We start from the raw sequence: 576716 nt of genomic DNA, 5'->3' as shown, positions 1-576716 counted from the left end.
CGTGGTATGCAAACACTCTGAGTTGCAGAGATCATATGTGCAAAGACTACAAAAATACTCTGTAAAAAGTAGCTGTGATTATGCTCAACATGACAGGCAGCTAAGATTGAATTCTGTCCATTTAAGTTGCGTAATCCACACGAGTTTATGGGAAAACTTCAGCTGCCACTGAAACTGTCCCTACTTGTGGTAAAATTGCTCTAAAATATTTAATGTCAGCAACTACTGCTAAACAGAGGCAAGTGGAGGAGAAAATATTTTTGGAAAGATAAAAATGTGTATCTACTGCTCAAGGAGCGATTGGAAATAATTTACCATACCAGACTCTCTGCTAGTGTAAATCAGCCTAACTCCACTGACCTCTCATCCCCCACCATCCCTCAGGCATATACTATTTAGCTTTGAGACATGGAACAAAAGTCTGTGGTCTGCCTAACAAACTGTATTGCTGCATCTTAAAGTTTTTCATGTATGATCTGCACGATTTACTATGGTGTATTTCTCTACAAGTCACAGCTCACTATAAGCTCTGCTGGCTGTTACAGCCTAAGATGGCAAACGGTTACTTACTTCTGCACGTGCATCTATTGAAGTCAGACCCTGTGCTCAACTGATTAGATCCAGAGCTGCAGTTTTGATCCAAATACCAGAACTATGCACGACACTTCCTTTGTGCTTATGAATCTGTCCTTCAGATATCACCCCAGACTTAAACAGGCCTTTCCCCACTCATAAGTATCACAGTGCTTGCTGCATTCTCTCTTTTCAGTGACTATAGCTCTTGTTGAAATACAGTTTGCCATGTTGTAGATTTTAAAAGATGCATAGGCATCAGTTTCAACCCTTTTAAAGGATAGTATTTTCGCTTTCATGGGTGTACGTGTGTGTGTATACATCCACATCTATAGCTACATCTGTATCTACATTCTACATCTATCTTCCTGTACTTAAAGGACTCATGACAGTAGCAGACCCCAAACAATTAATGATTATAAGTAAGTGAAAGGTATTTGTTTCCAGATGACATTTTTTTTGCTCTGAAATTGTAATGCCAATACTTCTTTTTGCTTTATCTTTTGTACAAATGAATACGAAAATGAAGGAAAAGCAACATCCCTTGTGAATAACTACCTATTGCTTATACTTGACAGTTAGCAGGCATAAACAATGACTAATAGAAAAAAATGAAAAGTTCATTTCAGAAAGCAGTTTCTAGAAGAGCAAACCAATAAAACAAGCTACAGGGAAGCAAGAGGTTTCATTTGCACTGAGGTTTCCATCAGCCAACTTGTTCCTTTAAACATGGAGACATTTGAAAAGCTGTAATTCTTTTCCCTTGTGGAAAGCAGCCCTCTACTACCATTAACTTTTGGGATTGTTCTATACTTCTCTATTCATCTACCATAAGCCTGAAGTCCAACAGTCATTGCAGTCTCCTAATGATTTCAGAAGCACTGGATCGCCCTTTCTATGGCGAAGACTCAGGGAGATTTCTTTAAAAATGTTTAGCATTTTATGGGCATACAAAATGGAGTGACCATGAACACTGCATCCAAGTATCTTTTTTGGAGCAGAATTGTACTACTGGACTGACACATGTGGCTTCCTTAATTTCAAAACACCAGGCCCCTGGAAATACATAAAACTAGAGCTATTTGATTTCATAGTCGTCTTAAACTGCATCTAATGACATTTTCAAGATCTAAACCATCAAAGATGAACAAGCAGCCAACACAAGGTGAATATTCAAAAAGCTTCTGAAAAAGGAGACAACACAAGTCTAAGTTGTGGATTTTTTATTTCAAAAAAATAGACATTACCTGTCTTGAAAACTAGAAGTAAATAAAAGACTGGATCTAGACAAGAAGAAAGATGGAAAAGCAATGCAGACATCTCTGCACATGATCCAGTTGGGTTCAGAAGGCTATAACTGTATTCATGCAGAGATATACCCAACTCAGAAGCTTTCCAATCTATAAAAATTTGGTCGATTGTCAGATTTGCTTATGTAAGCCTTATTTCCCATTTCAGATAAACTATAACTTTGAAAATGACTAAGTGGTAAAATGGTCAAAATGATCTGTAACAGATAAAATTACCACAAGCAAATTCATCCTTTAACTTATTTTTTTAAAACTTATGACTGCCTTTTTAACTCTATATTTTCATACTTTTTATGTTTGTAAAGACCTTTACTCTTGACTTCGAAAGTTTTGCTGTCAACACATGAACCACCGGGACATGAGGAGGGATGTTTAGTGACTTGTTCCTCATAGTAATTGCTATACATTTATAGCAGAAACCCAGTTTGTTCAGAAAGAGATGTACAATATTACACTTCATTCTACTTAACAAGAAGAAAAAACATTAACTTCTTTTTACAAAACAGAAGGTGGATGATACTGATATGATATAGTAAAGACATTATAACACACTGTATCATTTCAAAATAGAAAGATCTGGGGAAAACTCATTTAAGTAGATAATCTGTTTTTCACACATTGTGCCAAGTATTTATGTAATCACATTTTAAGTAAATATGCCAGAATTTCTGTGGGGGTTTTAATTAGAAGGTCAATTTTCATTAGCCAGAAGACCTAAAAAAAAAATCACACTGCAAAGCACATTAATCTGATTCTACCTAATGATTATGCTTCAGTCTTCACACAGTCCCAGACAAATACACAGATGGCAAAATAGTGGCCTAGTCGAAAACAATGGAAAAACTCCTTTAGCTATTAAAAGAGCTAGAATTTCAAACTCAGTCTAACCTTAAAAAATGAATAGTATGGGCAAATCTCTGCTTTATAAAATGAAATGCCAAACAGCTTTTATGGGTCCTGAGGGTTACAGAGACATGGCCCATTGTTGAAGATGCTCAGCATTTTTTAGCTCCAGATCTGAATTTGTTTTTCTGAGAAACATACAATTTTGCCTGAGCTACACAAAATACATATTCAACATCTTATTTTTACCCATCTGTGATGACACTTAAACTCTGTTTTACTTTTCTCTGAACTGCCTGCTGTGATCTCAGTAAGCAGAAAAAAAAATTTTAGATAAGCAACACTCATTTCTCAAAACAGATATTTTGTCTTCTTATCCCACAGGCATGTCTATGATGCAAACTGCATGCTCATTTATGGTCAGTTTGTGTACATGAAATAATCTTGACTGTGAGAATAAAGAGAAAACTGTGGTTCAGATATGTCACAAGAAAGAAGATGGCTCGGTTATTTTTGTTGTCTTTCTATGTAGTAGGTTAATACCCATATCACTTTTTATATAAAATTTTAAGTGCTATTGCATATGGCTGATAATAATGCTTAAATATAGGTGTGTTTTTTTCATTACTACATCTTTTCACTTGCTCTAAAATTATGACAGACCATAAAAAGATAACTGCACTCTGCCTAAAATAAGAAAATCCTTTGTTCCTAAAATTATGATGCATTTTCATATCTCTAATCATTATGTAATAAATACTATGCTGTAGATTCTTCACTCACCTTATCTAAAACTGATACAAATTCACATATTTAGGACAAGATCCTCAGCCCTTTTTGAACTCTTCAACCTTCTGTTACAGCCCAGGGAGGATTCTCATGGGGAAGACATGGTAGGGAAGGGTTATCAGAGGCGAGATCACAAGGTATAATACTGAGCTTGTAATTGCTGTAAACCCCAGGGAGATATTTGTGTAACCAAGAGTTGGATCCTTTGCTTATATATCATATGAAAAATTTCACATCACTTTAAAGTCTGGAAAAAACAAATATTGTGTGGTTTCTTACCGCTTAGTTATGAAGAACTAGCTTGACTCTTCTGCAGGTACTAGACCTTGATTGTGACTCTCATGGTAAGCTGCACCAAAAAATTAAAAAAAAAAAAAAAGCCAAATCAAATTTTAGGAAATAGAGTTAAATAGAGAACATTTACATGATATTATATAAATCCATTTACTTATACCTTGAATATTGCCCTGAATATTGATTATACCTTGAATTTTACAGCCCTAGTCCATTTACACTGAAAGCAGTATTGTGGAATTGGAAAAGGTATGGAACTTTGTGGTGGGTTGACCTCGTCAGGCTGCCAGACGCCCACCTAGCCGTTCTCTCACTCCCCCTCCTCAAACAGGGCAAGGGGAGAAAGTATGATGAAAAAGCTTGTGGGTCAAGATAAAGACAGGGAGATCACTTACAAGTTACTGTCATCAGGAAAAGAACTGACTTGCGGAAAAATAATTTAATGTCACTTGAAATAGATTTGGAGAGTGAGAAACAAAGACAAGTTGAAACACCACCCTCCCCACCACCACAGCTTTTTTCCCCGGCTCAACTTCATTCCTTAATTCCCAGGTCCTCTACATCGCCCACCCACACCCAAGAGGTGCAAGGAGGATAGGGAATGCAGGGTTACTGTGGGTACATAACAGGCCCTCTCTGCCTCTTCTTTCTGCTCACATTTTTCCCCAGCTCCAGTGTGAGTCCTCTCCATGGGCTGCAGTTCCTCTCCATGGGCCCCAGTGCTTGTCAGGAGAACCTGCTCCAGCGTGGCCTCTCCAGGGCCACAGTTCCTGTCAGGAGAACATCCTACAGCATGGGTGTAATTCCTGTCAGGACTACTTGCTACAGCGTGGGCTCTCCAGGGCCACAGTTCCTGTCAGGGGGAACCAGCTCCAGCGTGGGCTCTCCATGGGCCACAGTTCCTGTCAGAAAAGTCTGCTCCAGCATGGGCTCTCCAGGGCCAGAATTCCTTCCAGGACAAGCAGCTCCAGTGTGGGCTCTCCAGGGCCACAGTTCCTGTCAGGACAACATGCTACAGGATGGGTGTAATTCCTGTCAGGACTACTTGCTACAGTGTGGGCTCTCCAGGGCCACAGTTCCTGTCAGGACAACATGCTACAGGATGGGTGTAATTCCTGTCAGGACTACTTGCTACAGTGTGGGCTCTCCAGGGCCACAGTTCCTGTCAGGAGAACAAGCTCCAGCATCAGCTCTCCAGGGCCACAGTTCCTGTCAGGAGAACATCCTACAGCATGGGTGTAATTCCTGTCAGGACCACTTGCTACAGCGTGGGCTCTCCAGGGCCACAGTTCCTGTCAGGGGGAACCAGCTCCAGCGTGGGCTCTCCATGGGCCACAGTTCCTGTCAGAAAAGTCTGCTCCAGCATGGGCTCTCCAGGGCCAGAATTCCTTCCAGGACAAGCAGCTCCAGTGTGGGCTCTCCAGGGCCACAGTTCCTGTCAGGAGAACATCCTACAGGATGGGTGTAATTCCTGTCAGGACTACTTGCTACAGTGTGGGCTCTCCAGGGCCACAGTTCCTGTCAGGAGAACAAGCTCCAGCATCAGCTCTCCAGGGCCACAGTTCCTGTCAGGAGAACAAGCTCCAGCATCAGCTCTCCATGGGCCACAGTTCCTGTCAGGAAAAATCTGCTCCAGTGTGCGCTGTCCAGGGCCACAGTTTCTGTCAGGAGAACCTGCTATAGTGCAGGCTCTGCAAGGCCAGAATTCCTGTCAGGAAAACCAGCTCCAGCGTGGACTCTCCAGAGCCACAGTTTCTTTCAGGAGAAACTGCTCCAGTGTGGGCTCTCTAATGCAACAGTTCCTGTCAGGAGAACCTGTTTTAGCATGGGCTCTCCACGGTCCAGCGTTCCTGTCAGGAAAACCAGCTCCAGCATGGGTGCAGTTCCTGTAAGGAGAACATGCTCCAGCATGGGATCTCCATGGACCACAGTTCCTGTCAGGAAAATATGCTACAGTGTGGGCTCTCCAGGGCCAGAATTCCTGTCAGAAGAACCAGCTCCAGTATGAGCTGTCCAGGGCCACAGTTCCTGTCAGGAAAATATGCTACAGTATGGACTCTCCACAGGCTGCAGTTCCTGTCACGAGAACCAGCTCCACCATCAGCTCTCCATGGGCCACAGTTCCTGTCAGGAAAACATGCCCCAGCGTGTGTTCTCCACAGTCTGTAGTTCCTTCGGGACATATCCACCAGCTCCAGGGTGGCGTCCACCATGAGCCACAGTCTGGATATCTGTTATGGTGTTTTCCTCTCCACAGGCTGCAGGGGAGTCTCTGCTCTGTCTCCTGGGGCACCTCCTCCCCGTCCTCCTCCGTTAACCCTGGTGTTGGCAGGGCTGTTTCTCACTCTTTTCCCCCTCGCTCCTCACTGCCTGTGCAGCGTTTCGCCCTTTCTTAGCTATTTTCAGAGGCACCAGGGGCTTCGCTGATTGGCCCAGCCTGTAGGGAGTCTGTCAAGGAGCCGGCTGTGTCTGGCGCAGGGCAGCCCCTGGCCTCCTCCCGCAGAGGCCACCCTGCAGCCGCCCTGCTACCAGCACCTTGCCACAGACACCCAAACCGACCTTTCCGCGAGCACTTGTTAAAGGCATAACGGCTTCCATGCAAGGAATTACGAATTAGGCCAAGCCTCTTCAGCCTGGGGAAGAGACAGGGGAGCAGAGCGTGGGGAGCACACGCAGGCCCTGGTTCCCCCTTGAGTCTTCTGGTACAAGAGCTCAGGGAAAACAAATACAGCTGGGGGATCCAGCTTCAAAACAAGTGTTAGGAGCTTGCTCTTCATGCATAATCAGGAAAACCCTAAGTGGAAAATTGTTTTGGGTACTGAGATCAGGAAAGCATCCGTGGGGGAGCAGCGTATCAGTTTTTCCTGTCCTTGCCGTGGGCTGCCCTGGCAGCCCCTGCAGACAGGAGCACTGGCTTGGGCAGACCCCTAGTCTGAACAAGAACAACCATTCCTAAGCATTTAAATGACTAGCAGATTTCACCATCTAATAAACATAACGATGTTCCCAGTTGTACCAAAAGCCAGTGAAGCTAGGATTCTCCGAAAATTTACACAACTCAGTTCATGTTTCAATCATTTATTAACTCAGCTTTTTTTCTCCATTTAATAGAAGGCAGGAAAACTATAGAAATCAGTCATCTTGTTTCCACGCCGGCAAAGCTGATTTGAAAGAACTAGCTAACACGTTTTAATGCAACTCTCTAGAACGCAAAAATCTCTGCAGGATTGTTTAGAAATTAAAAAGGAATACATTTCAGTTCATATATTAGGCAATATTCTCACTAGTTCCTGTGAAATTCTCTAAGGTATACAAATACAGTCAATGAGTCTCTAAACAGGATATTCACGTATGAGTTGAACTTTAAGTTCACTAAAATTCAGGGCTGTGCTACAGCTGAACACATGCTTGCATGGTCTTCCAGGACATGAGTGATTTTCTGAATAATTTGTGTTATTGGAGTTATTAAATAATCACTTTCACTGTTCATTGTGCTCCTATATAAACATTTATGCATTTGGCATAAAATAACTGATACATGTGTCTTTACAGTTCTCTCCCACAAAGAAAAAGATTATCATGCTTAGTTGGAGGCAAACCACAACTATGTGAAAGACAGACATATGGCCTTTCCTTGACTTTTGGAAGTACTTTCTCATTAAAAGGAAAAAACATGGTAGATCTTACTCCTTCCTTAGGAAATCACTGATGTCTTAGAATTATAATATAATATTGTTTGTATAAGAAGGCTCTTTTGCCAAAGCTTTTCTTTGTTAAAGCATCTTGCTTCTTGTGTTTCTGTAACAGACAACTGTTTTGGGAGTGATGTATTTTAGCAACAAAGGGCTGAATATCAATATTCTTTGATAACAGGAGGAGCAATGCAGTCAGGGTATTCTCTTCTCAGTACAGGCTATACTGTAGGGCACCTGCTCAGGTATGATAAGCACTCACTGAAAAAGGAGAATAACTTTTTTCAGACCTGATCCCTATGCATATAGGGTGTGTAAATTTTTAGAATAAGTTAATGAAAGAGCGTAAGAGTATGCTATGAATGCTCCAGGTCCATTTTGCAACAGAAGACATACCCATGGGAATATGAGATTAAAATACGTATATACATAGCTTATACATGTATTTTGGGTGTGGAGTCTGTAGGGGTTGCAAGTACACAAAAGACTACATAGATTTCAAATACATCCAGCTATGATGACAACAATTCAGAAAGAAACTGAGAATTAGGACACGTCAAAATCAAAGACTAAAAAAGAAAATATTAAAGCTACTACATGTACTACTCTAAAACAGAGCCAAGACAACTAAGAGAAACTTCTCTAAGTAGGACAGCAGCTGATTGTTTCATTTCATTACAGTTTTCACAGCAAAAACTTATAACTAATTGTTTATGGTGCCTATTATACAGATCACTATACAGAAAAAAACCCAGGTAAACCGACACAGCCTACTTCAGCAAAAAACAGGAACTAGGACAACTAAGTTTACCTGTAAGTGGATGAACTCTTAATAGTATATTCTCTATATACTTTGTTTTCTGCCTAGTCTCAATATTCCTAAATTTTTCTTGAATATGAGGCTGTAACTTTAAAAAAACCTCTCTTGCAGACTACACGACAATGATACTCAGACTGGTCTTGTTCCTGCAAGCCAACAAAAATTCTTTACGTTTAAAATGTGAGGGTCTAAACTTTTACTGGACCTGATTACTATGACATCATAGATACACAGCTAGCAAATAACTACTTATGAAGGTAATGCCAGTACCAAGGACATTTTAAGTCAACATTTTAACAACTAGAACTCTGATAGCTTCCCAGAAAGTTTTTGTTTCCCCTAATTTTTAAAGAGATTAATAAATCCATGAAGATGCATTATGGGGAATGGATGGGTTTTGTAATCATACTAAGAAAATCCATGGAAGGAATGCTAGAACAGTATTAATATACACATATAACGTACATAACAAGCTAGAACAATCTCTTTTTTTCATCTCCTCTGAAAAATTCCAGAAGCCTCACATTGCATCTGGCTATACAAAATCACTGAATTTTCACTGCCTTCTGCCATAATTCCTTCTTATTGTAATTTTGTCCTGGATTTAGCTGTGGCTTGCCTTACGCTTTTCTCTGCAACTCTGTTGACATCTCAAGGCTGGCTCCTGGTTAGAGACACTTGCTTCCATCCTCACATAGATTCAGAGTTTGTGAAGTAATAATTTTTGTGCATACCTAGGGTTCCACGCTAGCATCAAAGAAACGACGGATAGATGAGAAATATTTCTAATATACTCTCTCAGGAAGCAGAATCAGACATAATGATTACCATGCTTCATAAAGGTGGCCTGGAGTCCATATTCAGAGTATGATCTCATTGTGATGTTGTCTGATGAAGCACAGTATCACATCCTGGAAAATGTAAGTTATGGTATCCTGAAGACAAGATTGAAATTGGACTGGCATTTCCTCCAGATGTTTCCTTTCAACAGTTCTCGATCAACAACTGTTTTGGTTTGTTTTTTTTCTTTTTTCCCACCAAGAAATAAGGGGGTCTTATGGTTTGTTTCCTACCTGAAACATGCCGTTGTCACTGCTGAAAGAACATGCTTCACACACGACCAAAACCTTCATCATTTGGGTGCTGTTTTCACAGTGCTTACTTTTCCTATGGAGCCAAAGGCTTTCAGCCTCAGTATCATTTGATCCACAGATTCTAAACTATTAATTGTCCAACTTTCACCAATCATTTACCATGCCTATTTTTTGTTACAAATTATTAAAAAAAAAATTAAAAAGGAAGGAGAGAGAGAGCAAAGAACACCCCCACTCTTCTCAAAATATTCAGTCATTCAAGTATCCTTGAATGGACACCTTTGGAAAATAACAAATATTAAGGCAGTCCTGTGTAACATAATGGTCTCATTGTATTGGCATATGCACATACTCAAAGGCTGATACAAACTGAAACTATTGTATGTCCAGGTGATTTTGGTCTAGTGATGATAAGTGCCGTATAAATTCATGCCTGAGTACAGAACTGATGCTTCTTGTCAGCAAAACTACAATCTACTTCGGTCTACTTTGGTTAAATAACCAAAGCTTGCGCTTTTAGCTTGTCCTCTGGTTTATCTTGCCTAGCAGAAGCAACAGACTAATGTTTAACTTAAAGTTGCTTTGCAGCTAAGAAATAAACCTAGGCAAAGTTCCATTCCCATTGCACCCAATTTCTTCAGCAGACATGTGCAATCTATGGAAGAATAGAAATATGAAAAAACTAGAAACTCGCAATATCAAGAGATGGTCAGGAATTTTTTCTGTGGAGAGATTAATATGTTGAAATGGAAATTAATTGCAGGAAACGATCGATTTAAAGAAATTATTCATTTTGAAAAAAATGACAACTGAATAATATTTTATGTTGAAATTCTCTGAACATACATATTTGCTTTTCATGTCAAAATAACTGTATCAAACCTAAAATATTTGTTTTAAAAGGTGAAAATAATGAAAAAAGCTACAACTGTGCTGATCAGTGGAGGACACAGAGATGGCACATGAAAACATTCTTTGTTTGAATTTGAGGTGGGAAAGTTTTAAAAGCTCAGCAACTCCTTTGGGATGGGAAAAGAGGTTACCTCCCAGCTCCACTCAAAACTAATTATTTATGGTTGAATCTGATCTTGCAACTCAAAAATCTTAAGACAAAATTCTAAGGAAGAAAAAGGATATGCGATGCATTTACCACACGTACACATATAATGATTAATTTCCAGTCTTTCCTATCTATAAATCAGAATGCAGTCATTAGTTAAGCTGTTGTTAACTACAGTGATCTATCGTTTGCTTCTCGTAGTCAGGATGCCATAGCCATTGTCTGTATGACACCATTATAAGCTTAAATATTGGAAAGCTATTTTGGAAAGCCCTTTTGGAAAGCCTGTCTTCATTTCACCAACACAAGTGTTCAAGGGAAGAAAAAACTTTAAAGTATTTCCTAGAAAGACATCACGTGAGCGTGAAGATATTTGTCAATTAAATGAAAAGCTTCTTCATCTTTAACTGATTCTGAATTAAATTCAGATCTCTAAAGAGAACATTAGCAAAATGATAAAAATTAGACCCTTGCTAATATTAGCTGCTTTTTGGTGCCTCAGACATCTGTGCTTAATTATACTTGTCAGTGGACAATATATCCTCTTCACGCAAGCTCACATATAACTTACAGCAGAGGGAAGATGAAGTTTCTTGAAGAGAATCTTAGGGGTAAGTGTAACAGTATATTTGCCTTCTATAATTTCTCAGATGACAGCATATGAATAATAGACTTTTTGGCCCAGTGCCATTGTTGGGGGTGGGGGGAAGCTTTCAGAAAAACAAGACATAGTTCTGGTCTGACCGAAACCCCAGATTTTCCATGTTTCAGTGAATTACAAAGGTTTAGAAAATTTCAATTTGAAATACCAATATTTAAGTACTTAGACAATTTCAAAATGAAACTTTCAAATCTTTCTAATTAGGAACATGAAATCAACCTCTGATCATTTTTATTTCTAATTGAGAGTAGATTTGGAGGTACTCTTCCATAAGCAGTGTAGGCTTACATGACACAAAGGAGACCAAGGACAGACACAGCTGGAAGCAGGCATATGCATGAAGATTTTTAGGAACGTGTGCTTTCCCTTGTATTTGCAACACAGTGAAAGCACTCGTGATCAGTTACCCAACGTCAGCCCATACACAGGACTTAATTTAATACAAATGCCTTCCAAGTTAGGGAATCAGAAAGGGAATAGTACAGGTTACACAGAAGAAAGCTAATGACATTCAGAATGAGTATGTTCTTCCTACAGTGATTTTCTTTCCCTTCTTCTCACCAACAGTGGGATGTATTACAGGCAAGTAATGTTGATGGAGTGATTGAAGACCCAAACCATTGCTTTTCCCAAATTGAACAGCTATGGGGAAGGCAAGTTTTTTTTTTTTTTTCCCCAGCAACTTCCTTTCATACCCCTTTCAAATGCAACAAACACAAACATGAAAATCTCAGCAGTAGTTGCTACCTCATAATTGCATCTGAAATATTAAATCTTGAAGGACCATATATGATCCTATATAGAACTGTACGGTCACCTTGTTCACTGATGTTGTATGTTGACATTTATGGCACCAGTAAATCAGGTTTACTCTAATACAGCTCTTTCTAAGCTGGACCCTTCAGGACATAGGCAGAGGAGTTATTTGGGCCAAGATCCCTGAACTCTAGCAGGAGATCAGCCCTGGAGAAATGGATTTCTGCTTCCATTTTAAGGTAGATGTGTAGGCTTTAACTTTGCGGACTCTTGCCGCTTCTTCTAGCAAGTTAAGGCTGTTGCCTGGAAAGCTCCTACAGCTGCAGCACCGGCTTAAACCACCCTACTAAAACAACCAATAGAACTGGCCAGCCACACAAGATATGCACTGCAAAGCTGATGTAGGTTTGGGAGTTTTGCTGGGTTATTTTTAACCCAGATCACTTCTCTGATCTGGTTCACTGCTCAGACACAGAACAGTATCAGTGTAACAGAGGCAGCAGTATGATTCAAGAATGAGCAGCAAGAAATGAGGACAGTCAGATGAAGTGCACGCATCTGCTATAAAAAATGCTTGCCAAACTACAGACTAATATACTTTCTCACTTAACAAACCATCCCAATAGCTCCTCTGAAATTGCCTTAGATGGTGAACCAATGTCAAGCAGAAGAGGAAGTCGCTGTGATATTTTGCTTCTAGTGTTATTAACTCACAGAGGACGATGGGAGATGTGCTGTCCAGATTGCATACTGGCAAGATGTTTTGGGAAGAATTTCTTTTTATTATTTCAGGATAACTTTCAATATAAAAACATAGATTTTCTTTGTAAATACAGGTACTTGACTTCCAGTGTTGGTTCCACCTTTTCTGTAAGTTTTCCTAATCCCTAACAAAACTCATGTTCTCTCTCTATTACACCATTTTGTCAGTTTTGCATTGATTGTGCTATCTGCCTGGTCCTGCACCTGATCGGTACTAAAAACCTCAAATATTTCTCAATATATGGATTTCTCACACTCCAGTAGATTTATGTTCAGCTGATTTCATTGATGTCTAGTGGATCATGATCACATCTACTCTAGCACGGTCTAGGAGATGACACCTTTCCTCCTGACGGGTGAGGTACAATACAGTTCTCATCTGTACCACATAAGCCACTATTTATGTGCCAAGAGCTGAATCCCACAGCTTTACCACCTACCTTTTCCTGCCAGCTAGGATCCCTGCCACCAGCTCAATGCCCTCGTTAGCAAACCAGGGGCCACTAGACTGGAGGTTTACAAAGTCCCTATAACTTTCAGCAGTGTCTCTCTTTCCCCAAACTCTCCCAGCAATACTGGTCTCAGGGGAATGTAATTTGTCTCTGAGTACCCTAAGCAGCTTGCACACGTTTACCCCTTGCCTATATGACGCTCATTGATAAGCTACAAGGCCAAGTGTAACCAAGGGTAAGGGTGGGGTTCTCTCAAATGGTTAGAAATACAGCTGCAAAGAGATTGCTCAGGCACAGCCACATGGTTCCCACATCAGCTGTTTGCAAAATGATAGACTTAAGATTGGTCTTGAGAGAGAGCAGAAAGAATAGAGATGTTTAGGACATAAAGTTGCAATAGAAAAGGAGTCTGGGAAACTGTTCCCTTCTCCATCATTCAAGGGGCAGACCTTTGTGTCCATTTTCGTGAATAAGAAATGAACCCAGGAATTGTAATGATCTCCTGGAGAAAAGACTGAAAGTCCTTGCAAACTAGTTAAGTGGTCAGGATGGTGGTGAAACAATGTTATGGTTTCCCACCAACTAAACCACAATTTAGCATTTCAGTTTTGAATCATGCTTGTTTTGCTGCTTTCAGAATGATGGCGAAAACTTCTCGACTGGTAGAAATGCAGATTCACAGCTGCTGTTGATTGTTGCAACTCCTTTGATGTCAGTAGTTGGAAGGAAGATGAATAGCAGCTGAGGAGCTGTTGAACTCCTTTACACGAAACAGTCATTGCTCCACATCAGTGATCCAGGGAAGCCCTCTGATGGTTCTAGAGATGAGGACTTAAGAAAAAATACACTGCTAACTGACTGACAGACAAACTGTCAGATCTTGCAATGTGCTGATCTCATTCCAGGAGCTACGCATCTGCATGCGCTTAGGATGACAAGATGTTTCACTCCTGTGTTGCCTCAGTGTCCCGCTCTGGTAGTCGCTCAGCATTTTGCAGAAGTGTTAAACTTCACACATTTCCACCAACTGAATGGAAATGAAAGGGGTTTTTATTCCAAGAAGTTTAAAATGCAATGTTCTGAACTTCATTAGGGGATGGTACTCTACCAAATAACCACAGTTATTTCTAATGTGGATAATATTCGATAGTTGAAACGATACTGGATTTGTCTTCCAGATACAATATGTGGTCTTTGTAACTAAACTTTTCATTTTGAAGAAGCGCTTATGTTCTTGTTCCTCTGGCTCAAAATACCATTATACATAGGTTACCTGTACACATGGATTACTATAGCAGCAGGGAAGCCCTGGTATTCAAGGGGGCTCAGGCCTGTCCTCTGCTGCTAGGGCACACTAGTGAAGTGTGAAACTATTCAGGACTCAAATACCCCCACACACACCAGGAGGGGGTGGCAGGGAAGACCCCCTCAGCACAATGGCGGTGTGGCAAGGCGTACAGCACAGGGGTACTGGGACTTTTTCTGAATCTGAAAGGAAAACGCAAGCCCCGCCACACAGTTTCCCTCCCAGAGGACAGGCCTGCGCTTGGCTGGAGCTCCCTGGCTGGTGCTCAGGGGAGATGGGCTCCGGGCGCAGGAAACTGAACTAACGGGGCCCGGGCGCTGCGAGGGCAGCTGGGGCGAGAAAGTCAGCCGGGAGTTCTCAGGGGCGGCCTGCCGGCTCTCCCTTCCCCCTCTACCGCTGAAAGGCTCGCCGCCTCCTCGGGGCCGCCCGCCGGCCCGGCGCACAGGCAGCTCTCCCGCGCCGCCCTCCGGGCAGGTGTAGCGGGGCTGAGGTAAGGTGAGGTGAGCCGACCCGACCCGACCCGACCCGACCCCCTCGCAGTCCCGCCGGGGGCGGGGGTCGGGCCGGCCGCGTCCCACGGGGCCGTGCCCTGCCCGGGGATACGGGGTCCCGGGGGCCGTACCCTGCCGGTGCCGGCGCGCCGTGCCCCCTGCCGCAGCACCCCCGTGGGCGCGGACGGGGCGGGGAGAAACCCGACCCCCGCCGCCTGGGAAGGGAGAGGGGCTGCCGCTGCGCGGGAGGAGGCGGCGCGACCGAGCGACTCCCCCATCCGGAGGGGATACCCCCGCCCCGGGCTGCGGGGAGGCCGCCGGCTTGCCCCGCCGGTAGCAGAGGCGGCGCAGGGCGCGGGCTGCCGCCGTCCCTGGGCAGGGCAGGGGCGGGGGCGCGGCGCTGCCCTCTCGCCGAGCGGGAGAGCGGAGCGAGGCGGGAAGCCGGCGCCGGGGGCCCGTCTGCCCATGCGGAGCTGCGGGAGGGCGAGGGGGGCTGCGGGCTGGGCCGCCCCGCTGCTCCTGCTGTGGCAGTGCCTGCCGACGGCGCGGCCCTACAACCTGGACACCCAGCACCCGCTGCTCTTCCGGGGGGGCAACGGGACCCTCTTCGGGTACTCGGTCCTCCTGCACCGCCACGGCGAGGAGAGATGGTGAGTCCCGGGCCGGGCCGCCCCCGGGGGGGGCCGTTCCGCCCGTCGCGCCTTCTCCCTCCGGCCGCAGCCCCTCACGCTGCCGTCTCTGTCCCGCAGGCTGGTGGTGGGCGCCCCCCGGGCCAGCTGGCCCACCAACATCTCGGTGGTCAACCCCGGGGCCATTTTCCGCTGCCGGATCGGGAGGAACCCCCGCGGGCGGTGCGAGCAGCTCCAGCTGGGTGAGTCGGCGGCGGGGCGCGGGCGGGGGGCGCCGGCGCTAGGCCGCGGAGGGGCCGGGGTGGGCGGCGGCGGGACGGGACGGTCCGGGACGGCCCGTGCCCGCCCGCCCTGCGCGCACCGCGGCTCCTCCGGCTTCTCTTTCAGGGCTGCGGGCGGTTTCTCCTGGTCTTTTCCAGAGTAAACTGGCGTTTGCCTCTCGCTAAAGGTCCAGATCAACGCTGTTGCCGAAGAGTGGCAAACGGTGGCACCTTCTTTTCTGTAGACAGAAAGAGATGCACCAAAACTTAACTCGGAGAAGTCGCATGGGACGGCTCCCGTCCCACGGTTTTATTTCGCACCTTTCAGCACCCAGTTCAAAAGGCTGGTGAGAGTTTTGGTCTGTCTCTCGTACTTCTCAGCAGAAAGCTAGGCCAGCTTTCAGAGCAGAGATGAGGGGGTGGAACAGTGTGCCTAAATCGTCTTTTCTTCTGCAAAGCTTTCCCTTCGTAGAAGCCACCCTAAAGTAACTCTGAACCACAGTTGTCTTGCTGATGGGTTCTCCCTGCTTGCAGATTTGTTGAAAAATCGAGTTTCAGGGGAACAAAACTATTTTTGACTGATCAATTTTTTCAACTCCTGCATTTAACCTAAGTCCTCTCTACCTCCCCAGTCCCCATGCTTGGGAGATGTAACTGGATGCACTTACCCAACTTCCAAGTGTTTGATACTTGTTAAAAAGGAGAACACTTTGCAATGGGTTACCGTGAATATGCGTGGACTGCTTTGGGCTCTGTTCTTGCCCCGCTTGCATACAGTGCCGTTCATTCTGTCCCTATGCTATGCATAGAAAGCTTCCTGAACTTTCTATCCTGCTGTGACTGAGACCATCCGATCCGTTAAAACTATGAACTTGCCGCCCAGTAAGGATAAGAAGCGCGGGAAAGGATTTTCAAAATATTTCAGGGCAGAACGCAGCATTCTGTGACAAAAATGTTACAACAATTCTTTCTCTACACATCTATGCATAATGCTTAGAACTGACGGGTTCTATCCATTTTTTTCCTATGGATAGAAATCAAAGTTATTTTTTGTAACTAAGCTACAAAAACCTAAGATACTTCAGTGGTTCTTTACTTGTAGCCACATAAGAAAAAGTCAAGAAGTTTCTCCTAGAAAGAACTGCAATTAAACTTATTCCAGCCCAAGTAGTTGTTGTTATTTTTCTTTTTTTTGAGTAGTTTCATTCCAATATTTAGATCTATTGAATAATGATACATAACAAAGCTTTTTTCTCTGACTCCTTGTTTGTAAGAGGAGGCTTGCAAAAGTCAAAGTAGTCGGCTAAAGTGGTGAAATAGCATATGCTAAGAGGCAATAAACCCCTACTCCTGGATTGGTGGTAAAAATAGTCCTTCATTGCATGGGGGAAGGAAAGGAGGGGAAGGGTAGAAAGTTTCAGGTTCTTTGAAAACTACATACATCTGCAGTACTTCTCGACTTAGTCATTTAGCCAGTGGAGAAACAAAAGCTCTAACGAAATAACTTGATGGGCTTTTCCTCAGTAGCTTAGGGGATTCTAAATTAAATGATGCAACAGGTGAATGAAAATGTTTATGTGGTTCCAAAGGCTTAATTTAGCACAGCTTCTATTCCTGGGTTTAGAGGCCGCAGGTTACACAATGATGTTTACTGTCTTGCCCTGCATTTTTAAAAACAGTGATACCACATGAGATTTTTGCAAAATGTTTGCTTCCCTTAATGCTAGACGACGTCTTTACATCACTAAGGTGCATCTACAGCATTTTTGAAGTTAAATAGATACTGAAAAGAAGTGCTCTGTTGTAAAACAGGTCAATGAAGAAGCCGAGAGTGGCTGTGGTGCATGGGATGTAAATGAAGCAGGAGAGTATCTGAGGTTTGTTAAGCCTCTGCCATCCTGCCGAGCGGTCACAGAAATACACAAGGGAACTTGCAATTGCAAAGCTGAACTTAATTATCTCTTGTCTAACTCATTCAGGCTGTCAGCAACTTTTGGACATTTTATCAGCGCTGTGTCTTTCAGTCAGTGACCTCCTCCTTCTTCTGCTTGGATTCTTGCCAGTGACAAGTTTGGGTTCTGATCTCAGAGAACAGGGTAATTTCCTTTGAAAAATGTGCAGGGATGTATTACATTGCTGGGACAGGCAAATTGAGAAATAACTATTTCTGTCTTTCTCTTAAATACTTGAATTCACATTTCTTTCAGTAAAAGAATCATTGAGGTAATAAGTTTCTAATTATGAGTCATAGAAATGTAGAGGTGACAACAGGCAATAGAAGTGGGTTTTTCCAAATGTTGGGCCTCTGTAATAAATGGATGTGAATTACTTAGAGACATAAAAATGTTAAAACACTTGTTGCTATTTTTCACTAAAGTAGCCTTGAAACTGGTATAACTAATTAATGAAGGATTCATGCACAATTCGGAAGCCTCTGATCACACAAAACTGCTGTTGTATTTTTTTATGTAACACGTTCCTATCTGCTTCCTCAGTAGAGAAAGAGTTTCTGGGAATAGTCCTGTGCTGCAGTCATCCCAGCATCTGGAAACAACTCATCCAGGCATACTTTAGAGAATTTTAATGTTGTTCAAGGTGGTGTAGGGGCCTGGGCTGGTTTAAGAGTCGAGAGGAGCCATGAGATACACTAGCAAATCTTTGTCTTCCCAGTCCGTCACTGGTACTTTCAAATGTCTCTGCTGAATAGAGGAGTAATGTTTTGAGAGTTTCTTTTATAGTTCTAGTACTTCTGTCAATGGTGTCAAGTATTCTAGACTGCTGATTTATTTGTATTTAGAGTGTCGTTAAACGACAAATTATGTTAGATGCAGGGGCTTGTAATCAAGCTCTAGGCACAAATACAAAATACAATGCTTCAGGTTTATTATTTGGAGCACTAAGTGTCTGTCTTCTGCCAGTCTTCTAGTCTTTTGAATTTCAGGACCTTGCCCATGTCAGTTTGGGGTAGTCATGGATTATTGCAGAGGGACTTGCACAAAGTTCTTTAGATGTTTTAACCTATTACATTTTGGACTTGCAAAACATTACAGAAATTCTTCACCAAAATTGCTCTCAGATTTGATCCAGAGTGATTCATTGGCTAAAAATACAGGAAACAATTTATAAAATTTTCCATCCAGTCTAAAAAAAAAAAAAAAGTTTGAACTACAAATGTACACAATAAATTCAGTGCATGTTGTTTAACATAAGGCCAGAAAGCTCTGCTTGCAGTTTCGACCTTCCACCCTTCAAGTCCCTGCTACAATTAACCTATGAACAAATTGCCCTCTAGCTCCCCCAGCTGAATCATTACACTGGAAAAGTGAACAGTTAATGGTTTTCCCCAAAAGGCTGACCTGTATTTGTTCAACTTTGATTTCAGTAAGTTTTGCCTTTGGTAGTTTGGCTTTTTGATCTCGCTTGCATTGCTCATACCCTGCCGGTGGTCTCTGTGGAAATAGCTGTACTCCTCCAAGGAAGACAGGACCTTCTGCACCTAGGTCTGTTATAGAGTTATGGAAACAGCTGGCACTTAACTAAAACTACCACTTTTGGGTAGAAGTGGTTTGAGGGACGTAAAAGGGATAAGATCTATCAAATCTGTGAAAAGAGAAAAGATTGCCCTGGATAAATGAAAAAAGAGTCTGATGAGGCCCTGACATCTAGGAGCAGGATATCAGAAAGCTTGTTGTCTTTGAAGCAGACTTCATAGTTTTAATCAATTAGCAATAGGACGAGAGGAGTTCTGGGGGGATAAAAAGGATCATGGGAGGCTGCTGGGCATGGAAAGCACTGAAGCAAGTTATATAAAACTGGTTTCTCAGATGACATTGCAAACATCTGTATTAGAGTCCTTGAGGCCAAAAATAAAAGTGGCTTTATAAGTTGTGACCTTATTTATATGCGATTGTGCTGTTTCTGTGGATGCGTGCAGTGGGGATTATACAGAAGTGTATCTTCCAGCTGTGTAATGTACACAGGCTGGGCAATTACTTATCTCTCGGTGACTTTATGACAGCGCGTGCTCCTTTTCCCTGAGGCAACCAAGCTGCCATGTCCTCTTGAGTTTATGCAGTGCTGCTCTGTTGCTTGTGCAGAATACAGCATTTTCTCTTCTCATCCAATAAAGCTTTTATAATGTCATGCCCTGAGCAGGGGCTCATCGCGGTGTCTGGGATGTCAAGCTCATGCTTTTCTTGCCCACAAAGGCCTATAATTTCCAAGGTGGTTGAATACTTGCCAGTCAGAGAAAGAGAGGAGATGTAAGATAGCAGGTCAGCAGAGGGCCAAAGTGAACCTGAATCAAGAACGTATGCTGGCGCAAAGGAAAAGGGGAATACAATCCAACAAGCGCGAAGGAATGGTGGTGCTTTTTCGTGTTATGCATCTCTGAAATAGACACAGGAATGAAGCACTGAGATGAGCAAAACTTCCTGTTATCTCTCACGTCATCGTTATCTGATCTTGTTTGACTTACTGATAGAAAGCCTCAGAAAGTCCCTTGAGATCTAAATTTATGGCACTGGTCTTCACTTCTTCCATTCCTGCAAATCCACATACACTGTAATGCAAGTCCCAGGTAAGTCATTGCCATAAGAGGACGGAAAGCAGTGCTAGAAGGGAGTTACCAGAAGTGCCTTTTCTGATTTAAAGGAGGATTAATTCTTACATGTGGGAGTGTAATGGAATTTTGTTTTCTGAGGAGATTTCAATCAGATTAACATGCTCTGTAATTCATAGGAACCATGGGAATGTCTCCCTTAGGAACTGAGGAGTTCTGTGTGACGTAACTCCAAAATTAAATCCCAAAACTAAATTCTAAACTTGTGTCTGAAAATTGTATATATTCAGTATGTAGAAGTTCATGTCACTGACATTAGCCAAGTAGGAGAATTTGGAAGCTTATCGCTTAAACCTCAGTAACTGACAACCTGCAGAAAAATCAGCTTCTTTTTAGTAGATTTTTAAAGTAAGGTGTTTTACTTCATGCTTGTCTTGGAGTAAGAGCCCACATGTTAATTACCATTCCTCAGGTGACCTACAGGAATTATTAAATTACAGTAACCTAAAATCTCTTGGCCCAAAGACAATTGAATGTGATGTTATTGTGAGTGCCGGTTCCTATTTACTTGGATTTTGCATACTATTCTGTTGATGTCTTAGGGAAAGGCAAATGAGGGAGGAAGTGGTAAAGAAGAGATGAAGGAGGGTCAGACACCTCTTGACCCTGTGAAGGGTGTTGTTTTTGGAAGAAGGCAGAGTACAGTTGCAGTGCGCAGGGTGCGTCGTCCTCTCTGCAGTATGGTGAGGGGTTCCTGAGTGCACTAGTTTGGTCTTTCCATTGGAGCAGGGAGAAAGCGTGATGTTTGGAAAAAGTGGAGAGGTAGTATGGAAGGAGAAGAAATCAAGGCTCCAGCAGTTTCTTCAGAGAAATGTCAATTGCTAGGCCTGTCACAAAACAGTAGGCAATAAGCTCTGAAATAAGGATGGTTGTTGGGCTTCTCCTGACATTTTCTTATCATGTGATAAAGAATTATCTTGATTCCATTAATCTGGTATTTTCTCTCAAAAAGTCCGTGATATCCTAGGTATAAAATCATTTAAGTCACTGTTAGTTGTGAGAATGTATGTAGCAAAGCCCACAGTCATTCATCTTTCTCCTGGCTACTAAATAGACAAGGTGTGTCCCTTTATTCTGTTTCCATGCTCAATCAATATTGTGCAGTTGTATGTCCTGTAAAAGGAATTCAGCAAGTCGCCTAAATTAGGAGTGTATTTATTTAAACTCTCTAATGCATTGGACAGTAATAAATTTCAGCTCTGGTGTGAGCACAGTTTTGGGGGGTGTTGATTTATGCGTTTTCCTTTCAAACCATGTTCCTGTCTGCACTGGTACTCTGTGATCTGCATTGGCGCCCTCTTCTGGGTAACTAAACCCCTTAAACCTCAGAAGTTTTGGGTTCACCAGTAACTGCATTGAATCTGGGAAAGTCTTAAAAATTATGCAAAAGAGCTTGTTCAAATGACATGACGTGTTTCCTTGTTTTATAACAAGTTTTTTCATAAACTGTGTTATGCTGATGCATAGAAAGTACTTGTTCCATAATTTGGTTAATGCTTATTCATACAAACATCTTACAAAGGAAAAGCTTGCTTTATATAACTTAGAATACTTTTAAATGTGTAGCTGCTTCTTACCACGGGTACCATTACTGCTTTCTAAAAGGAAGCAAATATTTGCTAACTTGACAATACTGTAGCCTTTTGGGGGAGTTAGAAGAAATTTCACTATGTCTCTAAGGTTTTAAAAATTAACTCTCCTTAAGAACAAAAACAAAGAGCCACTGCAAGGAGTGCACAGGACATGCGTAAATAATGATCTGACATCCCCAGTAGCCATTGCAGTTATACACCCTTTATTCGATAGCCATTTGCAGTAGAGATCATTTTAAGGTCTGCTACCAATAGATATGTAGTTGGAGAGATGCTTGCTTTAGGCTAGAGTTTAGATAGCACTCACAGGTATTACTTGTGTTTTTTATGAACTTTTAGCCTGAAGAACACTTGCAAAGCCGGCTGTTCATCAGATTGAGTGTAATGTCACTTTCTGTCCTAATTTCAATAATGATGGAGAAGCCAATCCTCACTGCCAGCCTATCGTGTTCAGAACCAGTATGCTCCCTTTGGCTACATGCAGTCATACCTTTGTTCAGGAAGAAAGTGAAAAGTCTATGTGGCCTTTGTAAGACAGAGACAGAGGTCAGGTCTACCAAACTTGAGTTACTCCAGTATCCCTCTAGGGTTGTTGGGTGCTCCTGTTATCCACCATGTAGCCCTTCAGCTTGTCCCCCTGTTCAGAGCATTGGTCTTTGTGTCGTAGGCAACCCCAATGGAGAGCGCTGTGGGAAGACTTGTTTGGAAGAGCGTGATAATCAGTGGCTGGGTGTCAGCTTATCGAGGCAGCCAAAAGACAATGGATCTATCGTTGTATGTATTAACCACTAGAGCTGCGTGTCTGTTTGTCAGACTGCTTTCACCTTTCTTGTGCTTCTGTGTCAATCATCATGTTTGTTTTTTATCCATAGGCTTGTGGACATAGATGGAAAAATATCTTTTACATAAAAAATGAACACAAACTCCCACACGGTATTTGTTTTGCCATCTCTTCTGATTTTCGAACTGAACTGAGCAGAAGAATATGCCCATGCTATATAGGTAAGCAGAATGCTTGGGTCCTTTGTAGGGAAGGGTAAGATACATAATTGCGTGGTGTGGAGTTTGTGACGAGCCTGCATTGCTCTGAGCAGGCTTTCTGTAGCCAAAGGTTTGAAGATTGAGTGCTGATGATACGAGTCCAACTTGTGATGTAAATTTGTTAGCAAGATGTTTATCACTTCAAAGAAAAGCTGCTTTAGTTTAAAAAAAACCTAAATTTGGAGTTTAAATTTAGAGTTTAGTTTTAGTTTAAACTAAATTTAAAGTTTAAATAGGGCATCAGACCACTTGCTCCTTGGACCGGGTCACTGAAGTATGTGTGCTTCTCAAAAATAGGCCAGTAGAGGACATCCTTCCTTCCTTTCCTCTTGCATTTGCTTGTTCTGCTCAGGAGAGTGCCTCACAGCAGTGCAGCAGTAATACCTGCAAGTGATTGTTGCTGTCCGCTCCTTAGCCTTTGATACAAAGCTGCTGCGGTTCCTTGACACACTGTGTGTCCCTGTTCCTTACTTGCCTCCTGCCAAGGCCGCTGCTGTGGTGTGAGAGCTTCAGTGGTCCTTCCTCAGAGGAGTGCAGGAGCAGAATAAGACTCAAGACCTGAAGCGATCAAACAAATCCATCCCTGCCTTCCCTTTCATACCTCCCTCCCATCCAGGAGAACGATCTCATGACCCTGCCCCTTGCCAGTGCAAGGAAGAGCTGACAATCTGGCCTTTCTGTGTGGACTGATAGAGTGGACTGATAACACCATCAAATGTCCCGCTGCTGGCTTCAGAGATGTTTACGAGCGTTGGTGAAATTGTGCTTTTATCTTCAGTGACTTTTTAAGTGAACAAATCTATGGATGAGATGAAGGGAAGCCTGATGGGAGGCAGTTAGCAAAGAAAGGCAGGAAAACAGAGCTGGGAGAGTTGGATGTAAAGACAACTGCTAAGGACGATAGATACCAATTATGTCTAAGATAGCCATAACGCAAGCCCCTCAGAGCACTGGTGGATCAGGGCAACTCCTATCAAGACACGTAAACCTGTCAGTCACATTATGCCTGAATTACACAGAGTGGAAGAGAAGAGTTAAGCTTATCTACCTGTGCTGCTCAAACTATTTGTGCTATTTCATGCATGTAACAATTTAAAAAGAAAAGTATAGCCTTTAAAGTCACAAGATTTCAAAGGAAGCTGTGATCAAGTGATACCTCATGCTTTGAGTTTGTTACAATACTCTATTGAAGCTAAAGGCTGTACAGTGGGAACCAGTGTTTTTACTTTTATTACAGAACTGAAAACCAACGTTGTTTTGTTTTGTTTTTTAACTTATCTCAACGTCTGTTGAAGACATGGTAATAAATTCTGAAACTAGATGCTTCTCATCTTTTTTAATATTTCTTGCCCATTTGCAGATCATGCGCGAAAGTTTGGAGAAAACCACGGGTCGTGCCAGGCTGGAATGGCTAGTTTTTACATTGAGGTGTGTATTAAAGATAGGAAACCTCTCTCTATATTATATGTACTCACGTATATGTATACATATGTAAAAGTGTATATGTAAATGCAAACATCAACACTGTCTTTTTTTGTGGGAGGGAAAAATCAGACTTTGCCCATTTCTTTTTAATTGAGTCTTGATAAGACGTGCATGATAATTCCCAACTAATACTTTTACTTTTTATTCCCAAGAATACTTTTACACCTTACTAAATCCAAAATTACTTTTCATCTGGAAAAAAGAGCATGAAATAACAGCGTATGAAGTTTTATTATTCTCTTTAAAGTAATCTGTTTGATGTAACATTAGCACTAATAACACTTACCTTCTTGCTTTACAGAGTAATATTCTGTATTATTTAATCTCCATTTCACCCTAAGATTATGATTTCTAAAAAACTCCTGAGAAGACAATATCCTGTTTGTTACTCTCTTTTAAGTTGTTCACAGCTCATAGTTTTTAATAACCATATTTTTAGAAAGTCTGAAAAATGTTGTCTGTGATCTAGTGGTAATCCCTCAGTACTGAGCCAGATGTAGCATTTCATTGAGTTCACAGGAGATCTAAAGAAAAGCATTTGACTTGTTTTGCTTATCTTCATGAATATTTAAATAGGAATAACATGGCTTTGTTTTATTTTTCTTTTAGGACTTAATTATAATGGGAGCCCCTGGATCATATTATTGGACTGGTTCTGTTTTTGTATACAATACAACTGCAAATACAATCCATGTTTATACAGATTCAAATAACCAAGTGAAATTTGGCAGTTATCTAGGTACTTAAAAATATTTAATACTTTACAAAATTATAAGTCAAAGAATTAGCTAAATAGCTCATCTTGAAGTGAGTGCACAGTGTTTATCAGTGCTTTCTTTATTAATCCCAGAAGCGATGGTTCATAGAATCATAAAATCATTAAGGTTGGAAAGGACCTCTGAAATCATTGAGTCCAACCGTTAACCTAACTGCCAGGTCCACCTCTAAACCATGTCCCTAAGCACCACATCCGCGTGTTTTTTGAATACTTCCAGGGGCTGTGATTGTACCACTTCCCTGGGCAGTCTGTTCCAATGCCTAAGCATTCTCTCCGTGAAGAAATTTTTCCTAATATCTAATCTAAATCTCCCCTGGCACAACTTGAGGCCATTTCCTCTCGTCCTGTTGCTTGCTACTTGGGAGAAGAGACCAACCCCTGCCTTGCTACAGCCTCCTTTCAGGTAGTTGTAGAGAGCAATAAGGTCTCCCCTCAGCCTCCTCTTCTCCAGACTGAACAACCCCAGCTCCCTCAGCTGCTCCTCATAAGACTTCTTCTCTAGACCCTTCACCAGCTTCGTTGCCCTTCCTTGGACACGCTCCAGCACCTAAAGGTTCTAAAGATGTGTTCTGATTTTGCTAAATATTATTTAATTATAAGGCTTCCTCTCTGTTCTTTTTACATGGAAGCTTCTCAAACATTGGATTTCTGTTTTTTTATCATCTCTCCACTGAGTTTCTATCACTTCGTGATTTAGAAGGTAGAGATATGCCTCTGGGAAGCAGTGGTTTGCACTTCACTGTTAAGTCTGAAATACTGCCAAGGGCTTTCATAGCAAAAGACATAATGATTTCACATATAACAGAAATACGAAAAGTTGGTTACAGTGAAAGCTGCAAGGAAGCAAATCTTAATCGCATTGTCAGTATGGGGAAGTATACTGTCATCTTAAGAGACAGACCTGCCTCCAATTGTGATTTTTGTTTGGTTGGTGGTTTTTGTGTTTGTTTGTTTGTTTTTTTTATTCCAACCACATCTTAGTGGATACATGGGAAGGCAAACCTTATCTACAAATGTCTGCAAAGAAAGCCATGAAGCTCCTACTCATGTACCTATATCCAAGTCATTAGCTGGATTTAGTGCTAGAATTTGTAGGGGTTTATGCCAGAACCATCAGCAGCTTCAGTTTTCTCACTATACACTAAGAAAACCTTCTCTGTCCTTCCTGAAGCCCTGAACAAGAATATTTTTGCCTGTGACCACTGGCTTTTGCATTTTCCCATTCGTAGATCCGGTTCACGTGGATAAACATTTCCTGTTTCTGATTTCACTCTTTTGACAATAGGAAGCAGGCATACGTTATGAAGTAACTGTTATGAAATACAAAGTGGCTAACTCTTTAGAATTCAGTACTGAGCCTTGCGAAAGCTGCAGTTGGGTTCTGTGGGAAAGGCAAGCAAAAGAGATGCTGGGTGGTAAAAGGCGATCAGATACCCAGATCACTATGGTTAACCAGTAACATTTCTAATCTTTCATAGGACAAATAAAAAACTTCAGAGAATGCTTGCTCCAGCTTTCCAGTAACAATTAGCAGAAAAAATATTTGTCTGGGGAAAAAAGCTCATTCCAGATTTCTGCTCCTACAAGTATAAGAGTGAGAATTTCTGTAATGAATGAGTCAAGTCATTGATAGCCAAGAGCCAGATATAGGCAAACAGGTAAACGCTTGCATAAGGACTGTGCTGGGCAGGGTGCAGGGAAAGCCTTCCCACACATGTGTGGTCTCTCCTAGTTCTCTTGGCCATCCAGGACCTGAGATCAGCTGGGGTTTGCTTCACAAACACTTCTTCAGTGACCTGGTGCAACTGTAATGGCCAGCACACTAGCTTGGCAGAGCTATGTGTCCTCTAAACTTGCCCTTTCTACAGGAAGGTGAAGACAGGGACCGTTGGCTCATCTGTGTGTCTTTACAGTAGCAGCTGTGATAAACCTTAAATTTAGCATTGTTCCATGCTACTTAAACCTCCACTTCATTCCCTCATAATAATACATAATGTGGTTGAAAGAATGTAAAGGTAGCTTCCCTCCCTCAGCTTCTGTTCTGTCCCATCTTTGGCATTGTTTAAGGCCAAAATCTCTTTAGGGTCAATTCTGTTACCAGAGTTTTGGTTTTGGGTTTTTTTTTGAAGACTGAGTTTGCCTCTCCTGTAAATAATGAACAAAAATATCCTTACCAAGTGGTGGAAGTATATTGTGACCAGAGTGTAATTCAAGCACATGACTAGACGTAATTACCTACTTACACTATCCTGCTTCTGACAGGGACTAAGAAGTCGGCTTTTTTATCTACATTTTTCATTAAACTGTCAAAGAGTAATAATTAACAAATTAGAGTTTGCAGGAAGAGCGTGCAAAAGCATTGTAACATTTTCCAGAAGCTGGAAGAAACAAGGCTGTTTAAGTACCAGACAATTAAAAGAAAGAGGCTGGAAAGAGAAGCGGGTAATACATAACATTTGGTAGTATTTCCTTGACTACTTCAGAGTATCTTGAAGATTAATAACTGGCTGCTTTATAAGGAATTAGATAAGTAAGTCAGCCTTTCAAATCATCTGGGTCTGATAAAAGAGTAATCTTGAGCACTTAACAAACTGCCTTAAATCACAAAGTAATAGATGGTTGCTTTTAGGAATCTGAGAACGGCAAATGACATTTCAGAAAACTGAAAAACTGTAGTAATGGTAAAGAGGAGAGAATTCTGGTGTTGGACATAAAATTTTTTGACTGTGCCTTTAAATTTAAAGGGTCAATTATGTGATCGATCTCCACCAAAAGTTTTAATACCACAGTAAAAATGAGGACTATCTGATCACTACACTTTCTTTTTGTGTGTTTGGCTTTTTGTTTTTTTGTTGTTGTTGTGTTTGTTTGGTTTTCTTTTTAAAAAAAGTTCATTAGAATTACCAGTGTCTGTACTTCAGCAAAACCAAAATAACTGGAAAATAAAAGTCAGAGGAAGTAAATTAAGGTTCATCCACTTAAGCTTGAATTTTTTTGTTGAATAAGTAAAAACTAGGTGTTGACCTTTAAATGATAAATTGCCTTGTGCACCTCTTTTAGCTTAAAATTTGAAAAGAAAAAGCTGGCTTAATGAGAACTTGAATTCTAGACAGTTGTCTTCATAGATGAAAGATTTAAGGCTCATTCTCATCTGATCCAAGATTATTTTTTCCATTTTCTCTGTATGCTGTGAAAATCAACAGTCATTCAGTAAATGCAAGAGTAGTAGAATATGTTAAGTGCCTTCCCTGTTTCAACTTAGCCATAATGTATTTTGGAAAGAGTAAGGATGACTTGTGTAGCCGCAGATCAAGGTGTTAGCCTTCAGTTTGCAAATTCTGAGGCTGGATGTCCGCACCAAAATATGGTCCTGTTCGTTAAGAGACCTCTCCACATAGAGAAATGCAAAAGCTGATGCAGCGTTTTCTTATTACATAATCAAGCTCTTGCTCCGATTTGTTCCTGACGTTTTCGTATGTGTATATCCAAAATGCTCTATGTGTGTGTGTACATCTATATGCACACGCATATAAGTAGCACTACATTTCATTTTTCTGCAGTCTAGTTGCAACAGTAGTCAGAGTAACAATTGAATCAAGTATTTCCATGTTGCACTGTATGGACATTTGATCATTTTTATTTGTATTACAGTGTGGACTCACTGAACAATTGTAGAATATGCATTAACAGAAGGTGTTTGCGATTTATTTTATTGGCTTTTCAAGTATGGCAAATAATTGAGATCCTGGGAAGAAATGAGTGTTTCTGACACTTGTTTCTGCTTGCTGGAACTTACTGTTTGTAATGACCTTTTGCTTATATTTCAAAAATTTTCTTTTCTCTTTTCATTGCTAATTTGCATGAGTTCTGAATGTCAGAGTCACAATAATTTGTGGTGTTGACAGCTTTTATACGTCATGCTTCCATTTTTTTTTTCTTTATATAGCACTTCCAGTATTGAATAGTGCATTTCTAATTTACAGGATACTCTGTTGGAGCTGGACATTTTCTGACATCAGCCAGTATAGAAGTAATCGGAGGGGCTCCCCAACAGGAACAGACTGGTAAAGTAAGAGATTGTCTATACTATTGGTTTGAAGAATATACCCCCACATACCCACCCATGATTTTCCAGTTTAGATTAACATATTAAGGACAAGTATCATATATATATGATTTCTCACGGGGAGAAAAGTCAAAAGCAGGAATGAGGGAAGATAGTCTAGATAACATTGCTGTGAATCATGGTGTTAAAGAAAGGTACAGACAGGAAACAGTAAATAGCTGTACCTTGTAATATTGTGTGTTGCTTTGCTGATTCTCTAGCACATGCTGTAGAAAAAGCATAGGAAAGTATTTCAGATTACTGCTTGCTGAACTCCACTTACATTTTCTTTTCATTTCAGGCATACATTTTTAGCATTGAGAAGCAGCTAAATATTCTATTTGAACTAAAGGGTAAAAAGGTAGGTCTTTCATGCTACTTTTCTGCGCCTTAGAACTTCTACAATGTCTTCACCAAAATAAAAAAATAATGTGATTTCTTGTTTGCATACAGCTTGGTTCTTATTTTGGAGCTGCGGTTTGTGCTGTGGACCTGAATTCAGATGGCCTCTCAGACTTGCTAGTTGGTGCTCCAATGCAAAGTAGCATCAGAGAAGAAGGAAGAGTTTATGTCTATATCAATTCAGGTTCTGTAAGTATTTTCTCTTAAAAACACATGGTAACACAGTCATTCTAGTATAAGAAGCTAAGAAGAAGAGATTTCCTCTCTCTTATTTTACAGTATTTCAGGATATAGGAAGAATAAACTCTAGAACCATGATCACAATCCCACCAGGGCTGCGTAGCACACCTGCAAAGGCTAGCTGTATAAACTATTAACACGTTGTTACTTACGCTAGTGTTAGAATCGAGGACAAACTGGTTTTGTTTCATAGTAACTTCAGGTGGTGACAGCCTGGCACTACAGCCTCTTTGCAAGCTCTCCTCTATTACCATGCTTACCACTGAACTGGCATGTGAAGAGCAACTTATTTAGCACTTCAGAAACAAACAAGAAATGAAAAATTTGCATGCAGTTAGTGGTACCAGTCAGGAAAGAGAGCGGTAGTCCTTGGTTTGGCAAATAAAGTAACTGGACAGATCATGCATTAGAATTAGCTTCCTTTTACTCTTTTTAAGGATCAGAAGTGAAAGTATAATTGCTATTTTTTGTGTGCTTTTGCATTTGTCTGGCTTTGTAAATTTTATCTTTGTATCTCATTTCCCTTCCTTTCTCTCCACACTAATACATATTTATTCTCTTATGCTTGCAATTAATGTTTTCTTAACGTGTTTTCCTCACAGAGAACTAAGTCACTCCAGGATACCTACAACTAACTAAGGCACACACAATAGCTTTGAGGCAGCTACTGTTTACTACCTTTTTTAGCAAACAGTTTTTGCAGAGCAGTAAGCCCCTGTATTCTGATATAAGCTTGCTGCTGTTTACAGGTGTTTGCTATGGGAATACATTGCTGCTCTCTTTCTTAAAGAACAACTTTCTTACTCTTTATTATTCTTATACTAAATACTGTTAAATATTTTCAATGATCCTTGCTTCTGCACCAAGGGATTCAGTAGGATTATATATTGGCATCCAAGGCAGTTTTAATATTTTGAGTAATATTCCAGGTCACCTGGAAAACACTTTGTTAATGTGCAATTGACTCTGTTTTCCTTCAGGAGGCAAAGATGGTAGAACTCAACATAGAGCTCAGCGGGAGTGACTCATATGCAGCCAGGTTTGGAGAGTCCATAGCCAATCTAGGAGACATTGATAATGATGGTTTTGAAGGTAAGTATATAAAAAAAAAAAACCTTGGGTTTAATTCTCTCTGAGCAATGGACTGTCACAATAAACAGGAGGATTATGGAAGTCTGAGAAGACTTTCAGTTGGTGACTTGACCTTTCTTTTCTAGGCCACTGATTTGAAATATAGCTGTTTCATTGATGTGTAATACCAAGAGATTAAGTTCTGTCGCTTTATTAAAGAGCATGAGCATAAGGTGATGTAACTTTGGGTGCTGGACCTCAAGTGGAATCCCTAATCCTGTTTTAGACATCTGAGACAACGGTTGGGCAACAATTTGGCAATTTTGTAACATCAAAAATAAAAATTACATATTGAGTCAAGATCTACTTCTGTGTCACCAATAGGAAGTACTAAACACATGGAGATGTCGAAAACAACCTGCAAGTTGGGAGACTATTGTGGGGCTACTTCCCACTCAAGCCCTCAGATGATGGATGAATTGCCTAGCATGGGCTCTAAGTGGGGCTAGGACAGAGAACACAGGGAAGGGCTTCGATGGCCATGCCCCGATAGGGATTTCAAAATGTTAATGGGGCTCTGACGGAGCTTTTTCTTCCTGTTGTCTATAGAGGAGGATCTATTTCAGGCACATGAAGTTAGATGCCTAAACAGAAACTGAGAATATCCTCCCTTCCCTACTGCCCAGGCTGAAACACCTTCTCTAGACATGATGAGTCATGGGCTGAAATTTCCAGTGATGTTGTTCAGGTGGAACCTGCTCAGACCGCAGAGAGATTCAGTCTCTTAGACTTGTGTCTAACTTCTGTAATAAGCATAAGAGTAATAGACACTGAAAAGAGAATGCCATGTGAAAGTTATAGATAAAAGGTATTTTAGTTAAAGAAAACAGATGAAAGAATGTAAGATGTGTTAAAAGATCTAGAATGACTCTCACGGCTTGCTACTTCTCTTCTACTTCCAGTCAGTCTGCCTAAAATATATTTGCTACAGAAAGCCCCACGGTCTACTGCTCTCAGCTTCTTTCCTTCCAAGACCATTCACTAGCTGTTTAGGTAGTCTGCAAAAACACAGCTGACTGGGAGACCTCTAGCTAGACTGAAGACAAGCAGAAGGGACCTGGCCTAGTGGCTTCATTCATCTTCTCATGATTTCAAACAAAAAGGAGTGGCCAATATTCCTGTTTGAAAAACTGGCATGTGCTTCCCTCCAGCAGAAGGGCAGGCACAGTAGGCTGTATAGAGACAGGATAAAAATGCAACAGGCGTTTTCTACTGTTCAAAAATTCATAAACGGTTTCAGTTTTTCCATCATCGAACCTTGGACTGTATGCAGGGAGCTAATATCCATTGTGCAAAAACTGTCGGCTTTTTATGGGCTGTGTCTTTACCAGGTCCACATCTTCATACTTCTGAATGACCCTTTTAATTTGCAGTTGCCGTCCAGGGTTCTCCTTTCACTTGTCTTGTGTTCTTGGTCCTGTTTCGTAACCTGCAAAGCTTGCAACAGTCATTCTCTTCTTACCTGGTCTCCATTTCCTTAAAGTAGTCTTTTTTTTTTTTTTTTTTTTCCCCTCCTCCTTTGGTACCTGTTCCTTGAACTCTTGTTAAATTTCATTTCTCCTGTTTTGCATTACCTTCACAATTTTATACACAAGTTTCAGTTTTTGCCCCAAAACATTTGCAAACTGCAAAGGAAAGCCATATCCAAATGTAGGGCTGGGGAACAGAGAAGTAAAATCAAATTAATAGCAGCATAGCAAAGTAGATATATGACACACAATATAATGTAAAATGGGCATGGGCATCCTAAAACTGCAGGGGGAGGCAGAGCAAACAAGTGGATTAGGTTTTGAAGGGAGCAAAAACATTGAAGAGAAAAATTGGAGGCAATATTGAGAGTGGCAGTAGGAAAAGAAATTTTGTAAGAAAAACAGCTGGAAGCAAAATATGAAGAGAAATTGGGGGCTGGCAACCATTTGTCTGTAGTAAGTAATAAAAAAGCACAGCAGAGCCAACTTCTTCAATGATCTAAACCATCAGTATCAGCCCTGTGAAGATAATGTAGTGTGTGCTGGTGTAGAATCTTACCTCCTCAAGAACATATGTTTAATTTTAATTAGCGTAACTTGGCTGTCGGATTTTCATTTCACCAGTAGAGAGACATAACATATTTTGTGTGTTTTACCCACCAAAGTATGGATTCAATCAGTATGGATTCAATCAGAGAATTGTTCAATAAAACCAAATCGTCAGAGCTTTGCTTTTCTTGTGATTTCAGTTTGGTGCAGCATACAGTATTTCTGATTTGCAAATAGTTCGGTTTTGCTTATTTGTGAATGAAAGTTCACAATTATAAATTTATATTAGTGAATTTCAAGATGATGTAATTCATCTCCCCCTCACCCCCTCCACTTTTTGGTTGTTAACCTCTGGCTATTTGAACCATGGGGCTTTTTGGTGGGGGCTGTTGAGGGTGGGTGGGTTGGTTGGTTTGTTTATGTGTCACCACAGCCCTCTGGGATTAAATAATCTAGGCATAAAACATATCCCTTTGTACAAACCAGCTACCTCCATTTCCTTGTTAAATGCCTGTTCAAGCCTGTTATCAGCTGTTAAGGACATTTCATAGAAAAATAAATGGTTCATTTCAGGCAGCGTAATAAGAGTACTTCCTGTGCTTCAGTGATTTAATCCATGTGGGAATAGCAGCGTGCAGGAAAATCATCATAATTCCATGAATACAAGGCTTTTTTTTTGCTTTTTTTTTTTTTGCTTTTTTTTTTTCTTTTTTTTTCTTTTTTTTTTTTTTTTTTTAAGACCATGATAATTTTGGCTGTTCTCCATAATAACCTCTTAAACTCTTAAGAATCAAATTCAGTATTGGTAGGAACAGACTTTGTCTTGAACAAAATGGCTGTATTTGGCCCAGAAATGTAGCACTTCATGCAGAGTCGGATTACTGAGCTGGTCTGTGTTGTTTCCATTTGCTTTGTATCTATCTTCAGCACTTCTTTTGAATTCAGTCAAATAAATTTGGTCTGGTGTTGCATGCATCATGATTTGGATTTCTTTAACTCTTCCTTGTTTGTGTTCCCTAGTCAACTGATTGTTGTTGAATTGTTTTTCTACAGATGTAGCAATTGGGGCTCCGCAAGAAGACAATCTAAAAGGGGTTATTTATATATACAATGGCAGGGAAGATGGAATAACGCCATCATTTTCACAGGTATGCTTTTTCCATGAGAAATAATCAATCCAGAAAAACCCTAAGTTTAAATTCAAGAGGGTTTTCCCTTCGTTTAACACTCAGACCATCTGAGGTATTGTAAAAGACTTGAGAAATTTTTTACATAGTCTATGATTTCCAGTCATAATATAACCTGTAACAGAAAAATAAATTGTTTTGGAGGCCTCAGGCAGGTTTTATGGGATATAACATTTGCAGTAATTGAGGAATATTACTTTCAGAGGTATACGTTCACAGGTAAGCAGGTAACTGCCTTCAGCAGCAGAATGGTTGTGCTAACATTTTTCATTGGATCTTGTAACTCAAAGATTAGCTTTCCAAGAATAATTTTCTCTTGGTTTTTTTCCTCCTCAGAGAATACAAGGACATCAAGTCAGTAATTCTTTAAGCATGTTTGGACAATCCATAGCAAGCGGCATTGATGCAGATAACAACGGTTATCAAGGTGAATTAAAAAATTCTGTTTATTTTTCATTTTTAAAAGAGTAGAGATTCATAGGGAACAACCTTACCATACTACTTGTTACTTTTAACAGAAGCAAAATCTGTTATTAAGATGACGTCATAGCTTGCATTTTGGGAAGGAAAAAAAAAAAAGAGGTAAAGCTGAGGCCAAGCAGTCAGTTTTCACGGTCATCTAACTTATTTAAGGACTGAGAATGATGTAATAGTAAGATCGTAGCGCACAAGAGAAAGAAAACCATAGTTTTTATTTTTACGGCAGCCATCTCATCTGCTAATGTCACAATGAGCTAGTTTGGGCAATGGAAGCATGTTTGTTGTCCAGACTAGTGTGCTAACTTAAAAAACTTACTGGTCTTAACATAGTCTGGATTTTGCTAGGAGTTACTGAGCTCCATAACTCTCTGTCTGTGTGAACAATACATTAACCTGAGTCAGGGCTCATGGCATTGGATTAAGACTGTTGTGGAGTTCTCGTGGGCATAACACAGAAGTGCTAATTTGGTGTAAAACAACTTAGCTGGTTCCAAGGATATATTCATTGTTTTCTACATATTGTCAAAATATTTTGACATTATGCAGAGAAGCGTTACATCAGGTCAGGTACTGCCTGTCCTGCCCTGTGGGTGTAAAAGCATAAAATCATCATGAACTGCATGTTATATGCTCTGGCTATGTCAACAGAAAAGTTACCCAGGTTAATTTGTAATGCTGGGCTAAGAGGTAGTATACAAGTAGTCTGCTGTCAGGTCACCTGTTGATTTGGGAGTCACATCCTCAGACCCTTATATTATTTAGACTCATCTGACGATTCACTTTTGCAACCTCATTTGAGACGTATATATACTGTGTATATTTCTTTCCTTATTGCATGAATAGTTTTCACTTAGTTTGGAATAAATTAAATATATTTTTGTATCTGTGTATGATTTCATACATATATATAGTTATATATATAAAACTGAATTTTTTTGGGGGGCGGGGTATAGCAGTACTGAATATTTGGATTAAAAAGAAGGCAAGTACCTCCTGTTTAGCTGAATTGTCCTTCAGTATCGGCCACTTGAATGTGGAATAGGAATCAAATCATCACATTACCAATATCTGCCAGTCCAGCAAATTAGCACGCAGTGTTAATGGAGAGTGGACAAGTATTTGAGGAATCATCTTCTAGACAGAGAAGAACACTTTTGAATATTAGCATATGCCTTCTAATAAAGAAAGGGCAAATGGTGTTTTAATGCTGACCAAAAGGTGAATATGCTACAAAATGCTTGTACCTGAGAAGTAATTCCTGTTGACGAATTCTGCTTATTGATCTTTTTTTTTTGTACAGATGTAGCAGTAGGTGCATTTCTCTCTGATTCTGCTGTGGTGCTGAGGTGAGATTGCTACATTTCAGTGCTTTTAAAGACCGTACAATTTAAGTGTATTTTTTAATGCAATTTAATAAAACTCAGTAGTACATTTTAACCTTGTGAAATTCTTCTTGGTGTCTTAAACTTCAGTCATTAGGCTCTAGAATGCTCTACAACTGAAACATTGAAGTAACACCTCGAAGAAGAAGAAAATATCATTCTGAAACTTCTTGAGGCAACAAATAATGTGAATACAACTATTTGGATTCTGAAAAATGCAGATAGCTTAAAAAATGAGAATTATAAAATATAAAAATAGATTCTGTCAGAGATTTTTAGATTTTGCAGATATTCTGTAAGCTATTTCTGAAGTGTTTTGTGAACATTAACTCTTTTCTATTCTTAGAACAAAACCAGTGATAATTGTTGAAGCTTCTTTAAAACATCCTAATTCAATAAATCGAACTAATTTAAACTGCATGGAAAATGACCAGCCTGCCATCTGTATGAATTTGAAGATATGCTTTACCTATACAGGACGAGAGGTACCTGGTTATATTGGTAAGCTGCTTGGAAAAAATTCCAGTATACGTATTCATTTTAAATGCACCTATTTACAGAATAATGCTATTGGTATTTAGTGGATCATTAATCTGAGTTCAGTATAAAATGAAAAATTAAAAACATTTATACCTTTTTTTAGCTCATAATTACCCTATAACATCGAACCATTACACTTTTATTCAATTTAAAATAACAGCACATCCCTACTAAGAGTTACACCGCCTAGAAGAGATAGCGATGTTGAAAAGGTGAAATATTGTGAAGATGAAGGTAAAACTCCAAGTTGTCTATTGCATCAACAATGTAATCTAAAGTTTTGATGGCAACTAGTTTAGATAAACAAAGACTAATTTTTAGCTATCCAGCAGGGTTGTGACACTAAAGAGTTCTGCTGGGGCTGTGCACAACCATTTAGTAATATTTTCACATGAGTTTTGCAGCAGTACTAAAACAGTACCATCATAGATAGGCTAGTTCCGGTACCTGAATTAACTTACCTAACAGTGGTGTGATTAGATTCCCACTCATACTTTGGAACTACATTGTAATGATGCCATTTCAGATGCTCCCTTTCATAGCATCATAGTAAGTAGATCCATCATTTTGATAGGTTTTTGAATGAGATAGTGTGTTGTTAGGGTTCACAAAGAAATAAAGTGCACTTATTCTGTGAACACTTCCTTTTACATAGTCGCCCAGGGACCATATTCTGTTTTGCACTGGGCCCAAGAGGAGCGTCTGTCAAGTTTTTCTGAACTTTCCACATGCAAACGTCTGGGCTGTTGCTTTGCAATTAGATAGGGAATTAATGGTGGGTGAATGTCTTTTCTTAATGGAGGAGCAAATGGGTTATTCAGCGTGATATTCAGATGTCCTCTAAAAGCAGTCCTCCCAGACATGGACCAAACCATACGGGACTGCTGTAGGATGCAGTCTCAGCAACAGAGAAAAGACATTACCTTCATACAGCAGCTCAAGCACCTGAGCGTACCATTATGGAACATTATGTTAAAGAGAGGCAGTCCCATCAAAATTGAAAAATATATCTTGTATTATATTTTATACAATGCATCATTTGCTTTTGGCAAAAACTGGTATTGCTTGAAGCAATATCTATTGGAGGGAATATTCATGGTGAACTTATTTAAAATAATTTACTGTCTAAATTTGACTGTATTGCCTGGGTGCTTTTAACCTACTTGTCATGTGCTATTTGTAAACTGGAAACAGCCCTGCAATTACATGGTATATAAAATTAAATTGCTTAAATCTTCTGTATGAGAATATACAATATCCATTAGGAACAGATTACAGAGAACACATCCAACAATGAACTGTAAAGTTTCAAGTTCAGATCTTTTGAAATTCATATTTGTTGTGAAAGATGAGCAGTCAGACTGAATTACCCTTGCTGTATTTGGACATAAGACTTTTCAGCTTAAATAGAAAAGACTAGAGGAAATTCTAGATATCCTAACTCAACCTTTGGCAGAGATTAAGAAGTAATAGATTAGTAATGATCTGAAACTTATTTGCAATTTGTTATCATAGCAATTCATGCTAACTTAAATAGAAAAAACTGTGAATATTTGTCAGTGTCTGTTCACTTATCTGTCTGTTGAAATTTAATGTCAGTCCTGTAAGTAACTGAAGCAGATTTTCTTTAAATAGATTCTGATAGAAAACTATAAATATAACTTGACAGAGCTATCCCTGATGTAAAAGCATGTATCAGGCATCAGTCATGATGCAATCAATTTTCAGAGGGCAAGAAGCTTTTGTTAGGTGTGGATTTATGTCAGAGAATTTTTAAGCGGAGCATTTCAAAATGGATATTATGGAACATAGTGAAGGAAGTGAGTCAGAAGATGTAATTTCTGTCATAAATTAATGAAAATTATAACACTTAAAGTTTTTGTAACTTTTATTTTCCCTGGGTTTTATTTTGCAGTACTGCTTTATAATATGAGTGTTGACGTGAACAGAAGAGTGGATACACAAGCAAGATTTTATTTTTCCTCCAATGGAACATCTGATACAATCTCAGGAAATGTAAAGATTTCCAGCAAGAATATTGCCTGCAAAGATCATCCAGCATTTATGAGGGTAATGTAATTTTCAATATGTATTGCCCTGTAAATCCTTTGTTCTCCTTTGAAAAGCACACCTGCTGCAAAAGAACCAATTTTGTTTACAATTGCATCATATCATTTTGGAAGTAAAATATTTGTGTTCATAACTTCCACAGTCAATACATTTTAATTCTGATGCTTTCTCAGCTTTCTGTGGGGAAGTCAGTGGGTCTGCTATCTCTTACATTGGTAAGAATGTGCATAATAATAATAATCACAGTGATGAAGTGAGCATTCTTGACATTTTTTCACCCTTTTTTATGGATGACAGATCATAGATTGAGGCCGGTTTGGAGCAACCAAGAAGATACAGTATAACTTAAGTTTCCTGCTGAACATTTCTGATGGAACTTTCCTATGTACTCCTCAATGCAAAATCTTTAAACTTGTAATTACACAGAGAAAACATATAGTTTGTCATTTGTAACTATTTCAAAGAACACATGTATGGTCTTGCTCCCCTTTTTACTGGGAGTAGATGAGATAGACTCACCTGATAAGAAAAGAATCTGTTCCTGATCCATAGGAAGTGAAATGAAGATGATTGCTAGAAGAGAGTCTGTAGTTCGAGATTCATCATGTGGTCTGTTTTGTGCATTTGTTGCAAGGCGCCAAAGGCTAGCAGGGCATGAAGAAGAACAGTTGCTTGGAATTGTTTGATTTTTCCCTGCAAGGGATGCAGCACTCACAAGAGGTGGAAATGGGGTAGGAAGAGCACTCACAACAGTTTCATGAATGAATTTAGAGCTGAACAATATGAACAATGTGCACTGTGCTGACAAAGGTGATCTCTCTACTCTGCTCACAAAAGTGAAGCCTGCACAGATACGTCTTTCTTCTGGACATATCAACCTGAATCCTGGACCAGATTAGTAGTGAAGATTGTTACAGTTCTCTGTGAAGGTGTAGAGACAACTTTGTTGCAGAAGGAATCTGCTGGTAGAAGTGCTTCAGAGGAGAAGCCACAGAGGTAGAAGCGCTGCCAGGGCAAGCGGGTGTTCAAGCAGGAGGCTCTTGGAGACCTGCAAGGTGTCAGCTAGCCAGGGAGGCCTGTACCAACACCAGTAATAGAGATGATAACAGTTACTCATCAGGAGGAAGTTGGCTGTTGGTTTCTCCAGAAGTAGAGTTTGCTCCAACAGCAACCGTCCTTTGAAACTGAGGATGGTATTGACTTGAAAATAAATGAGTAAGAATCTAGTCAGTAAGATCCTAACTGCGACAGCAGTCTCAAAGTCATTGTTGCCCTGGAGGAAATGAACTGTCATATTCATGCTTGATGTATCCCTCTGAAGAATGAATGAGGGACCTGTCTTGAAAGTAAAACCAACTGCAATCAGGACAAGGATATAATATTTTTAAGGCCATTCACTGGACAGGAAAGAATAAAAGTGGTTCAGTCTATGAAACATCTTAGAAGCTTGCCTATTCCAACAAAAATTTTGGGGAATAAATGGGAAGATCTTGAAGTCCTAAACCATAATCAAACAATAAAAACTAGTGGACACAGAGGAACCATGTTTTATTAAACTCAGAAAAAATAGACTTATCTCCTGTAAGACCGTATCTAAGGGGGAAAAGAATCCTGTAAAGAAATACTAAGGACAGGGAATACTTAGATGTAAGGGGAAACAAGGGTAATAAAATAATGGACTAGTTTGCCCAGCCTTTTTTTTTTTAAATCCTCAAGGTAGGAATTCTGTGACCTTTTGAAACAAACATCTATTAGGATGAGTGGTGCAGTTGATCCTGCACAGAGGCTGGGAAATACACTTAATTTTCTACAGCTACAAAAAAACCTGCAGGGAAAAAGTCTTCCGTGTATTTTTCTTCTTCCTTTCTTTTACTTATTTTTTGTTTATGACACCATTAGAAGCCAATTCTTCACGATAAAGCTTCAGGGTAGAAAGGAAAGCTTATGTTATCTACTGGAAAATTGCCCAGATGCATCTCAACTGGTAGTTGCACCTAAGTGAATGTTACTTACAGGAGCAATGGCAAATTGCCACTTACTTATAAGAGTTTTGTAAGCTAAAAGAGATCTGACTGACAGCCGACCTTGTGCAGATTGCTGTACCAGCATCAGCAGGTATTTGTGTAGGAGGAAGGATATGATTTGGCTCATCGCTTCCTATAGTCTATCATTAGTATTTTTTCCTCCATATAATTCAATTTTCTTTTTAATTCTTAATTAATAGCATTATAAGCATCTCCTTCCACCCACTGAGGTTTCTGTACTTGTATGAAGCTCCTAAAGTTAAGTAAGTGTGAATGTCTGTCAAGTACAGTCCTTGCAAGAGACAATGTACATTTTATGTATTTTGAGTAAAGACTAATTAATAGCTAATTAGTATAATGGAAGTAATATAAAGCAGATGCAGAGAAGACCTTGTGGAAAATTATTATGAATTAGATAATATGTGATTTGGCCAATGCAAGCTTGCAGATAAGAATTAAAGTAGTGGCCATGTGGAGGGACAATCAGTGTCTGTCTATCTCCTACACTTAGGGAATAATTTAATCAGGTTTGCTATTGTTAGTACTCGGTGCTTCAAGCTGTTCAGTTTTCACAAGTAGGTAGTTTGGGCTCTGATCTGCAACGTTCCTACACAGTCAAGGCTTCATGTACAAAATGGTCATTTATTGAGTTTAATCTTTTTAATACAAAATAGGAAATAAAGAGGCAGAAAAATAAAATGCAGTCGTGAACTGATTTAGTGGTACTGTGGGAGAACTCCTTTTGATTTCATACAGAAATATCCATGGGTTTTGTCCGGCATTATCCCACTGGTTGATTTTCTCCATTTTAGCCAACTTTTCCCTATTTTTCTATTTGGGCAGTACAGCATTTCATGGGTGTGTAAGGCAGTATTATTGACAGAAATAAGTTCACTATTCAATAAGACTTGTTTTAATAAAAGAATCTTCCATTCTGAAATGCCTGATGCTGTCTTGAATGTATTATGCTTTTCTGCATCTGATTACCTCTTTCAGCGACAAAAGACGTCTGGAAAAGTGTATCGACCGTACGGCATATGAAATTATTTAACATGTAAAAAATAAGTGTTCCTGTTTAAGTTAGTTCTAGGGAACCTTATAATCTTTAAAACATAAGCATACATGTCTTGTCTTATATGATTAACTCATTAGGTTTCCAATTTTCATAGAAAGATATAAGGGATATCTTGACTCCTGTACATGTTGAAGCAAGTTATCATCTGGGGCATCATATTCTACAGAAAAGAAATGCTCAAGAATTTTCACCACTTCAACCGGTTCTTCAGCGGAGGAAAGAAAAAGATGTTATAAAAAGCAAGGTTAGTGTATGAGTTCTCTTTTTTTCAAATGCAGTAAGTAAATATTCATGTTTCAATCTTCAGTTAAAAAAAGCTTCACACATCCATAGCACGTGAAGGCATGCATCTTCCAGACCAGCACCTAGTGCCTTGATCTTAATTAATAAACCAGCATGCTAAAAAATGCCTTCTTTTTCACTAAAAAAAAAAAAAAATTTGCAGAACTGGTATACAATTTGTATTATGTTGGGGTTTTTTTAAAGAAAAAGGGTATGTACAGAGAACTTGCAAGACTATATAATATTATATATCTCAGAACACACAGGTATGAAATTCACTCTTTGAAACATCCATTCTTTTTCAACTACACAGGATGAGTCACTTTCCAGTATAAAACTGTTTTTTAAAATTAATTCTGTGTTAAATGCACAATATCGTGTTGATATTAATCTTGAAGTGTTTCGATGATGTTGCTGAAATATTAGTTCTGTGAAGGTATTGCAGGTTTTCAAACACAAAGTCTGTGGGGCGGGAAAAAGAGTGTATTCTGTATCCTTAAATGAGTATGAAATTAACTTTTTTCCCAAAAAAACTTATTAAGAGTTAATAGACTTTTACTCTGACTTAAGCAAAAGTCAGGATGCTCTGAATTTTTAACTACCAAATGGTCATAAACATATTATGACTTTTCACAAACAATAAGCTTTATGTAATTCGGATACAGTTGACTATTAGAACTCTGAGAGATATAAAAGCTCCTTTTCAATGGCATGCTTTTCCTTTTCATCTTCATTCAAAATTTTGTTTTAGAAACCACAGAGTTAGAGAGAAAGAAGGGTGTTGTTGGATATAGTGACATAACTGTGCTCTATAGCATGCTGATAACCAAGGCACGGACACATGCAACTCATGGTGTGTCTAGTCTTACCAGACCTTACTAACAGTATGATAAGTAAAGTCTGTGTAATGAAACTCTCTTGTAAAAGTTAATGGGCTGTATCACAGGAGAGACTGTGGAGAACTCCGTTCTGGATCCTCTAAAACACTCTGCCCTTTTTATGTACTACTTTTAAAAAATCATACTGAACATACACCCACTGGTTTAACTGTGAGAGATGGAGTCTGGAAAGTATCTCTGTTGTTATTCTGGGTGTGCAGAATGTGTTCGGAAAATGGCAAATCGTAGCCTGGTTCAGTTGTTTTTAGGAGCAAGAGCTATTAGCCCATTCCAGATACTTGGTACTAAGGTGATAGGTTTCTTACTTTTACTTACTATAATATGCATAATACTCTAAAGTGCTTTTTTTTATTTGTCTTTTATAGTTTGTTTTTGCAAGATTTTGCTCTCAAGAAAATTGTTCTGCTGACTTGCAAGTTTCTGGAAAAGTTGCTTTTCCAAAGTAAGTATAATGGGGCTTTCATTTTTTTGAAAGAGGTTCGGTAAGATTTGGTCTAAATTATTCTTTAATCTTTTATATGTAAAGAATATTAATTTGGAAAAGTAGACTATGGACTCCCTGAGAAAATACGAGGAGTAAAGCTGCATTTAGTTGAAGAATATTTTTAAATCGTAAATCTTCCAGGAAATGTAACAGACGTGTATCATTGAAGAACTGCTCTTGCATAATTACAAGACTTTACAGCTCATAAAATATATCTTCTTCACAAAAAAGTAAACTTGTATTCTACACTTCATATATAACTTGGCTGAGATACAGTGCGCAATGCATACTCAGTATGTAGACATCATAACTACTCTTAAATTGACAAGCTATCAATTATTTCTGCTGCTTTTATGAAGATACTGTACTTGCACTGTAGAAAGAAGATACTTCAGTTTTGTACTAAGACATTGTTATAGTTATTATTTCAATTATAAAATAATTAAGTGGCTTTTTTTCTCTCATTTACTTAAGAATATTACATCTTCAGTTTTATACTGCTGATTGAGACACCAGATGGTTGAGTATTATGTGAGGTTTAGACTTCTTTTCTCTAATGAATTAGCTTGCATTTTCCAAAATGAATTTTGTTTTGTGATTTTTCATTTACATCCCTAATTTTTTTGATATACCCTTTAGAATGTTTCAGATTTTCCCATTCCTTCCAATTAGGTATCATGTTTAAATCCTGTTATTATGCAAGATAATTAATGCACTGTCAAAGTATTTAAATACAATTATTATTGTCTTGCAGAATCTGTATTACACCAAGCAATACTTTGTGAGATATGCTTCTATTTAGCATCATCTTTGGAAAGTTTTAAGCCATGTACCACAGTTCCTATTCAGAATGGATTTTAATGATTTGACTTTAAGCTATATTTTATCATCACAACCTTTTTCTTTATTGAATATACTACTTCAAAGCAAGAAATATGGGTTGTTGGTGCACAAAAATAGAAATTGTATGTGTTGTGAATCTCAGCTAGTTAGGTATTTTGTGTGTGACCTGGTTTTTCTTGTGTAATTTATCACTTTTAAAGTGGATGCTACTTTAATCGAGATACTAGGTTGAACAACCTAAAACAACACTGAAAGAGGATGACAATCACTTAATGCTGATTAATCATACCTGTGTGATCCTGAGCACAAGCTTTTTCATCTTCATAGGTTTCAGAATAAGATTAGTAGCTTTCTGCCTGCTTTAACGTGTGGCCTGTAGTATGAGTCTTAAGCCCTTTGGTTTTTTTAGGCTTGAAGGTTATGTTATTTGAATGATGATAAACTTTTCAGAAAGAAAGATTATGCAGCATTTCCATTCATGACATTAGCAATGCAGTTTTTTAAGTACTTCAAAGCTCTAAGAAAGGAAAACAGATTACAACATACCTGCTTGGCATTAGCAGATTTTCAGTGTAAATAAATAGGCCAAATATCTTGATAAAGTGTGAAGCATAACCTTAAATTATATTGTGCCCCTAGAATCTCGATTTAAAACTAGTTGGCTGTGAAGCGTTAATTTATTTTGTCTAGACAGAATGCGTTCATTATCCTTGAACAACAAAGCAAACACTTTTAGTCTTAAAAGAATGAAATCAAATAGGGGTGTCAATGTAATGCTTTACTTATTGAGTTATGAGTCTTTGTGTATACACTATCATGTTTTGTTTAAATTGCTTCGATTTTGGCCTGCTGTGTAAATTTCTAGTCCGCATCATGCATTTTTTAATGAAGAATGAAATATGATTACTGGGGAAAAGCTCTAGTTCAGCTTTGTTGTAGTCCCAGATGTGCACCTGGTGCTTTTGTGTACTTGTGTGTTAAGCTGGGAGGCATCTCTGTGACAGCATCTTGTTAATGAGCTTGCCTTTAATGCAGATAAGAGGACTGAACAGTAAGCATATAACTAGTAAAACAACTTTAAAATTTAACCTAAACATAATCAAGCTACTGAAATGTTAACTTTGTGTTTTTCTTTAATTCGCTTTTGTCTTGGAACCTATCTGCTTATGCAGTGCTTTTACCGTCTGTTGCTTTTCGAAGTGCCAGCTTCTCTCCCAAAGGTGTTCAGTGACTAATGCTTTGGTTTCAAGCCAGAATATCTGATAAATGTCTATTTCTAGGCAGCCTTTCTACAAGTCTTAATTAAACTTTAATGTCAAGCTGAAGTTTACTTTTAGCCCCCCATAGGGTGTCTGTACTTGTAACATGATTATAGAACATTACATAGATCATAAGATAGGCGTGTTCACTTGCCCTCTTTGTGACCTGTTTCATATTAACTCAATCCTATACTTAAGAGTACAAATAGTGAATTTTGAAATAATGTCTGAAAATACTGTAGCGGTGGCACATTGCTGTTCTCGTCTGTAAAGGAAAGGACCTATCTTGTAAAAGCCAGAAGCACGACTGGCCTGATAACAGTTTTCTTGCTCTCGCATTAATAACCCCAGGCCTTAAAAAGTACAATAGTGTAGTTGACCGTCATATAACTGGTGTAGTACCTTCAGTGACAGGACTGAGTAAAAACTTCCCTAATGATCTCCAGCTGAGCTTTGTCAGAACCAAATGAAATTAACTAAAAGAGCATTGGTGAAAAATTTTTGCATACAAGCTGTATATAGAATTACTTTTCACTTATAGTATGATAATTGTTTTCATAGGCCTCATGATAAGAAAACATATCTTGCTGTTGGGAGTATGAAGACTTTATTGTTGAACATTTCTCTGCTTAATGTTGGAGATGATGCATACGAAACTGTCCTCCACATTCAAATCCCTAAAGGTCTTTATTTCATCCGAGTTTTAGAATCGGTAAGAAAAAAAAAATCTGTCAAACAGTAATCCTTTGATATTTTTCTTATTCAGCCATTTTTCAAATTATGTCAATGGATTGTTGAGTTTCTTTAGATACTGACAACCTGCACCCCCCCCAAAAAAAAGCTGACAAAACTCCAGTTTCTATGTTTTCAGACTTCTAGCTACCTAAACCACATGCAATTTAATCAGTACTGGTGACTTAAATAATTTCAATAACAGGATGTTACAGTAACAACTAAAATTTAAAAAAATGGTTTCTAAATGTATTTTAGGATGTTACTGCTACTTTTTGTCTGATGATCATGTTTTCAGTGATCACAAAGATCTCACTGAATCTGCTCTTTTTCACAGATATATAGTCTTATGAAGAAGTAATAAATCTAATTGTTCTCTCTTTCTGCCTTTAAAAAGAACTGTTCTTTGTGTAAAATCCCCCTGCCACCTTTCAGAGGTTGGCTTTAAACTTGAGTGGGTCTGGGTCTGATGCATACACCTTAGCTTCACTACTAGCAAACAGAAGATGAAGTAACAGGATACAGTAATTGATATAAGGGTGTGTTAAAGTAGTCGTGAGTGCTATGAATGTTCTGTATATTTGCATCAGTGAAATAACAAACACCTATTCAGGGAAATATAAACCACCCAATTTCAGTGTGTGCGTGTAATTTGAAATGTCTGAAAAAAGCAGTTTTATTTTAATCGTTAATATTTTTTCCTTTGTTCTAGGAAGAAAAACAAATACATTGTGAAGTATTAGATAAAGAAATTCATGCAGTGAAACTTGAGTGCAGCGTTGGTTATTTATATGTAGATCAAAAATCAAAGGTAAACTATGTATGAAGGTTCCTAGCTTTAAAAACACCCTAAATATGTTATCAGGATTTTCAGTGGGGGGGGAAACTTGTTTTTCAGAATCTCTCCTTCGTTCCCAAATAACGTCTTTTATCATGTTGGTATCTGAATCTCTCTGCTACTTTTAAAATTAGTTGCTTAAACACTCTCTGGAATAATTCATTAAGGGACAACATTGTTTGTATTATGCATGAACTGATTGTGCTTGACTTCCTGGACAAGCAGGCTGACTAAGGCTGTGAACAAATGTGTTAGGTCAATAGAAAGGGAGTGGAAGACACAAAAACCAAGTATTTTCTTACTTCTGAATTTTTTTAGAGCAGGAAATTCTAAATGAGTTTAATAAAATATTATTTAAATTATTTAAACTGTGTTAAGACACACTATCAGTTGATGTAAAGAAAGTTTTATTTGTTCTACAGCTGGATTTTAGTTTCCTCTTGGATGCAAGCTCGTTTACCAGAGCAGAAGATGACCTCAACATCACCATTAATGCTACCTGGTAAAGTATAATAAAAATTGCTCAATGAAAAATATTGCTAGCTTTGAAAAACAGAATAGGGAGCACTGGAAAGATTTAGCAAAGCACAATTGCAAGAAAGCACATTGGTTGCAAATCTGTAGAGAAAGGGAAATTATGAAAAACCCAGATAATCAATATTTAAATAATGAACAGGTTTCTGCCTGTATAAAATGTTCTTTTTTTTTTTTTTTTTTTTACTGCCCGACATGTTGTTATCAATAAAATATTTTTGTTTCAATAAGCCGAAAGGTCTTTTTAACATTTGTTTATAGAAATAATGCATAGCATATGATGATGCATTCGATACTCATTTGTCTCTCATTGCGTTTTTATAGTAAAAATGAAGATGGGAACATGTTGCTGGATAACACACTAACTTTAGTTGTACCTCTAAAATATGAGATTGAGTTAAATGCTCACGGGTAAGTCAGTCAGCTATTGCTATACCTGCATATCCATAGAACTGTTGTCTTGTTACTATTCTAAATTCCAAAGTTTTTAAGCAGAAGCATGATGTAGCTGAAAAATCCTGGGAATGAGATGGCACAGCTATCCTAGGGTCTGACCCAGACACTTCTAAGGTTTTGTTTCCACTACTGTGAGATGAGACCAATGATATCTATGGTGCTTTGAACTTGTCTCTTAACAGACTAATACTTTCTAAGAACTGGAATATTTTTTATAGAAAGAGGTATTTAATAAGAGCACAGCAGATCCTCACGTTCCTTGCTTAACATGGACCATGTTCTGGGTTTGTTGTGGGGCATTCATGGAGCATAGTTTTGGGTGACGATTTATGACTTTTTCTGATTCATCTGCCTTTTTAAGAGGAAAGAGTACAAAGGTAGAGGACTTCTACTCAGTGTTCCTAGATTTACTTAAACACAAACTCAGGTATTTTCTTACTAGAGATAGCATGGAGCAGAAAGTTATGCTAATGATATATAGCAATTCTGGTAATTAACAACTTGTAAACCATTGTAGATTCGTATCACCAGCTTCATTCGTTTATGGAACTAATGAGAATGATTCACCAGTTACGTGTATGAAGGAGAATATCAACTTCACTTTCCATGTAAGAGTTTTTCTTTGAAAACCCTATTACCCTTGTTTTGAAGGTTAACGCTTGGATTTCCAGTGCATCTAATGACAGTCTGCACAGTCAATAAGGGAACTTTTTTAAGAGTACAAGGGCATGGTGAGCAACTTCTGTGCATTAGTGATGGGAAGGGGCTGTTAATCCCTCTTTGAACGCTTTTTTTGCCCTGGACAATCTTCCACTGAATGGTCAAAGAAACAATACTTAGCACAAGCAGGACTGAACGTGGTAGGGCAGTTCTGACTTGCCACTTCTTCCATTAAGAAACACTTTAAAAGGACTTATCTTACAGTAAGCAAAAGGAACCAGGAGCTCCTTATAAGAGGATCTATAGGTATCAGATTTGTCTCCAATGGATTAAAAGCAGGAGTTAGACATTAATCTCCCCTAGTTCCTTTTGCATATTCTCCCAGAAGGCAGTCTGTATGACCTCAGGGTAGTCATCACAGATTAGCACTGCTTACTCATTGGCTTCAGAGAAGTGAAGGGTTCAGTAAGCCTACAGAATGAATTAAGCAGAATGTTACAACTCCTAGCAGAATCCACTTTCACAACAGCGTAACAATGCAGGTGCTACCCCATTCTGTGAAGTTTTATGTATTTATACTTTATATATGTATTTTTGTTACTTGAATAGCTACCATGAATTAAAGCTTTAAATGTATACCATTCTTCCCCACAAGGTCATGAGTGCAGGACCAAGCATGGCTCCAAATACAAACTTAGAGATAATGATACCTAATGCTTTTCCACCCAATGACTTCAAGTTATTCAACACATTGGATGTCAAGGTAAGCACAGGTTACTTAATATAATTTTCTTAGCTGTATGAATTTTATGAAAAAGAGAAGCAGAGCATAGCAGAACTAGGTACTAAGTATGTGTTCAGTTTGTTAGCTACGGTGAAGCAGAGTGAACAAGAACAGGATGATCTTCAGCCCCATGTGCTTTAGAATTCTGAAAGTAAAATTTACATTCCTTTTGAGCTTCTTGCCTTTCAGAAATCTGTATTCTCATTATTATCTGATGTTTCAATTCTGACAGTGATGATGTTGTTTTTATTTCCAGACAACAGTTGGCCAGTGCTTCTATAATAAATATCCCAGAAACTGTAGTGCAGCACAAAAAAATGAGAACATATTAAAGGATGTTGTCACTTTCTTTTCAAAGTCTGCTAAGAGACAAATGGTAAGGTCTGCTTTTGACATCAGTGGGAAATAAATGACTGTATGAATGAGCCTTAAGGCAACGGTATATCTTACATAATGAGGTCACCAGAGCAGTCTTCCAAGGATTTGTGGTGGGACCTGTGATAAGTTCAGCGTAGTCATAAGTGACTTTAGTGAAAGAGGTGAGAACTGAGATGAGGAAGTTGATTAATGACACGTCACTGAAGTCGGTGTGGATGACAGTCACCTATGAAGAACTGTCGAAGGGTTACGTAACTGAATGAGTGGGCAAACAGAACGGCAGGTGAAATTCAGTAACAAATGGAAAATGATGCATGTGGGAAAAACAGTCTTAATTTTGATTACGTGAAGTACGCAGATCAAATATTCATTGCCTTTTCCACATCAAAAAAGCGCCATCAAATGTAAATAATAGGAGCCAGGTTAAAAAAAAAAAAAAAAAGTAGTACTCATGGTGGAACTTCTTACTGAAGGGTGTTATGAATACTAAAACTAAGTGAATTCCAAGGGAGACTATACAAGTAAATGGGACTGGAAGTCATGAAGAGTTATAAAATATGCGGAAATCATTTTTGGCTCGGAAACTTCTTATTAAAAATATTTGGGAGGTGAGGGGAATATTGTACAAACCTGGCCTGTTCAAGCTCATCTCTCTGTACCTGCTTATGGACCCTGCTGGAAATCAGATACTCGAGTATGTAGTCCAAACCAGAACTGCTATTCTAGTGTTACATTTTTGAGGGTTTGTTCTGATAGAAATCTCTCTGTCCTTCAACTTGGGTTTAATAAAGTAGATTTTGTTTAATACTTTCATCTTAAAAGAAGCTGGACATTTTTAAATATGTTAATTTGGGACTTTAAGTAAGCATGTTACAAGGAACATCAACCAATGATTGAGAGACAGCCTGCACTAGAATATCAAATCAGAACTTAGGCACTGCAGTCTTGGATAAAGAATATAACCATGTACAGGCTCGCTTTATTGTCTTCTCCAAAGCCGAGTGAAATGGTGCTAGCTGTCAGTGTACAAGTGTAAGGATCAAGCAGTTATACTGTTTATACTGGATACATATAGTCATTGTCATTTATCATTCTTGATAAAAGCTAATTCAAAATAACTGTAAAAAAAAAAAAAAAAACAAAACTAAAATATGACAATTGTTATTTTTGAGTCTAAAAACCCCTGCAATTTTCAGAAAAATGACCAGTTTTCTTCTGTAACAATTAGGTTGGTTCCTTGTACTGTTCTTTCAGCACCCATGGATTGACAGTGATGGATGACAACCTAAAGTTACACCCTGACTTTTCAAGAACAAACATGGATCTTTTTATTTTACTTGTTTCCTGAGTGTCTTTAATATTAAGATGATAAACTCAATAAACTTAAGTTTTAATCTTTCCCTCCCTTCTACAGTACTGCATGAAAAAGGACAGCCTTTGCTTACAAATATATTGCAAGCTTGGAAACATGGAAAGTGGAAAAGAAGCAACCGTTCAGTTGCATCTGGAGGCTACTCCTTCGCTTTTAGAAATGGTAACATAAATTTTTCATATTTGAGGGGAATATTTCAAGGCATATTTGCAGTATTCTCTGCATAGAAATTCTAGGCATTAATATATTTTTGCAAACATTATGATTAAATCCAAATCTTTTACATGTTAGCTATTTTATGTTTTCAATGCTAAGTCTCAAGGTGACATATGAAAAATGAAAACCACTGAAAAATATGTTTTAGATAATCACTTTATTTTATAGGATATATTGCTTTGCCTGTTCTGTCCGGGTTATGTAGGATTGGGATTTAATTTCAACTCATAATTGTACTTTTCTAAGAAAAGCAGCATGGATGTGGACTTAAGTAAAATCCAACTGGGCTTCATTCCAGCTTCTGGTACTAATTTGTTTTGTGATCAGAAAAAGGCACCATTGTGTGTTTAGGTGAGATTCTGTTTCTGTGAGCAGCTGTGTTACCATTTTTGCTGGGTAGGAATTAATGTGTTGAAGTTATTTTTTAAAAGATAGGATTTTTTTTTTTAATCAGGATGATGCATCAGCATTGAAGTTTGAAGTAAGAGCCACAGCCTCACCAGAAAAAAATGCAAAAGTTATTGAACTACGCAAGGACAAGCAAGTTGCATATGTAAGAATTCTCTTATTGAATTTGTGATAAACCTGTTAAAGTAGAAAAAGCAACAGCAATTAAAAGTGTGGAATTCTATACATATCTATACACAGGCAGTGAATATAGTGTTAATCACTTAAGAACTTAATTAATTTTCCGAGTTTGTTTTAGTGTGTTTTAGGGGGGGGGAAGAAAAAAATCTGTTACCACTAAACTTATTTTCTGCTTTCCAGGTCTATTTGGAAGGAGTGCACCACCAAAAGCCAAAATACCGTGTTACCGTGCTAATTATTGGAATAGGCTTAATAGTCGGTGTTACCTTGTTTTTGCTTCTTTCATTTATATTATGGAAGGTAGGTTTTCAGTATTTCTCAGTTGTTCTCAAGTCAGGAATTCACACTTTTGGTGGATCTTTGGATCTGCTAATGCAGGTTAAAGGATAAATAATACTTTATTATGATCTGTCCTTTCTAAAGAAACATTATTCCACCTGTAACTTGTGTTTTTTCAAAATACTTCTCCGTTTTCCTTCACTTTATCTTCTGCGTATTCTACATCTGCTGTTATTCAACACTACAGACCCCTTTCCCATGTTTAATAAGGCGTGTCATGTTTGCAAATAATTTATATAATTTAATGATATCAAATGGATCATTTTTGTGGGATGGTGCTCCACATTTAATGTCACTTGACACTTGTAGACTATTAGTCTAGCTAAAAAAAATCCTGTGCATAAGTAAAAAAGAAAACTATGAAGGAAACAGCTTGTCTGACAAGTGATTAAGAGATTGTTAACTTCTTTACCTACATGGAGATTTTCTCCATCCATCATTTTTCTCAGGGAAGCGTAGAAATGAAACAAATTTTACAGGAAATTTTTATTACCATTTCACATTTTAAAAAAATACTGGATTCTGTGGACTGTTATAGTTCACAAGCCCACATGTCCTTACTCATTGCAGCAGGGTATTGGCCTCCCAAAAAGTAAAAGAAAAAGCAAACCCCCTTTTTTGATTGATGAGTAACACTCGATTACTTGGTAAGACAAAGCAATGGCAAATACCATCGTTCATAAACACCATATATATGCATTTCATTTTAGTTCATCTTTTGCGGTTTAGATAACAAAGATTTGCTGACAACAGATTCCAAAATTATGTATTTCAGATTGGCTTTTTCAAAAGGCAATACAAACCGGTCCCTCAAGACAGAAGAGACAGCTGGAGTTTTACAAATGGGAACAAAGATGACAAATAAATGTTTGATTTTAAAATGAAGAATTTAAGATTCAGGTTAATTCACAGGAGAAACATCAGTGACAAGAAAATTGGTCTTAAGCTCGCTATGAAAGTGGTAAAACAGGTTGTTTTGAAGTCTCTCAGTAATATTTGAAATGCCACGTGTATATTTGGTTTCAGACAGACAGAACACTAAAGATAAACAGGAGAAGAATTACCTACTGGAAAGAAGAATTTTTAGAAAGTAATAACATTTGGCCAATCCTGGAAAATAAGATCTCAAACACGGTAGCATGAGTTACTTCTATTCATTTTCAAGTTTCAATAATCTGTTGATTAGACAGAAGATCTCCTCCCTCATCTTGATTTGGCAGTTTGACAAGGGTAAATTAGCTTAAACCACTAGAAGGACTGTAAGTAGAGTGCGCGGACAGAAAACAGCTATCAGAAGCTCTCTTGGGCTTCTGAAGGTCACCTCACAAGCTTCGGCTTCACAGGCACAGCCACACCACTGCAGAGACTTAGGCACTCGGGCAAGCCAGAACCAGGAAGGTAAAAGGGGAGTCAGAGCAAAGACTTCACATGATGACAAAACAGAGAAACCCATACCCAAAAGACTCCCAAATGCCAACCTTACTGGGCCAAATTTTATCTTTATATGTGCCACTCTTTACCTGAAAGTACTTAACAAGGAAGTCATTTCGAGTGCTAGCCTGGGTTCTTGTGAAGTTTTCAGCTAAATACCATCCAAACAGGCATCCTCAGAAGCCACTCAGCAGAAAGGCAAATGACTGAATAGAAACATGGTTCAAACCACTGCTCTGCTACTACAGGAAGTTTCTTCAGCTAGGTAAGTTTGCGCTGCCACCTAGCTTTGGTGAAATAGTACAATCCAGGCGAAAAAAAATGTTTCTTTGCTCCCCAGTACAACTGGAGAAGGTACAGCTTCTTCAATAGCTGAATTTATTGCAACAGCAGTATGCCGTATGGCCTTTCTTGCCATGCCTTTGATGTCTTTCTGAACTGCAAGGAGAAATGAATGTAATGTGTACATACATTTTGAAGCTGCATCATCATACGGGAATTAGCCTGAGACTCAAAAGCGATACAGAGTGCCTTCAACAAGCACTTTTGCTGATAGAGTGTTTGGTGCCATAAAAGCCACATTGTCCACAGATTCTAAAGGTATTGGGGACCATTTTGTAATTTCTTTTCAGTTCATTTGATGCCAAAGCTGTGGATCACTCTAAAGTATATTTTCTCTCTCAAAATCTTCTGCAGTGTAAGGACAAATGAATGTGTATATATTTTTTTAAAAAAATCAAAATATGTGAAGAATGAAATATTTTCTGCAACTCTGTGAAAATACACACAAAATGCTTATCTTCCAAATGGCCTTAGTGAATTTTTGCACTTTAACCAAAATGTCTTTGAAGAGAAATTAGTTTGATATTACAGCATATGGTGAAAAATATACCTCAAATACTGGAAGAAGCATTAACATTCTTTTTAGTACAAGCAATGCAAAGAAGTGAAACTAAAGCATTTTATTTCTCTTTGAAATAATTTACGTAAGTCAGTACATGTGATAATGTTGCCTTGGAAATTGTATACTTCCTATTCATCCTTGGAGGTTTCAAGGCTGGACTGGATGAAGCCCTGAGCAACCAGATCTGATCTCATAGCTGGACCCGCTCTGAGCAGGAGGTTGGGCAAGAGCCCTGACGGGACCCTGTCCACCCAAAGGGTGCTGTGACTCTGATCCTACTCTGCAGCCACGACCTCCAGTGCAAAGAGCAAAACCAGCTGTAAGATTCCTATAATTGCCTACAAAGCAGGCATTTGATTCTCCATGAATTTGGCCTTTACTGCTGGCCAGGTTTGCCCGCAGAAACTGCATGAGATGTCCAACAAGTAACAGCTTGTTCTTAGGAGACAAATAATCATCTGCAGTACTTTAGGTGCAGTGCTTCTTTGTCTTGCATATTTACCGCAGGTAAGAATTTTTCAGAAGTAGTATTTAAAATCAAATAAAATACAGTAGCTATAGATCCCATGTAAAGACCTTGATTTAACCAACTCATAAATGACTGGATTTCATATTATATTCGACTGCTTACTGAAGAAAGAACTTAAAGCAACTCATTCTAGCCACAAGGTAATGCAGCTTTCACACCATTATTTGTCAGCCACCTTCTGAACGATTCATAGACAAGTGAACAGGAAAACATTCATTATCCCCGTCGTCCTGCAGACGGACAAACTTTTCAGTCTGCTACTTTTCATCATCTCAAAGAAAGCCAGTTCCCAGAAAGAATAGTCTCTCTAATTTGCTGTCATTTCAAATAATTGTATTAAATATGTAATAAGTTACAAAAAACCAGACACTCATAAAAATTACGTGTATGTCTTATAAGAAAGCCATAAAAATTTAAGTCAACTCTTAAGTTATTCATCATAACTTTATTCTCAGCAACAACAAAAATTATGCTGAATATCATTTCAGTTCTAGGATCAATAAAACATTTTAAAATATTTATTTTGTACAAAGAGCAGTCTCTAAAATACGTTTCAACAAAGAAAAGCCGTATAAGACATCAGCATATTCTTTTGTATTACTGTTTGACTAGAAACGATTTGAAAGCAAATACATTAAGGCAACATTAAAAATGATACCTAGAAATGGAAGTACTTGATTAAAAAAAATAAATCTATATTTTGCCACCATTCTTCAGCATGAGGTGGTACCACACCTCCACTCACCAGCGCTCTTTGAACTGAGTTACCTGACGACATGGATAGCAGCAGCAGACTTAAAAGTATCTCATACTATATTTATTGCAAAAGCTAGAATAATTTTAAAGAAAAAAAAAAATCATTTCTTCTATTCGGATTTCTTCTATTTCTTCTCAAACCCTAAATTTATAAGAGACCAATATAATCAGTTTTCATTTTTTCTTGGAAAGCCTAACAGTTTCTTTACAGTTAAATACAACCTGATAAAAATATATATCTCGATAAAAATTTAAAACCAGAAATATTACAAACATCCCAGTTAAGCTTCTGCTACAACAACTGAATTCAGTGAGTGGAAGATTGGGACCTTGGAAAGCTGTGTATAGAGGTGAGAAAAGGATTCTTTAATAGAGAACTTGCAGCGTGTCCCTTCTATATGCAATTGCACGTTGCTTGGGAACTCTCCAGGTCATCAGTGTTCACTCCATAGAGATGAATAAGTTGAGGATGCACCCTGTGAAGTGAGGAAGTCAAAGTTTATCAATTTGATTAACTCAGGCAATGGGTGTGCCACTGGGGGGGGGACAGGGGACGCAGAACAAGTGTGTGTGAACTGCTATATGGAATAAAATCAGGTGACTTACATTTTGACAATTCTTATAAGATCGTCTTTAGACTTACATAATTATATATCCTATAACATGATCTGCCTTTTACTTTACATACCAGACTGTTACTCTGAGCTCTTTGCCTTCCGCTAATCCTGTGCGTGTTGCAGAAGAATGTGCCACAGCCCATTTAATGCCACGGATTATCCTCCTATTTCCCTAGGTATTCATAGCCACTTTCTTTGATCCCAGATATGGAGACTACTCTCAAGCAGCACTAAGTTTCCCACAATTGAACAACTACATGTTTTTATTAAGGTTACACACTGCTTATCGCAAAAGGAGCTCCTCCCAGGAGTCACAGGCCTTTCTATACTTCTGTTCTCCTCGAAGGAACAGAAGAGTAAAGTAACAGGCAGAAAAAAGAGAAGTGGAGCTGGAAGCTGATGAAGCAGCAGAAAGGAAAGGCCAAGTGGGTCATAACACACCTTTCTAAAGATGGGCACAAGGCAACAGGGCAGAGGCCCGAACAACGGCAAAGAGGCCAGACTGTGCAGGGTACAAAAGCACACAAAAGTACTGCTCTGACAGTATTTACAACACCCGGGTTTGGTGTCATCTGTATTACATTTAAGATTGCAGTACTAACCTGTTACAGGTATACAGTCCATGAACATGATAGCCTTACCGAACATGAACTTCTGATGCTTCTTCCATTAAGTCTCCATCTATATTCCAAGGGTAATCTCCTTCTGCAGAAGCAGCGTTCAAATATGTATTTTCTTTGGCATCAAGCCCACTTTTAAGCCTTGGTTGTACTTTTACTTCTTCAACTGTGTAGGTCTCAACAAAGGGAAAATTGAACTAAACCAAACATAGATATATATTAAATGAAGATGGAAAGATATAGGTGGTAGCTTAGCAACAAGCTGGATTACTTGAAATTAAAAAGCTTGCTTTTTTTTTTTTTTTTGTCTTAAGTAGATGGGAACCCTTAACTCTAGCTTTGACCATATGAGGCATTATATATTCCAGCTAGCATTTATAGGATAAAAATAGCATGTTAATCTAAGTAGTGCCTCAGAAAAAATGGTAGTGTTCCCTTTGCGTTCCCATATCGGACGTGCTCAGTTTACAGGTGAAGTGGTATATTTTGCACATGCCAAAATGGCACATGCTTTCGGAATACGTGGAAGTCCAAGCAGATTTTTTCCTGTGCTCCCTTCATCTTTACCAGTAATTCTGTCCTAAATGAGGCTAGTTAGAATTCCAGTAAATGGTCACCTTAAGTTTCAAGGAGGGTCCACATCTCCTCATCTAATTTCTAACTACAAAGGCAGAGAGAAAAGCAAAGCCTTCCTCCAAAAGCATAAATTATTTCCGAAATGCAGCTGTTAGTGCGGTCACATGGAACTATCACCCACCTCTCCCTCAAACTCTCTTGACTGTTGAAGGGTTATCTAATTCAAACCTAAACCTTCTTGTAAAAGTGATTTCACATAATCCTGAAACATTTGAAGGAGTACCCGTATGCTTAGGCTATGCATTGAGTATTTAGGACAGCAATAAGGCACTGTGTTTGGATGCTTCATTTTTCTCTTCAAAGACAGAATAATGACCAAAATTTGAAATACAGTTCTGCAAACATTCATAACTGGATGGAATGTATACCTGCTAAAAATCAATGGTCATAATCCACTGCTACCTGCATAGCATGCAGTGACCTGCTGAAATTATGGACTTTACCTATTTCTTACAGAGTTGCATGATGCCCCCCGGTCTGTGCTTTTGATCTCTGTGCTGCACAAAATTTAAACGTAGCGTGCGTTTCCGTTATTGTGGTGAAAGGGCTTTACACCCATAAAACTATGGTGCAATACAAATACAATTTAAACCACAACAGATGGGCTGAAATAGGCTAATCGGTATTAGTCTAGTGATTTAAAAAAAAAAAAAAAATCAGATAAAAAGGGGACTAATGTATTCTGACAGGAAGCTAAGTCTCCTTATGAGGATGCTAACATTAACTCTTACAGCATGTCTACCCTCACGATTAACTGTTCTTTTTATAATCACCAGAAAGAAATTAACAGTACCTGATTTTTTACGCTGGCGTATCTTTTCAGATGTTTTATAAACTCTGTTCGAGAAGTATTTTGTACAACAATAAGAGCCATGCTTCCATTATTCAACCTGAAAAGCAGACCAACTTAGTTCACAAAAGTAAATTCATTACTTTTGAAGTTTAACAGGCTCTTTGAAAGTCTAGCTTTAAAAAAAAAAAAAAAAAAGCTACCCAGAGTAAATTAATAGAAGAGTCTCAATGTTTTAACTCTTTTTGCCAAATGAAAACCCCACCCCACCCTCTATAGATCAATATAAACTAGGCAATTGAGGTTATTTAGCACCTGTATATTTATAACATACACTGTAATAATAAAATTGTACTCCCTTATCAATATGTAGAATTTATTGAACATAATACATGTAATTTTAAAAAAAACCCTGCTTTTCTGCTTAACAGATGATTTTTAAATGTCGGGGATCACAAATTTATCTTTACGCTTTTCTCCCCAGAGAAGTATAATGATTACCACAAACATTGTGAGGCAGAGCTTTACCAAGAAACCATCGCCATGATGCATGCAAGCACATCCCCATCGTATAACCCAGTGCAGATGGGTTCCTTCACCTCCTCCATTACCACTCATGCTGGCCTAACATAGATCCTGAGCTTCAACTATGCTGCTATTCAAACTCTCTTAGCAACTCTCAGTACAGTTCTACTTACACATTTCATAAAGCACATAAAAGTTAAAAAATGAAGGGAACTTTGTACAAGATAAAACAGCCATACACTAGACATTAATCAAGAAGAGACCATACAGTGCAGGCACTCAATGGGCCTAAGTATGCAGTCACCATTGTTATTTTAGCATCTTTGAGAATTTGGGTCAGACAATGAGCTAGTATCAATCCACAGATTCCTTAACACAACTGTACCTTGTCACAGAAGCTAACAACCTTAATCTCAATGCAATCACGCCTAAGTCCCGTTTAAGTCATAGAGACAAATCGATGTTCAACAAGAGTATCTGATGAACATGACAATGACTGCTGAGATTGTATTTTACATATCGATGATGTATTTCATATCTTCTGAATATATATGCATACCTATGTATATATAGATTTATTTATTCAGCATGTATGCTTGGAAAATATGTTAAGAATGTTTACAAAAAATACTTCCAGCCCACCACCACAGATCTCTCCCCACTCATAGTTCTCTGACTACTGAACGACTGCATCAGGAATGTTCTCAGGCTACGATACAGCACAATCTAGGGAGATAATTTTTGCATAACCATTAAACAAGTCACCTGGCGTAGCATTACTTTGCTGATTTAGAAAACAGTCACGGTGACATTGAAAAAGTTGCTTCCTTATCATATTTGCTGCAATAAAAGGCCGCAGCAGGCTACTGGGCAATGCATTTGGCACTACGGCCTTTTATCTTCAGAGATGACTTAGAATTCTCATTAATTCTCTTGAAAGGCTGATCTGCACCGAAGCACACCACCTATGCTGTGAGAAACAGATGTCCCACATGGCTCAAATAGTGCAGACAGTTAAACGTATCTTGACATGTTTCTGCAAATTTAGACTAGCATAACTAGAGTTACAGGCAGCCGTCAAAGCTTTCATTCCACTTCAAATGTCTTCATATGGCAAAAACCTCTTGGGGAAAATAGGACAGAGTGAAGAAACCTAGCTGAGTTTAGCTGGCGCTTCCATAATGAGTCTTGAGTCTCTAACAATTAGTGCAACGTTTATGTTTCTCATATTGCAAAGCCTTACAGTCAAGATGCTATTCACCATGAGAAATGAAGCAACTGTCTGAAGAGCCTAGTCTTCCTACCCTACTAGCTCACTGCACTTCTGAGATTATTTTTAAAAAGAGAGGGAAAAAAAGGATGTCCTTACATGAAAGGATAGGGAGACCCACTGAGCAACTACACTGTGGGAGAAACAGGCTCATTCAAACCTTCAATAATTGCATGGAGTTGTCATAAAATTCCCTGTCACTGAGAAACAGGTGCCAGAACAGATGGAAAGAGAAAGCAAAGCTTAAAAAAAAGACTAATTTCTTCAATTCTTGTCAGAATTCTTCTACTGACTGGTATATAACACACTAAATGCTGAGCAGAGTAAGTTCCTAAGAGGGAACAGCATCAGGGCACTATCTTGAGGTGTACGAGGCTTAGCAGGACCCCTGTAGCAAAGAAAACTTCTCAGTAAGAGTTTCGTCAAAACCATTTGTTTCTACATTGTTTCCAAGAAGTCAAATTCTACCAGATCAGCCAGTAATTTTGAAGAAAAACACCCGCTCAATACTAAGGCACATCTATTTTCACCTAGTGATAATCAAATGAAACAAAACAGACTTATTCCATAAACTTCCCCGAGTATTGTTTGGTTTTTTTTAATAGATACACACACACACATATATATATATATATGAGTTTCTGCATTCATTTTCGAGGGACCACGTTGTATTTCATGTACAGCTACAAAGTTTGTACTTGTTGTTCTGCTTAATTGTCAGCTGGATACATCAAGTACAAATATTTATCACCCGATAACTGTTTTGATCACCACAAAGCACGCTCTCAACAATGAGCTAAAGGCAAAATGAGTCAATGTCAACCACCAGATTACATACTCATTTGTTTCCCAAAACCCTACATGTAGAAGCTGCATTTCCCAAGTTCAGAGAGAAAAAAAAAAAAAAAAAGGAAAAAAAAAAAAAAAAGACAAGTGTGAATATCAGTTCTTCATACCAGGAGAAAGATTCATACTTCATTTTTGCTGGCTGTAAAGCAGAAGATGAGGGGCGCCTTTATATTTGAAAAAATAAAAGCCAAGAAAGAAGTTTCTACATATAGCCAAATCCTATGACAGATGACTGCTCGATGACTACTACTTAAGTCAGACTTGCCAACTAATTTAGTCACAGCAATTATCCACTCATTATTCTAGTTAGACTGCTTGACCTTCTTTGCCTGATTCAAAAACTGATTACAGTTCCTGGGATTATCGAGTCTGCTGCAGTCCATGCTCCCTCCCCCATTCCAGAGGGTCCAGACTACCTAAACACAGGCTTGTATTCTCGGAAAAGCCAAGGTCTTAAGGTAAGATATCAGAATTTATAGACATGACTAATTCTCTAAACCCCTACTGACCTCGTATTAGGTGCCAAGCCTCTTGGTGCCATTGAACAGAGACAAGGGATTGCCATAATGCTCACATTCAGGAAGTGACCCTGAATTTTGTGCCATTGATCCTTGCTACCTAAATATAACAGAGTAATTCTATATTACTCCAGTTTAACCGGCCACAGTTTGCTTTTAAATAATCACAAAAGCAAAAACTCACCCTTTTTTTTAATTTTCTCATTCTTCTTTCTAAAAAGGTGGAAACATGTAGGTGAAATAATTTAAAGTCATTTTTGCACATTTAAGCAACATCTACTTTAGAAAAAAAGTAAGATCTCAATGGAAGAAAAGATTAATGGAACTGAACAAACCAGTAATAGTGAGTGGAAGACTGCTTTGTAACAAATCCTCTATAGGGAACGTTTTACAAAGCGTACGAGTTTGCAGTTGTCAAAATGAATCTTTTTTTTAATAACGATTGGTTTACCTGATGATCAAATTTGAACAAAATTAAGAATTTGTACAATTTTATCTTCAAAGACACATTTTTGTAGCTTTGGAATTGTTTGACTCAGTTTTACTTACTTGTCGTTCTCATGAGAGTCTTCCTGTGGAATTTGTAGAGGTAGAAATGATAATTCACATTCCTCTGGCCTAGAAAAGTATTGATATTTACTATCATCATGTAAACAAATATTCTGACTGCTAGACAGACTTTTATCCAAGTTAAGATGATTTTAAGGAGATGCTGGATATACAGAATTTACCTCCTCTTTAACTTGTAAGAGGAATAAGCATCACATCTGAGTTAAATCTGTCTGCAATTAAGAAGTCAAGATAGCTAAACTACTGTTGTCTATATTTTTACCACATTAATTATTGCATTTTCCTCAAGAAAATGAGAAATACTAGAAACATAACAGCTCATGGCATACTTGAGATCTGCCAGTGCTTTGATAAAAGCAAAATCCTTCCGCTGGTTGGAGGGCATCCAACGGTGTTTTTCAGCCAAAGCTAGCGTCCTTGCACCAAAACCAAACATAGCTGAGAACCCAAACCGCAAAAGCTTGCTTGGAGTACTGAAAGTACAGACATCTACTGGTTGAATATGTCCTAAAATTTCAAAGATAAAGATCAGAAATTACAAATAACAGCTGTATTTCAAACAGAATACAACTTACCATTTCTTTTTCACCTAATTTAGCAGTGGGAGAAAACTCCAGAATCTTCTTTCTTTAGGAAGTCAAGTTTTACTAATGGAAACCAGAATCAATGTAGATATAATTAAGTCTCTATAGAAGTAGTCATTTCAGAGGACAACATTCAGATGCTTCAAAATGTTAAAATGGTTATGGCAAAAACTCAGTACTTCATCAGGCTGCAAAGGATCTGACTCTTAATTCTATTCAAATTTTCAACAATTAGTATCAAAGAAAATGGAATATTGCTACATAAATATTTGCAACCATTTCACCAAATATTTGTAATGACTGAACATTGTACTGGAAGAGATACGGGAGCTCTTAAATGTAGGTTTTAAATGTATTTATGTTTACAGTTAGAGAATTTAGACATCTAATTCTGTTCAAGATCAGGTATATAATTTTTTTCTGTAATAGAACCTGGGTGGTTTCCATTAGATTGAGTGGCCCTGATTAAAAAAAACAGATTTAGATTTTGGTTTAGATTTTGCCTGTAAAGCCTTGTGTATTACTATCTAAGAAACAGAGCAAAGGCTCTTCCACTGCCGACTGCAAGGTCTAGAAAATAGATACTCAAGATGGACTTTCTCCATTATTCTCTTTTTTTATAAAAAAAAAAAGTATCCTAAAGAAAAATTGTTTTGAGAGGACTCTTAACATTGCTCAACTAAGTATTTGCTATTTCTTAATAGGTTTGCACAAGCAACCTAATTTTTCCTTTTAGCATAATTACATTTTCACATTCAAAAACCTATTTATTGTGCAGACCAAATGGCAAGTGATAGTTTTTTCTGCTAATAAAGCTTTCTTATGGAAACTGTTAGTATTTAAAAGAAATGCACAGGGAGCTAAAACGATGAATGATACTTTCTCAGAAATATGACTACTTTCCTGAAAAGTCCAATCCTAACCACCTCCTCAAGCTGAAAGTATTGTATATTTTCCTCTTATCTTCAGCAGGTACCTTAAATTAAAATGATCAAGATTATGCAACCAATCATTGCCTAACACACGCAGAGTAACACTATTCACACAATCAAGTCTGGAAAAGGTTACTTTTTGCCTTAAAAGAACATCAGTAATAAGGCGTGAATGCCAAAATCAGACATTATTTCATGACGGATTTTAGTTATCAGAAGATGAGGTTCACAACTTTTCCTACTAAACTATATTCAAAGAATCATAACCTTGCCAGTACACTGTAAATCAGGATAGAATAATTTGGGTTTAAAAGTCTTACAATATAGTTCACAGTGATATAGCATAATGGAATGCCTTTATTAAACCACTGGTTATGGCAAACTTCTAAATGTTGCTTCATTATTTAAAATCTGATAATGTATGTAAAAATATTTACCCATTACAATGTGCAATGTTGCAGTCACTGCATGCTTAATACCATAGAGAGTGTGGGCCAATATATTAGTAGTACCTGTAAAAGCGAACACAAACTGTTGTAAAAATAAGAGAGATATAGAATAGCAAGAAAAAAAATGTATACAACATTTTCTGAATTAAGAAACTGAGACATTTACTCCATTTTCAAAAAAAAAGAAAGCCTCCCCACAAATTACTTAGTCTTGGTAACAGCAGAAATGCTGAATAGTACAAATTAAAACCATTAAAACTTCCAGAGATCTATAAAATCTTCTCTGCAAATTCATTCATAAGTGCCATAAAAAGCAACAGGGGAGGGAGAAAAAAAAAGCTTTGCAAAAATTGCCTTTTTTTAAAACCATCTCCCTAAAAATCACTTCTTCTGTACCTAAGTGCTGTACTGAGGAACTGTACTAGAAGGCAGATTATCTAATAAAATATATTTGGGGAATTTTTTAAGTTGGAAAAATAATGTAATACCCAGCCAGTGTAAAACTGTACATTTCCCAGACAAAATTTTACTAGATATAGTCTAAGATAGCTGCTGTGCCTCTTGCAAGCTACATTTTAGATCCTTAGAAGCAATAGTGAGTAAAATGAATTACTGCACATCAGCTTTACATATGAGAACGCATTAATGACTGAAACCCAGAGAGAACATAGAATTTGACGCGCGCCTGACAAATTGTTGACTTGCATTCAGTGCAATAAAATTGACCCATCTAACTTGTCTTTGTCATGGCCTGGACGTTGGCAGATCAGTTGTACTACTAGTCACTGGACAGAAGAGATTAATTTGTTTTGAAACAAGGGAATGAGTAGTAAATTAGCTGGTAAATAGAAAAGAAAGTCAAGAACTAGCAATGTGAGCATGGAGTTGGAAGAGAGAGTGGAAAACTAGCTATCAGAATGTAAAAGAAAGAAGCATGGTTCTGGAGACCCGTGTTTGGTGGTGACTGATATGTCAAGTCACTTTACCTGTGCAAGAAACATGGATATACATGTAAATTTTGCCCTTCTGCTTTAATGTATAGGACATTGTGTATCTGTGTATCAGCTGACTTTTAAACAGCAATTTATTTTAAAAATCCTGAAGAAGGAATGATTACGTCTTTCCTAAACGGGTATAGCTTTAACAGAATTTGAAGCTGATTTTTCTCATTGATCGTATCTCGGACATTTCTTAGCCAAGCAGCAGGGCCGTAGGATTCACTTCTGTGAAAATAAAGAACCAGGGCCTGCCACCAAGCAGGCAGAATATTGAGCTTCTTCATAACACTGATTAAGGGATGAATAATTCAATAGATTAATTAAAATAACAAAAATTTCAAATGAACAATTTAGAAACTAACATTCCATAAGGAAGGAGTTAGTTAGATTTTCAAACCATTTTCTTGTTGCTTGAATTATTTAATATGTTACAGCACCAATAGACAATTCTGGATGCTAAATTTGCCTTAAGTTTTATGTAGCATTTAAACTTGTCTTTCAAAAGTGAGGGAGAGAAGAAAGGGAAAGACTATCACATTTCAAACAAGAGGCATTCAATATTTAAATAAGCACTTCAAAAGCATCATGTACCAGACTGAAAAATTATGTTCATCCCAAAACTCTGCAATCTCTGGTGTCACATTGGTGACAGAAAAAAAATACTAAATTTGGAAAGACCGATATACATAGTTACAAAGCTCTAAAGGCATCTTGTCATTCTTATTCAGGAGTATAGGCTTCGATTTTTTTCAATAATTTCTGTGAATAAGAATTTGTAAAACAACTGGGAATTTTATCTCAGTATCTCACAGAGCATCTGTTACATCCTTAGAGCACCTTGGTCTCTGAAAGTAATACAGAATACTCAGAACCTCGTAAAAAGCGTTCATAACATGAGAGAGAGGAGCTCTGAGTAAGGCTCTCAGGGTTCCTACTATGTGAAAGAAATAAGTGAGGTACATCTATTAAGAGAACACATACAAAACGTTCTTTGAAGTTTTCATCTCCAGTGGTACATGGAAGAAATCAGGTTGTATACAGTTTTAGTCTTTGAACAATTAAAAAAAAAAATGTAATTTCATTCACATATTTCTCAGAATTGTATATAGGTGACTATACTATTAACTTCTTTCTCCTTTTCCTAAAAAAAATAATGTTTAAATAAACCCAGCAAATTGGGATTATGAAGTACTTTGAAAGAAGAATAAACTGACAATTTCAAAAGCTAAATGCAAGTCTTAGCTTTTTTTTCTCCCAAAAGAAAGTCTCTCTAGATACACTAACAGGAAGTCCAGTTTATTAAGAATATTACAGTTCCAATCATTTACATCCAATAACTTATATCCAACAACTCAACTAAAAGTAATTTGAACTTTCCTTTCTGTACAATACGCATGAAAAAGAAAAGGCAAAAATGTAGCTCTAGATACCATTTACTATGCAAAATAGTGAGTTTTTCAATTCAGTGAACATAAAATACAGTTCTATAAGGAAAATTCAAGGACAAAAAAAAATTAGGTTTGACCTAAAAAGCAATTCTTCACAGAATAATACAAGTATATGCCCAACACCATTTCATGTTTGAATGACTTGGGACGTTTAACCTCTAAATTCAACTAATTCTGCTTAGCCAGTGAAGCTAGCTAAAGAATTAGCTCAAGGAGACTCGAATATTTCCTTCAATCAAATTTTTCCAACCCTTATCAACTTTTATGGGAACCTCTCCAAAACAAAGGAAATCACACACGCAAAGAGCAGATTGTTACAAGCCATGCAAATCGTGTTTATTTCCCGTAAACTGACAACAGGGAAGTTGTTATTCTGAAAAAAATATTTTTCTTTCTCACTGAAGATCGAGCTAATAAAAGAGCACAAGGCAGAATATACTTGTGAAGATCAGGCTTGGTACGTCTTAAAACTGGGATTCCTCATTTAAGTAAGAGTAATTTGTCAATACAGATGGCAGCAAGATAACATATGACCACAGCTGAAGTCAATAGCAATCTTCGTACTGACTTTAATGAGAGTTAAATCTCATTCTTACTAAACAGGATAGGCACAACTAATTGTACCCTTCTATTAAATCTGTGGAGCTCATTAACATTTGCAGAAGTAAACAAGGCAAAACCCCACCCTTTCATGATTCCCGGGAAAATAAAACAAGTTCTGCCTGTGTTCAAAAACATAAGTAATGCATCCACCCTTCCACAAGTTGAAGATCTAGAATATGCACAGTTTTGCAGTAGCAAGTACCAGCGCCGTCTCTAAAAAACTCTTTATACATGCCTAACAGCATTTTGATCCCAGTAATGGCTGAATAATGTGTCTCATTACCTAGGTCATATACAAGCAGGATGCCACACAAAAAAAAAAAAAAAGCTTATAAACAGAACCAAAACAATGAAAGTTATCATATAAAAAACATTAGAATATAAGCTTTACTGATTTAAGCGGTGATTCAATAATAGTATTTTAAATGCCATTATTCATCTTCCCTACGCGTCTAAACCTTTTTCTCCCCTATGTAAGCTTGGATTATTATTTACCAATAACAAGATGGCTCCCCTGAACACTATCGTATTACTTCAGAGACTGATCACCTTCTTTGATGCTCGTGTATGGGCTTGCGCCCCTCACAGATTACTACCAGTCACATTTTTAGGTCTCACTCCAATTACTCAATTTACTGTAAAAAGGTTTCATCCATACAACTCCAGCATCTCTGTCACCAACATTTTTTTAAACAGAAACAAATAAGATTATATTGTTAAAAAAAATATAATTCTGTTCAAAATATTAACTCATTTTCCTGACATTACAAACAACTTCCTACAACCTCCTTCCTATGAAATGCGCAAAAGCATCACAGTAAGGACAAAGTATCTGCAGGTCATGTAAAGCATGACTGATGAAGGTACCAAACAGAAATTGTAGAGAAAAAAATTGTCCTTGGAAGTGCAAGCACTTCTGCAGTACAATTAACTTAATTAACCAGACAACATGAATATTCATAAGGCTGTTAATGTCTCCCCCATCCAAACAGATAAATGTGATGTAATGACTTCCTAGTCAAGCATAGCTAAAATTCTGATGAAAACTGCACCAACATTTTGGTTCTTTGCCTGAAATATCACAGAAATTAACCGTCCCTCAGTAATATTTTATTTTCTGAATTAATTGGAAATCATGAATTTATTTAAAGGAACCATTTATTTAAAGGACCAAAAGGTTCCCAGTCATCAGATATCGATTGTCTCTTGTTCTGTAACAACTAGATAGCTTTTTTAATGTCCTTCCAGTTCCCCCTCCCCTTTCTCCCATTCCCCCTCCGTACAGTTTCTTAGCAGTAGTTCCCATAGCAACAAACACTCTTGCTAATGGCCAGCAGTACAACTGCAGGCGTCCCCACATCTCATCCATTTGATTTGGACCAGAATAAGGCAGCTCAGCAGAGTATTGTAGTACAAACACACTCCCCTCTGGAGCTTTCTCTTCAGGAGGTAAACTGTTTCAAGAGCAGCTCCTTCCCATCAACTTGGCTGAAACTTCAAAATGCTGTCTTAACTACTTATAATAGAGGCTAAAACCAGATTTTAAGCCACTCACATAATGCTATCCCATAATACATTTTCTATTTTTACTCCGCTGGAGAATCCTAATAATTTGGTACAACGGATTTCGGGGGGGGAAGATTAATTGACCATTGAGTTCCATTTTCTTCATGTACACAAGTATCATACTCATCTGTTTCCTAACTGACTACTTGTTGGAATATCAGTAATATGAAAATAAAATAAGCCATATATTATTTTTAAGAACCTATTAAGGAGTTTCTCACACTATCATCCTATAAATTGTTCTCGCCCTCTTTTAACAAAGTCTATGGCATCCTGTGTAACAAGCTGTACAGCATTCTTTTGGGTTTACAAATCCTTTGTGATCATGACATATTTGTCTTAAACTGAAGAGAGTAAGCACTAATGATGAGGCACAGTGACATAAGCACGCCCAAACAGCACAGAGTCAGGTGCTGGAGAGATTCTGTCTCAACACCATCAAGATGTTCATGGCAACTGAACCGATAAGTGATGGTCCAGCTGCTTTACTAAAATTCAGTTGTTTCATTCCTTTGAGATTACTGTATCTTTTACCAATACATTTCCAAGGGTTTTTTAACTTGGAAAAAAACGAGTGTAATCCTACATTTTTACAAGAAACTAGTCCCTGTCTTAATGCTGCTTTTAGAAGTGCAAAGCAAGTCAGAGCACTTAAAACCTGCTTACTCAGTTTGGAAGCAACTTGCTCCTATTTTTTTGTAGAAAACTGAAAACAACGACTTGCTGTTCACCTGGCTGCAGGACTTTTTTCCTTACTAGTTAAAAACCTCTGAGAAATTACGTAGTCACATCAACATCCACACCAGACTGTAGCGTCCATGCAAAAATACCCTTCCTCTTTTGAAGAGAACTGATTCATATACCAGTCTAGAATCAACCCTGCCTGTACTAATTGTAGCTAAGCCTGCCTGGCCCAAATTATACTCTGAGAAGAGCAAATACAAAAACTGGGATAAGAGACACACACGCCCCCCAAAACAAAACAAACAAACAAAAAAACCCCACACCACAAGATCCAAGTCCAAGTTAATAAAGGAGCAAGAGGATTTTTCAAGAGATGCATGCATTTTCAGGTCTGTAGAAGTAAAGGAGAGAGAAAGCAGTTTTGTGTGCACAGTATTATTTTTATTTTAATATAATCCACCAAATGTATTCCTGGGACACCATTTAAAAACAGACCCTAAGCATGCATCCAACTGAGAATCCTGCCAAGAAATCTGGAGAGAGGTACAAAACAGCATGGCTTTTCTTAAGGAAATTCTAGAAAACATTCATTTCGTATCATTTCTGGCAGCGAATAAGGGCAAAACTTGATCTTTGCATGGATCAGCTGAAAATTATTTTAGTTTTCTTCTTCCTGCGCTTCTTCCTTTAGGCAAAGAGCTCATCTGTGCCATTACTATAAATTATCATAATGATTTAAAATCTATTCATTTGTAATCAATCTAAATCACTAATTTAGGACATTTATTCAATAGCTCCCTTAAGTAACTGAAGCTTTAGCACCAAGAACTGCCTTCAGTAGCCAAAACTGTAAAACATGCCAGAGGGACTTAAAACAGATGACTTACAAAATGTAACAGTACCTTTTAGTCTCACCTGCTGGTATTACTCCAAGAGGAACCGGTGCTCTGACAGGCGTTGGTATATAGTCCGCGTCTTTTCCAGCATCTATCTGGGCTTTAAGTAGTAGACCATGAGCAACTTCGCTGACAGATCCGTCTCCACCGACACAAACTACCCTATTGCAAAACAAAAATGGTAAACAGTTCAAAATAAACTCTTCTGTAGCTGAGCAAACAAGTTGAAGGCAGCTATCACACATCATCTACATAACGATATTTCAAATAGCTAAAAAACATTTTCTTTAAGAACAAGCTACAGCTTCACTGTCAGATCAGTGAATGTTAACTAACAAGGTATAAGCATCCTTATTTCTGCTTGCTTCTATTTGAGTAGGAGCAAATATATTTAACGACAAAATATTTCTTGCCTTATCACATTATACACGTGAACCGATCAGATGGAAGTTAAGTACATGCTCAAGTGCCTCACTGGAAAAGTTCTTTAAATCTTTCAGTGCTGACCCACATAAGCATTCCAACGCTTTTTAATTGCCCTTATAACAGCAATGCACCAAATATTGCAATAAAATTAAAAGTACTTGAAAACAGCTAATTCCATACACTATGCAGGCAGTCGAGGGATTTAGCAAGGTATAAAACCCTAGTGCCAGCAATCCTTTGCATGAAGGTACTTAATCACTGCTTCTGGAGCATGTAATTAAACTCCCACCTGCTGTGGCTATAGAGAGGAATGCATTTGTCTGTAAAAGCTCTGTTACAGCAAACGTCTTTTTTTTCTGTTTTTGTTTATTTAAGTAACTATTAAAGTTATTCTCCAAATCAGTAAGGTCTGAAAGTGAAATGTCTTTAAGGTAAACACATTTTAACAATAAAAATAGTAACAGTACGCTCCAAACATTTACAATATACATGTCAGATTTACTTTAGGAGGCACTTACTTTTTTTTCTTACATCTATATGAATGCAGTTGTAAAACTATGTCCAATAATTCAACCAGATAAAACTGGTAAGCTCTTCATAAGAAACTACTCATTATGTTATTAAATGTTTAAAGTATCTCAGCTCCTTTAACATTTTTCTTCAGTTCCTGTTATTATTTCCTAGCAATTTTTTAATTTCTAAATTTTGAGGAGTGTTTCCTCTATCTAGCTAAACACTGCCCACATTAAAAAAAAAAAAAGTATATAGCAAAAGTTTCGAGCACATTTTCTTCCTGCTCTTAATCAGGAGTCATCTCCTGTCTTTTGTCTCATTTTTTATTTAGATTGGTTTATTCCTAGGCTTAAAAGTTTCTGCCACAGCAGCAAAACCAGTTCATCTTTGTTGTCTGATAAACTGTACACCTGGAAGGACTTATGTGGATTGTCTTCTGGCTATTAAAATGAAAACAGATATATTTTCTTCTGATTTTGAGGGGCTGTGTTTGTTGTTATTGGAAATAGATGAAGAGTCCAAGGAATAACATAAAAATGCTGCTAACTTTAATTTTTATTAATTTAGCATTAATCATCAAGAGTTGCCTTTTTGACTGGAAGTAGAGATGCTGTCAGGGAGCAGGGATTCCAAAGCTAATCAGTGAGAACCTGCTACGCATGAGGAGCAGAAAGTCTTGAGCAAACAGATTTGACTAAGATCTTGAAGAAGGCTTCTTAGAGAAAGAAACATCTGTCTAGCCATCAGTCTAACCATCAGACACAAGTTTCTTAATCAACTATTCACCAAAGTCTGACTAACCCAAGCTACTCTAAACAATATCCATAATACCTTAGGCTCCTGATTAGGGAAGAAATATACGCATGTATATTGTGTATTTCTGTCACTGCACAAACAAGAAAACGCAGCTGAGAGCAGCATCACAAATGCACTCTCTATTTGTCACCAAGGCTTTGCCCCAAGGCAGGGGAAAAAAAGTACACTGCCAAGTTGGCAAAGTACCTACATTTCCAGTGTCGGTAAAAAAAAAAAGTGCATAGCAAAAAAGGTGGAGTATATGAGATGCGTGACATATGCATCTTGCAAAACAGAGTGGGAACTGGAGAAATCTGAGTAAAGAAATTATATATAGAAACAAACAGCTTTGACAAAAAATTAAAACATAGCAGTATTGCTTACAGAAAGCACAGAGATACAGACTTCCAATTTACTACTGCAAATCATAAGCTTCAATTTACTTCATATGCTGTTCAACACGTAAGGAACCATAACTCTCTTACAGAGAAATTCATGATCAGAAATTGTATGTTGCTATACTGCTTGCCTACTGTAATGAATAAAAAACCTCTTGTGTCTTGCCCTTTATACATTTTTACTTGAATTAGCTTTCAGTCAATCTGAAAGAGGCAACACTTTAAAAGCACGAGCTGAGTTAGAGCAGCAGACTAATGCATACAGGCATGGCCTTCAGTCCACACCTAACTCCCCTCCCGTCGCCTCCGCGCTCGGGCAAGGCAGATCAGGTCTGCATGAACTCTGCCATGTAGAAATAACACAGAAACCACCTTACCTCCTCCCACCACATACAGTGCCTTCCACATCTAAAAGGAGGTACAGAAGTGCTATTCTGATTTCCTAAACAGGGAACCAAGTGGCAGATGGAGTATCTGACTTGAACAAAACCGGCCAGGAAGCCAGGGCAAAACAGGAAAGAACTGAAGCCTGCCAAGTCACAAGCAATGCTGCTCAAGAGACAAGTAAAACTTCTCAAGACTTAATGGAAATAGTGAAAAGACATGATGTCAGGTGGCTGCTAGAATTGCTAAAAGCGTAATTTTTCATCAGGAGGACGATTTCATTGTTGTGGAGTTAATTTTCAATTCAAGCCAGATCCCATGCATTTTCTGGTTTAATTTTCAAGAAACCAAAATTGTCATTAAAATTTTCTTTGGGAAAGGCTGAGGTGGTTTTGGAGGCCTATAAGATTTTTATATCTATGGCAAAAATTCTTAGGCTAGACAGCAACGGGGAAGTCACAAAGGACTTCACAGGAACATAATCAAAAGTACACCATAAACCTTTGAACAATTTGAAAAAGAAAATCCCGCTTTCAAATATTCTCTTCCTGTTCTTAAGAACAACTCTAAAGATAATGGAAAAGAGAGATTAGTGATGTTTTGTAGCTTGCTTTTTCAAAGTATCAGACCTTTAGTGTACTATGAATTCTGACCTCAGCCTATCAGTCTCTGTAGAAAGCATTCCAAATTAGCTATTTAATAGGCTGTTTTTCTGTATTGTGCTTTATTGAATGAGTACCTAGATGGAGACCAGGCTATTTGAGAAGTTACAAGACTCGTTTTTCAAACACTTTAGAAATTTCATTTTTTATCATAAACTCTGATAATAAAAACTACTTAATTTCAACATGAGAAAAAAACCCAACCCTTAAACAGCTAACTTATAAAGGACAGGGATCTTTTCACCTCAGAAATCCTAGCATCATATTGACTTAAGGGTTATTTTCTTCCAGCTTCTTCTGCTCCTATTTCCCCTTAGTTCTGGCTACTGGAGAGAAATCTTACAGGAGACTCTACCCAATGATCAAAGATGAAACAACCTAAATATGACTCAGAGTAGAAGGGGTTTGTGCAAGAAGATACAACTCAGGCTTTTTCTTTTCTGTCTTCATATCTGCTTCCCAGGACAAACTGGATCCCCAGCTAGCACCCCAAACCGCATGTCTTAATTGGAAAGAAATTATCCTCAGAATCTGGAATACATACATACATTTTCAGATATATTTTCTTACCTAACTCTGTGAGTTTCTAGAACTAATAGAAATTGATTAGACTATAAAACACTATTTAAGCCTTCTTGTATGGCTCACTGCATATTCCAGTAAGAGTTGTAAGAATGCTGTAAGGCTTCCACAGTATGCAAAACTATTGTTATATATTAACAATCTTATTATTGAATGATTAATGTAAAAATACCAAAAATTTCAGGATTAATCCATATAGCAAGGTCTTTAAAAGTGATTGAACAACCATTTTCACTCTCGACTTCAAGTAAGTTTGAATGATTTCTTTTTTTTTTTTAATGGAAAAAACATTCAAATTACATTTAGATAAAATGTTCTCCTTAAGAACCATTTGAATGGATAGAGTGAAATACAAGGCACTTGTGTCATTCTTGCAAATACAGAGACTGAAGCTTTCATGAAGCATATTTAAGAAAGCTCTATGTTTATTTACCATCATTTATGAATCTAAATTACATACCTATTGTCAGTAGGTAATTAAAAACAAAGCATCTAATGAGAACTGGTTTTCTCAGGCTTAATATATATATGAAACAGAGTAACTCATGAAATACCTACTAGTATAGTTTTGGATGAAATATAAATAAAAACTAGCATGATGAGGTTTACTAACATTCATTGACACTAACCAACTTACCCATCAAATGCCTGGAGTTCACATTCTTTAAGTACTGAGAGAGCATGTCCTTCATATTCAGTTACTGTGAAAAATAACATTATTTAATTATCGGAAGATTAGATAATCTAAAGGGGTTTTTTGAATTTTTGCCCTTCTAACATAAGGAACACACAGTAATTCATTTCAGATTTTTTTTTAAATAGTCAAATGCATTAGAAGTATGAGAAGGTATGCTTCACAGTTACGCTAGCTAAAACGCAAGACACATTAAAACTCAGCTGCCGTCAGACACACGGCTATTTAGTGCAGTTAAATTCGGAGAATTAGAGATGATGTTTGTTGCATCAAAATGCAAGTTTTAGCATTGACGCAGTTGGTAAACTTCAGGAAAATGCAAGCATATCCTCAGTTAAGACTGAATTATTTCAGTATCAATCAAATTTAATTGCCTTTGTGGTAGGATATGCAAATTGCTAAATCAAAAATATGAGGAGTTAAACACGGAAGTATGAAATCAAGCCAAATACCAGTGACAACAGAATGTAACACACAGAGGAAGGTGGCACAAGTATACACCAGAGTTCATAGCCTCTGGAGGAAATGAATCTGTCACTCTACATTGATGTCTCCGTGTTTGCTGATACCCTATATAGTACTGTAAATGCCAGTGAAGACAGGATAAACTGGCATACTACAGATGGCACAAAGCATCATAACTACATTTAGCATTTTCTAGGCCAGCTTTGCCAGAAGAGACAGCCCAGCTGCAGCCACCCATCAAAGATTTTTGCTGACTGACATGACACTTGCAGATGGATTTTTTGTGTAAGAATGTGCATCATTATATGCAAAATTACATTAATCTTTCATGCTTGTCTGTCCCTGGTGCTAACATAGTTCAAGGTTTTTCTCTAGTGTTTCTAAACACCGTTAAAATTATTAGTCTTGGTGTCTAAAACAATCATTCCGTATCTGTACCTGTTATAGCAGTATTTCTACAGACTATTCAAATCCTGCTTACAAGAATTGAAAACACCTCTGTCTCTCCCTCTATATATATATATCTATACACACACACAAGAATGCGTCTTATATATAGTGAGTGTATTTATAATTTTAAAGAAAAAAAAAACAAAAACAAAATAAAAGTGGTAAATTTTTTTACACTTCACACTAAACAATTGTATATCAGCATATAACTGCAAAATCTCCTAACCAGTATTAGCAAAGTTCTAGTACTTGGTGCTTTGGAAATTCTTAATTAAAAACTAGAGTTATTTTGATTGTATCAAAAGCAGAGAATTATCATTTTGCTACAGAAATACCTATCCCTATAATAGCTTTCAGGAATCATTTACAGAATTTACTTTCATGCAGGACCTCTTCTGGAAGATCAAAGCATAATATTTAAGCTATTGTACTCAGTTTTGCTTTTACCGATGGAAACTATCCTTTTATCGTTATCTGTAAATTGTGAAAAAAGCGACCAATAAAACTGTGCGTCATGTAAAAATGCAGAAAGGTTCAAATATCTTACCATTGCTAACTGTGAAAGAAACTCTTCCCATGAAAGCATACAATTGGTTACCAGGTTACATGCCTTTTTAAATGAACATGGTGACATTTATAAAGTTATGAGTAGAGTCTAATTAAAATGGTATGGTAAATAAGACTTCATTTTGTAAAAAAAAAACATGCTTAGTGGTTTCCTAATGCAATGTATATAAGCTATGTTTATTATTACAAAATTAATTCACTCAAAGAACAGGAGCATGAAAATAAAGACGACTCATGCCTACAGAGAAATCAATAAAGGCAGTAAAAATGACTAGTGTTAGCCAGATTGTTGGGGACTCCATCCTCTTTGCATCTAATAGCTTCAGTTTGGGAATTACATAGGAGGACTACTGCAAGGCTTAACACTGGGGATAAGTCCAAGAAATTTAAAATTTGATGAGAGAATGACAGAGGTACACAGCATCTCTTTTGAAACGTTGTGACAAAAAGGTAATGAAAAAATTAAGTTTCCAGGAAAATTTTCATGAGAACATATAGAAAATTGATCAAGTAGAAAAAAATTGAAAAAATCCAACACAGACATAAAAAGATCATGTCTAAAAAGTTTTTTGCAGGCTTGACAACCTCCAGAGGGACATGTAAAAGTCATTCTGATAGCTGGAAAAAAGCTAGATGTTTGAATATTTGGTCTTGTTCCAAATCGGGGGGGGGGGGGGAAACACAAACCCAAAAAACCCCACACACAATAAATTTTGGTAAGAGGAAAAAAGAGCTTCTTTCATCATTTGAGAAGGATTCAGATTACATATTTGGCAAAAATATTATCACAAAAATATTATTTAATGCTTTTTTCAACCATTTCTAATGTATAATTGAAAAAGCTTTCCTTTTTCAAGGACACTTTCTTCCCGCCTTGTAAATTCCAGTACACGTTAAGTTTCAAGTAATAGCATTCTGAAAGAAGGGCACTGACAGTGTCAGTGAACAGTCACGCGTACTCCAGTACATTTTAACACCCTAGCTCATGTAGCCAACCAGAAGCTAAGGGTTCAGCCCCTACGTATAGAAAAAGCAACATATAATTAATTCAACATTTCAAAACGTGGAACACTTCCATATGACATGTATAAATACTGGCACTCGTGTCACAGACGAATGTCAATAGGATTAAAACTGCTAATCATAACAACAGATTAACTGGTCTTGACGCTGGATGAAAAAAATATTAATGTTATTTACTGTATAGTAAGTTTAAACGAATGTTATTTGTCCAATTCTCAATCACTCTTTTTTTCCTTTGTGACTCTGCCCTACAAATGAGGGTGTGGGGAAGGCTGTTGGTTTTGTCTAAACATCCAGCTTGTAATTGTGCATAAACGGAAGCAGAACAGTCAAAACTAGGAAGAGAAGTGAGACAAACTATGAGTCTGTTGGGGTTACCTCTATTTATCTTTCTTCAATATGTGTAAGATTTTGCAAGATGCTAATAGATTATTTTCTAAAATACTAGCTCCAGTTGTCCCTATTTGCCGGTACTTGTAGGTATCCCAAATGTGGAGCAAGCTCTTGTTAAACTGGATTTTTAGAAGAGTCACTGTTCTTCTCCTAACAGCCATATCCCAGCTGCAGCACTCAAGATTGCCAAACTCTTAAAAGGCTGTAAAAAGACAAGTTTTTAAGTATTGCTTACCCTCAGCTACAGTTAAAGTACTGTTTCAGTTTAAATTTGCTAATTCCCACTTTCTACTGCACTGAGCACTTCAGAGATTTGTTTAATCCATGTAACAAAACCCAAAAAACCCAACAAAACACAATCCACTCTTTAAGACTCTCAGTTAATTTCACTAAAATTAATACATCTGTAGTGTGCAAAATAATTTGGCAAAAGAAAGAAAACCCTACCAAATTTAAAGATAATTGGAGAAAGTAAATGCTATTTCAGAACTCACTTATTTACATACATGCCTTTTGACTGCTGTATATCTGTGAGTAGGAGAGAATACCTCCACTCCAAACTTCTAAACAAAAAAATAAGTTTATTCCAACAGAAGTTACAATGAAGAATAAGATCTGGCAAGCTTGATCATGTAGGAAGCAACAGCCAGCTACCAAAATCCAAGACTGGATGAGGAGAGCTCTGTCTTTCAGCACTCCACTGTCAAAGTTTGTTGGGGTTTGTTTGGTTGTTTTTTTTTTTAAGTAACCTGCAAGTCTTGTATTGTGTATGTGCTGGAAGTCACTTCAGAGGTTCAAACTTGCTGTAAGATTTTTGTGTACAATGAATTTTAAGCTTGAAATATGTGTATGTGGAAAGACTGAAAGTAAACTATCTTCAGTGTAAAAATTGTACAAAAGCCTTTAGCTTTTACCACCTAATACACCTTTGTACGCCACTATGTATGTAAATATTGGCCACGTTTCAAAAAAGCAGTAACAGTAAGGTGCACACTCCAACTTCACAAAATCCAAAATAATGATGAGAGGAAAAAAAACTGTTCAATTTACCTGAAATGAGGCACTTCGTTTTATTAGAAGATGCTACCAGTAGACAGGACTTTCACTCAGCACCCACCCCCTACCTCCTTTTTTTTTTTTAAATGCATAGTTCTCAAGTATTTAGTCTCTACTAGCATTTAAAACTCTAATGTAGTTTTCTCACTTTGCCTGTAGGAGGAGTGTTAGGCAGCTAATAAGCACAATAGCATCTGGACATTGCCATAATAACGTTATTTTAAGGATAAGCCATCAAACATTCATCTGGCTAAAACCATAAGTTTCTTTTCAAAATTTAAAAGAAAAATAATTTAAAAAAAAGTTTAAACTGTTTTTATTCAATTAGGAAAAACATTTTTTAAACCACTACAAATTATATTCATAGCTTATATTAAATTCTGTGAATTAATCTAAAAAACTGTTGATACAGATTTGGCTTATTAGTTCACCTTTAGGATTCCAGGTGACATTACATAGCTAAAAATGTAATCTTATACAGGTTAATGATAATGCTGCCTTTAACGGAGTTCAACAAACAAGGTTATGTTCACTGTAAAGATAAAAGAAACACTAACCAGTAGTAAGGAATAAAATTGTTAAAAATGTAATTTTCTTTAAATAGTTGCTTGAAGTAATAACTAATTTAACAATATGACATAGTCATCTCTAACTAAGGTTTGCATGACAAAATAAAAAAAATTCTTTTTTTTTTTAAATTGTGACCAAACAAGGCGAAGTTCAATTTCTAAGAAGACAGCATTATTATTAATCTGTTTACAATATCATCTATGCCTTGCAGGTGAAAAATATGTCTGTGAGAATCAAAGCTTATAGAAAGCTGCTGGCATTCCCTTGTCAATTAAGGGACGTTAAGAAATTATCACTACAGAATCCTAACACAGACTGAATCTTTTTCACACTTATTCTTATGCATTTTTAATCTTCAATTGATTTTACTTTAAATTTTGGGCTACGTAATTTAAAAAACCATAGATACAGATAATAAAATTAGCAAGATAAATCTCATATACAAACACTTATTGCATTATTATATCCTCATGCCTAAATCAGATTTGCTCAGAATGATTTTGGCCTGCAACCTGAACTAGTCATGATTTCACGAGAAGTTTAAGGGACAACTGTAAGATGAGCCCCCTGACTTATAATTTGTTTAAGCTGGAACTGATTATTTTGCAAACCAATTACAACAGACATAGGAAAAAGACTTTTTGGTGTTAAAATGTCTTGCACCAGAGTTTACACTTCACATGGATGTGAAATGCATAATCAAAAATGAGCAATGTATTAAAGGGAATTGTAATACTATGGATAAAGAATTATTTGGAATGGGAAATACTAATATCATTTCTCTGTAAACTTGGGTGGTTTTGGGGACCAAATTTCATGCAGCATAAGTTTCAGTCTCTTCACAGAAGGGGGCAGAAATAATGATCAGATCATTAGTATTTTACTGCTTTAAGAAAATTCATTGCTTCCCTGTTCAATTTATTATAAAAAGTCAATCAAATGAAATAGCCAAAGGGCAAATTCAGGACATAAATCAGAACTCTGGCAGAAACTGGGGCCTTAAATCCAAACCTGCTATTGGGAACCTGTTGTTGAGCAGAAGGCAACATCACTACAACGTTAAAGTTGTACCTTTGCATTCTCCAGACACCAAGTCGTGCCCACATGCATGGTGAGAACTGCCCTTGTCATCACAGAACTTAATCACTCAGGCTTCCAGGTCATCCCGGAAACTGAGTCAGAATCCAGAAATAACGTGTCCTTCGGATAAGCCCCTCTTAAGATGTAAGGCCAATAGATGTTCTCAGAAGAGAAGTAATATTTAAGGACATGTGTTTGCCAGAATACAGGAACAACTCTTAGCAAGCACATAGAAGACTGTCAGACATTAAACACTTGTTTCTTTTCATAGAATGCTTACTTTAAAAAATACAAAAAATATATTACTAGTATTGATAGCTACAAGGGGAAAATATTCAGGTAATAACAATTACTAAAACATTTTTTTATGAAATAAAAATATATTGCACCGTATTATCTACAGTTCCAAATGCACTACTTGCAGGCAAAGCCAGTAAGGATTAGCAGTAAATTCAAATAGTCCTGCATCCTTAAGTACTAGTTTCACGAAGGATTAAACTATGCTTTTGAAGCAACTTACCTGTGACATCAGTTTTGATGTCAGCAAGCTTAAAAAGAGGTGCAACTTGTTCGTAATAAACATGAGTGGCTTCTCTTTTGTGGCTGCTTGGATTAACAAACACTTTTAAGGATTTTGGTCTATTCTGAAAGCCTAAAAAGAAAATGCAGAACATTTAAGATTATACACAGCCCAGCTATTTTTACAGCTTAACTGATTTTTTAATATTAGAACCATTACAGTACTTTAACAGGATAAGTAAATTACAGTCTAAAAAAGTCTCAATTTCTTCTTGGATGTGTGCTATTTATCTTAAAATTACAGTATTGATTACTTTTGTGTGTACAGCTAATGAACAGTAGAAATTAATCACACACTAACCAAAACACTGCAGGAATCAGAAAAAAAAAAAGTATCTATCATAATGTAGTTAAACCCTGATAGAGGAGCAGGGTGAACGTGGAGAAGTTATAAGGCTGGGCAACAAAAAAACCCAAACACCAAAACATATCTTTTGGGGAATTTAATATGAAACACTCCCAGCAGGCATATGACAATAACACCCAACAAAACTGATACTACAATCCAATACTTTTGTTTTCTGAGATTGCAAAACAAACAGTGTGAAGGAAATTCCCTCGTCTTGAAAGAAGTCAGAAGAAATACAAAGAAACAGAAAACTTGGTAATATCATTCAGGAATCTGAGAATTATTGTTCGTTTTATTTTTTAAAAAGTTACACTTAGGTCTTCAAAGTAGTGAACTCTGAGCAAACAACACTTGAAAATACTGCTATGCAAACATTAACTTGTCTTGCACATTGATGCCATGAAGTCATTTTATTACTTGGAGTATGGTATTTTGTTGAATAGTAAATAATTCACACTAAAGCAATAACATTGCTTTTCAAGTTGTCTTTTCTAGAATTCCTACAATTGCCATGATTCAGTGAAGTTGGTTTGCTACAAAAAGCAAGTGGTGGCATACATTACTGCTGTTTCTTTGGCAGTTATTTAAAATATATGATTTGAACAATTTTGTATTCAATTAATTCATTTATAAATTCTAAATTTTCTTTTAGTATCAGTTTAGACTATCACTTTCTTAGCCAAATGAAAGCTAGAATACCTGCCAAGTACACTGCTTTCAGCATTCAAGAACAAAATTAGTAGTAGGCCACAACTCCAAAAGGAGCCAAGAGTGAAAGCACATTTTCCTGCCCCATGTAGAGTATTACTTCAATTTTTACAGCCACGTGTACCTTCAGAGTGCCAGCTGGGACTTCCTGAAGCTGTTCCCTACTTACTCTACCTCAACAACTCAACAGGAACAACTTATCAGAGAAATTATAGCTAAATACTATTTCAGCATCAAAGGGGAAAGTATTCCTTAAGATCAAAATGTAACAATTATAAAAGTCCCATAGATTATTTTTTCGCTTATTTAAACACATCAAAGAATCTGGAAATGAAAACTAGCACTTTATCCAGTTTGTGTTTGTAAATCTTAGAAGATTTCTTAAAGATACTAAAGGAAATTACTGGATCAGTTTGCTGCTATAACCTGAAAGCATACATAAAACCCAAGATTTCTAATTATATTTATGGCAAAATGTTACACACAGTGCCATGTCGTTGCACAGCAAATTAATCCTGATGAATCCTTAATGCCTGGTGAATCCTGAATGTCTTCAGTAATAAGCCTTAGTACCTATATTTAAAAGTATCTCCTTTAAAAAGGAGATAAAAAGAAAATAGGGAACTTGGTGAGGAGAGCAGATGTGCTGGAGGGCAGGGCTGCCATTCACAATGGCCTCGATTAGCTACAAGAAAGGTTTGACGAAAGCCTCAAGATGTTCAATAAAGACAAACACGAAGTCCAGAACCTGGCCCAGCAAAACCCAAACAGTGCACGCTGGGGACTGATGAACTATGCAGCACCTCTTTAGAGAGCATCTGAAGTTCCTGATGGACAAGGAGTTGAACATGAATAAACAGTGTGCCGCTGATGCCACGAAGGCCAAGTGCTTACTGGATTGCATTAACAAAAAGACAACCACCAGTTCAAAGGATGTGATTATGCCCTTGTATTCAAAGTCTTTTGAGCCTGAATCTCAAAAACTGCATCCACGTTTAGGCCCCCCAGCACAAGACTGATCAAGTGAAGCGAGTCCCAACAGAGAACTGTGACTTCAGCAAGGGGGCTGGAAGAAGCCACATACAAGAGGCAGAGGCAGCAGGCTTTGTATAGCCTTGAGAATGGAGTATCTACCTAAATGCTGTCCTTAAGTATCTACTGTGGGACTAACAAAGACCACCAAGACACCCTTCTTGCAGGTGCAAGGGCAAAAAGGCAACCAACACAAGTTGCAGCAGGGTATATCCCAATCTGAAATAAGGAAAACACTCATCACAATGAGAGCAGTTAAGCTATGGATCACATTGCTCAGAGAGGCTGTGGAATGTCCATCCTTAGAGATTTTCAAAACTTATCTGGACATGGCTCTTGGCAACCTGATCTTGTTTAGAAGCGCACCTGCTCTGAGCAGGAGGCTGGAATAACCTCCGGAGGTCCATTCCAACCTAAATTATTCCTGATTCTCTGGAAACAGAAACAAGCACTGCAGGTATGTACTGGCCATTTCTAACCACAGTAATTACAACACAAATGAGGAAGACTACCTAGAACACAGAAGTTCCTAAAGACTATTAAAACATACACATCATCAACATCATAAAGATGTTACAATAATCATTATTCAACACACTTACTGGAAATCTGCTAGGGTATTATTGCAGTCCTTCAGAAGTTATAGAAATATTAAGACCAAAAAAATAACTTCTGTGACTTGATATTTTTCCTAAAGTACCAACAGAAATGAAATGGAAAACTATAAGAATAAGGACTCCCAATTTAATAGAGAAGAGATTTAGCCACTTTCATTATTGTGCTGTCAAGTTTCTTATCTTCTCTACAGGAACTCCTGCCTGTGATCAGCTGGCCCTAAATGCTCAACCCTCACCAACACCCAGAGCCAGAAAACTGTAAAAACTGACTACAGAGTCTTTAATTTGTAAGTAAAGTGTATCTTTAAACATTATATATTTATACACACACACACTTGTAATACACAAAGCAGAGGGAAAAAGGAAAGTACAGAATCTGTAGAAGTAGAAAAAGGTGACGAAGTGTCTTAAATTCTGTTACCCAGGCAGTGCGAGTTACAATTCATTTTCTGTTACTGTTAAACTACCATTAGGAGAAAGCTGAAAGAAAAAAGCAAACATTGATATCTCACTTAAATTTTTATACATAAAACTGAAAAACAGTTAAGTCCCAGGTGGCAAAATAAAGTTTTAAAAGAAAACACAAGCAGGCAAAAGACTACAGACTTTTCAACTGGTGGGGAAAAAAATCTTGGACTTTTAAGGAAACTTAATTGAATTTTTGTTTCCTTTTTTTAAAAACAAAAAAATCATTCATTAAATTATTCTCAAACAGGAACTGTACTTATGATTATATATGTTAGGCTATCATGGAAAAGTAGATCAGAGTTAATACACAAATCCTAGGGAGAACCAAATGAATTCACAGGATAAGTGTGCTATAATACTCTCTGTATGACTACTTGAATATCAATTTACTTTTGTAGAAAGGTAAACTATTTATAAAAATAGGTAGCACAAACAAGGCATTTGAGCAGAGATACGGTACACTACTGATGTGGTTTTGTTTGTGCCAAATGATTGTCAACTGACACGAATGGATGATTATGACAGAAATTATTATTTATCTTTCCCCACGTGCACTGGCCATGTTATAACACACCAAACAACTGAGTTTAATGAATTAAACTTTCACACAATTATAGAGTGAAACTTCTTTAAAAGTATTTTTAAATAATAATTGTCTTTTAATTTTCTTTGACAACATCTATATGAATGAATCAATCTCATTTACTACAGTCTGCAACTGATTTCAGTCTGTCAGCCTTTTGGTGCTCTCCTGACTGGTATTCTGTTATTGTTTTCTGTGGCTGCTCCATTTGAAATGAACCAGCAGCCTAAAGCAGGAAGGCCAACTGTTCCTCTAGTACTAACAAATGTGCTAATATGCACTAGTTTAAACTTGATCTATCAAGTGAATCAGTGAACCATGAAGGGTGGTGGGTCAATCAGGGTGTTCTGAAAACAAAGGCTCATAGGGCAGCAGAGACGCTATGCTCAGACATACATCTGTGCTGCTTTCAGGTCTTAGCTTTATGAAAATGGGTTTATGTTACAAAAGTTAAGAGCCTGGAATCATGTCATTATTGTATACATTTATAAATACTTTATACATCAGTAAGAATATTATACATGAGGAAAACTAATAATATGAGACAGATTTGTCAATGTAACTATGGAGACACCACTGTTAATATTAACTAACCAAAGTTAATGTTTAACATTAATGGTTTAATTAAAACTTCATGCATGAAGTTTCAGACATTCATATCGAATCCCAGTGTGAGAGATACTACAGAATAGTAGATAAAAATAAAATGCACTTCATGCATTTTTTGCTTTATCATTTATTCTTAACCATATTTACTGTCTTCTGGTAGTTTACAGAAAACTTTTTCAAATCAACTTTTTAAAAATAAGTCTTATCTTGCTAAAAAAAAAATAAAAATCAAATAAATGGATAAGCATTGATACTTTTTTCCCCTCATTTCTGGGGTGCTTTTAACCCTTTAAGTAACACTGGGCATTTGCATGCCCAGAGGATTTTAAATTACACAGTGAATTCCACTGACACAGTATGTCCACTGTACACGCCCGTAAGTCCAGCACAAAAAGATGCAATGTATCAATGGAAATCACTGAGAGTCAGGTGTACAACAGGTCTGACTTAAGATCAACAGCACACTAGAATCGAAGCTGCCATGTGGGGTTTTCCAGGAGCCAGTCCAGAACCAAGGCTCCGTAAGTGCGTACCTTAAGGTGGCAGTGGTTATTTTACATCAGTTGAACAACCATGCGATATACAGAAGATCAGTTTTCCTGAACACCATATCACTGAGCCAGCTCTTCATATCTAGCTGGCATGCATGTGAACAGCAGCAATGTTATGCGGAAAATCAATGTCATGCGGAAAATAACAAATTACTTAAAAGTGGGAAGATGTGTTTTGTTACCCTGTCACACACACATAAAAAGCCATAATAGTAGACACTGTAACTGAATTCTAAACAACTATATTATATCTGTGTGCTCACTTATATGATGACAGGCCTCATAAAAAATTATAGCCTAGTTAGACTTCAAATTGAAGTACTCTGAACACAAATTCAAAGCAACAGAGGATACTCACTATGAAGAGAGTAAGGACGAACAGGAAAAACCATGCAAGAAACATTTGTGTCAGACACAAAACACATAGTAAAAGGGAAACTGTGTACATGGTATTTCAGAAGAAAAATGAAATCTTCACTAGAAAAAATTTCCACATAAAACTCTAGCTTATACCATCACTGATAAACTTGCTGTTGTTGTCCCTTAATTAATGTATATGCATAAAAATCTAAAAACCTGTCAAAGAGTAAGGTAAACAAATAGAAATTGCATTTATTTTCAAAGGAGACACACCTTTTAGTAATACTTAGCCATGCTGACAAATGAAAGCACATGTTTACTGACAGCCATACCCAAATATACATACAGTCTACTTTGGTAAATCACCTGCTTTTAATTTGCTCCAGCCTAGAAGCAATAAAAAACCTTCAAGTAAATAATGCAGCGGTGAATGAAAATTTACTTTGTGATCAGATAGATGAGAAAAAAGACCTGTACACTTAAATTTTGACTGTTTCAGAAGGATGAAATTTTAACTTTATCCTGCAGTTCATAAGGAAACCAAAAAGGAGCCAACTTGAGTTCATTAACAAAGATGTCACCAGCACTGTGATGAAAACAAGTTGTGGCAAAAACTATGAAAATTCATCACTGTTTCAAGCAGAGAGATATCAATGTGCCTTTTGAGATTTCAGTTACCCTGGAATCAACAGAACTTATCTGCATTTTATACTTTTAGTCCCGGCTTGAATCCCACTGGGAACTTCCTACCAATGTTTTGGTACATTTTAAATCAGAAGACTTTTTTCTGAATGATACCATTACTATACCATCACTGTTTCATTTACTGCTAACGTGTCTCTGCCACACTGAATGCAGAAATGCTGCTGCTTTTTTGCTGATTTTCTGGACAGAAAAGCAGTTTGAATATCTACTCAGACTTCAAAATGTAACTGTGAAAACTACTTTTTTTGTAATTACAGAACTTCAAACAATATACACATTAGTAAATGATATTTTGGGGGTTGTGTTTCGTTATTTTTTCCCCTCCGAGTCCTGATTATTCCTGAAGTAAAAGGAAAGGAGAAAAATGTACTGATTAGAGATCAAAAAAAATCTGCAAAAGGTTTGAGCTTCTGGAGAAAGACTGAAGCTGAAGGAAGAACTAGAAACAGCAACATTGCACAGAGTGCTTTTTTCAGGTTCAGGTGGCTTCCAATTACAAAGCTATAAAACAGAGACTGCACCTCGAAGTCAAGGCAACCTGAGCAAAAGATACTGCAGTTTTTTTTCTGTGAACATATGGTATCACTGCTCCTGATGGATGGAGGGTAATCTGGGAACAAAACAGACATTTGCTCCTTATGCAAATGTCCCTGCCTTTATGGGTAGCTGGAGATCTGCAAGAATCTTGGCACTTCTGCAGATTTAGATATTTCGTGATAAAGTCTTTCAAAAAGGGGCAAGGGAAGGCACTTTCTAATACACATTTTTATTTGGAAAATCCAAAGCATATTGTAAGCAAACAATGTAAGAATGCACTGTTAACAACTCATATTATTTTACTTTCTCCAATATCTGCTTTTGACAAAGTCGCTTTACTAGAAGTACTCTATAAATCACTATTGGAAGTGTTGTTATAAATGCTACAGATGTGTAAGATTTGCGTTCTGTAATCTGGCTCAGTATTAACAATTCAGCTGGAGTTTTAATAGTCTATTACAAGATGGATTGTTTTTCTTCTGTAATAAACTCATTCACTATAGTCTGTAAACAGAGACACATTTTGGAACTAAATCAGAGAGTTTGGTTTGTGTGGGTTTTTTATTGTTTTGTTTTTTTAAATCACGAGTATGCTATATTCTGCATCTTTCCAACATTGAGGGTATTAAATTACCGTGAAAGGCTTTGGGCTTTGTTTTTTGTTTGTTGTTTTTTTTTTTCCTAAATGGTGAATATTTTTTTCTTAAATTTGATACAGCTTCCATGAAAAAAATGCAACTATTGTGGTTTAAACAAAGCATCCTGAAACTAGCATTAGCCCAGGCAAACACAGAAGGCATTTTTAAAATAAAGAATTGCCTCTCATCACTAGCTAGTGTCAATACATTTTGTATCAAATTATACAATAAGAGACCTACAGAACCTTAAGAGCACTTCCACCTGTGAATTTATGAAGAAGAGGAAAACCTCTCCCATTAGTCTCTTAAAGAATCTGTGGGTCTCAAGTGGGAGCTCCTAAACAGTCACTGGGAAGTCCCTGAAGAGTTCCCAGGATTGCAACAACTGTAGTACCATCAGATGTGCTGCAATTCCAAGTGAAAACATCAACAATATATTTTATTTCTCTAAGAAACAGATTTCCCAGAAGACTCTTCAGTCAGAATACAGTAAGCTACTTATTTTCAGTAGCTTCCAAAACACTTCCAAAATGTACCATTAATTTGTTTAATTTTTACAGATGCATTAGTCAATTATTGTCACTTTCCTAAATTTTACACTTCACTATGTAAAACTTCAGTAGTAAACAAAATTTTCCAGCAATAACATCCCTATCTTTATGTCTTAATTTCCACAGCAAAATATTTTTCTGTTTCACTCAACCTTACGTATTGCCAATAGAAACAAGTCTGAAATAATAATGACATCAACCCCGATTAAGTGCTTACCATTCAAAATTTCCTTTAGATGTCTAAACCATGCATGACAATGATCTTCACTTAAGTTATGTAAATGGACAGCACAGTCTGTTAGTTTGTTTTCTTCTTTATTCAAGCACTTAAAAATTGTGATACCCAACAAAGTACCACCTTTTTTCTGTCCTACAAAGCGACGACGTTTCAGTTTTACTGAAAAGACATCTTTCATTTCAATAATCTCCTCTTGAGCCTGTAAAACCTTACGGGAATCACCTGTAGGAGGGAAAAAAAAAATCAACATGATTAGGAGTAATATCTAAAAAACAATATGGTTATGGCTTCATCCCTAGCTTCACTTGTTGCACCTACTCATGCATATATTGAAACTTATTGCATATCATTTGCCTCAGTCACTGGTCTTACATTTTACCAACTTTCTGTTATTTAGGTTAGGTATCCAGCTACGCAAATAGCATGATTTCAAAGAGGCAATTTAATCCCTTTTCTGATATTCAAAAAAACAAATAAAACTGCAGGCTCCAAGAACAGTGAACCATCTTCTTGTGTGTGTGTGTTTGCATTCAAAAAGTGAATTCTTCATTGTAGTCTAAATCACAGCTCACAGAGATCAGGAAGTGTGCTATGACCCAAGCTGACTGTATGCCAAATGTATTTTTTCATTTGATACCACTGCTGCCTTTTGGGTTTGGATTGGCGACGTATCAGAAAACAGTTAAGCAAAAATAGAAAAATAACCCAAAAGTGTGTCACCTATCTTATCTTTCATTTTCGAGTTATGAATTTACTTAAAAGACAAATAAAAGAAAAAATGCTTCTAAAGTTCTTGTGACAGTTCAAGACTCTCCCCCCAGGGGAGATTTGTGTTAGCGTGGAACACTAAGTGAAGGTTTTCTTATCTCAGGGCTGTTATACACATGGGCCCTGTGGCTGCAGACACTATCACTTCAAAGACACTAGTTCCAAATGCCTTTTGGAGATGTATCAACTGAACCACTGTGGTACAGGCTTCTCCTTTTTCTGCTCTCTTGAGTTGTAAAACACCCAAGTCCTCAAAAACAAAGTCAAATACACAGACTGAAGGAGAAACGTCACCATTTCTATAGGTGTCAGATACTCTGGACATGAAAAGAAGTGTTTCTCTGCTTGCTTTGTAATTACAGCAGATCAGATATGCTAGACCAATAAAGGTCTCTTTGCAGCCCAAGGCAAGAAAAGCTAGAAACCAGAAACCTTTTCCAAATCTAGCAAGAGCTCAGTCAAGTGGTTTCTCAATAACAAAAGCCATACCAGATTCTGTTTGATGAATATTTGCTGCATGCTGTCCTGAAGTGCCAGGGAGAAGCTGCAAAAGTCTATTTTAGCTGTCTTCTTGAAGAAGATGCACAGCACTGCAGGTGTGAGACTGCAAAATCAAGTATGACCAATTTCATTACACCACATGAAGCTGAGGGCTTCAGAAAGTCATACTTTTTCTGAGCAGGAAAAAGAAGCCTGCATCAATTCTTTTAACAGTTCGATGCTGGCATTTCTCAACATCATTTCTTGAACCAAACTATGCAGCGATCATCTTTCTATCCAGAAATCCCAGAGGATTGCACCTCAACAATGCTAACACAGCTAAAGCTCAGGTCAGTATTACCTCTCCCAACAATTCTCAACCAACCCATTTTGGTATTTGTCCTATTCCTTACCAAATAACCTACTGCAGAGATAGAGGCACGACCTTATTGTGTTTCACACACGTTTTTGCAACTTGTTACATTTTACCATCTTAATTTCTCCATATGTCAGCTACTGAGGTGTAAAATTGGACTGAAACCATTCCATAGCAGGAGTACTGTGACAAGTAAATGTTTGTGTGCGCTGAGATAGTACATGGAAAATTGTCTATAGTGCAGATTTTCAGAAATACACAGCAAATAAACAGAAGGCAACTTACCAAGCAATGTAAAACAAAACAAAGCTTAAAGTACTATAACGACAGCTGTAAAAGTATTTTCTAGAAGACACATTAAATGAAACTAGGGGACTGAGGGAAAAAAAAATTGTATGATTCCATTTGAACTATGATTTTGCATAGACTCAAAGGATGAGTGGACATTGTACAAGCAACCTTAATAGTAACATTACCACATCTGAGATCTTGGTTTTTTTCAAACTTTGTATTGCTCTTCTAAAACATTTGGGGGTAAATAGTCTTTGTAGGCCTTAAATGAAACACTTGTGATATCCTGAATCACTTACCTAGAACTACATAGTTTATTACCTTTATTTAAGACTTGTTTTAATTTTAAAACAGCATTTTCAAGGGGGTCTGCTTATCTTTTTCTAGAAAGTCTCGCTGTCAGACATACAGAACACTGAAAATTCCAGCATGCAAACTCAATGTTTTAGGAAAATTGGTGAACATAAAGACACATGGAACATAACGACGACTGTTCTGCAGCATACAACCAAGCTGCAGCATTTATTCCCCCAGACCAGTATAAATATGCTAAAGGGGTTTGCTTTTTAAATATTTTTAAACAAATAACATTTTGGATTAAACTATTAGTTTTGCTGAGAATATCACAAATTCTGTTATGCTAATGTTATGCATATGCATCACAAATAAATTACAAACATTAGCCTATTTGTCCTGCACAAATCAAGTAAATGAGGGCCTGTTAAAATACTTTTTATTCCCCCTACTAGCTTTCATAGAATGACATTTAGTCATAAGCCAGGTAAGACTTGGCTTGTCTTTTCTTTTCATGCTACTATTTCAGCCAGATTTTTATTTGCTCTTACATCTTCCTCTTCCTCTGTATTTGTCACATTCTTGTGTTGCCCAGATGGACATCAAAACTTTTGAAAATTAAAATAATACATTCTTACTAGGCTGCACTACACTTTCAAAAAATAGTATTTGACTGTAGTTGTTCTACTGGCATACATTTTCAGATACAGCTTGGAGAACCATATAAACCGTAGGAGTACTGAATCATACAAAAGCATCATCCTCAAGTTTTAAATTGTAGAGGAAATACTGAACTAGCTAGTAGGATTAGGACAGCCAATTTTTACTAAAGCTGAAAAGAAAGCTGCGTAAAAGTCCCTAGGCATATTCTATAATTTTCATCTTACTTTCAGTAAAAACAGAAGATCATCACAAATGCAGTAAAATTTTATAAAACAATGAAAAAAAAATCATGAGCTACATTTATGAAATATTTCTAGTATGTGATAACAACCAAGTTTACTTTAAAAATAAAGTATATATTGGATTAGACACTTTTTTAAACTTCAAAAAACCTGTTGGCTCGTTAGTATCATATTGGTTATTGCTAGCTGTTTCAGGACATTAACTGTCCTCTCACATTACTTAGAAAGATATTGGGTACCATCTGTTCTTGCAAGAGATTTAAGTATACATCTATTAGATATCATGCTATTTATTTAATTCAGTACCCACTTCCCATTGTTGTATCTTCAGAAAAAAAAAGTCAATTTAATTACAAGGAATAAAGATAATCTCTTCTACCAGGCTGCCCTGTCATCATGAGAGCAGAGATGCAACCTGTCTAAAGTAGGTTACAGGCGTTAGGAAGAGCAAAACTAACAGCACTTAACATTTAACAAAGATCTAACAAAAACAGAATATATGGCACTTAAAAAAAAATTACTATAAGCCAAGGGCTTGTCTAAATCAATCTCAGCACATCTGTCTGATGTAGAGTGTAAACAGGATTAGAGTTGGATTTATCTGCTTGACGCTAATTGTACTCACAGTTTCTGCACATGTCCACTTTCCCCCCCACCCCCAAATACAGCATGAAAAAAAGCCTGCCTGGATATATGAATTTCTAGGAAATTTTATGCTCCTACTTATCCTCTCACTGATTTCAAGCAATGAGACTATCCTACATTTTTTCTCTCTCTTATCTCTTATTTAATAAAAAATCATGTCAAAATACACTATACTGAGCTAAATCAAAGGGTGAGGGACTAATTCACTCGAAAACAGTTTAATTGTAAATAACAGACCAAATTTTAATTAGTTAAGAGTGCTAAACTAGGCTTTAAACAAATAGATTATCTCACGTTTACAGCAAAATTGATGAAAACATACACAAAGCAAGAAGCAGTACTACTGAAAAATAGAACAGTTTGTTGAGAGAGGTGTGTTACTATAAATATGACACTTCAACAACAAAACATTTATCGGACTGTTTTCCTATAAGAGGCCCAACATCTAGAAGTGGTATTTGAGGACTTAATTTCTATAACAAATTTCTGGAGCACATGAGAAACAATAGAAAATTTACATGAAACGTGGCTGTATAATTCAAGTATGAGAATTGGACATGAAGGAAAATGTGTTATACTCCCTTGGTCATAAATTCTCCCTATGACCTTTGGCAAGACACTCAGCCCCACTTAACTACATTTAATAGATAAATGTCTTACACATTTCAGGCTCTCTGTCACATTACGCTCTCAAAGTTTACTTCATTAATAGTTGATTGCTATAGCTGAGTGCAGTGTAACATAAGAGAAATAATAAGATATAAAAATCATCAAGACTATGCCAAAGAAAATACAGTGATCAACAGTAGCTAGAACTGATTACAGATCATCTTACACTGTATGAACACTGTTTTCAACATAGCCATTCAGGATATACAATAAAATATAACTGTATTAATATAAAACCAAAAAGGAAATAAATAGAATCAAAAACTAAATTAGTTTTGACAATGTCTACGGATTTAGGCTTCGGATTATTTAAAGTTAATATGATAATGTCTAATACATATAAAACAGCAACTATTCACTCATTAACTATTAAGCCCATTTTCCCTTACTGTAGTCTGCAAAGCACAATAAGTAGCATGCAACTGATTCATAAAACCTCTACAGTTTTCAGCTACAACTTGGATTAAGATGGACTGGCAATGACAGATATAAAGGAGCAAGTATGATCATTCTTGCCAGAAGAGCTGAGAATCACTGTATAGCTTGTCACGCTATTTAACATTAATTTAAAGACTCTAAACATGAGACAGAAAAGCTATTTTCAGAACACCTGAATTTTCAAGGGGTTTTTTATTTCAAAAAGACAGGTCATGCAACACCTTTGGCAAAATTTGGCGCTATGCCTCTTACTCTCTTCTGCAAGCAGAGAAAGCAAAATTGCACTTTCTGCTTGCCAAGAGTATCCAACTAAGCTGAGAAGAAGGTGGTACAGCAAGGGCCAGGTTGGGGAGGGGCTGGTTTTTCTTTGAAGATTACCTTTACGCTACTCCAGTCCTTTTAAATGGTGTTGTAAGAGAAACATAACTCAACCAAGGCCATAATCTAGAAAAACGTTTTTCAGACTGTGTGTGACGACCTCCCTGGGAACAGCAAGGAAGTACCACAACGTACTGAAGAGACACATCTCAGTTCCTCCAGACCTGGAGAGTAAAAGCAGGGCGTAACTACTAACTTCATCTTTTAATGGCAGCTATTCACTTGCAGTAACAGCTGTATTCCTTCAGGGCAGAAAATTGAGCTTAAAAACATCTGACAGGAATACAACCAATTCTCATTCTCCTTCTCTAGAGAATCTGAGGGTGATGTATTTTGCCAAGCCCATGCAATACCTTGCCACTAATCCCTCTTCCAATACAGGCACCTACCCTCACTCACCTGCCACGATTGTGTAGTCCAGCCCTTTTCCTTATGTCTGGCACTTGGCAAAACCAACCTGAGTCAATTCAACTCCCTAAAGTAACATAGATTGTCCACTTTTTTTTTTTTTTTTTTTGCTGGCTTAGTCTTCTGACAAGTTATTTAATATAATTGGTTCAACACAAGTTCTACAAAACCAGAGATGCTTCAAAGTGATAAAAAAATACACAGCAGGGAAGAAGGAAGGGCTGGGACTGTCTCCTTTCATTAGCAGGAAGTCAACATGGTTTGAGACAATCTGCTGTGCATTTTCACTTCCAATTGCTAACTCCCCAAAGATCACGCACACACAGATCAACGAGAGTCAGCAAGAACTGGGAAAGATGCACAATGGGTTCTCTTAATATTTTAGAACTCTACTTACATATTACCGATTCAAAAAAGTATAAGTCTCAGAATAAAACTCCACTTTATAAACCTATAATGCCACATTAAGCTAGTTTCACTGGATACGAATTTACACACTATTTTAATACAGCAGTAAAAGGCATTATTCACTATTCCAGCTTAGAGAAGTCATCTTATTTTAAACTACTATCACAGATAGCTATCTCTAAAAATAAGATTATTATGAAGAATAATTGTTAGACTAAAAAAATAATATTCTTGAACAAATCTGTACTTCAGGCCCCAATTTTTCAACTCAATTCCAGCCAAAAAGAAAAACAAAAACAAAAACAAAATCCAGTAATTTTTGCAATGCAAATCCCAGATCATGGGATAAAGGCTTATATTAGATAACAGAAACTACATTATTTCTCTGTTTAGTAATTCTTACAAATAATATATTAAAAAAGACAAAATATGATAAATACAACAATATAAAACTGGATTTAATGGTGTTGTGCAAGTTTCAATACATTTGACAAAAAGTGAAAAGTTTTTTCATTCTTTGCTCAGGGTGTTTCTTGACAATTTCACTATATTCATAGCATGGGTAAACACGTCTAAAATTGCAACCTCCTTCCTTTCATCCTCCTCTCTTGTCTCTCTCCATATTTCAAACTGCCCTTTCCCCCCCAAGACCCTTGGACCAGCTGATTCCAATCCCTGTTCTCCACCATATCTTTTTAAAAACTAATCCTCATTCTTCTGAACATCCTTATCAAACCGAGAGGGCTGTTGCAGATACATGCCCCTGAGCCCAGCATCATATCATCACAGCAACTGCAGGAAGAGCAGCTTCAGGGGACATTTGGTGTAGTCCTTGAAGTCCTGAGTTGGACCATACTCAAGGATTTAAAATTTGGTCAAGTTTCACTACACCTTTAAAAGATGGCAAATTTCTGACAACAATCAACCACTGCCAAACTACCTAGTTCTGGCTGAACAAAAATGAGAGAGCATGCTGGCAACTGGCAGAGCAAACATGGGAACAGTTCAATTAATTCCATACCATAAGGGCAGAGTTTAGTACAGTTCAGAGGTCGCCTTTACTGGAGATGACTGCCCCTGGAGAGGAGCCAGATCTGGGGACTTGCGCTCTGAGCACGACCAGATCTCAGGAGTGACACCTGCACCCAGCATCCTGGGTGTCCAGAATGCCCAGCAGGCCATGGACAAGGCCCTGCTTCTTGTAATGAGGCTCATTAGACATCTATCCATCAAGCTTTCATTAGTGTCTTGTTCCATATCTGTTTTAGAGCGGTGAAGCATCTTGCTTACAGGCTAACGGCAGAACTTCGTCAGAAAAACGTACCGAAACTGGTAGTTTGAAAAGAAGCCCAATAGCTTCTTGAATAAATACCTCCTTGGAAAAGTGTGATTAAAGCTTAGCACAAGGCCTAACTGTTCCAGGCAAGAAGCTTCACCTTAAGGAAGAGTTTCCCCTTCATTCTCCAACAAAGCATTTGAGGGAGATGATGAAATGAAAAATAGCCCACCTAACAAGATCTACTGGGAATAATGCTATACAGAACAACAATGCTAGCTGAAAGGAAGCAAGGCAGACAGTGAGTGATTCTGAACCTGAAGCACTTCAGAGGATGCATGCAGCAAAGACTTTGCTTTTTAATAGTTACATTTTCTCATTAATGCCACATCAAGAAAGAGGTCACTGAAAATAAGTTTACTATAGAAAGCTCTACATTTTATGTTAAGAATATGGCCCACATACTGCCTAATTTCATAATATGATTGGAAAAGTAGCAGCAAACCTTTTATTAAGTGCCTGAAACTTTGGAGCTTTCCTGTAATAAGTGAAAGGAGTTATGCAGCAAACTTCAGAGTAACAACAGGGTAAAAAACAAATTATTTCCATAATTTTGTAAAACCTCTGCAAACACAAGTATCAGATTAAATGACTTGTCTCACACAGACCAACAATACAACCATCATATAACGGAAGTCATTTAAAGAGAGAGATTTCTGAAATAAAACAGAAGACTGGGATCTAATGGCTTACATGATTTAATACAATGGGCTAAAAGACATTAAAGAATCCCCAAAGAGGAAACATAAGCTTAATTTTACATTCCTCTGAAAAAATCTCACACATACACACTGTTTTGTACCTACTAATCTATGTCATAATCATGGCAATTACTTCTGTCATTTCAGAAAATAAGAAGAAGTGGGGAATCAAAATAGCCTCTTATGGCCACATGACATCACTGAGTTTGATTAACTACAAGTTAATAATTAGTTCTACTCAGACTTTTACTGGCACAAGATTCGCTTCAGCCTCAAATACAGATATACAAACCATCCATACTGCTAAATATCAGCGTCCCACTTTCAGGGAACTCAACATGCCTCAAATTTCTGAATTTTGGTCTTTTCTGGAAAAGATTTTCAAGCAAACATTTTCTTTGGGAAAAAAAGAACAGACACACCCCATTCTAAACACAGGACAATTTCCTTCTGTAAGCTATTGGTAATTCATGTGTATTAACAATTCATGCTTTTAGGTATTGAAACATAGCTATCAGCTGCTAGATAAGCTCATCCATGAACTTCTCATTGATCAACAGCTACATGTTTGGCTTTATCGTCATTATCTTTGGCCTGTTTTTTTAGGAACTTCCTTCATAAACTCAGCCATCCTTTGTATCACTCTATCTGTGCCTTCTACACTAGCCCAAGGGTAAGAGATGACAACAGCACCACCAGAGTGCTCTGACAAGCATAAAACCCTTCCCTCACCCTGAGCTCTTCAGCTCAGTTGCCACATAGGAATAGGAAGAATGTAAGCTACACCGCTTTGCCTGCAGGGATGAATGAATCCTATTTTGTTCACGTACACCACACTTGTAACAGGCTTAAGAGAAAAGCAACAAAAAACCCCACAGAATTTTTTTAGGTGATCTTTATAACATACATGGTTGTTTGCCCTTCCTCTTAGGGGAACTGTCCATATTTCTCTTTGTAAAATATTTTGGTGTGTTAAAAATATAGTTTATACTACATGATGTATGTATAGCAGAAAAAGGACTTAGAACACAATGCAAAATTTAAGGTACACTTAGTCAATTGGATACAAATTAGCCCTTCATATAAAGAGAAAGCTTACAAAATGCAATACTCCAGAAGCTTTCTGGTATTACAATTATTGTTATTATATGGAATGGACTACATTTGCAGTGACACATAATCCTGTGACTGAGGAAATTACATTCTCAAACCTTCATCAGTTTTAAAATTTTGTTTGTGGCTTAACACTATGACAAAGCTCTCACAACAGATTTGATACCAATATGATGTGACACAACTGAACCAAACCTTAATTTCAGTCACAGTAAGAAATCACAGGATTAAGTAACACTGTGCAGTCTTTTAGAAAAGTTTATTGCTTCCAGATGGATGCAAGTTTCCTTTCAGCACTGATTGTATCTTCTGTACACAGGGTGCCAATGTTACTATAAATATAGACAAAAGCAGTTATAAAGATAAATTATTAAAATATTGACATAAACAGGCTCATACAATACTGCCTCTCTCCACAAAGTAAGGACAACTACATTAGAGTGATATGTGTATCACAAATGTTCAATATAAAAACATGTACACTCTTTTTAGAAATTACAGCCCGTATATGAACAAGCACAAATTTACAAGGTATCCATAAAATGACTTCTAATTCAAACTGCGTGCTCTTTGCCCCATGTTGTGTAGTGCCATGTGTTTCTCTGCATGGTGCATACTACCAAGATGTCCACCTGTGCCCATGTATCTGCGCAGCAAGCTAAGTATATGCTTACTTCATTTAGCAGCAGAACTGTTGAATACACACTGCAATACACTTACATTGAAATAAAACTAAAATAATAAATAATAAATGTCTTTAAGCTAATTTAAATTTCAAACCATGTAATGTAAGACACTGATGAAGTCTATCAACAGCTCTACAAAATGTTTTCCAGAAAAAAATAATTCTGGGGAATATCTGATTAGACTATAAGAAAATTATATATAATGCTATTGTTGAAATCAAAATATACCCAAAAATTATCAGGTAAAGCCAGTACTTTGTGTTGTTTTAATATTTTATGTTGTTATACAGTTCAGGAATTATAAGAAGAAATGGTAATGAGTCATTTAAAACACATTATTTGAAATTTTCATGAGATTCTCAAACATCAAAAGATCTCCCATCTTCGTTTTGATTTGTGTAATAACCAGTGCATAAAGCAGAATAAGTTAATGCATTTTAAAAAACATGCAGAATCCATAAAATATTTTATGAATAAAATTTTAGCATTAAGCACCATGAAATTCAAAATTAACTATCAGCATAGAAATAACTTTCACTTTAACATCAAACTACATTAGTATACTAAGTTACATACAGAAACCTACTTATTTTCCGACAGGAATATCAACTGCTTTAAAACAGAGCCACTAGTCAAAAAAACACCAACAAAAAACCCACCCCAAAATTTCCCATGATGTATGCTTTTCATCCCCGCATGCACCAATAGCGCCAAACAAGCAGGCTCCTATCTATTTTAAGAAAATTCCTTGACATCTCCCGTGTACTCCTCTTAACTCCAGTATGGTAACTAGCTACATACCACATTTACATATCTATTCCTCATCACAGTCTATTCCTAATCCTAGTACTAAGAAGTACTAAAATCAAACAGAAAGACTATCTATCGACATATCAAACAAACCCAATTTCAGATGAGTTTTCACTGTTGGAGAAATGCATGTCAGATGACAAAGATACAATTCAAACCTCTCATGATACATATGAATTTTTACTCCCCCAAACTTTTAAATGCTACCATTACACCAAACGGACACCTATGTACAGGGATTACCACTATGAGGTTGAAGTAAATACCTTACTTGCAGATCCTAAGAATTTTACTCACAGCATAAAGATCCTGCATATGGTTGCGGGATCAGGGAGAGATTCATATTCAAAGCACCCATACAGCAACTAAGAGAGATGCATCTTCAGACTGTCTCCAACAGGCACTTGCACAGTATGTGCATTATTGTTACTATTCTATCTAAATTTTCCTATATCACAATATGAAACCTACCTTGCTCATTTAAAAGTAAATTGAACAAATCTGAGTTTCTACATATATCCAGCCACACATTATAAATTAGGCAATAATCTTTGGCTTAGCCTTAAAGTGAACCAGTGCAAGAAAATCATCATCATCTGTGTTTGAGAGTTAATTACTATAGATATCTTGGCAACATCTTTAAGCTGTTGACATAATGAACGGATGTTTTACATTGAGGGTCCTCTTCTACCCTGTGAACATTAGAAATCTTCTAAAAGAGATTTATGGAAAAATACTATCTAAGTATGTTGAAGTTGCACTTTTTCCTGATCTTGAGGTTGATGAAACCAATTACTCTTCTTGAATGGTTTGTAATGGCTTCAGATTCATATCCTATACAAGTTTAGCTATTGTATTTGTAATTTAACTTCCCTTCCTCACAACAAAAATAAAAAACCTCAAGACTATAGTAATTATACACATATGTATGAGCAATATTTTCAAGGCACTTATTGCTAAGAAGTACAGGTTTCCTATATAGCCTGCTACTGTATTGTAATTCTTAACAACATTTAATAAAATTAACCTCTGGATATTTTGTCAGACAAGGAACACACAATCTTTAAATTATATCGATCCACCTATAAAAATAAGTACCTTGCAAATGGAAGGCTAGGCAAACTGAAGTTCAAATTCTACCAAGAAAGCTTGCTTAGTAGTGCAAATACAGATGGAGTTACAGACTAGTGATGTGTGTGCTTTTACATAAAATATCATTTAAATATAATTTAACTGGTTTCTGGTACGTAAGACCAGCAATACCAGGTCAGAGCAGAAGTCCATCTGTCCCAGTATCTTATGTCAAACCATAGCCATAAGCAGATGCTAAAAGAAGAGAAGGAATAAAGCAAGCATTTATTCTATTTTCCACTAATACTTTTCCACTCCCCACCTGTTTTCATTTGGGACACCCTGAACTGCCTGCAGTTTCTACACATTTAACAGCCCTCAAATGAGGCCTTCCGTCTCCAGCTGAATCCACAAAATCTTTTATCATTAACAATATCCTTTGGCAGGAAGTTTTGCAGTTCTTTTACTTGCTGCATGATTATTCCTTTTGTTTTGAGCCTGGTTCTTCTTAGCCTTATTAGATGCACCGTATTTCTTTTGTTGGAAGATAGAAAGCCATTGCCGTCTGCTCTCTCCAGGCCCCATCTCAACTGCCCCCCTTTCAGACCAAAGAGTACCGGCCTAGTCCGTCACTCTCATCCAGGAGCCATTCCTTACCTTTAATCACTGTCACCCCCTGAACCTTCTCCAGTCCCACATCAGCTTTGCTGAGAACACGAGAACTGCACATAGTATTCAAGATGTGGTTAAATAACTGTTGGTTTATAGAGCATACAAACATCTGTTTTGGTCTCTATTTATGTCCTAATGATCCTTAACATAATAATCCTAACAACTGTTTAAGTGACAGATGACATTTTCCACATAATAAACCTATGAACATATATGTTAGGAACGGTCTAGCTACAGCTCCTGATCTTGATCCCAAGCTGATGGTATTCAAATAAGAGATCATTACACTATGCTTAATTATATCAACTCTTGGATTCACTGTCCCATTGCCTAGTCAAATTGGTAAAACGGCCACGTCTCTGAAGCTGTGCTGTAGAACATAAACGACAACCTCCAAATGATTTTCCGCTCCTATTTTAACAGTCCCCAAACAAACAAATTTAGGATTTCTGCTTTTCTGTGTTTATCCCATGCCATTTTTTCTCTTCCATACTCCTTCCAGACCACATTGTTAATATACCAAAGGCACTACAAACTTTTCAGGCAGCCTTCGCTCCATGAATCAGACAAAGAAAACAAACATTAGGAACATAAACCAGAGAGAAACATATTTAAGAGCAGCTTTCTTTTTACTCTAAGTTCATTTTATTAGTCTGCTCCTGCATGCAAACTAATATTCCTAAACTGTTAAACTTGCAAATGTAAAAAGCAGTAGCTGCTTTAAGCAAGACAAACAAGCATATATGTATAAATTAAATTGTAAGTTCAGTACTGAATTTCTGTGTGTACATTCCACAAATGGTTTCCATAAAACAAGTGAGACCTAGGGACAAAATTTCAAAAACACCACCTGCTTGTTTCCATCATATTTTAAATAATTAACTCCTCAACAAATGTAAGTGTGTGTGTGGGAAAGCTCTTTTATTTCATTTTTGTTTGTACTACAGTAAAAAAAAAGAAAACTACGAACATTTATCAGGTAACTCTTTTCTTCTGCTAAGCATTGTTTTCTAAAGGAACCATAGTTATTACTACTCCTCCACCACAAAACACCTATGGAACAGAAAAAGATCTAGAGGATATTCTTAGTTTAATCACAGCCTAGTTTAATGAGTGTGTTGCAGTCAAGTGACCAAGAAACATTACATTTCACATGAAATATTCAGAAGGATTCTTTTTCCTTTAATAAAAATAATACTAAGTTAAAAATAGACATCTATATTCAACCTTCTCCTGATTATTGTACAATATCAATATATTTAGGTTTACCCTGGAATGTGCTAACTGCAGAATTTACTGAATGAAGCCACAAATCTCTTCAAAGTTTGATGTCAACATGAGTTACCACCATCTATAGCCGTGTAACTGTTAGTGTATTATTCACTGGTGCTATGATAATTTTGATCCCTGACTAATTACCTCACCCCCAGTTACACTACGCAGATGTGACAGAGCAGGCCTTTGGGAAGTCCAAAACCATCCAAGTATGAAATCCTTCAGTACCTTTCTTGACAGAGCTGTTTGACGAGTCTCCAAAAGGCCCTGCGACAAACAGCATACCAGGGAGAGGACTTGGACAGGAGCAATCTCATTTTGAACCATCTTCAGAACAGTCAACAGATCAGCCAGGCAAAGATGTGTTGTTTTCACACAGAAAGCCAGCAAGTTACCTTGAAATTTTCCCTCTTTACTTTTAGCAATTTATTTACAAGGGTTTTCACTTAGGTTACAATAACATAGGCTTTTTTTTAAAAGCCATTTTCCTACAAAATTATTTTTAAGTGAGAATACTTATTCTATTTCTACGATACCATACTAAAACAATACAGAAAAATATAAATACAAAGATGATTTTTAAACATCTGTCAAACAGGATTTTAATAGAACTATGAGCATTTAATTACTCAGTATCTGCAAAACAGCATTATATTTAGTCTTAAGTATTTATTGCTGTTACCCTTAACTTGATCATTTGTGTGTGAAATTTTGTTTTTCCAAGACTGTCTGCACTGTGTAAAGATCTGTTTCCAGGATACGTATAATTGTGCAGTACATAACATCTGTTGCTTTGCATTTTCTGAGCTTCGCAAAGCATACTTTCCTATATTCACTTGAGTGTATGGACTGACAGAAGAGATATATTGTCACAGTTCAAATAAACCAACAACTACGGCAACAACTCCGTACTGAAAAGCATCTAAGTAACTACCATCTTACATAGCCCAAACAGACAAAAGCCAGGAAATTCAGAGTTCGGCATTGAATTCTGTTCACGAACTGGCCATTTGTTTAAAATTGCAACACACAGGCAAGAAACGGCCACATGCTAGATTAGAGAACTGCAAGGTAAGCCAAGTTGCTGTACTTTTTTTTTAATCAGAGATTGAATATATTCCTACATCTACAATGAAACAAGAAGCCAGAGGAGGGAGGAAGTTACACCAGATCTGAAACATAGGAAGTAGAATTTTCTTTCATCAAATCCCTTACAGAAAGGCTACCATACATCAAGGCTTACATGAAAATTCACACCTACAATTTTTATTTTTTTAAAAACACCTTCTATCATCTTTTTTTTTTAAAACAAACATATTTATCTGTGTCTGTTACCACTGACACACCATGAGAGAAAACAGCAGCTTCCGTACTACTAGTAAGGAAAAACTAATCGTTCCTTATAACATAAAGCCAATGGTGGGCCTGGAAAATAATTTTTGCTTCTTATACAAGTTATCCTAGGATCATTTGAACAATTTGTGATCCACTCTTGTTTCTGAGCTCCGATTTTAAAAAAAAACAAGTGCTGTGGCTTACAACCATTCTACATGCTCTGGCTTACGGTCATATTACAAAACCTCCGAATTAAGTGTGGCTTGAAGCATTTTCTTGATTTTGCAACTTAAGGGCTCACGTATTTATCGCATCAATCTCAAAGTTGCTAAGAGCTATGTTGTCATTGATAGATATACATAAAGAGCTCGACATGAGTTCTGTGCTTTTTTTTTTGTTTTCTTTAATCTCTAACATTCATAAAATAACATTCAATATTTGGTATTTACAATAGATACTATGCTGAAATATTTTACAATATTCAGCTAGGATGACAAATGTAAATCACACACAAAAAAATTCTTTTAGTCAAATATCCACCCATCAAAGAATAAACTGAGGATATTCTTTAATCTTAAAAAGAAACAAACTAGGAAAATTTGGAGAAGGAATAAAATCAGAAGCACCCTCTCAACCTCTACATAAGCATTTTTAAACACTCCCATTTATGAACATGATAAACATACAAATACAGCTCAAGACTTCAAACAAACGCACTCATCTCTGACCATCAAACTCCTTCCCAAAAGATAAACTCAGCTAATACTATTCCACTCCATAAACAAGTCACTCCTGATAACTGTACCTAAATAATGGGAATTGGGATGTTGTGTGAAACCCAGCTTATTGATTCTTCTCCAAAGAAGAGCTCGTAATATTGGCAATTCTAGTATCACAAAACGTCCAGGTTTGTGGGACATTTCTTGTTGCTCTGCTGAACTTACGGTTGGGGGGGGGTATTTCCTAAGAGTCTTCAACTCTTCATCGTAACTACATAAAATCCAATTACCCAGATAATGTCTACATCTGAAAGACAGATTATAATATGTCTTGGTTATTCATTCAAAATGAGGAGTTTCCAACATGCTAGAACCCGTTTTTGGTTGCATTTACAGGGTCATGACTTCCCTGCCAGTTGCAGCGCCACATGCACTGAATTTCAGTTGTGCTTGCATTTTCACTTATTCAGCTACACTTGAAGGCGTGATCCTAAACCGGTATCACTGTCCAAAAGATATTATCTGCACTTCAACTAAAGGGGGAAGGTTCCTAAACTGCAAGAAGGGAGTTCCAAAACCTCTTCCCCAGTGAAATAGTTTGAGAAATACCATCCATATATTTAGTCTGCAGACGCAAGTGTTTTTGAGACCACCTAAACAGTTGGAAGGAGGAAGCTCTAGTCACCTATTTCAAGTTTGCAGTTTTAAAAAAAAAAAAAAAATCATTAAATGGTATTTTAAAAGGTTAATCTATTAACTTTACAGTTGCACTCAACTCTGTAGTATGTCAGAGAATGGTGAAACACAATTAACTCAAAAAATTGACAGTTAATGTCTATGAGACAGGAATCAATTTAGAAAAGGATCTTAGTGTAATGCAATTCTATAGCAGTCCCAGTAGTAAATGACAAAAAGGTCAAATTTTGAAAGGAAACAGCAGATACCATCACAAAACTAGCAGATGTTCCTAAAGGATCATCTGTACAAAAACATAAGCATATGTGAGAGAAATCCAACACTATCACGAAATCAGTTGGTGTCTAACATAATAGCTGTTCCTTATGGCAATATGGTAATACATGTATCAGATACTCAACACATTATGTTTTTTTGTGTGCACATACTGTTACAACGTAAGTCATAAAAACCAGGACCACCGATTTCCTTCAAAGGAAAACATTAGTTCCACGACCCACTAATGTTAAGGTCCACAAAGACTGTTCAATTCTTCAGGTTTATGTTCTCAGATTTTCAGCCATTTAGGCTTTTTCATAAATTGCCTAAGAAGGATAAACATATTTTTAGAATACTACGTGTATTTAAGTAAAAACTTCTTTCTAAAGGCAGTGCATAATATAGTTGGATATACCTAAATAAAACAGCAAACAAAAAGGGACACTTGTTTGGTTTTTTGCATAATTGCAAAAACACATATTATTTACCTGCTGTTCTTGTAATAGACATAGTTAAGAAATAAGAGTCTACAGTGAAAGGAAAATTGTTTATCTAAGTTTTGTTTATTATGACTGCAACAAGAGCAGATGACAGTCTTCCCAGCTTTATTTTTATTTCTATTCTGTAACTGTAAAATAAAGATAGAAATGTCTTAATCTGAGCATGTCTTTTGTCAAGATACAAAATAAGAAAATGCAAAAGAACATCATATTCTGAATTCTAACCCATTTATTACCATGAAGAGTTACAACCATGGAGGCAAGTTTATATGGATTTACCATAGCAGAAGACCCCAGTAGGCACCATGATCCCCACAACTACCCCACACAAGGTGCTGCAGGACCACATCCTACACACAGGCCAAGGAGAGAAACAGCCACAGACAAAGAAAGTAGGCAGCAGTCTCAGACTCTGAGCGGCCAAGCTATTCATCAGATTTTGTATTTGTTTCCTGCAGACATTACTAAAAAAAAAAATTAGGAAAGGATTTCAGGAATTATGTGGCTTCTTGGACGTTTACAGAGCACTGCTTCTAATTGTGATGGACTGCCTGAAAGAAACCACGCATTTTCCAGTAAACTACACTCGAAAGTCAAGATAACTTGGTAACATTTGATGAAACAGAAAAGACATAAAGGTGCATACTAGAGAGAGATAAATTCAGGGATGATATGGTAAAATGACGACCAAGGAAAGATTACAACAGCTCCTAGAATATTAAAGAGGGGTAAAAAAAAAAAAAATGTTTCTCAAAGGCTGAAGAACAGCACAATTCACAAACTGAGAGACAAGATAAATGCTTAGATAAGGGATTTGACTGAATGCTGTTTTTAATGATTTTAAAAGAACATTAATTTACACTGAGGGACTCAGCCCTACAGCACTGTCACGGACATGAAAGTAGCACTAACACAGGTATCAAAGATTGGTTAGTATAGCAACTTTTTTTAATATACACTTTTGGATTCTTTCCATCATGCTATATAAGCAAGACCATCAATTTCCTCTTGCACACCTTTGAACAGAAAGCACAGTCAAAAGAGTTGGCAATTATTCTATGAACAAGAAAATTATGGAAATTTGATAATATTTTTTTAAAATGAACTTGCATCCTACCTCTCTTTACCTCACCACCTTATTCTGTCCCCTCTGACTTTCCAGCGATTTCCCTACCCTGTACCAGGCATACCTCACACGCTATAGCACCACCCTGCATGTCTTCCTATCTGCCCAGCAACAGCTTCAGTTTCCCCTCCGTTCACTAATATCCCTCTCCACAGTACCCACAAATCCCTCCCACACCCATATGGCACTTCACCAAAACCCTTACACTTCCTTAATATATGAGCTCACCCCCACCATGGTATTCTTGATTGCTCCTTAATTCCAACCTATCTTTCTTCAATTGGCCTGCTCAGCAGCCAAAAAACAGCACCAGCTACGTCTGGCTTGTTACTGGTGTGCCAACTGCCTAATGATGCATAATACGTCAAGCACCCAGCCAGCCACCGTCCCTCACTTGCCAGGCAGGCAGAGGAGATGAATAAAGCAGGGCATCGCCTTACCTATAACAGTATATGGAAGGCATACTTATTACATAACGCAACAGGAGAAATGAAGACAAACAAAAACAACAACCACAAAAACAAACCCTATCACCTTTAGGCAAGTCTAAAACTTGCCATTTTATGGCCTACAAGAGCTTTAAGGTAACACAAACCGCAATATCACCAATAGAAATAGTTTTCCATTAAAACGAAAAGGCCATGAAGAAGACTTATTACTTTGTGTGAAAGCTAAATAAATCCTGTTATTTCAAACTCATGTAGCATCAGAATCCAACTCACTAACACATGCACAGCTTAACACGTATGTGAACCCAAACACACACAAAGACAATTTGCAAGACCTAGCATAGAAACTTATTTTCTGGAACAAAGATTTAAATATCTGATTTCTCTCTTTGGAGACAGAGAATTAAAGTACATACAAAAGCCACTATTAGACACCCAGGGTATGTTAATCCCTTTCAACATAAGCAGAGAGGTGCATAAACATCTGAAATACCACCAGAAAGCATGAAACAACATGAATTGTTCCACAAACATGTAGCCATGAACTGATCTGCTGATAAAGGAAAAAAGACACTTAGGGAATCAAGGCATTATGTCTAGAAGTCACCTGAAATAAAGAACAAATTTTAAGAGGCCTTTAACTAGTATACCCCATTTCCTTAAATATTTTTAATTTTTCATAAAAAGTTGTAAATTAATGAATTCTTTTGCAGTTTCATGCAGCATTTATCTAAGATGTTAATTTTATGGACTTCCTTGAAAAAAAGATTTAAGAATGTCTTACAAGTTCAGATATCATGGGATTGTTTAAAACTGCATGCTTTCTTTCTCCAATTTGCATCTTAAAGCCATATATTAATGTGATACATGTACATCGCACTCTCGGTTACACTTCGTATTATTTATTTTTATGTCTCTTCCTTAAAAATGGGTTTCCTATTTGGACAATAGATAAGCCACGTAGAGAAATTATGCTCTCTACATGTCAGAAGTAGAATCAAAAGTTTTTAATTTCGCCAACGTGGAACTTCAGCAATTCACCTTTTGTAACAGCCAGTTCCTATTTCCATTATTCCTGACTGACCGATAGACTGACAGATGTCTTACTTTAGAGATCCCAAACAGACTATTGGTATCTATTTCAGCCACATCTGCTCCTAAATAGCCTTGGCAGCAGGCCACTATGCACTCGGAATTAATTTTAAGTCCTTTATTACTAACTCTCTCACTGTTGCAATACATCGGTGATTTTTTTCCTTATTGCTGCACTTACATAGAATATTTATAAATCTACATTTTAGAAGAATATCAACAAGAACTATACTACACTATATATAAGAATCTCAAACAACTTATTGATCTTTTTTACTTCATTATTAAAATATATGTTCAATAATAGAGTAGCCTCTGGATTGCTCCAGAGATCTTACTTTCTTATTGGTCAATTAATTTAGAATATTATTTTCAATTACTTATATTAAAAAAGCAAGTTTTATCCAAATTATTATTATTATCCAGATACTCAGTCCAGCCTACATGCTGTCAGTCTGAGAGAACAACTTCATATACCCTTCAGTCAAGTACACTACACACGCAAGAAACTACACTTACAAAGTTTTTCATAAGGATCAAAAGCCTCCAGACTTCACATATCAGTAAAACACTGAGCAAGTGCCAGTCTTGTTCCATTTCCTATCTGACAGAAATCTGCTGAAAAATGGCAATTATTGTAAATTGGGAAATTCTGTGGCAATCTTTAAAAAGATGCTGAAGGCTTTAAAGAAATATCAGGACTGACGTTCTCATTCAACAGCAAAAAACAAGCCATACTGGAAGAACAGCATAAAGAAGACTGAATTGACACGATTCGTACTGAAACTGTTCTAAAATACAAATGATTCCCATGTCCACTGCTGCTAATCCCCTACACTTCATTAGTTTTTAAACTTTAGCCACACCAAAAAAAAATTCCACTCCAAGCATTTGTTCTTAAATGTAAATAATTGTATTTTTCCATCATTCAGTCATTCTTCTCATCTTCTGGGAACTTCTAAAAATCACATATAATATTCAAATCTGTACTTAAGATAGCTTTCTCTACTATGGTTTTGAAGCAGCATCCAAAATGAGAAGCAATACAGTTTGGGGCTGGATTATTAATACAGAGAAAGATGTCTCTTTTTTTCTCAATTTCAGTGATTATATTTATAGCATAGGAAAGCCACATAGAAAGAAGCTAGAGAAAAAAACTAGTAACTACTAACTGTGAGCTCTACTTCTCATTGCAACACCCACTGCATTGTTAAAAGCAAGCAATCAGCTATGGGTCAGAGGGTATCTGGCTCCAGTGAGGAGAAAAGGCTCAGCCGAGCTGCAGAGCTGGGCTGTAATTTTAGCATTTCAGAGGGAGCAGCCGAGCCATGCTTTACACTGCCTGTGTTCCCACTTGACACATTCGCTCCCTCAGGCTCCACATCCAGTTGCCTGCCCAGGCCTTACTTCTGCCCCAAGCTTTGTTATAAGAGAACACACAAAATTCATAATGGGTCATGCTTATTTGAGAGGGGAGAAGAGGCTGTTACTGGGGAGCTTACTATGAGGTCTGGAGAGTGAACAACAAAGGAAGCCATGAAAAATCCTCAGCGAGCTCTGGTAGCCAAAAACCTCTAGGAGACAGAAGCTGCAGAAATCAAAGGGAGAGGAAAGAAGGGAGTCTGCCTGATAATCACGCTGCCAAAAGCTCCATAGAAACAGCGCAATGGGGCAGAACTGTGCCTACGTGAGGATGAAACGATCAAGCCCAGGCTTTGAGTTCTGTTTAGGAGAAGCTGAAGGAGCCAAGGCTGAACAAGCTACCACATGTAAGAACATAGGATAGGAACCACGGAACTGTGGACAACAAACAACAACTTCAGCAAGACAAGAATACTTTTGAGGAACTACTGGGGTGGGTGGGGCCTGGGGAAAAGGGGCGAAAGCAACTACCTGGCAGTTCTCTGACTTGACAGGCTAGAGTGACTGCCATAGAAGAAAGGTGTTTTCTGAAAATATGAAGAATTACTACATACAAGTCAAAGCAAGGGACATCTCATTTAGCATCACTGGCAAAGTGCAAAGACCTGACCTGACCTTTTAGAGCCTAAAGTAAACTATGTTATGAAGCTTTGGGTTCAGAGAAAGTATGCTTAAGCCAAATCCCAGTGGAACAGACCAATCCAGACAGCCTTTGACCCTCTCCTGTACCTACTGACAGCTCGGCCCAAGCACTGCACTGCTGTACTTGTTACACCTAATGAGACAGTAACACAGATGGCTCCTCCCAGCTCCAGTACAGGTCCCACACAGGCAACATCCCAGGGTAATTGCTACTGGGATACAAAATAGCGTGAGAGGGAAAAAAAAAAAAATTCCGGTTCCAAACCCCATATTTAACCTCCGCAACTGCATCAGCAGGAACAGATGATGGAGTGGTGGCATCCATACCAACTGAGGAACTGGAAATCCTTTTATCTTCAGTATAAGTACTTGACATTTAAGAATTTGGAAATCCTATGGTAAAAGCTCATAGCCTACCACAGACTTCAGGAAAAACCTAGCATTTGAAAGACACCACTGCCTTTTCCACTGAAGCTAGTAAAGAAGCAGGATATTAAGAACTTCTCAGAAACCAAAATATTCAGCAGCTCAATACAACATAGTACAAAACTGAATTATCAGAGACAATGAAGTATTGGCATATGTTTAATAAATGTGCAGTAAAAGCCCAAATCCTGATATAATTGACAGCAACTTGTCAGTGCTGCTTTGCATAAGATCCCTGAAGTTTTGCCATCTGCAACATGCCTGACTATAAGCACTGCATACTTTATTACCTTGCAGGAACTAAGACACAAAACCTCACAATGTCTGTATGAGTAAGCTTGGGATAAAAAGATCTTACCAAAAGTAGCAATTTAGGGGGTGGCTTTTTCCTAGGAAAACAAAACAAACAAACAAAAAACCAAACCAAACAAAAAAAAAAAAAAAAAAAACCAAAAAAACCCAACAGAATATAGTCCCATGCCTGGAAGCATGAAGCAATACATATTGAAATTCATCCTTCCTGTCTGTACCTTAAAATCTTTCACTGGTGACAATTAAAAGACAATCATGGACCCTACTTCCTGATACATGACAATTCAAGATACATTAAAGTAGCCAGAACATAAAGTGGCAATCAGATTAGAGTACTACACACAGAACTAAATAATTAATAAATCTCATTTCAGATCACATACACAGAGACCTGGAGTTAATCCCAAAAGGGAGGGAAGGGAGGCTACAGCGCCGTGTAACAGCATTACTACGGCACCCAGACTGGCTCCACAAGAGGAAGGACTGTATGCACATCAGTGCGGCCATCACCAGAACTCAACAGTCCTGCTGAAAAGCAGGTATTTAAGTCCAAGCACAGCACTGCATTAACATGGTTACACTCTTCGGAGGATAAGAGTCAATAGCTGTGCATGGCACCATGTTAGTTTGATTTTAGTAGCTCTGATATCCCAATATGGTTACATGAAATGAAGCATAATGACTTCAGCTGTGAGCATCTGAGTATTTCTCTGCAGCAGCAGCACTGGAATCGCAGGCTTCCACAGCACTCTCGAGCCTCTGCAGCATACAGGCTACCTTGAAGAGGAACAGAGTATCACAACAGAAAAACTGGTACGTGGAAGAAACTTTGTTTCTCTGTATGCTGAGTTTATGGCTGTTGGATCTTACCCATATGAAGTTTTAAGTTCTGTCCAAAAGAATACTAAAACAAACCTGTTATTTTAGGCCTGGACAAGCTAACTGTGCCATACCAGAAGGCAACTGTGCTGTCTGGAAACTCTGCATTCCTGAACACACCTTTGCTTTCTCCTTCACCTAAGTACTGGGAGGTCACTGCAGTAAATGGGCACTTCTAAGAGTTTGTATGTGGTTTTGAAAGTAAGTTTATGTTTTCACAGTTTCTAGGAGAAAAATGACTATTTGGACAAGTTTAAGGAGCATTCCTTTTCTTCTAAAACTTTTGTATATAATTTGTTTCACTTGACCAAATCATTTGTAACACCACTTTCTCACAGCGTGTTGCTTTATTGGAAAAGCACGGAGCGAGGACAACCTGCCACAGAAGCCTCATCACAAAACTCGGGCACGTCTCACAAAACCATACCCACCTATACGCGCTCCAGTTTATGTACCTGTCAAAGAGAGTAAGCCAAGAAGAGCTGATGCAGCAGAAACAAAATCAAATCCTCTTACTGTTCTGCCTCGGGCTAGGAAACCATAAAAACACCTTCTCTTACATTTTGTCCTTGTCGTATCACCCACCAAGAAGTAAAGGCTCTTGCCAGGAAGAGTTGGTTCAGATACAAGACGCTCATCGAATTATGAGCTATTCCTTTTTTTTTTTTTACATCCCCAGCATAACCTTGAAGGGAAGAGACACGCCTGACGCCACTGACTTCAACTACTTTACTGTAATCCCGACTCTCCATCGCTCGGCCCGGAGAGGCCCCAGCCGCCGCTCGCCTCTCCCCCGCAGCGCCGCGGGAAGGCCACCTCGCCCCGGGCGCCCCCGCCCGCTCCCGGAGGCGGCCTGGGCCCGGGCCCTGCCCCCGCAGCCCGGCCCCGCGGCGGGAGGGCACCCCCCGCCCCGCCCCGGCCCGTCCCGTCCCGTCCCACCTGTGGGGCTCTCGGGCAGGATGGGGCTCCAGCGGAGCCGCCGGGCGCTCAGCACCACGTCGCAGCTCCTCTTGCCGATCTCGAAGATCCCCCTGAGGAGCGGCTCCTCTCGCGCCTCGGCCGGCGGGGCCGCCGCCAGCGGGGCCACCCGCCGCCGCCGCCGCTCTTCGGGCGCCGCCGCTGAGGAGCGAGCGCCAACGGCCGCCGCCTGCGCGCGCTGCTCCCGCGGCGGGGGGCGGCCGCCGCCGGCCGGGCGCTCAGGCCGGGCCCCTCTCTGCGGGCGGAGGAAGGGGGCCGCGGCGCCCAGCATGGCGGCGGCACCGCCGCCCCGCGCCGCCGGCCGCCCGCCCGCGGCGTCCCGGCTGCTGCCAAGGCAGCGCCCGCCCCGCCCCGCGGGCGGAGCCGCGGCCGCCCAGGGGCCGGCGGGAGAGCGCCCGTCCCGTCCCGGGCCGGCAGCCGCGTCCCCGCCCGCGGGCCCGCCGGTCTCCTCACAGACAGCGGTGAGAGGGGAGCGGGTCGGGCTGTCCGGTGCCGCGCTGAGCCCCTCCTGGGGGAGACGTCGCTCCCCTCCGCCGCTGCGGGGGAGCCCTTCGCTGCCGGCAGCGGGCAGGGCTCCGTCGGGGCACCTGAAACCGGGCCGGGGGCAGGCGGGGACCGCGGCGCTGCTGCCGCCCGCCGAGGCTTCCCCTGCCGCCCAGCGTGCGCTGGGGACCGGGACCCTGAAGTAGGTACGGTGCTTTGTAGGGTGACTGGCGCCCAGCGACAGCGGTCACAGGGCCGGCCGGCTTCTTACGGCTTTGTTCTCCTGAGTTACTACCCCAAGGAGCGCAATGCATGAGTTCTCTGGCTACAGAAGTTCATTTTCTTTGTCGGAGTCCCATATGTCTTCTGCTTTCCTGTTGTCACTAAAATATTACGATTATTTAACTTTGGAAAACTATGACATGAAGTTATAACCCTTTCATAATAAAAAGGTCAGGTCTTCCACAGGTTGTGTCTGTGGCTTAGCTGTAATACCATGTTGACATTCATGCCGCAAAACAGAGTATTACCATAAACCTAGGTGGAGGTATCGCAATTATACATACCCCTCGTAACAGCTGAGGAACACAACGACTCAGTCTGATATAAGCTCGTACAACATTAGATTCTACATCAAGCAGGCCAATACGGAAAGTGTACCCAGAAAGCTGCATAGCCATCCCTCACCCTCAAAGCTTAAATGCAGAGGAGGGGGACCGCTTCTTTACTCCCGCTCTGTAAATGATAGATTTCACTGTTTGGAGGTATGACAGCTTCACTCACAGGTGCTGTAAGATTCACTGATGACAATCACATTAGAGCTCCAGCATCAACTCCAATTTATAAGGCACTCCTGAGCCTGCAAGGGCTTAACTTGAAGGAAAACAAGGGGTTTTTTTAGTTCTGAGATGTATAATGTCATGGTGGCTTATTAGTGCATTAAAAGGACCTTTTTTACCAAGCAGTTTAGTAATTTTATCTTTAGTATTTGTAGTAAGACAAATATAAAACGTCCCTCTGAGAAATAAAGCAAAAAAACTAAAAATATTGCCTTTTGCAGATTGATACAAATTACAGTTCAAACCGCAGGTCAAAATATCCAAGGCTCTTCCTGCAATGTCTGTCTCTCTAGAAGAGAAATGCTGTTACAGGTAAGGAAATCTGACTGTCTGCAATCAAACCAGCTGAGAGTCCATGAGATGATACATGATTTCATGACTACTAAGCTGCCTTCCTTAATAGTTCCATAAAAACCTGTACCAAGCCGCTAATTATGTAGCTGAGAAGACAGTTTTAAGACTCATTTAAAAAGTCACTATGGTACAGTTTCCAGCTATTACTTTGCCACGTCTAAAGTATGCTCTGAATATTTGTTAAATATGCAACCACAAAAAGTGCTTTTCAATTTGCATCGAGCCATTGATACAGCTTTCACTGAAATGTAGCCCTCACCAATTTGCCTTTCTGAATCATAACATGAACATGTAAAGTTTCTGCTTGCTTAAAGCTGTTAATGTCAATAGTCTTACTCTGACTTTAATTGTGTCAATATTTTTTGTCCCTCAAATCTTCTTTGTTGGGATATAAGTATCTTGACTGCAGAGTAATCAGATAGAATAAAGGGTAAATAACTGAAATTATGTGTAAACTGTGGAAGTTTTGTGCAAAATACATTTTTTTTGCCTAAAGATAACTGAGTGACAAGGCAGGAAAAACTGCCAGCCAAACAAGCAAGCTTGCCTTACCAATTTGTCATTCTGGTACAACAGTAGATGAACCAATTAAACTTGTGGCTGTTATCTGGCATCAGTGATCTTTAATGCGTTTGCACTGATGTCATTCAAAAGGAAAGCTAAATCATTAACTAGAAGATAAAGCACACCATGAAATTGGATATAGTTGAATCAATTTTGAGGCTGTATGCCCTTTATAATCCCCTGCAGTCATTTGTATTTGTTTCTGGGACCATTTATTAGCCTGTCCCATCTATGTATATTATATATTGTCACCAGATAATTTCTCATAAGGTACAGGAAAGGATAAGCTGATAACTGTCTTAGAACCATAAAATAATACTATTTTCAGTACCATCAGTGGAAGACTATTACAGTTCCTAAGAGACTCGTAATACCCTTCAACTGATGTCATTAAAACTTCTAACATCCTTTTATTGATGTTACTTGAAAGGTATATTAAATCAGTAACTGTTAAGATACTAACATGTAGGAGATAAACCCATAAAATACTGAAAGAACTGTATATAGTAACAAAAAACATAGGAGGAACATAAAAGTTTGTCCACTCTTGGTTTGCTACTGTTCACAGATCCTCAATCCCCACAATCCTTTGTAAGTTTGAGACAGACACTTCTTCCTGGGGAAGAAAAAGGACCCCAGGGCTAGCAAGGCAGGGGCCTTTCTGGCCAGGACCCACCTGGTAGGTACCTGAGCAAGGAAGCCTAGGGGAGGGTGCCAGGATCCCCCAGAAATCATCAGGCAAGTTCACAGCGATGAGGCAGGACTGAGGCCAGGATAGGACATCAGTTTGCAGATCTGGATCAGCAGGGTTTATAGCCAGATAGGGGCTGTGGCTGAATCAGAGATCAGCATCCCACAGTGTCTCTAAAAGAAGAATTAATAGTCCCAGGCTGAGCTTAAATAGAGCCCCAGGCCCTTGGGCGGGGCTGGTGGGGGTTGCAGGTGGGGCTGGTCAGGGTTTTTAAGGCTTGGTAGTGGCCTCAGGGCCCTAGCAGTCAGAAGCACAAGAGGAGGGGTATCAAGGAGCAGTATCAAAGAGCAGTAAGGGTAGGCTGCTCTATAAAGGGAGTAGAGCTGAGAGTGACTACAAGTCAGGCAGAGCCTCACGTACTTGACTTGACCTGTGTAGCTAAGGTCAGCCAAGAGTCCAGATAACTGGACAAACCCTTTGCAATGAGGTAGGTTTAACATCAAGTTGAAAAGCAGAGTCAGCGGGTCAGGTTTGATGACAGTAACCAGTGTCAGTACTAGCCCAACAGCCACCAGGGAAGGTGTCTGTCAAGGCAGGTCCAAGGTCAAGCAAAGATATCAAGTCTGTGAGTCAGGGTCTGGATATGGCCAGGCACAGACATGGCTGCAATATCGTGAAGGCAGATACCAGGAATGAGAGCCTCTTCTTAAACACAGCTCTTGAGTGAGGGAGGGGAGATTCCCCTTGTGGTTTCTTAGAGCTTGTTCTCACCAGTCTGGACCTGGAGGAGATGTTGTTTCATGCCAGGGTGCTGGCCTTGAGCACAATCAGTTGAACTAGGAGAGGGGAGCATCCTCTGGGCCCGGACAAGAGGTAGTAGGAAATGAGGAGATGAGCTAACCTCTCCTTAACTGTGTTTCTCTCTGGTTGAAGGAAATCCTCTTTTACTATCTAGATGCTAAGAAATAGTGGGAGCCTCAGAAGTCTTTTCCTGAAGAACCCTGTAAAGTGAAGAAAGAGAAGAGGTAGGACAACTTCTGGCAGAAATAGCAAGTGAGGGAAATACAGCTAGTGTTTACTGAAGGAGAGCAGTCAGGTAAAGCACACTATTGGAAAATAAATCCTCTTCTCTCTAGAAAAATGGGTAGAAAAATGCAATGAGGTGAATAGGCAAGAAATGGGAAGGACAGTTTTTGATTCGTGGATAATGTGATGCTGCAGTCAAGGAATGGGAATTAAGACAAGAAGAGATGAGGGGATGCTGTGGGAAAAATACTTTATGTCCAATCTGGAGGATTCAACTGGATGTTTCCGGTAGCTGGCTTATTTCAGTGGCTAATAGAGATTTGTTTCTGGAGAAACCTGAATTTTGAAATTGGCAGCATACCCTTGGCTTGTATGTTTTTTTGGCTACAGTGTCTGTTTATACAATGAAGGTTTAGTGTGTCGTCAGTTATACTTCAGCTGTTCATTCCCAAATATTAGCTCTCCTGAGTATGTTCCCTTCTTACGTTGCTACTCTAGAAAAACATCTTTTTAGCTCTCAGTATTAATTCAGGTCTGTTTTCTTGGTTTTCCTTCTCTTTGAAGAAGAGGCATTAAGCAGAATACCAAACCTTTTACACAATAAGTGAAATCATAAATTATTCTGAATAAAAATGGCAACAATAGTCTATAGAAGTAAGCATTACTATTACTATTCATCTTCCTATATGTCTGAAAAGAAGGAAAACACTAAAAAAAAGAGAGAGGAAAAAAGAGCAGTTACGGAAAAGAAAGTCTGAAGTTGTGGAGGTGGACAAATTTCCGCAAAGAGAAGAACAAGTGAAATTATTATGCAGGAATAAGAAGCAGCAAGAATGGAGTCTGAAGTTGAAGTCACTCCTACGAGCACCAGGATCTTATTCAAACTAGAGGAAAATGTGACAATGGGAAGGAATATAAAATGAGAATGCATTCACGAGAAGACATTTTATTTTTAATTTTCATTAAGGTTGATATGCTATCTTTTTAAGGTAATAAAGTTTTACTCTGAATCTTGTTTTCTATTGTTCTTCCACCAAAATGTTGGCAAATAGTGTAAATCTTAGTTGTTCCTATTTTACTTCATACAAAATGCAGTTAACTCTATGCTGCAAACTACTACGAGCTTGGAAACTGAAAGCCAGGGCTGATATTTTATGTTTTACATACCCTGTAGGCAACCTAAATACTTAAGAGAATGCTTTGAGAGCATTGTCAGTTTTAATTTTGTATTGCACAGCTTCTGACAGTTTGTTAAATACATATATGAATTATTTAAAAAACACTTATGTGCATATTTAAAGAACAGTCTATTTGTAGATCCTCAGCTTGCTGTTTCAACGTGTATTCATGTACTGTTTTTCAAGGCTTTTTGTAATATGGGATTTTCAGCTAAGGAAAGAGTGTAGACCATTTATAATTTCTGAAATAATTACCATACAATCCATCTCGGTCAATAAAAACAAAAAGACCAATTTCTGCATATTTTCCCTGATACAGCACCAGGCAGAACTCCAAGTTTTCATTTCTGTGAGTTCTTCCTCATTAGGAATGAGTGAGAACTGAGTGGGTGTCGTTTGATTTTTTACCTTTAGATACTATATATATATTAATTAGAGAATGGAATTTAACTCTGTAATTTCTAAAAGTATTTGACAAAATGTTTCTTTGTACAGAAGTACTGTGTTTTTTAAAAAAAAGAGACTTTTTTTAATGTCAAAAACAGTTGTTAAGGTCATGGCGGATCGAGTTTTGATCAGTTACAATACTGAAGTAACTGCAAGAATTTTTACTGTTACAGATGATAGAAAAGGTTTGTCTTACTTGCTCTCAAGACTTAGTTTAGAATTATTTCTGTTAATTCCTATTACCTCTGGAATTGTACGTTGCTTTTTAATATTAGTTTATTATAATTCTGGAACAGTATCTTCTGGAGAAAGCAATGCTCTGTTGTCTACTGGTGAATTCAGGAATCTTGGTTGTCCTGGAATCTACTTCCCATCACTTGGGGAGTCCTCCTGAGGGCACTGAGCCAAAGTCTGATGATGTTCAGGTTCTTTTTTCATTCAGGCTAGGTAAAACCTGCGTTTTCAGGCTCTGTGACATCTTGTGGATGTGACCTCGAATTCCACCATTTCGGAGGACTCAGCTGTATCACAGGCAATGATGAGTCTGAAACCTCCGCACCCTCTTCTATTGCTTCAGAAAACCAAGAAGGGAAAAGCTGCAAGTCGTGACTGTTACTCAGGCGCTGTTCCTGACGAGATTTCATCGGGGTCTTGTCAAGCATGCACTAGTGGCAGAACAACTTCTGCTGTCAGAAGTACGGCATAAAGAAGACTGGGAAGGCCACTGCTCCCAACAAGCCATAAAAAGAGTCCTAAGCCTCTGCTGGATGACCCATACGTGTGTGGGTATGACTCAACCCCAGAGTTCCCTCCGCATGCGGAAGTGAGATAATCCCGCTATAGCTTTAGTTAATTAGCGATATGTTCATAGGAGAGGAACAGTGTGAGTAATTCTTTCCTTTGAAAGAGACCGTGATAGACCTTCCTGTGGGAGTCATGAGCAGAGATTTCAAGATTTGGCTTGAGTATTAACAGTAAGAAAAAATAAATATCATGGAGGCATCAGAAGCAGCAGCAAAGGGGCAGCAGGGGGGATATGTCCAATATTTTATAAGGGTGGGGAAAAAGAAACCCTAAACTAATTGAAATAACAAAACTCACAAGTGATTTGTAAAATGGAGCCTCTAGTTACCAAAATGCCTAATTAATTTTCCTTATTAGGTTGCTCATAACATTAAAATATTATTTTCTCTAAAGTATCGCAGTAGCAAACATTCAGATAGCCTAGGCAGATCTTTTAAGTAAATTGCATTGGCTAGAGGAGTAGAATTTTGTTATTAACCGTGGAAAAAGAAAAGGTAATTGAAAAGGTTTCTTGTGGTTTGGAAATGCCTTCCAAATATTCATTAAACATTTAAGCAACTAAATTTGCAGAATATGTTCCTGACATTGGCACTGGTTCTGTGGTATTTCTCTCATCAGATGGAAGTACTGTGTGTTATGCAGAGTGCATTCATGCATAAACAATATCATTTTCATAAATTAAAACCTCCCCTGCAGAAGGAACATCTGTGCCTGCCTTTGAATAAAAGATGGTGGCATGTGAGTTGCCCCTTGACTGACTAGAAGAATCCTTATGTTTAAGAAGAAGGCGCATAACCAAAAGGCGAGCATGCCTGCGTCCGCTTTTTCAATTTTATCTGAAAAATTGTCATTCATTTCCCTCCCCCCCCCTCCCTCGGGTTATCTAGGGTACATTTAGCTGTGTTGCCACCGACCGGGAAAGGTTAATCGAGTGCTTGAAAAGTTGCCTTTTGCTTTCTTCCTTTTCAGATTCGGCAACAGTTTTGGTGTGCGGAGCTGCGGGCTCGGGCAAAACGCAGGGAGATACCGCAAAAAGCAGCAGCTGGCGTGGCAATTAATTTCCAAGGTGTTTTTAGCACGAAAGAGGGGCCGTAAGGGTGCTGCGGTACCAGTACAGGTTTCCAAGGCTTACGTTTAAGCACCTTTTAAAATAGACGTCGGTAGCTTGATTCCTTGTGAAAAAATGCCCACATCCACGGGAGAGCCTGTGCACCTTCTGCTGGACTTGAGTGAAATATTTATGAAATGCCCGTGCTTTGTGACAGGCTTCGTACAGGGTATTTCGGGGAACGTCTTGAACCTGTTTCGGAGGGTCGGAGGCGAAGACCTGTTGATGATTGTTCCCAGTCGTTAGGGGGATTGCTCTCCCGCAGGTTGTGTCTCCGGCTTTCTTAAGCCCCGGAATAATCAGTGAAGATTAGAGAAACACATGTTTCGCGTCTGGGAAGAGGGGGAGACGGCGAATCGATAGGGCTGGATCCAGGGCTGGCTTGCGGGGGGAAGGCGCACCTGCTGCCGGCGAGGCCGGAGCAGCACCGCCCCGCTGCGGGGAGCCCCGCCGGCACCGCACCCCCGGCCCCGGCGGGCTGGGGGACACCCCACAGCCTTCCCCCCGTGGCCTGGGAGGGGAGAGCCGCGGCTGGGCGCCGCCGCCGAGCCGGGCCGGGCCGGGCCGGGCCGAGCCGAGCCGAGCCGAGCCTCCCCGCCCGCGGGCTGCCGGGGCGGCCGCGGGGCGCCGGGCGCAGCCCAAAGCGGCCGCCGCGGCTCCCGGGCGAGCGGCGGTCCTGCCCCCGTGTCCGTACGGCGACAAATCAGCATTGCAAATGGCCAGTTTCGCTGTAAACAAACGAACCAAATTCCTCCCCCCTTTCCCCGGAACCCCTCAAGGTAAGTAAAGAATCCGTGTTCTTTTTTTTTTTTTAAGTCCAATTTTATTCTACAAATAATAAGTGTTGCACCTTTCATGAGCTATCCGAATAAAACAATAATCCCATAGGAATTACTTACACTAAGAAAAAAAAAATAATAATCACATTTAAGGAGAAATGCAACATTCGACCAAATGTTCAATACTATGTTGTTGCCAAAGGATGGATGTTTTTCTAAAATCCCAGTGTGCATTACACCATAATATACAGGATTACAAACAAAATTACAGTACAGATTGATTCCAGTTGAACCAGCGTTACATTTCAAACAGCACTTATTCTGGACTGCATTGTACATGCAATAGCTATTGTTCTAATTACGGATTAAATGGTTTGAATTTGTTTCAAGCTACCGTACTAATCGACTACAATAGGTATATAGCCCGACTTTAACAACCTGATTAGTTTTAGGTTCCGATTTATAAGATGAGCATATGACAACCACGGATTGTGTGAACATGTATAAAATCATGCATTTATATCGCCTGGAAACATGAACATCTTCAAGTTCTCTTCAAAAAAACCACGGAATGCCAAGGGGTTCAAAGACTAAAAAGAAACAGTGCAAATTGTATGTGATAGTCAAGCAGCTTTCGATTTAAAAAGGGTGTTGGCATTTGCTTATAATCTTTATATACAAGTTTGTGCAAGTAATGTGTTGAATTGATATGTTTTAATAGAAAATAAGTCTCTCGTTCTTATATCTTCTCAAGACCTAGGGGATCTGGTTCTTGTTGTAGGGGGGAAAGGAAAAAGAAAAAAAAAAAAGAAAAGGAAAAAAAACCCAAAGAAAGTAAAAAAGAGACTTTAATGGGAAAGAAATTGCCCGGATTGTGCATTTTTTTTTTCTTCTTCAACTATTTGAAAGGAAAGAAGTGCTAAGGCAACATAACTTCTCTAAGCACTTTTCTGCTGGTTTAAATTAGTTAAATTATTTTGTATAAATTAGATATAATTCTACCTTTCCAATATGTATAAAAATTGATGAAGCTGCATGGTTTAAAATAGGAAATTCACGTTATAAAAAGTCATTAAAAATTCTGTACAAAATCACAACAAAATAATTCAGCATGGGAAAGGTAACAAGTAGTAAAACGTTGGTTGAAAAATATAGATTTCATATATATTTTGTAATTGGCCCATCGCTAGTTTAAAAATTGCATAGATCCTAATTATTGCTTGTGATTTTGTTATCCCGATCAGGTAATTGACGCGATGCCAGCGCCCCCACCCCCAATTTACAGCGTCGCTCCGAGGAGCGGGAGCGAGACGGCAGGCGAGCGGGGAGGGGACGCGGCGGCCCGGGGGCAGCGGCCGCCCCCGCCGGGCGGCCCCCCGTCAGCACGGCGGGCGGCTGGGCCGGGCGGGGCTCGGCTCTTCCTCCCCTCCGGCGGGGGCAGGCTCAGTCGTGGAAGATGGCGTTGAGCTGGGCGCTGAGGACCCGCTCGTGGTGGGGGTGGCCCTCGTAGGGCGCCAGGCCGTCGACCGGGATCTCGCAGCGGGAGGCGGCGGCCGGGAAGATGGCGGCGTGGGCGGGCGCGGCGGCCAGCGCGGCGGCGGCGGCGGGGTAGTGCATGGTGAAGGCGTAGCTCTTGTCGAAGTCGGCGGCCGGCTCGTGCTTGAAGGAGAAGTTGCCGTTGACGCTGAGGGGCGGGCTGAGCGGCCCGTCGAAGGCGGGGCTGGCGCCCTCCGCCAGGCCGCTCTCGAAGAAGGGCTCCAGCGCGGCGCCGTAGGCGTGCGGCGGCTTGAGGTGGAAGAGGTGGGAGCTGTCCATGGTGCCGTAGGGCGGGCTGGGCAGGCCGGGCGACTGGTAGGGGTAGGGGTGGGCCGGGAAGGGGCCGCCCGCCGCCGCCGCCGCCACGTGGGGCGGCACCTCCTGGCTCTGCTCCGGGAGGAAAGTCCGCGGGTTGAGCTGCAGGCAGCCGGCCACCAGGTTGGTGGTGGGCTGCGACAGCCCCTTGCAGAGGGTCTGCACGAAGGAGACCAGGTCGGGGCTCTTGCCCGAGCGCAGGATCTCGGAGAGCGCCCAGATGTAGTTCTTGGCCAGGCGCAGGGTCTCGATCTTGGAGAGCTTCTGCGTCTTGGAGTAGCAGGGCACCACCTTCCGCAGGTTGTCCAGGGCCGCGTTCAGGCCGTGCATGCGGTTGCGCTCCCGGGCGTTGGCCTTCATGCGCCGCAGCTTGAACCGCTCCATCCGCGCCTTGGTCATCTTCTTCTTCTTGGGGCCCCGCCTCTTGGGCTTCTGGTCGTCGTCCTCCTCCTCCTCCTCTTCTTCCTCCTCTTCGTCCAAGTCGTCCTCCTCGTCCTCCTCCTCGCCGTTCCGCAGCGAGTCCTCCTCGGCCTCGGCCTGCAGACCCTCCAGGTCCTCCTCCTTCTTGTCCACCTCGTGCTCCTCGTCCTGGGAGCTGAGGCACTCGTCCGTCCAGCTCGGGGGCCCCTGGGGCTGGGGCTCGCCCATCAGCCCGCTCTCGCTGTACGACTTGGTCATGGCGAGCCTCTGCGTGGCGGAGAGAGAGGAGAGAGCCGTGTCAGCGCCCAGGCCGGCGGCCGCGGCCCCGCGCAGCCGCCCGCGGGGGGAAGCCGCCCGCGCCCCCCCGCTCCCTCCCGAGGGAAGCCCCGGCTTCCCCGCCGTGCCAGCGCGAACTTTTAATTGTCTCCGCGCTCCTGCCTTATAATTAAGTTGACATATGTTCAAATGCCATTATGTAACTCGCTGATATTCGCGGGGAATATAAGCAGATTACAGGTGCGGGAGGCAGCCCGGGGAGCACGACGCGGGCAGACCGAGCGCGTCTTTTCTAATAAAAAAAAAAAAAAAACCAAAAAAAACAAACCAAACCAACCAAAAAAAAAAAAAACCTAAAACGACATTTGCCGAATCGGAGGGGGGGAAGACGGGGGGACACAGGGCACCCACAGGGACGGGTGACCGCCCGGGACGCCTCTCTCCGCCGCTCCCCCTCGCCTCCGCCTTGCGCGGGGCTCCCGCACCGCCCCGACGGGCGCCGGGCACCTGCTCCCCGGACCGACGCTGCCCAGCCTCTCCCGGCGAGGCTCCCCCGGTCCCGCCTCCGCCCCGCAGGGCTGCCGCTGGGTGCCCGCGGCGGGGTGGCGAGCGGCGGCGCTGCCCGGCCCCCGCCCGCGGTAACAGGTGCGGGACCGGCCCCGGCTTTCCGTCTCCTTCGATCCCCTCCGCCGCAGACGGGCATCGTCCCCCCGCTCCCCGCGGGAGCCTTTTGTGGGGGACCGCGACCGTCCCCCGGTCGCGCCGGGGAGGAACAATGCCGCCCGCCCGCCCGCCGGGGCGCAGCCTGCGGGGGGACCGCGGCGGCCGCCCGCCGCTCCGGAGAGGGAGCTGGAAGTTCGGAGGTGCATAGGTGGAAGCATCTATATAATACGTGTGCGTACAGATGGACGCACATACACATTTCCATACATATATGTATACACGGATATATACGTGCGCGCGTGTGGATGGATACAGGTGTGCGCACACGCAGCTGCCTGCACGCACCGGCAGGAACGACCGCCGGTTCCCACCACCGCAAGCGACCACATAACCCGAAGCTGCCCCGGCAGAGGCAGGTCCCGCCCGCCCCGGCCCCGCAGGCTCCTCTCCCACCCCGGCAGCCGCCGCCAGCCGCCCCTTTCCCCGCGGAGGGGGTGGGGGAAACCCGGGTTCCCGTTACCTCCGTTGTTCAGCCTCTCCTGCGCGGTAACGGTCTCATAACCCCGGCGCAACTCTCCGTGCGAGGGCGCCGCGTGGGTTCCTTTTTTTTTTTTTTTTTTTTTTTTTTTCCCCGAGGTTGCGCAGCACCGGGCTCCCCCGTTATATAGCGGGACCGAGGATGCGCGGCGGGGGGCCGGCACCGGGACCTGGGTACCGCCGCGATCGCTACCGCCCAACGCGCCTGCGCCCCGCCCCCGCGCCCCGCCCCGCCCGGCGGCACGCGCCATATGGCCGCCCACGTCAGGCGCGGCGGCACCCACACACACGCGTCGTCGTCCGTCCTCCCCCCCCCCCCCCCACGTGACGCCCCTGATTTGTATGCGGCCGCGCGCCCGCCCGTTAAGCCGCCACGCCCTTTGTGGCCCGCCGGGCGCCGCCATCTGTCACCGGGCAGGGACACCCCCCCCCCGTCCCCGGCGGCGGGGCGGGCGAGGTGCGGAGCGGAGCGGTAGCTCCGCTCCGCACCTCGCCCGCCCCGCCGCCGCCGTGGGGGGGGGGGGGGAGCCGCTTGTCCCGACCCGCGGAGCCTCATTGTTCCCATTGTTTCGGGGTGCGGCCTCCGCGGGTCCTAACGGGCGCCTCTGACCCCCGGAGCCTCCGTGTCGTCCCCCCCCCCCCCGTGGCTTTCTCCGGTGCTGTGCCCCTCGGTCTGTCCCGCCGTCTGGAGCAAAGGCTGTTTCGCCTTCCCCGGGTTTTTGGTGGCAATAACCGCCGGTGAACGGGGAGGTTGAATGAAAGATGCTGAGCGACGGCTTTAAAGTCTCTAAACACGGTTTGCAAAGACCGCCAAATTTTGGGGATGCGCTTTAACGAGGGAGGGATCCCCCTTTGCTTTGCTACCGGCACGCGTTACCGGAGATTCAGTCAATAAAAAGAAATAATTTATCTTCGCCTCGTGCGGCTTTAAAGGCGAAACCGATCATTCCGCCCTGAGGAGACGGATTCGAAAGATATTTTTCCAGGTCGGGTTGCTTTTAAAATGTTTCTCTCCTGTTCGTGACCTACATAGCCCCGGGGCCGGCGGGGCGGCAGGAGGGGGCTCCGGGGGATGTTTGCCTTCTCGGTAACCCAAGACGAAGGACAACCGGCTGCGTTTTGTTATTTCCAAGCCGTCCGGTTCGCCGTGCGAAGCGAGGGGCGGCAGCGCGGCGTGTGCCGCCGGCTCGGGCGAGCGGGGCTGGAGCGGGGCGCGCTCGGGTCACCGGCGGCCGCGGCCCTTCGCTGGGGCAGGGCCCGGAGGGGAGCGCCGGTGCCTGCCCGCCTCACGGCAGCCCCTGCCCGAGGCGAGCCCCTCGCTGCCCGCAGAGGTGCCCCCGAGGCAGGGGCCGGGAGGGTGGCCGTGCCCCGGGCGGCTGGGCTGGGCGTCCCGCCGGGCCGGCCGCCCCCTCGGGAGCGCGACCCCGTTAACGGGGCGCTACCGGGGCCGCCGCGCTGCCGGAGGGGACGCGTTTTGGAAGCGGTGAGGTTTGAACAGGTTTTGAGGGAGAGGGATGGGGCCGGGCCAGCCCTGCCTCGGCTGCTGGAAAATGTCACCCGCGTTTGGATGGGGCTGGCTGGGAATACAACGGGCGTGTGGGGCCCGGAGGAGGGCACGGGCAGCAAGCGGGATCCCGGGGAGCGGTGAGAGCTCTGGGATGCTCGCGTGCCTCTGGGTGTGCTCAGTGCGGTCAGCTTCCCCGAGCACAAAATGAAGTCAACGCATTGTCGATAGGCAGAGAAGCAGACAGACAAATAAAGAGGCAGGCAGTCGGACAGAGGGGCTTAAGGCCCGCCGGGCCCGGCGCGGGGGGCTGGTTCCGCCGCAGGCGGCACTGGGCGAGGGGACACGCGTGGCCGTGGAGGAGGCGGGCCGGCAGGTACGAGCCGCTCCTCGGGGCAGCCCGTCGGGGCGCAGGACGGGCGCTGCGCTCCGGTGCGGCGGGGCTCTGCCGCGCCGCCTTCATCCTTCCCGCTCCTCTCGCTGCCCCGGCACCGCTTCTCCTCCCGGAGCCCCCAGGCAGCCGGCTCTGCCTTCCCCGCTCCGGCCGTCCCCTGCCTCCGTGGCTCCGGTTCCCCACGTTCCCTGCCTCTCCTCTTCTCCCAGCCCCGTGACTTTATCGCTCCAAGCGTCTCTTTTTTTCCCCGACCTACAGACTCCTCCTTCTCCATCTGGCTTCTAATTCGGCTTCTGCTTATTTTTGCTCCCGAATCCTTTCTTTTCCTTTTTCTTTTACTTTTCCTTTTTCCTTTTCACTTTTTCCTTTTCCCTTTTTCCTTTTCCTTTTCCCTTTCTCATTTATCTTTTCACTTTATCTTTTCACTTTATCTTTTCACTTTTTCTTTTCCCTTTTCCTTTTTCTTTTTCCCCTCTCCCTCCCTGACTCCCTCCCCTCTCCCCTCTCCCCCCCCCCCCCACCCCCGCGCGGCGCGGCACGCGAACCGCACGCGTCCCAACAAAGCTCCGTCCCGTCGCGTCCCGGCCGCCCCCGCCCGCCGGCTCCCGGCCCCGGCAGCAGGGGAAGCCCCGGGGCCGGCTGGGGCCCGGAGCGGCGGTGCGGTGGCGGGGAGCGCATCCCCGCCGCCGGTCGCCTCCGGGGCTGAGCCCTGGCCCGGCCGGGCGGGAGGGGGGTTTGTTGCGGGGGGAGCAGCGCTGTGGAAACGCCTTACGGTTGTCCGGAGCGCGAAATCCGCTCCCGAGGAAATCTCTTGGGTTTGCGGCATTATCTTAATTAAGATAATTGATTCATATTGCACCTGCGAGAGTGCGGGAGAAGGATGCCTCCCCAAATAGCTTAAAGCTATTGGAGAGAGGAAGCCGCGCTTATAATTTAGCGAGTGATTTACTGCCCGGGCTGTCCGGGCTCTCTCCTTTCGCTCTCACGTTTCCCGCTCCCTCTCTCTCCTACATTAAAACAGAGAAGGGAAAGTGTCCCTACCCGCTCCCCCTGCCCGCCCCGGCCCCGCTGGGCACGGCCCCTCCATCCCATCCCATCCCATCCCATCCCATCCCATCCCATCCCATCCCATCCCATCCCATCCCATCCCATCCCATCCCGCCGCGCCTCGGGGCCGGGGCCACCGGGCTCGGGAAGGGCCGGCCTGGGTTTGCCCGCCCGGCCCCATCGCGGGGCTGCCCGCTCGCCCCTCTCCAAACCCTGCGGCGGGAGGAGAGGGAACGCTCCCAGCAGTGCTCAGCTTGCTCCAGCTGCCTTGGCTCGGGGATCACCGGCGGAGAGTAACGCTCTAAAACCGGTACCGGTTTGGTGCCGGGTCCGCCTGTATCGCACAAGCTGCTCTCGAGGATACATGTACAGCTGGGCTCGAAATCGGTACAAACGATTAAGGTGCCTTTTCTGCTCTTTTTTTCCCTTAAGACTCAGTGTATTAATTTTATTGAGCCTTGCCCCGTTAGATAAGTGCTGTTGTTGTTTTAATTCTCTAAATGTAAACTTCTATTTAGTTAATGGAAAATACATCACCACCAAGGTTTAATTATCAGCTTTTTAAATGACTCTTTTAGTCAAGTGCACATAATTATGAAATCACAATAGATTTAAAATATAATTCAAATGGATTAAAAAAAAGCAAATCAGAGAAGTACGTACCATTAAAGCAAATGTCTAAATTGTATTGGTAGGCCAGCTACCGCCTGAGCTAGAGTTTAAATAACATCAGCTGTCTTTGCTATCGGTGTCAAACCACCTCTGTTATTAGGAAAAAGGCTTCTTATCAGACGGGATTTAGATGCTGTTATAACTGCAAAATCTAATTATTTTTGATCCAGGCATTTACCCCCAGAGTCCCACCTTGTTTAAATAAAGTGTTTTCTTTCCTCTTGAACAAATGCATTTCCATTTGAATTAAATATTGATAATTTGACCTTTTAGTTCCTTTAACTAACCAAAAGGAAAAAAAAAATCCAAATGTAGATCCTAGTGCCTTGCCCTAGTGGGTCTTTCCGCTTGAATAGACACTGAGATTAAATGAGTCAAACTTCCTCTTTCATTGCACTCTCTTTGCACTAATTGCTTATGCAAAAATGCAGATTTGTATTAATTAGTAACTCCACTCATTAGTTCGGTGGTATTTTCACGTAATAAATCATGCTGCAGACACGATTTTTGGCACGTCCCCAGTAGTGGCTCAGGATGCAATAAGTTTTCCATATTAAATAAAATCTTAGCCTAAATCTACCTTTTCGTTGCAGGTACACTGCGTACCACCTGCTGTACGCACCTGCTACGGGAAATTACCTTCTGTCCCTGGCAAGCCTCTTTCCTTTCCTTGATAATGCACTCCTCTTCACAGGGTATAGACTTTAAAATGGGAAGCATGAATCACAGAATCAAAGGAGGAGAGAAATCTGATGTTATTTTTAACCCTTTCAAATGAATAATGCTCATTTTTAAGAGGATGAAACCTATGTAAGATACATCAGATGTAGATCTTCTTTTTCTTTTCTTTTCTTTCCTATGCCCAGCCACGTGATCTCCTTTTACAGCATCGTTCACTGCATGCCCAAATTATCATGCATAAAACCGTTTTTTTACATTTCTTTCTCCTTCCTTGAGCTGCAGAGACTGAGCTCTTACAAGCGTGACACTTGTTAACTGGAGTTCCTGTCTGTGCTGGCTTTGGCTGGGGTAGAGTTAGTTTTCTTCAGAGTAGCTAGTATGGGGCTATGTTTTGGATTTTTGCTGGAAACAGTGTTGATAACCCAGGGATGTTTTAGTCACTGCTGAGCAGTGCTTACACAGAGTCAAGGCCTTTTCTGCTTCTCACACCTCCCCGCCAGCGAGGAGGCTGGGGGTGCACAAGGAGTTGGGAGGGGACACAGCCGGGACAGCTGACCCCAGCTGACCAAAGGGCCATTCCGTACCATATGACATCATGCTCAGCATGTAAAGCTGGGGGAAGAAGAAGGAAGGAGGGGACGTTCAGAGTGATGGCGTTTGTCTTCCCAAGTAACCGTTACGCGTGATGGAGCCCTGCTTTCCTGGAGATGGCTGAGCACCTGCCTGCCAATGGCAAGCAGTGAATGAATTCCTTGTTTTGCTTGGCTTGCGTGCGCAGCTTTTGCTTTACCTATTAAACCGTCTTTATCTCAAACCACAAGTTTTCTCACTTTTACTCTTCTGACTCTCTCCCCCATCCCACCGGGGGTAGTAAGTGAGCGGCTGTGTGGGGCTTAGTTGCCAGCTGGGGTTAAACCACAACAATATCTTAGTCAAGTACAGAGGCCTCAGCAGCAACAAGACTCCACAGTATCGGTAATGGTATCTACATAGTACTGAAAATGTCCCCGCTCACTCATACCATGAAACCACTATAAAAACCTCCCCAGGCTGATGTGTCCAGTAGCTTAGATCTACATCTGAAAAACCTTTCCCATTCTTTCAAAAATCATCCCAGATAATACCTTTCTTTCTGTTTCCCTCAGACAGTGTTGTCTATACTTCACACCTTTTCTTCAAGCAAGTCAGCATAATAAATTGGTGCCATATGTACCACAACACATAATGTCAACTAGCGCAGTACTTGGAAAAAAGAAGAAGAGGCTCCAAAAGAATATAAAAGATGATGGCATGGGTGTCATTTCCTCATAGGTGACACTTTCGGGGACAGATCCTGAAAAACCTGTGTGTCGCTTCTGCCAAGACTCTCGCTCACGTAAGCAGGACTGCTGCCACAAAAAAACTTGCAGGATCTGGCCTTTGGCCCTCAGTCTAAGCAGTGCAATGGGGTGGAAGAGAAGCAAACACAGGTGCCAGCAGATTATCCAAAGCTTTGCTGAGATTAAAATCTTGTCTCAATATGAGTTATTGCATATTGTCTAAATAGAAATCTCCTTAGTGGTGGCTTTAAAAGGTCTGCTTTTGTTTTCCTCCGAGAGAAAATAATGGTTGAACCCCAGGCTATGCACATAATAGCTTACACGTTCGTTCCCTCTGGCCATCTGATCTGAATATTTTGGAAACATTTTGCAGTTCCTAGCAAAGATATTGGCTCTGTTAATGTTCCTTTCTTGAAGAGAGAGAGCAAAAGTCAAAACGCTCTTACAGGGTTATACAAAAAATGATCCTGATTAATTTCAGAACATGGTTACTTGTTTTAGCAATATCCCAAGAACAAAACAAGGACGGTTAAATCAATGATCCACAGGGATGGAAAAAGAGATTCAAATAATCATTAAATCTTATTACATAATGCGGCTTTGTTTCTACCTCTCAGAGTGAGTTCACACCTGGGTCTGTGTTTTAAGTGCTCCACAGTGAGCTGGGCATGATGGAGAATCGTTTTCCCATCACAGTACAGTCTAACCTCTACAGCTGTAGAACAAAACTAGTCAATTGAAACTTTTGCTAAGCATTTTAAGTGTTTATGGGGATATTCTTCATTTTGTATGGTACCACATTTTGAGTGGTTGCCTTCCTCTGCCATTCCTGTCATCACTCCCAGTTTACCCCCATGATTGCCGCTGGTATTTCACAATAGTGTGGGAAATGCACAAGAGTGTGTGTCGTCACATGTGACTGCTTTTCGGAGATGCTCCTGGGATGTTAACCAACCCAACTGCGAGTGTGCTTTCCCCAACACTCAACTGGCACATGATGGGCTCTTTCTCTGTGATTCAAGGTGGCATCTCAACCTCTTATCCACAAAGGATAGGATAAGCATCAGATGACACACTTTGTTTGCCTTCTTTAACTCCAGAGATGCACTGAAGAGATGGCATCTTGCCATCCAAGAAGCGTCTTTGTTCTACTCTCAGTTGCTGCAGAGGGCGTGGTTCGATTGCCCTCCACTGGTGGGGGGCAATCTGAACATTCACTTAAATGAATTATGGACATATTAAGGCCCTGTGACTAAGACCAAGCAGTCTCAACATAGAAATAAGTAGCCAGTAATGACATTCCAAGGACTCTCAAAGGCAAGTGTCCATTGGGATAAAAATGATGACTGACATATGAAATATTTTATTGTAAGTTTCTGTCCAAAATTAACTTTCTGTGATATTTCAGTAGGGACGATGCAAGGGTCCAAGCACCTGAGGCTTGCAAGCCTTGTTCAGGTGCTCAGGAAGAACTGATCGCTATTGACTTTAAGTAATTGTGGGAGGAGGGTGGACAAGCTGGAAGAAAAACAGTAGAGGAGGAATGATCTACACATTGCAGCCTGTCAGGTACCCTCTGGAGGAAGGCTGGCCTTAGTGGAGTTATGGCACAAGCAGTGACACAATAGCTAAGGATGTTCTGGCTGGAGTCATCTTGCAGGGAGAGGTCCTGAACGCAGAGCTTTAGCCCAAGGCTCTAGGAGAGAAGATTTCTGAGGTGCTGGGGCTGAAGCATATGTGCCACGATGCACATACACTTCTCTCATGTGCCCAGCTAGACCTTTTGTATTCATCTGTGGTGACTCTTGCCCAGGAAAGCATTGCTCTTTGCTAGTCATCTTCTGAGCCCAGAGAAAAGTACGTCCTGAAAACCTGTAGCTCTCTCACCTGGCTTAGTCCTTCTGTTAGAATTTTTTTCTCACTGCTGAACCTTTGCTTGATTTATGTGGATTCCCAAGAGAGGAGAAACATGCTGGTAAATCACTATTTCCTCCACAACTGAGCTCCAGTTACATGCCACTATGATAATATAAATATTTACTCATTTTGTTCCTCTTCACCCTTGTAAGAGGATAAGAGCATCTGGCCCTTTGTTAGTCGTCTATTGTCAGTTTGCTAGAGCATCCACTTGTTTATGTTCACTTGTACAAGAACACATAGATAACCCTCCTCTCCACTGTTTTGCAAAGCACAGTCACTGTTGAAAGTAGGTGTTAAAGCTCCCGTCCTGACAGGAGTGGAGAATTCTCACCTGATCACCCTTCAGGTGGCTTGCAGAGCTGTGTTTGACAATACGAAGAATAAAGCAGTGGAAAACAAATCTATGATTTTTGCATTTCTGTACATTTATCCTGGCACTTCATGCTGTGGTACCCTGCAGAATCTTTTTGGCAACACAGAAAACCTCAAAACCAACAGCAGGGCAATGGAAAATGAGACCTAGCATCTTTTAAAATTGACTGAAAGTATTGGTGGAAGCAGAAATACAGAGCATGCCATTAAGATGTATTTTTTAAAATGTGTTTCAAAGTATCATCTGTAGTTCTTCTGTATCCATGTCATCTTTAGGTAGACTCATGGTCTGCAAAGCTAGCAGTAAAGAGAAGGACTACATATTCCTTCTGAAATGAATTTAAAGCTTAAAGTTGTCCATGTTGATTTTGATTTAGGGTGAGAAATCTCATTCAAAAAAAAAAAAACCCTTCCAGAATTTAAAAGCAACTGTCAGCTCTTTTTTTTTTTTTTTTTTTTTTTAAACTCTAGGTTCAAGGTTCACAATAGCAAGAATCTACCTCTGAGAAATTTGTATTCTATAATAAATTATGCTTGAAAAGCATAAAATATAGATATAATTAGAGACCCTTGCCAGTTTCAGTTGATGTCAGCCATATAATGAAGTTCATAGGTAATTTATAGTCCATTTTTTCTACTATATATCCACAAGTAGTTGTAAGTTTCTTGGATCGCCTTGATTTCAATCATCTGTTGAAACTTTGGGGCAGCTCATTCAATAGCTGATGTGAGCAAGTGCATGTCAGAACTGTGAACTGGAAGCAGTTGCAGTTGCTGTTCCTCAGCAGCGCTGTTGTATTCCCACCTTTTGATTAAGGGCTTCGTTCTGAGAAAATGAGCCCAAATGTGACAACGTAGGTGCTCACTTAACATCAAGCACGCGAAGGATCTCAGTAGAACTAGTGTGATTACTTACACATCTTCTAGCTCACAAGTCTACAGAGCTAGAAGCAGGGCATTATCTCACTGAGCTTTTGAAACAGATAAACACTTCAGTTTTGCTGCCTTTTGATGTGCAGTCAGATAAATGTAACAGCTTGCTGCTGCTCAAGGCAGGAGGGCTCATTCCTTCTGCCTCCTTTTCTCTCTCTCTCTTCCCTTTGCTCTTGTTGGTGTAATTTTCTCCATCTCCTGAACCAGATCTGGTGCCTGTGCGACTCAGTTTAGAAAACTCCTCGTCACTGAACAGGTTACATTGGCTCATGGAAGACCTGACAAACACCTTCACAAGTGCAGGGTAAGGGGCAGGAATGGGCAGCCAGGAGCCAGATAAAGACAGGGGGAGAGGGGAATAGGGAGTGCAAGGAGGCCCTCGCTCTTTCTGCTGCAATGAGGTACTGCATTGGGCCATCGTGTCTGGTGGAACTGCACCATTTTCTCCTCCTTGCTAAAGCATCCAGGATGGACCTGCTGAAAACATGATTGGCAGGCTAGATGAACCTTTGTTCTGGTCCAGTATGGGAGCATTGCGTTACTATGTTTATTCTGTCCTCCTCCTTGTTTTTCGCTTTGTAGGAATGAGCCGGTGGCAGAAGGGAATTCCTGCCTGTCCTAGTTTGGATCTCTGAACAACTGATCCCTGAGACATCTTCAGCGAGGCTGAAGTCTCCCTGAATATCTTAAGCTCATGCCATCCTACTCACTGCACTGTCCACCTGCAATGTATTTCCTTCTCACTCCAAGTTCACCCTCATGTGTTACCTGTGCTAGTTCAGTCTGAAGAACAGACAGCACAAGGCTGCTCAGATCTACATTTTTAGTTTGACAAGATGGTCACGTTCATTCATCTGGGCAACGGCATTGTTTTAGTCAGAAACCAAACTAGCAAGTTCCACAGGGAAGAAAATATCCAGTGAGATACTGATGATCTTTCACACCAGGTTGGAGCAGGTTCTGTACAAGCATTCACTAAGTGATATTTGGGAAGAAACACGCAAGAGTCAGTATCAGACTCAGAGCGGGTGGCGTTCAGGATCCATCACTAGTGACACAGGGCTTCTTGCACCTCTGCAGCTAACTCCTTCTTCCAAGGTGCAGCCAATAGGATCAATATACAATCACTTTCAACTGTCAGAGGCTTGTTTCTAACAACCTTAATGCTAACATTTATTTGATTTAAAAGTTTAGTATTTTCTATGAATCCTTTCTAAAAACAGAAGAAAACCTCTTTTCTTTAAATGCCTGGAACTGTTAAGTAAACCTTATGTTAAACACAATGAACTTAAGCAAGGCTTTTTTGTTTTGTTTTGTTTCTTGTTAACTGCAAGAGAACACACCTTCATTTGTTTGCATTAAGATGCAAATTGGAAATCATATTCTTGACCATGATGTGAGATTGTTTACAAAGGATTGAAAAGAAGCCTTCAATGAAATATCGGTATTAGAATATGAAATGAAGTGAAAAAATAGATTTGATCAAATATTTTGCTTCATACAGGCAATAGAAAAGAAACAGAGCACCTGTACAGAAGTTCATTTAGGCATATTACTGCTGTGGTGGAGAGATGAATGGCGATGAGGGCAGTGCTGTGCAGATGAGTGGGAGGAGTGGGGGAGGCAACAAAACGAGGTAACTTAAAGCCATTTCTGTGCTCATTTACCTACTGCATTCGCAATCAACTCTCCAAATAAATTAGAGAAGATGAAAAATGCCTCCAATTTATACCAGCTGCTAGCTGCTTTGCACAATTAAAATGTGCAGAGAGGTACCACTGTGCCCTATGGTCTGCAGGAGCCGTCAAAGCTCACAGCAGTAGCGTTGGTGTCTCCTGAATGGTCTCCTGTGTTTGTCATCCAGGACTGTGCTATCTATACATGGGAGCAGGATTCTGTCTGTGGACACTTGGTTCTGCTCTGGAATTGCAGTAATATCTGAGCACAAGTTTCTCTTTCCCTCTACATCCATCCTCAGTTCATCTCAGGACATATATCCTTGAAGATGGCACAGAGACGTTGCTGTGAAGCCAGCAAATAAAGTTATGATAAAGGCCCTCTTCTCCTTTGCAAAAATTGTCTGTTTTCTCTGGCAGAGATGATGAGGATGTTCTTTTATTATGTACTAAATAGAGCAAATAATTATTAGATGGTAAAAATAAGCAAGCTAACTCCTCTTAAAAATCTATTTTCACATTTACATTTGTTTGAGTGAAAATCTTTCTCGCCTATTCTAGACGTGAAATAGCAATGTTCCATGTGCTCCATTTATTTGTTTATGAGTAAATTCATATATGCATATGTGTATGTATTGAAGGATAACAATGTGTGGTACAAACGGTACAAATCATATGCAGAAAAAAAATCTGCCACTAGATTGTGTCGATCTGTTTTATAATTTGCCAGAAATAAATATCTATGTTGACATTTCATCTTGTCACCCCTACATTGGCTTCAGTGCCACGGTCTTCCTGATGATCATGCCTACCAGAAGATGGCACTGAAAGAACCTGTCCTACAGATAGGCCCTAGAAAGAGAAAAACTCAGATTCACAAACTGGCTTTGAGTTTGTGAATATAAAAGAATTCAAAGCCTCTCCTGGATAACATTTGCTTTTAGGAAAGACTTTTTTTTTTTTTTTTCATTTTATTCTCAAGCATGATGATGAAGAGACTAAAAGTCAACCAACCATCATACCTAGTGAATGCTGTCTTAGTTTGCCCATTACCTACAAGCACGTTGCCATTTTCTCAAGTAAATCCTCTTATCAAACTACAACACTGCTGAGCTTTCAAATACAAGACCTTATGAGCAAAAAGGGTTTTGCTGGGAATTATTATTTATAACTGCTGTTCTGACTGCACAATCAAGTTGCTTTGAATAGAGCTGTACTTCTGACCGAAAAAAAGGCAATTCTGCAACTTCATATGGAAAAACATGTTTTAGATTTTAGTAGAAAATATGAAGGAATTTTCTAGTGAGATGAACATTTTCATCTTTTGAAGTCATATCTGGTAAATATTAAAGATTTCTTTGGCTTCATGCTGAATTTCAGTAAAAGCAGATTCCTTTCTTAAAATGCAAAACAGTGATTTCAGATAGGTTCCTACTATTGAACGACAGCTGAAGGGGTGTAAATCCTTCAGAGCCAGTAGCAGTTAGAGACAGACACGAAGAAATTAACCATATATAATATTTTGATGGAAAAGGGTAATTATTACAGAAAATGTAGAGATTACAAGACAGAAACTTGTTCATATCTCTTTCTTTCCAATAGCTGTAGCTTCTCTTGAAGGCTGATGAAAATGTCTTCAACATGATCCAAATGAGGCTTAAGCCTCAGGGTTCACTTCATGTCTTTTGATGCATCTCTGATCAGGCTTTGTTTTGGGATGTGTGATGGTATAGGACCATTAGCTATTACCAGTAAATGCTAATGTTAATTACATTAAGCACAATCTTCCAATTGGTCCATCTGTTATTAATTGCTTATACGTTACCTATTCTTGTCTGGGTTTTTCTCTGTGCTCCAGGAAGACATCTTCTAGTTTTCTTCTGGCTTTGTTTAAATGATATTAATTCATGTATGCCTCAGTGAAATACTTTTATACATTTTTAAATTTAGCTTTCATTTTTCAAGTGATATTTTAAGATTATTTTTGCATGTGATTTTAATATTTAGTTATGGTGTTGCACCTGAATGTTTAGCTTAGTAAACAACTTCAACATCTTGTATTTCTTATAGTGTGCCTCTTGAAAAAATCAGTCTCAATATATTTTTGGATGAATTTGGGCTGTTTTCCTCACATTTGAATATCACATTTTGTTTCTTTGTTATCATCATGTAAGAACTGTATTGGTTTCCGTTTCCCTTGCTAAATTTCCCTTTCTTTTTCAGATCATTATCAACTGAAAATGGTATTTTCAGTATTATTCATCTGCTGCTTTACTTCTGGTCGGAACTCAGCTCTGCTCCTGGCTGAAACAGTAGTGACACGGACAGGTTGTAGATCTATAGCTATCGGCCCGTAGCGCTTCGTGCACCGCAACTAATTGCTCTAAAGTAATAAGTCGACATAAAGCAGTCAGATTAGGATTTAGGTAAGAGCAGTATGTTTAAATTCGGGCTGCCGGCTGTCGGGGACCGCCCCTCCGGGAGCGGCCCCGAGGGCCGGCGGGGAGCTCCGGGCATAGCCGGGCGCGGAGCTCCATCTCCCGGGCAGCGGGGAAACCCGCCCGGCGGCCGGGCTGAGCCCGCCCCAAGCCCGCCACCCCCGGGGGAGCGCCGTCCGTTTAGAAACGCCGCCTGCACGCTTCCAAGGCCGTTTCCCTCTGCCTGGGGAGTATCTCAGCCTTTCTCTGGCAGCGCAGCGCACCGCGTCGCGGCTGAAGAACATTATAGAAAATTCGAATATCTGGGTTTGGGACGGTTTTAAACCTGCAAAGCCGAGCACGAAGCAAGTTTGGAAAGTAAGGTTTGGGGCCAGGGGCATGTTTTCCTCCTGCATTTAACAACTTTCTCAGAGATAAGCGGTGAACTGGCCTTGAGAACCACTTTATTTATAAAATGTGAGGTTTCATAAATCTAAGGGAGGGGCTGAAGTTAAGGTTAAGTTTAGGATCTGGGAAAATAAGTGACGCAGAAGCAGGTTTTCTGCTAGATTTCGCAAAGCCATGAGATTGGTACAGTCATATATGAATGCCTGGTTGTTAAACTTGGAGGAGCCATAAGAGTTAAGCTCTTGTAGGCTGACAGCTATGACTCAGTTTAGCGTTTGGAAAAGATAATTTGAAGGCATCTTTCCTCTTGTATGTGGCTCCCTGAAGGTAAAGGGACGGTAGGTCTGAAGACATTTAATGGTGTTATTCAAACTACCCAGGCACAGGGCAGTTCGGGTCAAGTTTAGGAAAATCAGATCTCAGCAGCAGTTTCCTGTGGTGACTTCAGAGGCCCTCCAAGACAGTCACATAGGAAGGGGTTTGAATGCCTTTATTCTTAATTTCCAGGCAAGTCTTGTGTTCCCTCTTATGCGGTTACAGTTACAGGTAGGATTTAGGGGGACCTGAAATACCGACAAGCACATTTCCCTCTCTGGTCTGTAGGATACTCTGAGGCAAGTTAAAGGCTGATTTGAATGTCTTGTTCTTACTTCACAGGAATTTTAGGTGGTCCTGAGCTTTCTTGAAGACTAAGCGTAACACAAGGAGTTAAAAAAGTAAGGTTTTCCTGCTGTGTTTGGCAAAGTCCCATGAGATCATTTGAGGAATGGTCTCCTGAATCTGAATGCCTTATTTGTAATTTTGGGGTAGGAATAGTGCTGCTATGCTTTTGTGAAGGCTGTAGGAGGGTATGAGAGAATAAGGTCTGCAGGACCAGGTTTACATTGTGTTCTTGCAAGGTCTCCTCAGGTTATTTCAGACTTTCAGCAGATTAGTTGATGAAACCTGATGCAGTTAGCTTGGGGTTGGTAGTTACGGATTTAAAGGGCTTAATTTTTTTTGGGCAGCAGGTGGTGCTTGGTCTACATGATCATTTTAGTAGCCGTTAGCCATTGAATGGCTTGCCATGACATAGCATTTGGTGGTGGGTGCTACATGCTGCCCATTTTTCACTGAGGGCTTTCAGTGGAAAAAGTGATGTGATTACAGGCATTTGCCATGGGACTGTTTGTGCAAATCACCAAGAGAACCAGGATTAATCAGATGAGGGAGCATGTATGTGATTACCTTTTAAGCAAATCATGATCAAGATGATTACAAACAGAAATATGAGAAATAAAGGGAGCGAGAACTCTTCCCCCTGCTTCGTACAGTCATGAAGCCAGTTGACACGTCCATGCCTGAACCTGCCTCTGAAAAACAGGAAGGGGAATCCACGTCCAGAAAACACACGCACACAGATCGGCAGGTGCTGGTGATTTCAAGGCTCCCATGGACATCCATGGGATGGAGGCCCCAAGGAAAATGCAAAGTACAGTGGTCTCCAGCTCATCTTGCCTGGCCACAGCACTCTGAGATGGGGCTTTGTCCTCCGCGCTCTCCTTTTCACACCTGTGAGCTCTGCTTTCACACACAAGCTACGGTAACGTTTTCAGACTTGCACAAGTGACTTGGGAGCCTACGTCCCATTTCCAAACATGACATAATTAATTAGGTCAAAGATGTGCTCCTGCGGCAGCCTGCTTCAGGGGCAAGGCAGCCGGAGCAGCCCCAAGCTGAGCGTGGGCCGGGAAGTCACAGTAGCACGGCGCTCCCCTTCTCCCAGCCCTGCCAGGGAAGAGATGCTCAGCAGGGACACGCACAGCTACCGGCACCGGCACGAGCAGCAGAGTGCGGCTGCAGCCAGACAAGGCAAATTAGGATGTGGAAATCACAAAAAAATAGCTAGTGCTTTACTGTCAAAACATACCACAGAAATATGCAGGTTATAAGGGTTTCTTTGTTTTACCTGGAAGTGTCATGTCTCTCCATTCTTGCTGAAGATTTTGATCTCAGATCAACCAGCTCTGAGGAGCAGAAGGACACTTTTTTGGCTTGTCTTGTGTAGCATGTAAAGGCACCTGGAGCTAAATGATAACAGTAAGGGCCTGAGAATCTCACATTGCTTGGAAATCAAAAAAGCCATCAATCATTGGTTTTGCTTACTATACCCTGAAAAAAAAATGTGGTGGTGTCATAGATATGTAGTCCCTGACAGTTGTTCACAAGGCAAAAGCATGTACATAGCTCCATTGGAGCCACTGGCAATGCCCCATCTCCTCTGATCCAGAGCCTCAAGGCCACATCCAGGCATGTCAGCATGTGGCCAGAGAATGGGATTCTCGAGACACAGGTGCAATCAAGTCCTCTAATACAAGAAGGGAGCTACGTCTACAAGGCTCTGACACACCTACAATAATATAACACACTTAAAAAGAGAAAGATTTTCTCTGAAATAGCATCCATCGGTGGTTGCTGCTGCTGTGCCTGTCCCTGTGACTCTTGCAAACATCACAGCATATGACAGTTGCTGAGTAATTGCGTGTTTGCTTGTGCATATGTAATTAACAAATATAAACCCATTAAAAATGTTGAGAAGTTTTAAATCTAAATTACTTTTTAAAGTATTCCCTTATTAATTGGAAATACACTTTATTTTCTGAAAGTGCCAATATTACCTTGATGCAACATAACGTATATTGACGCTTGGAAGAAGGCTTACAGGTTCCAGACATTGACACAGCTCTTCAAAAACTTTTAAAATTAAACTGTTTTCATTTAGATGCCAAGTTTTTTTAAATGTTTGCTCTCACAGTTCCGGTAGAAATTTGGTATTTTCCTGATATGTGGTATTTTCAATGCTGACACTTGGTGGTGCTGCAGTTAATAGGTTCCTATTTTTCTGCAGCTGTTTCTCTGCTGTGGCTGGTTTGTTCCTCTCCTTCATTTGCAAATACTGCTTGGGCCGTTGAAGCCCCTGAGAAAAACATTATTCCCATTCCTGAGGAACCTTTATCCATCTTTCAGCAGTTCTTAAGTTAATAATAATAACTGGGATAATAACAACAACAACAACAACAACAGTACAACTGCCTTTATGGTGCACATTTCTTTACAAAATGTGTAAGCATCATTCCAGTGAAACAGTGCAAATACAGGCATGGTCCAGTAATTATAAGCATCAACAGAGAGAGGAAGCTCTGAAAGGGATCTTGAGAGGTCATGGAGTCCATCCTCTTCATGCAGGAGCAAGGATAGCTGGAGGGCTGCCCAGCCTCTTCTTGCATACCAGTGTAGGCTTTAAGGGAATACCTCAAATGCTTTTATGTGTGTTTTCATACACGTCTCCCACATGGGATCTTTGCCTAAGTAAAGATGAGAGACGAGGCACGTGGGGTTTGGGTGTTCCAGTCTCACAGGCAAGAAATGGTCATATCTGCCAGTGGGTAGTGGAACAGAGATCCTTGCGTGTCCCAGCATTTCTGTGGGGCTCATCTGTAAGTTCACAGGTGCTGGAGGAACTGTAGGAGACAGAAGGAGCTGCATGGACGTCCCGCTCCACTACTTTGCTCTGAGTCTCCAGGTTTTCCTCCTGACACCCCAGAAACTTGGCATGCCCACTGGCTTTTCCCCCCAAGAGCCCTTACAGATGCTCATAGCATTAAAGCAGGCATTGCAGGGGATCCTGGAAGGATCAGCAAGAAGGTTTTGCTGTTGCAAAGGAGGCACATTCCTGCGTGGGAGGCGGGCAATGCTGTGATGAGAAGCTGTCTCTCTGTTCCCACTCTCACTGGCTCAGCCCTCCACCTTTGCACAGCAACAGCCTCTGTTTCAGGCAGGAAATAACCTGTAGGGACAAATGATCTTAATTATTAGGACAAAGATTACTTGTTTAAGTGCAGATTCTTAGTATTAATACAGAAAATAATCAAGATTTGTTGTTGTAATTAAATCAAATATGTTCTTTCCTCCCTAAAGATTTCCCTTTAAATCTAATTTAGTGTCTGGTCGGTTGATTAGTATTAAAGACCCTAAGACCTTGCGGTTCACACATGATAAGCATGAGCTAGAGCATTACTGCTGTTACGGGCTTCCTGGGAAGCGGTCAGGTTACAGGCTCCGAAAAACAACGCTCTAGCTGACAAAATGCAGTGAACATACACACATCGAAGAAATAAGGTGAAGACGCACAATGAATGTGCTCCTGCCGAAACAACGGAGGCACTAAGCTGATGTGGAAAAACTGCCTTCCTAGGCAGGAAAATGTGTTCTTACTTGGTGGTACCGTGTGGTGAAAGCCTCAAAACACATGGTAGGATCAGTTTTGGTTTTGGACACATGTTTTAATGCTTTCTAACATGCAAGCTTCATATTTCATTGGTCTTGGTAGATAAAAGTGAGCTGCTTGTCACATCCTGCTGCTTCGCAGAGGCTGGTTTTATATGTGTGGACTTTGGAGTTGGGACAGATGGAGGGAATTATTTACCGGCAGGAAAAAAAGAGATGCCCATCATCAGATTGTGAATGGGAGAAATTAGAACATATACCACTTACTCAAGCTCTTTAAAAAATTAAAAAAAAAAAAAAAAGGAAAAAAAGGCTGGAAGTTCCTTTCATTATTTGAACATAATATTAGTTTTTTCCAGAAGAAAAACATGTTTTTTTGTTTCTTTTTTCTTGGTTTATTTTAATTGTAGCTGTAATTCCCTCTTTCTGTTAATATCTGAAGACTGGATACGTTTTCTAATAGAAGAATTTTTGTTTAACCTTTGCCTGTGGAATAAAGTTTGTTTTCCTTTGCACCCTGAGGTCTGTCCTTTTTACCAAAGGATTATATTACATGTGATTTTCCCCTGGAAATGAGAGAATAACCATGCCTTTTCTGGGAAGTGAGAGAGTAAAACCTAGTCTGTCTGACATATTGAAAAGGTTTTCCTGAACTCTTCTTCAGAATTGTGCTCCGGTTTATTTTAAATCAGCTTTAAAGTCAATGTCAAACATTGCTTGAACTCTCTCATTTCAGTCTACAATATACCTAGTAACTTGTAAGTCATTAACTTACAGATGCATATTTACAGATGCACTTGCATATCCTGTTACTCCTGCTGAAACTCCCTTACCATGGCATGGGAAAACTCCAGGAGGATTTTGCCACCATTCTCTAAGAACCTGTTTCCAGAACTAATTCCAGTCCTTTTGTCAGGAAGAGGTGTTTTTTTTTTAAAAGGTACTTTCTACTTTTATTCACAGAGAGATATATACCTGTTAAGCACAGGTTCATAAGTATTTCTTTCTTCTTTTCATGAGCGTCCCATTTAGTCTTGTCAGAAGATTTGATTTAGACACTCCCTGTTCTCAGGGTGGTTTTCATCTCCCAGGGTTGAATGCAAGCTGGTCCTTGCAACGGGAGCCAAAGCCACAAATCATGTGAAGAAAAATGAGCAATAGTTCTTTGTACACCACGTACCCCGTGCGTACCTATCTTATCCCAAAACAAGCAACTCAGCAGACAATAAAAGCGGATGTTGCCAGGATCTTGCTGAGCCAGAGCCCTGAGATGGCCAAGGTGCTTCTGCATCTTCCTGATGCTGACACGGTCTGGCAGGGCCTATGTCTTGGTCGGGATGCTCTGGAGAGAGCTTGCACCTCCACCTGGGTTTGGGTGCAGGCAGATTGTGTGTTTGTCTTGTTTTGTATACATTACTACTCATATCACTGAATTTGTAATTAAAAATGTTTGGGAAGAAAGTAAAGACTGCATGGTTTTAGATTTGAGAAGGTGAAAGCCATATTAAAAATAGAATTTTATTAGAAAAAAGATTTTAGATAGCAAAAGCAAAGTGATTCATTCCCTTTTGAATGCAACCTTCATGAAAAAAGTTATGTTTCATCACGAATGAAGAAAAACTTGCCTTAAACTGCCACTTAGTAAGAGTATAAAACATCTGCACTCAGGTTTAAATAAAGATGAACAAGAGAGAGTCTGAGATGGACCTCAAACTGAACCTCACTGTAGGATTATACACGCAAATAACTTTAGTACTATTATGGTGCAAGTCTTTCTGCAGGATAACAAGAAAACTGGTGTTAGCACTCAGCTAATTCACAAAGCAGAAACCGACGGTGAAGAACTAAACCTTCTACCAGGACAGATGATCTAATATATAGACTGTATATAGGAGACAGTGGAAAGTGGATTATCCCATTCAGAGCCAAAATGAACACTCCCTGAGGAAGCTTTGCTGGCTGGCAGACAACAGATATCGCTGCATGATCCTCTCGGGAAGAGCAGCTATATCCAAACACTCCTTCGCAGACCTCCTGCATGACTGGGCGCTGTGGCCCAAACCAGCACCTATATCTCTCTAGGTTGTGCTCCCCCTGCCAGAGCACAACCTTTAGGATTCAGCTTCATTTGAAGCTTTTCATGAAATATGTAAAAAAATGCTGTAGGAGACACTGTGTCTAGGTGGACACATCAGAAATACCTTGTATTGCTGGAGCAGCTCTGGCAGGTGCTGGCTGCAGCGGGAGCAGCTGCCGGGTGTTCCCACACTGACCCTAGCTGTGATTGCAGGTCTAGACCCTTACTCCTGCAAAAAGAATAGCTGTGGGCTATACAGTCTTTTTTCCTTGTTGTGGTTGCTGTTGTTTATTGTTTTTTTTAAAGGTGTAAGATTTTTTAATGTAATTTCTTGCCTAGCCCCATGATACATACAAACAGTGCTCAACAACCTCAGTGCATACCAGTGACAGAACTGGTTTTTATAAATTACTGCACATATATACGTATAAATGCCTTTCTAAAATGTCCTGGTCCTCAAGACTTCACTCTTATTGCTTCATACAGAATACAATGCTCCTAACCAGGGCTGGAAATAAAGCGACTGACTGAAGCACATATGGCTGAGTTTACGATGGTTGCCTCCTCCAGACTGTGGCGAGGTACCACCAAGGCAGATGGGTGAATCTCTGCAGTAGCTCAGTCCTTTAACTGCAGCACCGTTATTTTTCACACTTAAACTTTTCTTTAAGACCTTCTGCTATTGCCTTATCTGTGTACCTGTAACTTAAAATCTGACTTCCCAAGGCAGGTGATTTTACAGCTTCAGCAACTGACAGCTTGCGAGACACAGAGTTTCCATCAAACAGTGAAAGAGCCCCAGTGACAGAAAGCCTTCTGGAGGGCGTGGAAACTTTCCCCGATGTATTTAAATGCAAAAAGCCTACGTGGTGAGCTGTCAAGGCTATGACAGAGGTACCTATTTGTATATCTCATTTTGTTTAATGTTCCCAGGAAGAGCTGGGCTGCAATCACAGGCAGTGTCCGGCCAGGCACAGGCAGGCGCAAGGGTGGCTGGGTGCCTGCGGACAGGCAGGTACACCTCTTGCTAAGAGCTCTCCAGCCTTTCAAAAAGGGTAATGATCATTAAAACATAGTCTGGGTGCTGCTGACTAGTAGTCAGGAGGTTTCAACAGAAAACTTTCCTTCTGAAAGTTGTTTTGTTTGATTATTTTTGCTTTAGACCTCACTTGCAGGCTGCTAAAATGCACAAAGGGATTGTGGCCAGATGCTTTCTCTGTGCTTTGTGTTCTGGCTGAACCTTGTAAACAAGCTATAACCCTCAAAGTAAATTTTGGTTTGCTTATCCTGGGCCTCCTTTTTTTTTTTTTTCCCTCCAGCTGCTCGGGACTTGAGGCTGTTGCTTGTTGAAACAAAAATATATACTTTTCCCCTGTTCCCATACTTCTTTCACTTTTTAGGAGAAAAACCATGCAATTACTTCCTAGTTTAAATTTTGTTTGTTTTTTAAACTGTAGACTGCAAAAACAATTCTGCAAATGCCCAAACCTTTTAGGGTGTGCACATTTTTCTACAGTAAAGCACCATGATGATTGGGCTGGTTCAGAGCCTGCTGCTCTGATGTAAGGGTAGCTGATCCCTCATCTTGTACTGGCTGCCTGCTGCTCACTGCGGTGTCTTTGAGAAAATTCACACCCCCGGGAGAAGTGAGCCTGGAAACAGCTTCCTCTCCTGCAGGAGATGCATACTTCCTCTGTTTTAAAACCGTACACCGTGAGAGTAGATGCTACCTTGATGGTTTTTCTCCTCTAAAAATTTAGTTTATTATAGCTTAAAAATAAAAGGTTCAGCCTTGTACCTGTGCTATGCTTGAAGCATATATAATATTTCTCCCAGGCAAAATGAGACAGCAGTGAGCCATGGCTGATGGAACAGCACATGAGAAGAAAATACGTTTCGATCAAAATGTCCTTATGTATTTTGGCAGTGAATTACAGCTGCCAGTGGGACACGCTCAGGAACAGGTCAGACTGCGCCGTGTCCCATGAACAGCCACATGGCATAGGGGCACCCAGGCTGTTTCGCGTAGGGGATAAGCTGGGTCTCAGAAGCACTTTGTCCACCACCTTGGGGTCACCTTCCAGGTGACCTGTTCATCAGGCTCACGCCTGGGCCACTGTGGGGGGACTGCTGCTGGCACTGGCCTGTGCACCCCAGTTCCCCTCCCAGAGAGCACGGCCGGGGGGCGGTTTAGCTTTCTCCTCCAAAAGAAATCTGTGACTGTGCTCGTTGCCCAGGAGCTGGGCCGGTGAAGCTGCCAGATCCCTTGCAACAGTGGCGTGCTGCCAGGCACCAGTGCATGGCAATGCCTTCCCCATGCTGAATGGGAGGAAGAGGTGTTGTGTGGGGAACACCCTGTGTTGCCAGCACGGAGGGGCCGAGGCAGCGTGCCACCCGCGGCGCCTTTACACACGCTGTTTCACGCAGCTCGGCGATCGGGAGGCTGCTCTCAGAAATGCTCATCAAAGCGAACTGGCAGCCCTTGCTTTTGCTGATCCCCCTTGCATGGCAAAATCCGCAGTGGCGGGTGTTGGATGAATCACAGGTCTGGGACTGCTTTGGGGTGTGTATGCTGCGTGCCTGCTCTCAGCTTCTCCGGCTGTTAACCCGTGATCTTACAGCCTGCCCTTTCCACTGCCTCATGCAGCTGTGGAAAACAGAAGCCTTTCCTCCTGAGGACTGTGGTTTTCTGTCATCCAAAAATACACATCTCATCACGCATCACTTGTGCCGCTATTGCTGCTGCCCATGCAGGCCCTTCTAGAGAGGCTCTGCTTGCCCGGTCCCTGCTTGATATTCTTAGCCAGAGAGACTTGCTGGAAACAGGCAGTCCCACGAGCAGTTTCCTATGGACTTGCTTGGATGCATTTGTGTCTGCTGAGCTGCAAGTTCCATTTAAAGCAATTTTCCATGAACAGGACATTCAGAGCATCCCTCTCCAGAGTGGCCTCCCTGGTGTCTAGCAAGGGATGGGCTCTCACTCTGGTGCTTCTCTTGTTGGGGTCATTAATAGGCCTCTCCTCTTTCCCAGCTGTGTTCATGTGAAATGTGTGGGAACTTAATTTTTTTGTGGGAACTTAATTTTTCTGCCCCCTCTTCTGAATGGGGCAGAAATAGGCCAGTGGCTCAACAGCAGCTCGGGAAGGAGGGGAACAAGGTGATGGGGAGCACAGACCCTGGTTTCCTCAGGAAAACCTTAGAAACAGGATGAATGTATATTTAGAAAGAGGCTTACAGTTTTATCTCCTTTATGATAAAGCAGTGCCATGGAAAGTAGCTGGGTACAAGGAAAGAGGCTTTTCAGGACGTTAAGTTTCCTGCAGTGTTCAAGCAGGGACAATGCATTTCTTAGCTGGGTAAAAGGGCTATTTCAAAAGGCCTTTCCTCCCTCCCAGAGCCTCGCAGCCCCTCCTATGTTTCTGAGATTGCCCCTGGAAGGAAACAAAAGATGCAAACACCAGACCCAGTGTGTTAACTGAAAAAGATATTTTTTCAGTCAAGCAGATGGTGAATAAAAACCTACCATAGAACCCAGCTTACACAACTCTTTTCATAACCCGTGTGCCTGGTAAATATAAACCACCAGATAGAACAGCAAGATAGAGCTAGGCAAAACAGCTTGTGCTATTAAAATAGTGAAGTAAGGAGCATACAGTAATTTATAACGAACTTGTGAAGGATAGGTAAAAATACAAAGGTGGTGATGTAATTCAAGTGTTGCTTCAAAGCCCTACAGTTAGGGTTTCTGTTCGTTTGTATGGCCTGCCAAACCCTACAAACCAACAACAGCGATAGGAATAAACCCTCGGTGGAAGCACTAGTCAGCCAGAGTTAAAGGTGCGCAGGAGCTGCTGGAGGCGGCGCAGGCTGCAGCTCGGCCGGAGGCACGGGAGGTCAGAGCAAGCCAGCCCTGGCCGGCTGCGCTCTGCTCCCAGGAGGAGGGAAAAGCTGTAGGAGAAGGAGGCAAAGCTGTGAGGGAAGAAAAGGAAAGAGATGCTGCAGAGAGCACTAGGCAAACACTTGCTCTGCAGATGTGGTTGCTCTTAGCTGGGTGCCGCAGCTCTGTGTGGGGATTAATTCACAAAGGGGATTCTGGAGCATGCTGTGACTCCAGGTCCCAGGTGGACATCAGATGGCACCGAAACCCAGGGCGACGGAGCCACAGAGGCTTGTCCTGACTCCTTTCAGCGGGATGGTCAGGAGATAAGTGAAGACCAGGGCAGCTGCATGAGAAGAGGCAGCTGAGAGATTGTACATCTTGTATGTTATAACACCTGAGATGTTAATGATGTGGATTAAATGTTTGCCACGAAGACCTGAGTTGTAAGACAGGACTTATGTTTGATGGCAGACATGTTCATCCAGGATATTCAATGCGGTACATTAGCCACCTTCTATCTATTCAGGCTTCACCTAAAGACTGTGGGTATTTCGGAGGGTAAATGCTGTTCCAAGCAGCCTGTTTTAACTTCCCTGGATCAGCATTCTCAGTTATTATGGGCAGGAAACTATATACAAAGTTTGATTTTTTTCTGAAGTGTTTAGAGGGTATTTTCTATTGCTAAGATAACAGGATACAGTCTGGCAAAGACTGGCATTTGAGCTTTACGTACTGTGAACAAACCTGATGATTTTACTGCTGGTTTCCTACCTCTCACTTTTTTTCCCTAGATTTAAAAACTTATATTTAAAACAGTCATTTGAGTCTCTCACACGGGTTGCATATACTGACAGTAGCTCTCCCGTGTCCACGTCTTTCCTTATAGAATCATATTTTTGATTGACTTCCATACAGAAGAAGCTCCCAGAGGAACTCGTTGAACCATATGGGTCCTATCTTTTGACATAACAATTATTGCCTGATAATAACACCATAGCAATAGCAGCATGTTTGGGGATCAACAGTGAAATACTAATGAATGTTAATGCATTGTTTTAATTTACTACATTTGTTTTGTTGATGTACTTATTAACCTTCTGGTCTGTGGTTAATAAGGCATTCTATTTTAAGGTATTATTATCTGGGGGAAGAAGAGAAAAACAACATTGATGAAGTTAGACAATTTGTTCTTTGTTTCATTCACATTTTGCTTGGTAATTGACAGCAGATTTTAACCACTAACCGATAGACTGGAGGGACATTGATGTTATTTTAATAACACAGTGACAGAGGGACGCTTTTAAAAAGAGAATGCACAGCTTATTTTAGCTGTACAAAAGGACATTATGGTCAGGAAATGCCATGCATTGCGCAAGGCAGCTGGAAGGGCTACACTGGTCATACAAGCTCCACGCTGTGCTGAGCGTGCACCCAACAAAGCTGGTGGCCACGATGGCCTGACTGCAGGACGAAAGCCAACGACAAGTGGAGCACAAGGCTGTTTTGTAGTGCACAGACGATCACTTCCCATGGGGGAAGGTTTCTTCCTCCCTGCTTTAGATTACTCCCTCCCTATTCTTCTGCCCTTTCATTGTCATGCTTTCTGGCTCCTATGGCCATACTGACTTGCGGCCCATTGGTGTCCGCTCAGCTTCGTTCAAGCCTTTTAACTGCGGCTTGTCATGGGATTTGGGGGTGCTGGGGGGAGGAGAGAGGAAGTTCACTGGGAATAGGAATAGCCTTAAGTGTGCTTCTTCTCATCTCCCTTTCTAGAAATCTTTTACCACTTTGGATGAGATTTATGGATGTATTTAAGGAATATATTTAAGAGTACAATTTTCACTGACAAGTAGTGAGATTCATGTTTCTAAAACCTTCTGGCATATTTGAAAGTTTCCCTCTTAGTGACTTTTATTGCTGTGGTACAGAAAGCAGCATTCCTTATCTACATTAGCAAAGAAAATGCCCACAAAAACTGGAAAGATGGAGCCTGGAAGTGTAATTTTCCAAGCTCAGACAGCATGTATCTGCTAGAGCCCCTACTCCACCTCAACAGCCTTGCTCAGCCCCACCTGTGACCCCACACGCCCCTGCCTGGGGCCCTATTTAAGCACAGCCAGGGGCCATTGCTCCCTTTGCTGGTGATGCTGTAGGGTGCTGCTCTCCAGTCCTGATGGTTTTCTGCTTTTGCACTGGCTAAGACCTTCCCTGAGAGAAAAGTTGTACCTCTCCAGTGCTTTCTAAAGAAAATATAAGGTAGAGAACAGTTTAACAATTTGGTTTCCTAAATCAATTCACTTACTTTATGGGTATGAAGCTTGTGCTCTAGGCCTTGAATTGCATACTTATGTTGGGTTTTTTTTGAAGAGCTAAAGCACACTTGAATTGTATTATAATTTAGGTGTCTAATACCATTGAATTAATTTAGAGACCTCTCTTCTAAGCCTTCACTGTAATTCCATCAACAAGATGCTTAACAATAGCATTTGGTGGTTGGCTTTCAGGTGCAAGCAGTCTCCGTTATTCCCAGAAGAGCAGTTTTTATTTCGCATTAAGATTTCTTTTAAAAGCTTTCATTTTAAAGAAAGGAGAAATTCCTTGCATGTAGGGTGAGGGGCCTGGATTTTATATCACTGTTTATAAAAGCATGTATGCATACAAAGCAGAACCTGCCATTTCCAGCAGCTTCCTCTTGTACTAGAGCAGCTGAAGGAAGGGGAGGAAAATAAACAACAAAGGTGAGAGGGCATTTCAGTTCATTTAATCTCTAAGCCATTTAAGCTGTATTTTCAGGTGCTAAATATTCTCTTGTCTGAATTGGGAAAAATATGTTCTTGATAAATCAGATCACTCTGAAAGAAGGTATTTCCCTTTTCCTTTGGGTGTTTCTCTTTAGTGACCATGACTGCTCACCCCTACTCAAGCAGCTCTCCAGACAGGATCTGTGTCCCTGTCTTAGGCTTGGAAACTCCCCCAGAAAGGCTGTGTTTGAGTAATAGCCCCAGATTTTACGCTGAGACTGCCAAGTTCTGGGATAGGAGCATGCATTCAATATTCACACATGGGCTAAATACATGTGCCTTGGAAATACTAGAGCTCACCAGTCTTTTGGTGACTGGGTGCATACTAAGGCTGTTATTTCTGTTACTTCCTTCTGTTCACAAATGCCAGCAAGAGAATGAACAGGCTAAAACACAACCACTTTATTCATTACACTGGACTCTCCTTTAATATTATTGCTTTTCACTCCTCTTCCCTCTGAGGCAGCTGTTTATTATATACCCTGCTGGTGCAATTAATGAGAAAAACAAGGTCCACTTGTGCTGACTAATGCAGAAACCCCACAACTTTCCAACAGCCACAGTGGGAAGGAAAGATATCTGTGTGCTTTGTCACTTGGAACAGTGATAGCTGCAGCCTGAAAGCGCTGGCATTTGGTCTGTGCTCAGGAAGTCCATCTCTAATCTACATAGGTTGCCTACAAAAAGCAGTTGTACTGTCAAGTTACCATTCTTATTACAAATACAAAAACTCTCCAAAAAACTTCAGACCTAACATGTAATAGAATATAGCTCTGAAATATTTAAAAATGTATTTTGCCCCATGAAGTAATTCTTCTAAAAGGTAACATACAAATATTTGTTTTGAAGTTTTTTCTTTTGAGCCTTTTAGGTATGTGTATTATACAACTACCACCTGACTTTTTTCAGAGGTATGCACACAGTATGTTGCTTTTTCTTCAAGACCTTTGATTTCTTGGAAGCTGTGTTGATCCATGGTAGTAAAACATGTACAATTCAGTATGGTTTTATTGTAATTCCTTATTCGTTTCTACCCAGATTTCAGTGCCTGTCTCCTACAAAGCAAGCTTGGTAGAGCGCATCGAGGACAGGCTGATACAGCGTTCTTCTATTACTGTTCAAAGTATCCTCCAGGTTTTTGAAGATCTGACCTGAATCAAACAATTGTAGTGCAGTGGTATTATTGATTTGCTCTATGATATGCCAGGTTGAGTAGAGAAACATTTTAAGAGTCACTTCAAAGAAACCAAAATGTACTCTTTAGAAATTATACTCTATAGGAAGGACGCTGAAGACATGGCAATTCTGGCTACTGTGAACCTGAAATTTAAGTGAAGTCTCATAGGGCGTGGGGTTATGTGAATAAGAACCAAAAGGAGCTTGTGCAAATCCCTGTGAACTGAAAGGCTAAAGCTAACATGTCAGAAACATGACAAATGAGTGGACAGTGGGCTGTTTATGAAGTGGGAAGGAAGGTGAAAGAACTGGCTTTGTCCTGTCTTTAAGATAAGACTAGATTATATATTTCACACCAAATTATTTCTCTTAACAGTGCTTAGAAAATAGACAAATGTATCAGTAGACCTCAGATAATACTAGAAATGTAGCGTCATGTCTATTTTTTGAGCTCTTAATTTTTCCTGTTATCAGGACTGAAATGCACACATTCCTTAACTGTGCACAGACTCATTTGTTTTCTGTTTAAATGTTTGATAGGGATATGTTAGTCCAAATTCATTCTTGGACAACTTTGAATACAATGAGATTGACATGCGGATTTCGGGTTCATCCCACTGCAAGGGAAAGGCATCTTTGCTAAGACCAAAGCTTAATGTTTTTACATTGAAGTCTGGAAGAAAGGGAGTGGTCCTGGAGATCGAGACAGAGGTCTGCTCTCCAGCAGCTCCTCTGCGTGTTTATGTTGCTCAGTAGTTTGCCTCCCCACACTCCTTCTCCCTGTGAGAAAGTGGCGTAGGAAAGGATTGGTACCTTGCTTGGTCCTGCAGTGTAATAGTGCACAAGCCGCTTGACTCTTACTTTTCTCAGTTGGAGGAAAAATTTCCCTGATCTGAGCATAGCTCTAAGTACAAGACAACTGATGTTTGTGAAATACCAGCAAACGGGTTTATAGCTCCACTAACTGAAATGGATTTGTGCAGATTTAAACTTTCAAAAATATTGGTCTGGTGATCATATTGAGCTTGGGAGGCAACCAAGTGTTATAAAACACAAACCAGTATAACCAGCATGATGTATTGTAGGCTGGCGTCATTAGAAGGAAAAAAGTCTAGTCAAAACAACTTCAAGAGTGTTACTACCAAACAGACTGATAAGGCTCTCTTCCATCAGAAAGGGATGTGACAGCATACAGAAGTATTTTGTCATTCACATCTAGAAAAAGAAAAATGTGCTGTTTCAGTCCTGTGACAACTCTTCATCATTGTTATATATTAAGAACAAATGTCATCCTTTTCACAGCTTTCTCTGGAACAGCCAAATAAACTGGATGTATTTATAGTCTCTTGAAGAATACAGGCACTGGTATTTAAAGTGCAGTTGGTGATTCATGGAAAACTGATAAACATTAGTTTCGAAAACAATGGTACTGAGCGCTCGCACTGTGCTCCCTATAGCTGATGTTTCTTGTATCTTACTACTTAGTCATACATCCTGAAACACCCAGAGGTCTTCCCCGTGGTACGGATCTATTTGTGTCATGAATATCACTACTCTTTTTAGATTACTTGTTTTCTTAATGTTGTACTTAATATGCCTGTGAAATAATACTTCTGTCTCTAAAAGGTGAGTTTGTGATTTTCTCTACTGAGATGCTAGTTGACCACCACCATCACAAAAATTGCTACTATCATAAGTGACACACGCTTTGGCAGTTTTACAGAGCTGTAGGAATTTATTAGGCATGAAAATAATTTTTAACCCTAGGCTGGTCCTTCAGTATTACAGCTCAGGTTTTTTTGCTTTTTACTGCCTGTGCCATGTCTGTCCTGAGTAACCATAAGATGCTAGTAGAGGCAAACCAGAATCTTTCCTAGGCATTTAGTGTTGTGAAAAAGGTGGCTGTTTTCACTTGAACTCATTTCCTGAAACCTTATATAACTTTCTTTGTTGAGCAAAGATAAGAGACTAAACACAGTTGGTACTAACCTCTCCTCTATGTTAAAACAATGAGGAGTTAGGCTCTACAGTAGAAAAGGGGGAAGTTAGAAACTGTAATTCTTCAGTCATAATTTCATCCTCTGAGTTTCCACAGAGTTGTCACTAGTGTACTCTGCTGAATAAGTGATTATAGGTGGGGAAACAGGGATTTAGAAAAGGGTCTGGGAGGATTTCTTTGTTGCTGTTTTAAAAAATGAAAAGAATTGACAAGTGTTTGGTGATCTAATTCATATCGGCCTAGAAACTGCCTTTGTGTGCACCCTGCCTGGGAGCCTGGGTCCCTGGCTGATGGATGAAAGTGTCCATGGGGGAGCATATGCAGACTGGGAGAATGGGCTTTCAGGTACTTTTTTGTAGCATATTTTCCCTGGTGGTACAAGGTCTCCCTTCTGAATCTGGAAGAAGAGTTTTTGGACTCTGGATTTCACCATGTGGTGAGTGCTCTCACTGCTGAACGAGGAGCTGCAAAGGCCCTCCCCTGTCCTCTCTTCTGTGGTTAATGCATAAAGTCTCTTGTGTGCCTAACCTGTTGGTTCCCAGTGCTCTCGGCCTCAAGACACAATGCCTGTAAACAAAAAGTATACTATAGCCTAGGATGATTTTTTTATTTACTGAATGTTTTAAAATTTCTCTTGGATCAGCCCCAAGAAATTATTCCCAGAACAATTTTAACTTATTCCCTGTTCAAAATAGGTTATATGTGGCTAGGATAATCATATCTAGACTGGATACATTGATATGTCATTGATCATTGATATGGTTATACCAGTTAACAATGTGGTTTCTCCCCACCAGATATACCAAACCAGAGTAGCTTTCCAATAAAACATTTAAAGATAGATTAGCCAGGGATGGTTCCCTGAGAACCATACTCAGAGAAGATGCTGCCGAGAGTGTTAATAGGAAAGCATAGCAGCATTTATTGGCCTTGGAACTGAATTCGCCTCCACAATGCCAGTTGTTGGAGATAGTTGTGCATAAGTCCTAGGTTGTGCTGTATTTGCTTGAGAGGATACTGGATGGTGGCTCTTGCTCCAGTGCAAAGTTGGACTTGAGAAGGTGAGGAAAGAGCTGCTTTATTGTCTATAAAACCTGCGGCTTACTTTCAGTGCAGTGCTATGATCCCATAAACAGGAGCTGATAGATCATCTGTCTGCTGAGGCATGAGGCTGGTCCACACGACTGGACTCAGTCAGGATTTAATGAGTAACTTCACAAATGTTAATGAATGTAGAAATGTAGTCTTCCTCTAGGTACTGCTGTGGGCTGCATTTGACTGCTTGCTGTATCCGAAAATGTACCTATAGAGGGTTAATGCAGCTGTAGCAGTGAGCTGTGCCTGTTAATTGCAACCCTTTGCCCTCCCGAGTCTGTGCTGCTTCCTGAACTTGGATCGGAAATGACAACAAGGTAATTGTTTAAGTGAAAGCTAATTACATTATTATTGTATGTTCACTGGTCAATAATACGTACCGCTTGTCATAAATAATAGTGTTGGAAAGGAATGTCTGGATCAATTCAATTCGCCCTCAAAATCAAACCACCTACTTTTCTTTTTTGCTGTGTGTGCATACAAAGCAGTAAGCTCATTCCTTTAGCTCTGTCATCTCCCTCTGTGTCAATGTTTGGAGGGAGGAAAATGCAGAGGGGCAGCAAGACCTACTCAAATAGATGCAAGTCGGTTTGGAAGAGGCACAAGAATCCTGCTGCACTTCAATGTGAATTGTGAAAGGAGTTATTTTTATCACAAAGGGCTTGCATAAAAATATATTTGTAAACATCTCTATTGTTTGTGAACAATAGAATGCAGCAAATAATGGAAGGAAAATTATGAACGAATGGGTGTAGGTCTTATTTCTGCACAAATTTTGTTTTCTTTTAGGATTTGAAACTTGCATATCACATCTGAAGAATGTTTTTTTTGTTAGGGCTTACCTTCCCACAGCAAATTAAGAATCTGTGCCAGATCCTATTGGTGGTAATTACTATAACTTTGACACCCGTTGCTTATGGACTTCGGCCACAAAAGAGGATTTCTGATGTCTTGGTGCAAAAGATATGAGAACTTTAAGGGTAGCAGTTACACATCAGTAATATGCAATGATTTTAAGTGTTGCTCATTGGCACTGCGGAAGTCTCTTGACACACATGCTTTGGCAACTTGGAAAAGATCCTAGTTAGCACGACAATCCTGTGAAATTTCTGAAGCATATGAGGTAAACACTATCTTCAGACAATGCCAGCCACAGACTGAAAAATCACTTTGGGTATGTAAAAGTATAAACTAAGGTATTTTCTATACTACTTGTATGTTTTCCTGCAGGGAAAGGGAAAAAGAGCTGGGAAAAATACGTATCTGGCTTTTTAAATGTATCTCCTTTACCCATCCATGGATCACCTTCTCCCTCTGCTGAAGGGATCCCAAAGGCCAGGCTGAGAAGGCATAGATGTTCTGGGATAAGGTAACCTTCTCCTACAAAAGCAAGTCCTTTCTCTGCCTGCGGTGTAAGGAACTCTCCTCATCTTTTCCAAGCACTATTTAAGTACTTCACATTAGGTATATGTTGGGTAAAATGTATAGTACTCTGATGAGGGGTAGGTGTGAGGTAGGTTTCCCAAGGGGTAACTCTGAGAAGACCTTCGATTTTGGGGTATGCCCAGTAGTTGAGTTCAAGTACTCAGTAGGAGCTTCGGTCTCAAAAGCCTGCAGTCACTGAGGTGGCCCTGGGGTTCTGAGGACCAAAATCTTTTCTTAGGCAGAAGTGTGAGAATCTCAAATCTACAAGAAGTCACCTTGTTTTTTGTTGGTGTTGCTTACCAGCTCATCCTTGTATTCATTGTCATTAGGGAAATTCACTTTTGGGACAGCTTCCAGTTTTGGCGTTTTTCCCTTCCACTCTAATTTTTCCTTCTGTTTCTCGTTCTTTTCCCTATTCTTGAATAGCCTTTCATTTATTTCTTTCCGTCATTTTCCCCACTCCCTGTATCAAAAATTAACATTAGAACCATCATTGTTAGGCTTTAACAGCCCAATTAGATTAACAGCATGTCATTGTTTTCAGATTAAATCCTGATTTATATGATGATAATGTGTTGGACCATACACTAGTTCCCGGTGGGTTATTTTTGTAAATAGAAGTGCTAGTATCCTGCTGAGTTTCTGTTTTTGTCCTGTTTGTATAATGAAAGGTTAGGTTCCAAATATGCGTTTTGGAGTTATGTGGAACTACTGAAGTAGGACAGATACCCGATATCACTGCCCTACATTTACAGGTGCCTGTGTGAAATCAGATATGCGAAGTCTTGAGCAGACTTTTGCAACTTGCATACAGCATTAGGAAAGCAGGGTGGGATGTAGCAGGCTAAACTGGAAAGAGCTTGTTAGTTGTGGAAAGTAATATTATATTTCTTCTGGTCACTCTTGTGTTGCTCTCACATCCTATTTCAGTCTATGAATAGTCTCCGAATGATTCTGAAAGCTGTTTGTACGCAGAGCCCACACGGTTCCCATACTCTGTCTTCTCAGTCAAACCATAAGTGTCATACCTCCTGGTGGTGGACATTGCCAGTTCCAGCAAAGATAGGCTGTTGCTCTCCTTCATTCTTGCCCTTTATTAATCTCTCTTCCATTTCCAGTGGAAGTATTTCCCAGGAACATATAAAGTAGAGAAATTATTGCTAGGAAGTGGCAGAATTGTGGTATTGTTGCCTACCTGAAAGAAATCCTAGTTGATGCTCTTCAGTAGAAAAACACTTTTTTCTCTGCAGATGTAAGTTACACTGAAAATGTTAAGTCACATGCATAATTTTCAGAGATTTCACTGAGTCTAATATATACCTCCTGGCAAGATGTTTAATACTGTTAAGCATTCATTTAAATTTCACTTCACTGTAAGGTGGTGGAAAAAAAAGTATTTTCACTGGAACTTGGCTATGAGCTTAGATTTGCCAATGTCCATTTCCAAATGGATGCTATAGCCAAATGGCTATGAGAACCTCAAGTAATCCTTACATGCTCTTTGCTGCCCTGCATCACTTTCCTGTGGGGAATTACTTGAAGTATTTTAAGTAGATAAATTGGAAAGGGACTGCAGAAGAACAGGATTTCTGCTTGCAGTCATTTTTGGGAGCGATTGCAGTCCCAGACCTGCAATAGCAGATCCTGCTCTGTTTGTTTATCCTTGAGGGGTTCAGCTAGACCAGCCTGAGATATCTGCTAATGCTATGAGAGGATACAAAGGTGGTGCAATGTTCGCATTGCTCCCATGGTACTGGCAGAAAGGAAAGCAGGTGCATTTTGAATGCATGTGGGAGGGGTTCATGCTAGGAAAATTGTCCTCCTGGGTAAGAAACAAGTTAGTAAGCTACAAGCTTGTCTGCCTGGGAAAACCAGTTGTACAATGCATGTGTTTTAATGTTTCTTAAATATATATAAATCAGAAGTTAATTTTGATTAATCCAAATATAAGTGGCCTGTCTTTGGTTTGGAAGTGAATTCAGCTAAAATAGCAACTTACATTCTAAGTGAATTTGTCTGCAAAGGCAGCTAAGTGGCTTAATGTGGAGCCATTTCTAATGACCTAAATGTGTCAACTGCAGTTGCTTCTGGCCTCCATGAGAGGAACATTTCATAGAGACTTTCTTTATTAAATGCAAAGAGAAGTAAAAGCACTGGAAGCTTTTAGTGTGCCATCAGTAGGTCTTACCCTTATCCCTCCTGTAGCCTTGATTTCACTTGATGTGAAAACCAAGGGCTTTGTCCCCTCTCTTTTATAGAAGAGCTAGAGGTTTAACACCCACTTTTTTCTCCCCATGGTGAAACAAGTCCTTTTGTCAATGAAAATAAAGCCTAAAACTATTGCGAATGTATTTCTGTCCGGATGTCCCCACGTATGCTTTACCTTGAATAAGCAGTGAGTGCTACCTTATTGAATGAGACTGACTATGCTAAGGATGGCTGTGATTTTTTTTTTTACAGGATCAGCATTAGCATTAGTGGATTTCTTTTCTAAAGTATAGTTTAGTGATGGTGCTATGTATGTAGTGATATAAGGAAGGGATTAGACAAATAATCACTTGATAGCTGACCCACATAGCTGATTACATGCATGTTCTCGCTACATCAGTCACAAATCAGTGTGGTCTAAACATGAATAAAAAAGAGGGAAGCTACATTTTTCTTGCTTTGTGACTAAAGCAGAGTAAGAAATGTGTACCTGAGTTTTTAGCACTTTTTAGTTTTTGGAGTTGTTTGTGCAGAGCTTGAGCAAAATGTTTTGTTACTTAGTTTGGTTGGCCAGACTTGGGAGAGGGGAAAGGACATCTCTGGTTAGCTGAAATGTTTCACTTTGGTTTTTAAAGTGTGTAGCCATTTTTAAAAAGTAGCCAAATTTAAAAATAAAAACATTTAGAATTGAAAAAGTATTCTGTAGTGCTATGTTTTTTGGTAATTTATTTTTAAAGAAACTATTTGAAAGATATGTAGGGAGAAGAGTGCTGAAGCTATTTCCTTCTCTTAAAGTCAAGTTAAAAATTAAAGTTAAAATCTTTAAGTTTTAACATATCAGGTTCTCCCCTTCTCAACACTCATTCAAGAAAACAAAAAAATACTGTTACAACTGATATTTTAATTGCTCTCATGTGCTTCGGCATGTTTCAAGTTTCTGTGCTTTATCATGCATTAAAGAATATTAAAACCAATTTCCTTGAAATAATTTCTCTAACAATAGTTACACTCTGAAAGGAACTGTAACAACTAATTGTACTTTTTACAGATAACTTTTTCTGTTTTCTTTATGCTGTCATACTTATGCTTTAAGACATTTTAGGGAATTTAGGGCTTAATCTAGAAATGGCCTAATTTGCCATACTGTGGGAAGAAGGGATAGCAGAGAAGTCCTGGAGTGAGAAAATAATTAAAATGCTAATGAATCTGGCCCAAGCAAAGGTGTTTACCAAACAGACATGAAGGGAAGGAGTGTAGTTTGGAATTACAATATGAGATCAAAAGATGTCTGAAATATGATTGCAAAAGGAAATTAAAATATATATATAAAAGCATAATTAATTTAATTAAAGGTTTTGTAAAACAGATACGGAAGTAGGCACAGAAGTGGATGATGCAGATGAATCTTTGAGATGAGCAGCTGATGTAATGTTTAAACATGTTAATAAAAATATGGGGGATTTTCTCTGCCAGGAATGAGGGGATTTTGTTCTATATAAATAGAAAGTGCTGATCTGTGGATACGGAGAAGGACTAGGCAAAGACACACATGGATTCTTGAGAGGTGGATTTGCCGGAGTTTCTTTCATTACTGGCGTGTCTCAACTGAGACAGGACAAACTCCTGTTCATGAAAAGACACTTCTGTCTGGGTCTCTGGTGCTAAGCTCCTGAATACCTGAGCACCTAAAGAGAGTGGCCTGGCTTTTCTTGAAGGAATGCACCAGGGAAAAGAGGAGGATGAGGTTGGCTTACTGATGGCAGGACTGGAATTGGTACTGTTTAACTTCGGTTGTCACCTGGCTATGGGAAGCAGACAGTGACCCAGCAGGTGATGACACCTTTCTTGGTCATCACTGAAAAGGTGATGAGTTGCTCTAGAGGTGGTTGTATCCAAAGTCATAAATAATGGTGCATAAAATAGACAATTAGGGACTGTGAATACATCTTGCTTGAATCTTCAGTGCTTAAGCAGGTATTTTGTGGCTCAGTCACTTTAGTGCAGCTGTGCACCAGGACAGGGAGGTTCTGCTTCTGCTGTGCAGAGAGTCCAGTACAAGAAAATCTTTGGTTATTCTCTTGCTGTTTTCATCTCAGTGGCTATTTTCAGACCAAAAATGATGTGTGTAAATTGTTTTACCCTCAAAGCAAGAAGAGGTGATTTTGCCAAAATCAACAGTGGGTTTCAAAGCCTTCCAGGTTCCCTAGAACACAAAGGCTGACTCAGAGCCGTGACTCACCATCAGGAAGCAGCAAGCCAGGGACCTCCTTATCTGCTTTCATATCTGGGGTGTGGGAACCAACGGCGGGGTGGGGTGGGGCAGGGTGCATGCTGGTGGAAGAGTAGACGAAAGGTTAAATATTATGGCCGCTTCCACTTTGGAAAAGGACTGGAAAACAGTCATCCTTTCTTATGTCCTTCCTTACTGGCAACGAATTGTTTTAATAGGGGAAGCATGTGAGCACTGTACACCCATTGACAGTTGTACAGTAAATCAGTTCCTGGGTGAATTATTTGTGTAGAAAGCAGTAGATTAATTTTTAAAGTTTTACAAGTGATGAGAGTAACTCCAGGCATGCAGGGAATTGTCATTGCTAACTTTGTAACAACTCTGGGCTCTGTCAGTCTGTTCTGCCTGGCTCTATTTGCTGTCACTGCATCTTTCTCCTCGCATGCAGCCCTGCCAACACAGCAGGCGACTTATGGGTGAGATTGTACAGGGCTTTTGCACCTGACTTCCAAAAGGCAAATTTTGTGCCTGGATAGCAAAATAAGAAATTTCACTGGGGCTTTTTAAAAGCAAAAAAGTGCTCCAGGGTCTGGGATATTACCAGTGAATAATGAGGCACAGCATCTCTCTTGGCAAAAGATGCTGAAGGATGCAGAGAACTTCCTGTCTTTAGGCCTGTCTGCTCTATGTGCTCCCTTCAATCCTTCCCTGCTTTGGGCGTAAATAGTTACTTTAAGCTTCAGAAGATGCTTGTCTTTCCTTTCACATCTAATGCTAGGCAATATTACCCAGTTATTTCATTGCTGCCATTATTATTGGCTTCCTGACAAGCTGCCCGGTGACTGGTCAGACCTCTGCCCAGCAGCAGATATTCTTGCATTGCTCTTTAGTGGACTGTGCATCTCCTCCCCCCTATCTCTACAAATGCAGGGTTTTCCTGACCCTCATTGCTTATGATCTAGGATGAACAACCCTAACTCTCCCAACATGCCCTGGACTAGTTATGAGGGCTCAAAGATTTCTTCATGGCCTGGCTTGTGTTTCAGTTGCTGGGAGCTTCCCACGCACCTGCATCTTCTCAGATCCTTTTGCTAATCAGGTCATGCCTCAGACCTGTTGCTAGTCTCTGCACAGGCTGGGCTTTCCCTTTCTTACTTTCTGTCATGTAGAAGCATGTGTCTGGGGTAAGTGAGGGTGGTGATTAAAAAAAACCAAAGTGACCTTTCTTCTTTTGGCTGGGACCCAAGGAGACAGATGTTCCTGGGAAATGGCTGCTGTAGGGCAATCCAAAGGAGTAACTGCAGCTTGTGTAGACACACCCGAACCAGCTCAAAATGAATTTGCTTGAGTAGCAATCAAGCCCTGGCCCTGTATGTTTGGCTCAGGCTGCCATGCATACTTTGCTGCTGGGTTTGGGGTCAGCTCTCCTGACATGGCCCTGGTGTGTTCCCTGGCCAGGCTGCGATGGAGATGGGCCCTTATGCACCCTCTGGGGCAGCTGCTCCCTTGGGTCCCCCTGCCAAGAGGGTTGCCTGATCCTGCCAGTGAAAATGGAAGGGAAAAATAGGAGAGGAAATAGCTGCTTTTTGTACAGGGCTCAATTCAGCACTGTGTGGTGCTTTGTGCAGTTATTTACACTGGGACAAGCAGTAAAGGATTTGCTGCTGCTGTTAGTAGTGCTTGATCAAATTTGGGAATGGTGCAAATGGTTTCACAGGTGAAAGGGAATGGTGACTTAGCTCACAGCAAAGTAGACTTTAAAAGGTATCATCTGTGCTTTCTGTCAAAGACCAGGTTTGGTTTGTCAACACTAGAATTACCTGCTCATCTCCATTTAGTGTAGATAAGTGTATGTGCAAATTTTAAATTTACTTGTACGTATGTGCCTGAAATACCACCTTTATAGCAACATTTGTAGAATAGAAGTACATGTTTTCTAGTATAAACTTAATTTTGTGAGCTGTAAAGCACCCCAGGCAAGGCATCTTGTCATGCCCTGTCCCAAGTGTCAGTGATCCCAACTGTTTGACTCTATTATGCCTGCAGCAAAAGAATAATGTACAGTCCTCTGTCTTTTTCCCCTCTTTGGAATCAAAGTTTTACCAAAAGGATAAAATGTTCATAGTCCTGTTAGGAGCAAGAAGAAATATGCATTTTAAGAAAACTAGTAACTTTCTACATTTTTTGCAGCTCTTCCAGGCATTTCTCTCTTCAAGTCTTATTTCTTCCTCTTCTTGATCCTTTGTTGAAGGTTATAATCCTGTGTTTATATCTGTCTGTTGCCATAGAAATAACCGATGTTGCTAACTAAGCTTGAAACTTCCTTGAGGGATAAAGGAAAGGGCTATTCCTTTTAATTGTTTCATCTGTGTGAAAATAACAAGTCTCCAGACAGATTTCTCTTCAAAGGTCATGACTTTTAACTTCTCTACCATAATACGAAAGAAGTGAGGTCCTTTCAGTGGCATTACACTTAGCTTTCTCCAAATGAAAGATTTAACAGTATGCTTCTACATCCTGCCTTCCCAACCTGCTTCATCTCTGCCTCAAAAGGACCAAAGGATGGGTCAAGCTTTCTGCTCATCAAAGCTTTGCTTTCGCTATTGATACTGAAAACACTTGTCTGTTAGCAAGCTGCCTAAAAATGTCAATACTCCTTTCAGAAGGAGCTATACGGTCAGTGCAATGTCAATAACTCTTATTGCTGACCCAGGATTTGAATAAGGGGCCTGCCAGCAAATGTGAAGTTGACAGTCCTGTCTCTGGGTCACTTGTGCTTGTTTGCTTCTCAAAGTCCTTGCTTCTCTACACTGCTGTGCCACTGTCTTGTTCACACCTTTTAAAGTCAAAGTCTAAAGCTAATGCCTTTAGTTTGCCTTTATGCTCTGTTTGAGATGTGTTACTGCAAAAAACTCTCATAATTTAGATAAAAAATAGCTATTGGAGTGAAACTACAGTGACACTTATATTTAAAGCCTCATAATGTCACATCTCACTTGTCTTTTTGCCTGGAAGTAGAAGTGAAATTATATCATTTATTTTGCATTTAGCTTATTGAAAATGTTTTATTCAGGAGGAGGTGGTTTCACTCTCTTTTCCATTATAGGGAGAAACAAAGCAAGGTATCATACAAACCAATGCAAATTTAAGAGGCAGTTTCAGGCCCTTGGCAAGGCTGCTTTACATCCAGTCAATGTGTGCAGTGTGGAAACCACGGTCACCTTTGAGTAGAACAATCTCTGATTCAGCAGCTACTTCTTAATGAAATAGGGCAGTTGTAGCTGAGTTTGCAGTTTCTGCTTTACTAATTTTGGATAATCCCTATCACTGAAAAATAAACGAAGCCCCATCCTGGTGGGCATGTGCAGCTGTGGGTAACCCTTTATCTCCCTGGTCTTTGAAGCACTGTTTCATAAATCTTTCTTCTTCCCTCCTCCTCCCTGCTCTTTCCTGAGTTCTGCTTTGTATCCTCTCCCTCGTCTGTCAAATGAAGCCCTATCAATTTTTTTACAGTCCATCTGTTCCCTCTCTATTCTATGCTACCTCTACCATTTTTTTCTTAAAACGCTACAGGATCAATGATGTGTGTTCAAATTTCAATAATTCAACTACACAGCTGAAGATTTATTACAAAAAATTCTTGGATATAAACTTTATAGCTGTTTGAAGGGGTAAGTAAATATCCTGCATGTGGGTAAACTGAGGTATAGAAATTTTCAAGGTCACAAATAATTCAAAGGAAAAACAAACAATACAAAAAAAAATCCCACAGTAAGCTGAACTTCTCCCTATACTAGCCCAAGGTTTAACTTTCATTTTAAAATTGTCTGTATTGTAGCAACATGATGTTCATGATGTGGAAAGAAGGGAAACAAGCAATGTGATCCTTTGAAAATTGTTAAATAAAAAAGCAGTGTTGCACTTTGGTCATGATGATCTATTCGGATGTTCCTTTTTTGCTTTTATCTTTATTGCATTGTGTAATTTCATCAGTCTTTAAAACCGGATAGTGACTATATTTGAGTCAATGTCCCCACAGCCCTTTGGCCAGGCTCCTATGATGGGTGCTATTTTCTTGGGTCTGGGATGAAAAAGCACCTGGAAAAGCACAGTAAGCCCACGGGTAGGGTGTTGCCCAAAATTTGCAAGCACTTTGTTGTTCCAGGCACACTCGTGCTTATTTTCTTCTGTAAGTCCTGGGATTCCTGCTTGTGAAAACACTTATCTCTGCTTATGGCATCAAGTATTTGGGTAATGACAACCTTGACAGAGGTTGAACAGTTCCAAAATTTTCACCACAGCCAGAAGAACCCATTTTCCTCTTAGCCTTTGTCTCACATTTGTGTCAGGGTTGGAGAGAGGGACAGAAATGTTGGGAGAGGAGGGACAGGAGGAAGGTTGGAAGTCATAGTGGTGGTGGGAGAAACGTGCTGTGCTTCTGGTCCAGTTTTGGGTTGTGCCCAGAGAGCTCTGTCCTTCTGCAGAGCTGGACACTTTTGCTGTAGCATTTGTATCCACAACCATACTGACCTTGAAATATCCAGATGTCTCCATATTTCATGTTGATGTCTCAAAAACAAATTGATGGGGTTGGAAAACACTTGTTTTAGCACATGCTAGGGAGTAACAGTTGCTTTCTCTAACTTTAATTGCAGAGATGTTTGCAATGTGCATTTGTTTGGGGTGTTTTTAATTTTTAGAGTACTGACCTCTTCAGAAGTAGCAGGATGTTGGGATCCACACTGATTCCAAATTTGACTATCAGCCACCAATTTTTTTCAGGAAGTTTTTTGCCAACTATGTCATAGGGAGAAATCTGCTTTGACTTGATAAAAAATTAGCCTGAACGGCAACGAGTGCAAATGACGAGAAGCAGAGCCGGCTCGTCTCCAGCTCGCCTTCCTGTTTTCTTCGTTAATAGTGATTTTTGGGTAATGTCTGACTCCAAAGCAACTTGAAAACATCACAGTAGTGAACAAGTCCAACAAGGCCAGGTTTGAATCTACTCTTGTGTCTAAGGAGGGACAGATTTGTCCTTTCAAAACCTGAGGTAAGTGCAGAATGAGGCTATGACTCTGCCTGTCTGTTCCTAATGATCTCGTGTAAAGAAAACAGATGTTGAATACAGATTTTCTTGGAAGCATAATATAGCAGTAATTTAACAGGCTGGAATTTGGTTATAGCATGCTGACCTTTAGCAGTCCTCTCATAATTTCTTGTAACTTTCTGGTTAAAAGCTTGCTCGGAAAAAAACTCAAACTCTTTCATCTCTAATTTTGAACTGAATACCTTTAAATGAATGCAAAAATAAAGTTTTCTGGATTTCTTCCTTTTTAGGTTCAGTTTTCTAAGTAGCTACAGGAAAATCAGAAGCAAATATTGACTGGGATAATTAAAGCCAGTATTTAAACAGGTAAGGGCAGAAGTCCTGTAAAAATATGCAGTTGGAAGCAAAAACGGAGAGGAAAAAAATATATGTTGCAGACCATAAAGTGAAATAGCCACCTCAGCTTGGAAAGCTCTGGGAGGATGATGCCTGACTTGAAGAGAGACAGGAGGAATCCTGCCTTCTTCTTCCTGGCCTGATTTAGCATTTTCTTGTGGAGCTCAGTCCTGCCCTGTGGTCCGTCATCTGACACAAAGGTTGGTGCCCTGTTCTTTGATAGCTGGCTCTTCACATTTAGTACTTGGGGCCTTCTTCCTCTGTTATGGGCCTCTGTAATGTAAGAGTGAAGTTTGAAGCTGTACAGACAGGAGCTGGCTTTCAGTGAGCAGTGGAGGGTGGCTTTTTCCTGGATGTTACTGAGGTGCTGCTTGAACTCAACTTGTTAGGCTTGGAGCAGGGATTGAATCACAGGCGGTGACCAGTGTGCTGCCCCACAGACTGGTACTGGCCCTAAACAGGATTTCTTCTCTTCCAAAATTCACTAGTAAACACTTTATCTATTTTTCATTTCCAGTATGGTTAAATATTTAATATAGGGTAAATAGTTTAAAGTGCCTTTCATGTGGATCATAATTACTGTGAAATACTTTAATCATCTGGGTTTTCACGCTGAATCAATGCAGGACAAAGTTGTGTTCTGGCTGCCCAGATTTCAATTTTAAATTCCCCTGGGAATTTTAATTAATGTTCTTCTAAGTAGGGAGGTGAGCATTGAAAATGTATTTCTTAATCCTTCTCCCTTTAAAGTCAATGGAAAAATCTTTGTTTAATTTCAGTGGATAAGATGCATTTTAAAAAACAGCATGGTGCATGCTTTCAGTGGGCACCAGAGGAGCACTTGGCCCCTCTGACAGCTGGACTCTTTTATTACCAGGGGCACAACTTGTACTCCTGTGAATGGGCACTGCTAGTTACAGACTTAGCAGTGCCAGCTGAGGACATGGTAAGGGTGGTGATTCATTATTTTGTAAATTGTTTTGTGATGGGGCTATAAAAGCTGCTCCATTCTTCAAGCCTGGGTCAGTTTATCACAGAAGTACCCTGAGGTGACAGGCGGCTGAAAAAGGTGATTTTTAACTTCCTGTGCTTTCAGCAGTGACTTCCAACCCCGACTTACAAAGCACAGAAGAAAAGAATCTGAGGAATGTACTCAATGGCTAGTGAGCAAAACCCAGGTCCTTTCAGTGAAAATAACCAAGTAACACTGAAAGCCTCAGCTTTACCCTTCCCTGCCAGTGCAGGTGGATGGGAAAGGGCTGTCTGAATAGGTGCTCTCCCCTCCTGGAGACCCTCTCATCAGCACGGCCCTTCAGCAGAACCATAAGAAGTATGCATTCCACTTAAAAGAGGAGGTAATTTTAAGTTTGAAATGTGTTGAAGCACTAACTACTGTTTTGCATTCATTTTGTGTTGCTACTGAAATTTTCAGGCATGTAGGAGTAATAAGTAATGGACTTGTACAGAAATGCTGAGTTAGAAGCTGTGAGAGCTGTTGCAAGAGGAGCTGCTGCAATGTGCTGTTTCTGGGAGAGGAGCCTGAAATAGCAGGGCCACTGCTCTGCTGGCACAACTAGCTCACACTGTGATGTGACCTTGAGATACCTTCTGAGAGCATAGCTAGCTCCTCAAGCCCAGCCTATCGGGCACCTGGTCATGCTATAAGACAGTGGCACCAAAACATTTACCTTCTCTTGGGAAAATAAGCAGAAAACCCTGCACTCTGCAGTGTTTCATCTTTGCCACAATTTCAGCTGTGAAAGCCGTCAGGGTGTGAGGCTTGGTAGCATGTGAACACAAGAATTGCTGTTCTGGGTGACAGCAAAGATCCAGCGTCCAGTCTATACCTGTGACCAGTACCAAAGGCTTGAGGAAAAGTGTGTGGCATAGGATGCACAGTGTCCCCCTCTTTCTGCTCCATCCCCGCATCTGTCAGGATGCAAACAGACTTCCTTGAGCACCAGCCTGCATCCTTGTGATCTCTCTTCCTTTTGCTTGACCTGGTGTTTGCTCTGAGGGTCAGTCTGCCCATTTGTGGTTTAAAAAACCAAATCAAACAACCCCCAAAACCCTAACAACTTAAAGGAAGTAATGTTAAAATCTTCTTACTTTTGAGAGACCCTACTGGGTACAGTGGTGTCTCTCTTCTGCCTCTCTGTACCCAGCAGGTCAAGAGATGAGATTATTCCACTCTACTTGGCACTTTTGTCCAGTTCTTTTCCCCTAGACACTGAAAAATTGGAGAGGGTCCAATGGAGGGCCACAAAGATGGTGAGATATTGAAAGACTTGACGTATGAATAAAGGTCAAAGGAACTGGGTTTGTTCAGCTTGGGGAGGAGAAGGCTCGGTAGGATCTAACCGTAGCCTCTTAACAGTTCAAAGGTAGTCATAAAGAAGACGGGACATCCTTTTTGTGGATGTCATGTGCATTCAGGATGCACAGTGACAGGACAGGAGGCAATGGGCACAAGTTGCTTCACAGGAAACTGGATATCAGAAAAATATTCTTTGCCATGGGAGCAGCCATACTTTGGAATGGGTTGCCCAGAGAAGTGGTGAACTCTCTCACAGGAAATATTCCAGCCTCGGCTTCACAGGGCCCTGGATAACTTAATTGAAGGTCCTGTTTCCCTAGGCATTTCTATGATACTCATCTACTACCCTCTGTTAAGCTGTGGTACTACTGAAATAAATTTCAAACTGACTTTTTTCAGATGGAAATAATTTTCACTGTGACTTTCAGACAGACTTTTCTCCCAGCCAATAAACTGGAAAAAAACAAAACAAAACCAAACCAAAAAACCCCAAACCTTTTCCAATTCAAAACAAATGGCCTTCCTGGGTTTCAGTCATTATTTTTCAGCTCATGCTACACAGCAGATGAAGTTCATAGTGATTTGCCACAGGATAGGCATCATCTTTTCTCCAAAAAGAGTTCGCTTCGTGGTGTGTACACCCTTCTTGCTTTTATTTTGAACTTTGGTTTTTGAGGTTGTTCCTTACCTTTATGGTTTTGAAACGGAAGCCAAAGGTACCAAAACCTACTCCAGTCTTAGGCATACAGTGTGGCATGAAGAAATTACTTCTCTTGGGAATGCTGGGGATTGCCTGCAGTGGAGAATGGCCTATAATAACATGGGAGTTTATATTTATTTAAGAACTTCTAAGCACTTCATTTTTATATCTTAAGATGTAGAAAAAAAATAGAAGAACACATGAAAAGCAAACACTTCAGCAGCTCAAGTCAGATTGACATGCTGCTGGAAATACTTAGCAGGGATGGGAATGCTGCACAGTGTGGGGGGTGAATTTGCATTGGCAACATGGGCAACCTTGTATGGAGCACGTGCAAGTGTGGTGAGCTAGAAAATGGGGGAAAATTCATCCAGTGTAAACAGGTGGGGATCTCTGGTATCATAAATTGGAGCTGAATGTAGTTCATTGAAAATATTTATTCTAGTGGAACTGGGAACTTGTTAGGCTGATGTGAGAAATTTGAGGTGTAGAATAACAGTATGCAAGATATACTAAATACATTTGCTTAAATTGGAGAATTTGTTACAAACAGACATACATACTATACCTACAGCTATCCTTTTACAGAGCTACTGCTTCTTTGGTTACAGTCTGAGCTTAGCAAGATTTTCACTGCTCAAAGAAAATCTGGTTTCATAGAGAAGTTAGCCTGAGTTTAGAAGTTTACATTGTAATCGGGTTTTGGACTGAGTTGTTCCTATTAGACTACCTGTGAAACTCCTCTCTCTAAGCTGTAACATTAGGCAGAGGATTCTAAAGAAACATGGGGTAAATGTTTTGAATTATCTTGGTGTGTTCCCTCTTTCATGTGGGGATCCAAGTCCCTCTGAATTATTTGCACTGCATATATATTGGTTTACACACAAGATCTGCTCTGGAATAAACTAACCAGACTTCTGTGTGGGCAGGGGGCAGGTTTTTCTGCTCTGCTTCCAAGTGTGGACAGTAGGATAATGTGCATCAGAAACCAGGACCCACATAAAATGCAGCTGTGAGCCAGTCTGCACCAGCTCTTTCATGGATCATGGGGGTCTTTCCAGCACAAATAGCAAAGCCAGAGTTAAATCACCCCCCTGTCTGGGGATGTCTGTGTGTGAAAGCATCAGCTGGCATGCAGCGGTTGTACCAGAATGCATCAGAAATTCAAATTACAATTTCTAACACAGTGACTGTGAGTGTTAGCTTTTCACTGCATCTGTAGCACTGACATGGCAGTGACTGGGAAGTTGCCTTCATCAGTGGCTACGTTATTACCTTAAATAAACTTAACTGGAAACTCCAGTGTCACAAAAACAAAGCATAGTTCTTCATCTGGATCTCTCCCACTAATGTCCTTTGCAGCTGTGTGTAAACTGTGAATCACAAAGGAGGAAAACTACGGAGGTAAGCAGAGACCTCTCTTCCAAACACAGCTGCCTGTCAGCGGCGCGGTACCAGATCCTGCGTGCTGCGGCTGCTGCGCTGTGCTGGTCGCAGTGCTGTGGCCCGTCTGCTGCAGCTGGTCCTCGACTGCTGCGAGCAAGCTGCGCGTTGTGAGTCTGAGTGAAGCAAAGGTCTGAAAATACCATCAAGTATGTGGTATCCATTTCAAAGGTGGCAGTGCTTTCTGATGAGAGTCAAGAATCATGCCAGAGCTGTAGATTGAGCCTGGACTGCCTTTGTTCTTACTTTTCTCTAAAGCTGAGGAAATGCCAGAATAATATTACAGATTCTTTTTGTTTGTACAAATCAGGAATGGTATAAAGGGTTGAGAAGATGAGTAATTGTTTTTCATTGAAATATTTGAGAAGGAACTAAAAATGTTTTTACTGGAGGGCCTGAGAGGTCCCCACTTCAGTTTAAAGATAAAGGAAGGTGATAGTATTGACTGGAGACCAATACAGATCTATGGGAACATCTGGGCAAAAAGGTATCACAGGAGAGCAGGGTTGGACATGAATGCAGGATTTGTGCTGGTGGGAGGTAGAAGAGAGGGAGAAGACCATATAGCTGGGACCTTCAAGAAGCAGCAGGAGAAAATCTACAATGACAGAATGACAGCAGTAGTACAGGAGGCAGCAAGGCATTAAAAAAAGCAAGTGCTGGGAGATGACTGGCTTGCCCAGCTTCTGTTTAAACCCTACAGATTTACTTTTGAAACCTATCCCACCTGACAAAGTAAAACTTCAGTGTTTCATTCTCCTCTGGACAGTGAAGATTTGCAAGAAGACTGAGCCAGGTTTAACCCAGCAGTGATCATACTGTCCTTTCAGCTATGTCAGGTTAGATGCATGTCCTATTGCACAGAGGAGGGAAAGTTCTTTCAGCTAATGAAAGTTAGCAGATGGGATTCTGTCAAGGTAATTAGAGATTTCTAAATTCTATCCAACAAATAGATACAACATGAAAAGACATTTGGCTTCCCATGAAATTTCCGAACACTCTCTAGGTGGTTGCGTGAAATCAGGTCCTGTACTGCTGGGCTTCTGGACAGACAGAGATCCCTCCAGGTGACCCTACTGGTACTATGGGAAGAACAACCTCTGAAAGCAGAACATGGCAGAAGCTTAAAGGTGGTGCAACACAGTTAATTAAGCATTGGCTGGGCAAATTCCATTACTGAGACAATAACAGAAGTGAAAGGATAAAAATATCTAACCTGATGGGGAAGAGAATGCATTAATAAAACCATCTTTAACAGATTAAAAAAAAAGAGGGAATGCTTTTGGTTAGTCCTTTTGCCTGTCTTTCCTGTAGTGTCTGCTCATGTTTCTTCTTGCTTCTTTGGTGTTTTGAGCATCAGAATTATTGCTATTTTCTTGAAGCTTGAAAGCAAATGGGAAATCAGCAGTCCCAGCCCTAACCTGATTTCCTGTGTTACAATGCAGAGACAACCCAAGGGACCTTTAAGGTCAGTAAGAAAGACATTCCCTATCTTATTATTATTGAGAGTTTTTTTGACTTTCCTTACTTGCTCAGCCTCAATGTTGGCAGCTAGCACTGTATGTATTTTATGATCTTTATCTCTGGCCTTACCCTCTGAATGGTCAGCTCCATATCTCCTGTCCTCATCCTGTGCACCAAGGTCTGTAGTTAAAGGCAACTTCACTGTTGTTAAATAAAAAAATAATTTAAAAAAGATAAAATCTTGCCTAGAGTAGAGTATTGGTGTTTCTGCAGGAATGCTCAGATATAACAGCAAGAGAAACTACTCTTTCTTCAGGAGAAATGGCCTCCTTTCTCCCTCTCTGTCCCATCTCACTCTCTCCTGAGCTGAATGAAATCCTGCATTGCCCCGCCTTGTGCTGATGATCCAATGCCAGCAAAGCCTGGCTCAGGATGTTGTGTTTCTCTGGCCCCATGTCTGGTTACAGAGCATGTATCAGTGACTGCATGAGGAAGGTGCGATGCAGTTGCTATAGCCCCTGTCCTGACAGAAGATGTCCACTGGGAAGAGCACAAAGGGGAGAAGTTGACTTTTTTGCTTTGACCAAAAAGTTTCAAGGAGCCAGAGTGAGAAGAATATTGACAGTCACAGAGTTTTTAAATAAACAGATCTCCTTGGCTATGTTTCTGCTGGAAAGAAAAATGTGACAGGAAGAGGTCTTTGATTCTGTACAACAGCCACCCTAGAACAGCATGCAACTGATGTGTTTAATCCTAGTAAAATCAATTGATGGATGAGGTAGGAAGATGTTATTGCTACATGCTTTTGTACTGGACTTTAGATTTAGGCCAGACTCCTCCAAAGCTGATGGAAAAGTTACTCTTGGTTTAATTGAATAAGCTCTTTGTTTTCCTCACTGGTGTTTTGTGCTCTGTTTAAGCAGAAGAGATCTTCAGCACATATTGTCTTCATGGATCACACATTTATGATCAAGTCTCTTGAATTCAAACTTTCCAGTTGGTTGTAGTTAAGTGGAACTCTTTAAAACTAGATGAGAGTGCTACCCCTAACTTTTCTATAGGAACTTTTAACTATTGCAAATGCACATTATACTGTTTCATTCAGAAAATTATATACTTTTACCAAGTGTACTGCTACCTAACTGATTTCCTGCGAGACTTTCTCTGCAAGTCCTCTGAAGCAACTTGTGCAGAGCTTAATAACCAGATTTTAAATGTTGCACTGACTTCATTGGATTACTATTTGTAGTTTGGATAATTATCTGAAATGTCATCTAGCTAGAATGAATAAATAGCATTAGTAATTTGATAAATGTTGTATGGCCTCTTTTGAAATGGTAATTCTTTACTGTTACTTTTAAAGTATCTCTGGTAACAGTCAAACAAATATACAATTTGAGGCCACTTCTTAAAGCTGTGTTAATCTACTGGCCAGCTTCAGATTTTCATTAAAAATGTCTGGTAACACTGGAAAAATATACCTATTTGGCAAACTGTCAACTTTCTTCTGGGTTAATGCTCATAAAAAAATATTTTTAATTTATGAATATTAAACAATAACAGTTTGTTTTCCATTTAGTATCATAAAACAATCATGACATGAAATCTGGTACATTCTGCTAAGAAATATAGGTCCAATTAGCTCTTTTTTTGTCAAATTTGTCTGGGTGTGCATTCACAGCCTTTGATGGTTTCAGATTTATTTTTATGAATTCAGTTTTAACTCTGAAGGCTGGAACAACCTAGTGAACAATCTATCACTCCAGTAATACTTTTTCGAAGATTAAGTAAGACCAAGTAATCTGTTGTATTAGCTATTTGTTTCTTTTTAAAGAAATGGCAATTATGTACTTGCCTGAATTTGACTTATTGAACATTTCTAGGTTGTTACATTTCTGGACTGAACAAGTAGTTCTGCACTGTGGATCCTCAGCTGAACATTGTTTTCTTATAACAACTGATGTTTTAAGCAAGTAGAACCTCAATGTGATGTTAACCAGAATATTATCTGTTTGGGTTACAGGATTTTCTTACATAATACTCTTTGCTGTTACTTCCAGAGTTCGGCAGCTGTTAAACAAATATTGTCCCAGAGTGTCTGCAGATTTCAGTGTTTAATTTCCCCTGTGCTGTTGTTTGTCATTCAACAAAATATAAGTATGTAAGGTTGATCAATAGGAAAAGAAAGAAGCCTCATTAAATGGTGTCCTGGAAAAAGCTATGCATTTGTAACCAATGTTTTCTCTAGCTCTTGCTCCAAAAGAGGCAATGTAGGAAGCAATAGTTATTTTTAAGATACAAATTACCTTTTTACTTGATGGCATACTAAAAATATCAGGAGGTTCATGGATAGGCCAGCTTGGTAATACTGTCTGTTCTGCTCTGTGAGGAGCCCGGAATAGATTCTTGGTGATGGGTTTTTTCCTAGTGGAAATTTGGAGTTCCTGTGCCCAAGGTGTGATTTTTTTCTAACACTATTTACTTAATATTGTTTCCTAGTTAAGTAATGACCTTTGTGTGAATCATATCTCCTTTGTCTCAAACTAATAGTAACCGCTTTGTGCAGTAAGAGTTTAAAAATCGAATTAGCATATGAAAATTGTAGCAGGCAAAGGAGCTATAGAGTACAGACGGGCCATTAGGTAGACTGAGGACAGTGAATCCCTCTCATTGCCAGAAATCTCTGACAATTTCTTTTAGTTGGAGAAATGTGTTTACAAGCTCATTAGGGACATTTGCCAACTTTTGAACTTCGCCTAAAAGGCAAAACTCCCACTGCCTTTGGGATTTAAACCTTAAACATGCAAATGGAGAGAGCTGGCTGGGAATTGTAAGGCAGGTGTCTGACAGTGAGTGTTAGCATGTCATAAGTGTGAGGGGGGAAAAAAGCACAAGGAACAGAAATGTAGAGTAATACTCCCTATCTATGTTTTTAAAAAAAAAAAACAAAACAAAACTAGGGCCACTGAAGATGAAACACAATGCTCCGGCTGGAATGAGCTTTGAACACACAATTGTCAAGTGGTGTTCCTAACCCTACTGCTGCACATGACTTTTATTGAGCACATAAGCAAATAGGTATATTTTAATAGAAGTTCTAACACAAACTCTGCCTTGAATTAATTGGAAAAACTTTCTAAGTATTTTCTTCTTTCTTTTTCATAACTCCACTGTGAGCAATGCTACGGACAGGAGAGGAAATGAAACTATTGAATCAAGGATTTTAGAAAGGGTATAAATAAAATGTTCAGGCTATTAATTAAACTGGTTTCCAAATGAACAATCTAATCTCTTGTCTGTGTAATTTCACTATTGGCAATTTGAAAGGGCTCGAATGTTTTTCCACTAGTGTTTTAACAGCAGATGTAGACTAGACTAAGTGTGTTAATTGAGAGAGATTGTTTTTCCAGTTGCCAAGAAACAGACAGTTTTCTTAGAGAATGCAGTGTTGTGCTTAGAGCCTCAGCATCCCCCTGTTCTCCTGCAGCGTTTAGGAAGTTGATGTTCTGGTAACTAAGTTACCCCTGACAGCAGTGGCACGAGCTCAGTTCCACTAATGGATGGAGAGTACCAGTAAGCAATAGCTGATGTTCAAACATGTTGAACATTAAAAGAGAAACTTTTTTTATTCTGCCAGTGACTTTGTACCTTCAGGAAAGGGAATTAGATTTTCATAATGAAAAGAACAGAAGATATATTTAAGTGAAGATTGCTGTTAAAAAAGAAGAGCTTAACAGACTAATAATAACCTATCCCAAGCTGACTGCCAGCTACTGTGAACAATTATTTGCTCATGTTGTGAGTGCGCTGTGGTTGCACTTTGTAAGTTTGCTCCCTGATGCCAGTGATCCTGCTGCATTGTTCCTCTCCTATTACTGACATCAGAAAGTGGGCCAGGAAATCCTGAATCTTTAACTCATAAGACTAATGAGCCAAGAATTATGATTAGCTTTGAGTTGAGAATGTTTAGTGGAATGGGTGATGGATGTTTGATAACCTTTTCTGATGTGGTGTGCTTTTTATGGTATTTTCTTTTTTTCCAATTGTAATTATTCCACTTTATAACTGAGGTTTTTGTGTTTCTTAAATTGCAGTCATCATTTTTGTCAATCATTCATGCATCCTTGTATTCCCAGCTGCTTGTTTCCATCCCAATCTTCCCATCTTCCCATTTCCAGTGTTCCAGCTTGCTGCTGATGGTACTTCTGCCCTGTAAGTCTATTCCACGTTCTCCCTACCATGGACATGAGGGATGAACAGGGGAAAGCATCTTCTTGAGGTGCCTATTTTTCAGCTTAATACGGACTCTCTGCTCCCCCAACAGTCTTCGTGTCAGCTGGCTTTAAGGGATAAGACACCTGCTTGTGTGTGCTGAGCAAGCAACCTTTTCCTCTCTCTTCTTCCTCAGCCCAGACCTGCCTCATCCCCATGGAGATGCTTGATACCCTGGTCTGGGGGCTGCCCTCGGGCTGACCTGCTTCCTTGCTCAGGTACAGCAGGACAGGCCCTGCCAGCCATGTTACTGCTCTGGGGGTGCAGCTGGCCCCTGCGGCATCTGGTGCTGGTGCCCCCGGGGCTGCATGCCTGGAGAACTGGAGAGGCTTGCCTTGCCTGCTGGCTCGTGGCACATCTCTGGGCTCTGTTCCTACCTGGATTTCAGCGTTGATGCTGAGAGTTTTCAAACTAAACACTTCCAATGGAAAGGTTTACAATCTGCTTTAGCAATCTGTTTTGGTTGGCCTAGTGGAAAATGTGCCAACCTCTGCCTCTCCATGTCCCTTCATGCCTTTCGGAGAGGCTAGGCTTCCTGACTGAATGGTAGCTGTGTTTCTTTCTGTGATGTGTACACAGTCATCTGTAGCAATTACCCTTAGAACAAGATCATTTGACTTTCAGCAAGCTTTACTCTGAATGATCTGGAGAATCAGTACAACAGAATTTGTATCGGAGAATGTCAGGCCAGATCCACAAAAGAATCTGGAGGGCTAAAGTGCCAATTAAGTGAGAATGTATCCACCTGTGTTTGAGAGCAGCCTCCAAGCGCTCTGCTCGACCGCTTACCCAGACATCCATGGGTATCCATGTTTTTGCCAGACAAGCTACGTAGGCTCCTGGAGTTGCACTCAGCCTCGTCAGAGCCACTGCAATTGTGAATAAGCATCTCTGCACCTTGTCCCATCATAAAGCCACCTGGGATTCCTTCTGCAGAGCCTGCCTGTGGGGCTGATTTGCAGAGTGTGATGTGAGCCTGAGTAAGATGCAGTGATTAAAAGGAGGTCAGCAAAAAGCACAGAACTTTCAGCCCCACTGTCATTGAAAATTATGGTAGGTTGCAGGAGGGAGCATCATTATAAAATATCCTGGAGGCACTCTCTGGGAGGTGAGAAATGAGCTCAGCACCATTTGTAGTTAAAAAGAACTGGAGGTCACATTTTTCCCTGGACAGGAAACCTTAAACTCCGCAACTCGTCTACTGAGGGGACCCCTTCACCCTTCTGTGTGAAGACCAGCCACAGTGTACCAACAAGATATGCATGGGCCCAGGAGAGCCTGGTGTGTTCTCACCATAAGAGACATTTCCTCCAGGGGGCACATAAAGATGATGTTTCTGGTTGCTCAGGCAGCAGCTGCTTTGTGCGAACGCTGGGAAAACAGAGGTCCATCCCAGTGTTTGCACAAAGCAGACCCAGAGTCCATCTCTTGCGCCCTGTGTTGCTGTTGTGGTATCAGGTGTGAGTTTCTTCTTTCCTGAGGAATGATGTAGATGTTTCACTCCAAAGCAGATTTGGACTATAGACTTGGTCTATAATTTGGTCTTTGGATGGTGCTAAAATCTAGATAAGCTTTTCAGGCATTCTTCCACTTGGATGTTGTGAATGGTAACCACAGGCATTGAAACCTTTCACTACACAGAGGATGTGCTTGCAAATTCTATTCCTGTAGCCAAGCACCACCTGTACCATCAAATGGAGCAGCCATCCTACAAGCCTCAGCACAATCTAACTGGGGCTGTCATAATGCTCAAATAAACCGTGAGATGAGCTAGGGCTGTAATACAGTAGGCCCTGGAGATGATGTGATTTGCAAGAGATAATGTAGTTACTTGCTATACAACAGAAGAGCGTTCTTGGCATTTCGTAGAGATAAACATTGCAACTTGGCATTTCTCTGAGCAATGAATTTGTGCCTGCAAATGTCATTACACCTCCTTTTTATCAATACTTCATTGCTAGTTGGAGCTGTCAATAAGCTGTATCTCTTCTTTCAGTTAGAAGCTACTGGACAACTCAGCTGAAATTCCCTTCCCTTCTCTGTATCATCAGACCACAAGTTCACTCTTCAAAAAGCAAGTGTTTTTCATATTCTGGGTAAACTACAGGGTTAAATTCTCATGTTTTCTGTCCCTTAGGCAATCTGGTAGTCAGAACAGGTGAAGAGAGAAATATGTCCTTCGTATTAGTAATAGTGCTTGCTATTTTTCCATCTAACCAAAGTAATTTTTAAGCAGCCTGCTGTGGGTGTGGGCTCAAAGTATCCATTCTTGAGAATCAGAAATATTTCACTTGAATCTACAGCAGCTAAATATGAAAAGTATAATATTCTCTGCTCCTTCATAACACTGGGAAGAACTCCAAAGGCCTAGGCTGAAGAAAAGAGACATAATGTCCATACATGGGGGTAAAAATAGCATGAGAGACTGATTGGAAATAATACATTCAGCCTACAGCCATTAAAGGGAAACAGTAAGTCGAAGTGAATGCCTTTTAATGCTTTGCTTATGAGACTTCTCAGAAGTGCTTGTTCTTACTCTGTAGCTCACTATGTTGAAGTTGATGTTATTCTCCCAAGCAAGGGAGCAGTACTTAATGCGACCCTGTCCCTCTTTCTCTTAGGGTCTGCTCACGCTTGCCACGAGTACCTAAAAATGTAGTTTGCTTAGCAAAGAACTGTTTATCAAATCAAAGCATCCTGAAGACCTATCTTGTTTCTATCAGCTACATAGTACAAAATTGCACTTTGTTACAACAAAAAAGTCTCATCAGTCCTACTATTCCTGCATGTGTCCCTTCTGTCCCTGTCGCTTTCTCTCTCTGCCTGGCAATCGGCTCTAACTGTTCGTCGCTGGCTCCTGTGCATCAGGTATATAGTTCTCATCCTGCAGCTAGAGCAAAGCCCTTCAGGGAAAGAGCTTTTGCATTTTGATCTTCTGAGAAAACTTTTTTTAATTGGTGTCATCTCCTTGACATTTCTCCCTTTACTGTGCTTAAGATAAGTAAAATTGCATTTTCTTCAAGTTTTAAGACATCCATAAACTGTGAGAGTATCAGGCTATGAAACTATGAAAGATATCCTGCTGTTTTCATGTTTGTTTTTAAGGCCATTGTGTTTCAGTTACTACTTTTCAAGTAGTCACCCCTCCTCTAAGGTGTGTTACACGCAGCTGTAATATGTTTGTGGCAAGAGTTTTCTCTGCAATCAGCACACACACAGCAAGCTGATTTTGGTGGTGATTCTGCAGCAGAATACAGCTGCAGAGTGCACCTGGCAAGGTAATATGAAGGAAACTTTTCACCCGTTTCATAATGGTGCCTGGAATTACAGGATCCTGACCCTTTTCAAACTTTAAGCAAATGACCTTGAGCTTCTTAAGAAGGAATTTTTGGGTTTTGTTATTTTAAGTTAGTTACGTCTGAAGGGAACCACATGCTGCAATCTTGAGTCTAAATTAACAAGCCGTAAAAAAAGGTTGCACAACTGTGTGCAAATAGACAGCTGTTAAAGCCACCCAACCAACAGAGAGCCAAATCTGATAAAAAAAAAAAAAAATAGCAGAAACTATGTTCTTACTCACTCAAACCTCAAATGACTAGGGATTTTTGTTCCTTTATTCCCCTTCTTCCACCGCAGGTTGAACTGATTCAGATGCTTTCTTGGGGGGGTGTGGAGAGTCCCGAGAACAGCCTGGTTCATGAAGAGGCAAGAGCTTTCTGGAAAAAAGACAAGCCAGGCTGGTGCTATTCTATTTAAGATTTGTTTGCAATTGTGTCTTTGTGTGCACGTGTGTAACTATATGTGAACCTTTGAGGACTGTTGCTATTTTGCATTTTAGCTTTTCCTCAGATGGTGATTATTCAGAAACAAGTGTGGGACGCTGAGCCTGTCAATGCATTCACTGTATTCCACCATTCGAAGGCTAACGTTGGCCTCACACAGGATGTGTTTGATATACAACATGCCTTTCTTAGAGTCAATCTCATCATAATGTTGGATGAATATTCTGTGACATCCATTGTAGCTGCCCTTTTCTGAAATGCCCTTACTTGCTTTGCAGAGAAAAATAGTGAGGAATATTGTCCCTTCGTGAGCAAAAAGAGGTTGAAGAAACAATGAGCTCTTGCATTTGTTAGCGCTATAATCGACTGAAAGGCACAGAGCCACACTGTTCCCTATCGCTCTTTGCACATTCACTAACTCAGAGCACAGTAGCTGGAGTTTGGATCTGCTGGCATCCACCATGTACTTCTATTAACCAAAACTGCGCATGTGACTATATACCTGCACTTTCTGTGCCTGTGATACTTCCTTGCTTGTTTTACTGAAGTAATATGGAAGAATTGAAACCAAATCTCCCGAAGCCAGACTGCAGCCTGAAGAATAATTTCACTTGTGCTCTCACTACTTTTCTCCTCTAACCCGTGTCTCTCTCAAAATCAGAGGACGCTGATCTTCCAGCTTTCACAAGCATTTCTGGAAACCCTGCCTTGGTTTGCCCATGCACATTGCTTTTTGCAGAAACAGGAAATCAGTTTTTAGTATTTCAATCCTGGTGCTTTCACGTAAATATGTGCCATTATTTATAACATCTCTGGGGAAGGAAAAAAATGCCTGCAAGCCCCCCAAATTGTCTCCAGAACAAAATATTAATCTGAAAAACAGGAAACTTGATACTGGTTCATAGAGGCTGTTAGGTAGTGCCTCTGCTGTCCATGTGGCTTCCATTGGTGCTGATTTTTATTTCTTCTTCCATGTGTGCAAAATATAAAGGAGACATCTATGCCATCTTTTCATGGCTATTACTACAGTCATCTTTTTAGGGATAGCTGAGTTGGACAATTAAAGGGCTGCATAGCACAGTTCTTCATGCCTTGCATCCTTCACACTCTGGTCTAAAGCACAGCAGGACTTTGTTGAGAAGAAATTAAAGTGGGAGGGTAACATAGCTGGAATTGCTCCTTCAAGTCTCCCACTACTTTAAATCTTATTCCATCCAAATGTTTACTTCAAGTAACCACAGTGTTTCACTCAAAATTTTAACAGACACATTAGCTGTACATTAATGGCTCTTGCATAGATGATGTATTTGTAGCTCTAGGGGAAGGGCAAGCAAGGCCACTTTGATATCAGTTTATGTAACACAAAATTTGTTTCTTGGAAGGCTCGAGGCCATTAAGAATAGAAACTATATTGGAATATGTTCCATATGGCAGTTTCTCAGGTACTGTGATAGCTAACCCAAGTTAATAATTAAAATCCATTTCTATCACTCTTTCCTTCTGGATGCAAAATAGGGCTGGAGCTTTCCTTTTAATACCATGCCATCTTTTTCTAAGGATGTGACACTGTTGTCATTACCACAGCACACTTAATCTTTTATTGCGTAACATTTCATCTGGGTAAACAATCAAAGGGAGGAGGGTTGGTTTGTTCTTTAAGATATTTTTGTACAAGATGAGCCTATGGTGATATTAGTGATTGATGGAGCATGAGTAGCACTGGCAGCTTTAAGACTGCTTTTCCAGAGTAATACTGGAAAAGGTCCTCTACTCCCTTCCTCCTAGCTGCACGTTTTGATGTGCTATGATCTTGGTTTGGGCAGCCACAGAGTGTGCTGTCCTTGTGCTCAGCAGCATCAGCAGCCGCTGTGCTCAGTGGGAGCTATTTTGGGATTAGTCTGTGTCAGAGGGACTTTCAGAGGTTGAAGGTATAAGAGTAGCACGATAGAGAGATTAAGCTCAAAACTCTAGTTTGATGCTCTTAAGTTCTTAGGGACATTTTACCACTTCTTCAGTTACAAAACATGAGGTTTTTATCTGCCTGCCTGGCAGGATGCTGTGATCTCATGATTGCTGGATGGTGCGTCCTCTATATTAAGAAGCCCATAAAAGAACCATCACCATTAAAATACAGGAACTAGGTGTAAATACTCAGAAATCTGAGCTTTAAAAATTAATGTACTTCAGGTTTGTTTGTTGCTGTTTTTCTTTTTTTTTTTTTTTTCCCCCCAAACTGTTCTGCTGGGAGACGAAGTCCATGCATAAAATAGAGAATATTCCAGTGTCCTTCCTCAGTATAGGGGGATAGGACTTTGGTGTCCTATCACCAAACCAAAGGAAAAGGTTTAGGCTAACTTACATAAAATGTGAAAGAAAATTAATGCAACTCTCTCCCACTTGGCAGGGCAGCTCTTCAGCCTCTCCTTGTAGGGTCAGATAGAGCTGTGGAGGTTTGCTTGCGACAGAGCTGCAATTTAGTGACTCCTGGCTCTGACCACCAGCTGATGTTCACAGAGATCCCACAATCTCAACTGTTTGCCTTTGACTTCCAAATGCCAAATTAACTTTTTTTTTACTAATTTCCAAAGAGATGCTACAGGAGTAGTTGGAGATTTAGGAACACCTCTGCAGATGCTTTCACACACTGTCGGGAGTGGTGTCCAACCTGCTTTCTGGCATGTGGGCTGATTGACTTGCCCTGTGCTGAAGATTGTTGTTCTGCTCTTTTTCTACTGTATGACTGTCAAAGAGCTTTAGAGTTCATGGTGTGAGCATTCAGACCTAGTGCAGCTGCGCCTGCTGCTCCAACAGCTACTTTATATCCCAGGCAGGTCACAGCACAGGACAAAAAGCAGCTATGCTGCTAGTCCGTGAGTCAGAAAGCATCTTCCACCTGGGAAGAAAACTGTTATGCCAATAGATTATGTACCTTAATTCTCCAGTTACTAAGATGATGTTGATCAGTTCATTTCTACTTAGTCTTGTAAAACTGCGTGACTAGAACTACCTCATAATGGTTTAAAATGGGCAATACTTTTGCATTAATAACTTCTATATATTTACACTTTTTTACTAACATGAGAATAAAGAGCTAAGTGAAACGTCTTTGCTAATGAGCGTGCATCTGACTTCACAGCTTCAGCAATCTACTGAAGCTTTACCAATGACACAATCATGAAAACAGTTAATTAGGGAAAACTGAAAGTTAACATTTTTCTCAAATAGTGCTGGTTGATGACAGTATTTTGGCTTGTGATAAAAGGAAATAAGTTGTTGAATTCTGAACATCTTCCTCCTTCTGGCACAATTTTTCAGGTATTAAAAAACAATTGCTTTCTCCCTTCAAAGCCTTGAGGGTTTCTGGTCAGAAACCCAGGTTTGCTGACACTTGGGACCAGCACTACTGCTTGGTGGTGATGGGAGGTGGCTCGGGCCATCACCTCTGTCCCAGCCACAGTGCCATGGGTACAAATCAAGATGGGGGGCACTGGTTTATGAGATTTATGTAGAGCCTGGGAGATTTGCCAGATTGCCGCACACATCCAGTGCCTCTTTGAGGGGGTGAAGGCTGCACCATTCTTACAGGGACTTAGGTTGCTCAGTTTCCTCCTTCCTCTTGGATAAATGCTTTATTGGAAAATAGATTCTGAATCTGTACAACTGACAGGTTGGGCAGTCCTCACCGAATAGCTGAAAATTCAGCAGAAGCAAGCACACATGCAGTTCTCTCTGGGGAACAAATGTATCCACAGGAATTTGGCCCATTGCATTTATTTGGCAGGTCTAGAAGAAAGGACTTACATTTGATTTTTAATTGCTTTAATTCTCATATTTCTTAGAGAAGAGCAATGGCAGAAATCAAGTCAGCTGGTACATTTTATATCTGCTACAGCTACCCCTCATGAAGTGCTCTCAGATACGGTAGCTTGGCACTTCTAGTCAGTAACAGCACTGCAGCTCCAGTAGCAGTTCACCATTTTCATGATGTTCGGACTTCTAATAAAGTTTTGTTACCTATTGTTAGGAGACAATACAAACATATCTGTTCTCTAAAGACACCACACCTTTACCAGTGTTCCTATGGGTTTTCTGTAAGCTCCAGGTCATGGGCTAGTCTGAATGACTTCAGTGGTTTTTGTCTGAAGCTGCCTTACCGTATCATGCTGTGAGGAGTAAGCCCAGAGCTCTGAGATGTCATTTTGCCCCTGCTCATTGTAAAAACAAAGCCAAGGACAAGCACTCCTTGCCAAAATCCTTCTGGACCATCAGCGTGCCTAATGTCCCTTGGAATCTGGTAGGGACAGTCCCTGCAGCTCCCGGGGCAGTGCAGAATGCTCTCTCCAGAGCTAACTGTTTGGAAATGCTGAATTACTTAAAATCCCACACATACAGCAGACTCATGGAGTCAAAGAGTAGGAGAGTCAGGAATCTAGCTGCATTTAATATATTCTTGCAAAAATTTTTGATAGTATCTTATTTTCATGATGTTTAGCAGAGGAGCATGCTGTCATTCACCTCCCTTCTCTAATCCATTTCCTACATGTTAGCAAAGGGTAAAAAAATATTTGGGTACTGCACTACAGCTGTGGTGGCTTTATATGAAGACAAATTCCTGAGGCTGGGGTATTGTGACTGGTCTGAAAAAATGTTGTGCGTTCTTCTTTCTTCATTTAAACGGCAAAATCATGGGAAGTTTGCAAAGGATGGGGGTGGAAGAAATGTTTATTGTTTTCCAAAAGTGGGTGAGAGGTTGGAACACAATTGAAATTGGATTGTTCAGATGGTCCTTAACGGTACAGATGAAGCCTGTTTGGATGGAGTTTTTAACTACTTTATTTCAATTGTCTTGTGAAAAAGTTGTGAAAAACAGTCATCTGTATTTAGAGCAATTTATTTCCTTTTTTAATTGACTTCTGAAGCAGGAATACTTTATCAGCAATTTGCTGCTGAGAGCACTAGGACCTTCTGTGAAGCAAATCAGTTCTCACCTGGCTGGAGAGGATGAGGAGGATGGTTTGGGCTCTGGTGCTGAGGCTGTGACTGGCACAGGTCTTCAGTGCTGGACTGACTCTGCTGCCTTTGAAGTCAGCCAGAAAACAGGAGCCGATTCAAAGTGGTTTTTTGGAACCACCCCCTTTGTCAGAAAGCACCGATTCCCTAAACACCCTCAGTGTGTTGGAAATAAACGTGAGCTCCTCCACTCTGCTTTTATTGCTAAAGTGCTTTGTGAAAACCAGCAAGAGGGTGTTACCAGCTTATGGCTTTGCCAAGGCAGTAAGGTGGAGTGGCATGTGGGAACGAAGCCTTGTTTATTCAGGTTTTATAATTACTTTGATACAATTTTAGCTGAAGCATGTTGGGTCAAGCAGTTCCTGGTTTAATACACTTTCTGTTTAGTCATAAGCTGCAGATTTAAGAATTTACCAAATACCTATTCAACAGCCACTTTTTACTATTGTGCATTGATCATCTACAAATATGCATATAGTAACTGTATGTTGTATTTTTATTTATCTGTTTTTACTTAAGTAACTAGTTTTAGGTGTCAAATCTCCCCTGGCGTCTACTAAATTTTTGGATAGGTTTTAAAGATGAGAGAAATCAATCCTTGGCTTGAACTCATAATAAAGACAGGTGAGCACAGTAGTAGCAGAGCTTTTCCCTCTCCTGTGTCATGGGTGTGGTTTAGTTTTACAGTATTTTCTTGACTGGCCCATTAGATCTAGAAGAGAGGAATATCCTCCATGGTGAGGTGCAGCCTAGGAGACGGTGGTTTCGATGCAGAAGCACCTAAGGAGTGCTCGCGGGCGAGCTCTCTGGGGTAGGGAGGACCGGGTAGAACACTGCGCAGCAGCCTGGAAACTTCACAGCAGTGATAACCCGCTATGGGGATGCACCACACCTACCTGGGAATTCATGCAGAAGTTGTAGAGAGTTTGTAGCAATGAAATGTTGCTATTTATAGGCACTGGGAAAGTTTATGGTTTGTGTTTGCAACTGCAGGTGAACAAATAAACTGCAAAATTGTATATTCCTTTATCCTCTTTGTTCAGTTGTTAAACCACCAGGTTTCTTCTCCAGAAGCATACCTGTTTCTTTTGATTTCTTGATTTAACGTCTCTAACCAAGGCATCTGCCAGTTACTCCAAAAGAGTTTGGAGAGCTGCTTTTTAGTTTTGCTATACTTTTTATAACTTTTTAAACAACTCCAAGGTGTTTCTGGGGGACAAAAATAAATCCATTTTTTTTTCCTGAGAAAGGAACATCTTATAATTAGGAATAACAAGAAATTCATGTTTGTAACAAATGAATTATAGCCTACAAAGTGGCTTGAACTTTTTCAGCTTAAAGCTGCTTTGGAAGCTTAACATGGGATTAATATTTGAAGTATGCCTGGACTATCAAGAAGTTAATCGATGGATTGTGAGCTATACCCACTTAAAAGGTACAGACATGGAGATCAGTGCATTCTCCACAAGAGGCTCTTAATGATTTCCTTTCAGAGGCTGTGCACACTATCTTAATTATACAGGAGCCTACGTAAAGATACCATTGGACTGGATCCAACAAAAGCTAAAGCAAACAATATGACAACGAAAAGGGCACTTGCGTCATTTCACTTTAGCGTTTATAATACAAACAATAACCGGCAAATAAAAAGCTTCTAGCCTATGGTGTGCTCAGTAGTGCCAGCATAATTACTCCTTCACATGTAATCATTAAAACAAAGAATGCCATAACCGAAAATACTGGGACAGTCTTTTTTCCTTCATGATTTGTCTGCATAAAAGCTAGACCACCTTTCAGCAAGGACGCACGTTTCCTGCGGTGTTCTGCTGGCTTCATGAGGTTAATCATCTCTACGTTTCACAGATAAGACTTTCTGTGTCATCTTCTGTGTGCGTGAGTGCACACATCCACTGAAAAAAAAAGCATCAAAAAGGTTGGGTGATAAAGCTGGCAGTGAAACTGAGGTGCTGGAGCTCTCTCTCATTAGAGATGCCATTGCTTTCTGTGAAGGGTAGATTTTGAGATGCCCAGTAATGGTTATTAAAATGATCAGTTTTCCTGCATGGCAAGTCTGGTATTAAATCCACCTTGTGAAACTAAAGCTTCTGGATCCAAGAGATCCCAAGCTATTGTTTTGGAGAACTCAATTTTAGCATGTGATGTTGGCTGTGGCAGTGCACTGTTAACGTGCTTTCTCTGATGTCCAGATCTTTACACGCTATTCTATAAAAGGGTACTGATGTGGCTTCAAATGTCAGACCACTCTGACATTTCTCTGCATCTTTGACTGCATTAGGTATATTCAGAGACAGGCAACACCCTTCGAATGTTTCTCAATATTGCTACCAAAAAAGTTATCACAGTGTTACTTAGTACCATCTTATTGCCAAACCATCTGGATGGTGCCAGGGGGCTTCAGAGGATGGTAGGTAGAGGAAGGGGTTCTCCCTCATCCCTTATCAGCTTTTCTTACCTTCCTCTGACCACTCTGGGGGCAGTTCCTATCCCTTGGAAACTTCAGCCCTTCATGGAGGCTCCGTTGCAGAGTGCTGTGGTAGGCTCCAGAGCCTCCTCCTTCCACTTCTAGGGAAGACCCCCGCCTCACACCACAGCGCAGCATCCTGCACTCTCTTCAGGGGACACCAAGACCTACACTTGTTGCACACACGGCACTTTACTGTGTCCCAGTGTGTTTTGAGGAGAGAAGAGCACCATTTTCTGTAGGAAGATGGGAGGATGCACAGCCCTCCTCACGCTTTGAGCAAGTCAAAAGCTCTGAAAGGGGCATGCACATGGCAGGATGGGCACAGGTGAGCTCACAGGATTGACAGCTGTCAGCACAACAGCAGTGACACTCAATACATGTTAGAGATGAATGTACAACACTTCTGGTCCCTACACCCACCAGAGTATGGGACAGAGGAAGGGAGGACCACAAATGGCATGTTTCTAAGTACAAAACAACTGCCTCCATTCATGCTGAATGGCAGGGCTCAAAGGGTTGTAGTGAATGGGGCTACATCTGTCTGGTGCCTGGTCACCAGCAGTGTTCCCCGGGGCTCAATTCTAGGGCCAGTTCTGTTCAATATATTTATCAATGATCTAGATGCAGGAGTTGAATGCACCATTAGCAAGTTTGCTGATGATACCAAACTGGGAGGTGCTGTTGACTCTCTTGAGGGACAAGAGGCCTTGCAGAGGGATCTAGATAGATTGGAGCATTGGGCTATGATTAATGGGATGAAATTTAACAAGTCAAAATGCTGGATTCTGCACCTGGGACAGAGTAATGCTGGGCACAATATAAATTGGGAGAGGAGTGGCTGGAGAGCAGCCCTGCAGAAAGGGATCTGGGGGTGCTGGTTGACAGCAATCTCAATATGAGTCAGCAGTGTGCCCTGGCAGCCAAGAGGGCAAACCACATCCTGGGGTGCACCAAACACAGCATAGCCAGCTGGTCAAAAGATGTGATTATCCTGCCGTATTCAGCGGTGGTGTGGCCTCACCTTGAACCGTGTGCAGTTCTGGGCCCCATAATTTAAGAAGAGTGTGAAGGTCCTTGAATGATTCCAGAGGAGGGCAACAAAGCTGGTGAAAGGGCTGGAAGGCCTGTTCTATGAGGAGCAGTTAAGGATTTTGGACTTGTCTAGTTTGGAGAGGAGGAGGCTGAGGGGTGACCTCATTGCTCTCTACAGCTTCCTGAGGAGGGGAAGTGAAGAGGGAGGTGCTGAGCTCTTCTCCTTGGTATCCAGTGATAGGACGTGTGGGAATGGTTCAAAGCTGCATAAGGGGAGGTTTAGACTGGACATTAGGAAGCATTTCTTTACTGAGAGGGTGGTCAAACACTGGAACAGGGTTCCTAGAGAGGTGGTCAATGCCCCAAGCCTGTCAGTATTTAAGAGGCATTTGGACAATGCCCTTAACAACATGCTTTAACTTGGTCAGCCCTGAAGTGGTCAGGCAGTTGGACTAGATGATCGTTGTAGGTCCCTTCCAACTGAAATAGTCTATTCTATTCTACAGAAGGGTCAGAATAGTTTTAAACTTTAATAATACATTTTTTTAACATAATTCAGGTTTTCCAATGCTAGTAAAGCCTGACATAAATAAGGAGTGTTTGAAAGCTGAATTCTTGCTGTTGTCAGGAAGCCATGATTCAAGGCACACTGACCCATCCCTTCCAATGGTGAGGCTAGAAGCCTGTTGAAAAGAGGGACATGAATCAAATACACCATAACAGTCCAGTGCATCCCGCTCTAACAGCAATGATAGGAGCCTTCGTAAAACTATATCATGTTCTTATCCTTTAGGTGTCATGTTCTGTAGTATCTCCCCTAATCAAATTACCTCCTAGCTTATTTACACAAAAGGCAGAGTCCTTATCTTTAGCAGGGCAGTTTTTTCTCACTTCCATATCTACTGCCCTCAATTTTCTACCTGTGATAATCAAACCATTCCCGTACTAAGTGATTGTGTACTTGGAGAGAGGCACAGGTACTAGGGTAGGTATGAGAGCACTGGCTAACTGCAGGGAAGTGGGAAATAGGAGCTGCAGAAAGACTGAGCTCTGGGGGTTTAACCAGCCTCGTAGGGAACATGCAGACATTGACTCTTCCCAATGTACAGCAAAGAAGGAAAGTTTTCCTCTGGTTGACAGCTAATTTTAAAGAGCTGAGTTTATTTTTTTGGACACTGCACTTGGACTTCCAGTTAATATTTTAATCTATTAAATGGACGGGAAAAATCACCGGCAGAGTTCAGGGCTTGGAACGATGTGAGTTTGAATTAATTAATGCTCCCAAAGGCAGTATTAATTTAGTACCTAAAGGGGGCTAGGCAGATAAAGCCCTCTGATAATTTAGCACCAGAAGGCTTGAACTTCCGTGTAATGGAATAACTTCTCTGGGCAGCGCAGGTTCTGTTCCCAGTTATTTTTGGCGTCATGTTTACCACTACCAGTCCTTGCTATGCTCTCTAAGGAGCTGAGTTTAAAGTTAATGAGACTTCTGTGCACAAAGGGTTTGCCAGCCTGGACCGTAGACAGCAGTGGGGTACCCGATTAGTACAAAATGTGACGGTTTTGTGACTTGGCCTTCCGCCCAGTGGGAGCTACTTCTGTTGACCACATCAAATGAATTCACATAAGTCACCGAAGAATTGCAGACCAGGAATGGCTGTTGGTTGCTACTGGGTCAGATCAGCTTCTGACCAGTCCGCTAGAGAAATATCCTGTACTCCAAACACAGGAGTATCCATTTATAAACATTTAAAAATATATACGACAAGATGGAGTTGTTAGACTGGAAAATCCTCTTTAGCATGATACCATCTGATCGTTAAATGTCTACGGAAAAGGGCTGAAATAGCATAGTGACTCATCAAGGAGTTATTGAAATGTGTAAATAAATCTTTCTTTAGAATTTATTGATCAGTGTGGAAGAGCTCATGAAGGCAAATATGCCTTTTTGTCTTTAAGCAGCTTCACACAGGAAGTCTGGCCTTTACACAATTCTTTGACTACCCCTAAGTCCAGAAGTAGTTACTTTATGTATACTGGAAGAAAACCCGATGATTTTCTTCCTTTTATTCCAGCTTCATTTTAATGGGATTATAAACTGACTTTTTAAACATAGATAGAATTTTCTTCTGTTTCCTGCTGCAATATTCTTTAATTGACAGTCTGTTGTTGGCCAGGTGTTAGCTTGAGGGAGCTGTAACACTTGCATCCCCTCCCTCTGTGCGGGCTCTCCCTCTCGCCTCCCATGCTCCTGCTGCCAAGGATTGGGTTTATACTGATGCCATTCTGAGCTGCGTTGTTTGAACTGATGTCTCAGCACTGAGCGAATGAGATTTATAGCAAATAATGTGAATATGCCAAGACTATCTAGCCCATCTTAGCTGTGGTTTTGCTTGGGAACTCTTACTGTTTTCCGTTTATAATTTTCTCCTGATATTTTTTGTCCTACCATTGGTCACAGACATAGGATAACTTGGTCAACGCCTTAAAGTCAATAGTATTATCACTCTGGAATTTCTTGTACTTCCCAAGGAAACAAAATGCATTAATTTTAGAGCTGAGTCAAGCCCACAAATGAATTGGCACAGCGGGTAAACATTTGACAGCACATTTTCGTAACTAGCTAGTCACGCACACTGAGCTGTTCAGTTCCAGATGACAATCGAGGGACGTGTCCTCTGGGCTTACTCGTGCACAGCTTTTGTGTGGACTTTGTGATGAGGAGTGATTCTCAAGCTCATATTTCATGTTGGTTTGTTTAAAATCTTAATTTCCTAAGAAAACAGAGATTATATAGATTATTTTCCTCTCCTCCTCTTGTCATAATTTCTGAATTTACTGGCCAATTTCAGCCCAATTCTAGAGAGGGAAGAGGACTCGATGATGTTAAGTTTTCAGTATGTTTCACGAAACAGATAGTTAGACAGCTGAGTGGCAAAGGCTGCACCATGAAATTGCTCATTATTGGACAACAGGCAATATACAGAAGAGAGACATGTTACAAATGCTCCAATGATGGAAGACTTAGTGGAAGCAAAAATATCCAGCCACAAAGCCTAAATCCATAGGAAACTTGACTGCCTTCATTCTGGAGCTGATAAAACTTTATTTCACTGATTTGTTGCAAAAAAAAATCCATTCTGTGAGTTTTCTAAATGGATTTGGAAGGAAATGTATGGTACATTGGTGAGACCTGGATGTGCTGGGTTCCCTTGTTTTGTCTTCCTGCAGATCACCGTTTAACAGTGGACAACACAACAGCCACTCCATACCTCAATGCATGTTAAAAAGCTTATCCTAAATATGCATAGTTTTATCAGCGATCCCAGTGAGAGCAGAAACAGGTCTCAAAATATTAGCAGAGTGCTTTTGAATGTGAAGAATAAGACAAAGAAAGATCTTTTAAGTGCAGGTAAATATCTCCCTCCTATATTTTTCATGGGTACTTCCTTTATCAGCCATTTGGAACATACAACATTTAAAACTTATGAGGAGGAACAATATTTATAAATGAAATTACTGTCTTCAAGTTCTTCAACTGTAAAAGTAGAGCACGGAATCCTGTAGTATAGGGTAGTGTAGGATACAGGTGCATAAACAGACACAGTCCCGACGCTATAGTCTTGTAAGTGTGGTGTTCAGAAAGGGAATGAATACGGTTGCTAAAATTAAAGAAAGACGGCATTGAATGAGAGAATTCACAGAATCAGCTTCAAAATTAAAATGAACCACAACCTTAATTTCCTGCATCTGTGGATTTATTTCCTTAGCCTGCTCTCTTGGCAAAGATATTCATGTCTTCAAAAATTATAACTACCCATTTACATAATTCACTGACATGAAGTGCATTTACATCTTGGAAGATTTAAAGCCACTTTTACTCTCTCCTCTTCTCCATGGTGTTTGTGTTCGTACATTTATGTGTACTTGGCCTCAGTTCCCTCTATCTGATTTGGTGGTGCAGCTGTAATCCACTTCAGTACAGATATCCGGCTCTTCCTTTAGAAACTTCCCCTTGCTATGCTATAGCTCTTGTAAACGCCCTGACGGAAGTGGGTTTTTTCCTCCTTCCTCCTGCTGCAAGAGGTCCCAGAAATACAAGTCACTTTATAAAACAGACATTTGGTTTGAAAGGAGCCTAAAGAGGTGTAGTTTTGCATTAACTTTAATGCATTTGTTTCTTACCTTATAGAAACATCATGCATATCACTCATGTATAAACAAAATGACTGGCAAAGCCATGGAGACTGTCCTAGCATTTTAATTTATTAGAGTAAAACTGCCAGGTTATTTTCCATCCTGTCTACTCCATATATTTGAGAGAGAACATCTGTCTGGTAACTGTGATTGTTCTGAATCAAGTATACGATTTTCTTCTTTATGGAGAAAAATACTTGAATGACAGTCCAGATGTGATTACCTTTGACTTGCAACATTTCCCTTCAAATATGTAATTTTTAAAATGAAAATTTAGAAAAAATATGAAATGTGTAATATTATTGTTTTATGGCATCATTTTTTAAATTTACTATCTTATGGCATATGTATTTCATTCGATACAAGGATACACTGTTCTGCCGTAGCAATATAGTATTTCAGTTACTCGGTTTGATTCCTGCAAGCCATGATGATATGAAACAAGTGAGGTTTCCTTTAAGTATGTTAAGTATGTTAAGAAAATCTTCAGAGGTCTAAAATGGCAGAGAATCTTGGCATGGTCAGCATCAGCATTGAGAGAGACAAGGCTCTCAAAAAGCCTAAAACAATAAACAGATAATGGCTTACAAGACTCCTCCCCCCCCCACCCCCACCCCCCCAAAAAAAAGAGGCATTTCCACTGACAGAGAGAAGCCTACAGATGCTTTGTGGGAGAAAGAGGTGCTGGTCAGTCTCCTGCCATCACCAGAACAGAAGGACCAGGGAGGTGAGATACACTTGGAGAAGCCGGGAAGTTGCCAATACAACCTGAAGAAGAGCCAGCAGCACCTTCCCAGCCACCATCACCTTGGAGGAGCTCTGCGAAGACTGACCTCCAGCCTTTTACTTTTATTTGCAGATGCAGGGTGTGTTATGGAGAAGTCAGGAGACCAAACTGCTCATCCCTGCAGAGGGCAATCCGAACTAAAATATTGCAAAAGGCAGTGGCAGGCCCTTTCTCTTTGACATGGAGTAGATACTATCCATGTCTGGCCAGGTTGTCTTTTTCATTTATAGTATAACAGAGGCCTCAGTAGACTTTCTTTTTTTTAATAATCTTGGCCTAGAAAGAAATCGCTTAATGTAACAAAGTGCATTTACTAAAATGGAGCTGTGGAAACTTTAAAGATGTACATGACACTGGGTTGTGTGTTTCTTCACACATTCTCCTGCTCTTAAACACAGACCCTGCCAAAGCAAATAACTGCACAGTATTTATCATAGCTTTGTTACTATGTAGGACTATTTTTTGTTAAATGCTTGCTAAGGTGAACTATTTGTTAGCTCCTCCTCTCTTCTGTCTGGAAAAAGCCGACAACATGGAAATCCAATTGTGGTCATGAAATGTTGCTGACTTTGAGCTGCTTGTCCCAGGATCAGACCTACGTTAGGCAGCAGCATGCAGTTTCTCCTATTGTCAAGAACTGGTTCTCACTGCCATGTGACAGTCCAACAGAAGTCTTTTGTCTTATTGCACCACTTCTTTAAATGATACAGCCTTTAAAATTACTCCCATTTCTTCTGTCAAAGAAGGCACTAGGCACATAGACAGTTTTGCTTGTTTTTTTATTTTTTTTTATTTTAGGGTGTAAACCTATTCCTAATTACCCTGTCTAGAAAATTCTGTATGTGTTATCTGCTCGTGTGGTCCTAGTGTCCTCTCCTTGGCAAGATCTGTGCAATGGGGCTTTGGGGACTGGTTGACAGCACGTTGTCACTGGTTGACAGATGGTTGTCCTGGTGGGATGGGCTTAGCCCTCTGCTGAGCTGGAAAACAGAGGAAACTGCTTCCAAATCTGGCCAGTCCAGACCTCAGCAGCACCTCTTGATCCTGTTTGCTCTCATCCTCCTCTGGCACTGAATGTCTGTAGTTCCTGGGGAGGCAGCAGACAGAGGAAGAAGTGTGGGCCCTGACCATGCTACCAAGGGCCCAGCTACATAGCCTGTAAATACTTCTTTGGTTTCCAGAGGCTTATCCCTATCCCTCCATACTATATACTATATATCCCTCCATATATAGATAAATTGTGTAATCCTTCCTGAACAGTGAAGGATGTCTTGATATACAGATCTAGCAGGGAAACAATCTGCTCAAAAGCGTGGGGAAGCCTAGCCCTAGTATAGCAGGAAAGTGCTACTCACAATGCACTCAGACAGGGGAACAAGTCCCCAAGGGAACTGGTGGAAACACCCCATTTATGTCTTTTTGAATTGTGTAGGAATGTATTTTTTTTAGACAATCCTCTATCTAAAAGAATCCTCTGCAGGCAAAAATTGAATTAAGTCCTCTTCAAAGTTTTTTGCTCTTTTAAAAACAAAAGACAGTGACTTAGTGGCATTCCTTGGGCTAAATGGTATCTCTGTGTGTGTGTGTGTATTTATATGCACATTTATATATTCAAGGCCAACACCCAGATGACAAATGTGAGAGTTCTTTTATTGTTATTCTTAAAACGTGTGTGTGTTTTTTACTGTGATGCCTGTGGTTACAAATCTCCCTTTAGGAATTTATAATGTAGTGTAAATCACAATTTTCCTCTTATCTAATTACTGCTTATGCATTTTTTATTTGAATAGTTTCAAAAATAATTTAGGAAAAAAAAAGTTGGTCTGATTTAAGTGACCAGATGACCTGACAGGATTTATTTCTTTGAAGTACGACTACCAAATTATATTCTGAAGCAAGAGAAGCTTTTATTACAGAACAAACCACTTTTTGATTACAAGTATTAAAAGCAATAACAAGCCAGATATTTTCCTTAGAAAAAAGTTCTACTTATTCTACAAACGGAGTGTGCAGTCTTTACTCATATAGAGTCAAAGAGAACTTGCTGGGATGGTATGAAGGTGCAAGTGAGAGTCCACTGCTGTATGTGGCAGGACTTCATTGCGAAAAGCTACTGGCTGCTGTTTACATTTCAAACATTCTCTGAATAAGTGTTGTCACAACAGACAAGCAATTATAGACAATAATGCCAGTAATTTGTGGATTAAGAACTCCTTAAGGATGTATTGGCACGGCGGCAGACAGTAGCTGCTTTTAGCTTGCAACTGTTCACCCTTAGCTGTGCCAGCAAAACTGTTTCTTCCCAGAAGCTATTGTGTTCCCTCGGAGGCAGCAAAACAATGGCAGGGGTTAAACTTCTCCTGGTCCTCCCTCCCACCCCAGCCCTCTCCGACAGCTCTCACCCAGACAGCTTAACCTCAAAGAGTCATTTTAAATAGATACATCTATTTATGCATATGCACAAAATAGAAATATGGACCATTATGTCAAAGTAATGCTGTGCTAGGCTCTTGCCAACAAAACCAGAAAAATCAGGATTTTCAGATTCCAGTACTGTAAATATACCTGCAAGGAACTTCAGCTGAAGGCCAAGCCCCAGCACGCTGTGGCGGCGGAGGGTGCAGGACGCGTGCTGGCCCTCTGAGTCACCCCTCGGGACACCCGTGGCTCAGGACACGTTCCATATTAGCTTATGCAAACACATGTAGGGTGCGAAACATGCCATGCTGAGAAAATGTTGATCGTTTTGATGATGAACAAGAAAGATTCAAGTGTAGTTTGCTCTTTTTTTCAAAAATACCAACATTTAAAAATATAATCCCGAAAGACGTATGGCAACAAACCCTTTCAGGGACAAATGAAATACACTTTCTTTGTGCTACTGTTTTGTTTTCATCTCAGTACAATGCATTCGGAAAATGCGAGTGTGTTTAGGAAAATGGCTCACGTAACGAGGAGAAATTAATCTTAGGAAGGCCGTATATATGTAAAGTAGTGGATGGGTTCAAGGGGTTAGGAAAAAGAAGAAATGTGTTGCTCTCATTAACTCAAATATTTTTTGTAGGGGAAAAACATCACAGAAATTCCTTGATAGGTTTGAACTATAAAGCTGGAAAATGAAAGGATATTTACTGAGCACCATTAACCTGGTACTTCCCTAGGCAGATTTTTCTTTAAACAAAAGGTATCTCATGTGCCCGCCTGTCAAGGCCAGCTAAACTGCCAGAGGACTCTGGTCCTTTTTTGCTGTTTGTGCTTAGTAATTCAGCACCTTTTCCTGAAGATGCTGTAAAAGACCTTTTTGAAAAGCTGCTTTCTCCCAGGCGCCGTGGCTGGAGGCAAGCTCGCTGGGAGCGCAGGGTTCAGTGGAGGCGGCAGCCTGACCCCGCGCGGGGAAGCGGCGGGGTCCTGCTCCCCAGGGCAGGCACGACTGGCCTGTCAGGCCCGCAGGGGCTGGCCCGGCCACGGCCACTGTCAGGTCAAGTACAGCCAAGGCAGGGTGCCTGGCACAGGGCTCTCGCTGCAGAGACCTTGGCCAGCATCTCGGGGAGCAAGCAGGAGACAGCGGCTGAGAAACATCTCTCTGTCCCTGACAGTGAAAGCGGCCTTTTGTGCGACACCTCCTTCCCAGACATGCGGACTCGCCTTTTGCTGGGTTTTCAGCTGATTCTGGTTGCTTGAGTACACCCTGAAGCAGATGATAAAGGCTTCAATTGCACCTAAGATGTTAACAGGCCATGTCTGGTACCGTCGGTGTCCCTGCAGATGTCTGCCTGTGTCCAAGCAGAGGCTTATCTGATTTCACACCCCTGAAAACGAGACAGAAAGCTGTGTGTGCCCAGCCAAGCCACTTGTCTTCTTGTGCCTTCCCTCTCCCCAGCACTCCAGTTCCCCGAAGAAAAAATGTCACAAATACTCTTCTGCCCGCTCTGCATGTGTTTTGGTTTGGAAGCATCCTCCGCATGCCCGCGGCTGGCCGGCCGGGCCCAGGCCAAGCAGCGCCGCCGAGCCCAGCCTTCCCCCCAGCGCGGCTGCGGCAGGGTGCCCTCCCTGGGGACCGCACCCGCCGCCCCTTCCCCGGCCGCGCCGCCCCAGCACCGGCCAGCCCGAACCCCGGGACCCCGCATCCCGGCCCCGGGCCGGCCCGGGCGGCGCGGCGCGGGCGGCCCGGCAGGAGGCGAGCTGCCGCCGGCCCCGCTGCCATCACGTGGCCGCCGAGTTTTCTCCCCGCAGCGGTATGAGGAAGTCAGAGCCGCCGCCGCCGCCGTCCGCAGCCCGGGCGGGCGCAGCCTCCGCCGCCGCCTCCCCGCGGTGCGATATGTGAGTACCCGCGGGCAGCGGCATCGGGCCGCGCCGGGCCGGGCCGACCCCAGCCCGGTCCCCTGCCCTCCCGCTGCGGCCCGGGCAGCGGGGCCGGGGCTGGGGCTGGGGCTGGCACCTGCGGGGCCGGGAGCGGCCGTTCGGGGAAAGCCGGGGGGCGGCGGTGAGTGGGTCTGGGGGCCGGCCGGGGGGTGAGCGCGGGGCGGGGCGGGGCGGGGCGGGGCGGGGTAGTGGCGCTCCCGCGGGGCTGCGCGGACGGCGGCCCCGCGCCCCCCGGCGACCCATCCCCGTTGGGACGAACGGACGGACGGCACGGCTCCCCTTCCTTTCCCCCGGCAGGCTGGCTCTCTCTGGCGCTCGCCTCCCGGCGTGAAGCCCCCGCCGGCGCCGCCGTCCCCATGGAGGAGCCCCCGGCGGCGGAGGAGGAGTGGCAAGGGGCGACCCAGAAGAGGAAGGCCTGGGCCAAGAGCCGGGACTCCTGGCAGGCGTCGGAAGCGGAGGATTTCTCGGCAGCGGCGCTGGCCCGCGGCGAGGAGGAAGAGGAGGAAGAAGAGGAGGAGGAGGAGGAGGAGGAGGATCTCGCCGGCGGAGAGCTGCCGCTGGCAGCAGAAGCAGGTCAGTGCCGGGGGGGCGGCGGGGCTGGGGCCGCAGCCCGCGGGCCCCTGCGACCCCCGGGACCCCCGCGGGCCGGCAGCGGGGGCGGCCTCGGAGGGCCGCGACGGGCCGCCCCTGACGGACGGGCCGTTACTGACTGTCGGCTTTTCTCTCCCGCTCTGCCCTTAAGGCCACAGCGTTCCCAACGAGAAGATCGCGATATGGCTGAAGGACTGCAGGTGGGTGCTCCCGCCGAGCCTGCCCCTGCCGCCCCGCTCCGGCGGCCGCCGGCGGGTCGCTGCGGATGCGGGGCCGGAGCCCGCGGCCCCCCACGGCGGGTGGCGGCCGGGCCGTCCCCACGTAGCAGAGGGCTGGAAGTCTCGGCGGCGTCCTCTCCCGTGGGTTAGCGTGGGCATCTGTGTGCTCTGGAGCGGTGTTTGTCATCAGCGCTGCCATGAGCCTTCTGGAGTATAAGTACCCTTCGGTCTTACATGGGTTATATCTCCAGCTGGGGTTGCCAGGGGAGCAGTAGCATACGTACCGATGGCTATAGAAGAGCTGGCTTTTGGCACCTTTTCTTTCCTTGGTGTCTCATGTGATGAGGCTGAAGACTTTCAACCACTGGGGAGGAACTCAGTTTAGGGTAAGAAAGGCAGTGTTATTTTGGAAGCTGCGCCGTTTCTCACCGAGGGGCTCCAGTTTAAAGCCTCCTGTCGCCTTGCCTGGTTTTTGCTGCAGATTTAAAAAAACAGAGCTTACATGGCAATGGCCTCTGTGCTTAGGGGTCTCAAAGAGCGATGGCACAGTTTAGACTAACTTGATTTATCCAAGCCTCTCTCCACGTCTGCTGTATGGGCTGACATGCTTAACTTGCGATGTGGTATATATATTCCATGTTTCTGTTACTATTACAAAATACTTCCTTGGTGTTTGGAATGGGCTGACGGCATTACTTTTTCTTCATCCTCAGTCACATAAACACGTAAATGCTACATCCAGTAGCAGCTGCTTTTGTCACATCTTTTTCTCCATTCAATCCTAGCAGCCCTTGGAGCCAGAGTTGATGGGCAGAAGCTAACAATTAGCTTTCCAGTAGTTAACAATGGCATTTCAAGACCTCTCCTACTTGATATTTCTGGTTTCCTTCTCCTTTTGAGACCAGCTTTGTTAAGATGAAAATTTACCTCTGAGATGAGCTGTGCCTTTGTGATCTTTTGATCCAGTAAGTGGCTGAGCTGAGCTTACTCCCATAACTGAAGTGTGGGCTGCTTTATAGCTACAAGGTCCTCGGTATAATTTTCCTCAGGTATCTACAGGCTGTGCCTTGGAGGAGGTGTTGGCAGCTAGGGGCTTGAAATCATACTGTGTCTCTAAAATACGATGTTCAGGCCTGACAGGCCGTTCTTCCAGAATGCTGGAATGGGAGAAGATTTTTCTGACTTTACCTGAAATCTGGTGTCCTGTTGGTCTAGCAAAATACATCCTTACATCCTTAAAAATAAGTGTTATGAATTCAGTGCTTTATTAAAAGTATTTTTTGAACAGGAAGGGCAAAAAATGGAAGAGTGGAGGGGGAAGAGGCCTCTGAGGGAGAAATTCTTCCTAATGCTGCAGTGCCACTTCTCTCTGTATCTGCAGGATTTCTGTCTAGAACCTTCACTGGTCCTATGATCCTTACTGTTTCCGTACAGGATTTAAGGAATAGCGCAGAACTGCAAACTGACAACATGAACATCTAATAGATGGTCACAAATCTTGAGTAGTAACACAAAGCTTGCAGTTTTATTCTTGTGCTCCAGTAACTATGTGGCACCAAATGCTTCTGTGGAATGTGTTTGCATCTCTGGCAGTTGATTCCCAAAATAAGGGAATCTTATTTTATACTTTATTTCCATATTTTACACATAAGGAAATAAAGCACGAGTTTACCCTTTTGCTAATATGGAGATGCAAATTTAGTTAATGCACGTTTGTGAAACCCATTGTGGCCCTTCCATGGAAGTCTTTTGAGGTATAGCTATTTACTGTTGTAAATCTTTTCAGAAGAATCTTGTGTTCTCCTCAGAAAGATAAAATCTGCATTTTTTTTAAAATCTCTTAAACCAAGCTATTCAGACAGGAGTTAGCCTCTGACTCTGTAACATGCAGGGTGCATGCATATACGGTTCGTATCTGGGAGGTGCAATCCCAGCTGCCTGGAGTGGTCCACGGTCCCTTGTGTTTTAAAACTGCAGAATGGTTTCATTTTTTTGTATCTAATGTAGATGCAAGCAGTAGCTAGTATGTGCAGTAAAATGACTGGTCAACTTGCACTGTTATAAAGTGACTGTATGTATAGAAACCCTGAACTGATTTTCTCTTGATAAGAACGTGTTTAGGAAGAGAGGACAACAGCTGTTGTGAAATTTACAGTTGTTTCCCCCCCTGAAAATTCTTATTAGTTTAATAACACTGTTTTTACCATGGAGCTTTGATTGTTACAAAGCGTGGACAACATACGCTGACTGAGCTTCTGTTTCTGGTCCATTGCACAACCTCATTCTTACAAATTAGCTCTGTTGCAAAAATATAACCATTACTACAAGTGAACAGTTAGTTACTAAAAGAAAGTATTTTCTCTGTTACATATTTCCTAAAAGCAGTCCTCCCCATTTTGTCTGAGTTTCTGTAAGCTTTTTGCGAAATGTACATCAGAAGAAAATTGGTACTTTTAAAGTCTCATTTTCTGGTTTGAGTTGGCAGCAGCACAAAAAGACCCTTAATACCAACCCACTGCATAAATAGATCTTACAAGATTTATTCCTTTGTTTGTTTCCAAAAGCATCAACAGTGTTATAATATGGATAAAAAGAATTACTAGCTGTCCCTTGATATTCCTGTTAGTGATTTGGGGCTCTTACAACTTGGCATCTTTGTTTCACATCTGCTTTGGAGGAGAGAATAACGTTCCTAATATCCCATGCTATTTAACTTGATAGACACATGTTTTTTGTTTGTTTGTTTTAAAAAAAACAACCAACTGCAAAAAAAAAAAAAAAAAAAAAAGCAAGTATGTATCACACTGTGATAAGAATTGTGGAGGCTTAAGAAATGTCAGATGTTACCCAAAGTTTCTGGTTCATTCATGTTTTGGGAATCTCATGCCTTTGAGAAAGGCATCCTTTGCTCTCTCCCTGGTAATTTGAAAACACATTTTGAAGTAATAAGAAAGCTTACAAAGGTTTTTAGTTTTAACTCTTGTAAAGCTAAGACAGGGAACACAAATGTTTGTCTTATACTGATAGAAAAGAAGAAATTTTTGTCAACTCTGTGGTGACGTGTATTATTTTTATTGAGTGTATTTAAACTCTGCCAGTAATACAGGGGATGCGGGGGGTATTTAGGGGCCATCTCCTGTAGATGTGCAGGAAGTGAGTTCTTGAAATGCCGCAGAAAGAAGAGATTTTTTGCTTCAAGTTTAAAATAAACATGGCTCCTGCCCAATTAAGGCTTTAAAAGCTGAGGTTTAAACACTTTTACAGCACAGTGCAAAACCCTTGTCCTGTTCCTGAAGACCACCCTACCACAACTGGTATCTGAGCAAACCAACCTCTGGAATGAGAGGAAGCCTGGAGACTGCATATGGTCCTCTTAACGGCTCAGTACCCATGTCCCATGGCAATGTGGGCATTGAGAGTTCATTCAGTTCTTTTGTAGACTGATACTGAGAGAAGTTATCACCATATATGTTAAAACACAATAACAAATGAGTGAATGCAAGTGGAAAACAGTAGGATCCCTTGATCCAGGCACACGCCCGCTTACTTGCTCTTTGCTCTGGCTGCCCTCCGGTTGCTGTTGGCCTCCCTGTGCTGCTTCTCCCCAGCTGCTGTGCGAAGGCCGCTGGGATGTGTTGGGGACCTGTCGTGGTGCGCCTCTGCCAGGGAGACCTCGTCCTGAGGGCCAGCAAGTGGAAAGGTCCCCCAGCCCTGACCTTCCCGCATACACGGAGCTGCTCTGAGACAGAGCCGGCCAAGCTGGCTCGTGGGCCTTGCTGGTGTAAAACATCCTGGTACAGAAAGAGAGAGCTGTCTGTGCTGTTGTCCGGGAGGATTTTTGTATGGATACTTGACCCTTGTTTAAACTCGTGTTGTGTCTAGTTCTTAAATGCAAGTTTTTCAAAGGCAGAGGGTATAAGGCAGCTGTGCCTGTGTACAGCAGTGCAAGCAGGGCAGCAGATGGGTGGTTGACAGGGCTGCTTTGCTGGTGGCTGCTAACATGCTGTAGAGGTGTCAGACTTAATTTCTGAAAGAAAATGCCAGCTTCGGTGGTTGCTTTTACTGTTTTCTGCCAGCCGGTGCTTGCAGCACTGACCTTGGCTGTCGAAGTCACTGCCAGCAAGTTTCTGCATCAAAAAGGTAGAGATGTGGAAGTAGCTACTGGGGAAGGAGAGGGAGAAGGATGGGAGTGCACCTATCAAAGGCAGAGAGTAAACAACCAGCATAGTTATTACCTCCGAACTTAAGGCTTGTTGTAGCGTGACAGGTTTAGACAATATGCTTTAAGTTTTTTCAAACACTGACAGGACAGACAGACAGAAAACCGGGAGATCTGAGCCTCGGCAGAGTCTGTCCCGTCACCCGAAACATGCTGGTGCACCTGGGTGCTCTGGCTGTTTGCCTTGGCGTCTCACCGCAGCGAGGCTTGGCTTTGCTTTGCTTCGCAAAAGACACGTCAAAGTGAGCTTGCTCCCTATCAGCAGGCCACACATGGAAAGAGTGAACTCTTTTCAGAGGGAAAAAAAAAAAAAGTTTGTGAAGCATAAGGCCTGTTAGAAAGCAGATGCAAACTTTCCTTGGTTAATTTGGCTGCGGCACCAAAACAAATAATGTATCAGAGCACTGTTTACTTTCAGGTCTTTGGGCAGGTTTATGTGTTTGTCTAATTAAAAACCCAAATGAAACATACATAATATAGGCACATAAATCACCTGCTTTCCCCTTCTTTATGAGTATTGTATTTCTGAATTTGTTTTGGGCTTTGAGAGTTAATGCTGCGCTACTTAATAGTGACAGGCCTTTGGTTAAACACATCTCAGAGACAAGATGTGGAAACATCCAGCTAGCGTCAAAACTGTAGTGTGAACCCAGAGAGGGACTGGATCTGTCATTTGTGTGCTTGTTGCTGCTCCTTTGGGGCACTGTGAGGTTCAGCAAGTCGCCTGCCCTTCAGGGAGCAGCAATAGGAGGGATCACCCAAATAAGAGCCAACGTGAAGAGTCTATAAAGTATCAGACCTGCCAAGTGACAGCTAACATAGCTGTCAAGGTTTTTATCTTGTTCCTGATCACCAAATACAGCTTTTCACCCCTCTCTCCAAGAAGTTTTAAATGTGTAGAAAAACGGCAATAGTTTTTGCCATCTAAATGAGATTTAATTAGCCCATTCAAAAACCCACGATCATTTTTTCTGGGTGTTTTGCTGAGAAGCCCATGATTTTTCTCAGGAGAGGGCTGCTGACCCTGAAGCTTTGCCACTGACTGGTGTCTGAGCATTGCAGTTATTAACCTGTTTTGTTGTTTTTCCCTACAAGAGGTATTTGTTCAGAGGGCTGGGGATTGTTTAGGAAGTTATTGCTAGTCCTCAGATGTTTGTGCTTTCTGGGGGCGGAGGGAGGGACAACTGCTGCTATCACAAGCTTGTTACACACTGTAAGGAAGGACATGAAGCAGCAAGTTTTTAAAGTACTATTAATCTCTTCTGTGGTTTCAGAACGCCTCTGGGAGCCTCCCTGGATGAGCAAAGCAATCCTCTGTTGAAGGGTAAGGAAAGGCTTTACCTACTGGAATCTCTTTTGCTGGGAACTGTGCTTTCGTGGATGTTCACCTGAGATCTCTGCTCTTTAGCAGTGGCACAAACCACAGCCTAGTCAGTGTTGCAGAGTTATTCTCACTGTGAAGCAGTTGTGCCCGAGAAACTGGAGAAGGGGGAAAAGCTCCTGAATAAGTCTTTCTGGAGAGTTTAATAAGCCCTAAAAAAACCCCTTCAAAATGTGCAGAATGGGGAGGCTGTAATTTCCTCTCCGAGCTGGCGAGCACTAGGCAGTGTCTGCCTCTAATAACTCTGATTGCCACACCTGAAAATTTTACTATCTGAGCAGATGTGAATACTAAAGTTCAAAGTACAGTGAGAATGTGCAGGTAGTGACAGGGTGCAGAGGAATTACTTGCTGTACCTGGAGTCTTCGCTTCAACTCTTTAATCTGGTACAGGGCGAGAGAGGGGAATGCCTAAGCTGGACTCTGGATCCCCCTGGTAAGATGTCTGGAGGATCGATAATGTAGCAGCAGAAGGGACAGATGTGTTGGGTGGTACCTCCAAGTTCTCACTTGCAATTAATTTGCTTGCAGGTTGACTTGGGGATGTTTCTGAGTGCGCAACTAAAGCAGTGTTGTCATTCTCTTTCAAAATAATTTTCCTATGTTCTCAAATGTAACTTCTCACTTCTTGGTGCGTTTTTTGTATATGAGTAATGCAGGGATTGTAAACATAGTCTGGTTATATCCTATTGTATCAACTGAAGTGTCTTGCTAATATCTTTAGTTAAGCTGTTGGAAAGAAAACACTGCAGCATTCTAGTTGTTGAACTGCTAACTGTACGTTTTCAGGCATGCTGGTGAGAAATGGAGGAAGTTTTGAAGATGACTTATCCCTGGGAGCCGAAGGTGGGTGTGGCAGGATTATGACTTTTCTAGCAAGACCAAAAAAAAAAAAAGTTCAGTCATCTGATTTTTATTTCAAAAGACAGCATTTCCCTTCTGGTCAAAGGCAGTTGATAAAGCTGGGTAGAAAACTAGTTGATAAAACTGGCTAGAAGCACATAGAAAAATGCAGGAAGATTTGCTTTTTGAGTTTATTAGACTATTGCTGGTGTTAAACATTCTGGTCTAACTCGAAGGTCAGAGGCAGCCCTGAATTCACTTCTGCCTTCTCATTTTAATGCTCACAGTGGCAGCACAGCCTGGAGCACTCACCGAGGCTGTGAGAAAGTGGTTTCTCCTACTTGCTCTTCTTGTCCATGGGTTACTCTTGGCAGCCATGCATGCCCCACTTCCACTCAATCCCCTGGGAGTGGCATGTGCGGGCTTTTGAAAGGAGGAATGAAATTCTGTCAGCCAAGAGGCAAACCCATTAAGAGCTAAGTGCTTTTAAAAATGAAAAGCAGCAAAGCTGAGTAAGTATTTTGGATCAGCCACGATATACACTTTGCTGTCACTAGCTGCTTGCCTTTTCTTTCTCTTCCCTTTTTTAAGGGGAAGGAGATGTGGCTGTTCATGGTGGACTTCTTTGTTAGAAAAAGACTTTTAGCCTGTCTGTTGATCATGGGTTAGAGGTGTCCATAAACAAACAAACAAAAGCACTGTGGATCCTGTTCTAACAGCAGCATCCTGAAATAAAATAGCAAAAAACAGTCTCACAAACTGGATCCTGGGGTTATCTGTAGGATAGGGGATATAAAACAAAATCTGTTTCCAGTGTAAAAAAAAAAAAAAAAAAAAGAAAAAAAAAGGAAAACCACTCCTCCCCCTTAGCTTTTAATGTTTTTTGAACTACAGCTTTTGCAAAGTGTCAGAACTTGTATAGTAGAAAGCCCTTTTTTCCACAGCAGTCTTGCCAGTGGTGTCAAAGGAGTGGGACAGGGCCTGGAGGAAGGAAATATCTTCAATTTTTAAAGATTCAAGACTTCTAAGGAAAGCAGTTGATCTGATAATGACATGGATCTGATAATGATGGAGAAGCAGTAAATGAGTCCCTTACTGCAATACATTAAATAGGATTAAGTTTTCTTTCTGACAGCCTTTTCCGCTTGTTAGATTGCCTGCAGTACAAAGATTTCATAGGAAAAATTTCTTTGTAACAATAATCCAAACTCTGAGCATATGGCCAATAATACAAGAGTCAGTACATTTTAAAACATCACATCACTATTTTATTTTCATTTTTTTCCCCTTATCATTCCCAAGGATTTCTGTTTTTTATGAGCCTTTAGCATGATTTAGGCAGAAGGTTGTTTTCCTCATTTTCAGATGACAAAGGTCCCAATACTAGAATCGCTTGTTGATTTTCCTGGGTAAGGACACGGGTGTTTCTGCAGGGCTTTGTTTCCTATCCGAGAACAAGGGGACAACAGAGCTGCTTGGAGCAGCGCTGAGTGCCCTGCCAGACAGACAGCCCCTTTGAGGCTGGTATGAATGGCCTGCCCTTGTGCATCCCTGGCTGCCTGAATCCAGATACAAGCCAGAGCCCTGTGTGAATGGTAGGGAGGGCATCGGGCAGGGTCCTGTAACCCCAGCCTCCTACTGAGCTATTAAAACCCATGGTTTAGCTGTTCATGCTAATCACCAGCTAATCCATATAGATAGGCTTATCTTCATATTAGAGGCAAGAATATTAAAAAAAAAAGAGTTATGGTGTCTGCATTTTGTATGCTTCTGAAAAGAAGAGAGAGGTTGTGAGGTTTCCATGTTTGCTCTCTGTTGCTGACTGTACCCTGCTGGCCCAGCAAGTTGAGATGCAGGGTTTTCCTGGCAGTGTGTTTGACATCAGTTTGCTCTTTTTGTAGCTGATTCCGAGGGCTGCTATAGCGTATGCACGTTCCTTGTCTGTCTCCTGGGGCAAGTTTGTTCATGTTGAGTCACCTCTTTGGGGAACCCATAATTTAAGGCTGGCGCTCAACTCTCTGGCTTGACAGGGTGTTGATTTTCTGAAAGAATAATGCTGCCTGGGATGTTCCCGTGTGGAGCTGGGCTGATCTGGCTGCAGAAAGTGCCGACTTACCCATCGGAGGCTGGTGACCAGGTGCTTGGTACCTGGCGGCCGGCCTCCCACCAGAGCTCTCTCAACTCTTGAGTGTGGCTGCTGGTCCCATCGATGCCACAGGCTTCACCTAGCCTGTCCATGGATTGCACAGCTTGGGCAGCTGGAGCCCTGCCCCACTTTGAGAGCAGACCGTGCTGCTGTAATGACTAATGAATATAGTCTCAGTACCTGCCCGTGGGGCCAGCTGCCTTTCTTATGTTCTTTACTTTCTCTACCGGAGCAATCCTCGCGTGCCGGCTTCTCCTCCTCCCCTGCCCGCCTGGGAACAGCCCTGCAGCTGGTAATCACATCTTCAGTTGCAAAGCAATAAATGGTTTATATAACCATTACTAGCTTACCACACATAAAATTTCAAGTTAATATGACTAATGACAGCATGTAAACTTGTGTCCATGTGAGATTTTATTTTAAGCAGAGCCTGAACAAAACAGATTGTCTTTATATCAGCCATATACTAGAAACGCTTGACACTCCCATTTATATGAGAAGAGAAAAACTTGGCGTATGTGGGAGTATTGGTAAACATGCTCGCTGCCTGCTTCTTCATACCAGTTGTGGGAAGTGTAATTCTGAAGAAGTCTGTGTGTAACTACTTCTTGTTTCTCTACAGCTAATCATCTACGGAGTGATACCCAAATGGAAACATGGTAAACATTTTTGTTGTTGTTGTTTACTTCAGAGAAATATTTATACTGGAGGGCAGGAGAGAGAGGGGGCAGTGGAAGCTGCGGAGGCTACTTCAGAGCTAAAGCTCTTCTGGTCATGTCAGCTTACGTGAGAGGGAAAGAGAAGATCCAGATAGCATAGAAACAGTCATTATGAAATACAGAAAAAAAGCAGATTTTTGTTTTTCTAGCAGACCTGACATAGAAGTTTTAGCATTTCTTTGTTTTCCTCCTGCTATCCCAAAATCTAAGTAACTTAGTAAGATTTACCTTCTGTGCCTCGCTGATCCCTTGCCATTTCAGAAATTTCAAGGGAAAAGTAGTTTTACCTTTCAGAACAGATATCCTTTGGGAGTGGGAAAAAAAGACTGTTCTGTTGTGTGTGTGAGTTAGGATTTGTACAGTAAAATTCACCCTGGGAAGGTTTGTCGCCCAGAGAGATTGTCAGCAACAGTATGTTTGAGGCCGAGGTACCACCTAATGCTGAGGCGGCTTCTCCGGATGCAGGGAGGAAATAGTTTGGAATTGGGAAAGAAACTGGCCGGCAGTCTTGGTTGGTTGGAGCTCGTCTTGCTCCGTTTCCTCCAGCCTGGAGCCTCTTCAGCTTCCCCGGCCGCTGCCGGGGTGGCTCACAGCCTTGCGTGAGTGGCAGCCAAGGGTGAGGGGGAGCCGGGTACCTGAGGCATGGAGAGGTGGCCCTGCCATGGAGAGGTGGTCCTGCGGGAGGAGGCAGCGGCGCAGAGAAAGGCAGGGCAGGGCAGGGCAGCTCACCCGAGACCGGGCTTCCTTGCTGGAGGAGGGTGGGATCGGGGAGGGTGGGGCAGCAAGGGGAGATCAGGGATTTGTTTATTCAGCTTGCATTTGCCTTCTGATTCTTACCGTCTATGTACATTTTTACTGAGGTGTCCCAGGGTTCGCTTTTGTTATTGTATTTCAATAAATGACATGGCTAATATAAACCAGATAACGCTGAAGGGGAAAAGAGAAATTCAGCAGCGCTGGAGGCTTAGCTCTCCTCCGAGACGGAGAATCGAGTCCCCGAATGAAAGGGGTTTATCGCAGGGGTCTTCTCCATTTGTATTGACAGCAATGGTGTGCTGGCGAAGGAGAAGAGGCTGCAGTTCCACCAGAAGGGAAGAAGTATGAACTCCACCGGGTCTGGAAAAAGCAGCGCGACTGTTTCAAGGTAAGAGTACTATGCTTCGAAGGTCATGGCACAGTTCAGTGGAATTTGGCTGCATTTTGCTGACAAAACTTAGATCTTCTGTTCCTCAGTTAAATGGTCTTGGCTTGATTTATGTGCATTGTTGCATTTAGTAGCCGAGAAGGGAATTTTCATTTGGTTGCTTGAAAAACTGCTGTTTGGTTTTAGTTGTGGTTTGCAGTAAATACTAACAAATGGGCCCAAACGTTAGAAACGCCTGAAATTTTAATTACATTTTAAAATCGGAGCTCTGTGGAATAAGGGCTGATTTTATAAATTACAAGATTGGATCTGAGATGTGTCTGGGCTGATGTCTCTGGTGATGTGACCCAAAACTTCAGATGCAGAGATCTCCACAATTATTTCCTAAAGCAGACTGAGCTGTAGGAGTCAAAAGTTCAATAGACCAAGCTGGCTACTGGGCTGAATTAGCAGTTGGAGTGGGTCTTAAAACGAAACAAGTAGATAGTAAATGTATTTTCATTTGTCTAGTGTTTCTGAATTACTGGAGCTTTATGAGGAAGATCCTGAAGAAGTGCTCTATAACCTCGGATTTGGAAGAGATGAACCAGATATTGCTTCAAAAATTCCAGCAAGATTTTTTAATTCATCGTCATTTGCCAGAGGGATAGATATCAAAGTGTTTTTGAATGCCCAAATACAGCGCATGGAAGTGGAAAATCCAAATTTTGCTTTAACAAGTAAGAATGTTTTCGAAGCAAAGTTTATTTTTAAGTTTTTGAACTATGTAAACAACCTCAAAAGAAGGTGTATATCTAGTGTTCTGGCAAAACCTCTTTACAGTCTAAAGGCCAAATTCCATCCAGAATCTATAATAAAACTCTTGCTTGGTCTTAAATATGGCAAGAGGTGACCATCAGTGTTGTATACCTTGGGGTGAGAGGAAAGGATTTATAGTGGGGGAGGGAAATGCAAGGCATCCCTGAAGATATGTTGCCTTCTGGTTTGTATCATTCCTGCTGCTTGCTCCTAAGCTTGTCTTCTGTTGTAGCTTTAGAGCACTGAAACAAATAGCAATATCCGTCTTTTTCTTGTGTTCTTCAGTATCTGGGTGAGATCTTTGAAATCTGTCAGCAGCGACCTACTTCTGTAGTTGTTGAAATCCCGGCCAGTATTTCTATTGACTTGGACATGAGCTTTGTTAGGTTAGTAATGAGTGTTGCTGAAATGAGGGCATAGCTGAAATGTCCTCTTGTAGCTGTAGATGGAGAGAGCGATGCGAGTAACCCTTTTCTTCCTAGCACTTTGTAAATTAACTTGCATTCGTGTCCCTATGTCCCTTTTTTACATTGTGAAAGCTTTCCTTACTGTTCTCCTTGTGCATTTACCAAACACTCCTGCAAAGGTTTTTTTCCATTTTTTCATACTGTGTGGTATCACTTGTTACAGGACTAGACAGTGTTCAGTCAACCTTTGGGAGCTTTGATATAAGTAGGAGGAGATTTGGGGGTGGGCAGAGGTTATGATGAAAATTCCCTCTTCAGATATGAAGAAAGAGCTGTCTGAGAATTCAAACAATCATGTAGAGATGGAACAACAGGTCTGGGATGTGATGACAGCGAACGGCCTCATAAACTCTGCCTTATGTTCTGTTCTTGTGCAGGTCGTTTTCGTCAGATTGAAGTGCTTACTACTGTGGCCAATGCTTTTTCTTCTTTGTATTCTCAAGTCTCTGGGACTCCTTTGCAGAAAATTGGTAGTATGAATTCAGTGTCTTCCAGCAAAGAGGCATCCAGCCCTCCCCCTTTAAATCGCAGCAATACAGCCAGTCGGCTAATGAAGACCTTGTCTAAGCTCAATCTGTGTGGCACACAGCAAGCCGATGGTAGCAGCTGCCCAGCCCCTTCACCAGTTGAAAAAGCAAAAAGTCCAGCTGAACTAGGGAGCGAGGAAAATGATGTTAAAAATGAATCTAAATTACCAAAACACTCTAAAAAGAAAGACTCTCCCTCTTTTTTGGCTACTGTAAAAGAGGAGATAGCCAGTAGTCAGACAAGTGCTGCGGACACACGTAAACCTGCAAACCTTGCTGCTGGGACTGATGATAAGCAAGAGGGTACTGTGCTTCCAGCAGTTGTGCAAAGCAGCAGGCTGGCAAGCGCCCAGGACAGACCGTGTGAAGAATCTGGTCTTTTGGACTCGCCAAGCCTCAGCAGCAGTTCCAGTACATCCAGCAGCAGCACCTCGACGCAAAGGCTGCCTGCGGCATCACCAGGTAGAGACCCCTGCGCTCCCCTCGCAAACCCATCCATAATGAATCTAATGCTGCAGCAGAAGGACTCCTTTGAGATGGAAGAGGTAGGTGGAGACAGATGACTTTGGTTTTGCATACAGTTTACATAACTTGCTGGCTGCCAACTGAGGAATGTTCTTTCCTGTGTAGTTGACAGTGTTTTCTCCAGAAATACTTTAAATTCTCTGAGTGATAGGACAGTTGTCGCTCTCTCTCTCAGTAGGCTGCTCTAATTGACCCTTTCAATGAAATAACTTGGCGCTGCTGCTGTTGTTGTTCCTGAGAGTCAGCAGGAAAGTTCTCATTCTTTTTTGCATCGAGCTCAGGTAATTGCAGTCACTGGCAAAACTACTAGGAACTTTTCCTGTGGAAATAGATCTAGGTTTGCCTTTATATATATAAAAGCATTTGGTTTTAGATTTTTACTTTGCTTACATTGCTAACTGGAAATCTTTATTTTTGTTGCCTAAAAGTAAATTCGGTTTATCAGTTGATACTGATTAAGGATAAATTTGTGGATGGAGCAAGAGTGTTGTTGCATGAAAGGGAACGGGGCTGTTTTGATGGCAATCCACTATATATTGATTTGTTTGTTCTCTGCAAATTAGCACACTGAAAGTTGCTGTTTGATGTGCCTTTGGCGGTGGCTTAGTTACATATTCTGTGCTAGCTGCCCTTTAATATCTTCATAAATGCATGTGTCCATTTTTGATTGATAATTGTCATAAAGGGATTTTAATTCCCAGGCTCCTGTAAGTGATTTGTCTATTAGGCTGGTAAATGCACAGCCTACAAATTCAAGAATGCAAATTTTTGCATAGGCTCACACCTTGACTTGTAAGATCTGTGTTAACTTAAATCAGCAGGTGTTCTTGTGGACACATTTCGAAGTGGCTGGTGTTAACAAGTCAGCAGTTAACTTTTTTATCTATGTGAAATAGATATGTAAAGTGAAGGATTGTGATTTAATTGGTGGAATGAGTGAAGAAAGCAAGTGAATAGAAAATCCCCAGAGTTTTACAGCGAATGAGGAAGTGATGATTTAGTAGATACTAGATCAAATAATGTTGTAGCTGAAAGCACTCATGAAGTAGAAAGAGGTAATCCAGCCTGTAGTAGTTCCTGCCGCTTGTTTGTGCCTGTGTGCCATCACCCACATGTTGTGTGGCCGTCTTCTGAATCAGAACAAAGGATTGGTCCAGTTGAGAGGGGAAAAAGAAACACGGTGTATTTTGATTTATTTATTTGTTTTGCCTGGTTTAGTTTTCAGCCGGATAATTTTCTTGATCAAGTTTGTTGTGTAGCTGCACAGACGTTTTGCATTGGCACGGTGGGAGGGGTCTGAGTGGCAATGCATTTTGCTACATTCTTGGTAGCTGGACTGGTTTCACATATCCCAGAGGAGAAACCCGTTTTTTGGTACTCTTTGGCAAACTTGAAACAACTAATTAAAAAAAACCTAACAAAACAAAACAAAACAAAAAAAGGAATGGAATTTTCCTTCAGAGTAAGTTGGACTGTCAGGGGTTATGACATGAAGAAGACTTGCCGAATTCTGCACAAGCCAAATGCAATGCATTTGCAAAGTTTTGGTTGACACATTTAGCAATGATGCCAGTACATAAGCACAGCTGTTTTGGCAAGACGACATGCAATGTGCGATGGGATTGTGGTGAATTTTTGTTTATGCAATATAATATGTACATATCAACTGCCTTCAGATCCCTGGGAGGGAGGGATTTGGTTTTGTTGAAGAAACTAGAACAATACCTGGCAGCATGATTTTATTTTCGTGAGTCTCTAAGCAGGGTATAATGAACAATAAACTGTATTAGAAACAGTGACAATAACTCCTCCCCCCGTTTTCCCAGCTTGGCTTGGAGTGCATTCATACGCATAAGAAAGATGACAGATATATCAAGGAAGCTCTTTACATGCTTACGAATGCCTTGGAGGTTTGAGTGCCCTTCGGAAGTCTGTGGCTGTGAAGATAGCTAGCGCGGGAGTGAGTCAGGGCAGGATTTCCCCCATCACCCGCTCCTGAGGTGGCCAGTTACAGTCCCGAAGGTCGTTTACCAGCATCAATATTGGCTAAGGGGACAGGGAAGGAGAGGGGAGTGCTTCTGTGCGCTCATCGAGTTGCGCCGTGCTGTGGACGTGGCCAGGATGCTGTCTCCCAGCCAAGGACAGGAGATGGAGGGTATTTAGATGAGAAAAGGTTTGGCTGTTGGGAGGCTGCAAATTTAGCCATCGGAAACTGGGAGGTTTGAGATAATCAAGACACCTTTTCTGGAAGGCCAGTCCAATCAAAGGGTCTGTAAGATTACTTGCTGTTCCTATTTTATTTTTTTTTAAAGTGTTTTAAAAGGTACTTTTCTTAAATTTAAATGGTGAGCCCCTTCTATGCTTCTCTGCATTTGGACAAAATAAGCATTTACCCCTTTGGTACAGCCTTCATCTCCTAAAGGAACAGAAGCCTCTTGATGTATTGTGCAAGTGTAATGCTGTTCACTTACTCATGGTGAAAAGTTCAGGCCAAGTACTTCTCAAAACTCTTGTAATTAAGAAAATGCACCCTTGTGGCTGCTATACACACAGTATCGATGCAAATGTAGCTGCTGCTTTAGCCAAATACTAATTTGGGCTTAAAACTATCAGTATCCTGGTTTTGCATTTTTAAGTTGATCAAAAAGGGAGATGAAGATTTCATTGCTTGGTAATTTTGAAATTAGGCAGGCAGCCCATTAGAGGGAAGGGTTGGGGGGGGTAGTTGGATTGGAGTTTTTGTGCGTGTAGACTTGCATGTGAACGATTAGGATTTTTTCTCTGGCACACAAAAGAGAAAACATATTCTAGCTTTTGAACTAAACAAAGGCCTCCCTGTTGAGATTTTAGGCATATTCTTTTCATTGTTTGAACGGTTGTCTGAGAACTGCTTTCTTAATAAGGCTGTGTTTCACAAAGTGATTAAGTAATAGGATTTATTTTCATGTAGTTTTAAGTTTCCCAGTTGAAATCTGCATGGCTCTGGACACATTATCTTCCTTTTTTGTACTGGAAGACACAAGAAGTATTTCCACGAGTAGTGGTGTGATGAAGTCTGGAGTAGGTTCTGGCAGGGTCTGGGTCCTTCTGGAGGATTGGTGGCTTGTGGTAGGGCAGCAGATGAAAATCCTTAGGTGCTGACCTCTTGATATATTTTTCTAAATGTATTTTGCTTGTTCTTTATATTCAAATGAGGGGCCAAGAGTGCTGAACAGAAAAGGCAGTAGTAGTGTAAAGGTGGTCAAAGGTATTTTCACGCAATTATTTCAGTCTTTCGCCAAAGAGGAACTGAGAACTCTCGGTAGTGTCACAGGATGCGATTTCCTGGTCTTTTTGCATGATGAATGTAGCTGGTGGGGAGCTCTGTGCTGTGAGTGAGAGCTGCTGTCCTAAGGATCACTGTTGTCCTACAGGAGCATTGCTGAGTACCTGATGAAATAATACTTTGGTTCAAGGAGACAGAATTTACTCCCTCAATCATTATAGGCTGTTGGACTGGAGAAAAAACCCAAGCCCCTTCCCCCCCACCCTCCATGTGCCATATATATAGCTTGGGCATTCTTAAGCACAGAAACATATTCCAGTTGTCCTAACAAAATATTCATCTCCTCTTCCTGATAGATTCAGAGTACAGAGGGGGACCTACCACACGTTACAGCTTCTCACCAGCTGGCAGTGACCAAGTCAAGAAAAGGTGAGTAGACTTCAACTCCCTGGAGACAGCAGTCTGCTGATTGTCCTTCCCTCTTTGAAATGCTGATTCAGATATTTAAAACTTCTAAAGTTTCTTTTCTCTTTAGAAATAAAAAAGATCTGGGTTTCTTTTTCAGCTAAATGACAGAACATAACTGCAAAGTGGAAACCAAATTACAGGCAAGACAACAGCCCTATAACCTCACCGGCTGTTTTCACTTTTGTATAATTGATGATAGCTCAGAGGAACTGAAACGTTAATTCAGATTGTATGGGATTTTTTTCCCCTGGCAGATACTGTAATTTAAGATACTCATTTAAACTAAAATTATATTGTTTTAAACCTAAATTGCATGATACATCTATCTTTTTCCTATGCACTACTGCTCTGTCTGCAAGCTGGCTGCACAGAAGACTAGTGTCTCTGCACCCACATGGAAATTGTAGTCCTTCACATGGCAAACGCTGTACACCAGCCGTTGTGGCTCACTTAGTTTGTGCTTTCATCTCAAATTCTTATTTATGTATTTTATGGCTTGAGAGGGGGACAAAGCTGATCTTTAAGTTCATTTTGTGATCGCTACTTTGCCTGACGTTGGCAAGTGAAGTCCGTTCTCTAGTTATTATGTGTAATTAAAGAAGAAATAGAGCTTGTTGCATTTAGTGAGATGCTTAGCTGCAATGCAATTTCTTGGTGAAACACGACTAGCATCTCTAGATGCTAGAGAGGCAGAAAAAACTGGCTTTAAGAAACAGAGGCCATCTTATTTGCCTTTTCACAAATGAACTGACAGTCTTGTGAACTGTCAGCTGAATTGCATTAACGTGGTTGAGAATGCTCTGGACTAAGTGCTGAAGGTTAATGCCTGGTTATTAGGGATAGCTTGTGCCACCAGTTCAGCAGTGTTCTGCACAATACAGCATTGCACTTGCTAGTCTTCCTCTGTCTGGTGGCCTAGTCTGGGTACCAAGAAGAACAGCCAGAAACTGCATCTCTTAACTGTTCCCAGCGTTTTTCCCTTGGCTGTGTTTAAAGTTCATGATTACATGCTTTATGTGATTACATGTAAAGAGATGTACTCTTTACAGGTCAGGTCTCTTGTTTGCCTGGCCTTGGCAGTTTCAGAAAAAGCTTTTCAGAGAAAGGCAACTTAAGGAACCAGGAGCTGCTGTCAGGGAGGAGAAAAATACATTTTTTCATCTTCTGAAATGCTGATTTTTTGTTTTCTGTTCCCAGTAGCTATCTTACCCTCTTCTTCCCCTGTGCAAGGAAAAAAAAAAATGTCAGGTGCTCCTGTGTGTACCTGCTGAAAGGTACCAGCAGTTCTAGCAATGGCAGAAGCAGTTCTTCAGTCTGGCAGAAGTGGGGCATGCTGGCTCATGTTTCCCAGCTAGTATATCCCACCCATTTCTGAATACACTTGGCAGAGATAGCAATGACACTTTGTTGTCGTGCAAGTATTGCCTAGAGTTTTCTATGACTTGTCTAAAAAGGATGTCAATGCTGATGCTAAGCGTGCACGTTTGCTAAAAGTTAGTCTGAGACCAACATTTTATTTCACCTGGAAGATGTGGAAAGCTTAGGACTTTGTTCTATATGGGCTTCAGTAAAATTGCCAAGAGGTAGAGCATTTGGTGGAGAACTTTTCCAAAACATTAAAAAACAGTAGGCAATTTTTTTTGCAAGTTGTCCAACATGAGACAACATAGAAGACAGTATTCTCAGAGAGCGGCTGCTCACCAAGTATGAAGGCATCCAAAGTTAATGGTCACTTACTAAAAATGCTGGCCATTGTATCTGAATGTGAAATGCCACACTCACTAGCAATTTCTTGAGGTGGGATCAGCATGAAATTCAAGCACCGCTCTTCTGTTGCAATGTGGTTTCAGTTGATGATCCTCATACAGACCCACCTCTTTCAGTGGTGTTGGCTCTACTATACATAAGCACCCATAAACAAAAAATTTGTTCCAGATGAATGCTTCCCCTGAAGGAATACATTTGTACTTTTTTTTTTCATGTAGGGGTACTTCTGTGTCAATTAGCTGGGTTAGTGCTGTTCAGTACAGACTGTTATAAATCTTGCAGTGTCATTTTACATCTACACAGAGGGCTGTGGATGCTTTCTCTGACATTTACAACAGTTTGTGAGGCATTTTAAGAGGGCCTATAATAAGATGTAAAGTATTTGAATTAAAAAAAAAAAGAGGTTCTGTTTCCTACTGAAATAGTCTGGAGACTTAAGATATGCTTGAACAACACTGAGTCTACTGCTGCTTAGACTCCCCATTAAAGCATGTTTCTCATTTCAGATTAGCTTTGTTTATAAGTGGTAAGCTTGGATTTTCAAAGTGGCTTGCAATGATTGCTTTGCTATAGTACTGTCTTTGTTAAACACTTTATGGGGGATAAAAAGAATTCTGTATCGTATTGACTAACTTGATGTACTTTTTAGGTTGTGTCTTCCAAATAGTACTGAACTGGTTTATCCATTATGCCTAAAACTGGCATTCTGTTCTTTGTTGTTGAAAACTTCAAATGTACATGTATTTTTGTGCATGGGTTTTTTTTTTTTTTTAGGAATGCAGTAGAGAAGAATGAAAAGCTTCAGTTGCTTTTCACTGTAAACATACAGTGCTGCTAAATGTCCACTATAAAAAAAGCTTATTGCGAAGTTATCTGGAAGGAAGGTTTGTTAGTTGGAAAACGAAATTCTTCCTGACGTATTTATACAGCAGCACCTTCCATTTAAAAAATACCTAACAAACAAGACAAATATAGGTACAACGTGTAGAGAACAAAGTATTCTTGAGGCATTGTAATTTGTGAGTGTCTGGTTGCTGACATTGGTGGCTCTGTGAAATTTTGAAGAGCCACAAACCTGTTTCCTTTAAGGCATCTGACATTGATAGTCAAAAACAGTGATTCATTTTGAAAATTTAGTTCTTGAACATGAAGAAAGCATATCATCAGCACTTCCTGTCCTTAATATATTATTGTATTTATAGCTCTCTGTGGGTGCAGCTCCACAGGAGACTGGAGATGGGGGAGTGAGAAGAAAACATTTGGAACAGATTTAGTATTTGTGGGAGTCTGTGCTTATCTGTCCAGAAGCTAGGAAATCCCCAGGGACTCTGAAAGAGTTTGTGCAGCAGGGCTCCCTACCGGGCTGGTTTTGGCAGTGCTGGGGTGCAGGGTGCAATCAATATGGGAAAAAGGGGCAGCAGATATTTAGTCCCGTAATGGAATAGTTTATAGCTAAGTTGGGAATGTCAATTTATTAATAATCTCCTGAAATACAAAGTGCATTAGAGCTTTGCCAATATTGCAGGTACAAGAAACACAGATGTTACTAAAGCTTCACTGGCAGTTTCCACATATTTCTCCTCCTCTTCTGTGTGAGCAGTCAAGTGACACAGAAAGTATAAGACAAGTACCTGATAGGACTGTTTGGATTGGTGAGACTGAATATTATTTTACAATAGATGAATTATTCCATTATTTGATAGTCATTCTCTGATAAACCTGTGCTCTCATGTTTTGTGATCTGCAGACTTGTTTCTTCATCATCTGGTCTTGTCTAGAAATTTGTCAGCTTATTTGATAGATTTCTGAATATCCACATTTCTCTGGCATGTATTCAGTGCCTAAAAATATTTTGATTTTTTATACAGCTTAAAACAATCCAAGGGGCATTTTTGTTTGTGCTCTGTTTAACTGGGACATGAGTTTGATAATTCCTTCTGGTTTTGTTCATCTTGGCTGGTTCCTTTTCCCACACTTTCCTTATTATGCTGCCTCTGGCCTTCTCCCACTATTTCAGATTATTTCCTCTACATAGTGTTGATAATAGCTTTGGGCTGCAGGGTCAGCATCGTGCAGTGACCTTTTTCTGGAAGGTACAGTTGCCTCAGTGGGATGGGCAAGGGATGATCCCAGGTTAGCCCCTACAACCCAGCCTTTGGTGCTGAGTTTTCTGCATTCAAAGTGAAGAATGGGGAGCCATATCTCATCACGACCTCCTTCTCCTAAGACTCTCCATTGCCAGGAGGCATTTTAATCAGGATCTGAGTGTATCTCTTTAGCTTTTTTTAAAAACGTTTTCGTGCTTCCTCCTTGTCTGCTTGAATCTGAGAGACATCCAGGTGCCATAGAGCAGGTTGTACATCTGGATCAGTAGTTGACGAGGACGGTGGATACCATTATGTATCAGTATATCCCAACGTACTAGTTGGTATTTCCAGTCTTTACAGAGCCAAACCTTGTCATTTCACTACTGAAGTAGTAGAGATTCCTGTTCTTTAAAACTTTTTACTGCTCTTACATGATAGTGGTATAGTGGAGAACTCTGAGAACTTGCAAGAGACAAGGGTAACGTGTCATAGAAGAAGACTACTCACACTTGCTTACAAAAAATGTCTTTGATTTGCTTTAAAATGTTAAAAAAAAAAAATCCTAGCAGCTCTGCAACACAGAAAGCAAGGGATGGCTGTATTAAGGGGCTGTCTCCTTAGGTGAAAACAAGGCAGTTTGAATCTGTTTACGCTGTGCTAGTCTCTTGCCATGGATAAAGACGAGGAGGCACGTATGAGTGCCTCTGCTCTAGACTGACTGGTTGACTGGCAGTATCTGTCATGTAAGGCTGTCAAAGCATGTGCGTAAATAACAAATGCTATAGAAAATGATGTAAAACACTGATTTTTACTTTAGTACTGTGTCTCTAAGGAGGCCAAGAATCGAATTGAGGAGACATGTATACATATATATGTATATGTATTTTTTTTTTTATAGCTCAAAAGGAAATATTGACTGAGAAGGAACTAGAAGGACCAGTCAATATTTTTCTTGAGCAGTGATAAACTTCATGCACACGAAACCAGATGCCAGCACATGCACTGGTGAATTGCTTTATTTGAGCTAGTTGGAACCTCTCCCCTGTGGCTAAGGCTTTCACCAGTAGTGCTTTTTCCTTTGAAATTAAAATTGACCAAATAGGAAAAGAGACAGAGAGGAGGCCATAGTAGGTGACTATTCACCTTGGAGGAGGTGGCAGCTTCCCACCAGCCTCAGCTGTACTGGCAACCTGTTCATGGCACGCTCTTTCAGCCGTATTAATTGTATCGGGCAGTTAATAAGAGCTAGTCCAGTTCTCAGGGAAGTCATTTCCATTGTCTTGACTGGGAGCTGGGTGGGGATGTCTGTCTTGAGGTAGAAAAGTTGTTTATCATCACAGGATATTGTGGCTACCATGATAACAGAACAGCAGCACAATTTGAAAGGCACTCCCTAAAAGCTGTGTGAAATCCCTGATACAGACGTTTAACAGGCAGTTTGCCTCTCCTGGTGTTCACAAGCTTCTGGGCCTGTGCAGGCTTTTATTTCTGTGTTAGTGAAATATTCATCAAAACTAATACAAAAACAAATTAGTTCTGAATATCCAGCAGTTTCAAAACAGTTTTCATAATGCATTCCAATGCATTGAGCTGTGAACTGGGATTAATTATATGATGACAGTTAGGTGGTTGAAGGAATGTGGGGCAAAATTCTGCCTTGAGCCTCCAAGCAGACAGCAGCAAGCTTTTGCCCCAGGGTGAGGAGGAGGAGGCAGGAGTCTCGGGGCTAGAAGCCGCTGTGGTCTCATCCCATCTCCAAGCTTTTACACTTCTGTGGAGAACTAGAGGTGAGATACGGTTGTTGCCGAGGCTGCCATCTGGCTAAGCAAAATGTTTATGGTGCCGTAAGGTAAACCCCATACCTGGTGAGTGCCTCCTGTGTCTACCAGGAAACGATATACATGCAATACTGGACTGCAGAGCTTGCTGAGATCTCCCTGAAAAACAGCTTTGTGGCTATAGTGCTTGCACCAGAGGAAACCACTCCTGGGTAGCACTGAGGATTTTAGAGTCTCTTTAGGCTATTTTAACACTTACCTAATCTAAGTAGAAGGAAGAAGCAGGAGGATCTTATCTTTTGCGTATAAAATGAGCACTGGGAATGTGCTTTGGCAGATTGCCCGTTGATGTGTCAGAGATGTTTTGTATTTGTCCGCTAAACCAGCAGAGGACCGTCTCCAGCAGTTCTGAGTCCTGCGCATTGCCCTTCTCTGCTCATGTGATGCTGTTCTTCTGGGTGGATGGGGTGGTGTAGGCTGGCAGGAGACGAGTGATCTCCTTTATCTCCATGATCAGGAGGGGTGGCGAATTTGTACGTGTCAATACAAAAGCAGCTGTTCCACTGCCTGCATGTGAATTAACCAGTGATTCAGTTTTGTGGAAGGAAAACTGCAGCAGTGGCAAGATCTGCAGAGTGGGTTTTTTTTCCACAGCACAGGAAAGAAAAATGTAAAAGATGGTTCCTCTTCCACTGCTGCTTGAAATTTCACAAGTAGGGCTTTGCCTGAGAAGAGGTTTTGCTTGAAACAAACAAGCTGTTTCTCTGTATTGTTCAAAGTGGAACTTGAAAAGGAATTGTGTTATCCACTTAATGTTACTTTGATGTAAAAGGAAAGCGTGCATTGAATGTGATTTGGCATGTAAGATTGTGATTTGTAAAGTAATTACAGTTGGGTTTTGCTTGTTTTAAACAGATCAGCTGTTACGGACCGCGAGTCAGCACTCTGACAGCAGTGGCTTCGCTGAGGACTCTTCCACTGATTGTTCTCCATTTAATCAGCTTCAGGTAAGGTTCCCATGCTGTGGTTGAAATGTTACCGATTATTGTGAGACAGTAGGGACCCAGGGAGGGATGTTGATGTTTGACTGCTATCGTGACCGTCAGTCTAGATCCTATAAAACTTCTCATTTTCAGAACTGGACCTGCTGAATCCCTTACCGAACTGTGTTAAAATTTTAAAGCCTTTCTGGTAGGATAATCTGGGTATACTTGGGCCTGGAATAAGGTTTAAGTTCAGTATGTCCTGTTTACCATTGCTGGGGTATCTTTTCTCACCAGCTGAGGCTCCAGAATCACAGTCCATTCCTTTCATGACAGCAGTGGGTAGAGAGTAAGGTAATGAAAGAATATAGCTTTTCTGCTGATCATTTAATTTCTTGTATCATTTTTTGCCTTCCCACTCATTTTCGTTTGCATATATTTCTGGTTATTTTAGTTAGCAGCTGACAGAAAGTGCAAACAATTTCATACTAACTTTACTGTGAAGGTATACTAATGTCTAGTCGATCTTGAGCTCCCACGCTCTTTCTTGTTCCAGTTGCCTTGATCTCAATCCCAGAACTTGCCGTGATACTGACTGCATGTTTTAGGGGAAGTTTTTGTTCCAGTATGGTGCTTAGCTGTCTGCTCGATGCACACATTTGCTTAGTGTCGTACCTGATATTTAGGAGAGGTGTTTTCTTGACTCTCCTAAAACATTCGTACAGTAATAGCCATGATTTGGTTGGCCTGTCAATCAGCCATAGAAAAGTCTTCAGTTGGATCCTGGCCTCAAGGCCATCAGTTAGCTGTCTGGGACCTAAACCACAGTCTGGAGGAATACAAAGATGGGAGTCTGGGTATCACCAGTAATTTCATTTCTGTGGCTTGCAGCTGCTAAACTTTTTTTTTTTATGCTACAATATGTTTTTTTCCTTGTTGCACACCAAACATTTTTAAAGCTGTTTGGCACTTACTAGGAAGAGATTCCCACCCTCCCCATCCATCAGCGTTGCTTTTCCACTTTGGTACTGGTATTCTCTGCTTTCCAGTTTAGTAGTTTTTCAAATGAGTATCAAAATGAAAGCCAAGACAGTGCTAGTCTTTGTGTCTCTCTTAAACATCAGCTTATACATTCCAAGAGCAGGAGAATGAATAAAGGACATAATGAGCCTGAGTCTCTGTAATGAGCATAATAGTCCAAGATACTGGTTCTGCTCTCTACTAAACTGGGACTACACTGAAGTTGACAGGCATGTTAGAAGGAGTCTCAGGTTAGAGTTGCTTGCTCTTGATCTTTAGATTGGTTACAGCCTGATTAAGAGTCCATTAAAAGCATGTTGCAACTAAGGGCCCCTTCACTGGAAGACTGGTGGAGTTTGTTTTTGTTGGCTGTAAAGGAATGAGATTTTTCTGCTTTCTATTATGCTGTTTTGAAAAGATGTATTGAGACTGCACAAGATTTGTGCCATGGAGTCACTAGGTTCTTTTCTGCCACCTTCACTGCCTTACTCAGACCAAGTGCTGAGCTGAATTCAGAAAATACAGGTGAATGATGAGACTAGGGGAAATGAGAACTTGACAGCTAGTGGAGAGAACCTGTGAAAAGAAGATGAAGGGGATACAGAGGGGTGTATACTGTTTCTTAAAAGTATGGTAAGTTAGTGCCATCTACTGTTAAATAATTGACTCTAGCAGCCACAGCATTCCTCTGAAACTCAGGAGAAAACTCAAAAACTGGAACCGTATTGCCTTTCATCCCTGACATCCAAAATAAAGATTTCTAAGGGAGATTTTGGCATTAAGATGGGATATTCTGCAGAGGAGTTTTGTATTACCAAAGTAGCGAGAAGAATTCTCCATCCAAGTTCTTGAAGTTTTGCTTGCCTGACTTGTAAGTGAACAATGTGATGGAGGATTAGAGACACAGATAGGCACATGTGTAGCACACCTAATTTCACCTAGACATTACAATTTTTTGTTGTTTTAATACCTTTGACTTGAACAGTATCTGAACCTGTACAGTCTTTCGTACTAATTTGTGACTGTGCCAGTGAGTGCAACGTTAAACACATACTTAGGAAGTTGACCTTTGTGACTGAAAATTTCTTCTAGATGGTTGGAGAAGGAACTATTGACTGACGTACACCATAAGTAATCTCTCTAGAAGAAACTCATAGTTAGTATCCTAATGGCAGTGGGAACTGCAGAAATTGGAGATGGGAAAAGCTTCTCTAAATTTCTAGTTCATGCATCAACTGTGGTAAACTTCCAAGACTGTACTTTATAACTCTTATGAAAATGTCTTGTCTGCTTGTAAATATACTGGTTGATCAGGCCAGCCTAAGGAATATGCTTTGTAATCTGTAGATCTCTCTTTTTTTTTTTTTTTTTTCCTCCTTTCTCATAGATGCTTTTCCTACCATTCGTTACCTATTAAATTAGCATCTCCCTCATCCATGTGCTCTGTTTTAAACTGTGATTTAGAATGAAAAGGGGAAGAAGTATTAGGAGAAAGAAAGGGAGGTTGGGGGTAATAGTACTGGATGCAGTCTTCAATAGAGATTAGCAGCATAATGTGAGATTCCCAGTCTCAGACAATTCTGTGACTTAAAACAGGCCAAGTGTATAGGCAGACTGGTTTTCCCATTCTTAGTGTTATCCTGTGACACTAGTTTCACTACGGTCTGCAGTTCTCCTTACTTCTCTGTATGCATTCCCTAATACTACCCTTCGTTTCAGTGCTGGCTGTGAACCTTTATATATGGGAGATGCCATGTACTTCTACCGTGATATCCCTTTGTCATTGCTACCTAAAATTCTGGCATTTTACTCTTTTTACTCTTTTACTCTGCTGGCACTTCTATTCTGCTGGCAATAAAGAGTTTACTGTCAAATCAAAGAAATGTGTGAATAGTTTGCTCTTATTTTTTTAAACCATTTCCTTTTGGTGCCATACTTCAATGTGTTTCTAGTCTCTCTGATATAATGGTTTCTTTGTTCTCCTTCACTGTTTTTCTTGCACATTAACTGCATTTTGTATTATTTGTTCTGCTCACTACCAAAATGACCAATGAATATGGACTTGGACTCTTAGCCTGACTCCTGAGAAGGCAGTAGTTGAGTCTCCAGTTCACCCCTTTGCTGGCTCATGTCTTTCCTAGGTTCAGGAGTCTTTGCAGGGCATGGGAAGCAGTGCTGACAGCTGTGACAGTGAGACAACCGTGACATCGCATAGTGAGGAACAGAAGACACCAATAGCCAAGGAACTGCCCTGTTTCAATAAGTTTGAGGAGGAGGAAGAAGATGATGATGATGATGACGATGACAATGATGAAGAGGATATTATCTCTCAAATAGAGAGACGAAAGGCGAGGGCACCTTCTGAGAACAGGAGGAGCGAAGACAGAAAAATTATTGACTATGAAACTGAACAAAATCAAGGAGGAGAAAGCAAGTCATCTCATATATCAGAGACAGTCCAAGGAGAGGTCAGCTCTAAAGAGGAAGACATTTCCAGTGAGCGAAAAGAATTGGACCTGCTGGAGGAAGGCAGTGTGTTTGAGTTTCCTCAGTACCACACACACCATATCCTCAAGTCGATGGAGTCTCTGGAAGGTGGCGGCTCCTCACCATTGTCCATGGACAGGGTTCACGTTGCCTTGCAAAGAGCTGAGATGAGGATCGTCAGCACATCTGATTCCAGGGCCGGACGCACCCTGCTTAAGTCAAAAGATCTCCTGAGGAAGCAGAGACTCTGGTTTGCTGAATCGGGCTATCCTCTAAGGCGGTCTCAGTCTCTCCCAACTGCATTGCTGAATCCAGTGAAAGTGGTGTCCTCTGTGAATGTCCAGTTAACTCCAGGAAAAGAGACTCTGTGCAGTCCTCCTTCTTTCACCTACAAGTACACACGTGTGGAGGAAGATGAGAAACCAGCATCTGAGAATGACAAAAGCGAGGGTGAGGCAGCCGCCAGCCAGCCGGTGTGCAAATCCACACTGTTCATTGCGCCTTCGTCCTCCAAAAAAGAAGTGCCCCAGACTGGGCCCAACAGACTGTCCGCAGAGCCCAGTCCCACCAGGGTACAGAGCTGCCCGCTGCACGCGCCTGCACACATGTCCCAGTCGACATGCTCCCTCCATTCCCTCCCCGCTGAGTGGCAGGACAGACCGCTCTGCGAGCACATGAGGACGCTGAGCACCCACAGCATCCCAAGCATCTCCGGCTCTTCCTTTGGCGGCTTGCTTTCCCCCTTCAGCTGTCCCTTCTCTCCAAGGCATGCTGGATTTCCTCATCGACCTCATGCCATCAACCCTCCCTCCACTGTGGAGATGCAGCTGCGCAGGGTCCTACACGACATCAGGAACTCTCTGCAGAACCTCTCACAGGTAAGAGGAAGCCAGATTTTTACCTTGGGCAAAGAGGCTTCTTATTTTACCCTTACAAAACCAAAATGTTAATCTGAATATTCCTTTGCATAGTGCAGCAGATCAGGAAAAAATGACATTTTGTGCAAGTTTGATTTGCTGCTGTTTTAGGAGCTTCTGTTTAAAGTGGCAAATGATCATCTCTCCAGTGCTCCACTACTTTTGCATTTAATTTTTTCTTTTTGCAGTTGACCCAGACTGATTTTTTTTCTTTTTTTTTTTTTTTTTTTTTTTACTTTTATGGATATTCTTGGGTGGGAGGAAGGGACAGTGTACTCTTTATCAGCTATTATTTTAAGGTGATAGTCATTAGCTTTAGATTTGAAAATACATATTGACAGTCCTTTGACCTCTCTCTTGTCTTTGACATACTTCCCATCCAACTGATAGCAATGAATTTTTTTCATTGGAAGTCCCATGGCTTCACTAATGGCATCAGTAATGATGTCTGCTTTACATACATTTCTGTGCTGTTTCATGCCAACCTTTTGCCTGTTCAGCTCTGAAGCTAGTAAACACGATCCTGAAGTCATCCATCTTTTATCAAGAATCAGTTTTGTCAGTGTGTGAAATTTTGTCCATCTCATCACTCAGAGAAGAAATGCTTTCAAATGCAAGTGCATTTTTTTTACCAGTTTCTGCCACACCTGCTCTACACTATTCAGTTGTAGAGCTTCAACAATTTCTGTGGGTTTTACCCAAAACAAACATGCGCCTGCCTGCACCATATTCCAGGTGGTAGGCTGTAGTGGGCTTTTTTAGAATCCTGTTGTTTTGTTTTATTTTGCCACTTCTCAAAAGTTAGAGGCTAGTCCATCCAGGCTTTGGTTATATCAGCTGGCCTTGCTTCTTGGAGCAAGTTTGGGTACTGGGACACAGCTCTGCAGTGGAAGGCTGCGATCAACTGTGTTTTAAGTCAGCCATTGCCCAAAGTAGTGAATGGTGTGTCAGGGAGTAAGTGTTCACAGAATTTAACCTTCTTTGTAAAATTTCCTCTTGGGAACCAATTGCAGCCTTGATATGGGTAAGGGTAAAGTGTGCTACGGCACTTTTATCACTTATGCCACGCTAACTAAACCTGCTGAGGAAGAATTCTTTGTATTACATCCAGAACTCATGCTTAAGCTGGTTCAATTAAAAAAACAAAATTAGTATCCAAGGGAATAATAATAATATCTCCTAGCCCACTTGTTCTACTGCCAGCATAATTTGTCTAGACTAGTTCCATTTTGGGGGCTTGATCCTTCTCATTACAGAGGTTTGTATGAAAACATCCTGCTTAAAATACACAGTTCCCTGGTGCTGCTTTTTTCCTACAACCAATATCAAGTTTGGCACGCAGCATACTCAGCTGCTAAAGAAAAAGTTGAGATGTTTCAAGTATATGATTCTGATTTTAGGAAGAAATAAAAAGGAGTAGATAAATTCCTGATAGAACAGGGAACAGAGAAAACTGGGAGAGGGAAAAAGAAACATCCCCTTGATGTGATCATGTTTGAGCAAAACTCCTCTGGATGAATGGACATGCTTCAAATTTTCCATGGCATGTCAATAGTCCTTCAAATTCTTTCAAAATTACATTCAACAAGCTGTCTTTTTCACGTTTGAAAACGTGAATGTTTTTGCCCTTTCCACTGTTCTTTGTTGTGCCGTGTCTCTACATGTAACAGCCCCTGAATTTTATCTGGTTGCTCCATGTGTTGATACAACATGCAAATAGAAATTCTTCAACACTCTTGTTTTCATGAGAGATCATTAGCATGCAGGGGTCTTTGGATATAGGCAATGTAGTGAGATTAAAAACCAAAATCAACAAAAAACCACAAACTAAGAACTAAGCAAAGCCCCACAACAAATGTGATTGTAATAATGACTTGAAAATGGCACCCTTTAATTTGCTCAGTTCTGTTTTCCAAGTCGTTCGTTTTATCATTAGCTAAGACAATTGAGACTACTGAGTTTTCAGGCATAACGTGCCTGCTGCAGAAAGACATAGCTTTTATTCCTGCTAACTGTGTCAGGATTAATTTGTTTCTTCACCTGCAGCACATTTGCATTACAGAGCTTTGGTGTACGTGCTTCAGTTAAGAGCTGGCACTGGCGTTTTGTAAGGTTTCCTTTTCCTGATACAGTATTTACATAGATAGCAGAAATCGCAATGCCAGCAAGGTTGTGTTTCAACAGTGACTGCTGTTGGAGTATCTGCGTGTTTGGGAAGATGAGTTCATAAAGGGGATTGCTGACATTCCCATTTCAAATTGCTTGTTTCTTCCCTAGTACCCAGTGATGAGGGGTCAGGATCTTTCAGCGGCCACCAGTTACACTACTCAGAGATCATCCATTCTACCTCTCTATGAAGTAAGTGACCCTGCGCACATAGTGGTTCTTGGTCAAAATAAAACACAAAGAAACATCCTAAATGTGCCACAGATTGTGCTAACTTTGGGCAGTTTGCTATCTTTGCTCTCATAGAATCATAGAATCGTTAAGGTTGGAAAAGACCCTTAAGATCATCGAGTCCAACCGAAGAGATAACAGATGCCTCCATCCTGCAAATAATGTTAAAAAGGAATTAATCTAAATACACGGAAATCCTTTCATGTGTTTGCTTGTATGATACGTCTAAAAATCTTGTTTTCTTGAATTATTGTGAGTTCACAACATGCAGCCTCTGTAATATACTGAAGTTGCTGGGGTTCTGCTTGCCTCAAAGGGCATATCTGTGGTTATAGGATCCAGACTTATTTTAATTCAGTTTTTCCATGTAACGCGTTATTATCTTTTTTTTTTTTTTTTTTTTTTTTTTCCCCCAAGAATACTTTCCAGGAGCTACAAGTGGTAAGGCGAAATTTAAACTTATTCAGAACTCAGATGATGGATTTGGAATTGACTATGTTACGTCAACAGACAACAGTTTATCAGCACATGACAGAAGAGGAAAGGTAAAATAGTTTTTTTAAAAAAAGAGAGAAAATACTCTGGCACTTCAGGAAATGTGTCGCTGTCCCTGAAATCAGAGCAAAAAATCTCTTAGTTTCACTTTGAACAGGGTTGGAGCCGAGTTTTTGCCCAAAACTTGTTTACTCTCTTCTTCACACTACTTCATTCTACAGTTTTTTCCTCTTTGTTTCTTCTAATCCATGTTTCTCATTAATTGATGATTTTTTTCTTCATCGTTTCTCCAAAGTGATTTTACAGCTGTGGATTTTAAGGACTTTTATCACAGGATACATGAACATAAGATATTGGGGGGAAAAAGCTTAAAGATTTTCAGCTTAGATTCCTGCCCTCCCCCCTTTGTAGATGTAAATAAAGAATGAACATTGTGGCATTCAGATGCTTTTTGAACTTACAGTGGCCACTCAGCAGGCTACAGATGACATTCATACTCTGGTTCTGTGTGTTTGTGCTCACCGTGAGTTGCAGCAGCAGCCGATCTGGAACAATTTTCAAAACTATTTACTTCAGCTGAATCAGCTCTTGACTAATCACTTTAAAAGTAACCATGTTTGAAATCAGTTGTCCTTCTTAGATAATGGCATCTTGGCCAAAATGTAGCTGTGAGTGCTTGGGAATCTATAACCATGCAGGAGAAGGAATATGCAATTACTGCGTTGCTCTGTGATTTTTGTTGTTACTGGTTTTAAATTGCAATTGATTAGATATATGTATAAATGCCAATTTCTTCTGCTTGCATATATTTAAGCATTTAAAGCTAAAATTTTTGGAGAATGTTCTGTGACACACTATGTTGTTTAGTTTTCTCCATGAAGTGATATATATTTTCTATAAATGGAGAAAGACTTCTCTTCCATCTAGGCATTCAGCTAATTTTTCCATGAAAGAGGAATTTTCTGTGTTCCACTTTGAATTCCCTTATATGAAGTCCTTTAGTCATGGGACTATCCTGCTCAGTTCCCCCGTTGTGGTGTGCGGCTGAGTGCAGTGAATGCCCTTGTTCTTTTTGTGATGGACTCGATATAGATACGAAGCTGATCAGCTACAGAGCCTGAGAAAGTCTGTCCGCATGGAGCTACAGGAGTTAGAGATGCAGTTAGAAGAACGTCTGCTTGCTTTGGAAGACCAGCTGAGAAGCCTGCACATGTCTTCACCTTACAGACCTCAGACACATATAGTAAGTATTACTTTTGCAACAACACTATATGTTTTCTCAGTGTAATGTTAATAAACCATAACTTAAAACTCTTACAGTGGCATGATATCTGGGGAATCTAATGATGCTGTGTGTATTATTGGGCTCATATTTTATTATTTTCAATCAGTGTTTTGTCTTGGGGAAAAAGTGTGTGAATAGAGGGACTTTCTTGGTGTTAATACGTATAAATACATATCTTCCAGGGCTTTAGGTCTGAGATTTCAGACCTTTTCTGACAGTGCTTCCTTCTTTTTCCTTGTCATGACCCTGAATTCTCACAGTTCTAGTAGGTAGTACTCATGTCTAAAATCCTTGGGGGATGCTGATGGTCTTTCTGGAGTTTCCCTACACTGATTTTCTTACTTGTGAAATGAGGGCAGAGAGATGAGAAATGCACAGTGTTTCTCTCCCAAGAAATGGGGTGTGCTTCCCCTCTAGCTCTGCCAATCCATGGAACAAAAAACCAGGAAAATCCAGTTGTCATCTTCAGTTTTTTCCTCCATTGCCTTTTGTAGCTTCTGCAGATGAACGTGTGGCTCCCCGCCAAACAGCGGGAGAAGCTCTGCTCCCACATACATTCCCCAGGAGCGCAAGAGGGGGGATAAAAAAGACACTTGCATATGTTCATTGGTGGCATGGTGATATACTTTCTCTTCTTTTTCACTCAGCGGAAGACTGTTCCTCTTTTTTCTGCTGCAATTCTGTCATCAGCCAAACAAAAGAAGCACTGACAAAAAGTCATATGTTCTTCCTGGGTTTCATTCCTCTTTCTTAGCCAATCCTCTTCTGTAAAAGAAGCACAGGCACAGGCCACATCTTCCTCTTCAGTATTTTGTCATGGGAAAAGAACTGAAACCCAAGAACAGGAAAATATGGTATTACTGTGATCCCGAGCCAAACTTGCATTCTTTGAACCATATAAATATCTTTTTATTTGTAAATCCTTTTATAGAAGAGGGCCAGCTTTAAAATGACTGAAATAAACTTTCTCCAACCAGCTTTGCTTCCTGTTTCCAAGTTTCTGCTTTTACAGAAAGTTGTCTGAGACACAGCATGTTTATATATTAGCTTCTGACAGCTCTAAAAAAGTCCTCAATGCATTAACTTGACTTAATTTTTCAGGGTATGTATGGAAGCAGAAGTGCTGATAATCTATCATGCCCTTCTCCATTGAATGTCATTGAACCAGTAAGTAATTGTTGTGTGCTCTATGTTTTACTAAGAAAAAGAACCAGGAAGGCATTTCTTAAAAAAGGTTGCAGGAGATTCATTTTACACATAATCTTGGAAATATTTTACTCACTTGAGTAGTTCTGTTGAGAACAGCTGCATTTTCCCTTAAGCAAAGTTAACCATAGGTGTAAGAAGCTGTGAAGTCTATTTGTTTTTAAGAGGAATATGTAGAAGTGAGATATTTGCATTTAGTTGATACAATGACTACAAGGTGCGTTTTCTAGGGAAAATTATTTCTTATTTTTCTGTGCATTTTGTGCTACTGAAAACAAGTAGTTCAAAGACTGCAGAAAGGAAAGAACAAACTTGAGTTGTTTTAGCAAAAAAAACCAAAATCAAGCCTTTACGTGTGTCTGTGTCCATGGCTCTGGCAGGATGCATCCGTATTGCAAAAGTCAGTGGCTTGGGGAACTGCCACAATTCGTATTTATGTTGGCTTTCAAAAAGCCCGTTCCTTCTTATGATCCTCTTTGTTGCAGTCATAAAGGCAAAGCATATATTTATTTTATAGCTGTATTTGTTACACGGAGAGAATGAGTAAGTGATCGAATAAATAACAAGAAAGCATGATTGTGTCCGTATGTGACTTTTTTATATGCTTATTCAGGAACATTTCTTTTCTGAATCCTTAGGTCTCCGAACTTATTCGAGAGCAGTCATTTCTGAAGTCTGAACTGGGTTTAGGACTGGGAGATCTTGGACTGGAAACTCTCCCAGCAGAGGGTACAGAGTCCGTATTCTCCCATGGAAACTCTGATTCCTCTTCAGTGTGCTCCGGTCACGCAGGTAGAAAAGCTGGTGTTGGATCCTCTGAACTAACAGGAAAGTCTAAGAGTCAAAGCAAGAAGTTGTACCGAGCCTCTGTTGCCTTAACACCAACTCCTCCGGTGAGAGCAGGAGCTGGACAGCAGGTAGAAAGCTCTGAGGAGCTTGCAGACTCCAAGCCAGAGGTGGAACACAAACTTGAAAAAGTCCCTCTCGTGCCTTCGGTTGATGAAATCCACAAAAGCGTGGAGCAGGAGGAGCTGCAGCAAGTCATACGGGAGGTGAGGAGGGAGGGGCTGAGATCTAGGATGTTTGAATAGTGTTTACTGAAACTTAAAGACACGCTACCTGTAACTGTTGGCCACTGGGTTTCTCTCTTCCCTCTCAAGCCAAGTCTCCATACTGTAACTCTACTATTTCTGAAGGCTCAGAGCTTGTCGCTAGATGCTCAAGCCACAGTTGTATTCTTGTGCAAAGCAGTAGACGTTTTTTCAGTGATAGTGGTTAGCATGTAAATTAATAACTAGTTGCTACTATAAGTCTGGGTGAGAAAGAATTTGCCATCTCTACTACTTGGTTAAGCAGCAGTATTTCAGATTCCCAAGTGAAAATTTCTCTGTCATGTTTGCTTCCTAAAATGCCAGGTTGGAGTTAATTTGATTGATGAAAAATACTCTTTCTGAAACAACTCCATAGTAAAAGTTAAAAACCCTTTCCCAGTCCCTCTATCCCAAACCACTAAGGACTGTAGGAGTGTAAGTGAAGCAAGCTGAAGTCAGATGGGAAGTTATTTCAGACTTTAAGACTGATGTTGGACCAATGCTGTTGGACTAGTTTTATTGGCAGTCAATGAAAGTGAAGGGTGCTTGGTTATTTTTCCTGTGGGCCAGGTTAAAAAACAGGACTAAAACTGCATGTTTTGTTTGTCAGTGGCATGACAGAAAGCCTTATGGCAAGTAGTATAAATGAGAAAAGGAAGCAAAAGAAACTTCTTGTTCTCAAAAGAAGTGCCTTTGAGAAAGTGGAGTGAGCTCTCTGCTGTGAATACATAAATGAGGATTTCTGTATTCATTCAAATGGGAAACCTGTGGGTTTCATTCCCTCTCCTTCAGTGGAGAGGGACCACTTAGCCTTTAGCTTGTCCCTTGGAGCTTTTGTATGGGTCTGCCATAAATCACTCGAAAGGCCAGGAGAGGTGTAATGCTCAGGAATGTACAACAGGCCAGGCTGTAACAGTGCGGTACCATCCAGGTCTGCTTGTTTTGAGGCTGTGAATAACTGGAACCAGCTTTGCCTTAGCTTTGTCTTTAAAACAGATGAGAGGCAGGCCGCTCATCTCATGATAAAACAGGAGCTGTGATCCCAGAGGAATCTTTTGCCACACCTTCACCCCTCTCAGTTCAGGATGAGGCAGTGTGTCCTGGACCATAAGGTATCCTTTCCCTCATCATCTGACCACAAGACTCTGCTGTGTCTGTCTCTGCAAAGTGGAGATGTTTTTTCTTGACTGACTCACTGTGGGCTTTGCTATGTGTAAGCACTTTACACTTGCACAGTGAGATTTGTGAAGCAGTAGAGCATTACTAAGGAGTGTTCTTATAGAAGATGATGGGTGGAAGCACATGAGGATATTTACTTTGTTTACCTTTGGGTAACTCCATAAATAACCAGAGCTGAGAGTGCAAAGAATAATGCGTAGCCAGAAGCATTAACTGTCAGTGAACTGCTGGTGTTAAAAGAGAATGAAGTTTGTCAGTGAGGTGAAAAGGAGATGAGCTTTCAGTAAGTAGCTTCATGATGCTGAATAGTGCTTTGCCCCATCGGTAGCCCCATTAGAGTCAGCGGGATGAGTTACGGAAAGTGGCGTTATCCTGTGGAGGGAAGGGTACCGCAGTCAGCTCACGGTGAGGTACCATCAGACCAACAACCTCATCATTACTGTGCTCAGGATTAGGAGCTCAACACCTTCTGGCTATCACTGATCTTTACAGTGGAGATTGTGATGCTACAACTTTACACCTCTACTTTGAAAGCAAAGGAGTGAATGAGGCAGGGGGGCAAGCATTCAATTTTTGAATGTCTTTAGCCCCCCGCCACCCTCCTGATGCCATCTTCTCTAAAGTAGCTGGAGTAAAGTTGGAAGGAGTCCTGGGAAAGGCCTTGTTTTGGACATGTCATAAAATACTCCCAGACATCCCAAATTCTCTCTCCTTCTGGTCCACTTTTTTTTTTTCCTTTCATGCCTTTTTAAAGGGGTTCCTTGTCTAATGCTCAGAGAAGACTTGCACATGAGATATTTATTATGCCTTGCACTTTGCTGCTGATTCTGAAGTGAAGCCAGGATATTGCATTTGTATCCAGCCCTTCTGTAAAAACCTGCGTGCCAAAGGAGTGGTGTCATGGTGGGGGGCTGCTAAAGGAGAAACAGAGAGGAAGGAGAGAGCTGTAATTCAAATGTACTGTAAAAGCAGCAGAGACAATAAAGGGAGCTGGAGTCAAAGTACAGCGTTATTTCAGTCAATATTTTCTCTGAGGTTAGCCTGTGTGAAAGTTCATCTTTAACTTCATTAATTGAGAGCAAATAAAGATGTGTACTCTTTGCACAGAGATTGTTCTTTGGGTTGTGTGGCACTGAGGACATTGTAATGCTGAAAGAATCTGCACTGAACTGAGAGGCTACTATTCAAAGATGAGTAGTCAGCGAATAACTGAGCTTGAGTCACTTTGTAAATGTATGAGCACACAGAGAGATTGCCCCTCAGTTTAACTTCATTGGCAGCCTGTTTCAGATTGGTTCTGATTCTCAGCATGAGAAGTTTTGCAGGTCAGAATGAAGATGCATTGGCTCGAAGCTCCTGGTAGTTTTTGCAGAGCCAGAATATGCTTTTAAATACTGGTCAGAAAATCTTTTGTATTTCATAAGAGCTAAAACAGAGCATAAATTCAAATGTGTCTTCCTTAAGTAGCCCTGTTGTTAGCAAAGGAATTCCAGTTTCGTTGTCAAAAGAAAGAAATCTGGTAGGATGCATTCTTGATGTATGCACTCACAAATGTTAAACCCTTGGTTATTCCTCCCATTCTCTGTAGCTGCATGACCTTGTGTTGGGGAAAGAAAAGTCAGGCAGTGTTTCAGAATATGCCTGGGTGGGTTGTAATGCATGCGAGCTTTGACCTGTAACTATTTGCTGGCATTAGAAAAACCCATGGTGTTAACTTTTAGCGTTAATGGACTAACTCCCACGGAAAAGCATTCAACAATGTGAAATGTTAAAACACCAAACAGTGGCCCTCTTGTTTTGATGAAAATACAGCCTGACCTCCACTGGAGTATCACATGAAGCACTTATTGCTTGACTGATTATTGGTCACAGTGTCGCTAGGAGTGCCACCAGGCCCTCTCACTCTGCTCTTCTGCACTTCAAAAGATGTGATAGTTTAAAAAGCTTTCTGTTTAAGAGCAATGCAGGTATTGTTTTTGCTAACAATTCTCCATTGTAAATTACATTTAATGAAGTTATACTTTAAAGAAATGTATGTTTTCCTGTCACCATCTGTTTTATGAGGCTGTAATGGGTCTTTATGGGACAGAGAGATGGTTGGATAGAGAATCTTCCCTTTTCTGTTTTCCATTCAAATCCATGTTAGCTCAGCATTGATCAAAAATGTCTGTTGTTCATACTTCCCTTGTGCAGGCATTGGGTTCCTCATCTTACTATCTTGAGCTTAAAAACTCAACAGCTGCTGCATTGAAGAAGTGGCACAAGAAGAAAATAGAGTAGAAAATAATTCTTTTAATTGTACAAAATGTACCTCACATCAGGAGTATGAGGACTGTGACAGCATCATGCCCATTTTCCCTCAGTAGGTGAAGAACACCCATCTCCAGAATTGCCACTGTAGCACATTTCACTCTCAATCAGTTCATTGTTTAGCAGCAACATAATATTACAGTAATGGTAATACTTCCGTATGGAGAAAGATCACTGGTTTACTGTAGTAAAACTATCTATGAATCTTATTAATCTTATTAATGCAATATTGAATGTCAGTGTTCTATCAACGTAGTATATGTACCATAAATGAGTGGGTTCTCTCCTCTTTCAAATGATCAATTTCTCATTCAGCTGCTAAAAATACCGGTGGAGCATTCATTGACTGCATCTGTCTTTTGTATGGAGGAAGCCTTGGCAGCAGGCTGTGCCCTCTGCAGAGTAAATGGAAGGTGCACCTTGCCTTAAATCGTTTGTAATGAAAAAGGCAAACATTAGCAATTGTCATGACACACGCATGGGACTGAGTCACCGCGGGAATTGATGCTGTGCTCGCCACACCGGAATGACCTTGATGAGTCTGGAAAGGAGGGAGGAAGCAGTGGCAGTGAAAAGAAGCAGCAGAGGATGGCCTTGTTGTCATCCGGGCGGGAAGGTGAGAGGCAGAGGGCTCAAGTGATCCACCAAGGTCAAGCCAGAAGTTGTTGGAAGAGCTGAGAATAGAACAGGAGCCACTTCCCTTCCAGTCTCTGCCTCGCCACAAGACTGTCTGTCATACTAGACCATTTACTTGCTAAGTTGGGAAGCTTTTATCAGTTTTCTTTGGAAAGTGAGGTTTATTTTTGTCTATCCGGCGAGGGAAGGACACAGAATGACTGTTTTGTAGCATACTTGCAGACCCACCCTGTGTGATACTGGAGAAGGAAAGCAGAGAGAGCAGCATGGGGGTCTCTTACGATGGTGGCCCGCTGGACAGCCGGGGTGCTGTTTCCCTGTGCCAGCGTTTCTAAGTCCCAAAGCCCTTACTGCATTGACAGCAGTCCTAAAGCTTTCTACGTCTGTGTGTGCATCGGCATAGACATCCTCAGGACTTGCGGCCATCAGTAAGCCAGGTCCTGTTACACACTGGCTTTTCTTTTGTCAGTTAATCGGCAAACAACCCAACTGGAAACCTGTTTGCCAATAATATTATAGTCTCTGAATTTCTGCTTGATGCAAAGTAGTAATGAAATAAGGAACTTTGCCACTAATGGTTTAGGGATTGAATTGCTTGCCAGGGAGAACAAGGGATAAACAACCTGTTGCTAATGCTGCTGCCACCCTTCTGACGTTGTTGCTTAATCCTTTTGACGCACCAGGAAAAGGCAAGAATAATTGCAAGATGATCATCGAGATGATGAGAGGGCTACACAAACATGGCAAGGCCGCTGGGAAGGCTGGGTCTGAGTAAATATTATTCCCGTGGTATTGGTGGGGCATCAGAACATGAAGGAATTTGTTACTGGCAAAACTGGGATTAGAAATTTGGGCTCTTTTTATGGCATCGAGTCTCATGTTTGTTACCGCTACTCAGGCACTTGAAAGCTACTTTGAAATGACACTATGAACAGTATTTTCTTTAGTCTAAGATCAGTTATTTGTGCCAGGAAATTATTTGCCCTTTTCATAAGAAAAAGAAAACTGTATTGCTTAACTGGGCTGATGAGTGCTTCTGTGAGTGACCCCGGCGGCCGGGCTCTGGCTCTTACTCCCCTGCCCTCTCTCACCATCATTGTCCTCCCCTGGCCTTGGAACTGCATCTGACTTGTTAGTGCTTCCCCAACTGAAGACCATCTAAAAAATGAGTTGGTGCCAAAGATTTCTCGTACTTGTGAGCAGCCCATATTATTTTTCTTTGTCATGCCCTGCTCCTTTCTGGCATAATATGCTGTTGTAGAACTGGGTTTTTCTCCTTTTGCTTTACTGTAGCCATCAATGCTCTGTTCTTTCTTTGTCCTAACTTCAGCCACACTCAGGTGCCTGCTAGTAGTAACTCCTGGGTTTGTTTTATGTAAAACTTCATAAGTAAATGCTTTGTCACAATCCTGTGAAAAATAGCCTTTGCTGGCATAGATCATACCCCAGGGGCCAACTGATGATGTGAGCATCAGCTGAAGTTCTCTGTTTGTCTCTGCTGCTGAGTATGTAATTAGGGTTTGTCTCCTTTTGATTTGTACGAAAACAGCAGCTCATGTTCATAGACTTGGACCTTTCCTACTGCGTAATCTGTTTGTGAGGCAGATTGGTCCTGTCTTCCTTTTCAAGAGATAATGACTAATGTCAAAGAGCGCTGCATTTGGGGCGCTTTTGATGCATATATCCTGAAATGCCATTTTCAGAACTTTAGCATAGTTGAAATGTATTTTTTCTTAACATAAAACCAGTAATCCTAAGAATAAAACACAGATATATTTACCATCTGGAAAAATAAAACTACTTTGGTTTGCATTTATATGATTTGCAAGAACTTTGAAATTACTTACAGTTATTTTTCCAAGAGAAACGCTCTTATATTTTTCCATTTGCATTTTTTTTGGAAGTTGACTTTTTGGTATTATACATTTTCATATGTCAATAATGTCAAACATATCTGCAATATCATTTAGTTTTATCCTTTGGTTATATAACTTACTGACCTTAAAACTTTGGCTAATCCCTTTCAGATCAAGGAATCTATTGTTGGTGAAATAAGACGAGAAATAGTAAGTGGATTGTTAGCAGCTGTATCGCCCCAAAGCAGATCTGCAACTGCAAAACAAGATACACAGCCATGAAACAGGTACTACAGGTAATCTTTGACAAACTGCCACAACCGGATTTTATTTTTTTTTGTCATATGAAATATCATTTTTAACTTAAACCTTGCTTTGTTTGGGTTTTCCCCCTGAAACATAAGTGATCAAAATGGAAGTTCATAAAATACGGAGAATACTGATAATCCTGGATAGCTTTGGAAAATCAGCTGGTTTATAGTTTGGCCCATTCTGTTGTCAGCTTTCATGCAGTGGTCCTTGATTTTTGGTTTTGGTGTGCTCCGTGATGACTTTGCATGTGAATGCATCATGCGAGAGGATTTCTGTAGTTTGCCTGCCTTAGATATGAATATTATCAAAATACATACTTAAGCATAACAAGCAGACTTCTGAAAATCTAATTTAGTTATTTGTTTTGCTTTGTGTTTTCTGTAAGGTTGGATGTAGTCCGAAATGCTGTGGGATTCTGCTTTGAGTGGCGTACACTGGTGAAAGTGTCAAGTTATTTTTGCTTCAGGAGGTGTTAAAGCTGCTGAGATAGGCTACTGTATTCGACGCTTGGTTCTATGATGTGTACCTTTCCTTGAGTTCATCTATAAAGACTTAGACACTTTAACTAGTTCATTACTTTCCTTAAAGCATCAACAAAACTCTGGCTCTCTGAAAGATTTTGTATTTATTTGTATGTCCCTGTTGTAAATTTTTATGTAGCTAATTTCTTTGTTTAACGATGCATCATGAAACTTGAAGATTTCCAGAGGTAAGCAATTTATAAATAACACACACGTGTTCAGCCTAGCTTTTTTTAAAAAAAAACAACAAAAAACACAACAAAAAAACCCCCCAAAACACTGACCTCTATGAGGTATTTATTGTGCAATAACTGATCCACTTTAAGAGCTTGAAACAACTCATAATGGTTTCCACTGCTGTTACTTAGTGCCACTTCAAAAGAAGGAAAAAATCCTGATGTAAAAATTGCTGTTAATTCTTGGGGCGGTGACTATTAGCAGAGTGGTAGAATGACATGAGGTTACTTAAAACTACTTAAAGTTTTGACACTGAAAGCCTTATCTTTGTGTAGAAGACAACTTTTAACTAATTTTATTTGCTTCTTTACTGTTTGCCCATCCCTCTATAGAAAAGTGCCTTATTTTAAGCACTGTTTTTTGCCTTTGTGTTGACTGCTCTTAGTCATACCAAGAGAAGTTCTCTTCTGCTTCATATTAACCAAAATGCAATAAAAGTACTGATCTTCTGAAAGCAATTAGGATGTGCAACTTGGAATGGATGAACGACCTTGCTTGTATTATGGGGAAAATGGAAAAAATCTCTTTTCCTTCCCCATCCCTCACTGAGTGTATTTTCAGTTAGCCTGGTGAACATGCATTTGTTCCAGTGGAGCAAACTGGAAGTCATTGGAGGTTTTATGTGGTCAAATAGACATTTAGTGGATATGTAATATCCCATTTTGCTGTGCTTGGAATCTCTTTACTCGTTTGCCATTTCCATCTACTAAAACTCTGTACACTATGTCAAGGTCTTTAATCAAAAATAGTTTCAAATATAACAATATTGTATGAAAAAGTTTATAAGATTTTAAATTGTGTTAGGAAGACACACAAGGGCTGATTTCTTAAAAAAAAAGTGTATATTAAACCAATAAAATATTTATTTTGCCTATAATCTGTGTCAGTGTTTTTCATAGTGCATGCTTTACTCTTAAGCAAAACAAGTAACACAGATTTGATCAAGTAGTACACAGAATGGAGAACAGCAGGAAAGCTCAGGACTTGGGTTTCCAAAAGCTTTCAGATGTTCAGGGGAACCTATATATGTTTAGGAAATGTGAGATATAAATTTGAGAGAAATGTTGGCACTTAAAACCAAACTGTTAAAGTTGTTGGCTGCTATTGTGGCTGCAAGAATTTTATTGGTCTTGACCTGTCCTCAGAGTTTGGCTCTGTGAGTAGAGCCAGAGCTTTCTTGAAAACCTCATTCTACATGTCTAAAAGTTGAAATATAAACTCCGACAGCACGTGTGCATGGCAATCCATATGAGATGGTAAGCTGCAGAAGGTTTCTGCTTTCCTTTGCAGCTTGCATGAGTATGCAGTTCCATCCCAGAATGCCACTGCAGAGTAACCAGCCAGACCCGAGTGCCTGCAACCTTCCTTCACAAATGCGCAAACCCAAAACCTACTCAAATAATTGCAGCAGCAGATGCTCCCCTTGTCCCCCAGCCAGATTAATTGGCACACTCTACTGTTAACATAGGTCCTATGCCCGTGTACTACTCAAAGTGGCGTTCCAAGAAGGGTGGCAACTGTGGCTCTCACGCAGCAATGGAGGAAAGCAACTCAGGAGCCAGCGGCCATTGAGCTGCATCCTCTGCGGGTCTGGCAGCCTGACTCCTCGCTGCTCTGGCGAGAAAAGTCACTTGTAGGTAACATCCCAGAATGTCCGGGGTGCTTCAACTTGTAGCTTGTAAGAACCTTTGATCTCAACAATGCAGAGTCTAATGTTTAATATAGCCTGAGAAATGAAAAATATTGCCAATTTTTTGTCCAGCTGATGGAAGGCAGATTTGTGAGGTTCTGGCAGAATTTAAAATAAAGATATTTCAAAATGACATTTCTAAAAACTGTACTGAAACTAATGAATATACAAGCACCTATTTTTCCATATCCTGGTAACAGATTTTTGCCATTCTTAAAGGCACTTCCAGCTAATATTTTCTGAGTGACATTTCCCTGGATATAGGAATGTCTATAAATTCCTGTTTAAAAAAAAATAAAATCGTAGTGCACTGCTGTCATGTAAGTTAAGCTGAACTGGTATCAACCTCTATTGATAATTCTGCTTGTGCCTTAGGAACAGACGTCATTATTACTGGACACGCGCCTAACCTGGGTGGCTTGCCCTTTAGTAATGTCAATTCAGCTGTAATGATTTTCTGAGTGTGGATGTTTTTTCTTTTGTTTAATGATTGAAGCTGTTACTTTCCTTTACAAATGAGCGTTGTCTTTTTTTCTGCCAGCCTGCAATTTGATATGAATTCTATGCAGATTAAAACAGCTTTATTAGTGGCTGATAAATATTGGTCAATCAAATTTGCTGTGAATGAAGCTGGCAGTAATGCCAGAGATATTTTGGATGCTTTTCTAAACTTCACTGGTATAGTGGTCTTTGTTGCTGCCAGTTGGCTGCAGGAATATAAAGCCAAGGGCTGTATTTTGGAAACCCTAAGAGCTAGCTATTTTCTGTGGGTACAGGACAGCTCCATCCCTGTTGGTAGCAAAATAGACTTGTCTTTAACCTGCTGCAGAGCAATATGTGCCTATGGCACAGCTCAAATCAGGCAGAGGTTTGGGGGCCTAGTACTTGGAGATTTTTTTGTTACGGTGAGTAAAAACATGTTTCTAGCTCCCATTGTTGCAGCAAAAAGCTACAAAAATGACCTCTGCTGAAATGATGTGGAGAAATCTCAGCATTCAGCAGCTGGAAGCAATAGCTGGAAAGGCAGGAGCAGCCCCCCGCACTGCTTGGGTCAGTGCTGCGATGCCCGTGAGGTGCTGCTGCTGCTTGCCCACAGCACCGTGTGTGTGAGCCCTGAAAAGGAAAGGACCGAGGATGGCCACGGACCCAGCTGTGTGGTCAGGGGTGAGTATGCAGGAGGAGAGGCTCCTGCTGCTGGTAGTTTCTGTAATGCTGTTCGGAGAGAGGACGCAAAGTGGCCCTGCCCCTACTGAAAGAACTGATGGGCTCTTGAAGCTTTTTCAGGCACTTTTGCTGACAATGACCTTCATAGAGGGAAGGTTGCCCTGCATCTTCTGCTTTCTTTCAAATCGTGCGGTGTGCAAGCCCTTGGCAGCCTACTTTTAGAAGTCAAGTGATGCCCAAGATGCTCCAAGCTTTGCATTTCCTAAGGACCAATTTGCTCTGATTGCTGTCTCTTTTAAGGTGAGAATTTAAAGCCTTGCTGACACAGTCCAACCACTGATGCTCGCCAGTATTACTCTACTGAGTCCTGAGGGGCAGCATTTGTGCTGCCTTTGGATTTTGCGTACTGCTGAGCAAATGGCTTACACTTGAAATATAGCATAGGTCAGAACACTTGAATTCAGTTACACCACAGATGAATCTGTTTCAATGAAACTGGCCACAGGAAGATACTGATTAGGGAGAGGGAAGAAGAGCCCAATTTGGGAACTGGAATAATTCAAGCCATGACTAGCAGTGTAAAACAAAATCATGCCTAAACTACTGGAAAATTTATCTTTTGGAGGGTTTTTTTCAATAGGTAACAAACCCAAAACTCTGAAACTTGGATGATGTCATAAAATAGAATAACTGCTGGTTAGATGGCTTCAGGCCAATGCAACACTTTCTTCTGAATTAACATGATAATATGAAAATAATACGTGATTTCATTTTCAGGAAAAACAAGAAACTCATACTATTAACTTGGCATAATGCAAATTTACTTTGATATGTTCTATGTGATTTTAGATGTGATGGTAGTCCTTCATATTCATGCCATAGAATAAAAATGCACAATATTGTTATAATAAAAGTTGTAACAGTAAAAGACAAGACTTTTTTTTTTTTAAAAAAGAAACAAAATCACTTGATAATTCCAAATAGCTTGCATATCAGGCAATTCTGCATAGATGCTTGCTGAGTGATGGTGAATATTATATACAGAGGCATGTTTCTCTTTTTTGACAGTGTAGAGGGGAAAGCCCGGACAATGGTTAAGTAATTAAATGGTAGCAATGAGAAGGTAGCACGATGAAAAGCAAGAATTGCCTCAGTGAGTGGATAGCTGTTCTGCTTACTGTGAAATCTTTGGTACAGATACCTGCTTTCACAGGTATTTCTAAATTTGTGAGTCTTTGTATAATAATGTAGAGTTTCTCATGTTTTTATTTTCTAAAGTAGTCCTGTTTTCTATTGGTTATTTGCTACAACGCATTAGGGAGTTTCAGACTCAGTTTTTCAAGAAAACATCTACAAGTATATTTCTGTTTATTTTTGTGTGTTCAGCTTTGGTTTTAGATTTTGTTTTAAACGGATCGTAAAGACAGGGAAAGTGATTTTGAAGGGCAATGTCCTGTACTAAATATTGAACAATGCAGGTTTTAAATATGTACTTAATAAATTACGTATTGTTGTTATGGGGGGGGGGGGGTGCAGGAAAATTTACATCTAGGCATAGTTTCGCACTGGCATAAATGATGGGAAAAAAAGCTTAGCAAAGGGATTGATTATTCTTAAGTACAAGGAGCATAGTGACGCAGGCTCATGAAACGCTTGGAGTTTTGTTGCAGTTAGTAACATAAGAACAGTCACCGCAGATGAAACTGAAGGTCCAGCCCCTTCAGTATCTTCACCCCCACAGTGGCCAACAGCAAATGCTACTTTTGGGGAAGAGCGTAGCACGAGGAGAGGGTGGGGAAGATCTCTGCCCTCCCTCTCTCAGCAGGCGGTGATTCTGGGATTTCCTAGCCAGTGGTGCTATCCTTGATGGATTTCTTTTCCATGAATGTATCTAATTGCTTTTCTAGCTCATGTAAAGTTTTGGTGTCCATAGCATGCTGTGGCAATGAGTTCTCCAATTTAAGCACAGCCTGCATGGAGGTTTTTTGTTTGAACCAATCCCTAAATAATTTCGCATGATGCCTTCTAGCTCTGCTGCTGCCTTCAGGCCCCATGGGGCTGCAGAGAGGGCACAGCCCAAACTGGGGTAGCCCTCAGCTCGTGGCTTGTCCCTACTCACAGAGCAGCCCCATTCTTGCTGCTCCTGACACTTGTATAAGAAATAGCAAACAATGCGCCCCAGCCACCTTCTCCAGGTCACCAGACCCCTGATACCACCCTTCAGGTGTGCCAGCTGCAGAGGTCTGGCCGGCTCGGTTGCTCCCAGGTGGATGCTGCAGACACCACCCTGGGGGTCGCTGTGACTTCTCTAGGCCTAGCCTATCCTCTGAGGTGGAGGAGGAGGCAAGAAAGAAGGGAAATCAAAAGAGTCTCAAAATCAGAGTTTTAAAAACATATTCTGAATTTGACATACTGAGCTTTTATAGCCCAGTTGATGACTTTCCATTTTTAGCCTGGTAGCATGTGTTTGTACACAGAGTTTTCTAACTCAGACTCTGAAACTGTAGAAGTTCATTCCTTGTTCAGCTTTTCTGTGTTCTATATTTTAACTTTTGTTTTAAAAAAATTTACAGTAGAAACTCAATTTTAAATTTCAGTTGTTTAATTCAATAGTTTAGCCAGTCAATTTTTGCATTAAAGATTTAATATGGAAATAAGATAATATTTCATTCTAAAGTCTACGTAAGCTACCAACAGTAGTTCTGTTTATTCAAAAATATATTAGATTTACCCTCTTCTTGGTAAGGAAGCAAATTCTAGCATAACTTCCTGCTGAAATACCTCCCTAAAATGGGTACCAGAATTTTGTTTTCTGCACTATTGAACTATAGTCCATATTAGACATGGATCTTTTGACTGTCTAATCAGGTTACATCCCATTAATCCAGCTCATTTCCTATGTTTTGGATGTGCGTACTCTATGGACTGTAGTGGACAGCACCTACCAGTGAATGTCTGCACATTACCTGATAGTCTGGAGAGCTGCGAGTCCCAGAGGAAGACTTGAATAGATAGTATCAGCTCCCAAGTCCTCAGATAAAGGTAACTTTAAACTGATTATGATTAAGATTACACTGCTAAGGAATGATTATATCATCTAAAGAGATTGTATAAATAGAAATAGCCATATTTTTTACTTATCTAGGCTTTATGAATCCATGTATGTAGTTAGTACGTAAGCGCATCCAGGCCTGGTGTTCGATGGACGAGTACTGGTGATGGAAGTTTGGGTTAGGCTGTTACTAGGCCAACAGCTCTTACTGAATGTCCCACCGACTGTCGCTGCTCAACAAGACTTTCTGTTCTTCTTGACCTGCCTGTGGCAGCACTTACTGCTCATGAGACAGACGTGATCTGCTCTACGTTCTCCCACCCTTGCAGGTTTTAAATTCTTCGCATTTTCTGCATATAAATAGCAAACTGTTTCCAGCAGCTGAGTGGGAGCCACCCTGATTGCAACACCTGTATTTAGCTATTTTGAAAGGAAACTGTAAGGATAATTTTGAATATGTTGTTGTTTATTCTTGGAAGGCTTGCATGTCATTTTAGCACCTATGAGCAATGCCCGGTGTAGAGCGCCAAGAGGAAAACCTGTCCATTAACAGGTATGGTGTGCACAGCAGAGACCATGTCCAGCGTTCATGTTTTCTGCCTCCCTTCTGCCCATGACCAACACCAAGAGCTGCAAAACTGATGCCTCTGTATGGACAAAGGCAGTGAAAAACTGTCTGTCAGTTCATTAGAAAAGGGCAGAAGGAAGGGGCATGCTAAAGTCCCCTTTGGCTGTAGCAGAAACCCGGTGAGCAGCAGGAAGGAGTGCCACTTCCAAGTCGAGTCTTTGCTCTGTGAAGGCAGCCTGGTGGATCAGAGAACCACAAGTGAATGCTTCCCTGCATCTGCACTGGTGAAATTAGGAACCAAAGCCTTAAGTAGGTTGGCTTCACAAGCAGCTCCAGCTCTCTCTCCTCTCCTCACCAGGCTGATGCTGCAGTTGTCCCTCACCACAGCAGAGAAGCTGAGGCATATCACAGCCACAGCAGAAACTGTAAAGAGAGTGCAGGAGAGAGACCCTTGAATTCTCTTCCCAGCAGCCTGTCTTTGGCTGGGGGAAAAAAAAAATAAACTTCCTCTTACACAAAAGGGAAAATATCTCAAGCAGGAACTGTACCGTGAGTACTCTGATAGCTCAGCACTACAGCAGGATATATTAAAAGGCAGCGCTTTGTACCAGAACCTAGTGAATGACATAGGAAGGAAAGATCTTAGACAGTTATTGTTATTTTTTCTTCCATGATAGTTTTAGCTGAATCATGAAGGAATTTGAAACATTGCAGGGAGTGCACTAAAAACAGAAGATGAGCTAAAAGGATTTGGCAGTACTTAAATGCATTTCAGCTCTTCCCCAGACTATGATGCAGCCTATAGAAAATGCAAGCACACTTTGCCTGGAGACATCTAGTGCTGCAAATTAGGTGTAAGAGTGAGCTGATGTAGTAATCCTGAAATGCTATACCCAAGTGCTGTCTGAAATATGCCTCTTATACTATTTTAAAAATACTTCTGTTGCTATAGGGCATGTGAAGATTGCTGAGCACCAGCTCCAAATAAGCACAGAGAGCAGGGCTGCAGGGGCAAATATCTCCACATCGCGTCGTCGATGGACCTCTCTCCAAGGTGTAGCGGCCCCATTGAGGATCTGTCCTTGTGTCTTGTCCTGTCCCTGTTGTCTGACTCCTTTCTGAACCTGCCAAGAAGTGCTTCTGTTGGTTTGTTTCTTCATATGACTGTTGAGCTTTTTTCTCAGATACTATTACTAGCAACAACTTTGAGACCTTTTTTCCTTAGACAGCAATGTCCAGTAATCTAGAGCTGAAACACACCTCTATAATCCTTTGAGCATTTAATGTTTTAATATTTTTTCACTATCCGAATGTGTTTTTTCAACTGACTTTATCATTAACACAAGAAATTTTAAGCCTTTGTAATGAGAATTATAGCTCCTGTAATACAGTAACATATGGTGTAATGGTAGCATAATTTAATGCATGAAGTTTTATAGGCAGCTGTAATAGATATTTTATGGAAAATATTTTTTTCATAGAGAAACCCAATATTTAAAATATACTATTTATTAATATATATAATAGCAAAGCAGCTGGAAAACATTTTTCTCATGTTATCTGGGACTGAGAAAACAAAATTTATTTTCTTTCAAGTATGAAAGTTTATCAGAGAAAAGCCACGACTTCAGATCCCTGTGTATGTCCTCCCCCCAGGTGTATCCCTGTGTATATCCTCTATGTCTGAGGCTGTCATTGAAGTAAGTGGCATGTCTGTTCATGAAGGACTTGTGAAATTGGATAATTAGACTGTCCTGAAAACAACTCTCTAATTGCCCTTAGTGAAAGCGGTGTGTGCCTCTCTTACTTTAGTGTCTTAGACTCTTAGTTGTGCCAGCAGAACTGCTGCAATTGTGCTCTGGGTCTAATTGTCTGTGGAAGTCTATAAAGCAAATTATGACTTGTCTTTGTGGGAATAGTGAAGGCTTAAAAATGATTGTATGAAACACTGAACATCACTATTCTGTGCATCTCTTTCATTTGTTGTGGTAAATGAAACTGAACACTTCACCTTAGCACTGAAAATATTCAGGACTTGGCCTGAGCGGGCCCAGGGTAACCTGATCTTGGGCCCTGCTTTGAGCAGCAGGTGGGAGCAAGTATCTCCAGAAGTCCCCTCCAAGCAGAACTCTTCTGTGGTTCTACAATTCCAAGTCAATGCCACCTAAACTATCACAATAAATCTAACAGGAAAGTCGCCAGCTACTAGCCGTCAGCTGGAAATCACTATTGTACACAGTAGTTTTGATTTGGATGAGGAGGGAAATTTCAGCCCTCACCGAGAGTTATTTTTGATCACTGAGTCAACTAGGTCTTTAACTTTTAGCGTATCCTCACCTCCTGAGCTTTATCAGGTTCTTCATAAAAGCTAGCTAGTGTGCTTGTCTCTGTTCAGAAATACCCTGGTATTCCAATAATGTGTTAACAGTTTTCACTAGTATCAATCAAAGCCAAACAAATATTCCATCCCTGACTTGCTGATTTATTCTGCCGCGTATGGCCTGTGCGTTGTTCTTAACCGTGATCCCACCTCCTCCGCTGACACAGGTGGGAAAATAGTGACTCTGAATAAACCTGTGATGAACTGTGAAACTCCTTAGTGCTTTCAGTGGCCTGAACAAGAAACACATTTTCAAATTCCTCTGAGTTTTGGTGATGTCCAGCTTCAGCTCTGAATTCAGCTGCTTCTCTGTTCCCTTACTGCAGTCTGACAGAGGCAGACCCAAGTTGTTGCTCCTCTCCATGAAGTTCATCTGTTTGCTCTTCATTCTGGCTGGTTGTGTTTCCCTTCCCTGTTGAAAGAGTTCACAGGCCCTCCAAAAACCTGACCAAACTGCACTTTCTCTCTGCAGGTAGCCTCATCCCAGTTAAGCTGATTCTGTGATGGGCTGGGCCAGTCTGGGTTTTCCTGCTGTACCCCATTTTCTCTTTCTTCCCAGTTGTCGGTGGTGTGTAACAGGCGAGTGGCCCAATGCTCTTTGGCTTAGAGCTAAGCTTTCAGCGTAGCCCTTTGAACTCACTCTAGGGCATTTTCTGTCTAGGGATCCAGTTTTTGGCATCAAGCACACCTTTGTCACAGGAGCTCTGCTGTGCTGCTTGGCAGTGGTCAGGTGCTTGAAGCAAAGAGGTAGGTTAAGTCAGTGGTTGCTGTCTATAATTTCATACACTTTTGAATCGAGGTGAAATAAAAAGTGAAAATCAATTATATTCACCAAAGGGTACTATTGGTATGATTGAGCAAATTCTTTTCCTGGTCTTGAAAGAAGGCACAGATTTTGCACCCCAAAGTAGGATTTGGCCCTCTGCATTTTAGTCATCTAAAAGTGAGGTAACTAGTCTGAGTCATCTTTACTTTTTCTAGGGTTAATGGAGAAAAAATGTCATGTCCGGTAAACACTATATTCCACTTAACTAGGACAGGGTGAAATGCCTTTTGATGTGTCTAGCATGAGGGAGCCCAGACAGCTAGCTTAAATGTGAATGTTCTCAGTGTCTGAAATCACGTGAGATGGAGCCCACCTGAAGAGGCTGGAGTCTGAATCTGCAAACCCAGCCTAAGGTGCAAACCCACTTAGCACACCAGATAAACTTCATGAAAGTATAGGCATCTGTGTAGCATCATCATCAAAAATTTTCCTGGAAGAGGCTTGGAAAAGGATTTGAAAGAGCAAGGGCAATTGTTTGATATGTGAGAAGAGGAGAGCGGTTCTGGCACACTGTAACAGAGATGGAATTATTGCATCCACCCCTCCTGCTACCTCCACCCCCAAAATCTGAAAACTTCCTGATTTGTGTTCATCAATAATTAAGAGCCCATCAGCAATACTCAGAGGGAGCTTGCATTGCACTTCTGAGCAGCCAGTTAGTAATGTACAGTGGAGAGATCCTCTTTTTCAAATCCCAGGGCTCCAGGCCATGCAATGCTAGTATTGCATTTTCAATTAGCTTCTGAGTGAATGCTTGGCATATGTAGAAGTGAACTGGTACACAATTAGCTTATTGTTCCTCTCAGCTTTGTGCTGAGAGGATCTGAAGGACTGCAGAAGAGAGGGGAGAGGGGAAAAAAAAGAAAATAGCCAAGCCAGCGGCATCTCTGTGGATGTGGAATAAGGGAGTTGCTCGGCTCACGCAGATTCCCGTGCTAAGTCGGGAGTTACAGCTGTTACTGAGGAGCACTCAGCCTGGCTGTGGGGAGGGCGCCCGGGGAGAGGCGCAGACCGAGTCTCAAGCTCCAGGGTCTTCTCTTGTCTGACTCACCTCAGCATCACGATGGAGCCCAACAGCCCTAAAAAAATACAGTTTGCTGTGCCACTGTTTCAGAGTCAAATAGATCCCGAGGCAGCTGAGCAGGTAAGGAAGAAGAGTTTCTTTTGGTGTCTTGAGGGAATAAGGTGGGAATGGGGGCAAGATGTGGGGTGAGAACAGGTAATACCTGTGGCCTAAATGCTTTTCTAACTTATATTAGTGTAACTATAGATTAAATGCTCTGGAGGTTATAGCAATGTCTGGATACACCCAAAGAGGGAGGAGGATATGTCCTCTAGCCAGAATAAGGCTTCTTTACCTTGGGTAGGTTTATTCAGTATATATTTGTTGTGCCTTTTCTATAACTGGACTTGTGCCCTAATACATACACTTCACATGAATACACATTCTCAACAAATCAACTAAAGTATATTATTTGTACGTAAAGCAAAACATGAAGCTGAAAACAGGTACCTAATGGAAATATTGCACAGAAGACAGCTTATTTACTATTCATTTTAACATGAGAAAACATGAGTTATGTTTTGCACGGTAGTTATCACTCCAGTTACATCCTGTATTTCTCATGTTTTTTATACAGTTTTCTTTATGTCATTGCTACAGTGGTTTACATATTTGAAAAATATATACGTGTAGAAATATGCCTGACATGTCCTTGTTGGAATTATGTGTGTGCTATTTTAGGTTTTGACTCACTCCCGAAGCGTACACATACATATAATATATATAGCAATACAGATGTCTTAAGGAGGAAAAGATATCTATTATTGTGTACAGACATGCGTAGATGTGCATAAAGAGGGACACAGGGAGTCTTATGAGAAGAGATGGATGAATTGTAATTAGGTGACCCAGTATATTTCGCTCGGTGCAAGTCCTTCTCGACATTTACTTCTATTTTGGTAAGTCTAGTTTTAGATGATACCAGGGGAATATCATAACCTTGACGGTTCCGTGCCATTAGCTATGAAATTATTTGCACCTTTAAGACAGGTATCTGGTTTCCTGAATATTCTTATGTCACATCTCTTAAAAGGCACCTGCCTTTGCCAGAAAATGATGAGTTGTGAGTGACCGCTGAATGAAGAAATACTAGAAGGGTGCAGGGGAGAATTGTTGCAGGGTCTTAGTTTTGTCCATAGGTACTTCCAAGCTGCGAGATGTCCGTACCTTATGGAACAGTCCTGCAGCAATGAATTCAAGCAGAATGTGTTCTGATATTTTTCTGAAATCTGTGAGAACCATAGGATTAGGATTTCCCGGAATTCCCATGGCTTTTGAAATGCTGTGGCCCAAATTCTACCCAGTATTTATGGGCAGTCCTTTTTTTGTGTTGTGAGTTTAATTCCAAGTGCTGTACAGTTTCACTGTGGGTGTGTGATGAAATTAAAGTAGTAAATTCTACTGTCAGCTACAGTTACGCTAATCTGGAATAAATCCATTAACCCTGATGAGGTAATTTTCCATTTACACCTCTGAAAGCAAAATTTGAACCCAGCTAAATACAAATGTTGGCTCAGCAACTAAAAAAGAACAAACGCACTGACATTGAGGTTTTATGTCAGAATGGTTTCTAGCTTACATACTCTTGGTCCTTCTCTTGAATTCAATAGAATATCAATAGCCTGGAGGCTTTAGTGAAGCAAGACAAAGCTTTCAATACAAATGTGTGCATTATAGGAGGGTAGTCTAATATCATGTAGTTCAACCAGTGTTAATGGAACAAAAATACTTAACCAAATAAACTCTGAATAAGAAGAATTGCATACAGTTCAGGATTATATATTGATATGTAAAGATCTGTTGTACAGTGCTCTTTGAAAATATTCTTCTGAAAGTCTGAAGTATTGCTTTTCTTTAGTTGAAGAACAGTAGTAACACCTCTGGCCACGGTTTAGAAATATCATAAATTCACTGGAAGACTTATATGCAATATCAACTCTCAAGTACACTTACAAAATATTAATATTACTATTAATGATTACTTGTGAGAGCTATGACATTACTAGGTATTTGCATGCATAAGCTCACAAACTTCTGCAATCATTTTCCTGAAGCAAAGCTAAATGTCAATATTTTAAGATATGACTGATGCGTGTCAGCAATGCATGTCCAAAAACTTATTCAAGATGATTGCAAATCCTAAAGGTATTTTGGAAAGCTCTCCCCTCTGCCTTTGCTTTTCATGTACAAGCAGCAGCATGACCCTGATCACTGTCAGACCAGATGAGCAGTCAGTAAGACAGTGACATGCTGCTGTTCTTTAAATATTTTCTTTTTTAACTTTGCCTGGTCTATACTCAGGGGTGCACCAGTTGGATTTTTTGCTTTGCTTTGTGGGGCATTTGGTGGACCCTAATGATTCTCCTTGTTTTATGCATGTTACAGATCAGGAAAAGAAGGCCTACACCAGCATCACTCGTCATCATGAATGAACACGTGCCCCCAGGTAAGTGCCAACATACCTCCTAAACCATTGAACTTGTATCCACAGGACTGTCTGCAAATTGGTTTTATTAACTACATGGTTTTAAAAATCCAGCATTAATTTCATAGCACTACATATCAAATAATGGATCTCAGAACAGTTTGGGGTAAATCTCATGAATACGTGTAGCTCTTGGCTTCCAGATAATGTCAATAATTTCAGGATTTTACCCTCCATGTAAATCTTTTGTTGTATGTACAAGGAGAATATGACCCTGATCCAGCACTGCCATCCACAAACCTTTTCTTTCCCAGGGTGGATACTTTGGAGATCCATGAAGTCCTGCTCTTGGTTTTCTGATCTCTAGAGATACCAGGGTGACTCTAGGGCTAATTCAACAAAGTGAATTGCTTCTGCAAAACTGGTTGTTTTCCAGTTTTCTGATGAAACAGGTGATGTCTCTTTCCATTATTCCTTTTCAACTGTGAATACATTATCTTCATCCAAGACTCCTCCCAGAAGATTCTCTGTGGGATGGGACGATTTGAGGTTGCAACATACTTTGTCACATAAATGTGACTTCAGAAAGACTCTTTAATAAGCTGTTTAGTGAGTATTATAAGCGGAAAAGCTCAGCAAAAATGGATTGCAGGAAAAAGTCCTCAAGACATAATCCCTCTGAAACACAGTATTTCCTTTACATCAAACTTAACTTTTATATAGTGCTCTGCAACATTTTTTTGCTGCCTTATCTCTTCATCACCTGAATCTTTTTTTAAAACCAGTTCAGTTTTTTTCTCACTGATGTGTCTCTTCTTAGGTCATTACTGTATGCACTGGCACCTCAGTAAAACAAAACCATCTTAGCTCTGTTAGGATCTCCACTTACTGCACTGTGCTGGGGGTCTCCACTTCTGATTAACATCGCCAGGAGCTGAAGTTCCTCAGGAAGTGCAGAAAGAAGCATTTAGAGAGCCCTGCTCTTGGGGTTGGGATCATTGCAGCACAGCTCACAGATTAGGGAGGTTCAAGCATGACATATGGTTAAGGTTATATTCTTTTGACACTGAGAGTGACCCGTGAGTTTGCTGTGGGGCTAACACCAATCCCAGTTTGGAGAGTAGCTTTCTGGCCTGCGTTGCAGGCAGTTCAGCTCTCAGTGCATGGTGCATGAAAGATCTGCCTTAGACCGACTTTCCTTACCTGAATGGTATCTACAGTGTCTGTGTTGCTAGGATTTAATTTAAAGCAAATTCACCTTGACTGTTAATCTCTTTTGCAATTCACTTTGTACATTTTGTACCGTCCTATTTCCTTTTATAAACAGATACTTGGTACAGTACCAAGTCAAAACCAAACAGAGAATAAGAGCTCTTTTTAATTTACAGGAAATTTTACTGTAAACAAAGTGGTGCATGTCTGTTATCTCCTTTCCTGCAATGTTCATAATAAATCTTTAAATAAATCATTTTTATTACGAGTCAGGGTTGCTGCAAGAATCAGTCAACTTCCATATAAGCCCAAGAACTTGTATATTCACATTCTTCACTTATTTACATTTATTCATTTAGATATTACCCCCTCTTACTAGATATTGGGAACTAAGATCAACAAAGGTATTCCTGGTGAAATTATAATCTTGTCTTGTTTTTTAATTTTCCATAAAGTCAGATAAAAATAAAAGCTTTAAAAGCTCCATCATTTTCCTGCACTTCACCGTGCACTTTATGCATGAGCATGCGCATGCAAATTTCCATACGGGATGTTTGATATGGGCAAGTGTTTTGAACAGAGTGTGCACATGTAGCTGTGTAAACCTGCGGAATATAAGGACTGCAAAGACAAATTGGGAAAGCAGGCAATAACTTCACAATGGAAGTATAAATAGTAAAAAAATTCCTTATGGGCTTGATCTTGCAAGGTGCTGTGCAGTTTCTGAAATTATTGTATACCTTCAGCTTTCAGAGGAGTCAGTTAGTCGTAGGGGCTTTTGACACCTTGGTGATGAAACCACAAATGCTGGTCTCTTATTGGATTTTGAATAGAATTCAATGGGATGCTGAATAATGATTTGTCTGCAAAAACGTTAAATGCACCACTGTACATGTTTACAGTGAATAAAATAATAATAGTAAGGGTGTGAACTTGAAACTCCAGCAAATTGCTTTAGAAGCATGACTCCCGAGGTCAGCGGTGAAACTGAAGAGCAGAGAATTTAAGTGATACTGTCAAAGCCACCTATTAAATTAGAGCTGGGCTAGACTGGAATCCTTTCTCTTGAGTTTTACCCACTGGAGCACTCCAATTCCCTCATTAGGAGCGAATAGCTAGTGAAGGATATGCTTCCAAGGGTTGGAAATGTGTGTCCTAGTGCAATTCTAAATGTTTGAATGCCCCTGCAAAGTTTACTCAAATTATCTAAACTTCTTTTATTTTGAAAAACAGAGACAGGCATTTTCTAAGAATCAAACTTTTCAATAGCCTTCTGTTGCAGCTGCTTCTGATTGGAGCAGGAAAAAAGCAACATTTTTGTGGTACTCTGGTGTTCTGGATGCAGACCCGTCTGGAAACCAGAAGGCAGTAAAATGTGTTTGGACATTTCAGAACTTTATAACAATTCAGTTTGAGTTGTGCTGTATAAAGATCTAAAATAGTTGTTTTCATCTAAGTCTTCTCATCCATTCCTGATGCCTACTACAGCTTTGACAGGAATCTCTCTTCACTGATTTAGGTCAGGTTCATTGTGCTATAGAAGATGGAATATCTACTAAGGCTAAGTCATTTTAAACCGATGATAGCTGCTCAAAAACTATGAGTCTGCTTGGCTTCCTTGCTACCAAGGAGACAGTAAGGGCTAGACCACACTAAATGATTTAAAGACAGGTGGTAGATGTGACTGCAGGAGCTAGTATCCAGCCTTTAGTATCATTGACTGGTGCATTTTCTCCTGTTCACTCTGGTTGGCATCATATATAATTGCAATCAAAGTTAACAGAAGAGAAATCTGAATTGCAGCAGCAACAATTATTACAGTGGACAATATGGGCTTGTGTAGCAACGTAGCAATGGATAAACCCTACACTCTCTCTGTAAGTGCTCTGTAAAGTGTTCTGTCATGGATTATGTCACACCTGAGCAGAGAAGCTAGCGCTAGAAAATTGAGACTTGAGTTCTGAAGTTACTTAACTCTATTGTGCTTCAGTTGTCATCAATGGAGATATATTTTGTGAGCATCTGACATTTGATTTCATAATATCTAATCAGTTTTGCTTTTATTTGAAATTATAAGACCATTTTACTATCTGTGAAACCAAAAACAAATATTAGTGGACAGAACTACAAAAATGTGCAGCATCTCATCCTGTGCAGGATGCCTGTACGAGTTACTGCGGCCACCCACTTCTATCCTGCTATAGCCACAGTTGCTCCATATCTGTACTTTAAAAAAGGGACATCAGCATAGGCTTAGTTTTAAAGATACATTTAACTATTAAGCTGCACAAGAACCTAATCCAAAAATTGCTAAAGCTGTCCTGCTTCCTCTTTCTCTTGCAATATCATTGGACCCACCAAAAACTGAAAATCACCATAACCCGAAAGCAACCTTTTCTGCACTGCAATAATATACTCACACCCTCCTGTCTCCTTACCAAGCATAACAGAATATATATGAAAATCAATTCTTATCATCTGAAATAAAAGTCTGGACATGCTTTAAACTAGCAGAATATCATACTGCAACAGCTCAAGAAAAAGCTAGTGGCAATGTAGAGAAGTGACGGTTGAGGGAGGAAAACACGTCAGACCACAACTCAGGTTTAATGCCATTAGGGCTTGCTTTGATCAGAAAACAATGCCAATGTTCCTGTACGGCCTGGCTTTGTCACAGAGCCAACACAACATCAAACAGTCTGGCTGGCAAAGGCTCTTCAACTTGTGTCAAAGTGTTCGGTCTTCTTGAAGCATTAGAATATGGGTAAACATTAGGATAAATTTCTGCATTTCTGAACTTTCTAAGTATTTGCTGTTTCCAACCATCCTTTCTGCTCAGTTGCCTGTTTTGGCTTCCTTGCTTGTAATGTAAATGTTACTCAGTGTTTGGGAATAAGAAAAACATAGCAATGTGTTTTGATAACTCTTCTCCAGAGCTGCCTTTTTGTATTTTGCAAATCTCATTTAAAGGCAGAAAGAGTACATTAACACTGCAAAAGCAATATAAAACATATATGCCAAGTACAACTCAGTACATCTGAGTTTGCTGAAGGCTGGAAATCATAACTTGAAGATAAGCAAGCTGTACCTGTCTCCAGACAAGGAACTTGCTTGCAGCTTTTCTTTGGGCATTAGTAGTTTTTCTGTCTTGTTCCCAGATGATTTTCTGTTGTCCGGAGAGGGATTCATGCCTTTCAGCTTACTGTCATTTCCTCAGAGGTCTGGTGAGACGCCTCAGTAGAAGCCTCAATATTTAGTGCAGTGGCAAACAACACAGCCAGACAGGTGGTGGGAGGAAAAACTGTCCTTACACCTGTGGCAATCCTATGACAACCCAGAGTAGATTAGGTTTTTTCATGCTAAATTGATTCTAGACACTCCCAGACTTTCCCTGTACAATAAATCTCATTACCACGTATAGAGATGTGCCTTTCTGATGATGCAAACTATACCAGCACCACATTCTTGAGGGCATAAATGCGATATGCTCTAGCTAACATTAATGTTCGTGACTAATATTTGTTAGATTACGCTTCTAGGTGAATCACAGAATGGTTTGGGTTGGAAGGGACCTTGAAGATCATCTGGTTCCAACCCCCTGCTATTGGCAGGGACACCTTCCACTAGACCAGGTTGCTCAAAGCCCCACCCAAACTGGCCTTCAACACTTCCCGGCATGGGGGAGTGAATGTCTTTGTTTTACATCTAATGGTCACGGTTTTTTTTTCCCCCCAAGATGAAATAAACTGGGATCCAAAAAGACCTGCTAGGTAGGAGGCAGCTGTTTCTGGGCATTGTCAAGCAGTTCTATACTTTCTCAGGCAAAAGTCTCACTGAAACTTGAAGAGGCGAAGAAATCTTGGTCTCACAGTTCATGAAAGCTGATATGTTTTTCAGAAGCTTGAGATTCTGGTAGGACATACTGCTTACTTTGGTTCAGGAAATAGAAAGTGAGTAAGCCAAATAGCAGCTGTTTTCAATTGCAAATTTAGGCTTCTAATGTGGTAATAAAGCATTCAGAAAAGCAGTACATTAATAAAAACTGTCATTAATTGTATTTTTTTTTGGTCAAACTAGTTGGCCTCTCTATATGCTAAATGTGGATACCATTTAAGTGTGCTGTCTGTTTTTATTTCAGTCTAGGAGTTTGTGGAGGTATGGCAGTAAGCAATGAAAAAGATTTGTGTCGCCTCCCACCACAAGACTGGTACAGCTCACTGTACGTTACCAATGGCACCAGGATGCTCAGAGATCAGGCACTGTTGGTCAGGGCAGTGAGGACCATTGTGTTCTTTAGGCCTGTGCTGGAAGGGCCTATCTGACACAGTGAAACAATGAAATGTATAAAACAAACATTGCACAAGACCTGACAGGTGATAGGTGTTCCAGAACAGTGATGAAAATGTCTATGCTTGAAAATATTCTGCTTTTTGCAGGCTGTTGTGTGACTGCAAACATTCACTGGCAAAATACATCCCTTTTTCTTACCTATATCACTGTGCTTGGATGTTCTTTCCTTGGGGTTACTTTGAATTTACTCTGCAGTTCAGGCTCACAGAAGCCCCTGGGACAATCCACAACCTAAGTTCCTCACACATATGCAGTGTGAGTAAGGTCTCCATGATCTGACCCACAAAAATAAAAAGAAAAGTTCAGGAACTTAAAAAAAAAAAGAAAAAAAGAAAAAAGTCAGGAAACTGTGCTTGAGCTGTTTTTAATGCAGTCCAGAAGCGACAGCTCACAGGTTCCAAACAGAAGCAATGAATTAAAAGAAAAAAAAAAAAAAGCTTTCCTTAACGTCTTTCATGAAAATGCTCCGTTTTCATGAGAGGGTGAGGATTTTATATGTCATTGTCATCACCTTCCAAAAGAGCTGTCATGCTCCCTGCAGTACGGCAAGCTGGAGGACTAGGCTTGAGGTGGTTGGGATGCACCATGCACTTCTGTGCCTAAACTGAAGGTTATCACCAAAGCAGCCAGATGCATTTTCGCTATTCTTTGAGGTCATGAACATATTAGTTCACAAACAGAAACATTCCTTGGGAACATTTTAGTTATTGTGCAAAACACATACTCTGAAATAGCAGGAAACATACTATTTCATATAGTGCCCAAGTAGAGTCTGGACTCTTTAGTCAGTAAGCAGTGCTTTAACAAGAACAAGAGTCTGAAAACTACTCAGAGAAAGTAAAAATAAAAAGCTGTTGTGCATATTCTGGTCAGAATTCACTTATTTTATCTCATTTTTCATATTTATTTTTATCCATGCTTCCTTCATTTCCAGTGTTTAATGATGATTGCATAGATACATTTCACATGACACACAGCTCATATAAGCTTGGTTGCTTCTACTGACTATGGTCTGGTTGGCTGAAGTGAGTAAATTTAGTGAAAACAAGACAAGCAGTCCCTCTCATTCACTGAAGCCTGTCCTCCCTCTGCGAGAAGGGGGAGTGCAGGATGCAAATACCGCCTGAGAAACCTCTGGTCTGTGGAAAGACCTGACCCAGTCCTGCAGAGAGGAAATAGAGGTTGGATATTCACAACCAGGACTCAGATTTCTGGCCTAGATTGGAGAAGTGGTGCAGCTGAGAGGACATGAAGTCAAAAAAATAATTTACTTGATCCCAGTTTGGGTGGAATTGCATTTATCCATTTCTCTCATTCCAGTCTTTAATCCCCAACAAGTGAATTAATGTACTTTTTTATTTATCAGTGCAGGTAAGCCTCTAATGTGTACCGTGACATTACTTGTTCCTCCTGCTGCGGTTGGTTTTGTGTTGAAGGATCAATGTCTGTGGAACTATCTGAAAGTGAAGGAGGTATTTTTAGAGTTGAACCTTGTACTCTTCGTCTGTTTTCCTCATTCCTTATACAAAAGCACCATAGAAACAGCCTTCTTCCACCCCAAGAGACTATTTGCAAATCATTTTTAATATATATGGCTTCATGTTACAGATCTCCAGCTGCTTGATTATTTAGCGTCAGGACTGATAAGCTTTCAGACTGTTTACCTCTGTTATCATCTTTGTGCGTATTAACATGACAAAGAGGTCTGCTTTGGGTAGAGAATAGCAGTGTGCACAACTGCCTGACCTGCTGAGGAAGTTAACTGGACAGCTTCTAACTTTATTGCATTTATAAGGCATAATATTTTGCTAGAGGAACTCTAACAGGTTTGCACTGTGCCAAATACTTATACATCTCATGCAGTTTGTTTTGGTGAGAATTCTGAATAGATGGTGAGTTTTTCTATTTTTAAAAATGCCTAGGTGTAATTAACTACTTCTTATAGTCAAAGAACTTAAGCTATATTTCATACAGCTACATGAGTATCCAATTTTGGAGGTTGGTGGCCTTCAAATAAAAATAAAAGTTTGGATCAAAATAGGTCCAGTTTAGCCTAGAGCAAACATTCTGTTTGTATTTTGAGTGTTTTTTTAAAATGGTAAAAAATTTTAGAGAGAATTTGAAATGAAGTCCATTGTAAGACAAAATGTTTTTAATAAGAATGTCAAATTAGTTTGTTTTGAGATTGTGTTTAAATTGTACTTCAATAATGTGATAATACTGATCTTTTTTTTTTTTTTTTTTTACATCAGGTAATAAACTAAAATCCATTAATAATTTTTCAGCCTTGCTGAGGGGGAAAAAACCCAACACTGGGTTTGTCTGACCTCTACTATTTAGTACTTAATGCAGCACTCATTTACCATGGTGATGTGTGTGGAATAAATAGATCATGCAGACAGATGAGAGAGAATCCAGCTTTTAGCACTAACCTCATTATGTTCAGAATATTGGGAAGGGGTTGCACTTAAAGAATCAATCAAGATAGCCCCATTTATTAAACTTTCAGAGACAAAATTTAACTCTTTATATGGAGTAACTGAAGTTAAAGCTTCCCTTCAAAATACCCTAAAAGTGGGAATTTAATGAATCTGGACCAAAAGCTAGCAGAGACTCTGAACAAAATGAAGCTATCGATCATGAAAGTTTTTGCCCAACTGCACAAGGCTGGACTGCAGAAATTCAGAAGGAGTGTAGAGCTTAGCGTTGCTTTCCTGGGAGTCTGAGCTGTCTGTGTCACCAGATGGTGGACACAAGATCAGCTGGACCAGCCAAGTCTCTTTGTACAGTAATCAAAGCAGTTCTAGGGTAGAATTAAACTATATGTCTATTGGAAGGAGCTCTGTTTTCCCCTTCTCCCCGTCAAAACCCTATTCATGTGTCTGTGTTTAAAATCATCACTTCTAATATTTTTCTCAAATGGCTTTACTGGGGGAGCGAGAGAATATCATAGTAGCAGAATGAAGCACAGTTACGTGCTCTCTCTTTGTTCATGTTTTTCCTGGGATACCTGGGATGCAGACGTACCACAGAGAATTAATGTCTTGGTATTATTAATCTTGTGGAACCAAACCGCACTTACAGAGTTAGCAGTGCTAAGTAGATGAATGTGCATTCTAAAGGCAGCTTTTTTCACCAGAGGCCACGTCCTTCATTCTGATGAGACAAGCAGAGAAGAGTCACACCGGGCAGAACATAGGCTTGAGCAAGGCAGATGGAAAGTTCAATAAAGCACCGAGCTCTATTGCATCCTACAGTACCACTTACCCTGGTACCTAGACATCCCAGAGCCTAAACATTTCAGCACTGAGCTCCCATCACTGAGAAAAGAGAAAGGCTTGTGGTGATAGCATTCCCTTCAAGTCTTTCTGATGTTCCCTGCCATAGCTGTTCTCAGTGGCACAAAGCAAAGAAGTTCTGGATGAACCTTTTCTGCTCTTTGACTACCACCAAACAGTAGCATCTCTGGAATCAGCCACCAAGTAGGTGCAGCACTTGCTGCACAGTCTCCCTGTTATATAGGATCTGCAGGACAGCTACAGAATCAGGGAGCAATTTAACCTACAAGCCCAGCTGGTCTGAATGCAACATGTTTGTATTACTAAGTGCAATTTTATAACCTTTTCTCTTTGAAGTGGAATTGTACCGATGAACTAAAAAGTGATTGGAGGGATACGGGAGAAAAAAGAATTTTCCCTTTAAAGAATTGTGATCCAGAAGATTTTTTGATCCAGATCAACATTGGGTTTTTACTGCCTGTTTTTGCAATACAGTAAATAGACAGCAGGGCTGTAATTGTTTAGAAATGTGCTTTCAAGCCTCCTGAAATGCTGATGCTAGTGTGTGACTTAGGCTTTAATATGGACAACATATCCCATAGGAGCCTGTGGAACAGCTCATTCCGTGGGAATCACAGCGAGGTGTTTCTGATGGTGACAGTACAGATGGAGATGTATAAAACAAAACCCAGGGTCCCCTCTATCTCTGGTATGTAGTGAGGTTAGTAGAAATTCCAAAAAATACCTTTGGAAATTACAGCTGTTGTGCTGATGGTGAGAATGAGATTATGGAACCTCATTTTACTGACTCTTTGAAGGCTTAGAAAACCAAACAATGAATTTACAAACCTGGTATTTGCATCTTCTTTTTGTATAAAAGGTCGTAAACCCCAAAAAGTACTATTATTAGGAGCTTGATTCATGCATAGGATGATACATGTACGTGAGGATCTTTATGCATGTGCGTTCTAACCACAAGCAAGCCGTGAGCAGTTGGCCAGGACTAGCTTTACAACACATTCGTACCGAAATCCTTGCAGTATTATTCCAAAAGGAAGGAAACTGCAAAGGCAGCAATAATAATCACTGGCTAAGGAAGAGTTTTATTGTTTTGTATTTGTTTTCTTCTCCCCAGGCAAATGTCACTTTCCACAATGTACAATACACAACTGTTCAGAGACAATATATTTTTTAATGGCTCTATGAGCTATAGCATGCTAAGAAATGTTTGACTTTTTTAGTTTTGGCTGCTGCTGCTGGTTTTTATTTTAGAGCTTAGAATACTCCTACAGCTCACGACCGAGAAAGGAACTGCTCGCAGTGTTAGGTATTGCAGCTGTAACTCTGATACAAAGACTGCGATCCATGGGTCAATTCTGAGCCATTTTCCATCACAATTGATTCTTGCATACGAAGCTATTAGGAAATGGTTTAAATGTATATCAGGGGATGAACTAATATTATATTTCTGGTAACCATGGATTTTTCTTTATGATTTTTGCCTCAGTTGTATTTAGATCTTCAACCTCTTCAATGTGTCATTTGAACATAGACTGAACATAAAGCAAGCAAGCAGCTGGAAGGTAACACATTACTAATACTATTCAATACTGCTGATGAATTCACAGCTCTGGGTAACTGTCTTCTCAAGGTACTTCGCTTCCTTCTATATTTGAAAATACTTAATGAACATGTTAATCCTTTTCACAAGCTAATACATCGTTGTGACTGTTCAAGTCAATGGACAAAGCAATTGCAAGCTATTTGGGAAGTTTTTATGTAAGCGCTTTGGTAACATTTGGTGAAACAGTAGCCATTATTTGCAAATATTTAGTAGTCTGGCAGTATGTTTTGCTTGGGTACATTCATTTCAGAGGCACATTTCTGTTCTTTGAACCTGCTTCTCTGAGTATTTGTTGGCAGTCACTCAAGAGCTCTGGCCCTCCTCTAACCTCTCAAAAGCTGTCTTTATCTCCACTGCCCTCCTGCTTCCTCTGTGGGAGTCTTTTTCTTTCACTGACAGATTTCAGGCCAGGTGAGGTTATGCTATGAGTGTAGAAACTGCCCTTACTCCGTGCAGCAAAGATGTAATTTTTATTGCCATCTGCTTTTGTGTCAGAATGTAACCTGTGTCAGTGTAACCTTACAATGAGGTGAGTTCTCCTTCTACACAGTTGGACAAACTTTGAGACACCACATTGTGCTTTAGGTCTATTTTCCAGTCCTTGTCTCTATGAAAGTCTATTTTTCCAGGGTCTTCTTGTACTTCAGTTTTGCCCTCCAGCACTACCTGGGGTACGCAGAAATGTTGGCTGTCGGGTTCCCCTTCTGGCTCATGCCAGAAAATCAGTGTCATCCTCGTTTACATTTATTTGCTTCAAGAATAAGGGAATTTTTCTTATGTATATTTCAATCTAAAAGAGAGATTTGAGTCATCCTAAATAGATGTGCATAAAAGGGTCATATGTATATCATCATGTATCTTTTCAGTCTTACTTTGCATATTTTGAGACTGGAGTTTACCATCAACCTTCCCAATAGGACAAGGATTTTAAATTTCACATCACTGATCACAGCAGTTTTCTTCAGTTTGTCTCAATTATTTTTACATAGTTGAATGAACTAACCTGGATTTTCAAAGATGCAGTAGGATATTAATGTGACTGTCATTACTTAGTTTAGATAATGAGTAAGTGTTCTGACTAAGAAGCCAGATTACATATGGCTGAAGTTCTTTCCCAGTTGCACTAACTCTAGAATTAGTTCATTAAAGGAGAAAGTAGTTTGCCTTTTTTCTCTTTTTTTTCATTTTTTTTACCAAACTCATGCTGTATATCTAGGATAAAATCTTGACTTTTAAGTCAATAGCAAAACCTCCTGTTGCTTATGGCCTAATACAGTCAGCAGTAAAATGATTTTCTGTCTCTCTCTTCCCTCAAAAATTCTGTTTTGCCTGATTTGTTTTGCTGATGCAGACCATAGATTTGCCACAGTATTTGCACTGAGCAGCCCTCCACATGTTTTGAACTCCCGTGCTGGACTCATTTTGTCTGGGGCATCGCTCAGCAACCCATAACACTCCGCTGAGCCGGGTACTGACGGAACTCCGCTTTGCGGAGGATCGGAGTTAACAGGCAGTGCAGATTTGTGATTAAGCTTAACTTTCTTGTGCTGGAAACAGCAGTACTTTGCCATTAACTAAATGATATTCTTTTGGAACGAGTTAATTTAAGGCAACCTAGAGGCAGACCCTGACCTGGAGCTTCTGCACGCAGTGACACGCTGCGGTCTTGCCGGAGGTTTCTCCAGGCTCTGATGCTGTATGTCCACACTGGTCAGCTGCAAATTATATGAAAAGTTTATCTTGGAGTCATTCCTGGTAATCTAGTAAGAGATTTATATTTGGTCTAGAAAATGTGTCATCTGAGAGATCAAAAGAAGAGAAAGACTTTCACCTACCTCCTCCTCATTCCTCTTATTTAGTCAGTTGTTCTTTGAAAGCCATCTCTCTTTCCTTCAGCAAAGAGGAGTTTGTGCTGCTTAGAAAGCAATCGTAAGAAAGCAACTTCAAGCCTAGCATTGTTTATATTGTGATTAAAGTCAATCTTTACATTAGTTATCCAAACAGAATGTTTCTTTCAAGCTTTTTTCTCCCTGGGTTGATTACTTTCTCTGGGAAGACCTGCCAAGTCTGTAACTGTCCCCATATGATGGATGAGGAACTTCATGTCAGGAAGGTCTGCTCCTTGCTCACCTGACCCTCTCATGGAGCGGGGGCCACAGAACAGGGACCCTTGTGCTATGAGGAAAAGAAACTTCTGCATGGAAGGATTTTTTCATGACAGGTTTTTCCACAAAGGCTGTTTTGTGTTCTGTCATTTAAAGCCAGGACAGTATCAGAAGAGCCTTACAGAGCTGGCAGCAGCTGGAAGACCACAGTCAGGCAGAAGTATAACTCCAAGAAGGCAGACAGAACAACTCAGTCCTTATTAATAAGAAGTGAGAAAATAAAGAATTAAATCTGAATTCTTTTCCAACGCATATTTTGAGAAGCTATACTTGATTTATGGGACTTATTTAGAATTTGTTTTATACCTACATTTAACAGGTATCGTAGGGAGGGAGAATGAAAAGTTGAAAACAAAATACTTAAGAGAGGAATGATTTTTTGTACTTGTAATAATTCATGACTGCTCTGTGGTAAGGTTGCAGACCTGATTCATCACTGTTATATTCTAGTTTAATGCCAGTGAAACTAGACTGATTTCCATGAGTCTGGCATGAAACTGGAATAACAAGGTGGTGAATCAGGCACTATAATTCCTTTCTGAGATTCCTGTGATGTAAACAAATATATTTATATTCACATTTGAGGTTTGTAAGGTCTCCAGTTTCTTCCAAACCAGATTATGATCTCAGAATGTATGTTTTAAAGAAACTTTGATTTGTGTAATTTATGAAAGGTGGTTTTATTTCATATTCTTATGGCTGTGCAGTTGAAAGTGGGTCCTTGGATACTGTGTGTATGATGTTCAGAGATAAAGATGCTGTTTGGATCAGATGCTGTTGTGTGTGTTGGGAGGAAAAGGATGATCATTCTTTTCATGTAGAGGTTGACTTTGAGCACCATGAAGAAGGATTTGGTCTAACAAGGGAGATTGCTGCCCCTACTTTCAGTATTGGTAATGGCTGCTTGAATACTGAAGGTGGGAAATACAGAGCTATGTAAATATAAATAGGCTAATTTACCTGGAAAGAAAATTTTAAATGTCCAAACAGCTGATTCATCTGGCCTGTGGCATTTTAGTGAACTACAAAGGGCTGGTCACAGTCGGGAGCTAGTTGGGAAAAGCTACTGTACGATCACTTCTGAGCGAGCGTGAGGAGAGGTCTCTTGATGACAGGGCTGTCAGGGTAGCACAGGACCTTTCCCATGCCACTTACCTTAACCGTGAATGCCTGATAGAATAAGCATGCAAATGTTTGTGTATACAGCAAATTCCTCTCTCCCCTATGTTTTTTTAATATTTCCTATACAAATCTTGTTATTAGCGTTCCCTAAAGGGCCAGGCAGTCATTTAGATGCCGATTATCATGTCAGATGCAGCAGAACCGCAATGTACACACTCTCTTGTCAGCACTTGACTGAGGAGGGGCGCAGACCCTCCAGCTACATTTACCACAGCAGCTGGGATACTGGAGTTTAATGAGGTGCTTTTGCAATGTGAAGATTTTCAGAAACATATATTCATGCCAGGAGGGCTTACCAGGATAATTTTTTGTAATTAAAAGTAATTACATCTATACTTGTAGTCAAGTTTCCATTGATAGATACAGGCAAATAAAAAACAGCAAGCAAAAGTCGAACAGTTAACTACATAAGCATTTTCTGTGTTTGCCTTTTTGGACTTTTTTCCATTTCTTACCTCAGTGGTTGAGCAAAAAGCCATGAGATGCTAGCTGAACTGGCAATGTGTAGTTAGAACTCTGGCAAAAGCAGAAAATGAAATATTTTTTGATCTTTGTCTTCTAGAGGAAAGGAAAAATTGTTTTCATAGCAGAAAAAAACAAATAACATTATGCCAGTCAATTTCTGAATCAGATTTCAATGAGCTTGTTTTACAAATACAAAGAGTGGTGGTAAAGCACCAGAGAGGCAAGCTGGTAGATTTAAAAATATCCTATTTTACTGATGAAGAAATCAAAATGTGAAATGACTGAAACCAAATTTTCAGAAAATTTCAGGTTTGCCTGCCACTAAGTGGCCGGAGAATGAAGAATTATTTGGAAAATGATCTGTTTGTTTTCTTAGTTCCTAAAACTGGGTGGGTTGTACATTTAAATGTAAGGTTTTGAAACAGGTGATCTGCCTTGTTGCACAATTAGCACGCAGCAAGACTGGGAGCAGAGCTCTGCCGCCCTCTGCCCAAACACACAAGCATCCCCTAACCCCACAGCAAGAGGAGAAAGCCACCCTCCTCTTCATCACAGGAGATGGCTAAGTGGAGCCAGAGCCAGGAAAATTATTTTCCTTTGTCTTTATTGATCATATCGATCAGAAGTCAGCAATCGGTTCATTTCTTTCACATTCTGTGAGAGAGAAAGCTTTGCTCATGGACATCGTACTGTTTGGCCATGGGGACATTTCGTCAAAACTAATGAAATGAACAAAACAGGTTGCTATTTCATAGCAGCAGCAGCATCTGATTTCTGTCTCTAACTTGGGGTGTCCTGCACTAAAGTTTGTATGTGAAAGGCTGGATCCGTGCTTCTGTGCATCTACTTTGCTCTCTCCAGTGGCACTGTTTACACAGGGGTGGGGGCAGGACTATAAGAAGGCTCCAGACCGACTGTGGCATTGTGTCCTTAAAGTCTCTCTTCAAGCTCCTTTCTTTCAGATTCAAACCATTCTTGTTCGAATTGTTCTTTAACTAAAACCCATTATAGGCATGTGGCTCATGGGCTATTTCCACTATCTGAGCAATTAGAGAGTATTGTGTTATTTTTAAGGGAAAATTTAGACGCTATGTCAAAAGCTAACCAAATCCAAAGCCCTATCGGCCCTGCCCCCCTGTGATTTTTATCAGAAACTTCTCAGCTTTGTTTTCCCAAGGAAAATTCCAAACTCGCTACATGAAGCTTTCTCCAACAGTTATAGCAGCCTCTTACTGAGTTTCTTTTGTGTAAAAGCCGACCTCTCTGATCTGTTCAGTTCCTCCAGTGCCTGACTGAAATCCTACAGAAAAAGCTTTTATTCGCTCTTGCCAAGGGGAGAGAAAGCAGGTTACTTAGCTGGATGAGATAAGCCTTTGCCGGATGACTCCACTGCAGACCCTATGGGTGATATCAGAGGCCAAGTCTTTTAAAATAGGTCACCTCTTGCCCTGCATAGCTGCTCCAAGTGCATTAACATTATCCAGTGGGAGAAGAGAGGCAGATGAATTTTGATCTTACTCTAAAATGACCATAAGGCTTTCCCCAGCATGGTCATGCCATTTGTACAACAGTGGAGATTCACAGGAAAAGCAATCAACAACGTCAAGCGGTTGCCATCCTGGCTATAACCAGCCTCCCTCCACTCGGTTCATTTCTGACCTCATATAATGACACCTTTGGGGTAGCTCAGCTTATTATGGCAGCTTGGCTGGGTGGCTGTGCTAATAAACATTTAAAAGAGTTATGCTGACAAGAGCGTGTGGGAGACAAATCCCTTGGTGTTTCTTCCTCTATATTTTAGCAATATAGCTGGACCAAATCTTGCAGGTTTCCGTGTGAGTGGGTGAGATTTTGCCCTGGGTAAAGACTAAAGCTTTCAGCTCTAATACTGAAATGGGCTCTGTGCAGGTAGATGAACTTTCAGAAGTGTCTCTCTTGAAGAAATAAGGCTTCATTTCAGCAAGTCTGTGTACATATCTGGACTGATGGAAATATCGTTTAGATTGAACCTTTCATTGATGAACATGGACCATTTCTGTCCCTGAGGGCACTGACTAAAGCCTGAAACCCTGTTTATTTTGCCAGGTGCTACTCCAGTCTGCGTGAGGTAAGGGTCACACTAGCCTCAGACATTATTCACCCAGCACAGGGGAAAGTCCTCAACTGCTTTTTCTTCAGCACAGGCCTAAAAGCCTCTAAACAAAGCTCCAATCTTATTTTTACATACCTTGACTTTCCAGTAACTTAGGTACGTAAAAATCTGTGCTCAGCTGTTCATATGATTTCTATTATACCACTTTAAAACAAAAACACAAAAACTGTCAAGAAATGACTTGAGTAATTAGATTCCTGTTAGCTAATTAGAGCAGCCAAGAATAAGTTGAACTGGAAAAAAACGATATGTTGAGATTTGGAATATAACACAGTTGTATTGTGTTCCGTGAGCAATGTTACGATCTGTGAGGGAGGAAAATGGAGCATCATTAAAAAGTTTCCTTCCCTCCTGGCCCCAAAAGGAGAGCAAACCTGTAGGGAGACGTTAGCTACTGAGAGCTTGGCTTTTGTTTCATGTAAGAGAGAAATAGCCGACCACTTGAATTCACATTCTCCATGATATAATTGCCTAGTTATAAACATGACAAGGAAATTTCTTGTTCTGTATAACTATGATTTTTTGTGAGCAGAATCCTGACTGCACAGTAGTCAATGGGAACTAAAGGATCCTGAGAAACCAGGGATTTCATTTTTTCCTGTGATTCAAGTGATGTTTGATATTTGTGATTTAGTTTCTGATTATTTCCTGACCGCTCTCAAGAGGAATTTATGCTCAAAGAGTTCAGTGAAGAAATTCAGCTTGTAATTTTCAATGGATTTGAGAGGGATTTAAGGGTGGGAAATGCGTGGCTTGTTTGACTTCCACAGGTGGATATGTCTGATTTGCAGTACCTAAGTGATGATGTTCTTTCTTACCTTGTACCTTCCATTCTCATCATAAATTCTGTTGTCACAGACATTTTCTACGTGGAATCTTTTGATACCAGAATTGACCTGTTGTAGTGAGAGCATTGATTCCTACACACATTGACTCTCACAAAGACACTTTCTTAGTAAGACTGTTATAAGAACATGCTTTCATTAATTTATTTAGACTGTTTTCAAAGCTTTATAATTTACACTGGAAAAACACTATTTGTCTAAGGAAGAATGTTCACACAATTATTAGCATAATCCTTCAGTTAGAACAAGATGGCTCTAAGTATTTCCCCAGGCAGAGAGCTCTTGACGGAGCTCCAGCCCACACTGCACTCCGGCTCTGCTCTCTGTCACCACTAAATTCCCCCGTTTACTTCTGCTACAACCCCACTCTCCCTGTCTCTCATTACTGCCTCAGCTACACACAAGCACTTCTATCTTCCTTCCCTGCCCCCGTTGGCTTTCATCTTTTCCTCCTCCTCTACAGAAAGAATTTTTGTTTATTTTTTACTCTCTGCCTCAGACTATGGCACTCAGCGATCTCAGCTTCCCTCGTTCCCATTCCTTGTCACCTCTCCTTAAAAATCTATACTCTCCATTGAGTCTTATCCATCAAGATGCCTGTCAAAAATAAGCATGCAATGGTCTTTCTGTCCTCAAAAATAAATGCATGTCAAAATGTACCACTGACCAAACTGCATCTCCAACCAGGTCTACCTTTCCCTTCATCTCACAACTCACTTGAAACACTTCATGTCTGCTGCCTCAAGTTTGTCTCTTTTGCCCCTTTAAGTTCATTTCTGATCTCTGTTTACTGGATTTGAAAAACTGTTTGTTTGTGTGATTTTGTAAGTAATTCTTAAATTGCCACGTTGTCTGATGAGATTCATTGGCACTATTTGCCCTGTGGATATGAATGATTTCTCTAACTCCATGCAGGACCAGTTCTTGTTCCCAAAGTTGCCTGTCATATAAGGGCTGCTGGGTGAAAAGAAAGGCTGGAAACTTTCCAGTTCTGGTAGGTTTAATGTCACCCCACGAAGAACACTAAATATGCAAGCCCAAAGGGTTAGAGTTGTGCACATCCTTAAGAACAAGACCTGAAACCCGGCAAAGCTGCTGATTGCAGTTGTTGTTCCTTATGCAAGCCCCAGCTTGCGTTTACAATACGTATTTTTAATCTGGGCAAGTTTAGACTTTCTGGAAGGAAAGGGACATAACTTACTTTTCATTGTTCTCTGTTGAAAGTTCCTGATTTATTCAAATTTCAGCCTCCAAACTAAATCCAGGATCCTGAGCTAAAAAAAAAAAATAATCCAATATTGAAGCATTGAAGTCCGTGTCTTTTTGGTATACAACTAATAAGACAGACTGCAAGCACATAAATAATCACCCATGTAGCCAGCCTAACTTCATACCCCAAAGTGCTTTACAAAGGTGAATAGACACTGCTATACTTAAATAGGCACTGCTGTACTTATTTACAGGTAGGGAAGTCAAGAAAGAGATTAGTCACCTTACCAAAGTTCATACAAATGTCAATGGCAGGAACTGGCCTCCTCATTGTCCTGTCTAATTCTGTATCTGTGGGACCACGTTTTAGTAATCAGCACTGTTTTCAACTACACTTTTTAACCTTGAGTATGAGTCATTTGGCTGTCTTTCATATAAAGGTGATGGGAAATATATCCATTGAAAAAATCCAATAAGTCAATTAATGTTTGCAAGATGCACAGATACAATGATAAAGAATACAACAGAAAATGCAATCTGTCTGCCTGGACTGGCTTGTCCCCTCACACACAGCATAACACAAGCAGCCAATATCTAGAGAATAAGTTAGATAAAATGATATTACCTAGACCTAATTCTTCCCTCAGACATACAGTTACAGATCTGCCACACCTCAGTGGAAATTGCAAAGTGATATCTGCAAGTGGAAAATTTTAGAAGGGGCGTTGGTACAGTGAGAGATTGATGTCTCTGTTTTTAATGGCATTTTATTTTAGAGCTCCAAACTACTGTGCATCAAAGATCCTACAAGATCTTCGTCAAATATTTGGGAAATCATCATCAGAAGACAGACACTTTGTGGCCATTAACCGCATCAAGACAACAGTAGAAAAATAATTTAATCATCTCATGCAAATACTGGTTAAATGCAATGGTTAGGAAGATCCTTGACTCTCCTCTGTTTCATACAATTTTACTTAGTTGTTTAGACAGGTTCTCAGAGATGCCTATTTTCATTAGAAATCTCTTGTATTGACCATTTCTGCCATGCCTATAGTCCAGAGCAAATTAAGGCAACAAAAGTAAACAGGTCCAGTAATATCATGAAACTTTTAAGATGAAAGATTAGTCTTTGTTCAGTTTTGGTTTACTAATTTTTTGTATTACTGTTATGTGCTCTTCAGTACCAGTATTGGTACATTAATAACTTAACTGAGGTGAGCTGCTTATTATTATTTGAGTCCAGTAAAGCCCTTCATGAGTTTGCTGCACACCATTTGGCAACCAAGCCTTTTCTGAGCATAGAAGAAAGCGCAGTCCCTGGGCAGGGCAGCCACATATCCCGACGGCCACCAGTGAGCACAGAGCCCTGCTGCGAGCCTGGTCAAAGGATCTGATGCTAAAGGCACTCCATCACTTGCTGTTAATTCACAGACAAAAAATGGGAGTTAAGTGCTTTAGACATAGTGCTTATGTCTAAATGCTAATCAGGGCCTCTGGTTTTCTCAGGCACACAAAAGAGAAAGAAAAGCTGTAAATCAGAAGGGTAATTTCTTATTTACAATAGTGCTGTAGGGTTCAGGGCAGAGTCGCAATGGTTAGCACTGAAAAATGCTTTTGTACTAACTTTTCTCTTTCTGTATCTTTTCCTCCCCTAGAAAAAGATGAGAAGAGAACAAACATTTCACAGGCAGAGGTAAGTGAAATATTTTTTTGTAAAACATATTTATTGTTAAAATAGGTCTGCTGTTAAACCCCCTTTGAAACTCACTGATTCATGCTGGTTAATGTTTTTATCTAGATTGCCACACCATCTTCAGTAACACAGCCTTTTAAGAACCGTCGCTTTCAAACCAGGGCTGTGCAAAGCTGGTTGCATCCCAGCTCTGCTGGCTCTCCCTTCTCCCTGTAGCAGGGAACTGGGAAAGGCAAGTTTTCCCTCTGCCTTGCTGCCATGCCGTGGCAAATCATAGCAAACCTGGCCCAAGGTGATCCTGCCAGGTCACCTCATCCAGCATTGCTTTGGGTCTGCGGATCACTGCTGGTCTACAAAACCATTGCAAACTCCTCTCTCCTCTTCCCATCATTTGCCAAGCCCACGGCAGGCAGCGTGTTGATGTTTGCACAAGAGTTAAAAGTCGGCTCCTCCAATCTCATTTTCTAACCTCCCCTTGCGTAGCTCCTGCAATTCCCACATCTCTTTCTCCTTCATCCATTGCTCAGAGAAGCAGGCAGCACTTTAAATAGCAGCAGGAGGTATTGATTGGTTCAAATTTGGACTCAAATACAGACTTATAAAGATTTACTGGGGCGAAGATCAGCAACCTATCCCACAGTGTTTATAAATAGCTTTCTCTTTCAAAAGAAGGCAATATTTTATTTATAAATGTTATCATTCCATCCATTGTGATAAGGTAAGGTAACAGAATTGGCCATACTTGTATGAAAGTGGTTTTCTTAAGAGCCATCTCACATGTTCTTTGAAGAAATAGATCTGATTAAAATTCACAGACTATATACCAGTCACAGACTATATACTCAGGGAAAGAGACATTTTTAGCAAACATTTGGGAAAAGGCTACACTGTTATGACCAAATACAAACAGAAATTGATTAGATGAGAAAAAATAAAGCTTGCCTATGCACAATTTTTTTTTAACCTTTTTTTTTAGGAATGTGATATGGTGCTTATGTCTTCAAAAGTTAGCTATGGGTGTGAACTTACGTAGTTTTATTATCCTTTGTATATGGATATATTGCATATTAGTATAATATGGACTCCAATTTAACTGCTTCCATGTTGCACAAGTTGCTCTGCTTTAGCACTGGAATGTATCCCAGTTAGTTTTTTCTAACTATACATTGTATAATTATACTACTATGACTCTACGTGTAATTTTACTACCATTATTTTGGAATAATTTATCTTTTGTGCATAGAAGTGATTTTGGGGCCATAAAAAGTTTAACTGTGTCTAAATATATCACTTAAATCAGGCCCAGTTAAAGGCTGAAAACTATTATTTTGGGAGTAATACAACACCTTGAAAAAGTACAGGGGGAGGGAACTTCTATTTATTTATGTAAAAATGTATATATTAATAATTTCAGTACTACCTTACCTATACATATAATCATTCATTACACTGCATTTAATTGGAATATTGGTTAATGTAAATCTTGCAACTATTTTAATGTATGTAAATATTTATTTGCCTTATGAGAATCAGTTATATAGACTGTTAAAAGCACAGGCTGTCTTAATTTTATGCTTAACAATATTTTTTTTGAGTGAAGGGTAATTTTCAGCAGTATTGAGTTTTGGCTTGCCTGGGAGCCATAAAGGTTGTCCATGAAACATATTTTTTCTACCTAATCTGAGTTTTCCCTGTGTTCATGAAAGCCCAGGAGCTGGCATCAAATTTAAACAATGTAATTTTCTTAGGAACTTCTCAGATTGGTGTGTGCACCCTCTGAAAGCAGCTGTGGGGCAAGGCCTGGAGCTGTCATGAACAGAAAACTCTCCCCGTGCCCATCTCTCACCACCTCTCTCTGTGTTTTGTCCCTCCCCAGTCCCAGAGCGCCTCTCCCAAGCAAAGGAAGCAGAGCGTCTTCACCCCGCCTGCCCTCAAAGGTACTGTGCAGGTACTGTCTCTGCCCTGGCAGGGCACGCTCCCCTTGCCCCGGGCTTTGTGTCTTCTCTTGCAGAGGAAACACTGGGGTGGGAGCAGCGGCTCTCTGCCCATGAGCAGCATAGCTGTGAAAGGTTCATGCTTAGCCATCGCTGTTTTCACACTTTGAAGTGATATCATCTGCCTGATACTGCCCATCTATTTATCCTCATCACAGAACCTTACAGCAGTGATTTTTTTTTTTCAAGCACCTTTTTTTTGCAAAGCCTTGATACTTTTATTAGTTTGAGATAACAGATAATTCCATCTCAAACATTGACGAGAACTCCTAAAATACATACATTTTAGCAGTGCTGGTTCTCTGTTTCTCATTTAAATGACTCCCGTATGTCCTGCCTCCCTTTCCAGGCAGCTGTGAAAAGGAGAATAGCCAAAGTTGTGGGCTGGGTATCTGATCACAGGAAGCGTGAAGCCTTTCTTGTGAAGACAAGGGAAAATGAGAAATCTCAGTAAATTTTTAAAGGGCTTACATGCTTTTCAGGAATGAACGTAAAAGCAGCAGGAATATTAGCTGGGATCAGAACAGCTACATTTAGGCCTTGTTTCTCAAATGACTCTGAACAGAGTTTGACTTGACCATGCTTGCAGTGAAGCAAGATCCATAGTGATTCACCAACCCTTCAGCCTGACGCTTGTCAGTGCAGGAGCATTTTCAGACTGCAGACCAAAGGCTATCCTGCCAGTTGTCTCTTGATAGATAATGAGTAGCCTCAATTTCCATTCCTTCTACTTAGCACAATATATTACCTGGCAAAAAAGGTAGGGTATCTGTTTTGTCATGTGAAATACTGCCACTGTCCTTAGGTAATTTACCACATCAGACAGTTCTATGTATCTCATTCTGTAGCTTCGGTTCTCTTGTACTTGTCTTAACAACAGTTAAAACATCACTCAGGTGCCGCGCAAGACTTACTATCTGTTTGTCAAAATGGGCTAAAGTTTGTGTACTGGATATTAGAAATAAGATTATTACAGTCAATTATAATAATTTGTGGAAGGAAGAAGCTTTGCATGGGTAGCAATAACAGCTATCGATCTCGTTGCTGTATTATTTTGCTGTAAAAACCTAAACTAAATACAGTACAAATGAAGCGCTCTGTTAAACAGGTCTTTACATCTCCTCTCAAGGACTGCATCCTACTCAGTGTTACCTTTAATACCCTGCTGAGACCTGGAGAAGTACCTGGCATAGTTTGCTTCTACATCAACTTAATTCCCAGGGAACAGTAGGAAAGCAGGAAAGTAAGTGATTCAAGATAGATCACAACTAACCTGAAATATCTTGTAAATGGAACAAAGCAAAGCACAAAATGGCTCTCCTCGATACCTTAACACCCTAAACTACACAGTATTCTCAGATACACAGGTGGACACTTGGAAGCTGATAACCCTTCCTGTAAACAGGCTGGATTGCTCCAGATTTACCATACTGTAACTGCCATAAATACTACCTTTTTATTTAAAAAATACTTGAAGTACAAAATTCATTATTCCTTCTTCTTCATCATTATGAAAACATGAAAGTTATTTTGTTTAGACTAAGAGATTAGGAGGCAAGCATGTAGCAATGTGAAATACACAATGCTATGAAAGCATTACTGAGAAATACAGAGTTTTTGTAATGATTCTAGTTTTATAGCATTTGAAGATAGCAATATTCAGCAGTATTTTCAGAATAACAGGCTTCATAATTGCACACTATTCCCACAGCTTTGCATATGTTTATTTCCTGTGGGCTGTTTCTCCCTCAGTATATTCACAGTATGGTCTTCAATATACAGTAAAGAATGAGATTCTGCATGCTGAGCCGTGCTCCTTTACACCCCCTTTGGCTGCTCTGTATCCTCCAAGGCTATTATTAATGGAAGACGGGATAGACTGTAATCCGGTACCTTACATTCAAAGATGGAGATAATAAATATCCATAAAACAGAACTTGTAGTGGAAAAGAGGGACTAACATTTTCATTTGTTACATTTCTCTGGCATTTTAGTAGTTTTTAGCTGCTGTTAATCCAAAATTCCCAGAAATAAGCCAAGCTCACAGGCGGGTGCAGAGCCTGGAAGCCAAGACAGCAGCCATGTGTGCAGAGCTGTGGGAGAGAAGAGGGGCCATGGCACCAGCTCTGCTCTATGCCCGCAGCAGAGAGGTCGTCAAGAGAAACTGTGGGGAGAGTCATGCTTAAGCCTGACTCCAAATCTCCAAGTAGCTCTTGAGATTATTATTTCTTCTTTGAACTGGAAGTATTTTTGCTGCACTTCTTGCAAGTTCCTTGAAATAATTACAAAACTGTGTGAGAGAAGAGTTGCTGGTTTCATGAATTCATGGCTAAGCAAGAGAGAAAGCAAGAGTAGATGAAACTGCATGTTGTGATTACAAACAAAATCAGAAATTGATAACATGCTTAAAATGAGTGGAAGCAACATCAGACAATAGTGATGACCAGTTACAGTACCAGGACTATAGTACGTGTTATATGGAACATGCAAATAATGAAAATATCTGAAATAAATAAAAATGCAGTATTGCTGATGTTCTACATGTCCTTGTAAATATATGGAGACCAGCTTCTTAGTTAAATGTGGGCATATTTTTCCCCTCTGCCATGGCAGTCACATAAACTGAAAGACAGTATTATTATTTGTCTAACATTGCCCCCAAATATTTTGGTTCCATCCTTACAAGGGCTTGCTCTAGCTGGAGGCGGGTCTGTAGTTGTTGCAGCAAGCTGTAGCAAACCCATGTGTCTGCAGAGCTGGTGTCGTGTTATGGTGCAACAGGCACGTTCTTATTACTATATACTTGTGCGTACTTTGGCTCCTGCTTTTATTTTCCTAAACGAAAATGCACCAGTGTCCCTACAGACGGAGCAAATAGCTGACTCATCTCAGAGCATTGTTCTTTTTACTGGAATACAGTGTGCTGGAAAAATCAATTTGAGAGCTATTGATTTAAGTGGTAATCTGGAGAGCAAATCAGACAGCAAAACAGATAACAGCTTAGTGCAGTGTTCTTGTTAGTATTATATTACCAAACCTAATGGATGTCAAATTTTCCATTTTGCTTTCAAAAATATTTCTTTTCCTAACCCTGCTACACTAGTGGTTGTTAATTCCATGCTCTTATGTAGCATGCAATGTTGGCAAAAGTCAGTATCTGAAGATCTCACCAAATGAATCCATCGTATTTTAAGTATGTTATGATTTACCTCTTGTCACATTGTTTTCTGTGTATAACAACACTCTTAATTGAGGATTCATCACCTCTATTTCCCCTGTTTGTGCCACTTTTCTTCTGTTACTCTTGGGCTTTTACGTCTGAACTTCAAATTCTCTCATCCTTCTATAACTTCCAATGCTCTAATACGCAAATCTTGAATTTCCATCAGATTCTTTCATTTTAAGCTCCTCTTCTTCATGTGTGGAGGTTGTCTTGAACCTCCCTGTGAAAAACACCATAAAAACAACCAGAGGAAGGTTTCTCTATTTGAAGAATCACCAGTTTTACCTAAGGCAATCTTTTCCAGTCAATTCTCATTGTGTAAGGCCTGTTTCTCCTATTTACTAATCTGCTTCTTGTTCTGTATGACGAAACCAAGAAAAATCCTTTTTTCTCTGTACAAAGTAGAAGTCCAACTGTTTTAGCACAAATATCCATCTATCCATCCATCCATCCATCCACAAATATCATCCTTAGAGATACCTTCATTACTCTGGTCGGCCGGTTAGAGGAGCCCCTGAAAGCCTTGCTGGATTCTCACCCTTTTCCCCTCACACTCACCAGAGAAGTCTAAAATGGGACGATAACCCTCCCAGGTAGAGAGGGACCACGTGGAAGGCAATTTAGACTACCAAGGCAGAAGTAGGTTGCACTTATCTCAGGTAATGGTGGTTCCTTGGTATCACATTACCACTAGAAAGTCAAAAGAGCACATTTGAGCCTCAGAGCTACAACTGCAGCTTTCCATCCCAAGGCATACTTTGTACTGAGGCAGGTTTCCTTTTACCTAGACAGTCACATTTTGTTTGGTATACCAGCTCATCCTTGAAAGGAAACGCAGACTGAAGTGACAGGAAGCAAGGTTTACAAAGCCAAACAGAAGACAGCCTGAGCTGTTCCCGAACCTGCATCACTCCCTAGAGCTCCCAAGTCTCCACATTATCTACCAGCTATTGCTATTAATACTAGCAACTATTTAAATACCATCAAGGTCTCCCCCTGTGAAGGAAGCGCATTCCCGAGTGGTTTGAGGATTTCACTGAGTCCACTGGTGTGGGTGTGCTAGAGGTCAGGGAAATAGGAAACCTTCACTCATCCTAGTTCACCCTGCAGGAGGCTATTTAGATCAGCATCAAGATCCTACTAATTTCAGCTGGATTTAAAGAAAGTTCTTGCAGCTTTCTGTGTTCACTGGACCACCTTTGCAATTAACTGCCACCAAATCATAATTAAAGTCTTTCCCCACAGAAGTGAAAGGTACATTTGACTATTTTCCCTGTCAGCCTTTTGGGAAATACATCCTTTAAATTCCCCTCTTAATGCAGTTTTCTTTGCATAGAAACAAAGACTTTTTCTTGAGCTAGGCCCCAGCTACAACATTTGAAATGGTATTAAATCTGAGTTGTTATAAATCTAAGGAACATTCAAAGACATCGTTTTGGTTTGACTCATTAAAACAACCAGGACTCACTGGCTGTTCCCAAAGTGTTCAGACCCAGGGATTTGATACATGCATAATTCTAGTATTTACAATGATGGTTGATATTAAATGAGCTCTTTCTAGCTTCTGCCATGAATTTCTGATGCTTGGCTTGTTTAGAGGCTGCTTGTTCTTCTCTCCAAAGGAAACAACATGCAGAATAAATGATTAAAATCATGATGTCCCTCCTGAAATATGTAATTTATTAGAAGCAATTAGTACAGTATGTGGCCGTCATCCAAATTTGTAACCCCTTAGGCCAGCTTGATGATGTCTGATGCATCTCATTACTTTGTGACTGAAGGTTAACAAGGAACACGGGTAGAGTCTGGAGACATAAAGGATTATTGTTAATGTGGTAAGCACTGAGTTCGGAGCCCACGAGAATCGTCACAGAACAAAAATCTCAGGCTAAATTTACTTCAAGTGGCAGAGGAATGAAGTTTGTAAGTCTGAAGCAGTGACTACAGAAACTTGTATCATTTTACAGGCTGCCCTCTTATATGGCAAACTCTGTGAAGAGCTTCTAGCATTAACTAAACACATCAGCGTAAGAACAAGAAACTTCATATTATACTACAAAGAAAAAGACTATCTTTGTGTGATTTCTGCTTCATACACTGGCTTAAATTTATTTTTTAGGAAATTAATATTAGCCACAATATAACACATCTTACACAGTTTTCTGAACGTCAAGCCCAGGTTTGTCAAAATTCACATATTGAGCTGGTGCTCAGTCAGACTTTTCTTATGTGGATAAGTCACTTTGGCTCAGGGTATTACATTTTCCCAATCTCTCCAATGATGACAAAACACTTACCATTTTTTTTAATGTGATTGTGCTGCACATGAGCCAAGAGGCCAGAACAGGAGAAGAAGATAATTTTCAACTGTCCTCTCAGTCCTGAATGTGTATTTCGGACCTCCTTGCTTTTCCAGTGGGGTAAAAGGCTGCAATAAATACTGGGTGGGTGGCTAGGACTGCTCCACAAAAGCAGGCACCTTCCAGTAGCTGAAGCAATCCCCGAGGTCGGGGCTGCTCTAATTCCTTAGCAGAGCTGCAGTGTTCCTGGAGCAGCATCTTTTCTTTAGCCTCATGACACCCATTCTTCAATCCATTCCTTTTAGGTAGAAGATCTATCTCAGTATGTTGTTTCTTGGGTAACAGAAAGCAAAGCTCTGCCTCAACATTTGTGTGCGCTGCTCTTGTTTGTTCATGTGTTGTGATGTGACAAAGCGCCATCAGTGCACTTAGTTTCATGGGTGGAAGTCTCACAACTGCCAGGACCTCCTGAAGCACTGGGAAAAGAAAATTCATGCTGCAGTCTGTTATCATTACATTTTTCCCTTTTGCCTAACCAGGTCACAAAAGAAAGGTGCAGCTTCGGTTTCAAAACTAGTTCTTCTCTTCATTTGTATACCATTCTCACCCACATCTTAGTCACACTGCACCTCGGTGCAGCCACATCACTTAATGTAGTATGACCTTGAACAAATTTCCTGGCTATGGTACTGTTCTTTTTCAAGATGATACCTTCCAGTGCCTGGGCTCTTTTTCTCACTCTCTCTACCCTCCTCTCTCCTTCCTCAGACTTGTACAGTAATATGATGACAGTAGATACAATTTAAAAAAAAAATTGAGCTAAATTAATTAGTGAATCACTGAGTTGGTGAATGGGATACATTAGATTGCTGCCATCTCAAGTTCAGTTGGCTGCCACTGTTCTGCTACTGCCCAAAAAGTTGGCAGATGCCGCCGCAGTCTGTATTTAATTTCTGACTGTTGGCAGCTTTGAATACGTTTCATTTCACACAGCTGGCAGCTTCTGCTTCAAAATGGCTCTGGCTTTGGCTGTAATAAATACCACAGTACTGTTAGAGAGACCGAGGTGTTCAGCAGAGATTAAGCTTGACATCTGTTCTACAGCAAAACTGGGATGTTTGTGTTATAACTTGTCATCTGCCACTATTACCTGGCGTGTGAAAAAGAAAAGATTGTGCCGAGCACTAATATCGGTCTCTAAATTACCATGTGTGGTTTAAGGGCCTGATCCAACATGGACCGAAGTCTAGGGGAGTATTTCCACTGACTTCATTCGGTTCAGCATGAAGTCCACATAACTGATAGTTCTTTCTAATCTTCATGCAATGAATACTAAACTGGTCTCTTTTTAAGGATATGACTTTATTTTTATGATAGAAGAGTAATCTTACAAATGTCCATGAAACAGCATTTATGACTTGAAAATAGTGTTATTAAGCATTGCTGTACTAAATATAGAGCAGTGTAAACATCATAGTATTATTAATTGCTTCTAAGCTGTAACAGATGACATTAAAAAGTCAACCTTTTAAGAGATAACACCGTAAAATATTATAGAAAGAGAATGTGGGAGACTTAGTACTTATTTAAAAATATAAAGTAGAAAGCCCAGGAAGGGCAACATGTGTTGTTCTGGTTACTTTATATCATAAGACATACTTATAGTGAAATTCCAAAGATTTTGGCAGTGTTGTGCTCTGGATTGAAACAGCTTTTGAAGAAAAGATAATATTTTTGTAGGAGAAGATGTAAGGTTCTTATGAAGCCAGTTATTTGGTGGGGCATTAAATTTTATTTCCTGGCTGTAGCTGTATGTTCTATACTGGAGGTTAACAACCAAGCCACATGCAGACACTGACTCCAGCAAGTCCTGTTGTAATAAATAATAATTGCCCCTTTGTTTCTTCTCAAGCATTTAAAATCCTGAATTTGATCCCAAGCAAGATGACTAAATGAAGGCCTAGATTACTTGGGAGCAGGCTCTGCCTACTCCCACTGCTGCTCCTGTTCAGTGTTTGACATCTCCTGGGCTCCTGCGCAGGAGCTGCAGGATCATGTGTACAGCAGGGGAAAGTGTATTTGTCAGGTCCTCACCCCTCCTCGGCGCTGTGCCACGAATCAGCCCCAGTGGGGAAAGCATGCTCCTCCTACAGCACCACTGGGGGGTCTGGCATGTAGTGAGACAGTGGCGGAGCTCACTCAGTTTATATTGGGGTCTTCTGGAGATAGAGAAAAATACAGTATAATGACAAGTACGCACATATAACTACAGAGGTACCTCTCTAAGTAGTATTTTTCCAAAAAGCCTCCATAGCATGCAGGATCATGTCTCATTTAATTTACCCTTAAAAGAAAGGCCTTCCCTGCATTTGTATCTAACTGCGTATTTCTACAGTTCCTCTATGTCTATTAATGTCTCCTCTCCACAAAGTCTAATTTTGTTTATAAAAATCTCCACCCCCAAAAGGCAAAGCTGTCCAAAGACAGCATGATAAGCTACAAGCAAGCCCAAGGTTCGTAGTGAATTTGTGTAGCATGAATGGCACAACCGCGCATTGAGCAGTGACTGGTACAGCAAAATCATCCCACAACTTTCCAGCTAAGACTCCATCAACTGTGCTGGTCCTTGCGAGCATGTGTAAGTAGGCGCAGGCTCACAGCCTGTCAGCAGAGCTCCCACCACCCGCACTCGCTTCAGCTGGGATCATGGCTCAGAGGTTCGAAAAAAGCAATAATCTCCTCGAGAGCAGCTCCTGCTTACAAGCTGCTCCTCCAGGGGCTGTAGCTTGATATTAGTTATTTTACTTTCTATCATCAGATTTCACTCTGACCCAAGTAAATGTCCAAGTAGTATGTTAGCTTTGTGATATCCCTGTCTCTGAAAAACATGGAAAACTTGCTTCTGATTCTTGGGGACCATCTGTGTTGGGTTTCTTGTGGTAGGGATGTTGTCTGATTTTTTTATGATTTGATTTTTTTTTCCTTTTGAAGTGGATGCCTATTAGTCTGAATTTATTGAAAAGCAAAAATTTTCTGAAGAAGGCCATGTGGTTGTCCTCCCCTCCATAATTTCTCCCTTCCTTCACCCCTTGGGATGCGACATTGCCCAGTTTAGCAGGAACACAGAGTTCCCAAAACCATCCACCAGAGCTTTGGCATGGGGACAAGAACATGAGCAGCCTGAAGATTTCAACCACATCCTTTCAGGCCCGCAGCTAGGACCAAACACTCACATGAATTATGTGTGTGAATGTGACCAGAAAAACACAGGAAATACTGCAGCAAGCATATAGATCTGAAAAGGGATTCATTTTCCTGTGAGCTGCACGGGCCAGAAGGACGTTGCTTAAAAAGCTCTCAGCTGGTGTAGCTGCTAATTTTTCTTGCAACAGTGGGAGGATTTTTCAGGTTTTTCTCAACCTGAAAACTCAGCTCACCCAACCTGTGAACGAATGTTATTCCATGGGTCTTTTATAGCCAGAGAATATTGTCAGCAGGCTCAGAGCAATCTACAGAGTAACTAATTTTAAGAATACATTTAATGGAATTGTGGGATCTAATGACCACTCAGAAGTAAAAAAAGGAACCTAAAATGCTTGCTTTCAGCTCAAGGGGCAACTTCACGGCATATGTTGCGTGCATAGCAAGAAGTACATGTAAACACGTGTCTGGTAAACCCTAGAAACAGTGCAGGTTTGTGGGCTGCTTGCTGCAATGGCATCGTTCTGGTTGACAGGGACACAGGACACACCAGACCTGCACTTGTACCTGGAGAACAGCTGGTAAGACAAAGGAAACCCACACACACCTACCCAGCTTAGCTGGGACTGTGTCCAGTTTGAGACATTACACTCAAGAAAGGTGAGGCCAGTTGAATGGAGACGAGCTGGAGGCAGTGGAAATGCCGCTGAAGAGCAGGGCTGAATGACCGGGGCGGCAGAGCAAGCCGTTGCCTGTATCCCAGAATAGCAGCGTACCCACAGGCTAGCCTTCCCCTCCAAAGGCAAAGGTAGGCAGCAGGTTTTTATTTTTTTCCTTTTCTTTCAGGAATGAGGAGAAATTAAGCAAATTCAGTTTTCAATCTCCTTGCAATCCCCAAGAAAGCCGAGTTATTAAAAAAAAAGGTCAATGGGATTTTTAGCATGCAAGCTCCCCCTGGTGACACGTAGGTGTAGTTCCTCACCACTAGTTCTGGTGAATTACTAAATGCTTTTTTCTAAAGCAGCACGTTGAAAATTTTTGGAGATAGGCAAGTAAGGTTATAAGAGAAGGAGTGGAATTATATTGAAGTCGGACTGCAGTTTATAATTTCCAACTAAAATCTGTTAGGTTATTACTACATTTCACCTGTATGCCAGCGGTTTTCCCCAAATCCCTGGAGGGGTTAGAGCCCGACTTTTCTTCAAACTCACTCCTAGCAAAATCAAAAGTAAGAATAGTGTTAAAACTCATTTTTACAGAATCTATGACTGTGATACGAACGTGTCTAAGCCTTTAGAGAAGAGTCTACCTTTTCTGTACTTTGTCTATATTTTCCACAATGAAATTGATTAAATTTATACCTTTTCTCCTAGATTACTGTCTGTGCTTTCCAGAAAAATTGAGAGTAATACTTGTTTTCAGGCTCTGACTGTTAATATGAGTGCCAGATAGTGTGCTTCCATGGTGTAATTACATTCTGGTTGTACTGGATGCAGGCTCTGGGGTATTTCGATGCCTTAGGCAAACCAGAAGAGGTAGGTTTCTCGCAAGCTCAAGTCACTCACACAATAAAGAACCACTAAAGATTTTGCCCCTGATGTTTTGCTGCCCATGGCAACTGCAAAGCAAGACCGGTTGTATCTACTGTAATGCAAATAGTTTCTGGTGACTGCATTTTACCTTGAATAACTGATTCCTTAATATTGGGTTTTAATTTGCCAGCAATCCGAAAAAACTTAAATATAAGAATTTGGTGGGGTTTCAATTGTCAGTAAGCTTAATAAGTTAAATTGAAAACATTTCAAATTTAAAATATTATAAGAATGTCAAAATAAATCTTTCACTGTTTTCATCTTCTCTCTTCTCCTCTCCAAAAAGATCAGTGCAGAGACACTGTCCCAGACCCCTTCTGATGTCTAAGCTAGGACTTCAGGTTTGATGAATTTACGTAACAGACAAGCGCCCTGGTTGTGCATAAGCACTACATACGAAATTGTTTTGTGGGGTTTTTTAGGAATGGGGAAACCCACCTATACTATTGTGCAAAACAACATAAATCACTGTGTTCTATTTGTCTCCCTTGATTCAAAGGATTTGTACCTTTACTCTGTGAAAACTGTTCCTTGCAGCAAAGCGATGCTGTTTTCTACCTCCCGTTGAAGTCACTGTAGAGAACTGTTTCCCACCAGATGTCCCTGATTTGGTGCTGTGTGGGAAAGGGTCACTTTGTTTTCCCAGATGCCAGGGGGCAAGAGTCCTTCTTCCCACTTGCCCCCTGACCAGCAAGTGTACGTGGGCACAGTTCAGCCCCTGGTTAGGACTAACAGGGGTACCTGCTTCTTCCCCTTCCTGCTGGTTGCAGTGGTGGGACCTAGCAGATCGCCACCCATCTCTCAAGGGTTAAAGGCATCAGCTTGCATCTGGATGGACTTTCCAGCAGAAGGCCCAGCTAGCAGGCAAACAGCACCTGCTGGTTCACTGCTGATTCATTGCTGGTTGGCTGCTGAGGCAGCCCAGCTCCATGGGGCCAAGTTCCCCATGCCTATCAGACTCCTAGCACCCTGCCAGGCTGCCTGCCTGGCTGGTGGACAAGGCCGCCTCGCTGCCCAGGCTGGCCTCCCACCTCAGTTTCAGGTTGGTGAGGACCCCATGTAAGCCTGGGGTCTCTGTTTGGAGGTTGCTGTGTGCTGTAGGACCTCGTGGTGTATATTCTCCAGCTTTGATAGCAAATCTCAGCCTCCACAAGTGGCTGTGCCAACCTATGAGGAGCTGTGCTATCCCTGGTCCTTCAGAGAAGCCTGGTGTGTCTGAGATTTCAGCACACGAAAATATTTGCATAGTCTCAGACACGATGATAGTGAAGTTAAGTAGGTAGAAATGATGAGACATCACGCAGGGTGTATCAGTTACTCAGTCTGAAGAGCCGTAGTTGGGCACAAGGTCAACACCAATGTTTTTGAGCATATTTAAAGCCTACAATACTGTTATATGAGAGAAAGGAACTCGCCATGCTTTTCTTGTCCTAAGAGTGTATTTTTTAGGAGAACAAGGCAGACAAGTTGCAAAATGTTCGGCAGTGCAAGGTCCCACAGCTACATCTGCACAAGGATTTGATTCTCTCCTGAGGCCAGCTGGCTCCACACAGCTCACATCCATGCTGCAGACCTTTTTATGCTCCCAGACCATGGTGGGGGGTCATCCAAAATACCCAGTGGAAATGATCTCTGGCCTGTGCCTAAGCCAGGCTGGGAATTTTCTGGGCAAGAACTAGTTGGCACAGACAAAACTGGGTACATGGTTAACGGTCCATCAGTGCAGCCAGCGGTAGGTCAGTGCCCAGAGCTGCCTCCTGGCACTTTTTAGTGTGTTTCTTCAGCTGCAGCCTACAAGACTTGGGTTCTCAGGGGCCAGCATACATTTAGGAGTTAGGAGCATGGATTCTTTGGAAAAGCCTATGTCGAACTCTGGGAACAGTATTGAAAATTAGGGAAATCTATCCACCATCCACACTGCCTCTTCTACGCAGTTACTTTCTAGACTAGAGATGCAATTTTATGTTTAAATACAGTTATGCCTTATGAAACAGTAATGATATGCACGGTTCCCTTGGCTACACTTTTCTGTGCCAGAAAATTAGGAGCTTCTATGCAATGAGAGGACAAGAGTCAATGTGCACAAATTGAAATACAGGAAATTCAACTTAAATATAAGATTTTTTTTGTTTTTTCTTTTCTGTGAGAGTGGTCAAACACTGCCTAGAAACCTTGTGGCATCTCCATCCTTGGAGATATTAAAAATCTGACTGCATACAGTCCTGAACAACCTGCTCCAGCTGACCCTGTGTTGAGGAGGGGATTGGACTAGACAATCCCTGGAGGTACCTTCCAGCCTCAGCAATTCTGTGATTCAGTAGCTGTTTTACTTACCATTTATGAAATGTAAACCTTTCATATCACGGTAAAGACAAGCACAGTGAAAACTTCATCCTGCAGCTGCCCATATAAGAATTTCACCTTTCAGTCTGATGGATGACCTCTTATTTTATGGTATTATGTTCCCTACTTCTGTAAGAGAGCTCTTTAAATGTCAGTTTGTCTGGGCGATACTGTGTCCTAGGTGAAAATATCTCAGAATCAAAAATTAGGATTAGGGCAGGCTGCAAGCCCCAAATAAATTAGCTCTTAACATGAGAAAAACCTCTCCAGCACCAGGGAGTGTTAATAAAACCAGAAGAAGGACTGGCTCTGATCTTCCAGAAATACTCTGGTGCTTCTAGGCAGTTAAGCTGACTTGATTCATAACTCATATTGTAGGCTTTGCTTTGGTTAGCGTGAAATGCCTGCTGCAGAGGGAGAGGGGAAGGATTCAAGCCACCTTCAGCTTCAGTCTTCTGAAATGGATCCCAGCTGCTTGAGATGATCTCAGCAGTTCACAGGCACTGAGGTGGTGAAAACTGAAAAGGCTGATTCTTCCTGACAGATGCCTGCTTGGATGTAAGGACCACAGCTACAGTACCTGTAATATAAAGAAAATGGTAATTGCCTGCTATTCATATGCCACCCATCAAGCAACTGCGATGGGGGTAATTTAATGTAAACACTGACCTATCAATCACTTGTTTAATCATCACAATGTTTTTGTAATTTTGAAGGTGTTTATAAAATATTTAAAAGAAAAGAAGAGCTCATGCTAACGTTTACAATATTACTGATGTCAGGTTATGCTGATGCCAAAATCCTATCTCCTTTGTCATCGTAAGAAGGTTCACAATGAAGATTATAATTATAACTCAGTAGGGGATTCATCAGCAAATTAACAGAGAAGCTTATAGACTTCTGACAGAACCAAACAGACTGGATTAATTAAAAGTGAAAGCCATACAGCACATGGAAGTATGACAGAGAAACACTGCCTTGGATTTTTGGCTGACCAGCAAAGATTTTGCTCCTGTCTTCATTTTAAAAAGTACAACTCACTGGAAAGCTTTTTATCCATACCTTAAAAATCTTAGGCTGCACAGAATATTCAGCAAGAGATTTAAATCTGCCACTAACAATTCTTGCTCTCTATCTGCCCCAGACCACAGTAAGAAATAATGGCCACAAAAAGAATAACAAAAACAGAAAATACAGATCCAGAATATAAACAGAACAGAATGCTCAGGGTACCATGCCAGGCCTGGGGGTGAAACAGAAGAAGCTGTGAAACAGCAAAAGCTGTTCAGTCGTTACACACAGGACTTCATACACCCCACAATGTACTCAGGCTTCTTCTTCTCAGTATTACAGCCTCCCCTTCTCTGTCAAGGGTTCTCTCCCCTCAGGATGTGGCAGTAATTTTTTTCTCATCTGTTTAGGTTTCACGACCTCAGAAAAATCTCCATGTCAACCAAAATATAAAAAAGTAGAGCCACAGTGCAGTTGTCCAGGAAAAAGAAAGCAGCTGGATAATGTTGTCCATTAATGTTGAAGTCAGATAAGAATGCCTAAAGAAAACTGAAATACAGCTGCTCAGAAACGGCTTGTGAAGTTCTGGAGATGAAAAGGTTTCGTAAAGCATTTTCAGTAAGGTCTTGAATGCAAAAAATTTAATTTCCTTTGTGTTTTGAACTTGTATAAAAAATTTAATTAATTTTCCTATAGCATATCTAGATTTTTATGTTTAACAAACTAGGCAAAACTAAATGTTTTGGTACTGCTAACATTAAATGTTTTAGTGAAATTTTTTTTCCTCATAAAGGAAACTGCGATATTTCAGGTTTTTTTCTAATCGCAAGCAAACAAAAATTGTAAGGCTCCAAGCAAGTAAAAATATTCAGCTGTTGAAGTCTGCTACTGTCATTTTTATAAATACTCTGGCCTGAATCCATCCTGCTTAAACCAAGTCAGGCATGGCGTTACCCTGGGCTTGTTATAGGCTGCCAAGTGAAGAATCAAGCCCTGGCAGTCCCTTTCTCTCTGCTGACCATGTAAGGAATCACAGGCAAGTGCATTCAATATTAAAGTACCTAAAGGTAGGGGGGCATCTGTGCTTAGCTACAAACCCAGGCTGCCCTTGGACATCCCACAGGGACAGTTCTTATGGTGCCACAGCAGTGAGCACAAGCAAGGGAAATAAAGACCTAGGAAGCAGAGGTAAAGCAAGGATGGCTTTGACCATGTTACCTTTTTACAGGGTTTATCATTATTACAATAAGGGGGAGAATCACATATTTTTGCACTTAAATCCAAAACAAAACCTCCCTGATGTTTAACAATTAATTCTGCATTGAGCAAAAACATTTGCCAGGCAGCATGGCCAAAACTAGTGAGACTGTGGTGGCACGGGCCCCGTGTAACTAAGGATGAGCATTTCCAATTATATTTTCTAGCAAAAGGGGCCATAATTAAAATCTTGGTGAAATCTGATCCCAGATTCTGTCTACATTTGACCTGTGACTGGACCTAAATTTAACTGCTGGTCCTTGTATGATAGTCCAGTCACAGCTGTCAAATACCTGGTACAGCCAATCTGGATGGGGTCTTATGTGTCTCATATCTCCTCGAGTTTGCTGTGGTGTTCAATATTGCAGAAGTATCTATGTCCCCTTGTTCCTCATACACTACTTTTTAAGCTTACCTTTTATAGTTAACAGAATTCTATACATATTTAGGACATAAAAACATTTCTTCCCACATGGGTTAGTTAAGGTTTGCAGAGAAACTGTCTGAGTAAACCTTACCTGCCCAAAGGGGTGTGAACTGCAGCTGTATTGCAGCTCAAAGTCTTGCCTGAGCAGTACAAACAGAGGTGATCAGGATGAGAATCCTATTCACATGATTGAAGTCTCCATTTGTAAATGTCCCTGGGATTAAAAAAAACCCCTTCCTTGCCATCCAGAGATCCAACCAAACAGAAAATTACGGTGAGACAAATATTTGTTTTCACAAAGGGAATGGACCTATTCTCTTTTATTTATGTACATTTATTTTTGACACTGCTGGTTTTTTGGTTTGTTTTGGGTTTTTTTTGTTTGTTTGTTTGTTTGTTTGTTTTGTTTTGTTTTTTGTTTTTTTAGAAGGGAACCTACAAAATTATCTTCTCCAAAAAACGGTTTGTGGAGGGGCCAGGCTGGGGAGTGAAAAGATGATTGTTATTGTTGTTAGTGGTTCTGCCACACACAGAGAGGTTATTTTGCTGTATAAGATTTCATTCCCCTGCTTTACTAATTGGAGTTTCTATCACATACTTCTTTTGATTGAGGAGTAAATTACTGTAGAGCAAAGCATAGGCAAAAATGCTACACTTTGTTCTTACTGCTCAAAAGTTTGCATTTAAGCAGCAGTTTCCTTTTTCACTTTGCTTCTATCGCTTGTGCTGCCAGAACAGCAGTGGGTTTGCCTTGCTCTGGGTCGGCTGTTGCAGCCCTCCTCAGCATCTGAGGCACCACCAGTGCCACACACCAGCTTCATCGCAGATTTTTCAGCAGCGGCATACTACTTCATCTGCCCCACCATAAATAGACCTCTGCTGGCCAATAAATTTTTTAAACCCTAACGGAAGTTGCCAATCAAATGGAAGCAATTTAATTTGAAGTTAACACATATGGCATGAAAAAGAAAGCCATGCTGCTATTCTGTCACAGTGTACTTTTCCACATCATGGCAGCCCTAACTACCTCACATCCCAACTGGGTGCAAGTCTCAGCCCACCTAACATCCAAACAGCTCAAACTCCTTCAGTTCAGGTTCTCTGATACAGTATTTTCTGCAAGAATTAATTGCTGAAGTAAAATCCCTTAGAAATGCTTATGCATTTGCCTTGAAGACTGGTTTGTGCAGCCTCAACAGCAGTTTTGGAGAAGAATGCATTTCTAATTTTCATTAGAAATGATAAAGGCTTGAATAACTGTGCTGTAGTAAGAGAAGTGGCCAGGGGAGCAGGTCAGAGATTTCCCATTAGGAACTGTTGAATGAAAAATAAAAAAGTGAAAATTTTGTTGGTTGTCACTATTGGCAGGAAGAGATTAGAGGAAATTACATTGGTATGACGCTCAATTTCCTTTCTCACATATAAACCACCATTTAATAGATTAACATATTGGGAACAGAACTTTTTTTTTTTTTTTATCCTCAGCAAAAGGAATAGCACCTGTGAGCAAAGCATTTGTTCCTGGAGACAAGAGGAGGATCACTTTTAAATGCTCATTGATCTTAAGGCTAGGAAAGGACCACTATTTTTATATAATTGTATCTCTGGCATAAAGCACACCCTTCAACCTAATTCTACACTTGATCCATAATTTATGTTGAATGATGGCTTATATTTTAGAATGCAGAAGTTAAGGCTTCTTATGAAAGTTAAGATTTATCTAATTGTCTTTAACCTTTCCCTTCCTTTACTTACGGCAGGTAGGATGATAACATTTTATTTTGTACATAGCAGACTATCTAATTAATATTTGGCTTGTCCCTCTCTCTAACAGACGCTGCAGTTGAAATATTGAGCATAGTTTCGTATTGTCTTGAGCATCAGCTTTCCCAAGTCCTGACTGATGTGATCTTCTAGCTGTAAAACCTATTTCCTGCTTTTTCCCTCATGGCTTATTTTAGGGTAGTCAGCCTACAGAGTGTCTCAAACTGGAAAAAGAGTAACTAACCTGGAGCAGCATGTGGTGAATTATAAGAATGACAGAAGTTGCCTGGGAAAAATGTAAGATGTTTTAATTTAAAGAAGCCATGCTTAGAAAATGCTACTCATAAACTTTTAAGGCCAGTGAGTTCTAGTACTTACTTTGTGACAGTAGCAGAGCTATTGGCTTCTGTTATGGAGTAGCTGATTCAGGTTTGAAAATGTGGTCCTCTGTTTCATGGAATTACTGTAATCCTTTGACATAAGGGAACAATTCAGCCGGTCCTGTGATTTTGATCTACGGTTAGACAGACAGCTGCCTGGCTGCAAATGGTACTGGTGTTAAAAGTGAGGGTTTAGCAATTCCAGCAAATAAACATATTGCCCAGTAAAACTTGGCATCCAGACAGCTGCTTTCTGAGGGGTGATTCTGACCATCTAGCAAGCTTCCCAGGGCCCATCAGACCACAGCACCTTTGAAGATCTGCCTGTGTTGGTTGAATTCAAGCACACTTATCAAGAGCTCTGAGCCTATCTCTGAACTATGAAGAACTGGGATGAAAAAATGTCAGCTGAAAAGCTTTAATCCTCTCCTGGTTGCAGCCTCCAGCTGCCCAGCCAGACCAGCACACCTGAGCCATGCAGGAGGAGAGCCTTGCAGTCCTGTCCGGCTTCACTACCAATATGGAAGTCATCTCTGCATGTTTTTCTGCTCAAGTTGTTGTTGAGGTATTTGACCAAGAGCCATCCTCCACAGAATCCACTGAGAAATGTTTTCTGGCTTTCCAAAGGGTGAATTAACGTTGGGCTGAGATTGTTACAGGTCAAAACATCCACTTAGCTGACTGCAGTGCCTTCTGCTGTTCATTTGAACTCTGAAGACTGGCTGACTTCTGCAGTTCGAGGGCTAGCGAGGAAAGGAAGGAACCAGCAAAATGAGATGTTTACATACTAGCAGAAGTTGCCTGGGGTGACAAAAGCCTCTCTGTTTACTCTTTTGGCTACTGTAAGTGGGAGATGCAGTCCCTCCAGCCACAGCAAAGCTGATCTCTGTCTCCGGTGCATGTTCTGGCCAGCCTGTGGAGGATGGACAAAAGCCTTCCTGTGCTGAAGCAGCTGCTTCACGCTAGTCTTATGGAGCCAGTGCTGCTTCAAGTGACTTCTGAGAGGGAAAAATGGAGTGGAAAGTGCTCTGTGAGAGAACAAAATGGAAAGCAGCCAGACATTTGCAACATGAATTTTGCTGCTCTCATACAGTCTTTCATCATGATAGTTTAACACTGAGACTTTTAACTGTGGAGAAAGTAGCACGAGCCCTAAAATCTGTCATTTAAAAGGCTAACCATGAGGACTGAGTATTGCTTGGCTGGAGCTAAGAGAAGAGTTAGTAACAACGAGCAGACATTTACAAAATTAGTCAATCCTTGTTGCTTGGTATCCGAATGATCATTCACAAATATTTATGAGGCCATGGTGACCTGCTGGATATGCTGATGGTCTGATTTGCTCCAGATCAGATATGTGACCTTCATAAACCCATCATACTTGCCAATGCTTCAGATCATTTGTTTTAATTTAGTCATCAGCACTTGTGAAAGTGATGCACATTAGAGAAAAAAAGGAGATTAAATTGCATGACTGAATAATATCTTGGTCTCATAATCATAACAGCCACATCAAAATTTTTTTCTCCTCCTCAGCCTGAGCTTAGGTATAAAATAATGCAGCACACAAATTTTTTTGCTGATTTAGAGATTGCTAAAATGTCAACATAGTTTAAACTGCCACACTGGTGCTTCAGATTCTTTTTATTCTAAACGTTAAAGGCCCACCTTTAACTGGTGCTGGCCTTTGAAGACTCCATCAGCTGTAAAGGACAGAGTGACAGCCTGATTTCACTTTTCCCTGGATAATCTAAACAGGAGTTTAAGAATACCTAGTGTGCCAATTTTCTGTGACACTTTGTTTATCTCATACCTCAAACTTTAAAGCCACATATAGCATTAATTTATAGTATTACACATACATTCAGTGTAAATAAACAGTAGCTGTTTGAAGTTATTTCTTCTTTAGAAATGCAAATTAAGATCAATTACAAAAGCTGACCCTTCTTTCTTTGAAAACAGTAAGGGAAAGTCTCATTAACTTCTGGAGGAGCAGGATCAAGCCCTGTGTAATAACAAAAGACCTTGTTGTGTTCAGACTCGTTGACCACAGGAGTAAGGGCAGACCTTTGCATGTCATTTATCAAGCTTCAAGTGATTACTATTACTTTGCCATGAAACCTTGGTTAACAAAAGCTTACAGGCACAAGTACAGTTCAGAGTCCTTTGAGACAGTTCCAGAGCACCGTCTTTCAGTCTTTCTCAAAAAAGAACAACCTAACTTTTAGGAAACTTCCAAACACTGCAACAAGCAGACTGTTCACAGCTGCCTGCATCTATAAAGCAAAATTTTCTACGTCCATTTACTTTTAATTTGTCTTCTCTCCCTCACGTTTTTTCTGTTTGCTCACTCACACACATGGGAATTGTCAAGGTCTGGGTCTGTGTGTTTTGTTGCTGTCATCACTTCACAGATGATTACTTTTTGATGTTCTTTGGACCACTGGTGGCTCAGGGACCACCCAAGAGAGGGGCTGCCTTAGAACACACTAGGGCTGCCACCCTCAGCGAGGCTGGGCTGCTGCTCCTGTGCTGGGTCTGCTTGGAAGCAGGGCTAGCCTCCTGCCACAGGTGATCTGCTGTCATTTATGAACATGAGCAACAGCAGATGAAATAATTGCTGCCAGGTTCGCAGACTGAAGCCATTCTTACAGGTGGGAATGAAGAAACACAAGGAAAGGTATATGAAACACATTTTCTGTTTGCATACAAATACCAGTCACGGTCTAGCTCTTGGTTCATACTCAGTAATCCTCCACTGATCGCTGTATGCCACAGTTCGTGTCATATTGTACTGATGTTAACATAGCACCCAGGAACTCACATCAGGGATCAGGACTATGCTGCATTAAACCTTGTTTAAACATAAAATCATAGAATCATTTAGGTTGGAAGAGACCTTTGAGATCACCAAGTTCAACCGTTAACCTAGCACTGCCAAGTCCACCACTAAACCATGTCCCTAAGCACCACATCGACACATCTTTCAAATACCTCCAGGGATGATGACTCAACCACTTCCCTGGGTGGCCTCTTCCAATGACTGACAACCCTTTCAGTGAAGAAATTTTTCCTAAATATATCCAATCTAAATATCCTAAATATCCAATATTTAATCTAATATTATTTAATAACAATATCTAAATATTTTCCTAAATATCCAATCTAAACCTCTCCTGGCGCAACTTGAGGCTGTTTCCTTGTCCTTTTAACAGAAGTTGGTTGTTGCACCAGGGAACTCTCAGCTGGGGTGCATCAATCAAACCCAGGAATGGATACAGGGCATTAGGGAGGAATGTGACGGTCTTTGTCTCAGCATGCTGGCAAACGAAATGTTCTCAAGTTGTTTCTCAAATTCCCTAACTGAGAATTTTGAGGAGGATTTGGAAGTGGCTATAGAGGCTGATAGTTGTATCTCTCCAGCATTCAGGACAATGTGGGAGAAAGGATGAAAATGCTCATTTAAAAGCCTAGCAAATGGAGCGCCATAGCTCCATCAGTTCCTGATTTGAGATGAGAGCAGGTGGTGCTCATAATATGTGAAGAAACTTAATTTTCCTTGAAAGCATAATTACCCACCATTAGTCTGAAATGTCTTGGAGAGAGTCAGTGGAGGGAACTCAAGAGGGAAAGTGAGTTGCTCAGTGGTGGCATACGAAGTGATCAGGGAAACGATTCAGGTGATTGTAACTGCAGAATGCTGAATACAGGAGCAAAGGTACGTTTATAAAGCCTAGAGAAGGAGATGTGGTAGTAGTGAAGACACCAGGATAAGGAGAGTTTCCATGACTGTTTTCACTGGATAAATGCTCAAGACCATATTGGACACATTAAGCAAAAAAAAAAAAAAATGCAAGCAAGACTTGGATGAAAATTGGATTTGGTGATCTAGAGAAGAGTGGAGATCAGAAATGTGTAAGCCTGAATGTCAGAAAAAAAAATTATAGTATTGTCCACAGTAAATGAAAAAATCATTCTCGAAAGGACTGGAGTTCAAGAGCTTGATTTTGACCACTTTGAGATGATGGCTTAGACTTCTGCAAGGTTCTGCCAAAGATGCGCTTTAGAGTTTTAATTTGGACAGAAGAACAATCTCCTTCCATCAGAGCCCTTATAAAGGTGCTTATATTTCTGTATTTGAGAAGTACACTCTTGAAGATAGGGGGTATTGTAGAAGAAAACTTGCAGCCTCTGCCACCCATCCTCAGAGGCTGGAGTGAGGGGAAAAAGACCTTCAGAGGGTGGCAAGGGAAAAAGCATTACAAACAGAGGAAGAAGAACCAGGGCAAAGAAGTATCAGAGGCAAAGACCACAAGGTGGAAAAGATGAAGACGGAGATCACTAGGCACTTTTGCCAGAAAGCTTTCAGGCTGAGTTCAAGGACAACTTGATCAAAGGAAGTGGAGGATGTAGTGAGAGGGGAAAAAAAAGACAATAAAAAAGGTAAGGTGGAGACAGTGAACATCATTTTTGATGAGCTGGATGGTAGAAGGAAGCGTTGGACAGCAGCTGGGGAGACAAGCAGGGTTATGGATGGGGGTTAATGTTTTTTAAGGGGTTACTAACAAAAGCTTATGCACTGAACTCTGACTTGTATGCAAGGAGAGCTTATCTAAACCAACCAATTAAGTAAAAATGGATTAAAGGTTTCAGGAACTGATTGTACAGATGAGGAAGGTAAATAGCAGGTCATTTATGCAAAGAGGAAACATGAGAAAGCTCAAAATAGACATTTGGGAAACTATAATATTTTCCTTACCGCTTTACTCTCCTGCTTTTGCATGGAGTATATACTCTTCTGTATTTCAGCTGTTTAAAACAAAACAAAAAAAATATATAGTAGGAATTAATTTTTTCTGGCCAAACAACCGAATTTTTAATCAAGAAGGTCAAAGTACCTAGGATGTGTGTTTCCAGTGTGTGTCCATGGGGTAAGCTTTGAGGTTTTCCATGACTAATAGTGACAGCTGTGTATCTGATACGTTCACCAAATGAGGCAGAGGGAAGACATGTATTCTTGCATTTAAATAAATACGGAAATGTAGTTGGTGTGCATCTGACAATGAATGTTTGAAGATTACTAAGCCTGCTTTTTCTAAACTTTTATGAAGCAGAAAATGCTGAGAATGGAGGCTGATTAAGCTGTATTCTGTTGAACTGATGAAAGTCACAGAGAGGAACAGCGTTTAATAATTGCTCGGCTCCTGTAGAGGAGGTTTCTGCCAGGCAGCTGCTCCTGTGGGCTCTGACGGTCCTCGGTTTCTGCTGGAGGTGGTAACAGCAGAAAGCCTTTCGTGCTTTTCACAGCAGAGAGCTCCTTGGAGCAGGGGACTGTGCCTTGGGCTGGGCAGGGTGCCCAGGTGAGCTGTACCGCAGGGCCTGTCGCAGGGAGAGCCTCGCTGCTCTCCCGCTAGCACTGACCGGCAGAAGGGAGCACGTTTCCTCACATGGAGCAGCCGATGCTTCTGGAAACGTCTGGCAAAACATCTTGTGAAGTGTTGAGAGTCTGTGTTACTTCCATGGTGCATATGCCTAGCTAAGCAAGAAAGCAATTCCTTCTGTAACAAGAGTGCATAGGCTTTGTTTATATTACCAGAGTACATGGGTTTAAAACCTGTTACATCTGCAGGCAGTGAGCATAGTCTTTTTAACTACAATGACAGTCAGCAGTCCTCAGGCACCATGCACCAGCAAAGAGTAACCGAGACACATGATCCAGCCCTGAAACCCTGGTGGAAAGATGCACTTTTTCAGCAGCAGGCAGCAGGTGTGCTAGGACTTGCTCTGCAGGACAGCCTGCTCCTATGCCTCCCTCTCGGTAAATGAAATTCTTTTCTTTGACATTTCTATGCACCCCAGTGCACACTGGGGTGTGATTTCTATGTGCGATTTTGTCTGCAGATCTGTCTGTCACATGCAAGAGATGCTTCATGTTCCTTGATTTTGGAAATACAGTAGCACTTGGTCCAATGCAACCCCTTAATCCCATTGTTTTCATCCCTCGTATTTGGGAACAAATACAAACATATATAGCTCACATATATGTATATATAGGTCACATATATGTTTATATATATCACAATGGACCACATAACCTAATTATGAGTTTGTAGGTTTCCCAAAATCAGTACTGAAATGCTGATTTAGTCTGGCCCCATGGTTTTAAGGAGTGAAAAGAGACCTTGTTCCTGAGATCAGTCTGACTGGTGCAATTAGATGCTTCATCTCTGTTCCAGGGAGAGGAGGCATTTGAAGCTCTCACCTGGGTCAAAATGTAGCCTTCAGTCACACAGTTAATATTAATATACTTTTATAAACTATAAGATGGATTAACTGAGTTTTGATTTCATAAAATCATATAGCCATTTAGGCTGCGAGGAACCTCGGGAAAGCATATAGTCCAACCTGATGCACAAAGCAGAATCAGCACCGAATGTAACCAGGTTGCTCAAGGCTTTGTCCAGTCCAGTACTGAAAACCTCCTAGGAGGGAGACTTCACAGACTCTCTGGGAAACTATGCCGGTGCTTAAATATACTCAGTGAAATAATTTCTTCCTTATATCCAGTCAGAATATCCTCTCTTCCAATTCATGACCAGACATCTCCTTAAAGAGCCTGGTTCCATCTTCTGGGTAACCTCCCTGTAGGTACAGGCAGGCTGCTGTTAGGTGTCCAAAAGTTGCCCCTTCTGGCTGAGCAAGCCCAGGTCCCTCAGCCCCTCTTCACAGGTCATGTCCCCTGACTACCTTGGTGACCTCCACTGGATTTAAACAAATCTATCAACATCTTGTGCGGGGGGCAAATATAGTATTGCAGGCACAGCCTAATGCAAAGTGAGTAATTGAGGACCTCTCCTCGTTCCACAACCCTTCAAAGATGACAGAGAATGGCCTCGCACTGACACCAGCTGGTCCCTCTGCACCCTTGCAGCCCACCAGCCCCATGGACTTCTGCAGGTCAAGATTTCTCAAGCGATCCCTGACTGAACCTTTCCTCTCCTGCTTGGACCTTGTCTGTCGGCACAAGGGCCTGGTAGACCTTCTCAGTCCAGACCAAGGCAAAGAAGGTATTGAGCACCTCAACCTTGTCTATGTCTAGATCGCTCACCTCACTCAGCTGGAGGCCTGCATTTTCTTTGTTTTTCTTTTACTGTGAAGGTAGAAGAAGAAATTCTTCCTATAGCCCCTGACATCCTTTGCTAGTTTCAACTGAAGCTGACCTTGAGCCTTCCTAATGCCATCCCTGTATTGTGGGCCTGTATTTTTTTCTATACCTCATTTTTACCTTGTCTCCACATACACATAGTCCTTTCGGCATTGGAGCTCAGTCATGGGGTCCCTGCTTCACCAGGCTGGTCTTCTGACACAGCTACTTGTTCTTCTGTATCAGTATGGGCCAATCCTGTGCTTGGAGAAGGCTTCCACTGAAGACCTGATAGATCTTCTGGGCTCTGTCACCTTCACAACTGCCTCCCACTGAATCCAACTTAGCCAGAGACCTGTGGTGGATGCTGTTTTTCATGACATTAGCTTTGGGTTTTTTCTGCTGTTTTTTTTTATTCAAAAATTCATTTCAGTTGGAAAACAAATAAAGATAAGGAAGGAGTTTCAGAGAAGTCAAAACATATTTGACTGATAAATTTAAAACAAAACATTCCATAAAAAAGAAAAGTTCTTTTTCCTGTTTAGTGGCATGAATAAATGATCTTTGTTTTGATATTCTCATTTTTGCTGGGGGAACCAGAACATATTTCATTTAGGATTGGCATAAAGTAGACATTTTTATTTGGCTGTTATCCTCTTTGGCCAGGTTTGTTTCCTTGATAATTTCAAGAGTTCTGAAACTGAAAATCAGGCTGCTTTGTCTGTGGCTCAGCTTCGCCTTTCGCTGCTTTCTGAAAATCTGGAAATGTGTTTTTGATAGAGAGAGGATCAGCTCCAAATCATAAAACTAAATAACCCTTCAAACTTTAGGGAATTCAAATTGCCAATCAGAATTCAATCCCGAGTTTGGTAAATGTCAACACTGTTCCTTGGGCAGTGAAGCGGTGTGAAGAAAGAAGTGTTAAATAGGATGGGGAACTGCCTTTATTACTTGAGATGGGGAGCTGTCTTAATTACTCAAATAATTTTTTTTTTTCCAGGAGATATTTAATTCAGGAACACTCAGTTATTTCATATCTTGTGACACTGCTTAGCCTTCTAATCTGGTGCTTTGGTCAGATGGAGAGAAGCAAAAAGGCAGCTGTTGAATAAACAGCATAGATGTTATTATGTGATTGCAAAAATGCCAGAAAGTTGTCCCATTTTTGCTCATAATTTATGAGTAATCTAGAAATATGCTTTGAGGCAGTGACTTCATCTAAAAAGAATTACCAGTTCAAAGTGTATTAGTGCATGGCTGCTGAATATGACTTGGCATTAAGGGTTTCTTCATCAGCATTAATTGGATTGAATTACCTGCAGTGAAATATGAGCCCTTTGAGGAAAAACAATTCTTGTCCAGCTGAATTTAGAAGCATAAAAAGGAGCGGGGGCGGGGGGAGGGAAAAAGAAACCAAGAGGCAGTGTTCAGACAGGCTTTGTTTTAAGGCAGAATACAGAGTTTGAACAACCTGTGGCTATGAAATCGCTATTAGGGAGTGGTGAGGAGGGGCAGCCTTCAGGCTGGAAGGAGTTTTTGCTGTCAGACATCTTGGGTGAAGAGCAAGGCCCCAGCCAGGGTGTGACATTGCAGAGCAGCAGTCGGGTCAGGCACAGAGCTCCATCCCCAGGCAGAAGGGCCAGCGGGGACTGGGGACCTGCGGGGTCAGTGGGATGGCTTGGACACCATGAGCCATCTCTGCACGCAAGGGGAGATCAGGACAGGGCAGGGCAACCCGGGCTGGGGGGCAGAGCAATGAAAGAAAATGAAAGGGCATCAGGACAGTACAGGCACAGTGCTTCAGGACAGAGAAGGTGCCCAGAAATTCAGTGTTATCCACTGCCTGGAATACGGGACATTGCTGAGACAGGGTAGCTCTGTGGAGCAGCATTTGCAGGCCTCCCTATTTGCAACTAACATTATGAAGCTTGTGTACTTTATGTGGAACTGGTAAATTGATGTTTTGAACTTGGATCTGCTGTACGTACAAACAATATCTTCTAAAATATCCCCCATGTATCCCTCCCAAAATACCCTGGCTTTGTTTGGTTTTTTTTCCTATGAGTAAAATCTTAGAGTCTATATTTGTTGCACATCTTTACTACAGTGCTTTATCGATGGATAGAAACAACCCCCAAACAACAGTGTTCTGGTGCCTCTTGATTATTATTTCGAAAGCTGAACTGTGTTACTGGTGTATGAAGATTGAAAAGATGAGAAGGAAATATCCTTTCTAATAAATTAATGTTATCATAGTAGCACCTGTAAAAATTGTTGGGGTGAACTGAGTAATAACTCCATCTCTAGCCAGAATATAACCTTTCAGCAAACAATTTAGATATTGCTAAACAAAGATACTGGGTATGAATAGATCCAACTTGCTTAGAAAAAAATATCTGTGGATAGAGCTCCACCTCGCTACCTGTTTATCACTCGCTTCATATTGACAAAGGGCAGGGTACACAGCTTGAATAACCCTGCTGCAGTGACACTGGAGAGCTGCTGTAATGGCCTCTTCTCTTGAATTGCTCTAGCTGAGCAGGTTGAATGTGGATGGATGTGCCAGTGTGCTCCTAGGCATGCCCAGCTCCAACGCCTTCTGACCACCCTTGGCAGCCACTGCGGGTTACTGCCGTGTCATGTGGCTAGATACGCTTTTAATCTAAGAGCATGATTGCTGTCATTTAACTAAGCATTTTTATGACCCCAGACTTTTTTTCTTGCACTGTAAAGGTCTGACGCTTTGTGGATGAAATGTCTCTTTTCAGGAAAGCCAGCAGCCTTTTCTGACATGTACGTTCAAATGCTACTGACAGGGGTTTCCTTACCTGTACGTTGATTGCTACCTTATTTCGTTGTGCAGCTGTCTTATTTCATAATGCCATATATATGGTCAGTTAATTCTGACAACCTGATGTTGTCAGAACATCTTGAGGCTTATGAATAATATCAGGTCTTGTGCACTTATTGGTCAGTGCAGAAAACCCTGTGAATCTTTGCTTCCAAATGACACTGTGGCATTAAATGACGGGCAGAGATGAAGGCACGCTGTAAAACAGTGGTTCTGAAAAAAATCATTAAATAAGATTGATAGTTGCCTGCTAGGTGAAAATCAATGGGTAACGCTCATTGATGTCATTCCTTTCCATTTCCTGCAATTTTCACATTGAATATTGCAATTAAACCACATAGCCAAAAGTCTTCACTCCTACCATTACATGAAGCTTCACCATACTAACTGTATATCGCACGCCCTCTTTTCTGTCCATAACTTTCCCTTTTTCATCTTTGAAAAACACCCTACAAAACAATACATTCTGGCTTTTAGAAATTCCTGTTTGAAGTACTGAAGAGTAGCTGTTAGATGGGTACTGTGAATGTGAAAGAAGTGGCTCTGTAAGTCCAGAGATAAACAACAGGAGAAAAATTTGCCCTACAAACACTATATCATTTTGAAATGAATGTCCATTAACCTATAGTTAGATGAAATCATATTTAAAGTGTTTGTCTTACTAAAGAGCATTGCTGAAGAGGCCAGCTTGGTGGTAGCTGAGCACCCTAAGTGTTTCTTCATGTATCACAGTTACTTAATTGGAAATGGTTTGATTATTGCAGGGCACACTTACAAGTGCTGTGGCTTGTGAGCATTAATTTATTTGCTTGTTTTATGTCTGAAAAACAGTTTCCCCGGGAAGCAAGTACTGTGTGGGAAAAAAAAAAAGAGAGGAGCTGAGAGCCCAGCACAGAGCAGTGATGGGCTCCTGTTGGATGTGGAGCAGGCTGTACTCCTGTTGTAAGACCAATTGTAAGATACTGTTTTCAGCTATTTGTAGCTTTGTTGAACTAGAATAACTTACGTTGACATTTTTTTCAAGTAGTGTATTTGGAAAAAAGCTATCCCATATTTTGGAGTGGTGTGGACATAAACAGTGAAACGTAGGAACCTCCAGGTTAAGTGACGCTGGGGCCACGACTCTTGGACATACACCAGCAATTCCTCTTCTGCACAATTTGAGGTAAATCTGGATCTTGCCCTGTATGCCTTGAGGGCGCGCCCCTTTTTGAAAATTGTGCCTCTGCAAGTGCTATGACAGTGGGGTGTTTGATTATCCAGTTGTGGTTATCTGAAGTAACTGGGGTGCAATTTCTCCTCAACAAACAGAGGAACTGATGCATAAGGGAAGTTTTTTTCTGACAGTTAGAAATAGTGAGTAGAACTATGTATGATCTGTAATGAAACCAAAAATGTTTTCCTGTTATGACAGTAATGACATCAGAAAACTTAATTCAGGCTTACATTTTGTTGAAATCACATGTTTTTGACTAACAGTTATGTTCCCACTACAACTGTTTTTGCTAAAAACTAGGGAACCCAGAAACTAATCTTGTGCATTTGCTGTTTAGATTTTTTGAAAATAACAACCCTTGCTCTCTGGTCTCTCTTCTCTGTCATCTTATTAGCTTGATTTTGCTTCCTTTTTTAGCTTGAATTCTTCTATCACACCAAGGTGGAGCTGAGAAGATGGGATTAGGCCCATTCATTGAGGCCTGTTTGCTTGTACTGAACATGGGACAGGGAAAATAACTTCGTAATTTGATTGATTTTCATAGAGCCTACTTCACTTGCTGGCTGAAACCAGCTGGCAGCAGGAACTTTACAACTTTCTTCAAACCTAAACTTGCAAATATCCTGTGATAAGTGTTTACCCTTTTCATCCAGCCCCATGTGGTATTTAAAGGTCAACAGAATACACTCTTCCTGTGATAAATGATTCAGCTTTGTCACTGCTTTGGCTCCAGTAGTTCCCTCTCTGTCGAGTGCGATGCTCTCTTTGCTCTGTAGGTTGTGTACAGACTATGGGGACACACGCTGGACAACATCTCTGGAGCACATGGGAAGCTGTGACCACAGGGCACTGGGTCCGTGTGAGCAATGACCTTCAGCAGATCAATCTCAGAAAGAGGTTCAAGGTGAAATCCCATGTCTACTGTGGGAATTATTGAAAAGTTTTAACTTATTTGAGATGGGCAACTCTAATCTGATGAAAGAGCACCAAGGAAAAAAGAGAAGCAAATACTGTTCTGTTCTACAAGGTGTCTTTCAGCAGTTTTTCCAACAAAACATGATAAATTTCCTAAGAGCCAATATTCAAGGAAGAAAATATTTCTGTATTATACAGAAATACACTGTACTATTGTTTGAACTAAGAGGTTTGTGAAAAAGGGAGTCAGTATGGGCATTAAAAAAACCATTCCATGAGCTTGGTTTTTTGTTTGTTTCTTCCTCCAGGAAAAAAAATGTCCAACATGAGCTAACACAACTTTAACCATGACTTCTGTATTTTCAGGGATTAAGCATCTGAAGAGTCAGAATGATTCGGCATTTCCAGAGGAAGAAGAGGGAGTTAGTGAACGGGAAGAGGAGTGGGGCCATTAAGAAGCGCGGAGCTGCCTTGAGCCCCGCCACAGAGAGTAACTGAACTGCGCAGCCGTGTGTGTGTCAGACCATTTGCCACTGCTTGTGTCCCCGCACCACAGTGCTCAGCGTGCCGGCGGCGCCGGGGCTCCCTGGGGAGCGCCCTTGGCTGGGTTTTACAGCCACCTGCAAATTTGTTCTGTGATCCTTATACCCGAAGATAAAACAGTTATTTTAAAGTCATGTTTTTCTTTCATTTTCTATGACTTACTTAGAAATGTAATTTGCAAATGTGTTAGCAACTTGACATCAGTACTGCCAGAGCTTAACTACTGTGTGTGAGCTGTACTCTAGGACCTGTTGTAAATAAAACTGATTTAAAAAGCTACAAAATAAATAATATGTTCATTTAGACAAGATGATTGTATATTGTACAGTGGGTTTGTCCAACATGCAGTTCAGAGAAAATGATCCTATCAGTTAAGGGCAGCTTTTACCAGCATTGTTAGAGTTACTTGCAGTAATGTAGACAGATAGAAACAAAATAAGCAGACATGACTCTTAGTCTAGTGAAGAAGGATGCAAAGACATTTTCCCTGTGTTCCCTGGATATGAAATGCTTAAAGTACTTGTCTTCCTTTTGGTCTGAGGCTGCCTAGTCGCATCAACCAAAACAATTTCTCTTTACACAAGATCATTGTTGTCTGGAGGCATTAGAAAAAGTTTTGATTTGGGAATCAGAGGAAACACGGGAGCATGTGAGGCCCATGAGCAGGGTCCCGCACAACAGCTGAGCCGCGGGAAATGCCAATGTTCACCTTCGTTGTCTGCAGCAAATACAGGGTGCAGCCTTCTCTGACAAAAAGGGCCAGATTATTCTGCATTTGTCACAGTTTCAGCCAGTAAATGGCCGTGTATCAAGCTGCAGTGATTTAGCATGTGTCTGAGCCCTAGGGTTTTTGATTCAAGTTTGGCATGGTTCATACCAACATTTTCATTTGTTAGACCACTCAAACTCTATGGCATAAAATGAAATAAAGTGGAGAAGGAAAACCATGTTTCTTCAAAGTCACACTTGACAGATCATTTCCTTTTTTATCAATGGCCAATTTTTAAACCAGTTCACTGTCGTTTTGCATTAACTGTTTGCCTTTGATACAAAGTTTTACCCTCGGTTTAGCTGTTCTTTAAGTCTCTTTTAAAGGCCTGAGCTAGCAAAAAAAAAAAGGAGATGAAGTGTATGAAAACACAGAGCCTTTTGTCTATGCCTTGCATGGTGGTTTCACTCTCAATCTGAGCTCTTCCATGAAGACCTGCTGAGAACAGGATCTGTCAACAAGTGTTTCTTTATATTTGGGAGCCATTTTTTCCCCTCCATCTGTATCTCTGTATCTGTCCTCTTTGTTGCCATTTTCTGTAGAAACACTACAAACAGGATCCGTGACTCCAGCTCAGCACGGGTGTGCAAGACGGACTAAAAGAAGGACTCTTCAGTTGTACAGAAGCAGCTACAGGACTTAGGGGACTGAGGGCTTTTTATGCCACAAACAACAAAAAGAAGGCAGTGACCCTTCAGAAAACATTTGAATGGACCAAAGTTAAGACTGGAACAGCAGCAAGAAGAGCTGGGCTCTTGTCCCAGCTTTGCCACAGCTTTGCTTTTGCACAGCACCAGGCTCTTCATGTAGTCGCTCGTTGCCATGGTACTCCCAGTTGTAAAAGAGTCATCAGTGTTTAACCTCGCACCATCTATCTGTGTTGCTAGCTAATAAAGTGCTTTTGATACTATATGGCTTTTTGCTGGTTATTAGTACCCATAAGCTTCAGGTGAGGACTGTCTAGGATTTATGGGCAAATGAAAAAATGTGCATGGATTATAATAGTTGATACGAAGACAAGGTATCGAACACTTTGGAATCTCAACAGTTCAAAGGCAACACAAAACACCTGATAAGAGCTTGGAAAATTCATCATTGAACACCGTATTTTAGGATGACTGTTGGACTTGAGGATGATTACGCTTTATAAATAATAGGAAAAAAAAATAAGTTTAGTTTGAACTGGATCTGAGTATTTCTAGGATTGTTACTGCAGCAATGAAAGGACATCAATTCTGTTTTACAGCCGTGATCTGGATGAAACATCAAGGCCCAATAAGAGCCTCAGATAGCCACACCAGTATTTAGATGCGTCTGTAAATCCAGGTCTTATCATCTCCCCATCTCTAAATACTCCAGCTGTGTTTAATCATTTTAAAAGCTTGTTGCTTTCTCTCTTTCTTGACCCAAGGTTATGCAAGCAACATGTCTGAGTACAGGAATATTCCGCTCCTTTCTGACAAAGGGACAGGACCTGTTGCAGAGATTTTGTTCTAGATCCACCCTGACATCATTTGCTGGTGGGACCTCATCTGAAGGACAAAGTCAGGATGCGCATTATTTTACACATCAGACATTTTTAGTTTAAAAAGTAAACCATGTTTGTCTGATCTTCCACTTGTAAGGCATACAGCAAGTGGAGCTATAAGGAAAGAATCAGTATAACACCAGAGCCCAGGAAAAAAAGTGCTTGTCGTGAAGCAGAGCTGAAACACTGCTGCGGATTGTCAATGAACCCCACAACAGAAATGTCTGGGTGTGGGGAAATCAGAAAGGAAGGTCAGGAAAAGCAGTCTGCTTACTAAACTAGGTCTTTTCAGGGTTTTGGTGCAGCCTCTGACATCTAAAAACAGCAGCCCTAAATAGAGACCCTCTCATATGCTTTGGCATGTAATTGAAAGCTCTGGTCGTCTCACAGCATGGTAAGCTCCATATAAGTACACTTGAACGATGTAGATCTCTTTGTGGGAGTCAGTGGTCAATCATTGCTGCCAAACGTGTTTATGTCACCAAAGCATGGATTAATTTTGTCTTTTGTTTTAGTGTAAATGAATTGATAGGGGATTGAGAAAGTAGATAAAAAGTTAGTGAACACCAAGTGTCTCAAAGAAAATGCCAATATGAAGATACCTTAAAGGAAACTTGCGATGACATGTTCCCTATTTGAGCCGTCTCCTCTCACAAGAGCTGCTCCTGCTGGAGAATACTTACAGGTTTGGTGGGACTAGGACTTTTAGAGATGGATTGTATTAGTTCATTTTCCACGAACCGGCTGATGGAAAAAGAAACAGACAAAACCCACCCAGGCAAGTAATGAATATAGTTCTTTCCTAATGAGCACCTCTGATTTGTGTCCTTCCTCCATGTTCTTAAATCTACCGCTTTTCCATGCTGTGGTATGGTTACTGTTGTTCTTGCTTTCAAGGTATTGCAGGAAATGTTATTTGCAGAATTGAAAGGAAGCTGTCTCCTTGGACTGATCTCAGTCTTTTCCCAGTATCCCTTAACTCATTAATGTACAGTGGTTTAAAGGCGTTTTGTTATTGCATTTTACAGCCTTGTTTCTTTTTCTTGTGCTATACTTGTTATTCCATGACAGGTTCTTCCCTTCAGAGAGATTTATTGAGACATTGTGCTAATAAGTTATTTGGAAGAATTCCATGGCTTGACTTACAGGATGGTATATGTTGTTTATTCTCCACTTACAAAACCCGATAATTCTTAAACAGCTACAAAGTAAGAGCCAAGGCTTAAAAGTCCATTCTAAAGCATAATATACACTGAAGTCAGAGGATTTTCATTAGAGAATGGCCACAGGTTTTGGCCAACAATATACTTTCTTTTGGGGAAATACGATGTGTAGTGTACAGGAAAGCTTCTCTTATCCTGCTATCAATTTAATTACTGAATTTCTTGCATTTTTTAAGGTTGCCATAAATGCTGTTGAAGTGTTCACAGACTATCCCACTGTCTTCTCATAATGTCATTATTTGTCCCCAGTAATGTGAACTGAAAAAACACCATTAGTTCTTGCACTGCTGGTGTTACTGAACCAATGCTATCGCATCCAACACCATTGTGTCAACTCCGAGGCAGGGCTGCAGGCAGAGGTCCTGCTGCCCGTGCTTGGGCCAGGGACTCCCACAGTGTCCAGGGTCCAGGCCAGTAAGGAAGGAAGGGATTTCCAGTCCTCCTGCACTTCCTCTAACAGACTACAATACCAAGGGCCAGGTCAGTGGCAGCTTTTGCTCTTTAAAAAATGTGTTTATTGTCTTCCACAAAGCAAACTGTTGGGTGGCTGTCCAAGCTCTCTCCAGAGCCGGTCGGGGTAGGCTGCAGTGCTGTGGGTAGCTGGGGAGGGACCTGAGCGGGGCTCCTGCAGGCTGTGGGGCTGCTTTTGTACGAGCTTAGCAGCTGGCACCATACAATGAAATGTCCCTAGTTCAGTGCAGGGTGCCCCCCCTCATTTCCTTTCTCTTACAGATGGAGACACAGGGGTTTTTATGAGGGACTTTATTCCTGCAGTACATAAGGTGTCATCTCTCTCCTGGCCCTGGGGGTACAATGTAAGGGCATATTTAAAACATGCTGTCCCTAAAGCCCTTTCTTCTTCTCCTATGGCATCCATGTTGGGGCTCAGGCCCACAGCTGTTCTCTTTTTCCTTTTTTTTTCTTTTTTTTTTCCTTTAGCATCTCAGTGCAATGGTGAGTTGCAGTAAGAGTTTCAGTTGTTCTGTTGGTTCCTGACACGTGCAATTACATTTGACCTTTTCACGCAGAGCAGCAAAGTGGACACTACGTCTCCTATGCTTTGCTGTATTCTCTCCTTTATCCTCCAATGAGGATAGCAGCACTTTGAGCAAATCTCAAGCAAGATATTTGTGCACTTTCTACTAAACCTCAGGCCACTTGGTAACGTGCTACTGATCTCCAGTTACAGCAAATTTGGCTGATGGAGTTTATACAAATCTTATATCTATAGAAGGCATATTTCTGCTATAGTTTTGTTTTGTTTATTAAATAATCTGGGCTTTTTAGGGCAGAAAGAATATTTTGTACTACTGCTAGGCCAAACATACTCTGTTTCAAGCTTGTAATGATCCATTTGCTTAGTATATACTGACCCTTAGTGGTAAGCTGAGATTTGAATTGCATTGCCAAGTTTCTAAATTTTGCTTTTCTCTTTGGCCCAACTGTTCAGAAAATGGCAGGAATATTTGCTGTGCATCAGGATAGTCTATCCATGTAAATAGCCCACATTGTCTTCAACAGCCGTAACAGGCATGTTAAAATAATGATGACAGGTGTTATTAGCTCTTCTGAAGGGAGGGCTGTGGGAAGCGGGAGTGTCGAAAGGTTATTCCAAAATGCAAAACAAAAACGTTGGCATTGAGAAGCAATACTCTCCACATAATGAGAAACAAATAAGAACTCAGTATCTGGCACTAACGAACACCTCAAGCTAACTGTGGAATGAGTATTAATTAGGTTTCCAAAATAGCATCTTTCTGAAAAGCAGCTGAGGTGTAATATTGCTCCTTATTAATCAAAGCAATGGGACAATGTGAACTCTGCAAAAAATAAATGGTTTGCAGATGGCTGTGTGCATCTTTAATAATGACAGAAGAACACAAGTTACAGCTTTAAATGCCAGAGAGCCTTTCTGCATCTTCTCCTTTTCAGAGAGCGATATTTGCAGTTTTCAAGGCAGTGAGGAAAGTGTGTTGGTTTCTTATTACATTTTCCCTGCAGCATAAATTCTGTTGATGTGCTTCCCTAATCATGCTAATTATACTGCCATATGTTGCTCTCATCTTTCTTTTTCTCTCCTAATGGGACATAGATTCTCTCTTTTGAATATGTCATTTGTTTATTACATTTATCAAGGGTTTTAACATTATATGGGACTTTTAATTGCTTTTTTAAACACTCAGCAGATTGAATATTAAAAACAGACATGAAGGTCAATTATAAATAATATTTAAATTGCTCATATCATTTTTATTCTCTAATTTACTGGAAATATCAACTCCATAGCCCTGCTCCTGTACCTACTATTTACTTGAGAACACACACATGTCCCTCAGAACTACTCTGGCTGCAGTCACAGTTCTGCCCTACCCCAAACCACCTTGTGAATAGCAGAATAAGGGTCTGTCTTGGACAGGAATGCTAAAATAAAGATGCATCGTGCATCATATTACACATTGACACAAATATGCTGCCATTCATTCCAGTTGTGAACTACTGGAGTACCCCAAACAATAAAGGCAAATGTTCATTCCTGACTGGAAAGAAAAACACAGTTCTCTCTCAAAGGAGCAAGGTCTCAACAAAAAGGAAGCACAATTTCAATAAAAGAATTTAAGATGGCTTGAAGTTGAGCAGTGCTTTGTACAGAGTCATTAGGCCCTCAGAGTACCCTCCACTTCAGAAAGAAATCAGTAAACCAGCTGAATACAGAGAAAGCAAGAGACAACCAGTTACTATCCAATTATCAAATTAATTCCAGGTACAATGACACTGGCTCTCTTGGCTTTCATGGAATTGCATCATAGGTGAATTTGACCCTTTGGCTCATTGAATTTGGATGAAGATAATCATATCAGGCTTTATACAAACAAATAGCAAATACTTTCATGTTATTTGATGCTGGTTCATGGTATTATGATGCAAGTCCCAAAGTCTTACTCTAATGAGAGTCCTTCTTGCAGGTTCAGGAGTGCTGCTTGTAAGTGCATCAGCATTAGGCCCTATGTGACGATGAGATAGCTTTGTAACTACAGTCCAAACAAAAGTGAAAAAACTTCTATTCTGCTTAACCGTGTTCCAGCTCAAGGCCCAGATTGTACCTACCATTTTGATTCTGACTACCTTATTTATGTATAATTTTATATTACTTCAGGTTTGTAATAACAGTCTATACAGGATGTTACAAATGCATAAAACTCATCAGCGCTAAAGTTCATATATTATGTAATTTGTCAGAAAAGCATATTTGGTTAAGATATTATTTATCCAAGCTCAGCTAATGGAAAGTTCTCCAATAGTTCTCCAAAAAAGGGCTACAACCAAAGGTCTTGCCTAAATACGAAGGAAGTATTTTGTGGCAAAGTTCAGCCCAAACCAGCTAAAATCCCGGTTCTTATAAGATTTTATTATTATTACAATTTTTCACATTTATAACTTTGTGGTTATGACTTGTTTCTTTGTTCCCAGGGGACTATTTAGATAATTCACAGTTTGATAAAACTTCTGAATGTTTGTCCTGGGCCATGGAAGAGGGGTCTCTGGAGACCCATTAAATAATTAAAGGACCAGGAAAGTAAAATTATCCCAGGGAAGTGGCCTAAATGTTTGCATAGTGTGCTTGACAGAGGACACTTTCTTTTCCTTGTAATATTAAATGCCATTTCCACTGATTTTTCCATACCAGTTTTCAAGGCTGTGATTTTTCAAAGAATGATTTCAAAGTGGATTCACTCCCATCTCAGAAAAATCTTTCTCTGTTAAGCTACTGTAAATTTAAATCTCTTTAAGTTGCTGTTGAAGAATATTAGTCATACTTACGTTTTTCTCTTTCTCATGCAATAACTGTAACGTCTGTTAAAAATATACATTTTAGACACTTACCACTGGAGATTTTGACTTATTTGTTAATTTGAAGTTATTTTGGTCACAGTAGTGGCTTGTTTGACTTCTCGCATCTATACAACAGAAGAAGGGCCTTCATGCATGTACCTGGGATAGCACCTGGGAAAAAGGAACTGCAAAGAATGTGATACAAAGTACTTGTCTTGATTTATTTCCATCACGTACCTTGTTAGGATTTGATACATGTCTAGGTCAATGGGATTCTTTCCATTGATTTCCACTTTGGGTAGGAAGGGGCCCTGTTTACTCCCTGCTCCACCGAACTTGGCTGACTAAATTTATACCATGCCATGGGGGTGCCTCTGAAAGTTGTACCCTTCCTGAAGAATTGTTACTAACATGAACAGTCCCAGTGACTCCATCAATACCAACCCATGGTAAGAATTTTTTGGGGTTAAAAAATGTTCTATTGGTTATGGTTTTCTTCACATGAAGGCTATTTTAGCAGTAAAGGCTAAGAAGGCAAGACTTGCTTAAAGAAATTGTTTTCAAGAGTGCTATGAGGATGCAAGTGAGCTTCTATGGCAAACCAGCACAGTTCTAGAAAAAGTGTGGAGTCACAAGCAGGTGAAAAGGTTGGAAACAAACATTTATGCTCCGTTGCTTTTCAAAGACAACCATATGCAAATGAGCAAACACGCTTCAGGAACACAAATTTGTAACTAACACTCAGGAGCTTCACAATACTTGCCCTCAAATAAAATTTATTTGGGAATATCATCATAGGAAATACAGACAAATACAGCAGAATAAAAACACACAGTTGTAGATTGCCTTGTTGAAAATTAAATAAAAAAATACTGGCTAGATCATAACCCATAACAATATTACATAATATATCTGTCAGATATCTCAAGATAAAAATACAAAATAAAACTCTTGAGGGCTAATCTATAGCTACAGCTCCTCAGTGTGCTCAATGCAGGGGTACATGCCCATAATGCTGTGGGAGAGATGCATATACAAACACCATTTCTTATGGCCCCATGCAGTGTTTTGGTAGCGCAGCTTTACAGGTTTCGGAGAGAAATTATTGTTCAGGGAGAGGCCCTCCCAAGAAGCCGATCTGCCATCCAAGCGCGAATTTCATCTAAGCTCAAAGCCTTAACTAACACATGTTGGCTATATCGGTCTTCTCCACCAAAGACAATTTCTCCTCATCCAAACAACACACTAAGCTTTGGGTCATGTCCAGGTAAAATCTTGCTAAGAATAAAAGAAGAAAGAAAGAGAATCAGCTGGCATTAAAGAAAAACTAAGGTCTCTTCTTCTTGTATTTCAGTAACATCTACCACCGTGATTAAAACTGAATACAAACGAGCAAACAGGATTATTTATACACAAATCACATTTCTGTATTAATGAATGAGTTCTACAGGCACTGAATGCCTCCTGTGAGATCAGGAGCTCCTTCTGGTTTCTGCAGTGGGAGACCTTGGTGCCGGGTATTATAATAACAGGACACTGAGAGCCCCACAGGACGCTCCAAGTACTCTGCAGAATCTGTCATAATTTCTGCTTGTATTTCCAGGAGAAAATTCTTGCAGAGTATATAAATCACGACGGGACAGAGACACAGAGAAAAAAAAAGTCAAGTTCAACTATGGTAGAAGTCTGAAATTAAAAATACAATAAAAACATTAAATTCTGATTGCTCCAGACTTTCAGTCTCAATGAACTATAAATTACAATGTTGAAGAACACTCTGTAACAAACAAATACCTAACTGGCCTACTTCTTAAAGATATCAGTCATCTTTTGTTCTTTTCAAATTTGGTGGAAACTGCAGATGCTCAACATATCTGAAATAAGGTCCCAAGTTCTCAGATCTTAAACAGCAACATTTTCCGCTGCCACAGCATATGGCAATTTACAATTAAAAAAAAGTCTGATACGACCATTGTGTTTCTTTTCTTGTCATAATGACAATAAGAAACTGTAAGATGGTTTACATTTTATTGTAAAGGAAAAAAAAAGAGTCCAACATTCCCAAAAAAGGATGCAAAGGTGCACGGAGTGGTCCAGGCTACTAATGATTTGCTCAAACACTAGCAGAGAATATATAAATTCTTAACTCTTAGCAAAAAATATCGATTGCATTATAACATATATGATACAATTTCATTTGTTAACATTTCATTCGTTAACTGCACTGTACAGAACTTTGTCCATGCTAAATACGAGCCCTGGACCAGATACACAAAACGATTTAAATGCACTTTTTACATCCTATATGCACAAACATTTCTTAAGTTAAAACTATGCACACTACTTATGCATAGCGTGTATATGGCTTACATATTCAATGACAGGAACTCCACCTTTTGGCATGCCCTTACCCCAGGGCTCGGAGCTCGCACTGTTCCCAGCTCAATTTCGATTGCTCTGCTGTCAGAAAAGAGACAGTCAACAGGTACGCAGGAGTAAGGGTCCCTCAGACTAGGGTGATTGGTTTACGATTCCTTCTCCAATCAGGACAAAGCGTGCCCTTGCTGGGGTTGAGCCTGATGCCTGTTAAGCTCTGGTTAGATCCCTGAAGCAGCAGATGAATAGCACAAAGGTCTCAATAGTCCGTCGGCCTCTGCATAGAGGGAAGTGTCACTGCCCCCACGAGTCCTCTTCAGAGCAGACCATGGCTGATTGTAAATACTTCTTGGTCAGTGAGGTAATAACCACAGGGTCCAAAAAGAAGAACTGGGAGTGCAGTGACCCGAGCCACCCGAGCGCCTACAAGGCGAAGGGGAGCGTGGAAGTTTCCTGACAGGTTCCAGCAGTGGGAAATGAGGTTGGCTGCAGCTGCGTGGGATGCCTGGGCAAGCCAGGAGGGGTCACGTGCAGCTCGACGGAAGCGGAGATGAAAATGGAGTCTCTTTCTGGGCACAGTTCGGGCTGGAGGGCTCATTCTGAGGTTTCTTGCAGAGGTAACTGCCTGCGTGCTCAGTTTTCACTGCCTCTCAGAGAAAGATGGTCTGGTGTTTTCTTTTAATGAAACAAATGCTAGCAAGGATTTGCTGGATCCATGTTGTCACCTTTGCATTTGAGACAAACTGTGATATAAGGCCTCAGTGTCACCTTCCAGCTCTGTCTGAGAGGCAACACAATACTTTGCTGAAGTGAAGCAATTTTCATGTATTCCTGCAGCTGTGTCTTCCACCCTACAAAACAATAAGCACCAGCTTCATGGTAGGGCTGACACTATTCCTGATGTCTTCCAAAATACTATAGGACTGAGAATGTTTTAATCTTTAATACTGGATGCTATTTAATTAATTTTAAAGAGATATTTCAAATACTGATTTGTTAAACACTAGTTCTCTCCATACGGCAGCCACCACAGTGGGGAAGAATCATCATTCACGCAGGCTGGTCAGGATAACTCTAGAACTTCCCTGTATAGTCTACATATTTTTATATTTCCAGATATTTTAAGGAAGCTAACAAGTAGGACTTTAACGTTGCATGCAGCGTGGTTGCATGAAAAAGTAGCTATAACAATGTTTCATTTTGACTTTCCATTTCCATTGGAGGCCAGTAGCAGTGACACGTAACGTCAATCCAGTGCAGATGATAAATGTTGTGTTTTCACATGTCTCATGGTTAACTGGAAATATCTGGTGTCAGTGATGCAATAAAGCAAGGTCCAACTTTGGCTGAAAAAAGTATTTTGGCTAGTTTAAGAAAGCAGAATAGAAGAGGAAATAGCAACAACAAATACAACTGAAATCTTGCAAGTTTTTAAGTGCCTTGAGTTACCAGCTCAGGGTTTTACATTTTACACTTTTGATAATTTTGTCCAATCACTCTCCACAAAAACAGGATGATCCAAGAACAAGTTGACAAATAACAGCCTCTGAGAGCACGGGTAGGAACAGCTCGAGTTCTTCTTTCCTCCTGCAACAGAGGTCAAAAGAAAATTCATAAGCAATAGATTTTTAATACCATTACTTCCAGTATTTAATATACTTGAATTGAGGATGGTTTATTGCATAACCATTTAGTCTGACATTAAGGATTCAGAGATGCAAAAGTATTGTTTTTCCCTTCTTTATATTGAATGGCTTTTAAGGGTACATAGAAAGTGGTGTGTACCATGTCCCCATTTAAAAAATTTGTAATAAAACCACAACTGGAATAAACAAAGAGGATAATAATAGCAATAAGTGAGTCTTTATGGTGTAAAACTCTCCCCATTATAAGAAAGAAATGACAAAATTACCTGTCGTGCCTGAAATGTCAGAAGCTTTTAAGAAATAGCAAATCTAGTTCTGTATCAGTGCTTCTTTCTGCTCAGTAGCTTTTACTAACTCTTCTGACTTCTTACAGTGTTTAGGCTCACCTGGAAGACAAATAAATGTGATTGAGAACCTGAGTGAGGAAGTTAACCAAGTTAAGAGACTCTGCACAGCCCTAGACAGACAGGAACTTTTTCCCCTGACTTTTTGAAGGTTAAAATGGGGTTTCAGGCACTGCTTTCTTTAATTGCTTTCTCACCAGAGTAAGCATAGGATTGAATTAACTAATCATTATGGTTTATCCATAAGGCAAAAGATAGAATGAAAGCAACAGATCACATCATGAAACAAAAATATGAAGACATTTACATGCGTAAGTGTTAATAAAGTGAGCTTGGTTTTGCTTTATTTTATCTTCCAGCTTACTGAAAGTCAAAATTCACCCTCTGCAGTGAAGTGCTGTTTAAATCCTCTTTAATGTAGGCTTTCAAACTGGGAGTAAGCTTCTCTCAGATAATGAAAGATGCCAGTGTCAAGTTCTAAGAATTCAATTAATTCAATCAGATAGGAGAAATGACACCGAGTGACACAAGCAGCTTTCAAACTAAGTGATACAACATGAATTTCAAACCTCCAGTCATAATATTAAGCTGTTGCTTAAACTATTCCTTCAGTAATTTTGAATGAGTACAGCTGAGGAAATTATAAACTGAAATAGTAGGCCTGGGGAGAATGTAGAAAACTTACAGTGTTATTTACTAACTATATAGTAAATTCTCAGTTTTAACCAGTTGATTGAGTGATCCCAGCAGTGATTAATAATGCTGAACTGAAAATGTGAAAAAGGAAAAGCACAGAAGTCTCCAAGCAGAGAAGATGAGCTGGGAGAAGCATAAAAGCTATTAAAAAAAATACAGGCAGAGGAAGATTTTTGAAAGACAGAAAACAAAGGAAGAAGCAGCTGAAGGGGAAAGCTGATGATGTGCGACCTGAAAGGAAAATTGAAAGCCGGCAAGTTGCCGTTGAAGAAGAGGCTCTCAGTTTAGAAAAGAGAAATGGAAGAGAGGAAAGGGAGCTCATGAGAATGAGAATGAGGAAAGAAGAAAATTAACAGCTATGAATTCACCATGGCATCACTGTAAACAAATGAGAATTGCTACTGATTTTACCCTTGTTTCATTGACATGAACGGTGGCAGAGTGAGCGCTGCCCTGTCTGTAATGTGGCCACCAGCAGATGGGCCATATTCCCCCACGCAGCACTCTTCCCCACCCCTTATTTTACATAAATTTAGTGTAGGTGGAATACAGACAACCAGTTCTCCAAAGGGTTTTAATGTCTAACATGAATTAGAACAAGGATTTCTCCAGTTCTTTCAGCCCGCAGTTCTTTTTGGAGCGATTTAGCAAAATCTTTATTATCCATAAAAACAAAAAAGGGGGTGGGGAGGGGTATGAAAGTAAAGTCTATTGATCTAAATATTTAAATTTTATACTTGACATAGAGTGGTTAGTAGAGCTTTAGGAGTGGGATAGGAGTGGTTTGTGGAGGCCTTAAAATAAAATCTTGGTATGTTTAATTTTCATGAAAACTAAACATTAACTTTTAAACGATACATAACTTTCTTCCTGTCAATGCAACAGGGTTTTTTATGTGATAAACTCTGCCCTATGAATAGTTGCTAATGGCTGTTATCTTATAATCCCTATTCTTTTTATAAACACATCATTTGCTCTTTTAATATAACCTTCCCTCCATCCTCATCCCATGCACAAACACAGATACCTTCCCTTAGTACCATGATCCTGATGTACTGTTACTCTCTTTAGCCATGCAGCGTGCAGAAGGAACGCTACCGAACCAGGCACCACAGCGATCTCTGCCTGCTTTGCATGGATGCGAAGGGTTCCACACGTGGCTGAGCACCACAGGGCCACTGAATGGTCACTATCATTTGCATGGCATGGATGATTCTTTGATGCCACTTGCATTACCGTAAATCAAAATGGCATGCTGTTGATGTGGATCTGTCCACTGCTATTTAACCTGGTTATCCTCCAGAGGCTTTCAGTTACTGACTGCTGATGACGTTGAATGCTTTGTATAACTCGATGCGACTGGGTAGTCCTCTGCTGTCATATAGTGAAGTTACTGATAATCTGTTTTATCACTGATTTATTATCTCCTTTACATTTTGATATTAAGGATTAATGTGGCTATCATTGTGAGTGAAAAGTTAAAAGTGCACAAATTAGCATTTATAAATCATTGAAACATGGAGCTGATTAATTAAACATAAGTAGTTTTTAAAATTAATGTTCTAATTAATAAATCACTCAGGAGAAAACGAAAATCATCACTTAAAAAAATCACCTTATAATAGTTCTATTTAACCTTGTAACATTCAATTAAATGAAAGTGAGATGATGGAAAGGACAAAGGTATTGTGGAGGAAAATGACATTCAGTCACAACTGGAGTTCTTGTAATAGCGACCCTCTGGTTCTCCCTTCTCACTGACCAGGACACAGGGCAGAGCTACTCCTGTTAATAAAACATGATAGTCTACAGGAACTACACCTAGAAAGACATGTGATACAAGGAGAGGAAAACAGTCCTTTTTTTCTTTATTTAATGGGGAACCCCCTCATCACAGTACATCCAAACATTCAATGACAGTTCCCAAGAATGCAAATAGATCATCTTCCCCTGTGTTTCCCATCTCTAATTCAATGGCTTACTCACAGATGACCGAACTGAGTTCTCTGCTTTCTATAAAGACAGAATATTGACAGCTAACGTATGACATTTCAATCTGAATAACTATGTTGCATTTCTTCTTACTTTCTATCTTGCTCTCCGAGCCCCAGCGCCCACAGGTGCTTAATTCTCCACCCCAGGAGTCAGCAAGCACTCTGGACATCGCTTTAGCCTTCTACCCCCCCCATCCTCAGTACAGAAAGTACAGAGGTAGAAAAATCTAGCATGGACAGTGCTAATAATGTCCTGATAGATGTATAGTGCTTCTTAGAATACTCAAATAACTCTGATTTGGGAAGCAGGGAAAAAATGTAAGGTCATGCGTATGCTACCTTCTGCTTGCTTGAAGTGACGTTCCATTGAAAATATCTGACCTTGATTAAAAGAGTCCTGTCTGGATCCGCTGGCCATCAACAGGGGTGCAAAAGTGAAAAGTGGGGATAATACCCGTGCTATAACTTCCTTCTGTGCCAAGTGCTACTGCATCATACACAACACACTCACTCTTGACCATCTCAAACATCACTTATACAGAGAAAAAGGAGGGGTGAGTGAGAAGAGAAAACAGAGACTACTGTGCTATTTGTAGTTATGAGGCTTCTACACTCTGCAGCAATGAAAACTCTTGCAAAAACACTAATATTAAGTATCTACATTTCAACAACAACGATGACAGTTTAATGTAATTCCCTCCATTTAGAATGATATTAAATCATTTCACCACTGTGGAAAGAGAAATGTGAAAAACTTTAGCCTGAGTTTTCCCTTTGGCATTGAATATTGCAGCTATTCCAATACTAAATGCCTGTATTGCCTTTCTTTTCAGTTATCTTTAACGTGGTGGCATGATCTCTGCAGAGGTACTTAAAGCTGCTGCTGAAACCCAATATTAATTCGTTTCATCCCAAAGAGTCGGGACCTGAGTCTCACCATGTGTTTGTAGAAAGTCTGCTGCCCTCGCCCTTGTTCATTACAGTGATGTAAATACCTGCAGTATACGTTTTTAATTGGCAGGCACAGAAAAAGCCCACTATATATGTAATTTATTTATATCATCTATGACATAGTTGAGAAATTAATATTAGGTCTCCTCTGTGGTTTATTAGAAGCATAAAGTTCTGTGAAAGGGTCAGTGCTGACTTAAAAGATTATGGTATTTAAACAATATATAGATAGATTTCTCACTATATAGTAACAGGGCTGGTCCGTCCTTAGGAAAGGAAGTTTTAAGAATATGATGACATAGTCCCTCTGTAAATCATTTCAAAAGACCATAAAATATTCAAAATATTTTTCTATGACATTTAAATATTGGGAAAATAGGGAAAATGCAGGAATGAAATGTTATTAAAGTATAAAACAAACTATTTAATGACATAAAATCAGAATGTAAATAATATCGTGACTGACCAATAAACCCCTACAATAGAAGAAGGCTCAGTGGAGACAGGCAAGGGGGATGTGCCCATCAAGCTCAGGAGATAATGCAAGGGGTGGCTGACCAGAGCTGTTGCAAAGCAAGCTGACAATCTCAACACAAAAGGGAGCAGAGGGTGGCCTTTGGTTTAGATAAGCACTTATATCAGTTGAGTGGATCCACTGACTATATCACAGTTGAGGGGATCAACCGGTGGTGTAGATGTTTCTCCCTGAGTTCATTAGAAGAGTGTGACTGTCTCCCTGTGTTAGCCAGGCTGGCATGGAGGGAGTGAATATGTGGTTCAGCCCAATATAAGAGTATAAAAACTAAACAACTAGCAAAATAATTTTGAAGAGAGCAATGGGCTTGAACTGGCTTCAACCTGTGTATGCCTTACTGGTGACACCCAGTGTCGTGACAGTGAGCATATTCTAGAGACTGGTAGTGGGACTCACATCGGCATTGTCATTGAGCTGAGTACTGCAATTGCTCTATTCTGCTAAGTGTAACTTTGTAGTGTGCTTTCAGTATATTTTGTAGCACCCTGCTAAATCAGAAATGCCATGTAACATCAACTATCTTCAAATAGGTAAATTTGATATCAAACATTACATCCTTCATGTGTGGAATATCTAAAAGAACCTGGTCAGAGAGTATTGGACTCTGACATTAATATGCTACAGAAACCAGGCAAAACACTCATCAAGCTCTCCATTTACCTCAGTATTTATCTATGCTGGAAAATGAACACAAATAATCACTGAAGGAGATGGATGAGAGTAAAGTCAACATACCACAATAGAAGTTTCACATAAAATGACAATTAAAAATGCCTTTAAATATCAGATGCCTTTAAAAATAATTAATAATTCAAAGACCTGTTCAGAACAGAATTTTACAGTGGCTCGGCATGTGTTTGATCAATGGCGTGGCAGTAGCCTCTACTTTTTACACACTCTCGCCAGCAGCTTGTAGTAAAGGAGGGTTTGGAGAAAAATCCTTTCAGTTCCATTTCATTTCCAAAGACATTATACAGCAGTTTAGGATTTTCAGACATAGGTGTTTAGTTTCAGTACAGAAACCTATATTTTTATACCAAAACTTTCCATGGCAATCAGCAGCAACTGAGATGTGTGCTGCAAAACCTACAACAGCTCAGATATAAGTTGGGGGATCCCAGTAAGGGAGTATTGGCTCATCGCTCAGCGACTGTGTGATTAATCACTTGATGCAGGTATGTCTCCTACTATATCTCCCCTTTTTCCATGACTTGTTATTAGTCCACGGTTTAAGTACCACTGCCTCTTTAGTGATGCAAGAGCTGAGCAATGTCCTCATATGAGCTCTGGCTTTCAGCTCAGGACCTTACTAACACTATTTATTTCCACAAAATAATTAAATCAATCTCTTATTTCTATTTCGTTATTTATCTGAACTCTTTTTGAATATTGCCATCTCTAGTGAAGGAACATCCTTGTACTGGTGGAATTCATGTTATTAAACTGTTTTTACCATCTTCAAAAAAAAAAAAAAAAAAAAGCTTCCAGGTCATGTTTGCCTTTGGAAATACACTATTACAAACTCAACCACTTCTTACCCTTTTCATAAATTTTGCAGTCTGAAGTGTTAAAATACAAGGCATTCTGTAGAAAATTCCCTGCCTTAGAAAATGAATGAGATTAGCTTTTTCTAAAATAAGAAACCTCTGTCCTCATAGGAAAGGCAGAATGTAAAGATTGACAAGGCAACAGAGTGCACTGACTGCATGCTGAGTTGCATCTGACCTCTCAAGCAGCATTTTTGTGGGTCAGCCATCTAAAGACCCCCAAGGACAGCTATACCACAACTGCCTTCTGCATAGTTTGAAAGATAAAAGATACAGCTTTTCCTACTGTGTTCCTCATCCAGGAGATAAGAAAGTTTTCTAAGGCACTTAAATTTCAAGTTGGGCTTTAATACAAAAAATGGTGCAAAAAATACACATCAAAAGACAAAAATGTCAATTATTAGACAACTTCAAATGCTGTGAAATTAATTTTAGTGTAAATATTTTGATTTAGGACCCTAAATTAACCATCTGTTATTTCTGATGCAAAAAACCTGTCAAAAACAAAAGCATGGAGCACTGGAATGGGGAACTCTAGAATAAGTGGGAGTTATCCATAAAAAGCATTTTTGAGAAATATGCCAAGTCATATACTTATGTCTGAGCTAAGCCTTACAGGCACTTCAGTGTTGCTGCTCAGACAATGCCATACTTCTGGCACATTATCGCAAGGCTCACTGTCATAAAAGCATTAATGAGTTTAGCATTTTAATTAGAAGTGAGGAAAAGAAGTGCCGTTATATGCCTTGATTCTTACCATAATACCTCAAAGCTTATTCTAACAATAAGCAAATACAGACAATAAAATGAAAATGCACAGTGTCTTTCTCTTACTTTGATAACGTCTATTGCTATTGCTTGGGCATCCTGCCCTTGATACTGTCTTACAGTCACCAGATACTAAATCACAGTCAGCTTGTGACAAAAAACTTACATTCTAAAAAAATATTCCTACATTGTAGGGATTTTCTGGCTGCTCCGCTTGTCCTGCAAACTACAGTCAGGAGACTGATGTTTCTGATGAAGAGAACGACACAGTCCCATGCCTACTACAGTCAGCAAATTCCATCCACTTAAAGTTATCTCTAAAATTCACATTACATTTAGTACAAAGGATGTGGTTTACAAAATAACAATCATATTAGGTGCCTAAACTAAGGGGGGATGCATTTTAATAGCATAAGAACAATTACCTATTTGAAGAGAAAATGTTAGATAGTTCTGTTTTGAAAGTTTACCTCATTCTCCAATAACAAACTGCTATTTAATTGCAAATACACATCTTAAAATTACTTTAAAGTTATTCTTCCAGTTCAACTAAAGGTCTTGGTATTTTATTTAAAAAATTTTCTACTAGATACCAAACAGCTAATATGAAGATGATATTTGCTTATATCAAACAGTTTTTATTGGATGGTTTGAGGACGCTACTGTTTCTACACATGCCTGAAGAAACTGTCTTACAGTGGTGGTTTGTACAACACCTTAGTTTGATATTTTACATTACTGTCGATGTTTGACAGGGAGATACCAGACACTGCTGCAGCTTCACCCTGGACAGCTTCATTAGATTGACTGGTGCTCTGTGATGAAGCATTACCATTCAGTGGGTCTGTATTCTGTGTTTCTTGCTGGGCATCGGTGAGATCTTTCTGGTTCGGATCAGAGTTAGTGCATTTTTCTGAGTTGGATTCATCACTCAGAGGAGTGTCGAAAGAGACTACTTGTAGGACGATGGATCTGGGAGGACAGGTTGTACCATCGCTTCCCTGACTACTCTCATTTTGTATCCTTGTTGTCTCTTCCTGTAACTGTGCATCTGTGGAATTTCTGCTTTGGTCTTTTTCCTGTTCACCAACATTTTTCACAAGTTCTTCTACAAAGAGGGAACAAAATATGTGAATTAGATAAGAAGGATATGCCACAATTGTTTGATTTCAGAGTAGTGACTGATAGAGCTGCACATGGGAACATTGTGAACATTGACTTTCTGCATTAGGACATGTGCACTGGTGTGTTTAATATGGGTCAGATTCTGCTCCTGATTACACTATTGCAACTGAACCATAGTGGTCCGCTTTCTGGTTTGATCTCTAATTTGTACTTCTGGTTTTGGTCATAGTACAGAGCAAGGAGCATTGTCAGACACACTGTAAGCTGAAGGATGGGAGCAGGAGGACCCCATGCTGCAGGAACATCCCCCAGCAGTGGTGATTACCACCACAGGACTAGGAGGAGCAGAGCTCATCGGTTCTGCAACAGAGAAAGGGCATGGAGGGAAGCACTTTGCTGGGAATGGGGGAGGCATCAGAACTGAAGGGAAGCCCCGAAGGAAGTTGGCCTATCAAAAAAGTCCAAAATGTCAGCTAATACAGAGCTTCAGCTGGAACAAGTTATAGAGGGTTACATACATGCAATCCAGTACTGCTGCCATTATAGCTAGTGGCACATACCGGATGGGAAGGAAGAAACACGGGGGAAATTGTGCTTCAAGGGACAGCAGCTACAGGAGAAAATAATGTTTGTGGAAGGCTGTATTCCTTGCTCTATTGCAGAGACTTGGAGAACAGTACAAATGAAATGACCCAGAGTAAAAGGAGACAGAACACAGCAGCACAGAGAGGTGGTACCAGGAGGAACTAGAAGATGAAGAAAACAAAGAATGAAAAACTTGCGATGGAGGGTGAAAAGTCTGATAAAAAATAACTTTACCATCTTCATGGATTTCTCTTGCTTTTAGAATCTCTGTTTCATAAATTCAGATTTTAGAATTTGTATACTACTATAGAAGATACAAAACACTATCAATTTAAAAAATGAAAGCATTGCAGTTTGAACAACACCTCCACAAAATAGCTGCATGATATTGCATAAAATTTCTAACTTGGCTGCGCACCCTGTATTAAGGAAGGAAACCGAGCTCTGAGATATTTATTGAGTTCAACTGGCAGCTCCCAGAAACTCTAGTTGTGAATGACCAGTCCAAATCCAGACCAAAAGTGATTGCATACGACAACTGAAAGATAGCCCAGTCTGTAATCACATTTCTACCACAGTCAGCATTTGGCATCTTCATCACCTCACTTTTCTGAATCCAAAGAAAGTTCCCCCTGAAGTACAATTTGGCCTGTGAAATGGGTCGGAAAGGAACACCTCCAAACCTGATCTGATGTGCAGAAGCATGGAAGAGTTAAATAATTTCCTTTTTTTGTCAGTTCTTATACTTCCTGTCATACTTTTGAAAAAATCAATAACTTTCAAATTTGAGCAATTTCTAAATTGTTAAGCCAGTTTTTTTACAAACTTTAGAGACCTGCTTGTTTTGGACTCCAAATCTTCTGAAACTTGGACAGGTACTCTTTTTCTACAGACTTCAATGCAGCTCTTACTAAGAAGTGGTCAGGCTAAAGACATTAAGAAATATGTATCTGCAACTTGAAGCAAATCTGATATTCAATCCAGATATGTTAATTAAAGCATCTGTCACTCATGGTGTAATCTACCTACCGAAGGCTTTTGTCCCAAGAAACTAATTTATGTGCCGTATTTGCCTCATATGGCAGAGCTACAAGCATTTTTCCTTAACTTTATAAAAAAGCCAAGGAAATTCCAAGATAAAATATTTCAGATGCTGTTCAGATGCATCCATAAGTTGAGGAAAGCAAAGCTGAGCTATAATGGCACATAAAACTGTAATGTTAACTTAGCTCACACTACAAAGGGTGGTTTTTTTAACCTGAAAGCTGGTAAGAATAGACAGTATTTTTCTCACAGAATGGTGTTTTAGGACAATGCTAACCAGAATTCAGATTTGTCTAGGTGTAACTGGGTGGCGGACCACTTTATTCTCATACAAGAAGTCTCAGAATATTCATATAGGCAAAACCCACTATTATTTTTTAGTTCATAAAGCTGAATATCTAAGCTTAAAATTGCTTTTCTTCACTCCCTACCAAGCTTAAACTGGCAAATGAAGATTAACAGTTTAACCAGACCAATGCTGATGGCCTGTTCTTAACTTCTGTCTTGCTGGTCTCTTATTTCTGTGACTGCCCTTGAGATGATCTCAAGCATGTCTGTTGAAGGATATCTAAAACACAGCCAAACTCTAACTCAGATCTACGCACATCTGGTGGATGTAGCTTTGAAATGGAGTATCTCTGTATCAAGTTACACGTGATAACGTACTAGTTAAATGTCATACCTATTGCATTTCAACTGGTGCAATACTATTCATTCCAGAAGTCAGTAGGAAAGAGTATGCGAGAAAAGTATGATCTTTTCTAAGTATGAAAAATACTGTGGAATTTTAAAATCTGTGGAGTTAAAACTATTGCTAAACGTTAGTCTTTTTATGCTGATAATCATATCTGTGATTACCATTCCATGGTGACAAAATTTCCATCACTCTCAGTCAAATAAGCTTGAAGAAAAGTATCATGTCCAGTTTGGAAGAGTTTGTTCAGGGCAACCAGGAGGAGTGGCTTGTAGTTGTGATCACGATTGAGAAGCCTCAAGTACAAAATCCTCTATGATGATATCACAACTTTCATTAAGACCTTTTCTTAAGTCCTTTTTCTTGGTATTAAGTCTCTCATCTGATGGACATCTGAGTCTATGTTCTGACTTGCTTTGCTCCACTCAGCTTCAATCCCTATGAAATACACTGCCAAAAAGATGAAAAATACTGGATTCTTATGGTACATCAGCCACTTGCGGAATTTGCTATACGTGCTGGAAAAATACAGATTTCTGCTTTCCGTAACAGCTAATAATTGTACTCTATATCATATAGGACCTTTATATTGTATACCATAATTGGCATTTTCTGTCATTTCTGCTGTCCCATCACTGATGAAACAGAAATATTTAGCAGTCTTTAAAAGAGGCTGAGACTGGGTCAGTGACTTGAAAAACTAAAATTCAAGGAAGGCACTGCTAAGTTACTACCACTAGTGTAAGAGAAGCAGAGCTGGCATGATGTTTGATCCCCAGTGCTGGACAGTAAGAATTATAATAAACACTGCGTCAGAGCCTCTGCCTCCATCCAGCCACAAACTGCCAGGACCCTCAGAGAGGAGCACGCAAGGCTGCTGCCCCTCACCCTGCACTGGGCTGCTTGGAAGAGCAAGTTTCTCCTCCCCTATGGGCACACATTGCCATGGCCAGCTGGAGATGGAAATGGGGTATGTTAAATGAACAGAGTAACTTGGCATTTGCAACACTGACAATATTTAATAAAAGTAAACAGATGAATAAGATTAATAAGACAAACAACGTTCTTGGTCCTTTAGAAAACTCCCCTCTTTTGTGGGGGCGGGGGGTCAGTTAGGCACTGAACAGCTTAAGGATTATCATATCCATTCAGGTAAAGGCAAACAGAAGTGTGTTGTGCAGTGCAGTGAACTCGGGGTATGTGTTATTGTTGCTACTGGTTTTGCTCTCTCTGTTTTAACTTGCAAGTGCCTGCAGCCAGGCCTGTTTACATATTTTCAACTGTTTGGTATTGTTTTCTTTACAAGAACCCAAGTGTTATTCAGCAAAATTTGTGTGAGTTCATCTGTAAAACAAATGGCTTCTCCTAACTGGTCTGTTAGGGGTGAGTCAATCTTATCCCTCTCTTCTGTACTTCTGTGCTATTTCTGAACTCCTGCCTTAAATCACTGCCCTTCATGAGAAGCAACAACGGCATTGGATATGTAAACATGGTAGAAGTGGGGTCTTCCTTCCCTTGTGTTTAGGCTGGGCTGTTGGCAAAATAATTGTAATGCATTGTTTTGTTTGGAAAACTGGCAGGAGTTGTGAGGCCACAGCCAAATTTCAGTTGAAAAAATCTGGTACTTAGTAATTTTTCATCTACAGAAAATGTGTTAACTAGTGAAGGTGACTTCTTTCCCCTCCCCTTTTCACCAGACACTACTCTTCTTTCATTAAGTTACCTTTTTTTTGGCTTAATAAGTCTCTGAAAATGGAAGCGAGTTCTTTAAGATTTTTTCTATTGTGTGCTGGAGTGAATGGGAGCACTGAATTCCTGTCATCCCAACAAAGGACTAAACTGTCTACGAAATGCTAAAACTGTCACAGCTCAGTCTCTAGCACTGTGCCACAGGACTGTGTGATCTCCCAAGTGTTGCTGCTCTGCTGCTGCAGAAGCTCTGGTGAGTCTGCATTATCAACTACAACACTTATTTCCACCAGCTCAGCTACGTTACTGCCTGTGTATGCAGCAACACTTTCAGGACATAGTCTACTAAGTAGTGAGGGAGCCTTTCTACATTTTGGTACTTTCTCTTCTGTATATGTCCATCGACTTTCTTTTCCTGGCCTTTCTGTAATAAGAAACAGAGCATTCAGCTACTATAATCTGCACAGTACAAGGCTTATAAAATAACTTTCTATCGCCAGCAACTGCACCACTTGAGCACGTACTCACTTAACAAGAATGAAGAGGAAAAACACAAAAGCCATGTGTAAGCAGAACATTTTGAATCAGCTAATGGCAGCGACTGCCACAGTGTTAAACCCCAGTAAAACAAATGTCTGCTGAATCACATTGCTATTTTCATTGGCTGTGTTGAAAATAAGCTACAATAACTTACCCTTACAGAAAGACATAATGACATTGAAGCATTAAGAACTAGCAAGCTACTTAATTAGAGATGAAAGCTGTTCATCTTCAGCAAGAATTAAATTATTTGAGGAATCTGTAATGAAGAATGCTGCTGGATGTTATGGTCTCTCTGTGTATATTAGCACAAACTTTGATTTCTAGGTTTGCCTACCTTCTTTTTTACTGGAAAACAAAATTCCACAAAGCAGTGACAAAAGACCAAAACCGGGACAACGTGGGAAAGAAACACACCTTTATAAAAGACATGTTCTCACATCAGCCATTTTAAAGATAAGAGGAAGGGACCAGCAATAAGCATCAAAACTCTGCAGAAAATGAGAGGACTGATTCTGGTGCCTCTGGGACTCCCAAGTAAGTTTAAAGACATGCCCAAGAGTTCCCAAACAACCGTGATTTTACCCAACCAACCTGCCATTTTCAAACCCAAGAATACATTGCAGTAACCCACAGAGTTATTTAGACACTGATTCCTTCCACTTTCAACTCCTCACACAAATGTCATCACAGATATAGGAGTATATAAAACCACTGCAAACCACATAATCCAGTGGCACTCGATGTCACGGCATTACACCATATAGAGAAAGTAGCAAAGGCTTAATTAGCTATCAAAACTTTTTACTAAAAGATTCGATTAAAAATAATTTGTGAGTTTATGGTTTCATAGGATGGCTACCTCCACCTTTTACTTCTCTTTTGCTGTTCAGCTGCAAGCACAGGAGCTTGAATGCTGGGACTTTTGGGATACGGGAAGGGAGGGACATGCTGCTTTGAACCTACTAGAGGGAAAAGGTGCTTTAAGTCATGTAGTTAGTCACGTGCAGAGGTGGGTCAGCTCTCTGGTGTATACTCCATGGGATATATAACAGGTTCCATTATCAGGTTCAGTTATGATTCTTTAGTCTGTGATTTACCAGGTACTGCCAATACAAAACTTTTCTTGCTACTCTTAGCTCAACCTATTTATTACACTTCCTCAGACCATGGTGAAAAATTCTCCTTTTCCCACTGTTTTTAACATTTTTCTGGATTAGCTCAAAAACCGCTTATGATCTAAATGTTTTAGCACTGCAATTAAAATCGCTGTCACTGGTCCTAGATGGGACTCCTATAGCCCCCTGAATTTATTTTTCTCCAACAGATTAAAACAGTCCATTAGAGTAGATTTCATGTGCCAAACTGTCAGTTGGTTTCTGTGACTGTCACACATGTCCTCCCACCGCCCGCCCTTCCTAGCGGCTGCTAAATCACATTAACGTGCTATCAGATCATCACTCTCAGATTTTCACATTTCAGCAGCTGTTACTGTCTTATTAGTGAGTCTGCAGAGAAAATCTTTCAGACAAAATGGAACCGAACCCTGTGGTTATTGCGACTGACAGTATGCAGGACTGAAAGTGCCCGAGGGGGGCCTGCAGGTACCATGCAGAGGTCTTTCAGAAGAGACATTTGTTATTCAAAGTTATTGCCCACAGAAAAAAAAAAAAAAAAAAAAGAAAAACAACACAAAAAACCCCAAACTGCTGATCTCTACTCCAAAGATGCAATAGTTGTCATTTTTTCATATTTTTACTATCAAAATTAAGCACAGAACAGTGCAAGAGCCTCGTTCAGCCTCACATATTTTTCATCCTGTCCTAATGCAGTCAGTCATCCCAGACATACACCTTTGAACCATGCAGCACAGTGCGCTGCCAAAAGGCGTTGAGGATGAGGTTTGTCACTGATCACTTTCCATACAAATAATGCAACCTCTGGTCAGGTCCTGTAAGAAGTCAATTCCTCAGAACGGGAACAACAAGTAACACTGCTGTTGTATTATCCTGGAGATGAACAACGTTAGCATGCTTCAGAGATGGGCCCGTTGGTCTGTATGCTGCATTCCCTTGTGTTATTATACGACCTGAGGTGAATGTCCTAAGCCGTCTCTGCCTCTTTTTGCTCAACTGTAAAGTTAAGATAATGATACTTATTTATCCCTGCAACTTTGTTTACAATGACATCTGCTGAACAGATAGTAAGCATGATTACTACTCATACTCTTTTACTCTGTTAAGAGTACCTGAGCTTGCCAACCGCTGACCGATTTGATTAGTAAATCTTTAGAACATTTTTATAGAACAAAATAAGCATGAAGGAATAAACTTTGTAGGCAGAAGGAATAAACATTGTATTTTTTAAATATTAAATCATTGTGTTACAATTTCTCTATGTTGTAAGAACTGCATCATGAAGTAGCTTACATTATATTTAAATCTTTCCCAACAAGTTGTGTGTTTTTTACAGCTCTTCCAGTAAGTCAATAACTTCCAGACCTTAAAATCCATTTAGCAAACATTTTCTCTAATGAACAACCTCTCAGACGCATCTGAGCATCTTTACTGTCTATTTGCTACAACTACCACAATTGCAAATAGCAGCAGACATCACCACTATGTGCTGAAAAAAGCACAGGATGAAATGGTCTCTTTATCACTGTGTTGAGTTGAACAAAGACAGATTATCCGGTGATTAGGGGTTTGGAATATTAATTAAACATCAAGGCTTTCAAATTAGAATCCCAGATGTTTGATCATTATGGTAATTCCCTGTTAACAGCATTCCCTGAAAGGCCTGAGAAACATTCCTCTAATTCTCCAGTGGTGAAAGGTTGAGGACCCTTAGGCTATCGAGCACTGAGCTCCTCTGCATCAATTATACAAGACATGGCCTTTTTAGCAAAATGGAGCCATCTTATTTAGTGAGCCTTCTGTTAAGAAAGCTCTCAAACAGCTGCCTAGGTAGATAAACGCTTTCCTTACTAACACAGGCCTTTCCAAAACAAAGCGCACTGTTCCTTGCACAAGCTGCTTGCTCTGAATCAAGTCTTAGCAGCAACTACCTTTTCAGGGAGGGGTAGCACCAGCAGCTGGGCCTGCTACATCTCCAGGAAGGCTGCCTTGTCAACAGCACTGTCAGTGTGTCTCTGTCTCCTGTCTCGGTCTCCTGTCTAGGCATAGAAGTCAGACCACCTTCCTCAGCCCTCGCTCACCTCTGGCTGAACTGCCTCTCAATCAATGCTACCTGAGTAGCCTTGTTCTGAAAAGGTGAGAAGCTGGAACAAGTTCAAGTCATGCTCAGGAAATTATATGGATTGTCACCAGTTTCCTTTCTATATTACTTGTGCATGTGTATTACTATTTTATAGAGACAACTTCTCCTGAGTCTGTGAACTAATCCGGGAACAATGTCTAGTATTTGCGGAGCCCACTGACAAGAATGCAGATGGTTCTTTTAACAGCACAAGTACTGTTTGTCATAGTCAGCTCAGGAAGTGCGTTTGGAGCTCTACGCTAACAGCCAGCCTGCTTACTACCATGGCATACTGCCCTCACGCACGTGACCTTCTCAGTGCACTCAGCTCTGTGGTTTGTCATAAATTATCTAGCTAGGAATAATGACAGCAATAACAAAACTCCTTTCACCTGGCAGTGATTTACCCCTGGTATTTCTTCCCTCTGTATGTGCTCCTACCAACATATGAATAAAACACAACTTCATGCATATGCCCAGAGCAACCTAAAGACTTTTCATCAAGCAATAGAGTCAGAGAAGGTAACAGGAGATCCAGACAGGACAGAACAAATTACCTGAAGTTCAAGGTCTCAGGTTATTCACTTACAAGTTTAGTCAAACTTGAGTGCAATGTGAAAGGAATTTCAAGTGGAAAGGGGATGTATTTCAATATTTTTCATTCTTTACTAGATGTTAATTTTGCACAGTCTGATTAAGGATTTTCAGCCTTTGCAGGGTGCAGCTTCAGAGCAGATATAATGCTGATCTGGACCAGTTGAGGAAGATTCCTTCTCCCATTATGTGACAAGGAACTTACGTGCTACCTCAGATAGTGCTCTATAGAGGGCAACCTTCACTTAGTGAAAACCTCTTTTCCAGCAGCCCTTAGTGCCCACATATATAGGAAATGCCCACACATTGCTTCCAAAAAATGAAGCTAAAATATCTTAACTTCCACAAAATCTATATAATCACCCCCCCCCCCCAGTTTTTATTAAAAAACTTACTATCTGTGTACTAACAAAATATAAATCTGTACTCAAAAGTATTTGCATTATTCACAAGGTTCCTCTAGATTCTAACCAGGCACTCTGCAGGTCTCCGTGCCATGTTCCAGTCAACTGCAGACGTTGCTGCAAGTAGTCTCTTTATGGGCACAGTTTTCTATAAATCTCTTCCTTGCTCTCACAGAGGTTTTGCAAAACAGATTCAACGACAATCACACAGAGCAGATATTGTTCATGAAGCTCAGGCCTCAACACCAGCTATTTCCACTTACCCATCAGTTTTCCTAATGTACATTCTACTGTAATTCCATAACTCTGTTTGGGAAATACTTAGACATAATTCATTAGTCAAGTTGATGGAAGAAAAGAAGGGCATCCTAGAATATGGACAACTACAATCTCAACGAAATCCATGGAGTCTTGAACATTAACAGCTTTGTTTTTCACAGTAGAAAGCATGCCCAGAGTTTGCTGGATCTTGCTGGGCCTCACATTAATATTGACTGTATAGAAAAACAATTCTTAAATCTCTTGCTGTGAGAAGCTTTGTGTTTTCAATGGTTGTCAACAGACCAGTAAAACTGGGCTGAATCTATCAGTAATTTATAGAGCACTACAAAGTACTGGAAATGAAGGGGATATTATCTTTTTGATAGCACTGTACACCTCCAAAACAATATGCCAAAAAGCTGATGTACCAAAATCAAACTGGTTAGTTAGATGCAACCGGAAATGGCAAACTTCCCAATAGCAAGTTCTTCATTCTTCTATATTGAAGGACTTTGCATGTAGGGCTGCTTGGTTTCTGCAGGCTGTAGTTAGGTGGTCTTGGGAACACTGATGGTCTGCTATTACTACTGATCATCGCAAATGAGCAGCTTTGTCCTTTTGACCAGTCAGTGTTAGCTGGACAATACCAAAAGAGGCAATTGATCATATGAAGCTGCTCATGAAGAAAAGACAATATTAGTTGAATCTCTCCTCAGCTGTCCCTTCTACCTAACTCTCAAGTCATCGTCACAATAGATTATAGAACCTTGTTCTTACTTAATATTCTCCTAATGAGAATATCCATTCGCAATTCAGCACTAAATGAGATTTTAGCACTGCTCAGCAGTGTTTTTCTTTCTTGTCTGACACCTCTTTGAGAAAAAAGATGCTGCGTTGGATGATGGGATGAAAGACAAGGCTGGCACTGGGTTCTAGGATACCATTTCCTGCAGTCAGTATCAGGTCATGTACAGTGAGACCAATCCCAGCAGTAAAACAGTATACTGATATATTCCAGGTGCTTACTCAGAAACAACACAGACTGTGGTCAAAATATTCCCAAATGCCATTCACTTAACCTGGATTAAGGTTATAAATTCTGTTCGACAATTATCACAAATCATCTCACTCAGAAACTGTAACCCCAGACAATTTTTAGATATGGCTTATGAACTATGATGCTTGATGTAGGCTTAGCTTTATTAACTATCAACCAGCAAATGAAGAGTCACTTTTTGCCTTGTTTGAGTTTAATACATGTTGTGATTGCCCAAATCTTTAGATCCACTGAGTCATTTAAATAATTGCCTACAGCATAGTCCCAAGAAGCCTGCAATACTGAATTTTGTTCCATACAGTAGGGAACAAATAGCATTTCTAATAGCAAAGTACAACTTTTATGTTTCTTAAGAAATGTGGCAGCACATACTACTTTGAATTGTTGATTTTGGCATTTAAAGCAGATGTCAGTATCAGTTATGATTAAATGTGCAAGCATGCACATTTCTAAACCAGACCTCCAAAGATAAGCTGAGCAGCACAGAGCCTTATTGTACAGGCTATAAGATTTCCTCTCATCCCCTGACCACCTAGTTCTCTTTATACTTCCTGGGAGAGCAAAACAGGACCATCTAAACAAACATTAAGACATAAAATATATGAATACAAGACAACTACATATTTTTATAGGTTGAAGGAAATTAAAAAATAAAGTAGGGGGAGATCTTAGGCAGTAACCTATAAAAATATTCCACCTTGGTATATCATACCTTCTACTGCTAATTCTTTCCATCTTTCTTTGTTTGCTTGAATGATCTTCATCAAGTTGTCCTTAAACCTCGTTAGGTCTACAGTTGCTAGAGAATTTTCTGTGTGAGTCCCTCCATCACTGGTACTTTTAAAACCGGGTCGTCTTTGTGCTTCAGCATTGCTTACTGCTCCCAAACTATTCTGGCTGCAGAAGGGAAAAAACCTTAAATTATGAACAGTCAGGGAATTTTAATAACACACAAACAGTTAATTTGAATCAAATTCCTTAGGACCTACATGCAAACACTAACTTGAAATAATAGTTCTCATCAAAGAGTGCCTAAGATACAAGACATTTCTTCAACTCATGAAGCTATAACCTGCGACTGATTCTTACAGACCTTTTTCCAGGGAATTCTCAAAAAAAGTGCGACAGCTGAAAATGCATTACTTGTAAGTTGGTTCTTGAAAGAATGTTTATGTAGCCATTTTGGAGCAGCTTCTTAGCTTTGTTTTTGAATAGTGAATGGTATCTTTGGGGCTCACAGGAAAGACATCTGATTGTTATTTGTTGACCCATTTAAAAAAAGCAAGACACAAAAGTATATGACAGGTAAGTAAGTTCAGGTTCAGCTGAAAATTCTCTTCAAGGTACACGCCTTCAAGTGTAGTCAAAGCAGGAGTTAGTACAGTGGCTTTAAAATCCACTTAAGAGCTACTGCACCTACCTTACACCTAAGGTAAGGCAGGAGTCAAATTGATTATTCGTATGTGAATATGCAGATACATGTAAAGGTGAGAAAAAAAGAATGAACTCTCTTTTTTTCTTATGATTAAAAAATCAGACCTATTTCTGGCCTTGTACAAGTAATCATGTCATACCAGGTTTTGTTTACTCAATTATGCTGCATAGTTAATCTCATTGGTACCAAAGAAAGACAGATGTTAATATGCATACAAATGGATTTACATTAATCAGAAAATACAGTTGCAGGGAACATATCAGCGAGAACTGCACAAGAAGAGCTAACTGTAATTTCCGTGTGCTCCAGAGATGTTGAATGGGATAGAATGGAAAGAACAGGCTATAATTCTAATGTTTTCCAGGCACTACAGTGAATGTCACGCCATATACGCATCGCGTCCATCCAGTGGTGCTTGTGCAACTCTGCTGGCTTAGACATTTCTGCATCATGCCATAGGCTCTCCACTCTCTTCATAAGTGTAGCTCTTGATTCCATACTAAGAAAAAAATCCCTTTGTCCTCCATCTCACGTGAGGAAGCTTTGCTGGATCATAAGCCTTTGTTCATCTACCAGTCAGTCATGAACACCAACCAAAAATGAAACCTAGAGCTACTAATCATTTGCATCTGCTAATCACTCATTTGTGAAGAAGTGAGCAGGTAAACAAGGTTGTTATCAATAATGCCTTAGTTTAACACTGTTCCCCAAAACACTAAGAACGCTGTCATAAATACCTGCTTCTAGTAACTTCTACTTACTTCTAGTAACCGAAATACAGGTAAAGTCATGATCAGAAAAGAGCAAGGTTCATCATTTTCCTGTTAAAATCTAACTAATGCACAGCAAATGAAAAATTGCCCTGCAGAGTTATCATATTAGTATCCTCAATGAAAGCTCAAATTACAGTTTTAAAACGAAAAAACATGTGGTAACAGAGGCAATATTTGTAAGAGCAACATCTGATTATTGAATGATGCTTTCAGCGTGGAGTCACTCAGATAACATTGTCTGTCATAGCTAGCTTGTTTTATAGACAACTTCCATTATGATGCAAAAATCAAGAGCTTGATGGGCAACCCCCCCCACCCCCGCATCTCACTTATACTGTATTTAGAACTCTCAAGTGGAATACAAATGGAATCAGTTTTGTCTCAAGTGTATATATCAAATAATACTAAAATGAAGCGGTGAAGAAGAGTGACCTACAGCATAATAAAAATCAGAAAAAAACCTGAAACCACTTCCACCACCTCCACTTCCAATTGTTTCTCAGAAAGAAAAGAATGACTTTTGGTACTGTCAATTAAAATTATACTGAAAATGGCTCAAGAGAAGAGAACCAGGAACTTCAATAATCTATTGCAAAGATTATAGTCAAAAGAAAAAAATTGTTATTAGATACTCTGTAGAAAATCAACTTTATATTTTATACATGTGTATTCTGCTTGTTATTGTGTTTATGCCTTTTTATATGCACGATCATCCACAGTCAATGGAGTAAAAGCATATTGCAAATGCAACATAGCACCACATGATGGCAATACTGTACAGCTATTTATGTTTTCCAACTGTTAAAATAATTGCAATAATTCTGCGAATGACATTATTATGTTAGTTTACGTTAGTTCAATAACTAAGCAGTGTATTCATACCTGGGTGTCCCAAATGCAGGACTTTCAGATTTTGATGCTTCCTCTATAAGAGGCATAACAATTTTCTCCATTGAGTCCGTAAGAAGAGAAAATGTTGGTTCTACTATGAAATCAATGAAACCTAAAGAAGAAAAAGAGAGAAAATCAGATTTTACATTTTTACAGCTCTCAAATCTAAAAATAAATACTTGATATCAGGCTGATTTTCTGACTGTAGTCCTGATTCAATATACTAGATACCACTAGTATAATCTTGAGGAAAAAAGCACAAAACCAAAAACACCTGAAGCTGTACAGATATAACTAGATATTAATAATTACAGCTTTTCATTCCTTTTTATTGTAAATTTTATGCACTGCAGAACACACCTACCATTTGAAATGAATATTAATTATTGAATAGAAAGGAAGCTACAGTTGAGCCAAGGGGCTATAGAAGTCATACTGTTTCTTTTACCATTCAGCTCTTCTTGCCAAGGAGTTAATATTTCAAACTGCTGTTTATTATTCTGTAGAGGTAAAGTGTTATTTCACAGTGTGTAGGAGTGTTCTGTCAAATCAGTGAAGAGAACAAGTAATATCCTTAGGAGACAGCATTCATCCCACAGTTCTGAGATGTCAGCTCTGAACAATGTCTTTTACATTTTAAAGTGCTCATCAAGGTATGGAATGACATAGTGAGAGAATGAAGCATTATTCTCTGCTGAGCACTTAACAGAAAAAAAAAATGCTAAAACATGAGCTAGCAATGGATTTCCAGATGTCTTCATACTGTAACCATTCAACACAGCACAAAGGTGAGCAACAGTGCTTCAGCCTAGGATCCACCTTCCCTCCTGCAGTAGGTATGATGCTCAAGCTTGTTGCCTTTCAAGTCCCAGTGAAATGGAATAAAAGACATTTTGAGTGACAAGATCAGACAGGATGACATGCTTCAGTTCAAGAATAAGAGACTGTCACCTATAGAGTCTTTCCCTGAGTACTGTGTTCACTCACATAAAAGGTACAGCTGTTGGTAGGACATACTGCTTTACTTAATATCTCCTTGTAACTAGCCCCAGTGATCTTTACCAATTTTTATTTCCTTATTATTGCCAATGGAAATGGGGACAGAGAGAGCCAAGACCTGCATTTCTGAAAATGGGAAGCTGAAGTTTGACCACTGTTGACCAAAATGCAATTAGGACTGACAGGAACAGAATGCACTGGTCCTTGTCAACCCAAGCAGGCTTGACCTTGTGTAGTTTGACTCTGCCACACTGACAGTCTGCAGTCCACAGATCTGATGTATGAATTAGCTTTAAATTAAGATGCATCTACAAAACGTTACCAGAATTTCAGATTATAGTAGACACAGACCTGTGAGTTCTTGAGCAAGAGTCAATCTGTCTGAGGACATGATCTACCAAACTCTAAAGCAAGTACAATAAAAGTTGAGCTCATGTCCAGTACTTTGGTTAATCCCTTTCCTACCCCTCCTTGGCATCGTGTGCTGAAATAACTTCATGTTCTTTTGAGACCAGCACATTTCTGCTGTAAGAGCATATGAGTTTAGTGAACAGATAGGTGCAAGGAAATACCTTCTATATGATGGCATTTGGAACATTTAAAATTCAAAATGGGCATAAGAAATGCCCACATGATTTTACATGCTCCTACACATAGAAGAAAAAGAAAAACACAATTTATTATTACCTATTTGGGACTGAGCTACCAAAGTAGACTTGCGGTCACAGAGTGGGGAAAACTGAAGACCTAAAGCAGCCTCCTTGTCTCCCTGCAAACAACAACATTTAATATTATAAGCACATATTTGATAGAGGGACAGAGAGGCAAAGGAATCTGAACATTTTCAGTATTTATTCAGGAGATTACTTCGTTCACTTTATACTCCTAAATAAAAACAAGCCACAAGCAAAAACCCCCTCATTATTTATCTTTAAATTTTCAGGAAAAGCCAAAATTCTAACTTACATTTGACAATTTTTATATAAAGGGACTTATTGCATGCAAGTTCTCCTCAAGAGCAAGGCATGTGGCAATTACATTTAACATATATGAAGTCCTTCAAAATTCACAGTTTAGTGCTGCTGATCCCAGATGTAATGGGATTGGAGATATTTAGACATGTTTGTAATAATATGCCAAACATATGTTTCCTTCTATTACATTGGTTTATCCAACGTGTAAAATTTCTTCAATGGATTTATACAGGTCAAGGGCATGATCTGACTTGAACTCATTCTCACTAGCAGGCACGTCTCTCTGCTGCTGAAGCCATAAAAAAGCACAAACTCAATTTCATTACTCAAGATGACTTGTACAAACCTAGTTCTGAAAATATTTCAACACCTAACACATTAAAAGAGTTTTTTTGTCATAACAGTCTTAACAGACAGGGGGGTGTTATCTCCATTTTCAGCACAGTAGACCAACTGACTTGCAAAAGCCTAAAAAGGAAGTATAGTGGTGCAAAAAAAAACCCTGAAGAGACATCTTTCAAAGGAGGCTATAATTTGTGTTGCTGGACAAACCTGGCCCCCAGAAGCACTGACATTATAGATATAGGAAAACTTAGTCTTTCAAGTAAAATGGCTCTACGTATTACATTAGTCATGGAGAGTGCTGTTTCATGATCATTCAGTGGGGAGCAGTACATGAACATTTTCCCAAAAATCTCATCAGAAGCTGATGGGTGAAGGGGGCAGTATAAACCTTCCTTAGTCTTTTTATTATATATCATTGAACTAGATTTGGGAAAAGTTTAGAACTATAATACCAATAAAAGCACTTCAGTCACAGGAACAGATGTAGCTCGCAGATTGTATTTCATGTGGAAGTGGAGAGTTTCATCACTGTGGCCTTTCAATTTTATGCCCAAGTGTTCATAATTTGACTTCAGAGTGTAGAACACATGAACACTTACTACCAGGAGCAGTGCCAGTGGTATCTCCGTGTAAATGCAGGAGCCAGATCGTGATATAATATAAACTGGCGTGGTTCTAACAATTTCAGCCGTTGTTGAATACAGGATTTCTAAAGCAATATTAATTTTGTAATCTTCCCTTAACTAGGTATTAAAAAAGAAAAAATGCCACACTAGCAAAGAAAGTTTGAATTTTTTTATGTTTTCAAGTAGCTCTTTACCCTAATTATTAATTACTTTGCAATTAATATAATACATAATTAATACTTAAATGTCATATAAGTCTAATTCTATTGTAAATTTCATGAGATTTAAAATTAAAAAAAATCAATAAACTCACTGGACAAATTCCCTTCTTGTGCTTTTGGATCTATTCAGACTGAGAGCAGAATGTTATAGGAGCTGTGATACTTCTTTGAGTGACTTGAACTATGTATTTGTTTTTAAGGTTTTGAGATGGGTGGGTGTATTTCTATTTTAAACAAGTAGCTCAGATTTTTCTTGGCATTATAACACACTTTCTGTAGTTGTTGCTTTTAAACTTAAAGTGCTGTTTGGCTTATTCCCTGAAGTTAACACTGGCACATATTTTAACTATTAGCTGCAGTTAACAAAGTTTTTTGTCTAGGTGAATGTTCATTTTTTGCTGGTTCTCACTACTTTGAAAGCTGCCTGTTAAAGCATTGTTTTTGCACCAGCAGTTTCAGGCTTTGCTGCTTTTTCCTCTAAGGCAATAGAAGTAGTTGAATTACTATTTTTAAAGAAAAGAAGAGGAGGAATTAGCGGGCTTTGTATACATTTGGACTACTTCTTCTTGGCTGGAGATGGAAATTTGGAAATCCCAGAGATTTCCACCACACACACTCAGATCAAGAGACCAGAGGATGCACAACCAAGCCAGTGCATCTAGGAAGCAGGAGACCTACTGTGTCTGCACTAATCAGTGCATGTATATATGTACAGTTACTTCATCACATGTTAAATGTGTTAGAACTACTCCACACATGCTGTTCTTAGTAGTACATATAAAGAGGGATTCAATTCCTTGCACACTCCTCTACAGCCTCAAAGACTTTCACAATTTATACTGCTGAGTTGCAGAAATACATATATGGTGATTTGATTCTATTGTTAAATGCCTTCTCAAGTCTTTGAGCAGCTTATTTGGGATCCAGTTACTTCTTCTAATGAAAGGATAAAGGAATAACTAAAAACATTAGCAGATCCTATGCACTCAACAACCAGTGTGGTACTGTTTATTGCTAATGCTACATCCACTTGACTGGACACATTGCCTCACTGTCCCGTGGGCTCTGCCTAGTCTGTCTCTCTGTGCCTAAAATGTTTTTACAGTTGGTCATTTCTGACCTTTTCAAGTAACATATATCTGGGGTAATCTGTTCCTCCTTTTTCCTCTCAAGTTCAAAATCCTCATCATTTCCATTTACAGAAGCAGACACAAACTCATGACTCTACTCAGCATTTCCACAAAACTTAGTCCATTCATTATTTAGATTAAGGCACCAGCTCTCCAATCTGTCTCCCCAGTGCAAAGCCCAGAGTCAAGGACGTCCTGACGCTCCCTACTGAGAATTCATATAAAGAACCTCTAGGAACCTCCTAGGGCAGATGGGCCTAACAACCTCATGGTTTATCATACTTACTTTTTTTATTCTCTGACCCCTTTTTCCAGTGTGACGTATCTGGTTTGAAAATGTCAGCATATTGCAAAATAACAAAAATCAAGACGAGCAATACATACACTGTTTCATTATCTGTATTAACCATTTTAAAAGCCTGTGTGTAACTGTAGAAACTGAGTAATACCTAAACTGGATTTTGTTATCAGTTGTACTTTAGTAACTGTTATGTTAAAAATGTGCACGGTCACAAATATCCATTACAGGGAGAGTATTCCCCCTTTGGAGAAATGTTTTTTTTTCACCTGCTGTGAGTGAAAAATGGCAGCAGTGACACCAACACCTACTGGGCTTTCTCTTTGAATTCGGTATCTCACAGAAATGAAAAGACTGTCACAAAGGTGTGTCTCCATTTTTGTTTTAGGATATATGGCCACAGCATTAACAGGATGATACTGTCTAACCTCTGGATTTGGATCAGGTTGTTATGAAAGCAAAACCTTCAGATCTATGTGGTATATGCATGGCAAGCACTGGCAAAGAAAAGAAACAGGAAGGCTTTCTGAAACGTGAAATAGAGACAACTTTTTGCCTTCTTTGCTGAACATGAATTGTTTCTATTTTCAAGTCCCTCATCCTACCCTGCTGGTGCTTCTTTTTAACTCAAAGCATATATAAATCTCTGTCTACAGAATGAAAACAGCTTGACAAGTTATATTATTATTGAAAGAAAAAAAATGCTACAACACTCAGAATGCTGGTATCAGCTGAAATAGATATAGAGCTATAACAATTGCATCTTATTCACGCACATAAAAGTTAAATTAATGTCAGTGGTATGTATGAAGAGTAAGGAATATATACTACTGACTATGCTTGTCAATCACAAGCAACAGCATCCTTGCTGGTAGGCTTATGAAAAGATTTAATTGTTTAACCATTGCTTCTTGAACGAGATTTGTTAAAAGATTTTAAAAATGGCACCTGTCGAAAAAATTCTTCCATCAGGGCCATGGTCCACCGGTAGTGCAGTTCCCAGGATTTTGCTGGATGGCTTATGTCTGCTGCATGTAGAATCAAAGACATGGCTTTGGCTTTGTCTACCCTGTCAATTCAAGGACATGCTCCAATTATCTCAAAACAAAAGCAACTATTTACATTATTTTCTTGTACATGAGCTCATTGAAAGACTATAATGAACAGAATGGAAAATAACCTACCCCTCTGTCTGCTGTAGAGTATGTCGCATCGTTTTAATTTGTTGAAAATGACCCGACATATCTGTAGACAAGACCATCTCAATGACCAAGCTACGCAACTCCCTAAGAATAATTAAAAGCAAAATGACTGATTACAATTCATTTATTCTATGTATGGTACATTTGTTTAAGCAGTACTTGTTAATTTATAACTTTCTAAACAACATCACGGGGTTTATTATGTTTTAAAAAGCATTTAAATAAATTATTAACAACTTGAAGGTTGTATCCTAAAGGGATTCTGTGAAAGCAATGTACTTCAGAAAATGCACTCTGCAATCATTATTTCAGAGTCACACTGTTTTGTAATTCCTCTTTTCTAGTGTATAAACTAAAATTGCATGCAGTTCTGTCAGCCATTATGAGTCTTTCCTTATTTTTCCAACAGTAGAGTATTCAAAAAACCAGTCAGTCTCTGGGCTTACCACCACACAAGGGGATCTATCTGTGTCTTTTATTACCACCCTCATATAACTGCAGAGCAGGCATAACACTAAACCTAGGAAGAAGGCTGTGGAAACACTCAGAAGAGCAAGAGGTATTACATGTGAAACACCATCAATATTACACCAATATATGAACATTATGACAAAGTACCCTTCATCTCAAAAATAGCTTAATGCCTATTTCATGAATCAGAACAAGTTCAGGATTTATAGTTTGTCTATATCTTGGTATTATGGTCAGAGATGTTGGCTTGTCCATCAGCTTTCTATTAAATGAATATGAAAACAGTAAAACATGAATAATGTAAGAAAGTGTATTAATTCTCACTGTATATGAAAGTACATTAATTTTGTCAACAATAATTACTGATTTGGAAAATCCTGTTTCCTTGATGAAGAAGAATTGTATAGAGACCATGTAGTAATCTACTGGGTCTTTATTTACATGCTTTTTAAATGGCCTAGGAGGATTTATGTGCAAGAGTGTTGCTTATATGTATATTGGGGACAATTCACCACATTAAATCTTTGATTATGTAGCATATATCTTCATGAGCACACTCCCAATCTTAAGGATGTCCAAGTATCAATTACAACAGTAGAATCCTACTTTAGTCATTCTGACTAATCTTTCATATTGTATTCATATCTTTGATTTACTTAACAATGCACTTTTCTTTCAAAGGACTATGATTTAAAGAGGTAAATTGCAGTTTTCTTTAGGGCTGTTAGAATAGTTTGTTATGAAAACTATCAAGACTGCTTTTGAGCCAAATTAATTGCATATTTAAGTTGATACTCCTCGTTGATTTTTGTGTATTTATTCCTGATTTGCTTTGATGTAACTGGATAAAGACTCAGTCCTCTCACTTCTACTCAATATGCAGCCATAGCAACTTGTGTTTAGAAAATGCCTTACCTTATCTGACCTCATAATAAGATAGTAATTAATTTGCATCCCAACTGTTCCTCCTCCACATTGCTTTGAAACTGTACCCTTCAAATACAGCCAAACCCATTAAAAAAAAAAAAAAAAACAAGAAAAAAAAAAACGGCTAACACTGCATGAAAACTGAGGGTTCTGCATTGTTAAACCCTGTTGTTTGTAAGACTGAAATCATTTTCACTTCCCTTTTCTATGGGAGATTTTCCTAGGAACTTTCCATGTCTGAAGAGTAATCAGAAATAAGCCCACCCCTACTACACAAGATGCACAGAAAAGCAAAAAGCTGCTTCCAGTAGATTCACACTGTGGTGGTAGTAGACAAACGCTAATTCTTACCTCCATCACCTGAATAAGGATCAAACAATGTAGCACTGTCATCCTCACACACTTCTGAAGATTAAAAAGCTGCTTAACAGCAGAGGAGAGGCTCTCCATCTACAGGCCAGGGTTGTTTCCTGCCTGCAGCCTCATCCATCATCAACAGAGAGACAGAAAATTCAGAAGTGATGGGGAAACGGTAAATAAAGCTTTACGAGAGCTATGAATGCTCAGTCTACTACTATTGCACAGAAGATTACTCTTGGACTTAAACAATTTCCAAACCGTTTCCTGGGGAAAAAAGACCCTCTCCACTTCCATACTGAAGGAGACCTCAGGTGGTCTCATAGGTAACTCCTATCAGAAATCTCTGCCCACTTCATTCAGCAGTCCACAGCTACAGGATAATACAGTTAGCATTGCTCATGCTACTACGGCAAAAAGATACGTAGGTGTTGCCCTCTTTCGTTCTATGACGGGAAGTGGTAACAGCATTCACGTACAGCGCATAGTGGTTTTTTGGGCTCACAATTGGAAGATTACTGGTTTTGAGTATACAGTCTCCACCTTTCTTAAGTAAACTGTCATGTCCTGTGCTGTCATCCTTTCTTAACCCTCCTATATCCGTATGTCCTATGGATAGGATACTGTAAAAAAGTAGATGCAAGATGGTGTGAAAAAATGACATTAATAATGCTGTAATAAACAAGAGAAAAGGAGTGGCACATTAATTTATCAGAAAAGTAGTTAACCCATAAACAGAAACCAGCTTTAACTGGATTTGTCCATGACAAAGACATTTAGTCTGTGGGAAACTAATGAGAAAATGCAGGAACAGGCTAAGATGAGCAAAAACAAGTTGGCAGCTGAAGACATAAGGTTCATCTTGCAAGTTATAGCAATCCTGCTTTCCTCAGACAGAAGACTCACAAGGGAAGTAGTGAAAGAAAAGTTGTTCATTTTGCATTTTATATAATGCACATTGTTTTTTAGTCTTTTTTATATAAACAGGCAATATAGCAATGTATGCCTTATGACGGGAATGGTTTGAGACACTAATACCACCTGACCACCTATAACTGTTGACATAACACATGGGGCGCTAGAACACCAGAAGCTTGGTAAATCAAAGGAGAAAGGAGGATAGAAAGGGATCCCTCTTTAGTAATTTAGGGGCGTTAAGTGAGAGAAACAAGACAATATGGAAGACTGGAATATATTTTCAGAGTTGAGAAAAGGGTGAGAAAAGACTATGAATGTCACATGTGTTATCCACAAAGGACATCCTCATCAGAATGCTGGCAGTGTTTCCCTGCTCAGACCCAAACCCTATGTTTTAAACTTAATTGAAGCTGACAGTTTATTAGTGCATTTATCTTCTTAATGTTAGCATGTAGAAAAGAAAATGTAATACTATAAAGTCATTCTCAGTCATTTTGCTTCATCTTGCTGAAATAATTAGCAGAACCACAGTTTAAATAGGCAGGAGTATTAAATTTTTAAAAAATGAAATCACTGCAACTGAAGAAAACAGATCTGACAGTAGTCAAGAAATTAATCAGTGCCAGGAAGTACATTAAAAAGTTGAACAAATTACCATTTCAATTTGCTGCCAATTTGACTCGGTGCAAACTTCAAAACTATTAGTCTAACAGCATGAATTTCAGTATAGAACCAAGAAGTTCACTCTAGTAATAATTAGAAAATTAAAGAGCTTCTTTTAAGTGGCTAACAGATCTGTCATTGCACCAATGAACAACCGTATGTGATGACAGGGTAACAGGTATTTTTGGATATTAGAAACGAATACCAGGAAACCATCATTTCCATGACTGACCTTCTAAATTAAGTATCAGACTTCAACAGGTTGTGCAGGTTCTCAGACTGGCACTTTGGAAGTTACCAGTCTGTTTGAAAGTACAGACTGTAATTGCCTAGCTAAGCGACAAAACATGGAACTGCATGTTCTCATTTAGTTGCTTGAGCTTATTGCCCAGTTCATACATCTCTTCTAAGTTGTACTGAATAGCCCCAACAAGAGACAATAAATTCTACTTTCTCTGGTTGCCAAATCCCACCAACTTCAAACTGGCTGCCTATAATGGACTGGATCTGTGCAGCCACTGTATACAGACAAAATTCACGAAACTAAAATAAAATCCTCTAGGAAGTCCAAATTGGGTTACAGTGAGAGGAGATTGAAAAGCAAGTGCAAACACACCTAGTCTGTGATTGAGCAGCTTCCAAAGGAACATGGTAGTTTATCACAGGTTCAAAAACCACACGGACATGAAGTGCAACAGAAATTAGAGCAAAGGGTCCATAACATAAAGAAAAAAAACTGTGGGAAGACCAGACCAAGCAATCTATGCAGAGAAGAGTGTGCTTCAGAAATGTGAAGACAATCTATCACATTCCTCCCTTTATGCTGTTGCAGTTCACCAGAGCAATATGTATAAACATCACACACTTGGAAACTATAGGCTCCTCTTTCCATTGGGAAATATTTTCTTTCACAGGAGTTTCCATCCTATCACTCTTTTCCCCAGTGACATAACAAAAGGGAACATCTGGGATGCACTGTACCAGCTGGAGCAACTGCATGTTGCTGCAGGGATTCCCAAACTATACTCATTTATGGTGGTGTCCAGTGATGAAGGAGCCAGGGCTGGGGAAGCACGTAAGTGTCTTCAAGCCATCATTGGTCCAGACCTGAACTGAAATTCAACTGAAGAAAATCTGCCCCTTTCTACCTGGAAGCATTCTCTGGTAGGACACAATATGAAACACCACCACTTCAAAAAAACATACTCAAGGCAACAAGTCTGAAGATTTGAAAATCATTACCTCTCTGCAATGATGTTAAAAGACAGAATACTAGCTTCTGATGGCTGTCTACTGACACAATCACTTTCTCCATATTCAATAGCTAGGACAAGCAAAAATAGGGTCACAGCCCCAAAACTATTAGGTCCAAAATAGGTCCAAGCAGAGCAAAGCTGACTCATGTTGGCAATGAAAATCTAGGTGTATATGACAATTATTGCTAAAGTTTACAATTTACTTCCAGAGGTCTTTCTCCAGAACTAAATTTACAACACAAGCTTTATGATAACTAAATCCAAATGAGTGCCCTCTGAGAAGAAATCATTTATGAGAATGAAAAAGTGTATGCTTCCTCTCTCACTTTGTATTAAATAAAAAAATATTATTACTTTAATATTAAGTGTTTTGGAGTAGCTACAGAAAAATAATGAATTGAAAACCAAAAGGGTTGGCAGACTTACATTCAATAAATGCTTTATTTAGGGGTGTTCTGATCATGTAGATAAGTAAAATCATGTAAATCTACAATATAAAACAGACCTTCATCTGTAAACATACACCACACCAAAATTTGATCTGACATTCACATATTCCTTCATAAATGTATAGTTTTGTGAAAATATAAATAAAGCGGAGTGTAGCTTTGTTATTCATGGTGGCATCATTCACAGTGGGAGACTTTCCTGGAAGCAGAACTTCATAGTCCATCTATTTAAAAGTTATTTTTAGGATCTCTGAATAATAGCTATGTTTACAGAAACACACAGAGGACTCATATTTTAAATGCTATACGTAGCGGTCAAAGATATGCAAAGATAACGTCCTTTTTAATAATGAAGAAAGCCCTATCTCTAACACTTGTTCATTTTGGTCTTACAGGTCTTAGTATTTGTGACATATCAATTATGATCCTGATTCTTCCAGCTGGTCAAATTTTCTTCAGGAATTACACTAAAATTAAGAAGAAGAAAAAAGAGATTTCTGTAGTGCTTCTGGGCCTTTATTATTTTTGGATTCTCCAGATAATTCATTTTTTAATGCTTAACCAAGATATGACTATGCTGTGCTATGTTACGCAGCAGAAATCCCAGAGGCAGCAGTGCTCAAGCTGGCAGCAGAGTGTGACCCTGCACTGAGGTTTTAACCCACTGTTAGACAAAGGCAACCTAGCTCAAGAGGGGCAGCACTGTGGTTTTCCTGAAGGGCTATCTCACCTGAGACACTGCCCACACAGTCCAACACTGTGCCTCATAATGCACAACCTCAACTGGAAAATTATATGTAGTCTCCCAAACAGTACTTCTTTACACCACAGCAGCCTTCCCTAAGCTCTAAATATCCATTATTCCTTCCAGTGCCAAAGCTCCTTCCTGTAATTTGAACTCTTAAAATAGACTCCGCAGGGAAGGCCTGGTGTTTTTTATTATTTTTAAATACTGGAATTAAGTTTGAATGTCACAGTAGGTCTTACCTCCAGTCATCTTTGGTTAAATTTGCCAGGATGTTCATCTCTTCTTCTTGCATGAGTCTATAAGCGGCACTTACATGATGATTTTCAAGAACAGAACGATCGTTGTACAATATTGCAACATCTGACCTAGTGTTAAAAAAAAAGGCAGAATTTGCAATAGCATCCCGATGATGGCACTGGGAAAGGTAGGACTGTGTATTCGTTATGAGAACTATTGACTAGATATATATATCTCAAACTATGTTTATTTGTTCCTATTGTATCAAATACTGATCAAGTTTCCATCCTAAATGCATTAAAATTATTATTATTATTCCATTTTATATACTGTTTGTGGGAAAGTAATATTTTTAAATGTGTAAAGTTTTATTTATATAACTGTGACAAAAATTTGTGAGGAGGTCTTTGAGCTTCTTGACTGTAGATAGGATCATAGAGCAACAGAAATGCTTTAATTAGGCTATTCAAGAGCAGTCTTTGGCAATACAACCATTTAAAATGCAATGCATTCAAAAATAGAGGGGGCTCCACACATAGCATGGGTATTAAGAAGTTACTATCCCTGTTCTGAGAGAGATGTGCTTTGGCCCATGTCACTCATAATCAGAAGGAGCTGTAAATAGTAAACTATGTTAAAATTTCAATTTCATATGTTTTAAACAGATGCCATCTTTTGTCAGAAAAACAGCCAAACCTTGAGGCTCATAACAAAGGAATGGAAGATATGCTAAGCTGAAATTTGATTGCATTCAAGTGCTTCCTAAAGCCAGACCCTTGCCATAACGTTAGCACCCTCGACAGTATCTTTTCCCTCTTAATTAAAGACTAACCTACAATACCACCATTATATATAGATTTTCACAAATTTTGATGCAGTATGGATTTATCACACTTAGCTTCAAATTTCATTAATTCTTGGAGAATTTGTTTCCCCAAGACCTGATCTGACTTGCTAAGCACCCTCAGGTCTCCCCTCTCTGCTACACTTCTGTTCTGATAAAACTATTTTCGAGTATTTCAATTTGGGCAGCTGAAAAGTCTGTACTAGAAGAAAGGTGTGATGATTTAGCAGTGCAGCTTACTATGATATTAATAAGGTAAATTCAACCTTTTTTTCTGTTGAGCTATTACTATTGTATATATTCAGTGTAACCACCCAGGTGTACGGTATGGTATCAAAGAATCTAAAAAGTTAAAATAGGATTGGAAAATTTATTTAGAGGGAACAAACCATAACCTACCTAAATAATGAATATATTTACATCCATAATCCTAATAAAATAATGAGAAAATCTGTGATTTGCCAATCATCACATGTGTTTATGAGGCACACTTTGACCCACATAGCTACTGATGGCTAGTTTTAAACAGCGCTAAGATTTGCTATGACTGTAAAAACCATTTCATCAGCTTTTCTCAGGCAAAAGAAGCCTGGAATCGCAGCCCTGGGATGCCACATCAGGGCCAAGTTCCACTAGGAGGGAAGAGTGAGCTCCATCACAAAACAAATACCTGTTTGCAAGCATGCCCAAGTAAAATTCAAAGGCTAACAGGTTAATTCATTTTCCACTGTTGCAATACTTCAGAGCAAAATATTAAGGACAAAAATAGAAAAGTAATATAAACTTGGAACAACAAACTGAAGTTTATTTTTAGCCAGACTATGCTGAGGGAGAAAAGAATTATGTCCTTGTTTCAGCTGCAGATCTAGAATTTGTTCATTATTGAAGGGCACATCTTGGGGCACAAGTATGTTAGAGATTTAATTTAAATGTAACCATTGGGCACTTTCTCTGTATAGGTGAGTGCGAGGATGCTTCTATTCAAAGCAGTAGTATTTCTAGCACAGAGCTGTTTGGTTAGAATATGCCAGTGCTTCGCTGAAATGTTTTTTTCAAGAGCAGGTAAAGCAGACTCCTCAACTGAGGACACTAAAAACAAAGTACAGCCTAGTGTGAGAGAACAATAAGATGCTTTGTACTAGGCTAAGTATCAGGCGTACCATTTATTACCCAGTAGTGGATTGGTCAGTGATTTTCCTTTGATAAGCTGAAAATATTTTAAGGGAGAGAGGTATATGCTATTGTTCTGGACCAGAGGCTAGGATAACACACTGCGCCTGCATGAGGATACAGTTAGCCTGATGTTCAAACTGGATTTCTTTCTAGATTTTTTTTTTTGTAACTACTGCAGATGCTGTCAAAACATGCTAGGAGAGGACTTGTAGTAGATATTTCTAAAGCTGTACTTGAAGGTTTCTCCCTCTGTACTAGGACCCTGTAAGTTTAATACACAACTTGAAACAAAATGTAGCACCTGAAGTAGGTGCGGACACATCGCTGAAGGTGAAGTGATATTTTTCTGGGGATGCTGTGGAAGAAATTTTTGAGTTGAAAGTATCAGAATTTAAGTGAGCAAGTAGAGGGGTGAGGGGTTTTCAAGTCTGTGTTCTGAATCTTTTTGACATCTCTCTTGACGTATCAACTCCAAAATATTACTTCAAATACTATGGAGCTATCTCCTTACTTTTCCACACTGTCTCTGCTCATGTGAGCACTCCCATTAACTGTACAGAGGTCAAGGAAGCAATTTGTAAAATCAGGAATGACCTGGCTACTTCCTGGCTATATCAGTAAGAGGTATGAAACAGTTCAGACCAATGAACAGCAAACTCCAGATACGGCACTTAAGAGACTGCTTCGCTTACCTTGTCTGAATATGAAAATTGTTTGTGGTCCCAGTATGTTCATAATCATGGACGGCAGCTGCAAAGATCATTGCTAAAATTTCCAGTTCTGTGAGCCAGTGCTGGTAAGCAAAAACCAAATCTTAGTCATAACTTCTATAATAGCCTAATTCAGATTAAACATTACAGTACTGGAAATATTTTGCATTACCTTCAACTTCAGTAAACTTTATTCTTGTCTTATTCCAGGTAACAATATATCCATAAGACTTCAGTATTATACAGAAAAACAACTCCTTCTACTACTATGATTTCTCTAAGACCACGTTAATGTCCTTAGGGTCACTAGCAAAGTAAATATTGGCAGCCAAAAATATAAGTTATAAAGATAATTACATGGTATACTTTGTAGCTGTTTTGAGTAGGAAGTATCTAATCTGCTAGCCCATACATGGCACTTGCCAAATTATGGTATATTAATCTAAAAACTTGATATGAATTTAAGGTTATAATTTGTCTTTTAGTGAACAATATATACAGTTCATAATAAATTCTAGGTACAACATCAGCATTAACTATATTTTACCAGTGTACATAGAACTAAAATTAGGCCCATGAGAGATTTTTCTGTTCTAAATTTTATCATACTTTGTACTAGTGCAAAAAAAGGGTACATAAGGCTAGTATACAGTTACACAGAACAAAAGGTGATACAGGTCATGTATACAAAATAATGCAGACCTTAAAGTTTTGTGCACTTTTATACCTCTTGCTAACTGAGGCTGTTGTGTATCATTTGGTTTGTAAAATAACTTCTGTTATTTTACCTTTCAAGTTCTATTTCTTGAATGATAAATCATCCTTGAGGAGAAATTTTACTCCATGTAAAAATGGGGGCAGAAAAATCATACGATAATTAACCCCCGCAGTCATAGGACTGATTAAGTCAAATGCCAGTCAAGCATTTCCACACATATTTCAGAATTTTTTAGTGTAGAAGTAAGCTTCTGTACTAAAGGATTGAAGAATGATCTCATCCTTATGCACCCATATATGCACATACATGTGTATGAATGGATGTAATATGTATAAGCTGCCAGAAGTACTATAAGCTGCCAATAGTAGTACTTGTTTCAAAGAAGAAGAAAGGAAACAGTCAAGATTCATAAATAATGCAAGAATAATGGAATAGGTCACGCAGCGACAAAATAAGACTGCTAAGGAACAACAAGTACTGACTGTTGGTGAAGCGGTATAGATTAGAAAAGGTCACAACAGAGGACTGAGAATGTACTGTAAGCAGTTCTAAAAATGGAAACGATGACCTTCATCGTATTGTGTGTCACAAGAAACCAGGCCATGACCGGTCCTGGCTTTCACAATGTTTTCAACATACCAAATAGAATAGAAACCCAGAAATTCTTAGTAACTAAAGCTAAACATAAACTTTTTCTTTAAGACACATTTTCAAAGATCAACTTTTTCAGTAACCAAAATAGTTGCTAGACAATGCATTTATAAGTAGAAGAGCATTCCTTACAAACATCTATGGGCTACCCACGAAATTCATATGGTGCTATATGAGAGCAAGTATTCTAAAGACCGTAGCTGTACAGTCAAAATTCAGATCAGTGTTCAAATCAGAGAATCAAAGAACTACTTTACCTAAAGGATTTCTAAGAAAGCAGGAGAAAGCTCTTAGAGAGACAGTTAACAAGTGCTTTTCTCAAAGGGAGAGGGAAAAGCAGGTATCCAGAGGTCTGCAAGACTGCAAAGAGCTGGAAACTGCTTCCCTCCCTGCTTCCCTACACATGCAGGTGTAACATCTATTGGAAAAGATCTCTTCTATTGAGAGATGTTTTCCAGTATTATAAATTGCTTATAAGTAAACAGACACATTTTAACTTTTCATGACCTCTGGTTCCAACTATTTTCTTAAACAATGATGGATTAAAAAATGAGTAAGAATGGGAGTCTCACAATGCACTTATTGACAGTAAAGACAATTTTCCTTTAGTTTGAGCAATACAGGTACGTGGGAGGAGAAAAGGGATGGTGGGAAGATGATCGATGACTCAAAAGTTCCTTACAAGATGTATTCCCTAGGACTTGGATTCTTAAATCTTTATAAAGATGAACACTTCATAAATGCAAGCTTGAGTTATATATTTCAGTCGTATCATCTGGGGTTTAATCTCTTGGGAAGGTTAATAGATTGTGTGCCATCTGTGATATCTAACTTTCTAACACATTGATCTCAGGTGGCTGGATCTTGTTTCTTAAGCTAGACAGTAACTTTTGGAAAATAACAATGATCATTTTATTTCCTTAAATGCTACTCTGAATATGTGTTATTCTTCACTGGACTCTCTCTAAAGGCTTGTGGAGAAGCATAAACTCTGACCAGCCAAGTTTTTTGGCAAATGCTGAAATATGGCTGTTTTCCAGGTGCCTATAAAAGACACAAAATGTATGACCTCAACAACAGGAATCGTGAAAAGAATTTTCTAAAACCCAGCTTTTTGAAAAATTTGCTTCAGTATGTTTTTCAGAAGTGAACAAGGAAGACAGCAATTCTTTGCAAGATTTGGGAGTCAGTATCAGTTCCTTAAGATACAATGAAACCACAAGAACTTCAAATCTCATGCCAATCTGCAAAAAACATACAGGAATTTGATATAGAATTGCATCAAATTGACTCCAATCCAGGTATTTGTTAGAAGATACAGCAGAGTTAAAAGAGGCATTACAATGGACATACTCTGAAAACTATTCGCTTGAGAAGGAAACTTCAAATTGTTATTGAGTAAGGTTCTGTAGGGTTAACCAGGCAACAGGAAAAAAAACCCAACAAATTAAATAGAACATTCGCATGATACTGATGCGTTCTCAAACTGCAAATGACATTTGGGACAAAAATACTTTGCAAGCTGCAGAATCACTAGGCCTTCTTTCAAAGACTGATTTCTATAAATGTTCTTTCTGCCTGGCAAGCTACATCTGTTTGAAGGCACTCTTGACTAAGTGTTGTCCTAGTTAGACATCTTTCCAAGAACTTTCCAATATCATAATTCAGCAATTCAAATGTGAATATTTAAAACCTGGCCTAATTTTATAGGAATATTTTCTAGCAGCATTGCAACTTTAATGAGGTTTTACAGCAAAGTAACAGAAATAAAGTCTAAGCTCTTCTGAAAATAGTTGTCCACATCACATCAAAGTGCAGTTGCAAGGTTAAGATGCTAATATTGTAAAACTTGAGTTGGAGAGGCCTTTCTCATTCTTGTGTGCACCTGGTGGAATAGAAGATATACAAATACGAAACAGGTGCCTTCATTCAGTGTTCAGAGATACACAAAGTGTGTTGCAAAGTTGTTTAATTAATGGCTAAACATTCCAAATTGACTAGGATAGCTCTGGAAGTTGGAAACCTGTCCTGGCATCACAAAGGAAATATGGACGGTACTGTCTTTTTTTGAAGGGCGGATGGGCACAGTTACGATGGGCCAAAGAGATATTTATAATGCATAAGACAACAGAGGGATTTTCCTCCCTGTTAAGTTGCTGGTCCAGATGTATACCTGCAACAAAGACATGTCTCACACCACTTAATGCTTGCAGTTAATCTTACAATAGAAGACAACGGTAGGATAGGAACCATGATCTAATCTCTTCAAGCTTTTTCTTCTACTAAAACATTATTTTATAGGTGAACATCTTATACAACAACTTTGGTTTGGAGTGATCTTGGCAAGAGCTGTCTAGCCTATTCTTCAGTCTAGTATGGAAGTCCTTTCTTAAGAAAACCTCTCAATAAGAAAAGGAATCTTGGCTGCTGAAGACTCCAGGCTTCATTCTGCAAGTAGTACTTGTGTTAAAATATAGCTTTAAAAACTTGATGATTAGAAGCAAAACACTTATTTCAAACAGTAGAATTAAACCCTGCAATGCCTAGGTACTTGTTCTTTCCTCCCCTGAAGCCAAAGGCAAAGCTTCCAGTGAGAAAAGGCTTAACATAAGTCAACGACTGTCACTTATTATGTATATATTGGAGCACAAACATTTAGACTCAGCCCTAAAACCAGAAATCAGACACTACCACTTCCTACCTTTTTTTTTTTTTGAAAGAAGTGCATTCATAGTGAAGACAAATCATAAAGGCCATTGACAGAAATGTCCATTTTCTTTCAGTCAGTATTTACTTTTGTCTAGCAAACTGATAGTGAGGAGACTCCCACTGCTGGTATTAAATCAAAGGTAAGTGTTTAGAGTAAAAATGCTTGCACAGACTCACTTCACTTCCCAAAGCAAATGCTAAAAAATATTGGGATATTGCAAGGCAAATGCAATCTCCTGCCTACTATAGGCACATACAGTATGCAAGAGCAGTCCTAAATAAGGTTATAAACTGAAAGAAAAAGCAGCTGCAGAGTATTTGAGTAAGCCTGCACTGATTCAGTATCTCTTTCAATGGCCAGGACCTCAGCAGATACTAAAGCTTCCTTGCCTGATCACACCTCCCAGACTCTGATGTGAAAGTGAAAAATTCTCACCTGCCCACTCCTGCAAATGTATCTCTTCTAGTATGATATATAATGCCCAAGCCCAGCCAATGAAAAGCAAAAAGGGTTTTAGGATTTTTTTCTCTTTTTTCCTCTGCATCAGGAGAGTTCCAGCCTGGAAGAACTGTTAAAATTACATAAAGTTCACAGCCTGAATGGTAGTTTTGGATCTATCTCTGCACAATTTTCAAGGGAGCTTTTTCCTTAAGAAAAGACAAATGCACACATGTATCCAAAACAGCAGAGGCTGAGAAAAGAAGTAAATTGAACTTCACAGTATTTCTTACCATGATACCAGTGTGAATCATTATGTAATGCACAGTTTGAGTAACATCAGCTGCATGGATCAAATTGTGATACGGATTTTTGTATTTGCTGTAACCGATCTCAAGAGCTTCAGCAAATGAAATAAGATTGGGAACAGGGATCTGGGGGGAAGCAAAAATTAAAATAAATGGTTTTTTCCTGCAACAGCTCCAAAGTTATTCATGCATTGAATAAACCATAAGTAAATATACCATAGACTTTAGTTAACAAACAACAAAAGTAAAATTTAAATTGTAAATATCTAATATCTTACATGCATCAGGAGGTCTTCACCCAGTTCTTGTAGATGTTATATCCCTCTACATACACCACACACAGCATGTGGTTAGTGTACAAGAAACTGCAGAGCTATCAACCGAATAGTTTTCGAGACATGTCTGTCTGTATGTCTGTGCCAGGAATGCATACATTGCTCATATAATAAAGGCATGACAGACAGGAGTCTATCAATAGGATTATCCCTTTTTCTTCACCAGTTTTACCTTGCCTGAGACAAGATGTCCTTGAATCTGATAATCTGCCTTCTCTTCCTTCTCTTCCTCCAGGCAATGTATGAAGTACAGGTACTATCTAGTCCCATTTTTTTCCAATATAATGGAATTATATTTTTCTTAAGATTTTTTTCTTTATTTAAAAGGTAAACAGTGGGACTGAGAATGGGCTTAAGCCCACTGAGCCAGTAACATTGTGTACTTTCTGACTGCATTGCTAATGGTAGCCCTAGTGTGGTTCTGACTTCAAGCACCCAGAGCTTGAAGAGAAAAGCTTGATGGAAAAAGCTGAGTCTGGGTTATCAGTTAAAATTAAAATACTCAAACCAATTTCAGGGTGACACAGCCTCTTCAAATGGAACATGGTGTTTTGCAGTGGAGAGAGTCTGAAACTGTAATGAAATTTTCATTCAGTCCTATTATAATGATAAATTTGGCACGTTGATCCATTTTTTTATCTCAGCCTTTCAAAGTTGCTTATAAATACTCCATATTGTATTGCAACACCCTGCAAACACCACAGAAAAACAGCCTTCTCTTTATATATCCCCTAAGTTGGTTAGGAGCGGAAGGTTCAGCTGAAACCCCTGTGCAGTGTTGGGCAACATACTATGATGTAGAAAAAGTACTTAGGACTAACTACACTTTTCTGCCTTATTAGGAATCTTTGTTCCATGAAGCTGGGACACCGATTCAGTACTGCTGAGTAAACAGGCTATATACACTATCTGTCTACTTAATGCTTACAGCATTCAGCTGCACACTAGCAACGTCCCATCCCAAACTGACTTGACACGGGTGTACATAGCTTTCCATTTTTTGGGTCGCAGAAAAATTTGCATGCTCTGGATGAAGTTCCATTTGGTAGAACTATTGGTTTATTACAATGTTCAATTTGCCATATTGTTTGGAATTCTGCACTGCATTGTACAATAAAATACCATTTCAAACATATCCTAGCTTTCTTGTATTTTAAACTTGACATACTTATTTTTGCACACATATTTTTATTTGTGGCTAGTTTCTGACCTTGAAACGGCTCAAAAGGTCATATCGGGTAAACAGCTCATACATCATAAACTTCAGACTGTGCTCTCCACTTGCTTCATTTAGGGCAAATACGTCAAAAGACCATTTATCAACATCCTGTAGATGAGGGGAAAAGAAAAAGAACATAAAGTTTCCATCTGTTTAAGCAGGTTTCCAGTTAATCACTGGAAAAGATATTTTGGGTTTTTTTGGGGGGAGGGGGAAACTTTGGTCATTTTTATTGTCCAACTCTTTCAAACTCCTACTGTAGATAACACATTAATGACTATTTCAATATTAACAATGAAAATAGTTGTGCCAGCTATGAATAAAATACTTGTAACATGAACTATGCAACTTTGTATGCTTAAAATCAAAGGCCTTGATCTTTCACATTTAACTTTCTGCTTACAAATTGTCTATAGAACTTCACGGAGCTAATGTGAATACTCATCCTTTAAATAGGCTATTACGCAATGTCATTAACACTATAGCCATATACCAATTTGAGAATAATATAAGAGTGTTTGACTTTCAGGGGAAAAGGTGAGGCACTACATTCTCAAGAAATACCATTTTTAATTGCATACACAGCCATGGGAACTTTAGTACTATAGAAGATTGCCCTTTGGGTGAACTACAATAATGCCTTAAATTCACAGCAAATACTGTACTCATTCCATAAGCTGCAGCTTCTTTTGTTAGCTCTATCCCAGTACTACTACTCCTTTTTCTTTCCTAAAAAGGAAACAAATTCTGCTCTCCGAGACACTGATTACCATACCACTCAAAGCTGATAAAACCATGTCTCACATTTCTATAAAAATTTCTATACAAATTTCATCTATTGCTCTAATAACATCTAAATGAAATCACAACTAAGCAGTGAAAGAATATATAGACTCATATGCTATTTGTGCATTTTTAACTATTAACTTCTCTGTTCTGTGTGCTCAGTTCTGTAGTACTAAATATGGCTAGGGTATGTTCAGTAGACAAAATATATTCATTTCACTCTAAAAGTCACTAAACATAAGTACAAATACATTCAAATTCCACAATGATTAAACTTATTTCACCTTAAATGTTACTATCACTTCTGCTGGGTAAGCCAAACCAACCATGCTAGAAGTTCTTCGGTACATCCTAAAAGAACAAATAAAATATTAAGTCATAGTATTCCTTTAAAAAGTACTGGAACAATTTCTCTTTTTTTAATTCATCTTTCACAGTTTGTGAAACAATACTAAGCTATTTAAGGGTTTGATTCCAAAGATGACCTAAGTCTTTCTATGAACTTATGAGACAAGCTTCTCTGCTGGTGTATTACTCTCTTATGTTAGCGCAGTCTTTGATACATTGTCGTGTAGAAGTTTCGAAGCTATAAAGTTCACTCCCAGAATTTTCCAAAGTCCAGGAAATTTCCTTACAAATTTAGAGGTTTCATTGGGATTTCTGTATAGAAAAATACAGTGATTGCAGAAATTGAAACCTAAATCCTGGCTCAAAGATTTGCTTCAGGTTCATTCCATCACTAAGGGATCTTCAGCGACAGATGGAGTGTTAAAAGACTTGCTATAATAAGAAAACAAAGCTCTCACCTTTCTACAAAAATCCCAGCCTGTACAGCATGCACAATGCTTCGGAATTTGGGCTTTTCTTCAGGTCTCCTCTTCACTATTCCCATTTCCCTCGTGAATGTAGAAGCTAACCAGTCCCGCACTTCCAGTGGGACTGAATCCGACTGGATGTCAGAGAGCTCATCCTCAGTGTCCAAAAGCTTCCTACAAAAAAATTAATAACAGGTAACTTAGAGGATGGCAGACCGAAGCAAAAAGACTATGGACAGGTGAACAGCCAACAAAACTTAATTTAACAGGAGCAGAGGTCACCTGTAGAATTGACTCAGCACAGCACTAAATGTCTTCTCTGGTAGACACCGAGGCCACCCGGAAGCTGGGCACAGCAGGTATCCCCCTGTTCATGTTCCAGAAGGTAAAAGATAGATACCCAAATGGAAGATATTCAAGTAAAGGCAAGTGAAGATTTTTCTACAAAGATGCCACAGCTTTCGTGGACTGAAGTGTAATAAATGAGTTATAAAATCCTGAGGAGAGGTCTAAAACAGTGGCTGACACGAGCACCTATAGAAAGAGGGGTTGCTGCTATAACTGAGAACACCAGTGGTCCATCTATCTGTCCTCCAAAATGGTCCAAAAAATATTTTGATACTTACATGCAAAGTAAATGGTATTACATAGCCATGCTATGGAGAATGCATTTCAATGAACACCCCGTATACATGTTCATCATATTATTCCAGTGCAATAAAAGTATTAAAGAGAATTAATTCCTTCTGTGTGGAGATCTGTATTCCTATTGAAGGCAGGGTAACAAAATTATAGCAGTAAAGATATTATACAAGATTGGATTACAAGCCAGCTTTCACAGTTCTTAGTTGTTCAAAAAGTTAGAAAAGCTATGTATATCTCTTGCAAAATAGAAAAAGTATTAAAAAGAATCTTCACTTCCACAGAACTGGAGGACATCAGTTTATTTAGAAGAAACATGTAATTAAATACTCTCTTAAAATGGACTCAACACTTAAATTCAATTCTACACTTCTATAAACCTACCAGATGTAGGAACACAACCTTTTTCTTGCTGTTATTTGCCCATATCACTCAGCCTGCTGGGGTTTTCCAAGAACCAAATCCCTTATTTAGTCAGATAACAAATTTTCCTTCATGCAATTACGCAGGACACCCCAGAGTTAGGATGACCTGAACATATGTAAAGCATGCCACCTTTTTAATATGCTTTATTAAAAGTGGTATCAATTGAATTGCAAGCATTATTTGATTACATAGATTTATTTCTCTGGTGATGTCTTTCTGAAACTGCTCGCATTTGCGTGAATTGGACACAAAGCAATGATGGACAAGGTATTTTTGAGTGTGATTTTATTATCAGACAATCTGCTTGTCAAGTTAAAACTTGGCACTCTTCTCCTGAGTGAACAAGATTCTTGGGAAATATATTCGGTGGCAATTCAGCTAACATAATTTGCAGATGGGTATTTGGGAGAGGAAAACGATCACTTCCTTTTCCATTTTCATGTTGTCACCTCTGCCGCTGTCTTTTCTTTCTACTCTGAGCATAACTGTTGATTCTTCACCTTATTTGTGCACTCTGTCCTCACAGAACAGCAGGAATATCCCTGGGTTTTAGGGGCATAGAATTATCAGACTAGGAAGGCTCTTTAATACAGAGTGCAAGAGGAGCAGAATGGACAAGAATTATGAGACTTTCTGACAGTGGGACACAGGCCCAAAATCAGTAATTTATTTTGGAGGAGCAGGACTTGTGTAGAGGAAAGGTTTTGGGCAAGTTATCTTGCAAAAGTGAACCAAGGCTGAGACTGGCCATAGTTCAAAGGCTATAAATTGATTTTATTCCCTAAATAAAAACTATGTTATAGCCCACTTAAATCCCTACTAGTCTAACAGTGTTATTAAACATCCCTGAAGAGATTAGTACATTTCTATTTCTGAGGAATATTTGACATTTGATGTATTTGTAGTATAATCAGGAATAAACCTTATAATCTCTAAAACATATTTTTGTAAGTATTCCAACTGTTACTCAAATGAGATGAAATTATTGCAGCGATAAAAGGACCTTGGGCATTAGGCTGCCTCAGACCACGCAGCAGAGATATTCCACATCACCTGTGCAGCGTGAAGCGGAGCTCTACATCAGTTTGCTCTAGTCTGATGCAGATGTGAATTTGGGACCAAGTCCTGAGCCCTGCAGATATGAGCTGCTGGAGTACAAATTAAGGGTAGCAAGACACTGCAGTTTCTCGAATCTTTTTAACTATTCATCTGTAAAATAGGAGGACTATTCAGTCTGTAAATGATAGTAATAGGAGTTACTTTAGGAAGACAGAACAGATAAAAGAGTATTTGAAAAAAGTGTTTATTTAACCAGCAATTTTCACGAGACCACTGCTCTCTGATGAGAGGTGACTGAACAGTGTGCTATGGGAGAGAGAAAGTTTCAGTGTCTCTGGTTCCTACTTAACCAGCAAAGCAACTGCAACATAGAATTATGTTGTAAGCACAGTCCTTTGTAAGTACAAGCTCTTAAAGATCTCTCAACACATCACCTTAGTAACTTCTCAAAAAGAATTAGTTTCCTTCAGAAGCCTAACTGAAACAACATTGAAGGTGAGGAAACAATGGCTAGTCATTCATCTCATAACTGTCTATTTTCTACACTTTCCTGACCTTTTGAAGAATAAGATTTATATTGGGGAATATTACTCATTAATTAGTTCACTAATGACTGCCATTCTGTAATTACAGGGACAGGGCTCATATATGGGTCTACACATCTGAATAAATTGATGGTTAGATGGATATATAATTTGATGGCAATTTTATTTAGGAAGGGAAATAAATTAGGCTGTATATTGCACCATACAAACTATGCTTAATTATCACAAATTCTTAGAATCCAATAATCAACTCATTTAATAGTTTGTACCTTTTGCCAACTTTTCATCTATTTATACCTTGATTATAAAATATAGTATTTCCATTATATTTCCATGGCTGTGCATATATATGTATGCATACACTATATTGTGGATTCTGTGAAATACATCTAGTTGTTCACCTTTTACCCGCTGATTGTGAAAATGCTTCTTTAAAATAACCCGAATAAAGCAAATTTATACGTTGAGACATAGAAACATCAAATTGATTTATCGGTAATTTTACTTACTATTTACAAAATGCACATAAATATATATAAAAATTTTACTATATGTAACAAGAAGAATCTTCAGCAGAAGTATCAGAACTTGTACACATTAATCAGAAGTACTAACAGTACTTCAGCACTTACATTATAATAATAGCTGAAATTTTCTTTTTCACCCGACGAGAACCAGTTTTTGATTGGCCGCCACCACATTTTTTTACATGGATCTTGTTCTTTTTATGGCGAACCATTTTGCAGCTTGTTTGCTGGCCCCTAGTCTACTGATGTACATCACTGCAGTGAACGCATCAAGTAAATCACAGAGCCCCTATGTGCCTGGCCTTCTTGCTGTTGCTACTTCAGTTGCTCAGAACTTAACTGCAACAAAGGTTGACTCTTTGAGCAGACATATTATGATGTCACTCTGATGCAGTCACTGAGCATTATAACACCACCACTTCTTTGCATAAATTCTACAACACAACATTGTTTATAATTACTGGGAAAAAACATAACAGTCCAAAGTATATATTCAGAATATTTTTATCCCTGAGTGTTTATATTACTTCTATTTTAATTTTTATCTACTTAGAACTGACAACTTTGAAAAGCTTCAGTAAAATCAGTGAATCAATAGGAAGTTATTGGTGTTTGGTTTTTGCCTAATGAAAGTTGTTATTGCCCAGATAAATGGAAAATATATTTATAAATTCTGCATTCTGTAATTCTACTGTTATGTAGACTTCTTGCTCTAACTTGCCACTTTATGAATCACAGGTGAATAGGTATATTATTATTACAGGTGATTATCCAGAATGCCTTGGAATTAAAAAAAAAGAGGGGGAACGGTGAAATAGTATCAGAACACAGGGCCAAAACAAAGACAAACATAGTTGAACCACTGAATTTCCTGCCAAATATTACAGGGATTTTTGCAAGACTTTGCAATATAATTTGTAATTTTAAATTGTAAAATGTAATTTGTAAATTGTAATATAATTTTGCAACATTTTGCACTCTGTGAACTTTAACATAGGTTCAAAAATGCCATTGGATAGATTAATGAGCAAAATAACAAGTGACCATAGCTGTCAAACACAAGGCTAGAACCTCTGGCTTAGAAAATATATGGAGTGGAGTGACTGCAAGATCCATACTTTCATCCTCCAAATCAACCACACTGAAGATCAGAGACGGTAGGCATTTATTTTCTATTTTAAAGTTACATAGTTGTTCCACAAAGTCAGCCTTAAAGTAAAACTCTACTGAGATCAATCCCATTCAACTGGGAGGCATGAACTCCAATATCTTAGTTGAATTAAATAAATGTTAATATACCAAGGCACACATTTTAATTTTTTCTTTCCTAAAGCTAAGCAACACCTAAAAATGCTAATAAACAAAATAAAAAAGCTCTAACACAATGTGCCACAGAAAGTACTTTTTTTTCAACACAAAGTCAGAATTTCAGGGTTACATACACTTACTTTGCTCATATGTCATTAGCCTATTAAGTAGATGCAATACAAGGGAGAGATATGCATGGGAAGGAGAGGGGGAGGCTTGGGTTATTTAATTCTATTTGTTCCATGAGTGGAACTCCCAATGACAATTGTGGGAATAAGTAAGATATGGCCCATGGCATTTCAGCTTAGCAATCAATTAATATTGCAGTCATGGTAACTAATAACCTGATCATCTCATCACAGTACTGTGTTTTTTGCCAAGAATAATTTTTCAGAATTCAAGTAGTGATAATTTCTAGCTTTCTTTTCATTTAATTGAAATTTTAAACATAGTAATGGACTAGTCAGAAGTATATTCTTTTTCCCTTAGGAATATATCAGATGTACTATAGAGAAGAAGAAAGAAAAGAAAATGAAAAAAATTAAAATTAGATAATGGCTATGGGGAAAAAAAAATCCATCAGTGCTGATCAGTCATGCTGCCTAACAGAGATGGTGAAAGATTTCCAGAGGAGAGATTGAGAAGGAGGTATTAGCTTTTTACCATTTACTGAATTAATCACGCTAATGATCAACCCCTTAAGAGTGAATTGATCAAAGTCCTCTTCTAGGTTTAGAATGCAGAAGACAAAGAATTTATAGTCCAAATAGCCAATTCACATTTTTATCAATTATTTGTGTTCTAGTGTCTCGCTATCTTCCTGAATGAGCATGAATCAATATATTCAATCGTCCACTAAAATTTCCACTAACATCCGCTAAAAGATTCTCTTGACTCCCACTGAGGATAAGCAAATTGCAAAAATGACTGAGGTGCATTTTTAGTACATAAAGGTCTCTCTAAAGGAAACGATGAATTTGCCAACACGTTGTACTCTTAACATTTAGCACATTCTCAGAAGAATTGTCCTCATATTAAGAACTACCAATTAATTACAATAAATGGCAAGGACTCTGGATGAAATACAGTTATTACAACAGCAGATAAGTAATGGAGTAAGGACCATTGTTACTGGAAACATTCACTGGTTGATATGTACTGCCTATTCAGAAATACAGACACACATACCAAAGGCCATCAACCATCTTAAGATTCAGGTCAGGATATTCATGATTAAAAAATATAATTTCTCAGGAGTACAGCTGTGAGATAATGTATTTTCCTTTATTTAATTCAATTGCTTTAATGTGGTATTCTGGAAGCTCTATTGGGCAGGGACTGTTTCAGGGCATGACTCATAAATTAACAGCAATAAGTCTGAGACAGAAAAATTCAATAAATTTGGAAAAGGGATGCAGGCCATTTATTAAATATCCTAACTGAACAGTTTTAGCCAGAATTTAACAGATTTTCAGTGTATTTTTTTATATAACTTTGATGCTGTTGTAAGCTTCCCTCTCAGAAAAAACCTTTGGCTTAGTACAAAAGATTTTAAAGGCTTATTTTAAGCTTTTATAAGGGTGGAATATACTGAATTAATCTCAACACATTAAGCTTTTTCTCAATAGCAGCTTTTACAGAGGTATCATTTGTAGATTCCCTTAATGGATAAACTGAATGATTTTCTTCAAATGGTACATTGCTGACAAAGCAACTTCAGGCAAAGTACATTTAACCATGGGTTGGCTGTGGAGGACAGCAACACACACTCAGAGCAAACTTGACTGAATATTCAAGATTATGATTTAACTTCATGCTTAAATAATTGCCACTTCCAATCTCTCCTCAACTAAGTCAGCTCAGAGAGGAATCATATAGACCATCTTTTTCATCTGGCAAATAATTACCAAATAGGGCATCCCATTCCTCTTGTTTTATCCCTGCATCATTAGGTGGATTATTTTCTTTAATATTCACAGATTTTTTTTCAAAAAAGCTATTTTTGAGGAAAAATATTGTCTAGAGCTTTCAAAATAAATTACTTCATTGACCGAATGCCCCACTGTTCTGTGAATGAAACATTTGGTTACCTTCATGTATAAATGAACAAATTAATATCTGTATTTTCAGGTAGAGAGATTGGGAATATATGCTTTTAAAAATTTTAACAAATATCTACATCTCTTCAGTGTAAGAGAATTTAACTTTCTCAACCCTTGCACCTGCAAAGAGATTTGCTGGTGTGACCATCTCTGCTGGTTACCCTGAATGTATAACAGTGTCTGAATTAGCACAATTTCTTCCATAACCAGAGCCTTACAGTCAGTGAAACTATGTGACTCACAAAGTCAGCTAGGCATTGTATGCTACGTGCTGGGTGGGAACAGAATGCAAATGGTCCTGTAACGTCAAGCAACAGACTCCTGCTGTGAGATGCTCAGCAGCAGCTGATGTAGCACCAGTTTAGAGCCTTGCAACACTGATACTAAAATATGGCTTATGAAATAACACAAGAAACATAAAAGATGGAGCCTTCACTGAGTTTTGTTCTCATTTAAAATACAGAGAAGCTGCTAAACCTATAATGATGGCTAGAAGAGAGTGAAAGAAAGCACAGGGCTATCAAATAAGTATCCTAGTTCATTATTTTTTGAGATATTGATTACCAGCTTAAGACAGAGCAGCTGCCACAGACTTGGGTTCTGTTGCAGTACTGAAAAACTTGAAAACACCAGGGAACAGCCTCCTCCAGCTTGCAAACATAACCAAAACTGCGTACTGAAAGCTGCCCAAGAACAGGCTACACTGACCGTTCCTCACCTTGCAATCTCCTGGAAACAGCAGAATTTCATTTAGTTGTCAGGCTGTTGCTAAGCTCCGTTCACACTTCCACGACACACAACTCTGTGAGCAACCAGCATCTAGTCAAGCATTTACTCCTTTCTTCTTCCTTAGACTCCACGAGCCAAAGATGTATACATGCGTGTTCCTATCACATATATTTCTGTTGCGCACTTTAAGGGTCCCGCGGATGTTGGGTGAGATGAAATGATGGAACTCCTTCTCTTGCAAGTGACATGATCACAGTTTAAACTATTTCCTTTTTGTGCACAATTTGAAGATATGTTTGTCCCTGCTTTAAGTCCAGAAACCACAGAAATATTTGGTGCATTACTGGAGTAGTGCACTGGAAATTCAGTATGGTCCAAGGTGTTTATTAAAACAGCAGTCACAAAGTTTGGGTTTAATGACCTCCTTTTTATCTAACATTATACATATCAGAATATGTACTTTTTTAAAATAAGAGCTTTTTCTCAAGAAGGACCGTGTTTACCATTATAATATCATTGAAATACCTTCACTATTTCCAGAGCTCACATGCAAACATATTGTTATGCCACTTACCCTTAATGAGATATCCTTTTGCTTCATGAATGTAGCAATAACCTGTACTTGTTATTTCGTCTTGTTGAATCAAAGATGCTCAAAGCAATTGCCAGCTATATATGACAGATCTACTTCATACATTATTGAAACACGGTCTCTTCTAAGTTATCAAGAGGTTAAAGCCTTTCAAACGGGCATTACTGAACCTAAAACAAACTAGAAGCCATGTATGGAATTGAAACTGCACAGATAAATATCCTCCTGAAATCAAGTATATTTTCTAAAATATTAAGGCATTTTAAAATGTAATAAGACCATAACTGGAATAAAATATTCTGATTTTATCCAGAACAACTTAAAACTGTTCTCCACAAGAAGTTTACATTTCTTGTTTTATTTGGTTTTGGAATATTTTTTTTTTTTATTTTGCAATTTCCATCTAGATTTTATTTGACTTATTTTCTTCTCAGTTAGCATGAATAAAGAGCTGTTTACAAGGAACAGAACAGCTGTCATGACTGAATTATCAGGCTGTATTTATTTCCTGTTTGAGTCTAAATATCCTTCTTCCATTACCTTGAGCCAAGTGGCAGGTACTAATGGAGAAAATTCTGCAAGGTTTGTCAGAATTATTTATAACACCTATTTAGTAAGTTTGAACTTCCACAAAGGAGATCCTCTGAGGGGCTGGAACTGTGAGAGTTTCACTGATTATTTTCAGCTGACAGTGAACCTCCACTTCAGCTACCAAAGCGGCAGATCTCTTTCAAGGAAGTGTTTAGTGCAGCTTATAATTATTCAGCACTGAGAGTTGCAGCAGTCCTAAAAGGCGCTTGTTAAACAAGCTTATTAATTGACATGGGGCCACAGATAATTAAGCTCATAGGAAAGCAGCACTTACGTATGTCTGATTTCTCTGTGCTTTCCAACTTTTCCATCAGCTCGGAACCTTTTATATGGCATATTGACAGTCATTCCCCAAACCAATGTTTCGTAATTTTGGAAGGTTATCCCTACTGCCTATCCCTCTTTCTAAGTACTCTACTCTCAGAACTCCATAAATAAAACCTGTTGTGTTTTTTCTCTGCCTTTTCCCCAACCCAACTGCATACAGTTTTAGAAAGAGCATGTATGAATACATGTGTACATAGTTATAAAAAATGCTATCTTATTCTCAGCTCATAGAATCGCCACTTCACTCGCAAGACCCTCTCTGTTAGTAAGCAGCAAGTCAAGGAAGGCACCTTTCCTGGTTAGCTCTCCCAGTACTTGTATCAAGATAAAAGGCTATAGTGTAGAGCAACAGAGGAGCAGACAAAAGGAAAGTAAGAGGACCTGAGAAAAATACTTCATACTCTGATAAAGGGTTTGAATTCTACAGCCCATTTCCAGCTGATTGTTGCACTATACACAAAGATTCAAGGTGCTGTCAGCTTACAAATTTGCATGTACCTCTATCTGCACACACAATTTTATAGAATGATACTGGCTTTCCAATCAACTCAAATGAAGTAACAATATACAGGAAAAAAATGGGTATCTCCTACTGTAAGAAACTGGAACTGGTCACTGAAAAAGCTCAGGCTTATAAAGAGAAAAGTCGTTTTGCTAGAATAATGCCTGAGATTTAATTTTTAAACAGCACAAATCATAGAATCATAGAATCATAGAATGCCCTTAGTTGGAAGGGACCCACAAGGATCATTGAGTCCAACTCCTGTCCCTGCACAGGACAACCCCAAAATTCACACCATATATTTGAGGGCGTTGTCCAAATGCTTCTTGAATATTGTCAGGCTTGGCGCCGTGACTACCTCCCAGGGGAGCCTGTTCCAGTGCTCCACCACCCTCTGGGTGAAGAACCTTTTCCTAATGCCCAACCTAAACCTCCCTGCATAGCTTCCTGCTGTTCCTTTGGGTTCTATCATTGGTCACCAGGGAGAAGAGATCAGCGCCCGCCCCTCATCTTCCCCTTGTGAGGAAGCTGTAGACCGTGATGAGGTCGTCCCTCAGTCTCCTCTTCTCCAGGCTGAACAGACCAAGTGACTTCAGCTGCTCCTCATACGGCTTCCCCTCTAAACCCTTCACCATCTTCTTGGCTGTCCTCTGGACACTGTCTAGTAGCTTCGTATCCTTTTTATACTGTGGCACCCAAAACTGCACACAGTACTCAAGATGAGGCCGCACCAGTGCAGAGCAGAGCAGGACAATCACCTCCCTTGACCTGCTAGCAATACAGTACTTGATGCACCCCAGGACATGGTTGGCCCTCTTGGCTGCCAGATCACACTGTTGGCTCATGTTCAACTTGCCCTTGACCAGAACGCCCAGATCCCTCTCCGCGAGGCTGCTCTCCAGCCTCTCGTTCCCCAGTCTGTATGTACATCCAGGGTTGCCATGTCCCAGGTGCAAAATCCGGCACTTGCCCTTGTTGAACTTCATACGGTTGGTGATTGCCCAGCTTGGTGATTGCCCAGCTCTCTAATTTGTCCAGATCTCTCTGCAGGACCTCTCTGCCCTCGAGAGTGTCAACAGCTCCTCTCAATGTTGTGCCATCGGCAAACTTAGATAGTAATTCTTCAAGACCTGCATCCAAGCCATTTATGAAGACATTAAAGAGCACTGACCCTTTAGAGGGAGACGGATCCCTGCAGAACCCCGCTAGTGACTGGTTGCCAGCCTGATGTAACTCCATTTACTATAGCCCTTTGAGCCCCACCCATTAGCCAATTGCTCACCCATTGCATTATGTGTTTATCCAGCTGTATGCTGGACATTTTGTCCAGGAGGATACTGTGAGAGACAGTATTGAAAACTTTACTGAAATCCAAAAAGATTACATCGACTGGCTTCCCTTGGTCAACTAGGTGGGCAACGTTGTCACAGAAAGAAATTAAGTTTGTGAAGCAGGACTTTCCCCTCGTGAATCCATGCTGGCTGGGACCAATGATTGCATTGTCTTTCAGGTGTTTTTCAATAACTCCCAGAATAATCTTCTCCATAATTTTGCCAGGTACAGAGGTGAGACTGTCAGGCCTGTAGTTACTGGGGTCATCCCTGTTGCCCTTCTTGAAGATTGGGACATTTGCCAGCTTCCAGTCAACTGGGACCTCTCCAGATTCCCAAGAGCATTGAAAAGTCATTGAGAGAGGTCTCACTATGACATCAGCCAGCTCTTTAAGTACCCTCGGATGAATCCCATCAGGCCCCATTGACTTATAAGGATCCAGCTGGAGCAGCAAATCCCGCACAAGGTCAGGTTTGGTTGGGTGCTTATCATTCTCACAGACCCCCAGAGCCCATCATCAGTGTTGAAGACTGAGGCGAAGAAGGCATTAAACATCTCTGCTTTGTCTATGTCCTTGTTTGTGAGGTGACCGTGCTCATCAAGTAATGGGCCAATATTATTTCTGGCCTGCCTTTTGCTATTAACATATTTAAAAAAGCCCTTTTTATTGTCCCTCACAGTGGTGGCCAGCTTCAGCTCTGATTGAGCTTTGGCTACATGAATGGGTCCCCAGAGCTGTGGAACAGGCCAGGCTCTTCCTTAATCCTTGGCCACACTATTGAACATGCTCTATGAGATACCTCATACTTGGATCTCTTTATTGACCTCAGTTTTGATTTCTCTTTTTGCTTCCTTCATCTCTGTGCCTGTGAAGAATTGCAGAAGGTCCTTCTGCAATAGGTGTTGGACCATTGGTGGGACCATTTTATTATGCTGTTTAATAGGATGTATGTCGTAATGGAAAGATGAGTTAGAAGGATGCTCTTAACCAACTCTCTGTTAGTTGCTATTCCTAATCTGGCTGTAGAGATATTTAAGAGGGCTTTCTCTCAGCTGATATTGAAGTCTGTCTCCCAGAAAGGTGGGGAAGAAGAGAACGCCACAGACAGGATTCAGTTTTAGGTGGCTGGTTGAAGCTGAGGTCTTCCTCTGCTTGAATATGTAAGCAATGGGTCAGTAAATTCATCAGGACAAAATCCAGGGCTCAAGCATGGGCTTAAAATAGAAAGCATGGGTATTTTCATGTGAGTTGCAGAAACTCTGTTCTGAACCTTTGGTCCTAAACCTGCAATACTTTGTACCTTGTAGAACCAGGCATCATTAAATTTTCTATCTTGTAAGCCAAATCTCAGGAACTATTATATCCTGTAAAGCATGCAACTTCCTTCTGGGACTTAGTTAATAAAAGTAATCTGTACTCAGATGGTTTTCTCACTGCTTTACTTGGTGTATTAATTGTTATTGCTCTATACTATAGCAATTACTTCTATCCATACAGCAATTCATATGTAAGAAACTGAAGTCATTTGAACTTTGCGATGTATAAAAGTGCACATTCAGGCTCAGCAGGAATGGGCCATTCTACTTATGATCTAAACTATAATTTCTAATCTACTAATGAGTTCAGTTAACTCAGTTCCAGGCTCCCGGCGGCAGTAGCTCTGTGCAGGACAAAGAACCTGTATTCTTTGGTGGGAACGAGGACAAATGTAACCACACAAGCTAATTCCAGCCTCCATTGTCATTTGACTCAATGATACACTGCTTCTGTTCCTTACGAATTAGCTTCCCAGAAGCTGGAGAGACCTTCTTTGTGTGTTAAATGTTTTAGTGCAGATTTAGACTACAGAATACTGGTCATGCTATTTAAAATGTGATTATCTTTGCAGTTTGCCATGCAAAAGAGTTTACTATGAAAGTACTGGTTTCTCTCTGCCACACAATAAATATCTTAATTTAAAAATTGTTTTTAATGGGGAAGTGTCAAAATTTAAAACAGCACTATACATAATATTTTCCAACTAAGAAGTGGAGGCTCAGCCTATATTCTTAGCATAAATTTAACACAAAGACCACCAGGTTCAAAAAATGCATCACGCTGAGTCTGAATTTCATGGAGACTGCATTAGTCAAAGGAAGAGAAATGAAAAACAAATCAAACACTATAAAACAAAATGAAGAATATGGGGTATAAAATGCAAAACACTAAAAATAAGAGAATAAAAGCTGAAAAGTAGGTTTCATTAAAGTAATTTCATTTTTAACTGTTACTTATAGCATAAGTAACATGGGCCAGAAAATTTGTTTTATATGTCTACAGACATATACTTCAGAAATATAGCTATAGGTACGGAAAGATATACATAAACCATATGCTTAATGCATATTTATATAAGGAATTATACCAAAATTTGATAGGTTTACAAACTCACTTTGAGGTTGCATTGGAGAATAGAAGTATTCAACAAATTAGAACGAAGCAAGATACCCATCTCAGGTTTTTTTGATTTCCTTTCTGACTTAACCCAGTGAAAAATTAGATTGTTCTGCAAAATATTGGATGTAATAAATAAATAAGATTAAACTTTGTTGTGCATCAAGCTAGGGAAGAGCAAAAGCTTTATCCATATACTGAAGTAGAATTTTTGAAAATAAACAGTCACCGTTATGAGGTCATAGGCCCCTAGGATTAAGAAAACAGCCCGAGGACTATGAAAATCTTCCAAACCCATATAAAATTATATGCTTATTTTCATTTAGGCAGTTTAATAATCCTGCTGTTAAGTTTTAAGAGGGCAATTACCTTATTTAAATATTTGCCTACAGTAAAAATAATGCACCTGTTGCTGCCAAAGCCTATGTATTTTCAGGTGTACCAGTCTTCTCTGTGTATAAAATGTCTGTTACTTGTCTCGATGCTCCCACACAGAGCCAGAAAGACTGGATTCCTCATTGTAAAGATACTATTCATTTCCACAGAGGCCTCAGTTTAGAAACTAAGTAAATCTTACATTATTTTCATAGTCCCGATGCCACTACTGAGAAAGAGCTATGATGAATAGTATACCCATTTAACCACAGTGTTTGGGAGATGAAGGAATAGTCAGTGGTTTATGTCCTTGTCTCCTATGCAGCTTTGACACAGCTCCCATGGTTATTAACACAAAATACATGCTTAAGCTCTGACCACTGGTGGCAATACAATATCCTGTAACACAGGGGAGAGAGGACCGCAACCTTCCAAAGCATCCTGAGTGAGATGTGCCAACAAGATGTATGTTTAGAACAACTGCTGAAAAATGAAAATTTATGCTTCTATTGTGGTAATTTGAGCCCAAACCAAAGTTTCTTGATCATTTCTTCTATCTGTCTCCCTAAGGACCTGTATCAATTTAACTATGAATATGACTACAAACTAATGTAAATCCACAAATCAACCCTTGATTCAGTGTTAAAGCAGCTTGATTAACTTAAGTCAGTCAGCAAAACGGATATGCACACAGTGGTATATTAACTACTAGTATTTTAAAATATTTAATTTAAATTCATTCAGTTTTCTCACAAAGCCCAGGTCCCTTGGAAGTCACGCAAGATGGTTTGCCCAAGTCTGCTCAGTTAAGCTTAATTTAACTGAATCTGTCAAGATCTTCATGACATGTGAGCACTTTTGAAGTCACTGAGATCCCTAATGCTTTTCAAGTTGTGTATTTAACTTGGGATCACTAGCAACACTTTTGAAAGTGTCCCTAGGAACTGTATTGTGGCTGACAGGCTGCTCAGGTCATCTTTTTACAGAACTGGACATGCATGCCCTCTAAGAGCAGAACACCAATATAAGTGATCCTGCCAACCTAGCCTGTAATATAATCTCTGAAAAATGGACCATTGGTACCACCTTTATTTGCTATTGTTTTCGTTCTTCTGTTTTCAAATGGGTAGGCTTTCTATTGCCCAGTAGTAGATGCTCCAAATTCCTGACTGGCAAGGTTTGGTGTGTGAATCACAGACATCAAAGGAAAAGAAACAGCAAAAAGTTAGAGCAGTACTTTAAGCACCCTATCAAATATGCAGATTTGCAAGGGGGGTGGGGGGAAACAGATTGAGAGAGAGAGTGTTAGGTCCCTGAAATAACCAGTACAATGGCAGACTTCTTAAATGTAGCATGGAACCGAGACATGCACCGCGTGCTCCAGCAGTATTGAAGAAATTTTGGCAGACATCTTTACAAGACCATTCTGCTTGGAAAAAAACTTAAGAAGACCAGCACACTGAAATAAAAACTGTAAGTTAGCTAGTTAGCTTCAATATAGTATATATCTTAAAATTCTCTCAAGAAGCCAAATACTTAAAACTTCTAATTTAATTGGAGTCAACCCACATTAAAGATGATTGCCAGTAGTACTGCCAGTAACAATAATCATAAACAAAGCATCAAACATTATAAAATAAATCACAGCTTTTCATGAATTTATGTATTTACAGGCCAGATTATAATAGTCTGACTCATCTCTGTGAGCATTTAATTCCAAAACAGCTCTTTTTTTTAGAGTGATACAGTCCTCAGCATGATTATCAGTATGTGGCCTGTGGGGGAAAGAAAATCCATCCTTCAGAAAATTCTTATGACTTCATACTGTGGACATTTGACGAGTGAGGGAAATGAGAACTAGGCAAACTGTGCAGATTACAGTTACATCTGACTTTTGGAATATTACTTGCTTTAATCTTGTCACTAAAAGACCTAAGAGCCACATACGATTCTTCTGATGTGCAGAGACCTTCAGCTCACGTCAGTTACAACTGCATGCAAAGACCAAATTTCTAAAATGTGATTCCCAATATCCTTTCCTGCCCACCCCCCCCCACCCCCGACTTACCTGGTTTCATCAATATAAACTGCCTCCAGCACAGATGCTGCATATTCAATATTCTTTTTTAAATCCACCACATTAATGTCACCCTTCTCCAGCTGCTTTACCAAGCATCTTAATCTGTGAAAAAGAAAATAAAAATATCAGTGCATTGCTTATATCAAATTTTAGTGACTGCATTTTCCATTTGAAATATTGGAACCAACGCAACAGCCAATGTAGAGGTATGAGACCGTCACTGCCTCTCTTGTCTTTTTTAAAAAAATCTGGTTTTAGAACGCACATAACAATGACCAGTTTTATGTTTTTACAGCTTGCTAAATTTGTAAAATCTATTAAGAAAAGGCATAAACATTCCAGTAAGTCAGAGAGGACTCAGTAACTACCATCAGAGCGATTTTATATTAATTTGTGACATTACTGTTATGCCTGAGTCTCTAATTTTGTTTACATAATAAATAAAACTTTGCAAGTTGTCTTACTATAATTTTTCTGTGCTTAGAAGGTTGATTGTAATTTTTTAATATCCCTTATATACTGATTTTGCTTCATTTAAATGTCTCTAATTTTTATTTAGGCCTCTGGTATGTTTTTGCTGCAGAATTTATATTTCTTATTAGCATGAGCTAATGTGGAGCTCCATTGTTTCAGAATTTACAGAAAATTCATCATTATACCAGGCGAAAGGTTGTGCATATGGCATTAGAAAAACCCAATTATTTTCCCAAGTGTGCTTTTACTTTTAGTTTTGAGAACATTCTTTTACGTTACAAATACGGATACGCCCAAAGGGGATTTTGTACTGCATCAACTCATGCCTCTGTAGCAATACACTTATACAGATAAACTCCTTGAATATCAGATTTTTCCTAAACTCTCTAATGAGAAGAACACTTCTGACACTACTCAACTTAATCATACAGAATAGTCACAGCACTGGAGTGAAATGAAAACCTTATCAGTAACTGTGTAGAGGTGTGACTAAATGGATGCTTAAAGAAGTATGGGTATCTTCTTCTTTCTGTGCTATATCTCTGAGTTGAAATAATCTACAGTTTTGTATCATGTAAGATAAAGATTTCTGTAATTAAAGAGACATCATTATTCTAACTTTCACGAAATCACCTTTTTTCTGAGTATGAAATGTGAAAAAAATGTGAAACAAGCATTTAGTTAAAAGTGGATTGAAATTGACTCAGCACTAAGCTGACTTTACTTTCAGAAAAAAATCATATTTATGATGTGAAAGAGCATATATAAAAATGTACACTTTGTTATATAATGTTATATGTACTATATATTATTTATATTAGGCATATACAATATTTTATTGGACCTAATTAAAATGTATGAATTTAAAAAATGCAGTGATATTCAAAACAAATCTCTTGTAAACTTGGAAAGTACTGTTCCGTCATAAGACCACTTTCATGGTTTTTCTTTATATTTATTTGCCCTAAGTATAATCATGTCCAAGCCTGCAAGGATAATTTTAGCAAATGGAGTTTTAAGACCAGCCTCCTCAGTTCTCCAAAGACTTAATTCAATTCAAATTAGCATAGAACATAATACAACCAAGGCTCTTAGCAACCATATTTACTTGGTATTATACACAGTGCATTGCATATCAACAGAATGGAAAAGATAGTGTTAAAAAATTTTCTCAGAGAAGTGAAGTGGGTGGATGAAATATTGTGGGAGCGCATCTCCTACACAGAAATAACCATATGCATGGGGAGGCAGTTCCAGTACATAGCGCCTTCCACTTCAGAGGTACCTATAGACTGAAGCAGCTAATTCATAGACACTCACCTTGCAGTACCCAACACATGCACTGTAACTCTCCTAGGATGTCTGCTTCTCAGTAATGCACACAAACACATATACAATCCCTCCTGAGCACTAACGCCAAAATGCCCAGGTGAGTCTGGCAGCATCATCGCCACTACTTGCAAATAGCCGTAGGGCGGTTCTACCACTTGCACTGTTCCCTTCGTGTTTGACCGAGCACATCTCTGAATCGCACTTTCCAAAGTAGAAGTATAAGTGAATTCAAAAATGCAACTTGCCACAGTGTGGGGACAGGTTATGGTAGAACAATATTAGCTCAAAATGGCTTAAAATCCTACGATTTCCAGTGGTTCTACATTTTCTCAGGGCATAGACCGGATGACAGATATGTGGAATCATTTTTACGCTTGCAGGAGGAAAGGAGTCCTTGGGGAAGCCCTTAAGCCACAACGACCTTGCAATATCTTGCTGCACAGGTGGCAGTCAACCAATGTAACCTGCCCTGTACTTATAGTTCATATTCTAGGAGGAATGCAGAACACAGTTAACAGACTGGGTAATTTGGAAAAGCTGCTCAGGCAAAGTTAAAGTGATTCTGAAGAGGTTACAGAATCACAAAAGGACAAAATTTGTATAATTCAGTGATGACCAGTGACCTTGTCATCTCATGCATCCATGCTTTGTGGAGATGCCCTCAAGAGTGTCTGTAGCTGACCCAGTGCAGATCTGTCATAGACCCACAGGATAATTTTGGTTGGAAGGGACCTCCACCTGATCCAAGCTCTTGCTCAAAGCAGGGCCAACCTCAAAGTTAGGTATAACTACAAAGTTAGACCAAATTTCCCAGGGGCATTTCCACTCGTTTTGAATGCATGGAGATTTCACAAACTCTCTGGGCAATCAGTTTCAATGTTGTAATCATGTGGATTATTTTCCCCAATATCTAAATGGAATGTCCTTTGTGGCAACTTGTGCCCAGTGGCCCCCAACCTCTGCTGTGTACTTCCAGGAAAAATCTGGCTCTATCTATAGTTATTATTATATCTATCTGTTTCCCACTGGGAAGCTGGACACAGCAATAAAATCCCTCCATAGTGTTGCTGATCAGACACTTGTCAGATGATAACCATGAGGTCTACCCCAAAAGTTAGAGAAATGGACTTCCAACGCAGCAAAATTAAGTGGGTTATAACAGCATATGAATGGTCTGCATATACTCAACATATTATGCATTAAAGCGAAATAGCCATAGATTTAAGAGCTGACATTTCAGTAACGAAACTAACATTTTAGTAAAGAATAAGTATGTCAATTTAGAAGACAAACCAACAAGTGTTAAAATACTCATAGCCCAGCATTCCACAAGACAAAGAAAATTATAAAAAAGGACAAGAAAAAGTAACAAAAAAGAATTATTACTCCAGCTGTATTGGGCAGGATTTTTATTTATTTGTTTGTTTTCTTTTAATTAAGTGTGATAAATTGAAAACAAAGGTGAGAAATACCATTAGAAAATGTGAAATGCTACTTAAAATTGGAGCTAGTTGTATTACCCTGCCTGTGAACTGTGCTACTAAGAAATAATAGACAGGAACAAGAGAAAACTGGAGGGGTTGTTTTATGAAATAGAAAAATGGACTGTTTGAACTGTTTTAAGCTGCAAAGAAAATTGCATGCAGAGTTAATATGACACAACATGATAGAAATTTATAGAGAAAAAGAAACATTATTTCTCTCAGGACAACTGAGAACCACATGTTAAAACTAGCAGCCCTGGTTTGTAAGGGAGAAAGGGACATCTGCAATTAATAAAGGGAGTGGGTGGAGAACCATCTTCTGTCATATTGGGTAAACACCATGAACAGCGCTGTGGTATTAAATGCTTTTACGGACAATTCAAATGCGCTCTGCTCCTACCTATTTTAACAGTGCCGTCTGTGGGGTTACCAGGATCAGTGTTTCCCTCACCTCCCTGTGCAGCTGATACCTATGTCCAACTGTGGGCAATAAGCTTTGAGGCCCACCCAGCAACACAGGCAAACCAGGAGAAAACAAGGATTTTACTAGGAGCCGAAGCAGTATGTTCTTGATTAACAGTATCAAAATCATGATTCAATTATTCTCTCCTTTCTCATTAAAATTCTCTACTTACCCCATATTTTAATTAAAGTTTTGGTAAATCTACTGTAACTTTCAGGGGTTGTACCAAATTAACTGAGGATAGATTTTAGGTTATTTGAGAAGGCTTCCTATGACAGTTTCAGTAACTACAGGGAAAAAAAAGGAAGATAAGGAGTCAGTGATTAAAAAAGACTTTGCAATATCATTATGAGAAAATGTTTTCCTCTGTGGAATCAAGCAATGTTCAACAAGAGAAATATGTTTGGAAATACTGAATAATTGTCCTAAACACAGATTAAAAAGATAACAAAAAGAAAGGTGCCAGGGGTGGGATTACTTAAGAAGGGAGACTGTAAGGTAGAGAGGCAGACAAGTTGGACAATTTCAACTTCAGATTTTAAAAACTGCATCTTCCTTTTCCAAGGGAAAATTACCAGTGATCACTGAGAATAAATGAGAGTTAAAGGTTCACCTTAACAGTCTTCAAGAACCAGAAGAGGAAAATTCAGTCTGAAGTTAACTTCTAAAACTGAGTAGAAGACCCTGTGTTTGCTCTCCTAAAGACTGCCTTTATCTACCATCTGATTGAGCCACACCGTTGAGCATTGCAAAGAAACAGCTTTCTAACTTAGGCATCTGGACTTCACTTAAAACTGTTTTGGAAACTTTGTACAAAAAAAGCTGGGTTTTGCCACATATCCTATTAAAGGGGAAGTGAAATAAACTGCAAACAGTAAACTGTAAACTAACCCTGCTTCCTATTACATTTTGAAATTAATGGAAGTCACTGTTGAAGGATGGGCAACAAAAACCTGAATAAGTCTTTGAAAATAATAAACACATGCTAATGCTGATTACAAAGAAATAGTTATTCATATTAATATTCAATAATCACAATGCTAGTTTAAAAATTATTTTTGTTGGTTAAGTCAACTCCAATTATAACTTGTAAATCATTATGTTCCCATGAACTAGTTGAGAAAAGCCTAGCTTTGTGCCAAATGTATGAATTCTTTGAAAAGATTATGAGCAAATACTGACAACGTGTTAAAAAGTTTAAGGACAGAACAAATTATTATGTTCTGTAAACAATTGTTTCATGTTTTGTTTGGACTGTTTAATATTGAATAAGAAAATTAAGTGGATAATTGTAATCTTTATTATACAAATGATTTGACCCTCTAATGAACATTACAAACTAAAAATGGGCTGATATGTAATGTGAAATTAAAAGTAAGGAGGAGGAGAGTAACCATATTCTGACAATATGGTTAGTCACAGTTTAAACACCACTAGTTTTTAAAAACTTTGGGCAAGTGGGAAATTTTCCTCTAAAACTATTTAGAATTAAAACTGGAAACCAGTTTTGCTACTTGTAGTGATTCTTGTAATAATCAGTTGAATAATTTTCACAACCTGTGGAAAGCATTGCTTGCCCAGTAGTTCCTCAGCTTTCAAAGGTTAGAAGTTAGATCACTCAAACATGAACACTCTGAAAAAGGGCCAATATCCAGGAATTCAAAATCATTAGCAATGAGAAGTTCAGCTCATCTATTTACAACAGCCCAATCCCAGCATCCAAGTTGTTTTACATGCCTACACATCTGAGATTCAGGAAAATATTTGAATTAGGAGAAATCCAAAATGGGAATAGTAAATCTTGGAGAAGTGACTTCATCTTGGAGAAGTCACAACAAACAAAACATATGACTATTTCACTTGAATTCTAAAATTCCCTACATAAATTCCACAAATTCCAATTATTTTTATATGAATTGCTATCATTTGAATTTTACACTTTCTATTAAGACATGTATGTATAAAATAAATCTTTATCTAAATACACCAGTCCTCGCAACAAATACTTCAAAATAATGTAGATCAGAAATAAAAAACAAATTGCAATAATAACAATCAACCATGCATAAAGTCCATGCTCTCACTTTCTCAAGTAAAAAATTATAATATATGGATTACTAGAAATCTTTTATTATGACAAAGGATATAACTCCTTTTTTGTGTTTTCTGCAAGATGGAAGATAAACGCTGACTAGGAAAATCCTAGATACAGTTCTAATATTTGTAATACATGGCTATAAAAGACTAGACCCAATCATATAAATGGATGAGAGATACTGGAGAAATATCCAGAATATGATAATAAAGATTCAGGAGTGATCCTATTGGGTAGCCACTCCTGTTCCCTTGCTCCTACCTGCAGTTACAAAGCGGCAACTAACATGGCTTCAAAATGGCTAACCTTTACTTCAAGGTTTTTTTACATTATGGTAGGGAAAACCATGCTGATACAGCAACATTTTGCCGGTCAAGGCAAGACCAGCCTGTCAATGGAGAGCAAGGATTAGAACCGACAGCTCTTGACTCAGACCTTGATGTGCATTTCGCTTCCCTGAAATGATAAAAAATGCAGATTTAAATGTAGTTACCTAATATTTCTTCTAATTAGAGGTGCTGTCTCTCAATAAATTGATACTGAGAAATGCAAGAAAGATATATCACATTTTCAGTGCTGCAAATGTGTTTTATGAAATTACTTCTCAGTCACCACTGTGTCTGAGCATATGCACAGGAAGCCTTGGGTTGCTAAGGGTTTCACGAATCACATTCATTTCATGATTATTTTAAGCACTATGAGTGGTACACACTGATCTGTAATTATGATTCAGTCATTAGAAAATAAATATTGAATATGCTGGTAATTTAGCCAACATTTTGATATACCTAAACTTCATCCCATATTGAAGAATTAAAATAGTTCTGCAGCTACATAACACACACTGAAATTTACACTTTCTTCGTGATAAAACTCCGCATTTTCATGGTGATAGAATTGCCTTGGCTCTTAGATATTGATCATGTTTATGCAAGATGAAGTGGTTTTCCTTCAGGCAGGCATTCTCTATTAAGCTTCAATTCATTTTACCTTACTCATCCTATAAATTTTCCTATTATTTAGCACTCTAATACTGTATAAATATTATCCTTTGTGTCTCACTTAGTAACAGTGTTTTTAAAGGCTTAATCAAAATTTAGTCAAAATTCCTAAGTTTTCTTTAGCACCTAGCTGAAATCACAGAAAGCCATGGGGTCTTGCACAGTTTCCACCTGAAACCATAAACTGATCCAAGCTCCCTAAAGCATTTTTTTTTATTTTTGCATAATTCTCGACAAACCTGATCAAACAAATTGCAAGTGCCTGAGAAGCCTTAGTGTCTTAACCTCAGTAGCACTAAAGGTCTGCTATTTGCAGCTACATAACCTTTCACCATTATTTCCATCATCACTACCTGCTGCCCTGGAGAGATGTCCCAGAGGAGGAGGCTCATCTGGGATCCTGCTGCTGCTGCTCTTCCTTGCTGTCTCTCTCACCTCCCGCAGTTACTCATCCTTCCCCAAAAGTAACTTTCACCATTAGAGTCAATGTATGTCATCAGCACAAATTCTCACACACATGAATTTCTCTCATCTTCCTTTGGCACACCCAAGATACAGAATGAAACCTATTTCAGCCAAACTTTAAGTGTCTTTCAAACTTTTCTCTCACTTCTGCTGATGAACCATCATCAATGCCAAGTCTGTTCAATTGCTTTCCAGGTTGAAGCTTAACGAAAAAATCCTCAAACTTCAAATTGCATACTATGTACATACATTCAGGTGTTTTATCTGTCTTCTATTAGATGCAACAAGTAACCAACTAGTCTTTCCTTACCCTAAACTCTGTGACTGTTTCTATTGCCTCAACGTCCATTTCCATTATTTGATATTCCCATTTGACAATCAATCCATGAAATCAAAGACAAATAATGCACAACCTATAGGACTGATTTGTAAATTGCAAATTATCCTTCTAATGGCTTTTGCTGAATGTTTATTTTTGTCTGAAGGTTGACATTTGATAAGATTCCCCTGAATTATATATAGATTAGATAGAGTACTAAATAAAGCTATTTCATCTTGAAGTTGCCAAATACTTGAACAGTGTATATGTCTCAATGTCTTCATCATAATCTACCTAAATTCACTATCAACAACAAGCTGGGAAATCAAACGTAAACTCATCAACTGCCAAAAATCATGCTTGAAGATGATAGAAGACTTTCAGTACGTCTTACTGAAGCTAATGCGATAAACACACAGAAAAGGCACATAGCCCTCATTCCCCATATCCGTTTAAAAAGCTTTATTTTTCCTGCAGACAGCAGCTTTGAGCACAATGATTGAAGAAGCCGCTAAAAGGCAGAAGTTAAGCTTCTAAATCTTCCAAAGCAGTCCCCTCCATTATTTTTTAAAAAAATATTCCATGGCATAAGAAGGATATTTCTACATAGATCACCTCACACTCACATTTGAGTGTTGGCTCTATATTCCAGCAAGAAACTTGTATCCAAACCTCTGTACCACTGGAAATTATCAAAGGAGTGCAGGCCTGGCATATCTCACTGCCTGTGCTTCAGAGGAACTCTCCTAGCCCTACCTCACAGCTTCCAATCATCACAACTGCATCTCCCGTACTTGTAAGAAAGATCATGACCTACTTCTGCCCCAGGGATGGTCACAGAGTCATGGGAGATGTTTGCTGTTTTAAAAGACTTCCTGCTAGAAGGCACTTCTCCAGATGACAGTATTATGCCAGAATCCCTCTCCCCTTCACGTGATCCAGATTGTTTTAGTATGATTATGATGCAGTAAATATTTGATCTCATCACACAACCCAGCAAATGGAGTCTCTCTTGTCAGCAACTAGATAAATGTAATGGTCTGAAAATGTTTGTCTTCTCCCTCTCATGTTCCCTCTGCTGTGTAGTACTGCTAGAAACTACATTTTGCTTTAGTTACTCTTGAAACTCATAGATGAGATAGTATCTTCCCACGCAGTGGTATCTTATAAACTTACCAATTATCACAGAATGATAAGGGTTTGGAAATGGATCTCTCATTACTCTTCCTTTTATTCTGTCTCTCCTCTCATTCACCCTAAAGTCATTGGTATATCCATCCTGAATCAACATGCTGAATATCTCCTTCGTTCCTTGGGACCAGAAAATCTAGGTTGAAGAATGCTGACACTCATCCTTTGAAAACAGCATGCAAAGAGCTAGAAAGTTCTTTTAGAAACATTAAGAACAAGTTATCATACAAAAAGTCAACTGATGTTTTTTCATTTAAGGCTGCATTAACCAGAACTGGTAACTTTGTACTGAAAATATTTTCTAGACTACTACTAAGGAAATACGTTGCTGTCATTGTGAAGGCTTTTCAAAGCCTTTTTGGTACAATTTCTGCAACTGTTAAGGATAGAAGATTGGTAAGTGTTCAGCACTAAAAATAACATCATTGCCCAGTGATCAAAGAATCTTAATCTATGACGCTTACCATGAGTATCCTTTCCTCTACTTGATAGTCACATATGAGCAAACAACCCAGGAAATGTCCTTCATTAATATTAAAACCACGACACTTTGTTTTGTGATTTCTCTGTGGAATCAAACTACATTAAATACTATATATTCTGTATGTAATTAACATTTTGATTTCCCCAAGACAGAAATTAGAAGCAGGACAGAATTTCCTTGCTGCATACCACAGGACAATATATATAAATGTGGCCAAACCTTTACAGCTAACAATTCTGGCAACTTTTAAATTTGTTTCAGTAATAGTTACAGAGTTTTTGAGACATCAAGCTGTAGAATCTGGGTCCTGGTAATTATTCTGGGTCCCTTGTGCTTATTTACAAATTATTTTATATTTATTTCTGACCTGTTGAGTTCCATGGGCAGAGCATGAAACATGGTACCATTTGGTTGCTTAGTATGCCATCTTCCACTCCATTTCTCTCAACATACATACAACTTATCACTGATGTTATATTAAGTCAACAAAGGTTACAGAAGAACCTATATAAAAATAGATTACAGAAGAAAAGTTTTTTGAAATGGCAGTCCCTCATATTTAGTCTAAGAACATGGTCAGACGTGGTGCCTCAGCTATCTCTCTGTGCCCCATTCCATCCCCTTTTTTCTAGAAATTATTGCCCCCCCTATATCTGACAGCACAAGTGCATGTGTAACAATATGTCTTCACAAGTGCATGTGTAACAATATGTCTTCAACCTGATACTGCCAAAACAATCTGATTCATCTTCAACATATTTTACAGTAGGGGAATTTCTAGTGAACTCTTTCTACAGAACAAGATTAGGGGTCATGTGTATGTGCAGTTATGCTATCAGATGAATCAGGGTAGCTGGTTCAGCTGGCCTAGCAGGTCAACATAATAACCAACATAACAACTATCATAATCCTATTTCAGTCCAAGCTCTAACTTGTCATTTGGTTTAGAAGTCCTACTTTTCTACTTATAATTAAACTTATAGACTTGAAGTACCAGAATATAATAGTTATACTTTTAATATATAATCACACTTTCCAGATGGGATGACAGAGCCAATTTATCTTGAATTCTGCTTTTAAAGTATATAATGGATTCTGAGGAACAAAGTACAGATCCCTATTTGTTGGGATAAAATTGTGAAATGTAAAAAATACCAATATTTGCATTATGAACTATTACAGACTATTCAATAAAATATTAAATTATTTTAAGAATAAATTATAAATATATTATATAGATAAATATATATAATATATTATAAATTATAAAAAGAAATTTAGTCTGCCTAAAATGTGGAAGAAAAAATACCACCACCTTAATTCAGATGTCTTTCTTACTGAATAATTAATGGCTTCAACAAATCTATTTTCACTAAAAGAATTTTTCATTCAAAAGACAGAGCAAGACATAAATGCTTTAGCACAACAGCTGTAGTAATTACAGTACAATTTTGCTGTAAAATCATTACCATCTCAGTGGTTCTGAAGAAAGGATATAGTACATGTAATGTATATGACAATGTAAAAATATGAATAGGGCTTTCATTTAAAATTGCAATACTGCAATTAAAATGAAGAAAAAAGAAAAAATTAGGAGATGCTAGAATCCAGCACTCTTATGTTATGTGCAAAACTAACTTCTGGCATTTAGAATTGTTAAAAATAAATGTTCTGCTGAAGAATTGTCAAATCAAAGTACTTCAAAGTAGGTCTTGGTAATGAGAAGTAAAACATTAGAGAAGCTTAAACACACTTGAGAGCTGTATAAATGTTTAAAAGAGGAAAGAATCAAGCGGGTAAACTTTTCCCCTACATTCTTTAAGAATGATCATAAATAGTATGAAATGTTACATGACCATTCTTATTTACACATGTGAGCTTGACCTAGGATTTGTCTACATGAGAAACTAAATTTGAATTCAGGTCAGGAATGAAACTGAAATTCACTATCTGAATAGCTCCATCTTTGAATACTTCAGGATGAGTAGAACTAAACAGAAACAAGTCCCTGGAGCTCATCAGGAAGAATATTTCAAAAAAAGTTATTCTTGAACAATATCATGTTAAACCCATTATCTAGCATATAGTATACATGGGCTATATGCATATTGGTTTTGGTTCTGGAAACAGTTGTGACAGGAATTGTAGCAAACCGAATAAAAAATCATTTGTAGTCATTGCCTGGTATACAGCTGCCATTTTCCTCAGCCTGCAAAGTGCCTGGCACCTCAATATACAGGGTTCAGGCTTTATAGGTCTGGGAAGGTAAACTGGATTAGAGGCCATTCCTTAGTTGCTGGTGTTTCCTTTGCCTTAATTCACGCTGCCCGTAAGAGTTTCCCCTATTACTTCCACATTTAATAAAAACAGACTAATAGACTATGAAAGCATTATGCAGAAAGTAGCAAACTGCAGCCTTGCTCTAATCTAGAGGACACCATGATGGGACAGACCACTACCCTTACCACAGAATTGCCTAGGTTTTTCTCTACTGCACTCAGGACTTAGATGAGTTCGAGTCTTTCTTCTTACAAATCCCACAAAGTGCGTTAACTCATCTGTCCTGATAAGATGCACTAACAACAACTGCTGTTCACATTGTCTTGCCTGATTTGAAAACATGCTATTAAACCAACCTCATTATCAGCCCATTCACTAAAAAGTGGCAATATTTTAATAGCTTCCAATTTGTGATGTTCCAGGTTTGAAGTGGACTGTCCCTCAGAAGGTGTAGTCCAGAATCTGTAACCAAAAGGGTTACTTTTGTCTCAGTTTAAACTGAGAAAATTTAGCAAACATAGACTGTAATTCACCTCCAAGATATTATTTTAATCTTTTGTTCCTCATCATACATGTAGCTGACTGTAATTTGCTTGTTTACATACACTTTACACATATTATAAGCAGACTAGACTGAAAATTCAGAACCTAGTGCTCAAACTGATCATGACAATATTCAGAGAATACTCATGATCAGAATAACATGGAAATTACACTCCTTCATCAGGAATTTTGCAACAGATGATAACATTTTACTTAACATCTCTATCTCCAGGTGAAAGAAAACATGACACACAAGATATCTCTCAGCCTGAATGGATTACAGCTGAATTTTTCAGAATATATTATGTTTCCGACAGAAGAGACATGTTTGCTTCTTTATGTTAGAAAGAATATTCTTTAATTAACTGACACTCAGTTCTAAGGAGCTACACCATTGTACAACTGGCCCTGCTAACTAGAGCATCAGATCCAGCATCCTTTCCTAAGGCAAAGTACGTGGTCTGTGCCTTATAAAGCACCTCTTGTGCTCTTATGGAAAAAAAAAATGTATGTTTCTGTTCAACATGATGACCATCTTTCCTAGTTAAATGATGCACTGCTCCATTACTTTCTAAAAAAAGTCCTACACTGATTTCAAAATGAACCACATAACTATATTAATCCACCTATATTTAATTACTTGTGAAATTGCTTAGAAATGTTCTGTTTGTCATATACACAAATACTATACCAGAAAGAGCTTTCAACTGGAAAATTACTGGGCTTCTAAGCAAGCAGCAGTTTATAAGAAAATTTCAAAAACAGCTTTCAATAACATAAAATTCTGTTCTTAATGTCTGTGCCTTTCTAGGACTCAGAAATTAAAATCTGAGTTCTTCAAGGTGATGACAGTACCACATCCCTAAATGTACTCCTCTAGGGACATGAAATCTAACCTGAAAAGTTCAGCTCTCTTATGGTCATGACTAACATAATTGCTAAATTGTGCTTCATTTTTCATAGCTCTACTGAATGAATCACTATCCTTCAGTCTCTGTGCAAAGCCTTGACATTCCTTTCAAGTAAGAACGTGGCTACATTTTCATTTCAAAATAGAAAACTAGTAAAGTTCTTGATTCAATGTTATAAGATAATGTTTGTTTACACACTTACGAAGAATTTAGGAAAAGCTTGTGTGTATAAAAAATCAAACTAGGCAGTAAACCAGTTGGTTAGAAAGTGTAACTACATACTGTGATTTGCCTGTCATACTCTTAAAAAATACATTGTTTTGTTTTCCATTGCTTTTCAGATTCTCCTATTACAGCATATTTTTATTGGAATCCTCAGTTTTGAAACCAATTTCTTCACTTTAATCTAACATAGCACTACTCAGAGAAGTAAGTCAGCTTTAATATAGTAGCGATCAATCCAGGCGTTGATCATGAGGGAGTGCTTACCTGAATAAAGACCACAGAGAAATACTAGAACAAAGTATACAGGAGTTAAATTTCATAAAATTAATGCAAATGAGAAAGTGTCTTGTTCAGTAGTCTCCTATCAATATATTGCTTTCACCTGCAGATATCTACATAAAGTCTTGACTATGCAATGCAGGACGTTCTTGAACGGATAATGGTGAAAGAAAACTAAGTGCAATGCTAATTAACAGTTCAGTTCTGGTGAATGTGGTTTTGCATGTGTGCCTTGATCAAGCAAACCACAAAAATAAGAGCTCAGGTTTAATGAGGGTGTTCACAGCCTGTTTGATTGTGATCGTTGGGATGAAAAGTCTCTTAAGATTTTATTGCCATTACAGATTAGGAATAGTCACATTAGAGTGCAATTTCACCCTGGAAAGATAATGTGAAAATGACAGCAAATCAGATGGATATCACCTTTTTGGGAGGCCACCACCCTTTCCTAGGTCAGCAAATGACAGTAACTGCTGAAGACTGTGTGCTTATATGGCTTGAATACCAGGGTCAGGACCCCGGTTGGTTATCTGCTATGCAATGTTCAATAACACTGTATTTGACCATACTAGGAAGTGAGTCTTCTAAGCTATTTTATATCTATCTCAGCTCATTATTTCTGTGGGGTTTGTGGTTTTCTTAATGCCGTATTTTATGATTATTGATGACTAGAGATTCAATTGTTAGGAACATTAAAGGAACTTGTGGACTAAGCAATTTTTAAGTTGATTCAAGGATTCAAGGATGTTATTCTGAAAGATGTGTGAGAGATTTCACTGTTAACACTGGCCAGAGATTTCCATTTCGTGCAGTGATACACACACAAAGGAAGAGAGAGAAAAAAACAACTGCATTTCTTACCACAGTGAGGATACACCTCAAAAAAAAAAAAAAAAAAAAAAAAAAAGGAAAAGCAAAAGGATTGCAAAACACTCAACTGGAAGGTAAATACATAGCTGGAAACTTTGTTCCAGGTTATTAAAAACTTCGTAGTGCTAAAGTAGTTAGAGGTATTCCCATTTATAAATAAATTAAATGTACATTGAAGAAGAAAAGGCGCACTCACCATGAGGCTGGGGGATCAAACCAAGCAATGAAGAGATCTAAATTTAGCTTTTTAACATTTAAGGCAAATCCAATAGTTGTTAAAAGATGGATTGGCTTCCTTTTTAGGAAACCTGTGTTGAAATGGCTGATTGATTAAATGAGAGTATGCAAGAAAGTCACGTTAAAGCCCTCCTCTACCATAGTCAGCCAAGGAATATGAATGAAATGTGAACAAACCACAGTAGAGACACTGACATTTAATATAGTAACTAAACTAGCAAAAATGTTTATGTATTTTTATTAAGAAACTTGCCCAAGGCTCAGTGTGAAATTAAAGTGAGACATGTGGGAACAGCTAACAGTTATGAAAAAGCAGGTATATGTGCACCCAAAAGAAAAAGATATGATCCATGGCATAACTGTTTGGAGAATAAAGAGCTATAAGTATTTTGTATCATTTTTCTATTAATCTTCAGTTTTTATTATCTTTGAAATTCGCTGTCTGACAAATGTGATTATAACTTTGCATAGATCAGCATATATCTTAAAATACTGCTAATATTCTACTGTTAATACATGTTAATGTATTTTACATGAAGAAGAAATGTAAGTAAAATCAATGTAATAATTTTCCTCCTGTAGATCCTAGATTGGGTATTAAAGAAAGGCATTCGTATTACGGTGAATCAGATTTAATGTGAAGTTAATCCAGGGAGTAATGTAAAGTATGCTTTGCCATAAAATAACTGTTTTCTACTCTTGTTTTCAAAATGTACTAGTACATAAATACTTGTTTAAGCTTTTCATTCACTATGATTATTATTTTGAGGTCACACCAGCTGCATTTAGTTTAAATTTTAATCCAGAGTAGTTAATCTCAGACTCTTTTCTGGAATGCTCTTACTAAAGTTCAAATGGGAGCACCTTTAAATGAACAAACACAAAGCAGCAGAGTAAGATATTCTTACAGTACAAAGAAATAAACCTCTTCAAAATGGATCTCACAAAATGACAACAATAACTCTCAAAGAGGATTAATCAAAAGAAGATCTAATTATTTTGTGATAATAGAGTTGGAGGTGCTTACTCAACCACAGCTATTCTCCTAGATTCTGATATATTGAAAAAAGAGATCTTGGCATCTCAACCACAAACATGATTACAAATATGACATAAAAATTTACTAAACTTTCACGACCTCATTTATACTATCTAGTTGTCTGACATGGATTTCAATTATTTTTGCAGTAGGAGGAATTAATTAATTCCACTCAGAGGCAGAATAGCTTGACATGCAGATACATATTTGAACATAGATTGATGTGAGCCCCCAAATCTGACAACATATAATTTAATCATGGGAATAATTCCTTTGCAAGGTGGATTTCTGAGTTTTACCTCTGTGGCTTATCACCTCTGGTTACAACCAGACAGTCGTAACATTTTGAGGCTGAAAATCCAGGCTGCAATTCTTTTTCATTAATTACACTAACCTCACAAGTCTAACTGCATTGTACACCTACAGACCCTTTTCTTTCAGAAGCCTATGAAAGCTGCTGAGTAAAGCGATTTTTAAACACCAGTACTTGTTGTTCAATTTAGCCCAAAGATACATAAATACAAGTGCAAAGATTACAGCAATAAAACCTGTATCTTTTCCTCTGCTTTGCCATTCATCTTTTCATTCATTCCAGCATGCCTCCACCTCTGACCAAACACAGGCTCTTCCCTGCTCCCTCCATGTATTCCTGCCAGGGCTCATGGATGCCCGCTGTCCACTTTCATGTTCTAGTTGTGATCCTTAACCTTTTCATCATTCCCTTTAATCTTGGGGCCAGGCATGTGAAAGACAAACTTTGCCCCTATAGGTCTTCCTTCACTTAGGTCCCTCGACACTTTTGGGCCTGGTCTATTCCAGTTTTGTTTCTTGGTGGTTTGTTTTTTTTTCCTGCCATTCAACTCCCTGCACTCAAACAGACATGCCAAAGAGGTGAACTGAGGAGTAGCGGCATTAAGAGGGCATTTTCCCTCACCTTGCCTTTCATCTACAAAACATATTACACATAACTCTATAGCTCACATAGTGAGGAATTTTATTAATACACAGCTACAGTTTAAGTTTGGATGTATGATTTGATCATATTTTTTCAAATGTTTACCTACAATGATATGAAAGTAACACACTTGCAAGTATGTAACCTTCGAGTCACTAAGCAAGGCAGCTTCCTACAGATTATTCTTGAGTCCTGTTCTAATGATGATACAGGCATTTATTTTCAATATTTAACTGATGCAAAGCAAGTAAATATGAAACATCATATGTTCCCTAAGACTGAAGGCAACTGTTTCCTAGATCTTCATCACTCTGCAATATAACGCTGATGTCAGCAATACTGTTAGTCATCACAGGTCAGAATTTTAGTTGGCATGAATCTCACAGAACACAGTCGAGTTGTATCAGTTTACATGAGCACACGTTTTCCAATGCATTTTGATATAATGGCATGACGAAAAAAAATCAGTGTTTTCTAGGTGAAGACTATCTGCACTGAATATTTTTTAGTTCAGCATATATTCAAAGTTTCATTACAAAGCCATTGAACAACTTCAATTATGAAGGCAGATAAGAAGAGTTGTTTAGAAATACACGAATACCTCATGCATATAATAAAGATATATGGATTAACAATTCATGAAAGATATTTTTCTGCTGTCACCAATGAAGTACAATTCATGCTTCAAATGCACGTAATTCATTTGCAATGCTCTCCAGTAATGTTTCGGTCTTGAAAATACATAAAATCATAAATTATATTGGTTTGAGATAGTAAATCCTGTAGTATATCTTCTTTTCACTACAGGCCTAGGTGACCAACAATTCAAGATGGACTCCTCTGAAAATCCCCAGCACAAGCAGAGCTACGCTGGTGTCCCACAGAGCCAAAGCAGCAGGTAGCTGAGCCAAGTGACTGGTGTCAGCAAGGTGGGACTCTGGGACTTGCGAGACAGAACAGCTCTCCCACGCATAGAAGAAGGATTCATTATATAAGTATTTCTCAAACAACACAAGTACCAAGCTGTCTTTTACTATATCCACATCAACATATCCAGATTATTGGAACTTGTGACTTAGCACTAAACTTCACTGAGAACAACCTTTCCTTTCCTCATTGCTATTCTTTTTACATACCAAGAATCGACTTGATCAGGATAGCTGGTTTCCGTTGCAATGCTGGGGTTTTTTTTCAGCAATGTAGCCTCTTCCAAGAGCCAAATTATAAATTGGGTACATGGCAGAATGATTTTGAAATGGCATGAAATATTCTAAGAAAACATTCTGAAATATTCTAAGAAAAATCTTTAACAAAATAATTATTTGATTTTGCAATCCTTTTATGCACACTCCATTTAACTCGACCAGATTTCTATTAGCAGAAGGCTTCAAAATTCTGTCTTAAACTACTAATTTTAGGTGTCTTATAAAGCAATCAAAATTTTTCTTTCTTTGATGGTGGTGGAATAAATGCTGCCTTAAGCATCACTGTGTTTTTCAGTAGTATCCCTTATAATCCCATAGTAAATTTAACACATGTAAGGTCTAGGTCTGCTTCAGAAATTATAATTACCTTTTCTTCAGATTTGCTCCAATGTTTTCTTGCAATGAATAAGGCAGTTTTTGGTTGCCTTTCTGAATCTTGTCAGCACTTCCCAATCCCACGTTTGTAAAACTGTGGCTCTTTTCCAAAACATATTGTTTCATAAATCTTATTCAAACAGAAAATCTTTAAACAGTATTTTGCAGACCTACATCAGTGAATGAACATGGAAACTTTCCTTTTATAAATAGGATTATAGGAACCCCATAAAAGTCAGTTAAGAGGTTTTTCAGATCTTTTAGAGATTTTGAGTTTTAAAAAGAAACTAAGATACATGTATCATGATAATCCTATTCACAACGCCTATAAAATCCCTATTTACTAGATCTGTCATTGCATTTAACTAGCTCCTCATAATTATTAAAAAGATAAACACTGGATGTAAGATAGATTCATGGTAGGGCGTTCTCTCTATTAATAAAAAAATGTCCCTGCAGTTCCTCTGCTGTTGGATTAGATGGTATAATTATGTGATCTGTCAGATCATTTACCAGCATCCTCCTATAGAACTGCACTGTTTTTATTTAGCTGCTAGATTTAGCTATCATTCTGGAATTTAAAATGAGAATGTCTAATTTTATAGTAATCACAGTAAACCAACATGTTACAGTGGTTCTCCTAGTCACATGTTCTATTCCACATTGAGATTTGACATATCTCAACATTTGATATTTATGTTTACATTTCATGCTATAGGCATTCATATCACTTAACACAGTAAACAAAAGCACAAGAACTTCCTCAGACCTTTCAATACATCTCAGAAAGAAAACAAAAAAGCTATTTCTGAATAATGTAGAGTTTATCAAGTAGGCTATGAGTATGGATCTTTTTCTCAACCAAAATTTCACTGAAAATTATGCAGTACCAGAAAAGCTTTGGGGTTTTAATAATTAGCATTTTCTTATGAAAAGCAAGCCTGTATTTTGTCAAAAACCTCTTATCAGTAGAGCACAGAACAGTGGAAGCATTTTGCAGTCATTTTGCTTTTTTCTGAATGTTCGCAGTGGTACATGACAGAACAGCTTTATGTCTTCGGCAGTTGATTCTCACATGCATCAGCCTCTGGGCCATCTGATAAGGATTGTTCTGCTCCTCTAAATCAGTAAGTACATTAGACCTCTGCTTAGCTGACGTAAGTATATATCAGCCAATTCCTGAATGTCTGTTTTGTCAGGGGAACTCAGCAGCCCAACAACAAACAACAGTCTGGTCCTGGTTCCTAATCTCAACGATTTTATAATCCGGTTCGCTCATGGCCACTCAGACTAGAACACCAGGATGGAATAAGAATCAGGATGTCCAGCTATGAAAATAAGCATATTAATTAATGATTCTGTAGTTTCTTCATGTGCATACTTAAGGCAATTGACTCATCTTTTCAGAGAGAAACAGGTAGTAAAGCATTGACAGAGAAGGAGGAACAAAAATCATATATGTAAAAATTCATAAGGAAAATAAATGAACCTGTCAAGTTCCCATTCATGTTCCTTTTAACAAAATTAAATTTCCTCTTATAGTTAATCAATAAATTATTATCAACATTATTTTAAACCACTGTGGACATTTTTTCACCTCCAACAAAAGGTGACAAATTCTATATTTTAAGCTCAGACCATCTAGTAAGAGCTATTTGCACATAAATATACATATAATAATACCCAAGCTAGCTCCATTTCCAACAGAACAGGAATAATTATCCACTTATATCAATAGATTCAAAATTTAATCTAGTGATCCAATTGACTCTACGGAGCCAGCTGGACTGGACACATCAATGTCATCTCTAGAACAGGAGAGATGTCTTGTGCAGGAGACTTTTGTCTTGTGCAAAAGTACCTGATCTGAAGATCTGCTCACCCCAACAGATTTGGATTTCTGCATTCTATACCTCTTGCCAGGAACTGCAATAAATATTAATTATATTTAGCAGGTTTTGATCCCATACTACCAATGTATGTTCAGAAGACAAATTTTCTAGACTGAATTATTGGAGGATTAAAAAAAAGATAAAGGTTCTGGAGAACTGAAACATATTGTACCTACTATACAGAAATTTTTAAAATTCCTGAAGGCAGAATGTAGATTTTCGTTCCTGTTTTGTTCAGTCATTTTTGACAGCATGATAGAAAATTTCAGCTTCAGTTCATTGTCTCTAGAGAGACATACATCAACTGAAAATATCTACAAATGTCAGAAAGAAACACTGTATTAAATTGCTTGAAGAATCATAACTGGCGTAATGCCAAAAGATCTCTTGAATTTTAACTTGCCTACCAATACAGATAGCTGTCCATCAGTATCAGCTGGAGAGGTCATGTAGCTGAAAATGTCTGGGACCTGTCCAAGCAAAAAAAATGAAGGAAAACTACTGCCACAGTAAATGAATAATTTTCTTCTAATCTCTTTTCTTTGAGATGTATTTCTATGTATCACTGTAAAGGAAGCACTTCCAAGGAATTGCATATACCTGAGGTACTGGAGGAATTGGCTTCCTCCCATGACCCAACAAACAGTGCCAGAAGTTGCTTTGCTGTCTGCATGCTTTCTCAAGCTAGGTCAAAGGAAAGGAGCCCATCTACAGAACAATCCAGTCTGTCTTCAGGTTTGAGGTTTGGCATAAGTTTCAGCTCTGATATAATTTTAAAATTTCAATTATTAAGAAAACCTTAAATCAGACTTGAAAAACTATTAACAAAATGGGTAATCAACCTTAGGTATGGAAAAAAAAAAAAAAAGGCAGCACTCATAATAAAACTATAATATACCACAACTGCTACTATACCCATCTCAAGCAAGGAAATGTTTAAATAATAACAGAGAGGTCCCTCTTATACTGATTTTGCTCTAAATCCTCAGCATTTAAAGCCATGCAGCCAGTTTGGTCTGCAACATTTGTATGTTTGAAAGGCATCTTGCTGGCAATGCTTTATGCCTGTTTTTCTGTCTTGTTCTCTGAAATAGAAAGAAAAGCAATATAGGCACGTAACTATGGAGAGGATTAAAAGCCGATTAGATGTACACAGAATACACCAAAAGAGACAGATTTTCCATTTCCATCAGCCAAAAAAACATATCAACCTCTTTAAAAAGCCAGTGCATATAAATAATGTAGCTGTTTAGGTCATCTGCAAAGCTTTCTATATAGTAAAGAATTGAATTATGGTTTCCTGTTCCGTTATTTGTTGTCTTTGGTCAGTACCCAGGTGCATGGAAAAGTTTTCAAAGTAATGTTTATCACTGAAAAAAGAAAATTCTTGAGAACTACAAACTGGCTAGCTTCTTTAGCAGGAAGAAGAGGATTTGCTTAATGTTGTTCTGGCACACAAAACATAAATCTGGTCTCAGAGAGAGATGCTATATAATCTAGTCTTTTGCTTCTTTCACAAATTATACACTGCCAGAATTGACAGAAGATTTTACAAGCCCTAAAGTGCAAAGCCTTCTGTGTAAATATACATGTTCATTTTTAGATATTAGCTCTAAAAGTTTTGTGGCTTTGCTCCTTTAATATTGTGAACAAGACACATTTTGAATGGTCTGTCATTTATCAAAGTTCCCATCAAGAACAGCTGCTGCATAGCCAGAACTGGAGACTGGAGAGCTCAGTCATGTACATTTTACCCACAACAGTAGCAATTACGTGTATAAGCAGTTCCATTAGCATCGAGAGGGAGACGATGTAATTACAGATTTGTACAACTTGGCCTCAGAACAAAACAAAAACAAAACCAGGAACTTAATTTCTGATCAGTCATCTTATACATTAAGTATACGTTATGCCCAGAAACAGGAGGCTCAAATCAGTTATCTAATACAGGCATCTTGCGCCATTGGAGATGCCCTGGAGTATCTCACCTGGTCCCCAGCTGCTGCTCCAGAAGAGCGCAGGTGTCCTGCAGGTCCTGTGTCATATCTGCCAGCCCTGGGTGGGTGTCTTGGGCACCCTTAGGTGTCTCAGATGGCACTAGATGCCTGTATTTGAGCGACTGACTAAGCCTAGGCTGTCATTTCTTTACAGGTTAAGCAGATATACGCTCCTTCAGACAGAAGATATTCAGTTCAGAAATCACTGAAATCTACTTGAAGATAAACGGGAGAAGGGTTACATTTCTTCAGAGACAGAGAGTGTGTGGGATGGTGCTACTGCTGCAGTATGACATAAAAAGCCTGGTCTCGTACATGTGTTGTGAGAACAGAAAAAAGAGAGAAAGCCAGAGAGACGGAGACAGAGAAAGCGCATATATACTGCAGACTTCTGAGATGTCGGGAGCACCATTATGCCTTGTTTTGCACGATTTTTCACCTTTTGTGATTGATTATAACCTGGTTTAACAAAGGAGGCCTTTTCATTTACTACTGTGCCCAGGTTTTACCTTGCTTCTCAGTCAAGCTTGACACCTGAGTAACATGCATAGGAAAGCAACACACATTCTTAACACCAAAATCTTTTTACATCACCAGCATGGTATTAAAGGAGCACAGATTAAATCCGCCTCCACTGCTGAGCAAATAATGTACTGGCCACAACATAAATGGGAACCAAACCCATCAGATAAAATGTATGGTAATTTTTTTGTTTTTCTCTTTTGAGATCAACTATGTTCTGTAGTCCTCGCTTGGACCCTATGCTCCTAATCCAATTTATTAGTTATTAGGTCTGTATACCTGGTTACCCAGAGAACATGTGACTGTTCCAGAATAAGGATCTGCCTCCTTCCCTTTCCTGTCTCCCAGTACTAAAACTTCCCAGTCACCCCCCTCACCCCTCCAAACGGAGGACATCATAACGCTGTGGCTCCCTGGGGAGAGACCAGCTAAGGTTTGTTTTCTCAGTCAGCTCTGTGTGGTGGTACCTGCCCCCGAGGAACAGGACTGACATCGCTGCTCATTATGACCGAAGCTGGAATCCAGTCTCTCACCTGTCCTTCTGATGGCATCTGCTCATTTGACCTTAAAAACCCTCCAAATCACATCCAGATATTTTTATGTGAGGATGGGAAAGGAACTAAAGGACAAACTTGTTTAAAAGTGATTGTTATCTTAAAGACATTTTTCAGAAATGAGCTAATAATAAAAGGCTACATAAAATGACAGTATCTTTAAAAACAGCTTATCACTTTACCCTATTTAAAAAAACAAAAAAACAAAAAAACCACAATAATTAAAAAATTCAGTTTATCAAGTTCAGTCACACTTTTTAGGCTCTATGATTGCATGTGAGGTCTAAAACTCTTATTTAATTTACAAAACAAGAATATTTTAAGGGAGTTCAAATTGTATGACTAAGATGGATACTAAGCTAACACTTATAGTTGGAGAAAAGGAATCAGCAGCTGACAAGAATCACCTGAATGATTGTCTAAATGGATAATTACCAGAATGTCCTGCCTGGATTTATTGAATCTGCATCTTATGCATTCCCATTCTAGCTATGACCACAGGGAGTTCAAAAAGTTTACCTGACAGGAGGTACGTGTCTTAGCTCTCCTTAGCTGCACTGTTTCATTTATGCAAAATTATGGACTGTAATTTATGCACAATACTTTATACCACAGGCCAATATGAGGAATTTATTAAACCAATCAAAGTAACTTTTCCAGGCGGTTTCTGTCTAGAATTTACAGACATCTTAACAGTCTCCCTGATATTTGCAATGATCATGGTACAAATACAATCTTTAAACGGATGATCAATAATACTTATGACCTTTCCCTTTCATGAGGTTCTGAAAATCATTAGAAATGTATGAATACAATCCTGCAGGTATGAATAGACTCATGGCCCCTGTACACAATACCCTTATATATAAAGTTTTAGTATCTTTTTCTTCTTTTAACGAAGACAACATTTGTTAATACAATGCCATTTTATCTACTACAGACTAGTAAATTAATGATGTGTTCAGACTGTAGAAAATGTCTGTGGTATGGATGCAAGTAATTAACTTGGTAGCTTTATTTGTTCAAATTGAGACATGATTCTGTTTTTGAGATTCTCACTGAAGTAGACAGCAGTTCTGTTCTATTACCGCTATTAACTCAACACTGTACAAAGTGGGAGATAACCATCTTATGCTGCTGTAGAGAGCTTCCAGCTACTAGAAGTTATTTGACTTTGCTTCTGGCCTATGGCACTACTATTCCTATATAGGAGAAGTTTTCTCCTAAAAAGTCATTATAAAAGTAACATAACTAAAAACATTCTTCCATCTTTATATACAATCATCTCTTCTGCTAAAATGAGACTGCTTGCTTTATTTTTTAGGAAACCATCAAAACATACAAAGGGTGTATAAGAGAGAGCAAAATACCGGCCTGGCAATAATTCAGACACCTGCTTCAGTTCTTTCAGGATCCCAGTGACCCTCTCATACTTCTTTCCCACTTAAAGATGTCAGAAATGTCACCAGCCCCAGGCAGCACAGCATCTGGGGTAGCTGCGTAACAGAGGCCTGAACACGGCTCTCCCAATGCTGAGGCAGGATTAAGTTTAGACTGCGCTTCTGAGAACACTTGAATTGGCTCTGCTGCAAATCTATAATTGTAATATTTACAGTTTTCCAAAGGGAAGAAGTACTATTTGTTAAATCAGAAAGTCTCATTTGTGAACAATGGAAAATACTACTAAACTGTACTTTTCAAATAGTGCCAGCTATTTTGCTGCTGAATTGCACAGCATACCATATCACGTCACTGGAGACTAAAATAAAACCTTCCCAGAAACCCAAGTGTCCTATAATACTAACTTTAAGAGATTCCATAGTTATTCCAAGCAAATGGTTTTATCTAAATTTGTCTATTAATATCTGTAGTCAAACTGATTTTAAAAAAGACTGTATGTTTGGGGTAAACATAAGAAACAACATGGAATAATATGTTTTCTATGCACACCACATGAGCTCTATCTCTCCAAATGTCAGCTGAAAAGCAGAGCTAAAGGTTAAGAGGATATTCTTGTCGTCACTTGTGATTCTGCCCTGGCACCAAACTCTCAATAATTATCTAAAGGCTTCTTAGCCACTCTGTGACCTCTGAAGAAGATTCTCCATAGCGATATGTCTCCGAATGTATTTCTAGAGGTTAGAAAGTCATTTGTCAGCGATAAGAACATACTTTCAGTTGTACAGAATACTTCAGAGTTCTTGTTGGTCAAAAAGCCCCAGATAAGTTCAAAGTATCTCACCCTTTTTATATCAGGGCCCATCCATCAGTCTGGCATATTCATTTTATTATAGTTTTGCTTATGTATTTGATGCTACTGGCATTACTGACGTTTAGTCATAATAACAGGTACCAAAAGAAAATAGAAGCAAAAGATAGAAAAAGAACCAGTGCATCAGCAGAGGAGTATAATAGTAGTAAAACTGCATGAAAGTTCCTAGCTCCCTGAGGTTTCCTGACTATTTTCTATGGAAAACCTGAAAAGATCACAGTCTCCTCCTGCTGTTTCCTGAAACAGGAGTAACTGCCACTGCTTAATTAATAGTTAACTGCCCTGCCACTTTTTACATACTTTCTGCTGAGAGATGCATTTATTCGTTTACTGTGATTGAGCCTGTTGGATGGCCTAGAAAACAGTTCAGTTCAGCATACACTGGGACAGGGCAGCTGCAAAGGCCTGAAAGAGCTGAAGTCTCATGAGTCCTGACAGAGGAATTCCCTTCAAGGTCAGGGACACTCATGCCCTGCACATTCCCCAGCCAGAAGAATTTCTTCACTGGAAGGTAAAATACAAAAAATGGTGTTGGGAAAAAGAGAAAAAAAAACCCCTACTGTTCATATCTTGTAGTAACGAAGCAAGGACATTCAGTGCAAGGGAAATTTTCCTCCTTGTCTTCACATCATGTAATAATTATATAACTCACTTACTCTTCTTTTAAACCAGGAGATACATTATGTCCAGATGCCGATAGCTTAAATTATGTCTTAATCTAAACTTTAAAGTATCAAATAAAACCTCATCCTGTAATTTTTATCCTTTTCAACAAGGACAGGTCATGCCATTAAAACTATGAATCTGACCCAGTGATTTTCAAATAAAAAGATATAAACCTGCTTTGTGGTTGGTTTTAACTTTAGAATGTATTTATGTGAATGTGAAAAACAGAGAATAAACAAAAACATTCGTTTTGATAAAAATATGATGATTTTAGATTACTTAGCACTTTTAGAAATAGTCTAGAATTTTATGGAGAATGTCAAGTCTGATTTTTGAATTTTCCAAAATCAAAAATAAGTTCAGACTTAAAAGATGGTTTAAAAAAAAAAAAAAAAGCATATGCTCACAGAGAAAACATATGTTATGTGAAAGTAACCATTTTGTGGAAATCTTTCATGAAAATAGAAATCTAACAATCGTTAAATGGCTTGAAAGAAATACTTTCAGAAGAAATCTGCAGTCAATTTGTCACATATGATCATTTAGAATTACAAGTAAAAGTTCCTACAGAATCAGCAATGAGGTATTTGATCTTCTTTTATAACCTGCATATTCTTCGCTGCCATCACCCTAACTATGCCACCTTGGAAAGGGTTGCTCTATTGTCAATAAAATCTAAAAAGCTGTTTCAAGTTAGTTACATCTCTATTAAAAGTTTACTACAAATTCTACAGAATCCTACCAATTTCTTACTCCTGGTTAAAGAAAGAGGTTTTGTTAACTTCTTGAAATTTAAACATTGCATATTTATTTGGCTTCTACATTCAGTCTTGAGCAAAAAGCAGCAATTCATATAAATGTAGTTATGAGTGGTTCTTCACATTTTATAATGAATACATGATTAAGAGTTACTATGCTGTATAGATATAACCAGTAGGCTATCTAAATTTGCTAATCTATTTTCCTTTTAATTGTTGGGGGAAAAAAAAAAATCTATTAAAAGTGTTTCAATCCCAAGGCATCTTCTTTGGAAACTAATCTAGGAGTAAATTATGTATAAACTTGTTTATCAAAGAGCTGTATGAATTTCTATCATTGTGACAACGTACTTAATTTATTTCTTGTGAGTTAGCTTCTTCATTTCTGTCAAGCTTGTTTGTTTGCATAGAAATTAGCTGTGCTAAAATGTTAAGATACAGAGTGGAAGAGACTGGTAGTGTGGGTTTGTATTTGGTAGAATAGATTATATTTTCATACCACTTTCTATCCAAGGATATTGTGACATTTTATAAACAAGTTGAGACTTACACACCAAATTTTATCTCTGTTCTACAAATAGGGATACTGAGGAACATGAGAAGATAGGTGCCAGGGGTCATGGGAAATAGGGGACAACTCTTGGCTCACAGGCTTATTCTTGCCACTCTGTGCCCTGTGTTTCTCCCATATACTGAAAAAACAGCAGGGAGTTAGCTACATTGCCCAAAACTACAGCCTCAAGACACCGCAGTGACTGACTACTGAAAACTACCTGCCTGGCCAAACCTAACTTTTAAATGAAGTTCAAAATGTTTCCTATAAGCTCCAGTCCTGATGTTTGCATTCCAGTCTTCAAATCACCTTTCTGCCATACTCTCTAAGTTCTCTCTATTTTGCTTAACATGGTCATACTACTCTCTAGCTTAAAAAAAAAAAAAAGGTTTCAGAGGAGTTGATTGTGCCAAACCTATCAGATGGTTAAATATGAATAAAGAGCTAACTTAAAATGCCACATTTCATTGCAAAATTCAAACAAAATTCAGTTACATAATTTACATATTTTCTTTTCTTACTGAATAGCACATGCAAATGACAAAAAACAGATTATATTGTAACTGCTACAATACAGTAGATCCCTAATACTTACAGGTAACTAACATATTTGCTGAAGAAACTACAATACTAGTATTAATTATGAAAAACTGAGAAAAAAGGTTGGCATTTTGAGTAAGGTACTTGATTATAATAATCATTTCACTCCAAAGGGAGTTATTTAATGCAGATTTCTTGTAATTAAATCAAGGATCAATGAATATAGAAAGTGCATCAACTTGCAAAAAAAAAAAAATCATTATTGTTTTCTTTGACGTTGCTCATTAGTGTTCTGCCTTTTCTTTAAAATGCAGTAGCTCAAGTACTCCAAGAAAGACAAATTCATTACTCAATGCAAAGGAATTTGAAGGATATCAGAGGTACATGGCAATAATCCTATTGGAAACTATGGTATATTTTCATTCAATATATTTATAATATTGAAAAAAAAAAATAGGTAAGCCACGTATTACCATCGATCTGTCATAAATTTATGAAGTTACTCTTTTCACTATAAGAAAATTACCCTTATTATCTTTCCTAATTCTTAAATTAAAGACAGATGATTTTACAGTCCCAGAAACCATAATCAGTCTGACAAAAAAGTATTGATTTTCAGTTGCATCATGTTCAAAATGATCATGATGTGGTACTTCAGTTCTCAACAAATTCATGGAACTAATGATAACTCTCGAACATTGTAAAACACAACTTACACTCATTAAAGCTGGGGTCATTTGAATATTTGTGCACATACAGAGCTAGTGGCTGGAGACCATGCTTGTTTCCACGTGACATTTAGCTATGTAACTCAGTGCTGCTATTTGTTACCAAAGTGACCGTTTTTTGCTAGTAAAATAAGCAAGCATAACATGATTTTTTTCATCTACAAATCATAAGTGTACGCTCAAAAACACAATAATGCTTAATCTTTCATTTTTCTCAACCCACATGAGAATAATTGTCCAGTGTTTTCAGAGTTCTTGCACAGGATGAGATGAATACTTCAGTATCATTAAATGACATATATCCTAATTTTCTTTAATCTCCCTTTCTAAATTTGTCTCTGTTACACAATGACTGAATTCCCATCACCACTTCTACTGCTTCTTAGCAAACAGCAACACTAGGGCACAGTTATTGCCTTTTATTTATTAAGTACTTAAACAGGTTGCCATATTTTGGGTTAGATGTTCAGAGGTGTATCGATGCCAAGATTGGCTTTCATAATGTGAAAAGCAATTTTGTTATGCAGAAATAAAATTGCTTTGAAAGCCACTGGGAGAGAGGCCACATGGAGTATTACAAAACTTCTGAGAAAGAGCCTGTTTGCTGTCAAACAGGACAAACAGCTCTACAGCAGAGAATGGTGTTTCCCATGTGCAATATTTACAGTATTTACAATTATTTACTACTAACCTCAGGAGCATTCTCAAGACATACTTTTAAAAACATTGACTTTACTTTTAGTATTTACATGCCAATGATAGGAACCCCACTGAAAGGTACTGATGAAGAAACTTTGATTATTTAGGTACATTTTTCTTTTGAAATGTCTCCACAATTTCTTGCTCTCAAATCTTGTCCCCATCTATAAATAAATTCCACAGAACCAAACTGAAATATATATTTTATTTCACTATGATCTTGAAAAGTTTTTGCACCTAAAATATGATATATTCAGCTCAGTTAAGAACTCCTGTGATGACTGCTTGTCCAAAATCCTCATCTGCCATACAGATGGGGGAAACTCCACCCACAAGCGATGGTAAAGGCATATGAAGCCACTATTGGAAGAAGTAGTTTCCTGAAACTATCAGAAGTCCCCCATATGCCTAAGAAGGAACAGACAAAGTACTTACAAGCAGATGCCTCTTGCCTTATTTTCTCTAATTCAGTCCACCCAGATGCTAAACACATTTTTCGTGCTATGTCAGAGGTACATATTGCTTGACAGAGAAGTTCAAATATTTGATTACCAAATGCACAATTTAAATTCATAACTGTTTTTTCTGATGTGTAAATTGGATCAGTTATCAGCAAACAAAAGACAGAATTAGTCCTTCAATCAGCAGGCCACTTAAGCATGTGTGTAACTCTAAGGTCATGACCAGCCCATTTAAATCAACAGCCTACTTCCACATTTAAACTTCACAGATTCGAGTGTCAGAACAGATAGCTGAGCAACTATTCTGACAACTTGCATAAAATTTTGCAGCTGCTCTTGCTCAAGCTAAACAATGATCACCAACTATTTCCAGTCTGCTTCCTCCCCCCATAATATTTTTCAAGCAGAGATATCACGTGGATTTTCTTGGTTACTTTCTGCAGACCCCTGGGAGGCAGAGCACAGAACCTTGCCAGCTACAGACTACAGGCTGCGACGCGCACGCTGGCACGCAGACGTACCTGGTGGTGTGTCAGGAGATCTTTACAGAAAAACTTGTCCGCTTGCCAGTTCCTTTGCATATTAGAAGTATACCTCAGTGTCCTCTCACTATAACCCCAAATAAAAGGATATACATAACCAAGAAGCTTGACGCGAGAGCCTTAATTTTGAGAGTTACCCAATAAAAATCAATGGTGATTGTTATTTTAAATCCCTTTCTGAACTTTAAAAATATTGTGCTGTAACCACACAACATTAGAATAGATTAATCAGAATTTGATAGGGGAACTATGTGCGGATTGTGAAATATTTTTAATTCTTCCAGTCTTTTTGTACAACTTAAAGTTTTGGAGGATTTATTCCAAAAACTTCAACACTGCAGTGTTTAAACTTCATTGATTTATGTTTTATGGTTCAATGGCATTTGCCTAATTGTGTTTTTTTCATTATTACACAAGAAATAGCCAAGCTTTCTCAACACCATGTTACACTATTTTCCAGAAAGAGAGCTACTGTACTTCCCCCTGATATTCATGTCCCAGAATTCAGTAAGCATGACATATTCTCTTTGATAAGCATGTTTCATGGCAACATATCAGCTAAAGTATGTGTATTATTCATCATGAAACAGGTGATAAAGACAGAGTTCTTTAGCTAATGATAGATTTTTTTAAAAGAACACTAAATTACATTATTATCTCTATCCTTGGACTCCAAGGATGGACCCTCTTCTTCCAAACTCAGCTGAGCAATACCCTGAAAAAATCTGATCAAAGTGGGCCTTGCTTTGGGGGTGGAGGTAGAGAAGACGTTCAGAGGTCCCTTCCAACATAGAATTCTATAATTCTATGATCTGCAACCCAGTAAAGGCCATTAAAAAACTCTTTCTTCCTGACTATCAGACCAGTTTTTAAATTTTCCTTTCTCACACTGTAAAGTTACCTTTACTGAGGGAAAATCATTACAATAAGCTATAATAACTAGAATAAGCTTGGGCTCCTGAAAAAGAAGATATGAAACAGCTGCTTATCTACTTAATTGAATGAAGTTAAAGTAGTTTTTGCTACTAGTAACTAAAAGTATGAGTTAGTTTTGAGTTACTGAACACAGCGGACCTCCTTTAATCACCCTGTGGTTCTTACTGGCTTCTGCAGACTTTAAAGAAAGAGGAACGAATTTTGCCCACCTGATTACGCTGCTGGTTAAACACCTTGGGTCTTTATTAGTTCTAGATGTTAAATCAAACATATCTTCCTAACTCAAGCAACATTGCTCTCTTACTTTTATTTTTTCCTTTCTTCAGCCTTTCTAGTGAAATCTTATTAGTTTATGAGCTTTCCAGCAAAAACTGACATCATAGGCTTTTATTTTTGTTCTTGGTAACATAAGCACCTCTACACTGGGTCACAATAAAAGTCCATCTAGCTCACTATGCAGCTTGGAAAATGGCCAAAAGCAGATGTCCAGGGAAGAGAAAAAGTGCATAAGTAATATACAGTGATATTGGATACTCTCCCAGCCTCCAGTCATGTGGGGATCAAGGACTCCCTGACACAGAGATGGTTTCTATGTATCTAGAAATATATTACTCTTCTATGAAGTTGTTCAGTCTCCTTCTGCGCCCACGTAAACTTCTGGCATCCACAACGTCCTTTGGCAAAGAATCCCTCAGTATAATTTGTGTTGTGTAAAGGGCCATTTATCATTTATTTATAAAATGTCATGATGATCTCTTTTTTGTCTCTTGCTTGTTTTGTTTCTTGTTTCTAGTCATTCTTAACATATTTATAATTCACAATTTGAAACCCTGTTAGCACTATATGCAGCAGCAAAATATTTGTCCTTCTTAACCCAGAGTCACCTATGCAAGTCATCAAAAGGTTTTATCCACAGACTGCAGAACTGCGTGCAATACATTTAGGAGTTTGGTTGGTTGGGGTTTTTTTTAACACTTAGCTTTCAAGGGAGGGGATAAAGTTCACCGTACTATCCTGCAAACTGGATTCCTACCAGAAAATTTTATGTTCCTTTCCATTATAAGAAGTGAGTTAGGATACCCTTAAAAAACAAAGTTTTTATCTTTGTCTGTCTTGCATATGTCAGGAACACCTTTTCCATATGTCAGGAACACCTCTTCCATAAAGACCCAGTTGCTCCTATAAGTCTGCCTTTCATTTACCTACTTTCTTTAGTCCCAAAATAGTTCCCTGATATTTAATTTCAGCTGCCATCTTCTTAAACAAACTACTTTTTTGTCCATACAGGCACTCTGGTGACTGCTACAGCCAGTCCCCTGCTGAGGGAATCCCTTAGTGCCACACGCTTTCATCAGGTTAAGAATTAAGAATCTAGTACAGAGGGTACTTCTTCTGCCCCCAAGGAAGTATTGACTGAGGAGTGAGATAAAGGTATGTATGTCTAATAAGAACTGATCAAATACTTCCAATAGAGATTTGCATAAAACAGTTCACTTACATAAGCTCAGTAGGTCCAAGAACTATGGAGACAAAGAATCCCACAGCACAGCTGCTTGAATTACTTCACTGTTGGGATAATTAACTCATCTGAGTGCTCTGAAGGTAAGATTTACAAAGTTTCTTCCAGGCATTGAGGTGGTCTAAATGTAGCTGTTAAAGGCATGGTCGTAAATTAGCTGATTACTATGAATCTGCCAGGATACAAATAGATGTATCCAAACAGTCCCTTAAGTCCACCACTACTTTTAAACTGTGCTGATCATAGAAGTCACTCTCCTATAAGCACTTCTATGAGCAAGGTCTTCAGATTTTCTTTCTGAAGAAAGAATCATCATGAACAGATTTACACAGGAAAGAATTTCATATGTATCAATGAGCACTCCAAATATGCCTATCTAGATGGAATTAGCAAAAAACCCCAAACCCCCAAAAGCTTGCCAGTATACTGACAATATACATATCTAATACGACAATATACATATCTAATACTGGAGACCTGTGAAAAGTAAACATTAGAACCGAAGGAAGTAAATTGTGATGCTGGTGGCTATCAACAAGTCATTTGCATTTGTAGCTCCCTAGTAATTCAGAACATACATTAAGAGAATAGCATAATGATTAGCTGGGGAATTATGGAATTGTGAGCAATTTAGCTTTTTGGTTTTTATAAGGACTGAACCAAGAAATCTCAAATGCCATCACGACGGAGCAGTAAAACAAGTAGATGAATTAAGTAGAGTGGAAATTCTATCACCAGATTTCCAGAAAGATTTGGACACTGGAATACCTGGAAATGTAATTTGAATTGGCTTACAAAGGAAGGTAGTTTTGAGAACTGAAAATTGGCATGAAAATCATAAACAGAGTAACATCAAGATGAGATGCTGTATCTTTGCTAATATCCAGGACTAACACTTTTTTTTTTTTTTAACTTATTATTTATTAATGGAAAAACATCAATGAAATTTTCAGATTTCAAGCCAGGCAAGAACAAAGAGGATTTAAAAGGTATTTCAAATGTGCAGAAAAGAACATATAATAGTAAATAATCTCACATCATTGGAGGCTAAGCAAAATGTGAGAGAACATATTTCAATATGCATTTCAAGGAAAGAGACAGCTGAAAATGAGCACTACTGAGACAGAGTTCAGGGGACCAAATATTCATGCTAGCATGTCACTAAAAAGAATCCTGCAATTTGGAGATGTTTAACTACATCTTGGAAAAGAAAGAGAGCATTACTTCTCATACGACTTTGGTATAAGAAAAAAATGGAATTAAGTTTTCATATAACCAAGCAAATCCATGAAAAGTAGAAATTGCTCAAAGAGAGCATTAACGGGGAGCTTAAAAGGCTCAATTAAAGAGGAAAGTTAAAAATAATTACGTTTAGATTGGTTCACATTTGGCTAGACTGACAGCATCTACAAATATTTTGAGATCATAAACAAAGAGTAGAATAGTTATTCAGTATGAGACTCTCATATTAATAGCCTGAAATTAAACATGGAAAAATTGAGGCTGAATATTAGGAAAGCTTCCTGGCAGTGAAACAAACTGGACTCCCATGGGAAACAATGGAATCTACATAGCTTTAAACTTTTAAAACTAGACTAGACAATAACACTCAGTGTAGTTTGGGGAATATTTTTGCACTGGCAAAAGATATGGCTGCATGACTTAATACTGGTAGGTTATTGCCATCTCTGCTTTCCATAATTCTGCGAAGAAATACATAAAACCCCCAGCTGCACAGTCAAGAAAGTTCTCTGTCTCTCTTTTCACAAACATTAGCAAAAATTGCAGTCACAGTTCCCCCCCAAAAAACTGGCTTTAAAAGAAAAGGCTTTAGTTATTCAAACGAAATTCACAGAAATTATTCAATACATAGGGAAAAGCATGAGTTCATGTTTGTTGTGTGCTATGGTTTGCTCATGTATTAAGACAGAATAAAAATAAATGATTTTAGGTGAAGGATAGCCTATGTTTTGCTGATTTGATGTACTAGCTTGTAAGTTAACTATGCCACCAAGTAATACTGTTATGTGTTTTGTGCATTTAAGTTGTCATGGTGATTACAGTTGGTCTACAGGTGTATTTTTCTCATTTCAAATATAAAGAGATATTTTTAATAAAGGCAACGGGAAAATATTTTTAGTTTAAAGTTTAATCATCCTGTTAAATATTTCCTCTTAATAATACGCCAAAACTTTTTAAACCCTCTTGATACTCATTCCTTTCTGCACACATTGTTTTCTTTACAAACAGAACATTTTATGTTTAGTGCCAATTACTGGTCTTGCTTAACTTCTATATAAACCCGACTGACGTCAGCAGGAATGCACAGGTGTAACTGTCAACAGAGCAGCGACTAGAAGTCAGCTGTAGTGAATTAAGCAGTACGCTGTGTGCTAATATGCCATTAAACATCGTGATTATTCCAATTCAGAATGTTTTAACAAGTTGCACAGTTTATTGATATGCCTTTACAGATACTTACTTTCCTGATTTAAGTCTTTGAGTTAACTGCTAAGAAACAAACTTACCTTGTGTCCCCTAAATGGGGAAGAAAAAAAAAAATTGCCTGGAGCAAAGTTGTTCCGCCTGTTATTTATGTCACAAAGAAACAAATGTTAATATTCATTTACTGGCTAATCTTTGTAACATGGAAACATTTTGCTTTCCAAAATTAGGTGGTTGATTCAGGGTTCATTATAAAAACCTCCTGTTTGTTTGAGAAACAAATCTGAACTAGCAAAATATTTGAAGCAGTGTTCAGCAACTATCATGAAACAGGATTACAGAGAAAACAAATCACGTAACAGGAATATTTATTCATTAAATTAAAAAAAAAAAAGATATTTAATAAGAAAGAGGTTTTCATTCTGATGACAATTAGAAGGCAGAGCGTTGTTGCAATCCAGTAATTTTGTACCTTTCAAAACCATTGTAATGAATTCTGACATCCTGAGATAGTATTACTGATGGAAAAAGTAACAGTGAGAAAGTGCTAATAAATCCAAGGAAAACATGATACTTATTTGTGAAACAGAAGGTTTGATGGCACTGTAGTTAAGGATGCCTCCTGGCTTTTAGAGCTCTGTTTATATTTCCAATACACTACGCAAACTTTCTTCAGCTAAAAAAACATGCAGTAATGGAACCAGGGGGGAATAGGCTATACTGTGAACAACTATTCTGTGATACTGCCATTACAAGGTCATGTCCCCTGAATGGCTAAGAAATGTGCAGTCCATCTTCTGGATTTCTGTTGCTGTACAAGGGACATGTACCTCCCTGAAGAAGGCAACATAAACTTAGACTGTACTTCAGGGGTGAAAGTAGAATTTAAATGGTAATAGGTCTACTACTGGCCCTAATTTCACTGCAAATTGGCATTATATTCAGAGATGTCAGCATAATTAAATACACAAGGGGAGTTAAATTACCAACGCAGAAGTGATAAAGCATATCTACAGGGAACGATCCTTGAGATCAATATTTCATAGCCTTTACTACTGAAAATACTGTGTATCTATGTGAATTATTGACTATAATAGTGAATCTGGTATATCGGGGTCGAACTTTGTATCAGTGTTTTACATAGAACAGCTCTCTCTCCGTACTGCCAGACCTAACTTCATACTCCACCAAATGGGGGTAGCAGTGATCGATATCCAGTGCAGTGACCATACTCTATTCTCCCCTGTCATCCACGTGCTCCTTCCAGTTTCTCCAGAAGGGACGCTGAAGAAAATGAAAGCACTCTCCATAACCCAGGTAAACAAAAAAGGGAATGGGGCTTCCCCCGGCTCACCTGCCTAAACTGACTCAGCTCTTGGCTACTGCTGCATCCTGCTGCGACAGGGAGGAGAAGGAAACACGCAGCCAAGAGGGCCTCAGTGTAGCATAGGTGTAGTGTGAAACTTTCAATAATACTGCAGGTAGTTATTCCAATCTCACTGGAACGTAAAATAGGCTGTTTCTTACCAAAGCTATCCCTATAACAGCACTTAGCCTGTGTTTTTCTGAGCACAGCATAACCTCCAGTCATCGCAGTTAAGAAGCTCACTTGGCATCCTAGGAGTTATCATGTGTGTGTACAACGAAGGTCGCATCGTTGTTGGGACCAAATAATTGTTTTTGGGGGGGGAATTATGTTCCTTTTAAATTCATATGACAGTACAAACTGACCCACTAAGAAGCTGGGGGTGTTTCTGGCTTATGGGCCACCCAGTTTGATACCTAATTGTCTTCAGCTTTGTCCATCACAGCAACCTCGTAAGTCTGTTTACTTCCAGCAACAGGTCCAAATTACTGTGGGTTTTTTTTTAAGTTCTTCCTTACACAAAGACTCAGAGTGAAGATGCCAACAAGCTTAGATGCAGTCAGAAACCGTATCTTGAAAGGAAATACACTCTTTGAAAAGGCCTATTGCACAAGGTCATACCTAACATCAGAATGAGAAAACAATGCATTAGCTGAGTAATCTTTGTGATCTCCGTAGAGGAAAACCTTGCCAGTGAATGTTTTCAATGCCAGTCTTGACATATTTCTTTTCCATACCTATATTTGTAGAAAGATAGTTTAACTGAACATTAGAGCCTTGAGATGTGCTCACATGCAAGAGGGTCTCTGTGTATGCTGCAGTTTAGATTAGCTATTAAGCCACTTATATCTGGAAAAACAAGGTGACACTGAGAAATATAGTAGATAGATAGACAAAGTTTGCAGCAAAAGAGAAGCTGGTAAATAGCTAAACTATAAGGAAGAAATTCAATATTAATGAAGTGTACACAACTTTAATTAAGCAGAGCAACAATTAATTAAAAGATAAACAGAAAGGTGATTACAATCAATGAGATCAAAGGGACAGTTTCAGCAAAGAAATCAATATGAATTATGGAACAAACAGCGGAAGCAACTTGTAGTAGTGATTTTCCCATAAGAAGTCTATTTTAGTATATGCAGTATCCTAACCAAGTGGCATGAGTAGAGGGTGTTTTGAAGTGTTAGTAAATCTACAAGTAAATCTGCTTTTTCATCCATTTTGTACCTTTCTCCTCTCCCCTGGGAAAATTTCAAAACTGCTGACAGGCCCAGCACGGAAAATCATTACTTAGTACAATTTCCCATGCAACTGTTTTGTTACCTGTGCATGCACTAATGATCAAACAGACTTCTTGCCCACATTTCTTTGAAGAGGGCTGCATAGCACTACAGGCAACTTGGTAATGTTATACAAACTATTTGCAATCTTTCACCCTTCCATGAGCAGATACTAGTTTAAACATGAGAACAACAAAGGTAAAAGAATGCCACTCTTCAGAAAATATTTTAAGTCAGAAAATATCTACTTTTCACATTGTTTATTATAATTTTGTTCATAAAGTAATGAATGATAGCCCTTGTATTATTTCTAAAAGCATATCTGGGGACATGATCAATGCTTGCAGGGAAGACCTCGATAACAAACTGACCACTGAACATGAACATCCGTGTTTAACACAGATTAAGAAGCAAAGAATAGAGTTTCAGGCACTTCTTCAGGATATTCAACTTTTAGGTCACAATCTTAACCCAGAGAGATATGACTTAAAGACAGTGGACAGCTCACACTCCACAGCTGTTCATTCACTATTTTTTGAGTATTCCTTGAAGGGGAACTGAGCAATCAGTAGCTTTAAATGAAATTATAATTTTACTAAAATACTATTTTGAATCCACAAAACGAATGTCTTCCCCTCCTTTTTCAGAATATATCGGAATCCTAAAATACCTTGGGCACACTCAAATCTGAATAATAAACACAATGTAAAGACGGTGAGGAACAGCCCAGCCTTCAAAAGCTTTGTGATTTCTCTTTAAAATACGCAGTTTCACAGAATGATATACATCAGTCTTTCATACTCTTTTTATAGAATGTGGTGTAAGATTATTGGGAGGAAGGAAAATTAAATTATTTTTTTAAAAATCAAAAAAGTAACACAATCTAAACAAACTGTAGGCTGATCACCAGTTCTGTGTCAGACAGAAATGAATTCCCAGATTCCAGGGCTAAAATGGCTTAAGTTCATATCCCTTTTCTATTATTAGGGTTTTTTTAAAAGAAATCCAAGTTTCCTTTTTTCATCAGTGAGAAACTGTACTGAAGTAATTTTATGAATAATTCTACTCTACTTTCACATCAAGACAGCAACTAAGTAACAGTTGTACTACAGCAGACACATTTTACACAGATGAGAATAGAGAACTAACAGTCAAGAAAAATAACAGAGAAAAGGTTACAAAAGGAATTTTCCCATGAGCTTTTTGCTCCCTACACGCTATAAACCTTCTCATCTGAGAAAACTCAGATGGTCACATCATACCAAAAATTACCAAGTGAAGTGGGGGTAGGATAGTAAGTGACTTTGCCAAGCAATGCACTGTTTATGCACTCTTGTTCCCTTGATGATGGTACTGCGTTCTCATAGTAAAACAGATTTTAGAAATTTTCTTTGCAGTAACTATCAAGAGAAAGAAGAAAGTGCTTTATGAACCAGTGCAGAGAGAAGCAGAACTAAAATAAATACTAAAAGCAGAACCAAGTATTTCACTGTATTTTTCTGATTCATATACTCCCTGAGAATGCACGATATTTTCATTGTTTAGTAGAAGTCCCTAGATAAATTTAATGTTCTTCTTTTGTTTCTCTTCAAGAGCAAATTTTGTAATAGCCTTTTTGGCATGACCAGAACAGATCGTGGAAATATTTAATAGTGCTGGTTTATGTTTCATTTTGTTCTATTTCTACAAAGGTTTTAAAAAAGAAGATAAAAAAGGAAAGAAGTTTGCTTCTGCAGCAAAAGTAACTAGGTAACTACTGTTTTATGAAAGCTGTGCATGGCAGGACTTCAGTTGTAGGGTATCAAAAAAGAAAAATCTGTCCCAAAAGCTGGACCAGCATTTCAACTTTCTGCTTTCTTGACTAACTGCACTATATTGTACATAGAGCTATCGGGAAGAAAGCAACCTGAATACATACTGAAATCGTGCTGGCATCAAAATAAAGATGTTTTTCTCTTTATTTTTTTCACATGAATGTAAATAAAACCCAGGATGTGTGAGGGCTTTTGATTTGCTTTACTGAGCAGATTCTTACTCAGCTCTATGTAGCAGTTGTAGCTTTAATCATTTTGACAACCTTGAATTTTTGCCCTGAGCTTCAGGCCTGCAGGAATCAGGAATCTCAAGCAAAATTGCTAACAAAAGCACTCTGGAGAACAATGTGACTATCTTGGAAAGTCCCCTAGCATAGCTGCTTTGTAATTTCAAACCCAACCCAGTCAGCACAGAGGAGCTGTGAAGACAGTCCTTCTCTGAGTTGGACAGAATCCCCTGGGGACCGTGCTTAACAAGCCAAAACCCAGTCTATTAAAACTCAAATTTAGTAGAAGGTTATTACTATCAGTTTGAGATAAAACTTCATGAAGTCAGTAACAGGTACAATGCAGATGACAAAATGACCTCTCTGCCACATTTCAAGTGCCAGGGAACCCAAGAACCGCTCTAAAGTAGGGTTTTGTTCAAGTGGAAAACAACATTTTTTGCCTAGCTTCAGAAATGGATGTACTGTTTTGGCTAAAACCTTCACATGAGTAAAAAAAAAAAAAAAAATACAGCCTGGGAAAGACACCTAGCATGGAAAATTTCAATGTAGGTTTGACAAGGTTATAAATGAAAGAAACAGGTCTTTATAATCAAAGTGTCAGGCAACTTTAGCTCAACTGCATTTTGCAATTTCCATTACTTCTACTACATTTGTATCTTTATTGTCTTTATTTCCCACTTGAATTGTATTACTGCCTGGAGGCCTGTCTGCACGTACAAGTTTATTCTCCTTCTGAAATGCTCACTCTCCCCCGTCTCCTCCTGCAGCTACCTACTACAGCCCATGCTAAAAATACTGCATTAGCACTGAAGAGAGCACAGCCATAGTATTTGGCTCCTATTAGGGCTGCAGATGGGGCATCATTGTCTTAGCAGACTATGACCTCCCATTCAAGAAATGACATTCACAGGATATAAATTTGTTTGAAGTTAAGATATTTTTCATCTCCCTTTAAACATCATTTCCTCACAACTTGTTTTCCTGTGGTATTCCAGCTCATATCCACATTAACAGTTTGTTTCTGGAAATGGTCTCCATCCTGTAAAATTTTTATTGTGAAATATTTTGACTAGGAGACAGAGCACTCATCTCTAAAGCAGCATAGAGGCAGCAGCCTGTATATGCCTTAAATGAGCGATGGTTTTCCTGTCCACTTCAATCACAGTTTATTACAGCCAGAAATCACTGTACTTTGCATAATGTTCCATGAACAGTGAAAAGAAAAGCAACTTAATTATATCTATGGAGTACTTAAAACTCACAGATAAGAAACCATCATGGAAAAGATAAACAGATAATACTTTAAATATAGGAAACTGGCTTTATACATTTCTTTACTTATTCACTTACCCCATAAAGAAACACTTTGCCCAAGGTCAGATATTGTCAAAGATGTCCATATCATGACTCCAGCTTGAACAAGAAAAATGTTTTGAGATGCTTTTCCCAAGAAGGGCAATAAAAATGAAGGGTACTTCTTTGTGTTGGGAGGTATTCAAAAGAAAAAAATAAATCCCTGAAAAGAAAAACTACACATGTTCCTAACCAACTCCATACATAACTCCAGAGTGAGATTACTTATTTTAAGTATGACCTGACAGGTTTAAAGTTAAAATACAGTGATAAAAATAAAACATTATTCTCAATAATACATATATGTATATAAAGTTCAACTTTTGAAGATGTTCTAAAGGTTTCTACAGTTTCTTAGTAAAGCTGCTTTACCACTGTTATTTATTGCCAGGACCATAAAGTTTTGTAGGAGTTGCTGAGAGGTAGTTAGTAGAGGCTTATTTTGGAAGGAAATGTGAAATCAATAGTCAGAAGGTCCTCACAGAAATCTCCTGTCCTCTTCCCCTGCTATTCTAAGACTATGACTCTTAACTGAGGTAATCCTAGAGGTCTCAGAGATTAAATGAGGGCTGAGCAAGTAACTCCTTTATATGAACATGTTTACCGCTCCACGTTTAATTTTCTGTAGATTCATTCTCTTCACTCATGGTCAACAGGGCATCACTCCCATACCTTTTCATGTTCTACCATATGGCTATCCACATGTTTACAATCAAATATCCACAAATAATGTTATGCCTGCAAACATTTCTTCAGTTGCCTCCAGGAGATCTGTCAAGACTAAAGATAAATTTTAAAACCTCAGAGTTCCTATGTCTCCCAGGTTTTCATTCCAAAAGCCTGTTGGCTCTCTTGTATCAGCTTCCTCACATCTTGTATCTGATGCCAGTATTAGATCCTGAAACATTTTTCAGCATCTTGAAATTCATTGTTCTACAAACAATTTTCAGGAAACATTTTCAAAGATCCTTAAGGAACATTTTTCCTTTGTACCTTTGAAAATCTTATACTAATCCTCCTCACAGCTCAGTAGAAAAATTGGGACCAAACGTCTGAAATAAGCTAAATATTGTCAAAGCAGAAAATGGAAAGAATTGCTAAAAGTTAGTAAATGCATTTTATGCAAAATGAAGTGCACATTTCTAAGCCTGATTTATCGATTTCTAACAATAGCTTTTAACTTTCAGTCTTGCAGATTTATACCATTTTTATCCTAAAAGGCAACTTTATATTCCTACATCTATAATTTTATCAGTTTCTGCTCAAATTAGGAACACTTTTAACTGGAAGCCTTAAATAGCAAAACTTCATTAACAAATTTTAAATTACATAAAACGGACCTCTGTTATAAGATTCCAAGGACACAAAATTCTTGTTGCTGAAACTGCAAGCCAGTAGTCATGTTTAATGACCACTTTAGGGAAAATAAAGACCATCACAATTTTGCCTAGACTTAATCTACATCCTGAACATTGAACAAACAAACAAAACAAACAAACAAAAAATCCCAGAAATCACTCTTTCTACATTTGACAGCATGTGGAAGGACTCCTTTACCTAGCTAGAGCTACAAAAAATTAAATCTAGATTTATGAAGCTGCAACAACCTGTTTCATGCTTTGAGACAGAGGTTTGGGACCAAAGAGAGTTTTACTTACCACAAAACATTGTTTGCATATTTGCAAAAAAGTATGTCAAACAAAATATGTCCTTGTTTGGATCTGATGTTGTACACATGGTGTTTCTTGATGCAGTTTGGATCTATCTGCTCTAAGTCCAGATTTGGTAATACCGGAACATTCTGGATTTTCATAGAATTGTTATGTAATTAATAGTCCTTGTAAGAGCTGGTTATCACCTTGCCAGAAGCATTTCATAGGGAACTGTATCACTGATATGGTTAATATCTGGTAACTGACATAATGGAACATAGTCCACAGGAACTGGTACTTACGTAACTACGCTAAGTAGGTGCTTAATACTTTCACGCCAATGGAACAAGACTGCTCCATGAGTCCAGCGAAGGGACACAAAGATGATTAAGGGACTGAAGCATCTCTCACATAAGGACAGATGCAGAGCCTACCTATTTCTGACATCATGTTCCCAATTACCTCTTGAAGATGGAGATCTGACTTCTGATATCCCTACCATTACACTGGAATCTTTAAGGTAAATTGTAAAGCCTCTTAATTTTTTTTTCAGTAAAAACTGCAACCCTCAAAGAACTGTCTCAAATGCTGAAGAATGCCTGACACTTGTTGCAACGTATGTAAGAATCTACTGAACCAGCGTAAAGTGCCTTCAGTGATGTTCTGTTTACAAGCTGAGCATCATTAATAAAGGGCTTACTTAAAACTCCCTCCGGCCCTAATTAAATTAGTCTGTAAAGGGGGTCTGGGAATCCTGTGTTGGAATTTATAGAACAATTACAGTTAGACTTTTACATATGGCAGAGATTAAAACTACTGCTGTTCAGAATTTTTGCTCACTGCTTCTACCACCAGAAAGTCCGGCAGAGGACAAGTAAAGAACTGCTCACATGAAGGCCCACACTAATGACAATCTGCTCTCTTGGAGACTGGTGGTAAAGAATCTGTTGCTTGCCAAAGGAATTTCACCATGTCCAACAATGCTTCATTGATGGGTAAAGCCATCCATCTAGGCACAGCTGTGTGCAATACATCCAACACTGTAAGGATTTTCCTAGGCTGCTTCCACATAGATGTCAAGCAACTTTTCTCATAAGATTTTGGAAGGATTTGTAATCATCTGGGATAAAAGAGTATGATTAAAGGATGGCTGGCTCAGCTGGTGCTGACAAATATACTGGCATCTGCTATTCCTCCTCCTGAAAATTCTTTTCCAAGGGAACCAGATCAGTAACAGACTGAGCAATAGGAGGAATAAATATATCTTTCATGATCTTTGTGGTGAAACCTTATGGAGTTTTGAGATACCCCATGGTGACCAAAAAGAGGTAACATCTGAAGAGCTGAGGCCCAGACAGAAGGATCCCTGTAAGCAGGAAATTAAGTATGTCTGGTGCAGGGAACTACAGAGAGACAGGATCCATGTGGTTTGGAGTGGAAAGTCTCTTTGTTGCCTTGCAAATATGATGCGGAAGATGAATACTTCTTTTAAGCATGGTACAGTACTGTAATAAAACCTAGATCCCTTGGAGGGTACCAAGATAGACACTAAGAAACTACATAAGGGAGCCAAATAACACTGTGTGTAACAAATCTCTGTTGACTGTCACCTAGTGTTAGAAGGCTGGATAAGAAGTTGAATTGGAATTATTCATTGATAAGTATGTATTTGCTTTTAATTAATAAATTAATTTTAATTGTGATTTTAATTACTAAAATCTGATTAAAAGATACACATAATTGAAACGATAGAAGATTTCATAAAGTACTGAGAACCATCAGTGCAGTTTAATCCACATCTGTTCATTATGGTTTGCAATTGTTCAAATCTACGCTCTGTCTGATTTATGGAAGGGGTCTCTGATGCCTTATGGAAGTGTCCTAATTGTCATGCCATATGACAATCACAAAGCAGATCGTCAGTCACTCTTTTGCTGAGTACTGAAATAGTCACTGCACTAAGTTTGAAAATAGTTATTTAACTCAGTGATTGAGACATTAGCATGGGAGCCATAAACTGGACTTGGTTTCTATCCTAGTAGATATTTAATTTAAGTGGTAAAATATAAAAAGAAGACACTATGAGGCCAAGCCAGAATACCTTCTGATCCAATTATTAGGTATTTTCATATCAGGTCAGATAATTTGAACTAAGTCGTATTTGTTTCATTTTGTTTGAGTGAATAAATGTCATAGATCTAACTTTTTTTGTTGAGCTCTTAAATAAACAGATAAAGGTAGCCTTGCATAGGTATCATGAGGGATAACCAGCAAAACATGAGTTATCTGAATATTGTACCTAAAAGGAGTAAATTACAGTTTTGGGCATATAACTAGCAAATCTTAAGTAGATGTATAAGTGATATACCTCTGTGTTTGGCACTGGTGAGATCAGCATTGGAACACTGCAGTCAAACCAGGTGTTCATAATTCAAGGAAGATTTTGAAAACTGGCTATAAAACTGGAAGGAAAATCCATGAATATAAGGGAATTAATGCTTTACAGTAAAACTTCTGGAGTTCAATATATATAGAAATAGAGCCACTTTAAAGAGTTCCTAACACACAGTCTACAATGCCTAAGTAAGGGACAAAAACTTAAAAAGAGAAGTATTTCAATCTAGCAAGATTATAGAAGAGGATTGAAAGAAGTTTAAATTAGATAAAATAACACTAGAGTTAAGCATTGAAATAATTTACAAAAAGTATGGGAGAATCCCTATCACTGATCATTTAACCATTTTTTTTTCTAAAAGATGATTTATCTAATAAATATTACTGGATTTGAAGCAGAGATTTATTCTGAGTAACTATGTGTACTCTATTAAGCATGAAGTCAACACAGGTAAATACAGTAATCCTTTCTTGTCTGTAAAACCCATTAATACATAAATTAAAATGGACCAGTATTTATTTAGAAATAATAAAGAAATAAATATACGACCATTAAACCATTCCTAATTGCCATTTGCCTGCTTCGTTCAGTTGCAAATTGCTATACAGAAGAGGACCTGAAACAATTGATTCTTGCTCTTGGAGCAGTGAACAATCTCTAAAGCCCTTTTCCAGTTTTCAAATTTCCTACATACTTTGAAATTGTAATATTCAGTTTCCTTCTGCAATATATCATTGGATATTATATATCTGCACTGTGTAAATGATAAAGATAACAGACTATTTCTCAATTGGTCTTCACACTGAGCAGCATCAAGCTTGAGAGATATGCAGCATCTGTCTCAGCCGCTGGACTAAAGCTTCTGTAAAGTTACATGATAGAGCTTTAAAATTAAAATATTAGCATTAAGAAATATTATCTTGAGAACTGAATCAACAACAGTTGTGTATACCACACTTACTCAAACTGTTGACTACATTCCCATAAAGAGAAAAATTTACAATTACGGGCAGGTTGCTTTACATTCTAAATTCTTACAAATATGATCCTTTTTATGTAAAGGTAATTTGATCATGACTCCACGTACTGCAGAAGTCTTAATGTTTTACTTTTAATTAGTAGAGGAATGGAATTAAAAATAACTCTGTGTTCAATTCAGTGTTGGATAGGTTATTCACCTTCTACAGACTGATACTGTGAAACCCTAACTGTGAAGGACAGTGTTTTCTCATGTGCAGTTTCATTGATTTCTTTATAATGACTACCCATGGGCAGAATTATTTGCAGGACCACATCTTTACTTAGTAAAGAAACACCATCAAAGGATAATCAGGAAAAAATGTGGACATAATGAAATCAATCCCTTATACCAAACCAGTCTGCAAGTTTCTAAAAATGCATACTTGGCAATCTCAGAAGAGCGCTTTACATGGAAGTTTCACATCTGTGTTGCAGCCTAAAAAATACCACATTAATGGATCTGTTCAGGATCTATACAACATCTTGGGACAGTGGTGTTAGCAATCCAATTCATCCAGTCACTCTTTATTCTGTGAATATTCACTATACAAAATCAGGAGAGTTTATTGTATGAAAAAAAAAACCCTCTTATTTTAAATGAACACTTGTAGAACAGTGGGTGTGCTTTTAAACATTTAAACATGAAGAATTTGTAATATATGTAATCCATGCTGTTTGTTTACTGTTAATTTCTCTTAATTTCATAAGAGAAACTAAACTGGACACTTCTCTAGAGAGTCTTCAGCACAGTTAATTCATTTTGCATTCATCCCTGAATTTGTTCACAGCTTATTTACCAGCACAACAGATATAAATTTGCATTTGGTGTGTTAGCCCATGCTAAGCTGAGTTGGAGTCACATTCCGTGTTTAAATGAGAGGTGGTAACTCATGGCTTTATTGCCCATGTGAGCAGTTCTTTCAGCGCCAAGTCAAACGGATTAATTTCAACCTCCTTTGGCAATGATTTAAACTAATTTCTTTGACTGCACTAGAACAAAGAAGTTGCTGCTACTGGGCTTCCTCTGAGAGCTGATTCCTAACAGCTATGACACAGTAATGACCATGTCTTCCCAGTCTTTTGACTAGAACCCTGGTTCTCCCTTTTTGCTTTATACTCACTCTGGCAGCCCTGATCTAGTTCCTCCAACTGTTAGGCAAGCTTTAACACACACTGTTTCGTAATGTGTGCTATAAGGTATGCTAAGGCGTTACTATGGTCTTGATGTCATCCTAATCTGGCTGTGCAGAAGTACTCTGATGAAGCTGGGAGACAAACTGAATTTGCCTGCTAAATTTACCTATTGAGAACAGTCACAGAGACAGGTCTTTCCGCCGCTATTTCAGATGTTACAGAGGAGAAGAATCGGAGTTGGTGTAGAGCAAAATGATGTCAACACCCATATCTCCTCTTCAGTCTGCATCTGGTAAGTCGGCCCGCAAAATGATCTTGACACTGGGAACATCCACCCTGGTGCAAATAACCAGACTCTGTATTTCTGCCAAAGAAAGCTGGGCAGAAGCACCACATAGTCTGGGAGATGTCTGCCAAGGAAGTCCCTCCATAGTTCAGGAGAGCAGCAGGAGGGCATGGTTTGAGTGCAAAACTTCATGGAACAAAGGACTTAATCAACAAGATGAACACAGACACGTGCAGGATTGAGGAAATTAGCTAACTCATGAAGGCTGCGTACCTACTCACATGTCAGAGAGTGTTCAACCTTCAGTGCAAGTCCTCTATCTACCAAGATCCCAAATCTCTATTAAGAGAAGTGATTCCTGCTCATGAGAGAATTCACGCCTCACTTCTGCTAGGAGGAGTCAGTGCAAGATAGTGGCCAAAAACTGTTTTTCTACCTGAGGCACGTGATCAGTTCTCTGCTTGCTGCTGCTCATCCATGGTCACTGATGGCACTGCCAGACACAATCCTCAGAGCAGTGAAGCAATCAGTGGCACAGCAAGCATTCTAACTCTTACTTCCAGCTGAAGCTAAAGGTCCAAAAAGAGATAAATAAATATCAGAAATAAATATGTAGACAAATGGTGTCAAGTAAAAAAGGCTGGAAAAATACAGGGCCTTTGGGAAGAAGTAGCTTTATTAAACGACTACGACAGGGATCAAATGATGAAGCAAATTTACAGAAAATTACCAAGATAAGAAAAAACAGAAATTGCCAAAAGCACATAAAGATAATGAGACAAGAGCTCTGAGGGTCTTTTTGTAAAATAATAATATGTCAGAGAGCACAAAGTATATAGGAAGGAGTTGGGGGCAACTAATTGTTTCAAGAAGCAGAGATGTTTACAGAAGGAGAGGGATGATGGGCCACTATTTCAGTTTTACGCACAATAATAGAAATATGCTATGATAGGAAACTGCAAACGGATTTTGCTTAAAATGATGAAATCTTTGGGGGTCACAGTTATAGGAAAAGGAAGGAAAAATGAAGGAACAGAAGAAATACAGTATGAATGGGAATGAAATCAGAAAGGCTGAGGCATAAAATGAATTAAACTAACATGGATTCACATAGGCAAAGCCTGATGAAATTCAGTTATATACTTAAGGAACTAGCTGAATCTTGCTCTCAGTCATTAGTTACAGCTTCACAAACTAATAGGGACAGGGTATTAGAGGGCTGAGAAAAGGCACATAGTACTTATCTTTGGGGAGATGAAGAAGAACCTGGAAAATATATCCATCCGTTTAACTAAGATTCACAGAAAGAAATAAATCTCATATAGGTAATAAATCCATTTGTAAGAGCATATATGTTAAAAAAGTAATTAAAATACAGCCAAAAAGTAATTAAATACAGCCCAAACCAAATCACGTCAAACCTCTTTAATTTTCTTCTTTGCTAGACTAACTGGTCTACTGCGTAAGGATGAAGTGCTTACGTAATATACTGACTTTAATAAAGTCTTTCCTGCTGTCCTGAGACATTCTCATGAAGAAAGTAAGGAAATATAACTTTGATGAAATTACCTAATATGAGGATATGTCTGGTTGAATAAGTAATTCGCAATGGTTCACTGCCAAAGGAGCACATTTCAAGCTGGGTATCGTAAGATACCAGCTCAGCTCTATTGCATATTCTTTTGGATGAAGAAATAAAGCTCAGTGATAAGAGCTTATGAAAATCAACAGAATGATTAAAGTTGCAAGTACCTAGGAGGTTAGGTAAATGTTTCATTTGGAGAAATGCTCCTCATTACACAAAATAACATTTAATATAGACAATTGAAAAATGTTACAGAAAGGAGATGGAGACAATTGATGAGGCAGCAGCAATGCAGAAAACAATCTGGAAACTACATTGAGAATGATAACGTGAGTAAGAATGGATGATAACATAAAAAAGCAAGTCTTGGTGAGGTGATACAAGAGAGAGTTGTGTGTACAGTAAGACATACTAAACATTCCATCAACTAAACCCTGAATAACTTCTTGTTGGAATAATCTGTCCATTTCAAGGAATCGCAGGCAAACTATTCCTCCATACCCTCAGGAAACAAACTTTTCAATCTGGGTATGTTTTTACAGCATATTTCATTGTAGTGCACAGACACTGAGAGAATATGCAAAGAAGCTAAGTCAGGTCATGGAAGCAGTCAGTAGCAGAATGGAGCTCAACCTGGGCTAAGACACGGACTTCAGGATTCCTAAGTGAACCTTTATGTAGTCTGGTTTTACATCAGGTAATAGAGTCATTAAAGGTGTTTTTTACATTCCAAGAGGATGGAATGTAAAAGGGGAGACCTGGTAACACAACAGTACATTTTAATTTGGGCCCTGAAGGGGCAATCATTCTGGCTAGATCAGTCTTGCCGAAAATTATTTAAAATCTATATGCATTTTTACAGGGACTTGGTAAATCGGTTTTGTTCAAAACAACAAGAAAATACTGTTAATTATTTAGAAAAAAAACATCCCAGTTATTCAGGTATAATATTCATTTAATTTAAATTTTTATGAAGCATGTTAAGCGCTGAAACCCTTTCTCCAGCATTAAGGAAGCTATTAACTTGGTTCACAACAATGTTTAAACAATTCCTTGTAATTGTCTATTATCAACAGAGAAGGTTACTGCAATATATTAGTTTTACACCAATGCATTTTACCTGTTTTACATAAAACAAAAGTTCCAGTCCGTGTCTATCCAAAGCCACAAGAAAACGCATGATTAGTTTTCAAATGAGAGGCTAACAGGACCTGTTATTCTGGTGCTGAAAACTGGGTTTTCTAAAGTTAGGGGATTAATAATTTAAGAATGATCACATCAGCACAAAATGCTTCTCAATTGATGCCACCAGGAGGCCAAACTAATTTCCTCAAAAACTACAAACATTTACCCATACAGTGTATAACAACAACCATGATATGGCAAGAGCAGCATTCTTTAAGGTCTGAACATGGACGGAAAACCTTTGAGCTCCAACAACGGGAATGGCAGTACAGAACAATAAGGCAGACAATTTCTCTGTGTCAGGCAATGTTTCAAATACTAGATGCAGGCCTGAAGGAAAGCTGTATATTAACATTTCTGGTGATCAGGAAATTGCTTTACTTAATTTTTGCAAACAAAAAAAAAACCCACGAACCACCAGGATCTACTTCCTGAGTGGATTTTTCAGATCCCTTAAAGTACCTTAAGGAGTCAGACATTTTTAACAACAAAAAACATTACAAAGCTCACTCATGCCAGTTGGAAAATGACTCAACAACTGATCTTGCAATGTCTTTTGACTTCATCATTAACCTTGGAAAAGTTTGCCTGGGAATAGTACAAAACAGCACACCAGCAGTGTCCCAAACAGACCATCAGGCTGACATTAAATATTTAATATATTTCACCAGTGTCACTATCTGTAGTCTATGTACAGATAACATGGACTTACTAACACAATTTATGTTTTAGTGTATTAAAGGATGAGTAAGCATGTAAAACTGCAAATGACCATATTCTCATTAATTTCTTTGTCAGCTTACCACCTGCTTATCTTTACATTTCCACATTACTCATTGTATTCTGTTACTCATTCTCTTCCTCTTTTAATTTTGCTTTAACTTCTTTATTATCCATTTTTCTTTCTTTTTTCCCCCTCTCTTTTTCCCCCTTCATATTATTTCTGTAAAGTTTCTTATCATCCTCCCTTTCTCAATTCCACAAACTCCTATCCAACTTCTCCGTGTTCCTCTGCCACTAAAGTCACTGTATTTATATATTTACATATTCACCCCAATCATCATCAAGTTCATTTCTGGTGCTGACATCCTATATTTAAAATCCCAATTCTTCATCTGCATCTGTGGGGGTGTCTGCAGGGTCCATCTACAGCAAAAGGGCCAGATAACATCAGCTGTTAAAATAGGTGCATCAGTGTAAATAGTGTGTGTGGATGGGATACACAAAACTCTCTTAAAGGGTGCTTTCCCAAAACTGTTTACGTTAAAGAGGAAGATGACCATCAGCCACATTAAACATTAACCAAGGAATTATGAAGAGACTTCTGAAACAAAGGAATCAGCTTAAAAAAAAAAAGTATAGAGGAAGCACAGAAATTTGGAGCAGCAGGGAGAGACCTTGGAGTGGAAACAGCAACACTCAAAGCCTGGTTTGACACTGCCAGGAGTCACTCTGCAGTCATCGCAAGATATGCATCAGCATGAGTTTGTGGGGCGCCTCAGTGGCTCCCGGAGCAGTAATGGGCACACAGAGTGCTGGAGAAACCCCGTCTCCATTGCAAGGTGTGTGGAGGTAAGGGAATGAGATTTTTCAGACTTAATTTACAATGTAAACATAGCCTCACTTGCTTACACCATGCCCAATCCTCCCACTTGTCTCCTTTCCTATGTCCTTTCCCACTCAAAATTGCCAGCTCTTTCTTCAACCTTCCCCAAAACCCAGGTCTCTTCCCCTCCCACCACCAGTATGCAGTGATTTTCTCCATTTAAAAACAGCAAGGCTTGACTCCTCCTCTACTCTTACTATGAACTGATCTCCACCTCCAGCATCAATGACATGCCTGGTTTTCCCCTGAACATCCATCCACAGCCATCCCCACAAATTATCCTCTTCTTTTGATGAGATTTCTAATGTTTTTCACTTTTTGTGAATCCATCATCAAAATGCATTGACAGTCTCTATCAGTACACCACTTAGCATAAAAGGCTCTCAATCTGGACTGAGCCTACTAAATGGTAACATAGTACAAAAAGTAGTAATAGACAATGTTGGATTTATTCTTATTATGGTAAAGCATAATCTTCAACATTAATAAATTGAGGGCAGGCTTTTTCATAATAGTACAATGATCTATAAATATCCATGCTCAGAAAGCACCTATTATAGTTCACGATGGATATAACTTTTACAAATATTTGATCAATAAATCATATTTCCATGATTTGCAATTTCTTTCTTTGCTCTTTTTGTAATCATTCCTGACTTACGTCTCCTAGTATTGTAGTAATAATTTCAAAACTTAAAGATGAAGTAATGGAAAATATTTCTTTTTCTACATTTCCACACACGCTTCTTGTTGAAAACAAAAATTTTGCTATGTCTCCACAATATGACATAATGCATTGCAGAGACACATAGGGAAGCTAAAAATTAGTTATGCTTGATACCAGAAGAAAATCTACATTTTTCTGGTTAGTTTTACATTGGGCAGGCTAATTTTACACTGAGATCACAATATATAAATGAAGACACAGAGTTTTATTTAAGGCTATGTACAAGTTTATGTGTACGAGTTAAGATATTAATTAAGGCTAACAACTGAACTGCTTGTATTAGTCAAGTTAGTATTTCTAGATGATCCTGTATTACGCATGAAGCTTTCAAGTGCTTTGTATTCTCTTCTCTTTCCTGGTGAATTTCAGGTTTCCAAACTCTCAATAAAACCAGATTGCCAGAAAAGAACATTAAAGCAAGTGGTATCATTTTAAATGAAGTGTTGCAATGGCCAACTAAGTTCTTAACAGAGAACATACCAATAAGTCCATTTTTGCACACTAGCAGCTGAGCTCAGAAAACCACAGGTTTATGCCAATGCAGCCTATGCAATTGTCTATGAAGGTCATCAAAATTCACGTTTTTAAAACAACTTTAAAATCATTCTTGAGAGCAGAATTCAGAAAATACTTCGGGATAACAGTTCCAAAGCTTTATGTAAACTGTTCTCCAGTCCCTCTTTTGGCTTTGCTAATTTTCTTCATTACTTTGTCATTACTGTCTTATAGGCATCATAGTCATGTCAAAAAGTTAGAAATATTTAAAATATAAACTCTTTTTAATGCCTTGCCAAATCCTGTTTTCACCTTCAGATTCATTTAAAAAGTAAATCAATATAGTTATCATTCTTAGGTGGGTAGACAGTTTCTGTCATTTTTTCTATTATCTGCCTTTTTATGTACGTAAAAGGAGAAATTTTGAAGAATTAAAATGAATGCTTGTAAGTGCAAGCTTGTTTAACAGAAAATTAAACATTTCAGAAGTCAAGATTCCCATAATATCCAGTAATAAACAGAATATTGGCTTGGATTGTTCTCTACTGTTCTCTCCTGGTTTGGAAATCAACTTTTAATGGCATTATCCGCTAGGTCCTTAAGGGCAAGCCAAAATATTATAAACACAGAATACTCTGAAATATTAAGTCTGTTACAGGAAAAAATGAAAAATATTTTAAATGTCATGTCTTCCTGAGATACCCTGTTCTTATTCTCCTATTTCGTGAAGATAATTTCCAAGCAGATTAATGAACAAATGCTAATGAGCATCTCAACACTGTGACGAACCCCCAATATACATGGTTCTGCTACATGGGCGAATCACAATTTCTTTTGCTTTGAGTGCATTTATGTGCACACAGGCAAATTAGAAACCCAGAAAGGCATCCTAGTCTGGTTTTTAAACCGAAGGTCATGAGACCCCTGTGATCTAGCCAGGATTATGCCGGAAGATATTCAGCCTGGTCTGATAGAAACAGCTGTTTTAAAACTGTATAAAGGAAGTTCACTTCCCCTCTTTGCTGCTGCTTCCAGCAGGAGTCAGCCTCCTCTCCCTCCTCCATTAATTTCCACCCCCAGATACAGAGGCAAGAGACCTACCTTCATTCTGGTCCCTGACCCCAGCCAGATGCTAAGCCATGCTCCAATGCATCCTTCTCACCACCACAGAGATAGATAAATTAAAAAATTCTTGCATTTACAACATGTAAAACCTGCCTATTACTTAAACATGCAAGATGGGGCTTATTTCCTTTGCTAACTCCTTAAGTTTTCTTCATGGAGCCGCTGCACTGGACAAGCTACAGTTTTCATCATGGGCTTTCTTACACAGATATGAAGCATGCTAACCTGAGACAAGACAGGTGCTATGTACTCTGTGGGAACTGCAAGAACTAATGCTTCGGGAAAGCTGAAATGAGTATTCTTACCAGGTGATATAAATGTATGACTTTCCAGAAAAGGATAATGCAAGGGAGGAGTAAAAATAAATCTCTCCCACCAAACTGAAGGCCGCAAGGTCTGTGAAACAACAGTGACTCTTACCTTTTGCTACAGCTCCTTTTCCTACCAGTTTGAAAATATAAATCACTGCTAATCTGTGTGGTGGGCCAGTGCTTTTCTTTTCATCATATCCATTTACAGTGTTTCTTCTTCACTCACTGGCCTTGTCTCAAAAAAGTGAAGAATGCAGCATAACAGGGGGGTTTTATGGCTATTAGGTCTGATGAAACATATTTCCAATACAATGTTTCACAGTGCCAGAACCCCAAATGCTTGCAGATATAATTTACTTCTTCAGTCTGCCTCCAGAATAAATTAATTCCACCCCAGAATGAATTCTATTTTCACTCCTGATTTTTCAGAGAAAAATAGGGGAAAAAATTTTTCCCCACCAGGGAAAAAATTAATTCAGCCTCAGATCTCAACAGAATTCAATTTCTTTGCTGTCTATTGTCCTCTCTATTTTCTAGGATATGCAAAAAAATTCACTGTCTTCTTTTGAACTTTCTCTTGTACCTTCTTCATTGCTTTCTCCTCTTAAAGGAGTACTGCCACAAAGCCAGGTGACAGCTGTACAGTCACTGCTCATCACTCCTATTTCTTCAGGGATAATAGAAGTTCCACTCTTCCCTTCTTAACTCCTCTGAAAAGCAACTACCTATGTCTGATCTGCTGCTGCTCTTCTGCTACTATCTGAAAAATTGTCTCCTTTTGATCCTGGCTGAGGCATAATCTGACTTTCCTTTGAATGTCCTTCCAAACCATGCAAATGACACTTTAATTCCAACTAAAAGTAATTCTTAGAGATGAAAATGTTAATCACTGAATGCACATCGGTTCTCACTTAACATTTCCTCTTCAGAAGTCTACAGTCAAAGTTAGTGTTAAATCAGTTCTTGATTAAGTAGGAAAAAAGTAAAGGGAAAGTTGTAAGAAAAAGCTTGAGATACATAGGCAATATTGGTTTTCATATGGTATGTTCCCTAGAGAATGTAACCCAGGACAGAACAAAACTGGATATATAGCAACATAACCAAAATGGTTTTCACTTAAATAAATAAGCATGCCCTCATTAATGAACTGTCTTAAGTTAGGAAGTTCAGTAGATGAAAATATAAAAAATGTGATTGTTCTTATCCATCAATAGCTTTTGTTTTCCGCTGTTGAATGTACCAGAACAAATGGTCCTTTTCACAAGTCCATTCTTAAAACCAGTCAGGATTTCCCCCATCACTTCAACAGCAATCTAGACTACCATTGCTGGGATGGCTATAAACATTCTGCTAATTTCCTATTTCAATCTGGTTAGGCCAAGCTACCTATATGATAGAGCACGCTATACTATAACATATTACCAGTTCGTTTAATTTCAATCAGGTTTTTTTTCTTGCTGGAATTTCTAAAATGTCTTCACCTTCTTCTATTATGATTAAGGGGTTGAATACTAACATTTGGACAGATGTTCAAATGCATCTGAACAGCTTTAAGCTACAAGAGCTAATGTAAGACATTTGTTCCTTTTCTTTTGCATTTCTAACGTACTCGGTTCTGCCTCCTTTCAATCTACTTATTGAATAAATGTGTATCATCTGTCTGAAAAATTGGATTCTCCATGCTCTCCCCCTACTTAATCTACTGGTCTCTTTCTCTTGCTTTCTTAATTTACAAAATGCCACCTACTGTCCAAATTTTTTTATGTTCTGCTTTACATTTTATCTTCCTTTCCAACATCTTCTGGAAGTGCCACGGTTCTCAAAAACAGTGTAATTTATTAGCCTGAATTCTAAGAACTTTTTACATGCTTCATAACATTCTGGATATTCCTTAAAAATGTCTTCACTTCTTGCTTCAGTCAAATCTAGAAGCAGACACTCCTGTCCTCTTGATCCACCTCTCAAAGCCCAGGTTTTTTATTATTACTTTTTTACACCAACCTCATTCTCATTCTAATTTGTAAGTTAGCTCTTCTAAGGTACTGCCATTTAAAAAAACCATTGATGGTTTAAACTAACACACAACTATATAATATCTTTGGGTATTTATCCATCAGTGTAGCCATTAAACCACACAGGAAGAGGTAGAAGCAAGCAGGTAAGCAGAAAATACCTTTAGCAACATCACCAACAGGATGGCCATGTCTATGAACTATACGTAGCTTTGCAGACGTTGCAGCAAACTTTGCCATTAGGGCAAGGGGCAACCAAGAAACACACTGTGATTTCAGGGTCTTCTTGTGGAGCTGTGTTTTTACATTCCAGCCTTTCCTTAGAGCAAGAAGCAAAGGATGACTGCATCTTCTTTTCCCTGCCCACCTTACTCCTACATCACAGGAATAAATTGTCACTCATTAAATTAATATGCTACATTAATTTACAATTAAGCTATCACTAGCAATAATGATATATAAAGTACATTCATCGTAATTGCAGTGCACAATTCAACATAAACCTGGCAAAGTTTCCCATACATCTGCTTATTCCCTACACACAGTATAAAGATAATAATAATTTGGACCCATTTGAAGGCCACTACAAATAAAGGGAGAAATATCCCTTTTCCTATGAGCTTCTAAGCAGCTAAAATCTACTACTTTCTAGGCTTCCTACAGGTACATAATTTTTTTCTTGTTTACTGAGTAAGTTGCTTCCTCTTCATTAGTTGTTCTGATTTGGTACCTTTTCTACAGACACTAATTGAAAAGGTGCAAACATCAGTTATACCCATGCAAAACACAAATATACCTGTTTAGTACATACTATATTGAAGCCATAGGATAAAGAGAGTAAGATAGAACTCACAAATAGGAAAAAAATTACTGCATTAGCATTGTATGAGGATGTATTTGCTCGTACTTGGTAAAACTTGGGAATATTTTGAGCATCCAGGAGAAAAAAAAAAAAAAAGAAAGAAAAGAAAGAAAAGAGAAGCCATGTAAGAGCATTACACTGATGGTTATTTCTTGCTCGAAAATACTTGTTAGTATATTTTTTCAAAAGGAAAAGACTCTCTGCCAAAAACTTACAATATCTAGAAGTTGCAGAACATGCTCCTTCTATATTTTATTATACTGCATGAAAGTGAGAAAAACCGCAGAAGTTATTGATATGGATTATTCTTGCTGCACAAATTACAGCAGTATAAACATTTTCTGGAAACCAGGTCTTTGTAAACATTTACAATATACTGTACAGTATATACAGTATATAATTACCTATGTGCCCTGGAGTGGTGTAAAAGTAATGTTGGAATAGTTTCTGCCAGTGGATTACAGTGAGGATCAGCATCCAATTTTTGGACCTGATTTTAGTATAGAATAAAATAATGAATCAGCCATATATATTTTAAGGGACTAGAAGCACGAGACCACAGGATTGGACTGGGTCATTTTCTTAGTAAAGGAGAATTCAAAGTTACAAAGAGATCCAGTCTAGTTAATTGCAGTTAATACAACATTCATATGCATAATGAACAAAGATACTGGAACAACAGCAACAGTACAAGGAGCTTCTCTCATATGCAGACACCATAGAAAAGATAATAACAGAGCTCACTGAAGGGCTGGAAAACAAGTGGTTTTCACCCTTGTTCTCTCTCTTGCTTTCAGCACCATGAGCCCTGTTTTCCTTTCCCTACTGCTCTAAGGGAAAACCCTTGATCCAAAATTGCATGAGACCACAGAAAATGTGCAGAACAGAAGAGAGAGGTATTTTGCAGCTAACACATTAATATTTTTAAAACACATTAAGAGTCTTAAATTGAAGACGTTACACAGCAAGGACAAATTATTTGTTATTATCCAACTGCCATTGATCTGGAAATCTCAAAAGACCATGGGTTTCTTGAAATAATTCCAGGCTTTCTTGGATCCTGCAAGGCAAAGACACCAGAAGAACTTCTCTTGTGATACTCTAATCCTGTTGCTTCCATTCACAGTCAAGACCAAGAAGACCAAAGTCACACAACCCACCCCCCTGAAAACTGAAGCAGAGTGCAGAAGAATGTTAGCTTCAGTATAAGCTTTGACTATCAACTGTGTAGATTCTTATGTTAATAGAAATCATAGAAATTTGAGAACTAAAACATCTATTATGTCATCTAATCTATGCAGTTGGCAGGGAAGGATTTGTTCCCTAAAGCATATTTTATATGGCTTTATTCAGTCCAATTTTAAATGTCAGAGCTATGAAGCTCCCACTGCTTTCTTTGAGAAAGCTGATTTGTTTATTGTTTGAATTAATTTCACCATCTCCAGTTATAGCAAACATGCTCAAGATGCTGGTCTTAATAAAAATACGGAATGTCCTCAGTAATTTATGTTAGCATTAAAATAGCCAGTAAATATCCATGCTACAAGCTCTGTTGAAATATATCTTTGCATATAGCAGACTGTTCTTTTGATATTAAGGAATACAGGAGTCTCTAAGTATTTGGCAGTTGGATCCTGATGCAATTACAAAATTTTATCCAAATTGATGTGCTTTAGTAATCAATTCAATGTGATTCATAAGCTTGGCTTTTTCACACAGTTATATTTCTGAATGAATTTTTTAGTTATTTCCAAGCACTACTAGGTAGCAAACACCAAAATTTACACTTCTTTCCCAATATTTTAATATGTTTACTTCTTCATCAGCTCAGGAAAAAAATTTACAAAAAACTGAAAATTAGTCAGAAATGTCTTTTTATTATTGAGTTTCCCATCTTGAAACATAATACCTACCCCATTCTTATGTAGAAGATTGGTGACATTGAAGGGATTATTTAGAACAGATACTCAACCTATTTTTTACATTACTGGGAAGGCAACTCAAGTAAAAGTACAGATCCACTGTAAATGTAACTTTGCTAAGTAGGAAGATATTTGTATGCACTTACTAAGTTCTGACATAGCTCCCAAGAAAGACCTGATTTTTAAGAGTAACTATAATTAGTATTGGCTGTAGATGAAGCATGGATAAGCATAAATATATACAAGATTTGGCTAATTTCATATTTTCTTCTTTTTTCTTTTCTTTTTGAGGGAAAAATTGACTAGACTGCTGATTCAGTTACCTCAATGTACTGTCTGTGCCCAGTAAAACCATTTCACCTATATGGAGAGAAAATTACAGGATTAAAAGGACTGAGGCTAAATTTTCACTATTCTTGTATAGGAACACTTTTTCACTGGAGAAGTATTTTCCAAAGTCATAAGGAAAATGAACACACACTAAAAAAACCAGCTCTTTAATGTACTATGATAGCATCTGTATTTACTGTACATGATACAATCTTTATGGCATACGGAGATTGTCTTTCAGTTTGAGCTGCCTAAAATATTATGCTGGTCTTGACCTTGGAAACGTTTCTTAAGCATTTACTCTAGTATTACAGACATCTTTTGCCAGAAGAGTCACTGCAGAACCATGGACTCTTAAGGGGCTTTCCATATTAGGGGTTTTCTTGCTCTGGATTAAGCATGCCAACAGTAGTTAGTTGCTGTTCTGTATTTAGAACTGATTTGCAGGGATGGATTTCGGTAAGAAATGTTGAAACTTCTTGTATTTCATTGAGTTAAGTTCACTCCCACAAGACAATTTAGGGAAACATCCGTTAAGAAAGCTCTTGCAAACTATCCAGTACTACACTAGCTACAGCAGATCTCTATAGCAGATTCCTGAACACATGAGGAAATATGCACTTATTCACCCGCAGTTCTAATGGCCCCAAAAGACTGTGAAGAATATGTGTTTAAAATATTTTTTTTAAGTTACAGTTTATTGGATAATTATCATAGATCCTTAAAAATAATTATTGATGTTTAAACAGAAATATATTCAATTAAACTATTAGTTTAAATAAAAAGATATCACTTGACGAAAACATCAAATGTCTCTTAATCGTCAGTCAAGCTTTCTGTGAAATAACTTCTTAACTCCACTTTATTAAAGCAAAGTGCAAAATGTTTAATTTAATTCACGATATAAATTGCATAGCAAATCCACACAGGACATTCAAATTTAAGGTTAATGGTTAAGTCATTTCACTCCCATAGTAACTTTCTAATATCTCTTTCTGCACCGTAACTGTAACACTACTGAAAGATTTCTCCACATGTAACATTAGTAGGACATAATCCTGGCATGACTACCTGTCTGAACTTACTCTGGAGCTGCAATATCAACCATTACTGTACTCCCATAATGTATGACATCAGTAGTGGCCGTCCAATAAATAACAATCCTGTATTTGCTCTGGGACCATAATCTTATATTTATTTGTCATATCAACACTGTGGTTACAATACCCTACTGATATCACCCAGTAAGAGCTGGAGTTTTGTTAAAGATGTCACCAGCCATAAATAGAAGTGTGAACTATTGCAGGTTTATTTAATCTTACAGTCACTGCATCCTTATTCACAGTAGTTTGAGAAACATTATTTCCCACTCAAGGTCACTTGGTCTGAAGCTAGGACTGACCAAAGCAAAGAAAGGGGTCTCCTGTGGTAAAAAGCACAAGTAAACTAGATCTAATCCTGATCTGTAAAAAGAATTTTATAATTGACTTTAGAATATAAAATAATCAGAAAGACGTTTGATAGATCAAACTAACATATGTAGGAAGCACTGAAGAACCACCTCACAAAAACTCCAACTTGTTACTCTTTAAACTTCAATCCTTCCTATCAGAAGAGTCTTACAGATCAGTTACACTTTAAGCACTTGTCTGCACGTCCCAGCAAGCAAGCTACTTTACTCTGAAACATGTATCATTTCAAGTATTAAAATTCTGCCATCCAGACGTAATCAGCTAAACCACCCAAGAACCATGTTCCACTTTTAAACAATTTTATAATTCCAGAATACACTGAGGGACTGCAGAGCCGTAGGAAAACAAAACACATGAAAAAAGTTTTCAAGAGCTATGCTGCTCCTCTTTCATAATAAAGACAATCCCACACAAAACTTTAGAGAACGCAGATGACTGAGAGGAGAAGAAAAAGAACTTCTATAAAGTCTCAGTACAAGTGAAAAAAAAAATATTCTGAGCACCAAAATCATCTGTTACTAGGCTATGTAATATTAAACTTTTTCTCTTGAACAACTTTTTGTGTGTTTGCATAACTTTAAGTTAACAAATAGGATGTAGAGAGTGAAGTTCATAATGTTTTCAGTTCAAAGTAATAATAGCATCACTTACCTAAAGATTGGTCTTTGGAGATGTTTTTTCTTGATTGTAACACAATCATCCATTTAAAGTGGGGAAAAAGACTTCTTCCAGCAAATAACTCCAAAAAGACCAGGAAGTAATCGGGAAACTTGTTCTTAGCTACTGTGCTGCAGAGAGCACACAGAATGATATTTTGGTGCTGGGGGAAGCCTCCCTCCCTCTTTCCGACAGTGGAGCAGAAAAGGGCCATAGAGGCCACATAAGCCAGGCACGGCTGTGTGCTACCAAACTGGGCAGGCTGTGCAAAACTGGAGTCAAGTTGATTGAAGCACAGAATTGTACTGGATTCCTTTCAACTGTGCAAGAAAAAAGGGGAGCTTTGCCAAGTGCTACCCAGGTAAAAAATTGTTAGATTATTCCAGCCATGAGAGCACTTCTTACACATGCTGGTCAAAGTCTTAAATGCAGAGTCACTCTCTCTCTCTCTCTTTAAAACACAGTGTTCCGAGGCTCAACTTTTTTTTCTTCAAAATAAAAGTTGTGCAGCTGTTTCAGCATTCCCACGCGAGTACCTTCAGAAAGTTTGTTCTGGTAAAAGAACTGTATACAAATTAATGAAGACTGATGGATCTGGTCTGTGAGGCTGGCTCTACTTCAAGAGATTGTAATTATTTTACAATCTGGCTTTTATTCACTCTGGATGATGTGTGGATATAACTATGCAAATTAAAGCACTGCTCATAATTTTTAGCATTCATAACCTAATAACGTAGAGTTGGCTGAAGCAGAATATGGTGTTCGCAGCTGGTAGGACCATAACTACATAAAACAAACTGACACTACATGAGTGAGGAAAACAAAAATGACCAAGTTCAGATAGTGACAGTAGCAAACTGTTGCTGTTTGCAGGATAAGATTTCAACAGAGATCCAAACTGAAAAACTTGCTCTGACATCACACTGACATAAATCAGGAAGAATTCAACCGCAGCAAACACAGGCTGTAAAGAAAGCTATAAAGCAGAAGCGGTTGACTGTGGTTCTCAGTGAACTGAAGTCATGAGTGGTTCAGGTGAGATGCCATTTCCCGGGAACGTCAAAGGGCCCATAACAAAGCTGTGCTGGCACAGGGCTTGACGGGAAACGTGGAACCTGGCCAAAGGAGCAGTAAACCAGCAGCAAGCCATCACCATGTGTGTAGCTGTACACTCTGGCTGCACATTACCCTGGAACCGTGTGCCCCCTTCCTGCCGAGGAAGCAAAGGACCTGCCTGCCGCAGTTGTTTCTTCCTTATGACCCAGCACTGGAGCTCGCTTGCGGCTTAACTCTTGGAAAGCACTCGGTACGTGCTAAGTGAGGTTACTGATATGTGACAAGTAGGATCAGGAAGGTTGGGCATCTTTTGCAATTGCATTATTGGTTGGAGGGAGAGCAGAGGAGTGGCAAATTTACACAGTTAAGTGTATAACGCTGGCATTATCAGATTAAGTTTGAGGGACACTGTAAATCCGCAGAAAAGGCAAGATAAGCAACACTGAGATGTGTCTTAAGCTGTATATGACCAAGAAAGTTCATATTACATTATGCACAAATTATTATTAAATTCATAAGATTTACAAGAAATAATGCTATACAACAAATAGAGAGATAACAAACATTCCAGTAATACATATTTTCACAAAGGAAAATTTAGCAGTGTAATGGATTTTACTGAAACGGGTAAAATCTCTTCCTAGAGCTAATATATATTGCTTATACAACATAGCGACAGTGTTAAGTTTGGTTAGCCTGAAAGGACCCAGAAACTGATCCCCTCACTATATAAAACTATTTTCTTGACACAGCCATGGAGTAATTATCTAAAGGAACAATTATCAGACAGCCATCACCAGTTATTTTGTGTCAATTCAGTTTCACCTTGCCCCACTCTTCATTTCTACTTCTCTGAGAAGTAGAGAGAAATACATCTTCATAAGGAAAACAATTATCTTTATCAGATCACAGATTAGCTTTTGCCAAGATCTTGAAGGATCTGAAGATCTTTCTTCAACAATATGCAGTGTTCAGAGTGTTGTCATATTTTTAAATATTTTTATGTAGTCATGATCTTACTTATTCTTGCCTGCCAAGATTCACATTTTTCGTCATGTAGTTTTCCTGCTCTGGGTTTCAGCATTTCAAAATAATTTGCTGCTTTTTGAAGTGTGTTCACTCACTGTCTATACAGAAAGCTGAAAATCACAAAGAAATCTCCCTTTTCTTTCTGTTCACATTATGTGCATAGGACTGCTATACTTCTGTTATTCAGAGGGACTATCTGTAGCTCAGGGTAAAAAACTTGATACCTTCTGAGAGTTTCAAGAAAGAAAAAAAAATCTCTAAACTCTCAGTTTATCTCAGTTTTTCATAAACCAAATATGTTTTTCCATTGAACTCCCCAACCTTTCATCTAGCAGTTTTATTGGTACTGAAACTAGTATGCATCTTAAAAGTAAATTTTTCTGGGCCTAGTCCAATGCACATTATTGTTCATGGGACTTCCATTTAAGCATGGCACTGTAAAAAGTCCTGTTTGGGGAAGCTGAAATTCCTGCAGTGTAATTACTTTGGCTACAAGGAATTTTGAGATGTTAAAAAAAGAAGACAGGGAAAGAAAATATTAATATAAAATGGTAACAGAACTTCACTTTAATTGCATTGGTTTTCATCTTCCAGAGAGCCCTCTTTGACCATTTTTTCATTCAACACAGCAGCAACCCACTGACTTTTTCCTTGTAATATTCAGAAATCATGTCTACATGTTGAATAAGTATTCACACAAATTCTTCAAGAAAGGACATTTCAGAAAGACACAAAAGATTAACTAGACTGCCTGAAGCCTGAGTCACACTAAGATTATTCCTGTATTGTTTAGTGGAAAAATCACATGTATAAAATTCACCTGCATGTAACTCTTTGCAGATTACAGTATTAGAGCATATTGGAGTAATATTAGTGAGTTGTAGGACATACCCGGACCTGATACACAGAATGCACTGAAGAGGTGCATTTCTATTAGAACGAGGAATTCTTTTGCTTGAAAGCATTACTGCAATTTTTAAAAGTCCTCTATAGATAATCTTCATCATATTTCTTACTTCGGACTAGTCCTTTCAGCAATAATTAGAATGGTAAAAAGCTATTTAAATTATGCCCTAGAGATATCTTCTTTAATTTGCCAACACTGGATGAAACTCAAGCAGAAAACTCCTGAATTGTTTGTTTTTCAATTTATTTTCCAATTATTGTTGCTATTGTTTGCCCAACACAACCAATGACCACTGTTCTTTCTATGCGATGAAAGCTATTTTTATTTCACCTCCCATGCATATGTTCATGTGAAAGCAGATTTTTTGGACCAAAAGCATGTAATACTTTACCACTCACAAAACCTCAGTTTCCCTAACCTCAATATCTATAGCAATAGTTAAATAATTTGATACCTCATACTATGTCTCAAGGCAAAAGACTATATGTGAGCTAGAACCCAAAATATTTTATTCTGCTTGTTTTAATGCCACATATTTCTTATTGATCTGTAGCTCTTTGCCAGAAGTCTAGAAATGTAATTATTTTTCTACTTTAATTTCAAAGCTATGGGCAATTAAGATGGTAAATTTAAGAACCAGTAATCTGTATGTGTCAGACAGTTGATTCCTTCTACTTTCTACCTAAAATATCTACTGGCTAATGAAGATATGTGTAGGCATTGCTGGTCAGGGTTAAGGGCTCATCTACCCCACTAGAAAGACGGATAGGTGGGAGGACCAACAGAAAGGGAAGACAAAGAAATTACAAATGCATGATCAACCACATATGGGAAAAAAGAAATTGTCTTATGAAACTGCTGGAATATAAGTGAGAAAAATAATTGGTAAACTGTACTGCAGAGTAGTAATTCTGTCAAAGTAGAAAGATAATTTCTCTAAGAAGCTTGCTGTCCCAGGCCCAGCACTATTCAATGTTTTCTTCAATGGTTTGGATGGAGATAGGTGATATACTTAGTCCATCACTGACAATATTAGCAGCTAGTAAGCTCTTTGTCTGTAACAAATTCCAGAAATGTTCAGAAAAAAAAAGAGGATATTAAAAATACCAAGCTCTGCATACACATGGGAATAATCTGCTGAACGAGGGGCCATTGCCTAGGCAGCACTTCTTCAGAAAATGCATGGGAAGTAGCAGTGAATCATGAACTAAACATACTATCACAGTCTTATGAAAAAACAAGTATCACCCTGGGACATATAAAAGGGAGTATCATCCAGAAGAGCAACCGCCCATTCTCTCTGTATTCCTAAAGCTCACCTGAAGCATTGTTTCTTGGTTTGGGGCAAAAGGATTCAGCAGAGACATACTGGACTAAACCTTGAGAAAACAGAAATCTAGAAAACATCTCATATGAGGAAAGGCAAAAAGTCACATATAATGTAACCTAAAGAAAAGAAAAGTAAAAGCAAACATAATTAAAAATCTTCCAGATTATAAATGTAGCAACATAAGTTTATGGAAACAGACTATTTTCCTTATCATCCTGGTCAAGAAATAATGGGCTGCAAAATAGCTCATAGAGCCGTAAGTAACGGTAATAAAGATTCAATGGTGAAAAGAATACTTTTCAATGGAAAATAATAAGCACATGAATTGCTGAAGAAACCTGTCCATGGAATCACAATGAGTAAGTTTTTAAGGGTAGATTTTTAAAAGGCTATATAAACACCTTTCAGAAATTATTAGCCTTGCCTTGGAAGAGAAAATAGAGTAAATAATCTCTGAATACACCATCCAACTTGTTGGTTACAGTTGGTAACCAACTGCTATTATCAGCTTCTAACTGAACCTGCTGTGTAGTTTGGGATTTTTGTGTGCATGAAACCATTTACCAACCAACTGTACCATTTGGGCTTTTGACTCCATCTATTTGCCACTTCACCCAAATTTTGGACTTTTGTCCTTAATTCTGGCAACAATGTGTGACACGTAAAGCTTTAATCCATTAAATGCCACAATCTCTGTTCTGCTTCGATAAGAAAGCAAGGGGTCAGAGGCTTTCCCCTATTGTTCATAAGCAACAAGAGAACAAGTGGAGAGGTAATTTTATGCATCCATTTATTTTCTGGACTAATTGAAGTAAGTAAAAAAAGCCCAAACCATACATCTACATGCTTCTCAATTTTTTTTTTAAATGTACGGTTTTGAAATATAAAAATCTAAAGCAGAACTTATGATGAGAATGGTCTTTTACTTTTCAAGTACATTGCACCAGTTCACTGTTTAGGAAATTTGTAATGTAATTAAATCACTAACTAAAGCATGAAGAGGAAACTTTTTACAGTAGAAAATCAGTGTATCTTGTGCAACTCCTAACAAGATTTTTATTTAGTTATTTATATGATTAGTGAATTAAATCCACTCCGTAAAGGCTGCATACAGGCTAAGCATTTAAACTCGATGCATAAGAAACTGGAGGGGTGATGTGAAATCCATCTATGCCGTCATTGTGACTTAAGCAAGGAAGAGGGTCTTCCAAGGCTCTCCACAAGACAGAATAGCTGTCACAGCCTTTTCATGATAATGAGAGGGATATGTCTCTCAGCACCCTTTTTACCAGCTTCCAGTCCACATGCAGGCTCTCCAAATCTAACAGTCTATATCGAGCCAATAAAATTGCCCAGGTGTATGATGTCTTGTACTGTCCTCAGACACAGGTTAAATGCTATGGGAGATGCTGTGATTGCCTGCCATACAAAGGGTAATCTTTATCAGAAGCATATAATGCTTAATATAGAATACTACCCACTAGAACTGTGTTTGCGTAATGGTTTAAGAGCTAAATTATAGATACCCATATTCCTCAGCACAGTTCATCCTGTCATGGATCAGGCTGAATGCTTTTTTCACCCAGCTGCTCTACCAGGTTTGCATTAAGCTTATGCACTCTGCGTCCGTAAATGTGTAGGACAGTCTCAATTTATTTCTTCGTGTTGACGTCAGCAAAACCCACTCTAAAACTTAACCCAATGACTTCTCCAAGCCTGAAAAACTAGACAGCACTGAAGATAATTGCGACTCATTCAGAATCCAGATACAGATGTTGGCAAATGTTACTGGATCTATTGTAGTACATGTGGTAAAGCCCTGTGCAAACAGTTGTGCAGGTCTTTAAGTTCTGTCTTCCCTTTTTACCTCTCTTTTAAGTAAGAATATTTATAAAATTGTTTTATTCTCTCTTGCTTTCCCTGTTTACATGCACACACAAACTGAGCAGAGACTTACGTCAATGCCGTCATGCAGGAGATTAATTTCCCTGCTAAGACTTTCCTGCTCAGACTGGAGCACAGGAACTGGCTTAAGAAGCTTCCCAGTCCTTTACTTCTGCTTTTATATTTTACCATATCTTAAGAGTCCTAGCAAAGCTCAAAGCAAATAAGTAGAAATACCAAAAAAATACAAATACCAACATCTCATGGGGATACTAATTTTCCCGATTAATAAAACTGTTCTGAGGAACATGACCAGTATCACAGTTGTATTTTGTTTGATTCTACCTGATATTATTAGGATTCTATACTCTGCATCCTCAGTGAAGGGGAAGAGGGGGATGAGAAGGAGAGGAAGGGAGGGGAAACAAGGAGAAAGAAATTCCTTCGGGATACGATACTAAATTAGCACTGAGATACGAGAGTCAAAACATGACATTCTTTGGTTTTGAGCCAGTGCAATATTATTATTGGCCACAGTGGATGGACTTTCAGTCTCCATTGGAAAACACTGTAATTGATGTGCCATGTGTTTTCTAAATGTATATATAAAATGGCAACTATATACTGGACAATAGAGCAACTACTGACTAAGCATACTGTTGTTCTTTAAGGGGGAAAAGGGTAGTAAAATGCCCAGGACTTAGTACAGATGGGCTACAGAATACCAAGCAAAAGATAAAGGCTAAACTCTTTAGTGATAATGATTAAAATGTATGTCAGTATAAATATTCGGTAAAACAATTAAAGATAGCAAAAAATAGTTTAGAACTCCAAAATTATCGAGAAAGGAAAACATGAGTAACTGTGGCATATATTAAGAACGGCTATTGGATAACAGCAAGATCATGACCAAAAGAATTTCTCTGCTAAACTGCAGTTCCCCATGGAAAATATATGGGCATTTAATAGGACAGAGACTATGCTAAAAGGAATCAGAAGAGATATGGTAGGCTGTATCAATTTTCTCTATATACAATAGAAGTTCTCATCTGAAAGACCGGAATAAAGAGGCAAGAATCTATCATAACTACCTCTCCACTACATAGGTTTTTCTTCTTAACTTGCATTCAAATCCAGTTTTAAATTTCTGTGTAGGTAGCAGAGCATGAACTTGAAACCAAATTTAAACAACCATCAGCCATACATAATAGAGAAACCATTGCAAGACAACGGGAAGAACTGTAGGCCTGTTCTGATTAATGGTATATGAAAAATAAATATTATTTTTTAAAGTTTTCTTTCAGGCAGTTCTGCTTCAGATACAATAAGATTTTTTTTCATTTTAGATTTTGAAAGTATTTTGCACTGCCTTTCATCATGTTCTCCAAGTTCAGCTATTTCTCAGTTTTTTGGAACTTACTTCATTTTCATTGGTTAAAACACTCTGGTCTATGCACAGTTATTGACATTTTCTGGTTTTCATCATTAGATTTCTGGCGTTGAGTTTGAGAGACACGGAAACTATCTGGAAGTACACACACATGCATTTTCCTGGGGATTAGTAGTATCTGGGAGTTGTTGCAGTGTCTTTGCTATCAACTGTTTGTTCTTTGGTCACGTTGCCATTATCCACTGGTTAGATACAAAGAAGCTGCAACAGCAAAAACTCTACAGGTGATTATATATCATCTTACAAAACCTTTTTTCTTTGAAATAGCAACACTAATAATACCAGAGCTTTGCTTTCTGATTGCGAAAATTGCTTTTAAATAACAGTTTCCCCGTAGATGTCTTGAAATGTGACATTCATCATTTTAAAGTCTTACAAAGAGTGATAAATGAAATTGTGAGTTCAGCTCTATCCTCAGATATGTAACATGGCCATAGACAAAAAATGTCTTGTGCATGACTCAGAAATCTATTATTCTAAGACAATAACATTTTGATCATTCTTATCTTTCTATTACAAAGATATTCACAAAATGTAATGCATACAGTAATGATCTGATTTTTTTTTTCTTTCTATCTAGATTCTATTGTGGCCTTTGCAATACACAGTACTGGTTTTCAAAGATAAGGTGACTGCAAAGAGTTATATCTTTTATTCTACATATAAATTACCTACATTATTTTCCTCCTTATACCAGCTCACCATCTCCCCAACACCACACACACTTCTTCCCAAGTCTCTATTTACTGTGATGACGTCCTTCCAAATGTGGCAAGTTTATGTGTACTCATGACAGAAGACTGGTGGGAAGTTTATCTCTTCTAGCAAAACCTTAAGGAGACCCAGAAGAAAACTCACCCTGGTTTTGGCAACAGCATTTCCAGAGAGGAAAAACAAGCAGCAAAGGAGAAACATAGACTTTTTGTATATCAAATATTTCTCTTTCTCCCCCTGGTAAAATTAATTGTTAGTATGACTAAACTATGTAAAACAGGGCTCTCCTGCTAATTGTAGTCTAGATAAGAAAGAACTCCAGAACATATTTCAAATGTTTCAGCTTATTTGATTTAAAAAGTATGTGTGCAAAACCAACAAAGAAATCTTCAGCCTCTTGCTAGAGAAAGTAAGTACAATTATATAAGTGTGGGAAATACAGTATAATTCCCACTGAAATCACTGGTAACCATCCTGAAGAAGGGTTCACTAGTGTGTTTGTGTTCAGGACCTGTTACTCCTTTGGATAAATTTTGACAGTCAGTTGATCTACAGTGAGCTTGTCAGAATATCACTTATTTAGTGAACAATTTTTTAAAATAAAAACAGTGCTCAAAAGTAGTTCAGTGCTCTCACTTTTTACAAAGGGTCAAAAGTTTTCCAGCAATATAAAATAAAAAGGACCTGACTAGAGAATGTGAAACACACCAAATGTTACAGTTTATAAACAAGGAATGAGTCATGGTTTCCTGTAAGGTCTCTGCCTAGATTTTTTTCTCTTCCCCTTCTACATGGAAATACATCTTCATTTAAAATCTCATTTCAGAAAAATTAATTTCAAAACTGTACTAGAACCACGAACTGCAAAAAAAATTAATGTGCATTCATTTTATACCAGAATCTGGCTAAACTCAAGGCTGAGGCAGACTAATTTTGCTAGTTAAATTCTCTGAGATGTTTGAATGCGGGTACAATATAATTGGCTTTATTACTCATGCAATTTTTTTACATATGAATTTAGCATACAATGTGATGGGCTATGCTCCCAGCCCCAGAGAATGCACTGTTTTGCTTATCCACTAAAAAGACAAAGCACACCCCAAGGCATTGTTAAATTCCTTACCTATGGTCTGTACGTGTACCTGGACCTAAGAACGAGTTGACATTTTTCATACTAAAGTCTTAAAACTGAACTAAAAGCAACAAAGGACAGAATTTTTAACAAAAATCTGTGTACTGATGTCTTTCGTGGTACTATTAAACTTCTCATGAGTCACTACTGAATGATAAATTAAAACATAATATTCAGTAAGAAAAAGGTTTTCCAGTATCTAAAACCATCTTGACAATAGCTGGAAGATAATTTTAATATGATGCAGATTAAAATTGACCACTGTATAGTATTTTATGTTATTTGAACTGAAGACTGGGTGCATTTTCCCTCCTCCCAAAAGGTGTCAATTATGTAGTTCTTATTAGAATTTTACCACTCGGTTCCACTCATCCCCTAACAGAAGGATGAACAGTTTTGCTTCACACTCATTCCATCTCACCTTTTTCTCTGGAACCTGTCAAAAAACACACCGAGTTGTTTTTTTATTATGATTCTGGACTATATTATGTGGGTACCTTCTGACTAGAATCAGAACCGGCAATTTGAACTAAACCACTGAAACACAATTCAGATGAGAATCATTAATGCACAGGTGCAAGTTTCTTCTGTTGAGTCCCAGGAGCTTCATGGTTCCCCTTAGTCAGCACACTGAAATATTGTGCATTTTCATCATCTATGTTTTACAAATTCTCATGACAAAAGCAAAAGTTGCCACTGCATTGAGCAATGCAGTGGTCATTTTGACATAAATTTCTTCTTTGATAAGTATATTTCACACCAGTATTTGTTTTCTTGCTCCTACCTATTAAATGTTTGATACTGGTGATTAATTTCTAATCTCATTTTTATGAGTAACAAAATCAGCTCTCTGCTAATGTTTAATATACATTTTTCCCTTTAATATAAAATGCATATTCTCAACAGCTTTTAAATACCACTGCCATGAGCACAGTAACTCTCTTTTGTTATACAGATTATTGTCAAGCAGTAAAGCGTAATGAGACTAATTGGAAATTAATGATATAAATACCCAAGTAGTAGATTTTTAATTATCTTGTTGCAGAATTTATAATTAAGCAGGGAGATCTGTACATTCAATAATGCTACTCTGCTACCATCCTGACAAGACAAGCTAGAACTGGAATTAACATGTCCAAGATAACAATATCCAATCCAGTCAAACAATGTGTAAGAGATACCACCACGTGTATCACAAACCGATATTTTTGCTGAAGCCCAGTAGGTGTGCCATGGGGAATGTCAAGCATTTAGTGGCTCTGCTATTATCAGACTTTTATTTTGTCTACTACTCTATGCTTTTGAATATTCACACCAGACTGCTTGGTACAAGAATTAAATTAATGCATATAGAAAAAAGAAATATAAGACGTACATGGTCATGTAACTAGTCCCAACTAGCTGACACAGACACAGCTGAGCGCACTTAACATCACCAATTCATTAAAATTTGCACAGTTAAACAAAATTCCATGATTTCAGTATTTTCCACCATGAGTTGTAGTAGTCTCATCTTGGACATTTTGAAAAACAGAGCGCCTCTCATTTACATCAGAGAGAAGTTGTTATAACTTCAGTCCCACTGACGTCAGTAGCATTCATTGCATGATTAAACTCACTGTCAGTGTGGTCCTCAGAGAGCAGACGGAGCAATATTCATTGAATATGGTGTATGTGGTAAATCATATTCCCAACAAAAAGACCTATCCAGTTAGGATAGGTCCTAGCTAATCAGGACATTTGCAGTGGAAAATAAAAAATGCAACTTAAGATAGCCTTAGGAAGGAACTATTTCTATTCCTTTAAAGAAACAGGTTTTAGTGGATCTTGAAGTAAACCTATGGGAAAACACACTCTCCACTGAATTTTAACCTTCTTCCCCCACAAGAGCCCTGAACTTGGGTAACACCTGTCAGATGTGCTTCCAGAAATATTACTGAAGCCCACTGCCATTTTTCAAGTGAGGAATTACACCCTTTTGCATAAGAACAATATGAGCCATGAAGATGCTAAACATCCTTCCACATAGCCTGTTAGCAACCCTAGCATAGCTCAGAAACAGGAAGGTTAAAGAGAACAGCCTCTAGTACTACCACTCAGCCCTGAGCAGGGCATTTAGCATGGTGTCTTCTCCAAGCCTTAGACTGAGATAACCAGGCATGGGTCAAATCAACCTTTTAGTAGCCAATGCTCACCTGCCAATGCCCTGTACCTCACTGCAAACTATGCAGACTGAGCTTGCACCCTTTTCTCTGATACTGCTGTTCAGTTTCTTGAGGTGCATTGCTTGAACTTCTCATGTCCAGATAAGTTGGGTTCAGATTGAGACAGCTGCTCATATTCTTCAGTTTTATTTGAAGTAATCCACAATATTTATTGCAAGGCCACTATAGTAAGTTAAAGACTTTAAATTCAGTGACATATTCTGGTTTGGTGCACTGAATGACTTCACTCTACAGATACATACAATCAAGAAAGCATCTAACAATGGTGAGCATTTAAATAGCATGTAAAATGAAATGAGCATGTTATAATTAATGACTATATGACAGGTGCTAAAATATAATTGTTCATTTAACAGCATTTCTTACAGAGCGTTTGAGACATTTATGAACGTGGCTTTCACCCTGACTCTATACAAGCAAGCAGTTGTGCCCACATGACTTCTGTCAGTAAAATGGCAATTACAACTAAGAATTTTCCTCACTTGGATCAATGCAATGTTATTTAATTATCCCTTTATCCAAATTATACTCTTTGACCCTTAGGAAATTATTCTTTTAGTGATATGATGGGGACCAGCTCAAATACCACGATTAAGAAAAACATTTCACAAAAACATACAGCCTAAGGAAAATGTTATGGGCTACTCGGGTCAACTCTGCTAAGGCTGTTTTGGCAAGACTATTTTAGAAAAGAAACACAGGGAAGACCACAGAAATGCCAGTAATATGTCTATGTAAAAACAAGTTGCTTTCTATTTCTGATAACGTCTGTCTTTCATATTCCTGTGTAAATGACTGTTTTTGTGATTTGGATTTCTCTGGTTTAGTGAACCATATCTTTGGGGAGGGGCTCAGGGGGAGTTCAAACAGTGACTGTGCTGTGCAGAAGCTCATGTTACAAAGCCATGGGGATAATGACGAATTAGACTTTCAAGTGGCTCAGGGTATCAAAAGCAAGAAACATGACTGCAAGAAGGGAGCCATTAAAAGCTCCCAGAGACCTGAGGCTTTTTGGAAACACAAGGAATAAGTGCAGACTTAAATAGTGCTTCATTGGTGTCTCCCAGCAATGGCTGCCAGCAGTGAGAACATAAGCCAGAAAGTAGGTTTAGTTCTTAGAATAACTGGTTCTGATGCACTTCACATCTCAGTATTTTCCTGTTAGATCAGGCAAGGAGACTAACTATGAAACTGTATTGCAGATGCTGAGGAAAATTGCATTCCACTTAAAACTGAAAATTTTAAAACTGCAAACACATATCCTTGAAAAGAGTGAAAAGTGGGAAACCTAATCGTTCATTAACATAAACATGCAGTCTGAATCTCTGAAAACAAAAACAAACAAATTATGATGGTGATCTGGGACAAATATCTCAGAATGATACTACTGAAAGACTGTATTTGCTCTTGACCAGTTAGATTTGCAAATAAAGAACATTTTGCACTTCAGGTTGATATTGTGAACATTAAAAAGGGTATAAAACCTCTCAAGAATAACACTGTGATGGGCATGCGGAGCTCAAAATCAGATACATAAGTAGTATTTTGCAACCAACAGAAACAATACAAGCCAAGACAATGACCAGTGCTTGGAAAGAGATGCATGAACTTCAGAAGTTAGATCACTGTGACAGTGTTCACAAGTGCTAGCAGAAGTCACATCTCCCAGCATGATATTTTACCTGTTTTGTAACAACAGGAGACTGTTGACTTTTTTTCAAGTTTGTGATTACCACCTGGATCCTTTTCTGTGGTATTGCAATGCAGCTAGTTTTTCCCCATCCTGTGTTTGTAAAACTCATTACTGTTGCCTAAATGTGGCAAAAGTCTGGCAATTGCACTGTGTTTTTGTGCCACAAACATAATTTTGAATTCTAATTTTGCTCTCACTGTATTTGCAGTTCTTGCTGTAAGTTAATAATACTGCAAACTATAGAACAAAAATGTACCTGTGTCAGAGCATTTCAGAGCCAGTAGGTACACCTTTCTGACAACAAACCTTTGAAAACTCTTTGCCAAATATAGTTTCCAGCCAGTGTATGATTCTTAGAAAGTTCCCCGGGCTCTAAAAGCAATTTTATGGATATGTTTCTCAAGGAACCACAGAACAAAAGAGGTGATGAAGCAAGTCACTGTATTCATTCACAATGACAACAGCAGAGGAAAAACTAAGTCTAAAAGGCAAAGTCACCACACAGCAAACAGATCAAACTCGCACTCTAATTTCAGCCAACTAGTATCAAAAGCATACCTTCAAATTTGCTGGAAAATATCCTGCTATTGGTAACTGTTGTAAGCAATGACCCTTCCTCGGACTCCGCCTAAAGTGATGTTGACAAGTTAAATATAAATATAAATTGGATAAAAAAACAATTTCACCAACGGTACGAAATCGCCTTGGAAACTACATGCATCATGAGTGGTAAGTACATTATCCTCACAGTTTTTCTTAGATCAATCTAAAATTATGATGTTGAAGTGACCTCTGAATGCATACAAGACAGCTTCAATTCCAGCTTACAGAGATTTAGCTTGCTATTGCTAATACTGCACAAAGCCTTGTATGCTTATGCCATATTGATGGCGGAAGCTGATTGCTTCACAGAATGTCCTTTGTTAAGTGAAGTGAGTGGCATTTAGAATAGATTAATGGCAAAAATAACCTGGTTATTTTTCCTTCTTGCACAAATGTAAACAGTGCGGACTGATAGATAAGATTGGGCTGGGACCTAAGAGCCCTGAGCTTTTGATTAGTCCATTGACTGATCTTGGACAGGTCACTTTCAACTCAGACTACCTAAGTTTCAACACTGGGAGCTGATAAAATTTCTTCCCTTCAAAAGGTGCTTTGATTTTTATGGACTAAAATTCTTTCTAAGAACTAAGTATTCTTTCTTCCTTTGTTTCTTCTCCTATATCAAGCAAATTTTCATTTCAGTGACTTTGTAGCAATAGTTTCTTTTGAAACCCCTTTCCTCTGCAGTAATATCCAACAGTATCTTTTTCATCCCTCTTATGTATCAGGTGCCCTAGTCTCATACAGTTCTTGTCAATTTGTGGATATGTAATTCACTATTTCTTACTAGCGCTTGCCACAAATTCAGTATGTCCTTTGGTATAAGCTTTAAGGAACCACTTTAAAGTGAAAAAGGCAAATATCAACTTGTTCTCAAGGTTTCTGCTTTGTTCCAACACCACACTTACTATTTGGAATACTGCAGTAATTTCCTGCTGGTACTTTGATCCAAGAACATCATGAGCTATGCAGGTGGTTTCTGTCACACTGTCATTCATATTTCTGACAGATTTTGAGTCTGCATAATATTCCCTGATAAATTTCTTAATGTGATCTGTGCCAGGAAAGGAAAACTTATGTTCTGCCAGCTTGCTGACAAACCCTATCTACGATATCAGACTTCTGCTCAGTCAGTAATGCAAATAAAACTTCAAATCACAGTGAGAAATACTGAAGAACCTTGTAGAAGAAGGCCACTACACTTGACCAGGCTGACTCACTAAATCACAGGGTTATGTGTAATTTGTTGCATAATCATAATCTTGGTTTTAACTAAGAAAATATCTTTAGTCGAGTCTGGAGTTCAGCAAACCCACCTACCCTCTCCCATTAGCACAATGCAATCTTTCAAGTCAAGCAACATTGTAATGCAAGAACAGCATCTGTCAATAACTCCCCTTAAGTTGAAGATAGAAAACCAAGGAGGGTTATTCTGTTTCAGCTTCTTAAAGGACTCTTCACTAACAACTTTGACTTGGCGTAGGAGTAAGCAGGAATAGTACTGAAATTTCACAAGTCAGCCTCATGCAGGTTGCCTGGAGAAGAGGTCAAAGACAAAACTATTCTGGACTCCAAAAAACACATGGAAACATAGAAGGTGTTCAGTGCCCTTCCCAGCTATCTAATCACTCTAATGGAGAATGAAATGAAATCTACTTTCATCTCTAGCACTTTTTCATACTATGAAATTTTAAAAGCCAAATCCATATAAGATTCTAAATTGCATATCACAATGCACAAAATATCCCTTTATTTATTTTCCTGATGTAAAAGTACTGAAATGTCTACACTTTGACACAGTCCTCTTACACAGACAATATATTCACTCATTCTAAAGCTGAAACCTACTTTGAAATGTTCTTTTGTCCTACCATAATTAATCAGCAGCTGGATGTAGTGACTGAAGAAATTCAGAAGATAACGTGGATTAGGGACATTCCCACACACATCACTTCTGAGGAGTTTCAGGTCTTCTCCCTTCCTTACTATTTCCATTGAAGTTATTCCCTCCTCCCCTCCTTCCCCTCTTAAAACTTCTTTTGTTACACACCATTTGATTCCTCCATTTTTAGTAGTATTCCAGCATGAGATGTTTTGGGAAGGCTTTGATTCTAATGTACAACGATATAAGGTCACAGGAGAGACCTTCAGCTAGAGTTGAATGTCACAGGATCAGGGAAATAAAGGCAGCTCTTTGCGTCTAACCTTCCTGGGTATGAACAGAGCTCAGGTGACATGCAAAAATAAATGCTGAAATACTAAATAATAGCATTTATTTCTTAGGTAAAGATTTTTCACTAGCATAGCAGTCATTCATAACAACGTGGACAAATTTTCATGCACTATAAGAATTCTAAACAATGTATTTTAAACATTTGTTTGCTGTGATAGTACCCAAAATTCCCAGTGGCAGATAAAGACATCATTGTACCAGCTGCTGTACAAACAGAACAGAAAGCTGATTGCTACCCCAAAGATCTCACAACATGTTATCCGAGAAATGAGTACACTGATATGTTACCAAGTCTGAATTTTGTTTTAAACTTTCAGCAATGACTGGTGAGAATGAATCTGCATCCCACAGTAGTTTACTTACAGGCAGAATCAATTATGCTTTGAGTCATCTTTATGAGGTTCAAAAATACAGAGAAATTACAACTATACCTTGTTAAAATAAGATTCCTTGTTTGCTTATAGATAGTTGCCAGGGAGCATCAATCGGAGTGAAGCTACAAGTGATTTGCTTAAAACAGAATGAATAAATGCACAAAGTGAATATTAAACATAATTACTGGATCTCCAATGGGCCAGTTTAGACAGTGAATAAACGCCCAGCGAAGAAGTGGAACTGGTTTCACATTTCAGCAGTCGGCTTTCAACAATGACAAACACAATAGCTAAACCAGCTGAAATAGTTTATTTTCTATATCCGCTATCCTAACCTCAGTATACACCATTTTTACACAGATGTGACATGTTTCTTGCAGGTCATTCTAAGGAAGGCAGCTCTGCGAGTCCTGAAGATCAGTATCGTTTCCTGTTTTAAGCACCCACCTGTGCTGCTCTAATTTTTTTCAGTTGACTCAGTTGAAACGATAACTTTCTAAACTTACAGTAATATTTAGCACATCTTTAAAGGGTGCAAATAGCTAATGAATGGTGATTGCAGTGATAATTACACTTGCCAGGAAGTGATGAATCATTTCGAACTCTCTTACTGGTCTTATTTTAAAACTAAAAACTTGGCACTTATCCTTTTTTTATTTTGGCATATGTCCAAAAAGCTGCAGCACATTTTTCTAGACCAAGGGTTAAAACAGAAACACAGAAAAATGTAACAAGAAAACAACGGCTCGAAGAAGAGAAAAAGAAAGGAAGAAAAGCCAATGACAACAGAAGTCCAAGAATTTCTAGAGATGTGGTCTGAGGCTCTACTTAAACTGCTGGAATATTAAGCTTTCCACACTTGTATAAGCAGGAATCACAGACTAAAGCTCTAGAAAAAATGCTGAACAAGAACTTAGAGGAGTTTTAAGATATGATGAAAGAGCTGCAGAAACCCAGTTACACGTAAATGCATCTAAGAAGAGGAGAATGGCTAAGAAGACAGAGTTAAGTTTGTTTTTTGTGATATGTTGATACTTCAGTGAAATAATGAGTGCTATGTCCATTATCTGAGCAAAATCTTCTAACAGTGGAATTTATCAGCATCACAGATTGAGGCAAGACTATGAAAAGTGTCTTAAAGTCCTCTGCTTAGTTTACATCAGAAGTTAAAGGCTGGGCACTTAAGCACCCTAGTTACTTCCTAGAAGTCCAGACTTCATTTCTCAATTTTATCTGAGATTTAATAAAAAACTAAGACAAAAGTCAGTTACTCCTGAGCATAATTTATGTCCTGCACACAGCTATGCTCTTCACAGACATAAACTAAGAAAACAATGTTTAGAAACTTTGGTTTAGAATAGTTAAATTGAAGCAAAGGAGCATTTTCTGTTTTATCCAATTACAGCATTAATGAACAAGTAGAATCAGCAGTATCTTTTAAAGAGGAATAAGAAATAAGAAATACTTTCCTCTTCATGCTTTTTCTCAAAGCCTTTGAGCACTGAGGATTACATGAACACTGAGAGATGCCTGGCGAGCGTTTGGTTTGAACATTTTCACACTCATGTTCTCCAACAGCCACTGAAAAAGAAGGTCTCTGAATGGCTTAAAAGTAGCAGGCAGCATTGTTTGATTTTTCTGTGAGCTGATCTGCCAAGAAGAGATTAGAAAGTTCAAGCATCTGCTCCTGACCCTGACACAAAAAGACACAAAACTACAACGAAGATTTTTTTTTTCAAAAAGTCTGCTTGGACTAGCAGTAAATGTTAAATAAAATGAGTACTGGCAGCCTGTAAGTTCACATATGAATTGCCCCAAACATTCGTTGCATTTAAATTCTGGGGTTTTTCTGATTATCAGTATTTTGCATTTCATCACATTTGTCAGACTTTGAGTCCCTGGAAGAAGCACCACTAACAGTGCAGCTTAACAGCTACGCCAGCAGCTTGGAACCTAAACAGCCCAGAGAATAATGCCGAGAAACCTCTAAAATCTTTTTAGCTGCTGTACTGCAAATAATAATAACAAGTGCTTATAAGGTTAAAACTTGTACAGAAGCTTAATGATCTTGCTTTTATTTTGCAAGGAAATGTTTTTCTGTGCGATTCTGAATTAACAATACCTATCTTAAATGTGGAGACTGCATTGCCCTACTTTTGATGCCTTTTTAGTTTCCAATTTTTGTCTAAAGTATCAATTTCATGCCATGTTTTTTTATTATTCCCGTGTGTTTTCCTGCTATTTATTATGGGTCTAACACTACTTCAATTTGGAAAAATGACAGAAAAAAATCCAAAATTACTATAAATAGTCTTTTTAAAATTCATTATAACTTTCAAAAACTGTGGATGAATCTGCCTATCTCCAGCCCCTCAGATACGTTTTTGGCAATGGTATGCAGTGCTGCTACCTCTAAAGACGATTCTTACATTTTGTTAAGTAAAAGAAAGTATCCAATTCATTTCTTTCCCCACAGTTTCTGAGGGCCAATTGGTGTTGGTGACTTGAATTGATATTGGTGTATTTAACTTCACATATTTAAGTGCTCTAAAGCATTCAAGTTCATCTAAGTAACAACATGTGAAAAAGTGTCAGTCAGATTTGACAGGTATTTTGAAGGAAAAAGTATCACTATTAGTAAGAGGAATTTTCACCCATATATATACATATGTTTAACACAGCTGAATATGAAAAAAATAAGTATTATTTATTCTATTTTATCAGCCAAAAGTATAGTTATATAAGAATCAGCAAAAAGGAGATAATAACTTTCTGTGATACATGAAGGCAGCATGCTTATCATGACATTTACGCCTACTCAGATGTTCATCTGCGAAAGTCATATTGACAGCTTAGTACTTGAAGTCATCATTGTTCACAGACACATACAATTAATAGCTAGACAGTAATGAGATGTAAGTCTACATGAGTATGCAGAGGGTGGAAGGTTGTGGTGCACCCACATATATCCACTATAAAAACTCCCTGTTGCAAAGAGTGTCTTTATTAGCAAACCAGGATAAATCAAACTAAAATACCATTTTTGTGAACCCTGTTTAGAGCTACTTTCCAAGTCTGGCCACTGTCCAGAATCTTTCATTTGTAGGCTCGGGGGGAAAGGGTGAGGAGGGGTTTCAGAACTCGTTCTCCCTGTGTATTGTTGTATTTAACTAGATACCACTCCCTCATCTTTGCAAGGTGGACTTGGGAAAGTCCCATCACGATAAAGCACCTGAACAAATCAATAACCATTTGTCTGGGGCTCTTACTAGAGTTCCCCGATGAGCTGATTGCATAAAATATCAGAAAAGTAAAAGATGCATGAACTTCCCAACCTTGAAACAGTTTACAATCCAGTAAGAAGCCTGCAGAATTTAATATTTCTTATGGGATAGGTATTTTAGCTTTTAATCCGTTTTACCAGTGACTCCGGATTTCAGAGGCCTCAGAAGTCAGTCCAGAGAAATGAAGTCTCATGCAGGCATATACCAGGGGAAACACTGAATAATCAAAAACCCCAGAGGCAAGCAGGAGTAGAGATGAGAAGAATTCAATGTAACTTTCTAGTCAAGTGATTTGGTTAGCTGGTTTTGCCACCTTTGAGATTAAAAGAAAAAAAAAAAAAGAAAAAAGCTGGCAGTCCCCTAAAAATGAAAAGCCAACACAGAAATCAACACTGACATTGCAGATACTGGAATTATCTAGAGTGTATAGCCCTCACTACATATCAGCTCCGACGCATAGTTCTGTACATGTGATTAGGTATGTCAAGAATGAACAGTAGTCACAGACATGTCTCATGGTGGTAACATGAATGTGTGTGACACTCTTCCCTGTTTTTCTTTCTTTCTTATATAAAGCAAAATATTAGGCATATTAATAAATTCTGATAGTTTGTGTTCATATATATTTCATGTTTCCAAAATGTATTTTCCTTTCCCCATTTTTTTTGTCTTAACTATTCCTTTTACATATGTTTTTAATACTTTTGTTCTTGCAAAGAAATAGCAATGAGCCATTCACCCGAAAAGTGCACATTTCCCAAAGCCCCATTAACACGTGTTTCTCTGAAATGTATTAGGTTTACTTACCAGATTTTACTGTTGAAGAAGTCCCTCAGCACCACCAGTCATTCATATTACTTTAGCCTCTTTCTCTGAGAGGCGAAGTGTTAAAAGAAACTCTCTTGCTAGCAAAACACAGTGACATGACCAAAACGGAATCAATTGCAACTAAAAATTAAGCCTTTATTCTAGGTCAGGTACTAGTTCACTCTCTTGCTCTCAGAACAACAGGTATTTGTTTAATAGTCCCAGATACATTAAAGTTTTTGTGCTACTGGAGCTCAAAGAACTACTTGAAATGTTTGAGAAGTTGTTTGATTGCCATGTATATAGACAGTATAAGCAATACGGTCATAATGAACTACAGCAGACGGGAATCATGACATTAACAGGAATGTGGAACAACGACCCAATTTATAACAAGGAACCGCAATTAAATGCGAGTTTAGGACTTTGCAACCTAATCATTCTGTAATGAGTAGGACAAAGCTATTGATCATTATTTGTAAGTGGGGGGGGGCAATCTGACCATATTATTTGAGTATATTGTTTAGAAGCTGACTGATAAAAAACGACTAGCACCTTCAGAGAGGGGGCAAAAAATGTGAAAAGCCAGCCTTTGGGTTTAGCTTGAGTGAGAAGTACTTTAAACATCAAGAAAAGTCTTACCTGTCACAATACTTCTTAATGCTAATGAATGAATGTTGAAAGAGAATTTATTGGTATCGTTTGGTCTGTTTTGCTAGAACAAACCCATTTAGTAAGGAGTCAAGAGAACATGCAATCATGTCAGGATTTCATGTTGTATTGAAGTGACTAAAGGCAGAAGGAATGTAGCATGCATCTTTCAGCAAAAATGGAGGGGACGACAACCCGCTCCATAAATATTGCTGTCATCTACCTTTAAGTCTATTTTTCCAAACATTACTAGGAAGAGAATCAAATAACACATTTAGAAACAAAAACAAGTGCATAACCTTGAAAGGAAGTGAGTGATTTTGTGAAAGGAAAAAAACCACTTTTTTTCTCTGCTGCTTTCTCTTTGTGAGTCATACTCTGGGAGTGGTACCAGAACATCTTGTTGTCCTATTTCTATGGAAAAAATCCTTGAGCAAGTTCATTCTTAATTAAGTTAGCACGGTGCCAAGCAAATGTAAAACACTGCATCTTTGATTCAGTGTTTTCTATTGTTCCGATTGCAGTGGGGGAGGGAGGGAAGCAATCTCATGGTTTTGTTAACAGTGCTTCAGCACTGGCATTGCTGTGAACGGCACTGGGGTAACATTTCCTTGTGTTTGTCAGCCTCAATGAGGGAAAATCTTTAATACAATTTAGGGATTCTGTTTCTCAATACACCAGTTTCAGCAGTGAATTAATACTTGTACCCCGGCTCTGACAGTTCATTCCCATGCCACATCCGTTATCCCTTTAATTGTGTCAATAAACCAGATCCTTGAAATTATATGGATTCCTACAAATAATCTGGATTAAAGGTAACTCTCCTTTCCAAAAAAGGGTGGGGAAAGTAAGAGAGAAAAAACTAGTTTGACTACTGAAGTAAGCACATGTCATTGCATCCAAAGCTGTGGATTGAAGCTGACACAGATAAGTGGGATAACTTCTGGTGTTAGTAATTTTTCCCACAGTATAAATGCGACCTCTTTATGCTTACTAAATTTGTTATGAAAGTTTTAATGTGAACAGAAAAGAGCTACCTTCCATTGAAGTACAAGTGCCTGAATAGAAGTGTTATAATTGTATAACCACATCACTATAATTGGTAATATATTGCTGCTCAGATAATGCCTTCGTTCATTTTCACTTTCATAATTCACTTACACAGATAAGGCAATCTGGGCAGCTGCAATCACATATGACATATGTAGGCATTGGTACGTTGTGGATAATGAAATTAAAAATTAAAAATGATAGCCTACATTTGCTTATTAGCAGTCTACTTTTGGTATAAGACAGTTTACTGAGTAAAATATCTCTTTTATATGTGTAACTGCTAAGCTTAATTTTTTACACATGAAGGAATGGCAGATTCACAATGCTAGGAATGGCTTAGGGAAGCATAGGGAAACAAATATTTGTGATGGGAAGAGACATTTTGTAATGGGGTAATAATGCAAAAGAAAAGAGCTCTTTCAATGGGGAAGGCTGGATTTAATCATGAAGTGAAGCAACAAAGGCTTTTGTGTTTCTGACACTTTCCTCTGAGGCAACTCAGCAGGGAAAAAACAAAACTTCTAACTTTTATTTGTTATACACTTTTAGCAGTGCTGAGTGTATAGTGAGAAGCCTTCAGCTACCTATAAAAATGTGAGTACAACATTTAAGACTTCATCACTTACTTAATGTGGTATATACTTCTACTATTATATCAATACTGTACAATATTGTGCGTATCATGCTAGTTGTATGCTGCACTAGAAAGGAATGCAATGTGATTATCTGGTTTAAGTGCGGGTGGCATTAGATAAAACTGTCCCTTCCCATCTATGTCTCCCTTTCTCCCTGTTCCCATTCCCCAAATAACTACAGAAAAACTGCTAAAATAAAATTTTTTATGATGCTGTGCAACTGTTTTTTCTTTCAATGTCTAATTCTCTTCATCTGCATAGTCAAAGCTTCACAGTTGCATTAAACATGGGATCTATTCATGACGATCATAATACAAATTACAATCTGCTGATTTTATTGTTAAAAATAAATGTAGTGACAAACCAGGACACAATCAAGTGCATGTGAGCTGAGGAGCCCATCCTTAGTTTGTCTATCTGCAAAAACATAGCTCATTAGCAAGAGTGGCAAAAATCCAAAATCATAGCAATAAATAGCAAATTTGTTGCAATCTGTTTCTGTGTTACTACTATTGCTGCAGCCAAGTGATAGACAAAGGGAGGTAAACACATTTCTTTCCTTTGGGAGAAGGGAAAAGAAAAAGGGGGGGGGGGGGAGGAAAAAACCCAAGAAGCTTCAGGGAATCATTCTTTTCCTATCAGGTGACTTGCTCACTTAGCAATTAAGAAAAGAAGAATCACATCCAGTAACAACTAACTTCGAAAAATTATAACATACTTGACATAGCCCAGTGTTCATAAAAAGGAGTAACCAATAAAACTTAGCCAAATTCCACTGCATCCATCAAATAGTGTGCTCTTCTGTCACAATAAAGTAAATCTGTTTTGAGGTCTCATTTATTTTGTTGTAATTCAATAGCCTCCAATTATACTGGTGTAAGTGAGACCAGAACCAGGCTAATTTTATTAAATTATGGACTTGATGGAGAAATCACAGGCTGAAGTTCTCTGGTCTATGTTCTATGGGCATGACATCAACTGTATTATGCTAATTATGACACAAAAACTATTACATACCTTTTTTTTTCCTCATTCAAAAACCCAAAACCTCTTTTACATTGTCCATTTCAGAAAAATCTGGAGTTCAACACCACATTTTACCTGAAGGAATGAACTGAATGTCAGATCTTGACATTTTCTTACCTCTCTGAACTGCAGTCTTCCAAAGCTACAAGATTTTCAGATCTTTCAGGCTGAACCACAAAGTCCCAGTACAGCCAGGAACTGGATTGCCTTTAAATATTATTAGATCCTAATGGATTGGATAAAAGCTGATGACTGAGCAAGTAGAACCCATAGCTGGGCCGTGAAGTACTTCTTGCTGAGATCCAGAATTGCATTATGCAGCAGCCCTCTTGTGAAAATCATCAACTAATTTTCAGAAGTGAAGCATCATATGGAAATTTTTGAACTCATGCCCATGTATAAAGCTGGAATTGGTCCCATGCATGTGGTAGTCTGCCAACTTCAGTAAGGCATGGGTGCCAGCTAAAGACAGATTTAATATAGCTTGCACAATGTAGAAAAATTTCAGTTCCATGCCAGGAGGATCATCATAATGTTAATCATTGTCAAATGATAAGAATGCATTTTAGTGTGAGGTATCACATCTGTTGTCACTTTACATTGTTGTTATAGAGCTTTACACAGTATCTTTCTGAGTCTACTTCAATGCAGTCACCGTATGTAAAGCTGCAATACTGTTTTTCATTACTGAGAATGAAAAGAATACAGTTAATCTCTAAAACTTCTATGAATTCTACCTTTTCCTTGAGATTCTTCCCCTCAAAATCTTCCTCTACTGAAGCTGATGTCCTAAAGTATAAAGTTTCATTCTATTCCCTTGCTTGTTCAAACTAAGCATGTATTTGAGATTACATTTCACATATAAAGATAAAGGTTGAAAAGCATTTAAAAATCACGTTATATTAATAATCATGTTTCCCCAGATAGTAACATGATTCAAGGACTCTGCAACTTCTGAGTTCTCCTCTCCCAAAGCAATGAGATGATTTTAGCATTGAACTGATGATGAAAATGTTCTGAACTTTCAAACTTAAAACTCTTAAGTAAAACTCATAGGAAATTATATTCTTTCGTTAATTCATTATCCACTTTTTACGTTTTGCTTTCATCTTGTATGTGAACACAAGGATATTTTCAAACTACACGCACCGGCATTCTGGATACAGCCCTTTGTCATAAAGCAAAGAAGATCAGCACAGTGCTAAAGGGCTAAATATGAGCTCATGCTAAGACAAGGTTGACTCTCTCATGTATCCAGAATGAATCTGGTCAAAGCTGAGTGCAACTCAAGGGAGAAATAGGTGACAGAGATGGCTCCATATGGCTTATGCCCACCTGAGCCACATAATTTTTCCAGAAAGTAATAACGTTAACATATTATGGCATGTTTGTCAGTGTCAGACTGTAGCAGAGCTGGTATGTGATGCTAATAGCAAGATTCTAATGAAAGAGCAGAAATACAATTAGAGGACCAAATCAAAGCTAAGATTTTCTATAAGTATTCTAATACCGTGTTTACTTCAAACATCAGGACATGCATTGTCACAGTTGTATTAAACCTATCACAATTTAGTCTTCTAAAAGGCTCTAAGTGTTTGAACACAAACTTTGGTTTAGGCTGTAACAGTGATAGGAGCAACTCAGAAAGTTTGGATTGAGCTAGAAACTGTTGTAATCTTCTGGGATGCTCATATCCTGTGTTTACCTCATGTCCATTTCTAAAACAGACTTGCAGCTGTTGTACATTCACTTTTAAACCTTTTTGTCCCTATCTGCTATGTAGGCAAACCATTTTTGTCTCAGCTAATGTTCAGTTTCACACAGCATATGAACCACATTCCATCTACAACAGGGGTATATGTGCGTGTTCTTGGAATACTGAAGAATAAAACAATCGTTACTGGTGAAGGAAAGGGGAAAGTTTTGATATATGAAACCAGAATTAGGAATCGTAAGGCCTAGGCCATAAGTGTTCATGAACTGCCTGTTTGGCATTCTTGGAAATTCAGTTTCTGTTTCACGGGACAGAACTACATCACCAATCTTTCATTTCTTACCAAAAAGATCATCTGACATAAACCATTTAACAACAGAAAGCTACTAAGTATGCATCATACTTCTTTTAATTACAAAACCGGGAAACCAATTAATTATATCAGTTCAGAAGTGTGTTGAACCAAAATGTTTTCACACTTTCATGCCTAGTTACTTCTACATATTATATATTTAAACATTTCTGGAACAGGAGGGATGTTCTAGCAATCAACTGGAGACAGAATCTCTTTTTGATGTGTCGCTCACACAAGGCAGACAATGGCTAACCAAACTACTCAAGAGAACAACTAAAAATAGAATTAAATATTTCTCTCTTGGAGGCAAAGCTTCCTCACAGTTATCACTAAACTATTTACATGTATATGCTATTAACATTCTTCATTTTGACATGTCTTTGACAATTTTTTTTAATATTTCTACAGAAACAAGCAATATTAAATCAATCTGCATAGAAAGAAACTTCAAAGTCAAAAGGCCCAAATAAGCCAAAGTTTTTATCTATGGCATTTTAAGTTAAGAACATACTACACCTGACAAAATTTACATAAACCAGAAAGTATCTAGTAGAAATAAACTTATTTTGAAGAGTATAAATTTTTTTCACTCCTTTGACATATATTCTCACCACTGTACTTCCTATCACCTAATGATTGCAGCTTTCTTTCCAGAGGTAAGTGTGCTATTTCACTCAGTAAATCAAAACATTTACACAGTTTTGAGGAGTCTTCATGGTGAGAATAGGAAGGAAGGGCTCAACACTTTCCAGCACAATATTATAATGCACCACTGTTAAAAGCACCAAATGCATGCACTACATGGAGAGACTGAGACATAAATTTCTTCTCATTATTAACTTGGACTTGTAATCAAGTTAAGCTTTACAGAAAAAAGAAGAAAAAAACCAAAAAACAACAACAACAAAAATAAAAAAACAAACCCAATGTATTTGTCTGTAAAACACACTGAAAGAACTCTTAAGTACACACACACACAAAATAGTCCCAGGTAAATTAATTTGAAGTCTCATTTTTGTTCCAGTTATTTAGAATTAAGACCAATAATGTCTGTTCAAGAGACACACAACACTAAAATAGGGTTTCATTGTCACAGCAGTATATGGCAGGGAAAAGGCTATTATATCTCCATCTTACTGCCACTAACTGTTATAGAATTATCCCATACACCTGGTTTGTAAACTTTAACTGATGTTACGGCTGGTGAAGGTGTCTTAGTAGCCTATGAAACATATATTCTGAATTACCAAAGAATGAATACATGATCAGAGAAAACCTTCTTTGATACTTTAGCAGTTTTCTGTGAAAGAGAAACATCTGATTTCCAATTACCCATAAAATCCAAGGTCTTTCTAGTGACGTCAAAAAGAATTAAATCAGAGTTGGTCAGTAGTTTTCTAATTGAACTTTTTCTCTGATGGAAAATGTCAGATTTTGTGCACAGCTTACTTTGCTCATAAAATTATATCTGTCTTGGAGATTCCTTGACTACAGGTAACTATTCCACTGAGTTGCTCAGAGCTGTGGTCCTGGGTCATCTTTGGCAGCAGAGGGACTAGAACCACTGGTTTTCAAATAACCAGTTTACTGCCACCTCAGTTTATGGTCTTGGAAGTAGAAAAAGCCAGAAAAAAATGTTGATAGAAAATTTTTAAAAGACATTTCAGAATACTTGTTCTTCTGAGGATTTAATTTTGGTGGCCTTTTTCAAGTTTTTTTTAAGTATTTCATTTTCTTCAGAGCAGGAATTCTGCATTCCAGCCCACCCTAATGGAAATCAATGCCAATGATGTAATGCTTTTTGCAGCGCACTTGCCTGTGCATCAGAAAATAACACACTGATGTTAAAAAGGGACTGTCAAAAGGGACAACCATTTGCAGCTCCAGCTGAGCCTGGCATGTTTGGCATCTCTGGCAAACAGGTGTCTCAGTTACCTTAACTGAAAGTATTTGGGGTTAGGAAATACAGTGATACTAATAAAAATCTTCACTTTAGAGGACAAAATTTCAAACCTTCATCAATCCTTTAATAAAAAGGGAAAAGAAAGCTACTGAATACGACTAAGTGGTGTCAGAGTATTAAAAAAAGAAAGAAAGAAACTATTCAAAACACACAGTGAATAAAAATACAAAACATATAACTGCAGGTAAGCATAATGTTAGATGTTGATTCTTCAATACACTCTGCAGACAAAACAGCAGAAAATAAACAGCAATAGTACTTCATTTCAATTTTTCTAGGCAGAAAACCAGTTCTGTATTGTAGAGGAACAAAAGTAAGAAGTAAATACTACCCAGTAGTCTGTTCCTTAGTGTCTTTCTGACATAAATTACACTAACAGTGAACCACTCAAATGTAACTGCCTCCAAACACTATTTATCAGAGAAATTTACAACAATTAAATGTCTGCATAATATTTATGGAGGCTACTTGTTTTCCTGGGGGCGCCAAAAGTCTGGAGAAGGGCTGGGTCAAACAAACTGCAGCCAATGTCAAACAATAGATAATGGAGCGTAAGCACTTGCATAGACAAACATCTTCCTTTAGATCCTTCCCTGTTAAATAACACTGCATCGAATAATATCTCCATTATGCTTGGAAGTTTGCACTGCTGTAATTCAACAGTCTCTAAAGCTGAAAAAAATCCTTAAATAAATAGCAACAAAACCATACAAAAATGCTGAATGACTATGACTACAAACATTTAGTTATGCCAACATGCAGCAGCCATGAGACCAGTGAGGAAGACTTGAGAAAAAGCACATTCCTTTTTTTTTTTTTTTTTTTTTTTAAAACTTTGGAGAGATATTTGTAGAACTACTAGTTCTGGAAAAAGTAAAGCTTTAATGCATGTCTCACATTTTTCTGTTCTCCAGCAGATGATACCTCAAGGTATACTGGCTTCTCTGGAAGGTCTAAAGTCGGATGTATTTGCCTAAATTGCCAACCAAAGAAGCAGCTTTGGAATACTTTTTTTTCATCATTTTATGACACTGACTCAGATAAGCATTGCTTCTCTTATTCCAAAGAACCCATATTAAACCCCATGACTGTCCAGCTTTGTTGTACAATAAACAGCACAATGGCAGCTAATAAGTACTCATTCTCAGGGCATTCAGGTCAAGAAAAAAATCAAAATTTTAATATAGTAGTTTTCACCTTTTTTTGATTTGCAGACACTCAAAATATTGCCAGTGGTGGCAAAGAGCTTTATACAACAAAGGCAAACAATAGGCTTAAGGGGGGTTAGATTTCAGTTCTGTAACTGCTAGTTATAGATTACCTAGCAGTACTTAACTGATTCAGTTGAGGTGCAAATACGTGATTACAATTGTCTTGAATTAGCCAAAGTACACAACGCAGATGTTTATACTGGCCTTCTGTCAGGCCAGCTTTCTGTTAACTGCAGGAGAACAGATGTTATCTGATGCATCATAAAGCTGGAGTGACATGGGCAGTACTTGATCTTCACAAAATCTGCTAGTTCAAAGTTAACCTTTCAAAAATACTGGAACAAAATTGAACCCTCAGGATAAGTTCATATTGGATCAACACTTTCCTGTTTTGATCTAATACTAGGTGCCCTAGAGTAGGATTTACAGTATCACGGAATCAAGGACTTAAAACATGAGCAGTTTAAGACTATGATTGTTTTGTTGGAGAGCTGCTCAAGCAGGACCATCTCCTTTCACTTTAATTTCAGATATTCCCACCCTTAGACAACGTCCTCCATTGTAAGGATGCAACTAGGTATGGAAACATAGAAGGAATCCAACCTAGGACCTCATTCAAGTTTAAATTTATAGTTGGGGTAAAAAAAGTTATTACAGGTTATTTTTAACACAGAAGAATTCCCTGCATGGCATCAAAACCAGTCATAGACAGCTAAGAAAGATAGCACGGAGGCAGCAATGAGAGCTGGGAGACAAGAATGAATCATGGGAGACAACTTACTCCATGATGGCTGCTGAAAAAGGTCATCTTTTAGGGATCACGTAGCTGACAAACTCCCTCAGCGCACAGAAGACCAGTTTGGAAATCACTTTTCTAGCAGAATCCACAGGAGTAAACACAACAAGTCATGTTAACAGAATTTGACTTACGCTTATGAAATTACATATGCTGGCAAACAGTCAGAATCACCCAAACTTTCAGGAGCAAGTCGCATACTCCTTTAAGAGCACTATTCCTTGCATATATATATTCAGAGAATGTGTGTCTATGGTCTGAGTCACAGACTAGTCTGCAGCCAGCTGCAGCCTTTAGCAGATATTGAATGCCTTTAGTAGTTCTTTACAAGTAAGTCTAAGCAGTTTTCTAAAAGAAAAGAGAGGTCTGGGAGAAGGCTGGCTTGTTCAGTCTGCAACACTGCCTGCCCAATTGTAAAGCTTTATGGACCGTGAAAACTGAGTCACTTCATTGTCAGCTGTAACTTTGTAAGTGATGTACTCAATTTCTGTTCAGCTTCCCTTAACTACAGCAGGGTGCAATTTTCTCTGTTATTTTAGTCACAACTGCTCTGTTTTCTCTATCTCCTTAGTAAAATTAAAGGATTGACTTAATATTAAGTTCTGACTGCCGCTATAGCTCCTCTCTATGAGGCCTTATTTTGAAAGTTCCATAAATTGCATTGGTGACCTCAAGTACTTCATTAAATTGTATGGGAAGGCAGCAAAGGAAAACCAGGAAACCTCTCAAACACCTGCTATCACCAAAGAATGAATAAAGTACTACATCACTCTGCAGTTTGTGTGGCGAGCTTAACCCATTTGGTCCTTGGTTGGTTGGTTGGTTTTGCTTCCTTTTGGGGTGCTTTGGATGTTTTTTTTGTTTGACAAAAAGAAAACCCACATGTTAGATACAACAATACAGTAGCACAGGAGGACTTGCTACCATACAGTAGATCTTAAACCTTTTTTTGCAGTCTTAGTTTTCTAAAGACTCCAGTAAATGGCAGCAGAAATAATTGCAACTATTTTGCTCTAGCCCTCCTCCAGAGATGATATCAGGAGTAAACCAGATCGGATGGCAAACGCAAACAAAATGGAACAGTGCTAAATGCTTAGTTCACTCCTAAATGATTATTTTGACATCTTACAGGAAAACTTCTGTCAGACACAATTTTGATAAACCTGAGGTTATGTTTCTCTTTTGGATGTATGAAGTCAATGCCTATTTTTATTATAACTTCCACGGGTAACTATGTAATTTCAGTATTTAGGCATTTGCATTTTTCCAACTCTATATAATTAGCAAGACAAAAGGCTTTTTTTGCCTATCCAGATATTTTGACTTCATTCTGTTGTGGAGGTGGAGCAGAAACTGGGAGTTACATGTGGGAGGGCAGTATGAACTCTGAGTTTTTGACCAATAGCTCACAGAAACGGCTAATCATTTTGTGGCAGGCTTCAATGTGCACCAGCTAAATTGGAGAACGAGGTTTTTGAAAGAAACATTTATAATAATTGGTCGGTCTGCAGGGCAAACAAGGGCCCCTGCACAAGTAGCTGGCAGGAGTTCAAAATAGAACGAAAGTAATTATTTGTGCAGTGGATTATATGCAATCTCTTTCTAGGCAGAGATCTGAATTGAGCGTTTTTAAGTTAAATAGTCACAGAAAGCATCTTTTAGGAAATCTTAGAAATGTTTGATGTAGCATAAGTAGTCAGAAGTCTAAGTTAAACAAAAATACAGAGTATAGAAATTTGAGACTTCATTTAATTGCAGTTTAGCAGTTGGCTTCATGAAATGTTATCTTTAATTTCCTTTGAAGTGTTCTTAGGCATATGTGAGGAGTGTATGTATATGTACATTTAAAGGTCTAGTAATGGGGGATTTCAATATTATATTATATTATATTTTACATTACTTAGGGACTGTGAGACCTGTAAAGACACACTGCTGCTGTTCTTAGTGATATAGGCAAATTATGGCTTGTGAACCGCTCCTTCAATTTGCAATCATTTCTAGTAGAGCTTTCCATAAGCACAGCAATTCACCTACCCACAGTAAACTGGAGGATTAGCATTTACTCTAACCCATCGAAAGCATTGATATGTGCCAGAAATTGCAGCAAAAAATTAGTATGAACCAGAAAATTAATTCTGTGCCTCCTGTACATGATAATAATGGAAATACCTTTCTAACAGTAAAATAATAGCATTATTCTAATATGACTGGATAAAAGCATTCTCTATATTGCTAATGCTAAGTAACTAAGTATGGCTAAAATATCTATAGTAATTGAAAATTCTAACATTTCTCATATTATAAATTTAATTAGATACATATTTCTAAGCTACAAAGTTATCATTATAAATTGTTTACCTTGACTACTCAGGCACAGAAACAGACTGGTTTCAAAATCAAAAGAAACCGTTCACAATTCATAATTGAACAATTCTTACTGTAATTATAGCACTAATGGGATACATATCAATCAACAGGTAAATCATTATATAATTTCTTCAATTTTCTCTTCAGAGCATTTCTGAAATCATATTTGACAAATAACAGTTTTAATTTTACTTAAATTCCCTTTAGAAATAGCTGTCATTTGAATTTTTCAAGAACTTGAGGTCTTCCTTTAAAGAAAAGTTTTCACATTAGGAAAAAGTAAAAATGGGCAACATTACAAGTAAGAACTACTTGAACTGTGTATCTATTTGTTCCTAACGTAGTTAGCAGTAAGTGACAATTTCTGTCTCACCGTTTTTTATCATAGTTATTCACCTGTAATTCTAGCTCTTCTCTCTTTGATTGTTCAGTACTCACATTTATAAACCTTTATATCACAAAAAGTTAAGTTTTGATAAATATAATCTCTTCAGTTAACCTTTATCGAACTTTCATAGTTTAGCCATATTGAGCATACAAAAAAGGACGATAAGCAAACACAAACACCATAGAATCATAGAATCATTAAGGTTGGAAAAGACTCTTAAGATCATCAAGTCCAACCGTTAACCTATCACTGCCAAGTCCACCACTAAACCATGTCCTTGAGCACCATGTCTACCCTTCTTTTAAATACCTCCAGGGATACTCAACCACTTCCCTGGGCAGCCTGTTCCAATGCCTGACTACCCTTTCGGTGAAAAAGTTTTTCCTAATATCCAATCTAAACCTCCCCTGATGCAGCTTGAGGCCATTTCCTCTTGTCCTATCACTCGTTACTTGGGAGAAGAGACCAACCCCCACCTGGCTACAACCTCCTTTCAGGGAGTTGTAGAGAGCAATAAGGTCTCCCCTCAGCCTCCTCTTCAAACTAAACAACCCCAGCTCCCTCAGCTGCTTCTCGTAAGACTTGTTCTCTAGACCCTTCACCAACTTCGTTGCCCTTCTTTCGACACGATCCAGCACCTCGGTGTCCTTCTTGTAGGGAGGGGCCCAAAACCGAACACAGTACTTGAGGTGCGGCCTCACCAGTGCCAAATACAGTATAAAATAAAATGTGAACAAGGAACTTACTTACTTAGAAAAACAAAGGAAAGACCTGTTTGTCATATACAGTTCTGGAAACTGTTCTATAGATCTTCCACCAGTATCCACAGATGTGGTGAAGGAATGACTGGGTGAGGTTCCCTAAATAAAGTTACCCATTCTGGTTCCTTTTAGACCTAACAGGCTGCTAATCTGGATTCTATTCGATGCCTTTTAAAGCATTCTCTCTTCTGATAGGTGTGGAGGAAGCCATTTCTCTACTTTCTTTGACATTAAGCCAAGTTTCCTCAAATCAGTGACCAGGGCCCTTTTCTGCCTCTACAAAATGGGTATGCATGCAATGATAGGCATTTATCACTGCAGCATTGCAGGATCAACAAACTAGGTCTATAAGTCAGTCCCTTTTAGTGTCTAAAAGAGAGTTTAGACTCTCCTTTCTGCAGAAAGGCTGCAGAAATTGGGGTCTATTATGTTGGATGTGGAGGAAAAGAAAAGGAAGAAGGTAAGGAAAGAAGTTTATGCTTTTCCTCAAATCCCTTTTGCCATCCAAATTAGCACAAATTAGTTTTAGGAAGTGATGGCAATAACACATATTCTCTTTTTAAATCAGGAATAATTATGTAGAGTAGCCTATTCTAACCGCACGTGAACTCCAATCCCCCAAACTCTTGGGACCTTGGATTTTAACTTTTTCCGTTAAGAGATTTTCTGGCCTCTTAGAGACTAGTCTAGCAAATATGTATATCTATGAAAAGCAAGTTATTTTCTCACTAATTAATTCAAATCTCAGAAATAAAACTCACTCCTAATACTAGGTTCAACAGTAGAGGGGATACAAGAAGCTACTTGCCAAGAAGATGCCTACTTGCAGAATAAGATAAGGTGGTGGGGGGGGGAGTGTCTGGCTGTTCTGTGGGTGACATTGAGTGAAGTGTCAGGCAGCCAACCTATACTGTAAACAGACAGCACACCATTTCACAGAATAATGAAGAATACAGAGTTAAGTCAAGTCTATCTGCAGATTAAGGACAATACCAAACAATACCGCTAAACATACAGAGCTCTGCTTTAAATCTGGTTATCTGGGTTCTCAATCAAACTGCTTTAAAGAAGCTGACTCTCCTTCACAGCTCACTGCCATGCTCTATCGGCATCTGATGAAAAGCTCTCCTAGCTGGCAAATCTTCTGGTCCTATTGAAACCAGAATACATTTAAGCTGGAGACTTAGATTGTCTAAAGTAAGATTCCATCTGATAGCGAATGAAAGGCTAAGGGAGAAAAAGTGTAATCAGTGGCATTGCACAGTCTGACAAGGAGCCCCCTCGTCAGGCTGTGACGAGATGCCTTCTGAAGCAGAAGGTGTAGAACACTCCCCTTCAGTCAGGCAGCTGGGATTCCAGCAGCGGCTCAAATGGCTTTTGCTTTTACTCTTCTGCATAACAAAGAATTATAAAAGCCCCACTATTATACGAGTTATTTAGTTGTCACTTGTTATTTGTTTTTGCTTTCTCCCTGAAGTACAAAACATTAGAAGCTCACAGTCTGCATACTGAAAATGTCTTAATTCAAAGATCAGAAGCTCAAGTCAAGACAGAAACATACATGACTCATTTTCACAAGTAAGCCCTGTTTCAGTGAGCTTGTGTTTTATACACTCAGATATCAATAAACTCAGCACCAATATTGATAAAGTTACTAATTTCAAATTAATTGCTTCTCTTCCAGAGAATCTCCTTTTTTTGCAGCATTGCTGCAATTGCAACATAAAGAAAATAGAGTTGGATTTTGACTTGCCATGCAGAAGACAGAGCTTGGCTGTAGGGCCACATGGACCTGGTGAAAGTTAGGTATGGTTTTAGTTTTGTTCAAAACATCCAAGCTTTTATCACAGCACTTAAGGAGAGCATTAGGTTTGGAAGCTCTATGCAAGCCTATAGAGTAGAAACCCCATAGAAACACCCTTTCATTCAAGCTTCCACAATACCCAGCTTTTCTCATTGGGCATTCAAATAAGGATTTTCATTTATCCTTAAGCGTAATCAACTCAACTATCTTATAGAACAGCCTGCATTTACAAAAATAAAAAAAAAAACCAAACCAACAAACCAACAACAAAAACACCCCAAGACATGTGAGGTTAAATGTGTACAGAATTCTGCAGCCAAATCCACAATTAAATGCCTAGCATGTGAAAAGCTGAAATGCTAAAAGAAAATAAAAGCTTATTTTACGTAAGGACATATTGTGTAGTTTTTAAACACTATCCATATAGCTACCTAAATGAAATACCATGTTCTTTCAGAAATAATGACCTGCTTGCAAGAAGATAATCAGCACTTTCGACTGGCAAAATACAGCAAAACTGTGTCAAAATCACATGTATACATTGGGGAAAACTCTGTAGGCCTGTGGACTCCATCAGCAAGAATAGATTCAGCTTCATAACTCACATCACGCCTTGACTTTAACATCGACATACTACTGTACACTCCTTTAAAAATTCAGTAACTTGCTTCACACATACTAGTTTCATTAACAGTTCCCTCTCTAAGATGAAACAATTCTCCTGACTGACAATTTGTAAAAGAATTCTTCCCAAGTCAGATTATCTGTGGCAGTCCCACTTATTGGTCTCTCTCCCCTACCACATACAAACATACCTCTACTTTGACATCTGTGCATCAGCAAAATGAATCCTTTTCTTTAATGACCGATGCTTATATTACAAAATGAGCACAGAGATCTGCTCCGAAAAATTCAACTCTTCTTTGAAATTTCCCCATACAATATTCATAATATTGACTAGTCAGTAATTGCCAATTGACTGGCGAGTAATTAAAATGAAATCATCAGGAAGTCTGAAAAATAGTCAGCTGAGCAAGTACCTAATAATATAACCCGTTTCTTTTAAATACAAGTATTTTAGCACTATCTTGTCCTGCAGTCACAACAGTCGTGAGGTCAGCACCAATTTGCAAAAGATGCATGGTTTTCAAACACTTAAGCTCCATTTGATTTTGATACACCACAAACTCCAACTATTGTCTTAACTACTCCTAAAGAAGCATGAACCTTATCTCCTGGAGCTGTTGTACTGAGTGTCACTAATGTTTAGTTATTTACATTAGTTTGTTTAATGGAACCATTCCAGAGGCAGCTGAAAGGAAATGTTTAAACCCAAAGCCTAGCAGTAACAGAGAACTTACGGAATGAACAAAAGCAGCAGCTTAGACCCTACACAAATGGAAGTCTGCAGAAACTGATGGAGGTCTCTAGTAGCAGAAACTCAGAGGCAAGATGCGTGGCATCAGTAAATGATCAAAATATTTGCTTTGGGGTTTCTAGGGGCAAAATGGTTCCCGAAGTGCATAATCTTAAACAGAGTGATGACAGGATTCAGAGCAAATATTCAAAAGCATATCACAGAGAAGTTCTGATAAATCCCTGGCCGCAACTGAAAGGTGACTTTCCAATGAAGCAAACCAACTTTTCTCTTGAAAGAAAGCAGATGGTGGAAACTCCCTTTCCCACAGCCAGCTTGAATTTCTACCCAATGCATAGGGCAAACAGGCAGTGCCATAGCCAATGCATCTACTCCTCTTAGCACTGTAAGTAACCTGTTTTCCTTCAACAGCTGAGGCACTATATAGCATCTGTGGAATACCTTTAGAAACCCAGTACTTCAAATCTTTCCAGCAAAAATAATAGCACCATTTCCTTGCTTCCAAGCATCAAATGTAACATGTATTTGTAACATCCTGACATCAGCTTTCAGAGCAAAACCCAGACAAATACTTAAAAGGAGGCGTTGAAGTTTAAGGGTTTCAGAACACACTAGTTTGAGGGAGTTTCTCTCTGACACATTGCAAATGTTTATTTACTGATCATTTGCACCAAAAGTCTAGACTGAAAATGGCATTTGAGAGGAGTGAATTAGACACAGCAGGTGCATAGTGGCCCCTTCAAATAGTCCTTCAATCAGATTTTAGCATTATTGAGCACCAAAATAATTGACAAAAAACCAGAGACATAGCATCCTCCTGATAGCTAAGTACCTTTTAACATAGACTTCTCTATCTGCATTCTCAAAAGGCGAAGTATTGATACCTCCTACGGAACTGCAATAATATACTTACCTATATATACTGACAGGAATGAAACAGCTCCAGCAATGCTGATTCTGAAGACAGCATTTACAAAATCATATCAGAGCTATGGAAGTATTAACCTGAAAGGACTTACCTGCATTTTATTTTGGATAATAACTCTCACTAGTTATATATCTTTTAAACGGGATGATTGAACCTTATACAGAGTCTGACATTAATCTAATTACCATCATATATGAGAGCGATGTACTGTATTATGAGAGCAAATACTATTCACAGCTTAGAGATAACTCTCCCATTTGCTAATTAGTCATTTTAACAAACAGATGAAAACGATCTTTCCCAGGGAACAGAACAAAAGCCAAGGAGAGAAGCTACTCACATTCCTTTGAGCCGTTGCCACATTTTCTCTGCATGTCCTCCTATTTGATACTTTATAGAGGTGCTTTCCAGTTCCCGAGTTGTTTCCGTCGCTCGAGCCCCCATCGTTATTGTCCTACAGCGATACAGTTACAGTCAGGCTCAGCAGCAAGTAAAAGCATTCTTTAGTCCACTACAAATGTCAGAAGATCCACGCATGTTAGACAGTAGCTGCTGTCATATCAAAACACATCAGAATTACAACAGCTGAGGAATGATCCTGCCTGAATCGCTATTCACTTTGATAGACAAATTCACTCTCCCCCCCACCCCCCCGCCAAGCACGGAGCAAGTACACAGAGCTCCTCTGACCTCACGAGTCTAATCCATACGGGTGAGCCAGCTACTATACTACTGACTGCTCAAGCTCCTTTCTCATGCACTTTTTCTGTTGTAGGAATACGCACAGAAGCACAAAAGATTCCTTAAAATGGACTATAATTCATTGCCATACAGGATAAATGTGAATGGCTTTAACAATCCAGAAGGAAAGAAAGGCTGGTTTCTGCTCTGCAGGTTGGAGAAACAGGCTGCAATAGGAAAGCAGATGGTAGAAGCCAGTATCAGCCACATCACCCTACAAAAAGAGTGCATGTTCAAATGCCAGAGCTTTCCTCTCTTTAGCTGATCCCGAATTGATCTTAATGAATAAATATCTACCAGCCTCTCAATAAAAATATGACTGTACAAATGCTAAGTCGGTAGTGAAGACATCTATAAATCCCTGCAGAAGAGAAATTAGAGAGCTCTACAGGTTGTTATTGAAGGAATATGCTGTAATGATGACTATTCACCTTCTCCTAGCAACTCCACACAGTAGGTAACTGTCAATTTAACTGGTGGAAAATGCAGCAGCTGCAAGACAGCCCGCTCAGCGAATCCTTCGGGACAGCAGCATGCGTGTGTCAAAATCTGATGCTGAACTGTGTGTACCTGCCAGCAAGAAACAGTTAAGCGCATGCAAACAGCAAAAGGGTTGAGGGCTAAGTGGTACGCCAGCCGTGCAGCAGATTGCCAGCTCTGCCTTTCAAGTGCAAACCTAAGAACCTAGGTGTACAGCCAAGGATGGGGTTTGGGGAGGGCAAAGGAGAGGATTTCCTTGCTGCTTGCTTAGCCACAGACTTGGGTTTGCAGAGCACCTCCTGTACTCTGTAAATAGCACCTGTCTTGTTTGATGAGTCAGTAACAATCTTCATTTCTGAAGCAGCAGCCAAATAATCAAATATACCACAGACTTATCTCAGTGATCATGTTTGTTTCAATCAGAGTAAGAGCCGTGCAAGAAGCCAGGCAAGAGGGGTGTGCCAAGTAGGAGTAACTATGTCTGAGCCTTGCCAGCTACTGGTGTCACTGCTAGCCGGGAAAAGGGGCTTTGGGTCCATGATGGAACAGTGAGGATGAGTGTCCTCGGATGCTGACTGGAAGGAGCCTAAGGGTAGGAGATGCATATCTCAGTATGGCTTTAACTAGACAGCTTTATCCGTGTTAAATTTTACAAAGATGTGAGATGATGAGAGCTTCCCATCTGATGCAATTGGCAGAAATGGATAATATTGTTAAGTACTCAGGATCTTACAGAAAAATAAAAAAGAGGCTCACTGCTTTGAAATAATCCTAACACTTCAGAATTTCCTAATCAATTTTCTTTCTCTAGGACACCTTTTATGCACATTATAGATTTAAAAAATACCCTATGAGAGTTGTAAACCAGCTTGAGATGCATCTTTTGCACACTGATTTCAGAGGTACATTTAATTTACTTCTATGGATTTAACACATACACAGTTTTAAACTGGTATTAATTCACGGACTTTCACAGAATTATTCCTGACTCAGACATATAAGAGTCAGTCCCATAAAATTCACTAGCAATACCTGAAAAACAGTCACTGGGTGAGTAACATCTCTTACAATTTTCAAACAGCATCATACAACAACAGTAAGGAGATACAAACAGCTGTTTTTTCAAAAACTGCAAAGCATTTATTTGGTTAAAGGAGGCAGAAGTATCTTTGAAACTTCACTGAGGAACCACTTAAAAACTTCCAAACTTTCCACTCCTGTTATGCATGGAGTCCAACTAAAGTTTGTAAGAAAGAGTATAAATATCCTTCCATGGAATAACTAATGAGAACCTCTGGCACTAATCTGGGTTCTTCCCTGCCATTTAACTGCCAGACATCTGAAGCAATGCAAAGAAATTAAGTATTTATAGAAACCACATAAACCTCCAGGGACAGAAGGGAATTTTAAGGGCCTATTTTTTCTCATAAAGTATTCCTGGCTCTTGTTGTCCAAGTCTACAATGAAAAAATAGTGGTGTTTGTAAGCTGTTCTCTCTCCCTCACAAGGAAATAAGTAGTTGAAAATACATTGCTTTGATGTACTGGAGAAAAGTACTATAAGCAGGTAATATCCTTCAGGAAGAGAGGAAGGAACAAACTGCCCAAATAATATCACTGCAAATGGAGATACACCTGCTAACTGCACCAGAACTCCATGAAGGAAAACTATAAAAACTTTGCTCTCTGCAGGACCTCACCACTGCAACAACAGAAATTCCTACAACGAAAGCACCTGGCATGGATTAAGCAAAGGACAAACAAAGCGGCCTCTTCCCCAAAGGTTTATCCTGAGGATCGATATAGCAAACCACCAGAGATGACACTAAAGGATGAAATTGTGTCTCTGAAAGTGAAAGAAACAGCAGGAAACACATAAAAACAGATAGATAAGGTATTGGAAAATTAGAAGTGTCCTATATGTCCCTAAGGAGAGAGAAACAAACCATTTAAAACAAACGAACAAACAACTTTTAGGTATGCTGTTATCTTGGGAAACGTGAGCAAAGAAATCCTCATGGAGACATGGGGAAAGGAAGGACCTTTCCTCCCTTTAGCTTCTGTGAATAACGCTCAGAGAATGAAGCAGCCAAGCCTGCACCCCTCCTCCCACTCAGAGAAAAGCAGGCACAGAGGCTGAGAACGACAGATCCAAAGCAGTGCCAACACCCCTCTGGCTGCAAGAGGTGGCACAGGGCAGAACGGACAGGAGTGTGCCGCTGGAATATAGGTCAACCGTACGTTAAAGCCCATATGTAACAATGAGGGGATCAGAGGAGGAATTACAGAAAACTTGACTTGCTGAGAAAGACACATCTGTGCCCCTGCAGTACAAACTGGTCTAAAGAAGATCCAGAATAATAAACAATGAGCAGCTACTTTAGGAAGCCAAATCAACCAGAGAGATAGCACCTGAAATGATAGGTTAGCTTAAATAGTTTTTCTCTTTTCTTTCTCTTTTTCCTGTTCTTGTTCTGGTTTTCTGTTCTTGCCCTAGCTCACCCGGTGTTTCTGCAGCAGTTCCAGCAAGTTGTTGTTACAGTCCATCTTCCTCCTATAAAAATATTGTCTTTTTTGCCCTTTGTCCACAGCTTTTTCTTTTTTTTTTAAATTTCAGCTTAAAATTTCCATACTAAAGTGAACACTAAAGGAAAGCTTCTATTAGTGAATACAGAGATATATTAAAATAGGAATAATTAACTTTTTGCCTTTAATTATGGCAAAATAAAACTGTCCCAATGCCACTTAATCCTCAGATAGGAAGCTACAGTTAATGATAACGTATCCTAAGCTCCTTTTCTTTCATCTAAAAATACTTCACTTCAGTAGTAATATCAACGCAAAGAAATAATTTTAAAATACACCCAACAGTAAAGAAATCAGGTTCAATATTGAGTACTGAGAGACCTTTACAGTTATGCCAAAAATCACACACTTACAATGAAGACAACTTACCTTAAAATTAGGAAAATCCTGCAGCTAGCCCAGTTAGAGATTAGCTATGGAAACAGGAAAGGGATCGTGCAGGTTTTGATGAGGAGAATTGGAGCTTTATTTTAAATAAATCCTCTGCTCCTGAAGGTAAATTAAATATGCTGCTTTGTTTGAAATTATCTTCAAAACATCTAACTCATGACAAATGGAGAATAAGGAAGTATCAAGAGGCCTGCAGGGTGACTTGTCAGACTAATAATACTCATCCCTCCAAACCTCACAACACAAACCTCCCTGGGGTGGAACTGCAGGAGAGCAATGAACCAATTAAGAACTTTGAAAACAAGGGGGGGACACACAACACCAAAACAAAATGAAACCAACAAACCCTCAAAAAGATAAGATAAATTTATTTTAAGTAGTGACAGCAGGTATTAGATCTGTATGCTGACTGTCCTGGCCCTGATTTAGCAAGCGCTAATACACATTTAATTTTAAGCAGGTAAAGCATTGCATTTATTTGCTGGGTAAGACAGAGTTCAACACCATCGTAAATAACAGAGTTAAATTACTGAAGAACTGCCTGCCACTGGACTCAAGTGTTGTGAACAGAACTTAAGGTAGGACAGAGATCTCATCTCTCAAATTCTGCCCTTGGGGAAAAGGAATGCTAGACAGTGTTCTCCATGTCTCCTTCTGCCGTCCCCATTGTCTATTACCTTCGCGTTTGTGAAGTGATGTGCAATCCCCTTCTTCACAAGCAGAGTTTCCAGCCTGCTTGCAATGCCCAAATGTGCAAATTATTAATCAATAAGAAGCGCAGCAGAGGAAAAAGGAATATTTGATCTTATTAAAGTTCATGGACTTTATTTAAATACATAGGTCTCCAGCAATCTGGCAATGGCAAAATATTGATGTTACAGTAATCTTGGATTTTCAGATTTTCCATGGAATATATTAATAAAATTAGTAGAGTTACATAATTGAGGAATAGCAACTTTAAAGATTTACACATATGGTCTACACAGTGCATTGGCATTGACTCAGTTAAGTAGGTAAAAGAGTTGGGATTGATATATTAACAGTGATTAGATGATCTAAATAAGGAGACCCAACAAGGAACATTTTCCCTTTAATTTTTTTCTTTTATTTTAGTATCTTCTGCTACATCTGATTTACTGTATTTGAGGCTTCTTCATATAATCACTAAAGTATTTATATTCATTCACGTGTCCCGCAAGTACCAAGCTTTAAGTATAGCAGGGAGAAAAAATATCTTCTATTTGTTTGCTATGTGCATGGCATATCATATTAGTAATGAACATGGAGTCAGATTTACCAAAGCTTTTAGGCAATTAAAAATGAAAAAAAATACCCACGAAAGCTTGCAAGCAAATTAGTTGATAAACCTCAGGGCACAAATAGACATATATTTGCAAACCTATTTATGACATATTAAGACCTTGTCACATTTGATTGTTCAATACTGCCCCTTACTAGAGGTCACCAGCTCCAAAAGTCTGTCATGACTGTCTGTGAGTGTTCACAGACCAGTTCAGTGCCAAGTAAAGTTGGGTTGATTAAAGCAGATGTCTTAAATCTGCACTAATGTTGTCTAGGACCTCACTGCAGTCAATAGAATTTAGACGTCCAGGTGTCTTAGGCAGGCACATGTATTTTTAAGTTTACTTTGAATATGATCTTTCACTCAATTTTCTTTAAGGAATCATTCACTTACTCCAGTGAACCAAAGAATCTGAAAAATTCTGAGAGATGGAGAGACGGCAAAAAATGAATAATTGCAGAGATGTGGAATGCATGAGAGGCGTGCTATGGATAATCCGAACAAAAAGAACTGCAGGGGAAAACTTGCTACTGCATCATCAGTAGCAAGACAGAAAAAGATAAAAAGATGACTGTTTTTTTGAGCAGCTGGACTTGGAAAGAGGCCTTGGAAGCAGAGTTTGAAAAGTGTTGAAAACAAAGACAGACAGCTGTCAATCAATAAGAAATCAAATGTCCAGCAGAAAGTGTGTTGCACGTCAGTGAATGAAACGAAGCAGGAGAGTTGCTCAAGGCAGGGTGATAAAAGGATCATCTTGACCTGCTTTAAAGATAGATACTTAGTTGGCAGTTGTATGCTACATCTTTCTCTGAGTATGTGGAAATTGGTCAGCAGAAATTCACAGTAATTTAAACTGAAAGGTAACTGTTTCATACACAGGAAACAAACTGGATGTTAAGTGAAGAAACAATGAAGAGTACAGAGTAGTTCTGAGGTTTTCTTTAGTCTTAGTTCCCTTTAAAAGTGACACTGAAAACCAGATTAAAGTTCCTGAAAACAGGAACTTTAGCAATTGCATGCAGCTCATATAGTGTCATGGGGCAATCAGTACAGCCTGAGAAAATAGAGGTTACAGGTTTTTAAGGTTTGGTGGATTGGCAAACTGGTTTTGAAAAGCATCGGCTGAAGTTGAGGAGGAATATTCATGAAACAAACACTAATTTTTAGGAAGTCCTTAGGAAGCAGTTTGGTTACAAAACTAGTATGCTGATTTTTGCAAAGAGAGGAAACCATTCTAGAATTAGCAGCAGTGTTGAAGTAAGATGGATTGAAATTGCCACAGAGAATCACAAGGATAACGGTGTACTTCATAACAACATGAGATTGTTACCTTTCAATGTTGAAAAGGGCAAGACTGCCCCCATAGTGTAGAATAAATAGTTGTAGAATAAATAGTTGTAGAATAAATATATATGTTCCAGGTTAGTTATGCTCCTTTTATCAGAGGCCACTGCCTGTTTTATCACATTTCATATGTTTTCAACCTCTTCTTCGGGAGTTCTTATGAAGACATTATAATTTTAATAATCATGCACAGAAAAGGTAATGGTAAGGTAAAAGTCATTTGAAAAAAGCTGTCGTTGACTGTGAAAAACTGTAACTGCCAAGTTATTGGTATGAGCATGTAACTAGAGAAAGAGAGAGAGAATACAGAATACATGGGAAAAGCAATTAGGAAATCTGGATTTGGCAAAGTGTTTGCCAGTTTATCCCACTGATCTATATCAGATGTAAAGAAAATAACTAGTTCATGGCGGCAAGATGAGTGTAGACAAAGACAACATGGAGTAAAGTTGTTTCAGCTAATTGTTTTCTAAAAGAGGTTATTTCAAGCATTTATTTTGAGCTACTCAACAAAGAAAACAAAAAAAATCATTCCCTTTTGCTATACGTTACTTACACAAAGACCATAGCAACAAGAAAATGTTTCTTGGTATTTATAAAAGACTATAACAGAACAGATGCCAGCAGAGAAAAAAAAAAGTCTCTTCATCTCAAACTAAAGATGTAAATTATGGAATCTACCCTTACCATAGCTGTGTTTACTGTAAACCAGCTTTCCACTAGTAGTTGACCCCAAACAGGTGGAATCAATTCATTACACCCCACATAGCAGTCCCTTCCAAACCTGAACTACAAATCTGAGCTTTCAGGACAGAAGGGCAAAGGCATTCCCTTTGATACACAAGACCTTCTGCATCATAACCCCAAGCACCTCCTGTAAGTTTGGTGCACTTCTAGATGATATACAGTATTGCATGTGATACCTTGAAAGATTACATCAAACTGCTTTCAAAAGTATCAAGGTCTTCATTCGTGTATGCTTTTGCTTTAAAGAAAAATAAGATGATCATGACCTCCTCAATCCAGGTTATAAAAATACTGAAGGAAAAATCTACTTAGTAATGGCAGCATATTGCATCTATGAAACACCTTGGTTCCTACTTAAGGGGGGAGGGGGACGACAGGAAGAAAGTAAAAGAAATCTGATTCTCTATATTTTATTGAATGTGGAGACAGTCATGACTATTGTGTTGCTGTTTAAATTTATAGATTATGCTCTAGCAATCAGAAGAAAGTGCAAAACAAAGATGAGAGGTTTTTCAAGCCTATCTTCTCACATTCTGGGTGCCTGTATCAGTCCCATAGAGTCATTTAAAATTTGCATTTGAAAAATCAGAAAAATTCAGAAAGTGTGTGCAGGATGCTAAACCATGATTATCTAAACTGTAGCTAGAGGATTTGAGCTTTGGGTTATCAGAAAATGGCTTTCCCCCCAAAAAACAAGCAGTTAATACTGAATACTATACTACTTTCTTTCCTACTTTACATATTCTAGGGAAAGGCAAGCATCTGTAAGTAAAAGCATTCTAACTTGGATTGTCAGGTTTCACTTGGGACCTTTCCTACCAGTGAGAGAAGAAAGTCCTCATTCCACATCAAATCTCTTTCATCCTTAGAGAAAACATGAGAAAAAGGGCATTCAGTAGTGGCTGACTGGCAGGTAAAACAACAGAGAAAGCAGATAAGAATCAACAAAACAAATAAATAGTTAACAGGAAAATGTGTATTTTCACTTCACAACATCCCTGATAACTGCTTTAATTTATATAAATGTTAACAAGTGACAGAAAGAACTAAAATTCTCCAGGAAGGTAATTCTGCACCTATTGCATTACTAAATGTGGAACTTGACATCATGGAGCAATGGTGAAGACCAAAAATATAAATTCTTTCCAAAAGGACTAGATACGATATTAACCACAAGTCCAACAATGGCTGTTAAACAAAATGGTTCACATGAAACCTCCAGCTCAGGATGTGAACAAACTGTGGGATGTTACAAGGTAAAAAAAGCGTATTAGAGAAGGATCACTCTATGTACTTATTCTTTGTTATATTCCTTTCCTAAGTATCTTCTCCTGCCCATCACTGGGAACAGAATACTAAGTGATAGAAATATGGTAGTTCTTACATCTTTATTCAATATAAAGTGCTTCTTAAGACATAGAAAAATATCTTTGATTCATTTTAAAATGAAAAACTTCTTCATATCTGTATATGCAGTAGTTTTCCTCCTTAATTTATAAAGCAGTAGTCTCCCATAAAACCTTTGCGAAATGCCTTCTGCTTCAGTAAACAAGATGATGGAGTCATTGGTACTGCATATGCATGGCAGAAAAGTAAATACATAAAGAGGCCCTAACAAAGAGCCAAGAATATGTTCCACACATCCTTCAACTTGGCCTGGATAATGTGCTATGTAGTGCAAAACCTACAGAAGACATGTAAGGAACCTGAGAAAAATCAGCAAATGCAAGCTTAATTTTCACAGCTTCTAATTTCAAAATATTCAATCTGTACAAAATAAATATTCTCCAAAAGTCATTTTGAAAGAGAAAAGAATTGTATTGAATATTAAGTACATGACGTGACTGTGTTGGAGTATGCACAATAATATCTGATTCAGAATTAGTCTATTCAGAACCTCTACACTTCAGGGAATTGCTACATGACTTGAAATCTAAGTGCAGCTGAAATCAGGAAGGCCTTTCCTTAACATATTCTGCATTTTAACCTTAATTCCAGCAAGATGGATTCCGGCTTTTGGCTTTTAAGTACCTTACAAGATGAGTGGAGTATTAAATTGATGGTAAAAACTGGCAGCACATTTAAAAATTAGTTCAACAGTCTAGCATGCAAAAAGATTAATGGCAAGAACAAAACTCTGCTGACAGTCAGATGTTTAGTATCACTTAAATGTGTTTAACATCACTGGAACATGCAAGTTCAACCAAAGTGTAAAGGTAAAGTTTAGGTAAGTTTTAAAGTTGTGCTGGCAAAATATCTCTCTGTCAAGTTTTTTATATCAACCCATGATTTGGTATAAATATCTATGCATACATTTCCTAAACAAAAATTAAACATGGGAATTCAAGTCAAAAAGCAACTGAAATGATGAATTTTCAAATCAAACATTTGTTAGTTTCTTAAAAGTTAGACTGCTTAGAATGACGGGTTCTAAAATCATGATTTAATTATCTACCTTATTAATTTGTACTTTATTGACACTTGAGCAATTGAATGTTAAACACATGTCGAAAGACTGATTGTTAGTGGAGGCCAGCAAAACTACTTGCATTTACAGGTTGAAACTTGAGGCCAGAGGAGCAGCTGAACTATTCTTAATACCAAATGCATTACTGATGGAGCAGTATATTAGCAGTAAGTTTACATCTTTTGTCAGGTATACCACCAAAAGAGCTTTTTCTACCTTAAGAATAGCTATAACTCCTCCACCACAGACTGTTTTCATTAATTTTTTTTTTCTTTTTGCACCTGACATTATTCTAAGACCACTGATAGGACTGCTGGGTAGAGTGGGAACTGAAAAATACCATTACTCCATCTCTTATCTTCTTCAACCTGTACAGTTACTAACATTGATGACTGAACTTTGATACAGCCGGTGAAGTTGCGCTAACAATAAAGATTTACAGAAAAGGAGTGTAAAGGAAAAGTAAGCCCTACACAGCTCATCAGAATCCTTTTTTGGGCTATCTTATTTTTCTTCTGTTTGTTTCTCTGTTTATCAGTATAATGCTTCCTGCCTGTATTAATCTCCATAAATGTAAATTCTGACCATTTTTAGCATGTGTAAAGAGTTGTAAACCGCCTATCAATAGCACAAAAATGCCTGGAGATTAATTCAGAGGAGTGAACTCACTCTACTGTGTTAAAAAATGTAAAAATATTTAATAAAACAGTGAGGTGGTTTCCCTTGAAATGGAACACAGGCTGAGCATAAACCAAGCACAGATTTATCAGCTTACAGAAGTGAAAAGAGATGAAGAATTTCTGCTTGATCTGACACAGTTACCTTAGCAGATCAGGGTTCTCCCTGCTCATTATTAAGTCAACAAGGTAACCACTCTGCAAAAAATGTATATTTCATAATATAAATAAGTAAACACAAAATACAGGAAGTGTTCAGGAGATCTCAGGTAAACTCTTCTGTTCAGTTTTAGGAACCAAGCTTTAATAGTTTGGGCAAATAAGAGTGAGTACAGAGGTGAACAACAATAAAAAATAGCATAAGTATAGATAAATATAAATAAAGTTAGCATAAAGAAAGGCTACAATAATTGTATATACTAGTCTATAAAACAAAAGAGTTTGGTTAGATAGGATGCTTTTTTAATATATATATTGGATGCCAATGCTAAAAAAAAATTCAGTGGTTGTCAATATATAGTTAGGGTAGCAGAAGAAGTAATCAGTTTAATTTGTAACAAACAAAGTTTAGGCTAGAAATTAAGAAACATTCTCATTACGATAGTTAAACACTACAGCTGGATACCCAGGGTGATAATGGAATTTTTTTCACTGAAGCTTAAGAACAGGACAGACAAAAATCTATCAGAAATACAGACAGTCCCTTGCATCTTTTCTATTTCCATTTTTTTAATCTTGATTTTGAAAATGGGCATTTTAATTAGCTTGGGTTGAGATATTCAAATATATCCCGTGAAAAAGAAGATAGCAGCATGTCCCACAGAGAAGCAATGGGATAGCACATTATAAGCACAAGAACACTCAGCTATTCACAGGAGAATTCTCATGACTGATAAAATCTAATTTTCATTTCCATTAATAAAGTACAGTCATTTTCTTTTAAAGAGAGAAAGTGTTTTTAAAAATATCCATGCTGTCAATCCAACATTCTAGAAACACTTTAGCAACAAATAGCAGTTTGTACTTCACTCAAAATGAAAATATTTCTGACTCTCCAGAAAGTATCTATGGAAAGCAATGAGTATATGTGCATGTTATATGATCTAAAAAGTGCATTGTTTCATCCAGTCAGGTGCATTGATGAGCACAGATTAGCACACTAGTTAGACCAATTCCACATCACTATCAAAAGCAATGCTATCATTGAAGTATATCTTTACAAAACACTTTTTTTTTATATTTTACAGATTAGAGCAATGGATGATAGTAAGAAAGAACCAAACTTGTTTCTAAATTGTTCCAGTGTTTATTCTTTTTACTAAAAAACTTGCCACTCTTTTCCAACTGTTTTAGCTCTAATTTCCAATAATAGGATCTTTTTCCATCTTCATCTCTTGCCGTACAAACCCTCTCTGCAGTACATTGTTTCCTCATGTCCATACCTACGGATCATATTGCAATCACCACATAATCTTGTTGATAAACTAAAAAAATCGGAGTTCTTAGATCTCCAACAAAAAGGTACATTTGTCTCTCTTTTACAAGATCAAAACAATTTTCAGTGTTCGCTAAAATAACTTCATTGTGAAATCAGCCTGAGAGTCCCAGCTGAGGTCTCAAACAGTTCTATTTTCTGTGCTGCCACAGCTGTTTTCTGTGAAGTAACTTAATTTGTCACCAGAAAGATTAAATTCATGCAATTTTATTTTTTTTAATAACTAGTGGGTAGGAAAAGTATCATATGTTTGATAGCTTCCAACATTGATGGGTTCATCAATCAGATTATTTATATGACATTTAATAAAAGATGAGTGCAAGGTAGACAATAAGCCTTTTCTTATTTAAGACAATAAGCCCTTTCTTATTTCAGGCTACAAAATGGCCTGGGTGAACATGTAAGAAAAAAAACAGTAAAAGAGGATAGAGGACTAGTGATTGAACTAGTTAAGAAACTAGCTCAGAACTATGTTAAGCATCTTCACACTGTTAACCACTTTCCAGGGCAGCATTTGATGCCTAAATGACGACCATTGGGACAGGTATCTGACTATCATTGCAGAAAAGGAAAAGCTAGACATGGAATTCAAACCTGACATTTTGTTTTTCCTCTGATAAAAGAATGACAATATATTCCAAAATGCTAAGTTCAGGGGCTATTTCAAGTCAAACACATAATTACCAATATAGATAGAAAAAGAGGTGCAGTGTTTCTATTCTAATATAACAGCTAGTTTTATCAAACATCACATAGTGATGTAGCTTTTTTGTTGTTTTGTTTTAAAGAAGACTGTACATTAGGATATCAAAAATATTTACTATATTGTGATGGAAAATTACTGGAGGAAAACATGACATTTAATAAGTCATATTTTAACATAATCAACATTCATTATAGGTTCCAATAGACATGAAAAAAATTTTGCAGTTCGCCTGTAACATTTTTAGTCTGGTACAAGGTTTTATATAATATAAGTTTTTATTTCAAGCTGCAAAATTTTCACTAAATGCAGCCCATCTGAGGATTAATGGCATTGCCTCACTACTACATACCTTCCTCAAAAATTTGAAGGAAAGCCGCCATTTGATAGAAAAAATAAACAAACCCAAATCTAGTTTTCTGGTACCCAAATGTAATTTAATATACTTTGATTGTTTATAAAAGTGGTCCAAATAATTTTTAACATTTAAATTATCTCAGTGAACTTAATGACATTAGTTTGTATTTATACATGCAAACAGCAGTTCATTTACCTTATGTATAGAGCAAAACTTTGGTGAGTCCATACTGATTTTAATGAATGTGTAAACTAAGGTGTTCTGCTCTGGGCTTTTGCTTGAGAAAGTGGTAATATAATTCAGACAGTTCCTCTGTTTCTATAAGGCCTGATTCAGCTCTCACTGAGATCTTCTGGCCTAGGGAACTTTTCTTGGTGAGGCTGTTGTCCGTATCAGCATTGACACAAAAAGAGATTGACACAAAAAGAGATTGACACAAAAGCTGCAAAAGAGAGGCTGCACAATGACACAATCGTTTGCATTAGGTGGTCCTTTACAAATGGGTCTTAGGGTAGTAAGTCGCTCAGGGCTGCTGCACTATGAAGGATCTTAACGATTCTATGATTCTATGATCTGGCCTCTATGTCATGGAGCAGGAATTTTACACAACAGGAAATATCTCCTGTGATCCTATTTTTAAGTAAAGGTATTAAATTTTGACAGATAAAACAGAAAGAATGTGCTCCAGTCATTAATCTTAAACTTTTAATATCAGCATGATTTGAGCTGTAACTTTAAAATTCTTGCAAACATTTACACTAAACAGTCATAGCTCAAGTTTAAACTTAAGCACCTGCCAGAATATTACTGAGATCACTAAACTGCTGGATATAGCCGGAATATCTTTCCTTTTTTTCATTAAAACAGCCCAGTTTCTGGAATATGAGAGCTATAAAGACCTTTGATTTGATTATTGCATGCCAATATCCTGTCTGCAAAACCAGCCAACATTACATATCTAGAGAACAAATGTGAAATTAGGTAAGCATAAAATGAGCCTTCTCCAGAATCTTCCCAAACTAGGGACTTTTTGAGCCAGAGATTACATTTGATAGCATGTCCCATGGCCCCTGCTAGATTTATTCCATATGAATTTGCCTAAAGCTTTCCTGAAATCCCTTATTCATTATTCTCCACAACATTCTGAGGCAATTCATTCTACACTTCAATAACCCATTACAGAAAATATACTGTCATTTGTATGTTTTAATTGCAACACATGCTAATTATACATGATCTCCCTAAATTCTTGCATTAGAGGAACATTAGATAATTATTTCCTGTTCACGTTCTCCATAACATTCAGTTTCATACTATTCACATGTAAATGACATGGATTTACAGAGTGGCATAATATTTCATGTTTTATTCTCAGTTCTCGTCCTAAGAATTACAAGCTTTTCATATGTCTTTTCATAGTTGCTGAGCCCTGAGATGGCATTTTGAGATAAGTATCAAAATGATATCGAAATCACTTTCTTGAGTAATAAAAATATTAGAGAAGCTATTATGTGTATGTATAGGTCAGGATTGTTTTTTTTCCCTCCTCATGTTAATGATTCTTAATTTACCCACAAATTGTCTGACATTCAAATTGTCTAGTATTCGTCAGAAATCATAACATTGTTTTCTTTGCTCATTTTTAGCAAGAGGAAAAAAAGCTAATTACTTCTAGCATACTCTTCTAACTCAGACTTTTCAGCATTCTATCATGTGGATTTTGTTTTATTTTGTATTCCAATAAACCTTCACAGAACATGAATGACATATTGTATCTGGTCCTTGAATTAGGAAAACCTTGATCGGCCCCTGTAACCTATCTCAAACTGATATCAACTTATTATCGCAGTATTACAATTTAGCTCTATTCCTGAATTCTGATCAGTTGTTGTAGAGTTTAAACTCTGTCTGAATCATTGATGCATTATTCATAGAAGTTTAGTAAGTATGCTTTTCTATAGTTATACAACTAAGTTTTTAATGAAAGACTGTACTTCATAGAGAAACATAAATTTACTTTGCAAAAACACTAGATATATTCAAAAAAATTTGAATTATGTTCTCTGAAAACAGAAGTATAATAGTGAATGTAACTGCAGCTAAACAATGCAGTTCTATGAAAAAATGCTGACTTGGGAGATTTTTATAGGAGGAAGCCTAAACCTCTCAAATTACAAACTTTTCCTTTTCTGTCAACGGTATTGGTATGTTAAAATTACACAGTTCAGGAGTGAGACTGTCACTGGTACAACTGCAAGCAGCTTACCAGTCCTCATCATGTTTCAAAAGACAGGTATCTGAGGTGGCTCTGGTTGGTGACACATTACCCTAAGCAACAATACTGTCCAGCACATCCCAGCTGGGTAAAGTATTATTCCTTCTCCCATTCAACAGACAAGAAAAACAGTTCTCCACAAATCCTGCTTCCTACTTATTATAGAAGAGCTTACAGTCAGAGGTAAGAAGGTATACACTGCCACCTCACTCTCAGGAAAAACAGACCACTCCTGGGGTCAAAATTTGAGCTGCAGCAGAGAATAAAATAAAACAGGAAAAGAAGCATCCCCTGTGCAGATGTCCAACAGCAGAGAATTCCCACTTTAGGCAACCAAGCAGTGCTAAAATCTTGCTCAAGTGTTGTGCAAATGGTGCGGTCAGAGTAACATCTCCTCACTGTGAACTTAACCATGCTATGGCATCTTTGCAAATCAGTTAAAATTTGACTGAATTACGTGACTAATGGGTTCTGAAGAGGAAAGAGCTTTTGGGGCTAGAGAGGCTGATTGTTCAAGAGTGTTGCTAAAATTAGTAAAGGTTTACACAATTCTTATGTATCACATGGACATTTTTTTTTAATATAATTTCCCCTGTCTTTTGAAAGACTTAATAAAGAAGACTAGAGAAGTTAAGGGGTAGTGGACAAGACAATTTCTAATACAGTTTTAAGATATACTCACCTTGTATAAAAAAGCAACTATTTTGTACAAAAAGCAGCTAGAAGTTTTACAAGGACTTTGTACCTGGCTTTCTGAATTTCATAAATAACTTGTGTCAGTGTGGGAAATTATAGTAAACTATGAGGAAAACAGAAGGAAAACAGACAAACAAACAGAAATATAAGTTATCCAAGTTCTGTGACAAGTATACAAGACAAAAAGTAGGAGCATAAGTATAATAACAGAACATGATAAAAAGATTTCATCCTACACTTCTCTTCATAAGTCAGACCTACATTCTTTCCGCTAAGAGAGTGAACAGTATTCATGTACTGCTTCTGAGATCAAAGAGATTAATTACATTAGGAACCCTAACAATCATTTTCTAGCATTAGCAACCTACTGCTTGATATTTTTCGCACCAGAAAGTAACATTATGTCTACGTTTTTTAAAAAATAATAGGTCAGATTACATACAGACCTTTGTATAAGCCAAAGTCTGGAAAGAGAAGAATACAACAGTAAGATAAAGGCTACCTTAGTATCTCCTTATTTCAGCATTATGCATCAGTGAATCCTCACAAGAAATAATAGAGACTAAAGCTTCATAGGTGCAACCTAGCCAACCTTTTCTTCTGCAGGAATGGCTAACCTATTCCCCCTGCCTTCTCTGACTGGTCTCATCCAAGAAATTGAGACAGTTACTAGCACTGGTGAAAGAGAGGTGCACACATAGGTGAAGATACAATCTGGAAAAGGGGAGAAGAAGGGATGGTAAAGAAGATTTCCAAGTATCTTCTTTGGAAGGCATTAAAAAAGAACGGAAAAGAGCATTTTATTTTTCCATGGAAAGGCTTGTCCTGAGGCTTCCCAAGTCCCTAAGCCTCCTAGCAGACACTGTGGGAGTGAAGCAGTATTGGGACATAAGCAAATCCATGAGACCAGATAGGAGGCATCCAAAGGTGCTGAAGGAGCCAGACAAGGTCCTTGTAAAGCTGCTCTCTGTCATCAGAAGGGCAACGAAGCTGGTGAAGGGTCTAGAGAACAAGTCTTACGAGGAGCAGCTGAGGGAGCTGGGGTTGTTTTACTCTGGAGAAGAGGAGGCTGAGGGGAGACCTTATCGTTCTCTACAACTACGTGAAAGGAGGCTGTGGAGAGGTGGGGGTCAGTCTCTTCTCCCAGGTAACAAGTGGTAGGACAAGAGAAATGGCTTCAAGTTGTGCCAGGGGAGGTTTAGGTTGGATATTAGGAAAAATTTCTTCACTGAAAGGGTGGTCAAGCATTGAAACAGGCTGCCCAGGGAAGTGGTTGAGTCCCCATCCCTGGAAGTATTTAAAAGATGGGTAGATGTGGTGCTTAGGGACATGGTTTAGTGGTGGACTTGGCAGTGGTTAGGTTAGGTTAACGGTTGGACTTGGTGATCTTAAAGGTCTTTCCCAACCTAAATGATTCTATGATTCTATGATCTACATAAGATCAAGGGAATTGGGGAGCCTATAGAAGAGAAGGCTCAGGGGAGACCTTATTGCTCTTTACAGCTACCTAGTCAACGGATACAGAGAAGATGGAGCTAGACTCTTCTCAGAGGTGCATGTTTATAGGACAAGAGGCAACAGACAAGCAGAAACATGAGAAATTCTGGTACTTGGGTGGAAAATTACCACGAGAAATTCCAACATTTTGAAAAGAATTTTCACCATGAGGGTGGTTAAGTAGTGGAAAAGGTTGCCCAGAGTGACTGTGGAATTGCCGTCCTCGGGCTGTTCAAGGCTCAGCTGGACAAGTCCCCTAGTACCTTGATCATGTTTGACTGCATGACCTCCAGAGGTTCCTTCCAGCTACAGCTGGGGCTCTATGATTCTAATGTACAGCAAAGTACTGCCACCATGTATAAAGTTGTATTAGCAAAGCTGTGCTTTGCACTGCAGTAAGTTGGGACTTTTCATTTCCAATTACTTGAAAGTTCTTTTATAGTACTTGAAATCTGAAAACTTCACATTTTCTCCAATAGCAGGATATAGATGATATAATTTACCTGCAGAATACATTGCTGCAGGATGCAATTGATTTAATTATGTTATTAAGATTTTTAGCAGATTAAGTATAAATAATAATGACAACTGCTATTAATGTAACATAGGATACAAATAAAAAGGCTAGCAATTTTCAGGCTTTAGTCAGAGCATAAGCATATCACCAGATGGAACAAAAACAAAATTATCTTGTTACAATCATACAAAATCCTGGCCAGGTATATCTAATACACAATACTATCAGAGACAGAAAATTGAATTATTTAACTATTTTCCTACATGTTATATACTGTTTTCACTATTAAATATTTGAAGAACTATTTTGTGTAATTTATTTTTGAGGATAAGAAACAGACAATACTGCACATCAGTAATTATTTCTCTGCCTTTCCCTTTACTCATTCCTCCAAAATATAAAAGAAGAATTATTACAGTATGCAAAAGACAGACAAAATATGGAATTTTTTACTACTTACAAATTATTGTTGAAACATATGCATCTATCAAATCCATGTTTTTGTATGCAAAGGTACTACAAAATAGATCTAAAATTTAATATTCAATAAACCAAAATATAATGGTTCATTCAGCCCAAACAAAGGCTAAAAACATTAAAAGGCCAAAGCCTGGAAGAATTATCTGCTTTGTTTTAAAAACACATTTAAAATGAAGAGATCTTAGCAAATTTAATCTGCTATAGCTGACATCATTCCTGGGCATCGATTCAAATTCCAAATTTAATTTCAGTGAAGCTTTAGTAAAAGTAATGCCTTCTGCAGATTTAGACCCATCTGACTGACATCATCTACTGATGACAATAAAAAGTAACTTAACCAAATATGGTTTCTGTAAACAGTTCTTAAAATTAAGGATAGATGAAATATATGTTAAACTGGCTTGGGACAACATTCTATTGGATGTTGCTTACTATTAGCATGGTTTATGCCCTTCCAAGTAAGTATCAGCACAGACTTCAGAGTTCTTTTGAATGCATTTTTTCTTTTAGATAGTCACATACTCTGTGTCACAATTTGATGACTTTTGATATATTGATATGGTGAAAACGTACTTACTACTGAAGAGAGATGTATGGCATGGTGAGCAAAGCACAGAATAGAGAAAAGGAAAATCCAAGCTGGGGAAAACATCTGCCATGGGCCTACCTCCATGACATTTAGCAAAATTTTAAATTTGTGACAATGGTAAAAGGAAGATCAAAAGTAATTTTATTTCTTTTACTTTTTATGGTAGATATCAAAGTGTACTTAGCTCATGCCTGTTATTGACTTTGCAAAACCGGCAGGAAATTGCATGAGTTGAAACTTCCTTGGGAAATTTTTAGATTCCAACTCTGCTCAGAAAAATTATCTGAAAGTACACTTGGCAGAGCCTTCTATAATCTCACAAAAGACCACATTGGAATTTGCTGGGGATTGACAGAGCTCCAAGCACATATATTTGCATATTCAAAAAACATTACTTGCATGAAAAAAATTGCATTTGTTCATACAGACTGATATTTAGCCAAATCAATTAAATACTAACTTACGTAACAACTCATTAATCCTCATTAGTGTGCATTTGTTCCTAGGATTTCTATTGGTAAGTATCTGAGAGGTAAATACTCTTCAGTTGCAATGAAACATACACATACTCTATTCCACTTATTTTTTTAAATTACAGCATTTAAAAACAAGCCCAAAAAAGTGCCAAGCACATAATACTAAAACCCTTCTCCATTTCCTTGAGTTCCTCAACTCCTTCCCTCATAGGAGCAAGTGTTAAAGAAATGAGTATATCCCAAAGTAAAACTTAAATAAAGATTAAATCCATATCCAGGAGCTTTTTCAGAAATGCTTTCCTACCCCTTAAACTAGAAGGCTAGAGAACATGCAAAAAAAAAAAACAAAAACCAAAAACTTTGCTAACTCACTCAGAACATCGGGTTATTCAACATGTCCATGGCCTTCAGGCTGATCACTGAAAAAAGAAAGTGCTCATCAGTGAAAAATCTACTTACGTACCTTTCCTTAGTTTTACATTCCTAATCAATAAATATCTTCAAATTAAATTTCTGTTTGTAAGAATACCGCAGTTGACTATACACTACTAAATGGTATTTTAGAAAAAAATCTGAAAGATACAATAACAGATACATTCCCTTTGTGGACTACGAATATGCCCAAAAACTTCTGTGTTAACACAGTTGTTGAACTTAGTTAAAATGAGTACTGAGAAGGCAAACACAGTTCTTGTTTTAATAGAATAAATGTCGTCTCTCAGCACTGCCCCACACAATTACTAGCAGATAAAAACAATTCTTCCCACATTGCAACCACTTCCTAAACAAGTTAAGCTTCTGTTTTGATAATTTTTTTATTCCCCATTACCTTTCTTCAGTCTCCATCTGTCACTTCCTAATAAAGAAAAGGGGAAATTTTTCCTCAGCTGTGACCTCTGCCAAGAGCAGTAATAATTTGGGTGGGTTTTTTTGTTTGTCTGGTTTTCTGTGTTGTTTTGTTTTGTTTTGTTTTTTTTTGGGGGGGGGGTGTTGGGTTTTTTTAAAAGAAGGAGAAGGAGAAGAAAAAGAAGATAAAACATATGTGGTTTTAGATTTCCTCAGGAAATTGTGAAAGATAGGAAGCTCCTCATGATAGTTGAGATTGAGTTTCAAAAGCAAGCCTGATCTGCTTGGTCAGAACTATTTAAATTGGGTTATAGTCTTTGCTGAAGGCAAATAAACCCCAGAAAGTCTTCTTCCAAATTACTTTTTCAGACAACAAAGCCCAACCATGTCAGACATGAAACAACTGATTTCCTTTAAAAGTTGTGGATTTAGAGTTGTAAGGATTTTAAAAGATGATAGTACCCACCTTTTAAAAGTTTGCCAAATACGGATTTCTTGGCAGCTGGAGGCATGTGGAGCAGCGTTTTCTTACATAACGAAAGGCAGGGGCAGCGCCAAGGGGACACAATGGTAGACCATAAATGGACAAGTTAACCAAGGCCATTACGGATAACCTCACCCCGTCTGTAATTTACTGCTTGTTTGTGCATCTGTAAGACACAGTTCAGGACACGGAGTTAGTATAAGTACATCCTTTTAAACCCTTTTCTAGCACTTTTTCCTATCACACTCTGTAGGTGAAAGTTTATTATTCTAATCTGAATCTTTATGAATGTAAAGTACTTGGTATCCCATAGTTTAGATAAAGCTCAGGCAAATGTAAGAGATTATAGCATGTGAGAAAAGGGCTGTGTCTCTGGCACAAAATAATGCAGAAGAGAAGAAACGATGGCCAGCTTTCACTGTATAGCCCTATACAGTAAACTAACACCAGGCCAAGGCACCAAGGGCTACACAAACAACATTACGCTTGGCACTGGTGAAAGTTTCAAACAAATGTGGCCTTTTGTAACTAACAAATACTTTGTTCTGTGGAATTATTTTTGTCTACAATTTCCAATTCTTTCTATTCTCCCCATACTTTTAATAGAAAGTACCTGGTGGATTAAACAGAATATTTTTGCTAGAAATTTAAAAATGTAGAGTATCTCAAGTTTCTCATAATCTCCAAAGCAGCTCTTTGTTTCATTTTGTGTACAAGGTTTCAGCCACTTGGATGAAGACAGCAGCTTGAAAGATCTTTTGTAATGCACCAAAAACAATAGGGAAAAAGCTCTGTAAGGTTTATGATGTTCAACATTCTTGCTGCAAATTCGGTGTAAGTAAAAATAGAACTAATCCAAAATCAGCGTAAGCCCATGGCATCCCAAAGGATGCTGCAAAATATTTACAGACATGCTGGAAAGCTCAAATTGAAAAGAAACAAAGGAAAAATAAGCTGACAATGGCAAAGAAAACAAACAACAGGAGACAAAACCAAAACACTCATCACTCTGATCACACTAACGCAGAGATAATTATTTACCCATAATCTGTTCACTGTCAGGCAGTTCATAACTGCCTCCAAAATCCCAGAAATAACATGGAGTTTAAGTCTAAAAAGAATTCCCCCGTGAAGAACTTATGTTCTCTAAATAATCAGTTTCTAATCAGACTTAGCATTTTTTAAAAGAAAGAACAGCATCAAGAATAATAATGAACTTAGAAGACTGCCATTTTAAAGAAATTAAATCTCTGCATTTTATCCTCCTATTCCTTTCATTTTTGTCCTTCTCATATATGTACATTTAGGACTTAATTATACAGAAAACACAGTTATTTGGTCCCAAGCCAAGAATCCATTTGCTGAACAAAAAGTGTGAACACGAGAATAAATTTGAAAAACAATATTTTGGATTTTTAATTAACTGATAAACAAAACATCTTGGAAATTTGCATAAATTACACGCTAAATTTTAGAAAAGCAAATAATAAAAACTGTAACTGTGGACCTACTTCAGAGTATTTAAGACAGAGCATAATGTGAAATACATTAATATCCATTTGAAGATGCTTATGCAGACAAGCGTCTGCTTATAGTTTGAATCGCAGACCTGCTAACCCAGCAGGCAGCTTTGCCTACAGTGGACGTTGCAGGGTAGTTATTAAGTGAGGTATGAGCAGGCTGGTGCAGGTATCAATAGCCATTAGCTACCGCTCCATGGACAGTGCACAGTTACAGGTAAGTAGGCTTGCACACATCAACCTGACGCCATGTGCTGAAGGCATCCAGTACTTCTGCTAGTTTTTCTGAAGCTATGAGGTATCTTTATGTTCTGCCTGAACCTACAATGCAATCAGAGCCACTTGTCAGGGGGTGCAGCTGCTGGCCCCTACAGAAATAAAAAAAAGGAAATAAGAAAAAGAATTAAGCATCTCAGTAGCATTTTACTGATTGTTCATTGTAATATTATTGTAACAATATTACTGGTATTATTACTAATCATCAAATTAATATGTTGTAAAATTAGATAGTAGAAATTCTTTAGAGTTAGCTGATTTGGCTTTGGATTTGTCCTTTAAATCTGAAGGAGCTATATTTTCAATGGGAAAAGTCAGCCTCTTCATGTGCCACTTTATGAACCTGTTTCTCCTTGATCATTTAGCACTCAAGGACAGTTGCACGGATTTCACAGAAATACTAGCATGGGTGCATAACTATATAGTGCACTTGCTTGAGGCTGGGTTCTCTGTGACAGACATTGTACATGGGAGTGAACCTGACTTAGGAGTCTTCTCAGTTAGTATAGAACAAAAAGAAAAATTTATTTTTTAAATTTTATTATACGGAATATGTAGCACCTACAATCTGCTTTTTTAAATTCGTACTTTCTTAAAAAACATTTCCAAATTTTATGTTAATTTAAGCCATAGCAATCTGGGTCCTTAGCTAAACCTTTGATCATGGGAATTACTGATTAAATCCCACTGATTTTAGGTATCACTGAAGACACTTTATACTTCCCAAAACCATTAAAATTGGGTCCTATACTTCTGCTTTTTGTTTTTCTATATAAAAAAAAAATTAGATCATACTGTTGTTGTCACATAGAGTTTAAAACTGGGAAGGAACAGAGACATGAGAAGAATCCTCAAAACTAAATTACAGTAAATCATGGAATACATTCAATGTACCTTTATCCTAAAGAAGATCCTTAGGATTCAAAGACATTAAGTGAAATGCATTCTAGCATAGCAATGGGACACTGATATCCAAGTTTATGTTAACTGCAGATTTGTCAGTCTTTCCATCTTCCTTATCTGCAGTCTCATTTACGTGAATGAATATAGACTCCATGTTTTCCAAGTACCAATATTGCAATACAAAAGTTCCATAAACTTGGCCTTTTCAACAGCAAATGCATCATATTCAAAATGCTCTTAGATGTAAGTTCTCCCTTATTTAGTCTTCAGTGAAGACCACAGATGGAGATAACATTTGCTCACACTTTATTACAGAGCAGACTATCTAATAATCAACGTGTTGTAGCACTGTTCATTTTGCCTTAAAATAAGCAGCTTTTAAAAGAAGTAAGTTTCAGTGGTTAAAACTAAAAGAGGTTTCTTTTTCCTTTAAATGCAGCATGGAAGTACAACAAATGTGCAGACTAAGATCCTAAAAGACTTTACAGCAGTTGCAGCTAAATTTATACGTGTAATCATCTGTATGAGCACCCTAAAGCTGTAATGTAATTCCGACTAGTTAACACAAATACACTGTTGAGGTTTAATGTTTAATGGGAGTAGTAATTTAATACTCATTTGACAACTGAAAAGTGAACAAACTGATGCATCTACTAAGTGATGAAACAATTCTGTAAGAAATGACAGACAGGGAAGGGAAATCAACCATGTGCTATTTTCTTTGTACATAGTACACAGAAATGTGACTTGAACTGGCACTTACCCTGTCCCTGCTATAACAATAAAACTGCAAGGCAAAGCTAAAATGAACCTCTCTTTCAAACAAACCATTAGATATTTTCTTCTACTAGCAAAATTACTTTGGCAACATTTTAATACTGTGCAAGAAAAGCAATCTGTCAAAGGAAAATAAATTCTAAAATCATAAACAGCTGCACACAGCAAAACTTAAGCAAGGTAGCACAAATAATAAAATATGTCCTAGATTAAAGTCATTTCTATATTCCACATTCTGTCTCAGCTACCTGCAGAAAGCTCCTTATATTAAAAATAAAGACCAAAATGGCTAATGTTGCATTTTAAAGGACATTCACGTAACAGGGCACTAGTGTTTTGAGGTTTGATTATGCATTGTTTTTCTGTATGATCACCTATTTATTTGAATTGGTGCAAGATGCAGCCTTCTGTAAATACAAACGCAAAGCCACTGTTACAAATTGCTTGCAGTCAATCAGGTCATCCCAACAAAGCCTACTTCTAATCAGCAAAAATTTCATTTTCATGTTTTTGCTATATTGTACACAAAGGCATGTTCTGCTTAAGTCCATTCTTTTTAAGTACATTTTTTTATTGTGATGCATAGTATAGAACGATAATATTTATTAATTTCAGTTGGTTTATTTTATCACATACCCATTCACGCCACTCTTGTACTTCACAAAGAATTCATTCTGGTACACAGAAACATGGTCTGATGATACCAGTGAGGATGTTAAGCCTGTGAGGAAAATTTAAAAGAAATACATGGGATTCTTTCTGTATCCACTCATACTTGAGAGAACATGAAAGAGTATTCCTCTTTATTTTTAATAACTTTTTGTAATATTGAAATCAAATGATTTTGTAAGTAAACTGTGATTTTGTAACTGCACTGTTTGTGTCTCCACAGACACTAACCGTTCAAATAAAATTCCAGGTTTAACAATTCTTTATTCTTTTATTTTTGTATTCTTGTATCTATCATCCATTGATAAAAAGATGCTTTTTGAAGGAATTGCTCCTTTCCAAATCACAGCTTAGATTTATTAATTTAACAGATTTATTAATGTAACAGATTTATTAATGACATTTAAATAAAACATGTCACATAATATAGTTTATTCTGGATTATGTGAACACGAAAGGAAATATACTCAAGGTTCAAATGAAGGGGAGTTTCCTTTCCACTCAGAGCAACACTATGAATAAGAGCTAACAAGAGAACACTGCTCTTTTTTAAAAAAGTTTGCCTTTCTTGAAGTATGGCTTTTGCAGATGAAGATTCAGTATCTTTTACCAGTATCACACTAAATGTACTATTATAAACTATTCTATTTCAGATATAGATACATACACACACTTAGGAGCTTTTGAAATAATTTGTTTAATAAATGTGATATCTTAAGAATATGTTCCAATTATTTTTTTATAAAACTTCCTTTATAGTCATTGATACAGAGACTTGAACTGGAAACTTTGAATTGCTGTGATTCATTTTTTGAAAGGAATAGGGTAATTTACGCAAATTATACTGCAGTAAATTGGTCATATCTGCTAGATTTAATATAAAGTACTATTTTATTTGCAGTTGTTTTCATTTATATACTGAGGATGTAAATTTTCCTAGAACCTAAGTAAATAATATTCTGGTCTCTGGCCAAACTTTGTTACAGAAACACCACTATTATAACAGGAGCCTTTTTAAGAGTCTGCTCAAATACTTCATCATTTTAATTTTTACATGTTATCAGTGATGCCATTTTCTCAATGAAATTGGTTTAATAACGGGCACACTGGAAAAAAGTGTTGTTGTAAGTGCACCAGCCTGAGTATCTGGAGAGGGAGGGTCTATTTTTGTCACAGGCTGCCTGTATGACTTTGCCTAACTTGCCTAGTCTCCCCATGCCTCAGACTCCCCTTTAGTAAGCGAAAGCATCCCCCTGCATAGGTTTGCTGGTGTAATATTTATCATTTTCATCCATTCCTTGACATGTTTCTTGAAGAGGGAAGGGGAAATCAGGATGCCAAAACAAAAAAAGGCATTTTTGCAGCTATCTGGTATGTATTGCATTTTGTTGTTGTTATTGTTCTGGTTTTTGTTTCTGGTTTTGGGATTTTTTTGGGGGGTGGGGTTTGTTTCTTGGTTGCTTTTGGGGGGTTTTGTGTTGTTTTTTTTTTAATTCTTAGTGCGAGAAATCTAAAGACTCTCTATGCTAGGATTGTTCACCAAATTTTTCCAAGTTCCCGTCTCACTCGTTGGAATTCAACCTGCGTCCCTCCAAGAGAATCCCACTGCAAAACCAATCCAACGTTGTCTGGAACATCCAGACACATTTGCAGACATTTGACTTTCCAAACTGCACGCACAGTATAGCTCACAAGGATGATCTGGAAACACTCCTGTAAACTCTTACCATATCTGGAAACATATGGAAACAAAACAAAACAAAAAAATGTTTCTCACAGAAAAATTCTGCTGTACCATCCACTAAGGAGCACTTTGCTGCTTATGGCCAGATAAAACACAGTGTAGTCCTTCACAAACACTTTTGCAGATGATGTTATATCACTTTGTACTGCCTCTACAAGAACGCTTTCCAAATTCAGCTGCCCATAAATTCTAGAATAATACTTAACTGCTAAAATATTTTAATCCATGTAAACAATTCTTTTGACATGTAGTGAAAAGGTGTAAATTCAGCTAGAACTATTGCAATATACTTGGATTCCTCACTGAGCTCAGTTTCTTGTCAAGCAAATAAACATTCATAATCCATCAATGCAAAAATAGCAGCTTTAAAATATCTGAAGTTGTATGCCTTACATGGGCCTTTAAAAAGTATTAAAACATTGAAAGGCTCAGGCATGTATATTTTGGTAATTAATGTTTCAATCATATTGCATTATATTTTAAATATATTATGCATCTTAAATATATCTTGAGACATATTTGAAAGATTTATTGTTGTCTGCCTGTTCATTTATTTTAGTTTTCTGTGTTACATCGCATTTTCTTTTTCTTCCTTCTTTCTATCTACTTTTTGTTCCCCACTAACCAATCCACTGCTGTTACAAGCAGGTCTAGGCCAGGCCAAATTAAGGACCCCAAACCTCTAAATAAACATTTAGATTCTGGTTGCAAGAGGGACTCAAGTAAAAGCTCCCAAGGTTGACTCTCACTAGGAGTATTTTACTTCTAGAAGTTTATTTTCCCCTAGACCACAGAGTACAGGAAAGAAGTATGAGTTTTAAATGAAAACCAAACTTTGCAATCAATCTAAATGGGACACGGTCGCAGAAGAGCTCCTGCAGCCGCTCTCCTGCCGTCAGCAAAGGCTGGTTTCACAAGGAGCACGGGGGGCTCTGCCACCACACAGCTCTTGCACCTCATTTCAACTTGCATCATATGCCTTTACTGGTCCCTGAGGAACAGTATTTCACTGGAAAAAAAAAATAAAAATGGAAAAAACTCTGTTCCCTTCTGCCCTTGCTACGAAATATTATCCACTGTGCTTTGGGCTCCCTCCAACCACAGCCTCTGTAAGCTTTTCTCTTTTTAAATATTTCACATCACCCAAGACCACGCAATGTACATTCTGTAAAGCTCTGTTCTTTTGCCCTTACCCAAAACCTTTAGATATTACTATTGACACAGGATTTCAGATCTGCATCCTGCTTAATGCTGACTAAGGTAAGATACACTAGATGAGCTTTTGTTTCTTCTTCCAATTTAAGCCTTTCCCTTAAGCAAATCAACAGGCAAGCCCTTTGGCCTAACTCCACATTAGAAATAGCTTACAATAAAGGACCTGAATTGTAAAATAGGTTTTACCAATATATTACTAATAAAATTGAATATTCTCTTCTGACATTTTCTTCATTCACAATAATTTGTTAAAAAATATGCTTAATAAAACAGTGAAGACAGTGAAATATAAAATCCACTTGCTCCCTCAGCTCCTTTCTTTTTTCTAAGGAAAAACGCGCTGTTCAGAGCTATCCTCCTGGGAGAGCTGGTTTTTACTCCAGTCTACTTACAGCTCAGTTAATTATCTCAATAATAGATTGCAATAGGAGTAGGTCTATAGAGCTGAGGGCACGATGTGTCCTCTACATGTGTGTCAGGGGGGATTTACTCCAGAGAAGTTCTGCCTAGTCCCTTGGACCAACCACCACTTAGCGTCTGGAAAGCACTGTGTGTATTCCTGGAGCAAATCTTATTTACTTTTACCCAAATGGAATCTAGTTCATGTTTTCCAAGACAAATTTATAACAGGAATGGAAGTGTGATAACTGAGGAAGATTATGACCCTCTGTGTCCATCAACAGTATTGGAGAAGGTGAGTAAACTCAGTCACCTATTTTTATTTGTCATAAAAAGAATGCAGACGCTTCCCGTGTTTCCTGTGACAGTGGCACATGACAACAGGTGCTTTGAGCAGATCCAACAATAACCTATAGCAGTCAATAAGCTGAGGGAAAACCACATCTTTAAGGCTAGAATTTTTAATGCCAGGAGCCTTCCTAAAACTGTCATCCGTTGGCCAACACTTTTTAGCCACAAAAATAAAATGGGAAAGAAAGAGAGAAAATACATATATGCTTCCTTAACTCTACAGCAAGAAGCAGGGCAGAAGACACAGTTCCACACAGAGGCTCTTCAAGAGAGCAAAGCAGTGGCAAATTTGGTGCAAATACTGTCTATTATCCTCATGTAGCAATTTTAATTTCTTTGGAATGAATCTAGGAGCAATTAATTAATAATAAATATTATTTAAATCCCCTATGGGGACATCTCCTTAATTAGGATATGGCAATTCACAAAAGCAGCAGCAGTGGAAAAAAAACAAAAAAAACCAAAAAAAACCCAGATGCAATGATTTGCATAAATATAATTTGCTAAAACAATTTTTGATTGGAATGCACTTAAAATGTTAGGGTTCTACATGTCGCACATTGCTACATCCCTTTGTACACCAGCAATGCCCTGAGTTTTGCTCTGAAGACATCTGCTATGATTTTTAAGACCACCTAACCATTTTCCTTGAACACTCCTCAGACATAAAAGCTATTTTCCACACTTTGTTTCCATAGATACAGCGATTTTTTTTATTAATCAGAATGATAGCCTGGAAATTGCTAAGCAAATACATCATCAGCAAGCAGTTAATATTCCACGCTGTGTCTGTTTAAACAGAGTTCCACTCTGATCACATTTAATTTTGGACAGTTAAGGCAGAGTGGGATGGGACAATGTGATACTTTCTAAATGGAGATTTTGACACTGTGGTTCGAGACAGAAACCTAGGTCAGTTATCACTTAATACCACAGCTGCGGAGCATACTGAGAAAAGCAATCAGTTGCTGCTTAGGGGAGGAAAAATCCCTGTCAGGGAGACCAAATTAAAACATCATTTCATCCAAGTATTTGACTAAATTGAATTTTAATCCAGGAAACTTAAACAGACAGACCGAATAGCAGAGGGGAAAGGCTTCTCTAAATCTATCGAGTTAAACGGAACAACTCTGGAAACACGCATCCAAAGCAAAGGCTCCAGCATCTTTTGCAGAGACAGTGATTTGGGTTTATTTCTGTCTGTCTGAATAGGACAGTGAAGCAAAACAGATGGGCTAATAATTATTACCGGGCTAAAGTTGCTACATTAGCTTTCCAGGGCAGATAAACCTCAATCCTACAAATTTAGCATATACATTAAAGTATCTGAAAGACTCTGAAGAATTGGGAAGACTCAGAAGTATTCACAACCCAGAGGTACTTTAAAATTAAAACAATTAATTTTAAATCATGTCCACAAACATTCTCTTCTCTCTCTCCTTTATCTTCTCCAAATAACAACTGCTTAAAAAGGAGAATGAGATTATCTCAAGAATATTTGCAGCAAGTTGAAGAAATACAGTAAAGCATGGTTCCATATCAAAAGGAGAGAAAAGGAAGTGTGTTGCAGAAACACAGTATTAAAACCGGTCCTCTGAGTAGTGTTCACATGAGATAAGTATTTGATACTTATGCTAAGTGTCCGATATTGAAACATTCCACAGTATAAAGCACAAATTTAAGGTGCAAATCCAGTCAACCCTAACCAAGCAGAGACAGTGGTGTCATGGATAAAAAGTAATTCTGAGGACTCACATGTGCCCATCCCGTACATGTATATAGTTATATTTATTGAATAAAGCAGCAGAATGTTGGACTTCCCAAAACAGACATATAACTAGGGATGATCCTAAGTGAAATTAAGCTTCATTTATGTTTGTGACAGAACTGATTTCCAGTTTCTTGATGTTGCTGTGGCTAATGTATCTGTCATGATGTTAGCCTGACAGTTGTTTTTATTTAAATTTCTCAAGCAGGTCCACCACCAGTGGGCAGATATTACTATGGCAACTCAGCACAATTGGAGAAACTGTTCTGAAGTTGTTAGGCAACACAATGCCATCAGCTGCTGATGTTGCTTAAGCTTAGTGCAGTTCATGCTGTCTGGAGTCATCTAATTAAGTATACCAAAAAAAGAGCACTCAATTGGGAAAGCGATGTGGAAACAAGGTGTCTTTGTAATAAAAAATAAAGAATGACAATACAGAGTGAAAAAAAGAATAAAACAGGTGGCTCATTTTTTCTTTTGCAAAACTCAATATAAAAGAGAAAATGGGTTTAGTAGGTTTCTAAAATGCAGGTATGTAATTCTTAATAAAATTTATATAATTAGGTGGAAAATAAAAAAATTTTTTTCAAAAATTATGTTCACTTTAGAACACTGTTTCAGTTCATATCCCAGCAATAATGTTAATTTGGCCTGCATTGGTCTATATAAAACAAATCTTAGCAGCTTTCCTGAGAAAGAAAATTCTTAACATAGTTTGAGGAGTGCAAATCATCAGTAGAGCTGCCCTTCACTCTGGCTATCTAAAATGTTTAGAACTGATGGCTATAGAGATAAGTGCTTGATCTCACACAGGGGATGGCTCCTGCAGAGGAGTGAAGTACATTGCCAGAGCAACGTGGACAACTTAATGCTGCTGCTGCTGCCTGCCATGTGCTTGCTACACAGAAAAAAAACCAAAAAAACAACTTCATCCTTTCTTTTTGGCATGATGGAGCAATAAATTCAAACACAACCTGTAAAGCAAGGACTAATCGGTGAACTAGGAATTATTATCCAATGACTTACTGTTCCATCTGTCTTCCGTAGAGTGAGCTAAGTATATGCTTATAGGTTTGGAAAAAAGACAGAGACAGCAATAACACCTTGGAGAAGTGTTCCTCTACATGCAAAAGGAAATTCCTACTGACAACATCCAGTTTATTGCTAATAGTCAAAGACAATGGAGAACAGCTAATGTCACAAAGGTCACTGGAAAAAATTACTTGAAATGTGCAAGTGCAAAGGACTGAATTAAACTGGATTAAGAGAGTTTGGGGTTTTGTTGGTTTTGTTTTTAATCTACAGTTCCAGACATGCAAACAATTTTAAAATGCTGTAAGACACAACAGGTCAAAGTATCACACAGAAATTTGTTTTGACACTTCTAAGATTAAATGTGGAGGGATTTCTTTGGGTCTAATACAGCTAAAAAAATACTGAGTGGTTTATACCCTGAAGGATCCTAGCACTACCCTTCTGCAGAAGTAAGCACAGAAGTACCAAATGAAGACAACTGCAGATGCATCTGCTTAACTCTTCAAAGTAAAAATTAGATCTGTTACAACATTTTTAAGAATTCTCCTAGACTAGATGTAACTCTCATGTATCAGAAGCCTTCTGCCCTCAACACCTTGAGGACTGCAGCTCTCCAGTGCCGCTAGTTACTCCTATTACTCTTGCAACATTACTTGTGGTAACTTGTGTGACTTCATCCAAAATATCCATGCAAAGCTCAGATGTCCCTGCCTGAACAGTTGGAGCTCTCTAACACTAGTATCTTGCCTGATAAACCTCTAGATTTCTTTGAGGAAAGTGACAATTTATTGGAGATTTTCCATTGTACTATTTGAAACACAGTAGCAGGACACACACTATGGGAAAAAGTAATCATTAATCCAAAAAGAAGCGTTATCTAAGGTAAAAATCATTTCAGGTTATAGATCCTGGATAGCATTCATCGAACTCTAGCTCAGCCCCACCTCACCTCTTCATTTCACATCCACTGTCCATTGGAGAATTATCTACTGACATTTAAGTTTATATCCACCGCTCCACTCCTCCTTGCTAGGAAATACTGACCTGCCTAGTCATGAGTAATGACAATTTAATTACTTCTTTCCCAGAGTCCTAGCTGGGTTCAGCAAAAACATGGACATACAAACTTGGGGAGGTATAGAAGGAGAAGAACTTCAGATACCTTTCCCTTTAAGCAGAAAAATAACTTTTAAAAAAAGTCTCAGAAAATTCTTTTGAGCTAGAAAATGATCCAGAGTATAAATATCAATTAACTAGTAAAGTCAGACTTCAACAAACCATAAAGAACTATATGGGAAGTTTCTTAATACACTGGAGAAGCTGAGGGTCAAGAATTGTAAAATAAGTAATGAACCAGTTCACGAGAGAGAGAGGATGGGTTTTAATGCAAGTGGGACTGTCAGGCTGCAGAGGTGCCCAGGATGTTAATATTTCAGTAACTACTTTTTAGTTCATGTTTCATTAGTGACACTGGTTATGATGTGAGGGACGTAAATCTATGCGTGTTTCACAGACAACAACATAATTTGGTTATCAACCTGCTGAAATGCAAAAATGATGAGAGTTTTGGCCCCATTTCTTTATTGCATCATTTCTTCCAGCAAAACAAATGGAAGAAATTCATGTAATAAATCTTTTAAAACTAAACCAACACTGAGTCTAAATATCTATTACATTTGGTTTAGAGTTCAAAAAGAATCCAGGAGGATCCATTGGCATAGCCTGTTGCTGGACACTCTCCAAATATTTTTTTTACATATGTTTTTTTACTTGGCAGCTTATGCTATTGAAAATATGTGATGAATAAAGAACAATATGCAGTGTCTGTGATGAAATTTACTGTTTTCTCCTGCCATTTCTTCTAATTTAATAAAATGGCAACAACATAGTTCAGAGATCTTTTTCTCAGTTGCTTCTATTTGCAGATCGCTTCATAAGAGAAGATAGCTATTCTTGGTCAGTTCTGCATACCAAATTTTCCAAAGGCATCTACAAAACACTAGACACCAATAAGGATATTCTTGGGTCCCTTCCCGATTCCATAAAAGTCAATAATGAAATGTAGTTCTGTTTAGTGGTGGATAAATCAAAGTACTTAGTTGGAAAACTACATTTTAGAGAACAGCATCTTCTTCGAGCTGTAAAATCTGCAACCAGTAGCATTCTCTCCAGTGATGCAAAAACCACCTCTACAGTCACTATTATTATAGAGTGACAGTCACAGAAGCATGTAATCCATATACATTATTTAGCATTCAGAACTGAAAAGTTATAGTTTGCAGACTTTTTTTTTGTTCTGACAAGCAAGACTTCAGCGTGCTGAAGCATGTGAAGATTAACCAGCCCCTTATTCATCAGCATTGAACCCATCTTTGGGTACACTTCTTTGCTGGAATGACCTCAGCCAATACGCTCCTAGGAACATGTTTGCTTTTTTCAAGGTTACACGTCTTCTTGTGCCTGATAGTCAACTAACAGTCTTTATTTTCTCCATCACTTTCAACTGATGGGCCTAATACAAATGTTAATCCATAAAAGCATAACCTTACCTTTCTCATTATTAAATTTCCTATTGCTATTATTTTGTTTCACAAGGTCATGCAACTGTGTCTATGCAATATATTTATGATCGCCCTCACTATTTTGTACCTCCTGACTTTCTGGCATGAATAAACTGAAATCAGTACATTCCTACTTTTTGTACCATAGGTATTACTAAGACCAAAGTCCAAGACCAGGTTGTAGGCTGATGTTTGGGAGTACTACCTCGTAATTTTGCTCCACCCTGACTGTTTTTTCTTTTGTCTTGGCCCATTTTTCTGTCTCTTTTCCATAACTGTTTGTCCGCAAATGTGATCGTTTAATTATTCTGTCCTTCAAAAATGTGTTTAAGAGGATTTTTTAATTATTACTATTTTGATAACAAAGGGGTCTGCAGTTTGTCTGTTTCACTCCCTTTCTTCAAATTCAGTTATTTTAAACATCATTCTCCAGTCTTCTGGTGTCAACTAAATTAAATAAAAAACCTTCCACATTTCATGGCTATCAGATGCCTGCAGAGGAAATAATCTGATCCCTTTCAGGTGATCATATTAAAATGTTTTGGTTTTCCTTCCAGATGTAGGAATCCTCATTTTCATGCAGTAATTTCTGTTAACCATCCTTTTTTTGCCTCTACATTCTATATTATCAACCTTACTAAAAACTGAAGTGAAGTATTCATTTAAGTTTGGCGGCAATATCCACATTATCTTTAATCTCCAATTAGAAAATATCTACTAACAGATAATAAAGTCAAGCAGAAAATGACATTTTTATGAGGCATTTAATTTCAGATATAGATTGTGAAGCAAATGCTATTTCTGGTGGTGAATCCTTAAACAATCAAGGAGCCATCAGGAATGGATGCTATTTAGATGTGATTTTAGTAATTAGTGAGGACATAATATGAGAAATTGCTTTAGGGGCAAAAGAATGAGCTGAGGAGAAACAGCTATTTAGTTCTAATTAAATGGAAAGATAAGTAAAAGGAGATATAGTCCAAAGATTCAGTTTTAAGTGTACAAACTTTGATTACCAATGGAATGATATGGAAATTAAAAAGCTTTGAGATTCAAATATGGAAGAAACCTGAAATTTCTTTCAATTAGTGCTTCTCAAACTCCTTTTCAAGTGAACTGTCTTGCAGCAGTAAAGCGTGGAACAGGGTCTCTCTTACATAAGGGGCACATCTATAGGACTGTCCATATGGGTGGGAAAACAGTAAGAGACATGAGCTGCTATTTGCATCTCATGGATGCACTATCTGCATTTTTCTCTATGGGAAGTGTACATTTACATACATTTTTAGCTGCGGTATGTCAAGAAAGCACATATATACATATGAAGATAAGTCCACCAAAAGTTCTCTGCCATCCCTTTACCTCCTCTTTATCACCTATAGACTTTACTAGCAACTTTAAGAATATTGTTGAAACTCTCTGCACAAATGCAGACTGTTGCTGCATATTAGCAGATCAGTTTCCCCAGTTTTTATTATTACAAATGTGGCAGTCCTAACCATTTTCCAGAGGCCTATCTCTGATCAACAGCCTGCCAGTGACTGTCAGGAGCCTTCCAGCAGCCTGGCACCTGCCCTTTCCCACTGTCTCTTGGGTTAGAGTACAGTCATCCATGACAAGGACTTATATTGAACTTGGACTCCAAAGACAGAGCCAACATACAAAGATCTAGCTAGAGTTAAGACAGATCTATTATAAAAACCCAGGCCAACTGTCTCTATTCATTGTGCACAAAAGAAGGAATAACAAACTTGTGACCCTAATTATCCCCACTGAATGTTCTCCAGCTGAAGGCAAGCCTGTACCCATGTTGCTGAAGCGCTGGATTAGACAGCCGTGAGCATGATCATCTGTTGGCATTGGTGAACACGGCCACCAGAAAGGGCAAGTCCTGTCCCTGTATCAGCATGCCCTGAAGAAGCATTGTGTGTGCCACAGGCACCTCCGGGAGGTCCAGTACCTGGGCTTTACATACACTATCTAATTCACTACAATCCGTGAGGCTGACCCTCCACCTCACTAAGTGACAGTACTATAGACAAAGCTAAAAGTCATACTTAAATCAGAACTGGCTCACTAAAGCAGCAATTTCACCAGTCCTGAGTTTTGGGTAAAAGGATTCTGCTCTGGAAGTTAGACCACAGCCCACAGTAAGGGAGAGACGAGAAGATGAGAGCGGCAGAGGTGAAGTGCTCTCCAGCAGCAGGAGTCCCTGAAAACATTCTATCTGACTCATTAGGAATTATTCTTAAGCTGAGTGGAGAAAATTGAGTCATAGATGACTCACCCACTTACCAGATGGGAGGAAAGCATATATGAAATTTGGGACCGCCACTTGGGGAACATCATGAGCCACTAGTGCTTGAACTGTGAGTCAGCTTCACTGCCTGCCACAAAACAGGGAGCATACAAAGTGATAGATGCAGAAGCAATACACACCTTCACCTTCCAGCTAGTCCCCTCAATCGAAGTACATCACAAAGGTAAGGTGTTTAGAATATGAATTCCATCTCCGTTTAGCTACTGAGCAAGCACAGATGTTAACTGGCCTTATCCAAATCAGGCTCATGTCTTAACTTTTACACAGCTGTAACAGGTAGTCAATAAAAATTCAGGACATGAAAATATTTTGTCACGTCTGCTCTGTTGCAGGTAACTTCTTAGCCATTACATATTCACAGGTATTTTGCTACCAAAGCAAAAGTGCTCATTAAAGGCTGGTGAGCAACGCCAGAAATCTGTAATCTTGCACATCATAACAGTTCCAATAAAAGTGGAAAATCAAGGCAGAGGGAAGGCAACAGCTACTCATCTTCAGTGGCAGTTGCCAAATTTCAGGATTATGCACTTCGTCTTTTAGAATCACAAATCTCAGATAGCAGAAAGACTAACTTCAGAGTGTGGATTTACACCAATCCCTTAATTTGACCTCCCATTTTCTGTACTGAAAGCCTCTCTGAGCTGCCTGTGTACATGCTGGAAAGTCTGTAACATCCAATCCTGTCCTTGAAGCCCTAAGCAGTTTGCACTGAGACTGGAAAGCTACTATAAATCAGCTTCGAGCTGACATCTAAAAATACAAAGCACATAGCTGCCCATCCTTTTTCTGGCCTGACATCTGACAGTTCAAGGTTAGTCAAGGGCCCATCAGCTCTGGCCTACTTATTTACTTACTAATGTCATAAGCAGCTTAGTCAGACACAGCTGTAAGTTTTTTTGTCTTTAGTCTTACGGTCCAAACATTCCAGATTTCCACCTGAGTGACTGCGGCAGCCTTCCCGGTGGTGCATTATTCTGCAGCTTTAGCAGAACAACATTCACTTGACATATACTTGCATTGGGAGCTGAAGATGTAGCTTCTATGGGAATGAAAAGTATTTGGAGGCCAGGGTCTGCTAGGTGTCACTCTAGACCAGAATTTAAACCTCAGCTCACTGTGGTCACTCTATAGATGGGTATGTCCTTCCAGTCATGGTAGTTACGCTACTGTAAGTATGATACAGATTTTCATAATTCTACAGTCAAAATCTCCACATTATTACTCATCACAGCCACAGAAATCAGCTTAACAGGTGTTCCAGTATGATGTAATATACCATAAAGTTCACAAGCTATTTGCAGGAATACCTTATGCAGTTCCTGATAAAAGTATCATGATCTAAGTAAGCATTAGCATTTAAACAAGTTCAGCTACAAAAGATGCTTTCACAGTACCTAAGGAAAATTCAGATTAGAGTTTTTGCTGGTCCATAACACTAAATAGCACTGCATATATTCTGACAAATCCAAACTACTTCCCAAGGAATGTCAGCATTGCTACATGCCATTTTTATCTTCTTCCTTTGGAACATATGCAGAAAACTGGTATTTGCATGTATTAGTTCCTTTGATGGTATAATATCACGGCTACAAGGCAGTGGGTTTTCTTAAGTGAGAACAACCCTCTCATGGTACCAGACTGTCACCATCAACATCTAACAGGCAATTTGCATTTGAAAATTTAAAATAAGATATTAAATATTGCCAACCATAAAATTCTTCTGCTTGGAAAACACTCTTTATCAACATTTGAAGTACAAGTATTCCTTCTACTTTATATTTAATAAATAATGATTGTTTCCTATAAAATACATATTATTAGCAGAGTTCCAGCCACATTCCTGAGCCTTCTCTTGCCTTTCTTCCATGGGAGCAAATCCAAACTAGTGATTTCCATGCTAAATATTTGAAATATTTGAGTAAAGTTCTATTCAAGTCAACTCTCCATTTTTTTTGGAGGTATGTATTCATCATGTGTGGCAAAAAAATATAGAGATTTTCATCCAGATCAGCAATTCTGTTAAGAAAAACTAATCCTGGCTGAATTATTCACTTTCATTCTTGAAAGAAGAGCCCTTAGTACTAGCTAGATTCCTCTCCACCCACTTCTTTGGAAGATGGGATTTCTCTGTAGCTACAATTGCAAATCTGAAGCTTAAATTGCAATTAAGTAGTCCCTCATTTCTTCTGGAGGCTAACTTCAAAAATGCAATATGCAAGGTCTGATGGGAAGAAACATCTATAGTTACAGTACTCAAACACAGCAACCTTGATGAGAAAATTCCAGGTAATTTTTCAGTTTACAGCTATTAGGTTCACTTCAGTCTTTCATTCCAAGTCTTTCTGGCCTGGGACCCACAAAGGGACAGAAATATGATCTTCAAGGGCCACACTTGTCAAAAGTTTATTTAACAACCAGGCTAACAGGGACAGGTGGCCCCAAGCATTCATTCAGTGCTTTTCTTTAAAGATGTTGCATGTTTTGCATAAAAGAATGAGAAACATCAAGTACACAAGAACAGCCGAACTTTATTGCCAAGTAGCTGGCTAGTGTCCTAGGAGACAGACACCTTGCTTCTGGTGTTTTGTAATAACAACACAACAAAACATAACACACTCAAATATTAAGAAGTGAAAGAGATTTCAGGCAGGCTTTGCTTAGCCTTCAAGGGACACTGAAAGTTCCTGCTGACCACCTGAAATGTGACTTTCTAGCCATAATCAGTGTGTCAGCACTATTGTCTCACTTTGTGTTAAACATTTAACCTTTTACCTTAAAAGATTTGGGAATCGACCTGTCAGATGTGAACCATTAAAGCTGTTTATTCCACCCTAGTTTCAAGCAATAAGGTCTCCTGAATTTGAGTTTGCTTAGTATACGACTGCTAAATTAACCAAAAGTATGGTGTCTGATTAAAGCACAGTCCTGGGGGTCACAAGATCTGGAAGGTATTGCTTTTGTACTCTCCCATTGAGCCCTACATTAAAATAAATTATAATGTTTGTGCTTTGGCTTCTTTATCTGTGAAAGACTGAACTGTAAAGCAATTCAAAACTGTATTCAAGAATTTAAAAATCCATATGTAACTCTTGGGAATGGAATACAAGGAGAAATAGATAACATTGTTTTTGACCTGTATGTTTAAAAATGTTGGAAAAAATCAGAGATTTACAGAAACTGTCATAATAACAATTAATTTCTCTTTGACTGCTAAAAATGTTAGCCTAGTTAAAATCTTTAAAGATTCATTGAAAGAAATCATTTACATCACAAAAGTCACCCCTCTGGCAGAACAGGGGACATCAGAAACTCCCAAAACAACTGAAGTCTGGCTTCCTGAATTAGCCTGTTCCTCTCTCTTGTCCCAAAGACAAGCCAGTAATTACTGAATTTTCCTGACTTTTACTTTAAGGTACCAGAAACTGAGTGACTGCAAAATGAACTGGAGTTTCTTTAAAGAGTGGAGTAGGTTTTACTAGAGAACAGGTACTACAAAACCAGGCAGTGGGAGCCAAGTTGCCTCCTATAGCTATCTGGAATGAACATGTGCTGCTCAGATTAAATGCAGTCCTTGATATGGCCACAGAAGATACGTAAAGCTACAGAGGATCTAAGGTCTCCTACTGTTGATAATGACTCATATCCTGTATTTTTCACATAAGACAGAAAGTTCCAGCTATTTATGGTACAGCCCATTAAAAATTTCTTTTCATGAAGAAAAAATGCTGTCAGTTGCCATTCAGGAGTTGATGTAGGAGGCCAGCTAGCATGTTACAGAAATTATCAGAGAAAAATACTATAATCACAAAAGAGCCAAATGTTTCCTCTTGAGCCCTTTGAGACAGCAGATGCATAGTCACAAGCAGAATCTTTTGTCTCTGAAGATTTTGTTCATACACAGATCACCCTAGAAAAAAAGAAGGGTGGAAAAATATGGTACGAATTATTTCAGTCCACTCAGTTCTATGCTGTGTATCTCACAGATGCGTCAGCTCTTCCCCTCACTCTGCCCCAAAACGCAAGATGTGAACATACCTACACCACTGTTAAACTGGATGGGGAAGGAGCAGAGTGCGTGCGTGTGCCTGCTGCTGACTCACGTTATACTCAACATCTTAGAATCATATCCTAGAATCATTGAATCGTTAAGGTTGGAAAAGACCCTTAAGATCGTCAAGTCCAACCGTTAACCTATCACTGCCAAGTCTTCACTATACCATGTCCTCGAGCACCACATCTATCCATTCTTTAAATACCTCCAGGGATGGAGACTCAACCACTTCCCTGGGCAGCCTGTTCCAATGCTTGACCACCCTTTCAGTGAAGAAGTTTTTCCTAATATCTAACCTAAACCTCCCCTGGTGCAGCTTGAGGCCATTTCCTCTCGTCCTATCACTTGTTACTTGGGAGAAGAGACCGACCCCCACCTCGCTACAACCTCCTTTCAGGTAGTTGTAGAGAGCAATAAGGTCTCCCCTCAGCCTCCTCTTCTCCAGACTAAACAACCCCAGTTCCCTCAGCTTCTCCTCATAAGACTTGTGCTCCAGACCCTTCACCAGCTTCGTTGCCCTTCTTTGGACATGCTCCAGCACCTCAATGTCCTTCTTGTAGGGAGGGGCCCAAAACTGAACACAGTACTCAAGGCGCGGCCTCACCAATGCCGAGTACAGGGGCACTATCACCTCCCTGGTCCTGCTGGCCACACTATTCCTGATACAAGCCAGGATGCCATTGACCCTCTTGGCCACCTGAGCACACTGCTGGCTCATGCTCAGCTGGCTGTCAACCAACACCCCCAGGTCCTTTTCTGCGAGGCAGCTCTCCAGCCACTCTTCCCCAAGCCTGTCACGTTGCATGGGGTTGTTGTGACCAAATCACAGGACCCAGCACTCAGCCTTGTTGAACTTCATGCAGTTGGCCCCGGCCCAACGATCCAGCCTGTCCCGGACCCTCTTTAGGGGAGGGACAGTCCCCTCTGTAGGGCCCTCCTACCCTCCAACAGATCGACACTTCCACCCAACTTGGTGTCATTTGCAAACTTACTGACTTACAGGTTACTTACAAACTTAATATGATACTAACATTTATAGTTCAAATTTTACTGAGTCAAAACTGATATACACAAGCTTTCTACTATCTACTCATTTCTCTGGTGTTATGCTCAGCCTTTCACTGTCCCTTTGGGTCCTAAAGTCAGTCACTTCAGTCTACAGGGTTGGTCTCTCTATAGTGAGACCTCAGTGTCCCAAATCTTCACTGGGAGGAGCATGATGGTGATGAGGTGATGTTGATGGAGGGGGAAGGAAGGGGAGAGCTGTCCTTTTTGCAAGGAGTGTGACATTACATTGATGGTTTCTTCCTCCTCAACCTTCCCTCCTACAAACCACTTGGGGCTATTTTTATACATTTTCTAAGATGTTTTTACACCTTGTTCTTTCATCAAGTGTTTCTACCTGGTGGTTATTTCCTATAAATATTTTATACAATGGGAAAAAAAATCAACTACAGAATTACTACACTATAGGAACTTAAAATAAAACCCACAGTTATTGCTGTCAAATTTCAGTTGTGAACCGACTCAGTCTATTAAAAAGATTAAAAGACATTTCTAGGTAAAAGTGCTGACTTTTCCCCATGCAAGTGGAATAAATTTTAATAGATGCCTTGTTTTTTCAGTTATAATTTTTGACTGATTCATTGTATCCAGATGCTAAACACTGTTCATATTTCACTACACATACAACAAGAGTTCCCAATTGCACAATGTAATTCATTTCAAAGTATTCCCTGATTGCTGAGGGATGGTTTATAAAATCAAAATAGCCCTTTAAAAATATCAGCAGGCAGTAAATTTTACAAGTGCTGAGCTTCAGTCATGTAGGAAATTAGGTGTTAGAGACTTGACTATGATATTGATTGATCTCTCTAGAGGCATATTCTGCCATCATTCCCCTTGGAATCAACAGGAATTTTGAATGTAAATCAATAGCAGGATATTATGCTGTGATTAAATGCCTTAGGGATGATGTATATAGTGAAAAAAATGTTGAGATCATTCAAGATAGGATTATTGACAGTATAAACACAATCCAATACAGGAACTGCAGTTCTCCGTTTAGCAAGGAAGCTTTCATAGAATCACAGAACGGTCGAGGTTGGAAGGGACATGTCGAGATCATCCTGTCCAACCCCCTTGCTCAAGCAGGGTCACCTACAGCAAGTTGCCCAAGACAATGTCCAGTCAGGATTTGAATATCTGTATGGATGGCAACTCTATAACCTCTCCCAGCAACTTGTGCCAGTGTTTGACCACCACTTTCAGGACAGAAATGCTTACTGAACTATCCCTGTTAAGAGTTGATCATATAAGTAATGCCAAACTGAGAACAGACAAACGTATTTTTCAAGTAAGATAAACTATACATGCTTCTGCTGTCAGATCCTTTCCCATGTAGTTTCAAAGGGGAAATTTTGATTCTTCATTGTGAAGTAGTCAAGGACAGTTCTGACATACTGGTCTTTGGAGACATAAAGGGAGCATCTGCAATCTATATTTACAACCTCTAACCAAAATATTTATACCTAGAAGGGACGAAGATGGACAGGAGATGTCACTACCTGGTTATGGGTCCCAAGGGACGGTTACTATATGAGCATAAAACATATGCATTGCTTTTATCTAAAAAGATACACAGACCCGAACTGCAAACAACAGGACAATGTAGAAAATGCCAGTGGGTAACACAGGGCCCGCTTTTCTGACCAGGATTCTAAACTAAGATTATCCATGTCAAAAGCGGCAGTGAAAGACCAAAGGAAAAAGCAATTGCACTATTCAGCAGAACAAATATTTCTGTTGTCAAAGCGGGTAGAAATCAGTTCTCAGGTCAACCTACACAACCACTCCAGTTTCTGGTACTCTCCAAGATTCTTGACTGTGGAATGGTCGCAAAAGGAAGGATTTCCTAAACCTGAATTCCTGCAGTCCCATTCTGGGGAAGAATAGATCAACAATAAAGCCATGAAAAAGAAAAAAAGAAAAAGAAAAAGGAAAAGGAAAAGGAAAAGGAAAAGGAAAAGGAAAAGGAAAAGGAAAAGGAAAAGGAAAAGGAAAAGGAAAAGGAAAAGGAAAAGGAAAAGGAAAAGGAAAAGGAAAAGGAAAAGGAAAAAGAAAAAGAAAAAGAAAAAGAAAAAGAAAAAGAAAAAGAAAAAGAAAAAGAAAAAGAAAAAGAAAAAGAAAAAGAAAAAGAAAAAGAAAAAGAAAAAGAAAAAGAAAAAGAAAAAGAAAAAGAAAAAGAAGTCGAGATGCATACACTTTCCACTTAAAATCAGAATAATTCAGGTCAAAAGGGGCTTCAGGAGGTCTCTAGTCCCAATTCCTGCTCAAAACAAGGTCAGCTATGAGGTCAGATTGCTCAGGGCTTTATTCAGTTTAATTTTTTCAAAATTAAATTTGTAAATTACTCCTCTGAGGTACACGTATATCAGCAGAGAAACTGGCAAACTGCCAGAGTACAGCTGATTTACAATCTACTGCTGAACTGGAAACAATATGTTGAAACTGCCAGCACCGAGGTCAACAAACAACTCGGGATTCAAGACGCTTCTGAACTACTATGAAACTTCCTGGATCATTGTTACAGCATATAAACATGAGACAATGAATCCCAATTAATTTGTGCACAACACTGGACTCTGTGGGACATATTTGAAATACCAGTTCTGTGCTTTAGAGAACTCCATCCTCTGTCATAATAAGAAACTTTATTGCAGCAATAAAGCAATTTATATGGCTTAGACTTTAAGGCTCAGACTTTAAGGTTTCTTGCTCCAAACAGATGTGCAGGCTGGTCCACAGGGACTCTTAACTCAATACTCTTCTGCCACACTGGTATTAATCAGAGTAATGTCTTTACTAAAGTAATTTTTTTCTGATTCTTGTGTTTGGCCAAACCACATTCAGCGCAAGAGGAACACAAGGCGAAAAGCAGGAATGGGACAGAGATGTTCTGCTCAGGGCCAGAAGTGCTTCTGCTTTTGGACAGATTATCCTGGAGATGTAAAACAAAATTATTGCATAACATCTGGGAATCCTAACATACCCATATCATACCGAAGACTAATCACAACAGTTTCACATTTGGAAAAAATCAAGTGAGCAGATACAGTAACTAGTCAAGAAGCATTTAGTAAAAATGCTCCAGAAACTTCCAAAGCTTCCAATAGCCCCAGTATGAAAAAAATCAGGTAGCAACTGAATGTCTGCAAAATCAGTAAGGCAGGAAAATAAAAGTCAAAACTGTTTCAACCAAAAAAAAAAATCCAAACAAACAAAAAAACCACAACCCACACCACTTACAGGTCATCGCAATCTTTCCAGATGTTGGTTCTTGTAACTATATTTACCTGAAGAATTTACAGTTCTAATGTTAAAAATTGGAAAATAGTGATGAGTGGATAATTTGATGAAACTTTTTTTATTTATTTCATTTGTTCTTCATTCCATGTACTTCACAGAGGCCAGTATCAGTAGCTTAGGTATTATGATGCAAAATTTCTGCTAAGAAGCCTGTGCTCATGTGCTCACAAGGAAACATGCAAATGCAAACTTGACTCCTCGGCACATACAGCCAATGGAAACCGTGCAGCGTGAAAAATTGTGTAAGTCCTACTATAAGTGCTTTTGTTAATCCTCTGCCTATTCAATTAATTTCTCAACCATCTTAAAGAATGAGACTATATTAGTAGTTCCTACATTTACTTTCATTAAACTGATTGTAAAAATAAGGATCAAACAAATGGCCAAAGAAAGGAGAATAATCCATGAGTGCACTTCAGTTCCTCTGACCTCAAAATACCTTCCATCAAAAGATTCCTTGTATTTATTTTTTTTTAATATCATCAACCACATACACTCTAAAACTTAAAAGAAAATTTACTAAATAGTTCTTTGGAAATGTGCCTAAGGTTGTCTCTTCAAAGGTATGGACAAGCAGGAAGGATACATTTTTAGCAGCACTTTGAAATTCATGTTTCAGAGAATGATTTGCGAAGTCTGAGAACATGCCATGCAAATGACCTTTCCTTTCTTCCAAGTAATTAAGATATAAAAGACCCTTAAACTGTATCAGTTTTGGCAGTGACTGTCTCTCAAGTACCTGGATTTATTCATCAACAAGATGCCTCTCACATTCTTTTTTGTTGTACTATCATTTCGTTGATTGCTTTCCTATTACAGAAATTCTGCAATTCTAAAGAGAAAATTCAGAACTTAATCTTTTAAAATATCTGTCTGTCTTCCTTCCTCCTCCCCTTAAAAACATCCAAAGCTCACATTAATGCCAAAACTGAAAAAGCTGATAACACCTAAAGGTTGGAGAGAGTATAAAGGAAGAAAACAGCAGAAAAGTATGCTTACATGAAACAAAATCTAAGATTCACTGCCAAGCAAGTGCAGAACACTTGTATTTCATCATGCATCGTTTCATTTGATTGTGTCTAACCTTTCATATGTTTCAAAAATTAGAATAATAGAAACACCATCTAGCAATAGCTGTGTTAATGGACAACATGTATTTCACAGAGACTGGTGATGAATTATACAGTTTGTAAAAATGTTATTGCATATATGGAATTAAGGGTTTCTCACTTAAAAGACTTCTCAAAAGTTGCATGGAGTACTGCATTAGAAATACGGCCTGAAGACAAGCATACCTAAGGCTGCTTTGTATTGCTCCTATGGTTAAATTGAGGCCCTATTATTCTAGTTATCAAAACATAACCATGAGAGTCTTTCTCACCCTCAAAAAAAGGAATGATTTATATCCCTGAACAAGCTCATGTTACAATATATAAATCAAATTAATTAGAGATTTGGCAAAGAATCAGGAAGTCTTACAGGATTTGCAAACAATAATAAATTGTTGATTAAAAAAAAGTCAGTCACATACTTGTATCACATACATATTTTGACAGAACAAAGACAGTAAATACTTCCTTTTTTGTAGGATTTGCTTCTTTTCCACCTGTTCTTAACTTGGGATCCAGTTCTCCCCACATTCAGTCATGTAGGAATGAAGGCCTCCATAAAACATTCTAACTTTTGCACATTAAAAAAAAAATCCATAATTAAATTCTAAAAAACAGATGTTAACTCAGCAACTTCTTACCTGAATATACATTGAGAACAGAAACAACCATTGACCTTAATGACTAAAATAGACCTTTCAGCTTCTTTTGCTTCTCCTAGGAAATCAGCAGCCCAAGCAAGGAGTAAGCAACTCTGCCTGGCATTGCACCTGCCACAGGTAACCATCTGCAAGTAGATGCTATCATAGACCAGCAGGAACGTGGTAATAACTCATTGCTACAGAAGGCAGCAGTTCTTCACTCCCAGACCTGCTCCACTGCATCACACATCTGGCCACAAGTTAGTCAGATTAGATGCGGCACTTCTCCATAAAGAGATGTTCAGGAGGTTGGAGGGTATCAGTTTGAGTGCTGGGGCTAATGAACAAGTCTCTTTTAAAAAATAAGGAGGCTCCACCTCTAGATCTTGCTTGGACCTATCTTTGCCACGCCTAAAGGCTACTGCTGTGTCAACACAAAATTAAAATCCCACTAAGAAAATCAGGAAGTTGGAATAAAATGTTCTCAACAAAGGAGCAGCAGCAGCAAGAATCTCTACCGTCAGAGGGACTGAGAGCCCTGACTCGAGTGTGCAACTTAGATCATGGAAGATAATTTGCATGCCTAAAACATAGATATTCAATTATTTCCTTTAAGAGCTGGATACTTTTAGAAGAGAAGCTTACTGAGGATGGCAAGAAGCAAGAATTAAACAGACAGGAAAAATGTCTAATACAGGAAATTGTCTGGGTAACAGCAACCAATGATTTAACTACTGATGTGAACAAAAAATTGTATCTACAACAACACTACAAACACTAACATTGTTAATAGCAGCGCTTACCTCTCCTGGAAGCCAGCTTGCTTTCTTTTTCTCACTTAAAGCTCCGTCAGCATCACTATATTAGTGGCTAACTGCTGCTGCAGACATAGGGCAAAATGCCGGTGCACCCAAGACCCCTTTTTCCCTCGCACATCAACAACAGCAGACCTTTACATTTAGGAAAGGAAGGAGCTTTCAATTGCTGTGCTTCACCACGCATCAACCATACAGTCCTGTTATAATGGACCCCGTGGGGAAAGCAGAGCAATGAAACTAGAAAAGGTGAGAGACACTTCCAATGCTTTGAAGGACCCTAGACATAAGTGATAACAGTCACATGAGTGCAATCACTTTAGTTTTTTAAATTTTTTAATGCCAGACAACAAAGAATGTGCTTCAATGGGCCACATGAATCTGATCTAATACCACACTGCTACCTAAAGGGGCAAGCTCCTTCCCCTTACCCTAAGTAGTGTATTATGGCTGCTTCCCTTGTATTAGTGCAAGCATTTGTGCGGCCACATGGTGAGCTTATCAGAAAACTGATGTGGCTGGAACTAAGCCAGCAAAAAACCCATAAAAACCGATTCATTTTCAATCAGCATGGTTCCTTGCTCCAGCATACTGTGTGCTCCCTTGGCAACAGCCCAAAGGACAGGGCAAAACACATGGCAAAGGATGAAAGGGAAGGCAGGATCTCTCTTTTCAATAGAAGATTGGCTTAAAAACACCAATGTCAGAGATGTGGTATTAGTTAAACAATCTGAATGGAAATTCTAGCTATGGACTGTACATCTTCTATCCTCAATTAAGATGAACTGGAAAAAAGACCAGGATTTCCTTAGTAATTAAAATCAAAGATACTTGGTTCAGTAATGTATCTTTGATTTTAGAGGAGTGCTTATGATTTTCTTTAAGCATGTAAGTTTACTGAAGGGAAAAGTAACACCGTTCTTGTCATTCTAGAGGTGAAACTTGGTATAAATGGTGCACAGTTCATAAAACTGAGAGCCTGCTTTAGAGACCAAAATAGTAGCTCTGCAGTCAGTGCTCCAAAACATGAAAACAATGGCTGGGTATGCTATTGAATGAATCATAGGTGGGGAGTGAATTAATCAGTGTAAAAACCTCCGTGCATAAAGTAGAGAAACTAAAGGATCTGCAGTTTGAATTGTGATTTCATTGTCTTTTCAATATCTTTCCATGGTAGAGCCAAGCTTTCATATCTCTCTGAGGCATTACCATTGCTCAGGGTTCTTCAGGGAAACTAACCACACCTGAACTGCTTTAGTTTCACATAATTTGGATATATCTGTAACTGAAGCTTTTCAATTTCATTAATGACCAAAAAGCACAATCTAATTTTTTCAATTCTATTTCTTCTGTAGTCACATTTTTATCTATATTCAAGATCAACATGATAATTTATCATGCAGAAGTAGTTATGCAAAACTGTGTCTATTTCTACCGTAAGAGGGTGGGGATGAGGGAACTTATGCCTTTCAACAAGAAACTTTAATGCGGAAAAACACAGTTCATTTTAAAATGTCATTCCTATGACATTTTTGCCTTTTTTGGAGACACGTGGCTTGTTTAAAAGATACAAGCACTTCAGAGCCCACAGTTCCCCAAGGAAATGGAAATGTGAGTCCAATTTCTTGCAGTTGCATAAAAGCACAAAACCCTCAAGCATTAAATCTTAACTTTTTGTCTGATTATTTCTGGATGACAACTTTAGGATCTTTACTGCTTAAATAGCTTCCTTTCCTAAAACATCCTACCAACTAGACTTCCCATGAAATAAACCCCATCTTTTACTACTGGACTTGCAAAAGCCGCAACGAAGAAGTAGTCTCAAATCTTGTAGCTGATTTAGATTGCTAATAAAAATCTTTTATCAAATGTCACAAAACCTGTGAGTACACCATCTCCCGTTTGTAGATGCTTGATTGCAACTGAAATGAAATTCAGGAGGTATTCAACTGTGCATAAGGATTTAATTAAATCCTTCCAATACTTGACATTATAGATATTCATAACACTGAATTTTGATCCCAGAATTTCTTAGATTTCAGCTTTTTGTGTCTTGAATGGAAGTTCAGTTACATATTCAGTATTAGACATGAAAGAAAACAGGAAGAATTACTAGTATAAGTGTATGACTATATAACATCCTGCCTTTGAAAAGGATGCAAAAGACATATACAGACATTATTGAGCTCTACAACGTTCACTCGTACAGGACTGCTGCATTGCCACTACTTGTATAATGAAAGATAACATCTTTAAGGAAATACATGCATTTGAAACTATTGGATAGCTGTATCCCTATTTCCTCCCATTCTCTAACTGCCAATGGCATTTACTTGCAACTGGAAGTTTCTCCCCTAGAAAGTGTCATCTCCAACATCACAGCATCCCCCCAGCACTCAGTAGTCCAAAAGAACTGGCAGCTAAAGGCATTACACCAATCTAAATGTTCTTCCCAGATTATAAAACTCTATTGGCATTTTGTTCTTTAGTGCAAAAAGGGCATGATGGTTTTCTGCCTTCTCCCACCAGGCTACACACAGGTTTTCTCCATATATTTGCCCCACTCATTCTGATTCGAGAGCTAATAATGTAAGAGTGGCCTTGGTTTCTCCCACAAATTTAATCTGACCAGTCCAGTACAAAGGTGTTTCTAACGATAGGAAGTTCCCATTTTAATAATGCAAGTTTCTAGTAGTCTCACTATACAACACACATGAGATATAACATTATAGTTACTCAACTCAGACCACAGAGGTAAAAAGGCCCCCAAGAATGCTTTGCAAAACTATATATAACCTATATATTAACCAAAAAGGTCAATTGTCTGTAGAATATTTTTGTGATACCTATTGCCTTTTTGTCTTCCGAGTTACAACACCGTGTATGGTATACAAAACTGAACTTCTGTAAGAGGCAGAAACAGATTGATTTTATCCTATGAAGAATGAAATGGTGAGATGTTAATGCCCATAAATCCATGCTAGAAAAACAGCTGCATTTCACAGGTAAAAAATATTTTTAAAATTCTAAAATGATAGAGCAGCCTTTATCATTGCAGCACATAACTACAAGAAGCAAACTAAACACATATATATGATCCCTGTCACCTGAAATATCTAATGCAGCACTCCTCTCTCCTAACTTAAGCACTCTTCTACTGTTCTCTGCTGCACGACTCTCAACATTAACTTCCATGTGATTTCTGTATCTACAGAAACACGCACTCACGTTACTGTGGTTACTCTTGTTAAACAAACCTGCACAACCATAAAGTCACAGTTCTGTAAAGAGTATTGCAATGCCTATTATCATCAAGTAATATTAGGAAGACATATCTGTTTAAAATGGTATGACGAGTGATACTATAGTTAAGAAATAGGATCTCCTTTGAAAACAGTATCAATGATTCCACAAAAAGCAGAAGACACAGAAAATCTGTTGTCCATCACATGTATACTTATATATGTGTATATACACATGTACATATATACATATGTGTATATATACATATTGCTAAATGTTCCAATTTTTTATATCCAGTTCAGTTGGGATTCTCTAACATATTACACAGATGAACAAAAGGATAAAGATTCCTTGCATTCAGCATTTTTAATAGATTAATTCAGTTTTTAGAATGACAAAAACAAGGCAAAGTGATCAAATCAAGAATAAGTTATCAATAGTTTGAGGCTGGACTTATGTACATCACATTAATCTATACTTACTAGACATTACTGTAGTTTCTAAAGAAAGTACTTTCTCTATTTCTGTATGTGCATTAATCTCAGTTGCAACATATTTGAAAGATCAGCCTTTATCTTTAATGGTTACTTCTTGAAAAATAAACCAATGATCTCAATAGCAATTTACCCATGCTGCAAGTGACACATTCTATCTGTCCTTTCTAAACAAATACATAAAGCATTTAATGAAGTAACCCTAGACCACGCTGTTAATCAGCACTGGAATATAATTTATCAGTTCCCATTTCCAGTTTCATTTGCAAAAATAATTAATTAGCTTATGGAATTACAATTATATAAAGAAGAAAATATGTCATTATCTGTCAAAAGTAATGCTAGACATAGCTCTTACTCATCTTTGGATATGCAAGATTCTGAAAAAATTTCTAAAATCAGACTTACATGTAACATGACCTTTTCTAAAGTGAACAATTAATGTTCAAATCAGGCAAAGAGATGTAATTTTTTGAAGACTTTAAGTCAGTCAATCAGAATTTTTGCAGTGCTCCCCAAGTATGCACCAGAAAATAAATGGCTACATAAAATGCACATGGCAAACAAAGATTTGGAAAAAAAATCTAATATATTTGATTGCATAAGTAGCAATAGAATATTTCCTACAAATGACAATGGAGAATGTATCTGCCAGCACTAGTACTGGGGACGTAAGATGAAGGATATAAAATATAACACATTACAGAATGTTGAGTTTTAGCATATTTTGAAAGTTTTTGGTCAAATCCTGTAAATAGGGGACTCCCTTTAGTGGAATCAAGATTCCACATGAGGGAATAAAAATCAATAATCACTTTGAACCCCTTAGTCATACTGATCTTCACAGAGAATCAGATTATTTGCTAATAATATTACATAAGCTTACCTGTACTGTTATGCAGTAGGCAGCACCTCATGCTTACAGAAAGCTAAAGTAACCTTTAAAAAGGGTTCACTCAAGTATTCCTCACAACATGACACATGAAAAGTCATTAGAACAATGGAAGCTGTTCACCATTTAGCAGGATTAGGCCTTTATTTCTTAAATAGGAAAGCGAATATTTTAAGTAACCAAAACACAACCTAATTTTCAAGACAGTCACAGAAACTGTTATGCAGAACATGAGGTAGAACAGCAGGGAATTCAGAAGATAAAACTGCCAGATGACTTTTGAAGTGGATAACATACCATGTTACAGGAATTAGACAAACAAAAACAATCAAAATGTGTTCTATCAATCACCAGAAATTTCTGTCCAGATTCAAAACACTGGAAGTCATCCCAACCCTGAAACTGAAGAGATTTAATATCACAAGAAGAAACAATAGTTTCATGTTTTCTGATAAAGTACATCACCTCCCTCTTCCACATTCAGCCTTCATTGTTTCAGAGGAAGGGGAGAACCATAGAAGCCGATTCCATATATTGGGGATGGAGAAAGAGGAGAAAAGAGAGGAAACTCTCTGGATCACCAAATAATATAGTGCAAACCAGCAAGATCAACAGTGGTCAAGACAAGACCCTTGTCAGTCGCCCTTGAGCTCCTACTTTGTTAGTATCACAGAGGACACCCTTCAAAACTTACTTTTGCAAGTTCCTAACTTCATGGTCACCCCTACCTTGTCATACCTCTCTTCCACAGATTCATCACCCTCTAGCTTAAGGTAACTTAAGTTCTGATGATGATATTCCTTTTCATTCAACTTAGTCCATAGAGTTATGTCTTTATAGAGTATTTACTGTTACTTTATACAGTAATTACTGTTCAATAAAACATAACAGTCTACAAAAAGCATCTGCCTAAATACAATGAAGCCTGCATCTGGTTAAGGAATCAAGGGAAAAGGAAAGTACAATTACCTTACACATTTCTTAGGATGAGCAAAATGTGTAATTCACATCTAAATCGCAAATATTTGCTATCTTCTTTCTCACAAAACAAAAATTAATCCTCAAATAAGCCATATTTCATTGAAATTTACTTTGCATACCTCTCAAATATATTTACTTTGTCATGTATCTTCACAATTATACTGACATCAGTAACAACAACACTCAAGTCTCACAAAAATAATGCCTCAAAAGGGATATTAAACAACCACTGTAGAGTAAATAATCAGTTAAAATAAGTGTATTATTCTGGAATTAATCTTTGATTATAGACATACAGTGAAAACATCGATCCATATTCACACAGCGTTTGAAATGCAGTCCTGGACATGTTATTGTAGAAATATGTGTCCCAATCACTTGGATTAAAGAAAATCCTTCAGCAAATTTTGTATCTAGTTTGCGAATCAGCTAGAATAAGACAGGCACTGGAGCAAGGCTCATCATCTGTTTACCCGATATTTCGTGCATGCTGGCCAGCATGTTGCTCTTCTTTAAACAGAGCCTATTTTCGAGAAGTTGGTGTTTACTTACAGCATTAAAAAATCAAAATCCTCATTAGAGTCCACCCAAATAAATTCAAGCCCACATAAACTTTCTAGTTACTGCAGAGGCAGTACAGGGCATAGGACATGCTATTTCCATAACTCAGGTTTCTGTAGCTATACTTAAATACAGATTTCCATTAGCGTATTATTTCTCTTTCCACACCTTCAGGTCAAGATAACTAATTGTAATAATACAAGACTCTACCAAGAGATCTCTTATTGAAGCTGCAGCTCCACCCTTTCACATATTTCACACAGCAAAGAGAGGGAATGCAAACAAAATATTGCTCAGAGTAATCATAAATACGTAAGAAATGTCATATTATGAGCTTTCTTCTTTACGTAAGAATAGACTGCAAAGTACATGCAACAAGTAGGCAGGTAGTTGGGACTTTTTTTCCCCCTCTTTGTGGCAAGTGGAAAAGCCCTGCTATGCTTTACTTCTGCAAGTTAGCAATCACCTTTATTATAAAAACGTAAGGCAATTTTGTTTGAAGGACACTTCAAAATTTTTATCTTCAAATACAATTGTATACATGACTGGAAGCAGATTCACCAATTAATTTTCAGTAGTTTTCTTTCAAGCTTGTTATTCATGTAAACAATTACAGAAAGCTAGAATTATTTTCTAAATGCATTAGTATGATGCAGGACTAGCATATACTTTGCTTTGTCTAATGGAAAGAAGCTTTTAGGCTGTGTAAAATGCTAGTGACGGAACTGTCAATCATTCAAACAAGTAAATAGCTTTTTTCCTCCAAATTATGCTTTCAGAAGATTTTCATAGCTACTTAACCTCAGTCCCTCACTATTTCTGAGTTGTTACTTCTGTTAAAGGGCCTTTCTCTCACTCACGTCCAGAAATCTTTATCTCCAGCTACTAGGAAGGTTCTGAGATCCACGGGTCTGTGTATTTCTCCAGAATCCCTGAACTTGAACTTCAGACACTGAAATCTGGAAAGTACAGTCTTCCACCAACACCTGAATACTGTTTAATACATCAATCCCAGCCAGGTCAAATGTCATCTGAAGAACACTTACAAGCCTACAGACTGCTGGCTGCAATTCAGGAAGCTCCTTTCTCCATGTAACACAAGAAGCTGCCTCCACAGCGAGTCCTTCAGAGAGAGACTTTCTCCCATTTGAGCTCATTATACTCCACATCTAGCAGAAAGAGCTACTTGAACAGTACTATCAATCAGGTGCCTTTTAGAGGCAAATCCCCCAAGACAACAGGTAAGCAAGACTGAGAAGGCTGGGCAGGGAACCGACAAAAACGAACTGAGATTCACATGCCTTTGTGGGGCAAACTAGCACGTTATTTTGTAAATGGAAAGGGCTAGTAAGGGATAGGCAGTTACAAAAGATTTCCTAATGTGACGGTTTGTTAGGCTGCAAGTAACCTGATGACTTGGGACTATATTCTCTTCTTGGTGTCACTGTGTCAGCTGAAGAGTTAATAAGTCATTCTGTCTCTAGCTGCTTATTGTTGTCCTTGAAACAGGGTGTTACACCTTCCAAATCTGCTGCCTGTTTGTGCTTATATGATAATATACCCTGGCCCATTTTAGTAAGACAGAAATGTTGTGTCAGAAGAGCTATACTCCTACTGTTTAAACTAACCCAGCTTATTTTTACTCTAATGGGTAAGAAATTGCTTCTGTCACGGACCTTCAGGAAAACAGCAGTGCCGGTAACCTCTCAGTATAGGTGGAACTAGAACAAGACATGCATCTATATTTAATACTACATAGTTTTTGTTTTTTCTTTTCCTTAAAGATGCACATAAAGTTACTTGTTACTCCAGTATTAATCTGAGTATCATATTGCCAGTTTTAAAATGGGAATAGAAATATCCCTTTACTTCAGAGAAATGTTGTGAAAATCAGCTGGTTGATATCTACAAACCTTCTTACATCCATGCTAAGCACCACAAAGGCCTATAAAATTAACAGTTCTGTATTCATCCTGGGCTAGGGACAGAGAGCAGAAAAAGCACTGACTACTCTTCAAACCATGAAAAAAAAAAAAAAATAATAGCTTTGTACTAAATGCATACAACCTTTTAATTAATATATTTTGATATATTAAAACACATACACAAACAACCGTAACAGCTGCTAATTTTAAAAAATTGCACAAGCAGCTGTGATTTCTTACTATTAGGAGTAATTTTCTATTAATCTTAGCAAAGCTACTTCAGTCAAGTTCTTTGTGATTAGAAGGCACCTTGGACTAAACCACAATAGTCTGGACTAAACAATCCAGACTAAACCACAAGTATAGTGCATGGTGACAAATGGTATATACACTGAGGAAAGATGTTTGGGTTGGTGTTTTCTGAATATTCTAAGTTTAGGGAGTATTCTAAGAGCACAGTGTAACAGATGGATGGAGAGAGTCTGTCCTGATAAATTACATACATCTCTGTTCCTATTTGAATTGTAAATATCATGTTCATACAAGTTACCCTGTGAATAAGTTGCAGTACACACTTACATAATCTTCTACTAATGTGAAGTGTAGAAAAAAAATGCTTGCTGTTAGCTAGAAGCATGACAGAGTGATTTGAATGCAAGTAAAAAGCAGTTAATATTGAATACTGTCTTCGTAAACAGATTTTGATGGATTTAGCTCCATCGTTTATAAACCAAGAGACTAAACATAGCGTGCAATTAGGATACTGAATGTCTTCAGTACCAAATCCCTTGCAAATTGCTACATGAAATATGGACGCTGTCACTCAGAATTAATAAATAGTGCATTTTAGTATTTTATAGAAACAACAGTCTTTTCCCCACTGTTCTCTATTAATACAAATTTTGCAAGCATTCCATCTCCCAGTTCCTTAAAATTAAGGTATCCAACACAGTGAATATAAGGCTGGGCAGTTGAAACTAAAGTCTGCTTTTAACTCTCATCCCGACTTTCACTCTCACTTTGGGTGAGTCCAGCTGCATCCAGACTGAAACTGGGAATGCTTCCCATCTTATGGATTTGACTGTGCATCTTGACTACATAACGGGAGGAGACTGGGTGGGCTATCACCTGGAATTATCATGGGCAGGAAACCCAGTCACACAGGATGGAAACAACATCATGCAGTGCAGGTGCAGCCTTAAACAATCTGTCTTGGACAAAAACCTTGCTAAATTATAAAGCCTTTTTATTTAGTGAGGAAAAAATGCAATCAACAGGTTAAGGACTAAAACTAAATAATCCCTATAGCCATGAACCATAAGCTGCTGTAACATTCTGCAAGGTCTATTGTCCAGTGTCAACTGACATACACATAGCCAGTTAGAAACCATGGATAAAAAAAGTTATTACTGCATGACCCATATTTTATGTGCCCACTGACACACGGCAGGAAGTTATACGCAATATATAAGCTTTCACAAACAAATGTAAAATCCTGTATTCTGACCTTCTCCTCAAAAATCTCGTGTTTCCATACTGCCTGCACAAGTAGAATGCCTCAAAGTGCACATACTCAAACCTTTCCTCTGCATTACTGCACTCACCCGGTCTTGAGAGTTCTTTAGAAGAGAGAGGTCATAAATTGCCTTTTAGTATATAAGCACAAGACTGAAAATTCCTCTATTGTACACCTTCCGTAGTATTCAAAAAATACAGATAATGGTAAGGTAGAATTGACTTTATGAATTGAGAAATTTCTAAAGATGTTTGCAAATAAGTGTCCTACAATACTGTGATATTTTCTTTTGTATCTCAGAGCCAGAAGAGATTTTACTTTAAATTACTCAGAAATAGTTTTATTATCTCTGTAAAGCCGTTTCTCTCAATGCAGAAAACTGTGAGATGGGCTCCCTCTAGAGTCTTATCTCTGATACAAACTTTGAATTATAAAAGATTGCATAGGTCATTTATATGTGCCAACATCCTACTTAGTTCCCTTCCAAAAAAAAGTTCTGAGATACCACTGGTGAAAAAAACCTTCACATTCCCAGTAAATGTTTATGTGTTTGTACAGATCAATTAAATTCTTAACACAGTGCAGTAAATTTTGCTCTTCCATGTATCTATCACAAGATCCAAATGAATTTTGAGATATTTCAAAAACCTGAATATAAGCTTAGAAGTGGAATCCTCTATCTGTATTAAATATATATATATCTTTAAATAAATTCACTATGTATATGTAAAAACATCCCTTTCCCCTTGTACACCCCTGTTGTTTCAGTAATTCAAGCAGAACTCACAGCAACCTGGAGTTTGATCTTGTTTGATTCAGGCCAGTGGATGCTTTCCCACTGATATGAGCATGAGAACATGCAAGCACATTATTAGCTCCACAGTAACTAGAGAAGGGTATAAAAAGTGTGGGTGAACAACTTTTGTCATCAACTAGTGAAAATTGTATTATAACCGATACTCATAGAAGACACATTCTTGTCTTCCACCCAGAAGACAGTGAGTGTGGAGGGGAGATGGTGAGCAACAGAGCGAGGCCGGGCTGTGTCTTCTTTCCCCCACCAGGTAAGCAGAGCTGAAGCAGCATAGATGGGGAGTAGATTGAACCAGGAAAAAGACTGGCACCATGCGTTTTTCTTCCCTAAGCAAAGAGTAATCATATTGTGAATCTCAGGATATATTCCCTGACACAATTCCATGAGCAGCTCCATGCAAATATATAGTACCGCTTTCTCCACCTAATACAAGCAGCAGTGATGAATCCTAGGGACAAGGAGTACAACAATTTTACAACAATAAGCTGTTTCATTTCATTTTCTATAAACTGGTAAAAAAAAGAAACAAACATCTGAAAAAAAACTTTTGAATGTATAAAAACCCAGTGTAAATCTAGCACCTTCCCAGCCTTGTGTTTTTATGTTCTTTTGCTTCGCACACATTGGGAAAGAAAACACAAGACTTTGCCTTCAGAAAAATATATTATATTGTAGATGTGAGAGCCTCTTCTAGAACGAAGAGATTATTACTTCCTCATAAATCTGATGATTACAATTATGTAATTAACACAGCTGCACATACATAAATTACAACCAAAATGAACATGTGGATTAAAATCTGTCATTAACAGAGATACAACAAATCATAAATGCTTCCTTCACTTCCTAATGCTCGGATTCACGCTCTTGTTTTGCTCTACAGTTCTAGATCTACATCTCATATTGTACTTAAAAAAAAACCAAAAAACAAAACCCAAACCAACTAGTACATCACTAGATTAAGATAGCTATTACATTTCCTTCAGAATAGTTAAGAATAGTTTTCAGATTTTTTTTTCCCCACTGCAGATTATCAGTTAACTTACTTTTTCCCTTTGCAATGTACTAGGTGCATTGCTAGGACTGGTATCATAGTCATCCTCTGCAGAGCCAGGCAAGGAAAAGGTATAACGAGTAGAGTCTGGTGCCTTGACTATCTCAGTCTTCCTTAAATTCTTAGGCTGAGCACAGAAATATGTCTGTACAATCTCTTAAAGAACAGTGGCACTGCTTAAAAGAAGAATATGTTGAATGGCATCATGCAGTCTTTTAGGCTTTTGATACGTATATGCCACAGTTCAGTCAGCTAATAGGACTACAGGCTGAGAGCGCAACAATATTCTAGAAAAGTTTCTCATTTTTTAAAATCACCTTATATTGGTGAGTAAGCACCAAGACAAATAGCAATAAATGAATTATGTCATATTTTCCTTTCTTTATGCTTCAGTACAAAATTACATATGCAATTACATCACACAAATTTTCATTACTAATGCAGTTAAGACTTCCTTCTAGTTTTACCTATTAATAAAACAAGCTAGCATCTGTTATTATGGGTTGGAAAGGATTATCAAATATAACATACAACATCTCATAAGTTGTCAAACACAAAATTAATTCAGCACCTTCTACAAAGCTCACTCTGCCTTGAATTCATATTAACTCCCTTTCTTCTTTCACAGGTCCTACAGCTCCCCACAAACTGGGTAAAAGACGGTTTTTTACCTTTTTTTAGCATGCTTGGAAGGTAAGTTTTTGAAAAATAATCAAAGGAATGAATCACTATCAACGTAAGTTTTTTCAGGAAGAACCCCTTTTGGTAGCTCCATTTTTTTCTCCAGCAGCCTGGAGAAGAGAAGGCTCTGGGGAGACCTTATTGTGGCCTTTCAGTACTTAAAGGGGGCTTATACGAAAGATGGGGACAGACTTTTTAGCAGGGCCTGTTGCGATAGGACAAGGTGTAACGGTTTTAAACTAAAAAAGGGTGGATTTAGACTAGATAGAAGGAAGAAATTTTTTACAATGAGGGTGGTGAAACACTGGAACAGGTTGCCCAGAGAGGTGGTAGATGCCCATCCCTGGAAACATTCAAGGTCAGGTTGGACGGGGCTCTGAGCAACCTGATCGAGTTGAAGATGTCCCTGCTCATTGCAGGGGGGCTGGACTAGATGACCTTTAAAGGTCCCTTCCAACCCAAACTATTCTATGATCCTATGGTATTTTATTTAAAAGGGTTTCAGTCAACGTTCATCCCAAAACCTGAATATACTGCATCCCACAATACACCATCAGAAAGCATAGTAACATTTAGTCTGTGATTAAAATAATTTTATGACAACATCCTACAAAAAATATGTTCAAACATGAATAAATTAAGTAGTTACTGTAAACCACTTGTCTACTGATTTCCTTAGGAAATCAGCAGCAACAGCAGCCAACCCACCACCCTACCTCCAGCAGGGTAACTTTGCAGCTCCAAGTTCTTATTGCAGCTAGTCCAGAAGACTGGCCTGGGGCTGAGCCAAGGCTAGGCATTTAATATTCCTAACCCAAAACCAAGGCAGCACACTTCTGAGAGCTCTGATTTGTAAGGTAGATGGGATGGAGTCAAAGCAGAGGGATCTGAGCATTAAATTGCTGCGTCCTAGCAGAGACGAGCAGCATGTTTTCTCCCTTCTTAGGAGGCAACAGTTAAAAACACCCCTTTCAGCTGAGCCTGGTACCTTCTGATCCAGCACTCTTCATAACACTACTACTGCTAACCCATCCCGCCGCTGAGATCAGCGCAATTGCATGTGCTGCGGTCCATTTCAGACAAGTGCCCGCAGCCAAACATCCTTGACTTTACCAGTGGCAGCCCAGATTGTAGTAGGCAAACGGGTCCAGGTGGGACCCGGGCACCCCACCAGTGGGCCCAGGTCCCACCACAAGGCCATACACACTGGCAATGCCCTTCTCTAACAAAACTGGGATCTGCCCACATCTCAGCTCTGCCATTGTTCCAGGGCAGGACCGAGATGCTTGAGTGCAGGCCCATGCCTGCCCACGCCTGCCATCCCTAAGTACAGCCACGCGGCTCAGCTGCAACTATGGCAGTGGCTGAATACTGATATTAAAGTTGTTTACTCTGAAAGCAACTGCAAAGCTCTTAGTAAATATCGCATTTTTGAACAAATGCCAAGCAGTTAAAAAATGCTTACATATTTACAATAAATATCAAAGACAGTCAGGGTTGAAGCATGTTGATTGGCAATCTATGTATGAATGCTAGTTTACACAAGAAAAATGAATCACAGTAACTTTGGCTTCCAGCATATTCTCATAAATTCTTGGATCACGTTAATACATTATGGCACTTCTACAGATGTTAAATCTATTACCTTGATTGTACAGACTTAAGTTCTTCAAACATTCACACACACAAACATCCTCTTTTTTTTTTAAGTATAAAGCACTTCAGTGCAGTTGCGGGTTGTTTTTTTTTTAAACAAACGCACATGAATGCAAAGTGCCTACAGAACTGAGACCATGTGTGCTAAACAGTTTCCTCTTACTTTGAAAAGTATTTCTTTCATAATAGCCCTACTAATATCCTTATAATTTGCTTATAAGAAATCACATATCATTACAACCTTTCACCTTCAACATAAATTGAGGACAGAGTTAAAATCAAACATAAGTATTTTTTTTCTTAATTCAAATACCACTTAGTAAAGAAGCTGAAATAAGCTGAGATTTCCAGAGTTGTGAAGAGGACGCTGTGACAATTCCCAGTGAGTTCAATAAAACTACACCAGTTCACGCCACAGGGAAAGCAGTTCTCTGTTCAGGATCCAGCCCAGCAACCAGAATGGGCATTTAAAACACTCTGTATTTCAACTTTAGCACATATGTTTATTGCAAGAATCTCAAGTGCAAACTGACTAAATGGAAGGATGCTTTAAAAAGCTACTGTTTATTAGAAATCTTCACTTTATTACAATTTCAGCATAGAAATTAAAACTATATGATGATTCAGACCACGAATTAGGAATCTATTTATGGATCATGAATTTTAACAGGAGCACAGGGAACAATTTTAAAGGAATATATATAAAAATAATGCCATTAACATGAGTTTTAAATTAATGAGCCAAGTTCAGTTGGCTATCATTCCTCAGGCTCATTAAGGATATCTGAATGTGAATCACAAGAATTTTAAAATAATACATTGGATTTATCCATCAGGCTTTTAAAACATTTTCTTTTAATCAGAAATTATAAATACAAAATCAATAAAAGGACAATGCAAATAAATCAGTTTTAAATTCTCTGTACTATCTCAAAGGCTCAAACTGCAGCACCCTGTACAGTCACATGTATAAACAATGATATATGTCATACCAGTGGAAATGAATACTTTTTCTCACAATGTCGCCTTCAGAAATCAAACTAAGCATGATACCTAATACAAAAACCCCATTGTGTATTAAGACAGCTACAATATAGGTAGAAGAGGTCATGTTAATATAGCACATAAGTGCATGCAATTTGATGTTCCAGTTATTCTAGAACATGTCCATAATGAATAAACCTTTATCTATTTGCAAAGTGGAAGGGGCAGCAGCATCACTGCAAACAACAGCAGTCAAACACCTGTTCCATCCTTCAGTGGTAAAATACTAAATAAACTAAAGGAATGACCTATGTGCCCCAAGGGAGGATGATTTTGAATCTCAGTGACAACTGAACGGTTCTGTTTCTAGTCTGCAAACAACCTGCCACACAGTTTGCTCCTACTGTGTATGAGAATACGTAGAGATTTGTTGAAGATGTATGGTTTCCACTACACGCTGCATGTTATGGTTCAGGTTAGAAGAAATGCAACAGCCATGAGGAAATACTGAGGCACAAAGACAAGTAGAATGCAATTGTGAGAGACTTGTACATTGACAAGGGGAGGTACACTGCATACATAGCACCATTCAGCCCCATCACAAACCCCTTGCTCTGAAGAGCACTTAAAAGAATAATGCTCATGATGTCAAAGTAACGATTTTTGTGAATAAGTGTTCATCAGTGAGAGTAAAAGACCACAACCTAAGCCATTAATATGAAAAATACTACTTTTTTTAACCCAATATGACCCCAGCAGTCACTTTCACGGCCTTCGACAAGCATGATTTGATATCCTCTAGCCTAAAAACGTCCAACTCTGCCTCTTCCAACCCAATTTGCCTAATCACTGACTCTTCTTTCTCCTTTTTATCTTTTGTCTCTGCTTCCTGTGACTAGAGCTTTTCCTAGTCCAAGCAGCTAAATTCAGACTAAAGAGTATACAGGGAATAACTGCACTCTCTAAAGAGCACAACACCCAGGCATAAATCCATGAATGGAGAGCAGAAAACCTGGGCTTTAGCCTGGGGCGAATCATTCGGCTGTACGTACACACAGACACTAGCAGACCTAACGCTGAGGAATGAGAAAGCTGCACAGTGACAAAAACAGACTTGTCTCATTTCATCCTAATTCATAGCATCGGCTTAAAGTCGAAGAATTTGACTTGCTATTCATGGGCCATAGCCATAGTATGTAGTTTGTGAAGATGGGAAATCTCAGTACCGCAGTAAGAATGCTTTGTTTTGTTTCCAAACAATGCCAGACAGCTCAGAATTACTGAAAAGGGGCCAGTGCAGCAGGCAAACTGGCAGTAAGTCATCTGAATTAGAGTAGGATGCTAAAAATCTGAAACCCCCGAAGGGAAGTTTAATTGATAAATGAGAAGAAGCAAGCCCATCTTGCATATTCACTAAATACTGTGAACATTAAGAACGGCTTCCATTTGTTTGCCCTTTTTTTTTTTTTTTTTGTTCATTGACAAATGACTGCCACTGCTATTCTCTCCAAAGTGACACATCCATCGTAATTTTTGAAGGTTTCTGCTTTGGTTTTAGACTTTTGAAGAGCTGCATTGTTGTTATTCTTCTGCTCTCTTTAATAAAAACTCCTTCAAGGATACTAGGAACTGAATCATCAATATTTAAAACATCAGATGTTGAAACACTCAGACAATTCCACCATCTGCTACACTGCAGCAGTTTGCATGTCCCCCCTGTATATGAAGTCTCACTTCAGGAGATGTCGAGCTCTTTAAGACCCAGTCAAGTTTATGGATGCATTGTATACAAAGTAGTCACCCTTGTCCTTAAATTAATCCTGAATTAGGAAAAACTGTTAAGCTGTAACAGAGTAGGGGAAGACAGGAGTTCTGGAATAAAACCTGTCAAAATTTTTAACCTTTTAGGGGACCATAGTGAAGCCATCTCTGAACATCTCTTCAGCCAAGATGTCTGAAAATCCTATAAAATATTGTCACTCGAACCTTATTTCTACAAAACAATTTATCCTATTTAGACTTACAAATAGCATTGGTGTTAGCACTTCATGTTCTTATAACAATGTCTGTATAGATTAAATTGTGCATTAAAACAGGTATAAAGATTTCTGTGAGGCCATTAGGAAACAAAATGAGGCACAAATCCCTGGAATGTACAAGGGAAAAAACACTTTATAACAGCATAATCAGGAATTCAAAAGATCAACCACTGGCAGACCAAGTCAGAAAAAAAGTACATTCTTGCATTCAAGATCTGTAAAGAAACCCTTAAACTGTGAAGTATACGTTACAGGAAACTTCTGCCCCCACAGTCATACCTCATTTTATCTCCTCATCTTTTCTAAACTGTCAGAAACTGTCTTTCTGACAAGCACCTTGCAAACAGCTTTTCTATTGCATCAGAGAACCTCCAAATACACTTGAAAGTTACAGTCAAATAAAGCTCTGCCTGTTTAGAAGACCACACTTGGTTTACAGAAGATTTTGAAAGTTTGCCAACAAGGCTATGGCATTCCCGGCGGGCTCCTTTGAAATTTTAGGGTTTAGTTTGGATTTGGCAGGTGGCTTTCATTTGTGCAAGGGTTCCCCAGGAATTCTGCCACCACAAATGACTGAAGAGACATATCCTTTCTGCTCACATCCCTTCTCCCGCCAGCTCCACATAACATGAGTTCATGTTGATTCTTTAGCAGCCTGCAACAGGAATTAGTTTGCAGACACCATGGCCTGAAAGAGCTGTATCCTATGATACTTTTGGCTACTGCGATGAAATAGTTTGCAGGAAAAGGCCCAGCTGATGAATGGAAAAAAATAAAACCCAGTTCCTCCTAAATTACCCACCGTGCAGCACACAGAAACCTTCAAACTGCCGCAGCCTAGTTTAGCTTTTGATCTTCTTTAAACTGCTAGTAAGAACGAAAAACTTAAATGACAAAAGTCGATAAGTTAAAGTTCAAAATGTGCAAAAATGAACAGAATTTCTCCTCAAAATCCTCTTCATTAACAATTATTGAGTATTTCACTGCAGAAAAAAAAGTCCTTATGAAAGCTGAATGCTAATTTTAAAGCAATCAAAAATGCATAGATGTTTTAAATTACAAGAAATGGCTCTGTAACATCTTGACTATTTAAACAGAAACAGATGGTTTACATGGCTTTACTGCTTAATTAAACATCTTATATATTCTATAAAATGATATCTGATGGCATTCTTTCCGATTGGCTTTCCAAATTTAAATTACAAAGTAATTTTATGTATGCACCATATTAACCAGAAAATTAATTAAAATTTTCATATTCAATACTAACTTACCAACCTAGTTTCTATTTTCTAATACATGTGAAAAATCTTATTGTCCACTTCTTTCCTATTTCTTCTTCATGATAATACTAACATTTTTTTCAGAATTCTACTGGGTTTCTTTATTGTAAATAGTCCTAATTTAAAAGCCAATATTTTAGATTTTCCCTTTTTATCCCCTTTGCAAAAGCAAAAATAGCAGAACAGGAAAAATAAGATGGAATTTATTTTATGAAGACCTTAAAACCAACTAAAAACAAGATATAGGTATGGATGCTACTATGATAGTAAGATACAACTAGTGACAAGTGTGAAAGATCTGAGAGAGATGATAATGAAGAAGGTTTAAAGAGATTGCTTAGAATTCATGTCATGAAAGAAAGACAACTGGGAAAAGGCATGCTGTCCCCAAGTTACCCAAGGGAAAAATAAAACCAGGTTACACAGTTCCACAAAGCCACAATCACACTGTGGGAAGAAAAAGAATGATGCAAAGAAAAGACTGAGCATAGTCGGTAAAGTTCTCATAAAATCTTTACCAAGTACAAATTTGATGTGGTAATTCCAGCAAAAGGAAGGGTTTCACAGTTATTATTTATAGTTAATGGTGTGACTTTTTAAAGCTGATTCAAAACAAACACAGTAAAAGGTAGAAATAGACAAAACAACAATATAATCACTGAGCCAGAGGCTTGTTTAACTGTGTGACTACTAAAGACAACCTTAGATTAGAATGAACTTCATTCTGATCTCGTGGCTTATAGTTAAAATTGGCGAGAAAAGGTAACATCATTTATTGTGTGCAAAAATGGCCCTGCTTAGTTAGACTTCAGTACGATCTTTACGTAAGCAGATGACAAATGCCTATCACAAAGTGAAGCACGAAGTTGCTTTTCAGTGACTTGTGAGTCATGTAGAGTCGTTAGGGTCGTAAGTCATTACATCCTCCACGTAAATCAAAAGCTCTATCATTAGGGCATGTTGCATATTTTAAGCTACAGCAGCTTTTCCTGGTTCTTTCTGGGCACTTGTTCAGCACTCTGCGTCTCAGAATTCCACAAAACTTTGGGGGCCTCACCTGCTCCTCTTGACCCAACACAAGTCCACACCAAAGGGCGGGGGAACAAACCAAAACATTAATAGATATTCCTTAATTGATCAAATGCAGCTATGTCCCAGCACAGTTCTTTATATATGGCCAGTACAGTGTAGAAGGATAAGTAACCCTATTTTTCCATCTAGACACGGAGACATGTATTTTGATTAAAAATAGCAGTTGCAAAAAAACCAAACCAAACCAAAACAAAAAACTGAAGCATTTTATTGAGTAAATCCGAATATCAACTTGGAAAAAAAATTGCAATAATATGATAAAATTAGGACAGTTAGCTGTTAAAGCGATCAGAATCTTTAAGACTATGTGAGAGTGTCTGCTCCACATCTTTAACACCCAAATTAGGCATTCAAAGCCACTGACAAAAAGAACAGCAGAATAACTCATGGAACTCACTACCATTAGGAATTAAAGCAAATACTTTAGTGAATATTTTTAGACGTGCATTGTTTTCAAAAACATAACATTGATTTAAATTAAGTTAAAGTTATTACTGAAGTTTTAATCATGACTGAAGATCAAGAAATGCCTATTCTTGTATTCCTCTAGCTAAACAAGAGAGCTTTTACACTTTTCCACTATGTATCATGCATTGCCTTGTAGCTGCATGTGAGTTCAGAGAGAGAACTGATTTTGCTTACCTAGCAGTTGCTTATATTCCTCTAAGTGAAGCTTGGGCTGAAAAAAAGGAAGAAACACTTGACAGTTAGTTACACTAAACTAACTTAGGTCTGACACATTTCATATGTTTTAGCATGCATTATTTCCTTAATACCCCTGGGAGACTTTATGTATCATCGTGTGCTAAATGAATTTTTAACGATTGCAAGACAATATCCCCACCCCATCTGGAAGATCCCAAGTCACTGAATACGCACATAAAGAGATAAATGTTGCAACAGAAAGTCAGTCCTTCCATAAGAAGTCTCATTTAAATTCTGAAAATTGAAAATTAAAAAGAAAGGAACCATCCACTAACCTACTTTGTCACATAACCATTAGGAAGGAAATACAAGTGTTTCAGCAGATATGTTTTTCACCATCAGTTTGACAGATGTTTTGATTTCCATAAATTTGTAATAACATGAAAATTATAAACTAATTTCTCAGGTGCACTCTACTACAGTATAATATTTTTGTCTCTGTTGACTAAACAGGTTTTTTTCCCCAAATATTTCACAATGGAAATGTTTGTTCAGATAGCTAAGACTGAGAAGCAAACACAAAAACCTTGAATCAATTCACTTTCAACAACAAGCTTTAGGTGCTTCCATGTCAGTTTGACATTGGCTGAAGTATCTAACTCACGTTTGGTTTTGTCTATGTAAACAAGACTAAGTTCACAGACTGACCCATAAGACTATTTGACATAACTTCAAACAAAGCAAGTGCACGGAGGAGCAAACTGCAAGAAATTCTGGATTATAGGCATTGTGATATAATCCAGAATTATCTTTAAAACAGGTAATTCTTGCAAAGATTTCTTGCAATGTATATATATTTGAGAACCTGCTTTCCAGGCCCTGTTCACAAAACGAAGAATGTTTTGTCTCCACAAATAGTAACAACTGTCAGCAAGCACAATAGTTCTGAACCATACTTGAACTTCCAAACGAAGTCCACCCCATCTGCAAAGCACCCTACCACTTCCCAATCCCTTCATAACCCTCAGCCTGAGGTACTGCACTTGGCTCCGTTAGCCTGCCCTCGGTGAGGAGGAGCACACCAGTGCCCTCCGGGAGGGATCCCGCAACCCGAGTTACACTTCGCGTGTTATTCGCTCCGCTGCCCTCTGCCCAGCGGGAAGCCTCTGGCAATGTCTTAGGCCTGTTTGTTTTCAGACATTTACGCCACTGCGGACGTGTGGGGAGACGCAAGTGACCAACTGCGGGGAAGCCACCACGCTCCATCCACCCGCCCTCTCCACCACCAGCCTCGCCGAGGGCAGCTCCCCGAGCTGCAGAAAAACGCCCCTGAGGAAACGGACCCCTTCGCTGTCTTTTATCTGTAGAGACCTGTGAGGCACCTTCCGAAGCGGTTCTGGGCTGAGGGCACAGGTGAGGGCACAGACTGCACACCCTGTGGCGGGCTCTCCTCCGCAGCCGCACCGGGCTCCCCGCAGCAGCTGCATCGCGCCACTCTCCTCCTCCACCCCCCCACTTGCACCTCTTTATTCCCAGCCCCCTCGGCCCGCCGGGGGCTCCCTGGGGGCGCGGTTGAGCCCTCCAGCGTAACGGCTGCCTTCGGGCCCCGCCGTGGTGCCGACCACCCGCATCACCGCCGGCCGCGGGCGGCGGGAGCGCAGGCTGCCGAGGGCAGGGGGCGGGCCCGGCTGTGGAAGGGGCGGGCCGGGAGCGGGGCCGGGGCCGGGGCGGCCCGGCAGGGAGCGGCCGGGAGGAGCCGAGCCCCCCGCCCGAGGCGGGCGCGGCGGCCACGTCAGCCTCGGAGCCGCCCCGCCCGCCTCCGGCCCAGAGCCGGATCCCGGCGCGGGCCGCCCTTCCGCCCGGCGCCGGGGTGAAGGCGCCGCCGTCCCATGCTGCTCCGCGCCCGGCCCGCTCCCTCCGCCGGCTCCCCGCCGCTCTGAGCCGCCGGCCGGCGCCGCTGCCCTCCCCGCAGCCCGGTAAGCGCCGCGCCGCTTCCCCGGCGCTCGCCCGGCACCGAGGCCGCGCCAGCGGGCAGGGGAGGGGACCGCGCCGCAACCCCGCCCCGGCGGCGGTCCCTCGCCCCGCTCCCCTTCTCCCGCCGCAGCCCGGCCGCCCCCCGGCCTCGCGGGGCCGTTACCTCCGGCCGCGCCGCGGCGGGCGGCACCCGGCGGCGCATCCCCGCGCCCCGCCGGCCCCCTTCGCCGCGGCGGGTCCACCCGCGGCTCCGCTGGCCGAGCGCGGGCGGCCGCCGGGGTCTGCCCGGCTTCGTCTGCCAGGGGCGGCCGCCCTCTCCGCCCCGGAGCGGCTGCTCCAAGCTACCGGTCCTTTCGGGAGAAACGTCCCCCTGCGGTGCTAAAAGTGATTTTGAAGGAAAAGTGAGCCGTGCTAAAGCCGGTTTTTAAAATGCGATGTAAGTGGCTGGTACTTAGTGTCGTTCAGTAAAGCTTTGCAAGATTACCTCATTCACAATGTACGTAATCAAGAGATGGTCTGTCACTTGTGTGGTCTTCAGAAAGCAGGTAATTAGCCATCGAAAAACTTAATGTTCGTGTGCAGTCTGCACAAGCTGGCAATGGGGTTCTTCACTAACGTATGTTTATTGAATAAGTAGGAAAATGTATTTAATTGCGCTTTTTTCCTCCCCCTCTTCTTATAGGTTGTGACTTTTGCAAGGCGTGTGACATGAAGTAGGACAACCAGCATTTTGAAGAGCTCTGTCATAAATACGGCTGTATCTCTGAACACGGGTGGATTTACTGGAGACTCTTGCCCAAGCCTGCTCGAATCAGAACCTGTAAACTTTCCAAAAGCTTCATAATGGAGTTCTTAGTATCCAAAGCAGATTATGCTAGATATTTGAAAAGATCTTTATTGCTAGTTTTAGTATGTGTAATAGTTCTTGTGTGCACTGATCAGGACTACTATAGTTTACTTGGAGTATCCAAAGAAGCAAGTAGTAGAGAAATACGACAAGCATTCAAAAAACTGGCATTAAAATTGCACCCTGATAAAAATCAGGTAAGTTACATCTTTAACTGGTCAAAGGTATTGAGTTAATGGATCTTAGTGTTTAAACAAAAACTGGTTTTAATTTATCTAAAATGTTTCTGTGTTCTTATGAAGTAATGTAACCACCTGATAACATGGTTCAGCTCAGATTTTCTGCAGAGAAAATTTATAAAAAGGGATAGACTGGTCATACATGGTTGTGTTGAATTTGGGCCATATTAAATTGCTGTAGTAAAAAAAAGAGGCAAGATCATTCTCAATTACATTTTTGTAAATAGAGGAAAACTTAGGACTGTACCATATTACCTCGTTGGTAAACTGATGAGTTTGTCTCTTTCTGTTTAGCTTAGGGGAACTTACTGTTTCCCTAACATGAAGAAGTCTCATCTAAACAGCAAACACCACCAGCCTGTACTGAGGCACCAGTCTCCAAGTATCAGATAGGACAAAGCAGAAATTCTGGGACTGCCAAGGCATAACGAGGGAGGGTAACAAGGAGCTCTAGACTAACTAGAGAGAGAAGACTGGGAACAGCTCAGTCTGTGCTACCATATTGTCCGAAGTACAAAGGAATCATTTTTAAATGTAAACGTCATCAGTTTTTCCTCAAGATTTCCTGAAATAATCTGAAATTCACAGGAAATACGGGGGTTTGGATCTTTGTATGTGCAACTGCACCTGCACAGAGCCCCACAAGACAGTGATGTTCCATGTGAGCTTGGGGCCCGTCTGCACAGAGTATGTTGAAGCCTCTGAGGCGCTCATGTTTTACAATGGATTTGAACATGGCAAAGCTCAAAGAAAAAGCCAAATCTCAACAAACTTAGAAATGCCAACTTGTAGCTATTAACTGCAAGTTTTATTTTCCCTATGTTGATACCTTTCAAAATAATAACGTTTCGGGTCAGATTCTGTAGTTTAGTCCAAGTATGCGAATACTACTAATGATTTTTCTAACAGGTTATTTTCAACATTACTCGTAATATATAGAAGATGAAGCCATTACACAAATTCCATAATGGTAATTCATTTCATGCGTATCTAGGTAAATAAGTTGAGAATCTTTAAGAAAAAGTGTCTTTTGAACGAAACGTGTAAGCAGAAGTTAAAAAGGTGGGAGAGTGCTGCAGATTTTGCTCACCACTGTTATACTGCACCAGCTCAGAACCCAAATGGGGGTTCAAAATATGTCTGCAGATTTTTCACCATTCTAATGCCAAAGCTACCTAGAACCAGAATGCTTTTTAAATAAAAAATGGGACCTCTGTCCACACCGTAAGATCAGAAGGGATGAATCTGTCTTTATAGTGGAGATTTTCAAACTGGACGAGTGGGGATTCTAGGGGAGTAGAAAAGTTTATAGAGGAAATGGTAAGTCTTCATTCTTGAGTACTTATTTTTTTTCTTCCCTTGAAGAAAAAGAGTTGAAAGAAGAGGGATCACTGAAGAACGTTACAGCTTCCTACCAGTTCACTTTGTATTTCAGTTGGTACCTTAGTGAGGATGAAGAAATGAGCAGAAGACACATCTGGCTTCAGGAAAGGAATACTTTACTGTAGTTTGTTTGGAGATCACTGTGTAATGTCTGCTTCCATCACAACTGATACCTTTAGTAGGGATATAAAAATATTTCCAAAGATTATTTTCTCAGCATTATATGTACAATGTGGTTTGTTAATTACTTACTAATTATAGTTTTCCTTAAATAGAATGATCCAAATGCACATGAAAATTTTTTGAAAATAAATAGAGCCTATGAAGTACTTAAAGATGAAGATCTACGGAAAAAGTATGATAAATATGGAGAGAAAGGTCTTGAAGATCAGCAGCAAGGAGGTCGTTATGAAAGCTGGCACTTTTATCGCTATGATTTTGGTAAGTTATGATGTATGTTTGTGATCTGCTTAAAACAGTCACAAGTAAATGCAATATTCAGATCTATATCAGATCTTTTTACGCGTTTCTGATGTACCTTATCCACATTTCTGTGTGCTCTGTTGTTCTCCTGTAGGTGTCATTTTCTGTCTGTTGACCCAATCTTTTATTTACCCTGGTAATGGCTACCCAAAAATATCAAAAAATGTAATAATCTATTTACCTAGCCTTTTGTTCCTGCTGTTTACCTTTATTGGTCATCTAACTTCTTGTTTATTTTTTTTTAAAGTGCAAAGCTTTTTTTTTTTTCCTTCCTTTAAATTCCAGTGTTAATGTTTCAGCACTATTCTTTTTAACACTTTAATGCAGGAAGACCTTTTAGTTTAGATAAAGTATTCTCAAGTGGATTTTAAGAGGAGAAGGGGAGATTTTTGCACTGTCAAGCCTATTTTATATGCAGTTATACAATTAGAGATCAGTAAAGAGGTAGTAGAAAATGAAAAAATAATAGAATCATACCTAAAATAATCTTGAGACAAATTATTTAATGTTTATCTCGACAAATTTTAGGTAGCTGTAGGGAAAGGCTGGGATGAACTGTTCTCAGAGCTGCTGTAACAGGAGTAAGCTAAAATAGGGAGCTGAGGAATATGGTTTGATTGATATGAAAGAAAAAGCTGAAATGAACCTCCACCTTGGCAATATTTTTTTCTGGTGTAGTTTGATTTAATATGTCCCAATCTCTAAAAAATTAATGTCTGTGCAAATTGAAATTGAATAAACCAGAGGCGCAACTATCACAGGAAAATATGGAAACTACCCTAAAACTTCTTCAGATAATCAGATTTAAGAGATTTTATCTGTCTGAAGTTGCACTGCTTGATTGAGAAACAGTATCCTTGAATGTCTATTTACCAGTCATTTGGAGAGTATATCTATATTTTTATACTTATGTATATTTATATATATATTCATGTATTTTTTTTATATATGTATGGGTGGGTGTATGTATTATATTACATGGTATATAAATGGATAGTAATATAAAAAGTACCTTGTCACCTGTAGAAATCAATTTCTCTCATTTATTTGCATTTAATCCTTGTATACCTCAGGTGAAATGGCATCTCACCACGAGGTACTATAAAAGATCTGTAGCCATAGTAGCGTAATATAATGCTGTCTAACAGTATTTTTGTTATCTCTGCACTGCCTTTCTTGTGTACTTGAAGTCATAGACTGTTTTGTAGTGATGTTCTAGGTAGGATTGGTTAGCATTTTAGAAAAGCTGTCGTCTTTACCTTTATTCTGTCCGCTTTATTCCACTGCGTTCACACATTCTGTTAGTGGAAAAGCTTGTGGCTGAAACACCTTTGTGATCTAAATAGTTCAGATAAGCAGAAGCTGAGAGAAGAGGTGAAAGTTTCCAGGCATTACATAGAGCTCTCTCACTGAGAGCTGAAGCTTCTTGAATTTTAATCTGACAACTGGTTGATGTTATTTCTAATGCTCTTGCCATAACAGTGGTAATTCAAGTTCTCTGCTAACTCTGTGTCTGGTCTGCTAAAATATCAAAGGAACTTTTTGTAGCATGGGAGCACGGGAATTTGCAAGAGATTAAACTAAGGTTACATATTACTAAGCAAATATAGCTTTGTTGTAAAAACTATCTTTGCCAGCTTACTATTTCAATTTAAGTGTACTGTCTTCTGTTTTCTGTCTTGAGAATAAGACGATAGTTTGTTTCTTCATTTTAAAGATGGCAAAAATAAAAAGCGGTTGTTGGTTTTTTTAATAGGTATTTATGATGATGATCCTGAAATTATAACATTGGATAGAGGAGAATTTGGTAAGTTTTAAATAAATAGCTATCTGACAATATGGCAACCCAAAGTAACAATTTTTACATTCTGAGCTGTATATCTATAGAATTCTATTACATACCTAGACAAAAAACTGTCAGAAAATCATCTTCAGATGAGAAAAAAAAAAAAAACCAAAACAAACCCTTAACACTTCCTGGTAAATGCTAGTTAGCAAATAGATCGCTATCAATAAACAGTTTAGATTAACTTTGAAAGATATTTTGTGAGATCTGTAAGAGGAAATTATTTGAATTAAAATTTTGTTTCTCCTAATTTATCAGCACTATTTTTTTGGTCTCTTGTCTAAATATGCACTTGATAGAACTTTTCTATTATATTTCTATTAATTTTTTTTCTGTGAAATCCAGTCAATTGTGCCTTGCACAAGAGGTTCAAGACCAGAAGGTGATACCAGATACTAAAAACACCGTTAAGTAAAACAAGGTCCAGAAAGATAACGCTTTCAGTGAGGACATCATCCAGTTTTTTTCTTTTAAAATTATAACTAAGACGTTTATAACTAAAAGAGACTAGAGAGAAAAAAATTGGATTTTGTGTGATTTTTCATCTGCATTTTGAGTACAGTTTCCTTTGTATGGACTGGATCTACATGCTGAACCAGTTTTGTAAACCATTCTAATAGCAGAACGTCATGATGATCTCCATGAGAACCTGGTCTTGCTTTGGTTAATTGATTTGCAGAATCTACACATTCCTTAGTTGGCTTGTTTGTGAGGATATTTTAATACAGGCAAATATAACTTAGAAAATACACTATAAAAATTTTGTCCAAAAATGGAGAAACTGAAAGCCATGTAATTCAAGCTGATAACCTCTGTATGTGTACGTTTTATTGCTGATGTTTTCTTTTATAAGCAAGAGTATTTAATTACGTTTCCCTTGACTTCTCTAGTAATTATATTAACTTGGACTTTTAAATTGCATTATCACCTGTTAGACAGAGATTCTACATAAAAAGATTGCCTGGTGGAACCCAGAAAAGTGATGTAAGGAAATGGAAAGAGTTCTAGTGGGTGAAAATCTTTTAGAACCTGTATTTCATTTTTAAGGTAACCAGACTTACACTATCACACATTTCAGCTAGATTAATCTGTAGAGAGTAAATTTATTCTTAATTAATACAACAGATGTTGAAAGGGTGCTGATATCTTCTGAAATACGATTTTTGCATACTTGCCTACAACAGCGAGTATGTGCAAGCGAGGCGCAATGTTTATCCCATTGAGTTACTGTTATTAACTGTGTCTGACATAAATGCTTAATTCAGCTCTTGGGGAAAACAATATAATAAAAATGTATATTCTACATTGTAGATGTGCATTACTTACAATTTTCTTCTCTCCATCTAGATGCTGCTGTTAACTCAGGAGAACTGTGGTTTGTGAATTTTTATTCTCCTCGATGCTCCCACTGCCATGAGTTAGCACCTACGGTATGTAAAACAAGCTAATTAACTCTGAAAATTCATTGTTTTTAACAGCATAAAACTTAATGAAGTGGATTTTTTACACTGAAGCTGAAACCAAAGACAACAATTCAAGATGCCAGGAATAAAACATGCTGATTTTTTCATTACATCTTTATAGATATATTAATATATATTTATATTAATAAATATGTATTTATTATATTAAATATAATATATTTATATTTTTTAATGATATCTTTCCCTTTTTTTCTAGTGGAGGGAGTTTGCTAAGGAGATGGATGGAGTAATACGCATTGGAGCTGTCAACTGTGGAGATAATAGAATGCTTTGTCGAATTAAAGGCATTAACAGTTATCCTAGTCTGTATGTTTTCAAAACTGGGATGGTGAGTGATAAAACTTCAAGCGTTTTCAGAAAGACTGAAATCTGGAAGAGTATTTCTTTAATACTTGTTTAATCATAGATCTTTATATAGAGATCTTCCTTTTAATATATTACTTCCTTTTAATAAATTACTTTTTTCTCTTTCTTCACCTTGGTTAAATTAATTTAGAAAGTTAACTTCAAAAACAGATATCTGGTTTATACAGTGCTTTTTTTTGAATCATTTTACCACGCAACACATCACAACTGATTTTGGAAGCTACTGTTGGCAGTGGTGCTATAGCAAAGCAAGAAGTCTACTTGAACAGTTTCTCTTACAATATTGTAATGGACTTTTCAAATACAAAGAATAGTCTGTGGTTTTGAGTCTAAAAAATATGACCATGTACCTAAAGAAACTTGGAAATTCCTTCCACAAGATTTCCTCCACGCTAGCCGCATTATGTACGTCATGCTTTATAGCTGCTTGTTAAGTAGTGGTGCCAGGGGTGGTGTACAAATTGCACTTCAATAGTTGGGTGCGTTTTGACAATGATAAGATTTGAGAGGTTGAATGCAGAGACTGTGCATGCACTAAATGGACTGATGCAAGCAATTTTTATTTAAATAGAAATATAATCATGGGAATTGGTGTTTGTAAGACTAAATTATCCTTGTGTTGGTGGACTTGGAAAGTCCATTACGAAATTTTAAAAAAAGTTAAATTCCAAACATTCCAGCGTGGGAGGGAGAGAACTGTTAGAGGTTTGGGGTGGGGTGGTCCCACAGTTGCATAAGTACTGTTATAAAAAAACAGTAGGTTTTGGGGTGTGTTTTTCTTTTTTTTTTAAACTTTATAAACTTTATTATTTGTCTTCTGTAGCAACCAGTGAAATATTATGGAGACAGGTCAAAAGAGAGCTTAAAGAACTTTGCCATGCAATATGTTACAAGCACAGTCACTGAGTTATGGGCAGGTAATGTTGACGTATTTTGCTTGGGGTGCTGTTCTTGAAATTGCTTTTACAACATAAAATATGGCAGAAACTATGTATACAACTGAATCTGTCCACTGTTGCTAAGTCGTCTTTTTGAGATTAAAAATAGTTTACTGTAATTTGCTAATATAAGTTATAAAACCTGCTTGTTTCTTATTCACGTTTAACTAGTCACAAACTGATGCAAATTGTTTCACTCTTAGGAAACTTTGTTAATGCCATTGAAACTTCATTTGCTTCTGGTGTTGGTTGGCTGATCACCTTCTGTGCTGAACGTGGGGGTAGGTGTGTTAAATACTTTTCAAATAAGGCAAACAGAAAAAAGTACTTATGCTGATAGTGGTGTAATCCCTTTCACTTCTAATAAAAAATTGTAAAACGTCTGAGATGATCATAGTATTTGGACTGTGGGTCATTTAAGCTCTGTTTTAGAGGCAGTTGGACAAAAGGGACGTTAATAGAAAGATTATGCTATTCTGCTTCTGTAATGTCACGTGAGTCATTACAGCAGCACTCAAGTGTAACCCTTCAGGAAGGGAACTGGCAGAAGAGGCCTCCGATTTCAGTTTCCAACTCAAGCTCAAATGACAGATATTGCATAGGTGCATGCCAGCTTGTCATGATAGCTGAGTAGAAGAAAGGATGTATCTCCCCATTAAACCACCAATACTCAAAAATTAGCTGAATATTTTCTCTTAAGTTAGGTTTGGACATAGTAATTGGCTTTTACCACTGACGTCATGACAGAGTTTAGATTTGCATTGTTTTTTGTAGCTGTTTGTCACTGACTTTCTTGGGATCAGTATTGGATATGGTATATGAGAAAGTTGCCTTGGTTAGCTGGTAGAGCTAAGTAAATGAGCTACACCTTTGACAAATAAAGATTTCTCAGTCTTATGAAGAGACCTTTGCTCTGTGAACTGAATAACCAGAGCTGCAGTCCTGGATTTACATTTGTAAATAGCTTGATTTCAAGTTGCAGTCCTTTTGTTATTAAGATTTCAACTTTGGTCCAATTAAAGTTAGGTTGATGCATCTTATTTCAGAAAAAATTCTGCATCAGAAGGTAACTATTCGAAGTCCAGATGGGTAATTGGAGCATATGATGTATTTATTATAGCAAGTTATTATTTGAATCACAGAAAATTGATATTTCCATTGAAATCTCATTCCAAGACAGTATGTAGATACCTCTTGGGTTTTTTTTTAAAGGTCAGTCTTAGTATAGCAAATAAAACATTTAAATTTTTAAAATGAGAATTCTGTGCTGATGAAGCAAGAGAATGATATTCATGTTATTTTTAACTGAGAGTAGACAACCAACAAGTGCTGATTACTAGATGTTGCAACTATAAGTCACTGAAATACCAGATGAGTAGCCAGGAAGCATGTCTTTTGAAATGGTCATCTTTGTAGGGAGGAAAGGAGTAATTCTAAACAAGAGTAGGTTTAGTGCATTAATAATTTGAAGTTTTATGTTTGTAAATACATCATTTTTATTTTGCAGATTGCTTGAGTTACCAAACACGCCTTAAGCTAGCTGGCATGTTGGTAAGCAGTGTCTCACTTTGAAAACATTACCTATTATAGTTAAAACAAAATAAGAGAAGTGAAAGCATGAAGTTATAGCCAAAACTCTCACTGAGTTTAGTGGAACCGAGATTTCACCCATTAACTTTCAGAAGAGTGAAATATTTTGACTTAGTAGCTATTGGAATAACACTAAATTTTTAAAGAATTTTATAAAATGTGAATGAATATTAACTAATGAATTACAATGTGGTCTCCTTGCATTTTCTAAATGTTGTATATAATTGCTTGTGTTGGGATTTTCAAAAGCATTTCTGAACCGGAAACTAAAAAATACTCTTTGTTTTTGTTGTTTTGTGGTTTTGTTTTGTTTTGTTTTTTTTAAATTACAGGAAGGTCTTGTTAATGTAGGCTGGATGGACTGTGGCACCCAGGGTGAGCTTTGTGATAATTTAGATATCTCATCTAGTACTACAGCATACTTTCCACCTGGAGCCACCATAAATAACAAAGAGAAAGGAGGTGTTTTGGTACGAGTTGTTTCTCAACTGTTCTGTATTTAGATAAAATAAGGTGATGACAAAGGAATGTATAAATAACTTTCAGTCGGATTATATACAACTGGAAAGATGATTTTTTCTTTTTTCTGCTAAGCTTGTATGCCCTGGTATGAGTTTATATTCCTCCTGGCTTCTAAGGCAGTGATCCCTGGAGGTGGTCCCCAGTTTGCCCATATGCTGGGAGAGTGAACAGGAGCATGCTGCAGGAGCAGCAGCCGTAGCTCTGCCTAGCCACCTCCTCAGGAGCCTCCCTGAGCAGCTGTGGGAATCCAGGGGTGGGATGTTCTCTGTGACAGGTCCAAGAGCTAGTTCTGAAGCTGCTACCCAGCTGTCCTGGGCAAGCTGGGGAGATTTGCCATGTGCCCCCGGTTTTTATTCCAGCAGCAATATGGCCCAGGTATCACAAGTTTGAGAAATGCTACTCTGAATGGAGTACTGACATGTGTGATAAAAGTACTCCTACGGCGTCTGTCGGTATGGATTATGCTATTCGGCTGTATTCTAATATTGCAACCTCCTCCTACATTTGTATGGTAGTTTTAACTTCCTTAATTGATAGGAGACATTTCTCAGTTTGAGGCATGGCTTGTTCCTTTATTGTCACTACTGTTATCGGAGGAAATTAAATTTGTAACCTGCCTACTTTCAACCTTGTAATTTACCAGCTCTGAGTTACTGATTCATATTACTTCCTAAATTTAAAAAATTACTGAAACTGAAATATCTGTACAGTGCAGTTAAGGAAGGCTGTAAAACTAGATTGGAAATCTTGTAAACTTGATTGGAAAATTTGGTTTGAAATTTGAATTTGAGACTTTTAGCACCCGTTTTTGTCAAAATCTTTAGTTTAATATTGTGGGAAAACAAGCTAAAAAGTAGTGTTCTGAGAGTGATGTTTGTGAAACTATATATATGAAAAAGTTGGTGATCAGATCACATATTATTAACTGTACTCTTCAGTTGATGGAAAGGAACAAATCAGAATAATTTCCCTGGCACTTTGAGTACTAATCATCGACAATCAGGTTGATGTTTGTAATTCCTTATAATAAACACAGTTAACTTTCCTTCCTAGTTTCTTAACTCCTTGGATGCCAGAGAAATATATCAGGAAGTAATGCAGCATCTGCCAGACTTTGAAATTATCTCTGCAGCATCATTAGAGGTAAATTTTTTAAAAAGTATGTTAAAATTTCTTTAAATAATGTGTTTTTATACTTTTTATCATTACTTTTTTTCAAATCCTCTTGATACAACAACCTAGCATTTATTTAACTGAAAATGACTTTTCTTTTCCCCCTCTGTAGCCAAAATTATTTAATGTTGTTTAGCAAAACAAGAAAAGTAAGGGAGGGAGTGTATTTAATAGGAAAATAGAATACCACAGAAATTGCCATTGCAACTCACTCTGGAACTGTAACTTTCTAGTTATTTTTTAAATCTACTACATTGTAGAGAATTTTGGTTTAAATGTATTTTGTCAGTAATGTAAGAAAGAAAAAATACTTGTTAATCCATGATAAGTTATGTATGAACTGAAATTAGAAGTCATAAATGTTACTCATGTCTTGGAGAAAAAAAGAGGAAACCTCTTTTCACACTTGTAGTAGCACTTAGCAGCTTGATCTACAATAGGAAACGCACATGGAAACAAAAAGCATAGAGGGTAGCCTGTAACCAGCTTGTTTTCAGATTTTTTCCTCTTTCCTCCTTATGATGCAGTAAAATGGTGGAAGGACTACATGAAAGAATTTGTTGAGTAGAGGAGGTCACTCAGAGATCAGATGAATAATTGGGCATTTGCCTTTATAAAACATAAAAGGAATTTACAAGTTGGTATAAATTGGGAATAAATTTTTTTCTCTGTGTTTTTGTTGTGGTGTTTTTTTTTTTCCTATGTTTAAAGGACCGTCTGGCTCATCACCGATGGCTGCTTTTCTTCCAGTTTGGGGAAAGTGATAAATCAAATGTACAGGAATTTAAGAAACTTAAATTTTTACTTAAAGATGAACATATTCAGGTAAGACTGCTCGCTTATCTAGTGTTAAATACCATTTACATTCAGAGAACAAGTCAGTATGTTTTTCATTATTATTAGCTGTTACTACCACCTGCCGCCTCTGGTACTGAAAGAGATATACTATCATATGGTAGATCTGTAGTAAAGTTTTTAATTTAAAGCAAGCAATGAAGTTTTCCATATGGTTTGAATAATTTAAAAGCAGTTAGGAAAGATTATCTTTTAAATCTGCTCTCTCATGGGAAATGTTGCTGCAGATCCCATTCAGTTAACAATTAAAAATTAACACTTCAACATCAAATTGATGTATGTGAAACTGTATTTGATTACTCAGAAAACCCTATAATTATCTTTAAAAATTTTCTTAATAAAAAGAAACTAAATTCAAAATTTGTACTAAAGGCATATGGATTGTGTTATTGTATAGGGTATTTTTAAAAAATTGTTGCATTGACTAGAAGAATTTTAATGTCACTTTTATGTGTCCTTTTGCTTCCTTGCTATTTTGTTTGGAGGGGGAAAAAAAAAAGAGGATTCTTCAAGGTTTTATTCCCTGTTTTGGCCTTTAAAGTAAAAATTAGCAAACAACCTCATATAGCTGTGCTAGTAGTTTTCCTCAAACATCATAGTTACAAGATTGTCTTAAGACCCCTGTTGTTTATAAAAAGGCTACTACTTTCCATATTTTTACTGTTTTTTGATGAATCTATCCTAACTTGTACTGCCTTTCAAAATATGTTAATCTATATAAATTAGGACGCCTTAATTAAAATGGCACTGTTTGTTAAATAGGTTGGCAAGTTTGACTGTCTTTCCTCACCAACCATCTGCAACAAACTATATGTCTATCAGCCTTGTTTAGCAGTCTTCAAAGGAAAAGGAACTGGAGATTATGAAATTCATCATGGTAAGGGAAACTTTGGCAAGTTTTAATCATTGCATAATCACTTTGAGATGACACTGTCTTTGGCAAACTGCATTTGTTTTCCCAAAGAACAGTTTTTTAGTTTTAATATTTGCTATTTTTTCCTCTGACCTTACTGTAGCTTTGTACAAACTTATCATTTCCTTTGTTTTTTTTTTTTTCCCTGGGTAAGCAGTCATCAGGTGCCAGGAGATGTATTTTTGTCTTTACTATTCTGTCTATTTCAACATCATTTACATAATTAGATACAAATCAAATCTCCGAAGCTGATCAGCACACCTTCTGCTTTGGGTGGGTTAACGAAAGACTGCTCTAAGGCACAACCTTCATAGAGGTTTAACATGCTGGTTATACAGTGCTGCCAACTTGAGAAACTTGGATTTGATTTCATGTGTCACTGCACTAAAACTAATTCCATGTCTTGTTGACTTCCATCCAAGACTTTTACCACTTTCATTTCCAAAGCAGCAGTTTTTTTCCACGAAAGGCTGGAACTATGTTACTGTGTACCACTGAAAGGGCTCAAAAATGCTGATGGAAGAAGAACGGAGCCTGAAGCAAAACTGTAGCTTGCAGCAATAGGTGTAGCTTCATCCAGAATGCGGCACAAGACAATTATGCAAGAATAGGTTCTCATTTTTCAGCCTCTGAAGTATTAGAAACAGCTTGCTACAATTAAGTCAGAACCTCAGTACTGTAATAAAGAAGAAAGGAGAAAAGTTTTTGACCACTTAGAAAAGATTAGTCGTATCTAAGAGGGAAAGATGATCCATACATCTAATAATTGCTGCTAGGAAAAGCCTTATTATACTCCCTGAAATTTCCACTCCCGCAGAGGAGCCAAGAAAGGATCCTATACATACACTATTTGTAATCTATGCCATTATGAAAAGATTAAAGATGCTGTGAGAGAAATACATTGGACTACAGTACATACATTCTTTTCTGAATGCATTGGTTTACTAGTTACAAAACAGATGGTATCTAGAATGTTTGCCAATAGTTGTCTCACTCCAGTATTTCTAACAATATAATACTCAAAAGAATTAGGCTTTTTTATATGCTACGTTGAAGGGCTTCAACGGTTTAAAATCTAAGAACAGTAAGAAATCTTAGTAAGTCACTGTGCAGTGACTTCAGATTTAATTACCCTGAAGTTCTTATTCTCAGTTCATTTCAAGACACAAACTCTCATTTCCACTGACAAATGTACATGAAGAGACTTGATCTTAGCCCACTAGAGCTGTGTCAGCAGGAACTTCAGTTACACCTAAAAAGCTGTGATGTATCAGTATCATTTATTTTGCTTGAAGTCTTTACTCTATCAATACCTTTGCCAAGGCAAGTGTATCTAGAATAGAAACTTTTTAATTCCAAAAAACACTAGTAAGATGGTAAAACAGCTAATAGTTCAGTCACAAAAAAACATTAATTTTGTTTGACAAAAAACATGTTTTGTCTTGGACAGAACACTTAATTGGCTAATATTAGGTAAACATCAGTTTATTTAGCCAAATATCAACTGTCACCTAGAGTATGTCTTACCTATGTAGGTTTGGACAGTTCAACATTGTCTTCCTGAGAAAAAGCAAGCCAGCACCTGTTCAATTTATTTAAGCAGGCCATGTTTAAAGATCAGTCAAGTGAACTGAAGGACTCCTGTTGCTATCACTGAGTTTTTTTAATGAGGTCTCTCATAGGGAAAAATAAAGTTTCCTTTCTACATTGTTCTTTGAAGGAAAGAAGATCTTATATGACGTTGTTGCATTTGCCAAAGAAAGTGTCAACTCTCATGTTATCACACTGGGACCTCAAAATTTCCCTGACAAAGAAAAGGAACCGTGGCTTGTGGATTTCTTTGCACCGGTAAATATTTAATATTTATATTTACCTTCTTCTAAAATCTGTTGTGTAACTATGTAGCAAAATACTAGAAGTATCTTGAAAGTGTCCTTCAGCATCACGAGATGGCATTGTAGTTTCTCATTCCTTGGCAGCACTAGTTCCTAGACAGTGTGGGTTTTGTATTTAGTGGAGTCTGTTGTCAAAGCAGCATATTATTCATCTCAAACAGCTTATGTTCTCCTGAGAGCTAGCTGTGGGGAAAGCGATTGCACTTACTTGCATTTTGTTTTCTAGTGGTGTCCTCCTTGCCGAGCTTTGTTACCAGAGCTGAGAAAAGCATCAAAACATCTTTATGGTCAGCTTAAATTTGGAACACTAGACTGTACTGTCCATGAAGGGCTTTGCAACATGGTAAGCTGCAAGAACTAAAAAAAAAAAAAAAAAAAAAAAAAAAAAACCACACAAAAAAAAACCCCAAACAACCACAAAAACAACAAAAAACCCAACAACAGTAATCCTTTCAAAGAATATTATTTTCTTCTAGTTGGGGGTAAGGGGATGAAGGCAGACAATGCTTGTTCTTTAATATTACTTTTTTAAAGGGTAGTAAACCAAACCAAACAGGACACTTGTATCATAATTTTTTTCAAAGGAGCAAACTATGAAACCACTACAGATAATATATTAATGCAAAATACAGGTCACATTTTGGTCTGATTTCATAGTGTTATTGGAAGACTGTGGAAGTGTCAGAATTTAATAATTCCTGGGGTTTTTTAAGAGGAAAAAAAAGAAATTTTTTTCTAGCGTGTATATAAATACACATTCTTTTTGTTCTTCACATAGGAGGATAAAAAACTGTAAAATATTTAAGAATAGAAGTTTTATATTAATATAACACTTTTTGAAGACGTCTGCAAAACCAATTCTAATTCAGTTCACCCCAACTGACTTTGCATTTTGTTTTGTAGCACTTAAGTGCAGGATCAATTTCAAAGTAAAAGAAAGTTTATTTCTTATCAGTTTACACTTACTTAAAGATATAGTAATGGAATTAAAAGTATTTTATTTTTTTTTAATCATGCCCAATTTTCCATGTTTAAATTTGCTTAACTTTTGCTTCAATGAATTTATCATGGTAGAAATATGGACGTTACTTTTCCTGAATTCCAGAAAATACTACATTTTGACAGCTTTCCTGAAACTACACACTTTACTGTTCACAGTTTTTTACATTTAGAATGTTTGCATTTATCTTTAAAATGTGAATGTCTTAAAACACAAAAAATGAGCAAAAAAGAACAAGCTTTTTAAAGTTTTATTTAGATGTGTTTACACACTGAAGAATTCAAATCATGGAAGCATCTGTGTTCAATAGTAAACAATACAGTTATTCATACAGTACAGGCGTTTTCACCTGAAAACTGGGAATAGGTTTAAAATTAAGGCTTAAGAGGCCTGTGGATTAATTCCTATATTTGTGGAGCATGGCAAAAGAACTACTGGCTGGTTTTTAAATTCAGAACAAACTATGCCATCTCTGAATACAATTGGCATCTTTTCTGTACTGATTTGTAATGACTTCAAACTCCCATCCGCACGTAGGTCTGAGCAGTTGTACTGTACAAACTGGATAGATTAGCAGCTGTGAGCTACCAATACCGACAGCAGTTAAAGGAAAGTACAAGAAACCTAATAATCCCTTGCAATTTCTTATTGTCTCTTTTGTTAGCATAACATTCGAGCTTATCCAACAACAGTTGTGTTCAATCAGTCTGATGTTCATGAATATGAAGGACATCACTCTGCTGAGCAGATCTTGGAGTTTATAGAGGTATGTAAACTATAATCCTTGTTGCAGTCGTGCTCTGTACACAGCTCATCCACAAATATGTTCTTTAGTTGGAAGATTCTACATGGTTTTTTTTTTTTTTTTTTAAATTAGACTAGTAAGATAAAGACTGAAAAAACCTTGGGCAAGAAAAGTGATCAAGCACCTGTCAGTCAGGACTTAACACCTAATGGATTAATTTCCCTACTCTGTCAAGTAATTTCTTTGAGATCGTTAGCAAACAACTTAAGATCCCTTCCAATCTGCAAAGTAATAGTAATGATTTCTATCTCATAGAGAGGATAAAGGAATTAAAAGTATGAAGTGCTGTAATATTAAGGTGAAAATGCCTCACATATGCACCTTGACATAGGAGGAGGTTCACATTTTTGTCAATTAGCTTGCTGCCCTCCATGCTTCTCAGCAGTTTCTTGAACTTTCATAACTCATAGAACTGCAGATCGTTGGTACTCATCATTGTTGCTGCCAGAGGTCTGGCACCCATCTTTCCTCCAGCATTCAGGTTCTCTCACTGCTAGGTCTGCAGGCTATTTTCTGCTCTTTGAAGAGACTGTTCATTCTCTCCAGGCAGCCCAGAAAAAAGCAGGTTTAAGAGCACACATGCAGGAACAGGTGGAGATCAGTCTTTTTCAGTTGATATTCAGAGGCCCCTAGTGCACCATATGTATTCTGCTGCATCCCAGCCTAAATAGCGTGGCTGAGTCTCATAATGCCTGTTCTTGCCAGGTAAGATGAATTTCTTGCCTTTTGCCTCCCTTTATGGAGAAGAGGCAGAAAACCTCCCTTTTGCAGCTCTTCTTAGTAAATCAGGCATACAGTTGTTAGCTTGAAGGGATGACTTTTGATGCTTCCATGCCTTTCGGTGGTGTGGAGTCTTCCCTACCACAGCAGCAAGCAAATTTCACTGAAAGAGGGACATTCTCAGAATTTGGTACAGTCTGTTTGTATGTAATGGCGCTAGATACGGCATAACTTATTGTTGCAAAGTATATGTCCATAAACTGTCTTTACTTTAGGATCTTAGGAATCCATCGGTGGTCTCCCTAACACCAGAGACATTTGTTGAATTAGTTCAGAGAAGAAAACGAGAGGAAATCTGGATGGTTGATTTCTACGCTCCCTGGTGTGGACCTTGTCAGGCTTTAATGCCAGAATGGAAAAAAATGGCCAGGGTAAATGACATTCAAATGTTTTTTTTTCTGCTTTTGTGTCCTGTTCCATGGAATTATTGAGACGGTACAACTGCTATCATAGAGATTTGTCAACTGAGAATGTCCAGTAATTAATACTGCGGGCAAAATAAGGAATTCCTACTTGACAGTTTTATATTGTTTCAAATACAAAGTTTTTCTTTGTTTTTTTTGAAGGTTCAGTACACTGATACTGTAATCCAGTTTTTCCTGTTAATACAACTGTGTTTTCCAAGATCGAAGAAACTTTAGAGTAACTAACTTTCTTTGATGCTTAGTGCTTTATATAGATAACAGCTCTGCATTTGTTTAAAACAAAATATGAGAAAAAGATTTATCCATAAATTAGATAAGAATTGGTTGAAATAATTTGCCACTTTATTCTCAGTATTCTTCATGATGATTAGTCATCTTTGAGATAGTACCTAGACTTTGGTGAAACCTCTGACTTGAATTTAAGATTAAAGGAGTTCAATCTTATCCATCTTAAGTATTTCCTGTATTAGGAAGATTTTTTTTCTGAGATCTTGTTTTCTTCATGGAAAGTAAATAAATGTTAAATACCATATACTTTAAGGCTGATGGTCAGTTAGCTGAATTACACATACTTCAATATAGAATTGTTGGCATTGGGGAGGGTGTTTTTGTTTTGCGAGGTCATTACAGTGTTCTCTCATTTGCAAAGGTAATATTACTTTACTGACAACCATCTGGGTTTTCGTGGACATGGTTCCAGGAATTTGAACCAGAAACTTTGGGCAAAAAAACAGGGCTTTGGAAACGAGTGCATGACTTTCAGACATTTAGAACTCACCTAGACTAGGAGTTGTAGGCAGGATTCTATGTTCTGGTCAAATGTCTGTGAAGTATTGTTAGCTCTGTAGTACACATCCAGTAATCATCAGCTTCCCTGCCCACACCAGGTGGTTTGGGCCTTCGCAACAAATACAGTGTGTGCTCAAGACAGGCCAACTGTGCAACTGATAGCACATCTGCGCTGTACCAGAATCTGTCATAATTACTGAACCTCTGATAGGAAACACTGTAATATGGTAGTCTGTATACTAAATAACGACGCTCATATGTACCTTTGAGGGCAAGATGGGTGCCTTATGAGCCATGTGCATGCAGCTTATACTAAAATGTATGTACACGATGGGAACGTACCTGGGTGGCGGGCTCTCATTAGATACCAGTCACCCATTTACAGGAGAGAAGAAAGCCTTGTGATAATCTTGGGTTTTTTGTTAGGTTTTTTTTTCCCCAACTAAGTGATGAAGACTTAAATTCTGAAGTATTACTGAAATTGTAGTGTTATTGATTAGCATATTTGATTGATTGTAGGTTTTCTTCTTTTTTCAGATGTTAAATGGATTAATCAATGTAGGCAGTGTGGATTGTCAAAAATATTATTCTTTCTGTCACCAAGAAAGTGTTCGGGGATATCCTGAAATAAGACTCTTTCCCCAAAAGTCAAACACAGCTCATCAATATTAGTAAGTAGTTTCTTTCAGTTTGGGAAATGTTAGATGATGTGGAACAAGATGAATATACATTTTCTGTCGTGTAGAAAAGGTTCATCACAGCTATTAAAATAAGCAGTTATGATATTACTGTCCTAGATGTTATTGACTTTGTTACTTCAAACTAGTGCCATTTTATTTTGCCATTTCATTGCAGTAATTTGAACTGAGACTGCCTCAGGAATCTTAATTTTTATTTCTTGTTCTTTATCGATTGCCAGTTTTCTAACTTTAATTGCCTGTTAAAGTAGATTATTTAAATGATATAATATAAAAATACTACAAGACCTAACTGATTGTAGCTTTATCTTTAGAGAACAGTGATGTAGCCATCTGATCATCCTCCCTGCCAACAGTCTGTTAGCACCATTGCAAAAATTTTGTCATATATCTAGTCATCCCATTCATTGTATCATTAGTGTAGAAACATTAATCATTAACAAAACAAAAAAAAATTCTATGGGAAATGAAGTACGGCCAAAACCAAACAGCCTGTCCCCTCCATTTCACAGTACTGTTTGAAGATCCAGGGATTTCAGTAAGCACATGCATATTTAAAGATAGATAACCATCTGAAATAGCAGATGTGTTGCTTCATTATTTTAGAAATTGGAAAGTTTTCTATTAAATGCTGGCAGATAGTAAATTGTAATGCCTCTTCATCGTAGTGCGTAATAGCAGACTTCAGTAGCTTTCATCATTGGACTGCTTGCTTTTATTCAGTTCCTCTAGATAAAGTTTCTCTTAAAAGCAGATTTCTTTTTTCTTGTTGAAAACAACTAAGTTGGTGAATATGACTGTTAAGTGCCAAATTCCTAATAATGAGTCAGCTATTTCCTGCAAAAATATGGAAATTTGTCTCTTAAAATAAAGATCACCAAAAATTATCAAGTCAGATTTTCACCAGGTAACTCTATTGAAAAATACTTTGTTATAAAGTTGTAAATTAATGGATATGAATCCTGAATTAATCTTTTTTTCTAACTTGTCACTGGAATTTCAAAACTAAGCAATGCCCTGAAAGTCCAAATAATAAATCCTTGTCCAAGTAACCAGTTTGCCTGGCTTTTCTACTGTCAAATTGAGGGAAATGTATACAAGTAATAATTGTTTTATTGTAATGAATGAACATCAATTAGAAAATATATTAAGATATTTCAATTTAATTCTCATGTTTCTTAGAGCCTGCAATTTTATCTGGAGTTATTACCAAAGATCCTTCATTCAAAATAGTTCTAGCCATCAAAGCTTACTTTACAGCTTGCAAAGCAAGTTTCTTACTCTCTTGACATAGAATTTTCTTCTCTTCATCTTCTAGTCCTTAATTCTGTATCTTTGAATTGTATTAACAAGACTTCCTTATTCAGATTTGAAAGCAAGGTAGAAATATAACCTAAAACATAAATGCGTTTAGTTCATTATTTCATCATCTCCACTCTACAGAGTGTTTTTTTCCAAAAATAATTCAAACTACTGTGCAACTGGATTTTTGTTTTCTTTTGAATCTTTTTATAGTAGCTACAATGGATGGCACAGAGATTCATATTCACTGAGAGGCTGGGCATTGGGGTAAGTTACTGCATTAAACTTTGTTCACAAGCCACTTATATAGTTTGCTTGCTAGGAGAAATTAATATTTAAATGCTATGTAAATCAAGAATTAGAAACAGGTATATGTATTGCTTAGTTTAAGATGGTAAAGTTTCCACATCTTTTAACTCAAGCTTTTAAAATGTGGAGAAATAGCATGCTCTTTACTGTCCACCCGTTTTCTGAAGACCGTATTATTATTTTGTCTACCACTTTTTAAAAGTGATTCTCTTACAGTACCAAGTGTAAAGTAGGGATTTCCAGACTACTAATATGCTTAATTTCAGAATTTTTTCTTATGCTTAAATGGAATTTGGATATGTTTAAAGTTTTGAATGGATTATGACTGTTATTCTTCCTTTCCACAGATATTTACCACGAGTGTCTGTAGACCTGACTCCTCAGAGTTTCACAGAAAAAGTTCTGAATGGAAAAGATCACTGGGTCATTGATTTCTATGCTCCTTGGTGTGGACCTTGCCAAAATTTTGCTCCTGAATTTGAGACCCTTGCAAGGGTAGGTTTTTAACTGTATTAGCAAATTGTTATACTCGTAATGGTTAAAATATAATTCTTCAGCACTTCATTTCTTAGCAATCATCCAAAAATTGCATACCCCCAATGATCCTCCTTCTCATTGAAAGTCCACACTGTTAGGTCCCACTTGCCAGTGGGTATTATCTCTTGCACAGACACACACACACAGACCCTCTTTTGAGACAGATTTCAGCTTATGATGGGGTTACCTTTGGAACTGTGCTGTTCTTTGCCCTGAATTCAAGTAGAAGTGCTCTCCTGAACATGCAGTGACTTCTGATACGAGGTTAACAGTCTGAGAAGCAAGCAACTACTCTGAGATATTTAAAAGATTTGAGCAACGTTTTTCATTTACTTTTAGCTGCACTGCTGGCTTATTCAAGTTATTTGCTTACAGTCACCCATGGAAACTTGAAGTTTGTTTCTAATAAACATTTCTTTTTAGGCCGTTAAAGGAAAAGTAAGAGCTGGAAAAGTAGACTGTCAGATGTATGCTCAGACCTGTCAAACTGCTGATATCAGAGCCTACCCTACTGTTAAGTTTTACCCCTACCAAGGAACAAAGGTAAAGCGTCTCCTTTCTGTACGCTGGTGAGCGGGTACTGTTAGTAGATGTATTTCATTTCACGTTAAGACTTAAGAGACTATTTCTGTAACATATTGAAGTGCATGATTTAGATATTCGGGAGATACAATAATCATCAATTTCAGTAATATTTAAAATAGGACAACGATACAGTAATAATGTGTTATTGAAAAATAATAAATTGTAAATTAATAGAACAGTAACTAAAATGTGGACTCAACCAGAATGAGGGTTTAATTTTGCAGGGGTCTCATGTGGCAAAATGTTTTTCAACCTTTACCAATTCTACCACCAGCTACCAAAAGCAGGCAGAGTCTCTCTCTGAATGAAATGTGGACAACTTCACTTTGGCTAAGGAAAAATATTCTTTCAATGTAATCATAGCATTTCATTATAATATTGACTTAAATAATGTATTTTAAGATAGAAAATTGATTAAAAATATTTAGTTGTGTTCTGTCTCAAAAACAAACCTTATCAAACCATTTCAATTATCAGTGTGACTCTCTGTTGCGATCAACATTTCCTACTAACAGATTAGTAGAAATAAATTAAAAATTGGAAAGTATCCAGATAGTTCTAGGAAATTGCCTTTATTCTTGTAAAACCATTAAATTTCAAGAATATTATAGTAATCTTTTTAAAGGTATTAATGTTGAAGAGAAAGTATTCAATGCATTCTGATAGTAAAGGCAATTCTTCTAATTATACTTTCCTTTTCTTTTTTTAACTGAATCTCTTATGGGAAGTTCTAGAAATCCTTCCTCGCACAATCCCATCAAATTCAATGAGACTTTTCAGTGGTAAAGAGTAATGGCTTTTCAGGTCCCAAAAGTAGCGACCCACACTGGCAGATTTCATGAACGTAGATTATGAAGTAGCAGATTTTGTAATGGCCATCTACATTAAATACTTAGCTGAATAAATGTGAGAAAATTATGGAATGATAGAATGGTTTGGGTTGGAAGGGACCTTAAAGATCATCTGGTTCCAACCCCCCTGCCATGGGCAGAGACACCTTCCACTAGACCAGGTTGTTCAAAGCCCCATCCAACCTGGACTTGAACACTTCTAGGGATGGGGCATCTACAGCTTCTCTGGGCAACCTGTTCCACTGCCTCACCATCCTCATGGTGAAGAATTTCTTCCTTATATCTAATCTAAATCTACCCTTTTATAACTATTTCAGGTTTCTTTAAGGATCAAGACAAAACTTGTGTAGTTCAAAATTTGTGTAGTTTAGAAAACTAGCAACTAAGAGTGGTTCTTACTACAAAGACAATTAGCATTGTTTAAATGGAGACAAAAATATATCTATGAATAATAAATCAATGTACCAGAGCCATTGTCTTCCTCCCTGCATTCCTCTTGAATTTTACCTGAAAGCAAGCAGATTTTCTATTCAGTGTAGAGCATGGGTAATATGTTACACAATTTTTTTTTTTTTTTAAGAAAAATGTTCTTGGCGAATATATAGACAGCAGAGATGCAAAAGGTATTGCTGACCTTTTGAATGAAAAATTAGAAGCAATTCAAAACAAAGGAAAAAGAAAAAAATCTAGAAATAAGGTAAGAATACTTATTCTGGGGCCTTTTGCAAAAGACTTACTCTATTGTTAAGAGTAGCCCTTTAAAATGATGTTAGTATTTGCTCTTTGTCTGTGAAATATTGAATGCTGTATCTTCAAATAGTACCAGGTCCATTTTACTTCCAGTCTTGTTTTGGTTACCATTATTTATTCAAACTCAGTTCTCCATGTCCACAGATGTAGCAGAGGATACTGCAGTTGCAACGTCAGTTATAGCAAGACTTAGCAGAATTTATAGATACCCATGGGACAACTGCATTAAAGATAGGTGGTAGAGATGCACCGTATCCTTAAGTGTAATCCTTAGACTAGATTGAGCAAGCAGGCACTAGATTGAGCAAGCAGGCACCAAATTGCAGAGGCTGACTAGTGCAAGATTGGGATTGACATTTTTAACTCAGAAAGAAGATATTAATACACAGCTCTTAAGAAGTACCCTGAATTCTATTTAAGAAACATTTGTCCAGTTGAAAAATTAGTACCACAGAGGAATCTAAAATCACAGAAAAAAACCCCCACTAATCTTGATTTTTATTCATATTTGCAGAATAACTTAAATTGTTTATTTTCTTGTCACTAGGATGAACTCTAAGTGGTACTGGAGGTAGATGTGATTCAAAATATTCTGAAGCTGTGAATATAGAAGACACCACAAGGAAAATATAAGGCTGATTGCATTCATGACAGGACAAAAGAGGTGAAAACTAGTTTGAGTTCACGGGCATATGTGACTGTATGAATTCTGTTTAAACTGTGGGGAGATGAAAGCATGAAAGCATTTTGGTTTTGGTGGAGGCATTGAATGTTTCTGCAAATGAATTCTGCATGTCCCTCTTCTGATGTACCAACTACCTTCTTCCTACTAGTCAAGCATTGGAGTTGACCAGAAACATGGACTGTGTCACTTTTGCCTACCCATTTACTAGTTCCTTATATTTTTCTGTCTCTTTTCAAACACTTTTTGAATGTGGCACTCAGCCTATGGCTGAATATGCACTCAAACCACTCTGCAATGCAGAAACACAATGAGGGATTGTCTATTTGAAAGACAAACCGTTTTACCTGATGATTATTCTGCTTTGAGGTTGCATTATTGTCTAGTCAATTGCTAAGAAATAAAATCAAGAACTGGTAGCAGGATAGGTTTATTAAATTACATTGCTCCTGCCCTTGAGTGGATTACTATATTGTGGCACTGGTAGTGCCTGGATGAACAGAACTTTGAAGAGCTTCTTTGGTTGTTTAGTTTGGGGTTTTTTTATTTTCTTTTTTAAATAATCAGAAAAAAATCAAGGACTTCAAGCTCAGTGTTTCATTGACTTTCAAAATTTAAGTTATGCCATAGAAGCATCTGCTTAAGTTATTAGGTCATAACTTTATTATTGACTTTTTAAATATGAATGTATTCTGTGGACATATTTAGCCTCTTTTAGTATTACCACTTTTCCTTTCTCTGCAGACATGTTTTGGGGGTTTTGTTTGTTTTTTATATAATCTTTAGGCAAGCAGGATAGCAAGTGCCTTTTTTAATTTAATAACGAACATTGTACATTGCAGTGTCTCCTCATACATTTTAATAGAATTCCCACTCTTTAGAGTAATATTTTTCCTAGCTTCTCAATAGACAAGAAAAATTACAGAAGACAACAAAATGTCTGCTGCATTTAGGAGTTCAACATTTAAATGTTTCATGTTTTCAATAAAATGCTGCTGAGAACTTGTCAGATGGACTTTTCTCCCTTCTCTCCCTGTATTTAGATTTGGCATGACTAGTAGTGTGAGTATTATAAATTTGTAAATATGCTGTTATCTACAAGTAATTTATTTTATAAAGAAGGCAGCAAGAAATAAGAGGAAGAGATTCTAGAAACTTTGACACATTCAAATGCTTCTTCCCCTCTGTTCAGGGTTGCCTCTAGTGCTTTGCAGTTTTGCAGTGTATTAATCTGAGAAAGAAGAGAATGTATTGCATCTATTTTTTAATAAAGTAGACCTTCCCACATCCAAATCAAACTTCAAACTTCAAATTCTATCACAGTCAAAAATGAAAATTTTGGTATTTTGTGACTTTAATACAAACTCTGTTTTGGTCAGTTTTTGCATGTATGTTTAACTGTAACTTCAGTTCCCACTTCTTACCTTCTTCCTGGAGAATGAGGTCATGGTTACATACTCTAGGATCCTACTGTTAAAAAAAATCTAATCAAAAATAACCTAGTATAGGTATTTGTACAGTTTCTTCTGTATTCCTGTTAATGTACAGTTTCTCTCATTACTTAGTAGGACCAAAAAAAAAAAAAAAAGTGCTTCACAGCAGTCTCCTCCATAAGATGATGGTAACATAAGACCTTTCTGGCTTTACTATGGCTGTATTCATACTTCAGCTTTTTGTAAAAGTTACTTTATCACTTCCTTCTGGTTTAGTCATTTGAAGCATCTAGATAACTACTATGAAAAGACAACACTGCTATCCTCATCAAAATATCATCTACACTGACTTATTTTGTCCGGGCTACTAGTTTTGAAACTCGTTTAGGCTGTGGGGAAGAGGATTTTGTTTAAATATCAATGAAGTTCATTTTTAAGATTTAATTCTGTACTATGATGCTCTCTTTGCATCCAATTTTTTAAATTTCTAAGCTAGAGACCAGATGATGTAGGTTTCTAAGAAGGTTTTCCAAGTTTTCATGGTTTTTTTTGCCGGCTGCCCTTTCTGACAGTTTTCAATAAGCAGCTTGGGAGAAATGTAGAGAGTAATAAAATCTTGCCTTTATTCCTAGCCATACAAATAAATAAAACCTTCTATACATAGTGGGTATCTCAAACCTTCTCTAAGGACAAATTCATGTAATTACGTGATCCAATTTTTACTAATCAAGGGTTTAAACTGATTATTCAAGACACTTCTGGAACAGCACTATTTTTAAATAAGAACATAGTGAAGTAGCCAGGTCCCTTAATGTAGAATTAATCTAATCTGTAGAATTAATTAATTCATTATAATTATTTATATATTAATTACTAATTATATATTGATCAAGTCAATATATAAATTAACTAATTAATCTAATCCTGTAGAATCATGGAGGTGTCAGCATTGCCTCATTCTTCAGAAATCAAATTAGTAAAAAAAAAAAAAAAAAAAAAAAACCACTACACACCACCAAACCACAAAGACCACCTGGAATAATCAAAACTCTTCTCAAAATGCAACGAAGAATTGTATTGGTTAACAAATATTTTGGAATATACTCCTCCACTCCCAATGCCAAAATGCCAGACATAGTTCAAAACAAATTATAGTCATATTTTAGTTACTGTTTTGATACTTAAAGTTTATTTCATATTTTAAAAGAAAAACCTTCAAATTCACATATCCAAGCAATAAACCAAGCAGAAAATGAATCCAAAACAGTACATGAATGAATGCTCCAATTTTAAATAATGTTCCACCATTCCTTAGTGCCCCTCTCTCCTCCAGAGAGTAAATTTCAATTTTACTCTCATCATATGACCAAGATTGTTCCACTTCTCCCTGTAGCTACTGTTTATTATCCCTTATTCTTCACACCTTTCCTAGCACCACTCTCTAGTGTGACTGTTCAACTGGGTGGACAAGCGTGATGACCTGGGGGTTTCGACTAAATGCCACAAAACATCTCAAGCAAGGCACGAGCACTCTCTAGAGCCTCTGTTGCTTAGGACTTGCCAGGGTATTAAGTAAACAGTGGCAGCTTTGCCAAATTTCTCAAATTACAAGCAGCAGACCATGAGGCTGGCCTTGTACCTTTTCCTTCTCGTGTAACTATACATGCACAAAGAAAGGGCAACACGTAATAAAACACAAAATACATGTATGCTGTACAATAGGTGGCACAGTACATATGGAGGCCTAATGGCTTTTAAATTTATCTCTGGCACCCTATTTTGCTTTAATTAAAAGAAGGACTTCTGTGGCTGTTTAGTGTCACTGAACTGATTAGCTATCATGCCTTATACCAAACCAATGAAGTTCCCAAGACACATTTGGCTCCTTTAGCTTCTACTGCTGCTAAAAGGCATAAAAATAGAATAGAGAGAATATAGCAAAAGTTTCAAGCAACATATTGGTTTTATATGGTCTGCAGTTGGAAAGATCATGTTTTGATCAAACTTTGCAAGTTAGATTTTTTTTTTCCATTCATGGGAATGCTTCAGGTTTAATTAGTTGTGGCAGTTCCATATATTTTTATCAGTTTATAAAAAGACTTAAATTGCTTTAATATTTAAAGTTTTCAGCAGGAATGCACAGAAAGAACTTATTTCATTTACTGAAACTTTGTATCTGAAAACAGTGATTTCCAAGTCCAAATACTTTCAACCTTGGTCTTCTCTCTATGCTAGAATTCATTACTAATTTTTTCTTCCATCTATATGTAAGCCACCACACTTTGGATAATAAACAGCTAAAGATAAATCATCAATATGGTATAAAGCACTTACCCCCAACATTTAACAGACTTCGCCTTGTACTGCTAATTTTCTAAGCTCTAATAGACTTGTCTGTATGTTACTAGCTGCCAACAGAAATTAATTACAGTTAGTTGGGCATAAAGAAGAATGTTTCCTAAACGAACATATATGATCAGTGTATTCTGCAGACTATTTCTTGACTAAGACTACAAGAGTCATGTCTGTTAACATTTGGCATGTATTCTTCACAAGCCAACAAACACATCTTGTAAGAAAATGTCTACCTTACTTAAATGTCAGTATTTCAAAAAGCATTCAAGAGCTGAAATAAGTAGGAGTTGGGGTTTTTTTTAAGAATGTGATACACAGTAAAAACAAGTTAGTTCTGGTGAATTCTTACTATACAACCGAGCTGAATGAAAATACTGTCTTAAAGATGTTCTCTGCTTTCTAGGGCATAAGGGACAGAAAGCAGTATATTGTTTTTCCATAAGGCAGCTCAAACTTACATGAAGAAGTAGGTATAATTTCTGCATATTATAGGCTGCCGTGGAGCTACATAAAGAATGACCTTATTCTTTTCTTTTCTTTTCCATCCTTGTCAAGTACCAGACATGTTAACAAGAACATACTTTAACCAGAATTGTTTACAGATCCTTTCAACCATTAGAAATTCACACCCGGAAACGCTGACCCGGAGTTTCCAGAAAATCATTTTCTCCCTATAGTATGTGTTTCAGATAGTGTTTATAATCCTGGTAAAAAAAGAAAACATTTTCTTCATCTTGTTATGTGCATATGCGTACATTAAACAATCCCAGTTGTGCCATCCTAGATAGTCCTAGACTTTTTCATCATGTAGCTAGTTTACTTTTGTTATGTCAGAAGAGATCTCAGCTAGTTCAGTAACAGAAGCCCACGTCCAGGATACCGTGTGTTTCATTTTTGCTGAGGCTATATTAGAAAAATATCCTATGTAAACAACGGAGAAAAGTTCCTATATTCCCATCCTGTTTCTGCAACTAATTCGGTGCTTTCTTTTCAGTAATTATGTTCACTTACTTTATTATCTTACCTTTGATCATTATGTCTTGAATGACTTCGTTATTCCAAGTACTAGAGTGAGTGAACTGTGTTTACAGTGCGCAGTTTCTCCGCTCAGGCTTGAGGCTGGAACAGCGTGCAAGAAGTACCTGTGTGCCTGGCCAGCCACGAGAGCCAAGAAGTACCAGCTGATGTTCTGGCAGTACCTGCTCTTCTGCTTTGCTCTTTTTTAGCATGAGTGCACTCTCATGCAGCTGCAGCTGTAGGGTACCCCGGTGCACAGTCACTGCTGGTAGAATAAGGCCCATGTGGGGAAGGACAGCTGTAACGACGTAGGTCTCTGTGCTTAAGGCATCACACGAGATGTGGTAACTCTCTGTAGGATGTGGTGTTACACGCACAGCTGCACTCAGTTCAGCGAAGACAGGTAGGCACTTTGTCACCTCTTCACCTTTCTGTTCTCAAGGTGTTTGAGGGCTAAGGGCTAAGCTACCGCACCTACGTATGCATGTGCACTATACAGAAAAGATTAGGACTTCGTAGGAATACCTATATTTGCTTAGCTGACAATAAAGGGGCATCATACTAAGTATAACAGAAAAGAGCAGAGCAGAAGTGTTAATTGCACTCTTAAATAGCAGGAAAGAGTCTTAACTGTAGGTATTCTGCACAACTCTTACTTCAGAATGTTATCCTGTCACAGAAT

General features: G+C 39.0%; 7 protein-coding genes across 22 annotated transcripts; 4 read left to right on the top strand and 3 right to left on the bottom strand.

Annotated features, from left to right (window-relative positions):
* The first annotated feature begins 14850 nt into the window (after positions 1 to 14850).
* ITGA4 (integrin subunit alpha 4) lies at positions 14851 to 53538 on the top strand. The gene is made up of 28 exons (XM_087731593.1): positions 14851 to 15553; positions 15653 to 15774; positions 22673 to 22779; positions 22878 to 23007; positions 24407 to 24474; positions 25141 to 25270; positions 29293 to 29378; positions 29716 to 29775; positions 29868 to 30005; positions 31037 to 31148; positions 34259 to 34353; positions 34729 to 34819; positions 36173 to 36218; positions 36601 to 36755; positions 38710 to 38864; positions 42058 to 42207; positions 43510 to 43586; positions 46292 to 46442; positions 47175 to 47273; positions 47723 to 47802; positions 48159 to 48245; positions 48808 to 48898; positions 49606 to 49713; positions 49991 to 50110; positions 51527 to 51646; positions 52155 to 52253; positions 52469 to 52588; positions 53403 to 53538. Exons 1-28 carry the CDS (start codon positions 15369 to 15371, stop codon positions 53490 to 53492), a joined length of 3072 nt encoding a protein of 1023 aa, XP_087587719.1. The 5' UTR covers positions 14851 to 15368; the 3' UTR covers positions 53493 to 53538.
* A 3046-nt stretch (positions 53539 to 56584) lies between these two features.
* Positions 56585 to 114214, bottom strand: CERKL (CERK like autophagy regulator). Its single transcript, XM_087731594.1, has 13 exons — positions 113905 to 114214; positions 89365 to 89607; positions 81381 to 81512; positions 75200 to 75263; positions 70822 to 70964; positions 64596 to 64670; positions 62972 to 63149; positions 62622 to 62690; positions 62257 to 62285; positions 62064 to 62172; positions 58914 to 59010; positions 57506 to 57681; positions 56585 to 56723 (listed from the first exon to the last, which is right to left on the bottom strand). Exons 1-13 carry the CDS (start codon positions 114212 to 114214, stop codon positions 56642 to 56644), a joined length of 1707 nt encoding a protein of 568 aa, XP_087587720.1. The 3' UTR covers positions 56585 to 56641.
* An 8094-nt stretch (positions 114215 to 122308) lies between these two features.
* NEUROD1 (neuronal differentiation 1) lies at positions 122309 to 126147 on the bottom strand. Its single transcript, XM_087732355.1, has 2 exons — positions 125947 to 126147; positions 122309 to 124754 (listed from the first exon to the last, which is right to left on the bottom strand). The coding sequence occupies exon 2, from the start codon at positions 124743 to 124745 to the stop codon at positions 123660 to 123662; it is 1086 nt and encodes a 361-aa protein (XP_087588481.1). The 5' UTR covers positions 124746 to 124754; positions 125947 to 126147; the 3' UTR covers positions 122309 to 123659.
* A 73466-nt stretch (positions 126148 to 199613) lies between these two features.
* Positions 199614 to 242508, top strand: ITPRID2 (ITPR interacting domain containing 2). Of its 3 annotated transcripts, none has more exons than XM_087732199.1 (19): positions 199614 to 199715; positions 200055 to 200330; positions 200500 to 200548; positions 206060 to 206109; positions 206955 to 207011; positions 209777 to 209813; positions 210919 to 211017; positions 211528 to 211736; positions 212660 to 213354; positions 216956 to 217028; positions 223615 to 223706; positions 226844 to 228067; positions 230384 to 230464; positions 230921 to 231048; positions 232091 to 232241; positions 233385 to 233450; positions 234128 to 234541; positions 240733 to 240848; positions 241259 to 242508. In XM_087732199.1, exons 2-18 carry the CDS (start codon positions 200114 to 200116, stop codon positions 240841 to 240843), a joined length of 3753 nt encoding a protein of 1250 aa, XP_087588325.1. In that variant the 5' UTR covers positions 199614 to 199715; positions 200055 to 200113; the 3' UTR covers positions 240844 to 240848; positions 241259 to 242508. The 3 variants fall into 3 exon arrangements, with proteins under 3 accessions (XP_087588325.1, XP_087588323.1, XP_087588324.1); XM_087732197.1 differs by having other exon boundaries at positions 240733 to 240857; XM_087732198.1 differs by lacking the exon at positions 199614 to 199715 and adding an exon at positions 199755 to 199878 and having other exon boundaries at positions 240733 to 240857.
* Positions 240733 to 308588, top strand: PPP1R1C (protein phosphatase 1 regulatory inhibitor subunit 1C). 3 transcript variants are annotated; one of them, XM_087732200.1, is made up of 5 exons: positions 240733 to 240857; positions 254760 to 254820; positions 274940 to 274977; positions 276854 to 276914; positions 306962 to 308588. In XM_087732200.1, the coding sequence occupies exons 1-5, from the start codon at positions 240840 to 240842 to the stop codon at positions 307048 to 307050; spliced, it is 267 nt and encodes an 88-aa protein (XP_087588326.1). In that variant the 5' UTR covers positions 240733 to 240839; the 3' UTR covers positions 307051 to 308588. The 3 variants fall into 3 exon arrangements, with proteins under 3 accessions (XP_087588326.1, XP_009460595.1, XP_087588327.1); XM_009462320.2 differs by lacking the exon at positions 240733 to 240857 and adding an exon at positions 252282 to 252455; XM_087732201.1 differs by lacking the exon at positions 240733 to 240857 and adding an exon at positions 252282 to 252455 and having other exon boundaries at positions 276854 to 276925.
* Positions 308589 to 315248: 6660 nt separating this feature from the next.
* PDE1A (phosphodiesterase 1A) lies at positions 315249 to 498947 on the bottom strand. Of its 9 annotated transcripts, XM_087732392.1 has the most exons (18): positions 498809 to 498947; positions 497869 to 497915; positions 478017 to 478130; positions 377784 to 377897; positions 362216 to 362398; positions 361694 to 361760; positions 360615 to 360731; positions 359055 to 359195; positions 354227 to 354327; positions 351520 to 351645; positions 345474 to 345575; positions 345238 to 345358; positions 341383 to 341464; positions 339688 to 339808; positions 337310 to 337494; positions 326179 to 326454; positions 318778 to 318897; positions 315249 to 318452 (listed from the first exon to the last, which is right to left on the bottom strand). In XM_087732392.1, exons 3-17 carry the CDS (start codon positions 478118 to 478120, stop codon positions 318821 to 318823), a joined length of 1917 nt encoding a protein of 638 aa, XP_087588518.1. In that variant the 5' UTR covers positions 478121 to 478130; positions 497869 to 497915; positions 498809 to 498947; the 3' UTR covers positions 315249 to 318452; positions 318778 to 318820. The 9 variants fall into 9 exon arrangements, with proteins under 9 accessions (XP_087588518.1, XP_087588521.1, XP_087588519.1 ...); XM_087732395.1 differs by lacking the exons at positions 497869 to 497915; positions 498809 to 498947 and adding an exon at positions 481852 to 481921; XM_087732393.1 differs by lacking the exons at positions 497869 to 497915; positions 498809 to 498947 and adding an exon at positions 478849 to 478978.
* Positions 498948 to 547003: 48056 nt separating this feature from the next.
* On the top strand, positions 547004 to 572238 carry DNAJC10 (DnaJ heat shock protein family (Hsp40) member C10). Of its 4 annotated transcripts, none has more exons than XM_087733327.1 (23): positions 547005 to 547184; positions 547865 to 548226; positions 549927 to 550092; positions 551891 to 551941; positions 553328 to 553410; positions 553661 to 553792; positions 554654 to 554747; positions 554972 to 555049; positions 556276 to 556319; positions 556691 to 556828; positions 557934 to 558023; positions 558765 to 558878; positions 559671 to 559785; positions 561542 to 561669; positions 561943 to 562059; positions 563381 to 563482; positions 564517 to 564672; positions 566053 to 566186; positions 567729 to 567782; positions 568172 to 568319; positions 568785 to 568904; positions 570378 to 570494; positions 571095 to 572238. In XM_087733327.1, the coding sequence occupies exons 2-23, from the start codon at positions 548026 to 548028 to the stop codon at positions 571104 to 571106; spliced, it is 2394 nt and encodes a 797-aa protein (XP_087589453.1). In that variant the 5' UTR covers positions 547005 to 547184; positions 547865 to 548025; the 3' UTR covers positions 571107 to 572238. The 4 variants fall into 4 exon arrangements, with proteins under 4 accessions (XP_087589456.1, XP_087589453.1, XP_087589455.1 ...); XM_087733329.1 differs by lacking the exon at positions 547005 to 547184 and adding an exon at positions 547446 to 547618; XM_087733328.1 differs by lacking the exon at positions 547005 to 547184 and adding an exon at positions 547627 to 547727.
* The last annotated feature ends 4478 nt before the right edge of the window (positions 572239 to 576716 follow it).

Source organism: Nipponia nippon, unplaced genomic scaffold (assembly GCF_047370975.1).
Source record: "Nipponia nippon isolate SJK-2023a ecotype South Korea unplaced genomic scaffold, ASM4737097v1 scaffold_5, whole genome shotgun sequence".
Classification (NCBI taxonomy): Eukaryota; Metazoa; Chordata; class Aves; order Pelecaniformes; family Threskiornithidae; genus Nipponia; species Nipponia nippon.
The sequence above is the reverse complement of the archived record's forward strand: the minus strand, read 5'-3'. Positions and strand labels throughout refer to the sequence as shown.

Bases quoted from the DNA above. Each gene is read 5' to 3' on its own strand.
- ITGA4 (XM_087731593.1), top strand. From the start codon at position 15,369: ATGCGGAGCTGCGGGAGGGCGAGGGGGGCTGCGGGCTGGGCCGCCCCG. The intron at 22,780-22,877 runs GTATGTATTAAC...TTTTATCCATAG, and splicing joins AAGACAATGGATCTATCGTT to GCTTGTGGACATAGATGGAA. The intron at 24,475-25,140 runs GTGTGTATTAAA...TTTTTCTTTTAG, and splicing joins TGGCTAGTTTTTACATTGAG to GACTTAATTATAATGGGAGC.
- CERKL (XM_087731594.1), bottom strand. From the start codon at position 114,214: ATGCTGGGCGCCGCGGCCCCCTTCCTCCGCCCGCAGAGAGGGGCCCGG. The intron at 62,173-62,256 runs GTGAGTTTTTGC...TGTTATATTTAG, and splicing joins TGAGAAAATTAAAAAAAAGG to GTAGCAAGGATCAATGGCAC. The intron at 57,682-58,913 runs GTACTGTTAATT...TGTTTGGTTTAG, and splicing joins ACGCCAGCGTAAAAAATCAG to TTCAATTTTCCCTTTGTTGA.
- NEUROD1 (XM_087732355.1), bottom strand. From the start codon at position 124,745: ATGACCAAGTCGTACAGCGAGAGCGGGCTGATGGGCGAGCCCCAGCCC.
- ITPRID2 (XM_087732199.1), top strand. From the start codon at position 200,114: ATGGAGGAGCCCCCGGCGGCGGAGGAGGAGTGGCAAGGGGCGACCCAG. The intron at 200,331-200,499 runs GTCAGTGCCGGG...TCTGCCCTTAAG, and splicing joins GCCGCTGGCAGCAGAAGCAG to GCCACAGCGTTCCCAACGAG. The intron at 232,242-233,384 runs GTAAGTATTACT...TTAATTTTTCAG, and splicing joins ACAGACCTCAGACACATATA to GGTATGTATGGAAGCAGAAG.
- PPP1R1C (XM_009462320.2), top strand. From the start codon at position 252,375: ATGGAGCCCAACAGCCCTAAAAAAATACAGTTTGCTGTGCCACTGTTT. The intron at 254,821-274,939 runs GTAAGTGCCAAC...TTCCTCCCCTAG, and splicing joins GAATGAACACGTGCCCCCAG to AAAAAGATGAGAAGAGAACA. The intron at 276,915-306,961 runs GTACTGTGCAGG...CTGTATTTTCAG, and splicing joins CACCCCGCCTGCCCTCAAAG to GGATTAAGCATCTGAAGAGT.
- PDE1A (XM_087732392.1), bottom strand. From the start codon at position 478,120: ATGGGGGCTCGAGCGACGGAAACAACTCGGGAACTGGAAAGCACCTCT. The intron at 359,196-360,614 runs GTCAGAAACTAG...GCTTCCCCCCAG, and splicing joins ACCTTTTGAGCCGTTTCAAG to ATCCCTGTTCCCAATCTTAT. The intron at 345,576-351,519 runs GTAAGACCTACT...AATTATTCTTAG, and splicing joins TTAACCAAAGATGACTGGAG to GGAGTTGCGTAGCTTGGTCA.
- DNAJC10 (XM_087733327.1), top strand. From the start codon at position 548,026: ATGGAGTTCTTAGTATCCAAAGCAGATTATGCTAGATATTTGAAAAGA. The intron at 556,320-556,690 runs GTAAGCAGTGTC...TTTAAATTACAG, and splicing joins TTAAGCTAGCTGGCATGTTG to GAAGGTCTTGTTAATGTAGG. The intron at 561,670-561,942 runs GTAAATATTTAA...TTTGTTTTCTAG, and splicing joins TTGTGGATTTCTTTGCACCG to TGGTGTCCTCCTTGCCGAGC.